The following is a 550919-nucleotide window of genomic DNA, read 5'->3' as shown; positions in this document are numbered from 1 at the left end:
TAAAATCAGTAACAGTTGGTACTTGGTTAGTGCCTTTTCTCCAAGGATCTCAAGGCAATTTACAAACAGTAATTAACAAATAGTACTGCTCTGCCAGCCTCCTGGACATGGGATTTGGGGGAGTTCTGCCCAGCACGGTATGGCAAGATTGGGCCCCAAGATTTCCACCAGCATTTTAGGGCACTGTTCTCCAAAACACTACAGCTCACACTGATGTCACTGCAGTATGGCAGATCACTGCATCCGGTCAGCGGTTTATTCTTTTCATTAAGGAAAGTGCAGACTTTTGTAGGGGATCATGCGCAATGCAGCAGGTGAGAAGTAAAAGTGGTCTTATTATTATGACATAGTGCTCCCCGTCCTTAAAGGTCCCCTTTACAAACACACTGATATGCACAAAGGAATCACACAGCCTCCGCTGGCACGGAATGGGGCCAATGTTCACCACTGCACAGGCACGCTATGCAACTGTTGGGGATAGGAAGTACTGTGCCCATGGTATCACCTACCCCAAGCATTCAAAACATATAAGGCCTCAACAATCATGAGACTGGAAGTTGAGAATCTCATGAAATTACCGGACTCCAGAAGCTGAGATATTAGGAAAAAACACCAAATATTGCAAGGCTTGCAATAAAATCACAAGAGGTGGAAACACTGCGTCCATTTGGTGCTGCATAAGAAATGTAGGGAGACAGTATGTACTAATCCATCCTGGTATGGGACAAAGGCTGAAAGGAGGAGCAAAAGGGTAAAGTGACTTGCCAAGGGTTGCATAGCAGACCAGTGACAGAGCCAGGAATTGAACTTGGCTCTTCTAAAACCCGGTCCACTACTTTACCTACTGGACCCTGGTGCCTCGCTTATTGTCTGAAAGTTATCTCTGCCCTTCTGTGGGAGACACAATAACAAAGAGATTTACTAGCCTACTGCTGCTTCAAATTCAGGAGCATTTCCCTCGCTTCCTCCTCTTGCTCTTTTTCGAATGCTACCATTCTGGCCAAGAGGAACATGGCAGAGAAGCAGAGGGGCAATGCTTTCCCTGCTCAGGAACAGACACAGTAGAGAAGGAAGCTGCATGTCAGTGTTTGCCCATGAAAGTGCGCCAGCCTCCCTGACGTTTTGTTGTTGCCAGGGGAACCTGCCACTCCAGCCTTCAGGTGCTTCACTGAAAACAGTTAATTACTAAGGTCTCACTCCTGCAAAATGATTGACATGGGCAGACCTGCGGACCTGCAGAGGGCCCCAGTGAAGTCCAGGAGACTCCACAGGGGGGCAGGATTGTGCCTGTGTGGATCAAATTGCAGGATAAGGGCCAAAAACAGTTAAGAAGGAAACTGGAGGGGGGAAATGGGTGTATTTTTACGAAGGCTTTGTCTACACTACAGAGTTTTGTTGACAAAAGAGTGGAAGCTACAAGCATGTAGTAGATGCAACCTCGCTTCCCTGTTTACCCTCAGCAGTGAGATATCTGCTACAATGACCCCTGACTGTGGAAAAGAATTTTTAATTTTTTCTCTAGTCAGCTGCACCACAACACTTGCAGAGTGCTCTTTCCCCCGTGTAGAGCGCTCCCCCACCCCAGCCAACACTCACCATGCTTTGGGTGTTCACAGAGGTGTGTGCTTGCCAAGGGTCAATGAGAAAGTGATTGGTATGCTACCAGAGATGTACTTTACAGAAATGTTTCAGTGCTGTGTGTGAACTTAACAATCAGGCTTCTGTGCATTGTTCCTTGTGCTTTGGCAGATGTAGCCATGAGGAACACCCCTCACACACCGGCTGAGCGTCTCTGCCAGATAAGAAAATGCCTAAGAGCAAAGAAGACGTGTTCCAGGAGGTACTGCACTTCTCCAGTGCAGAGAAAAGGGAACACAAGGAGTGGAGGGAAGCCGAAAGGCAGAACAGAAAAGAAAATCAGGAGTTTGTTAAGGATGCTATTGAGCAGATGATTAAAATAATGGAGGAGCAAATGCAGATACCAAAGTCCTTAATAATGCTGCAGACTGAGCAGATCCATGCCCGCCCGCCCCTGCAGCACATCCAGAAATCTTTTCTGTGCCCCCCAAAACTCCACCCACACAGTCCTTTCCGCTTTCTGGGACTTCTCGGTTTCCCCTTCACTCCACCCCTCAGATAACTTTCACAATGATAGCTGGACCTCACACAGCTCTGAGAGCCTGCCCTTCCCTGGTACCTCCTTTCCCACCAAGCGCCTCTGTGTATCTGTGTGTGTTGTTTCTTGTGCAATAAAAGCAAAGTTTTTGAAGGGTAACTCATCTTTATTTGTTTCCTACAAATTGAGATAGCGGGCACCACCAATACATACATAGGCAGTTTTATCATTTGCTTACTGGAATGTAAGGCCCCCAATGTCACCATTGCTTCCCAGGAAAACTTCATGTAATGTAACATTACAGCACCAATCACAGAGATATACCTTGCTGGTTCTCATTTTCAAAGTGTTGCCTCAAAGCCTCCCTGATTCAAATTGCCTGCCTCTGGGCCCCTCTGATAGCCCTGGTATCTGGCTGCTCAAAATCAGCAGCCAAGCGGTCTGCCTCAGCACTCCACCCCTGAACAAACCTTTCACCCTTAGCTTCACAGAGATTGTGTAACATACAACACGCACCTATGACCATGGGAATATTATCCTCATTGAGATCTAACCTGCCAGCCATAAAGGGATCGCCAGCGTGCCTTTAATCTGTCAAAGGCATATTCCACAGTCATCCGGCATCTACTCAGCCTATTGTTGAACTGCTCCTTACTGCTGTCCAGGTGTCCCGTGTAAGGTTTCATTAGCCATGGCTGTAAGGGGTATGCTGGGTCTCCAGGTGTTTTTCTTAAATCCCCCAACTGCTGGAATCAGGTTGTTACCTGAGAATCTCAACTTTTATTTTTTTAAGTAAGTTTCTACCTCTCGTGGTTGCAAAGAAAAGCTTGAAAACATGACGCCTAAACCCTTCAGCACAAGGAGGCAAATAAAAAGAACCCAAGAGTTATTATTTTAAAATCCATGATTTTTATGCTAATATAATGACTTCTTTTGAGGACCTAACTCAGGATTGTTGAATGCTTGGGGCTGGCAACACTGAGATAGGGCATGGAGAGGTGGTTTCTAAATAGCTAAAATTCAGACCATAAAGAACTTGAACTGCACCTGGGAAATAACTCGAAGCCTTTGTAGATTCAGGATCAGCAGCATAACATGCACCGTACAAGACATACTCCTAAGTAAGGGCAAGACTACACTACAAAATTAAGTCAACCTAAATTAGGTCGCCATACAGCTGACCACACTACGTCCCCTTCGTCGGTGATGCGTGGCCTCAACTGTGTGGGGCACTGTAGGGCACTGTCAGCCCCCCACCCACACAGGGCTCACAACTGGAGCCACTGCCCTCCGCCGTCCGCGGCTGACAGCTGTGAGCAGAGGTGGAGTTTTTAGGTTGGTGTAGGGGACGACTTACATCGGCGGAAGCAACGTTGTAACATACACACTTACAGAGTTAGGTCAACGTAAGGTGCCTTACTTCTCAATCTAACTCTGTAGTGTAGACCAGGCCTAAAAGGCAGATGCATTCTGTACTGAGTGAAGTTTTCATGCAGTCTTCAGGTGCCACTCCTTGTGGTGCGTACTGCAGTGACCCAATCTAAGGGTGACAGAGACACAGATACCTGTGGCAAAAGCTGCAACAAGGAAGAAAGGTCACAATCTCTTTATTTGAGAGACAGATGAACAAACCCACTGCTGCTATTTGACCATCAGAAAGCAGTCAGCAGTCCAGCGGGACCCTGCTTAATTGCACGTCTGACTAACAGAAGGCAGTGGTGGTGTAGAACTTTTGGTTCCAGGATACTAGAGAGACAAAGTGGACGAGGTAATGCTTTTTAATCGGATCAACTTCTGTTGATGGAAAAAACAAAGGGCAGGCAACAATCCTTCATTAAGCAGGCTGACGCACCCTCTGCCTTCTCCTCCAGACAACATCCCCAACCAACTAGCGTCATCTCCACCCTGGGGGAACTGTGTTTCAGCCAGCTAGCCCTCACTGAGACCCTACATGTCCAGAGTGGATAATCCTCCTAGTTCAAAGAGAAGGAAACGCAGAGCTGAACAGCAGCAGCATCATGAAGGCACCGCAGCCCATACTGCTTCTCCATCTCCCCCTCGAGCCTTACAGAAGCATGGGTCAGAAGCAGGGTGCCATTGTTTTTTGCACCTCCTCATACAGAGAAGAGGGTTTTAACGCACAAGAACAATCGCCTGATGCTTCCTTTTGGATTCTCTCTGATAACAGTAGAGCTACTGAACCATTGCTTCATCAATCACTCCAGACTCATGGTGTCAAAAAACCCTCCAGGGCAATAGTATCAAAGACAAGTATAGATCCAAAAGAGGCAGCATGGGCACATGGATTGTTGACCGCCAAAAAGAGATGAAAAGAAGAACAAGGCTCAGTGCTCTGCCATCATAACTCAGGCCTGGTCTACACCTAAAACTTAGGTAGACTTAATTACTCTGCTCAGGGCTGCGGAAGAGTTTGCTCGCTGTGGGACGTAGTTAGGTTGACCTCACCCCCACCGTAGACGCAGCTCGCTCGACAGAAGAATTCTTCAATCGACCTAGCCACTGCCTCTTGAGGGGTAGATTTCCTACAGTGATGGAAAAACCCCTTCTGTCACTGTAACAAGTGTCTACATTACGGCATGACAGCAGCACCGCTGCAGCTGTGCCACTGTAGCACTTGTGGTGTAGACATACTAAGGCCTAAAACCAGACCAGAAGGGGCCCCCAAAATCTGAAGACTCTAGTGATTGCCAGTTGTCTCTCCACAAGTGAAAAGCTCCATATCTAATGCTCTGAGTTCCCAACCAAGGGGAATTAAAAAAAAAAGTAATGAAGCCTGGTCTGGTGGTTATGGCACTAGACTGGGCTTTAGAAGAACTGGGTTCAAGTCCTTGCTCTGCAAAGGACTAACCGAATAATCTTAGGCAAATCACTTAATCTCTCTCTGAGCCTCAAGCCTCTGCCATAAAATGGAAATAAGAATCCTACTTTCTGTCTATTGACAGCATGCGCCCCTTCAGGGCAGTCTGTCTTACCAGTGCATATGGGCAATGGGGCTCCAGTTTCAGCTGGGCCCTTAAGACACTACTGTAATACAAAACCCAGCAATAATAAAAGGGCAGAATTTTACCTTGCCAAGCTAAACATAACCACACTGTTGCTGCAATACAATGGCATTCTACCAAGTCAATAGCAAGATCGATTTGAGGTTCATTTTATGGAGCCCTGTTCCTGTTTTTCTTAATGCAACACAGAAACTGGCGCTCTGAAAAAGCATCATCTATCTTACTAGGATGCTGCCCACACACAATGCCTTGTCCCCATCCCCATAACTTTTAGATACCAAAACACTGGCATCTCAGGCATAAAAAGAGGAGATTAACTTCATCCCCACAGATCACCATTCAAATGATTTTTGCTCTTGAAATATAATTACATCTCTCTGATTAAATTGTTTTCCCCTTCCCTGTGCTGTGCTGACCCTGCTGTGTGGGATGGCAGGGGAGGAAAACCAAAAGGTCCCTCTTCCTCCTGTTTTTGTTAGGATCAAAAATAATGTGTATAGTAAAAGCAAGGACAAGAACTATATGTAAGAAAGTCATATCTATCTATATCTATATCTGTATCTCCTGGGGCAAATTTAACCCGTCTCCCATTGCAAATAACTGTTGACTTCATAGAGAATTATAATATGTGCAATAGTGAAGAAAATAAAAGAGAGAATGCTGTATGTATTCACAGGATATTTCAACCGACATAAAATCTGCATTCTGTAGCCTTTTACTTTATTTAAAGGGAATTTAGTGATGTTGTATTATACCACTGTGGCTTCGGCTCTGGTTGCTACAGTTTCAAGCTCAACAGACTGAAATTGCCTCTGGTGCTTTTCTGACATGTGGAGGCTCTAGGAACACATGAAGTCCAAGGATAATGACCACAGACACAATCACAAATACAAAGTCATATCTGTACTGCAAGTGTTATTAAAGCAACAAGAAAAGTTAAAATTTCCCATGCATATGGAAATTCTATAAAAAACCTATGGCTCTGTGGATGAGGGGAAAGCAGTGGACGTGTTGTTCCTTTACTTTAGCAAAGCTTTTGACATGGTCTCCCACAGTATTCTTGCCAGCAAGTTAAAGAAGTATGGGCTGGATGGAAGCACTACAAGGTGGATAGAAAGCTGGCTAGATTGTCGGGCTCAACGGGTAGTGATCAATGGCTCCATGTCTAGTTGGCAGCTGGTATCAAGTGGAGTGCCCCAAGGATTGGTCCTGGGGCCGGTTTTGTTCAATATCTTCATAAATGATCTGGAGGATGGTGTGGATTGCACCCTCAGCAAGTTTGCAGATGACACTAAACTGGGAGGAGAGGTAAATACGCTGGAGGGTAGGGATAGGATACAGAGGGACCTAGACAAATTGGAGGATTGGGCCAGAAGAAATCTGAAGAAGTTCAACAAGGACAAGTGCAGAGACCTGCACTTAGGACGGAAGAATCCAATGCACCACTACAGACTAGGGACCGAAAGGCTCGGCAGCAGTTCTGCAGCAAAGGACCTAGGGGTTACAGTGGACGAGAAGCTGGATATGAGTCAACAGTGTGCCCTTGTTGCCAAGAAGGCCAATGGCATTTTGGGATGTATAAGTAGGGGCATTGCCAGCAGATCGAGGGACGTGATTGTTCCCCTCTATTCGACACTGGTGAGGCCTCATCTGGAGTACTGTGTCCAGTTTTGGGCTCCACACTACAAGAAGGATGTGGAAAAATTGGAAAGAGTCCAGCGGAGGGCAACAAAAATGATTAGGGGACTGGAACACATGAGTTATGAGGAGAGGCTGAGGGAACTGGGGATGTTTAGTCTACGGAAGAGAAGAATGACGGGGGATATGATAGCTGCTTTCAACTACCTGAAAGGGGGTTCCAAAGAGGATGGCTCTAGACTTTTCTCAGTGGTAGCAGATGACAGAACATGGAGTAATGGTCTCAAGTTGTAGTGGGGGAGATTTAGGTTGGATATTAGGAAAAACTTTTTCACTAGGAGGGTGGTGAAACACTGGAATGCGTTACCTAGGGAGGTGGTGGGATCTCCTTCCTTAGAAGTTTTTAAGGTCAGGCTTGACAAACCCCTGGCTGGGATGATTTAATTGGGGATCGGTCCTGCTTTGAGCAGGGGGTTGGACTAGATGACCTCCTGAGGTCCCTTCCAACCCTGATATTCTATGACTAATAATTATAACTGTACTCATACTCACAGCCTCAATGATATTCTAGGGTCCGATGGACCTCTCAATAGTCAATCATCACTAGAGGGATGGTTCCTGCTGGGGTTTCCTATGCGGTCATCCCTTGGGTCTTCCCACTTTTACCAAACCATGGAACCCTCTTTTATATTGACCACACCTAACACCTTATGTATATGCATGAAAGTGTCAACCCTCTTTTCCTTATTTGTATTTCCACACCCCATGAATATTGGTTGCCCTATTTTTCATAGGTTGTTTGTACAGTCGTTCCTCTTATTCTCATTAGCATTTATGCCTGACATGTATCCTGTAGTCAAGACAGACATTCAAAGATGTTACAATCAGGTGTCTCATGGTCTTGGAAAATACACTGCAGTCTATCGCAGTCACCTATTGGCACATCTTTACAGTCACCTTCTGACCTTATGGGCATAGGGTTATTCCTAGGTCACTCATTCATGTTAAGTATTCTTAAGCCTATGGCCTAGTATCACTAAGCTAAAATCTTATAGCTCTCAGGATGCAGACCTTGCATTTCAGCCATGGTTTACTTGTATGCCTATTACACAGTCATCACTCCTAAATATTTATCAATTCTATACTTCTATAAATCTTAAAACTTAAATCGATTTAGCGTACATTGATTATATATGAAATAGCATATAAATTGACCATAACTTCACGTAATACAATGATAGATGATAAAATGAACTAATTGGCTATGAGTCTGAGGATCTCAAAGCACATTACAAACTTAGGCCTCTGTCCTGCCAACATTTATTTACACATGTAACTTTATGAGTTCAATGGGACTATGCACGTGAACAGAGTTATAGTTTTGTCCTTTGCTCTTAGCTCAACAAAAACAATATGAAGAAAACATACAGGCACAGTTAACTTTCAGATAACGGTGTTTACTAAACAGCTGATTAGTTTTGCTAAAAAACTGGCAGCTTCTAAAACATAACACACGCGAGTGCCAATAGAAGGCTCAAAAATTATTTAAAGGGATAGTGCACTCCTATACACTAGTTATGCACATACATGCTTGTAAGATCAGGCCCTTAACTAGTCCCCACAACACTCCTATGAGACAAGTATTATTTTCCCTCCACTTTAGAGATAGGGAACAAACACAGAGGGTGAAATTCTGGCCCTAAGTCAGCTGGAGCTTTGCCATTGGTTTCAATAGAGCCTGGATTTCAAGTGACTTGTCCAAAGCCATGCTGCAGATCTGTGGTAGGGACAGTCAGGAAAGCTGGATTCTTTCCCTGGCTCTGCCACAGGTTTGCAGCATGGCTTCGGAGCCCTGGGCTCTACTCATTAGCCCATACTGCTGTGCCCCCTGCCTCTGGCTTTGTAGTAGGAACTTAACGATTTGTATGTGGCCAAACACAGGGTTGATCATTCGGAAAATGTTAATAAATGAACCAGCGAAACTCTCCTCACAGAATCCCTGCATCTTTCCCTGGAGGGCCAACTGGCAACCCTGAGGAGCTATTAGAGGCTGAACATCAGAATGTGGAGAGTGCCATCTAGCTGTGATAATGTACAACTACAACAGAAGAGGCAGAAACCTCTGGACCCTGAGGAGGGAAGGACGTCCACCGCAGCACTGACACAGGGCATTCTGCTTTGAGGAAAGTGCTCTTGAGCGACTTCCTCCAACCAGCCCAAATCTGGTGTTAAGAGGGGTCAGTAAATGTATCCTAAACTAGGAGGCTGGGACTACTGGGGTTAATAAAGGAGAACAATGGAAGGAGAGAAGGATTCCTACAACTTAAAGGGGTCCCTAAACTGGAATGTGCAAAGCAAAGGTTGTCTTTCCTTCCCCACACCTTCACAGAGGGTCTCTTGGAAGACCCCTTGCTCTCCGCTATCTCCAGAAGATCACACCTAGCAATGAGATACTCTCTGAGGGTGGCTGGATGCAGCATCCCACGGAGGAGCTGAGCTCTGGTTGTGAGCTCCCATGCTCTGTGCTGTGACACAGCTGGGCTCCAGAGTTGGTCAGAAAATGGAAAAATAATTTCCTAAAATGTTTAATCTTTTGTTGACCCTTTGCAACCAGCTCTAGGGTGCCAGTAGCCCACCCGGGGGGGCTGAGGGACATTGGGTCATTTAATGATAGCAGTGCTCAGCTCTTTGTACCGTCCCTCATAGACCTCACCAAGTTTCTGTCCATTCCAAAGTTGTTTGGTGGGAGGGGAGGAGGAAAGGAGTTCCTGCAAGGATCTCCTCTCAGAGGTCCTTTCACACTGTCATGTCAAGGGGAGTGGGTGGAGAGAAGTTTAACTCCAGCAAAAGATGGTCCAATGGCTGGAAGCTGAAGCTAGACAAATTCAGACTGGAAGGAAGGTGTCAATTTTTAACATGGAGAGTAATTCTCCACTGGAACAATCTACCCAGGGTTGTGCTGGATTCTCCATCACTGACCATTTTAAAATCAAGATTGGATGCTTTTCTAGATCTGCTCTAGGAATTATTTTGGGGAAGTTCTCTGGTCTGTGTCATACAGGAGGTCAGACTAGATCATCACAATGGCACTTTCTGGCCTTAGAATCTGTGAATCTATAAAAAAAGGGCACAGGACCAATCCTCAAACCTAGGGACCCACGGGACACCAAGGTCATCTGTGCAGAAACCCTTTGTCCCCACACTGTCTCTGCCCCTTGGAAAGTCTTCCTCCAGCTCCCTGATGGCAGTGCTCTATTGAAATCCCACTACACTGCACTTCCCCAGAGACTTCCCAGAGATTCAAGTGTAGGGGCCAAGGTAAGGAGCACTGGGAAGCGCAGTCCTTAGAGCTCTGCTGAAGGCACAGGGAGAGCTCTTCTTCCTCTCCCTAGGTTGGGGGAGCTCACTTCCCAGAGCTAGTTCCACTCTCGCTCTGGCCCATACAGGAGGACTCAGGCAGGAGAATCTGAAGTGGAAGCAGCAAGAAGAACTGCTGGCTCACTGGCTGTGTGTTTCTGGGGCTTCTAGAGTTTCTTGCCAATGGTCAGTGCAATCAGCAGCCTGACAGGTGCTGAGCCCTTCTGAAAATGCTGGTGAATAATTGATTTTTGTTTTGAAGGGGAACTGAAAAATAAAATTAAAAATGGGTCCATTTCAAATGGACTGATTTCCCCCCAGTTTTTCAATACAGAAATAAAAATAATGGGGGGGAGGGGGGTTGAACATAATGTTTCAAATGACATTTTCAAAATGAACTGTCAATGTGAAACAAAATGTGGAAATGATTCCTTTCAAAAACATCTTGACATTTCCTAATTTTTTCCACGCACAACTATTCACCAAATTCAACCTGAATTTGCCAATAGTTTCAGTGCTTTAAAAAAATGCATTTTTCAACAAATTTACTATTTGCTGAAACAAATTGCTGAGATCTAGTGAGGATTGTAAAGGCTCACTGAAATTCTAACGCAACGTACCGAGAGAGCAGTCACGCGATAGTGGCTGGGCCACAGAACAAAAGACCTGCTGGCTAAAGCTCTGGGGTTTTGGAGCTGAGGGAGGAGGGTTTCTCCTCCAGCCTCTGCAGTTCCAGGTGTGATTTATTTGATAGTGTGTCTGCTGCCCACAACTCATGGGTTTGCAATTTCAAGTGTACTGAGCACCTGCAGCTCTCACTGATACCAGTGGATGTTTTTGGCTGGGAGCTAGCGCCTCTAAAAACTGAGACACTTCTATTTAGGTCCCTCAGTATGGATGTCGGTATCTAACTTCAGGCACTCAAGTTTGAAAATGTTGGCCTTCCCTTCCCTTTGGTAAGGCAGAGAAACCCCAGTCCTGCTCCCTGTGGATAATGATGTGTCAGGGGCAAGAGATTAAAAGCAAATAAACGAATCAGAAATGGTCCTGGAGACCACCAAGTTCAGACCCAGACCAGATTCCCAACTCCCTCCGAGTGGGGGTGGGAGAGAAGGGCATTCAGTTTGAAGGGGTTTGGTTCCAGACCACAGTGAGCAGACAGGAACTGTGCGCAAGGCTCTAATATTACTGGGTTGGGGAGCTAAGTCAATACACAGTTTTTTCAATCGTATGAGAGTAGCCGAGATCCCAAGCATTTTCCTGGAGAATTCCCCCAAAGACTCAGTACAGCCCAGCTCACTAATATTTAATACACAGTTCTGCAACCGTTGAAAAAGGATACATTGTCCTGTACTTTACCAACCGCAGAGACATACGACTTGTGGTTTTCTTCACGTCATTTTCTTTTCAATGCCTGGACCTTTTCCTATATTTATTAAACATAAGCCTAGATTCTCTTTCCTACATTAAACCAGAGGCATTTACACCAAAATGTGGAATCAGTTGCTCCTGAAAGCAAACAGATTGGTGGATTCTCTGTAACGTGAAGTCTTTAAATCATGATTTGCAGACTTCAGTAACTCAGAGGTTATGGGCCTATTACAGGAGTGGGTGGGTGAGGTTCTGTGGCCTGCAATGTGCAGGAGGTCAGACTAGATGATCATGATGGTCCCTTCTGATCTTAAAGTCTATGAGTCCCTGTCCTGCTTTCATCTGAGCTATCCATCTGCTTAACTGAAACACAGCAAATGCTCCTGCACTTGTTACATTCACTCCAGAGCACCCCCGTATCATCACCAACACACACATATGTAAAACCTGTTTTGTCACTTAAATCAACTAACCTTCATGTCCATTCATAGCTCCTAGGCATTTCCAGTTATCTCCCTCTCTTTCAATATTTTCGGAACAGAATTAAATATCACAGTGTGTCTGTAATCACTCCAATCTATATTAGATTAGAGATTCCAACAGTGTGGTATTTCTGCTTCTTTATGAGGGTGGTGACTTTGTTTAAATAAACGTTAGATGATTTTAGCTTTTCTACCCATATGAAAAGCCTTGAGCTGTTGCGATCAGAGCTATAAGTACACAATACAATAACTTGTCTTTTAAAAGGAATAAATACTATGGCCAATGTCTTCCACCATTGCCAGTAACAATTCAGAATTTTATGAACAAGATCTCTCACCATATCCCCATGTATTATAAAGCTAGAGGCATGTTATCAAATCCTCATTTATTAATCAAAAAGACTGTTTCTTTCCTTGACATAAACCTCGATCAACCTCTTTCATACTTGGGCATAGCAAAGAATAAATTCATATAGAGTAGAGGTAGGTGAACCTTTTCAGCTGAAACTTTTTTTCAGTGAGGAATGCAGATTTGACAACACCCAAGCTATTTTGCTAATTCAAGCTGATTTTGCTGAATTGTTTGTTGTTAAAAAAATTCAGAAAAAAATTGAAATTTTGTTTTGAGATATTTTAAAAATGAAACATTTCAAGTTTTGGTTTGAAATGATTTCAAAATTTCCTTTAGTTTTTTTAAAGGTTTAAAATGGTTAGGATGAAAACAAAACATTTTGATTTTGTCTGAAGAAAATGTTTTCTTCAACCCCAAATGATTTCTTCCCTTTTCAATTGACCAAAAATTCTAGAAAATTTTTGTTTTCAGTTCTAACCTCAAATAAAACTTTCCCCTGAATTTTCAAAATTGCCAAGGAACTACAAAATCTGTCATTTGCCCGACTCACATGTAGTTTCTCCTGCAGGGAAAGGAGCTACTGTGCTTTTACATACTCTCCTTCTAGTAACAAGATGAAAACAAACAAGAGAAATATCCCAAAAGTTAAAACAAGATTAAAGAACAAAATCAAATATCTAACTCAGAAGTCACAGAGCAGAGAATTAAAACCAAAATCTCAAGATTTAGACTAAAAATCAACTTAAAATATTATTTTCTACTACTAGAAGGCGATGCTGGGAAAAGCCATAATCGTTTTTGCCTGCAAAACAGCCTTACTCTGACAGATGAGATGTCTCTATCCCAAACTAGGCGAGCCCTGGAAACAGACTAATTTCCCCCCCTGCCAGAGGCTCTACCTGCCGAAATTATCAAGGGATGGAAAATGTAATTTACCAGGAAGTAGAACACCTTTCAGCGGACTCCCCAAACAGCGACCGAGCAGAACAAAAACATCATTTTAATAACTTCAGGGATTGACTCCATTGTACACGGCACAGGTTAAGTGCGACCTGGCCAGGAAGGTTAGGACCAAGTTATATTGATAATAACGGAGGCCCACAAGAGCTTGTAAGGACTGAAACTTGAAACAAATCTTGAAAGGCAGTAGTGAACAACACTACAATGAATAGCAGGGCGGGAGATACAAATGTAGGCCCACCCCATGTCTAAACAAGACTATGTCCTAAATGAAAAGGAGGGCTTGTGGCACCTTAGAGACTCACCAATTTATCTGAGCATGAGCTTTGGTGAGCTACAGCTCACTTCATTGGACGCAGTGAGCTATAGCCCACCAAAGCTCATGCTCACTGTAGCTCACGAAAGCTTATGCTCAGATAAATTGGTGAGTCTCTAAGGTGCCACAAGCCCTCCTTTTCTTATTGCGAATACAGACTAACAGGCTGCTACTCTGAAATATGTCCTAAATGAATAACTGTCCTGAAAAGACAGAATTTGCTGCCAGCCGAGGAAGGGCCGAACGGGCTGGCCAATGGATAACGGGGCCAGCTGGAAGGTACTAGCCAGTTCTTACACAAAAAGACACCCTGCTCTAGAAGCTTGCGAAGCACCGGCCCTGTGGGCGCCTGGTACCCGCGAGCCACGGGGGAAAGCGCGCTCTCTGCAAGCCCCGTAAGGGCGGCAGGGACGGGCTCCGGCCCCCGCCCTGCAGCGCCCAGCGCCGGCCGCTGTCTCTTTAAGGGGCGGGGCCATGGCGGCGCGCGGAAGTCCGCGGGCTCGGAACGTCGTGTAGCCCGCTCGCTTCGCCCCGCGCGCCGCGGCGTGGAGACGGGAGCAGATCGGCGCGGCCCGGGGGCTCTGCCGCGCCCACCAGCCCCCCGCGTGCTTTGGCTCCGCGGCGGGGAGGCGCCGCTGTTCATCCCCCGGCTTTGCCCCTCCGCTCCCCGGCGGGACGCTGGGTCCGAATGAAGCGGTCGCTGGGGCGGCAGGGAAACCGGCGAGACGGGGAAGGTGAAGGGGCGAGCGGGTTGGCTGTGAGGGGGATGCAGAGGCTCGCGTCCAGCAGAGCCGGGCCGGGCCTGGGGGAGGTTGCGCTCTGACGTAAGAACAGAGACTGTTGACCTGATTCTCGCGGGGGGGCGGGGGGAGAACTGTACTCACCCATGGGGGGGAGCAAGTCAGCCCAAACCCCAGCCTTTGGTCTCCCAACAGCAGATGCTGGTGCTGACAGGTACAGACTCGCGGAGGTGTTTTTTTTTTCTTTTTGCACTTTGGTGTAACAAACAAAACCAAGCCTTGTAAATCCAGTTTCTGAGCATCACCTCGGGTGCTTTTTTTTTTCCTCCCGTTTTTCACCAACACGGAAGCAAAACGAAAAATGACAAATGTTTGATTTGGCTGCTGCTGTTCTCCATTTGGGCTGAACTGTCCGCCAATAGATACACAACTTTCTCTGTCATTTTTGACCTCCAGGATTATGTTTGCCTGGGGCTGCGCTGCTAGGATTTACCTTTTCAGTTTAAGGCCCCTCAATGTAAGGAAAAACCTGGTTTGGATAAGATGGGGTAATAAATTTGGCAACTCCCCATCTAGTGATAAACACAGCTTGATCAAAACTCAAGCCTTGGCTAAGATCACCTTAGTGTGCTGGGGGATCACGAAGGTGTCTGTTGTGAGATGCCAGGAAGTATCAAACGAATGTGCATCCGTATTTCCAGAACCTGCCAAAAATAAACAACCTTCAGCTGGATTCTTCTGGCATCTTGGCTTTGCCCTTCGCCTGGGACTCCGGGCTTGTGTTCTCTTGTTGAAGTTTGGCCCTTTGCTTCTGCTTTATCCCTTGACCTACCTGTCTTCAGGTTTTTCAGCCCTCTGGCTCCATCTTCTGCTCAAGGCCACGGAGTCCTCGGGTCCCACTTATATCAAGCTGGGCCAGTGGGCATGCACCAGGAGAGATCTCTTCTCTGAAGAGTTCTGTATTAAGTTTTCCAAGCTTCATGTCAAGGTGACCCCTCATCCCTGGGGTTGCACCAAACACTTCCTCAGGAGAGCATTTGGGGAAGACTGGAAGAGAGTCCTCAAGTTTAAAAGCAAGGAACCCATTGGCTCGGGTTGTGTTGCTCAGGTATATAAAGCTTATGCTGATGCCACTACTATTGAGGACCCCCAGTTCGAGGAACGAGTGAAGAACTCTGAAACAGAATCTGCTTTTGAAGCCTGGGAGGTGTCTGGTCTTAAGGGCCTCTTCAGGTGGCCCTGGAAATGGAAGGCTGGAGAGATTTTGGAAGACGGCAGTGCAGACCAGTCACTTCAGGAAGAACGTTCCAATGAAGGTATTAATAGAAATGCTGCCTCTGAGAAGCAGATGTCTGGATCTCAGCTAACTACAAACACATCATCTGTCGACGGTTTAGATGAGATGGACCATCTTATTCCTGTAGCCATTAAAGTAAGTAATATAGATTGTTGGCGGATGACTGGAATTAGAGATTGCTGAGTGAATCTGATGGAGAATTTAGTTCTCATGAAAAATTAATAGATGTGGCGAGGACTAAATGCAGTGCAGGAGGGGTGCTGCTTAACCTTTCTGCCCCTGCAGTTTTTTCCCAGTATTCTTCATTTGGAGCCTGTGGTACTGCTTGTCACAAAATGCTACTAATGATCCTCAAACCTGATCCTCAACAGCCCTTGCTGTTGCATGTCTGGGACTCTCCAAAATACAGACACTCCAGTCATGCCCTGTTGACTGCCATGTGGGCACTAGACATGACCATTAAGGCCCCATTTATTTTAAAACTGTGTACTGAGCTAGACTTCACTTTTGGTCTTAAGTAAATTCTCCAGCTCTTCTCTGCTTCTTTTTAACCATAAAATAAATACTCTGTTCAGGCCCCCCCCACCGTTGAATACCAATAGATAGTATGCTGCAGATGAAGGGAGGATGGGGAAAGCTGTTGTAAATTAGTTTTGGTGACATTGTAGGCTCTAAACTGAATAAATGTGAGTAGTTTAAAAAGTATTATAAAGACTTCCTTGAGTCACATTTTGAAGCATGGATCCCTGGGAAATGTGCATTGTTGACAGAGCTAACAGCAGCCCCTTTTTAGTCGAAAGGGTATTTCCATTACAGCCTGGCTTGTGACTATTCAGGAGCTTACTTACTTACTTAGCTTACTAAACTGAATGGACTGGCTTCCCTACAGTGTCGGCATCATGCCCATGGGAGATGATCTGCCTACTGTTGTTTCTCGCGCAGGTCCTGCATCCTGGACTAGTCCACCAGGTCCAGATAGATCTGCTTCTGATGAAGATGGGGAGCAAGATCATTGGGCTTTTCCCGGGGCTCAAGTGGCTAAGTCTGACTGAAATAGTGGAGGAGTTTGAGAAGCTCATGACTCAACAGGTGGGCATAATTCCATACTCTGTATATACTGAAGCACGGTTGCTTCCTCCCTTTGTCATACATCCACCTACCCATTATTACCAGAAATTAAGAAGAGAATCTGGCATCTTGTGCAGCATCACTGCATTCTGGTGCACGGTAGTGACATCAGTAATTACACCAGGGATGTCTTCAGCCCCAGGGTGTTTAGTACCTCCTTGGTCAGGCAGCCAGGCCTTTTGCCTAGGGTACAAACTGTGAGAAGAGTCAGGACAGGATCGGTATCTGAGAAGCCTGCCCTCGTTTCCTTTCATTTCTCTTTTAGGGAGATAATAATACTCACAGGATAGTCATCATTTCCAAATTATGGAGGGGCGGTCACCCTTCTGATTCCTCAAACAGCCACTGAGAGCTAAGAAATATATTTTGGGGGTATGAAGGAGTGTGACTTAGAGAGGAAGCATGGTCTTGTGCTTAAGGCACTGGATTGGAACTCTGGAATCCTGATTCGGTTCTGGACTCTGCTGCAGACTGCCTGGGTGACCTTGGGCAAGACGCTTCTAATTTCTTCCTGCCTGAGTTCTCTGTCTGTAACATGAGGATAACACTTCCTTTCTCCTACCCTTTGGCAGGTCTAGTTAGATTGTACACTCTTTCTGGGGCAAGGAATGTCACTTATGTGTATGTACAGCACCTAACGCAATGGGTCCCCATCTTGGTTGTGACCCTGCACGACTGTAATACAGATCATAAATAGGAATATTTGTCACTTTTTTCTATCTAATTGAAGTAGTTCTAAGATGCCTACTCCTGGGGTGCCTCATTTTGTAATATTTCCACTAGGAAAGCTTTGCTAAGAAACACCATCTCTTTTTTTTTTTTTTTTTTTTTTTTTTTCCATTGAGGTTCTTGCTTTTTAACCAGTTTTCTGGTGGAGTTGGCTGAGTACCGTTGGGATTGAATGTGAGGCAGTGTGGTGGTAGCTCAGGCAGGACCCTCCAGGCTTCCTGTCCTCCTAGTTCTGCACCCCTGTACCACTCAGTCTCCCCTTTCTCTTCATCCCTCTAGCTTGACCTACGCTATGAAGCCAGAAACCTGGAGTGCTTCCAGAAAAATTTCCTGGATGTGGATTTTGTTAAGTTCCCAACTCCACTTCACCCCTTTGTAACGAGAAATATCCTGGTGGAAACATTTGAGGTAAGAGCTACAGCGGCCATGAGAAGAATGGGGGTGCTAAAGGTTTACACTCAATGGTTGATCTCAACCTCAACACAAAGCCCTTTCCTAGAGGTGGCCTAGGGGGGGAAAGATGAGTGGTAGGAGAGTGCGTCTCTCTGCTATTGGCTAAAATGTGTCTGGGTCCTTCCTTCACTCTTTCCTTTCTCGCTCTTCTTTTCAAGGTCACTTTCCCTGAAATAAGGGTGAGAAATGTAGTCTCAACTCTGTGTAGGAAAGGGCACAAGACCCTGTGTAGGAAAGGGCACAAGACCCTGGGTGCTAAAAGGAAACCAGAACTGTTCTCTAGCAATCTTGTGTTTCTGTTTGTGTTTTCTGCCCGTAAAACACTCCAGTTCTCCTTTTCTGTGTTACGGTTGGGTGAATAGTTCAAGAATCTAACCTGATCTGGTCCAATAAAGGGATATAGTTGGGTTTGTTGGTTCATCTTCATCGTGGGCCAGCTTTGAATCCGCTCCCAAAGCTGTTCTTTCAGCTCCACTCTGTGTGTCAATTCTACCTATATGTTTTCTTTAGTATCTCTTACCCCCAAAATCCCTCATAGCCTGTTTCACACCCACTTAGCCAATCACCTCCCAGTCCCAAACCTTTGCTTCTCTGGCTTAATCAGCCACAGCAAATTCAGCCTGTATTAACCTAGCCCCCTTTGCGGCATCTTCATTGTCCTGCCAAGGACAGGAGAGACCATGACCCTGGAATGCGGGTGGTGGGGGAGTAAGACATAGGGATCTATAGGATCTGTCTGACTCCCATTCTGTCTTTGTTTAAGGAGAGTCAGCCCATATCCCAGTATCTGCACATGGACATTTCCTCGGAGCTCAAGAAGAGACTAGCCAAGATGGGCATAGACATGCTCCTAAAGATGGTAAGAGTCTGGGCTGTGGTGTTAGAGTTGAACTGAAGAGGAGGATGCCTTCCCGTTGTTAAAATAATTCAGTTAGCCTAATACGTGTGTGTGTGTATATATATACACACACACACACGCAGGTGTATTGCTTTGGGAAGCCATAGAACTGTATTTAATTTAATATTAAACACATAGCTTTGGAGACGTAAAGCACAATGTAAGTTTTAAGTATCATCTCGGCGGAGGCTACAGGACTTATAAAAGCCCCAGGGAAACAAGCTAACCTTCTAATTCCATTTGTCAAAGCATCTGCTGCTACCAATTTACAGGTAGGTGAAATATAATATTGAGCATGGAACAAAGAAAATAAATCTGGCCAGCTCTTGTGAGCAATGCAACTTACCCTCATTTTTCTGTTGAGTTGAAGGTGGTTCGCCCAGCGCGGGCTTTGCAACCTGTAACTATTCAGTTACTCAGTCATGGCCAGAGTGAATGCTGGATTCTGAATGGGTACTGGCAATGAGAAGCCAGAGTTCTGTCCAGTTATGGCTTATTTTCAGACACTAATGCTGTTCCTGGTCTGTTATTCCCCAGAACTATCTTGGACTCATAGTAAATCTTCATTTTCGCTACATGCAGCTTTGCCGATGCACCCTGATTTTTGCCTACAGCATCTCCTGCTGTTTCAGCATTGGGCCACTGCTGAGCAGAAGCTACTAACTGTATCCGTGTGTATTGGTTTTGTGATGTGGCAAAGAGATCATGGGGGGACAGGACTGAAACCACCCCACTTATGCCATTTACCATCTACTCAGGTTTTGGATGCAGGTCTCACACCGTGGAAGATTTTACTCCAGTTACCTTTGTCCTTTTTATTATAAATATCACCCCCTCCAGGTGTTCGTTGATAATTTTGTCCACGCTGACCTGCACCCTGGGAACATCTTGGTCCAGGGCACCGCGCATTTCAGCGCTGGCCACAAGAATCAGACCGCCATTGTGGACATGTGTGACACGCTGATCGTGGAAGTGCAGCTGTCCCCCTGCCCGCTCCGTCTGATGCTGCTGGATGCAGGGATTGTGGCAGAGCTGCAGGGAGCTGACCTTCAGAACTTCAAGGCAGTCTTCACAGCTGTGGTACAGGGACAGGTGAGGCCTGCTCCAGATGGGTGCTGACGGCTCTGGATTTGGGGGAAGGGAGACATCTGGAATTCTTCAGTCATTTCAGTTGTCAGCAGTACATTATACAACCGTTCCCCAAGCGAGTGCCAGAACAGGTACAACCCACACATCAGCACTTCCACAACCCTCTTGCTGCATTTCATTCTTGAGCTGGAGGGTCCACCTCACTGCAAGAGGATGTAGTTTTATCTTCACACCCATTCAGTCTTTGGCCTCTTGTCTGAGACTGCCAGCATGCAGTAAATAGTTGTCTGTCAGGAACTGTTCTGAGACCAGACTCATCTCACACAGCCACTGAAGTGAAACTACTTCCAGTCACTAGAAACACAAGCTGGCTTTGAACTAGCTCGGCCTACAGATGAATGGCTTTTACAGAAGGTCCTGTCACTATTTCCATGGGCCAGCCAGCCCCCAGGGTATGTGTAGTAGGCTGCATCCCTGAGCTAGCATCTCCCAGCTGGCCCTCTAAATTAGTTCCACCCACACTGGCTTGGAAGCCTCTCATATAAACAAAACTTGAAAAACCCTTCACACCAAAATGTCCCTTTCTCGCCAGGCATCTCTGCTGGGGTGGGGATTCCCAGTGTTCCCTCCATTTTTGGAGGCAGAGGGTTTTGTTTCAGTCACCCTGACATGGGAGCAGTTAGCTATCAGTGCTCTTCTTACCACTGTCTCCCCTATTATGAGGGAAGAGGCATATTATATGCAGCCCTCCTTCCCAGAACTTGTCCTGATTGGCTGAGAGAGCAGGGAGTTCTGCGCTGCCCAACACTAGAAGGCTTCTAGTCTCTGGCCCTAAAAGGAACAGGGGCTTTAGGTCTTCCCACATAGTGACTGTCCCCCCAGAACCACTTCCCCTCTCTCTGTCAGTCTCTGTCTGCCCTCAAACTCCTGAGGAGGGTAGGCTGGCCCCTGAGAGCGCCCCCTCTGGTCAAAAAGAAATTTAATTACTATAGGTGCCACTGGAAGCCTGAGAGTGAGGGTACTGTGCGCAGCTGCATTAGAGATCTGGTGGTGTTACCATGGTGTGGGATTCTTATAGACACATCTCTTCCTACTTGTTTCACAGGGGGAGAGAGTGGCAGAATTGATCCTTCATCACGCCAGAGCTAACCAGTGCAAGGACATAGAGAGATTCAAAGTTGAAATGGCAGAGCTAGTGACCAAGGCCAGGACGAACACTGTAGCACTGGGAAAGGTGAGCAGACTAAATATGGTACCCAGCCCAGGACACTATCTCTTATTGAGTACACCCAGGCTTTTAAATGGGCCCAGATTGAAAGACCAGACGCTTACACATCAGCCATCTCTCTTGTCAGTGTTACCAATTCTTTACGATTCTTTATTCTCACAGCTGGAGAAAAACTCCATCAAGGCCCCTAACTCTTTATTTCCTTCTAACTCAAAATAGTGTTGACTGTTTTTAATCCAAGGAGTTGTAGCCTTTATCCTTCTGGCTAAATCCTGCTGGGACTCCCTTTGAAACCAATAGTAGTGCTCCACCAGTGAGGCTGCAGAGCAAAGCAGGGACCGATTGTTGTGTCTCCTCAACCCTCTTACCTTCTTCCTGGGCTGGAGGGTTGAGAGAGCCATAGATATTGGTGAGTCTCAGCTGATGCCCTCTGAATATTTACCAACATCCTGATGGATAAGGCTGTCAATGGAGCATAGCACATATTGTTGTCTGAGCAATATCTCTAATAATAAAATCTGACACTTAATATTCTTCGACTTTACACGGATCATACAATATGCCAGTAGCTTACTCTGGTAAATCCCTCCCGTTCCTGCTGGTAGTAGTGTTCATGGTCTCCTGTTCAGCAGAGTTAACTTTTTCTTTGTATCTTTACGTCCCAGCTTCAAGTGGCGAATCTGCTCTCCAGTGTCTTTAAGTTACTGATGATGCACAAGGTGAGGTTCTTGGTGTTCATTTCATTCTCTTTAAAAGTTATGCCAGGCTTTGCCATCTGAAAGATGGGCAGGGGGGAACCATTGGGATTGCATAGGTGAGGGAGAGTGTCTGAAATGTGCGGGGGGATCGTGCATGCCGTATTGCCTGCGATGCTTGGAAACGAGTGCCTTAAAGTCTTTGAGGCCAGTGAGGGTTTTTCCATCTATTTCAAGGGGCTTTGGATCTGGCCCTCAAGAACCTGCATTTCAGAACTGACGTCAGACCTTAAAAGGACAGTGTTGGTGTCTCCATTTATTTTTTCCTTACTGTTACAAGTAAAATGAAAGCAATTTGCTTTTTTCCCTGCATGCATTGCTTATTTATTATAGGGTTGCGTAGGTGCACTGGGCTCTACACGCTGGTTTGTGAGGGGGTTACTCAGGAGGTACTGGCGCTTACTTTAAAGCGGAAAAAAATCACTTGTTTAATTGAATTCAGCTGAGCTATAACAATGCTTCTGTGAACTAGGGAGCATGCTCCATGGGGCTCCCTCCATGACAGTGTGGAGAGAGGGTGCACATTGCCCCTTTTCATGCGTGTGTACTTGCCAGGTCCATGGAAGCTCCTACAGCCGAGTTGGCACTGGGCAGCACTCCTAACTCCTGCTCCTCCATAGAGGGAAAAATCCTCTCCTATATGGAAGTGCAGAGTACTGTCTACTGGGCTGACTTAGGACGTCTCCTTTTGACATGATCAGCTTCCCCTCCTCAGTTCTGCTGAATTGCAGCGAGGCTGATTTGAAACTGAAGGGAAATGAGTGAGCTCCTGTGTCGCAGTCCAGCTGCCTACGCACATAGACGCCCTCCCAGCCCACACCCACCGCAGGCTGGCACCTCAGCGAAAGGGGCTTGGAAAGCACAAAGGCACCCAAGTCCATTATAACCTTTGCACGTGTGCTTTCAGGTGAAGCTGGAGAGTAATTTTGCCTCAGTTGTCTTTGCCATCATGGTTTTGGAAGGGCTTGCCCGTTCGCTGGACCCCGAACTGGACATCTTGGAGGCAGCTAAACCACTTCTCATCAGAACCGCCGCTTCTCTCCTAGAGTAGCAGCAGCCACGGACATTTGTCTTGCATTGCTGGGCTCTTTGGCAAGGACTGTCTGTGCTCCTTGGCAGCCGATGGGGAAACAGCCTGAAGCTGAGGACAGGCCCTCACCTCTGAGAAGCAGTGGGCTATTCCCCATTAAACTGGGTATCAGCCATCACCACCCAGGCAGCATCCAGGTGCCAAAGACCTTTCCAGCTGACTTCATGGTCTCCCATCCTGCCTATGAGAGAATGCTGTTCTACGACAATAAAGCCCTTTAATTTGTATCCAAGTTTGAGTAACAAATATTGACGTTGAGCTATGGCTTGGTGAGACTTTGTTAGGAATCAGGCTTCCTTATTGATTAGTCCTACTTTGCTGAAAGGCTGAAACTGCAATGAGAGGGTGTCATACAAGTGGATAGATAGAAAAGCCTTAGAAATGCAATTGTAAACATCAGACATTTTGCAGCTTGAAATGGTGGGTTCTGACTCCCTTCGAGAGAACTTCACTTTCAGCCTTATGGGCCTTTTAGAATTTTACACGTTCATACGATCTGGTATTCTTTGTTAGTTGGGTTTGACAGGATGTTGGGTAGTCCTTCAGCCTGACTCAAGTGACACTGTCAAGTCATCTAGGTTCCCAAGATTGCTATAATCTAATGGGGGGAAGTAGTCTGGGTTTGAAACATCTTTTAAAAATGTTTAGATCTCACCGCTGTGATCAGGAGTTTAAAATTAAAAAAAAACAAAAAAAAAAACACATCTCTCTTGTGGAACAAAACCATGTGTGAGTTCCCCCTGTAGGCTAGCTCCTAAAAGCTATAGTTGGATTGGGCTTTAAAGAGCCAGATCCATTTTAGTGTCATTTCAATCCCAGGGGAGGGGATCAGTCATAGTCAAATAGGGAGGGGAGGGGGGAATATTCTTTTCAGGCTTTGAAGAAATAGAAGCTATACATATTTTTTAAATGGTTGCTAAGCATCTCTTACTCTGGGGAGCTGGCGATCTCCATGTATTCTGTTGCTGGAAGAAGATTGCATCCTATTTAGTGTAGGGTTTGACACTGTGTACAAGCTCAGCATGGTTTTCCTCCAGCATCAGCAAATTAAAGATGGATCTTAGTGTGCAAGGAGCAGAAATGTTTGCTGAAGTCTGAGGAGCAGGGGCTCAAGCCTGCCATTAACTTCAGTGGATGCAGGATCAGACCCTGTGCTGGTTAGTGTGAATAGCAGTGACATGAGAGTGCAGAGAAGACTGCTGTTAAGACTATTTGAACAGGCAATGGAGACCTGGTTCCACCTTCCTATATTGACAGCATTCATTTGTCCTTAAACACTACCCTTCCTAATGGCATTGGAATGTTACCCATAAGCCTTTCCACAGATTAAATGTTACAAAATGGATTTTGTTTTTGTTACTATTTTCTTGAAAGAGGAAGCACTCTGGGGAAGGATGTAATTTAAAACGCACCATTTATCAATCTCCTCTTGGCTGACACATTTTTGAGTCGTTGCTAGTGTAAGTACCTTTATAGGAAACATGATTTTACAAAAACTCTGTTGCTTATGAACGTCTGAGTAAAATAACTTCTGAATATCCACCTGTGAGAAGCTGCTGATTTTTATAAGATCTAACTTGCTGAACAACTGCAACTAAGGACAAGATCAGACAGCTTGTTATAAATATAGTTTCAGAGGCCCGTGAGTCCATTTTTATATTGAAATGTTTGGGGTTTTTTTTCTTCTTCATTCTTTCCCCCTATACATCAAAGTTGTTAAAGTAACTAACTACATTAACTAAGTCATTATACTAGGAGTGAATAATCTGATTATTTTGAAGGAACAACAATATTCACTACATTGTTACTTTTTTGAGCCATCTGGCATGAGTGGTGATGCCTTGGTACTCAGTGTGACCACAGAGGCCTGGTGCCACCTACACAAGTGATTCAAAAGTTCTGGCTATTAAAATCTGAAAAAAATCAACATACTTTTCACTGTACTATGTTATCAATATCATTTCTATTTGTACTGCCCTGAGATCCCAGTCAGGAGCAGGGTTCCTCTGTGTTCTTAAATCATTTTAGACAAAATGGACTAGTCAGTTTTTTCACTCTCAGGTTCTCATGGGCTAGCCTAATGCTGTAGAAATTTGGGTTATAAACAATAAAGGAGATTATTTGTTTTAAAGAAAAAGTTGGTTCCATAATTAAAATGTAATCACGGAAACATTTGTTAGTCATGGTTTGAGAAAGCTGTTCTACAAAACTCAAGTGAGGTATGCTGAGGTTAAAAACACCGTGACTACAAGGCACTTTAGACTCAGACTCAAAGGTCAGAAGGGACCATCATGGTCATCTAGTCTGAGCTGCTTTTTCCGAGCTAAACGAGGCAAGGTCAGCCCAAAGCAGGTGTATAGTGCTGTGATTGCTTAGTTTGCCTTATGGTAAAACTAAGATGCCTGGTCTTCACTGTGGTTTTACCTTGGCAGAGCTCATGCTAGGTACCAAGTGTGTAAAAAAAAAAAAACAAAACAAAAAAAAAAACCAAAAAAAGCACCTTTTTAGCAGTCACGACAAGGCCCTTAGTTTGCTTAGAAAGACGCTGGATCCATGACCTAGCTCTATGTAACTGGCATTCACTGAAAGATCTGAGGGCATGACCTTCAAGCCTTATCTATGGGAATATGTTCTAATGCTTGAAGAGCAGAAAGTGCAAGTGGTCAGCTACTCTGCATTAAAAAAAGTTATAAAAAGATCAGTGTCTATAAACAGCTGGTTCTGTGAAGACGTGAATCGATATAATCCCTCATCGCTGTGGGTTTTGCATTGTACAATCAATGTTGTTCCAAGCAATTTGTTAGTTTCACAAAGCGCACAGAATGTAATGTGGTAGTTTTATCTATTTAATTAAATTTTAGTTCTGTTATATTATCATTTGAAACACAATATCTCAAGTGGGGATTATTCCTATCATACCATATAGGAAATCAGACCATTTAGAGTTGCAGTAAAAGGGATTCTTATCAAATGAAGTGTTCTAAATCTTGTGTCATTTGTGGTCACAAGAGAGCACGTCATTAGTTACATTTCTGGCTAATTAAAGCCAAGGCTAGGAGCTCTCTGCTGCTGAAGGAGAAGCTCAAAGTTGACATGGATACCTGATGATGCCAGGCAGTGGACTGGCATTCACAAAAGTGACAGTCATCACCCCTCACAGGAGTGGAAAGAAAAACACGTGGAAGTAGCAGTAGCCTGTATTAGTCTGGGTGTGATGCTTTAAAGATACTTGCGGTTTCCAAGCAAGGCTCTTGTAGCCTCCCATCCCCTTGCTGGGAAGGCTACATGCAGGGGAAAAATGTAGGACTGTACAGCAGAGCTGACAGCTTGTCTATGGCAGTGACCAGTGCTGAAAGCTTCTATATGGTATCACGGGCATCAGGAAGGAAATACTTCCTGTTCTCCAGCTGCTAATCTGTTTCTGCAAGAAGCATGAGAAATGGCAGCTCTTGTAATTTCATCCTAGAGTTCCTGTTCCAACCCTCCCCTTCAGGGGGGGTGGAGTAAGCTTCGCCTGGCCCAGCCCACTCAGGCTGAGAGAGTGGCTTTTTACCCCCTGGTTAGGAGGGAGGCCACCCTGGCTCCCTACAGCCTCTCCTTCATAGGAAAGTGGACATGTACTAGCCTTGGTAATCTGAGCTGAGACTTCCCAAGCACGTCCATCAAAACACACAGTTTTAGGTAAAATATAAAACAGATTTATTAACTACAGAAAGATAGATTTTAAGTGATAGGCATAAAGGTCAGAGAAAATAAAAATGCACACATGCATTCAAAATCCTAAACTTTTAGTCTAAGCAAGAGTTGAATCAAACAGCTTTTCTCACCCTAACAGATGGTCCAAGTATTTTACAGTTCCTCAGTACAGAGGCTGGGATTACCTTCCAACCTGGGACCAACCTTCCCCAGTTCAAAGTCTTTGTCCACCAGACATTCTTCCAGGTGTTGAGTTGGCTGGGAAGAAAGGCCAAGTGATGATGAGGTCACTGCCTCTCTTTTATGCTTTCTTCCAGCCTGCCGGAAAGATCTTTGCTGTGATGTGGGTTAGTCCACCCCCATGGTGTACGTGCCTTCTCTGAGAAGTCTCTGGGATAGTGAATTGTGTGTTGATGAGCTATTATTGCTGCCTGGCTATTGATGGCTTCTCCTTTGTTGTAACTGAAAGGCTGCTTGTGTGTGTGCCCAACCTCACAACATATAGCATAACTTCACATATAATGACAGCACGCACAATCTAACAGGAGATTAATGTTCAACAGATTAAAACTTTTAAAATGATACCTCACAAGGCATACTTTGTACGAAACACATCCTAATCATATCACAGTAGTGAATATGGGGGCTCCAGGGTGCTACTTTGAGGTACAGAGTGTCCAGAGCCAGTGCAAGGATGTTTCGCGCCCTAGGTGAAACTTCCACCTTGCACCTGCCCCGTCGCCCTGAGGTGCCCCCCCTGCGGCAACTCCCTGCCGCCCCCTTTCTCCCTCCCTCCCCTCAGCCCAGGGAGCTGTGCGGCAGCTTCCTGCCGCCCCCTCCCTCAGCCCAGGGAGCCGCGTGCAGCAATTCCCCACCCGGCTCACCTCTACTCCGCCTCCTCCCCAAGCATGCCGCCGCTTCTCCCACCTCCCAGGCTTGCGGCCCCAATCAGCTGTTTGGCACGAAAAGCCTGGGAGGGAGAGAAGCAGCGCGGGGCAGTGCTCAGGGGAGGAGGCGGAGCAGAGGTGAGCTGGGGTGGGGAGCAGTTCCCCTGTGCACCGCCCCCCCCCATTACTTGCTGCAGGCGGCCCTCGCCACGCCCCCCTGCCCCAGCTCACCTCCGCTCCACGGCCGCCCCCAACCACTTGGTGCCCTAGGCGACCGCCTATTTCACCTAGTGGTTGCACCGGCCCTGAGAGTGTCACACCTAGTCACATGGTTCACCCCCTTGCCAGTGCTGAATTGTTCACAACAATAGATTTGCTTTGGCTGTGCCTAAAGGCTAGTTTAAAATGGCTACAGGGATGGGGCTTCCACAATTCCTATGGGAAAGTAATCCACAGCTTAACAGACTGTGCTTTCTGGAAGCTTTTCCTGACATTCAAATGTTTCTTATTTTTATGTCCCTACTCCTAAGCATACCTCTTGTAGAAGCCTAAATAATTATTCTCCTTCCTTGGTGTTTACAGCCTAATGTTCCTCTTCACTGGCTAAGTTATACAGTATTTTTATTTTGACTTTAATCATTATGATACTTCAGTCCTTCCAATTCATTGCCATCTTCCTTTCACTGAGGGGCTCAGAACTGAATGCAGTATTGCAGGGATGCTCTCATTGGAGTCCCACAGGCAGGGCCTCTCACCTTCCTGCTCCCTGGGATGCCTATGTCCGAAACTCAACATTGCGCTGTTTTTTTGTGGTAGCAAATCACACTGCAAATTCCTCTCTCGTTTGCTGTGCATTATCATCCCTAGCCCTGACCTGGGCTGTCTCCATCTGCTAGACTACCACACGTGTAGCACATAAGGCACAAGGAAGCCAGACAGCTGGGTCTCTTCACATTGGATAGATGGGTTAGACTCTCCAAAAAGAAAGGCATATAAGTGACACATACCTGAAAAGGCCCTCTGGCTGTGATGAAGGGGAGCTATCAGATAGCTCTAATAATAATAAATCTGCTTGTTTCAGTAGCACCATTTTCTAGGCCCAGCACACGGACTCATACTTACAAGATTTACAATGCTCAGAGGCCTACTTGCCTACGCGAAAGGCTTTTTATGACAGCAGCGAGGCCCGGAGCATCAAAAGATTCTGCTCTCTGAGGTACTGCTGGAGGTGATGATGTTTTTGGCACTCCTTTTCCAGCTTCTGTTGGAAATGGTCCCGATTTTGGAATGCTCTCCATTTGGCATCCTCACGCTTCCTCTGATGGGTGTCCTGCTCCTGGATTTCTTGTTCTAGGGTCTCCTGCCGGGATTGCATTCTGCTCCTCAGCAAATCCTACAGCAAAGGGAGTGAAAGGATGTTTGAAGTCCTATAACCAGCTCTCAGGCTCAGTTCCATCCAGTGCCTGTTACTGGTAGAAATAGGGAATGGGGTAGTTGTGAATTTGCCACAGCTAGCACCTTCTAAACAGTTCTCTGGATGGACTCCTGCTACAGAAGGCTGGCATGCAGCATTTTGAAATAGTCCTTAGAGATATGGACATCTCCGTCTCTCCTTTCATCAGTTTGTATATGTTAAATTCACATTTCACATTTGTATCTCCAAATAATATCACTATTTTAGACAGTGCATTGCTTCCAGTATAGGAGAAGGAAGAGTCCAAGAAAAGCAGTGAAATAGCCCTTACCTGCCTCTTTTTATCTTGATCATAGTTCCTCTGGTTGTATTCTACCTGCAACTCCTCTCTCTGCAAGCGCTGTGCCTTTAAGAATTGCAGCCTTTGACTCTCCTTTCTCTTCTTCTCTTCCTGCAAGGAGGACTCCTTTCTGCTCCTCTCTGCCCTGCCAGTCTGGAGCTTTGCCATGTGCTGGCAGACCATGTTATTGTACTCCAGTTGCTTCTCCAAGCTTTGCAGTGTCCTCTGAAGAGACCGCTGTCTGTGTCCAAAACAGAATTTCCAGAAAGCTTGTCAGAAACCAAGCGAAACAAAGGGAAAATGTCAATGTCAATGAATAGGATGTAAGCCAGAAGTCCTGACAATTTTTGGACATTGAAGCCAGAATACCACTTTTTGCAAGGTTAAGGAGATTAACCCCAGTCTCCTGGACAAATTCCTGCTCAAATAATTACTACAGATGGTGGGAAAATAGTAAAAAAAAATGTGAAATTTTGTTTTTGTCTAAAGTTTGCAACCATCGCTAGCTATTACATTCTACATCCCTCTGTTCATCTTGCAATTTCAAGCCAACATGTACTTTACTTCCTGTCTTATTGTGCCCAGTTTTGTTACTGTTAGAACAGGGGTGGCTAAACTGCAATTTGTTGCCAAATGCAAGCCTGCATTTACAGTCTACAATATAGCCCAAGACTACCTTAATCTTCAATAGAGATGCAACCTGACTCCGCAGGTCCCAACATACACTATTTTTTCTTCACCAGCATATGCTGAGATCAGATCAAGATGAGGCTTGTCTACACAGGAAAGTCAATTTGAATTAAGGTAGGGTGTGAATTCAAAGTGGAATATCTATTCCTGATTAATTTCCTGTGTAGATGCTGTTATTCCAGAGTAAGAGTGTCTTCTTCTGAATTAGCATAATCCACTTCTAAAGTGGATTATGCTAATTCAGAAGAAGGCACTCTTATTCCAGAATGAGAGCATCCATACTGGGAATTAATTAGGAATAACTCCTTGTGTAGGCAAGCCCAAAGATGAGGACAACTGTGGTCCTGCTCTATTGCATGCAATTAGGTGTTGCCCTCGCAGGAAAGTGACCAATGGAGATTCCTCAGCTGGGCATAATTTTGACTCCTCTGACTCATAACAAAATATAAGAATGTTTTCATTCTAAAAGATGTCTCGGATTTCATGAGTCACCACTGGAAATTCATCAGTTAATCAAATTGCAGGAAGAAGAAGGTAAACTCCAGCTGCTGGGGAGGGCAGGAGTACATTTCATAACCATAACTAAACCAACTGTACTATTTAAGGGCCCAATCCTGCAAGGTGGTAAGTGCCCTCCCTTCCCTCAGAAGTGGATGGGAGTTGAGGGTGCTCAACCCCTCCAAGTCTTAGGCTCTAAATGGACAACTGTGACCACCATTCAGCCACTAGGGTGGGGGAACACTCTATAAACATTTAAAATAAATAGTACTAAAGGACTAGCTCAGGAAGCACGCACTACAGAATACCCGGTACTTATAAAGACATGGAGAACCCTCAGGAGTTGCTGAAATCTTTCCTCCACGCTCTGACCTTCCACCTGCACCCCACACCATTACCGCCTGCTGTCGCGCATCAACTGCCGTTTGAGGCCTTCTGCCTCTTGCTGTTGTTCCCTCTTCTGCTGTCTCTGCTCCGCTTGCTGCCTTCTGTGCTCAATCCTGGCTGTGTTGAAGTTCATCTTTCTCAGGCTCTCTTGAGTTGCACCTTTGGTGACTGATTTCTGAAGGAAAAAGTCCTTAATATCAGTAAAGGTTTGTTCCTAATGTAAACTGAAGTCCTGTATAATCAGTAAGGCTTAGTTTTCCAACGACATTCATGAGCTCTCAGAGCAACTCTATGGACAGGTCAAGCATGGTCTATAACTAGCTGGGTGAAGGAAAATCCAGGTACTTCAAGAAATGGTATTCACAATTCAGTTGGCAGCACTGTTGCAGCTTAGTCAGCATTTATGCAATACACAGAACTGCCCTATGTTGTTGTTACAGCAACTTTTGGATTAGAACAGAGGTTCTGACCACTTGTGGTTATTAAAAATCCCACTTTGGATTTTACAAGAGTTTGGGGTATTAACCTACATGTGCTAACAAATTCCAGTGGGGATAACTACATTCTGCCTACCTATGGCAAAGGAAATTTCTCCCTGTAGTTTTGAACAGATATTATATTTGTCACTTCCTGGGGTGTAATGTATCCAGAGGTGAGTAGTTGCCATGTTTCACATAAGAAGTGGCTGTATTTTAGTGCTGGAGAGTGTTTCTTATTTGCCGTTTGTAAAAGCATATCCTTAGGGATGAAAAGCATGAGCAATGAAGTATCCACTGAGTTTTTATCTCATTGTGCAGTGTTTACTTTGTCTCCTGAATATGCAGTGTACTCCTAACACAAGTGTACCTGAAGGGAGGCAAATCATCCTGTAATTAATCACTGAAGCTTCAGATCCAAGTTTTAATTTAAATAACAATAAGCTATAGTTCTGTTGCTTTAGGAACTTGAGGCTGCAATTGCCTTCCCTATTTTCCTGATTGTCCCTAGAAGGCTCATGTAATGTTTCTGCTGCTTTTTAATTAAAAAGTCAGTGTCTGAAGCTGTAGGTATTTTTGCAAAATCTCTCAAGTGTTTTGCTATTCTTTGCTGTGTGGCATGTGTATTAATTTGCAAAACCTAGGCCCTGTAAGTGGTTCATGCTTAATGTGTTACAGTTGGAAAGATTTAAAACAAATAAAGTGAAACTTCAAAAAATTAAAAGGTGCTTTATAAATGGAAGATGAAAAAGCGGTGTGATCTAGTGCAGTGGCTCTCAACTTTTCCAGACTACTGTTCCCCTTTCAGGAGTCTGATTTGTCTTGTGTACCCTCACATTTCACCTCACTTAAAAACTACTTGCTTACAAAATCAGACATAAAAATACAAAAGTGTCACAGTACACTATTATGAAAAAGTGCTTAGTTTCTTATTTTTACCACATAATTATAAAATCAATATAATAAATATTGTACTTACATTTCAGTGTATAGTATATAGGGCAATATAAAGAAGTCATTGTCTGGATGAAATTTTAGTTGGTACCAATTTCACTAGTGCTTTTTATGTAGCCTGTTGTAAAACTAGGCAAATAATTAGAGGAGTTAATGTACCCCCTGGAAGACCTCTGCGTACCCCCAGGGGTACATGTACCCCTGGTTGAGAACCACTGATCTAGTGGTTAGAACACAGTATTGAGGACTAGTACACCCTCAATTTTCATCCCAGCTTTCACATGGACTCCCCCTATGGCCTTGGGCTAGTCACTTAACTGCTCTGTTCCTTGGTTTCCTTATCTGTAAAAGAAGAATTATTGTCTATATCTTGCAAAGATGATTGAGGATTAGTCAGTATATGAAGACGAAAAGCTCCACAGAAGGGCTAAGTATTAATATCAGCATACAAGAAAATGTCCTGTTCCTGGACAATGACAGCATGTATTGATGGGGGTTTGATGTTTGTATGTATCTTCTGTTGCAGTACATGTCATCATAAAATGGACAAAAATGAGGCCATGCTAATTGATTTATACCATGCCATGTGAATAAATCCTGTGAACCTAATGGCCAGGAACTAATTGGGCCAGATTGGGTTAGCTGCTTTGAACCTCACTCCCCACATAAGGCAGCCCTTAAAACAGCATAGCCTGCCCCGGAGGATTACACCATTGGAGGATTCCCCCACAATACGGTAGAGGTACCTACACCTCCAGCTGCCAGCAAAGAGTGTGACTGGGGCATGGCCAGGTATCCCTGTCCTCTTGACAATCAACATAAATTAGAGCAGCCCTTAGGCTGTCTAATTTATGCTGGCACAGAGATGGCTAAGGATAATGGGAGTTGGCTGCACTGGAGAATTTGAGCCAGTGTCCAGTAGTCAACTCATTCTCCTGGCACTTAGCCAATCAGAGATCAGATTTCCTTACTTCTAATTAGGCTCTTATGGAAGTAACCTTTCCGGAAATTGACAAAAAGAACTTTGTGGCACAAGCCAATCATGAATCTGTTCAACTGATTTAAACAGACATTGACCAGGCATTGGGTCAGCAATAACAAATGTTGGCTTTATTTTTCCTAGAAAATCTTGTGCGCTCTTAACCTGTATACTCGGAGCGCTGTGGGGTCTCTGTATATGCAGAACTGATTCAATGGTCAAGCGGTCTTTCTTCAGTGATTGATCCACTCGGTCAAACATAGCTTGGAGACTGGAAGTGCCGAAAGCATGTGCTTTCACAGGAGGGTTCCTTGGGTGATGCTGAGCTGGAGCTTCTGTCATGCTGGACTGAAAAAGAGCTTTCAGACAAATTAGAGATATAAAAGGTGATGGACACCTTACAAAATGGTGAACAGATAGACAGAAAAATGTGTTAAAGTAAAATGCATTTAAGCAAGATCTTTTTATTACCAGTAAGTACTAACATTTCTTCCCAAGGAAATGAGAGCATTTTAGTGACCACAGGATGGTCACCACTTTCAAAAATAATCCTGCCAACATAGAAAAGGAGGAGTTTTTACCCAGTAACTGGGATGAAGCATTGACTGTGCTCACATCTACTGAGCCTCCCTCAGTAGGAGTTACTGTAGGGAATGCTGTTGGAAATCCTGGCTGTGAGGAAATGTTCACCTCTGCTATACCAGCTTCAGCCTCTCCTCGTAGGAGGCAGGACAGGGAATGGAACAATGGCACTAAATAGGTGATGTGGCTGGAGGAGGCTTTTGGCCTTTGGAATCCACTCCCAGTTGCCTGTACATCTCACAGATCTCTCTTAAGTGAGGAGGGCATTGGTTAAAGGGGACTTAATTAAAAGATATTTTAGACTATGAACCTTTTTTATAATACTAGAATAAGGGGTTACACAGTGCAATTAAAGAGCACTAATCTCTTAAATTAAAGTGGCAATTAAAAAGCAGAACAAAGAAGAGCATGTATTTCTTCACAAAGATTATAGTCAGCTTGTGAAATCCTTTGCCACAGGCAGTCCAGTCAAATACTACAGTCAGATTTTAAAAAGGGTAGGATAGCTTTAGGACTAATAAAATTTGTAGTGCATGCTAAAATGGGGCAATCAAAGCTCTTACTTCAGGGAAGGTGGCAGCTGCAGGAGCCCGAAAGGAACTGTTCATGTCTCAGAGGAAGGTAAGTAAATCACCATAGTGCACAACCACTAGCCCCTAAGCATAGCAGAGCACGATTGACCAGATGCATTATGGTGTTTTTTCATCTTCCTTTAAGGCACCAGGAATGAAATACTGACAAAGACAAGAAACCAGACAGGAAGAACCAATGCTCTCATCTGATATGGCATGTCCTAGGCTTGTATGAAACAGCTAGTTGATACAATATCAATACCAGGTTCATTCTTCAGAAGAGACTCGGGATCAGCCCCACAGTGTTTGCTGTCTTCTTTGTCATTGTGCATTGACTCCATTAGGCAGGTGTTTGGGTGGACAGCAATATCAAGCATGGCACGAGCATCTCCCATCAAATCTGCTGAAGCCATCTCCTTCTGAGGGCTCTGGAAACAACAGGAAACTATCAAAATGCTTAGCCAGTGGGGAGTAGAATGTGTCAGTAACATGAATTTACAAAATAAGCTACCGTATGATCTTGTCATTACTGCACTAATCCCATGGTTAGTGTAAACTAACCCTGGCTGATACTACTTGAATGACTGGGGAGCCTTCAGCTGGAGGGAAATGTTGCTTGGAGAGGAGTCACCATTGCTGACACAGCGGTGACAGACTTTACTGTCATTTTGACAAGCAAGCCAAACTTATTGAAACTGGGGTTTCAGAAGGAAAATAAAACTGGTTTCTTTACTCAAGGAATAACTGAAGTCTTTAAACATAGGTGTTTCTGCCCATTTCTTAGGTTTGTCTGTATGTAAAAGCTACCCCACAACTGGCAATATTTCTGCATTAAAGGGACCCAAAATTGGAGTAGCAGGCCAGGAATAAGGTGCATTGGCAGACACACACTAGTAGGAGGTGAGGTAAATCAGAATTGTGGTTCCCTGGAGAGCCACATGAAGAAGCTAATGCACAATACCTGCATGAACTAGGCCTCATTCTAGCTGATAGCCTGCCCTTCCATGAGCACCACATTAAACAGAAAAGGAAGAAATGCATTCATTATTAAATTGCAAAATCTCGGTGGGGATCCTCCGTTGTGTAAATTGTCATAACACCAGTGATTTCAAGTTACTGAGTGAGGTTCTCTGGCTTGTTTTATGAAGGAAGTTCAACTAGATTATCATAATGGTCCCTTCTGGACTTAAAATGTATTAATCTATGAATGGAACTCTGACAATTTATACTAACTGAGAATCGGCTTCTAACAATCAGCCCAAGGAATTATTTACATTACAAACAAAGAAAATAAAATGAAAACCCTGAATTCTGAAGGACTGTTTAGTATTACAAAGTGCTTGTGTATAAAAAAAAATCTTCATTCTACTCTTTGGTTTAAAAATCTTTGGGGGACCATATTTGTTAAAGCCAAAGAGACTGATTAGTGTGCACAAAAATGCCTATACTTGTACAAGCAATTACCATGATTTATACATGGGCAGTAGGTATGCTGCCAGTTAATTGTACAGACATCTGATGCAATAAATGTTATCTTTGTATGTGCATTTAACACTGTATTATTTCATATATTAATGCAGAACAACAATAACCAAGCAAATCAAATGTTAAGAGTGAAACATACAAGTTACCCTGGAACCAATAAACATGCCAAAAATACCTGAGTGTGGAACCAATATAGTCCAGATCCTCACTCTTAGTCCTACCCCTTTGTGTCATGGATGCAGCTGCCTTAACAGGGTGAATAGGGATTCCTTCTGTAGGGGAATCACTGAGTGGTACAAAACCATCTTAGCAACAGCCTGCCCTGCCCATACCCACACTGCAAAGGGGGCATGCCAAGGCAGGATGAGGTGTGGCTAGATTGTGTTGTGCTCCAGTGATCCTGAGCAAGTGGAGTAGCCACTAGGAGTCTATTCCAGCCAGTGCCAGAGAATGAATGAGAGCCCAGCTATTCCCTAGATCAAAGGCTCAGAAAGATGGTAGAAAGCCATCTATGATTTCCGCATCCTTAGCAGAGCTCAATTATACATGATAATCTAGTCCAGTATTTTTAATAAGTTTTTGCCACAGAAAACAGAATCACAGGATATTACTGCAACTATAGCAAAGGATGTTGTAATACCATAGTCAGTATGAAGCACTCTCTACCTTCTTGGGTTCTGTAACCTTGTTTCCTATCTTCACACAGGATCCTAAATCTTTAGGGGCATTTTCTTTCTTTAGTCTCTTCTTCTTTTCCTTTTTATCTTCCTCTGTGGAGACCCTTTCTGAAATGGGGACTCTCCCTTTAGACAGCTGCTCTTCTATCTTCCTGCTCAGCTCTTCTTTGGTCAGGCTTGTTCCTGGGATCAGGACATCTTCTGGTTGTGCTCTGTTCACTGTGGGCCTAATGGGCAACCAGGCTCTAAGGCAGCAATGGCAAAGTGAGGAACATCCAGAGCTGCAGTTAGGACATGACTGAACCTGTGTGGAACCCTGCCAGCAAACTAGATCCTGTCTGCAATGCCCTGAAGCTCTGTAACCAGGTGTCACAATGTAGGGATAGTCTGAGCTTGAGTCCACCAACATTTGCCTGGCTACTAATGGCATCTGAAGTTCCAGGATGATGCGTTCGCTCAGGGGCAGAGGAATCCGTACAGCTAAGTCAGAGGACACCTTCTTAGTCTGACCATTCCAGAAATTGACCAGCACTCTGCTATTTCCACTGGCTGCAAATAGAAATAAATGACAAACAGCACTTTAGAAGCATGCCAAAAACATGCCTGATTGACCTCTTGGAGACCTGGAGATGAAACACAATCTTGTACTATAGAAAGCAGGGAAAGATTTTGTAACCATTTAAAAGTGGCTTTGCTTTATATATTTAGGATTCACACTCATCTCTTTCAAACTTACTGAGAAGACAATGGTAAAATCCTGTCTTCACTGAAGTCAATACAAAACTCCCACTGACTTCAGTGAAGCCAGGATTTCACCCAATATGCATCTGGAGAGTAGCCTAAATCATCTGGGTACATGAGAGGCCCCAGAACCCTTTTTTTTCTCTTTATGTCAGAAGTGGTATCACCTGGCTCCACAACAGATTAAATGCTTTCGAAGTCCCCATTCACAAAGCAGCCCTACAGGTTGATTCATGAAGCAGCACAAAATTCTGGCATTGAACAGGAAAAGGTTATTCAGCAGCACTGAAAGGAAAAGAGACGGAAAGAAGAGAGGAAGATATTACAGATTGTATGCTCCTTGTGGCAGACACTGTGCTTTTCTCTCTGTATAGTGTCTAGCACACTTCAAGGTGCTACTCCAATATAAATAATAATGGGAAAAAATGTACTGTACCTAACTGTGCTTCACAGCTCTCTGCAGCCTTTAGTACAGTGCCTGGGCCATATCGTTCACCTTTAGCCTCCCATGGTGCCAAGACTCTGTCTCCTGGAGCCAGTGGCTGTCGCCTGGCATCTTCATAGTGGATAATGTCATAGAGGGGTGTTTCTTGCATGCGAAACTGTACCTTGCCTTTCAGCAGCCGACTTCTCTCAAACTCGATTAAAAAACGTTCCCTGGAGCCCTGCAGGATTAAACCATGTGGTATGCAAGACAAACAGGTGAGTCCCACAAATGGCCAAACACAGGGGCTAGGGGCTGCTAACACTAGGGAGAGGCAACTGGCAGAAATTCCAAAAAATAGCACATGGTCGGAGAACCCACTGAATCTAGAACACTACTTTTTTTTTTTAACTCTGTTCTGTCCAAATCAGGCTTTAAGGGTAGTTAAAGAGCTTGAAGACCACAGCGGATTACCAGGTAAAGCCCTCCCCTCCCTCCACTCTTGGATCTTGCCAGAATTGTGTTCACTGGAGATGAGCAGCACAACTGCCATGCTAAGGAAGACCTCTATCACCCCAGTCAGTTGAAAAAGGGTTGCCAAGACAGACTGCTTTTTGCTGCATGGTCAGTTACATAGTAATAAAGGGGAAAATAAAATGGTAAAATACTCCCAATGCCATAATTTTTACTGCTTTAATCTGAGCATCCACCCTAGGAGTGGGGAGTAATTCAGGCAATTCCTCTGCTCCACAACTGGCAAATTGTTGGGAAAGCTCAGTGTTAAATTCTACAAGTGCCAAGAAGCCAACACCCTTTTATTCTGTTTTTCCCAAAACAGTCTGCTTCCCTCCTGATTAAAACAACAGAGGGCATGGTCTTTTCCACTATTAGGGTGGGTCACAGAGTTAACAATGCTGATATAGAGCCACTATATCAGCCAGCCTGCCCCCTAGTATCCTCATCCTGAACTCAGTCACATCATCTTGCAAAATGTTTGATGACCACTGGCCCAGATAAAACAACCTCTGTAGGGCTTTGATAGCATTTTCCTTTTCCCTCACAAAACAATGACTTATATGAACTGTATTGAGGATTTCATACAGGGAGTGACTCTGCACATTTGATAGTCACATTTGTTTAATTTAAGTGATCCTTAGCTCAAACCCTGGTTCTATACCCAGCTTTTCCTTGTATGGCTGTGAAATACTCAGTTGACCATAAAAGGTTGCTGATTGCACATTTCCAAAGAGAAGAAAGCAAAGGAGGCCTGAGATTATGTCATCTTAAAAACCAAACAGAATTCATACCAATGAAATTCTTCAGTGAGCATTCCCTTCTTTAGAAAACCTAAAGCCCATGAAAGCTTATGCCCAAATAAATTTGTTAGTCTCTAAGGTGCCACAAGTACTCCTCGTTGCTTTTGCTGACACAGACTAACATGGCTACCACTCTGAAACCTGTCTTTAGTCGATAACTACAGAGATCGGCTCCAAAACAAAAGCATCTTTGTCCACTTGTTATACAACGGCCATGCCCTCTGAACAAAGAGCACTGTACTGGCATATTCTGGCCCTTGTGGCATATTCCCCCAGAAAGGGAAGTCTTGGGGGCCAGGCCACCCGATGGCAGGAGTTCTGCTGCAGAGACCCGGGGAACAACAGAGGCTGCCACTGAGAGAGAGGGGAGTCAAAAAAACCCACCCCAGCAGAGATGCCTGTGGAGAAAGGGATCCAGGAGAGGGGCATTTTAGTTTGTTCGATTTTTTTCCAAGCGTTGTTTAGCTGCTAGACTTTGCTTCCAGCTTGGGTGGAACTAGGTGAAGGCGATATAAAGAACTTGCTGGCTGTGACTGGCTCTGAGTGACAACTTACTGCATTCACCAAAAATGTGTCTCCTTCTGATTGCAAGACTCCTTGCTGTAAACAGCTAAGAGTCATTGAAAAGCAAAGAACAACATGATTAGGAAATCCCAGATACCAGCTCATGCCAAGGACCTCAAGCCTCAGTGGAACACTGACAAATACACTGCTGGAACCATTCTGGCTCACCTGTGTGTAAACAGGCGTTAGAATTATAAAAATGTGCTTAGTGTTTAGACTTTATTGAATGCTTGTAAGATGCTGCATGTATTAATCTCACTTCTAACATCTGTACCCCATATTGTAAGGTAATATTTAAGCATTTGTATTATAAGTCTCTGTGACTGTGTAAGTCACCAGACAGGAGACATTAATTAGTGTAAAGTGCTGATTTCCAACAGAAGGTGTTATGTCCTGTCTCAAAAGAAAGGCCCAGGTAAACTATTGTGAAACATCAGAGAGGACAAAAGTTTGTTGATTGCTATCCCCCCCTCATGAAAAGGAGTCATGCAAGTGATTTCCTTCCATCAGCTGAGTTTGCAGCTCAAAACACATGAAGGAGAAGCAAATAAAATCCCTAACAGGGAGGAACTGTATCTTTATGCTGCTTGGACTCTGAGTGGCAAGGATTACTAAGCATAAGCAAAAGATCCTCAGTGCTTAGCCTGGGTTATCCCTAAAGGACATATAGAGCTTGCTTATTATGGAAGCTTCTATTACTTTTTAAAGCTTAAGATTGGAACTCATTTGTGTGTATATATGCTTACCTGCTTTAACCTTGTAAATAACTCTTGTTTCCTTTTCCTATATAATAAATCTTTAGATAGTTTGTTATAGCATTGACTGCAAATGTCGTCTTTGGTGTGAGATCTAAAGTGCAATTGGCCTAGGGTAAGTGACTGGTCCTTTGGGACTGAGAGTAACCTGAGGATTGCTGTGATCTTTGGTGTAAGGGACCATCAATCACAAAAATACACTTATCTGGGTGGCGAGATACATCAGAGTACTCAAGGAGACTGTCTGCCTGAGGAGTTGACACTTGATAATTGATTAGTGACATCTACATATAGAAGTCACAACCAGTGTGGGGTTTGTGCCTGGTTTCCTAACAGTCTACCCTTAGGTTGATTCCCACAATTGTGAGCCACTGCAGGATAGCTTAATACCCATCCAGCAAGAGAGAGAGAGATGGGATAGCCAAAGGAGACCCATCCTAGTGAAGCCCAAGGTGAGGGATAGGGAGAAACATCACATGTGACCCAAAGAGGAATCACTTACAACCATCATTTACATTAAAGACTTACTTTCACCTCTTGGGCAATGTGGCCCAGATAATAATATCCATCAGTCTCTCTTCTAGCCAGGACTTGGGCCCCCCTCAGCAAATGGGGAGCCTCTAGGGACCAGTCCATTAAATCTTCCTTTGTCAAGGTTGTCAGAGGTATAGTAGGGGAATTTGCACAGACACATATAGGAAAGCTGTGGAAACAGAATAGTGGTATGTTCTAAGAAGGCATTAAGATTCTCACAATAGATAATGCAGATTTCTGCAATTTATGAAAATTAAAGCCAAAGAAAACCCACCCAAACCTGGGGTGGTTTCCAAGTTGTTTCCTTCGCTAGGTTATCAAATTGAGCTACTACTCTGATGGTTTTGGTAGTCCCATGCTCCACATTTTGAACTTACTGTGCTTTGGGATGACTCATCAGCAGAGAACAAGAGGGGTATTTACTGATAACATTGCAACAATGGATGCTTGAGGTACACCCTGGGTTTACCTGGAAAACAGGAAGGAGAAGCAGAAAATTAAACTAATTTCTGAATGAAGCCATAAATCCTTAAACCAGTTATTTTATATTTAAAGCCTTAATCCATACACAAACAAAATTCAGCAATCTATCTTGGTTCTTAACCACACCTCTCAATGTTGTATATGAGCTTTTATAAGTGTACTATAGTTGATTTCTCCTATTTCAAGCAATCTAAAGGTTTAAAAGGAAGAACATTAAGAGACTAGAATATAAATACAAAATAAATCAAAGATGTTAACATATGATAGCTAAATGATCGTGTGTTTCTTGTCAGTGTCCAAGTGCCCTGCATAACCCTTTTATTAAGATGTGATCCACACTGTGAAAAAAATCTGTGAAGACCAATGCTAGACAAATGCCAAGTGTTATTAATATTTTGTTTACTAAATGCATTGCTTAACATTACTGTTATTTTTTTAGAAGGACAATATTCAATGTTACCTGCTGATGGTGACCCATATACCAATGGGATGTCTAAAAAGATATTTGGACCTACTGTAGCCAACACTGCTGCACAGACAGCTCGCATGGTAAATGTGAAATCAATTGGCAGGAGTAAGGTATACGTTCTTTGCAAGGGCTTCCTCCAGGATCTCCACCTCATTCCCCAAGACCATAGTCTCTCTTTTCAAAAGCTGGAATCAGTTCATTTGAAAGCCTATCTGCACCACTTCACAGGCCAAATCCAGGTCTGGTGAAGTCAACGGGTTTGCACCTATATATATATATCTAAATTTGATCCCTAATACTGGTCTCAGGTATTGCTGTTCAAGAGCACTATGAGATGCTCCCCTTCCCCTGAGGTAGAGCATACTGCATGCACTACACTCCCAAGTATGAGTCTAAAGTTGTGAGCACTACAGAAAGGGAGAGAGTACTCATTAGAACAACTGTGTGCATGTGCAATCTTGAAATTTCTGACATAATCTTTAACAGAGATTCTGAATTTATTTCCTTTCTTTAGTCACAGGCAGCTCTGTTTGCAGGTAGCCAGACAAAATTGTAGTGGCCACCTTTCTAGAGAGAAATATTCCTCTGCCCTAGCTCTGGTTTTGTGAAATTTTGTTTATGAGGATGGGGATTACCAAACATTCATTTAATCTAAAACTGCTGTTATTGACTTACCTCTTCTGAAGCTCCAGGAGGGTGTGGGGTGATCACCTGAAAGGATCCTCCAGACTGTCTGGCTACTTTCTCCATTTCTTTTTGTGTGCTGCTTTCATGGTCACCTGGCTTTTCTACCAAGTACACAGTGTGCACTGGGCGTTCCTCTCCAGTCTCTGCAAGAAGGCTACAGATTTCCTCTGAAGCACTCTCAGAGAGTGCATCAGTGACCAAGTATACCACCTGGCAGGTGGGATCTTCAAATGCCATAGCCAAAGCACTCACAGCATCTGCACCATTCCCACACTGCAGAGCTCTAATCCAGGCGGTTGCTTCAATGATGTTACTGAGCGAACATTTGACCAAACTATTGCACCATTTTATCACCTGTACAAAAGCCAAAATTTTTAACCAAACACAATAAACATCTATTAAGCAAATATTTTATAACACATAATTGTTTTAAAACTCGTTAAAACTGAGAAATGAGTTAGCTAGTTGATATTTTGGTAAATGGTCTGACATATATGAGATCTGGGACTTGATTCTCAGCCTGCTCATCCTCTGGGGTGGAGAAGGGAGTTTCTTCCATCTTGCAATACAATTGCTCTAGTCAGCTAAGATCTGATGGGCTCTAAATTTTCTGGAGAAGAAACCGGGGTGCCATTCTATGGTCTTTAAGGGTGAGGGGAGTTTTGAGGCCCCCAACAGGGTTGTAGAGGATTTCCTTGGAGGAAGATGGAAGGAGAATAAGAGGAATTTACCACCCATCAAGGGCTGTGGTAGAAAGCCAGAAATTTCCCTGGTTACAAATGAAAAGGAAATGTTAGTCTTATGATGGTGTCTGTCATAAATATAAAGGGAAGGGTAAACCCCTTTGAAATCCCTCCTGGCCAGGGGAAAGCTCCTCTCACCTGTAAAGGGTTAAGAAGCTAAAGGTAACCTCGCTGGCACCTGACCAAAATGACCAATGAGGAGACAAGATACTTTCAAAAGCTGGGAGGAGGGAGAGAAACAAAGGGTCTGTGTCTGTCTGTAGTCGTCTTGGCCAGGGATAGACCAGGAATGGAGTCTTAGAACTTTTAGTAAGTAATCTAGCTAGGTACGTGTTAGATTATGATTTCTTTAAATGGCTGAGAAAAGAATTGTGCTGAATAGAATAACTATTTCTGTCTGTGTATCTTTTTTGTAACTTAAGGTTTTGCCTAGAGGGGTTCTCTATGTTTTTGAATCTAATTACCCTGTAAGATATCTACCATCCTGATTTTACAGGGGGGATTTCTTTATTTCTATTTACTTCTATTTTTTATTAAAAGTCTTCTTGTAAAACACTGAATGCTTTTTCATTGTTCTCAGATCCAAGGGTTTGGGTCTGTGGTCACCTATGCAAATTGGTGAGGCTTTTTATCCAACATTTCCCAGGAAAGGGGGGGTGCAAGTGTTGGGAGGATTGTTCGTTGTTCTTAAGATCCAAGGGTCTGGATCTGTAGTCGCCTAAGCAAATTGGTGAGGCTTTTTACCAAACCTTGTCCAGGAAGTGGGGTGCAAGGTTTTGGGGGGAAGGACGCGTCCAAACAGCTCTTCCCCAGTAACCAGTATTAGTTTGGTGGTGGTAGCGGCCAGCCCAAGGTGTAATATTTTGTACCTTGGGGAAGTTTTGACCTAAGCTGGTAAAGATAAGCTTAGGAGGTTTTTCATGCAGGTCCCCACATCTGTACCCTAGAGTTCAGAGTGGGGGAGGAACCGTGACATGGTGGCACAGTGGTGGGATTAACCTGAAATCATTTTGAGATCCAGTTGAGATTTTTTGAACTAGAAATACAGATTTTAAAAAGGAATTTTTAGGAAGTCCAGGAAGCAGCTTTGAAACTGAAAGCAGCTTGGTTTCTCTCTGCTTTGTGGCCAAGCAGAGACAAAAGGGGATTATCTTGTGAATTGCAGGTTTTCTTTGCCTGGAGGCAGGGTACTTAACTCCTGCAGGGAAATTCACAGTCTTCCAACCCAGAGGTTTTTTTTTTCTTTTCTTCCTAAAAGTAAATAGGGGGTGTGTGCTCTACCCATTTGCCTGGAGACAAAAGTGGCAGGGTTTTTTTTAGGATTTTGATTTTTTTTTTTGTTTTACAAGGAGCACAGGTTTGAAAAGAAATTTTTTTTTCTTTGGGCTGGGTAAGCAGGTTTCCAAGTAGTTGGAGGTTTTTTGCTTTAATTTGGGCCCAGAGCAGAGACAAGGGAATTGTCTTTTTCTGTAGGCTGACAATCACTATCAGAGAATAGGTATTCTATTCCAGCACAGCAAAATTTTACAGCCAAGTTTTGTTTGTTTAGTTCTAAACCTCGGGTGTAAAGTTAGTTAAAAACAGAGAGGTTAGAATGGCCAAATCCTCGGCTCGACTACAGCTGGAATTAGCCAAATTTCAGGCTGAGGAAAAACAAAGGGAACATGAAAGACAGATAGAACTCATGCGGCTGGAGAAGGAGGTACAGGAGGCTGCCCACAAGAGGGAAATGGAGGCAAGGAAGCATGTGGAGGAGATGGAGAGGATAAATGCCCAGCAGAATATACCAACAAACCCTAGCAATCCTTCTCCAGGTACCACTTCCCATCCCAGAAAGTTCCCCACCTACAAGGCAGGTGATGATACTGAGGCCTTCTTAGAAAACTTCGAAAGGGCCTGCCTTGGGTACAACATCTCTACTGACCAATACATGGTAGAGCTGAGGCCGCAGCTCAGTGGACCCTTAGCTGAGGTGGCAGCTGAAATGCCTAAAGAACATATGAACAAGTATGAACTGTTTAAATCCAAGGCGAGAGTCAGAATGGGGATAACACCCGAGCAGTCTCGTCGGAGGTTCAGAGCCCTAAGGTGGAAACCAGACATGTCATTTACCTGACATGCCTACCACATTGTGAAACATTGGGATGCCTGGATATCAGGAGCAAGTGTTGAATCTCCAGTAAATTTGCCCTTCCTAATGCAAATGGAACAATTCTTAGAGGGTGTTCCTGAGGAAATAGAAAGATACATCCTAGATGGGAAACCCAAAACTGTAATTGAGGCAGGAGAGATTGGAGCCAGATGGGTGGAGGTGGCAGAGAAGAAGAAAACTGGTCGCAGTTGGAGCGGAGACCAGAAGGGACCACCCCAGACCACACCCTATTACCGGGGGCCGCCCAAAGCCCCACCTACCTCCCAAAGAACCCTCCAGACCCCTTATCGTCCCACCACCCCGTTCTCCAGCAACCCACCTCGCCCCAGTGACCCGTCAGCTGGACGATGTTTTAAATGTAATGAGCTGGGGCATGTAAAGGCCAACTGCCCCAAGAACCCCAACAGATTACAGTTCATTGCACCGGAATCGCACCAGAGGTCCACAGGCCCAGATACCTCCCAGATACCCTTGGAGCGGAGGGAAACTGAGTGTGGGCGGGAAGAAGGTCACCGCGTGGAGAGACACCGGAGCACAAGTGTCAGCTATCCATGCTTCCTTAGTGGACCCCAATTTAATCAACCCAGAGATCCAAGTGACGATTCAACCCTTCAAGTCCAACTCTTTCAATTTGCCTACAGCCAAGTTGCCTGTCCAGTACAAGGGCTGGTCAGGAATGTGGACTTTTGCAGTCTATGATGATTATCCCATCCCCATGCTGTTGGGGGAAGACTTGGCCAATCACGTGAAGCAGGCCAAGAGGGTGGGAATGGTCACCCACAGCCAGGCTAAACAAGCCGTGAGGCCTAGCTCTGTTCCGGAAACTTCTATCAGGACCCAGTCAGAGGTGATGGACCTGGACCCCAGGCCAATGTCTGCAACAGCAGTAGTGGATCCAGTCCCAGAGACCCAGACGGAACCAGTCCCAGAACCGGAACCAGCCAAACAACCAACACCAGACCCCGTGCCAGCACTGAATCCAGTACTTGCAACCTCAACACCAGAGGGCCCCACCGAACCTGAACTGGCAGCAGCCGATAACCCTACACAAGAGGCTCAGCCGGAGCCTGAATCCCAACATAGTGCACCAGCGGAGAGCGGTTCACAGTCAACAGAAACAGCTCCATCCCCTATATCGCTTCCAGAGGGACCAAGCCTATGTCCCCAATCCAATGAGGAACTGATGTCTCCAGCATCAAGGGAACAGTTCCAGACCGAACAGGAAGCAGATGAAAGCCTCCAGAGAGCTTGGACGGCGGCACGGAGCAACCCACCGCCTCTCAGCTCTTCTAATCGATCCAGGTTTGTTGTAGAAAGAGGACTTTTATACAAGGAAACTCTTTCTGGTGGACACCAGGAAGACTGGCATCCTCAGAGACAGTTGGTAGTTCCAACTAAATACCGGGCCAAGCTCTTGAGCTTAGCCCATGATCACCCTAGTGGCCATGCTGGGGTGAACAGGACCAAAGACCGTTTGGGGGGGTCATTCCACTGGGAGGGAATGGGCAAGGATGTTTCTACCTATGTCCAGTCTTGTGAGGTGTGCCAAAGAGTGGGAAAACCCCAAGACCAGGTCAAAGCTCCTCTCCAGCCACTCCCCATCATTGAAGTTCCATTTCAGCGAGTAGCTGTGGATATTCTGGGTCCTTTTCCGAAAAAGACACCCAGAGGAAAGCAGTACATACTGACTTTCATGGATTTTGCCACCCGATGGCCGGAAGCAGTAGCTCTAAGCAACACCAGGGCTAAAAGTGTGTGCCAGGCACTAGCAGACATTTTTGCCAGGGTAGGTTGGCCCTCCGACATCCTCACAGATGCAGGGACTAATTTCCTGGCAGGAACTATGAAAAACCTTTGGGAAGCTCATGGGGTAAATCACTTGGTTGCCACTCCTTACCATCATCAAACAAATGGCATGGTGGAGAAGTTTAATGGAACTTTGGGGGCCATGATACGTAAATTCGTAAATGAGCACTCCAATGATTGGGACCTAGTATTGCAGCAGTTGCTCTTTGCCTACAGAGCTGTACCACATCCCAGTTTAGGGTTTTCCCCATTTGAACTTGTATATGGCCGTGAGGTTAAGGGGCCATTGCAGTTGGTGAAGCAGCAATGGGAGGGATTTACACCTTCTCCAGGAACTAACATTCTGGACTTTGTAACCAACCTACAAAACACCCTCCGAACCTCTTTAGCCCTTGCTAGAGAAAACTTACAGGATGCTCAAAAAGAGCAAAAAGCCTGGTATGATAAACATGCCAGAGAGCGTTCCTTCAAAGTAGGAGACCAGGTCATGGTCTTAAAGGCGCTCCAGGCCCATAAAATGGAAGCATCGTGGGAAGGGCCATTCGTGGTCCAGGAGCGCCTGGGAGCTGTTAATTATCTCATAGCATTCCCCACCTCCAACCGAAAGCCTAAGGTGTATCATATTAATTCTCTAAAGCCCTTTTATTCCAGAGAATTAAAGGTTTGTCAGTTTACAGCCCAGGGAGGAGACGACGCTGAGTGGCCTGAAGGTGTCTATTACGAAGGGAAATGTGCTGGTGGTGTGGAAGAGGTGAACCTCTCCATGACCCTTGGGCGTATGCAGCGACAGCAGATCCAGGAGCTGTGCACTAGCTACGCGCCAACGTTCTCAGCCACCCCAGGACTGACTGAACGGGCATACCACTCCATTGACACAGGTAATGCTCACCCAATTAGGGTCCACCCTTACCGGGTGTCTCCTCAAGCTCAAACTGCTGTAGAACGGGAGATCCAGGATATGTTACAGATGGGTGTAATCCGTCCCTCTGAAAGTGCATGGGCATCTCCAGTGGTTCTAGTTCCCAAACCAGATGGGGAAATACGTTTTTGCGTGGACTACCATAAGCTAAATGCTGTAACTCGCCCAGACAACTATCCAATGCCACGCACTGATGAACTATTAGAGAAACTGGGACGGGCCCAGTTCATCTCTACCTTAGACTTAACCAAGGGGTACTGGCAGGTACCGCTAGATGAATCTGCCAAGGAAAGGTCAGCCTTCATCACACATCTCGGGCTGTATGAATTTAATGTACTCCCTTTCGGGCTGCGAAATGCACCCGCCACTTTCCAAAGACTTGTAGATGGTCTCCTAGCGGGATTAGGAGAATATGCAGTCGCCTACCTTGACGATGTGGCCATATTTTCGGATTCCTGGGCAGACCACCTGGAACATCTACAAAAAGTCCTTGAGCGCATAAGGGAGGCAGGACTAACTGTTAAGGCTAAGAAGTGTCAAATAGGCCTAAACAGAGTGACTTACCTTGGACACCAGGTGGGTCAAGGAACTATCAGCCCCCTACAGGCCAAAGTGGATGCTATCCAAAAGTGGCCTGTCCCAAAGTCAAAGAAACAGGTTCAATCCTTCTTAGGCTTGGCCGGTTATTACAGACTATTTGTACCGCACTACAGCCAAATCGCTGCCCCACTGACAGACCTAACCAAAAAGAAACAGCCAAATGCTGTTCAGTGGACCGGAAAGTGTCAGAAGGCCTTTAACAAGCTTAAAGCGACACTCATGTCTGACCCTGTACTAAGGGCCCCAGACTTTGACAAACCGTTCCTAGTAACCACAGATGCATCCGAGCGTGGTGTGGGAGCAGTTTTAATGCAGAAAGGACCTGATCAAGAATTCCACCCTGTAGTGTTTCTCAGCAAAAAACTGTCTGAGAGGGAAAGCCACTGGTCAGTCACTGAAAAAGAATGTTATGCCATTGTCTACGCTCTGGAAAAGCTACGCCCATATGTTTGGGGACGGCGTTTCCACCTGCAAACCGACCATGCTGCACTAAAGTGGCTTCACACTGTCAAAGAAACTAACAAAAAACTTCTTCGGTGGAGTTTAGCTCTCCAAGATTTTGATTTCGACATCCAACACATCTCAGGAGCTTCTAACAAAGTGGCTGATGCACTCTCCCGTGAAAGTTTCCCAGAATCAACTGGTTAAAATCGTCCTTGAGATGTGGAAAATATTGTTAGTCTTTATGTACTTGGTAGTATATTTAGAGATGCATGTGTCTTATTAACTCTGTTTTCCTAGAGCTCCAGGAAGAAATCCCAGCCAGTGTTTCACCCTAGCTGAGATTTGGGGGGTGTGTCATAAATATAAAGGGAAGGGTAAACCCTTTTGAAATCCCTCCTGGCCAGGGGAAAGCTCCTCTCACCTGTAAAGGGTTAAGAAGCTAAAGGTAACCTCGCTGGCACCTGACCAAAATGACCAATGAGGAGACAAGATACTTTCAAAAGCTGGGAGGAGGGAGAGAAACAAAGGGTCTGTGTCTGTCTGTAGTCGTCTTGGCCGGGGATAGACCAGGAATGGAGTCTTAGAACTTTTAGTAAGTAATCTAGCTAGGTATGTGTTAGATTATGATTTCTTTAAATGGCTGAGAAAAGAATTGTGCTGAATAGAATAACTATTTCTGTCTGTGTATCTTTTTTGTAACTTAAGGTTTTGCCTAGAGGGGTTCTCTATGTTTTTGAATCTAATTACCCTGTAAGATATCTACCATCCTGATTTTACAGGGGGGATTTCTTTATTTCTATTTACTTCTATTTTTTATTAAAAGTCTTCTTGTAAAACACTGAATGCTTTTTCATTGTTCTCAGATCCAAGGGTTTGGGTCTGTGGTCACCTATGCAAATTGGTGAGGCTTTTTATCCAACATTTCCCAGGAAAGGGGGGGTGCAAGTGTTGGGAGGATTGTTCGTTGTTCTTAAGATCCAAGGGTCTGGATCTGTAGTCGCCTAAGCAAATTGGTGAGGCTTTTTACCAAACCTTGTCCAGGAAGTGGGGTGCAAGGTTTTGGGAAGTATTTTGGGGGGAAGGACGCGTCCAAACAGCTCTTCCCCAGTAACCAGTATTAGTTTGGTGGTGGTAGCGGCCAGCCCAAGGTGTAATATTTTGTACCTTGGGGAAGTTTTGACCTAAGCTGGTAAAGATAAGCTTAGGAGGTTTTTCATGCAGGTCCCCACATCTGTACCCTAGAGTTCAGAGTGGGGGAGGAACCGTGACAGTGTCTTATGAGAGTCTCTGTGTAATCACAGATTCTAAAGGCCAGGTTCGTTGCTATCTAACTCCACCTCATGTTTTTCTGTGTACCATCTGTATAACTCAGTATGGTAACTGTGAGCTGACTGATTTTAGTCAATATGCTAGATTACTCTAACTCCCTCTGTTCTAGAGTTATTTCAGTCATGGACAGAGAGAAAAGACCAAATCTTAGTGAAGTTATGAAGGGAAAAACAGCAAGTTTTGGACATGTCCTGGATGTGCTGGGTTAGAGAGATGAAAGAGTCAAAGATAATATCACATTACGGGGCTGGAATGACAGGAAGGATGGTACCAGGGCTCACTCCAGGCACCAGCTTTCCAAGCAGATGCTTGGGGCGGCATTCAGAATGGGGCTGCAGTCCGTGTCCCGTGGTGGCAATTCGGCGGCAGCTTGGCTGCTCTTCCCGCCGCGGCGGCTTTTGGGCGGCAGCTCTGCCGCTCTTCCGGGCGTGGCAGCAATTCGGCGGCAGCTCCGCCACTGTTGTGGCAGCGGCAATTCAGCAGCAACTGCTTGGGGGGCGGCAAAATTGGTAGAGCCGCCCCTGGATGGTACAGTTAACAATAGTGACAGATAGTGGGAAGAGAGGTCAGAAGTTCAGTTTTGGCTATATTAAGCTTCAATTGTTGGTGAGACATACAAGAGAAGATGTCAGAGAGCTGGGTTCCATGTTCCCTCAACTAAAGGAAGATATGGTGATAAGGCAACAGGAAAGTCATCTTTCACTATTCTAGAAGAGGACCACCTGGATGGGCAAAGTGCGAAAGGGATGATGAGAACCAGGCAATAAGGAAGCAAGTGTAAGGAAGCATGCATGAAAGATCCCAAGGCATCTACCAGCAAATCCCATCCCTTTCCATTTGTTCCCAGCGCTCAGAGGCCAACATTGCTACTGCATGAGAATGCTCTTCCAGATTTTGAAGTATTACCATGCAAATGAGTGGAACCACAATCACACTTGATGTTCGAATTCCGTTTTTTGACACTGCCACAACTGTCAGCTCTTAAACAGGAGCAGGATATCCCCATGCCAGCTGTGGAACCAAGTACTCAGAACACAAGAAATTATACTATGAGGAATAGTCCTATGCTGGCAGGGAGAGGGACTGGGTAATCCACTAGGCATTTTCCAACCCTATTTTATTATACTTATTTCACCCCACTGGGGACCATTAACTTGTTACAGCCACCTCACCTGGCAGAGATTACACTAGTTAATTACTATAATTCAAACATAGCAACAATTATAAGCATTGTTTCCACTGATGTCACCTTACTATGCTTTCTTATAAAACCTTAACCCTTTGCCCAGCAATGGCTGCGTTGGCATTACCTTGCTAGCAAAGCTTATGATGTTGAATGTGGACTCTGTTGGCCTGTTGGCCATCAAGAAGAGAGTCTTTATGAGATGCTCCTTCAGAAAATCCTGCTTGGAGGACATGCCTTCCAACATATTGACCACAAAGGTGACATTCCGGTCTTGGAGATCACCAACCAAAGGTAAGGTGGCACAGTAGGGATGAGAAAGCACCGACATGGCCAAAGCATGAAGACAACCAGCTGCCAAAACAAACAGATCATTTATGAAAAGATCCTTAAAACTGACTTTACAAAGGGCTTGGGGTACAAGGTGAATCCAATCTATTCCCAATACCTGTGCTAAATTAGCAGTCATATAACACTCAGTGTATTTACTTTCCCATAGTTCTCAACTGCTTTAAAAAAAACACACCCAAAGCATTGTCTGTACTACAGCATCTGATCACAGTAGCAGGATGCATCGTGTAGGCACTCAGATGAATGAGCTTGCATCAACTACAGCACCACCCTTAGAACTTGTAGGGAGTAATTTTCACACACTGTTAGCCAGCAGGCATCAACTGTAGCATCAATTTGTGTGTGCATGCAATATCATTTCCCATTAACTCAGGGACATTACAGTTAACTCATCACTCTCTCATACAGATAAAGCCTCTTAAAAACAATTCCCATTGGTGCTATCACTAGTTTAGCTGCATGGGCTAGTAGAACCAGCAGGGAACTTAGTTTAGGAAAAGATATGCTGGTTTCCAGCATTTTATTACTTTGTTAATTGCAGAGTTGTTGCCAACTCTCATGATTTTACCATGAGTTTCACACTACCTGGTGTTTTTCTTAAAGTTCCAGTTCCTGGAATCATGTGATTACAGGAGGCTCTCAGCTTTCATTTAAAAAATAAAACTCAGTTACTAGCCCCCAGGCTTCAAAATGTCACCTGAGTGTGACCTAGAGGTTCAAAAACCAGAAGGAAAATAAAAATGACCCAAAATGTATTATTTTTCTGTAAATCTCTTGATTTTTAAGTCAATCTCATGATTTTGGGGGGGGGGGGCTGAGTAATGATTTTTGAATACTTGGGGCTGGCAATCCAACCTTCTCCTCCATGCCTATGCTTGGTACTTTCACCCCTAAAATTCCCTATCCCCCTCCGAGCCTTTTCTGTCTGGAAGGTGGCGGCCATCACTGCCCAGCCCTGCTTTGGGCTCCCTGACCAGCATGGAACCCGATGTATTTGTATTTGTGAGATGCAGAGAATGGAGGGCAGGGCACAGTGTGTGTGTGTGGGGGGGTGGATCTCTTCCCTCCGCCCCCAGGGCAGGGGCAGGGGCGGGTGTGGGTCTCTTCTACCCCTCAGGGCAGGGGTCAGTGTGGGTGTGTATGCGTTTCCCTCTGGGCCCCCAGGGCAGGGCACAAATGTATGGTGGGTGCCCTCCCCCCCCCCCCCGGGCAGGGCAGTGTGATGTGGCCCCCCAAGGGCAGGGGTGTCTGGGGATGCTCCTCCCCCCGCCCCGGGCTCCCACTTACCCGGCTCCCACTCGCTTGTCGGAATCTGCAGTTTAGGATGCCGTTGCCTAGTAACCAGGCGCCTTGGACGGAACCATCTCCACCGGATCCCCCTCCCAGGATTTGGTAGCGTCTGGACCGGTACCACTCCTGGAAAAAGGGGGGGATAACAATTATTTACTTACCATAAGGATGGCGCTTCTCCGCATTACCGGGACCGGGAGGGCGTCACTTCGGGTAAGCGTCCCCGCCGCAGGGCCGAGGCGGTAGGGTTGTCCCTGTCTCTCTCTCTCTCTTCCCTCCTTCCGTGGTTACAGTTGGTATGTGCCCGCTGGGGCTCAGGCCAATCAGTGCGGCTCTTGTTGGGAGGCCACGTTCCCCCCCCGCCAATACCGGAAGGTGACATTGGGGAACGGGCGGGCGGCTCGGCCGGTGGCGTCATGCTCGGGTCTCTGGGCCGCTCTGGGGGCGGCCTGGTCCGGATCCTCCGCGCCAGAGACGTGAGGGGAGCGGCCGGGCTGCGGCAGTGAGTAGGGACCGGGGGCCGGGCTGGGCCGGGGGCGCCTGGCGGGCGCTGACGGGCCCCTGTGTTTGCCTCCCTTGCAGCGCGGGGGGCGGGGTGCACATCGAGCCCCACTACCGGCAGTTCCCGGGGCTGACCCGCCGGCAGGTGATCCACGGCGAGCTCCTCAGCGGCTTCATGTGGTTCTGGATCCTGTGGCACTTCTGGCACAACCCGGAGGCGGTGCTGGTGAGAGGGGGCCGGGCCCGGTGCGGGAAGGGGCCTGTGGGGGGCGGCGGCGGGGTTTCCAATGCCGAGCGCTGCGGTGCCTAGAAAATCATAGGAGCAGCCGGAGTTGAGCCTCTCCGCCCCCAGTACAACGAGTGGGCGAGAGAAGGCGCCTTTCTGCAAAAGTAACCGTGCTGGGTTGTGTAAGTTAGCCAATGGGAGATGGTGACTTGGGTGGGGTATTAAGTCCTATCTCTTTCTCAGCGGGACTGTGTTTGGTCTTGCTGCAGGGAGGCATCTATCCATGAATAGGAACCCCTTTTCTGGAGTCAAGGGGCTTAAGTGATTAAGCTGTTTCTTGTGAGCAGGATGCTCTTGAGGGAATTCTGCACCACACAATTCAAAATTCTGTGCACCGTATTTTAAAATTCTGCATGTTTTATTTGTCCAAATAACACTATATAATCACACCAGTTTCAATTATTTTTGGTCATTTATTTCAAAATACCTGTCAGCAACTATGTCTGGAACAATACAGACAACAAAAAAAATTCAGGAAATGCTTTTTGACAAACCAGTTCCTTCCTAGGCATATTAACACGGAACTCTGAGTAATAATTCATTTAAACTACAGTACAGAACCGTATTTCCCACACCCCTGAGAAGCAGTGTAAAGGCTTGGGGGAGTCAGGGGGTAACAAAGGAGCTGAGGAAGAGGGAAGTAAATTGCTGGAAAGGAGCCTGGGTGTGAACTTGGAGGGTGTTGGGTATGGGTGGGAAAAGTATGGAACAGGTTTTTTGGTGGGGAGGTGATGGATTGTTAGGAAGCTTCCCCTTTGCCTCTCCCAATTAGTCAGGCACATCTGCCCCTGTCCACATGTGTTCCTCCACCCCCACTCAGGTACACCTCCCCTGTCCCCATGTGGCTCTACCCCCTGCCCCATCCCTATGTGTGTCTCTGCCGCCATGCCATGGCCCTGTCCTCCCCCACTAGCCCTTCTGAGCCCCTGTCTGACCCCACCCCAGAATACCATGCTGTCTTTCTCCCCATAGCCTCTGTTTCCTGACCTGATCTGACAGGCGCTGCAAAGAAGGCAGGCTCTTTCTCTCCCTTCACTGGCTGGGAGCGGCTGCTGTGTCCTCTGGTGGGCAAAAGGTGGAACTGCAGCAACATTTTGGCAGAAGCTTTTTTTTTTTCACAAAATAAAAATACGCATGGCTCATTAATTATGCATACACGCAGAAGTGCAGAATTCCCCCAGGACTAGTATGAGTTAAGCATCTGCCTCACTCTACACAAGATGGCCTGAAGTAGGAGGTGGCAGCACTGGTAGTTGAGTCCAGTGGTTAGAGCACTCACTTGAGATGTGGAAGACCCAGGCTGAAGCCGTGCCACTGTGGATAAATAATGAGATATTCATAGTCCTAGATTCCAAGGCCAGAAGGGACCACTGTGATCATCTAGTCTGACCTCCTGTATGACTTCCCCAGAATAATTCCTAGAGCAGATCTTTTAGAAAAACATGCAATCTTGATTTTAAAATGGTCAGTGATAAAGAATCCACCTTGACCCTTGATATTTTGTTCCCATGGTTAAATATTTTTGACTGTTAAAAATTTAAGCCTTATTTCCAGTCATTGGAATAAGGGGGTTTGTCCTGCTGTCTCCCATTTCCCAGATGGGTGTCCTAACCACTGGACTGTAGAGTCATTTTTACACTCTTGTTTTCTGGGCTACTGACTATTTAAATATTTATCTAAAGTGGAACCGTTACTGGGCCAGAGAGAATGACTGTAGTCCATTGGTTCTGACACTTGCCTGGGAGATGAGACCTCAGGCCCAGTCTTCCTGCTCCAGTCACTTTATTATTTACCCACAGTGGTACAGCTTCAGCAGGAGCCATGGAGGGAGCCCCACATCAGAATATCCCTGAACTCAAATGGTTCAAGCACTCTCCTGAGAGGTGGGAGCCCCCCTGTTCAAATCCTTTCTCCCTGTCCAGGGGGGAGTGGGAGGAAGGAAGAATTGAACCTGGCTTGCCCGCATCCTAGGCAACTGCTCTAACCTATAGTCTAAAAGTGGAGGTGTGCACCACCATCTTCAGCTCCTCCTCCAGCTGGAATTTGGCACCCTTTAGGGATCCCTACTAAATTGGGCCCCACATGTCACTTAAGTGGCCAAATGCTTATCTTAACCCTGGTTTGCAAATTGCTTTGGGGATTAGGTGGGAGATAGGTATCCAGAGTCCTTGAGGGAGACAGCAGTGCACCTGCACAGAAACAGAGGTTGTTTACCCAAAAACTTAGGTGCCAAGCAAGTTTAGGTGACCACAGGGTTTGGCAGCAGTTTTGTGGATCACAGTGAAGCCAAAACTGGGATTTAGGTGCCTAAGTACCATTCAAACCAATGCCTTTGCCACACCAAACCACCCAGTGCAGAGGGAGATTGATGTTATAGCACCCAAATTTGTTGCATTTTTAGAAAGAATGTGCCTCTAGCATCCATTATAGTTACTAACCAAGTATTCAGGATCTCTTCTTGTGGTAGTATATCAGAAGCTCCCAAACATTTTCCCTGCATGACCCCATTTTCTCATATATTGCTTCCCATGCTTTTCTCCTGAAATAGCCTCCTCCATACAGCGTGACCTTGCACACATTGTACATGTAAGGTCACGCCATGTGGATTTTGCTTTTCAAGTTAGCGTCCTCCAGACCGCATGATCTGCACACACTGTGTGCGTGAGGTCACATTGGAGGGGTCACACCATTTTGTAGAGTAAAATAGCATCCTCCATGCAGCATGACCTTGCACTTGTGTGTAGAGGATGCCATTTAATGAAATGGTGTCATCCGTACACTCAGGATTGCCATGACCCCTATATGCTGATGGAGTGACCCCACTTGAAGTCATGACCCTCAATTTGGGAACCGCTGTAGAAAATGAAATATTCACTAACTATTGTTTGAATGTTCTTCCTCTGCTACAAGGGTCACTTTCCTTACCCAGATGCTTCGAAATGGACAGATGAGGAATTGGGGATCCCTCCTGATGATGAAGAATAGATTTACAGCTCCAGCTACCAGTGTGTAGGTTGTCTTGAAACTTTCCCTTTTTCAGATAATCTTTAGAATGAGCTATACTTAATGTCCAACCTCTGAGCCCCATGAATTGATGTAGAGTGAACACTGAACAGGATTCTCCCATAGCACAGTTGATAGATGAGTCCTTAGGTGTTTGTGCTGTCCTATTTGTCATGCTCAGTGTATTCCTGAACATGAAGAGGGATATACTGGCAGACTTCGGGAGCCTTTTGCTTTCCTCTGTTAATGTACTGATTCACAGAATAGGGTGATAGTTTTTTCTGAAATCTTTTCTTAGCTGTTTGCATTGTCCCCTATTGACTGGGACTTGCATGAGCTTAGAGTGCTTTGTGACTACCCTTATCTAGTTTTGAGGACATGCTACTTTGGCTGGGAATTTGAAGTGGTACTTCTGTCCAGTAAAGGAGTATTTTAACTTACCCTGCTACTAAGTCATTTAGTAATTTTGTGACACCCTTAATCTACTTCATGTAGTGGGATAAACCTTCTATCTTCCACCACTGTTCAGCATGTTTTTTTATAAAAGTTCAAGAATAAACTAAAGCTTTTTTGCATCAAATTCTCCACGTCTATAACTGTTTCCTGATGCCATGACTTACTGTACCTAGTGAAGTAGAGTTGAAAGGCTTTAGATCCCATTCCTAATACTAGGTGTACAGAGGCCCCTAAAACTAGTTTGAATCCTAACAGGATTGTGCTTCAAAGTTTAGTTGTATTGCTTTTTAGGATTTGTCTGGGATGTAAACTGACATCTGTTAAATCTTTTGAGTGGGCGCTTGAGTTTCTAAAAGCTAGTAGGAGGTACCATGCTCATCCAGCGACTGCCTTCTGCTTCCTCTACTAATGCTAGGAACTACTTACATCCTCCTTCAATGGGTTACTATCCGTTTTAAAAGTGTAATGGAGACATTGATTTAGTTCTTCCCCCACACCCCTCCCCTCATTTGAAGCTCTCCAGTTAAAGGAATTGTCTTCCCTCCCTTCCCAAGTATCAAAAAGATGAAAGTATTTGCTGTCAAGCCCTTGTTTCCATCGAAGACTGGTTAAGACAAACTTTTTCCAATTGCAGTGGGAATTCAAACAACTGCATTTAAAGAGATCTTTAAAAACCATTGCAGCTGTTAATGTAGGTGTTTTTTGCACTAGAACATTATCCTGGGAAAACAGGTTCCTGCCAAAAAAGGCCTAAGTAGGTGGTTTGGGTTTTATTGGCATATGTTTGTACTGATATGGGAGGGACTCTGACAACCTGAGTTTCTCAATTTTCTTCCCATTTGTCACTTGCAGGTCCTGTGGTGGGATCTCTGAAGAAGTTGAGGCTTTGGCTGTTGTCCAACTGTGTTTCAGCAAATCCACATTGTAAATAAAAACTCAAGTTACAAGCTTGTGCTTTTTAAGATTCTTTTGTTGACTAAATCACTGTTCTATAGAAACTTTTTGCACAAGAATCCTCTTTGTAGGGGGAGAGGAATGGGCAGTTGAATAAGTTCTCTTCTATAGACTTTCCACTCTCCTGCCAAACATGTTCATGCAGTTGCTTCACAACTTTACTTTGAATTGGTCTGTGCTACACTAATGAGCTGTGGTGGTAGCTGAAGATGTGCTGAATAGTATTCAGCAGCAAGTGTAATCACAGACAAATCCAGGTTCAGAAAGTGACTTCATGTAGGGGAGGACAAAGCTTTTAACTTACATTTTGTGTAACTAATGCGATCTACTCATTTTGTTTAGGAAAGTTGCAAAGTGTGTGTGGGGGGGAATTGAAGTACAGAACAGCCTATTAAATGTCAATATTAACATTAATTCCTAACCTAAAAATAGCATCTAATGATATTTCAACACAGGAAGAACTTTCAACAATAAAGTGGGCTGTTTTTAAAATAAAAACTGACAACGGTAGAAAAATGCAAAGCAAGCCCATAGCAGCTTTCTGCTGCAGGCAGGAGGGGATACTGCTACCCCTCAGACACAAAGTATATGTCTAAATTCGAACTGGGCACTAGCCTAGGAAGTGTGAGATGCAGTTTCAATTTCCTGCTTCACTAGTGTTCCAGTGTGACCTTGATCAAATCATTTCGCCTCTGTGTGCCTCATTTCCCTAGCTTTAACATGTTAATACTTCACTACCCTGAGTGGTGGTATGAGGATACATTCATTAAAGATAGTAAAGCACTTTGAAATCTATTGATGAAAAGTGAAATATGTGAAAGCTAGTTAACTTGTTCTGAATCCTTGATGTTACTGCCTTTGAGGAAAGTGTGGAAATTCTAATCCATTTCTTAAAGTGCAAATATCTACTCTAGCAGAGATCAACAGACAAGGAAGACACAGCCCTTTAGCCCAAGATAAAGTTGGGTTCTGACTCCCACTCTTATGAGCTGATTATCAAACTTCAGAGCTGTCACAACAACAAAACTACTCTTGTTAAAACATATCTGGGACAATATCTTGTGGACTGGACCTTAAAAATAAATATCTCATCTCAGATGTTTCTCCATGCAGTCAATCTTTATTATAGCAGTAATCTCATATTCACATCAAGTACATAGAACTTTTTGCCTTTTATATAATACAGAGTTCTTTAAATAACTTTACACAGAAATAGTTTTCTTCAATCAATTTCAGCTATCAAATTTTTAATGTTTTCTTTGTCTCCATGCTCTCTAACCAAACTGGACAATATTTCCCATTGTACAAATTTACATGAGAAAAAACTTCAAAGTACAAATGAAGGACTTGAGCAGGAAGGGGTAACAAAAGTAGAGGGGAAGGAAACAAGCAAGAAAAATAATTTTTATTAGCAATTACTGTGGACATTGGGAAGGGAAAGGAGGAGTTGCCATGGTCTGTGTAACAGAAAACTGAAAATATTTTCTTATGAATTAAAAAATAAATACAAGTTTTAAAACAATTACTCCACTGTAGTTTTTAAAAGCAGCTATAGAAATCTACTAACACAACTGTTTTCTTAAGTAACCAGATTGGACCTTCTACAGTGAAGACTCAGACCCTCACAAAACTTCTGGTGGTAAAAATACAGCTTAAAGGAATGTTGTTAGCACAGAGTTCAAACTGTGGGATGTACATTTCATTGCACTAAAAAAAAAAAAATCAAATCTATATATTTTCCTTTCCTCTCCTTACTAGAGTATTCTGTTGCTCATAAACAAGATATTATGAGGCAACATCTTTATAATATTTTTTAAAAAGCCATCCCCCTTGCTTTTCCCGAGTGCTATGCTTTCATGAACTTTTTAACAAAACATTGGTATTGTCTCCTTTGTGGAGGAAAGACCACCGCACCTTTCCTAACCTAGGGAGAGTGGCATGATCTTGAGTGAGGAAGGGACAGACTGTGCAACCACCGCACAAGTGATTAAACTATTCCTTCAAAACAAGGTGGAGTAATAGGAGAAAACAGGGGCCAGCCTGCATGCTTGTTTTGACAAAAGGAATATAGAGGACCCAAGCAGGAAGTTGCTTAGGAAAAAATCCTCTACCCAGCACTGGGGTCCATAGCCAGAACAAGTGCCAGTCATATGCAGAGGAAGGAATCTTCCCACTCAGAGAGACTGTTCCAATGGCTGGAGTAGGCTCTGTATCCCTGTGAAGAGGAGCCACACAGCAGATCCTCAGGGCCCCCTGCCGGTGCTCCAGCCTCAAGGGCTGTTCACAGCCTGCCCTTTCAAGTGAAGCATAGCAGACTAGCACTAATTCCAAAGGAGTCTCCAGCAGTGCAGAAGTAGGGGCAGGATTTGCCTTGTTAGTCCTACCAAGAGGGATTCAGATTTTTTTTTTTTAATAGCATGATGTAGATAAGCACATATTAAATCATGATACTAGTTAAGACATGCAGGTTGGCCACTGCCAGGTTTCAGTCTTTTGGGGGGGGAAGGGAGGAAAAAACAAGACTCAGGAAGGAATGATGTGCATGTCTTTTTTTAAACAGTTCACAGCTTTGAATAAAAAGCACATTTATTGCACTTACATTTTATTTTAGACAAAGTTATTTAAATTATGCCCACCCTCATAACCCCCACTATCCCCAAAATACCCACCATCCCAGTTTGGTCCATTTTACCCCTGTCTCCCCAACACAGATAGGGTTCATTGCTTGTCATGTCTTAACGTTTTACTGAACTCCCAAACACACAAAACAAACTGAGTTCAAGCAGGGTGAAACCCAAATGAAATGATATCTGTCAAAACAAACTATTATTTAAAACTCAGACAACAGTTTCGGCTTTGTGTTTTACTAATTCAGAAGTAAATGTCACACAGGCTTATTCTCAACTACAGTTGCTGCAGGTATGATAAGCCAGACAGAAAGACTGGATAGTACATGTAGGCTGTTAGGGCATCTGGATGGGTTGAACGTACTGTTGCTATGACACACTAAAACAAATGCTTAGGCAGTTTAAAAGTTCCCCAACATTACCACAAGCCCTCTCCCCTTCACAAAATAGGGAAATAGTTGTGTTTTTCATAGAAGTAGGGAGGATACTCTTTTCTTAAAGAGTATTTTCAGTGCATGGGCTGGAAGAGGAAGAAAAGTTCCAGATATTTCCTGGGCATTTAAGTAAAACATTTAAAAAACATTACACCCTGATTTATAAAAGGAACTAAAAAGGGGTTAATAGAAGTTTAATATTCTGTAATAATTGTGCATTTAATTGCACTGATTTACATAACAGAATTATGTCCAAAGTCTTCCACCAACAACAAAGGCAGGGAAAGGACTTGAAAAAACATTAAGAACAAAGACCATTCTCTTTTCCTTATGGACATACAGATGAAGTATGACACTAGTATTAAAGTACTGCTAGGAGCGAAGATAAGTTTGAAACATGAACACATCAAATCCAAACGTATATTTTGCCCCTCAACTGATAATATACTCATCATCTCCCAAGGTAAACGTGATTACAGGATATAGATCATTTAAACAGTGGCTGGGGTTGTAGAGGTTTAGCAGTGTATCAATATGAGGCCTGAGGAAGAACTAAAGAAACCTGCCGATACTCCATTAAACAACGTAACCCCGGACAAGGAAATTAACGGTATACCATGATGTACATGGCTTATGGGTACTGACAGTCAACCGTCTATTCTAGAGCTCACTTTTCATACACTGCTCTGGATATTCTGACTTTCTCTCTCCTAAGAACTTTATATTACATTTCCCTAACACGATGCTAGATTTTTGGAGGGGTCAAAAAGTCTTTTTATTAATTTTTTAAAAAATGCAACTCATTTATTTTCTGTAGAGTAGCTTCAAGTTGCAGATTTTCTCAGACATGTATATGTCTCATATAAACTTTATTTTGGATACGAACACTGGATATTTCTGTAAATTCTCCCCTCCCCATCTCCTCCATATATCTTTTGCTTACATTTACAAACTCAAAAACTGCTAACTTTTGTGAAAGGTCCATATTTGCATCTAAATATGAAGACACTGCATTGGAATTAAACCAAAGCCACTGCTCTAGTTACAAAGCACCTAATATATATGTATTGTTGTTTTAAGTCATGAAGGCACAAGATCATTTGGCAAATTGCAAAGGTAACTTTTGGGAAGCCTCATGTATACCATTTAAGAGAGTTTCTGGATATCTTTTCTATATAAATATTACTAGCTTTCACTTCCTCAGTTTGTTCACATCAACATCCCCATCCTGCTATTTTTTAAAAACCGCCCCTTCATCCCACACACACACTTATGACTATTACTATTCACTGCTCTCATGGTGCTGACTAGCTTCTATATTAGCATCTTTAAACCTAAAGACAAACAAGACGTTTTTACTCCAACTGTCGCAACACCTGTTTTTGATGCATTGATTTACCAGATAAGAAATAATAAAGCAGCCAAGAAAGAGGTGTGTGAGTGTGAGTGTGTATGAGATAAACTTGTATCTATAAAGAAAACGTGTGTGTGTGAGATAAACTTGTATCTATAAAGAAAATGTGTGTGATAAACTAGTCTCTATAAAGAAAATAAAAACCAAAACACTGAGACACAAAACATCCAGTATCTTCAAAGTGATGCCATGACAGTCCATTTATGCAACTGGCTTTCATCTGAATCTCGAAAGTACCTAAAAGGTTAGACTATCATATTACGTCCTGGTGACATTGTTTCAATGGACGGAAAGATACTTGTCTACAGTACTCTGAATAGTTTGTGCTACACATGCTGCACTCACAGTCAAGAAGGGAATATATTCCATAACAACCTGCAGGCCGGAAAGGTGTGAAATGTTTGCACGCTGCAGCTCTTAATTCAGCCCTCCACTACACAGATACCTTCAAGAACTATTGATGCCTCCACTGATATTAGATCACTGTGTCTTTGGGGCATGGACCTTGTCTTCAAAGTGTTCAGGAAAGCACCGTGTACATCGACAACACAATACAACTATAGAGGCAATTCGTCAGTATGTTTTTACCACTGGACATTTGCATAAAGATGTGATCTTTGTTAACAGTTCACACTTCTGTTTATTCACTTCACGTCATCGTAGGCCAAATGTTGTCCTCTAAAGAGCACATGTAGCTCCAACTGACTTAAGTAGAAGCCACTAAAATATGATGGCAGAATTTGACCCAAAATAATCTGTATTATCAGTAATAGCCAAAGAACTCAATTATGAGAAAGGATGATTTCAGGTAAGGAATAAAGCAAGCAGGAACAGATTAACTCAGTGACCTGCAAATGTTTTGTGAAAAATGAGAATAGCAGGACTCTGTTGAATATAGGAACATTCGGCATTTAACTGATGCTGATGCTTTAGAAGTAATTAGGCCCCTACATTCACTCCATTTGACTTCAATGCCACCACGATGCCCCAGACAATATACTATAGGGAAGAATCCTGCACTGACCGGGAGAAGGGACTAGATGATACGAGCATGGAGTTGGACTACAGGTTCTCAAGTGGTGGTTTTGAAAAGGTTTATTAGCTGCTCAGATATGTTGGAGCTTAAAGCAGTATAAGTGCCTAGATAATTTTGTATCTCAACAGGCATAAAAATATTTAATAAAATTTCCAAACCCAGCATGTGGGTTTATGTCCTAGTGCACTGAGCTGGGGAATCACAGATGAGCTGAAGCTGCATTGTGTGAACAGAGAGCCTGAATGTATTTATTATTTTTTAAAAGAGTTAATTGTTTTCTTCACCCCATTGCTATCTGGGGCTTTCAATACAGGTCCCTGCTACTGTCTCACTGTTTACCAAACACCTGCAAGGCACCTTTAAAACTGATCCTATTTTCATGCAAAATGTCTTTAGTAATTTCTGAAGGAAAAGAAATGAAGAAAAACAATTATTTACTAATCAAATTTTCCCAAAGTTTTGCATGAGGATTAAGGTGGTCTTTGTACAGATACAAAGCTGGACACAAACAAAGCATTACAGCTACTTTAAGAGAAAAAACTTGGAAGGTGATAGAAATGAAACCTGAAAGACTTAACTAAACAGTCAAACAACATACATGTTTTTTGGAGGGCAGGGGAAATCAAAGACCATGTGTTACTTATAAAGTGCTTTGCATGGACAAGGATAGCCATTTTCCTTGTGCTTTTTCTGTGGGCTCAAGAAGCATATTGTAGACTAATAGGTAATGAAGCATTACAAAATAAATTCATTTAAAAAGAGGATAAAAATAATTCCTTACTGTTATATTTTAACAAATACTTCTCTGCCAGCATGAAAATATAGAAGGAAACTAGGATTTTTATCCAGTACATTGAAATGATAATTCTTAACCCAGCAATACATACTTAGACTATACCGTTCTTTAGGAGCATATGTAATTTTCAGTTTGCCCTACATTTAACAAGCTATATCACAAGCCAAAAAAAAAAAAAAAAAAAACGGTTGAGGGGAAAACTGATACAGTAATGACTTCACTCTCTTGGAGTTAATGTTGGTAAAAATTCTCAACTGTTGCTGACAACTTGGTTCCTAGCTTTCTCCACCTTGGTCTGTCAACTGCCTCAGATAGCACTGTACACTGCCATTACACTAACATGGCACACGGTGATTTCACCTGACTGTGCACTACTGCTCACTTTGCTTGCTTCTCCACACTGGAAAGTAGACACTGCTACTGATTATTTTAATTCCTGCCCATCTCAGGAAGGAAAAAACCTAATAGCATCTGAAGACCCACAGCAGAGAAGAAAAAAGTTGTGCTTGTTTGTTTGTTAAAATGCACCCTGTACACATAATCAATTCTATTCATGTAGTAACATGAATTGCTTCATCCTTGTGGTAACTTCACGTCACTCTTTGTTGCTGTCTGGCTAATGTTTGTGGAATTAACATGAATACACAGTATTTCAATTATATTTCTCACTTCAAATTAATCAGGACCCCTTAACCCCAGCAAATATTAATTGACAAACGTTAACAGGCTACCTATATCTCTAGGGGTACCCTTCTGTACACAGGAAAGGTCCCCACTCACTTAGTGAGGCAAAAGCCATGTGTTCAGCCAACGCCATGTGCATTTGTACAAATTTAACTCCTTTACATGTGTCTCATGATTTCATTCACCTAAGAAAAGCGCTGCCAATTAGAGGCGTCAATTCTCCTGCCTCATGTAGAGTGGTCTAGGGCAGATATTAACCAAACTCTGAAGACTTCCATGTGAGCTTGAATTTCTTTCTACTATGGTCTGACTTGCCTCTGTACAAATAATTTAAGTTTCATACCACACATCGGAGAATTCTGCAAACAGATCACATCACAAGATATTCTACTAGAGGTAAACAATGTGCTGAACTTTATGAATTTGTCTTCTGACTTGGTAACTTGTCAAAAAGCTACCAACCATTTGAGAACTGGGCTTGGAGGACAGGGAAACAAGGGAAACTAATTGGATACTGCCACCTTTATCCTAGTTTGCAAACTGTGGAAAAGGGAAAAATGGAGGGATGGAAACAAGAGAGTCAAACAGAGGGAACCAACGAGAGGAGAAAAGGTCAGCGTGGATCCAGCAAGTACCGTTTTTTGTAGTAGTAGTTTGTTTTTTTAATCTAACACCTTGCCACTGGGACAAGATGCTCCACATTTACACACACACTTATCAGAGAACACTGAGTTACCAGGATAAAAATCCTTTTAAAAAAGCTCTCTAAGTACCAAAACACAATTTGCAGAATGTCTAATTTGGGGGTGGGAGGGGGGCATTTTTTATATATTTTTTTTCAGTTCAACCTGAGAACTATTTTTTCCTGTTTATGAAAACCTTATATATTGGTAAGGTACCTGGCATTAACCTGCACCCTCATTTAAAATAAAACTTTTAAAATAGGTACATACACCATTCCATAGTCTGTATTAGCAGTTTTACAGACTTCGGATGCCATTATCACATTTCTGAAAAATACACTGAATTAGATGATACAAAAAAATATTTTGAGAACTTGCTACATATATTTTTTTTTTTGGTTAACTTTAGTTTTTTGCTGGACCAACGAGAGGAGCTTCCCAATCCTTCTGAAAGATGCCCTGTCTGAGCACACCAGAAAGTATTAGAAACAAGAAAAGGGTAGGTTTTTTGGATAAGTGAAAAGTAAATTTGAATATGGTGCAGCATCCCCTTTTCCTCCAGATTAACTTCTCTCCAAGCCACCTCCCACCCCTCAAAGTATCAAATTTAACTGGGATAAAAGTCAATGATGTAGACTGATTGAAATGTTTGATATCTGCATTTAAATGAAAAGGGGATACTGCATTTTGACCCATAAATCAGTAAGCATGCCAGGAAAAAAATAAATCAGAACAGAAGATGATTCTTTTGATTAGCACTCTCATCAGATGTTCAGCCTCTGATGATTCGTTGTTAGAGGGAGAAAGCCAACTGGCAGACATCCAAAGCAAGTCTCCTAAGCTGCTGCAGCAGTTCCATCCCCTTATGCCTGAGCACCAAAGTCAAAACACGCGTGCCCTCTCCTCTCTCCTGGGAATGATGACAACGGTACAGGCAGCCACTGCGGTCTCTGAATACACGTGGTGTTTTGTGTTGAAGGAGAAACACTGGCAGCAGAGAATTCTGGTTCCTAAAAAGATTATTTCCCCCCCTTGTGTTGGACCAGCAGTTCCCTTCTGCTCTGCTCTAAGCTTACGGATATCTTTTCCTAAATTGCTTTAGGTTTGGAGGAGCAGAACAGAGTTTTGATGTTAAGAAACTGTAGGAACACAAGACTTAAATAATAGAGTGGGTGCTGCCATGGCGCTGTGGCTACTTGAACGCTGCAAATTCTCCTGTAGAGGGAGGACAAGAGGGAGGACAAGATCTTGGTTTAAAAAGGTGATCTCAATTATCAGCTGGACAGAGATTTCTGCAGTTGAACACTAGGCTGAATATGTCAGATGTTAAAAAATGCAACAGTTAAAATTAAGGCACAGAAAGACCATACTTGTAGTGACAGAACATCAAGTGTACTCAGCATATTTTTTTGAAGTAAGATTTCTTAAAAGCAAGCCAGGCCCATTTTGCTCAGGGCAGAGGTCTGAACATTCACAGGAAGAAAATCTTTTTCACCGTGAGTTTTAAAATAAAATGCTAAATTAGAATTTCATTTTTAAGCTTCCTACTGTCAGATGCGTCCCACTTGCTGAAAAGTGACATTTGTAATAATGCAGTTTTTCAGCCTGTAAACCAGTTTTATCTTGCTTCAAAACTGGTTTAATAATCAAAAGAATTACTGTGCTTACACATGAATCTTTAAGTGTTACGCACTAAAGTCCTTTTGATTATTAAACCAATACTACAGTACATTAGAAACTGGTTTATAGACCAATGCAGCAATCTAATGGGATGGGAACCTGAGATGTGAACTCGTCCATTCACTCCTGGGCCAGAAAGCAGAGTGGTGGAAGTACATTCACTCACCAAGGACAGGAAGCACAAGGATAGGAGCCTAGCCTGGGTCTGAAACAACCCTAATGGCCATTTTAGAATTATTTAACAATAAATAATACTTCTATACAGTGCCTTCCCATACACATTTAATTAAGCCTCAACACCCTTTGCGGTCGATCCATATCCTCACGTCACAGAAATGAAGCCGTGGCACAGAGATTAAGATTGTTGCCCAAGGCCACACAAGAAGTCTGTAGCAAACCCTGGAATGAAACCAAAGCCTGTTGCCCCCAGATTCTGTACTTTAGATAAAAGACCTTTCTTTCCTCCCTACCAATAAATTGTACTTTGGCAGGCTTTTCATGGAGGATCTCTATATGTGCTTCACTAGAGGGGACTGAGTGTGAGGAAAAGAAACTGGCCTACGGTCTCCATTATTGGGTTCATGCACTGCTGGTAGGACAAGTTATGCCACTTTCCTGCAAGAGAATACCTGTCCATTCCGTACACTGTTACAATCGAACACTGCTCCCTATCTTGGTATCCACTGTTTCAATCAAACAACTGCTCCCTACATTGGTATCCTTCCACCTTCTGAAAAACAGCCCAAATAGTCTAAAGAAAAATAAGTACAAGTATTGTCTTACATGTATGCCCTGAATGGGGGGTGGAAGGGGTGGAACGGACAGAAATATATTCACAAGTATTATTTAAAAAGAATTATGTTAGTTCAATTCAAAATGACACTCAGTTCCCCAAAACGTGTAGCACAGCCTGCTTTACAAAGGAAAGAACCAAGGAAAGTGAACAAGTCTCCATGTGAGGAGAACGTGCACAGAGAGTACTCTTAGGAATAACTCATACAGAAGTGCATGCACTGAGGTACTCCCTAAAGGACACAGGAGCACATAAGGGAGTCAGAGTTGAGAAAATTAATCAAAGGTCTTGATTAGAAGGAGAGTGTCATGGGAAGTGAGTGAGGGGGTGTTTCCCAGATTTCTAAAAAAGGGGGACTGGGATAAAGAATGGGGCATATTGTAATCTACAGAACCATGTGTATCTTGTTTATTGGTGGGGTTATTTTTAAGTAGTAACAATGCAGAAAGCATTTCACAATGTTTAGCTTTTTCCAGACTACCCTTCTGCAAGTTCAAACATAATTCCTTCAGTAGCACTTCTGTCATCCTTCATTTGGCAAAAATTCAATATGACTTTTATTTGTTTATATCTTTCTGGGAATCAGCATTAAAGAGAACACCAGAATCGTGATAAGCTTGGAGGATGAAATTTATCCAGGAGCAGAAGGGCCAGCACAAGTTCAGTGCACTACTTAAGCCACATTTAAGCCTTATTTTGAAGGCTTAACTGGGATGTGAGCAATGCATAAGCCTTGCACTAGCCCTCTGCACAAGGATGAATTTCACCCTGAGAGCAGTAGTAGGGACATTATACCAAAGCAATGTTCATTTTCCTCACTTTAAATCTTCCAGCATCATGGCTGTTAATTTAAGGCATGGGGTGGAGGGAGCACAGGAAGAGAATTGTCAGGAGAACTTCTCACCATTTTAAAATTAGTCAAGTTTGGGGCTTGAACAGGTTTAGCGTCCTGTAATCTGTGGAAGTCACACACATGAAACTTGCAAGTAAAAATATGCCCTCTGACAGCTCCAGTACTCCATGAAGGCATGTAACTGAAAGATAATCCTGTTAAATGAAGTGTTTTTATCCACGGGCTCCGTTTACTGTGTTAATACTCTCTTAACCCTACCAAAAGATGAAACCCTTGCTCTCAAACACTCAATATACTTAATGTTATCCTCTCTCTGGCATATCTACAGCATCTTTTAGTAGAACTCATGGCCTCGTGTTTCAGTACTTTTTTTGAAAGGGAAAAAGGACAAAAGGTTACAGTATTGCCTCTTTGAGGTTAACAGGCCAAACTGTCTAAACAGGTTCTATTTAATTTGCTTTTCAGTCTACTTTCCGAAATGGCTGATTAAAGATTAATTGATAAACAAGAGATTGCTCCCTCTTTACTCCTCTTGTGCCTGTTTCAGCTAATAGTTCAGTTTTTAATTGTTGCTAAGAGACTTCAGAAGACGAAAGATGAACTACTTATATGAATGAGCTGGAGAACAGAGCGAGGGGGTCAAAATATTTCATCTAGTGACTGACATAATGCATAGCAGATGCTAACAGGTCAATACTGTCAGTCATTTTTCAGTCTGTCTACATCTACATCTTAGTAAAGTGACATTTATAACAAGCTGATCTTAGTCTATACTTATTAACTTTCAGGTGCTAGCCTGATCTCAGATAACAAATCTTAACTGAATGGGTGACAAATTTAGTGCAGATAACATGCTGGCCCTGTAGTGGTAGATAATCAAGATACATTTATTCTAAAATCTGAGAGACTCTCTCTCTCTATATATATAAAAAATCTACTTGCCAACAAAAGTTCTTGTTCTGCAAGTGCATTGGCTCCAAACAGCCACGCTGCAAGAGTCATGTATCCAGCCATGTGGCCACAGAACTCTGTTGAGCAGTGGTTGGCAGTTAAGAGCAAAATTCCCTTATCCCAACATTTCATATAATGAGGATATAAAAACCTTGCCCCAGCTCATCTTTACCCCCCACCCCACCCCATCCTCTATCTGTAGAATGACTGACTTGACAAGCACAGACCTCTGGTTCTTGAAACCCACCAAACATGCTGTCATATGAAGTAACTTAAGATGTTCACTACCCAGCTGTTCTGCTGGGACAAGAGATCTTGACTCTGAGGAAGACTGAATGGATGACCTTCAGACAGTGCCATAAGCTCTGAGAACAAGTCTGCTGTGCCCAGCCCAGCGTTAATAGGGTCACTCTGGTTCTGTCATGCCGAACCTTATGCAATGCTCTGGATGCGAGAGGAAACAAGAAAGAGCATTTTTCCCTCAGCATGTAAGAAAAATTTTTGATTGTGGATTTCTGCCTTCTCTCAATCAGAACATCTGACACTTGTTTTGACTTTCAGCAAACAACTCAATTTCCAAATGCCATAGATGATTTGAATGACCACTTATGATGGTCCCCATTTGTCTCAAGTAGATGGCTAAGGCATTTTCATACCTGTTAGGTGCAGAGCAGATGGACCCACTTTGTTTCAAATGCACAATTTCCAAAAACTATTGTAATAAGAAGAGACCAAGTTCTTCCATATATGTCCATATAATAAATCACATTCATATGGTCTGTACTAGCTGCCCCTCATCTCTGGGAGAAAGGATTTGTGATCCAACTTACGGATCTTCAGCTCTAGCAAATTTATGTGGACTCTTTTCCAAAGACTATTCACTGCTCCAAGATTCTTCATGTGCTCCTTAACCCAGATTTGATGCAACACTGTCTGAGAAGCAAGGTAAGAGAAGGGCATCCCCCGGCCTTTGAGATGCACACTGGCAGTATCCACAGCAGTAGTAAGTATCTGATCCACTGAGACGAAAATATTTCTACACCAGCTGCAGCTACCTCTACCTGGGTCATATTTGTATACTTACCAACGGGGCTGACACAAATGCAGGTCTCCATCAGGCCTCACGCATGCAGATAAAATCTCACAGAACCATCTAGCACGGACATGGCTAGGCTCACTGTCTGGGACAGGTAAGCTAGAACTCTTGTAAAATTTAGGCTGGGCCTCTATGAAGATTAGAGCCTGCCCAGGGACCAAGTTTGATTTCACTTTGTTTACTCTCAGACCAAGAGATCTGAAGAAGGAGCATATCTCACCGGGAATAAACCATTTCACAGTAAGACTGGGCTCTAATGATCCAGTTATCCAGATCCAGATACACCTGTAAATCTTGTCAACGCAGACAAGCAGTAGTCACTACTAGTTACTTGGTGAATACTCTGCAGGCTACTAAATTGTACAGATTGTTTTCCCCCACAAACCTAAGGTAGTCATTGTACTTTTGCCTTGAGTACAGAAGTAGGCATCTTGAGAGGATAAGGACCCATAACCAAACCTGAGGATTGAGAATAGGGACTGGGTTTGCCCCAAAGAAACCATGCAAAATTAGATTTTAAAAAAGCTCCAGAAAAAGTCTGTCTCTCTTTGCATAGGTCCAGGATAGGTGATGGGAAATCACACAAAGCCCTAATATTACTTGGAGGAGAGGAGGAAGCAGTTAAGATGCTCACATCAGAGGATGAGGCAGACAGTTATACTTCTGAGGACTTGATGTCACATCAGGAAAATTAGTGAATTCAGGTGGAGACAGCAGAGGGATCCCTACTAAATCCTTCACCCGCTCAGGAGATTTTTTGGGAGAGTAGAAAATCATGGTCTCTTCTTACCACTCTTCACTGAAGAGACCTCTGACACAGGTGGTGGAAGACCATAGGGTAAAAATCCCCAAAGTGTGTTCAGATGGAGGGAAGTCTGGGTAAGATTTAAACTTTGGAGCTTCCCAACCTGACACCTGAGGCTCCAAGGATGTTCCTGTGCCCATACAGGGCTCCCCTTGAGTGAAGCTGCAGCAGAATGGCAAGTAACCCCCCTTTTTTTTTTTGGTTCCAAGAAGTCCAATGCACTCAGCTTAGATATAGCAGGAAAAGTGGGCCCCATATATCTGAATATGACATTCGGTTTTTCCAGAACTGTGGTTCCCATGGCATCAAGGGCTCATCAGCACAGCACTGACGGGAAAATCTTGAACAGATCTGACAGACTGTAAGAGGGAGTAAGCTGGGGCTGGGCAGTGATGATGGCTCTGTGTTTTCTGACAGCCCCACCACTGGAGCCTTCAAAGGTTATTGGCTCCTGGTACTTAGATGACATGGAACAGTGCCCCGATGTGTATGACTGATCTAGCTGGCCCAGATCCAAACAAGTTCTACTCTTCTCCGAGATCCAGGGAAGCAGACATAAATCTGACTGTGGGATCCTTGTCAGAACACCTTTTTTTTTTTTTAAACCAAGATGCCTCTGGGTTCTGCTGGAATCATAGCTGCTTACTCTGTACCCTTAGCCGAGGGAAACCATTCTGACAGTTCCTTGCAGGATGATTTTACAAGAGGAAGAGCCCTTTCTGCCTGGGATTCTACACCGTATCTTGTTTTGACAGCAAGGGAGGCATAGCAGCCATACTGCTTGCACCTGAGGAGGCATCATAACCTTCAGCTGAGTGCCCTTCCCCAAAGCATAAGAGGCACTTTTCTTGACTATCTGAAGTAGGGAATTTCATGGGAAAGAGAAAAAAAACCTTTAGAACTCTGGTTTTAAGATAGATCTGCCATGGTGAACTAAAAATACCCAAACATTGACAAAATGGTCAAAAATGTTTAAAAAAAAAAGCTTTTAATCCTAAACCTAACTCTAATAAAACCACAATTTACAATTGGAGTTCCTTATCTTACGAAATGGAAAAAAAACAGGTTTGTTCTGTTACTATTCCAGCAGGTGGATAGAAAGGAACTAGGGAAACTATTAGAAGGGCTAGGCGATTATTGTCAGCCTATGGAATGTAGGAATTGCTCACACCTCTCCAAGCCCTCAGCTACCAACTACTGCATTACAAGGATCTGTGACCACATGGCTAGGCACTCTACTGCTTCAGCAGGGTCTGGCATGCAGGAAAGCTTTTTGCTGTTCACCCCCATCTAATGGTAAGACATCCTGGCAGCACCACTGCAAACTTATCTACAAATTATAAACCAGAAGCCATTAGGAAATATTTTCCTTGCCTTGATAGCAAAATCTTGTTTCTGGTGGAGAGAAACTGTTCACAGTAAACAGCTTAATATTTAAAAGAACTGTAAAATATTCAAGAACACAGTTCAAATAGGACAGGAATATGACAATGAGGACATTGAAAATGTTACTGTTTTAATGTCTGCCACCAGAGGTCAGTGTAACATGAAACAGATAGGACTACTCTGTCATTTACCTGTTCAAGTTGAATAATCCAAAAAAAAAAAAAAGAAGAAGAAGAAAAATAGGGTATGAGTTGACATTATGATCTTAGCAGGGTTTCTAGTTTGCTTTGCTAGGTACTTGCAGTCAACCCAATAACTTCTATACAAAAGCAAAACATTCTCCCCACAGAAAAGAGACTTCTTCAGCAACATTACTAACTAAAATAAAGTAGTGAAATAATAGCAAACCATTTTTTAAAACATAAAATTCATTGTACAATATTGATTTCCCACTGAAAACAACTTTTCAAGTTTACTGCTTTGTTTCTACAAAATAGGTTTTTCCTATTGTGGGTGTTAACATATTATTGCATAGCAGACACACATTTGATTATGTTCTCAGAGTCGTCAAGTTTCTCAAAATAAGACTCCTTCTAATTTGCAGGATACAGGGATGATTATTCATGATATGTGTGCTGTTCAGAAGCAACACCAGACATCTGAAGTTTGTTCTACATTGCAGAGATATTAGAGATTTGTAAAAGGTTTTAAAGTAGAACTGGTCAGACCATTTAGACAAAAAACAGATACCTTCTCTAGTAAAAGATATTTTCCAACCAGCACTCTTTTAAACCATAAATTTAAAAATAAAAGTCACACATTGCCAAAGCCTTCCTTTGCAATCTGTGTTGTGTTTGCTCACCTTTGCTGACTACACCAAGTTTTGGCTGTGCTCAGCCTTGCAGCTAAGGTCTTTTTGCCATCTTCACATATCACCAGCAACACAACTAATCTGAGAAGCTAAAACCTGTTGCTCATGGATACGGACAATTCAATTGAAAAAAATATATAGTTTGATTATTTAAACATAAAGACACCGCCCACAAAGCAACTAACCCAACCATCAAAGTAAGGAAAGAAGGCACAGAAAGCAAAGGAAATGCAAGGTATGACCCAGTAACCAAAACAGGTTTTTTTTTGTTTTGTCTGAAGTGACTTTTCCCTTAGATGACCTTTTAATCCTTTTGTGCTGGCAATTCCCAGGGCATCCATATCTAGCAACAGTCTCCATGCCAGCAACATACAAAGCCCACACTCCTAACACGTAAGTGTTTACTCCCTCAGTGCACCTTTAAAGAGAACAGCATGTAGGAATTCAGAACATACGCACACTTGTGCACGCACACACGGGAACAGAACAGCACTCACACAGGCACATGCTTTCAACGCCTTTTCAGTGTACTGGAAACCCACCGTATCCCCCTGCCTGGATGGGTGTTTTTGGAGAAGCACAAGTATACAGACTAAAATCCTCCGTCTGGAAGCCAGCCCGGTTTAATGAGGGCTCAGATGCACTGCGGTGAATTTTTGGCAATGACCGAGCCAGAAGCTCAATGGAGGCAAGAATCTAAAACAAGCAGAAAACAAGAGAAGATCAAAACTGGTGCTGTAGAGTGGCAACAGCACCCATAAAGCCAAAGGCAGAAACGAACATAGCTTTTGTTTGATTCAAACCATTACTGTAAAGCCTGCAGAGGGAACTCATCTTCTTATATTTAAGTGTTGAACTCATGTACTTAAAAAAAAAAAAAAATACAGCAAAAAATGTTTAGAATCCAAAGATATTTTCCCTGATAGAGGGATTGGCAGGTCAAGTTTTGCAACAAAACTACTTGACAATTCCCCTTTATAGTGTTTTGGGGGTATAAAAATTTCAGAGAATATACAGTAAGTACTCAAATGGAGAAGTTAATGCGGCGTCCACTTGCTGAGTGAATGTGTCTTCTTTGTACTAAAAATGCACTTTGCTAACTACACACGCCAACTATGTGCTAAACTTTACAATCGTATTTAGTCCGGTCTTCAGCTGGAACTCAGGTCCCAGTTCAAAGGGAGAACCTTGAAACAGCCAATAAGTACATACCATAGCTGGTTTCTTAGACCAGGATTTCTTAACCCGTGAGTTGTTACTCAAAACTGGGTTACCAGAATGTATCAAAGGGTCATGTGGGAGGCCAGAGGGAAGGGAGGATGTTACAGAGCCCACCCCACACTCACCCCATAGCAGTGGCTCCTGTCGCTCTGGTCCTGTGGGGTGACTAGGGTTGGCTCCTCGTTCTGGGCTTTGTGAGCTGGAGCACGGAGTCACAGTGATGATCAGGTTTAGCCCAGCCACCCTTCCAACATGACGACAGGGAAAGAGCCAGGCTAAATTTGAGTGAGTGGTTCTGCGTCCCTATGTATCAAGTCACAGTGCCACTCTCACAAATTCACCCTGGCCAGACCCCCATCAGAGCTGCAACCCTGGAGATTGCAATGCCTGGAGCAGGGAGCCATGCCCAATCAGCTTGTGAGACAGGAGTCATCACTATGGTATACACAACGCATTTATTTAGCACTTAGGATGTTAATGTGTATGTTATATTACTCCTGGGGGATTCTGCGCCAAAAAATTAAAAATTCTGCACACAATATTTTAAAATTCTGCATATTTTATTTGTCAAAACAACACAATATAATCACACCAGTTTCAATTATATTTGGTCATTTATTTCAAAATACCTGTCAGCAAGTATGTCTGTAATAATACAGACAACAAAAAAGATTCAGGAAATGTTTTTTGACAAACAGATTCCTTACTAGGCATATTAATACAGAACTCTGAGTAATAATTCATTTAAACTACAGTACAGAACCGTACTTCCCACACCCCTCAGAAGCAGCGCAAAGGCTTGGGGGAGTCAGGAGTAACAGAGTAGCTGAGGGAGAGAGAAGTAGTTGCTGGGAAGAATTCTGGGTATGAACTTGAAGGGTTATTGGGTATGGGTGGGAACAGTATGGAACAGGTTTTTTGTGGGGGCGGGGAGGGATTGTTAGGGAGCGTCCCCATACAGACCCTCGCTCAGGGGTCAGCAACCTTTCAAAGAAGAGCCATTTTTTTGTTTTTGTCTTTGCCCAAAATATTTCGATAGCTGCATCACACGCAAGGCTACTTGTAGAGTTGGAATTTGTCAACTAATAATAACTGAACATATTAAAGTTACTACTACTCACCAATACTTTTAATGCGACTAGAATCTAGGAGCTTCAGCGAGGACTGTACCAGACTGCCCACAGCCTGGGTATGCAGCTGTGGTGTTAAACCATGCTGGGTCCATGCCATTGCATATTCACTTATATCTTTAGCCAGAGTGGCTAGATTAAAGCTAGCAGAGCTGCAATTACGCTTTTGATTGCAATTTAGGCACACCCCCTGTATCTGTACAGCACCGCTAGAACAATGGGGACCTGATCTCAGTTGGGGCCTACTGATGTTACTGACATACAAATAAGTTTGGACCCATCTCTTCTGCAAATACTTGCATTTAGATTTGGGTTTGTTAAAACACATTTGCTACAGGGCCTGCAGTGACGTGACAGTCCCTCAAGTGAGGCTCTGCATAAGGCCATTATCCTGGCAGGGGGTCACAGTAATGCAATGTCACTGTACAATATGGGTGCTCCCTGGGGGCTGAGTGGTCTCTGCCTTTCTGAATCACGGGGTGCCAGGAGCATTGCGTACCTGAGATGATACAATAACTACTGTGGTGGATTATGTGTTTATGAGAACCTCACGCTGGCTTTGTATCAGACTCCGAATCCCCTGCATACAAACCTTCCACCTCTTCTGTTGGATGCCAGTCTTCCTTGATAACAGAGCAGGAGGTTGGGGTGCAGGGTCTGGGAGGGAATTTGGGTGCAGGAGGGGGTTCTGACCTGGGGCAGGGGTGTGGAAGGGGGTGCAAGGTGCAGGCTCTGGCCGGGTGGCGCTTACCACAGGTGGCTGGCTCCCAGCCGGCAGCGCAGCAGGGTTCAGCAGGATGCCTGCCTGCCCTGGCCCCACACCACTCCCGGAAGCAGCTGCCACGTCTCTGCGCACCCCTGGCGGCGGCGGGGGGAGGGGGGGGTCGTCGGAGGCAGGGGGAAGGGAGCGGCTTCACATGCTGCCCCCGCCCCCAGCACTGTCCTCACAGCTCCCATTGGCCAGGAACCAGCCAATGGGAGCTGCAGGGGTGGTGCTAGCATGCGCGGGCAGCCCATAGAGACCTGCTGCCCCCTCCCCGCAAGGGGCGCGCAGAGATGTGCCAGCAGCGTGGGGTCAGGACAAGCAGGCGGCCAGCTTGCTGAACCCTGCTGCACTGCTAGCCCAGAGCTGCCTGTGGCAGAGCCTGCACCTCACCCCCCTCAAAAAAAATGGCTGCCCGCAAGGGGGCATCCAAAGAGCCTCATGTGGCTCCACAGCTGCAGGTTGCCGACCCCTGCCCTAGCCTCTCCCATACAGTCATCCCATCTGCCCATCCCCATGTGTCTCTGTCCCACCACCACTCAGACATACCCCTCCCCCCAAGCTTTGCACCCCCTCCCCTCCTGCCCATGTGTCCTTGCACCCCTTCAGCCAGTCCCCTCCCCGCATCTCCATGTGTCCCTGCGCCCCCTGTCCCCATGTGTCCCTGCGCCTCCCTTCCTCCTGTGGCCCTGCGCCTCCACTCCCATTCAGCCCCTTCCCCAGTCTGTCCTCCCCACACTAGCTCTGATGAGCACCTGTCTGTGACCCCCCCAGCAACCCCACACCGTCTGTCATCCCATATCTCCTGTCTCCTGACCTGGCCTGACAGGAGCTGTGAAGAAGACTTTGCAGGCTTTTTCTCTTCCCTATCATAGCTAGGGCTTGCCAAGAGCAGCTGCTGTGTTCTAGCGCCACAGCACCCTCTGGTGAGCAGAAGGCGGAACTGCATCAACTTTTCAGCAGAAGCTGTTTTCTGCACACACACACAAATGTGCACGGCACATGAAATATGCACACGCGCAATGGCGCAGAATTCCTTCAGGAGTAATATATTGTGAGTAAGAAATATTTCATAAGCCAAATGTTTTTAGCACTAATGCTATTTACTGGGTCACGGCAGGCCATCCAAGTTTACAAATGGGTCCTGAGCCCAATATGGATGAGAACCACTAGACTATTTTTTACCTCTCACCTCAATTCAAAATGGGGAAATTTTTTACCTGTGGAAAGAGGGGTCGCTCATCTCTTTTCTTCTTCAAGCACTCTGCCATTAGCCTCTTCATGGCTTTTGGACAGTTACTTCGCACTTTACTGAGATCTGGAGACAGGTATCCTCGTCCCACCATAAAAATTATCTTTTTAAAGAAAAAGGGAAAGGGAAAATTCATAAAACAAAACCATGTAACAAATCAGAAAGAATTACGTATATTTAACTGTCAATATTCCAGCAGTAGTTCTCTACACATATGCAGAAGTATCTGGTATAGTACATTCCACACAATTTGAGACTAATGACTTTGCTGATATACTTCGTAAATCATTTCAGTAGAAAAGGAGTTATGCTCTTCTTTCCTTTCCCCTTTTAAAAAGGAACTAAGGGGGAATCATAAATGCTAGTAGACAATACTATTTGCAGGAATATATATAAGGAACAATTCTTGAACACCAAAAGAGGTTATAATAAAAAGACTAAATGGCTCTGTTGCAGGACTAAAGGATAAATATTCTGTGCCATTTAATTATTTTGCGTGATTTTATCCAGAAGTCAGTGGCAAATTCACACCTTAGGACAATTAAAGAAACATCTGACACTGTACTTTTCCATCATAAATTTCTCCTAATTCTCTTCTGACTACTTTTTCGTAACATATTGGGAAAGGAGAGATTACCTCTCTTCTACAGAACCAGAATGCTATAGGTCTGCTTTGTTTGGAAACAGATCTTGCATTTTCAATACCAATATACTGAACAGGGAAGGCCTGTATTTCAGAAAGGACTAAAACTGAAGCACACAACCCTAACTCAACAAATATCTAGTGAGAAGGCAAAGTAAACTGTGGTGCTTATTCTTTTAGAAATATGAAGCAGACACTATTCTGTCAAGTCAAGGTAAAATATTCTGTCAAGTCAAGGTCAAATATAAATATATAAGGAGCTTGAACATTGCGTTGATACTAAAAAAACCTCTTCAAACTAGTCAAAGATCTATTCATGCTGTAACAGACAATCACTACCTTCGCTGAATAACTATGCAGCTGGATCCAGCAGGCGTGTTGTGACTTTACATTTAAAGAAATGTAATTATTTTATGTCTTGTATGGGAGGCAAAACAGTTACACGTCAAGTTACATATGGAGGCTGCTTAAGTTAACATATTCTAGTGCTCCTTATTTAAACTTTGGACCCAAAGAGCTTCTGCCCTCCCTTTAGGAGATAGCCTGAAGCTCCCCCACAACATCTTTAGAAACTTGCAAGCACGAACTATGTATCCTATGTAAAGACTTGTCTAGTCTACCCCTTGCTTCTGCTCCAAAGAGACAGACTTTTTGCCATCCAGGAGACAGCATTCTTTCGACTACAGTAAATATTTAACACTGAAATTATTGATAATTTGTTTTTGTTTGCTGATTTCAATATTACGGGTTTAATTAACATTAAGGACTTTTTTTTTTTTTTTAAACTTTACGAGTAGGGGAACAACACAAGAACAGTAGTCCTAATCTAAGGCCTGCATAATGTATAAAGAGGCATTCTAGGGTTCAATTACATCACAGAGCCAATAAGCAGGAGTGACACAGATTTTGCCCACTGTCAAACTTGGACTTAACTTTTCATGTCATAGCTAAACTGTTTGTTTTCTTCATGGCCTAGATCTGTCAAAACATACAGTGCCCTGTTTACTTCCTTTTCAGTCAATGGACCGAGGAAGATAAACTCAAGGCATTTCACTGCATTTTACACATCAGCTGCACCTGTGGTTTAAAATTTGTTTCGTCTATCACCAAGTAGACAAAACTGATTCATGAGTCAGAGCTGTCAAAAAATTAAAATGAAACAGGGCCAAGTACAACTTGTACGTGGTTACAGGCCACTGGCTGGGAATGTGGGCATTTCCCCCTCCTTTAAAAGATGTAAAATGCAGAAACAAGAAAACAAATGAGTCACTCAAGATCTGATGAACTGTGAAGCATTCTGACATATATGGAAGCAGCCTGTCACAGGGCACCTCTGTCACTACCTGGTGAACCTCACTACCTGGCCAGTTAAGCTGGTTTCTCAGTCACAAACACACACCGGGCTGTTTATCTTTCACCAAAGTGTGTATTCATTCCCCTCTTACATAACAAGAGCATGCAACACCGGCTTATAGCAAGGGTAGGCTTCCCTGCAGCCCTCACTCCCCAGCCCAGGCTCACCCTCTGAGCCCCTCCCAGGCTGCCTCTTACTGACTGTTTCCTCCCCTTATATTCTCCCCATTTACCTTGTTAACCCAGTGATTGTCACCCAGATGCTCACAGTCCCCCATCAGAAAGTGTGTAATTGCCCTCAGCTGGGCCTTCAGCCTTCTCCAGGCTGCAGCAATGTCAGTGATCAGGGTGCTGCTGATAGCACCCTGTCACACAGCCATATAAAATTAAGTTCTGTGGATGAACATTGCTATGGCTGCATTTCTCAAGTATTGACACTAGAAAAACAGGGATGGAGACACAAACAATGTAACAAATGGCATCACCCAGACCTTAGACAGTTTTCACTAAAGGCCATGACACACACACATACATCCAATTTCTACATTAAACTGGAAAATTATGAAGCAAGTAAGGCCTCTGAACATTGTTACATGGAGGCACACTATGTTCCCTCAACACTGTGCGACTTACTGATTAGTTGTCTTCTTATCTTATTAGTTGTCTTATCTTCTTCCAGGATATGCACACTTTAGAAAGCCATGTGTTTCACTAAGCAGACCCTGGGAGCGGCTTGAAATCCTGAATTTCAATTAACTAATGTATGTGCTTTTCAATGTATGAGATGAATATAGGACACAATCTGTTGGCCTCCTCAGTTCTTTTCCTGGACTATTTTTCAAAGCTATGTTAATTTGAAGTAATCAGGAAGGAGGATAAACGTGAATATACGGAAGATCACCTGCTTTTTGCAGATCATTAAAACTAAATTAGATTACCACAAATAACAAGTTCTCTCTTTAAGCAGATTCCTGCCACATAGTTTTCAGAATCTGAAAACGCACACTTGCAGTAAGAAAAACAGAAAAGGATTAAAAGAGACCAAAGTGGATCTACACTGAGCAGAAGGGACAGCTGACAAACATTAGCTCGTTCATTTCACTAGCCTAAATTATTCTACATTGCAGCTAACATCTACAACAGACAAGTGAGAAAGTACAATCAAAACCTCCCCAAACCCATACTCTCTTTACCTGGTCCCTGTTATTGATGTTCGAGTATGGTAACTGCCCAGTCATCAGCTCATAAAGAACAATCCCAAATGCATATACATCTGATTGAAAGCTATAAGGGTTTTTATCTTGCATCCTGATTACTTCTGGTGCCTGTAAAAGGAAAGAGAATTATTCTGCATTTTACCATGTCAGGCTGCCATCTCACACACCAAATATGAAACTTTTGCATTAAAAAAGAACAAACAAACAGTGAAACAACACCAAGTGAGGTGCCATGCAAACGCAGTCTTTCAGTTTTAGGCTCCGACTGCTCAACAGGAAAACGCACAGGCTTCCATGCATGTGCTCTCTCTCTCTCTCTCCTCAGTGCTGATTACCCAATTTCTCTCAGTTAGTTACTGTCCCAGAGGTATTTGTTAAAATCTTGTAACTTTGGAAACATGTAATTGGATTTGTTCAGGTCCACTGCTGGAAACAGATGTTCCAGAACCAGGGTCGTCCCTAAGGGGCTGCGGGGCTCGGGACAAATCAGCCTCAATGGCCCCCCCTGAACATTTTTTATACAGGTGAAATCTGGTGTGGGGAGGAGACACAAGTGCTGGGGGGTGAGAGAAGATGGAGAGTCACAGGGTGGCACCTGTGCTAGGGGCTCCCAGAAAAGGGAGGGGTCCAGGGAAGAAGGGCAGTGGATGGAGTCAGCCTGGCACTGTCGTGTTCTGGCAGCCCTAGGATGCTGGCGGCCAGTGCGGCAGTGGGCAAGCAAGAAAAAGAAATACAACACACGCTTCCCACCAGTGAGTGCAGGCCCAACCCCTGCTACCGGCACCAGGCCCCCCTGGTTCCCTAAACCTGTAACCCCAACCTCTGAGCTGGCCTGGAGCCCCAGGCACCCTTACCTCCCCCCGTCCCCCCCCGGCCAGACTGGCGCCTTCCCCTGCCCTGCACGACACCCACACTGAAGCATGGAGCCCAGAGCGGTTGCCCTGATTCGCCGTACCCAAGAGATGGCTCTGTCCAGAACTGCTGGGCCTACAGCATTAATGTGGTGGATCTGAACATGAATTTCTAAATCCATTGGCTATCAAACTGGGTGAGTTCATTACTGTACTATGAGAAGCAAACTGACATTTTACAGACTGAGAAGCAATTTTGAAACTGGAATTACAACAGTGCTAAAACAACCCGCACCACGATCAAAGTTTTAAGGTGTGTGGGGGGAGGGTGGGGGTGAAGCTGAGCTAAACAGAAGTCCTTAAATAAGTTTCTTCTGAAGAGGTAATCAATCTGGATAATCTTTATGACAGTTTCTTCACAACAGCTACACTTGAATATATCAAACTTAAAAGCAAATTATTTTTAAACAAACATGAGAACATTTCAGATTTTGCTGATTTTTTAAAAATGTATTTAAAGAAGAGTTACAAGTATTAATTTAGTTGATCTTGACCATGTCTTCTTAAGTCAGATTCTATATGTCTGCACGCTTGAGGGGTGGTGTTCAGAGACCTTTGGTCAAAATGGAAAGCTTTTGAAAGAACAGGAGCTGACACTTCAAAGGCCATCTACAGCCAAATAATTTGAAAGGAATACACCATTCCCCTTTACTTACCATCCATAGAATGGACCCAGACAATTGTTCAAACTGATGGGACCCACTCCATCGTGATTTCACTGTGGCTAGACCAAAATCACCTATTTTTACAGTAAGGTCTTCATGAAGAAATATATCTATGGAGGAGATGTAAAGGAAAAGAAGCACTGATCCTACAGTTTCCTATCACGCACGAACACATTAAATGACCCTCTACCTGCAGTGTTACGTGTACCAGTTTGTAGCATCCATACACAGTATAATTTTCAAGTTATCAGTTCTTTCATAGGCCTAGATTCCAAACAGCCAGCACCTGTGAAGTCCTATCCTCTAAAGCAGGGGTTCCCAAACTTCGTTCGCGGCTTGTTCAGGGTAAGCCACTGGCGGGCCGCGAGACTCTTTGTTTACCTGACCGTCCGCAGGTATGCCCGCCCGCAGCTCCCAGTGGCCATGGTTTGCCATTCCCGGCCAGTGGGAGTTGTGGGAAGCAGTGGCCCAGCCCGCACTACTTCCCACAGCTCCCATTGGCTGGGAACGGCGAACTAGGGCTGCTGGGAGCTGCAACCGGGCGCACCTGTGGACGCTCAGGTAAACAAAGCGTCTCGCGGCCCGCCAGAGGCTTACCCTGAACAAGCCACAAACCAAGTTTGGGAACCCCTGCTCTAAAGATAGCTATAATGGTTAGATTAGTACTAGGCAGACTATTGACCAGATGATCACATTACAATGTCAAATTCTTAAAGGGCTGCTGGAAACTGCAGATATAATGGAAGTTTGTGAGTGAGTTGTCAGGATCCTTCCCATGTTCATAAGATGAATGGTTATCTCAAGTGAATGCTGATACTTCAAGAAAACTTGTTTTCCCTTTGTGAACACATTATAAGGTGCAATGAGTATATGTTATTTTGCTCTTGGTACTATTACCCCATTCCCACCCAAATGTCAACTCTCCTCTAAGAATTCTGAAAAGAGTCACTTGTGAGCTGCTTTTTACTTTGGGAAGTCCATTTCTGGCAGAAGAAAGAGGCTTGGTGTCATGTTCCGAGGTCACATCTTTAGGAAAGGATACTATTACTCTTGAGGTCTCTGTGGATGATTGACTTGGCGTGCAAGTAACTGAAAAGAAACAAAGAATGTTTTGGGATGGGTGGGCTAAGGGATGTTTCATTCATCAATAGCTCAATGTACACTCTCTAGTCTAGTGAAGTAACAAACAGTTTACATATTAAATATGCATAGAGTCAAAGTAGTAAATCTTCAGTTACCCTTGATAGTCCTATCAAATCAGGAGCAGTTTTGCAGAAAGAATTAGATTTCCAGTGTCAAATCTGACATTGCTGAAGAACAACATAACCAGCCATGTTGCAGAAACCTTGTTTTTTATTTGTTTTTTGAATGTTTAACTCAACATTCGAAGCCAGCATCGGGGAATTTCAACCAAAGCTTTTGAAATGACTTTCTGTGTTGAATGGCTCCAGCTTTCAGCCTTCTTTATGGTGACCCCCAGACCAAGTCTTGACTGAAAATACCACTGTATTCAGCATAGCATCTTATCTACTGGTCCTATTAACTTTAGTCACTTTGATATTTTTTCAGTCAGAGGGTGAATCCTGACCTTACTAGTATTTTAATTTGTTGAAGTACAGAATATGAGTCCAATAAACACTTATTTACAAAAATAGTCCTATTGACTTCAGTGGGACTACCCATGTGAGTTAGGATTACTCACACAGTCCTTGCAGGATCAGGTCCTGAGCTCTTTAAGGTTGATATGAATAGCTGTATTATTAAAATACTGAATTATATTATTTAAATTAGAAACTCAAATATCTGTATCAGAACTGGAGGTTGACATGTTTAAGTTAACTGTAAAGAAATTGATCCTGAATGCTAATGAGGTAATCTGCCTTCTCTGGTATATTGCAAAGTTCTGTCTCATTGCGCATTTGGAGTGATTGTTTTATTCCTATTTTATTTTTTACTGTAAGGTGCTAGATGCCTTGGAATGGGGATCCTACAATGTGTAAAACTGTATAAATTACTAGAAGGCAAGTAGAGTTTGCAAAATCCCATATTTACAACTGTTGTACATAATTCAACCCGAGTTTTTCACTGAATGCATGAAATATGATTGTATTCTAAACTATAAACAGCACACATATGAATTCTCAAAGTAATCAACAGATTACAGCCCCAAAGTTATTGTTTTACTGCTATTTTAGGATTTTTAGGTAAAATCTCAGTGTTAATAAGCCTCAGGTTAAAGATCATGACGACTGCTGACTTGCTCCTTTGCTTTAAACCTGACACTATATCTCAGAGCTCACAATTAAACCTTGACATCCCATCTTTTTGATAAATATTCTTCCTTCAGTCCTGAAACTCTATGTTTTATATTAGAATTGATCATCCACTATAATAAATTGTTGGCAATAGCTAAAGGGTTTGCAGGATTTGGTTTTTAATCAAATACTCTGGATACAGATTTTCAGATTTCTGCTCATTTACTGTTTCACTCTTCTTATTACGAGAACTACAGGGGCTTTGATAAATAGACTGACTAAAGTTAGACATACTAAAGTTTATCTAACTACCTTTCATTGTTGTTGTTAAGTACCTTTATTTCCTGCTGAAATATTATTTCTTGGAACAATATTCCTTGTTGAGTAACATATCTCCATGCTTCTAACAATAGTACATTAGAAGGCCTATTTTACTCTTTTCCTCAGCAGCAATAACTCAGTACTGTCATAAACTGATGTGACACATCAGGATAGGTCTCTGGCCATGGTACATAGATATTAACTTCATTTTGCACTTAAAGTGCAGAGCAAAAGAAAAAGAAGAATTTAATATTATCTCAAAGTTTATTTGCAAACAAGTGATGCAATACTTACTCCATGCCTTGTGCGGTCTGCCGTGCAATATCAATGAGTTTGATCATCTCAAATTTGGTCTCAATGATATGCAAATGGTGATACAAACTGGAGCCCTCACACCACTGTGTAACAATAGCCAACTGTGGCTTTGTTGAATAACCCATGAAAAGTAGGATATTCACATGTCGTGTTTTCCTGTAGAAGAAAATTTTTACTGGAAATCAATTAAAGCACTAATAGAAATTTCACAATCCAGATGATGTGGCTGCCTTTAGACATACTAATATACAAATGCAGGTTTCATCAAGGAAATATCACAGCCTGGGTGTGTGCAGTATTCTAAACTTCTTTCACTATATGGAAGGATTTAAACACTTCTGATGACAGTTCAAGAATTGCTCACTGTTCAAATTTATCTTTAGAAAGGAAAAACTAGGAATAGGTCCAAAATATTTCTGAAAAATTCTAGTTATTTCGCCTTCTGAATATTATTATAATGGGAATAAGTGCAGTGTTCTGAATAGAATACACAAGAGTTATAACTCCTGAAGCAATGTAAATGCATATTGATTATCTAATGTCATCAAAAAGATAATTTACACATTCTTACCTGAGCACTCCTACTTCATTTTTGAAGGCCTGTAATTGCTGAGGCGTGGGTGCTGTAACATTCAACATTTTCACGGCCACGTCACCTTAAAAATAGCCATTTAATAAACAAAATTAAGATGTATATAGTATACACAGATGACTCAATGAGGAAATGCAACATAGATCACAACACACATACACATACTTTTGGAAATCTTTATTCAATAAAAGATGGAACTTCAGGCTCATGAGTAATTAGGATTAATCTTTAGTGTGATAATTACTTTACTCACTAAAATTAGCAAGAGATCTGTTTCTTAACTTGTTGAAGTTCCAGTATCACACATTTGATCTACTGCTTTGTTTAAATGAAAAATTAAATAAAAAACACCCAGACAACTTCCTCTATGAAGCTTGGTAACAGTACTTTGCCACAATGATTATATACCATGCCACTTTCCCTTGTAGACTGTTCCAAATGATCCAGAACCTATCCTTTGTCCGACTGTAATCTGCCCATCTGGTATCTCCCAATCATCACTTGAATCCCGTCGACCAAGGGTTTTCTTTGAAAAGAAATGCAACTGTAGTAATCTTCATTAAAACAGGTTTCTTCACAGCTAAAGGCTACTTGGGTATCTTTCTAAACCTGAAGCCTTAATAGGTCATTTATCATCATGCAAAATTTATTTTCATTTGATTTCCAGAGTAAATACTTAGTAATATTTTATTTATAATTTAATCTTTACTCTTAAGTGGTTTTGATTTTTTTCAAGATGAGCACATACTGTACCTCTTTGTACTCTGGCACAGAGGTGCACTAAATAATTTCCTATCATGGAGGCATTCATCACTGAGTCAGATTTTTGGAAGTTATTACAAGTAAAATTGAGATATTATTAATAAACCAAAAAAAACTCATGACTAGGTTGGAATTTGAAAGACAAATAATGGTTAAATTGCTAATTTTAAAAACCCAATAACTTTCAGGGGATTAGGCTAAATCTAGAATCAGGAAGCTAACATTTGTGAGATGTAAGAAAATTTTATAAGTTTTTCTCTCAGGGAGATCAGCACCATGCTATGAAGCATATAGAATCTTTTGGATGTCACCTAGAAAATCTGTATATACTCAGTGATTTACAACTAATTCATACATCAGTCCAAGTAGCCTCATGTTGTCCTGTTATCTTATTTATTGGCTTAACGTATATGATAGCAAATATCAGTTTCTCCAGAATAATTCTAGATGGCTTTGATGAAGGAATAAGGATGCCTAATACAAAAGCAGTAAAACATAGTTGATCTGCTCCTTACCATTCTATTCCTGTCTTCTGAGGATGAGGATGACTTCCTCTCTCGTTGTGGTCCAGGGGACTTCTGTAAAGCTTTCACACTGGTAAGGGACCCAGGCAAAGAGGCAGGTGGGGTGGCAGACAAACCGGTGGTTGAACCTAAATTGGAGATTAGATAAATAGAAGAATTTTTATGTAAACTTTTTTATAAAGATAGTTTATATATTAATCTATTGTAAAAAATATTAAGTGCAGGAATTGTGTTTAAGATGCTGTATCTCCAAACTCAAATGTAAATGTTAAGAGTACGGAAACGTGCACTTAGGAATACTGTATTAATATCTGATTTGTATTGAAGTCTTACTCAGAAAGCAGGAAAGACCAAAATTTAATCTACAGCAAACATTCCTGTATGCCAAAGAGTCTTCAATGTCTTATTACTGATTTATTAAAAGGACAGTCTCTTTGAAAAACAAAAGCACCACTACACATTATTTTTGATATATCCAGATTCTTTGATAACAAAAATAAAAATGTAATACTTTAGTTAACAGAGCCAGCTTCCCAGACTTGCTGTTGCCAACTTTTTAGGGCCCTGACAATTGCAGGGATGCAACAAATTGGGATTAAAATGGATGGACTATAAAAGCTGGGGATGTTTTCCAGTTGAGTCCTCAAGTGCCATCTCAAAAACATTTGGCTGTTTCAAAGCTAGCTGCTAGCAGAGGGCACTTATTTCAAAGTAGCATACTAGAGTGCATTGGGGATTCAATAGAACAAGTACTTTAGTTAGCTACTTGAGTTTTATTCCATTAAATACAAAAAGAGCAGTCCATCTGCCTAGCATACAGTGTATGTAAACAAAGCTACACAGAGAAATGTCACTAATAACAGGACTGCATTTCAGAGCTTCAATGCTTGTTTATACAGAACACTTCAAACTAGATACTAATTTCTAAAATATCCTATAATTATTAGTAGCAAGGTTAAACTGACACTCCCAACGCAAGGGACATAAAACAGGGCCACTTATTAGTTAAGTTTGTGCTGCTCTGCTAATCATTACAGGTCACCATGCAAAACCTCCAGTATTTCACAGATGTTTTCTATTACAGTGGTGCTTGAGGAACTGGTACTAGCCACTTATTTTTCCTTCCTCTGATTCATGCAGCAGCTCCATTCTTGTTAGAAAGGAGACTTCTACTGATGCAGTATTAAAATTCCAATTCATAACTGCTGAACTAGCTCAATGGTTCCTATTTTACAGGATATACCTGTCTGCTAGACTGAGACCTTGGCTGCTACTGCCCTTTCAATTAGGTTTGATCTCATTGCTCCAAAACCCAGTGTTAAAAAGAGGAGGCAGACAAAAGGGATACACAGATCATCATGAAAACTCATCATAAAGGTTGGGAAAGAGTAGCTAGAATATTATCACAAGGGTGTGAAGCACCAGTACTGATAAATATGCCAGGTGTCTTACCTAAGCAGACATGTACCAATAGTTGGAAACCACTGATTTTGCAAGGGTGGTTTTTTTTTTTTTTTAATTCTAATACTTTAATAGTTCCTCCTTTTTATACTAATATTGTAGTAGCTAGGCTTTGTGTGTTAATTTTCCCATTTTTCTGAATTACAAATATTTCAATGTAACTATCTGACATTTAAAGTACAGATGCAATTTTTCTACCTTATCATAGATTTTAGCTGTAATGTCAAAGTTCAAAGAGAATGGTTTCCTCCTTAGAGGTAGGTTCTTGTACTCAACTTTAAACACTAGATTCAGAGATAGCAACAAAATACTCATCCTTCCATGAGAATATGATTACAGCACAAAGTTAGAACTGCTTTAGTTAATCTATTTGTAAGTAATCTAGAAGCCTTGTTTTTCCAGTAATTATAGTTTGACTACTTCAGCTTCTCTTGGACTGAAACTTGTACACCAAGCCATCAGCCTGCAATCTGAGGATATATTTTATGCACTATATTTAATTAATTCTGATTTGTTTAGTCATGTCTGTTAGACAAAAACCAAATTGCAAATGCCTCTCTTCTAAAAGATCATTGGAACAATGGTCCAAGAGTTTAGTCCATAAAGTGAATTGCTCTTAGTATTCTGAAACACAAATATTTGAAACAGCCAGGATAGTAGTATTTGAAAAACATATACAATATGCACTGGACTATCCATTACTATCTATCTATATACACATATACATTAATATTGTAGGCTATTGTTTAATACTTGGTATCTTTAGTATATGAAATCTCACTGAGTACTCTGGGATTTTGTACAATACAACAACAAATCTATTGACAGCCTCATGCCTGAGAGATCCTTAGGCCTGATAAGAAGTCAAAATGATGGTCTTGTTTAGTAATTTTAGTATACAAACAAGAATTGACTTTAATGGGACTATGCGGAGAACTGCAATAACTGCACTAGTGTCTGATCTGATCCAACTTATCTAGATCCCCAACTTGATGTCAGTGCTACTCTCTGAAAACATATGAATCACAGCAAGTTGACATTTACGTGATCTCCAAAAGCCTAAGACCTAACAAAATATCAAGGGAAATGTTTGCAATTTGCATTTTATTTCTTACAGTACTTTAAAAAAACAGAGAATGTTAAAATATAGAAAACTCTTAGAACGTTAAATTGACAGTCAAGAAAATTCAAAGTTAAGGATGTCACTGTGTCCTTGGCCTCATTCCACTGCAATCTGAGATCCCTGCAATAAACAAGTTATATTAGGGACAGTATGGAAACCTTAACTCTGAAATTCCTTGCTTTAGAACCTTTAAGTCAGATTTAACATACAGTAGTTGCATATGTATAGACGTTGAAGTGAGTATGTGTGAAAAGCACATTCAAAGCATTCCAGCCAGGCCAAGCAAAAAACTGATGTGTTTTGGTAAACTCACACACTTACATACACACGGTGTGAGGGTGAGGCACAAACAGCATCTGTGGTGTTACTTATTTTGTTTGGGGTGAAAACGAGAAAGAAGAGCCCAACTACCTCTGAACACTGGGCCAGGCTCAAAATCAAACACTATTTCACTGGGGACAGAATGTAGGAGGGGACTGGGAGTCCGGGATTGGTATTTCCGAAGACAGCGCATCAGCTGGTTCAAAGGGGCTGTTAGAGAGAAAGAGACGGGCAGGCAGAGACAGGAAGACAGACACACAGAAGAAATGAAAGAAGTCATGGGAAATAACTAGGAGGCTTTGACTCCTATTCATAGACTACTTCTGGATTTTGAAGGAAAAAAACATCTCCAATTATTAAAAACATGCTTTCAAGAATGGGAATAGCCAATTGTTCTCAGATGCCAAGCAGACAGCTTATGACCAAAGTTAAAACTGACATGATAGCATGACATTTAAATGCTAGACATAATGGGCAAAACTTGTTGAAAGCCACAGCTACCAAGACATACAAGATAGCTAAAATGGGCAACTTCTTTATCAGTAGGTTCACGGATTTAAGGAGGAAAAAAGGGGGCTGGTACTATAGCCAGTATAAGGAATCACAGCTCCTGAAAACACAAAGCAGTAGCCAGCTACCACCTTACTAGTTAACAGATACAGATGGCAAAACCAAAGTCAGCTGTAGCTTAAGGTGTAAGATCCTAGCCACTGAGCTAGAGAAATCAGGCTAACTCAAGACTTTGCTGAGGGGTGAAGCAAGTCACAGTTAATAGGAAATATCAGGCCTGTTCATTATTTGGAGCTGGGTGAGTGGTCACATGCATCTCCTCTTTATTATGAGTCACCTATGTCATCTCAAGTAACTAAGTACAGCAAAGGACATGTTTTCACAAGACCTTGACAGCCAGTGCTTAGGGTTTTTCCTGGGGAAAACAGACTTCACAGTAGTGAGTGTGACACGTGAAGAAAAATGATAATTGTGTTTTTTTTCACTAATTTTGCCTTCGCTAAGAGTTAAGGCTGTCTACAATAGTGCTGTTGAAAGGCACACAAGAGATCAGGCTTTAATAGTCATAATTATTTGTTTCCCAGGTTAACAAAGGCATGCAGTACAGCAAAGCAGCAGCTTCAGCTGGGGAGAGGGGAAGAAGGAGCTCAAGTATCTCATGCCATTTAGGAGACACACCAGTTTATATGGCCAGGTTCATAAAACATGTCGACAGACTTCAAAGGAAGTCCCTGATGACTCTTTAGGTGGAAGGGTAGTGGCTGGGCATAAAGGGCTTTGAGAATGGGATAGGAGATTTAAGTATATGTTGCGGGGAATCCTCAAGGCTCCATCAGGAACAGAGGGGATTCCCCTTCTCTAGAAATAAAATTATTTTAAAATTAAAACACTAGCTACCATTTCACAGCCTTTCCTCCTTCCCTCTCCCCCACTCCTAGAATGACTGGTGAATGACTGAAACCCTTATCAGACAGATGCTAAACATCACGGACAAACAAATATAAATACATTTCATTGCTCTCTTCACATTTCTCTCTTGTGTCTGTGTTTGGAGGAATGAAGTACTACAAAGGGGAGGGGCTAAGGCAATCATGTAATTACATTTAGTAAGAGAAGATAGTTCTAAGACTACTTACCTCCCTCTCCTCGTAACCCCTGGTCTCTAATCAAGTCCTATAAACAAAAGCACAAGTGTATATATCTGGTTCATATATTATTATTTGTATCATTGTATTGCCTACAAACCCCCATCAGGACTGACGTTCCATCACACTAAGAATTGTCCAAAGAGTAAAAGCCAGCCTCTGCCCTGAAGAGCTTACAATCTAATAATTACAGTAGCACACAAAATATATAGAATAATGTATGAAACTTTAAGAAATATCTTAATTTCAAATAGTGTAACCTAGTGTAATCTAGTTAAAATAGATGCATGCTTGTAGGTATTGATTTAGGCCTGCAATTAGTCAACATGAAAGGAGGAAAATTGAACCAAATCAGGAATCATCTTTCCAGTTATGTTGTTTGAGACACAAAATGCTCTTGAATGTCACATTAGAAGCTGGGACACCAATTTCTTACGTGGACGATACCGATTCACAAAACTTTGCTTAATCTTTTCCTGTAACAAGGTACCTGATTTCTACACCAAATGCACTCAAGTTCTTTTCAAAGATGTTAATTAATTTTATCAGGTTCTTTTAGGTTGCGATGTAGTATGCACTGATTGCATTTGCTACAAAATATCCAGGGATCATAACAATAACTGAGCAATTTTACAAGTAGTAGTAAACAGCAATTTTTGAACAGAGAAAAGTTATGCAAATTCCCTTCGTGCATCACCTTTCATCAATGAGCCTTAAGTGTTTGAATTTGATGGCTTGGTGACCCAGTAGGTTAATGTACTAACCTTTTGCTCCTACTTAGATAACAAGTTCAAGGAGTTTGTTCATCTTTATGTTTTGGTAACTTTGCTGCTAAATCAAAGCCACTCAACTGCTAACTCAGTGATTTTCAGAGGGCAGGCTAACGGACAGGTAAGGGTACTAAAAGCCAGGATTCAGGCTTTAGAACCCCAATCACATCGCCAAACTCAGCCATTTTATCCTCACCCATAACAATTTTACATTGAACAACACTTTGTCCAAACAATGGGAACAACCATGGATACTGGGGATGACTCCCAAATATGCCAACTTCTTCATGGGCCACCTTGAGGAAGGATTTCTGGACAAATGCACCATGAAACCAATGATATACCTGGGATACACTGATGATATTTTCATCCTCTGGACAGACAACATAAACTCCCTTACAGATTTCCTCCACAACTTCAATAACTACTACCCACCAATTAAACCTTCTCTAGAACACTCCCACACTAACATCAACTTCCTGACCACGATCAGCTTCAACAATGGAACCCTACAGACAACTATATACATAAAGCCACAGATCACCATACCTACTTTCACAGATCCAGTAACCACCGCAAACACACCAAGAAATCTGTTGTCTACAGCCAGGCACTCAGATACCACAGAACATGTTTTGAGGAGAAATTCCAGGATATACACCTTAACACACTTAAAACCTCCTTCACCAAACAAGGACACTCCATCAGAGAAGTAGATCACGTCATGGAATGGGTCACTCAGATACCCCGAGAAAACCTGCTTCACTATAGAAATAAAACCCCCTTCAACTGTACATCCCCAGTTGTCATCTATCACCCAACATTGGAACCCATATGGGGTATCATTAAACAGTTAAAACCCATACTCAATAGAGACCACATCCTGAAAGAAATCTTTCCTGAACCCTGTCTTATGGCCTTCAAACACAACCCCAATCTCTCCAAGCTCATCATCAGAAGCAAGCTCCCCAGAGACCAGGATACACCAACTCAAAGCAGTACCAGACCCTGCCAGAACAGATACAAAACCAGTAGACATATCTCTCCATGGTCAACACTCTCCACAACACACCTTTCAAGATCCTACATATGCCTATCACAACGTGAAGTGTACCTCATCCTGTGCACTAAATGCCCCAATATCAACTACATAGGTGAAAGAAGACAATCACTACATTCTTGAATGAACTCACACAGAAAAATGCTAAAAGACAAAAATACCATATCATATGTGGGTGAACACTTTTCACAAAAAGATCATTTTATATTCGACCTCTCAGTCCTCCTCCTCAAAGGAAACCTGCACACCTTCAAAAGACGAGCCTGGGAGCTTAAATTCATGACTTTGCTAGAAACTAAAAAATCATGGACTGAATAGAGACACTGAATTTATGGCTTCTTACAACATGCTATAATCCATTAAATCTCTCACCCTTTCCCCCCCACCTTCCCCCATCTTTCACCCCCTCCTTTGCCTCCTATGACTGGGGAGGTGTTTGGGGAGGCCACTTCCTCAAATGGTCCCTTGAAAATGTATGTTAACTGTTTATGCTAAACAATCTGTTCCACCTTGTATCTAGCTGTGACACTCCTGAGTGCATTTCCCAGACCTGAAGAAGAGCTCTGTGTAAGCTCGAAAGCTTGTCTCTCTCATCAACAGAAGTTGATCCAATAAAAGATATTACCTTACTCATCTTGTCTTGCTAGGATACAGGTATGTGTTAGAAAAACTGGGAAGATATTGGTGTTAGTAGTAGTTTGCATAGTGCTGGACAGCATTATGCCTAGTTTGAAACAATGTATTTGTCCTTCATTTTCATACATGTTAAAATTCAACCTCCACAATGTCAAAGGATACAGACAAAAAAATTCAAGACAATCATATTGTAGAAAATTATTGGAGGTTCAAGGAGAATGTTAAGGGTGTTACATGTGGAACAATAAACCATTTCTGAGATTCAAAGCAGCATCTGGTAATTTCAAATTCAAGTTTATTGCAAGAACCACATCCTCCAATGCCAGAAACATTATTCCCATTGTAAGTGATACAAGAAATCAAACATTTAAAACATTTCCAGTATTTGGGATGTCTTGCAAGAGTTGTTACTGGCTTTTCAGGAGCATCACTGTGGGGTGTTGCTAGCAATAACAAGTTCAGGAATTTATCTTAAAACTAATTGTTTGTGGGAGTGTGCTTGTGTGGAGAAATGGAGATATGATTGCCAAGAGAGATTCAATATTATCTGTGAAGGGACTGCCTGATTTTTTCCCAGCTCTGACTGGTAAAAACTCTTCTCTTGTTAGTTAGGATTTATGAAGATTTAAGCAGTTGAACAATGATTTATTTAGAACAACAACAGTAGTTTGTTTTACGAGCTCAGCAGCACATATTAAGAAAGCTGATCAGCTCCACCGTTACGGTTATTGATACTTACATCAATATTGACAGGCTCTATTGTATTGATGTGCACATTGGGTGCTGAAGACGAGCGGTCTCGTTGCCCAAATTGATTCCGATGGTCTTCATCTGCTGGTCGGAAGGGCTGTGGGATTGGAATGGATTTTGAAGGAGAAGGACTAGGGAGAATTGGTGGTCTGAGAAACAAAGTCAAGGAAAAAGAAGATTTAGGGGTACAAAGATCATTTCACTAGTAGGCCAGTATAAAGACCCAAACAGAACCAATTTATATTTAACTGTCTATACTCCCCTAGAATTAATTGTAACTAATCCCTGCTCTGTGAGCTCTCCCTAATTACAAAACGGTGAAACAGAATGTTCTGGGGTTAAAGCATAAACAATCTTTAGTGCATCTAGCTACCCACGTGAATCCCTTTATGCTGGGAATCCATGAGGCCAGATGCGCATTGCAGAGAATGGGCTGCTCCACAGCTTCTTATACTAAGGAGCAAATGTGGTTCCCCTTTCTGAACGGTAACCCAATGAGAATTAAAGGTGATGTACTCCAACAGTGTCCTGCGTTTGAATGATCTCGCAGAATAAAGTGTATATAAGAATAGGATTGCTGCGCAGTAGAGATGGACTGAAAACTATAAGTTAGCAAAGATAACAATGTTACAGCTGTCATTGTAATTGGAATTATTAGTATCAAACTAAAAATAAAAATACTAACTTTTAACCTTTGTCTTCAGCAAATCACTTAGAACAATTAAATATTTTAAAAATTACTTATAAATATTACAATCACTGAATTGTAGAGTTTTGACCTGAAACCTACAGTTCAGAATATTTAGACCAGTTTTTGAGGAAAAGTAGCTGTTACAGGTCATTAAAATGTCGCTAAAACCTTAACCTTTGATATGTGGAGTCCTGTGTCATTTACTTAACAGAGAAAGTATCCATATGTGCCTATCTTTTTATTAATAAAAAGGCAAGATGTCACTTATCTTGCTACTCTAGATAAGGGTAGTAAATCAATATTTGACTATTATTCAATTAAAGGTCAATCATTGCTGGGTCTGTTGGTAAGATTTAATAGATTTAGGCAAAAAGTCAATGACAAATGCTTGCTTTTCTTCTTCAAAGGTAACTTTACACTTACAGCACACTCGATAGCAGGTAACAGTCAATTTGAACTAATTGTAAATATATCTTCTCATAACAGCAGTCCTCTAGTCTGGAGACTGATAGATGAGTTAACCACATCCACAAAGGCTAGGATAGGGAAGGGCTTTAGAAGTGGAGGCAAAGGACAAAGCAGCATGCAGCACCAACAAGGTTCTATCACCGTCCCCTTTAAATAAATTCTTTCTAATCTTTTATTCACTGATCTTTAGGGGAAACAGCACCCTCAACAGAGACAGGGTCTTTTTTTATTTTTAACCCAAGGAGGATATCTTGAAGTCTACCTTATGGGCAGAGCCATATTTATCCCATTTTTCATTAGGGATTATATACAGTTTAGCATAGGCCCTAGAAATAGATGGCTTCTTTCAACTAAATTATTGTGCACTCACTACCTTTCTCCAAAAAGCTAAGCATCAGGTAAGCAAGATCTGTCCTGATTTTCTTTTCCTTCTGGGGAACATTCGCAAGGGAATAAGGGACCCTGAGTTTTCCCATCTAGGATCGCTTGCATCATTTACTTTAAGACAATGGTACTCAGACCTCAGTGGTTCAGGAGTCAAATTAGAAATCAACATTAGCCCAAAGAGCCACAGTGAGGGTGTGCTTGCGTCCCTGAGCTGCTGATTTAGAGAACTTTGGTAGCAGTGTCCATTCAGCCTGCATGTGTACTGTGACCCCCACTGTGCTCTGCCATGAGGCTAACCAGTGCTGCTTGGGCAAACCCCCCTTAGTTCCTTCTCTATTGCAGTCCCTGACAAGAACTCCAAAGTAGAGGGGAGGATGGTGGGTCGTGGAACACCCGTAGGGACATGCATCTCAAAGAACACTTCTTTACTGCACAAGGTGAGTAACTTCCTCTTCTTCTTCTTCAAGTAGTATCCCTATGGGTGCTCTGCTGTGACTCATGAGCAGTACCCCAATGGAGGGCTGGGGCTTTGGAAGTGCATCTATTATGGATGATAATACTGCAGTGTCAAAGTTGGCATCAGAAGCGGAGTCACCTGTAACTGCATAATGTTCTGCCAAGGTACGTACAAACACGCAGGTGGCTGCTCTGCAGATTTCCAAAATAGGGACATTCTTGAGGAAGGCAACTGAGGTGGAAATTGACCTGGTGGAATGTGTACAGATTTCAGATGGATGAATGATCTTGAAAATCTCATAACACTGTTTAATGCAGTTTGAGACCCTTTTTGAGAGTCTTGGGTAGATATTGCTGTACCTTTTGATGAGTCTGCAATGGAAAGGAAGAGCTTAGGAGATTTCCTAAGGGTCTTTGTCCTGTCCAGGTAACAGGCCAGAGTCCTTCTAACCATGTGTAGTACAGCCTCCCTGCTATCCCAGTGAGGCTTAGGGTAAAAAGTTGAGAGACGAATCAGTTGATTCATGTGAAAAACCAAAGTCACCTTGGGAATGAACTTCGGGTGTGGTCTGAGAAAGAATACTGTATAAGGGGGGTGAGCCATCAGTGCAGATATCTCCCCTATTCTCCTCGCCAAGGTGATTACCACCAGGAATGCTGTCTTCATTGACAGGTATGTGAGCAAATAAGTGGCCGTGGGTTCAAAGGGTGGCCTAGTCAGGCTCTTCAGTACTCTAAGTTCTAGGTCCCACATTGGGGTGGGATGCCTGAGTTAGGGGAAAAGATTTACTATGCCCTTGAGGAATCATTTTGCAGTTGGATGCAAGAACACTGAGTATCCCTCTATTTGTTGATGAAAGGCCACAAGGCGTACTTTCAGTGAACTAAGAGAGAGCCCTGATTTCCGTTTGGAGAGCAGCAGATGTGGGGAAAATTTGCTTGGAATTATACCAAATCTGAAACGCAGTCCACTTTTACAGGTACTTCTGAGGAGTAGCTGATTTCCTACTGTGTAGTAACACTTTCTGAACCTTCTCAGAGCAGGATCTTTCTATGTGCTGAACCATGAAGGAGCCAGGCCTTGAGCCGGAGTATCCGCAGGTTGGGGTGGAGAGTGTGTCTTTCGTTCTGCAAGAGAAGGTATGGACTGGGTTGAAAAGGTGTTGGCAAACACATTGCCAGCTGTGACAGGTAAGGGTACCACAGCTGTCTCGGCCAGGTGGAAGCAATCAGTATGACATTTGCTCCCTCTCTTTATTTTTAACCGGAATTTTAATAATAGAGGGATGTATGAAGGCCCTTATCCCACAAGAGAAGGAGAGCGTCCCCTAAGGAGTGTTGTCCAAGGCCTGCCCTGGAGCAGTAGCATGGACATTTCTTGTTCAGGTAAGTGGTGATTAAGTCTATAGTATGTGTCCCCCACCGTCTGAATATGTCGTGTAGTACTTCTGAGTTCATCTCCCATTTGTGCTCGTGTGGGAAGCTGTGGCTGAGACTGTCTGCTGTCGTGTTCTGCACTCCTGGTAACACACACGCTGATATTGTGACACTGTGGGAAAGGCACCACGTTCCATAGCTTTAGTGGTTCTGTGCAAAGGGAGGGTAATCTGGTATCCCCCTTGTTCATGTAATGTAGTACATGCACGCTACGTTGTCTGTCATGACCCTTGTATGTGTACCTCTTGCCAGCAGAAGGAAGTGAGTGCATCTGACCGCTCTGAGTTCAAAGTGGTTGATGTGAAGAGATGTCTCCATGGATAACCACTTGCCCTGTGTCATGAGGTTGTTGACATGTGCGCCCTATCCTATGAGGGATGCATCAGTGGTGAGTACTAATGATGGGAAAGTCTGCGAGAAGGGGGATTCCTGTGCAGACATTTCTTGGGTCCTACCACTAGTCCAGGGAGTGTTCGACTTTGGACGACAGTGACAGACGTTTGTCTAGCCTGTCTCTGTTCAGCCTGTAAACGGAGCAGAACCACACCTGGAGACACCTCATGTGATGCCTGGCATGAGTTATCAGGGACCTGCCTGCAGCCAGATGCCCCAGAAGTTGAAGGCAGTGTCTAGCTGATATTTGAGGGCTGTTTTGTACTGAATCTATGAGTGTGGACAAGTTGTGGACCTGTGCTGTGGAAGGAGCGTCCTCGCCTGTGATGAGTTGAGATTGGCTCCTATAAATTCTAGGCACTGTACCAGGGCTAACATCGATTTTTGGACATTGATCTGTAAGGCCAAATCCCTGAACAACTCCACAGTTGTTTGGGTGATCTGAAGAGCCTCGTCGAAGGAGATGATTCTGAGGAGACAATAGTCCAGGTAGGGGTAAATCATGATCCCCTCCCCACTATGGAGAGGATGTTGGAAAATACTCTCGGAACTGATGAGCAACCAAAGGGGAATACTCTGTACTGGTGATGATCCTGGTCCAGGGTAAATCTGAAGAATCATCTGTCAGAAGGAAAGATTGATATGTGGAAATAGGCATTCTGTAGGTTGAGGGCTGAGAACCAATCTCCCTGTCCCAAAGATGGAATAATCACTGCTAGTGTGACCATCTTGAATTTTTGAGCCTTGACAAACTTGTTCAGTGCTCTGAGGTCCAGTATGGGGTCTCCAACCTCACTTCTTCTTGGTATCAGGAAATAAAAAGAGTAAAAACCTTTGCCTCATAGGTGCTGAGACACAGCTCCTACGTGGAGGAGGTGATCTATTGCTTGTTGAAACAGACTCTCATGAGAAGAGTCCCTGAAGAGGGATGGGGAAGGGTGTTGGGGGAGGAGAGAGGAAGGTAAAATAGATTGTACACCCATTGTGGATGATTTCCAGAACCCATTTGTCAGATGTTATTTGTTCCCAGTTGTGGTACGGAGCATGGCGGCACCCAAATGAATGCGACAGGTTGGCTAGCTGGAGTTGGTGTTGAGGAGAGTGGTCTCTCGGCGCCCTGATCAAGGCATCAAAACTGATGTTTTGAGGCGGATGGTTGTGAAGAGGAAGACTGAGGGTCTGACGGTTTGCATTTCGAAAATCTGGATTTTTCCTTTGCAGCTCATAGTAGCACTGAGTTGGAAAGTGTGCTGTGCAGGATTTATGTTGAGGTTCTTTTTTGTCAGGTATATAAATCCCTAATGACCAAGGAGTAACCCGAGAATCTTTGAGAGTATGGAGGGACACGTCAGTCTTCTCGGTAAAAAATCTGTTGCCCTCAAAGGGAAGCTGGACAAGTGCAACCGTGATGCTCGCCACATAACAACAGCTGTAGAAATGGACTGGGCTGCTGTCTCAGTTGCAGCAAGCACTGACTGCAGTCCTGTCTTGGCCACCAGTTGTCCTTCGTTAACAATGGCATGAAACTGTTCCTGGTGTGATCCCGGGAGCTGATCAATAAATGTGTTGAGCTTGGAGTAACTGATGTAATTGTATTTTGTTGTCAGGGCCTGATAATTTGCCATTCTAAATTACAGTGTGGTGGACAAATAGGCCTTTCTCCCAAATAGGTCGAGACGCTTCCAATCACTGTCATAAGGGGTGGACTTAACCTGGTGTTGAGGACCTAGGGAGTTCACTGCATCCACAACAATCGAATTAGGGAGGGGATGGGAAAAAAGAAATTTTGTATCCTTAGCCATGACATAATATTTCTTATCGGCCCATTTGCAGGTAGGCGTGACCAATGATGGAGTTTGCCATATAAGCTTGGATGGGTCCAGAAGGACCTTGTTAATGGGGAGGGTTATTCTGGAGGAAGAGGAGGAGTGCAAGATGACCAGCAGTTTATGATGGGTGTCTTTAACCTCTTCAAGAGGTATCTGCAAAGCATCTGCCACCCGTTTTGCTACATCTTGAAATAGCCTGAAGTCGTTTGCTAGAGACTGCAGAGAAGGCATCACTGCCATGGCTAGAGAGGAGGAAGAGATGTAGTGTGACCTCCTCCTCAAATCTGACCACCTCTTCTTTCATGATCCCTTCAGGAGGTTCAGGGGCTCTGGATACTGTGGCTGAGGGAGAGCGCCTCAAAGGTTCATGAGGTGTCACACTAGACGTTCTGGAGACATGGCGTTTGTATGCCGTCCAGGGACCCCATTAGGGCCACTAGGGCAGTGGAAAGGGTGGCGGTGGTTAGGCCCATGGTTTGCCATACCATAGGGGTTGAGGAGCAGATGAAGGGTATGAGTGAGGGGGCCAAGGTTGGTAACGGACACTATAAGGAGCGTGGTTCTCCTCACTATCCGATTCTCCACTAGAGAATGAAAGTGCATGACATGGTACTGGTGGAGACTCCCATGTTCAAAGTAAACTCAGTACTGGGGCCCTGGTTACCAAGCAGGGGAGGTTCTGGTACCTCAGATATCCGTGAGGTCCTCTAAGTGTCTGTACTCTTATGGTGCTGTGATTCTTGGTACCAACGATGGTTGTCAGTGCTGAGTCCATGGCACGGAGGCAGTTGGCAATCTGGGCTCCGAGTGCTCTGAGGCCGGATGGCATGTCATTGACGGTGCCAATAGTAATGCCCATACCAGCAGCATTTTCCCGGAGGTGGTACGGTCGCTGTCCTTACCTTTCTTTGTCACTATTGTTGCTTCGGTGCCTATGCCCCTCAGGTGCATCAACAGTATTTGCTGCACCAGACCCTCATGAGCTAGGAGTACCATGTCCAGATGGCCTCAGTGCAGCTGGTACCGATGATACCAAACGTGACAGAGATCATTTTCTGCTAACCCGAGACTCACTCTGGGTTCCCATGGCTCGCTTTTTTGAAACCTTACGTGAGGGGTCCACGGCTGTTTTCTTTTACTCAGAGTCCTTAGATGTCGAGGGCTGTGTGGAAGATTCACGCTACATGGGTGAATCCTGGCACAGGTCCGCGGAAGGCTGGAGGGCTGCCTCCATGAGGAGTTTTAGTCTCAGTTCTCAGTCTTTCTGAGATTTGGACTTTAATTGTTGGCAGAGACCACACTTTTGGGAAATGTGGCTTTCCTCGAGGCAACGGGAATGTCTATCTGCTACTGGGATGGTCTCCTTGCACAAGAGGTGCCTCTTAAACCCCAGGGAATTGGGCATACCCTGAACTGGGGAAGTCCCCAGACAAAGGGACAAAAGGTTTCTTTTCTTTTCTTAGAGAAAAGAAAAAAAACTAGAGGAACTCTACAACTAAGAATGGGATTAATTATTTGAATTCTAATAGAGATAACGATCCAATGAACGGTCTGCTAATGGCTCCATCTCTAGCCGGGGCAGTTGAGAAGGAACTGAGGGGGGTTCACCCGTGCAGCGCTGGTTAGCCTTGTGGCAGAGAATAATGGGGAACAGCACATGTGCGGGCCTAATGCACACTGCTACCAAAGTTCTTTGATCAGTAGCGCAGGGATGAGAGCACACCTACAGTACAGCACCCATAGAGACACTACTTGAAGAAGAAGGGATAGTCCATTGTCCTTTGGGATGTGACCTTATGTGTGTGTGGGGTTCAGCTGCAGCTCTAAACCCCAACCTCCAATATGGGTACATACTGCTGATAGGAAGGGGAGGAGAGAAGCAGCAGCAGGTGGGAGAGAGAGGAGAACTGCTAACAAAATCCAAGGAGCAGTAGCCTAAATCAGAGAACAAATAAAAGGAAGTATTTCTTCACACAACGCACAGTCAACCTGTGGAACTCCTTGCCAGAGGATGTTGTGAAGACCAAGACCATAACAGAGTTCAAAAAAGAACTAGATAAATTCATGGAGGATAGGTCCATCAACGGCTATTAGCCAGGATGGGCAGGAATGGTGTCCCTATCCTCTGTTTGCCAGAAGCTGGGAATGAGAGACAGGGGATGGATCACTTGATGATTACCTGTTCTGTTCATTCCCTCTGGGGCACCTGGCACTGACCACTGTCAGAAGACAGGATACTGGGCTAGATGGACCTTTGGTCTGACCCAGTAGGGCCATTCTTATGTTCTTATGAGAAGCGCTGTTTACAGTGGCACAGATGCAGCAAACTGGTGCTGTGATGCACTTCCAGGACTCATAAAAGATGGCAGTACTTTACGTGCCAAATTCTGGAAGTCTGCTGCTTCTCTGATGTTTGTGGCTATGGTTAACACCCAGTTTCCAGGCTATATGAGAAGAGAGTTCTTTCTGGGCATACTGGGAGGTTTGCCACATTATTCAGCACAGTGTCTTTCCAGGCCCATATACATATATTCCAGTCTTCCACTGTGGAGACCTGCAAATGACAACTAATATTTCACAGATATTACAGAACAACTCCCCCCGCTCCTCACACAATGTTCTCAAAAGATCTAGATGCCGGAAACATTTTAAAAAATATATAATTGTCTTTTAAAAGTCTATTCCCCGTACAAATACCAAAGGGATTCAAGTCTTAATATGAATTGTCTGTTTCCTTACACCCACCAACGTGACTTCATGTGCTTAAGGCTTTGTCTATCCAGGAAAGGTTTTTTGACATAGTTTTTCCCTCACTATAGTTATACAGATATAATAAAAGTGAAAGAGTGTATCCAACATTGCTTTGTCTAAAGTGGCTTAGCCCACTTCGCCTGTGAGAAACAGCATCCACACAGAACTATGATTTTTCAAAATAAGCACCGTTTTCTGGGCTGGTATCTCAGGGTACAATTTTCTGGTGTGAGGCTCAATGCATTGTAAGTTATTTGTCATGGTAGATTGTGAGATACCTACTGGAATTCTGGGACTTGGGTCAAACTCCCATGATTCCTTTTACTGTATCTCATAATATGCCTGTTTTTTTGTTTGTTTTTTTTTACTAGCCAGCACCATTTTTTCAAAGTTTCAAACAAATTTTCAAACTACAACCAGCCAGGATGCTGACCACCTTGCTCCTGACTGTTATTAGGGTTGCCAAGTGTCTGGTTTTCTGGTTGAAAAGGGGACCTGGCAGCATCTGGTCAAATGTACTGACCAGACTCCAAAAGTCCTGTTACTGTGGAGGGGGAGCTGGGCAGAGGCACCAGGTCATCAACCTGCTTGCCAGCCCCTGTCCAGCCGGGCCACCTCGTACCTGCATCTTGTGGGCAGGCAAGCAGCAGGCTCTGCATCAGGCTGAAACTCCCATCCAAGCCCTGGAACAGAGGGAGGTGGACAGGACCAAACAATGAGGAAGAAGGGGGGGGGAGGGCCTCAGGGGGTCTGGTTTTTAGAAGTAAGTTGGCAACCCTAATTAACACAAACAGAACACTCCAGATGTATTGGCAATTAAGCAGGCGGCTTTGAAGGAGATGGAAGATCGCCCCTGTGTTTTTCACAAATATGAAATAACACGAAATAAAACAAATAATGTATAAAAGAAAAGAAAATGAAAAAAACCCATTTTAGGCACACGGTCGCATCACCCAGAGTAGGGAGCCAAGCTCAGACCCTATAAGGCAAGAACTGCTGCTGTGGGATGAGTGCAGGGCTGACTTGCCCAGGGCCTCCCACTGCTGAGGGCAAGACGCCCCCCTCCCCTTAAGCCAGACTTGACCCCTTCTCCCTCCACGTGGATAAAATGGATACCACAAACAATGGTGTGCAGATACTACTGGAGAATGAACAGCTACTTCTACAGCTATTTCTTCATGACATTTTCTGGGACAGGCTTTACTCGGTGCAGCATTTCTTGTGGCCCCAGCCAGTCACTGGTGGGGTGGGACAGTGCTGCAAACTTTCAGGATGAAAAAGGGCACTTTCCTAGAAATCTGTGCAGAACTCAACCTGGAGTTGCAATGCTGGACCACAATGAGAGTCTCCCCTTAACATGGAGAAGTATGTAGCTACCGCCATATGGAAGGTCACCAACTCCAATTGTACCAGTCAGTAGCTAATGAGTTTGGTGTGGTTAAATTGGCAGTAGAGAGACTTTTGGAACATTATGAACAGCCGGAAAGGACACCTCAACCAGATGTTCCTGTGGTCCAGGGAACTAGGTCACAGGTGCAATGTGCTATTTGAGAACACGGTGCAAGTAAGGAAAATACATGTAATGTACTGAATGAAATGAATACAATGTAATGTATACAGTTTGTGAATTAATTTTATTAGGAATGCATATGGGTAGGAAGAGCTGGCTTAAAAATGTCATTGATACACGTGCAATGGTCAACAAAACTACTGATTTAACACATAACAAGAAAGAGCAAACTTAAAAAGCATTAAAATAGTACAGAAGTAACCAAGGTATAGAGTGAATATACGTTTATTAAGATAGGGACTCAAAAACGTGTAGGTGGGGATCGTTCGTGTTCTCTCCTTGTCTTGGGGGTTGAATGGTGAGGGAACTGTCTCTCTCTTGCAGTTGGGGAATGAAAGGGGGCTCCCAGTACACTGTGATCTTAATAGGCGGCAGCACAGGATTAGGTTAGAGAGTTACACATGAATACAGCGTAATATTGTTCTCCAGCAAACTTGTCTCCTTCTGCATCATGTCCAACATTCTTTCCTGCATGTCCCTTTCTCTGGTCAGTCAGTCCATGTGATCTCTTGACAGCTCCTCAGCATATGCCCTGTTGTCCTTTCTCTCATTCCTGTCCTGCAGCACAAATCTTTCGCTCCGTTCCCGAGGGTTTTTTGCCCTCTGCTGGGACTCATTCACGAGGTCACCAAATATCTTCTTTGTCTTCTCTCTCTTCCCTCAGAGGATTGCCAGGAACTCAGCTACTGGTAACACCCCATTCGATGTGGGCTGTGCCATGCCACAGGCTAGGAGAACAGAGAAACCATACCAGTAGTTACTATACCAATAGAATAGCCACCATGCCGAAAATGACAAAATGTTACTTCTCTCCAAATTTTCTCAATTTTGGAATTCCACTTCCTTGAGTTCATCCCAACCTGGGGTACGCCTGGATATATACTTTTTTGAAGTTATTTTCCCTCTAGTGGGGTCCCCTGCAATATGGTGTAGCAGCACCCTTTAAATTAAATTATCCTTACATTTTGTATATGTGTGTTTGCTTGTTTGGGGATAGGGGAATGGAAGGCATGTGTGTTCCCATGGGACAGGCTAATTGTTTTGTACAACCCTGCAGCCTGCCCTTAAGTTGATGAGTATTACTCTGAGCATGTTCAGAAAGCATAGGACAACCAGGAAGATATATAGCATTGTTATTTGTTATTGGTCACTGAGCTTGCTGGAGTGAAGCATTACCTACATGAGTGTCTCTGGGAGGGCAGCAATGTCTTGTAATGTGCATGTCAAACTATCTCACTATCTTTGCTTAAAAGTCTTATTTCTAATTCTAAATCATCTGATCAGCATAAAGCACACTACAAAATAAAGAGAATTTTGCAGCTGTGATGCATGTCCTGTACTGGCTTTACCAATGCAATGTACTGCAATAAATGCGTGCTTTGTGAAAAGCTTACATGCCTTTTATAATGCCTGCCACCACAAATGCCTTCAAGTCTATGTAATATGAAATGCCTAAAAGAACCTCTAGTGGCCAATTTATCTTGTTTACCTTCACATATATGAAAAAGCTCAAGGCCATGACTAAACTGTGGTCTTACATGAATTTTCTACTACTTCTTCCTTTTTCTTTCCCTACATTAAAACTGCCTTGGATGCAATTTGTTTTTACATTTTGCTCTCTGCCCTCTAGCCACCACCTTGTGTGGTGCCACATGGGTGGTAGTGGGTGGGGGCAGAGGTGGTTGAGAGATAGAGAAATTTAACATCAAGCAGCATAGGGAAGAGGTGATGTGGTATGTTTTGGTCTATGGGAATAGGATTAAATATTTTGCCTGGGGAGAAAAGCTACTTTTAACTATTTGTATTTTCAGCTTGTATTTCCAGCTTCCATGCTGTTGGGGGCCAGAAAAAAAACTGAGTAAGCCAAGGAGTAAGGGTGCTGCAAAGGGATGGACACGTCTGCCATCATTGTAGCAGCATCCACTAGACATGGCGTTGCACATCCAGCACCCAGAAGAAAGGTTTCCAAATCCCCCTAAGCAGGAACTAATGGGATGGATAACAGTAATACAGCACTTAATACTTACTAGATGAGATCCCCTCTGCAGCATTCTCACCCTAGCTCTCTGGCACGGCCCCTGGGGGTGTATCAAGCTGAGTCTCTGTTAAAGAGATCTTGGCTGCCCAGGGGAAATTCCTCCTGGTCAGGTGTCCATCGTTGCCTGTGTAGTTTCCGAAGGTGTGTCTGTTTTATTACAGACCATGGCTCGGATGTCGACATATACCGGAGTTCTGTGGTGGCCTCTTTCAAAAGGCAAAAATTCAGTCCAGCTCTTCATAGCACACACATGTGATGGGAGCATTAAGGGAGGTCTTGTTTTTATCTTTAGCATTTTTAGTAATTCTGAATCAGCTGCTTGCTTTGGCACAGCACTGCCTCATGTCCCAGGAGTACCCCTTCTCCTGCATTTGCTGTGCTAGCTGCTGGTAGATCTTGGCATTCCGGTGACTACTGGACAGATGAAAGTAAACATATTCTTCTCTCCACAGGGAAAGGCAATACAGCATTCCCTGATGGGAACATGCAGAAGTACAGAGCATGATGGCTTGAAAGGATTTGGTGTCTGTGAATTTATCACAACAGATGGCTATGGGTATATGCCAGTGTTTAAACAGAGAGGTGACATCCAGTCAAGAGGACCCCAAAACAGGCAGGCCAATGTAGACGTGTAGTAATGTGCAGGTAGGGATGGTAGTGGGAAGACTACCTGAAGCAGTGTTGTTCATCTGAAATGGAGATGTGTCCATACAAACCTTACACTTCTATAACTCATTCTGAAATAAAGTTATGTTGCTTCAAAGCAGATTAGTTATAGCTGGATAAGATGCAAAATAAAGCAAAAAGAGAGAATTTGTGTGTGGATGCAAAGCAATTTATACTGAAAAAAACTAAAGATATATCAAAAAACTTTCCAGTTTAGACCAGGCCTACATTACTATGGGCAAACAAGTACAACAACTAAGGTCCCTATCCTGCAAACATTTATGCACATGCTTCACTTTAAGCATGTGACTAGTTCCCATTGAAATCAGTGGTACTACTGGTGAACTTAAAGTTGAGCACATGTGCGAATATTAGAAGGATGGGGACCTAATTACACAGGTTAGCGAAGAGGCTCTGAAGCAGTATTCTGAATACGTCAAGGCAAACAGTACTAAAATGTCAAGTCATTAAGCAGCACGAGTCAAGTCCTACCCAATAGAATCTGAGGGGGGCACTGAAGAGTACGATCCAGATGCTTGGGTGGTCTCTCCTAAGGAGGCCTCCTCCTGCGATATTGGGTGGTGTTCAAAGAACTTGGAGACAAACAGCAAACTGTGAGGCAAGAACAAAAACAAAACAAAAACAAACCTAACTTGTGCAAAACCCAGAAGGTTCATAACATAATATGCACAGAAGAAAAAAAGTAATGTATCAAATTCTAAATTTTAGAATAGAGAATGCACTGGCAGACTACCCTGTACATTTTCACAAGTTGTTAGTTAACTGCAAGGGAGCAAGAGTTAGTGCCTTGAACACCTTTTTGCCTAAATTATTTTGAACTCTGAGTGCGAGAAATTGTAAAAAACTTAGTTTCTAAGCAGTGTAAAAGCAGGCAACTTATACCTTCGTGTTAAATCACAGTAATTTAAAAAGAAGATTGCGATCTAAACTTATATGGAAGGTGGTGGCATAATATTAAAAAGGGACTTTCAAATGGGGCCATGACTAGGATAAAACAACTGCATCCACAACTCTTAGTTCATTATCTAGAAGTGGCCAGGGGAATCGTGATGAATGCAAGCTGGAAGTAAAACTTTGAAAAACATTTGGAAGCTTTCCCCAATGGGGAAGTCTTTTTAAATGGTTTTACTTGGCTCTGTTGAAACTGATCGGTACTAAGATCACTACAGATTGAGCAGATACCTTGGTTAGGAGTCCTGGTACAGAACAAATTAAGTATAAAAATTCAAGAACAAATGCATATTGAAACATTCTGCACTTTTCTTGATTCTGCTTGGTACATTTTACCTAGGTATACAAAAACCACCAGTGGGTTTTATTTTTCAACCAAGCCTGCAGTAAAACAAATGTCAACTTCATCTAATTGATCAAGAAAGTCCAATGTTATTTGAGACCAAATTAACTGTAGCTGGTCAAAGATAATACACCTGCATCTAAACACATTTAAGTGAGGCACTATCATTCCCCTGATAAGGAATTTTTTTGACCGGATAATAACATATGTGACCAAGACAAAGTTTGTTTTGCTGAATCAAGATTTCAGCCCTCCTATTCATCTTCTAAGAAAGAGTTTCACAGTACAAACAAAAAACTTGAACTGGTTATCTGAACCAGCACTGAGAAAAAAAGAACTATATACTCTCACCACAAGAGCTTCACTATTTTATATTCTCAGACACTTCTTTTGACTTTTTCAATTACATCTGCCAACTAGTTCTTGTGTCATAAAGAAACTCAACAAAAGTCTGAATTAAGGAACACAGGAGTTTTGATTACTTACTCAAGCTGGTCATAATTAACACACATCAGTGGCACCTCTGTACTACAGCGCTGGTGAAATTTATAACCGCAAGTCTGGCATCGGAATCCCTGGAAAAGCAGCTTTCGACAAAAGTCACAGAATGCTAAAGTGAAGAACGTCTTTCGTACCTGTAATGTCGAAAACAAACAGTTAGATAGTTAGATACTTTTGTAATATGACAGGGCTCTATGTTTCCACTAAGATATTACTGGTTTCAGAGTAGCAGCCGTGTTAGTCTGTATCCGCAAAAAGAACAGGAGTACTTGTGGCACCTTAGAGACTAACAAATTTATTAGAGCATAAGCTTTCGTGAGCTACAGCCCACTTCATCCACAACTATTTCACATTTGGGGACAATATATACCTTCAAGTCAGCGGCACTGCTATGGGTACCTCCATGGCCCCACAGTATGCTAACATTTTTATGGCTGACTTAGAACAACGCTTCCTTAGCTCTCGTCCCGTAACACTCCTATTCTACTTGTGCTACACTGATGACATCTTCATCATCTGGACCCATGGAAAAGAAGCCCTTGAAGAATTTCACCATGATTTCAACAATTTCCATCCCAACATCAACCTCAGCCTAAATCAATCCACACAAGCAGTCCATTTCCTGGACACTACTGTGCTAATAACCGACGGTCACATAACCACCACCCTATATCGGAAACCTACTGACCACTATACTTACTTACATGCCTCCAGCTTCCATCCAGGACACACCACACGATCCACTGTCTACAGCCAAGCTCTAAGTTACAACCGCATTTGCTCCAATCCCTCAGACAGAGACAAACACCAACAAGATCTCTATCAAGCATTCTTAAAACTACAATACCCACTTGCTGAAGTGAAAAAACAGATCAACAGAGCCAGAAGAGTACCCAGAAGTCACCTACTACAGGACAGGCCCAACAAAGAAAATAACAGAATGCCACTAGCTGTCACCTTCAGCCCCCAACTAAAACCTCTCCAGAGTATCATCAAAGATTTACAACCTATCCTGAAAAATGATCCCTCACTCTCACAAATCTTGGGAGACAGACCAGTCCTCGCTTACACACAGCCCCCCAACCTGAAGCAAATACTCACCAGCAACCACACACCAAACAACAGAACCACTAACCCAGGACCTATCCTTGCAACAAAGCCCGATGCCAACTCTGTCCACATATTTATTCAAGTGACACCATCATAGGACCTAATCACATTAGCCACGTCATCAGGGGCTCGTTCACCAACACATCTACCAATGTGATATATGCCATCATGTGCCAGCAATGCCCCTCTGCCATGTACGTTGGCCAAACCGGACAGTCTCTACGCAAAAGAATAAATGGACACAAATCTGACATCAGGAATCATAACATTCAAAAGCCGGTAGGAGAACACTTCAACCTCTCTGGCCACTCAGTAAAAGATTTAAGGGTGGCAATTTTGAAACAGAAAAGCTCCAAAAACAGACTCCAACGAGAAACTGCTAACTTGAATTAATATGCAAACTACATACCATTAACTTGGATTTGAATAGAGACTGGGAGTGGCTGGGTCATTACACATATTGAATCTATTTCCGTAAGTTAAGTATCCTCACACCTTCTTGTCAACTGTCTAAATGGACCATCTTGATTATCACTACAAAAGTTTTTTTTCTCCTGCTGATAATAGCTCATCTTAACTAATTAGCCTCTCACAGTTTGTATGGTAACTTCCAACTTATCTGTAGGTATATAGATCTCTTACTATATGTTCCATTCTATGCGTCCGATGAAGTCAGCTGTAGCTCACGAAAGCTTATGCTCTAATAAATTTGTTAGTCTCTAAGGTGCCACAAGTACTCCTGTTCTTTTTAAGATATTACTGTCATCTTGCCCTGGAAGATATACCTACAACTCTGTTTTTTGATCTTGGAAATATACTTTTATATACAATAACCAATATTATTTTAAACACATAAAGATCTTATACTTGAAGTAATCTTAGCTTTAAAGAATTATGGCATCCTCTCAACATCTTATCAGACTAATATAGACACTAGACGAAGTATCCTGGGTAATAAAAATGGAAGAATTTAGGACAAAGTTTTCAAAATTTGGTGCCTAGTTAGTCAGCTAAATCCATACCTAAGCATCTAGATAGAAGTAGGTAGATTTTCAGAGGTGCGCATAACCATACTTCAGTAGGAGTGCAGAAGCATTTGGCACCTTTGGCAATCAGATTGCTTTATTTAGCTGCCTAAATATGGATTTAAAGTGGCTAACTTTTAACATCCAAGTTTGAACATTTTGATCTTTAGCCTCTAAGTGCCTACAAGATTCCCACCATCAGAATTAATGTGCATCACTCCATGAGCAGTGAAGACAATGGCCACAGGACTGCGAAGCAAAGTCAAAAGTATTCCTGTGTCAGAACTATAAAAGAAGCACCCCTATTTCAAAGATATGACTATTGCAGGCATTTAACCTAAGAAAAATTTTAAAAAATATAGAGTTGAAGGAGAAAACAACTCAAAGATATATAAACAGAATGTCCCAAAACACCTTGTAAATAGTGGATTTGAGAGAAGGCCTCTTTTAGAGGGTTTTGTTTGTTTATCTTTATCAGATAACCCCCTTGCTCAAAAATCAGAGGATTGGGAACATTCAAATGGTTTATAATTAGACGTGGAGGGTTTAGATTTTTATCGGTAAATGTCAATAAACGATAGTGTCACCACACACATAAAACCAATGAAAAAATATTTCCATTAATAATTATTTCAATTTACTGACAGGCAAAGTAAGAAAAATGCTGCTTGAGAACTCATTAGAGTTTGATTTAAGGATATTTACCTTGTATATTTTGACATGTGATGTTGACAAAGTGTTTTAACAGTCATAAAGCTTTAACTTTTTGAATCTCAACATCTATGACCATTAAATAATTATTGTCTGACCGACCCCACTCATGAAAGCTCCCATAATTTCCCACAACTTCAATATTTATCAATGTAAATTTTCACAAAAATAAACATTGATATTATCCATCAAAATTATTATTTTTTTTAAAAATCAAATTCTGCCCAACTTATTTATAATTTTGTTTAGTAAAACCTGGAAATGTTTGAATTTGTAAAAAAGAAAAAGCTACAGAGCCACACTACAAGGCACAAAAGTTGTGTTCTATTTTGGTTCCCTACCTTAAAAGCACAACTAGTCTAAAAGTAACACAAGCAAGATTTCTGACCAGTAACAACCAAAAGTTTTAAAGGATGCTGTCAGAATTTTCAGAATAGCTTTTATGCATTCATTTAATGGTCCATTGTTTATATAATTCACCCTAAGCCTAAAAATAAAACAGCTTTCATTTAGATTTTGCCCTTTTCCTTGTGGTAAATGTTATTTCCAGATCTGTGTATGGACCTAGAATGATCCAGAGGGCTTCTGTTTAACAGTTTCCACTCATGTAGCACCTCATCGGGTCAAAACATATTTGTGCACCAGCATCACTGATGATGTCAGCATAGCCCTGGGAATAAGGTTCATTAGTTAATTGCTGCTGCAGAGTCAGCAGGGAAGCACAGAACACATTTTATAGATACAACTGTACAAAAATTGTGGATTATTATTACTACTCTGCAATGCAGTGGAGATTTAAAAACCCTAGATACATAGATTTCGGAGGTTGTCTCCTACTAAGATATGAAAATATTAAGGAAAGTCAAGTTGGGTTTATTTTAATGTCAATTATCTCAACTGCAATAAGATTTAGTTCATTTGAGTCTGTTGGATTAAAACCTCTTATGCAACAACCATCCCCACAACAGATAAAAATGTTTGTTCAAAAACAAAGTTATTTTGATTTAAAATGTTCAAAAGTTGATTTAACTCTCGTGAACGTTTTAGACAGTTCATAATGCAAAGTACATACAAAATTGTGTGTGGTAAGTGGCACATTCTCCAAGACTTCCACATGCAACTCCTCTCCTGTGAGCCAGGAAATGTCAGTGTCCCAGCCAATGGGCTTCTTCTCTCTGAAGTGTAAACAAGTCATTTATGGTTACCAACCTGCAAGCCCTTGCAAACATTATGCTAAAGATGTGAAAAGTTATTATTGAGAGGTAGTGGTATTGTGGGAGGTTTCCTATCCAGTCTTTCACTGTTAGAAATGTAAATGGCAAGAAATTAATCTGAGTTTACCCCCAAAATAAATTGCATCACTCTGGGACAAACAGCAGAGTAAAGAGATGCACTCTTTTCTTCAAACCAGCTTCAGCAAAGATCTACAATGCAGAGAATGGCTGGTCCTTTAAGTCCAAAACTGACAGATACTTTTCTATCCATTCAAAGAAAAAGAGTGTTTGTATGACAATTTGTCCCCATGTTGTATACAGTATTGTTGTAGCCGTGTCAGTCCCAGGATATTAGAGAGACAAGGGGGGTGAGGTAATATCTTTTACTGGACCAGCTTCTGTTGGTGAGAAAGAAAAGTTTTCGAGCCACAGAGAGCTCTTTTTCAGGTCTGGGAAAGGTACTCAGAGGTCACAACTAAATACAAAGTCGAACAGATAGTTTAGCATAAGTAGTTAGCACATATTCACCTTGAATGTTCCCTTAGAATAACTACTTATACTAAACTATCTGTTCAACCTTGTATTTAGCTGTGACACCCTGAGTACCTTTCCCAGACCTGAGGAAGAGCTCTGTGTAACTTGAAAGCTTGTCTCTCTCTCCAACAGAAGTTGGCCAAATAAAAAATTTTAAAATGTTATTAAAGCGAATGTTAAAAAAAATTATATAATACATAGATTGGGAAAAGAGTGTCTGTACATCTGGGTATAGTACTTAGATTATTCACAAATACAAAGTTTGTTTTTAAAGTCATATGATACTTAGTACATGGCTACACTTGCAGATGTAGAGCACTTTGAGTTAAACCAGCCTTCATAGAGTGCAGTAGGGAAAGCGCTGCAGTCTGTCCACACTGACAGCTTCAAGCACACTGGTGTGGCCACATTTGCAGCACTTGCAGCGGCATTGAGAGCGGTGCATTATGGGCAGCTATCCCAGCATGCAAGTGACTGCAACGTGCTTTTCAAATTGGATGGGGTAGGGTGGAGTGTGACAGGGAGTGTGTTGTGTGTATATAGAGAGAGTGGGTTTTGGGGGGGATGAGAGCGTGTGAGCATGCTGTCTTGTAAGTTCAGACAGCAGCAGACCCCCCTTCCTCTCTCTCTCTCTCTCTCTCTCTCTCTCTCACACACACACACACACACACACACACACACAGCATTCCACACCAATGGTTGCTTTGTCTCAGAGCAGATAAGCAGCCAGCTGTCAGAAACGGAGCTTTGAAAGGCATATCCACATTCCTGCAGTGATTCCAAAAAAAAGACAAGAGTGGCCACTTGACTTAAGGGGATTATGGGACGTTTCCGAAGGCCGATCAGAGTGCAGTAATGCAACACCTCGTTCACACTGACGCCCAGGGGTTATAGCCAAGGCGCAGCAAACATTATTCCGCTTGCCGCAGTGGAGTTCCAGGAGCTCTCTAGCCATGGAGTCAGAGCGCTCTACGTGCCTTCCCAGTGTGGACGGGTAGTGAGCTAGGGCGCCTGGGGCCGCTTTAATGTGCACTAACTCGCAAGTGTAGCCAAGCCCATAGAGTACATAATCAGCAATAACCCAAATTTAGGTGAATAGATTTATATCACTTCCCCTACTTTGTCTTTCTCATTTGTCCCCATAACAGACTTTCAGAGGGTTTACTAATTTGGGAGAATGGTAGGATTTTAATTAGAAGTTTAAGGATGGAAATTCATATTAAGAGCTATTTACTTTGAAACCCAGTTCAAGTAAAATCAAATAAAAGTTAAAAATTCAAAACAACCCTACTTCATAGTTTAAAATAAGATGTTTTCTCAGTTTTTCAGCTAAAATAGACCTCAGGAATAACAGCCTGTTGCATTCTGTTAAGTGCATCCAAGAAGGGGTGGAGGTTAAACATTTTCCCATAAACTTTTCATATGTCATAGCCTTCTTCTAGGCACAGTTTTGTGGCTATCACCCCATATTTTGTGTTGGCCCAAACCGTCTTAGCACAAACTAAATAGTTCATTCTGAATTTAGTGAGATTGATCTTTACCTTCACAATGTTGGATGGAATTGGCCCATGCTGGTATACTCCTAGAAAGAACCCTGATAGCGTAAAAAAACCCATACCCCACATAAACCATACCCATCTTGTATTCTGTAAACAGCACAGCATTCTGGGATAAGACCCCTCATCATCAGAGCTTTCTTTAGACTGTCCCGGACTGTCACCCCACATCTTGCTGGAACCTGCAAGGTCAAATATAAGACATAAGCATTAGAGAAAGAGATTATAATTCATTCTCATGGTTGAAGCAAACTAATGTTCCACTCCCTAAAAAGTGCACAAAATGTTCAAAGCACCACAATTTTCATTTTTACAGCACTTCATAGAATCCTAAATAATAATTTCTCAAAGTACTTTGCACATTGTGGACATTGTGTAAACTGCCTACAAACCACACCATTATGAATTTCATATCAAACCAAGCTCAGCTGGACGTGAGTGCCACCTTAAATTTCTACTGACATTTGAGAGAGAAAACTTGACTTGACCCTGGATGACCTTCTATCTTTCCCATTTTGCAACAGAGATGGCAAAGAGATAGGTAACTAAAAGCTATTTATACATATGATAATTTTGAAGAGCTTGTACTGCAATTAAGTGGAGTGATGTGTCATTTGGAACTAAAAATAAACAGGCAATAGGCTTGGATGAACTAGCTTGAACTGGACTACTTGCCACAAGTTTATAAAATAAAATTTGAAATAAAATACAGATATCTTAAATGGAAAATACCAACTTCAAATCTAGTCCATTTAAAAAGAGGAAAAAAAGAACTAATAGTGGTGTCAGGTAACACATCTGTCCTTGAGGCCCCAGCCAATATTTGTGATTCTAAAGACACATTTTCCTATTTGTAAAGAATATTTTTCTTTCCCCTTTTGCTATTTGACCCACATGAGCAAAGAGGAGTAGCTGAATACAAAGGAAACAGATTAAAATTGACCAAACACGAAGTATTGTGAAATGCACAAACTATACAATTCTCTAACATAATTTTTCCTCTAATTTCTTCCAGTTACGGTGATCTTAGGTGTTTCTTGTAACAGTAGTTAAGCTTTTTAAGAACGAACTGTGATTTTTAATTGACAGTGTTCCTTAAGCAATCAAAAAAGGATAAGTTATATTAGGGTGTCTAAACATATCTAACACTACCATTTCAATACTTCTGGTGCTATTTACTGAACAGGGTTTCATTTGCTGATATATACAACAGTACTTTCCCTTCTGCTCATCCCTGGTATTTTATTTTTTCTGTAATGAGCCAGTTCTATGCTAGGAAACTCCTTAGCCTTAACTAACCAAAAAGCCAGTCAGACCACATGAAATGTAATTATTTACAGCTTACCAGGGGCCCGATCCAAAGCCCACTGAAGTCAACAGAAGTCTTTCCATTAACTTTAAAGGATTTTGGATCAGGGCTCAGTTGAGCAGCTAATATTTAAAAACTCTAAAGGTAAATAGAAGCTTGTGTCTCCTACTTAAAGATAACAATGACAATCCTGTTTCAAGTGTCCTGGTGAATGCTACTTTACTGAGGTTATACTACCTATTGCACTTCTATCCTCTACATGTATGCTCTCCTAGAAGAAAGAAATGGAAGTGACCTTCCTGGTCACGGTCCTTCTCCCTGTCAATGTAGAAACTATTTTACAGACAAATGTGTGTCAAAGTTTCTCTTGCTGAACAGCCTAGACCTTTGCTTCCATAAATCCACCCCATTATTCCAAAATACACCATTTCACCAACCTCCCTCTTTATAGTGTTTACACCCCATCCTTCAATTATTTGTAGAATTATGTTCTCCCCCCTTCTGCCCCCATGTACTTGTTACTTAGCCAAACTGTTACAGGTGGGGCTTGTAGCAAAGCCTATTATTAAGGTTGTCCAACATTTCCCATTATAAGACCCTGAGTTCAAATGCTTATAATATTGCTAAACTTTAACGGTTTGGGTTGAAATTTTCCTTGCTAGGTGTCTGCCTCACACTGATTTCGACTGGAAAATTTCAACCAAAATGGTTTAACCATTTCCAAGAGGGCAGCTAGGGAAAAATACATTATGCCCATGTTAACAATTTTTTGAGACCTTTTCTTTGAAATGCTCTAGCATTGGCCAGAGACCTGAAATTTGGCAGGGGGTGGCCTTTATGTCAGGGCTGTGCCTTTTGCCATCCCTGTGAAAACTCACCCAAATCTGGCCAGGTTATAAGCCTTTGAAAAAAATCACAGTTTGCACGTGCTCACTAGAGATTTACTAGAGCTTAACACCTAAAACCTCCAAAAATTCCATCCTCACTGAGCATGCTCCATCCCCTTCCAGCTTCTCATGCTGACCTGACTGTGCATACACCATCCCCACAGAGCAAATGAGCCTGCTCCCGCCCAGGGGGTTCAAAAGGCTTTACCCATAATGGCTGTTCTGGTCTGGGAACAGGCAGCCTGTCTATCCTGTGCTCTCAGTGATCCCCCTGGTGGCGATCTAGACAGTGTGGAGAAGGATGAAAGCCAGACGAGGGAAGGAGTAGATTGGGACAAGGAGTCTAGTGAGACTGGGGGGATGGAGGGTGGGAGACAAACTGTGACTCGGATTTGAAGGAGGGAGACTGCGTCTGGTCTGGCAAGGATACTGGGAGAGAATAGGGCAGGCCAAGACTGGTTGGGTGAGGAGGTAGGGGAGGCTGGGACTGGGAGCTGTAGGGGTAGAGACTAGGACTGGGAGCCAATGAGGAAAGAGAGGTGTGGGAGAACAGGACTTGGAGCCAGTTGGCTGGGGCAAACCTAGCTGGTTTCCATTAAAATTTTTGAATGAATTGGCATGTTCCCACAGAATGTTTCAATTCCATCAAATCAAACCTTTCTGACAGCAGACTGCTCACTGGAAAGTTTCAGACCAGCTCTAATCCATACCTTTATATTCCTATCCAAGATAGGCTGAACTAAATTTTGACTTTGGTTTCACTGAGACTACATACGATGCTTTATTAAAATTCACTTATCTATCACTTTCCTGTCTTATCCATTTATTCTGTAATTATATAAAAAAATAAACTGAGTTAGTTTGGCAATATTTATTCCTTATAAACTCAGGCTGCGCATTGCTCATGTTTGTATTATTTCCAGAAGTCTAGTGACTTATTTTTTCTGAATCTAAGTTACTTATATGCACTCTTCCCAACGTGCAGTTTGAGACAATCTCAAGTAAAACCAGAAGAGAAATTTAACAGGCCAGTTCTCCTTCTGAGCCTCAGCTAATATTTTTTTAATCAAGGATAAATAGAATTGTTGCTGGGACAAATTATTTTCTTACATAAGCAGCAGGAGAGGGTATTGAATATATATTATAAGGGATAAGGCAGAAATAAGGCAGTGTAGATTGTGAGCTGCATTAAGTACTTAAAAAAAAAAGTAAGTTCCATCATTTTTAACAAATGACTCAGTTTAACCCATTTGACGCACCTTTCATCAAACATTCAGGAAAGTATTTAGCCATGTGCCTAGCTTTACAGGTGTAACTAGTCCCAATGAAATGAACAGGATTACTTGTGCTTAAAAACCTTCCTGAATCAGGGCTGTAGCTCAAATTAATCTATTTAGACAATCAATTGTTCCATTTCTCAGTTCTTATGTTCTTATCAAATATTTGCAAAGTGGTTATGTGTATTTGCAACCATATGGCTGAAATACATTTATTAACTGCAGTCATAAGGATCTAGGCAGGTGTCTAGAAATGCTTTATTTCAATAAATCTGTGTTAAATTCCTGTAACACTGTAATAAGAGGATATGGGGCTATACCCCTGAAATAACTCTTGCATCCATTTCCTAACATCAGCTCTTTCACTTTGGGACATTCCCAGGAGATAGAAAGCTGGTTCCATGCTGTTGAGCAAAACTATATGATGGGTTATTTTGCTGGATGAAGGCAAAAAGCACATATGCTACTGAGTGCACAGAGACATGGACTCCTGGATGGACGCTTCATCCAAACTGCTCATTTGATACTTCGGGGCTTTGAATTTGAAGGGTCTTTGGTTGGCTCCTGAGGAGAGGAAACAGGACCAGAGAGGAGATCAGACAAATAGGCAGCAATCAGGAAGGGAAGCACTGCAGGGCTCTTATAAGATTAGGTTTTCCCTCTGGGAGTAAGAAAGAAAAGGGTTACTGAAAGCTATTGGTATGTTTCTTTTATGTTTAATCAGGTTAAATAAAAGTTGAGTGGTTTTTCAAACCCAGAAGTCAGAGATGTAGTAGTTTTGAAGAAATCTACATGGCCCTGGAAGTAGAGTTAGGAGAAGCAGCCAGGATTGTCCAATATTCACAGGCAAGCGTCCTGAGAGGAAGCTGAGGGATAGTCCCCTAGAGCCACTGGTGTTGAACAAGGCATGGCCCCAGGAAGGGGCAGGTCATGACACACACCATGGTATCCTTTTTAGTATTTTACTATGAACTATGTCAATTTTGTTTGCAAGACTGGCATGCCAAAAGTAAAATGAGGTTACTTACCTGTAACGGGAGGTTCTTCGAGATACATGGTCCTGATCTGTATTCTACTGAGGGTTATGCGCATGTGCCACATGCCTAGAGTCAAAGCTTTTGAAAGCAGTACTGTTTGGTGGTCTGCGCATGCACCCTGTGCCACCTTGTGGTCTCCCCTGAGGCAATAAAGGATGCAGTGGGCCACCAGCATGTCCAGATCCTTCTCTACTGCAAAACTGTTGAATCCGGAGCAGAGGGGAAGGAGGATGAATTTGGAATACAGATCAGGACCACACATCTTCAGTTACAGGTAAGTAACTTTGTTTTCTTCTTTGAGTGATGGTCCCTATTGAATTCCAGAGAGGGTGATTAACAAACAGTGCTTATGTGGGAGGATGGTGCGAGGAGACTGTGGAATGGAGGACTTCTCCTCTGAACGAAGCGTCCAATGCAGAACCATACATTACAGCATAGTGTATGGAAAAGGTGCGTACCAAACTCCACGTGGATGCCTTGCATATGTCTGCGAAGGGCACGTTGTGGAGTGCAGCTATAGTTAATGCCTGCACTCTCATGGAATAACCCTGAATCCTTTCAGGCGTAGATCGTCCCGATAATTGATAGCCGCATGTAATGCACCCTGAGACTCACTTGGAGATTCTCTGGATGGAAATGGCTTTCCCTTTCATTCTCTCTGGTATGGCAATGAAAAGCCGAGGAGATTTCTGAAAGGGCTTTGTCTGATCAAGATAAAAAGCCAATGCCCTTCGAACAACTATCGAGTGAACCATCTTTCCTCATTTAAGGCATAAGGCTTGGCGAAGAAGGTAGGTAAATGTATGGGTTTATTGAGGTAGAACTGGAAAACCACCTTGGATAGGAACTTGGGGTGAAATTGTAAAGAGACCTGGTCTATATGGAAAGTGGTGAAGGGGGGGGTTAACCATCATGGCTCCCAGTTCACCATCCCTCCTTGCTGATGTAATGGTGACGAGCAAAATTACTTTCATGGAAAGGAGAGATAGTGAGCATGAGGTCATAGATTTGAAGGGGGTGGACATCAACAAGGTGAGGACTAGGTTAAGATCCCATTGGGGGAGCGATAGGCTGAATGAGAGGGTATTTTTGCAGAAGACCCTTCCAGCACCATACAGTTAATGGGTGGTAAAGATTGAATGGCCATCCACTGGTGGGTGAAAAGCACTAAGGGTAGCTGTGTGCACCTTAATGGATCTGAGAGCCAGTCCCGAGTCCCTGAGATTAAGGAAATATCCAAGAGTAGTGGGATGTCCACCACTTCAGGGACAAGGTCCTTCTGGGTAGCCTAGGCAGTGAAACACAGCCATTTGGCCTGATACGAGCGTCTTGTGGACTTCTTCCTGCTGCTTCAGAGGACATCTTGCACTGCCAGTGAGCATTCCTGTGCTAGTGGAGGTGTCCATCCAAAAACCAAGCCATCAGACGAAGAGTGTGCGGGTTGGGGTGTCCGAGTCTATTGTTATGTTGGGTCAGTAGCTCCAGGAATGTCCAAAGCGTGAGTGTGGGGTTGTTCGACATGCAGAGGAGAACCAGGAGCCAAAATTGGTGAGGCCATTAGGGGGCAGTAAGGATGGCTTTTGCTTTCTCCCATCTGATCTTGTGGATCACTTGTGGTACGAGGAGTGCGGGGGCGGCAAAATCTGTCAGATATGACCAATCGAGGACTAGGGCATCCGCTGTGATTGAGTTCCAACTCCTCCCCTTAAACAATATTGGGTGCATTTGGTATTGCTATGGGATGCGAAAAGATCTCTCATTGGGGTACCCCAGCAATTACAGAGTCATGCAACTCTCATTCACGGTCAGTTGTACAGTTTCTGCTGAGGACATTGGCAATCATGTTTTGGGTGCCCAGTAGGTAAGCTGCTGTCAAAAGAGTATGGTGTGGATGCACCATTCTCAAAGGTGTATAGCTTATACACACACAGTATACTCGGGATCTTTCCCCCCCTTTAGCAGATTCATTTACCATTAGAGAGAGGAGAGAACTTCTGGTGGCATGTGGAGCAGAGTGTGCATTGCATGGGTTGATGCACGGAGGAGTACACCCTTTGTAGCCAGAGTTGAAGGCACCGCAGATGTAGGCGAGTGAAGGCCATGACATATGTGCAGGTTGCCATGTGTCCCAAGACAGCGGGAGATTTTGGCCAAAACTAAAGGGTTGGAAGACACCAAAAAGTGATTAATTCCCTCATTGTCTGGAATCTTTGCCTTGGTAGATAAGCTTGGGTGAAAGTCACATCTACGCGAGCTCCTATGAACTCCAGGGATTGTGTAGGGTTTAAAGTTTATTTTTCAATGTTTACATTGACTCCCAAGGAGGAGAGGAGTAGAAGTAGTTGGGACGTTGATTCTGGGCCTCTTGTTTGGACTGTCCTCCTATCAGTCAGTCATTCAGATATGGAAAAAAACGAAGATTCCTTGATGTATGAGATGAAATGCCACCACCAAGAAAACTTTTGTGACTACTCACAGGGCAGTGCTGAGTCCAAACGGTAGGACCCTGTATCGAAGATGCCGAGGCCCCACCCCACCCCAACCTCAGGAACATTCTGTGTCGGGTGTATATTGATATGGAAGTAGGCATCTTGCATATGGAGAGCTGTAAACCACATGCCTTTTTCTAATGAGGGACTGATTGTTCTGAGCATGACGATGCAAAATCTTGGTTTGGAAAAAGCGAGCAGTTGAGGCATTGGAGAGCCAATATCGGTCTCCATTCTCCAGACTTTGTGGGGACCAGGAAGTAGTTCGAATAGAGCCCTGTTCCTGAAAGGAGTCTGGGATTAGTTCCACTGCTCCCCTCTGCAATAGGGAGTCAACCTCAAGTTGGAAGAGATTGTCACATGGGTGTTCTATGCATGTGGACAGAGGAAGAGGGAAAGATGGGGGCGTCGCCATAAACTCTATGATGTAGCCACTTTGGATGATATCTAGGACCCACTATCCATTGTTATAGCTTTCCAAGTTGACAGAAAGAGTTTGAGGCGGCCCCTGAAGGAGGTAGACAAAATGGGCATTGGTGTACGGAGTGGTTGACCACTCTCTAAAGACATTCAAATACTGCTTACGTGATGTTTTGGTCTGTTGCATTGATATCTGGGTAGTTGATATAGGTTGATGGGGTCTGTGAATCTTAAGGTGCTTTTAAGGAGGCTCATAGGTGCGTTGTAGGTATAGCTGTGGGACCCTGTAACAATATGATTGGGGCAGGTGGTAGAATTTCCTCTTGAGTGCTGGTGTGAAGATACCGAGAGACCTTAGAATGGCTCTATTGTCCTTTAGGGAGCGTAGGGACTCATCTGTCTTCTGATTGAAGAGATGCTATTTGTCGAATGGGAAGTCTTCTGTAATGTTTTGCACCTCCCTGGGAAGCCAAAGGGCTGTAACCAGGATTCCCTCCTCCTGACAATCCCTATTGCCAGGATATGGGAAGCCGGCTCTGCGGAGTCCACTGTAGCCTGTACCATTGACCTGGCAAGTAACTTGCCTTCCTGCAAAACTGCCTGGAATTGGTTGCAATCTTGCAAGTGTAGCTTCTCTGTGAACTCAGCCAATCGCCCAAAGTTAATGAAATCATATTTGGCTATCAGGGCTAAGTAATTTGACAAACAAAACTGGAGTCCCATCGAGAAGATCTTTCTGCACATGAGGTCTAGGCTTTTACCCTCTCTATCGGATGGGTGAAGCGGGGGTGTTGTTGTTCAGAACACACTGAAGCCGACTGGATGACCAATGAGTTTGGTGGAGAATGAGAGAACAGGAACTTGGACCCTTTGGTGGGGACATAGACCCTTTTGGGGTGGGTGCACACGTGGCCACGGGTGTACCACACAGTGCATGCTGGCTGGAAGACGGCATTGTTGATTGATGGGCCATCCTCGTCTGCACTGAAGCATGCGAGATGTCAAGCAGGTAGTGTTGACTGTTTTGTACCTCCTCTCCGGAAATTTCCAGGGTACTGGCTATTCTCCACAGCAATTCCTGGAACTGGCTATAGTTGTCCGGGTGGGGAGGAGGGGACTGAAGAGATGATGTCTGGAGATGATGAGGGATGTCTCTCCAGATCCATTGGTACCGTCAGAATCGGACTAATCAGTGTGTCATCCAACACTATGTCGGAGTGCCTACCTAACAAGGTTGCGGTGATGAAGTGGGGGAGTTCTCCCAATCCAAGTGGGATCATTTGGAGGTTGATTATGGGGGCCACAAGCTGCAGTATGGCCAGCTTGGTTTACCCGGTTGTTGTATAGCCTCTGACCATGGTACCGGATACCAACTCTGCGGGTAAGGCAAGGTGGGGAACTGCTACAGTGCTGTCAGAGCCTTCTGGCACTTGTGCTTCCAGAATGGGAGCGGTGGACCATGTCAGACAGCAGTATCGTCTCAATCAGAGGAGTCAGAACCTCAACAAATGGCTGTGCAGTCGGAACCACCAGAAAGGGATGCAGCAGGAACATAGTGGGGGAAGGGTCCCTTCGACCCGTTGATCGGATTGAGAGCCATGGAGACTATAGTCCCTCTAGAGTGAATAACTCGTGGGAACCTGACGTATTTCCAAGTCTCCCAGGGGTCAATGGTATCTGTTCTGCTGGGGAAGTCAGTATCGGGAACTGCAACTGTCTGGAGACAGATGGTTCTCAGAATACTGGTGGAGTTGCCAGGCCCATAGTCAGTACTGGCAGATCTGGCAATCGGTACAGCCATTTCTCGGTCTTGTGAGACTTGGAATGCGTGGTTCCTTCATGGCAGAACCCCATGGGTGATGCAGAGTCCTTCTTAGACTTGGAGGAAGACTTACTGCCATGCTTATGGGCATGCTTCCTTGGTTTGCCCCCAATGCAGGGTCCGTAGCACTGGTACCTGCGGAGCCTGATGGAGAATCCGTGGCAGGGTGGTGCTCTTCACCTGTGCAGGCCAATGTACAGGGGGCTTCACTGACCAGGATCCAATGCCAGTCCCATGACAGCTTCCATAAAGTGTTTCCTGAGGTGGAGAGTCCAGTTCTGCAGAGTACAGACAGGAAAGGAAAGGCAGATACTGCACCCGGACACTATATGGGCTTCCCCCACAAAGTACAAACAGCGTTGGTGCTCGTCATTGATGGAAAACAAGCAAGGGCAGTACGCACAGGTTTTGAGCCACTGCATCTTCGGCATAATCCAGTACCCAAGCCCAGCGGGGGCAAACACCAGCAAAGCCAAGTCCTAAATCAGGTACGAAAGGAAGAATCGAACAGAAAACAAACAAACCAAAAATGCAGAACAAATAAATCTAAACTACTAACAGTACTAAGGATAGTTTTGAAAAGTGTATTACAAGGACAAGAGAAGTAGAAGCTCCAACTCTGACCATGTGGTGGTGGGAAGGAACTGGAGATGCCAGCAGCCCGCTGTGCCCTTTATTGCCTTGGATGAGAACACGAGGCGGCACAGGACACGTGTGCAGACCGCCGAACAGTACTACTTTTAAAAGCTCCAGCTCCGGGCATATAGTGCACGCACATAACCCTCAGTGGAATACAATAAGGACCAAGGCTCCAAAAAGAATCAGAATTTCTACTGGTTTTCTCTCCACGAGAGAGAAGTTATAATGCTAGCCACTGTCAGCCACATTCTTCCTCCAGTCCTCAGGAGTGAGCTGCTGGCTCATTTCTTTTTCCCAATTTAACTTTATGTTGTCAATGTTGACCTGAAGTTCTGTAGAAAAAAAGTGCACAGAGTTTGGCTATTTATTTTTACCAGAGATCTAACAATCTTGTCATTTCAAACTGTTTCTAAATCTGATGAGGTTCAACAAGGACAAGTGCTTAATAGAGTGCTGCACTTAGGACGGAAGAATCCCAGGCACTGCTACAGGCTGGGGACCAACTGGCTAAGCGGCAGTTCTGCAGAAAAGGACCTGGGGATTACACTGGGTGAGAAGGTGGATATGAGTCAACAGTATGCCCTTGTTGCCAAGAAGGTTAATGGCACATTGGGCTGTATTAGTGAGAGCATTGACAGCAGATCGAGGCACTGGTGACGCCACATCTGGAGTACAGCATCCAGTTTTGAGCCCCCCACTACAGAAAGGATGTGGACAAATTGGAAAGAGTCCAGCGGAGGGCAACGAAAATTATTAGGGGGTTGGGGCACATGACTTATGAGGAGAAGATGAGGGAACTGGGCTTAGTCAGTCTGCAGAAGAGAAAAGTGAGGGGGGATTTGATAGTAGCCTTCAACTACCTGAAGGAGGGTTTCAAAGAGGATGGAGGTAGGCTGTTCTCAGTGGTGGCAGATGACAGAACAAGGAGCAATGGTCTCCAGTTGCAGTGGGGGAGGTCTAGGTTGGATATTAGGAAACACTATTTCACTAGGAGGGTGGTGAAGCACTGGACTGGGTTACCTAGGGAGGTGGTGGAATCTCCATCTTTAGAGGTTTTTAAGGCCTGGCTTGACAAAGCCCTGGCTGGGATGATTTAGTTGTGGTTGGTCCTGCTTTGAGCAGGGGGTCGGACTAGATGACCTCCTAAGGTCTCTTCCAACCCTAATCATCTATGATTCTATGATATTTTTAAATACAAGGCCTGATTTTCTAAATTTATTTTTCTCATGCAATTGTATGAAAAATGTTAGCTCAGTTTTGTCAAATTTCATATATTTTAGTACTGTACATCATGTGGAATTAGTTATAATGTCTGGGATATTATACCTGATGGAGTCTATTTTGAAATATCACTAGGAAATACTAGTTAGTCATATTTTGTCACATTTTCAGCACACTGGAAAGCCATGGATTCTTTCTTGTAAAATGGTGTGTGACTACCATTTATTAGTCATACAAAATTCAGTTTGTATTAGACCAGGTGTTTGTCTTTGGGGAAGGTGGGGGGAGAGAAAAGGTGTTGCTTAAAGTAACTGCTTCTGCCTTCAAAACTTTCAGCTATTTTCTTGCTAAAACATCTGAGATCCAGACTACCATTGGGCATTTATTTCTTACCCAGAGCTGTTCACAGGACATTTAGCCAGTCATCTGTTAACAGCAGTGCAGGGTAAAATTAACTGCTCCCTGTGAAAATAAAAAGTAAAGGTTTTGGACAATATGTGAAACATAGGTAACATACAGAAATATCCTCCATAAAATTAGAAGGAAGGTGGCTTTTCCCAATTGGATCTTGGGGTCAGCCTTTATGTTCTAACCTCCAGCAAAAGCGGTAGTTTAAAAAAATAAATTCTTAAAACAGCATCAATATTCACAAAAAGGGCCTGGGGGCATTGTTCCATTGCAGTGACACAAACCCCCTTCCAAAGCAAAGCTGAATAGAATTGATCTGCTTTGCAAGATTTAACATTCCATTAATCATGCTTCTAGAGCTATTTATAGATAGTGGCATCAATTACTAGTGACTGTTCTTTCACATGGTCATCATGAAGCAGTAATTTATTTAATAGATGGGAATAAATTTATGGTGCCAAAAGGTGTAGGAAAAACCAGAAGTAGTTTAATACAATAGAATGATGTTAGAGTCCTATAAGATCAAAGCACACCCCAGACCCCACATGTCCGGAACTGATTGCTGACAATTGCCATGTCTTCATGTCATTCATTCATTCTGCAACCTAACATGCTATGTTTTGAGGGTTTTTTATTTTTTTAAACCATAGCTGCACACAACAGAGATCTTCATTCAGCTGTCCGAATGATACTCAGGTCCATTTTGTGAGCCAATACCATCAATAAAGATCCCAGTATGATAGGAGTAATTCAAATTTTTCCCTCCAGTGTGCATTACTGTGGATTTATCAACACTGAATTTCAGCGGCCATTCACATTACCCATTCACATAGCTCAGTTAGGCCCCGCTCAAGGTGCTTTCCTCACAGTCTTCCCCAGATTTGAAGTACCTACATTTTGTGGCAACTATAAATTTCACTTCACTCCTCAGCTCCTTTTGAGAAATTAATAAATATGTTAAATAAATCTTATTGCTGAAATGAGACACAGCACAGTTAAACTTTTGCCATGTTGAAAAATGACCATTTATTCCTACTCTGAGATATCTGAGTTTAGTCATCCAGCAATCTCATAATATTCCATCCACTGCCTTCTTCATTCTATTCAGCTTAATGGTAGCCAAAACTTTACCCAGGGTTGAGAGAAGTACCTCTCCAGTTCGTGCATGAAGATCACCCTTTTTGGCAATGCCACGCTGATACCATCTTTCCAGTCTTTTGGTACTTGTGCTTTAACTCATATTTCATTTAAGAGTTTTGCTAGCTGCTCACTCAGAATTTTGCCTGCTACCTTTAGTACTTCTGCTTGAATTCTATCAACCCCAAGAGCTTTCCCCTGTTTGTAGCCTTTGATAGTTGTTTTAATTTCATCAGCTATTAATGGTCCCTCTTCTATTTCTAACTTAGCATTGGCATTTCTCTCAAAGCTGTGCATCAATTATCCAGATAGATTAGGCTGTGAACAAATACTCAATCTTTGACAGATAATCAAAAATGCTACTGCTTGGCAAAAGTCCATCTTAATCAATTTTAAGAAAGCATTCAATAGTGTCCACAGAGAGACCCTGTGAAACATGGCGGATACCAGGCAAGCTGATCAACATGATAAGGAGTTTATATGATGGAAGCAATCAGATCGGATACAGGCCTAGCTGAGTGGTTCAATATTGTGACTGGAATTAGACAAGAGCGCATGTTAATACCAATCCTCTGTGTTTGCAATAGATGGAGTGATAAAGCAGGCAACAAAAAGCATGTTGGTGGTGTACAACGGGTGTGCAGAGATGAGTTACACAACCTTGAGTTTGCCACTGACATTACTGTACTAAGTATAATGTGGAAAGAAAAGACTGTACTTACATCAGAGGCAGAACAGGAAACAGCAAAAATTGGATTGAAAATAAATACAGAGAAAACCAAGATTATGAAGGTAAGAAACTGCACAATAGATGCAAGAGTGTACACAGAAAAGAATCAAAGAGATAGAGGAGTTCTATTATTTGGGGAGTGTGATGAAATTCGAAGGTGGCTACGATAAAGATATTCATATGAAATTAGGAAAAGCAAACACCGCTTTTAGAAGGATGAACAACATCTGTTCATACAGAGGTCTCCACATTAAACTAAAGGCCAGATTATACAATGTGATTATACTTAGCATGCTACTGTATGGAGTAGAGAGGTAGTTAACAAAAAAAGAGATATTGGAGGCTGCCCATCACAGATGGCTGAGGAAGATATTACACATTTTATGGAAAGAAAATATCAAAGAAAAGTCTCAGGTGGATGGGAAATTTACATGATATGGAAAATGGGAAACATGTTAAACAAGCATTGAATTGGGTATTCCAGAGAGGAAAGAAAAAGGGAGGAAGGCCAAAGAAGAACTGGCAGAAGTCAGTGACAGAGGATATTGAATGAACTGGCATCACCTGGGAAGAATTACTTCAACTAGTGGGTGACTACTATCAATGGAAGAACTGGACTGCCTGAGTGTAAGCAGCACAGGAACCCCTAAGGGACTAAGGAGAAGCCTGGATAGATTGACAGCATAAGATCTACTGAAGGATTAGTGGGGTAAAATCAATAAGTTTACCTGGAAGTTACTGGTGCATTATACCCAATATGTTTACATTATACATATCAGGTAAATTATAACCGAGAGTATTCAGATCCATTTTGTAAGTCTTCGTTGCCACAGACTGCACAAGAACTCCATTTTCAATATTTGATTGATAAATGTGTGGGTAGCTGTAATTGGATTAATCCAATTAGGTTCTGCCAATCAAAAAGAAGGTGAGTAGTGGTAAGAAACTAATTTATTCAACTGTCTGAAATTTCCAAGAAGGAAGAGTTCCTCACGCTTGACAGGTGAAACCAGTAGGACTACTTGAATGCCTGTAGAAACTCAATGGTTACAGTTTGCAAACTTTGAGGCATATCAAACTTAGAACATAAATTGCAGAAAGCAATATGCAAATCTAGAGTCAAAATAGGACAAATATATTATGGATAACTTAATTACCTAAAGCTTGCTCAAAGAAATTTAGGAACACAATAGCAGAAAGGATCCAACTATGTACTGCATAAAATTAGCCTATGTCAATCACTTAGGTAGTAGCAAAAAGTAAGATCTGGTTCTCCCACTGTTCACACACCTAGGGAAGAGGAGCAAATCAAATGGTTCTTTTACTGTAATTAGAAGGTTGGTATTCTAATTTAGAGAAAGGTGTGACGAAAGTCAGAACTCCGAGTAACAAGCACTGTTGTCTCTATGCAGAACAGCGCTCACACTCCTGGAATTCCTAAATGCCTTGGTGATAAAAGAAAAGTCTAGGAAACAGTCTCATGTTGCCTGGTATTTTGTAAATACTGCATTGCCTTTGTTGTTGTGATTAACTTGTGATATTTTAAATACAGAAACCCATATTTATATACATACAAAATGGTGGTGTGTTAAAGGTTTTATGGGCATAAGTGTGCAATGATTACTTTTACCTTTTCTTTAATTAAAATTCTTCTTTTAAGAACCTGATTGCTTTTTCATTGTTCTTAAGAGCCAAGGGTTTGGGTCTGTGTTCATCTGTACCAGTCGGTGAGGATTTTTATCAAGCCTTCCCCAGGAAAGGGGGTGTAGGGGTTGGGGGGATATTTTGCAGGAAGACATCTCCAAGTGGCCTCTTTCCCTGTTCTTTGTTTAACATGCTTGGTGGTGGCAGCATACGGTTCAAGAATAAGGCAAACTTTGTATCTTCGGGAAGTTTTTAACCTAAGCTGGTAAATATAAACTTAGGGGGTCTTTCATGCAGGTCCCCACATCTGTACCCTAGAGTTCAGAGTGGGGAAGGAACCTTGACAGGTGAGGAGATTAATATTAATATGTAGCATTACCTTATCTACTGGAGAATGAATCACAGAATCACACAATTGTAGGAATGGTGGAGCAGTGGGACTAAGGCTCCCTACCTGCCCTGGCTCCGCGCCGCTCCTGGAAGTGGCTGACACGTCCCTGGGGGAGAGGAGCGGTCCAGGGGGTCTCTGCACGCTGTCCCCACCCCGAACACTGACTCCACAGCTCCCATTGGCCAGGAACTGCAGTGGCGGTGCCTGCAGGCAGGGGCAGTGTGCAGAGACCACTTCCCCCCCACCCAAGAGCCACTGCTAGAAGAATGTCCAGGTCTCTTTCAGGGCTGCCCAAGGTAAGCGCTGCCCAACCAGAGCCCTCACCCTGCACCCAAACTCCCTCCCAGAGCCTGCACCCCAACCCCGCCTGCCCCAGCCTGGTGAAAGTGAGTGAGGGTGGGGGAGAGCCAGTGATGGAGGACGGGGCCTCAGTGAAGGGGGCAGGGCAAGGGCTAAGCGGGGTGGGGGGGGAGGAGATGGGGGTCCCCAAAATTTTTTAAATCAAACTGGGGGTCCTCAGGTTGCTAAAGTTTAAAAACCACTGATCTAGATCATCCCTGACAGATGTTTGTCTTATCTGTTCTTAAAGATCTTCATTGATGGAGATTCCACAACCTCCCTAGGCAATTTATTCCACTGCTTAACTACCCTGACAGTTAGAAAGTTTTTCCTAATGTCTAACCTAAACTACCCTTGCTGCAATTTAAGCCCATTGCCTCTTGTCCTATCCACGGAAGTTAAGGAGAACAATTTTTCTCCCACTTCCTTGTAACAACCTTTTATGTACTTGATAACAGTTATGTCCCCATGCAGTCATCTCTTCTCCAGATTAAACAAAACCAATTTTTTCAATCTTCCCTCATGGGTCATGTTTTCTAGACCTTTAAATCATTTTTATTGCTCTTCTATGGACTTTCTCCAATTTCTCCACATATTTCCTGAAATGTGGTGCCCAGAACTGGACACAATACTCCAGTTAAGGCCTAATCAGTATGGAAGAATTAATTCTTCTGTCTTGTTTACAGTACACCTGCTAATACATCCCAGAATGGTGTTTATTTTTTTTGACAACAGCGTTACTCTGTTCACTCATATTTAGCTTGTGATATACTATGACCCCCTGAGTCCTTTCCGCAGTACTCCTTCCTAGGCAGTAATTTCACATTTTGTATGTGTGCAACTGACTGTTCCGTCCTAAGTGGAGTACTTTGCATTTGTCCTTATTGAATTTCATCCTATTTACTTCAGACCTATTTCTCCAGTTTGTCCAGATCATTTTGAATTTTAATCCTATCCTCCAAAGCACTTACAACCCCTCCCAACTTGGTATCATCCACTAACTTTGGAAATGTACTCTCTGTGCCATTATCTAAATCAGGGGTTGGCAACCTTTTAGAAGTGGTGTGCCGAGTCTTCATTTATTCACTTTAATTTAAGGTTTTGTGTGCCAATAATACATTTGAACGTTTTTTAGAAGGTCTCTATAAGTCTATATATTATATAACTAAACTACTATCGTATGTAAACAAGGTTTTCAAAATGTTTAAGAAGCTTCATTTAAAATTAAATTAAAATGCTGATCTTACACCGCCAGCCCGCTCAGCCCACTGCCGGCTTGGGGTTCCGTTCACCTAGGCCGGCAGCGGGCTGAGCGGGGCCTGTGGCTGGGACCCCGGCTGGCAAGGGGCCGGCAGCCAAAACCCCAGACCGGCAGTGGGCTGAGCAGGGCCAGCGGCCAGGACCCCAGACCAACGGTGGGCTGAGCAGCTCAGCCCGCTGCCGGTCTGGGGTTCCGTCCGCCGGCTCCTGCCAGCCAGGGTCCTGGCTGCCGGCCACTCTCAGGCAACTGCCAGTCTGGGATCCCAGCCCTGTCCACATAGAGTAGGTACCTACCTTCTCCCTGGTTCTAGCCCATTCTTTTCCTCTCTCTGCACTGAGCTGAGGGTGGGAGTGCACTGAGCACAGGGCTGGGGGTTGGGGTGTAGGGTCTGGCCAGGAGCTAGAATGAGGGAGGGGGCTCAGGGTTGGGGCAGGAGGTTTGGGTGTGGAGCGCTTACCTGGGCAGCTCTCATTTGGTGCAAGGGGTGCAGGTGGGAATGTGGGGGAGGCAGGAGCTCCCGTTTGGTGCTCAGGGTGGGGGTGGGGATGTGGGGGGTGCAAGAGTCAGGGCAGGGGGCTGGGGATGTGTGGGGGGTGCCAAGTCAGAGCTGGGGTTGGGGTCATGGCAGTGCTCCCAGCCCCCTGCCCTGAGCAGTTCACGGCAGGGGGCTGGAGGGGATATGCCGATTCCACCCCCTTCCCCAAGGTCCCCGGAGCAGTGAGTGCGCTGCAGCTCTGCTTTTCCCTCTCCCTCTCCTTGGCAAGGGCCATCAGCTGATGGGCAACAGGGAAGGAGAGAAGCAGAGGCAGGAACCCCGCAAGCTGGGGGAAGAGGCGGGGGAAGAGGGAGCTCGCCTGTCCTGCAAGGAGAGAGCGGGGGGCGGAGAAGAGCAGGCCGGGCCGGATTTTTAATGGCACGCTGCTGTCTTTGGCATGTGTGCCATAGGTTGCCAACCCCAGATCTAAATCATTGATGAAGCTATTGAACAGAACCTGATCCAGAATTGATCCCTGCAGGACCCCATTCAATATGCCCTTCCAGCATGACCGTGAACCACTGATAATTACTCTCTGGAAATAGTTTTCAAACCAGTTATGCACCCACCTTATAGTAGAGTGACTGGATGTCCAATTTTATAGGGACAGTCCTGATATTTGGGGCTTTTTCTTATATAGGCGCCTATTACCCCCCACACTCTGTCCTGATTTTTCATATTTGCTATCTGGGCACTCTACCTTATAGTAGCTCCATCTAGATTGTATTTCCCTAGTTTGCTTATGAGAGTCATGTGACAGTATCAAAAGCCTTAATAAAGTCAAGATATATCACATCTACCACTTCCCCCTCATCCATAAGGTTTATAACACTGTCAAAGAAAGTTATAAGGAAGCTTATTTTCTAGGTGTTTGCAAACTGATTGGAAAAATAATGGAGCAAATAATTAAACAGATACTGAAGTTAAGCTGACTGGTCTGTAATTCCCCAGTCATTTGCCTTTTTTAGATTGGCACTATATTTTCCCTTTTCTGGTCTTCTGGAATCTCTCCCGTCTTCCATAACTTTTCGAAGATAACTGCTAATGGCTCAGATATCTCCTAGCTCAGCTCCTTGTGTATTCTAGGATGTATTTCATCAGGCCTTGGTCACTTGAAGGCATCTAACTTGTCTAAGTAATTCTTAACTTGTTCTTTCCCTATTTTAGCCTCTGATCCTACCTCATTTTCACTGGCATTCACTATGATAGATGTCCAAACGCTACTAACCTTTTGTTGAAAACTGAAACAAAGTCATTTAGCACTTCCGCCATTTCCACATTTTCTGCTATTGTTTTTCCCCCCTCATTGACTAACAGGCCTACCCTGTCCTTGGTTTTTCCTCTTGCTTCTAAATGTATTTGTAGAATGTTCTTTTGTTACCTTTCATGGCTCTAGCTAGTTTAATCTCATTTTGTGTCTTGACCTTTCTAATTTTGTGCCTACATACCTGTGTTATTTGTGAATAGGATGGAAGAGATAGGAGAAAACAACTGTTAATAACTTCAACTGCAACCTAACTTCTTCAAACGTCCATTCATCACTACCCAGCAACAAAGTTTAACTATAAAGTCTAAACAAGCCAGTCTTTTATTAGCAACAGGGTGGATTGCTTTAAATCAAGTGATTTAAATCACCAATTTTAATTATGAATTAAACCATTAGTTTTAATTGTGTTTTGCATTTTTACTTTAGTTATTTCCCTACCATTGGTGAATAACCTTTAAAACATGTTGACTTGCAACTAAGTATACCCTTTACATTAAATTTGGTGCTTTTTGTTAAACAGGAGGATACAATATATTTATATATATTTACTTAAGCCAATGTATAGTTTAAACTTATTTTTATTCAGACTCTTAATTTTTACATTTTTTATTGCTAGAAAATGGATGCATTTCTTATTTACATCATGATTAATTATTTTATTTCTGATTTGTGTCAAGTTCTATTTGCATGAAACATTTTAATTTTTATTAAATAAAACTACCTTACCTGTGCTGGACACATAGGGGAAAAAATTTATCAAAGTGTTTTTCATTTAAAACTGACGTATTAAAAACAAAGTACACCAGACCCTCGCTAGAACACGGGATTTGAGATCCATGCACAGTACTGTGTTAACGCGGGGACCGTGTTAAAATGAATTGCAATTAAAGTAATTAAATTGGGATCCATGGCCACGACCACGTTATATGCGAATTCACGCTATATAGACACACGTTCTAGCAATGGTCCAGTGTATTATCTGTAGTTAGTGAACTGAACTGATTGTTTCTGATCCCCATGTCCTTCAAGATTTTAGAACTAGATCTTCTCACACCTAGTTTTTATTCACAGATGGGAAGCAGAAAACAAGCTTTTCTTCTTTTTCAATTCCCAACTGGTTTCTTAACTTTGAAAGAACTAGCTGAACACTCTGAAACTAAAAATATTCTCTACACTTGCAGAAAAGGCTATTGCTATCAAAAGGTGGTTTAGGACTTCAACAAACTCTGGTTCCAAGTGCTTAGCCACGGTCTTCCAACAGCTCAGTGGTTTGATTTTCTTTAAAACTTGGCCACAAATATTGACTCCTTATTTCTGTATTTAATGTAAATGATTTTAATAGATTGTAAGTTTTGGCTTTCACATAGGTTATGTCACAACTGGGACATGGACAGTCAGACTCAGTGATCGGACCAGGAGTCAGGTACTGGGAAGTCAGAGTGGAAGATGGGCCAGAGGGCAAACAGAGTGTCAGGCAGGCTCAAGTTACCAGGAGACTGTGGTGGGGTACCAGATTACAGGCAGCAATCAAATAGCTAAGTTGAGGACAAACCACAGTTGGCAGCTGGAGTCTAGCGTTTATTGAAAGTGGAGTCTGGAGCAGAAATGGGCAGACAGTCTGCGTTGCTGCTCAGAGAGCTCCCCTTCATGGCTTCCTGGTTTATATACTGGTATTTGCCAATCAGGGGGTTGCAAAAAGGACTGCCGCTCCAGCCCTGCTGTACTTCCTGCTGAGCCCAGCTTCACAGGGTCCTCCCACAGAAGCCCAGCCTAAGCCTCCTGTGGCTGTGTAGAAGTCAGCAGCCTAGAACCCTCAAGCTCCCAGGTTCCAATCCTGTAGGTTCCAACAGGTTGCCACAAGTTTAATTTTAAATAGATTTTTTAAAAATTTAAATAAAAACATCCTTTTAAAAAAAGTCATTGTTTTTATGCACCTTAGTTAGCAAGACATCTGAGATGGATCAGAGAGGAAACTTTTCCTGTAGGTCCTATTTTAAATTAATTTGAACTCAAACGAACAGATATACTCTTAAAACCCCACAAAGTTCAGTCTTTACTCACAGACAATGTGTTGTAAGTTTGGAGAATATACACTGTATTCTTCATGCAAAACAAAGAGGCTGGAGCCCTGTGCTTTAAGGGCTAAAGAGCCTTAACAAAGGCATTACCATGCCTGTAGTAAGATTTTTGGGGGGAGCGGGTGGGAGGCAATAGCAACATAGGGGAAAGTGATAATAGGGACAGAGAAGGAACAACATTGAGAACAATGTAGGACATGATACTCGCTTTCCTATAAGGGATTACGGTGTAAAGAGTAAAGGCCGGTAGGGACCGATGGTATAAACAAAAAAATAGTAAGGAGGTCGATAACATTCCATGGACTATTTTGACAGATTTCACAGGTACTTATTGAACAGAACACAAGAAGTGCACTACTATTTTATTCCTTCAAACTGCAAGGGGAACTGCTGTAGAGAGGAAGTGGCATCAGACAGTCACAGTTTGTGTATGTGCCAAATAATTTTTTCAAGCTTTTGTTTCTGTCTAACATTGAAGAGAAAGACACTGGATTTCCCAATCCCCTTTTAAAAAAAGGTAGATAACTGCACAAAAACTAATACAGATGGAAAGCTGTGAAGACAAGCTGATTTCATTTACAATGTGCATTTGTTGGAGTGACAACAGTACTAATATACATTTAAGAACTAAATAATTCCCTAAATAGTTTTTCTATCATGTAATTATTTAAGGTCCACTTTCTTAATACACTTCTCTAGGAATAAATGCTTTACATCAACAGAAAGTTGTGAATCCCTGCTCTTCAAGTTATGTAAAGGACTTGGTTCTAGCTTTGGCACATTGCAAAAAACAGGTCCTTAAAACTGTCACTGGTCCAAATCTGAGGAGGTGAAGCTAAATTCTAAATCCTTGCTTTTACCAGATACACATTTGAGGGGTAGCATGATATTTTTGTGACAGCTTCTTTTTAATAAAATGACAGTCATTTGAAATTACTGAGAGGTTTGGAACATAAACTACTGTAAAATGTATAAGTAGAGAAGCGTATAGATGACAAGGCCACAGCTGAAAAAAAAGTGTTTATTCCAGGGGTGCATTAATAAAAGGGATTTATTCCATGACAGAACTTGCTTTAGCTCTAAGTTTTGTGTACTCAAACACAGCATTAAATTCCTAATAGCAGTGTATGGGGGAAAAGGAAGTACTGAAAAAGGATATGAGAAAGTCTAATGCAGTCCTAGGATGCATCAGGCAAGGTATTTCCAGTAGACAGGGAAGTGTTAGTACTGTTATACAAGGCACTGGTGAGACCTCATCTGGAATATTGTGTGCAATTCTGGTCTCCCATATTTAAGAAAGATGAATTCAAAGTGCAACAGGTGCAGAGAAGGGCTACAGGATGATCCAAGGAATGGAAAACGTACCTTATGAGAGGAAAAGGAGTACTTGTGGCACCTTAGAGACTAACCAATTTATTTGAGCATAAGCTTTCGTGAGCTACAGCTCACTTCATCGGATGCATACCGTGGAAACTGCAGCAGACTTTATATACACACAGAGAATACGAAACAATACCTCCTCCCACCCCACTGTCCTGCTGGTAATAGCTTATCTAAAGTGATCAAGTTGGGCCATTTCCAGCACAAATCCAGGTTCTCTCGCCCTCCACCCCCTCCCCCACAAATTCACTCTCCTGCTGGTGATAGCAGGAGACTCAAAGAGCTTGGCTTGCTTAGCCTAACCACAAGAAGGCTGAGGGGAGATAGTTATTTATAGAGAGCAATCCTAACTCCTCTCCCTCCGTGGTAAGTGCCAATGTGGACACAAGAACAAATGGATATAAGCTGGCTATCAACAAGTTTAGGCTTGAAATTAAGTGAAAATTTCCAACCATCAGGGGAGTGAAGTTCTTGAACAGCCTTCCAAGGGGAGTAGTGGGGGCAAAAAAACCTAACTGGCTTCAAGACTGAGCATGATAAGTTTATGGAGAGGATGGTATGATGAGACTGCCTGCAATGACATGTAGTTGATCTGCGACTGCTAGCAGCAAATATCTCCAACAGCCAGTGATGCGACACTAGATGGGGGAGAGCTCTCAGTTACTACAGAGAATTCTTTCTGAGGCATCTGGCTGATAGGTCTTGGCCACATGGCTCAGGGTCTAACTGATCACCATATTTGGGGTCAGGAAGGAATTTTCCCCCAGGTCAGAGTGGCAGAGATCCTAGTGAGGTTTGCCTTCCTCTGCAGCATGGGGCATGGTCACTTGCAGATTTAAAGCAGTGTAAATGATGGATTCTCCGTAACTTGAAGTCTATCCTGATTTGAGAACTTTAGGAACTCAGCCAGAGGTTAGGGGTCAATTACAGGAGTGGGTGTGTAAGGTTCTGTGGCCTGCAATGTGCAGGTCAGACTACATGATCAGGATTGTCCCTTCTGACCTTAAAGTCTATGAGACTGGATCAGGATTTTGGATAACAATATATAAAGTCTTTTGCTTTTAAGTCACTGGTTGTATTCTGGGTCATGTTTGCTGACGTGGCTAAAAGGCTTACTATCTAATAGGTGTTCGGTGATTTAAAAGATGAACTTTTGGTGTCTACTCTATTCCCAATGAACAAATATGTAAGTTACAAAAATCATATTCATAACTGACATCAATTGGCATCTTGTTGCTGTTTTCAGCTGATGCATGCAGGACTGAACAGGCATAAAGGCTGAACCACCTTCACCTTTCAAAAAGGACTGAGGTGGGTGAAGCTTATATTACAACTCTCTTTTGTATGTTCTGTAGATAAGAACTTAATTCACCAGAGTGATCAATCCAGCAGCTCTCATGAACAGTAATCTCATTTTTATTGAAATCTCAAAGTACAGAAATACATTTATAAGTGCAACTGCTAAGTTGCCTAGAAAGCACTGCTGAGCTGCATGGGTAACTGTAGGTTAAGAGGGTTGGGAATGAGGGCAAGAATGGACACAATGGACTAATAAAATGTGATCAGCTGTTTATAACAGTACACAAATCAGCTTAGTTCAATGAGGTCTTGGTAACAGATTTAGGACTCATCCCTCATGGATCAATATTTCCCATTTTCACTTTTGGCCAAAGAAAGCGTACTCATCCAGTAAGGATGGTTATACTATGGTACCATGAATAGTGGTCAACAGCACTATTTGGGCTCTTTTGCAAAGTTTTCAAATACCAAATGCACACTTCCAGAGGTCCTCAAACTCTTTCATAGTATGGACTAGATGTTGGATACATTTTCTCATGAACCACCTTCTAGCCATTACTCACCATCCTTAAGGCAACTACAGCAACTGGAGTAAAATATTTTTAAAAAATACTACCCACAGAATATCTTTTTTAGCTCTTTAAGCATTAAACAGTCAATTAAAAAAAGTTAAAAGTAGTTTCAGGTACAAAAGTAGTTTAAGTCCCCATGCCATTTTTTATGGCTTCACAATTATGTTTTCCTATTTTTAAAGTGTTCCTCGACCGGTGATGCGCAAAAGTCCCACAAAAGCAGGAAAACTGACTACACACAAAACACTGTCAAAAGCACAACAGTTCAAAAAGTACAGAAAATATTTCTCTAATCTTGCAGTGTTTCCCAAATAGTAGGCCCCTGACCTACCACAGGTATCCACCCCCCACACTGGCTCTCACTTCCCCTGGGTAGCAGGCAGCAGTCTGAGGACTGGGATCTGGACAGCAGCAGCGCAGAAGCAGCGGCCTGAGACAGTGAGCAGTCAGCCAGCAGTCTGGAAGAGATGGTGGCCACGGTCGGTCATGGGGAGAGAGAGTGGCCAGCTAGGGCTGTAGGAGCGGGGCAGAACTGGGAAAGTGAGGGCAAGGAGGTTGGAGGGAGCCAACTGGGGTAATGGTGGGTCCCCAAAAAAGACAAAATGCATTTGGGTGTGTCACCTTTGTAAAAAAGGTTTGAGAACCGCTGATTTAGGTGATATTTTAAACTATTAGAGACACAAGCTGGGTGACATAATATTTTTTATTGGACCAACTTCTGTTGGTGAAAGACAAGCTTTTGAGCTACACAGAACTTGGAAGCTTGTCTCTTTCACCAACAGAAGTTGGTCCAGCAAAAGATATTGCCTCACCCAGCTTGTCTCTCTAATATCCTGGGACTGACAGAGCTACAACACTGCATACAACTTCTAACTATTTTAAGTTTAAATTTTAAAAAGTCAAACTTCTACCTGAAATTTAAGTTGACAATTGCCACTTAATGAATGTGTACATTTGTTCTATATTTATTTATACATTTGTTCTATATTTTGTTCCTCTGTACCCCAAACACATGCTTCCCTGATGTCTGGCCCACCTCTTCCTTGCAGATACAACCTAGATACTGGTTTTCCACTCCCCATGACATTTCTCTACCATGAGCGATACTAGTTACATTACCAGGTCCAAGCACCTACAGTCTCAGGATAGCCAGTTCCTCACCTACTACTTCTATGTAGCAATAGCCCCAAGTGGATGCAAAAAAGGCTGGCTCCACTATCTTGTTTCCTTCCTGCTTTCACTGGTGCCAAGGCTGCTCTTGGTAATGAAGAGCCTGAAACGCCTTGTAGAAGTAACTGGAGGCAAAGGAGAACCAGCACTATGACCTCCATCTGTTTGTAAACCACCACTAGTTCGGAGACCACAGTTTGGAAACCAATGTGTTACCTGCAATACACATTACATGGAAACACAACACTAATCTCCCACACCCAGAATATATTTTATATATATATATATATATATATATATATAGTGAAACAATACTCCTCAAAATTAAGTCTGGGAAATAGCTATGCTGACTATATTTGTTTCATTGACCTAAATTTAATTTTTGAAAAGTATTCTAAGCATCCATTTTTGTATCCCACTTGAAGAAGTTTTGCCTCTTTTGTTGCACGTAAGAGAATCAATCTCCTCAGTGTTAACACTACAAAGCAGCATGTGCAGCAAAGTTGAAATAACCAACAGACTTTGGCAGAATACAAGAATTACATCACACTTTTTGCTTGCATATGTCTACAGATACATTTTTTGGCTTTCAGGTTTGATTCAAACATGGAAAGAGGGGGACAGATGCACAAAAAAATTAAGGTTATGAGCACGTATGCAGGGCTGACTCACCACTGTCCTCTGTTTGTTGGGTAGGAAGACTCTAACAATAGGTTTTTGTGGAGACTTGGGGTTATTCCGTGACATATCTGTGGGGTTCTGATAAACCGAAAGAGATGAATGTGCTACAGAGAGGCTAGAGGAGGAAGATGATGTAACTGTGTCTGTTGAAGCAGAGCTGGAGACAGAGAAATCAGTTCCATTCCCCATGGATTCCAATAACTGCTGTTCTCTTTGTTGTAGAGCATCTAACTTGCTGGTGTACTCTTCATAGGCCTGTAGAGGAAAAAAAAAGTTATTTAAAATCAGTTTGGCATCTCGGATGCATAAGCTGCATTGAGTGTGAATTTGTAGCCATAACACCTTAGGCTGTAATTACAGAAGATTCAAGTTACACAAAATTAGGCCTGATCAGTTCTATTGATATTGCTATTTTTTTGTTAAGCCAAGTGGATACTGAACCAATAGCTCATCTTTTGATGGAACAGAAAAGCCATCATGACTATCAACTCTAAAGTAAATGCTCCAAAGATACTGTTGTACCTAAAAGAGGTAACTTAAATAATGAGCTTTAACAAAGTTTGCTGGTTACTTCACTGATCTATGCTAAAACTGATTACTCCCTTGGAACCAAAACCAAACATATGCAGTGTAAGAATGAAGGGGGAAACAAAAGTTTGCATCTCTAGTATACACATTTTAGTATATCATGGAGAAATTATAACTTGAAAAGTTGCTAATAACTACAGAATAAAAGTGTGGAGCCCAGTCCCAAAGACGAGTTGTGCACTAAACTAAACATGGTTCTCTCTTTTTGAAGTGTCAAGCAATTTAAAAAAAGTTCTTATTTTCACTACATTGTTATGCTCCTTCAGGGGTTCATGAATAGCATTTCTTTCTTTCTCCTGTTTTGATCTCACATTTTTCACCATTGCTGGCTGACAAACTACCCGTTTACTCCTCATCATCCCTCCCCACTTACATTATCAAGGATGCCAGTACAGCTCTTAAAACACAGTTTAGTTAGAAAGTGCACTCAAGTTGGAGGGCTTTTCAGCAGGACAAAATTGCTGGGTTGGAAAACATTTTAAAAAAGACAGTATTTGGTAACTGTGTGATGAGTTAAATATTTTGAATTCAGTGCATTTCCACCAGATAATTAAAGCTGGCTCAAAATTTTAATCCAAAATTATTTGACAGTGTCCCTTAGTTGAAAAACAGAACACTATCCTTTGAATAGAACAGTTTTTAAGTCTGGCTATAAAAATTTTTTTAATGCACAGACACAAGACAGGAAAAATCCCTCATTGTGCTGGGGATTTTCCAGCCAGCTGAAGACAAGAAACCCTCAGAACAAATATGACGACACCTGCAATCAGACTCATTTCCAACCAAAAAATATATTATAATAGCCTAGCTGTATTTTCATCTAGACTAGATGTTGAACTCTGCAGCCACCTCATCAGAAGCGTTTCTGTTAGTTGTATTAGTTAATACTAACATTAAACTTTCAGATTAGTTGCAATGATTCTTTGAGTTTGGAGGTTTAAAAAGGTATACACAAGTGCTCTGCATTTTACAGACAAACTAAGATAGATCTCTGCCCCCAAGAGCTGAAGAGGATAGATGTTTTTTCCCCTTTATCCTCCACACAAGAAATCAAGACTGATATCAAGGTGCATACTGCCTGCTTTGCTATTAGAGGGGCTTTCTTGTTATAGAAACAAAAAAAGGTCCCACTTAAATCCATTTGTCTCTCTCATGCTTTTCATATGCAATGTTTTCTAGCTATAAACTTCCTCCAATTGATTTTATAGTAAGCTAAATGTACTGAACTTATCTTATTTTTTTATTATTAGTAATGTTTTACAACTGAACTAACAGAACATCTTAAAGATTTGAGTCCAATGCCTATGTGTGGAGAAGCCATTAGTATTCACTGGAGAGAAAAACGAACACTTTCAAAGAGTTTATCATAAGCACTCTATTTCGTCATTTTTGTATTTTTCCTTCACAGCTGCATTTGCAGGTTCAGCTAACCACTCTGCCTTTATTGAGCAAACAGTCTCTCTCTTCCTCATTATCAGCCTTTACCAACTGTTCAGAATGGAGATGTGCTCTGAATTTGTGCCATCATTTCTATGCCAATAGGCCGACAAAGAATTATGACTTCACTGTGGAATTAAGAAAAATTGTGAGATAAACGATCAAAGAGAACCCAGAAAAACTGAAAAAGAAATTATATAACCTTTGTACACCAGAAATGGGTCTAGCGCCTCACAGACACCAAATTCTGCTCTAAATTATACTCCATTGTCAAACACCATTATTCCAGATTTACTCAGGTGTAATTGAGGGCAGAATTTGGCTCTATCTATAGAAGATCAGCTTTTAATACAAGTTTCTCTCCTACTTCCAGTAAAGTGGAATGTTTTTCCATATACGTATAATTCCAGTAAGAGTTATACGCAGAGAATTATCTTAAGATAAACAAATGTTAAAAGTCACAAGCTTCTACTACAGTTTTGCCAATATACTTTTCCAAATCTATTCTTACTTCCTTTTTTCATAAACATTAGCTCAAATAATGTTTTGAAACACACACAGTACCACACTGCTGCAAGATATTTGTGGGTTTAACTTAGTTCCTGGACAAAATTACACATACTTTTCAAAATACGCAGACTGTTTATTTTGGCAACTTAAGATATTACTTTTGCAAACCCAAGTTATACTTCATAGATAAGTCACTTGAATGTAAGTGACAGACACTGGTAAACTAACTTTGGGCTCCTTCCCACCAAAGTCAATGGAAAAAAAAACCTCATTAACTTTAATGGGTAAAGGAACAGGGCCTGTTAGACTTTAAACAGTTAGTCACAGAGTAATAGAAGAAACAGCAAAAACATGTCGCACAACTAGATATCCATGACTGGATTTTAGCAGTTTGTTTAAAAGTCAATCCCTTTTATAAGCAAGAAGCAATAACAGAACGGAGAGCTGGTCAGGACATTTTCGATTTAATTTCATTTTGGCTTTGACAAAATGTTTGAGACACACATAGGTTTTGACTGACTGCTATAGTACATGTAACAGTCAGCTGCACAATTACACCATACTGGAAAAAAACACAAATAATCTTCCTACTATACTTCATTTGGGTAAAGATATACAACTATTACACAGAAAGGTTGACTGACCTATGTTAAATGTCAGTTAGAAGAAGAGGATTCACTTCTATTGAAAGTTGACACAACTTTCACAAATAGAAACTTTGCCTGTCTATACTACAGAGTTACACTGGTGCAGCTACACCAATGGCCCTAAAAAAACCAAATCTAAACAGTCTAGACAAAGCCTTAATAGTCTAAATTAATTTCTGCTCCTTCTTTTGCTTATAATGATCGATTTAGTTGATAAAAAACTAAATGCTTTAAATAAATGGAGTCTTAGATCATATCTCCACTGTATTGTAAGGAAGGCCAAGTTAGCTGAATATTCTGTCAACATAATGAACAGTTAAAATTGTAATAGGGTTTTATAAAATATCAAAAAAATTAGGTTGAAATCTGTTAAGTGTTTGCTTTTCCAGTGGAAGCAAGTAGTATTCAGCTACAAGACAAGTTTTATAGTTGCTTTTAGCTCCATATACAGCCAAGAAAATAAACACAGAACAGTGGAATGTGCACGATTGAGGACATGTAGTACTTGAAGATTAAAAACTGCAGTTTTTAAAGCCTCTGTGCTTATCCAGCAACTAAAGGTGGTGAAGCGTGTTCTGATCACCCCCTTTTCACAAGGAACCTGGCACCTGTGTTCTGCACCAGCTGGAGTTTGTGAAAAACCTTATTACGAAAGCCAATCTACAGGGAATTTCACTAATCTAATCTTGTAACAACAGAAATGTGGATAACCATTTCAGAGTCTGACGGGTTACAGAAATGGATGCAAGCTGTCTATTCTCTGACTGGTAAAAACTAGCAACAGAACTTAAATATCTCAGAAAAGAAGAATCTGAAAGACACTCAACTTTTTACTGAAGCACAACGTAGAAACCCTCCCCAAGCATGACCACCTTGGATCTTCTCTGACAGCAGAATTTTCAGTACAGCATGACATTACTGGTATCCAAATTCACAGCTATGTGAGTAATTGCATAACCGCCATTGGCTTAAGTTTCCTCCATCTGTAAGAGAGGTAATACTTCCCCCGAACCCTTCTGGGGTATTGGAAATACATTTGTGCTTATAAAGTGCTTTAAGCTGCTAGATGGAAGGTGCTATGTAAGTGCAAAATATTTCTAAAACTACATTTTTTCTACTCCAATGTTCTACCATATTTTCACTACCATTTACTAGTATATCATGAAGGTCACAGAACAGAAATTCAAGCTAGCAGGAACATGCAGAAGAAGCAGCCCCAGCAGGTACTGCAGGAGGGACTGTTGAACACTAAAGATATCACTGAAAACTGGACACTGTCCTCTCTGCTAACTGGCTATTTATTCCAGCCCTCTCCCTCACTAAACTTAGATAGATTCATAGATACTAAAGTCAGAAGGGACCATCACCTAGTCTGACCTCCTGCACAACGCAGGTCACAGAATCTCATCCACTCACTCCTGTGAAAAACCTCTCACCTATGTCTGAGCTATTGAAGTCCTCAAATCGTGGTTTAACGATTTCAAGAAGTAGAGAATCCTCCAGCAAGTGACCCATGCCCCATGCTACGGAGGAAGGTGAAAAACCTCCAGGGCCTCTTCCAATCTGCCTTGGAGGAAAATTCCTTCCCGACCCCAAATATGGCGATCAGCTGAACCCTGAGCATATGGGCAAGATTCACCAGCCAGATATTACAGAAAATTCTTTCCTGGGTAACTCAGATCCCACCCCATCTAACACCCCATCACAGGCCATTGGGCCTATTTACCATGAATATTTAATTACCAAAACCATGTTATCCCATCATACCATCTCCTCCTTAAACTTATCGAGTTTAATCTTAAAGTCAGATGGATCTTTTGCCCCCACTGCTTCCCTTGGAAGGCTATTCCAAAACTTCACTCCTCTGATGGCTAGAAACTTTCGTCTAATTTCAAGTCTAAACTTCCTGGTGGCCAGTTTATATCCATTTGTTCTTGTGTCCTCATTGGTACTGAGCTTAAATAATTCCTCTCCCTCTCCAGTATTTATTTCTCTGATATATTTATAGAGAGCAATCATATCTCCCCTCAACCTTCTTTTAGCTAGGTTAAACAAGCCAAGCTCCTTGAGTCTTCTTTCATAAGACAAGTTTTCCATTCCTCGGATCATCCTAGTAGCCCTTCTCTGTACCTGTTCCAGTTTGAATTCATCCTTCTTAAACATGGAGACCAGAACTGCACACAGTATTCCAGGTGAGGTCTCACCAGTGCCTTGTATAACGGTACTAAAACCTCCTTATCCCTACTGGAAATACCTCTCCTGATGCATCCCAAGACGGCATTAGCTTTTTTCACAGCCATATCACACTGGCGGCTCATAGTCATCCTATGATCAACCAATACTCCAAGGTCCTTCTCCTCCTCCGTTACTTCTAATTGATGTCTCCCCAGCTTATGACTAAAATTCTTGTTATTAATCCCTAAATGCATAACCTTACACTTCTCACTATTAAATTTCATCCTATTACTATTACTCCAGTTTACAAGGTCATCCAGATCCTCCTGTACGATATCCCAGTCCTTCTCTAAATTGGCAATACCTCCCAGCTTTGTATCATCCGCAAACTTTATTAGCACACTCCCATTTTTTGTGCCGAGGTCAGTAATAAAAAGATTAAATAAGATTGGTCCCAACACTGACCCTCGAGGAACTCCACTGGTAACCTCCCTCTAGCCTGAGAGTTCACCTTTCAGTGTCTCCCCTTTAACCAGTTCCTTAGCCACCTTTCAATTCTCATATTAATCCCCATCTTCTCCAATTTAACTAATAATTTCAGAAGTGGAACTGGATAATAGCCCACTTTAATTGAACTGTCTCAACCCCCCACTTGGTAAGACAATTCCCATCTTTTCATGTACTGTTATATATATCCACCCCATTCATCTGATGAATTGGGCTTTAGCCCATGAAAGCTTATGCCCAAATAAATTTGTTAGTCTCTAAGGTGCCACTAGTACTCCTCATTTTTGTTTCTGCTGATACAGACTAACACAGCTACCACTCTGAAACCTAAATCAAATGCCTTACTGAAATCCAAGTAGATTAGATCTACTGCATTTCCTTTGTCTACAAAATCAGTTATCTTCTCAATGAAGGAGATCAGGTTGGTCTGGCACAATCTACCTTTTGTAAAATCATGTTGTATTTTATGCCAATTACCGTTTACCTCTATGTCCTTAACTACATTCTCTTTCCAAATTTGTTCCAAGACCTTGCATACAATTAAGGTCAAACAGGCCTGTAATTTCCTGGATCAGTTTTTCTCCCCTTTCTTAAAAACAGGTACTATATAAGCAATTCTCCAGTCATGGGGTATGACCTCCAAGTTTACAAATTCATTAAAAATGCTTGCTATTGAGCTGGCAATTTCATGTGCCAATTCCTTTAATTTCTTGGATGGTGATTATCCGGGGAGATTTAGTCCCTGTCAGGGTTCCCTCCCCACTCTGAACTCTAGAGTGCAGATGTGGGGACCCACATGAAAGACCCCCTAAGCTTATTTCTACCAGCTTAGATTAAAACTTCTCCAAGGCACAAATTCTTTGCCCTTGGAGGGTACACCGCCACCACCAAGTGATTTAACAAAGAATCAGGGAAAGGACCACTTGGAGTTCCTATTCCCCCAAAATTTCCCCCCAAGCCTTTACACCCCCTTTCCTGGGGAGGCTTGAGAATAATATCCTAACCAATTGGTTACAAAGTGATCACAGACCCAAGCCCCTGGGTCTTAGGACAATAGAGAAATCAGTCAGGTTCTTAAAAAAAGGATTTTATTAAAAACAAAAAAGTAAAAATCATCTCTGTAAAAATCAGGATGGAAAATAACTTTACAGGGTAACAAAAGATTCAGAAACACAGCAGAACTTCCGCTAGGCTTAGTTTCAAAGTTACAAAAACAGGAATAAACCTCCCTCCAGCAGAGGAAAAATTCACAAGCAGAATAAAAGATAATCTAGCTTTTACTTACAATTTTTGTAATATGAGAGACTTTTAGGATGGTTTATAGGAGAAAGTTTTCTGACCTGATGCTTCTCTGCTTCCCAAGAAAGCACACAAAAACAGAGCCTCTCCCCTCCCCGATTTGAAATTATCTTCTTTCCCCATTGGTCCTTTTGGTCAGGTGCCAACCAGGTTATTTAAGCTTCTTAAGCCCTTACAGGTAAGGAGGAATTCTAGGCTACCCTTAGCTGTATGGTTATGACAGTCCCACTAAGCTGTTTGAGTCTGACTTCCATCTCGGATGTGGTCATTTCTACTTGCATATCCTCGTTCACATTAACCACTCAGCCACTGCCCCTAAACTCTTCATTTAAAGAGCTAATCCTTTACTTTGAAGTTTCCACATATTAACTGCATGAGAGAGAATGCTATGGTTATCTGAGACACTACACCAAATTCATTTATATAAACAAAAGATATAATGGAAGTGAGAATACTAATGAAGCTGCAACAGCTTTAAATGCATGTACTATACCTTTTAAACAGGCTAATTAGAGAGCATATCCAAAATGTTACACACAGTTGGTGTGTTTATATATGGTGTGTATACATTCACATACCATAATATAGCTGCCTATCCCTTCCCCTCCCACAATCAATACAAGTGAAAAAGTAAAACCTCTTAAAAACTTAAACATAGTTACCTATTGACACAATAAATTTACTAGTGAGAGAGTCCACGAGAATCAATATAGCCACGAAAAAGCAAACTGCAGTATATTCTGCAGAAGTGTCAGCAAAATTCTGCTTCCAGAATCATTGCTGCTGGTAATCATTTGAGAAGTTTTATAAAAGAACATCTTGATTTGTGGTGGTCTTAATTCACCTTACAAATGAAGTGAGCGTTTTCTAACTTTACACAGAAGTGAATGCCAACAAATAAAAGAAATCTAATGTACATTTTTTTAGAGTCACTTTCCTAGGCCATAACCAGACTTTACTCATTCTATTAGTACTCTTCTAAGGAACAAGAAATGTCAAGAAGGGAAAAGGTTTCAAAAAAAAATATCAAGTGGAAAAAGGTGGGTTTTGCCTAGCAGGAGTAGTGACTTTTGGTGAGAAACTAAGTCTTATCTCAAGTAGGTAGAGACCAGATCAGAGCCCTGAAGTGTGTGAACGTTCAGAGTTTATGTCATGGTTTCCAGATCTGGGATCTTCAAGCTGGGCTTCTAAACAAATATGGCCTGATTTTAGAAGCACTGAGAACCCCCCAATGCCACCAAACTATGTGGGAGCTGCAGGGGTCAAGCACTATTGATAGCCAGGATATTTTTATTTAACTAAATATGGATTTAGGAGCCTAACTTTAGGCACTCAGATTTTGTCCCAACCCATTTTACCAGTTGAGTATGTGTCAGGGGCATAGGTTTAAGTTAGGTGCAGATTTATACAAGTGTTGTATTTATTCCTACACTCACCCAAAGGGGAGAATACCACACAATAACTCAGTATCACTGTGCCCCTGCTCCTGCATAGTAGCACTTTCCTGGTAGTCCAAGAAGCAATATGAAACGATCTGGGATCTAGCAATTCCAGTTCTTTTCAACCTTACTCTCTGTATCTACAATTTACATGCTGTATCTACAGCAGAGAAAGTTATCTTGTTAAGTAAATCTATGGGTTGCTGAAGACATTGAATTATGTAGAAAACTGAAATTTCATCCTAGCCCTATTTAAGTCAATGGCAAAATTCCCTAATACAGAAAAGCAAAAGTTTAGAGACCCAGAAAAGGAGATGAGAAATTATGCTAGCTGAAAACACAACCCCATCTCCATCCTTGTAATTCTTGACTGTCTCTCAACAGAAGGAATTGGGAAGGAAGAAGATTCCCACAAACAAAAATAAAAGCCATAAAACCATTTACTCCTCTTCCTATATTTTGATTAGCTCTCTCTTTTTCATACTGTGTGTACATTTGCAAACTAGGTTTTCTGTAGCAATTAATGCAGGGTGTTAGTGTAATAGTTTGAAAGAGCAGGCATAGATGTGACCCCTGAAAAACCCTTAGCAACACCCTCCAATCCAGTGGTTCTCACACTTTTGTACTGGTGACCCCTTTCACATAGCAAGCCTCTGAACGCGACCCCCTCTTATAAATTAAACACACTTTTTTATATATTTAATACCATTATAAATGCTGGAGGCAAAGCGAGGCTTGGGGTGGAGGCTGACAGCTTGCAAATCCCCCCCTCTCCCCGTGTAATAACCTCGTGACCCTGAGGGGTCCCGACCCCCAGTTTAAGAACCCCTGCTCCAACCTAATCTGTACCCATTTACAGAATTACTCTACTCTGGCATGTTACTACTGCTATATCACTTCTTTAAACTTCCAAAAGCCTTTCTCTGCCATCGTTGCATACTATCACTTATACAGTACTGTAAATGTGGGTTCATAGAAACATTAAGTGGATAAACAGAATAGGTCGGCTACGTCACTATTGTTGGCTCTCATTATCACTTGCTTAAATTAATTGGATTTTTAAGCATGGCCTCTCCTTTATAAATCCAAGCTGACTGCTTTTGACCTCTCTGTACCTGTATACATGTTGAGTTTCTCCATAATCAAAAACTAAAATATGTTTCTAATACCAAATTTGAACTTATAGATCTGTAGTTTAATCTATTTCCTCCCTGAAGTCTCCTTTTGCATCAATGTCACATTACCTCTTCAGTTGCTGTAGAGTATCAGTCTTGTTGCTAGTGTCAAAAGTGACCCTAGTTCTTATTTTGAGGATTCTAAAAAATAAAAATTTAAGTCCTAAAAGTGCATATATGCAATTTTCCTTTAGGGTGCTTGCAATATGATCAGCCACCTTTTAAGAAAAGGGACTTTTCTCATAGCTAATCATACACTGCACATTTGGGGAAACAGCACTTCAGCAATTGTCCTTCCACCACTTTAAGAACAGATAACTAATTCCAGAGGGCAGTTTTTTAGTGGCTGAGATACAGAATGCTATCAAAGTGTGCTATAGAATCTCGAAATGCGCTTGCAGCTTCTCCAAAGCAAAACTATACAATGTTTATTCATCTTTTCTTTCTGTATTAACCAATCCAAAAGTAAATTGAAAACCTGACACTACCATCCAAATTAAAACACATAGTAAGACCACCAAAAAAGTGTCACCATGGCTAAATAAGGTAAAAGAAGCAGTAAGAGACACAAAAGCAACCTTTAAAAAGTAGAAGTTAAATCCTGTTGAGGAAAATAGAAAGGAGCATAAACTCTGGCAATTGAAGTATAAAAATATAATTAGGAAGGCCTAAAAAGAATTTGAAGAACATCTAGCCAAAGACTCAAAAAGTAACAGCAAACAAAATTTAAGTACATCAGAAGCAAGAAGCCTGCTAAACCAGTGGGGCCACTGGACAATCAAGATGCTAAAGGAGCACTCAAGGAAGATAAGGCCATTCCAGAGAAACTAAATGAATTCTTTGCATCGGTCTTCATGGCTGAAAATTTGCAGGAGATTCACAAACCTAAGCCATTCTTTTTAGGTCACTAATCTTAAGAACTGGCCCAGACTGAGGTGTCATTAGAAGAGGTATTGGAATAAATTGATAAAATAAAAAAAGTAATAAGCCACCACGATCAGATGGTATTCACCCAAGAGTTTTAAAGGAACTCAAATATGAAATTGCAGAACTACTAACTGTGGTATGTAACCTATCATTTAAATTAGCTCCTGCACCAAATGACTCAAGGATAACTAACTTGACACCAATTTTTAAAAAGGGCTCCAGAGGCGATCCCAGCAATTACAGGCTGATGAGCCTAACTTCAGTACCAGGCAAACTAGTTGAAACTATAATTAAAGGACAGAACTATCAGACACATAGATGAACACGATTTATTGGGGAAGAGCCAACATGTTTTTTGTTAAGGGAAATCTACTAGAATTCTTGGAGGCGGTCAACAAGCATGTGGACAAGGGTGATCCAGTGGATATAGTGTACTTAGATTTTCAGAAAGCCTTTGACAAGATCCCTCACTAAAGGCTCTTAAGCAAAGTAAGCTGACATGGGATAAGAGGGAAGGTCCTCTCCTGGATTGGTAACTGATTAAAAGATCGAACTAAATGGTCAGTTTTCAGAATGCAGAGAAGTAAACAGTGATGTCCTCCCGGGGTCTGTACTGGGACCAGTCCTATTCATAAATAATCTGGAAAAGGGGGTAAACAGTGAGGTGGCAAAATTTTCAAATGATACAAAACTACCCAAGATAGCAGTCTGCTTTGATTCATAGATATTTAGGTCAGAAGGGACCATTACGATCATCTAGTCTGATCTCCTGCACAACGCAGGCCACAGAATTTCACCCATCACTCCTGCGAAACACCTCTCACCTATGTCTGAGCTATTGAAGTCCTCAAATCATGGTTTAAAGACTTCAAGGAGCAGAGAATCCTCCAGCAAGTGACCCGTGACTTACCTAAGAGTTACAAGGGGATCTCACTAAACTGGGTGACTGGGCAACAAAATGGCAGATGAAATTCAATGTTGATAAATGCCAAGTAATGCACATTAGAAAACATAATCCCAACTATACATATAAAATGATGGGGGGGGGGTCCTAAATTAGCTGTTACCATGTGAGAAAGAGATTTAGGAGTTAACATGGATAATTATCTGAAAGCATCCACTCAGTGTGCAGCGGCAGTCAAAAAAAGCTAATAGAATGTTGTGACTCATTAGGAAAGGGAGAGAAGAGACACAATATCATATTGCCTCTATATAAATCCATAGTACACCCACATCTTGAATACTGCATACAGATCTGGTTGTTCCCTCTCAAAAAGTGATATATTGGAATTGGAAAAGTTTCAAAAAAGGGCAACAAAAATGATTAGGGGTATGGAACAGCTTTCATATAAGGAGAGGTTAATAAGATTGGGACTTTTCAACTTAGAAAAGAGACGACTAAGGGGGGGGATGTGACAGAGGTCTATAAAATCATGACTGGTAAATAAGGAAGTGTTATTTACTCCTTCTCATAACACAAGAACTAGGGGCCATCAAATGAAATTAATAGGCTGCAGGTTTAAAAACAAAGGAAGTATTTCCTCACACAATGCACAACCTGTGGAATTCTTTGCCAGATGATGTTGTGAAGGCCAGAACTATAACAGGGTTCAAAAAAGAACTAGTTAAGTTACTGGAGGATAGGTCCATCAATGGCTATTAGCCAGGATGGGCAGGGATACAAAACCATGCTCTGAAGTGTCCCTAGCCTCTGTTTGCCAGAAGTTGAAAATGGGCGACACTGGATGGAGTACTTGATGATTATCTGGTCTGTTTATTCCCTCTGAAGCACCTGGCATTGGCCACTGTTGGAAGACAGGATACTGGGCGAGATGAACCATTGATCTGACCCAGTATGGCCGTTCTTATGTAGAGTACCTGCTGAATCTGGGAAAAACTGTGCCCTAATATGAGGAGTTATGGAAAGAGAATTTCAGAAAAACCTGAGATGGTGTGAAATGATTTTTGTAGTGTAGATGAGGGTTAATTTTATGTTTAAACATGGTTGTACCCAAAACTGGTTTTTTTCCATGTAGGCTGTATGGACAGAAGAGCCCCGTTACAACCATGTTAGAGAACACTGGGTGATACTTAAGTTGATAGATTAAATACAGCAATCATTTATACAGAAGACTTGTTAGAAATATTTAATGTTGTTTTGGCTTTCTAACAAGACACATGTTTTATTTTTGGACAGCGGGACAGGGTCGGGCCAGATGGCTACAGGAGAGTGATCCTTATTGGGATCCAGGAAGTGGGTGGGCAAAGCCCGCCCACTGCTAAAGGATCCTCCCCCAGCCTAAGGGGGGGGTCCACAGGACCTGGAAAACCAAACAATTACGGGGGACAACTAATGAACAACAAAGACAGGAGTGCGTTCCAGGAGGGTGACAGAAGGCAGATATATTAGTCCCAGGTTAAATAGGTCCCTTTTCCGTGGGTAAGGTAACAGGGAAGGTTCCAGAACAATCAGGAACTTTCTGGAAACAATTAAGACAGGCTGATTAGAACACTTGTAGCCAATCAAGAAACTGCTAGAATCAATTAAGTCAGGCTAATCAGGGCACCTGTGTTTAAAAAGGAGCTCACTTCAGTTTATGGTGCGCATGTGAGGAGCTGGGAGCAAGAGGCACTAGGAGCTGAGAGTGAGAACGTGTGCTGTTGGAGGACTGAGGAGTACAAGTATCATCAGACACCAGGAGGAAGGCCTATGGTGAGGATAAAGAAGGTGTTGGGAGGAGGCCATGGGGAAGTAGCCCAGGGAGTTGTAGCTGTCGCACAGCTGTTCCAGGAGGCACTCTAGACAGCTGCATTCCACAGGGCCCTGGGCTGAAACCCGGAGTAGAGGGCGGGCCTGGATTTCCCCCAAATCCTCCCAACTCCTGGTCAGACACAGGAGGAGTTGACCTGGACTGTGGGTTCACGAAAACAGCCAAACAGAGCTGCGGTGAAGCTCCGAGGCGAGCAAATCCGCCAATAAGCGCAAGACCCACCAAGGCAGAGGAGGAACTTTGTCACAACAGTTAATCATGTTGTATTTTTTGTTGTTCTTCATTTCACCTCTCCCTCTTCTGCCTTCCCCACTCCCCTGCAAGTTTCTCTGCAGCTATGTTCCACGTGTTCCTGTCACTTACGGTATATCCACACAGCCCATGGGAGTGAGCCTCCGAGCCCAGGACAAGAGACTTGCGTTCGCAAGGCTGGCACTAGAGGTCTAAGTATAGTTGTGTAGACAGCACTTTGAAACTGCAGCTCAGATTGAAGCTCCAGCACTAAAACTTAGAGAGAAGGCTGTCAACCCAGGTTGAGAGGCTTGCTCTTGTAGGTTGCGTAGACATTTTCTTAGTTCCCTTCTCCCCTTAACATGCTGCCCCAACGCTTCACTACATTGTCACCTCAACATTCTTCTCCTGCGGACTGCGCTAGTACTTGGCAGCGTCTCCAGTTTCCTCTCTTCCTCCAAGTAGCAGTGGACTCCAGCAGAGGGACAGACGCTGCTTCCTATTTGTTTCCAGCTGCTTTTACAGGCATCTATACTCTTTGCAATGAAGAGCTTTGGCCCCCCCAGGAGCAGCTGGAAACAAAAACAGCCACCACTGCTCTCTGTAGACTCACTGCAAGTGTTCTGAGGAGCGTATCTGGAAACATTTGATGAGGGTTAAGGGTTGTCTCCCTGCCTGATTTTTCATTCCTGAGCACCTTACACACAAAACATATGTGCTTGGTGGCAACAACTGAATTTTTGTTTTGTTTTGTTTTTGTATAAGTAGCCACCATTCCCTTTTATACAGTCACTTGTTGGATCAAGAGGAGCCAGCAGCAACTGCCAGTTGTATCACTTTTTAAAAAGAGTTTGACTTTTTTTTTTAAGTTGTGTTTTAGTCCCCAGAAAGATGTTTTGCATGTTTCCACATCTTTCACTGCTCAACACTGAAGCAGTTTTTCCCTAGCAGTGCTCAACAACTGTAACTAAGTTCACAGCATCCCAACAAAGGGCACACTAAGCATCAGACAAGAGACAATGGACAGATAAAGTCCGATGGAAAGTACAAAGAAATAGAGTTTTAAGGAGGGTTTTGAAGGCAGACACTAAGTTAGTTTTGCAGATGTTCATGGGGAGTTCCTCCCATGCATGAGGGGTATCATGTGAGGAAGCATGTATGACAGGTGCTTGTATGAAAATTTAACATGTGGGCAATGGAGGCTGGCATCATGGGTCAATCTAAGGCAAAGTACACATCTTGATAGTGAATGAGAAGACAAGAAAGGTGAGGGCAGGCCACGAAGAGCCTTGAAAGCAAAGACATGCATCTTAGGTTTGATTCAACAGAAAAAGAGATGCAAAGAAAGGGTTGACATGGTCAAAGTGATGGGCTAAGAAAAGTAATTTGCAGGAGCATTCCAAATAGATAGGAATGGGGTAAGATTGCATTTGTCAAGGACAGAAAAGGATGTTGCAGTAATTTACACATTATAGGATCAACACCTGGACAAGAGTCTTAGCTGTGCAGATGGATAGGAAGGGCATATTTTAGGTATGTCACGCAAAAAGAATCTACAAGATTTAGACATAGTCTGGTCGTGAAAACCAAAGGAGGTCTGATTTGAAGATGGCATCCTGGTAAGGCCTGAGCAACAGGCAAGATAGTGGTCCACAGGTTATCCACATTGTTTTTCCATTTTTATTAGATTTCTCAACGGTATGCACATCTGTGGAGCTGCTTGTAATTTACTTACCAGTATTCCCTTATCTCCCTTCTAAAGTCTATCTTATATGTAGAGAATTTCCTGCTGAATTGGCTCATATGCACTTGCTGAAACTCAACGTTTGTCTTCCATACTTTGGCAACCATACTGGCTTCTAATCAGACAGTGGAACATATTTTCTACATTTTTGTACTTTCAATCCTGCAATCAAGACCAAGATGTGTTTTTGTTAGTTGTCTGTCAGGCTGCTTTATATCCAGCACTGTGATACACTAGAGTCTCAGACCAATTGTGTCACCGCAACTTCTAACAAGCTAGTAAGGGCCAACCACTACTCTTGCACCAACCTAAAACAAACAAGTTGATCAAAGAAATCTTAACATGTTTAGATATAGAAATGCAGTCAAGGCAACCAAACAATCTTATCTCTGCCTGCAGTGATGTTATGCAAGGAATATAGGATTCTGATTAAAGTATTTTAGTGTTTCTGGTCCCAGATTAGATATTTTTTTCATATGTTTAAATATCAGTTTTAATCCTGTCTCTTCATCCCTTAGAGGTATCTGGGTGGATTAAATATGCATTTTCATACCTTAACAAATTTGGATTTCTTTTAAGTGTAACCTTATCTCTGAATTTCCTGGCGGAATTACAACATCCCTGTAATATTTTTATCCTTAAACTTACTGATGTGATGGAGTTTAGGTTAAGAGAATGTAACAGCTTTTTGGTTTGAGAATTCTCTTCATTTAAAAAAAAAAATTCATATGAACACCAAGCAAGAAACACAGAGAATGCTATCACATGATATAATAATTTGTTAAAATAACAATTTATTGTTTTAACTTTTAAGAGTAGTACACCAAAGCAGAGCAAAGCAACTTAAGTGTAATGGTGAATCTGGCCCTTAAACTGCAATGGATTTATCAGAGTGCTGCATTAGTAAAATCAGTGCTATGTGAATAAAGGTAATGACAACTCAATCCCAGAGTCTCAGTGTCCATGCTCTAAGTGCTCCCTCTGTGCTTGGGCACCCAGCAGTTTTGCCTTAACATGCAAAGGAGCAAAGGCAAATAACTAGCTCACTAGTCTGCACTACAGACTCTTTAAAGAGCAAGGACAGTTGGGGCAAATAATCTAACCAAGAACTCCTCGCTGCATGTCAAGTCTCCCTCATACAACTGAGCCATTACAACTAATAAAACTGTTGCATGCAAGTGAGATATACAGGAAGGGTGGGGACTGGTTGCATTGATGTCACAATGGTCCCATTTGAGAGTTACCTCAGCTGTTGAACTGATCCCATCTAGCCATGAAAAATTAGACACAACAACATAGCTTAATTACAACTAGTTGCCTCAAACAGTTTAAAGATCTCAATTAATTTAAACTATCGTGGTAAGTTTCAAGTATGTTATTCCAATAAGATTAGGAGCAAAAAACAGATACTAAATTTCTTATAAAGCAATAATTTAATTTTAATGCAAACAAATTAACATATTTACTTATACATTCTCAGAAAATTCACTGTGCTCAAAGAGTAAGTGTTCTAAATTTGGAGAATTTGTTTTAAGTTTGTATTTCTCCCTAGACAAAATAAAGGTTGACTCTCCTACTTTCAATGCACAACACAACTCTTACCTATGGAGTTGCAACCAGCTGCTCCATAATACCATTGAGTTCTTTCCCTCATACTTTCTTCCAATTCTACTTCAGTAAGTCTAGAGCTCCTACTTTTGTTCTCCCCACGTGAATGGCCTTACATTTAGCAGCTATAGATTCCATTTGCCAAATATCAGCCCATCTCAATTCTTCCAATTCTGTACAGACCTTAACTGCAACATTCAGCAAGTTTACTTACCAGGCATCTTGTTCTATAATATTGAGACCATTTATTCTGATTACTCTTGGCTTTTCTAGCATCATGCATTTTCTGCCCTAAATACCTCTCTCCCTGCTGTTAGAGATAAAAAATTGGACACTGACTTTTGTGAACTACTGAACACTTCAAATAATATTCTTTTAATGTAGTGTTTTATGTAATATTTATGTATTTATTTTTATGTAATTTAGAGTTGCACATGAATGTAATGAATTAACCCATTTCACCACTGGAAACTTATGCTTGTTACTGCTTATCATATTACTTTTACATGCGACTTAATCATAGCAAAACCACTACACAATTGTCAGCATCTGCTTATGAGTGGAACAAGCTGTTTCACATCAGGATTGAAGTGCCCTGATCTAGCACAGGAAGGTTAACACAGTGACTTGTATTTCATCCATTATATCCATTTCACACTCCCACAGAATAACCATGTTCTAAACAAGGAAGACATTATTTATATTTAACAGTTAAGGACATTGTGCGAATATCTGCATAACTAGCACGTGACCTGATCCTACGAAAGAAAAAGCTGGAAGCACCTCAAACAGGATCTTTACTTTTAATTACACAATGCCAAAAGGCAACAACTATCGTTTAAGATTAAAAGGCTTCTCGTTAGCCCACGATGGTTTTAATACCTACCAAAGGGCAAAAACTGAATGAGTGGTACCAGTGCACCTCTTTTTATACAGATGCAGCTGGTATGAGGCTCTTTAGTATGGCTTCAAATGGTTCTGTGCCCATGAAACTTCAAGAGTGAAGACCTGTGGAGGTGTACTTACAGAAAACCGAGAGATTGAGAGCTTAAATTATTTTGGTACTATCTTTCCATTTAAATGTGGTCTAAAAATATTACAAACATTCAGGAAACAGGGAGGATGAATTAAACAGGTCCTTTCCAACCCTAACAATTTTTTGATTCTACTTGAGTTTGTGAAGGAAAGCTGTAAGTAAAAAAAAAGTAAAAAAACCCCCATACCAGAGTGGCTCTTAGGTTTTGAGAGTGGTGATATATACATATGCACACCTCCACATACTTAGAATAGGTTTCAGAGTAGCAGCCGTGTTAGTCTGTATTCGCAAAAAGAAAAGGAGTACTTGTGGCACCTTAGCGACTAACCAATTTGAGCATGAGCTTTCGTGAGCTACAGCTCACTTCATCGGATGCATACCGATTTCCATGGTATGCATCCGATTAAGTGAGCTGTAGCTCACGAAAGCTCATGCTCAAATAAATTGGTTAGTCGCTAAGGTGCCACAAGTACTCCTTTTCTTTATACTTAGAATACAGAATGGAAAGTTGCTGTTAGGCTTTTATGTTTTACACTAGTTGTAACAGCACACCTACTTCAATAGTTTTCTGCCTTTCCCTCAGTAGTACATACATTACTCAGGAGGAACCCTACAGCTTGTCACGAAAGAGGGACAGACTCACTAATATCTCTTTTCCATGTTTAAGTATTAAAAGCATAATTTGTTTTTATATAGTCAAGGAGGAAATAGTTCTCTATTGCAAGTATTACGATCAGTCTTCTACTGGACAGTTACTTTATACTTGAAAAATATACAGCATATTACACTAACTCAACGGAGTTCATTTGATACTCAAAGCTTACCTCCAAGTATATTGATGGTGGGTTATGCTCTCCTCCAAACTTGTCCAGCAGCGCCTCTATGTGTTCTTGTGTTAATTTAATCATTTGTTTGATATTCCATACCTAAAAGATAAAAATATATTTTTTATAAATCAAAAGAGGCAAGTCTGGGAGAGATTAGATACTTCTAATGTACCTATCACCGCAGTATTTAAATGCCCTGATCTTAAACACATTGTACACTTGGGGCTCTATACTTCCTCAGTTTGCAAGTTTTTCCCACTGACTCTGCAACTTCTTGAAAGAGCCAATAATAACCACTGTTAGTATTATGAGAGGACTTACCTTGCACTGTAAGTCATCACTAAGCAATGTTCGGTTGTTGAAGCTGAATCAATACAATAGTAAGTTCACTTACAGGAAAACAAGGTATTTTGATCCAGTAAAAGTCAAAAATTTTTCACTTGTTGGACCAATAGACTCTGGCCTCCAGAAAAGAGGTATTTTTATTGTTCTTAAAATTACATTTGCTATCAACTTAATGTGATGAAAACTGAGGAAGATTTGATTTCTACAAGTCAGAGAAAAAATACTTATCTGTTCTCTGAAGATACCATTTATAAAAGTATCACTATTCAAAATTGATACTATTACTTAGAGACTAGTGAGAAAGTAATATAGCTCAAAATTCAAAAGCCATCAGCTCCAGAATGGAGAATTGCATACTGCTTCTTCCAGTGGAACCTCAGAGATTCCTGTGACCCGTCAGTGAAAGAAAATACAAATCCCTCAGTCTCTAAGGAGAGAGAGGTGGGATGGTGGTGATTGTTAGAACTTATACCTTTCCAGAAAAAGAATTGCAGGGAATTAGCTTCATGTTCTATTAAAAGATACCAGTAACAGAACCCCAACTCCAAGGATGTCTCAAACATTATACTAGAAGGTAAGTAAAGAGAAAAATCTTTCTGCAACACAAAATGAACATGTTAGAATTCAAAATACACCTAACTCATATTTTAATAAAGATCTCAGTTATTCAGCAGTAGCTATTAAAGATGGGGACATCATGAAAATAAAACGAGCTGGAAAGACAGTTGGGTAACCTCTAACCCAGTACAAGTTTGGAGCACTGATGATAAATCTTGATTCTTCTCATGAGGCCAAGTTCAAGCAATAATAGTTTGTAAAAAGATGTACAGAACTCTGTGGCAGTCTTCCAAATCTTACATATGTCAACTCAGCGGAGGCTGGCTGTAAAGACCAACTTTTTCTCTGAATTCACAAACAGACATCTGTTAATGTGACCATTAAGTTGTATGCCTGCCAAGAAGCAGCAATGAGAGAGCTGTGCAATGTATACACATATCAAAAGAATCAGAAAGCTTTTTCTGTCATCAAATCTGTTCCAGATAAGAGAATAGGGAGTTTTACTTGGTAAAGTGATAGAGACACCCAGCCCCAAAACTGCTGGAGACCCGTGGGCCACATTGGGGAGGTTTGTGGGCCGCAGATGGCCCGCGGGCCATGAGTTTGAGACCCCTGGTTTAGAACTTATTGTGTGCTCTTTCCCAACTTCTTTGAGTACATTCGGCAGCTATTTGGACTTTTCCAGGGCTTTAACTCCAGTTTTTGTCTCTGAAAAGCTGCTCTCTAGCTGCCTATTAGCTGCTGAATAGAGCGGCCCTCCTTTCCTCGTGGTGCTGCTGCTTCTGTTGTTATAATAGTGCTAGAGCAGTAGAACTGGAGGAAGAGAGAAAAAGCAGCTCAAAATAGTAACTGCTGGATGCAAAGTAGAAAACATCCTTGCAGGGAGGGAGGAAGTCATTCACCCTCCAGCCACCACAAAGAGGAAATGGGGAAGCTTCTGGTAGTACAGGGACAGCCAGATGAGACCACCTTGCCCACTGATGATTCCTTCCTCAACCACCTATGTATGTGATGCTGTCAGTGTAGGAGAGGGATGTTGAGTCCTAAGCCCTACAATGAGGTGGTTGTCCATGGGTGGGATTTTCAGAAGTGCCTAGATGACTTAAAAGTGAAAATTGCATTGAAAGCCAGTGAGACTTGATTCCTAAGTCACTTAAGTGCTCTTGAAAATTGCCAACCATATCAAGAGCTGAGTGGAGATATAGTTTAGTAGGGACTCCAGCCGTAGTGGTAGAGTGGATTTCTCATGCTCACAGAAAGTGTGGTGTGGGCTGGGAACTCTGTGATCACTGCTTAGTTTTAAGATACCTAAAAAAGCCCTATTTAACACTGGAGGTAGATACGTTTTTTTTTATTTTGTGTATACTACATTTATAAGCTCAGGTGCCCATGTTCGATGTCAATGTGGTGATTAAACTTTAGTGTAACAGCCTTCTTTACAACTATTTGATATGTGAGCGGACTTATTAAATGAAGGCTCTCCTTTGGTACTCGTGACTTCAGCTTGTGTCTTGAGTGAGCTTTAGTGCTCCCCTCCCCCAGGCAATTTAAAAGGGCCTGGGCCCCGGCTGCGCAGCGGAGCTGAGCAGCATCTGCCTGCTCACTCCACACGTCTGCCAGCCCCTCTCTGCGGCCCCGGGGTGGGGCTCTGCCACTGCACACTGCCACCACCCCGAGCATCCCTGCGGCCAATGGGAAGCTGCGGGGGCTGTGCCTGGGGGCAGCAGCGTGTGGCGGCCCCTCGGCCCAGCCCAGCCCACCTTGGAGCCCCAGGTAAGTGCCACACATCCCAACCCCCTCCAAACTCCTTCCCAGAGCCTACATCCCCACCCCACACACGCCCTCCCCCCTCCAAACTCCCTCCCAGAGCCTGCACCCCTCCCCCCTCCTAGAGCCTGCAATCCCACCCCCTTCTCCTGCACTACCAGCCCAGAGCCTGCACCCAGCACCCAAACTCCCTCCCAGACCCTTAGGCAGGTGGGGGGCAGAGTTTTGGGGGGACAGAGTGACATTATTAGTCAGCTGGGAGGATTTGAGGACTGACAGTGGCCCTAAGGTAAATTGAGTTTGAGACTCCTGTTCTAAACTATGTCTTTTCATACTGAATCATGGATGTTTTTTATTGGAATTGGTGAATTTTCCTAAATGGTTGGAAGGAGTCTACCAGAAAAATTAACCTCTTGATCTCTACCCACTTAGGTGCATTACTTACGGGAGAAAGGTACATGAACTCCCATCCAGTAAGTAAAGAAAGCATCCCTCAAAAGTGGATCATTTGACAAGTTATGCAGAACTCCAATAGTGTGTTGCTCGCAGACCCCACAAACAGATCTCTGTGGTGTGCCCCACTCATGAAAGAGCTAGCTTCAATCTGAGACAACTCACATAGCTCTCACATTGATTGTAGACAGTATTTCAGTCAAGATTCTCTTTCCTGCCAAGTAACCGGTAATTAGACATATTGTGGTACACTGCCCAACCCCATCCTTGAAGAATTGCCTAGCACAGGAGACAACACCCATTCTGCCTTTCACATAGAGAGGATCCTATCTGTTTGAATCAACCATTTCTGGAAATACAAGGTCAGTGAAAGCTCTGAACCTCACTTCATGGATCTTATCTCAAAAGAGGTGCATCTAGAGCAGTGGTCACCAACCAGTCGATTATACTCTCTGGTGCCACAGCATGGCTGCCGCTAAGGCAGGCTCCCTGCCTGCCCTGGCCCCATGCCGCTCCCGAAGAGCCCAGCACAGCGCTACGGGCGGAGGGGGCAGGTCTCCCTCTGCACAGTACTCCTGCCTGGAAGCACTGCCCGTGCAGCTCCCATTGGCTGGGAATGGGGAGCTGTGGGGGCGGTGCTTGCAGAGAGGGGTGACACGCAGAGCCCTATGCACCTCTCCCCAGGGGCCACAGGAGCATGTTGGCCACTTCCAAGAGCAGTGTGGGGCCAGGGCAGGCAGGGAGCCTGCCTTAGCCTTGCTGCGCTGCCAACCAGGAGCCACCCAAGGTAAGTGCTGCCTGGCAGGAGGCCGCACCCCAACCCCCTCCCAGAGCCAGAACCCCATACCCCCTCCTGTACTCCGAACCCCTTCTTGCACCCTGTCCCCCAGCCCTGAGCCCCCTCCTGCACCCCAAGCCCCTACCCCCCCTTAGAACCAGCACCCCCTCCAGCACCCCAACACTCTGCCCCAGCCCAGAGCCCCCTCCTGTACCCAAACTCCTTCCCAGAGCTCCTTCTCCATTCTGCACCCCAATCCCCTGCCCCAGGGTCAGCCCAGAGAGCCCTCCCATGCTGCGAACCCCTTGGAGCCAGCCCGTAGCCTGCACCCCAACCCCCTACTCCAGCCCAGTGAGGGTGAGTGGGGGAGAGCGAGGAATGGGGGCAGGGGGAAGTGAGCGGGCAGGGCAGATCCTGGGTTGCTCTTAAATTCGAAAAGTGATCTTGGGCATAAAAAGGTTGGAGACCACTGATCTAGAGACTGTCCTAGAGAGAAAAGCTCCTTAAGAATGAAGCCCCATGTATGTACAACCCATCTCAAGCAGAAAGCATGTGATTACTTCAGTCTGATTGAGGGAATCTGGAAGCCCCTGCCTAACTGCAACTAGAGCCTGAACAAGCCACTACTTCATGGAGGCAGTCAATCACATGTAGCAAAAAACACCTGACTTTAACACTACAGCATCCATAGCTGTCACCTCATATAGAGGTCTCCTATGCCATGCCATTACAGCAACTGTTATGGCTATCAGGACCTAAATCTATAACTTAATCCATTTTGAAGCACGATGGCTCCAATATGTCTTCTCCTAGGTCCACACCATTGATACTGTACCAGTGCAGAACGCCTTGAATCCAGCTGGGCTTCCACACAAGGTACCCCAATCATCTATGTGGGAAAAGCTGGAATGTTGGGTCTTTAAGAAGGAAGCCCATTGCCTCCGGCAGCACAAACAGATGTTTGGACAATTGGAAGGAACCCACACTGCAAGCAAGTGCATATGAGCTTCTTATGGCTCTAGCTACACAAGACATCACCACATCTCATTCTCCCTTACAGCTATCTTCTGCCACAACAATTAAACTATTGATCAATATGGGCAACTCAGTCATGGGAGACAGAATCTTTGCAAGAACCAGCCCAAGACTATAGAACTCACTGCTGGATAGCATAAGAATAAGCACTAACCATGTGACTTTGCAGGATAAATGCAATACACCCCTCTGTTCTCAAGCTCTCTTCTAACCGCATCCTTACCCACACCTACACCCATCACACTTTTTCCAGGGGCTTGTCTACAGAGATTTAGTCACAACAGAGGGGTGTAAATTTTAGTCCTCACTAGCATATCATGCACTACTGGCTCCTATGGAGCCTGATGGCATGCACTAAAAGTATGTTAATGTACTCTATATTAACACGCACTAAGGAACTTTTAGTGCACCCCATCTGGGTCAGGTTAGTGTGCAACACATGAGGATTAAAATTTACATCCCTTTGCTGTGCACTAAAGTACCATGTTGACAAGCCTTAGGATAATAAATACAACATGCAAGCACACACAAGCCTACTTTTGCTAGAAGGTGGCGGGAGGGGAGAGAGAGAGGTTCTTACTCTTGGAAGGCTGTGACAGTTATTTCCATAGCCAAGTCTGAGAGTCACCTTGTTACCCCCTGCTTTCTGCAAAAAGAATCTTTATTGAGGTAGCTGGGCATCAGCTCCCTGACACCACCAGCCTTTCAACCACTCAAGCACTCTCCTCTGGGCTATGGCAGCCCTAAATTTGCCTCACAGGTTAACAATAGATGCGCCTCAATCCTCAAGTCCCTTTGAGTCATTCCCCTTTGATATCCAGCCCCCGACACCGGCTACTCACAGAAACTCCAGATTCTCTGCACCCAAAGGTTCAGCATACCCCAATTTACCAATTTTACCTTAAACCACCACTCCTGTACAACACACGGCACTTGTGAGCACTTAAGCTTATTTTTGTTTTACTGTAAGAATGAAGATTTAACTAGAAACAAGAGTGGTGGAAACAAAAGGGTTACATATCAAACAAAATCATAAAATGCGAATCTGAGTCTACACATATCAAGTTACCCTTCCAATTTAATAAAGTAGATTTTCCCCCAAAAGGTCAGTCTGTTGCAGGGATAGCTGGTTTCTTAGGAACCATAATCTGAAAGTTCAGGAAAACATCCCCGCTCCACACAGGGTTATCCTCAGTAAATGGATAGGATGCTTCTCCCTCCATGTTGTACCAAAAACAGCCTTCAGTTTCTATTCATAGACAGGGTGAATATCTGCTTGTTGTAATGTTTTCTCTTTTGTTTTTACCTTTAAATGATTTCATTTGTTTGTTGCTGTCTCTGATGGCTTACCATTCAAAGTCTTAGTATTGTTCAAGGCTAAACAACTGAGCTTGCATAGCATCACCAGCCAAACAGGATGAGGTGGCAACTCCCCCTTGCCCAAATGGGCCATTTCAAGAATAAATTATCTCCAGGTGACTAATTTCTACTCTAAGAGCATAAAGCATACTTTCAATATAAATACATTGTTTTTTAAAAATACCTGTACATACACCTTGCAATGATTATGAATCTTAACAAGTTGTAAGATGGCTACACAAAGCTCATATGTTACTGTTCACAGATAAATGTCGTGTAAGACGTGTTTAGTGTAGTTAGTCTGTCAACTCTCGGTAAGAGATGTTTGAGAACAGGGGATCTATTGCCAAGGGGTCTCTGTCCCAGAGACACTCAAGTATTATGGTATTAGGCTATGGCTGCCAAAGTATTTTCAGAAAAGCATAATTGATGCCAGACCAAAAGGCTACATCCAGAATTATTAGTGTTGTTCTCTTATAAGAAACCTGTGATACTTCCAATGGTTGCACTGCATTCCCCACTCCCCACCCCCAAACACTTAAGTGTTTAAAAAAGTCTGGAGAGCACAGCCAGGCACTTTCCTTAGGAAGCTACAAAAATTGCAGACACACTGTTTTCTACCTTTTCCTACCAGAAATACTAGATTGGGGGTCGGCAACCTTTCAGAAGTGGTGTGCTGAGTCTTCATTTATTCACTTCAATTTAAGGTTTTGTGTGCAAGTTTTTTAGGTCTCTCTCCAGAAGTCTATATATTATATAATTAAATTATTGTCATATGTAAAGTAAACAAGGTTTTCAAAATGTTTAAGAAGCTTCATTTAAAATTAAATTTAAATGCTGATCTTACACCACTGGCCCGCTCAGCCCACTGCCAGCCTGGGGTTCTGTTCACCTAGGCCAGCAGCAGGCTGAGCGAGGCCTGCGGCCGGGACCCCAGCTGGCAACGGGCCGGCAGCCAGAACCCCAAACAGGCAGTGGGCAGAGTGGCTCAGCCTGCTGCCCGTCTGGAGTTCCGTCTTCTGGCTCCTGCCAGCCAAGGTCCTGGCTGCCGGCCCCTCTCAGCCCGCTGCCGGTCTGGGATCCCAGCCCTGACCACATAGAGTGGGTACCTACCTTCTCCTTGGTTCTAGCCCATTCTCTTCCTCTCTCTCTGCACTGAGCTGAGGGTGGGAGTACACTGAGCACAGGGCTGGGGGTGACGGAGCAGGCTGGGGGTTGGGGTGTAGGGTCTGGCCAGGAACTAGAATGAGGGAGTGGGCTCAGGGTTGGGGCAGGAGGTTTGGGTGTAGAGTGCTTACCTGGGCAGCTCCCATTTGGTGCGAGGGGTGCAGGTGGGAATGTGGCAGGGGGGTGTGCAGGAGCTCCTGTTTGGTGCTCAGGGTGGGGGTGGGAATCTGGGGGGTGCAAGAGTCAGGGCATGGGGGGTGCTGGAGTCATGGGGGGGTGCAGGGGTCAGGGCAGAGGGCTGGGGGTGTGGGCTAGGGTTGTGGGGGTGTGGGCTAGGGTTGTGGGGGTGCTCCCAGCCCCCTGCCTAGAGTGGCTCACGGCAGGGGACTGGAGGGGATATGCCCTGATTCCAACCCCCTTCCCCAAGGCCCCGTCCCCACTTCGTCTCCGCCTCCTCCCTGGAGCAGGGAGCATGCTGCCGCTCCGCTTCTCCCCCTCCCTCCCAAGGGCCATCAGCTGATCGGTGGCAGGGACAGAGAGGAAGAGAGGCAGGAATCCAGGACGCTGGGGAAAGAGGCGGGGCGGGGGGAGAGCTTGCCTGCCTTGCAGCAGTAGCCGGCAGGACCAAGCTTCTTCACCCTGCCCCCGCTGGGGGGAGGAGAGCGAGGCGGGACGGCGGAGAAGAGCAGGCCGGGGCAGGCAGGATTTTTAATGGCACGCTGCTGCCTGTCGGGGTCCCGGCCACTGGCCCAGCTCAGCCTGCTGCCAACCTGGGTTCAGCAGCAGGCTGAGCGGGGCCAGCAGCTGGGACCCAGCAGGCAGCAGTGTGCCATTAAAAATCAGCTCGCAAGCCATAGGTTGCCGACCCCGTACTAGATCCTTCATATTCAGGATGCCCTTTCCTTTTATTCAGAAATACCTGAAATAAAGAATCTGTTTCTTCTTTCACCTAGTGGCATGAGCTGAATGGTATTCTTTGTCAGGAGAAATTAAACTTCTGGTAGCCTTCAGGAAATTATTTAAGATCAATTCAGTAGCCCCACTTAACAATGCTGGAGACCCAGAGCCTTCAGTGACAAATGTCCTTTAAGTCTCTCCCCTCCCCCTTTCCCATAGGGAGGTATACTAGCTAACCCAGAGAAGCCAAAGGATTCCAGGCCAACAGCTCAGTGATGCTGGTACTAGAGCTTTGCACCAAAAATGTCTCGTGTGCTTCATGCTGAAAAAGGTGACAACCTCAAAGGGATTCACTGCAACAAATAAGAATGCTTAAACAAGTCTTTCAGAATGCCCTTCAGATCACAAATTTTCGTAAGTGTTCCACAAAGCTATGCTAGCACTATGAGATAGGTAAATCCCAAAATGCCCTGATACAGGACCAGCTGAAAGAACTACATATGAACATGATAAAAGTAAAGGAGTACTTGTGGCACCTTAGAGACTAACCAATTTATTTGAGCATGAGCTTTCGTGAGCTACAGCTCACTTCATCGGATGCATACCGTGGAAACTGCAGTAGATTTGTGCTGGAAATGGCCCACCTGATGATCACTTTAGATAAGCTATTACCAGCAGGACAGTGGGGTGGGAGGAGGTATTGGTTCATATTCTCTGTGTATATATAAAGTCTGCTGCAGTTTCCACGATATGCATCTGATGAAGTGAGCTGTAGCTCACGAAAGCTTATGCTCTAATAAATTGGTTAGTCTCTAAGGTGCCACAAGTACTCCTTTTCTTTTTGCGAATACAGACTAACATGGCTGTTACTCTGAAACCTGCCATGATAAAAGTGTTTTTTCAAACTGATCTGCAGTGTAGACATGCTGAACCAATGCAAAGACAATCCATGCAAATAACTCTTATATGCAACCCATGTCCCTATAATAGCATACTTGCTTAGTACAGATGGAACCAAAGAATTCCAAAGAGATGGGCTGTAACATGAATTGGACATGCTACAAGAAAGCCCAACAGCCTTATGTATCTGGAAGTTTGGGATGGAGGAAGACTAAAAACAACATTTATCTATGTTGCAGGTAATACTTCATGTTTGTAATCCAAACTTTGTGTCAAACTATCAACACTTATAATATCCTAGTAGATAAAATAAGCCATTGTAAATAAATGTGAGGTTTTCCTGCATTATGTCAGATACATTTATTTTAAGACACGTGGAACTGGATTTGGTAACTGCAACTGGAGTAACTGACTTTGGCCCATAAGGGAAGCAGAAACAGAAATGTGGTAATAGTGTAGTCACTCTGTCAAGGCTGAATCTGGTTTTGATTCCCCTTCCCAGCTAGTGCAGCTGGCATAGGCCAAGATGAACATAAGGAGAGCCAGAAGACCCAAGGGATTCCAAACCTGGCATCCTTATCCACAGTGAATGGGTGTGTTATTTTTAAATTTTGTAAATAAGCACCTAGGTGCTAGATAATAAAAAACAACCAATAAAAGGAATGGCCTGCTTTTCCTGAGTCAGAGCAATTAGGACACTGAAAGATCTTATAGTAACTCCAGCAAAGACTGTATGCTCTTTTCAGAATGTCTGGAATATAAAATTTTATGGTATACCCTTCCAGCTTGGTCTGCTGGATGTATATTTGTGGAAGCATCAGCTACCTGTTTCCTTTCCCTTGACTAGAATATTTAAATTGTGGAGAATACTTCAATAAACTAAAAAAGTTATTGTGTCCAGGACATCTGGATGAAGGGGAAGAGATAGAAGAAACTTTTATTCCATTAAATTAATCAAAAAAATCCTGCCCAGGCTGACGTTTACAAGTCAAAGATGATCCTTGTGAAAGGTGTTAAGGGACTGCCAAAAAAAAAATTTCCAAAGAGAACAATCTTGCTTGCAATGTTTTGCAAAAAAATGAAGTTCCTTATTTTAATTTATGAAATGTCTGAACTTGTCAAATAAGGAAAACATTTTATATCAAGGAAAGTTACAGACAACTTTAAGTAAAATACATGAAAAATTCAGACTACATGCTCTATAGCACTCTCATGCAACAGTTCAAATACTGTCTTAAAAACTAAAATTACCATTTTCAGCAAGTTTAACTGTTTCAATTTACCTTACTAATAACACTGTTTCAGAGGCTTAAATATGCTATATGCTTAAATATACTGTAGAAATTACTGCTAGTATCCCTCTATATAACAGAATTCTTATTTTTAATAAACTCACTGACAACTGAGCTATGCAACATATTTTGATGGTAAATACATTTTAGTGTATTAATTAGTACATTTATTTGCTTGCTGTTGGGTAATTTGGAGAAAATTATAGTGCTTCTATAATAAAAGGGTATTAACTACATTTCATTTTGCCAGGAAAGATGTCACAAAGATACTCTGTTTCATCAACAACCTGTAACTGACCGCAATCATTTTTTCAAACCCAAAGCAACTGATTTCTAAGATTCAGCTTTCAGCAAAAAGAGTGAATGTTGATACATGGACCCTTTCAATACTAGCACCTTGTGTCTTGTAATGAGGAAAATACCATGGATGGCATCACCACAGTAGAGTACTTCCATTGGGAATGCATATTGCATTAACTTTCATCATAAGAGAAAATTCATTCAATCCCCAAACATCTGTTACGTAAAGTTACATTTAACAGGAAAATATTTCAAAAGGAGAAAAAATTTTCCAGACTAAAAGTAGTATGAACTGAAGTACCACTCAATTGAAGGTGGATTCTCATTAGGGCTGGGTGGAAACTGGATTTTTTGTTTTGTGGGAAATGCTGCGAGTTTGAAAAATAAACTGTTCCAAAAGAGAACAAAGGTAAAAAGTTTCAAAATTTCCAGCAAAACAAAATTTGTGGGAAAAGCTGTTTCGGGTCAACAGAAAAACTGTATTATGGAATAGTAAAAAAAATTAAAATAATTTCAAAACTGAAAGTAACGACATTTTCCAAAAAGACTGAAGCAGAACTTATTTTCCCCAGCCATTAAAGTGACATCAGGAGTCCAATAAGTCTAGGTGTCTCCCCGGGGACTTCCTGAGTCATCTATTTTGAATTTCTAATTGGAATGATTTAATAATTCTGGAAATACTCCCCAGTGACAAGAATGTAGTTTCTCCTCCCAGCTGCTAAACACTTCCAATCATCCTGCAAATCTGTGATGCTCCCCACCTGGACTCTGAGAATCCATCCTGGGGTGAACCAGCCTGGATGTCGAATCTCCCCAAAGCTCACCTGAGAGTAGACAGACAGCTTGAGTCTGGGCAACTGGATTGGCCACTGGGAGCAGAAGACGATGCCTCAGCCTCCACGCACCAAGAGACAGGAAAGAAGGCAAGACTCAGAGGGAGCCCTGGAGGGCTGGTTCCCCACCTTGAAATCTCGACCTTGCCCCCTCTTAGAAGCTGGGCCCCTCCACACTTTGATCCTGCCTGTCCCATGCCTGGTGTGTTTGGTGCAGAAGAGCAGGGCCCCAGGGTGTTTCTGGGGCAGGCCCACGCCTTGTGCTGTGTAAGGGTCAGGCACAGCCTCAGCACTGAGTCCATGTCCTAGCAGTGGGGAGGCTACAGGGTGACCTCTCACCTTCGTACACCCAGCGGCCTGCGCTCCCCACTGCCATACTAAAAATTCTGCAAGATTTATTTATCAATAAATAAATAAATGCAGAGGCTTAAAATATTGTGCGCAGAATTTTTAATTTTTTGGCACAGAATGCCCTCAGAAATAATTTCCTAAATGGACCACACTTTTGTAAGCACATGTGTGGTTCCAAGTACCACTTATGAATCCTGCATGATTTTTCAGATGAGATGTGTTCTTGCAACTACAACATTCTGGCACAGTGAATTCTTCCCCCCACATCACCAGCTATAAGCTTTTACTTTTACACATGTATTCAACTTTGTTTTCTTTACCAGAGCAAGTATTTAAGATCAATACACTTTATTATTACAGACTTTTATCTCAGTGGTTAGGGCTACAGAGATAACATTTGAGGTAAGAAGTTCAAGATTTAATAAAAAATTTTTCATAAAGACTTAACATTGCCTAAAAGTTGGGGTTGGTTTTTTTTTGTTTAAATCCTAAATCTTGAACGTGTAAGGTATTATACTTCAGCTCTGGCCATTAGCCACATAACCTCATAGTAAGGCATATGGTTTCAGTATAAATTACCTACTCAACTAAAATACAAGTATTTCAAAACACAAATTTACTAAGTAAGACTTTTTCAAAATTTCCTAAACACTTTCGCCCCCCTTTTTTAACATTTAAAAAAAAAAAAAAAACAGCAACCTATGGAATAGCCCAAAAAAGAACATTACAAAGAGAACTAAATTTCCCGTAATGTGTCAGTAAATTCAGCTTAGGTTTTCACATGGGCTCAAGACAACATTCACTCTGACCCTGAAGCCATTCTAGATATTGACTCAAAGCAATTGAAGCTGAGCTTTTTGATGAGACTCTATAATAGGTACTTAAGAACTTTAGAATTCCATTGTCTTTAAGAAAAAGAGATAATTCTTCTCTACAAATCTGTGATTGGGAACTTGACAGAAACATAAAGGAGGGTGTTCGCATTTAAGTAGCTATCCTTTTCGAGAACAAAGTCACCCCTCACAAGATGGTTTGATAGGTCTCCTGTTTGATAGCTAACCAGACCTCCTCAAAATGTGAGAGAGCTGAATAAGTATAGACCATATATATACATTTTTACAACTGAACATCATTACGGCTGAATTAAAAAGTGTATTCATAATAGCAACTTAATGTAGTTGAACTATGGTGCTTTATCTGCTACAAATTTACTGTGTTTAAAGTCTATGTATGAAATATTTAGATTTGTAGATGAGCACATTACATGAATAAATCTGGTTCCTACTGTTCTATTCAGGTTTTTACTTAAAACAAACACATCTTTGGTCCCAGAGCAGTAGCCACTTAACAATAACAAAATATGATTGTTCTCACTACATACACATCACTTTCTCTTCCTACATTTGTGTAAAATATAGAGAGCATGCACACACACACTCATGTTATGGCATTTACATCTTTAAACTGTGAACTCCTTTTTTGTATCAGGAATAAAAATCTCAGTTTTAACCATGTATTAGCAAAATTTTGACTGCTGACATTACCATTCTTGTCTACTACAGAAGTAAAGCTATTAGACCTAGAGTTAGAAACAAATGATGATTATTATTACTTACAGAAAAGAAGAATTATCTCACTGACAGAAGTCTGAGTTGTGGGATCAAGAGTCTAATCCCAGCCATGCCACAGACCTATTCCCTGTCTGAGTTTTCCCATCTGTAAAGTGTACTGGAATCAAACAAAAAATATTTCCCAGGGATTATGCAATGCATAATTCATTTGTGTTTGTGAAATGCTAAAAATTTGGTTAGTGTGTGCTATAAATAAATACAAAAACACTTTTACTACTAAGGTAGGAATATGGCAACTGTTTAGCAACTGGTGTAGTAAAAGTAGAGGGCCTAGAAGTAGAGTCTAATGACCCACAGCACATGGATGCCCAGGCTCCCAAATCACTCACCTGCTTCTGAAAGTTTTACTGTCAGTGACTGATGCAAGAGACCGGGAGTCAGGGTTTCTGGGTTCTAAACCTAGCTCTAGAACCAATTTGATATGTGACATTGGCCAAGTCACTTCATCTTTGTGCCTAAATCGCCCAAAACCTCAAAATACTTTGTATATCCAAGTGCTGAATTCATTCTGCAAACAGTGATTTAAACCTCAAAACCCCAGTAAGAGAAGTATTACCTCCTTTTACAGATTGGGAAACACACAGAGGCTAGTTAAGTGATAAGCCCAAAAGTCTCACCATGTCTGTGATGATAGACATAAATTAGAGCCCAGGTATCCTGAACTCCAACCCGGTGCCCAATTCACAGCAGCAGACCTCACGCTGCAATAGCGATTAAGGGAACAATCCCGCAAACACACAGGAGTGGTCCCACTGAGATTCGTCAATATCCGACAAGCGCTTTGAGATCCTCAAACACAAAATAAACTGACTGCAAAAGCGTACTACAGCTTCTCAGATGCACACCACAAAGGAGCCGTGGGGGCAGGGGGGACCGCCTGAAGACCCGCGACTTTCGGTTTTGACCCAGAGACAGACCCCTTGACGTTGCACCTGTCACCACCACGACGGCCCTACATTAAAGCGAGGCGCGCACTCGCGTCTCCATCTCTCCGGGCAAAGGGAGGCCGGGAGCCCCGCACCACGAGCGGGGACCGGGCCGAGGCTTCCCCCCGCTGCAGATACATTGCCGTAGCCCGGCCCGCCGCTGCCCCCTGCGCCTCGCCCCCGCCCCAGGCCGCCCGCCGGAGCCACCTGCGCCGCCTGCACTTGTTGAGCAGGAGGAGCGTGCGCGCCGGGGCCCCCCCCGCCTTAACCCTTGGGAGCCAGGCGCTGTCGCCACGGCCGGGGGGACCCGGGCGAGCGGCGGCGCAGCTGAGCGGAGCAGCCCCCTCCCAAGCCGCTGCAGCGGAGCAATGAGGAGCGGCGCCGGCTGGGCCTGCCGGCAGCCAGAGATTTCCCCCCGCCGCGGCCTCCCGCGCCCGTCATCCCCTGCCCAGCAAGGCACCGCCGTCCCCCGGCCCCTCCCGCTACGCGGGGAGGGGAGACACTCCGTCCCGCCGCCCCCTTCACCTGGGCCCCCAGGCAGCCCCGGCCCCGCCGTGCGCACCCCGCTCCCGGGCCACACGGCTGGGAGCCTCGTCCCCGGCGGGGAGGGGGAGGCGCAGCCCACACCTCCACCTCCGCCTGCGCGGCGGCTCTCAGGCCGCACAGAGCCCAGGGGCCGGGGAAGCCCCAGGCAGCGGCTCCGGGGGTGGTCTCCAGTGCACCCCGCTCGGCGGCCCCTCTCCCCGCCCGGGCCTCACCTCCTCTGGGATGGCCGGCTCGCCGCCGCCGCTGCCCCCCGGGAACGAGGCCCCAGCTCCGGGCGGCGGCTCAGGCTCCATGTCCCCGTTGAAGAGCGAGGCCCCCTCGGAGCTACTGCCGCTGCTCAGCGCCGCCATCTTGGGTCGAAGCGCTGGAGGAAGGGGAGGGGTGGGAGGGGGAAGCCGCGTCCCCGCTGCCGGGCCGCCCCAGCCGCGACCCGTAGTGGGAGGGGGGGAAGACCACACAACCCGGAGAGCTCTAGCGGCCCGCGCCACTACACGTCACACCCGACCCGTGACGTCACCTATAATAGCCGCTGTCACTGCGCATGGGCCGTCTGATGTCACGGGGAAACACCTTGACGTCACGGCGGGACTAAACGTCACCCAAGGAACTTAGAGGGAGCGGGGTGTAACCCCGCCCCTTTCCTATAAGCCCCTCCCCCGACCCTCTCAGGAACATCCTCAGTTCCCGTCCATTTTTGCCTCCCCCAATGCCATCTACACAGCACCCCCACCTCAGCCCTAAAGCCCCTTCCATGCACACCCTCCCTCCCTGCTCCCCACAGCCTTTCCCCTCTCTACACATACCTCCCTCTCCATAGACCCCTCCTTCCAGCCAGCCCCTTTTTGCCACTAACAGCCTTCTCCACCTAGCATCTTCCCAGGGCCTGGGCTCTCCTCTCTGACCCAATGCTCCAGCCGTTCCTGAGGCTCTCTCCCCTCATACAGAGATGCCCTCTCTCCCCCTCAAAACTGCTTGTCCCTTAGCTCCCCTCACACAACCCCCATCTTCCTTCACCCAGAGACTAATCACACTGCACTCCTGCTCCCCAGTAGCCACACAGCCATCCTCCATTGTCCTCTTACCCTAGTTAGGGCACAAAATCTCTTTGGTATGGTATTAGCCTGTTGACCCCTCATTCTTCCAATTTAGCAATTAGTAGTAGTATGAAGCACTGAACTAGCATATTTTCAACCTAAAAATACACCATTAGCAAATCAGGCAAGGGCAGGAAGCACAATGACAAGTCACTGGTTGGAAGTAGGATACTCACTTCTTCTAGGGTGGGGTTTCTACTAGGAGAGTGGGCTCAGAAGGTTAAATTCTGGCTCTCTGCTATAGGAAGACAGTCTTCCAACAAGTGGTGGGGGGGGTCAAAAGCAACAATAATACATCAGAACGGGCTGCTCATCTACTAAACTGGCATGCCACAAAGCAACTAAAAAAACAAACAAAAACCCCAAACTTAAAAGAAAAAAACACCTTTGTACTGAGAAAATATTACATAAAAAGAAAAGTCATTTGTAAAGAGGAAAAGTGCTTTTCTAGGAGTATTTAGTTCAGATTTTTCAACTGTGTCCTCTGATTCTAGGATGACCAACCTGAAGAGCTTAGTATCTGATTTTCAGAGGTGTTGGGTGCCTGCAGCCCCCCGGCTTTATTTGGAAACTCAGGCCCTAGATGTCTCGATTTGGACACCGAGGTAAAATCCTGGCCCAAGAGAAGTCAATGGGAGTTTTGCCGGTGATTTCAGTGGGACCGTGACTTCACTTCTGAAATTAGTGGGCGAAATGTGTATATAAAAAAGGAGGGTGGGAGAAAACTGAATGTAAACTTAAAGGGGCCCACAATCACAATTCTGTATATTTTCATGGGTAAAATATTCTCTTCAAAACTACAGTATGTTATAGAACCTTAAGGCTTTGATCCTGCAGAAGAAACCTTAGACACAAGGGTTTGCCTGCGCAGATCCAGTTGAATGACTGGGGTCTAAGGGTGCATATTTAAGTACTGAATATCTGAAGAGTCCAAAGTTAAGACTGTACAGGCAAAATTATCTTTAACCCCTTTACAACACTGTCCCTAATTATATAACATACTATTTCCCAAATTGCAGTTGGAAAAAAAATGCATAGTACGAGTGCTGACATTATTATTAAAATACATTTCCAAGAGAGGTAATACCTTACAGTATAAGTTAACAATATACCAGAATATTATAATAAAAATTATTATACAATAATGGGAAAATATTGCAAGATGCTACAACTGTTTAAATGTGTTAAATGTTATGTAAGACATCTTTTTATGCACAAAAGGAACAGCTAAAGGGACTCTGCCAGCTTGAAAAATCAATTTTCAGACATAATTGTGACTAGAGTAGATATATTTAACACTTAGGATTATTAAAACAGAGAGAAGTTAAAAACAAAACACCTATACTATTTTCAGTTTGTTTATTGACAGCCTGAGCCTCCAAACATTTATGCCCATGCTTAACTTTATTTATGTATGTAAGTGTTTGCAGGATCAGGCTTTTAGTTGCTCTCTTGCTGAAACTATCATCATGATATCCTCAAGAAAGCAACAGAAAAACCTCATGCATATTTTTTAAAAGATTACCAAAACTACATCAAAACAAACAAACAAATCAAGCCACACTATTTAAAGGATGTTCTGTCACAACCTGGAATATTTTAAATTAGTCAGTTAAACAGATTCAAGTTGACAGCGTCCCTTTGAGATGGCACAAGCATCCTTAACTTTTGCATTTCCTGACATTTGACATGCAGCCTTCTCATTCTATTAATGCAGTTTTGGGATGCTGAATACTCTATAAATATATATACAATAACTTTTAGTTTTATATGGCACTTTTCACACTCAAGTTAGTGCTTTGTAAAAGCACTTGGAAATGAGTTAGGTGCTGGTAGTACTTTCCATGTTAAGTAAATATAACAGTTATTTATTGTATGAACTCAGCAATAGCTCCCATACAGACTGGAACATTAGATCCTGTTTTATTAGGAGGAGGAAAGTTGGCCACAAGTCTGCTCAAAATTATTCCCTGCTCTGTTCAAAAGGCCACACAATATTTAACTGGACAGCCATCAGAGATATGCAGAAGGGATTTGTTTAACAAGTCATCTGACACACTACACCTTAACAACACAGCACCTCCCTTCTAGGGCAGTACAGTATCATCACTGAATAGAAGCCAAAAAAAAAAAGGAGTACTAGTGGCACCTTAGAGACTAACCAATTTATTTGAGCATAAGCTTTCGTGAGCTACAGCTCACTTCATCGGATGAAGCTCACGAAAGCTTATGCTCAAATAAATTGGTTAGTCTCTAAGGTGCCACTAGTACTCCTTTTCTTTTTGCGAATACAGACTAACACGGCTGCTACTCTGAATAGAAGCCCAAATTCTTGTGTCACAGGTGGCTCGGAGTACTACCACCACTAGCCAACACTATGTATGGGAACCAAACATAAAAACTAGGTTACTTGCCAAGTTTGTAACTTTATGCCTTACAAATCTGTGTTCTAAACATACTGTTGAAAAGATAATAGTCAACAATGCTCCCTGTGGGATAAGAATCTGAAGTGTTGGGAAAACGTGCGCACAGCCTGTAAACAAAACACAGATTAGGAAATAAATGTAACAATGAAGATTAGAATGTTGAGAGAGATTTCCCTGTACTTGTGAGGAAATGAAAAGAAGTGTAGTATTAAGTACTTATCTGGGCACATTCCTTAGGTAGCTGATGTTAATGGAAAAGTCACTGGGTGAAATTCATCCCTGGTGTAACCCCTTTTACTTCAATAGAATTTACCACAGGGATGAATTTGGCCTTGCTGTGCAAATCTTAGTCATAATCCATGTTTTATTCTCCAAACAATTTACAGTCAGGGTGTAAGTCTAACATCAGCACCAGTGGCCTACCATCAATCTACTTTTTTTAGTACTTTTTCCTACTGCCTTTAATAATCCCACGTTGCTTTGTTCTTGTGCATTTGATTTTATCACGTGGAGAGTGTTAGTCATACTATGTTGTTATTATTTATTATTTATACTGTGTAACACATTAAGAGCTTCAAGTAGGAACCTTAATGCTGCCAACCGAGAACCAGAACTAGAATTAGAGCCAAGAGTTACCACCTAATACACATGGTATGGGTGGGGTTTTTTTTTGTTTGCCTGTTTTGTTTTTAAATAAAAGAGAGAATGCAATGCTGGTAAGAGATAATGGATTGGGAGGAATAGAGGAGAAACCTACTATTCACACTGTACCTCCTTGCTCTTTGGGAGGGTCCACATCCATTGATTAATGTAATTCATATTTTGTGGTCCTGCACCATCTTTGTTTTCTCTGCTTAGCCCATCAGAAAGGAGGCTAATCAGTGTTAAATGTAACAGTGCTTTTGATATAGAATTCTGTTCACTAAGGATCGCTACCACTATTCCATTTTGCAGAGGCTACCAGACAGCCTTTAGCTGGTACTTCCAGTCACTATCAACATAAGTCCAAGTCAAATTAGTGACCTAGATGTGAAGGGCTCTGTTTTCTCATTGGCCAACCCTTAAACCATCCAGACCTCTGGGTGGGTCATTCCTGTAGTACAGACAGTCTAACTAAATTTGTATTTGTAAATACAAAAAAACATGCCCCTTTCCAAGGAATGTGTACTTATGCCATTTTTTGCACCAACTTTTGTGGGTTTTTTTTCAGAAAAAGCATGCGTGTTTTGATTCTTTCTGTTATTGTTTCTCTGTTGATCTTGTTGATATTTTTTTAGCAGAATATGATGATAGTTCTTCACATCGTTTGAAGCTTCCATCTGAAGAATCCTGAAGTTCTGCAATGCTGTTGAGCCTCAGACCTTTGATGCTGTATGCCCTCTGTATGGAAATGAACTAATATTTGGCAGGGGATAAGTAACTGGCAGCTGAACAGTTCTCACTAAAAGTCATCTTCTCAGTTCATGCTTTCTCTTTCTCCCTCAAAAGGCACAAAAATGCTATCTAGTTTGCATATGCTTGTTATACAAAGACTGGATACTGCTTCCATTCAAGCCAATTGAAAAATTCCCATTAACTTTCACTGTATAGGTTCAAGCCCCTAATGCTTAGACAGAGAACTAAAGAACTATAACCCAGACAACTTAACAATATAAAACAATTATATCACAAATAAAATGGCCTTAAATCATTACAAAAGTTACATTTTCCTCAAACCAAAGTACAATTTCTCTACTTCCCAGTGACTTTGAAAGGCTGCACATTAGATCCAAGCTTTCAGAGATTTGACACTAGTAAAAGATTTAAGTTAAAAACTAAATGTTACAAATGACACATATGTGTTTTATAGTTTAAATATATCATATATAATATTTGTTCTAAATATTTATGTAGAACATTCTATTTTAAAAAAAATACTTTGCAATATTAATTTAAGAAACATCATAACTTTTCCTCTTTAATAAATTTTGTATTTATTTAAAAGAAAGAAAAGTCCACAAAGTTTTTAACTCAGTTACCATTCTTATATTTTAAGGAATGATGTTCTAAATAACCCCCTTTTAAAAATAACTTTTTACTTCTTATTTTGGGAGTGGTAAGAGGCATATTTACTGAGCCACAAGCTTTTCATTGGACCCAGGATGAAAATAACTTTGCAGGATCATTTCTAATAAAACATTACTCTGAAATACAACTCACACATTCAAAGTGACCTTTGGAAAGCAAAAACCAAAACATTTCCCTTTCGATGGACTATGCACATCAGGGAGGGTCTTGGCAGCTGGGAAGATGGTCAGATTGGGCCATATGTCACATAAAGGGGATGGGCCTGGAGCACATATCACTAGCTAAATAAGAATTAATTTCTCTTCTTTCCATGCCCTGCATATCTTTCAGCACCCTCAGAACAAAACAAAAATCACACACACCAATCCACTTCCTCTCCTGTCTTAATGGTGACTTTAAGGTCCAACTGTCTATGTGCTGAGCCCCAACCTACTGTCTCCTGCTATCACCTGTGCAGTAGAAATATGAGACACTGAAAGGTCCAAACACTTGTGCAGTAGTACAGGTGACCTCAAAAGGCTGATGGAGGTGGCACATCAGGATTCACTAATAGAAACCAGTGAGTCCTGAAGTGAAGTCATCATTAAGATAAGAAAGGGAGCAGGCAGGAGGCAGCTATGGAAGAAGGAGATAGAGAGGCAGGGGTTGGATAGAATATTAGATGGAGAGAGAATGAAGCAGGGACAGAAGCCACCAGTGAAGGGGGAAGAGAGGCAATGTGTATGGGGAATAGGAGGCTGTGGAAAATGGGAAGGTGAGGGAGGAGAGAGAAGTAGCTGCATTGCCTGATTTGTTTTGCTGAAACAGGGATCAAATACCATACTTGATCGAATCAGCCAAGACATTTCTGTTAACTTCGGTTTCCACTTATGCGTCTCATAGCTTTGATTAATGCAGTCATGCAAATATCTAGTTTCTAAAAAAAAGTCTATCATTAACAATTCAGATGGATCAGCTTTTAAGTGCTAAATGGTTGTAGATTTCTTGTATTATACTTCCACTTGATGGTCACATTTCATATTCTACAACTGCTTAAGTGGGTACAGAGCACAGCTTAGAGAACTTACTGGGGCTGAAGGAAGGGGAATTTCAAGGATTCCACATAAAACAGTTTGATCTGGTGTCCAGACAGTTATACAGCCTGGTTTTAGAAGTTTCTTCCACAACTCCCAGGCTTGCATTTTCTGTCCTTGTTTCCTTGAGCTTTCCCTCTGATCCCAGCACCTGCTGTAATTTGATTTTTCCCCCCACCACTTTCAAGGAAGTGAGGTTCTCCTTGCATCTCTGATCTAATGTTAACAGATTAGCAAGTGAATGCATCCGATCTCTGAGGGGTTTTTTTTTTCCCTTCAGTTTTTACCTCCTTCACGGAACAGCAAAAGTCATTAGAGATTATATGGGTCTGGAGTAAGAAAGCTATAAAACAAAGACGACGCTAAATCAATATAGGGACTCAAATACAGAAACTGCAGCTTTGGAATGGGACGGTGAAATAATGTTGCCCAATCAATGGTCATTGCTGTAAGAGATGTTGGTTGTATTGATTTTATGATTATTTCTGCTATTTCAGCTGGGAATTCGTTGCAACCATTCTATGGTTGTTAAAGTAGCTGATTGGAAACAATCCTTGTAGCTTCTGTGAAGGAGACTGGACATTTCCTCTCCATTTAATCATCTTCAAGCGGGCTGGCCTACGAGCCAGCCCAGCCTCCACATCTTCACTGTTTCTTTTCACAGTCGTCTGGGGTAACAGAGTATTAAGTGGTAAGAGTAAAGAACAACAATTTGTCACTGTGATGGGGCAGTCTGCTTCCTTAAGGGTAGTGATGCCCCTTTACTGATGTACAGGTTTTCCCTGAGCTGGAGAATCCCCAGAAAGAAAGAAAAAGGCAGGAGTTCCTCAGCACAGGAGAAAACCTGTCTAGGAGAGGGGAAGGCTTCTTTAGCATAAGCAGGGATTGCTTAAGCACATGGAATTCACATGCACTGGAGGAGTGGAGCTTACCTGTTATATGCTCCATGCCCTCTACCACCTATGCTGCTCCCCCTACCTGCCTGATGCCCCTCCAAAGTCCACCAACATCCCATGCTTTTCCCTGTTATTCCACTCCAGATATTCCCCAACACACAGCCTACCTGTCCAGATAGAAATTTTCAGTTGATGGATATGTGTCAATTCATGTTGTGAAAACTGTTTGTCAGAATTGTGTGTTAAATTTTAGCCAGGGATTTCATTTGTTTTTAATATATGTTCTTCAGCGATGCATTGAATGCTGTTTGGTTTTTAATGGAAGTTTTATACTGTAATATATAGATACGAAGGTTGAGTACTGATGGGGTTAATACCACAATTAATAGTCTGTCGGTGGTAAAAAAAGACTTGCTTACATTTGGTTTCCTCTAAGATGCAATCTGCTTGTCTAGCATGTAGGAATCAGGCAATTGAAATACTCTACGGTTATCATTTCTGTGAGTATCTGCGAATGCTTAAGATGCAATAGACCACAGACAAAATTTCTGGTACAATGTTCAATGATCTCTCAAAGGCTTTTGATGCTGTGGATTGCTTGAAGCCGTCAGTTACACTAAAGGCTTCTGGACATGGGTATTCCTGTTCTAATTTGATATGACGACTTCTCCCTACAAAAGACAACAATTTGTTTCAGCAAATGAATACAACTCCCAGATACTCCCTAATGGGGAAGTTCTGTAGGGCTCCATCTCAGATCCATTTTTTATTTCTGTTTTTATAAATGAATTGTATGTTTTGTAAATATTCTAATATATATCTATACTCGGAAGGCATTATTATTTATTATAAAGAGAGCTTTTATTTGATGGCATGTTGGACTTAACTAGCAGTTTGATTTTGACAAGATACAGAGAGAATTTATACCTGGGCCTTGGTCAATACCAGGCAACAGAGCAGTGTCTTGAAAAATGACACAATGTATAAGCAGGGTGGCTAACAGTAGAAACAAGCCAAGAGGCTATGGAGTGCTACTTTCCAGCAGTCAATAATGACTGCAAGATTCTCACGCTTTTGGTTGATATTTTGTATTTTATTTTTTAAAGTGTGAATTTAGTGTTTGTGAACAGTGCTAGACTGAAAGTCCATCCATTGCCTTTTGTCTGCGTATTATTATCATAGTGCCTATTTTGATTGTAAGCACTTTCGGGCAAGGCTGGGGAAGAGACTGTTTTTTTCTTCTGTGTTTGTAGAGTGCCTAGCACAGTGGGGTCCTGCTCCATAACTCGAGCTCCTCAGTGCTATGATAATATCAATAATAATAAAAACAGACACAGAACAGCCCAGCAGCAGCAACACGAGCTTCCCCATGCTGCACCATCTTTTGGGTAATAGGATAGATCAGTCTCCACTTGGATTCAGCCTTTGGTCTTTCTCCTACGCCAGTTGTGATCATGGTTATTGACATAAACACGAGCCTGTAGAGAATGTCAACTCACTTCATGCAGATTGCTGAACAGCCCTCAGATGCTAATAGCTTTTGGTCACTATTGACCCAAGCTAGATTTGTCGTGGCAACAGAAAAGGTTCTATGGCCCATTACCAATCTCTCTGAACCATCCCATGTCCCTGTTTCATTTAGGGAACTATGGCAGCCTTAATGTTGAATTTCTTGGCAGTTGGTTTGTGTGCCATTGATTATTTAAGCAGTCTTCAGTATGATGTTAACTTTTTTAGTTCACATTAGCTATATGTAATTCAACTACTGCCCTTAAAGAATTGAGACTTATTTCTAGAGACCGCTTCTGCCTTTTTTGGTAAGTGGTGCACTTAGGTGAAGAAATATCCATTCAGGCACATCCCATCTTTGTTTATACATGTTCTTGGTAATGCTTTTAAAATGTAACCTATGATTCAATCTGCTGAAAACAAAATAAGTCCTCAGGTCAGCAGTGTACTTAAATACATTTTTAAGTTGATCCCTTTTCACTAAACGCTTAAAATTAAGCACTTGGTTAAGTGCTTTGCTGAACTGGGGCCTAATATGCATTATCCTATGCTGAATCAGGTATACAAAGATTCTCCAGGGACTAAAACCTAAGGTCCTCACTAAGTATTTACTTAGGCCCAGCTTCACAAAGGAATTTAGGAGTCACAACACCTAACTTTTAGGTGCCTAGAAAAATCACTGGAACAATAATGGAATCCACAAAACCTGATTTAGGTGCCTAGGCTCCCTATACAAGGAATAGGGAGATAGACACATTAAAATATAATCCACAAAAGCCAGCACACTAGGTGGGGAGCTGCCTAAACTAGCCAATGGGAGATGCCAACAAGAGGGTTGTGTCCTTAGCCCCACCCCTCTCAGTGTTAAGTACCTAAGTCAGGGCTGCAGGGAGACAGATATCTACCTCAGCGCTATGAGCTGGGTTAAACTTTGTTATGGGTTGAGCTAAAACATGGTTGAAACTCATGTGTGAATGTGCCCTTCACTTAAGATAGCTGTAGAGTGCAGTTAAGGGGCCACATCTAAAACAAGGCATAATGGAGTCTGCCCAGAAACTAGCACCATTTGGGCAGAGAGTTTCTCTGTGGATTGTTCTGACCAGTTTGGTGTCTGCAGGTATGGGGAAAAAAGTACAGGTGAGCAAACAGACAAGAAACTGGCAGAGACTTAGAGGCAATGAAAAAAAAAAGACCAAGCAGGAGCCTATAAACACAGCATAACCTTGGGAGAAGCCCAGACAGAGCTCTGGGGTCTGGTGCTGGCTAAAGAGGCTTGGGGCTGTAAGCAAAGCAGCTATCCCTTGTTCTTGGTTTCTCCTGCATTTGGACAAGCAGGACTTTAAATAAACAATAGCATTCAAAAAATACCAGACTTCATCAATTTCTACTCCCATGTGGAGCACCCCAAGATCCCCTAACTCTGATTAGCTGCTTGGGTTGAAAAAGGACAATATGTGCTTGTGATCTACAGCTGAGAACCCTCTCATGGAGTCAGGTGTCTAAGCCATTTTTTGTGAGAATAGGTGATGTAGTTGGAGCTGGAAGCGGTGCCTCCCTTATAACTTGGTAGTCCAGTGGTTAGAGATCTCACCTGTGTGAGGGCAGACCCAAGTTCTAGTCCCCCTGTGCCGGATGGGAAGAAAGGATTTAAACAGGGGTCTTCCACCTCTCAGGAGGTTGCTTTAACTACTGGGGTCTGGGTGATTCTGATAGGGATTGAGATGAATCTCTCCTGTTGATGCTCCTCCGCTTTGGAGAAATACCTAAATAGTCATGGGGCCAGAGAGTGAAAGAATGACTCCATAGCCTGTGATTGGGGAACAGAGAGGGGAAGTAGGAGACCCAGGATCCAGCCCCCCTGCTCCAATGAGTCTGTACTTCATTATGTACAGTGGAACAGCTTCAAGAGGCAAGACAGAGGGAGACTTCTACGCCCACATCATAATATCCAATAGCTCAGTGGTTAGGGCACTCATGAGAGGTGTGAGACCCCTGTTCTCTCCCCAGCAGCCAGAGGGAGGAATTGAACTGCGGTCTCCCACATCTTGGGTGAGTGCTGTAACCAGTGGACTAAAAGTTATAGGGGATACACCTCCTCCTCAATTCTGAATGGGGCTCAAGCCAGTAGGCAGCCTCCGAGCACACCTACCAGCTCAGGCCCCATAGGCAAGATAGATCTTCTCCCAGTTCATGGATCACACTGGGGCTTAGGTAGGACAGGAGACAAGCATCCAGATGCCTAGATTTCAGAGTAGCAGCCATGTTAGTCTGCATCCGCAAAAAGAACAGGAGTACTTGTGGCACCTTAGAGACTAACAAATTTATTTGAGCATAAGCTTTTGTGGGCTACAGCCCACTTCATCGGATGCATAGAATGGAACATATAGTAAGAAGATATATATATACACATACAGAGAACATGAAAAGGTAGAAGTAGCCATACCAACTGTAAAAGGCTAATTAATTAAGATAAGCGATTATCAGCAGGAGAAAAAAACATTTGTAGTGATAATCAAGATGGCCCATTTAGACAGTTGGCAAGAAGGTGTGAGGATACTTAAGATGGGGAAAGAGAGTCAATATGTGTAATGCCTAGAGTGAGGCACTCTACACATGGCTGGAGGCAGAAAAGTAGGCACCTAGGGAACTTTTAGTGAATGTTTAGGGGCCACATGAATTTGGGCACCTACAGAGTTAGGCAGCAGCTGAAAGTGAGTTTTGTGGATCACAGTCGCACCTAAAGCTGGGGTTTAGGTCCCTGCCTCCCTTTATGAATCTGGACCTCAGTTCTTATGCAGGTATTAGTCTAAATTAAATCAGTGGGTCATACTGGGTGCTCAGCATTTAAAAAATAAAATAAAAAAAATCAGGCCACTTCTTTAATTGCTTGAATATAAAGCCTAACTTAAGTCACCCACTTCTGAAATCTTGGCCTGAGCAACCCTATCAATCTGTATCCAGGCAAGAATTGTAATGAAACAATAGGTTCCTTATATGTTTACTTTTACCTTTGCTGCAAAAGAAGCGTTGCAGCTGTGTCAAGTTTCTTCGTTTTTTCCAGACTGAATGCATTCTGCTTCTGATACTGCTAAAAGGTCTATGTACTGAAAAAGCCCAGAAGACAAGCAACATAGGAGAATGGGGCATACCCACTGAACTCCATCAAATATTTACAAATGGGTTTAAGAGCAGTGGGATGAAGTAAAGAACTTTCAGATTTAGACAAAACACCATAATGGATATAAGCCCCTCCCGCATTTCTTATCCCTTGGAGAGGTTTGTTTTCATAGACTCATAGCAGCTAGAGATGCTAGCACATCTCCCCTCCCCCACAGCATAGACTTGTTCCCTACACTGTGTCCAGCTGTGTCCAAAGCTTTGTCCAGTCTAGCTTTGAATGAATGGCTCAAGCCAAGGAGGTGTAATCCACAGTCCACTATATAACCACCTTGGAAAGTTTCCCCCACTATTCAGCCTAAATTATCCTTCTCAATTTCATTAAACAGTTAATACTTGTAGAGTATTAAGATTCAGCAGCGGCAGCAGAATCAGCAACCCGTTAGTCCTATTTATATCCCCTTAGACAATTCTAAACAATCCCTCAGCTGCATTGATGTTTAGAAGCTTCAAATATTTGTAAACAATTATGTCTCTATTTAGTTAGCATTTAACCACATGGCTCGTTTTATTCTATGATCATAAATTAATCCTTTTGGGACTAATAATTTTTAGTCCTCCCCCCCCCTGCCATATTCCCCAACACAGATTGGTTTTGAAGGGGGCAAGAAAGTGCACAGGGAACAGGAAATGAGATATCAGGCTGTGCAACCTTTACACCTCCTCTTTCACCAAGCTGATCTGTCCCCGAAAGGTCAGTCTTAAGGCTCTGGCCCAAGATGTATCTACCTAGTCTAATTCTGGCCTGTTATAAAAATTACAAAGGTTATGTAAACCATTTGTTTTAATTTACTCCTCCATTCTTACTAAGTCTTGTTTTTAATTAGACCTTTGAGTCTAAGGCTGTTATAAAGGAATTTCATGCAAGTAGTTTTGGAGACATGAAACAGCCTCCAACCCCTAGAAGATGTTGCACAGGAAGAGTGCCTGCCCTTACACTCAGGATTCTCAGTCAAGAGGGCACAGGCCAAACCTTCTCTTTACTGCCTAAAAAGAAGGGCGTATTTTTTACCTCAGGGTAACTAACACACAAGCTAGCCTGAGGTACAAACACAGTGAAGACAAGGTTTTAATTTACCACAAGGTGAGGTCAACCCTCTACCCGTGCCTGCGTTTGATCTTGCCTAATTTATCTCATGGTAAAAAAGTGCTTTGTTTTTCACGGTGTTTTCATGTTGGGATTGCTCACAAGTAATAGCTGCCTGGAGGACTTTTTTTTTTTAAGACCTTTTTTTAGTAGGGAAGACAAGGCTTCAGAGATATTCTCTGATAAGCTGTGTTGCTTGGAGGGCTCCAATCCAAGAGCTGTACAAGAAGTGTCCAATGACCACACACGGGAATAGAATTCTGAGGCTAAAGTGACATTCCCTCCACATTTTGTGTTAAAAAAAAAAGTATGCAAAACTGTCTTAACTCAAATCACTAAGGGAATGTGTGTTTACACTTAAAAGTTGCAGATACATTTACCATTTAAAACAAAATGTTTGAAAATCACCTCCCTCCATCCCCACTTACCAATTAAGTCCAGAGTGAGCAGCTTCTGGAAGGGAACATCTCGAAACCTAAAGCAGAACAGTGAATGCAGAGTGCCATACAGCTTGTTTCAGGTGTTACTGGTGTCATCAACTCTTGTGTGAAAAGAATTACTCTGAAATCAGGTTTTGAAGTGTATTTTCCATTGTACATTGTGGATTTGCTCCTGTTACAGCCACCATAGCCAGCCATTGGCAGAGGTGCATAAGTGCAGACCCTAGTGTAGACAGGCAAAGCTGCTATTTGCACAAGTAGGAGCTTACCTCTGCTTTGAGTGGGACATACTCTACCAGTGCAGGTAGCATCTTAACGTCAAAACACTTCTTTGGGGTAGGTAAACATTCCAATTTATAGATGGGAAAACTGACGCACAGTGACACAGAGTAAACAGCAACTCACTGGCAGAACTAGGGACATATTCCAGATCTCCAGCTACCCAATTCTGCACTCAAACTAGTAGAACAGAATACACTCTCCCCCTCCCCCCGCAGCCAGGTGAATTATTTTAAATTTAACATTTATCATGAATGATGCACACATGCCTAGGGTGTGAAAAAAGTTATACTTGTTCTTTTCCCCCCTCTACTATCACAGTAATATACAAGTTATTAATAATCAATTTGCCCCACATTTTCAGTAAGTGGTGCTAGTCATGGCTACATTCACAATAGTATTTATTTTAACTTCTTCACTGTTTCCAAAAGAAACCTGCATTTATTAAACTATAATAGGAGGCTGCATGATATGTAAAGATAGACAACACTGGATCCCATAAGGTAGGGCTGTGCAAGGTCAATTATTTTGCTCAAAGAAAGTCCTCAGTGTGTCTCTGTCAAAGGAGATACTTGCCCTGTTGTGCCTTCTTCTGGCCAAATATGGTTTGGCAGCACCCTGCCTCAATTTCTCCTTCATTCAGGGCCCCTTAAAAAGTCCACATAGGCCGGATATTCAAAACATTCCCCCCCTCTGATTTGTTAAGTCCTACAAGAAGTCTTTCAAAAGCAAACTCAGACATATGAAGTCTTCACCCTGGTTTCAGCTGGGCTCTGTCCCTCCTCCCTGAGGATCTTTCCTTCCTTTAAGTTCATTTCATTCACTCCCATCTAAAGCTAGACACTGCTTTTCCTCCCTGAGGGTCTGTCTCTCAGCACCTCTTACCTAGTTTGGCCTTCCCTACAAGCTCTCCCAGCTGGTGCTTTTCCCCTGCTGACTCAGCAGCCTTCTTACTAGCTGCAGTTTCAACAGGCATCTGCCAGCCACCTGCAGCTGTCTCCCGCCTCCCAAGGCCCAGTTGCTTTCCCGTAAACCCTATTGAGCAGCAGGTAATCAGTCCAGGTGCACTGGATCCTTCTCCCTTTTAGAGGGGCAAGTCACCCTGTTACTCTCTCATTATGATACAAACAAGTAAGTTTTAAAGAGCCTCATGAACCCTATTTTAGAACATTGCTACCCTTAAAAATACCGCCTTAACTCAAGGTTGCTGTTACTGTCATAATATACAAATGCATTCAAAAGATCAAGGCTGGATTTTCAGATATAGAGAAACATATTTCTTTATACTTTGTAATGTTTTGCTAGATCTCAGTGTCACACTTCCTCTGACAGTCATGCCTCACTTGAAATAAACCGTGACACTGACCCTCCTACCTTGTGATATAAATTGCCCAAGATACCTCGATAAACCTGTTCAGGATACAGATGAAAGCTGACATTTTGCTTGCAGGTCCTTATTTAAAGGTCAATGAACTGAGTTTGTCACCATCAAGAGCTGGAGCATAGGTGTAACATTATTTCAGGTGCAACATTATTTCAGGTGCACTCAGCCTCCATGTCATCTAAATATCAAAGTAAGGTAATTCCACTGTAAAAACAACTGTAGATCTAAAGTCTAAGGTTATACAAGGGGGAAGCACGCTGTAATAAAAAAACCTGCAGCATCCAGTCTCATACCCTGGCTCAGCTGACTCTGCCTCACAGGGTGGCTGCAGGCCTAAAAAATGCAAAGTAGACATTCTGGCTTAGGCTGGAGCCCAGTTTTTGAGCCCACTCCCTCACAGGGTTTTAGAGGCCAGGCACCTGAGTCCAAACATCTCCACTGCAATTTTTAGCCCCAAAAGCCCTTGTCAGCTGATCTGGGCCAGCTGTGGCCAAGTCACAGTTCTTATATTGCAGTGTAGAGAATCTTAGAATCGCTCTTTCTCAGCTCTCCATCTGTAAAATGAGGATAGTTACACTTCCCTACCGAATGGGGGCATTGTGAGGATAAATGTACTAATCATTATGAGGTACTCTGATACTACAGTAAAGAGGACCATAAAAATATTTCAGATAGATAAAGCCCCTTTACGATAAGAGAGATAGGGCTGCTGGGAGGTGATTTCTGGGGGAAATCTATGCCTTTGAAACTCACTGCCCTGCAGTTTCAGTTCATAGCCTAAGTTTATTATTCAGGGCATGCTGCAAGAACCATCTCTTCTCTCGGCCCTGCAAGGAGTTGGGAGTGGGGGCGACTGAGAGGAGGGTAGTGGTTGTTTGCGTGTAGGTGCTGGAGTTGGTTTATTATTTTTTAGACATTTGCCAAAGGTGGCCAGAATTTGTGATGGGTGCTCATTTGTATACTGTAGTATGAATTGGAAAAAATATTACATAATTTATTAGTGGAGATTTTTAAATGCTCAAAAGTCTAGAAACAAAGTTAAAGTCTCCTCTCCAACTGTATCTCAGCACTCTAAACACACATATAGTTAGTGAGAGAGAGAGAAAACCTAGTTGATTACTGTTTGCCAGGGAAGACACCATAAAATAAGGATTAAGTAATATAAGATACATAGAAAATCTCATGTATTGGAATACTAAACACTAGAGCTGCACAAGGAGTGGATGGTAAGCTCCAGAAGCCATATTTTTTGAATTTGGATTGTCTATATAAAACCTCATCCCTAACATGACCATGAATGCATAGACCCACACACGAATTTCTACTGGGTATCTCCAGTTGGAGCATACCTATCAAGTTACCCCCATTCTCAAGTTCATGTGGTATAGATACACAGGGAAGAGTACAACCCCTGATGATTTTTACATTCAGCGTGTGTCTGTATGTTCCAGGGTATGCAGAAGATGTTTATTTCAGTAGGTGCCTCTGGAGTTTGAAGGCTTGCTACGTACTACATTCTCCCCCATCATGCACACAAGCCTTTTAACTTGGCCCTCTCCTGCTAATTCACTTGCCACATCCAGGAAGGCAGCCAAGGGAGTACTGTTAGCAGTACATTGTGCAAGTGGGGAAAGAGCTGTGCCTATAGGCTTGGAAGAGAAGGCATCAGCATTAAAGTGGGAAAAGGGCCAGAAAGGTACACCTAAAACACAGGGAGCAGGAGGAACAGATGTGGATGTATTTTCTGCTGCTGCACCCACGTAAAGGGAACGAATAGACAGGAAGACAGACAAAAGAAGGGTAAGGAGACACATAGCTGTGAATATGGATAACGCTGCAGGAGCCTAGATATAAAGGTACCCCCAATATCAATGAACTTGAGTTAATTTCCTTCTGGAATAATATATACATGTCCTTACAGACAAACAAACATCCTTGTCTGATCTCCTTTTGGAGTAATACATATTTAACAGTAATTCATTTGGTGGGGACTAGAACTTGGAAGCAATTTAGAATCCTCACACCACAACTTCTATCATCTGTAGATCTAATTACACATAGTACAATGAGAGTGCTGTGGGCAAGGAGGAGACCAGGAAGTGCCCTCCAGTGCATGATGCAAATGAACAGTTTCTAGCATTAAATAAAAGCAACCACCAAGGTAAAGGATAGGGTGGGTAAAGCTGCATGCATTATAAATTGATGTTCCAGACTACACAGTAGCAGAAGGCATCATTCTTACTGAGTCTGAACCAAACAGCACTGGGATCAATACAAAGAGGTAAAACATACTTAATGAATGAAAGAAGATAGAACATGTAGTATTTTGGCGAAAGTGAAAAGCCAAAGAAATAAGGAGTGAAAGCAGCAGATGCGAATACCAAAAATGTAGACTGGTTTTTTTTTATTGCTGACTCAGGTAGAAAAGGGCTCCAATAGCAATTGAAACCCAAATAATCATCATCATGGGTGCTGGAACATACTGAATGATTCCCATACATACAGTCACTGGTGGAAAAAAAAAATCATCCCCCAAAAACCTGAGTGCTCAAAGAGGCCTAGTAAAAACAGAGTTCAATTCAGAGTTTAATATCTGACAGACTGCTTACACCCCTTCCCCACTGCAGGCAGGAACTCAGCTGCATGCAAAGCCACCTCTGGCTGGGAAGAAAGAGATAGGGTTGCTTTTACTCTGACATTTCCAAAGTAGTCTGTTGCATTTCCAAAGTAGCTCTATTTCTTCTTGGTAGCTCTCTTTCCTTCTCCTTTCTTGGGTTTTCCTTTACCACGGAGCTTTCTCAGCCGTCTCATCTCTTCCTTAAAATCTTGATGTTCATCTCTGGATGGAGGAAAGAGAGGGAAGAGGGTTAAATTTAACTTCTTCCAAAAGAACGAGAGTGCAGTGGGTTCTGGCAGCCAATACTTCCCACTCAGAATGGTAGATTCCCACCTCGAAGAATGGAGAGATGTACATTAAACAAGATGAGAACTAAACTAAATATTATACAATGTGTACACTATCCTAGTGTGTTTTACATCAAGAGGAAAACAAAACAATAACACGATATTTTGCATTACAGCAGCACCATCCATTCAAGAATCGCAAAGTACTTAACAGAAATTAAGGAATGAAGCCTATCACCAACATGTGAGGTAGTGTTATTCTATTTTAAAAGGTGGGGGAAACCAAGACTTAGAAGTGAAGGGACTTGCTCAGTCACACCAAGTCTGTGGAAGAATGAGAAACAGGATTCAAATTTCCTGGCTTGCAGTTTTGTTGTTTATCCAATGTTCTCCAACCCCCCCACCCATACCTATTCCCAGGTAAGTCTGATGGTTGTCCAGATGTGTTAGAGAATGAAGCAGATATTGAATCTCATTACATTTACTGTTAGCAATAACATTGCAAACACTCACGGAATAATTTGAAATATTTTCTTTGGTACTTATGAAATTAACAACATTGCCTTCATCAGTAACAAATGATATATATTTCATTCAGTATATTTATTGATCCATTGTGCTCAAATGGGAAGTAAAATACAAAATCAACAAGAGACAAAAATCAGAATGTCCCCCCTTCCAATCAGAAGTCTCGTCTTGTGTTGTAATGCCATGCAGAGACTCAAGTTTGGGTCATTAGCTCCTGAGGAGAGAGGCAGGGCAGGCTGCAGTTATACCTGTCATTGCTCTCAATTGATTCCACTGATGGGTTCTGGAGGAATCTATATCCACCAGTGGGATCTTTATTATTTATTTGTATTATCACAGTGCCTAGGAGCCCTAGTCATGAAGCAGGACCCACCAGCGCTAGGTGCCGTAAAAAAGCAGTAAAAAAGTGAACAGGAGTGGGGAAGGACAGGATAGGACATCCTGGAGAACCCTTTAAATAAATTCCACTCCATCTGCCACCCAAATGTAACTTAGCAGTGCAAAGTGTGGGAAAATGGGTAGTAGCACCTCAAGCTGGTCTGAGGCTGCTTCCCTGCTATTTTTAATACTTCCAGAAAAGCTGATGAATTATTCCCAGGCCCACTTGATCTCTAGACCTGTGTCTAACATCTACTGCCTGCCACAACATTTGTTTCTGAATAGCATGCCTGAGCCACTGCAGGCCTCTCTGAGCATACGCAAGAAACAAGACACTTCAGCGAGCACAGTTTATAGTTTGGCGTTTTGTGCCAAGAGGAAGTTACTCTAGGAAGTGTTGTTCTTACAATAGTGCAGGCAATGCTCACTATACCATACTAGAAATAGAAACAAATTCTACCTACTAAAGAAACTCCTATAAATTCCATGCCATTTGGCCAGAGAAAGGGCTGTATTTAACTGCCTCAAAGAATATCTACAGGTAAATCGGTTCAGTGTTTTCTTATTCAAAATTGTAATACTCATTTAGAAGCTTGAATATAAATGTTTCTAGTCAGTTGTGTCCACCTACATTTGGAAAACAATTTTCCTTCATTTTGGATGGTTTGAAGATGACCTAGTTTTTTAAAACCCAAAGAAAAATCAATCACCACCAAATTTCAAGGTAGGTGCTGAAGTAGCCAGGGTAAGAGTATTTTAGCAGTTGGTGTGTTAACACGCTATAAATCTTTTGCAGCTCCTTGAAAGAACAGCACACCGCATAATTGTTGTTTTAGCTTCTGTTCTGCAGACAGACATCACACTCATCATTCATCAGATTTGCAAAGCACTGTCTTCTTAATGGATAAGGCCCCTGCCCCAAACAGCTAGAACAAGGGTTCTCAAACTTTTCTTGCACCACGACCCCCTTTTGATAACAAAAATTATCACATAAACCAGGGGGAAGGGAGACTACGACAAAGCCTGAGCCCACCTGAGCCCCGCAGCCTCGGGGGGTGGGGGTGGGGGGGGGAAGGCAAAAGCCCAGGGTGAAACCTGTGCTCAGGTTTCAGTTTTGGGCCCAGGCCGCCCCAGCAAGTCTAATGTCAGCTCTGGCAACCCCATTAAAACAGGGTCGTGATCCACTTTGGAGTCCCAACCCACGGTTTGAGAACTGCTGAGATAGAAAAAGCATGTCCCACATTGACACGTGATTGCTTAACTACACCCATTGGTCTATGAACTCTTGCCCACAAAAGAGGTTCAGTGCATCCAAATAGGAAAAACTATCGAACAACCAGCTCACATTTTACTCTATTCTTCCCACACCAAGCACAGCAAAAAAGTGCTTCTTCTATTCGGACTGTCTGTCTTCTGATCTGCACCATTTTAATAGTGCTGCTGCTGCTTTAACACAACCCTAATAGAATCCACAACTCATTCAGTCCATTCCCCCAACCCCCACATTACACAAATGGATCACCTGTAGAGGCCAAAGAAGCGGAGTTTCTTCATGAGGGCGAAGTAGGTGTTGTGAGGGGGATACCAATCGTAGACCTCCTTCTGTTTGGCGAGGGGCTGCTCGCTGAACAGCTTCACTACTTTCATGGACTTATTGTCTGTTGGCCTGACAACTTCTCCAAATATCCGGGCACTCAGGCGGGCCATCCGCAAGGCATAATTGGAAAGAGCAGACATCTCTGGGCAAAGAATGGACACGCACACATATACACACTTCCCTACAGAAGGAAGAGGAAAAACTGCAGCTCTTTGAGATGTTCCAGGATCCCAAGCATTTGCCAGTATGATCCTTCTTCCACCCTCAAATCACACTTGTAATTCACACAGGATGAGGGCATCATGCTTGAGGCTGCATTTCTCACTGCAACACAGCTAATGCCAATGTCATTGGCATAACCATAAAACACATTAGGTATCACTTTTAGCACATCTGAGGTTTGTCATCCCAGCTCTATGTAAAATTAGTCTAATTCCTAATACCGTACACAGTTCTCCATATAGAGACATCACTTAATTTGGTAGTTTCTGCAGAGAAGCCAGGGATTAAATGGCATGAAGACTCAGGCCAAGATCCTCAAAAGATTTTTAGGCACCCAGTTCCCATTGATGGATTCATACCTCCATCTCTTTCTCCCATTCCTCATTTCTTTGGATTTCATGCACGTCCTCCACCATGATGTTGTTTTCTGTCCGTTTTCTCGCATATCTGTCCTTTTGTTTAAAGCACCTCCCTCCTCCAACTATTTCTTTTGGAGGCAAAGGAAAAGGAAAATCCAAATTTTCCACTTTTGCCTTCTCTTTTCCAAGAGAGCCAACATGTCAGCAAACTTCCCTCCAACCAAGGAGACTCCCTCCAGAGTCCCTCACTTCTGCTCCTTCAGACAGCCAAACGGAATCTCTAGAATATAAGATGCTCTCAGAGTGATACTCTAAACATTACTGAAAGACCACAAGAGCAATTCTCTCTCCCCCCTAATGATCCCTTTGATGTTTTTCTTCAGCTCTCTTCCTCTCTTCACATTTCTCCTTCCCCATTTCTTTCCTCATCTTCTTCTCTATTTAAATTTGTTCTTCCCCACAGAATAGCTCTCAAGCTGCTACTCTCCACTTAATGAACCTGACAATCCTTGTTAGTTTCACTCTACTTGCTGGGATCAATGGGGAAGCAGCTACACAGGATGAGACAAATGAAAGAGAGAGAGAAGGAAAAGATTAACCCTTTTTGTCTTGCCTTCAGCAGCAGACTGCCCTCTGATACTCCTGTTTATAGCTGTCAAACCTACGGAAATAGGAATAGTACATACATAGAAGAGGATTAAATCCGCTTTTCTCTGTTATTGCAGTCAGCTCCCCTGAGGACACATTGTATATGAGGCACAGAGGTACAATCCTCTGCTTGGGATATTCCTGGCAGTGGAGTTTCAAGCAATTTATGTCATATAGGGTTAGTGAACAAGATCATACGGGATTCCTATGACTCTGTAATGACTTCAAACCCCTTGTGCTGCCCATATCATGCCTGTCTGGTGAATAGGTGATGGTTTAAATCTCTAGAGCTGTCCGCCTTCTTTCATGGGCACTAGATTGACTTTAAAGTTTACAGTGCTTGTTTTCTTTTAAAAAGCATTTCACAACTGCATCCAGAAACCAACAACAGAATCAAGATGAGCATAAAATATTGAAGAGATGGATAAAGGGAACAGTGAAGACAATCTGTAGGACAGAGCCAAGCAGATTTAACTAAATTAATAGGGAACATTTTGTTTAATAACATTATCTAGAAGTAAATATTACCCCACGTGGGCTTCTACATAGCGGATGAGCTGGTGCACAATCGCCTCCTTAGATTTGCTCCGACTGGTGCTCAATAGCGAGACGAAACAGGGGGAGGAAGTGAATTCAGCACCCAAAGAATAATGAAGAGTTCTGGGTCAAAAGAAAATATGAGAAGAACTACAATGGGAGGTCAAGCAAAGTGTCAGGGGCTTTAAGGCAAAGCAGTGTCCTAATGTGAGAAGAGAACAGCTTTGGAACGGCTGCAGTCCAGCACCTCAGTTTATCACAACCATGGGCTACACATGGTAGAGTTCTTAAATCTCTCCTGTGCTACAGTGGCTCTCGTTCTCCAGCAGCTAGAGAACATCACACAGCCATGCTGAATCACAGCACTGGCCCTTTCTAAAAAGATATCCTGAAGTCCTGCATTTGTAGGCCAGACCTAAAAAGGAGTGTGGGATTGATTATTATTTTGCATTGGCCACCACCTTCACAGATACCAATGCATTCTACTGTGCCACAACCAACCCTCTTCAGTCTCCCTTTTCCACTGTGCCAGGAGAGATGAAACCACTCTTAGCTCCTAGATGATGCAAGACAGCAGAATGGTGATGGGCTTTTAATTTAATAGTCCCTGTTGGGATCTTCTAAATAGCCTAATCCAAGGTTGGAGTCCTTAGCTAATCCTGTCTAATCTAAGAATACCACAGAGATGAAATGAGTAAAAGTTGAAAACTCCCACAAGTGTCTGAAGAGCTATCCAAACTGGTCTCCTTGGTGACCTGAGTTTCTGTGAGAAGCAGATGGAAAGTCTGAGCCTAGTAGGTGAAAGACTACTGATACCACACGATGCCCCCGCCCCAAGCAGTTCTGTGCCCTGCCCCGTCTGCAGATGCTGCCCCTGCAACTCCCATTGGCCGCAGTTCCTGACCAATGGGAGCTCCGGGGGCAGCGTGCGGAGCCCCCAGGCTGCCCTTATGCATAGGAGCCAGAGGAGGGACATGCCGCTGCTTCCAGGAGCTGTGCGGAGCGGCCCCTGACCCAGCTCCCCAGAGGGAGCTCGAGGGCTGGATTAAATTGGCTGGCGAGCTGGCCCGCTAGCCATAGATCGCCCACCTGTGAGCTAGCAGCGCTAGGGGCTGGGCCACACTTCTTCATGACAGTGATGTTATCAAACTGACTGCTAGCAGTTTAACACTGAATGCTGTTTTCTGACAGGTTGTTTGCCCTGACCTTATCCCACTCCTTCACTGTCCTTCCCACTCCTTTCCTCATGACTGCCACTCTTTCCCTCTCCTTTGCTCCTATTAACTCCTCCCCCATATTGCCTCTCCCCCTTCCTCCACTCTGGCCCCCCCATAGTACGGTCTTTAAAAAGACCTGCAGACCACAGGATTAGTTCTCCCTTATTAATAAAATTTTTAACCTGACAATGTGTTTAGAGATTGTCTAAAGGCCAGAAGCAGAAGAGAGCGATCCCCATCAACAATAGCCATCTTTCTCCTTCCAACAGCTTCTGATAAAATGTGAACTGATTCTTAATGCTACATTGCTGTCCATTCGAAGGGCCCTACATTATTTTCAAGTGCTTTCCATGAAGAGGAAGGACACTAGCATTCTAGGTAGGAGGCACAGTTTAGATTTTGACAAGCAAAAATAAAGGGGTTGGGTTACAGTACCAAATTAAAACAAAAATGTTCCCATTAGTTTTATTTTTAAAAAGTCAACAAAATTCTATTTACTTAAATTTAAACAGTGAAACATTTCATCTCATTGCTGCATCCTGATGGATACCATGGCGAGCATCAATTGCAAAAGCCTACAGTACCCATGGTGGGGACATCGTAACACGTCTCTGTGGCTGGGAACCCCTGGTACAGTTCAGGGCCAATACATTCACCCCCTACACTAAGCTGTTGGTTATAGCGAGGTACAGCTGCTATCCCTCACACCACACAGACAAGCTTCTCCTCCACCCCACCCAACAGGCACCGAAGCCCCCTGCACAGCAGCACTCCTCCTTCCCACATCAGAGCACACAGGAGCCCCCTCCCACAATATACACACACACACACAAGCCCCTCCCATCGACCACTCCTCCCCCCCCCGGTACCCCTCCCGCAATATATACACGCACGAGCCCCTCCCCCCACCAATTACCCCTCCCCCCAACACACGCAGTAGCGCCCCCCCCCCTTGCGCACAGCCTCCTGGGCTCCCCGCTTTCCCCTTAACCAGGCCTCACAGACACCCGCCCCCCCCACCACTCTGGCCTCACCTCTCCGCCCTGCCTGTCATTCAGCCGCCACTCCACCGGAAGCGTCCCTCCCGCTCAACTCTCCGGGCTGCGACGGGGAAGCCATCCAGCGGCGGTTCCCGGTAACCACCCCAACGCAAGCGGACTGAGTGAGCCGTGCGCATGCGCGCTATGAACGCCGCCCGCACGGAGCCCTTCTTCTTTGTGCGGGTGACGTCAGGGTAGGTTGGTTGTTGCTGTGCCGAGGGCGGGGCCGGGGCGCTGCGTCCCCGCGCGTGCGCGCCTGCTGCTGGATCGCCTTCTCTTCTTGGGCGGGCGGCGGCTGGTTCTCACCGTCTGAGGGGGGCGTCCCGGCACGGGGTTCCCTGGGAGAGGGGCGGCGGGCCGGGGGCACGCGCCCGGCACGCGGTTCCCTGGGAGAGGGGCGGCGGGCAGGGGGCACGCGCCCGGGGAGAGCTCTGCTAGGCAGCCGCTGCCTGCTCCTTAGGGCAGGCAGGGGGGGTTCAGTCAGCCCCCCAGGGGCTAAGGGGACGGATGCCGCGCCCCGTCTGCAGCGCCCTCGAGGCATTCATTTAGAAGGGGGCTCTTTGCGCGCTGCTCAGCAGCCCTTCCCCCCGCAGGGAGCTTTGCGCCAGGGCATCTACCTGCCACCCTAAAAGCTGATGCCTGAATGTCAGTAGATGCCGCGTATCTTCTGCCACTATTTTAAATAAGTGAATTACCTGCTTGGAACAACCACCTTATTAAAAGGGATAATGAATGAGCAAATGCATGGCACAGAACAATCCGACGCTGGCAAGGCACAGACTAGATGGCCTAACAGGTGCTTTCCATTTCCAGTTTCCCTTTCAGTGTTAGTTGGCCTAAAAATGTGCCTATTGTAAAGGTTCTATTTCCATTTAAGTTTATATGTAGCGTAATCACTGGGGTGTCTGATTCCCTAAAATAATCCTGCTTGGTTTCAAGCTAAGGGACATCTAATGCCTTAGGCAAACGTTAGAACTGCTACACTATAAAAGCTGCAGTAACTCATGACTCAGGCAAGATTCAAACCTACTGGGTTCTGATCTATCGTTATTCATCGTGCCACTGGCTCCATCATGAAGCAGTCCTGCTAGAAAGATCTTCCCCTTCATCTCAATGTTGCGTCTGCCCTGCAAGCATGCGCATGCTTAAATTTGTGGACATGAGAGTTCCCATTGTAGGAATAAATTTAAGCATGTACATAAGTACAGAATCAGGGCGTATATTTCTGTTTGCAAATCAATTGTTCCTTCTGTCAACAAAACAACAACCAAATGTTATTTAGTCTTAGACCAATACTGTAGTAAAGTAAAAAATTGTTTTCTCATCAGTTTCTCATCCATTACTACTATATGTATTCATATTAGTTATTATGGTAGCATGCAAAGAGCTGTCAGGATTATAGCCCCATTCAGCTAGGAACTGTACAAACTTACAGGAAAACAAAGTCACAATAGTCAACAAAGCACAAATGTAAGTTTCCACTTAGTGCCTGTTACATTGCACCTAGAAAGTAAGGTACTGTTTACAATCTGTGAAGCTGTAAATGGTCTGAGAGATTGCCTTTCTCTCTCTAGTGCCCATCAAGAAGTTTAAGATCTGCTAGTTCCTAGACTTTATGGGACTAGTGGAGGGAATCATTGGTAGAGTACTTCTGACTGCAGAACTTGTTCTTCCTGAGGTCTTGCCTATATTAAGTACAGTAGTACTTACAGTAGGTAAGAAGTGCAATAATATTAATTGCCTATTACAGGTTTCAGAGTAGCAGCCGTGTTAGTCTGTATTCACAAAAAGAAAAGGAGTACTAGTGGCACCTTAGAGACTAACCAATTTATTTGAGCATAAGCTTTCATGAGCAATAAATTGGTTAGTCTCTAAGGTGCCACTAGTACCCCTTTTCTTTTTATTAATTGCCTATGGTAGTGCTAAGCACTGTTCTGACAGCCTTACAGTTCTGTAGCACACTACTCATTCAAATACAGAATTGTTCCCAATGATCCACAAGTGATCATGCTCCTGTTTCTATGGTCCTAGTTGAATTCCAAGACCATTAATCATTTGCTAAGGTGAATGGGCTGGAATGGAAGATTCCCACCATCTGGGACCATTGTTAATGATATAGTGCATGGGTGATCACTTGGCTGGTACTTTATTATGAGCTCCTCTAGTCACAGAGCGGGGCTCTTTGCTGTCCAAGGTGGAAGGAGACTTGAGTGGTGGTGGTAAAGACATAAGCATTTCTGTGTCCCTGTTTCCATGGCATTCTCTTCTATATTCCTTATCGACCTCCATTCCAGCACAGGATGGTGAACACAAGAAGATACAGGATGAAGAAACAGAGTGGGTTCACAAGACTTTCACTTCACCCTGTTCCTGAGGTTGATGCTGTTCAGAGCACAAAGAAGAGCTACTTGTTTTTAATCAGTCTTTTATTTTTATTATTTATGCAATAGTAAGTAAGTAAACAGTGATGCACAAAGCAGGCAACCTCTATACTTTGGTGGTTGAGTGGTGGAACAAGTGAATAGGTTCCCCTATTTAAGGGATCTAACAACATCAGACAGGAGATGTGATAAAGAAATCAAGAGAGGGATACAGCTTGTAAAATATATATTCAGCAACTTCCAAAGACTTCCGTGTTGTCAAAATTTAAAACTGCACATCTGCACTAGAATGCTGAAGTGCTACACATGGATAGCCTATGTCAGCATAACTTATGTCGCTCGGGGGCATGAATAAACCACCCTCCTGAGTGACATAAGTCACACCAACATAAGCGCTTGTGTGCACAGCTCTATGTCAGTGGGAGAGCTTCAGCGGCTCGCTGGGGTGTTTTTTTTATGTTGATGGGAGAGCTCTCTCCCGCCAGCATGGAGTGTCTTGACCAGACATGCTGTAGCAGCATAGCTGTATTGGTATAGTTGTGCCACTGCAGTGCTGTGTGTGTAGACATATGAATGAAGAAATGATGGGAAAGATTAATTTAAAAAGAGTAAAATTACTTGAGACCCTAGGTAAAAGACTAACATCTTTTTATGGACATTTCAGCACTCATACTATCAGACATGATCACAGGAAAACCAGGAAGAGAAAGAAAGAGGGTCAGTTACATTGGAAATGTCATCAGGTGGATTGGTATCCAAAAAAGAGTGGAAGTTTTACAACTTTGTTGTGACTGCAAAAGATGGAAGTTGGTGGTCAACAGCCTCTACATTGGAGACATCACTTGAAGAAGATGCAGTACTGTAGGTGTGCATACTGCTTTACTGGCAAATAAAGTGATGTATTGCTCTGAGCAGTTTATAATCTAAATTAGACTGACACAATGAGGGAGAAGAAGAGCAAAGGGGGGGGGAATGGGAGGTATTGGAGGGTGGCAACAAAGAAAGATTGAAAGATAAGCTGAGTGTTATGAACATGTCTTTTTAGAGCTTTCTTGGCTTTTGGTTCTTAATAAAGTAATATTTTGGCTTGGACAATGTCTAGGAGGAGGGTACTAAGCTGACCAAAAGAGGTGAGTCTTGAAGAGGGGTTTGAAGGAGCATTACATGGGGTACAAAACCAGGGTGGATATTCTAGGCGTGGGAACTTGAGATGAAGGAAGTACCAAGACAAGGAATGGCAGAGTAGAGTCTAGGAAGGAGTGGTTAATCAGACATCATGGTAAAAGTGCAGGGCGAACCCTGGGAGTAGATTACGGGGCAATAACATTAATTATATGAAGTCACCTATTTGGTTGATTCATATTTTTTGTACATTTTAGTTTAAAATTGAACATAAAGAGGCCTGGACAGTAGGATTCTGGACACAATATGCATGCTGGAGCCTGTCTCAGTCTATCCATTAGAGGGCAGTAGTACATCCACCAGTAAGTACAATAGCTCTGTGCACCAGTTAGTTTGTGACTCACAGATAGTCTTAATTTATTAATTTTTATTTATGTTTGGAAATGTGTAAAACATGGTAATAAATCCTAGTCCACTGTGGATGGGATAAATATCCCTTACCCTATCAATTTGCTTATAGCAGGTAGTTAATGCTGTAGAAGGAACACCTTTTAGACTGCTCTATTTTAAATATTGAAGTTAGAAGACGTATTTTGACTCAAGTAGAGAACTCCTTAGGAAACAGTGTTAATTTGCATTGAGTATCAAGTGCTGTCTTTTTTTTAAAAATACATTATTTCTGATTTTTTTTTTGTGGTTAATGATTAATGTGATTAATTTGTGAACTTGAACTGGGCTGTCTTCTCCAGTGATTCACACTAAACCCAAAGAACAACTAGTAATGCAAATCCCACTATGGTGAATGAGTTGTACTAGGAGGATGTCAGTCTTTGGGTGAGGTAATATCTTTTATTAGACCAATAGTCTTTGGGTGGGTGTTTGCAACATATTGTGGCTTTAAGATAACTCACTGAAGTCAGTGCTTCAGAAGGAAATCTGCAAGGAAGCTGTTATTAAATGCTGCCACTTTGGCCCCATTAGAAACACTGTGGTGTAGGAGATTTCAAGACTGGCATCAATTTAAAGGAAAAGTCTAAATTATTTTTTCAAAGCATGTTTGAGTCTCAAGCTCATTGCTTTCTGGGGCCAGGGGGGCTGTGGCGGCAGCATTCTCACCTCCTGGGGAAAGAGAGCAAGCACTCTTCATGTTTCTAGTGCTTCCCTCTGACTGATGCTTGAAATGGTATTGACCCTACGTGCGGGAAGTGCATCAAGTCTATTTTGAATGGATTAGTTCATCAGCACAGTATGGGGTAGACGAGAGATGAATGGGGACAAATAAAGGGGAATACAGAAAATCCTCAGTCCTTCAAATGCATGTCATCTAGACTGAATGATTCATAGTTCAAATGTATGTCCTAATGTATGGCTAACATTAGATGGAATATTTAAAATTTAAGAGAGGGAATGTTTCTTTGTGGTTAGATCAAGGGCCTGGGAAGAGGAGGTTACTTATTGTTCCTGGACATTCTTCAGGTCTGTATTCCACATGTGGGTATGCATGCACGCCATGTGCCTGAGTCTGGAAGTTTTTCCAAGCAGTGTCTGTTGACCCGCACTTGCACAGTATCTTCCCTCATGCTCCTGACCGATGGTATAAGGGATGGTGTGGGTCGACGCCTCTCTAGTTCCTCCTCTTATTGCAATGCAATAGGATTCCGAACCAGAGGGGAAGGAGGGCGGGTAGTGGAATACAGATTGGGACAACACATCTCAAAGACTCTCCAGTTACAGTAAGTAACCTCGTCCTGTTGTCGTGCTGGTCGCTATGTATATTCCACACGTGGGTGATTTGCAAGCAGCGATAGGGGTGGAGGTGGGTGCGAGGAAGCTGGTAGCAGAGCTGCCCGTAATCTAGCCATTCCTACTGCTGCATCAGCAGCCGCTGCTTGAGTCATGGTGTAGTGTGCCATAAATGTGTGGACAGATTGCCACGTTGCGGCTTTGCAAGTGTTCTGCAATAGGATGTCTGATAAGGATGTTGTAGAGACTGCTTGTGCTCACGTGGAGTGAGCTGTAACACCCCCGGTGGGCTGGGGGGGAAGCTTTGCTATTTGATAGTATTAAAATATGCATTCCAAGAAGCACTTAAAAATTCTCTATGAGGATATGGCTGGGCCCCTTGACGTTTCTGCTATAGCGACAAAGAGTCTCGAAGATTTCTAAACTACAAGACAACTATTTACATCAAATATTTACAGTAAATTTTTTAATGCTTGCAAGAGCGAAGGAGGACAGGATTGCGGCTCAGGCCATGTGGAAGTAAAAAGAAACTGGAGAGGCATAGACCCGCACCACCCCTTATGCCCTTGGTCAGGAGCATGAGGGAAGATACTGCGCATGTATGGGTCAATGGACGCTGCTTGGAAAAACTTCTGGACTCAGGCGCATGGCATGTATGTGTATCCATGTGTGGAATTCACATAGGGACCAGAACTTGAAGAAGAATTAGGATTGCTGAATTCTGTTTCTAGCTCTGCTACTGACTCCCTGTGTGACCTTTGGAAAGTGAATTAACCTGTTTGACAACTTATGCTTCTGTAAACTAGAGATAATAATATACTTCACAGACGGAGTGGTGTCCAGGAGCTTCTGGCCTGCTTCCTGATTAACTTTGCTTCTAGGTAACCCATGAGCCCAGCTGCACTGCTTTGGAACTGACAGAGTGGCCACAGCCCCTGATTGGATGCTGGTTTAGCAGCCCTGCTGATAAGCCTGCCTGGCCCCCCACAGCAGATCAGCAGCTGCTCAATGTGTACCATGTCTTCAGCTGTGCTTGCTCTTGTTCCAGTCCCTGCTCCTGCATTGTTCCAGCCTTTGTTCCAGTCCCTACTCCTCACCGGCTTCAGACTTCTGGTTTAGATCTTCAGCTTTGCCTCTGGCTTATGGCTCTGGGTTGATCATCTAGTTCTGGTATACAGCTTCTGTCTCTCAGGAACTGATCCCTGGCTCCGTCTCTGGCTTACATCTCTGGTTTACCTCCTGCCTCTGGCATTTGGCTTCTGACCCTCTGGTATTGACCCTTGGCTCATTTCCAGACCCAGGTCTAACAGGTAGCCTGAAGTCTTGCTTCCACCTGCACATGGCCTTGTCGGCTACAAGTGGTGAGCCATAATTGAGGCTTGTAAAATGCTTTGACATATGCAGATGAAAGGAGCTTTTACCTATGTAGAGTATTATTGTTACTTTACCAGCATTTTATATTATATGTAACAAAACTTTTTAAAAGTAGCAGCAACAAAAAAGCCTGTCATTTTGACAAGAACAAAATATTGCAATGGAAAAGAAAGGAAAAATTAAAATGACAGAATCCACTGAAAGGAAAAAGACATAATGGAGACATCTGGCTCTGTGCTGATAAAAGCTCTCACAGCTCCTATCCCATCATCCCTTGCAGAGCTCATCTGAAAGCATATCTATCAAGGGTTTCCAAAATGAAGAAAAACATCTGTCCATGTCTAACTGTGTTTGACAAACTGTTTTAAAAAAAGTGTTCCAGTAATAAAATCCTCAGGAAGATAACCACTTCTCAAACAAAAAGTCTGAGAGCGTTCATCAGCCCGTTTGAGTAATAAACCCATTTGAGTGTGCCATCATCCCGTTTGAGTGTGCCATCATCAGTCTCAGGGGTGACCTGCCAATACATATTAAACTCTCCATTCTCCCTGCTGTATTACATAATTTTCTCTTCTTTTTTATAGCACAGACTATCTGAGAATTTACTCCCCTGAGAAGTTAATATCCCTCCTGGAACCTTTAGACACTTACAAAAGCTGTCTGTATAGCTCTGTTGGCAGCATCTTGCCTCTTACTCAGAAGGCATTGGGCTCAATCCCACACTAGGCTTGGCTTCGTTATTTTTAGTGCTGACACTACAGTGTGATATTTGGAGTGGGGTGTGGATTGCTGCTGCTGAGCAGATATTAAACCGAACTCTCTTTGTCTTGAGTTGCTATGGCAGATCCTCTGGAATATTTCAAGGAGAACCAGGGATAGGGCATATTGACTAGGACATGGGGTTTTCTCAGTAAAACAGATTCCCAGTACCAAGATCTGGGTCAACTGTTGTGGAGCTCCAAATCCTGCTTCTTCCTCCATGGGTGTAGCGGGTCCTGCCTGAAGCAGTAGTGGTTCAGTGCCGTTGAGGATGGAGGAAACAGAATTTTTAGAGACTGCAGCGAGGGGTTATGCACACACCCAGCATCCCTGTAGAACTCAGCTCCGTAAGGGTTCCCACACAAGCATATGCTGTGACTGTTTGGATGTAACACAGTAACAATTGATCTGCTGTTGCACAGAATCTCCAACATTGACCCAACATATGGAGGGGTACAGAGGCTGCTGTAGTAGCACCAAGATAAACATGGAGGTGTGGGGAGTCGGGGGAAAATCTCCTCCCTCAGGTCCCACGGAAAACACCAGTAGCCATCCCAGTTATCCAGACTGGGCACTGAGAACAGATATTTCCCCACTGTGCCTGGTGACTGCTGATTTTGCTTTCACAGTCACTGCACTATGAGTAGCTAACGTATTGTAGAACACTTGGGTATCTCAAAAGACTGGCCATACTGGGTCAGTAGTCCAGTATTCTCTCTTCTGACAGTGGCCAGTGCCAGATGCTTCCAAGGGAATGAACAGAACAGGGCAATCAAATGATCCATCCTTTCAAAAGTCTGAAAGGTGCCGTAGGAAAATGCTAATCTAAGAGAGAGACGTCTTGCTATAGGTTATTATAATGCCTCATTTTTCATGTCAGCTTTAGAACTATAATGTATCAGATTGCAATTTTCAATGGGCAATAACTATGGTGTCTAAGAAACTAACCACTGTTGCAATCTCAGTTCATTGTTGGTTTAGGAAGTAGAGCTGCTGACACCACTTGGAAAGCCGTCCTAGGTAGCAATTCTGTTGAAATACATATTTTCTTTCCTTAGTAATAATACAGAGTGAGACAAAGAGAAGGAAGCAATGACAATTGCATAGAAACTAGGTCTCCTTGCGTGAGAGTTCATCTCTTCCTGCTGCATATTCCCTACCTAAAATTATAATTCTCTCTTTGTGATCTAATCATTTCCACAGCAACCAATTGTGATATCACAACCACTTCATGTGGGGGAAAAAAGCTGCAGGAATAGATGAACTTTGAAGAGCCAAAGAGTGCATTTTTATGCAAATACCTTTATTAATAAAGAAAAAGGAGCAAAATACAGAAGCATAGGAGATAGCAGCAGACTTGTTTCTAAATAGAATGTTTTTCATCCTTGATGTCACCTGCTCTTATAGAAATTGTTTTCACTTTTGAAAGAACCTGCTCAGCTGGGACTCCACTGCCAACAAAGATACATGAGGATTGTTGACTGGTGGCCCCAAACTGACCTTGGAGGGCATATGGTTTTGGGTAAAATATAATCTATTTGCTAACCATCCATAGAGAAATAATAATATGTTATTGAAGCTACAACAGCAACTAGAAAAATCCAAATATATGTTTTAAAAATAGGCTTGGCTATAGGTTTTTAGTATTAAAGGCTTAGAGAGGTCCAAAAGAAGTTGGCACTGGCATAAGCTAACATGAGTATTCTGTGTTAGCAAAATGTATCTTGTGATAGTTTAGAAATACACTATATGATAAATAGGTAAATTACAAACGAACATATGGTTGCACCTTAGGGGTACTTTTGCAATAAGGTAGCCATGCTGCTAACTGCATTCACATATCAAAACAATTGATACATTAACACAAATGGGTTGCGCCAATGGTCGGAAGTTTAACTATGGTTAGCTGGAATAGCACGCATGGGCAGGGGCCGAAACCTTATCATATATGGTCCCAGACATGCATGGATGAAATAAGAAGAGGTGTATAAAAGATTTAGTTATGCAACCTATTGTTAGGGCACGAGGGGAAGCCTGACCCAGTGCCTTCCTGTGATCTCCACTTACAACTTTATGGAGACCCTTAGAAACAAAGAAAGGAAAATAAGTATGCACAGTGAAAAACTAAGTATGAACAATGCAGGAAACCACTTTAGTGTACATCTTATTCTTATACTTACGTATATTGATTTTTCCTATGATTTCAATTATTCGTATTAAGTAAAGCTCATAACATCTGTGTATGCTTCACCAATTTCATCTTCATAATTAACTAAGAAGCCACCTGAAAAAGAACCGAGTATTCAAGACAAGTGCCTGTTGCACCGCTATACATTTTATAATTGTAATAATTGATCAGGCTACAGGATCAAGGCCTGTCTTCTAAGTCCTGCTTCAGAATTAAGGAACTTTTTAGAGAACATGCTTTTCTGGCCAGGTGCTAGTTTTTGGTTTTGTTAACTGGCTTTTCTTTCAGTCCCTCCTGTGATTTTTTCCATGATCCTCTGTGAATTACATTTAAAAACAAACAAGAAAACCTTGCCTTTCTTTTGTTGCCAACAGCAGCAGCAAATTGAATTGGCAGCTTGGAGTTGGCATAGGCATGATGCAGATGTGATATGCTCATCCCTAGGAGAAAATGTAAACCTTAGGCTGTGGCTCCATTTCTCCATGGACTAATGCACGAAATATCGTTGATATGATCTGTGGCCAAGAGTCCCTTTGGAAAAAAAAAATAGTGTCACGGTAGCCATCAGGAACAACCACTCATCTATGGGGAGGTAGAGAATGACCTTTCACCAGATGCAGACCAAGTATAAGACCAGATATATGAACCAAATATTGATGCGCTACAGCAAGGTATGAATTATTCAGTGGGAGTTGCTAACAGGCTTTAATAGCTGTGTGTTAGACCCAACTTTAAGAGTAGGAATCCCTTCTCACCATACATGCTGTTGTCTGTAGGACCCTGATTCATTGGTTGCTGAAGTTGGAAGGTGTGTAGGGAATGTGGCAGAGAACTGCAGAAAGAGAAAGGATGGTTGCATGGTTAAGACAATTGAATGCTGCCCTGGAGAACTGGATTCTATCCCTGCCTCTGCCACAGAGTTCCTGTGAGAGGCTGGGCAAGTCACATGAACCAACGTTTTCATATGTGGCCTCTGTGTGTTCCTCATTTTCTTGGCACCCAGCTTGAGGCACATGGGGTCTGATGTGCAGAAGTGCTGAGCACTCACAACTGCAACTGAGGTCAATGAAAGCTGTGCTCTGAAAATAGAAAATGCTAGTACTCTGAAAAATGTAGCCCTAGACTTCTCAAACTTAACACTCAGAATATGTTGTCACTTGAGAATTTTGGCTTTAATCTCTGTGTCTCAATTCCCAATGTGTAAAATGGGGATAGTACCACCTCAGCGTAACATACGGGTGTTGATGTTAGTTCTTTACAAACATTAATGAATTTAAGACACTACACTGACAGGACCACAAAGAAGCCCATGAGGAAATGAATAATTCTGTATTCAGTGCCGGATTTTGACAGTGCATTAAACAATGCATACGACCACACAACGAATGATAAGGATAAAAAGAAGTGGTGAATAGCTGTTCATTAAGTGAGTGCTATCTATCCTGTTCATTGAAAAAGGCAAGAGTCCTGTAGAAAAAAATTGTATGTGATCATGTAGTTAAAAGCTATCATAATGTGCAGACATACACATGGGGGGTAAATTACTGTAGCACAGGTAGCATTAATTCTGGCATTTCCTAATTTGGGTGTTTAATTTTGCAACCCTTAACATAGGGGTTTTTTAATGTAATATATCTACAGATGTAGAGAAACAGTGTGGGTGTGTATAGATAGGTTTCTAATTTGTGCAATATGATATATCTATCACCTGGGAACATCAGTCAAATTTTGCTCATCTACATTGGTGAAAATCTGGAGTAATTTCTTTACCACTAGTAGAATTTATCTGGATTAGATGAGTTTACTAGAGCAAAATTTGATCTACAGTAAAAGCTTTGCAGTCCAGCATGTTGTGGGGATGAGGGAGGTGGGGTGCCAGTTAGTCAAAAATTTTCAGTTAACTAAGAGTTATACTTACCAATGGAATACCAATTTTCAAAGAATAAGGATACAATAAAATGAATAAAGTATAAAATAGTATACAAGTACTCAACAATCCAGTAGCATTACCGCACTGCAGGGTGGCTGGGTTTCTTGAAGCAGGTAGGTATATACATGTAAAGTTTTCTATACAGTAGGTTATCTTATAACACTACATATCGCTATGGGCAGCGCATGGCATACACACAGATCACTAAAAAGACACAACGCTAAAACTATATTGTACATAATTTAATCTTTGATGATTCGGAAGGCACTTCAGGATCTTGCAATGCCTCAGGGTCACCATTATCAACACCAGTTATCATTGTAAATGTAGAAGGTGTAGGAGATTGGGCTGAATCTGTAATGACCCTATGACATACTCTGGATGCTGCTTTTTGACTAAATCCCTGATATCAGCTTGCTTACTTGTCTTCTGCCTCTTTTGCATAAAAGTAGAGTGCAGAATGTGCAATTGCATAACCTCCTGGGCAGTATACTCGTCCCGGTTACTAGATTGAAGATTTGTATTGGGAGATAGCAACTAGCAGCAGGAGGGCCTCGGGATGGAGCATGGGCGGGGCCACATGGGGCTGTCTGGGGAGGCACTGCTTTCCCCAGCCTATTATAGGTGCTGCCCAGGCTAGTAGCACAAAGAATTGTCAAAGGAAGACGGGAACTACTAAGGCTTAGCTCTCTCCACTGAATAAATTGAGTTAGCAGCACAGATATCTGTGAACAGGAACATGTACTGAGCTGTTTGATCCCCTCCCCCACTAGATGGCACTGAACTCTCTTTCTTAAAAAAGAGAGAAGGAAGATGAGGAAAAAATATGGTGGAGGTCATTTTGATTTTAAAATATGAAGCAAAGCAAATTGCAATTGATTCTCCAAGAAACCCCGCCCTTCCCCCACCCTGACCCCAAAATGCCTGAATGCACCTCAGTAGGGCCTCTCCTTGTAACTGACATTTTCTTGAAAGGCATTAGGCTAAAGGATGCTAAGGAGAACTGAAACAGTCCTGCAAGCAGAGGGAGAATGGACTGTCATTATCTGTAAGATAACATCTGTGGTGAGGTCTAACCAGTAATACAGGCAGCTTGTCACAACGAATTTGCTCTGAATAGAATCTTTGGGCTGTTCCTTCAGACATGGTTTTTAGTGCACCAGTGCCTTATCTTGTCTATCTTTCATAGATATTGTAATCTACACAAACAAATCCCTCAATTTTCATTTTAATAATTTCTTCAAATTACATATTTATATCCAAAATGATTTCAAATCATTGTATTAATCCCCTTCCCTGAGACACCCCTAATTCACTATAGAGAAACATTTGTATATAGCATCCAAAAGAGTCTGTGTACTCTTCTATTCTTCTTTAAGATTGGTTTCAGAGTAACAGCCACGTTAGTCTGTATTCGCAAAAAGAAAGGGAGTACTTGTGGCACCTTAGAGACTAACCAATTTATTTGAGCCTAAGCTTTCGTGAGCTACAGCTCACTTCATCAGATGCATACTGTGGAAAGTACAGAAGATCTTTTTATACACACAAACCATGAAAAAAAGGGTGTTTACCACTACAAAAGGTTTTCTCTCGCCCCACCCCACTCTCCTGCTGGTAATAGCTTATCTAAAGTGATCACTCTCCTTACAATGTGTATGATAATCAAGTTGGGCCATTTCCAGCACAAATCCAGGTTTTCTCCCCACCCCCCCACCCACCAACCCACTCTCCTGTTGGTAATAGCTTATCTAAAGTGATCACTCTCCTTACAATGTGTATGATAATCAAGGTGGGCCATCTCCAGCACTAATCCAGGGTTTAACAAGAATGTCTGGGGGAAGGGGGTAGGAAAAAACAAGGGGAAATAGGTTACCTTGCATAATGACTTAACCACTCCCAGTCTCTATTCAAGCCTAAGTTAATAGTATCCAATTTGCAAATGAATTCCAATTCAACAGTTTCTCGCTGGAGTCTGGTTTTGAAGTTTTTCTGTTGTAATATCGCAACTTTCATGTCTGTAATCGCGTGACCAGAGAGATTAAAGTGTTCTCCGACTGGTTTATGAATGTTATAATTCTTGACATCTGATTTGTGTCCATTTACTCTTTTACGTAGAGACTGTCCAGTTTGACCAATGTACATGGCAGAGGGGCATTGCTGGCACATGATGGCATATATCACATTGGTGGATGTGCAGGTGAATGAGCCTCTAATAGTGTGGCTGATGTTATTAGGCCCTGTGATGGTGTCCCCTGAATAGATATGTGGGCACAGTTGGCAACGGGCTTTGTTGCAAGGATAGGTTCCTGGGTTAGTGGTTCTGTTGTGTGGTATGTGGTTGCTGGTATTTGCTTCAGGTTGGGGGGCTGTCTGCAGGCAAGGACTGGCCTGTCTCCCAAGATTTGTGAGAGTGTTGGGTCATCCTTCTGGATAGGTTGTAGATCCTTAATGATGCGTTGGAGGGGTTTTAGTTGGGGGCTGAAGGTGACGGCTAGTGGCGTTCTGTTATTTTCTTTGTTAGGCCTGTCCTGTAGTAGGTGACTTCTGGGAACTCTTCTGGCTCTATCAATCTGTTTCTTCACTTCCGCAGGTGGGTATTGTAGTTGGAAGAATGCTTGATAGAGATCTTGTAGGTGTTTGTCTGAGGGGTTGGAGCAAATGTGGTTGTATCGCAGAGCTTGGCTGTAGACAATGGATTGTGTGGTGTGGTCAGGGTGAAAACTGGAGGCATGTAGGTAGGAATAGTGGTCAGTAGGTTTCTGGTATAGGGTGGTGTTTATGTGACCATCGTTTATTAGCACTATAGTGTCCAGGAAGTGGATCTCTTGTGTGGACTGGACCAGGCTGAGGTTGATGGTGGGATGGAAATTGTTGAAATCATGGTGGAATTCCTCAAGGGCTTCTTTTCCATGGGTCCAGATTATGAAGATGTCATCAATATAGCGCAAGTAGAGTAGGGGCATTAGGGGAAGAGAGCTGAGGAAGCGTTGTTCTAAATCAGCCATAAAAATGTTGGCATACTGTGGGGCCATGCGGGTACCCATAGCAGTGCCGCTGACCTGAAGGTATACATTGTCCCCAAATGTAAAATAGTTATGGGTAAGGACAAAGTCACAAAGTTCAGCCACCAGGTTAGCCGTGACATTATTGGGGATAGTGTTCTCGACGGCTTGTAGTCCATCTTTGTGTGGAATGTTGGTGTAGAGGACGTCTACATCCATAGTGGCCAGGATGGTGTTATCAGGAAGATCACCGAAGAGAGTGGGGTGGGGGGAGAGAAAACCATTTGTAGTGGTAAACACCCATTTTTTCATGATTTGTGTGTATAAAAAGATCTTCTGTACTTTCCACAGTATGCATCCGATGAAGTGAGCTGTAGCTCACGAAAGCTTATGCTCAAATAAATTGGTTAGTCTCTAAGGTGCCACAAGTACTCCTTTTCTTTTTGCAAATACAGACTAACACGGCTGCTATTCTGAAACCTGACAGTGTGCCACAAGTACTCCTTTTCTTTCTTTAAGATTGTTCTCCAAGTTTACATTGATCAGAGGATCCACAATGATTGTTTTTCCCCTGGTCATGTGGGGGCAGGTGAGAGGGAGAGTATTTAAAAATGAACTTTTTCTGCTGAGATGGGGCTGCCAATAATAATCTAGAGAGGAGTCAAAGAAAATGTTTGTAAGGTCTGCATTGAGCAGTACTCAACCCCTTTTGAGAAGAATGAGACTATGGGGAAAAAAATCTTAATTCTAAGAGTTAAATTGAAGTTAATCTGAAAACGTACACTTTTTTGAACATTTATATATTGAAAGTGTCTTGAGGGAGGATGTAGATTGCTGTCTGACAGTGCTACAAATACAAGCAAAAAAATTGCACATAGAGTGCCACCAGTTTGCCTTTGAAAGGAAAAAATTGAAACACAGATCTAGATGGATCCTGCTAGTTTTTGGCCTCAAGTCCCCAGACTGTAGGTGATCAAAATAGAGAACAAGACTAGCCTCTCCAACTGCAATTTTTTTTTTTTAAAATCCAGCCCCTGATGCATCCAAGAGCAAGAGTGTCACAAAAACCAAAGTCTGGCACATGGATCCTGCTGGGCCCTGCCAAAGTTTGCCCCCTTGCCCCAAATTCTAATGTCTAAATAGAAAACGTGTAGACGTTCCTCTTTTAGATTATTCCTGTGGCCCCTGATGCATCTTGGCTCCATATCACTGGAAAAAATCCAGAGATCGAGTAACCGGACAATGGATTTTTAACCCTAATCCTCCAATTCCACAGTCTCAATAGGCAAAAAATAGCTCCCAATGCACCACAAAATCCAGACCTTGTGTCACAGAGTCCACTCACCACTAGGGCACCTCCTTCTGGCTGTTCCAATGCCCCTTTCCTCACACCATGCCCCCTGTCCCCCTGGGACTTGAGGTACTCCTTTGTGACTATGCTCTCCAGCCCGGTCACTACAGTTCTGCTCTTCCAGGATATCAAAGTCCCAATGGATGACTATCCAAGGCAGTCTTTAGCTCCACTGCCTGGTCTGTGCCACTTCGCCAGTGGGTGGTATGGGATCCCAGACACACTCTCTACTCCAAGGACCCTACATCTAGCAACTGCAGTCTGCTCTCAGACCCTGTTGCTCTTTCCCTGGAATCCTTCCTACAGCTTCTGGTTCCCCCTCTCCAGGCTTACCAACTCAAACTCCTTCCTCCAATGACAGCCCACTTAACTCCGTAGCCCCAAACACACCTCCCTTCTAGGAAGAGACTGCAGGCTACTTTCACTGCAGCCCCTTTCTGCTGCCAACTTCCTGGCTTTATGGCAGCCCCATACTTCCTGTTCCTTCTCAGTTGAGCTGCCAAGCTCAGTCAAGCTCTGACTGTCCCCCAGGTGGAGCTGGTCAGGTTAACTAACCTAATTTAATCTGCTCTACCTTGTGTGGGGTGAACACTTCATACCACCTAGTTTCAAAGTGGTGCAACAGCACCATAAAACATGCATTTAGGACTTGGCTTCTGCTAGGTTGGTTGTTTTAGCCCAAACCCCAAAATTCTAACAGCAGCAGGAGTATAGCTGCTCTAACTGCACTGTAAAAATCCAGATGTCTATGTATCGCTGCTCAATAATACTGTAAAAGACACTTGTCTTACACCCGGCACCTGCTGGATCCTATTATTTGTGGCCCCATGCCAACACATTGTTCCATCAAAATAGACAACACATGTTGCTCCTCTTTTTTGACCAGCAAATTCCAGGTTCTTACACATCCCCATGCAAAAGCAACCTAAAAAGACATAGCTGACATCTGAATCATTCATGATCCAGCAAATGTTTGGCCACAACCCTCTAAACTCTACTGCATAAGTGGAGACCAAAAGTGTAGCTGCTCCTAATCCATTATGAAATTTGGATCCCTGTGTGACATTACCCTGGGTGCAATCTGAACTGATGGACAGCTGTGTCCCCTCAATTCTCCAACTTGGTGCCAGCTTCCAGCACCCCAAGTTACTTCCAGTTGTATTGTATGAGTGTGTGCCCACAAGGGCGGGGGAGATACCAGAGAAAGGATGACACTCAGGCCTGATAATAGCAAGCTACGCTTTATTGAAGGAAGAACTTACGCTCTAATCTGCGCGGGGAGTCCCTAGGGCGTGGGAAGGGCTACAGGGGACTCTGGCCATTCAGGACAGCTGACCAGGCAGGACTCTGCTGGGGGAGAGTCCTCTGTGGTGTTATATTCTCCGTGCTTATCTCGAGGTTACATGGGGTAAACAGCTGGTTACATTGGTACATTCATGATTTACGCTTGTTATATAAACTGACTTGTTTACAGGCAAAAAATATGCGGAACTATGCAAAGATATATTTTGGCAGGGTTTGTCAGACAAAGTTAATTGAACTGCCTGCATCCTCCGCTTACATTCAGTCACATACGCGGTCCGCCACTTAGCTCCTTGCCAATCTTCTGCAACCTTGCCCCTACAGAGTGCTATAGCCAGCCATCCTTGAATTATACTACAGAGTAACACCAGCAAATTCCCAGTCCCAGACTTTTCCCCCAGAAATGTATGTCATGTGCTGCCCAGCTCTCTCCTGGAAAATACAAGTTCATATAAAGTCTGTCATGTTATTAATAGAAAATAATATGCACAAATCCTGTTATCCCAAATGGAGCTTCCCAAATGCTTGAATCCAAACACAATGGTTTAGGTAATACAATAAAACAAATTTCTTATCTACAGAAAGATAAATGTTAAGTGACTACAAGTAATGAGGCATAAGAGTCAGAATTGGTTACAAAAAATAAAACTAAATTGCAACTAATTTCTAACTTAACAAGCTAAGTAGATTCAAAGAAAAAGCTTCTCTCACCACATGTCTTAGCAATCTTACTGGCTGAATTCTTTAGGTCAGGATCCTTCTCCCAGTCCAATGCTGCTTCTGTTGTTCTTCAGGTGTTGTCAATGCTGTGAGTAGAGAGAAAGGGAAAGATAATTTGAGGCATCTCTCTTCTTATAGTTCTTTCTCATCTTTGAGAATCATCTCCATCTGACGTTCAGGAGACAAAGTCTGTGTAGACGAGAACCCCCAGCTGTTTCTTGTCGATTTTTGCCCACATCCACTTCCTGACAAAGAAGGGTCACTTAACTAGGTGATGGTCCATTTGATTTTGTTGACACCTGGCTGAAGCGTTGGCTAGCCTTTTGTCTCTGACGAACTGGTTTGTGACTGCTCCCCAGATTTGGAACATGTTTTAGTAATATCATACAGTGGAATCTTATAACTTTACACACAATGTTGCCATACATATTTTACCAGGACAATAATGGTCAGCCAGTTATAAGTTTTCAAATGATACCTCACAAGGCATACTTTGTACAAAATTTATCATAATCTTGTAAAAGGAGTGAACATAAGAGCACAGACTGTTACACCTTGATATATCCTGGAACACGATCACGTGAAAGATCCAAATATGGATGTGGATCCCACATGGTCTATCCCATTTTTCACCTAGATAAACAGTGAAGGGAGCAATATTTCTACATCTGATAAGTCTTTATCCAATGTGTTGTTTCACTGAAACCACAACAAACTTAATCTGACATCGGGATCTTTCTAGACACCATCCAACAACCAGTAATACCATAACATTGAAATTTGGCAGTGGAACTGGTCTAGCAGATGTGGATGATCACATAATAGGTAGGTTTAGATGACCATCTTTCCATTGTGATTTCCCAAACACCCCATGTGATTTAAACACATATTTTATTAATTTTAAGCATAAATTAATGTAAAATGTGTATCTAAATCTACTAGGCTGCTTTGAAAGTCTCAGTGGACTGGAATCTGGATTTTTCTGGTTAAACAGGAGATGCTACATGTGTTGTCTCTTTTGCTGGTACACTTTGTTTTGGCTTAAGGCAACATTTGGTAGAATCGAGCTGGATTCAGATGCTCGATCAACATTTTTGGGATGCGGCTGCATCACTTTGCAACAGGATCTGAATTTTTTTGGTGCACTAGGAGCTGCTACATTTCTTTTTCTATTTAGACAGTAGAATTTGAGGGGTTGCTGTTAAAAATTGGCAGGATCCAGGTGCCAGATCTATGTTTTCCAGTGCTGGTGGGGCCATGATGCAGAAGAATCTCGATTATTCCTGTAAAGTGGGAAAGGCTGCACGTTCTGTCTCTTTTGATTGTACAATTTAGGTATTGGAGCCAAAAATTGCAAGGATCCATCTGGATCCAGGATTTTGCAATACTTCTGCTCTGGGGTGCATCATGGTCTGGGTTTTTTGAGGCAGGTGTGCCTGTACTTGTTTTCTGTTGGGGGGCATAAAATTGGATGGATCCATGCATAGGTGCTAGACCTAGGGGTGCTACTGCACCCCCTGATTTAAAGTGGTTTCCATTATATAGAGGATTTACAGTTTGGTTCAATGGCTCTCGGCACCCCCACGATACAAATTGTTCCAACGACCCTGGATCCATGTGCCAGGTTTGGGATTTTGCAGTGTGCTTGCTCCAGGATGTGCCAGGGTCCAGAATTTTTGATGTAGTAGGAACCACTGTACTTGTATTCCATTTCACCATTTTAACTGGGACTGGGGCCAAAATTTGTCTGGAGCCAGTAGAATCCAGGTGTTGGATCCGGATTTTTGGTGAGCTCATGCCCTGGGATGTGTTCGGGGGGTTGATTTTGTTGGTTCAGTAGGAAAGGGCTACACTTGTGTATTTTGGTGGCACCATTTGAGGGCTTGTGGTTAAAAATCAGCAGGCTCCGGCAGGGTACAGGTAGATCCAGGTTTTACCGCCCCCCCCCGAACAGAGCAAGACTTAGATGTTTCCTGTCTATGAAGTGGTGCAGTTTATCTTTAAGGAGGCTAGAGAAATAAGAAATGAGTCTCACGTTGCATGGGTGACATCACTGGCTTTTGGCTCAGTGCTCTGTATTCTCTGTCTGTAGGCTTTAGCCAAGGCTGCAGGGCTCAGTGTTTGAACAAGGAATGATTCCCAGGTGTACAGAAGATTGGATTCGCTCTTATTTGGGTTGAAAACGGTGAAATGAGATTTCTAAAGCTCGCGGAGTCCAGCTCGCCTTCTGTTGCTCCCGATCTCGGCGAGATGGGTGAGTTACTCCCGTTAGAAAAGAAGGGAATGGAAATTTAAGGAAAAAAATGTCTGAATATCTAACTGCTGATGCTGGGGATAGGAATCGCATGAAGCTGCTGAGCTAGAGATCTTGGCTCCTGTGTGGAGATCAGGCCATATGTCAGAGAAATGGTGCAGATCGAAAGCTGTTGACAACTGTTAGAGGCTGTTTTCCTTCCCACCCCCTTAGGTTGGTTGTTTTCCCCCTACCATCCTTTGAATCAGCCGTAGCCCTGCCTGCCTGCCTGCATTTTGCAGATGGGGAACGTGCCTGTGTATTAGGAAAACCTTGCCCAGCGAATTGAAGCCCCGGTGAAAAACGGCGCTTTGGAACAACAGGAGGGGAACGCGGGCGGGAAAAGGCTGGGGGTCTAGGACTGGTTTCATGGCTGCCTGAAGGAAGCTGGCATGGTCCATGGTGCTGAATCCTGCATCTCTTCCAGCCCCCACCCTCCAGCCGCCTCACGCTGAGTCCCGGGCACCGGCGGGGCGGCTGCGCTACTGTAGATGAGCGAGCAGAAGCCCGGTGCGGTGGGTGAGTCGCTGCTCTCCAGCTTCAGCCAGCCAAGGGAAGAAGCTGATCCATTACGTTGCCTTGATGACAACACCACCGACAACAAAACAAACCTAGTGAATGGCGAGGCTGGGACAGAGGCGGAGGTGGTTTTGAAACAAAGATGTCCCTGACTGCACACCTCCATGGAGTCTGCTAATGGAAAGACGCCTGAGAGCGTGGATAGCTAATTAGGAGTGGAGGGATCCCTTCCCCGGCCAGGGATTGAAATTAAAACAACACATTTCTTCTCCACCCCCCCTTCCCGACCCTAACCATCCAGCCAACCAGCTGATGCGCTTGTCGGGCTACTGACAAAGAAAAGCCAAGTCACTGATTCTTGCAACCAGGATAGCTGTGGCTGCTGCTTGACATCCGAAGATTTCCAGCCGTTGAACTTTTCTCTTCTGCCCTGTGCTCTTGGGATGTTGCAGGTCACACGCTGCTATTAAAGGGACCCTTCTGTCTTCGTCAGCTGGCCAGATCGAAGGAGCTTGGTGGACTGATCTTACGGCTAGAGCAGGACACTGCAAGGGAAGAGTCCCTGCCCTGACCACAGACCACGAGGGGCACACACCTCTCTACAGGCACTCTTCTGTTTTTAAGTGGGAGGCTCAGATTTCCTCGCCGGGTCTGCACTTGGCATGCTCTGCGCTGGAAGAGGGGGGCCATAAGAAAAGCGGGTGAGCGGCCAGGATTGCCTCCAGGGCCGGCCAGAACTTCGCAGAGCTTTTCCAGGCTCCAGCGGCTTGGATGGGAACCCGCCCGAGTTGTTGACATTGAAGGCAGACGCGCTGTCAAGGGACTCCCAGCGGCTGCTCCTGGAGGTTTCCGCTGGGACTCGCGTGGAAGGGCTTTGCCTGTTGTGAAGATGTCCATGGTGTTGCTGTGAAGCTGAGGCATGGCTGCGGGAAGGTTACTGCTCTATGCTGGCCTCTCTCTAGCTTTGTGTGCCCTGGGCATGCTGGCTGTGGCGATCTGCTCCGACCACTGGTATGAAACGGACGCCAGGAAGCACAGAGAGAGGTGCAAAAGCTTCACCACCAGGAGAAACGACCCCGGCTTCATTTACAACTCCAACAACAACCTGCCTCTGCGGGCCAGCAGATCTAGGTTGGACCGCTGGGAAGGGAAACTCCTCTTGGCAAGGAACAGGAGGCAGCTCTTTGCTATGAGCGCCGCCGATGAGTGCAACAGACAGTACAACTCCACCAACATGGGGCTCTGGAGGAAATGCCACAGACTGGGCTTCGACCAAGAGCTGGAGGAGCTGATTGCCAAAGGTAAGGGGCCGCTTTGCAAAATGAACGAGCTGAGCTGGGCGGGGGCAGCTGGAATAATTTGTTTCGAGGGGGTGCCCAGAGCCATTGAACCAAACTGTAAACCATGTGTATAATGGAAACCACTTCAAGCCAGTGGGTGCGGCAGCCCCCCTAGTTCCAGCACCTATGCTGGCAGCGCCCCACTATCTAACATAGGAGAGCGAACATTCCCAGCCATGTACTCCTCCTTGCAATGGGGGTTCTGGAGTTTGAGGTTCTGAGGAGTGTAATCTCACAAACCATTCCTTAACCCTTTGGTACAAGGTGCCTAGTTCTCCGTTACTGAGACTTGAAGGGGAGGGAGTCTAGAATGGCACGATGACATATTTGCAGGGAGGGTAATCTGTCTGTCTGTCTAAGGTTTTCATAAGGCTGCCCTCTGAGCACCTGCTTGGAGAAGTAAACAATATTACTAATACACAGATTAGAAAAGTCTTCATGTGGCCCTGCTGGCCCAGCTCAGTTTGTTTGTTTGTTTTGTTATCCTAGGCTCTACATGTGTGTATTTTGCTATTCCTAATTGCCACATCAAATTTCAACATCAGCTCCCAATTACACAATTTGCCTTAAACACACAGGCTTCCTCTAACATTGAAAAGGGGAATAAACAAAGGGAAATGCCAGAGGGCAAGAGAGAGAATACAGCCTGCTTGCTGCTTTATTCCAACTCAGATTTTGGAATATGTTCAATGTTCCAAAAACTGATTCATCAAGAAGGGTCTGAAGAGGAATAGTTTTCTCCCAAGAAGGAGACACAGATGTCTGCCAATAGCATCGCCGTGCTGTTCTTGTTTTATTTTTCCTGAGGAATGAGTGAGGATGATGGTCAATTTGCCTTGAACGGTTCTTTGATACAGAGCGCAGCACAAACAGCTGTGTACAAACACCAACTAAGTTAAACATTCCTTCAAAAAAGATGGATTGTTTTGCAAGATGATTAGGGTTCCAGTTGAGGGTTGCAGCCTCCTTGCTGCCCCCATCATGCTATTCCCCACAAAAAAACATCCTTTCTCTCCATCGTCCTTATGCTGAATTCAGAGGATTACCTATCAGTATATTTTCCCCAAAATGAATTGATTGCTTCTTATACTATATAATCTTTAAAAACACTTGTGTTTTAAATATATTAGCTATCCAGAATTCTCATGATTCTCTTTGCCTGTCCTACTCCCCTTTACAAATACTACATGCAGAAATATCGAAGGAGCTAATCACATTTATGAATATAGAGTTTAGCTCTGTTTATTTTAAAAGTGAACCACAAAAGGTTAATAACACCACATAGGCACACAAAGTACAAATGCGTAATGAAATATGGAGCCTTTCCCCTCTAGATTGCTAGTTCAAATCTAGCCCAGGCTGTTAGTGAGCAAGTCATTACCATGTGGTGGCTGTTCAGTCGTTTATGTGAAATAGATTGGAGGCTTCAGTCCATTTTGTAATGGACAAATGACCACATCCAAAACCTGTCATCATGTTTGGCACCCTGATTGGCAGTCACAGCTGCGAAGCCAATGATTCCTTTAATCCCTCTAGGTCAGGATTGAGACATAATGGTGTGGCAGTGAGGGGTTGCTTGCACTACAGTGTGTGCTCTGCCTGGCATAAGGATAAATAGTGAATTTCAGTCTGCAGGGCTGATGCTCCAGCAAATTTCACAAATACTAAGTCTATTGAAATTGTAGTTTAAAAGATTATAAATGCATTTCATTTTAAAACAAAATATATGAAACTCAATCCTTCTTTCACCTGCCTGCTATGTCCTGAGTTCAGGAATATGTGTTTCCTCTAATAGAGCTGTTGAAATCACTTAACATCTGAACCAGTGTAAGGACCACTGTTTTAGGTGTTAGTGATGGCAGAACACACAACCGTACACTCAGGCAGATAAATATTTGGAGAAAGAGTTGATTTTTGGAAGATCTAGTTTTAATTTTTTGTGTGTTGTCAGTTTAGCCTAAACATATTGAGGCAGATAGTCAAACAGAGGCAGGTGCCTAATTTATGGACTCAGGTACCCAATGCATGCCTGCAGATTGGATATATGATTATACCAGAGCCAGTCAGGCCAGTGGTTTGTGCACAAATATCAGATTTGTGTTTGCATTTTGGGTAGGTTGCACAATTATATGCATGCAATCGGTTGCCATTTGGATTGAAAATCCGGTGTATATTGTTGCACGATTTGTGAGCTTAAACAATATTTTGTCGTTATCTTTTAAAGCTTTGCAGTATACCTTCAGCTTTTTCTGTGTGGGTGAAGAGGGAGAGGTAAAAGGAGGGAGGTTCTTTTATGGCAAGTGTCAACATTACAGTGAAATAGGGGATTATTTTGATTGAGGCTACATCTATATAACAACTCTGAATCATTATGCGGCGTAATACTTGCTCATTATCTTTAAAAATAGGGGTTGCATTGCCTTAGAACTTTTAGAATTAAAACACAGAAAAGTAAAGTTTACAACAAGTTAGCAATGTGAAGCTTTACCTTTCTCAATAATAAATTCTCAACCATCGTACTACAGTATAGCTGTCTTTATTTGATATCTATATATGATACAAAAATATCAAAGAACTAAAGGATTTTACTCATTACCAAAAAGTAATTTTTAAAAAATCCATTAGAATCTTTGCATCCAGCTATCACTGCAAAAGATATTCAGTATATATGTGTATAGGCCACCCTTATATGGGCAATCAAATAGCGTCCCAGTTCCATGTCCTGAGGGCAGATATTTCTGCATTTCTCTAGGTTTTATAGTAATATTGTGAATGTGGTGTAAGCATATTTTCCACTGCTGTCAGGTGTAGAGAACAGTGTTGGGTCCAAAATGAGGCACTCTGACATATTCATGATCCTTGGATGATTAAGCTCCCAGCACAGAGGCTCCTCCTGTAGTAGAAACTGAGTGTGTAGGAGCTGGGTTCAGCCTGCCATGTGTGAACATGAAGGATTCTGAATGACCTTACCATGCCTGCAGTAGTCAAATACCACAAGTGGGCTGCATATGCGCAACTGGTGAAATTCCCCCTTGGGCAGAGGGCCAGCACCACGTAAAACCATTTGGAGCATTTAAGTGGTGCACCAACCTTGTGCTGCTCCTCTGCACAAATGTCATTTTCAGCCAGGGTGCCTGTTTATGAATTGTATAAACCAATGCAGGTTCCGGCTCTGAATATTGCATCTAGTACTGTACATAGCCAAATATAAATGCTGTTAAGAGTTCTTCTCAAAGGTGGATAAGATCTTAATAATCTACTTAGCTTGGGCCAAGTCCTGCATCTTTCCCCAGACAAAACTTCCACTACTGTCAATGGTAGTGTTGCCTAAGAAAGGACTGCTGGATATGGGCCATATAAATGGTCTGCTCACTATCTTTGCAAATATTCTGCAAGTGTTCCAGCTGTGGAATTACCATTGATGTTGATGAGAGTTGTAAGTGCAGATCAGATTCATGACTGGGCTCCATGAAAGACTTTGGAATATTCAGACATCAGTGCCTTTAAAAACAATCCTATTTCTGGAATTCTAGATCAATTCCCTAATTCTTTTCTTTCTTTATTATTTTTCATTTTTTGAAATATATCAAAATCTTATGTGTGGCTTTGGTGCAACTGAAAATGTGCTACTTGAGATTTCTTTTAGTACATAGTAGTAAATAATAATGCACCTGAACAGCTCCTCATATTTATATTTTTCCCATTTATTTTTATATCTTCCCATAGAATCCTGCTGGAAGATTTCTAAACAAAACAATTGGATTAGCATGCAATGAATTAAAACATATTTCCACAATTAAGCCCACACACAAAGGAGCTGACAAATGTGGCAGATCAAAGATATAAGAACATTTTACGACTGCTACAAAATGGGGCAATTAATTTATACTCTTTATTTATATAAATAAAAAGAATAATGAAGACAACAGAAAATATAGCCAATAAAAAGAGTATTGCATTCAAGCATACAAACCTGGGACCCAATTTGCTAACTTTTACCCACATGAATCACCTTTATTCACATGAATAGTCCCATTGGATTAAATAGGACCACTCCTGGGAGTAAGGCCCACTTATGGGAGTAAGCCTTTGAGCCTCCGATTCTGTTCTGTCTTGGGGTGTAATCTTTCTCATTGACTTTAGTGAGGCCAGGATTTTAGCATTGATCTTTAAAGCCTTTTCAGTGTCTAAGTAGCAGGAAATTAACTTCATTTTAATTCAGCTGAACAATCTAGGTTTCTTCCAGGAAGAATGAATTTTACAGCACTGTTGCTGCACTCACTTTAGATTTAGGAATGAGTATACCATCTTGGACCAATGGTCCATCCTTCAGTAATGATTCTCTAGTGGAAAGCAAAAAACAAGCTAGCAAGTTGTCCTTAATGCACAGAACTGTCAGTTCAGTGTGGTACATGGTTGGGAGAGGGAGGAGTTTATTTCCTGCCTTTGCAGTGATCAGATTACATCCTATTGTGTTTGACTCATAATAACCCGAAAGGAAAACAGAGCCTCTTGAGTCTGTATCAGATGGCAACTTTGGAAGCTCCCTCTGTATTGAACAGTAAGGGAAACAAGAACGGGGGGAAAAAGATTAAATCATTTCATAATAAAGCTACAATACCACATATGAAGAAGTTACACAATAACCTGAGACCATTCCACTTAGACAATTACTATTCAGAGGACCTTTCATCATGTGTTTGGAAGACTGCCAATTAAAACTGTCTGGTTTGGTCTCCACTTGCTGCCACTGGAATCCAGTTATAAAAAAATATGGCAATAACCTTAATTTTTTTGCCCCCAAAGATACACAGCAATCATATTAAGTCCTATTTTTTAAACACTTTATTGTGAGTATTTTTATCCCATGTCAACATAGAAACAAAAAGAAAATATAATTCCCATGCAGGCTAACTCCACAGCAAATAATGTGCAAGGATTCTGGGATGAAAGTACTCTGTGTTTCGATTTGTCAGATGCATGGCACAACTGAATGAGAAAAGCATAACAAGACCATTCCAGCGGTCACTAGGGATTATTTATAGGCAGTTGGAAAAGTCTGATGAGCAGCTACTGCAGGTATGTACAGGAGTAGAAAGATTTATGTCCGTTAAAAAAATTGCAGTATCCTGCAGTTATTTGAAATTGACTATTTTTTTTTTAAATCAGTGTTTTTCTGGGTGAATAAGGACATTCGTTTTTCATGGATTGTTCATAAATTTAAATTAATCTAATGATATTTTATTTAAAAACAACCAAAACAATTTTCCTATCACTCCATCTTTATGAAGCAGCCCTCACTGAGGGCTTGATCCTGCTCCTGTTGAAGTCAGTGGCAAAAGTTCCATTGACTTCAGGACTGAAATCACCTTCAAGTCTCCTCCAAGGTTAAAGTTACCCTTGTGCACATGTCCAGTACAAGGCCCATGCACTGCTTAAGTACTACTTAAGGCTATGTCTACACTGCACACCACTGGCAGAGGCATACAGTGTACGTGTAGCTACACACTGTGGTGAAAGGCAGGCTGGGTCCATGCTGTGGTCTGTAGCTAACACACAGCAGTGTTAGGCTCTGGCAGGGTGAGGCAGTGGGGAAAGTCTCCAGCAGTGGAGATCTGCTGGAACCTTTCCCAACTGCTTTCCTCTGCCAAAGCCTTTTTCCATTGCTGGGGTCTTTCCCTGTGGTGGGGAAAGTCTCCAGCAGCAGGGAGCTTTTGGATCTTTTCCCTGCTGCTGGAGCCTTTTCCTATTGCGGGGAAAGGCTCTGGCAGTGGGGAGACAGCAGGACACTATAGTGATAAAAACAGCAGTGTAGACAGGTGGCATTGCTTGGGCATGTAGAGAGCCGTGTAGGGGACATACCCACAGGGTTCAGCTGTAACTTTACTCAAAACAATGCCTCACCATATGCCCAGGCCTTGTGCTGGGTCTCTGCAGGGGAGTGAATTTCACCCTAGAGCACCACAATTCCCATTGCAGTAATCAGCATAGAGATGGTAGGTGAATTTGTGTTTGCAGGTGAGATTGCCCATAGATAAGGTGTAGAGGGAGAAGAAAAAGGGACAAAGGACCGCCCTGTGGAACTTCCATAGAAAGTTGGAGGGGAAGGAGGAAGAGGAGGATCTTCCGAAGGACAAGCTGAAGGAATGATTAGAGAGGTAGGAGGAGAACCAGGAGAAGACATGGAAGGTAAGATGGAAGCCAAGGGAAGATAAGATTTAAAAAAAAAAGAGCACTGTTGATGGTGTTCAAAGGTGGGTTATCAGGTCAAGGAGGATGAGGATGGAATAGTGGATCTGGCTTTGACTTGGAAGAAGTCATCAGAGACTTTGGTGAGAGTGGGTTCAGTGGAGTGCAAAGGGCAGAAGCCAAACTAAGGAGAGTTTAGGAGGAATTGGAGGTGAGGAACTCCAGACAGCAATTGTGAACAGTGTGTTCAATGAGTTTAGAGACAGAAGGGAGAAGGGAAATGGGTCAGTATTAGTTAGAGAGGCAAGTGGGGTCAAGGGGTGGATTTTTTTAGATAGGAAAGACAAAAGCATGCTTGTATGAAGAGCAAAGAACCAGAATATAGGAACATAAGAACAGCTATACTGGGTCAGACCAATGGTCCATTTAATCCAGTATCCTGTCTTCTGACACTGACCAGTGCCAAATGCTTCAGAGGGAATGAATAGATCAGGGAAATTTCAAGTGTTGTCCAATCCTAGCTTCTGGCAGTCAGATGTTTAGGGACATCTGAAGCCTGGGGTAGCATCCCTGACCATCTTGACTAATGGCCATTGATGGACCTATCCTCCATGAACTCATCTAATTCTTTTTCTAACCCAGTTATACTTTTGGCCTTCACAATATCCCCTGGCAACGAGTTCCACAGATTGACCCTGCGTTATGTGAAAGAAGTACTTCCTTTTATTAGTTTTAAACCTTTATTTCATTGAGTGACCTCTGGTTCTTGTGTTATATGTTCCCTATTCACTTTCTCCACACAACTCATGATTTTATAGACTTCTATCATACTCGCACCCCCCCAGTCATCTCTTTTCTAAGATGAACAGTCCCAGTCTTTTTCATCTCTCCTCGTACGGAAGCTGTTCCATACCCCTCATCATATTTGTTGCCGTTTTCTGTACCTTTTCCAATTCCAATATATCTTTTTTGACATGGGGCCTGCATGCAGTATTTTATGACATTATCTGTTTTGATGAGGGACCTTGTCAAAGTTTTTCTGAAAGTCCACGTACAATATATCAACTGGATCACCCTTGTCCACATGCTTGTTGATACCCGCAGAGAATTCTAATAGAATGGCTAGGCATGATTTCTCTTTACAGAAGCTGTGCTGACTCTTTCCCAACATATCATATTTATCTATGTGTCTGATAAATTGTGTTCTTGACTATCGTTAAAACCAATTTGCCTGGTACTGAAGTTAGGTTCACTGGCTTGTAATTGCCAGTATAGCATCTGGAGCCTTTTTAAAAAGTCAGTGTTACGTTAGCTGTCCTTCAGTCATCTGGTACAGAGGTTGATTTAAGCAATAAGTTACATGCCATAATTAGTAGTTCTGTAATTTCATATTGGAATTCCTTCAGAACTCTTGGGTGAATACCATCTGGTCCTGGTGACTTATTACTATTTAATTTTATCAATTTGTTCCAAAACCTCCTGTATTGACACCTCAATCTGGGAGAGTTCCTCAAATCTGTCACCGAAAAAGAATGGCTCAGGTACGGGGATCCTCTGCAATGGAGACCAATGCAAAGAATTCATTTAACTTCTCTGCAATGGCTTTGTGTTCCTTGAGTGCTTGTTTAACACTTTGATCACCCAGTGGCCCCCCCCCCCCCCGACTGTTTGGTGGGCTTCCTGCTTCTGAGGTACTTAAAAATGTTTGCTGTTAGTTTTTGTGTCTTTAGTTAGTTGCTCTTCGAATTCTTTCTCGGCCTGCATTATAATACTGTTATGCTTGACTTGCCAGAGTTTATGCTCCTTTCTATTTTCCTCATTAGTAGCTGACTTCAAATTTTTATAGGATGATTTTTTGCCTATAACCTCCTCTTTTACTCTGTTTAGCCACGGCGGCATTTTTTTGGACCTTTTTTTTTTTGAAAAAAAAAATGTGGGGAATACAGGGTGTGAGAGGTTAAGGAGATGAATAAGGTAGGGGAATGAAAGTGGGCATAAGGGAGATCAGGAGATAGGATGGAGTCACAGAGGCAAATGGAGGGGTGAGAGGAGGACAGCAAATGAAAAACTTCTGCATCTGTGACTGAGAAGGAGAAGAGAGTTCTAGAGGGAGGGGTGTTGTCAGTAGCTACCGGTGTAGTGCTCTGCTCTTGCTCGATGTTGATATCAGGCGGCTGCATGCGTGTGTGTGTTCCCTCTGTGTGATGCCCCAGCTCTGCAGATTGCTGGCACAGCAGACCCCGAGAGAACCCCCAATGACCACAGACTCCAGTAAGGTACGAAGGCACGTCGGCCAGGCTTATTGTCGAAGAGAAACACAATCTAGCTCCTCGGATTATATATCTACGGTTTGTTGCTAGTCAACTATGTGCTCCCTGACAATGGACTCAGCTCAGTCAGTGGCGGAACTTTCCACTGCCCCCTAGGCCAGACAAAAGACACCGCCGCAGGGATGTACTCTTATATACAGGTACAAACAAGTTACATAACACTCCTGACGTATTGAGGTGCAACCCCTTTACGTAACAATGCACTACCCTTCTACGCAGTAAGGTGCCGCCTCTCACCTTGTACATATTGGTTCGAACAAAACAAGTTTATCCATCATACTAGCCTTTTGCCCCTGTCCTCGTTATCTATGTGGATGGTATAAGAATGTTCTTGTACCATTTGTGTATGGCTGTGGTACCCAATACACTTTAGATATGTTTGTGCAACAGCATATATTTATGCAACATCAGCCCTTTCCTTGCCAGCTTCTGTGAGCAGGGCCTGCCTCTGGCTTGCAGCTTAACTTTGCTTTATGTCAGCAAAGTCTTGACCATTACTTTAGCTCAGGCCTTAGGTCTCATACCGGGCCTGTGATACCAAAGGTTTATGTTTCAGGGCCTCATCTTACGACAGACAGGAGGGGAAGGTTACATTGTATTTTGTCCATTTTCTCTTGAAAGAAATTCATGGGATCTTGTGTGGAGACAGAAGTCAAGGCAGCAAGGGAGGAGGATTTGAAGAAAGAGTCAAAGGTCTCAAAAAGGCACTAAGATTGCAGGTGTGGGTTTCAATTAAGTTGGAGACTTTAGCTAGGAAGATGGCAGAACTGAAAAAGGAGAGAATGAGTTTGTAATGGAAGAAGTTATCCTCATCACAGGATTTCTGCCAAGGACATGTAGGAGCACAGGAAGTGGATACTGGGGGTAATCTAGGGTTGAGGACAGTGAAGCATACAGACACTCAATGGCCATATCCATGGGAGAAAGGAAAGAGAGGGCAGGAAGGAGAAGGCTGAGAACAGCTGAGATATCATCAGCAGTGATGGTCCAGAAGTCAAGGAATGGCCAAGGGACCGGGTGTGTGGGGGCGTAGGGGGGTGGGGGTTGCTGGGTGATGCTGAAGAACCAAGTGATCATTAGACAGAGAAATGGAGAGACCAGAGAAATAATGAAAGTAATGCTTGGTGAAGACCAAATCAAGTGTATGGCCCTTTTGGTGAATGGGAGAGTTGAACCAGGGCTACAGGTCGAAAACATGTGAAGGTGAGGAAATGTGCAGCTAAGGATCATCAACATGGAGTTGTCTGTCTGGTCTATTTGGAATGAAAATCTGTACACCCCCCACTGAAGTCAAGAGGGGTTTTGCCATTGACTTTAATGTAGTCAGAATTTCACCTTTAGCTCGTAAGGGACCGTCTCTCACTATATGTTTGTACAGTGCCTAGCACAACCAGGCCTTAACCTCAGTTGGAGCCTTTAGGTGCTATCAGAATAATAAAGATGATGATAATAATAAATGAGCTTTTCAGCTTGTCTTACAGATGAACAAATTCAGGCTATTTTCGACTAAGGGGTTGAGAGGCCAGGCCAACAACTTCTTCTCTCGTATACTGACGCTCCTCTAGCTCAGGTACCTCTGCTGATCACAGTGTCTCAGGTAGGCTGGTTCTGAGCCACTGAGGACTTGATAGGCCAGAACCAACATCTTAAACTCCACCCAGAAACTGCCAGCCAACCAGAGCAGATTCTGGAATGCTGCCATTGTGAGCTCATGATGAGACTCATTGCTTAACAAGTGAGCTGCTGTGTTAGGAGACAGGCTGTAGGGGTCTGATCTACTGGTTGGAGCAGTGGCAGTCATGCCCAGTGGTCATGGCAGTGGTACTCAGAGGCCAGGAACAGCGCCAAAAGCAAGAGCCAGCATCAGGAACCAGGAGTCCGAGCCACAGTCAAGAGTCAAGCCAAGGGTCAAAGCCAGAATTGGTAGCCAATAGTCAGGAGTGAGGCATAGGGGCAGAAACCAGAGACAAGGCAAGGGGCAGGAATGGAGCAGGGAAGGAATTGGGAATGAGGGCAGGAGGAAGGCAGGAACCAGGATCAGAGTTGGATGCAGATTGCAGGAGTCAGTCAAAGAGCAGGGTCGATGTGGCAGCAACAAGGAGTCTGCACAGTTGCTTGGACATCCCACCTGGGTCACTTCCTGGTGTAAGTAGTAGGTGCAAGCCAATCAGGTGACCCCAAGCCTTGGGAGCCCTAATAGGACTTCCTGAGCGGCCTGACCTTCTAGGATTCATGAGGTGCTGCTTTGTCTGTCTCCCCTGCTGGTGACAACAGTGTGTCAGAGACCCAGGGCCCCACAGCCGAAACTGGGGGCCCTCACTCACGGATCCTTACATGTTGTCTTCTGTACCCACTTCAGTCTCTGAATTGATTTAAGGTGTACCCCCGTGTAGAGCGCATTGTGGTAATGCCTTCAAGTTACAAAGGCCTGGGTGCTTATAGCAAGGTTCACATCAGGGAGAAAGGGCGCTGAGAATTTAACATGGCTGAAAACTGGCAGCCACCCACCTTCGGTCAGAGGGGCTGACAGAATCTTTACAATCTCCTCCAGTTGATTCTCCCAACAACATCACCTGAGTCTTCCCTAGACTGGGTCTTAGCTAGCTCCTTTACCTCTGTGTCCGCACTACCATACACTGAGAAGGAAACTCAGCCACATCCATTGGGTTGGACAGAATGAAGAGAGCAGAGTTATTAGCATCTGGAGGATTTCCCAGATCTGATAACAGTAGCTGGTGTCAAGTTAGGACCCATCAGCCAATTGATTACCTAAGTCTATTGTGCAAACAACATTAAAGATAAATACAAATTGAGCCTACATTTTCAAAAGTGACTAGTGATTTGGGGTGTTTCAATTTTTGGGTGCCCAACATGAGATGCTTTAAAGGGGCCTGGTTTTCAGAAAGTCCTGAGAACCTTCTGGAAATCAGGTCCCTTTAAGGTGCCTCAAATTACCACCCAAAAATCAGTGCACCCAAAATCGTTACTCATTGTGAAAATGCAAGCCAGCCATATTTAACGGCGAGAGGATCTGCAGTTTATTGGATCTTTAATTAAACATCTTTAAAAAAAAACACCTTAACACAGTTTGACAGTATCTGATGGAGCAGAATGGCTCCTTCTAGTTCTATCATGCAAACAGAGATATTTGAACAAAATCCTTCAGCCTAAATATGAATGGTGTTGACCCAATTGCTTCAATAATGAATACATGCTTTTGAATGTATGAAGGCTTCTTTTTAAATAAAGAAATTTCATAAAAACCCATCTGAGATGCCACCCCTTTCTGCCTTGGGGCAGTTTAATAACGTAAAGGTTGTAACAGAAACTGACAAAAAAAAAAAAAAAAGAAAATTAGAACTTAAAGGCCATATTCTCATCTGGTGCAAATTAGGGTTGCTGCACTGATTTCAGTGGAACGCACTGATCCACGGTATCTGGTGATCCAGCCCAATGATCTATTTTAGGTACTTATATAGCTCTCATTACCATAATCTGAACACTGTGCAATCTTTAATGTATTTATCCTCACAACGCCCTGCCGAGGTAAGGATTACCCCATTTTATAGTTTGGGAACCTAAGCCCAGAGAAACTAAGGCCTGGTCTACGTTAGCATTTTATATTGGTATAACTACATCTCTCAGGGGTGTGAAATGTAGAGATGTAGCTATACTGACCCACCCCCAGTGTAGACAGCATTAGGTCAATGGAAGAATTCTTCTGTCGACCTAGTTACCACCTTGTGGGGAGGTGGATTAACTGTGCCAATGGGAGAACCCCTCCCATCAGCATAGGAAGTGTCTACACTGAAGCGCTGCAGTGGCACAGATGTGCTGCTGTAGCATTTTAAGTGTAGACAAGCCCTAAGTCTGCATGATTCAGCTAAGTTGCAGGTGTGGGATGGTTGTAGCAGAGCAGGGACTTGAATCTACGTCTTCCAAATCCTACATTAGCCCTAATCACTGGACTGGCATTCCCCTCTATTTTAAAATTTGAGAATTCATGCACACCTGTGATGCCTTTTTTTTTTTTGCAATGATGCAAACTCAGGAAGCAGCTTAAGAACTGACTTCATTGGCTTTGCATCCAAAATGTAATGTTGGTTAAAGGAACAGTAGTGGAGATAGGTTATATTTAATAATGCTCCTTGCTTGTAATGAGACAGTGAAGAATGCACAACTTTAGTGAGTCTCACTCTGTGCATCTGACACTCTAATCCCATTAGAAAGACTCATTTGTTTAAAAGGGTTCTCAAGGTGGTTAGGCCTTAAGGAGGCAACTCAGGGCAAACTTTGAAATACAAATCTATCGAGGGATAGTTTTATATGTAGGTGACCTCCACGGAGCACCATTCAGTGTGCTTGGCAAGCTGTGGTGGTGATTCACTTTTCCCCCTGAGGCAGCACTGAACCACTGCCCCTGCATAGGGTCAGAGGCACTGTGCTACTGAAAGTGCCATCCAGTGTATGAAATGTAAGTCTAAATATCTGGCCACCTGTGGTCATGCAGGATCTGATGGCACTTTTGTAAGAGAAGGGATATAATCTCTGTGTACAAATTCCTACTCAACTAATTATAATCCCCTAAGACATTTGCCCTGCTGTTTCAATGAGATACAATGGTCTTCTTCACTTCTAATCAACTCATGCAATGTTGCATTAGATTGTTAAATAGCTATCCCATTTCACCCCTGTCATAAATATAAAGGGAAGGGTAACCACCTTTCTGTATACAGAACTGTAAAATCCCTCCTGGCCAGAGGAAAAACCCTCTCACCTGTAAAGGGATAAGAAGCTAAGATAACCTTGCTGGCACCTGACCAAAATGACCAATAAGGAAACAACATACTTTCAAAGCTGGAGGGGGGGGGACAAAAGGTCTGGCTGTCTGTGTGATGCTTTTGCTGGGAACAGATCTGGAATGCTCTTCAGAACTCCTGTAAAAAGTTAGTAAGCAATCTAGCTAGAAATGCGTTAGATTTTCTTTTGTTTAAATGGCTGATAAAATAAGTTGTGCTGAATGGAATGTATATTCCTGTTTTTGTGTCTTTTTGTAACTTAAGGTTTTGCCTAGAGGGAATCTCTATGTTTTGAATCTGATTACCCTGTAAGGTATTTACCATCCTGATTTTACAGAGGTGATTCTTTTACTTTTTCTTTAATTAAAATTCTTCTTTTAAGAATCTGAATGCTTTTTCATTGTTCTTAAGATCCAAGGGTTTGGGTTTGTATTCACATATGCAAATTGGTGAGGATTTTTATCAAGCCTTCCCCAGGAAAGGGGGTGTAGGGCTTGGGGGGATATTTTGGTGGGGGAAGACGTCTCCAAGTGGGCTCTTTCCCTGTTCTTTGTTTAACATGCTTGGTGGTGGCAGCATAGGGTTCAAAGACAAGGCAAAGTTTGTACCTTGAGGAAGTTTTTAACCTAAGCTGATAAGAATAAGCTTAGGGGGTCTTTCATGCAGGTCCCCACATCTGTACCCTAGAGTTCAGAGAAGGGAAGGAACCTTGACAACCCCAGAGGTGGCTGTATTTCAGTATTGAGTATAGAGATCCCTACCTATGACTTCATGGGGCATCATGTGACTTAATTAAACGCTTGCGGTAATGTTTTCAAAAATACAGAAGTGACTTAGGAACTAAAACCCATTTTCAAAACTGATTTAAGCACTTAGGAGCCTAAAAACTCCTAAATCAGTGGGATTTAGGATCCTAATATCATGGCTTTCAAAAGTGACTATTAATTTTAGGTGCCTCAGTTTCTGAGTGGCCAACTTCAGACACCATAAATGGACCTGATTCTCAGGAGGTTTCTCAGCACCTTCTGAAAATCAGGCCTGTTTATCAAATTGGGTGCACTAAAATCCCATCACCTTTGAAAATCTTGCACCAAGTAACTATGTCACTTTTAAAAATGGGATGTCAAGTCCTAAGTCACTGGGGCACTTTTGAAAATATTAACCTGGAGCATCCTTTGATGGAAAGTGTTACAACACTGCAAGGAATTATCTTCCTGAAAAAGTGAGCAAAGCCTGAATTCAATTATAAGGGCCTTGCCGACTTGAAAATGCTCTGTAGCAGGCTGGACCCGATGGGAGGAACCCTCAGCCCAACCTGTGTTGCAGAGCCCTGGTATACATGTAGAACCTGATGCTAACTACTGTTGCATGGTGTGTGGGAAGGAATTTCAGACAAAGCTAGCTGCTTCGCTCCACTCCAGGGATTAGATTACATGGATCCGACGCATGCAGTATTTCCTTTGCGTTATGCCCCTGCCCATTCATGTAGGATTTAGGATTAGGACCAGGAATGTATTTTCTGTCTCTCTCCTTCCCTCTTTTAGTTAAGAAGAACTTTGTTTCATGTCAGCTAATCTGTTTTTGTTTCTTATTGCCTCTGTTCTACAAAAGCAAACAGCTGTCAAATTCTCAGCCACGGGTACATATACGCTGTGGGAGTGACTAGTCACTCCTTGTTATCTCAGTGCTTGTAGCACAATGGCCACTTTCTGCTTCTCAACTGCCCCCCGTGTGGCTAGGGTTGTCTTTGTGGCCATCCTGCCTCTATTTCCTCTTCAGTTTACAGGGCCCATTTAAGAACTCATTATTCAAAGGTAACTGAAATAGTCCCCACACGAGATCCCATTTATTTATTCTTCTGGGTACACATTGGCTCTTCAGGCCCAACCCATAGTTCAGGGTCTCTCATCCAGTAGCCCAAACTAACAAACTCTCACAGTCTTTATCCCAGTTTCATCTGGGCACAGCCTCTTCTCCCTGAGGGTGGGTCAGTCTGTCTGTCTGTCAGCTTTCCAGTAGCTCCTGCCTAGAGTTTGTCTTTTGTCCCCAGAGGTTTTCTCAGCTGGTGCCTTCCCCCTACTAACTCGGATGTCTTCTCACTGCTCCCTACAGGGATAACTGCAGTTTCCTAAGCTTTTCCAGCTTAGTGCCAGGCTTCCTGCCTCTGGCAGTGTCAGCTCCTCTCTCAGCCACACCCCTCCCTGTAGCTTCCTACTGCCTTTTATATGGGAATCCTCTCAGGCGGGGCTCATCTTGCAATCAGGGGTGGTTTAGCCCCAGGCTCTCCAGCCCACAGGCAAACCACCCTGTTACAACGCTCTTTCCCTTTTTAATGGAGAGCAGTTCATTGACAATAAAATGAAACAAATGCAAGCCACGGAGTTTTCATACTTTCCTTAAGTCCTCAGCACTGCAGACAGGGAAACAGACTCAAAAATCTTATCCATACATGTTTAATTTAAGAAGTGTATTTTAGTTCAGAAGCCCAATCACCTGATTGGTGAGGCCAGAGATGCTCCATCCTACAGTAAAGGAGTCCGTCACAGAGTGAGCTGGACCTGTGAGGTTAAAGGTACCAAGTTCCGTGTCTTAAATTGGGGGAGGGAGAGGATAAAATGCTCTTCATAGGCAGACAGTGCCAAATGGCAGGGGAGGTACATTTTAGTTTGGGTTCTGGTTTCACCCTGGGGGGGAACTACTATACAGGGGTAGCTTCCAGTAGTTTATTCCTTCCTCCCTCCAGTTTTCCTGTCTCTGAATGGGAGCCTGGGCTCTGCCATGGTTGGTAGCACAGATTCTGCACTACAACAGAGTCAAGGGGAACACCCATCCTCATGTGCATCTCATTCACCCTTTAAGGTTATAATGCTGCCTGGGACACAGCAACTAATTGCGTTGTCAATGACTTCAAATGAAGAAAAAGCAGGAGGAGCAGATGAACTCTTTAGAAAGAAGATCCTGTTTCCTTATGAATAGCTCTAGGAATAATAATTTTTGAACAACAACAACAAAAAGACAGAGAGGGAGGGGCATGGAAAAAGGATAGCTATGGAGAATTTCTTTAAGCAGAACGTTTCCCAAAGGTCCTAGGCATTGTCAGGTTTTCAAACCCAACCTCTGTTTCACTTGCTTTAGCTTTGCTTCTAACAAAGGGTTTGTGACATTCCCACGATTGTTCCAGTGCTGTATTTGACAGTGTTACTGTACTTCAGTTGGATGACAGTGTTTGGCTCTGATGGTACTGGGATCACTTGGACTGCTTTACTTTTCCTCCTCCCTTTGAATTCTTGCATGGCCGGATTTTGGACCTGCACTTTGAGGTCACGTGTATAAAATGCTGTTGCTTTACTGCTGTGTTGGGATGCTGCATTGTGTCTAGCACCCGGAACACAGGGCTGATATACCACGTGTTCCACTTGGGCATCTGTATCCAGCATCTGCAGCCTAAACACATATTGAGGCTCCCAAATGGCATTTGGGTACTTACTTTAAGTGCCCATGTTTCAAAATTAGGTCGAAATGGCCAGATTTTCAGCCTGTGCAAATTGGCATAGCTCTGTTGACTTCAGTGGAGCCAGTTTAAACCAGCTGATTGGGCCCTTACTCTGTTTGATCACTTATCTGTTATAAACACCTTTCCTCCATTAAAATTACTTCACCTTCTTCATTTTGAAATACCAAAAGGATCCAGCTTGTTGTCTGGAGTTTTAGGCTGTGTTAAGGTATCAGTCTAAACCACTTCCCTCCCTCTGAATAGGAACACATAATGCCAAGTTATATCCAAGAAGCTCAGAACAGCTCTTCCGAGCATGGCCAGGACTTAGTGGCTATTGTGAAGTGAACAGGTGAGAATCTGGGGATCTGGCTGTACTATATGTATTAGCCCACCGGTCCACCTTGTAATATAAGAAACAAGCTCATTTGGTTCTGTAGTCAAGCCCCCCATGCATTCTGCAATTTCATAACTGTGGATTTTGCCACAGGCTCCACCTTCACTGCAGGATGGTGCTCCTGAATTTAATTTTTCCTTTAAAATAAGTGTTTCTAGCCATCACCGTTGTGAAGATGACCTTGAAAATATGAACCGAGTGTATGGGGATGTGTGCATGAGTCTGCACATAACTTGAAAGAGAGGCTCGGAAAGGAACACGAACTAGCCTCATACAGCTCTGTGGGCTGTTAATTCTGAAACCTAATGATCACAATATAAATGTTAACTAGTTTTCTGCTGACCATTTCAGCAGAAATATCCACCTTCTCGCACAATCCCATATTGACTCCTCAGGTATTGAGAGTCCCAAGTCTCCTCGCTCAGCAGTCAGAACCTCCAGCTTTGCTCCTAATGGCTTTTATCCTGCAGTTATTGTCAGTGCAAAGGTCTGTGGCATACAGAAAACCTAGGGACAGGGTAGAGTACATTGAATTTAGTATCAAAATGAAAAACACGGGGGCTACTGTCCTGACTGTATTATTCATTTTCATAGTTAATTCATCAGCAACTGCCATTCTTTTAATTTCAGTGAAGCTGCAGTAGAATTTCCAGCTTGCCACACCAGAGCACTGCAGAACCCACGGACTTTGCAGCAGGATTTAGGTCCGGCTTGCCAGAGAGTACATGGGAAGACTTGTCTGTGAAGGCAAACTAGAGACGGAGCACTATTCAGGACCTGAGCCAAACGTCACTCTAACTCAGAGTTTTTCAACTGGTGGGTCATGACTCACAGAGGGCTACAAAAGGCCACTGGGGGGGTTTGTGCAGCATTGAAAATATATTACAACCTAAAGTGAAGCACACCCTTGCTGTTCAATGTCAAGTATTCTCTGTCGACCTCCCAAACAAATACATGTGAATTATATAGGCTTATTATCATCCATACATTTTTACTCTTATAGTACATATAAGGGGGTTGCAAAATTTTTTTACTTCAGATAAGCAGTTGCCAGCCTGAAAAGGTGGAGAAGCACAGCCCCTAGTCAGTGGGAGTTGGCTTCAATGGGTTTTTGATCAGGCCTTTAAGAAGCCTCCAAAGGGATGAAAATATATGAGCAGAAATAAAGGGACTGGATACTCCTGCATCTGTAATTGCTTGGTTTTGAATTCTGAATCACTTGGTGCTGGTGGGGGAAATCCATCTGCCATGGTATCCAGTTCTCAGTTTGCTCACCTTTGCAAATTCGAAGGCACAGTGGATAAAACAGATGTGATCACTCTAAGGGATAGCTTTCATGCTCAGCAGCTCTATCATTACATATAGGAAAAAATTCATACTGTGTAAAGTTGTCCAGTGTTACACTGTCAAGGTCAGGGAGACTTTGGGATATCAACCAAATTAACATTAATGAAAGCATCAGAAGGAAAGCTTTAACCGACACCTCCAGCTTGTTAAAGACAGCCTACGTTCTGGGTTCAAGAATATCAATGTGGTTAGCTTGTTAGAAGAAAACTCCCATTTGTCTCTTCCCTTCCTCCATATCTCTTATCCCATTGTGGTCCATAAACCATCCTACTCCTATGCCCCTTTCATGATATGTCGCACGGCACAGTACAAAATCTGAATAGGTGAGCTGCAGTTTCCTATGAGTTAGCTGGAGAAGTTCTGTTCCCCCACACTTGAGCCTATAGGTGAAATCATCCTCTTAGGGTGATCCATCTATGCTTCTCTCCACTACATGGAGATCTCTGCATACCAGTGCATTTTAAATCTTCTTCCTCTTCTGGCCCTTTGAATTTGGATGCTATTTGGATGACTAAGGAAAGATTTTGAAGATCCACACTCTTCTGCATTTTGGAGTTTTCAGCTAATAGTTAATTCTATATCTGGGGCACAGCTATGCATGTGTTTTTGGGCTAAGGTCCCATGCATTCTGTGGCTGGCACTGATTATCTCTGTATTCAATCTAACGAGACAGTCATCACCACAACAGAGTTTGAAATGCACGGTGGCAGGGTGCAGGCGTAGAGCGTTCTGATTTGTGGCACATCATGGCCCTGCAGGCATCCTGTCCTCAGCTCGTGTGTGGTTCTTGCAATAACTTGCTCACAGGTCAGAGTACCTAAAGTAAGATCCCCTTGTAGGGTCTTATTTATTAAGTATTTTCAGAATACAGACTATTCGGCACCTCAGTCCCAAATCTCTCTTCTCCTCGGTTCAAGAATCCCACAACCTTCCTTCCTGGGGACTGTACTACAATTCAGGGAAAGGTTCTTCTCTTTGGCTCAAGAGTCCCATATTCTTCCTTCTTGGGGCAGGCAGAGACATTCTCCTCTACAAGCTGTCTGCTCACGCTGTCTCTCTCTCTCTCCTTCTTTGCCTCTCAGGAGGCTTCTCTTATCTCCAGGCCTGGATTGATTTAGCCATGTGACCTTCCTGTCATGTGGGCTACACTGATTTTCCCCACCTTGGGAGGAGAGCTGAATGAGTCACAGATAAGGCTGGACCTTTTAAAGAGGCCAGTCATCCTGTGACAATACCCATCAAGGCAATGTTTCCATCCTTCCTGTTTCTACCTTCTCTCTCTTAAAACAGATAACCGTGGTATGACACTGCAAGCTGCATCCCCCTTATTCTTTCCCATGTGTCAAAACCTGCTTCAAAACTAGTGAAATGCTGGCACTCCAAAATAGGAGGGCCCAAGTGACAGCCTGTGTCATTTTGTCATGGCAGAACCTCCCAGGAAACATTCATTTAACTCACCACACAGTTCCCAAGTGCCCTGTTATGTTCCATCTAGGCTGTGTCCTCCATCAGTCAATCCCCTGCTCTTCTCCAGGTCCCACCCCTCCCCTCTCTCGTCCCCCAAGACCCGGCCCTGCCTCTTCCTGCCCCCTCTTTGCCACAGGCCATGCCCCCACCACACCCCTTCTCCAAAGCCCCTACTCTTGCCCTGCCTCTTCCTGCCCAATTCCTCCCTCGAACACACCCTGTCCCCGCTCCTCCCTCTCCCCCCCAAGCGCCTCCTGTGCACCACGGAACAGCTGATTGTGGCAGGCAGGCAGTGCTGGGAGGGAGGAGGAGGAGTTAATCAGCGGGGCCACTGGTGGGTGGGAGGCACTGGGAGGGAACTGGCTGCCAGTGTGTGCTCAGCACCAAATTTTTTCCATGGGTGCTCCAACCCTGGAGCAGCCATGGAGTCGGTGCCTATGGCTCCACTCCAGATACCACAGCCCGAAGCCCTTTTTCTATTCGCATACCCCTGTTCAGTCTCTGACAAGGCTTTGTTGGCATAAGTGAACAGCTGCTCTTGCAAAGAGCTACATCCAATCTTTTTTCCAATGCATCACGTTGGAGTGTCAGTGGCTCTCATGGCTGGTAGTACTTCAGGAGCATCCATTATCATTTGTTTCAGTGTGTCAAATGCTTGCTGTTGTGACGGTCTCATTTAGCATCCAGCCCTGTGAGCTGACCTATGAGTTCTGCCACTGCAGCCAGGTGTGGACAGAACTTGGACAGATTTATCATTCCTATGAAGCTCTGTACCCCTTTCACATCCATTGGAACTGGCATGTCTTTGACTGCCTTGATCATGTTGGGATCTGCTTTCATTCTCTTTGCTCTGAGCAGATGTCCAATATATGTCACCTGATGCAGTAGAAAAGCTTGTAGTTTTCTGTCATGCTCTCATTCCGCTTGTGCATCATTGGTCCATTCACCTACAATGAGGCTATAATTTGCACTTATTTTCATCCCAGGCAGTCCTTCCAGCATTTCTGTGAGCCTTCTCTGTACCATCTCTGGCACTGGGCTTATGACCATTGGCATGCAGCGTGATCTGTAGCAACCAAATGGTGTTGCAAAGGTTGACAGCATGCTGGACTCATTATCCAGGCTTATGTGCTCAAACACATTCCTCACATCACAGACTGTAAAGATTCTGGCTTTGGAAAATTCTGGCAAGTCATATAAACAATTGTGGGCAGTGGAGAGTGGCATCTTTTCAGTGCCTGGTTCAGTGGCTTTGGGTCTATGCAGATGCATAATTTGCATGATGGCTTCTTTACCACCACCACGCTTTGTACACAGGTTGTACTGGCCTCTACAGGTGCTATGGTACCCCTACTGTGCAGACTTTCGAGCTCCCTGTGTACTGGATTTTGTAGTGACATTGGAATTTTCCTTTCTAGTAAGCACATAAAGTAGACTCCACAATGGAACCTAAGTCACAGCTTTCCTTCGAGGCACCTGTCACCTTTGAAAACATCCCCGTGTGCTTTTAAAATGGTCTCCATTGTCCATACAATGCAGCTATAACATTCTGATGCTGCACCCTGATCAGATCCATGGCTTGTGTTGCTGTATGTCTGCACCCTGATCAGATCCATGGCTTGTGTTGCTGTATGTCTGCAACCTGATCAGATCCATGGCTTGTGTTGCTGTATGTCTCTTTTTTGGGGGGTTAGTAACTATGAGATCACTATGACAGATCCTAGCGAGTGCCCTTTCCTGGCCACCCACAGAGACTTGGTGGGAAAAATGTCAAGGCTGGAATAGTCATATAGAGGGGTATAGCTAGATCAGGATGAACAGGGAGGAGGGGTTCCATTATATACTTGTTCTGAGGTCCAGAAGAGGGTGTGAAGCAGACCAGTTGAAAGTCTCTGGGTAAAGATAAAAGGGGTAAAAATCAGGGTGATGTCAGGAAAGGGGTCTACTTTAGATCACCAAATCAGGAAGAAGAGATGGATGAGGCATTTCTAGAACAAACAACAGAAATATCTAAAACATAGGACCTGGTAGTAATGGAGGACTTTAACTATCCAAGCAAAACACAAATTTTCCATTAATTTCTTAAAACGTATTGGGGACAGATTTTTTTTCCAGAAAGTGGAGGAAGTAACCAGGAGACAGTCATTTGAAACTTGATTCTGCCCAACAGGGAAGAATTGGTAGAGAATCTGAAGCTGGAAGGAAATTTGGGTGAAAAGGATCATGAAATGATAGATTTCATGATTCTAAGAAAAGGAAGGAATAAGAGCATCAGAATAAGGACAATGGACTTCAAAAATGAAGAGTTTAACATACTCAGAGAACTGTAGGTGAGGTCCCATGGGAAGAAAACCTAAGGGGAAAAAGAGTTCAGGAGATCCGGCAGTTTCTCAAGGAGACAGTATTAAAGGCACAACTGTAAACTCTCCATATGTGAATGAAAGATGGAAGGAACAGTAAGAGGCCAATATGGCCCGATCAAAAGCTCTACTGACCTGAAAAATTAAAAAGGAATCCTACAAAAAGTGGAAACAGACAAATTGCTAAGGAATAATATAAAATAAAAGCACAAGCATGTAAGGACAAAATAAGAAAGGCTAAGGCACAAAATGAGTTATACCTAGCAAGGGACATAAAAGGCAATAAGAACAGGTTCTTTAAAGTCATTAGGAGCAAGAGAAAGCTGAAGGAAATTGTAGGTCCTCTACTTAGTGAGAAAGGAGAGCTAATAACCAATGACATCAGGAAGAGTGAGGTGTTTAATGCCTATTTTGCTACAGTCTTCATTAACAAGCTTAATGGTGACCAGATACTCAATCCAATTCATATGAACAAGGGGGAAGGAACATAAGCCAAAATAGGGAAAGAATAGGTTAAGGAATATTTAGATAAGTTAGATGTATTAACATCAGCAGGGCCTGATGAAATTCATCCTAGGGTACTTAAGGAACCAGCTGAAGCAATCTCAGAACCATTAGCAATTACCTTTTGAGAACTTGTAGAGGATGGATGAGGTCCCAGAAGATTAGAGAGAGGCAAACATAGTACCTATCTTTAAAATGGGGAACAAAGAGGACCCAGGGAATCATAGGTCAGTCAGCATAATTTCAACACCGAGAAAGGTACTGGAACAAATTATTAAACAATCAGTTTGTAAGCACCTAGAAGTTAATATGGTTATAATGAATAGCCAGCATGGATTTGTCAAGAACAAATCATGCCAACCCAATCTAATTTCCTTCTTTGCCAGGGTTACTGGCCTAGTGGATGTGCGGAGCAGTAGATGTGATATATCTTAATTTTAGTAAAGCTTTTGACACAGTCCCACATGACAGTCTCCTAAGAAAACTAGGGAAATGCGGTCTAGATTAAATTACTATAAAGTGGGTACACAACGGTCAAAAGACAATCCTCAGAGTAGTTATCAATGGTTCGCTGTCATACTGGGAGGGAGGGAATATCTAATGGGGTCCCACATGGGTTGGTCCTGTGTCCAGTACTATTCCATATTTTCATTAATAACTTGGATAATGGAGTGGAGAGAATGCTTATAACACTGGAAGATGACACCAAGATGGAAGGGATTGCAAGCACTTTGGAGGACAGGATTAGAATTCAGAACGACCATTATAAATTGGATAATTGGTCTGAATTCAAGAAGATGAAAATCAATTAAGATAAGTGCAACATACTACACTTAGGAAGGAAACATCAGAAGCATAACTACAAAATGAGGAATTACTGGCTAGATGGTAATACTGTTCAAAAGAATCTGGGGGTTATAGTGGACCACAAAATGAATATAGTTGCAAAAAAGTAACTATCATTCTGGGGTGTATTAACAGGAGTGTCATATGTAAGACACAGGAGGTAATTATCCTGCTCTGCTTGTTACTTGTGAGGCCTCAGCTGCAGTACTGTGTCCAATTCGGGGTGCCACAGTTTCTGAAAGAGGTAGACAAATTGGAGAGACTCCCGATGAGAAAAACAAAAATGATAAAAGGTTTAGAAAACCTGACCTATGAGGGAAGGTTAAAAAAATGGGTATGTTTAGTCTAGTGAAAAGAAGACTAAGGGAGAACCAGCTAACAGTCTTCAAATATGTTAAGGGCAGTTATAAAGAGGACAGTGATCAGTTGTTCTCCTTATCCACCAAAGGTAAGACAAGAAGTAATGGTCTTAATCTGCAGCAAGGGAGATTTAGGTTAGATATTAGGAAAAGTTTCTAACTATAAAGGTCGTTAAGTTCTGGAATAGTCTTCCGAGGGAAGTTGTGGAATCCCCATCATTGGAGGTTTTTAAAAAGAGGTTGGACAAACATCTGTCAGGGATGGTCTCAGTTTACCTGGTGCTGCTTCAGCACAGGGGGCTGGATTTGATGACGTGTTAAGGTCCCTTCCAGCCCTACATTTCTATGATTGCTGTGAGGGGATTCCAAGACTCTGTGCTTTAGATTCCCAGGAGTGTTTAAGCTCCTGGAGACTGAATGGAGTCTAGCCACTTCCCCAGTCTCAGGGTCCCTAAGCCCATGCTCAGGGTACAAACCTTCTATCTGGCGTACTCCTCTGAATTTTGGAACCCACTGTCCAGTCACCTAGCCCCTCTGGGCGCAGGTCTGACCCCTTTGGCTTCTGAGTACTCAAACACATCCCTTTCCTAAAACTTCACCAAATAGGTGTGAAGCTTCTGGTTTCCAGTTTAACTCCCTCAGGGCCATGCAGCAGTTGTGAAACATCAGTACACATACACTTTGTGCAATCTAACAGTTTTATGCTCTTTATATTTAATCATGTAATCATATTTAATCATGCACAGAAGAGTACAGATCATACAAAACAATAGAACATCCTAACCACAATTATCCGTCATTAGCTCATCCTTCTCTTGGGTGATCATTTGTGTTCTGTCCAGTCGGTTGGCCAGCAGGCAGGCAGGGTCCTCCGCCCCTTTGCCTGCCCTGCCCTTGCAGAAGCCTCCCTTATCTTAATCGGGTGCAAAATGTCTCTCTCCGCCCGTTGCCCCATCCCTTTATAGATTCTTACTGGGGTCACCTGCTTCTTTTGTTCCTCATTTTGGGAATTTTCCAATACTCTCAACCCCCACTCCTTCAGATAAGTGGAGGAAGTGTCTTCTCTCACTCAGAACAAACCTATTGTCCAAAGATGTTTTACTCTAAACAGGTGATCATCGAGTGCTGGTCACTCCCCATTGTCTCTGGCCTGGCAGAGACATGACACCTCCCTGTTGGGGATCCACATATAATAAAGGCTTTCCAGGACACAATTTCATGATAAAATTTCATAAAATCATTCAAAATTCAGAAGTGGGAATGGCAGAACCCCTAGTTCATCGCAGTCACATGTTCCTGAAGGCTACATTATGCTCTCATGGTACATTGTTAGATTGTTCCTGCTCTTTGTAATGGCTGTGTTCAAGTCCAATTCACCCAAAGAGATCCCAGTGCAGGAGGCCCTGCTATTCAGCTGAAATCACACAGGATATTTCCCTATTGACTTGGTTGCATGCACAGAGGTTGGTATTGTCTCTTGTTGCTTTCCTGTCCCAGCAGCCTGAACCCGACATGCTCTTGGACTTAACAAGAGCGTTGTGATGTCATCACCGTTGGCTGTTTGCCATTTCCCTCTTGTACAAGTCTGACTGAATCTTTCTGGGACCTTCCTCTGCTCCTGTACACACTGCTAAAGTGGTTCAGCTTGCCACATTCCTTGCAATGCTTTCCAAGTGCATCTCACTGCGGGTACAGTACCCTGGCCACCTGCTCTCCTTTGCTGTTGTCTCACTGCATGTTCTTCTGTGGATGTTGTGTCTTTTGGAGCTTTCACCCTTTCTCTTGAGGCATCTACTGTGCACCCTATGTCTAAGCATTTCCCACTAAAGCTTATGCTCAAATAAATTTTAGTCTCTAAGGTGCCACAAGTACTCCTGTTCTTTTTCCTCCAGGTGGTGATCCCAAGCGATGCAGACGATCCTGTCCTCAATCAGGGAATCTGTTGAGCCCCCAAAATTGCAAGTGGTAGCCAATGTGCCTAAGGCAGTAACACAGTGGGTCTATGTCCTCCTTCAGATTGGTCTCCCATGAAAACCCTGTGTGGTCCCACAGTTTCGTTCTGCTTTGGGGAGCAATAGGTCTCCAGGGCTCCTAGGATTGCTGTGAGGCTTGTGTCAGTGGTGAGCTTGAGAGTGCTGTAGATCTCTCTGCCCTTTCCCCAGAAAGGTAAAATAGCAGTTTTACTTTCCTGCTGTTGTTGTCACTCCTGCCTGGCCAGGTCTATGTACAGTAGGGGGGAATCAGATAGCAAGTGTGAAAAATTGGGATGGGGTGGGGAGTAATAGGCGCCTATCTGAGACAAAGCCCCAAATATGGGGACTGTCCCTATAAAATCGAGACATCTGGTCACCCTAGTGTACAGCTCAAACTCCTCCTTCCACTGAGTCCATCGCTGGATTAAGTTTGTATCAGTGGAATCCAAGGCTTTGGAGGGGCTTCAGACTGAGTTCCATGGCTCACGCTGCTTCCAGCTGCTGCACGGCTGCTCTCACAGCTCAGGCACTGCCACCATGTTTAATTTGTAAAAAGCGAAGCTGAAGGCAGGTTGAATCGAACAAGAGGAGTGTTGTTAAACCCTTGTGCACTGCTCTGTCCATGTGGTGGTGTTGCTTCCATGACTCCCCACGTTCCCTGGTGTTTTATCAATACAGTCCCTCCAGGAAACATGGGCCGTCTGACTCCCATTCCACTGATCATGATACAACTTCACCTCTCTGCTTCAGTTTCCCATTTGTCCTGTCTGTTTACACTGTAAGCCCTTTGGGGCAGGGACTATCTCTTACCATGTGTTTGGGGCCTTGATCTTGGTTGGGGCCTCCATGTACTACATTACTATAAATAATAAAAACATAACAGCATAGATCTCAGATTCCGTCATCCTAAAGGTCACCAAAATATCCAGAGCATAAGAGCTGAGTATATTGTTAAGGGGGAAATTGTTACCACAGTCACTTAGGCCCAGATGCTTAAAGGTATTTGGACTCCTAACTTCTATTGAAATCAATGGTACTTAGGAGCCCAAATACCTTTGAGGATCTGGGCCTTAGTCCCACTCATAGTTCTTCCATCTCTTACAGATTTGCCTAGGTAGACATCTGCACTAGAACATGGAAGCAACATTTAATGAATTGAATGTAGAAGTAGGTCTCTCACCAATAGTGTTCAATAGTGATTAAACAAACAGCTTTCCCCATTAGGTGAGTCAGCAACATGTATATTCTCAAGGGTTGATGGTGGCTGCTTTTCTTCTGTTTTTGAGGGTCTTCATGTTGCGAGGTGACTCTTTTGACATTTCAGCGCACAGATGTAAGGAAAGTGGGTATGTTTTTCACATGAGACATATAGGAGCCAAATTGTGCTTGTCACAGTTTGCCAATCCAATTTCAAAGGGTCTAGGAAGACCCATCCTCCAGCCAAGTGTCTGCTTGATATTCTTGATCACTGATGTTTGTTTTGTGACCTTTCCATCAGCTGCTATGTGTAGCTATATGTTCTAGTCTGTTTACTCAGGGCTCCACCTCTGTGATAGCTATTGTACATCAGTTAATTAGCCTGAGAGAAGGAATATCATCTGTGCTTAACATGGCCTTCATTTGGGCCAAATTTGGGATGATATGATTTGGTTTGGGTATGATGAGTGAAGCCCAAAAGGCCTCTTTTAGCCAAACCCTGCTCTGTTCTTCAGAAACGTAACATTCTAAGCACACGTGGTGCACAGAGGTCTATTTCAAAGGTGTCAGATATGACCTGTAAACCAGATTTGGCTCATATGATGTATTTTTGGGGCCCACATGACATATTCAGAATCTAAGCTTTCATTAAAAAAACAAGCTAACAACCCCTCCCAATAATCTTCTCGCCCCCATGTCTGTAGAGAAAACCTTCCACATGTGAACAAAGTGTAACCACTGCATGAGTGTGCAGACAGCCTGAAACAAAAAATGATGCAAAGGGACTAGTACCATTAACCTGATTGGAGCATCAACTTTTTTAAAGCCCATACAGGACCCTTCACTTTCACTGATTATTTCAGTGGAGGAAATGGAGGTCAGAATGGCAGTGAAGTCCACTAGGGTGGGAACTGAGAGTGGCTGCAGGAAAAGAAATGGAGAAAAAGAACAGAAGATAATCACAAAAACAGAGAAGAGAAAGAGAAACAGGAGAGAGAATAGGAAAGGAAGAGAAGCAAGGGACAGAGACAGTAGAGGCACAAAGGGGCGCAGATTTTCTCCTGAGTATTTTGAGGGAATGTGTCAACACAGTTGCCCCTTTGAACACCCCACCACTGTGTTTTCTAGTCCAAATCTTAGTACACATCTCCTGAGATATGAATGTGACAAGAAGGCACCAAACAAATAATATGCGATGTAGTAACTAAGAATTCAGTTGCTACCTCAAGGCCATATTCCGCTCTTGATCTCTTTGCAAGCCATTGAGTCATTGAATCATAGGGTTGGAAGGGACCTCAGGAGATCATCTAGTCCAACCCCCTGCTTGAAGCAGGACTAATCCCCAATTTTTGCCCCAGATCCCTAAATGGCCCCCTCAACAATTGAACTCACAACCCTGGGTTTAGCAGGCCAATGCTCAAACCACTGAGCTATCCCTCCCCCCGTGCCCTACTGACACAGGTGTTCCGCTGTGCATCGTGGGGAGCATATAGTCCCCACGCTGGCCCACAGACCGTACTGAAACGTAGAATTCACCTGTCTCCTCTGAATGAGTTTGACACTCTTGGTCTATTTGGATGCTGGAAACATCCAGAGAAACACCGTCACCATATCACACGTGGGATAAATTGACCTTGTCTTGACAAATCTTTGATCAATCCTGTGAATTTTGTGGGGATGATTTCCCCTGTAAACTATGTTCAGACAGAACCTCTGTGGGGACAAGTCTTTCAGAGCAGCAGGTCTCTTCCTCTGCGCAAGAGCACCTCTGCTCAAGTTTTCTTCCTTGATTTGAAGCAGGAACCAGAGCGATCAGGAAAGCCCTGCATATAAATATCTTGTTTAGTTAGTCTAATAAAGGTATTACTAACAGCCCTGCTTTGCGGATTTATTGGGGGATTTCAGTAAGACAGTGTTATCAGTGGAATTATGTTCATTCTCTGGTAAGACCTTGTCTATGCGAGAGAAAATAATGTTGATCCAATCAGAGATATTTTACAGGATCAATGTAATATTCTCCTGCATAATCACAATGGAGGGATTACAGCCCTGCCCTGGTAGTGACAAAGGACTGCTTGACAGATCACAGCCTCATTCATTCTCATTGTTTGAACTGTTAAAATATAATAGAAATTTTAGAAGTGCACATACATACATATGTATTTTAAATAAATCTGAACACTTTCAGGCAATAGGAATGATTTCCAGTCGGTTGTTTTCAAGCAATATTGTGAGCTGCATGCATTTTTCATAACTGAGCTACAGGCTCCTACTGAAGCATCTTGGTGTGACCTTGAGATACCTCCACCTGAAATCCAGGAAGAGTATGTACATGAAATGGGAGAAGAGGTTTGCAGGGGGTGGGAGGGGGGAGAAGAGAAATTGATATACAGCACAAGCTATATATTCCAGACATCATGGGAGACACTGACTAAATTTGGGTAATTGAGCTTTTGGATAATCTAAAGATTTCTCTTGGGAGGGGGAGAGGGATTAGAGTAGTTCAGATCACAGTGAAAACAGGAGAACCTAGAGAATACTATAATATGGAGAATAATTTACAATAAAACAAGACTTCCCCAATTGTTATGCCTTCCTCACTGGTAAAAACCTTTAATTTTTAAGGGCCCAATCATGTTCCATTGACTACAATGGAAGTTTTGCCATTCACTTTGGAGGATCAGGCCCTGAATCCTTCCGGCCATATCTCTCTGCCTGTAGTTACCCAAACAGTCCCATTGACTTCAATGAGACTTATTCATTTGAGTAAGATAAGCAGGATGTGGCATGGTGTGTGTGTGTGTGCGAGAGAAGGATTGTTTTACCACCTGAGATTGACTGGCTTCTTAGGATTTTCACCATAGCTTGTATAGCTCAGTGAAGGACAGAAAGGAAAACCGGTGGCTGAGGAACAGCATGACTGCTTGGCTTTTGATAACATCACAGTCCATTTGAACTCCAGTCCTGTGGTTTCAGATAACTTCAGCTGCAGGTCTGTGAAAGTTATTTTTGGAAAAAATCTACTGTGAGTGACATATAACATTCGACTGGACAAAGTATTAGGAAAAATACTGCAGGGAACACTCTGGCACTGGCAGGGGATAGGTTAGGTCAGGGGTTTTCAACCTTTTTCTTTCTGAGGTCCCCCAACATGCTATAAAAACTCCATGGCCCACCTGTGCCACAACAACTGTTTTTCTGCATATAAAAGCCAGGGCACACGTTAGTGGGTAGCAAGCAGGGCAATTGCCCAGGGCCCCACGCCACAGGGGGCACCGACAAACTAAGTTGCTTAGGCTTTGGCTTCAGCCCTGGATGGTGGGGCTTGGGGCCCTGGGCTTCAGCCCCATGTGGTGGGGCTTTGGCTTTCTGCCCTGGGCCCCAGCAAATCTAATGCTGGCCCTGCTGGGCGGACCCCCTGAAACTTGCTTGCGGCCCCCCAGGGGGCCCCAGGCCCCTGGTTGAGAACCACTGGATTAGATGACCTAATACATCTTTTCGTCTTAAGCTCCTGTTAGTAGCTTGTAACTAGCCCTGTGCGTGTGCATGGAGAAATAGGGGAGAGAGCACAAGAAACTTTCCCATGCCTTGTGACTAGCCATTGCACTGGAGCTCAGTCTGGAGAGCAAGGGCTCCTCCAGACTACTGCATGCCGTGGACTTGTCCTGCACAAAGAGGGCAGGAAGGGACAAGAGGAGGGTAGGATCGAGGCTACCCCAACTCTCAATACATATTGCTGATTGTTTTTTATAAGACATGATTACTTTTGCACTGTGTGTGCCTGCTATGGGCGAAGTGGGTACAGCACCACGGATGGCATCATTATTCCTGGGCAAGATGGGAATGATAGGATTGCCAAGAAAATTAAGTGAAAGTAATCACAATGCCTTTGTTACCTGAAATAATCAGTAATCAAGTTACTTCTTAAAAATGCAATGCTGAGAAATAATCACTTACTGTATCAGCCCCGGTCATTTCAGCCCTTCGATTTATTTATATCCCTGTAATTCATGGCTGCCTGTCAGTTATTCTGTTGGTAAGCCTGTAGCAAATCCATATTAAAAGAACATTAGGGGGTCTGTCTTAAACCCAGAAAAGCAACGAAAATCAGAGTAAATCCATGCTGATACTCTGCCCTTCGTTGCATAAGTTCAGGATGGACTCTTATCCCAGATTTCTACTCTTAACTCTTAGTTTCCTGGCTCTTTTGAGTTTACTCAGATCCCTGATATTACTAAAACACGTTTTCTATGTCAGTGGTTCTCAAACTAGGGGCGCTGCTTGTTCAGGGAAAGCCCCTGGCGGGCCGGGCTGGTTTGTTTACCTGCCGCGTCCGCAGGTTTGGCTGATCACAGCTCCCACTGGCCGCAGTTCACCGCTCCAGGCCAATGGGGGCTGCAGAAAGCGGCATGGGCCGAGGGACGTGCTGGTCACCCTTCCTGCAGCCCCCATTGGCCTGGAGTGGCGAACGGTGGCCAGTGGGAGCTGTGATAGTCCGAACCTGCTGATGCAGCAGCTAAACAAACCGGCCCGGCCCACTAGGGGCTTTCCCTGAACAAGCAGCGCCCCTAGTTTGAGAACCACTGTTCTATGTTATTTTAACACACACACAGTGCCTAGGGCCCTACCAAATTCATGGTTCATTTTGGTCAATTTCATGGTCATAGGATTAAAAAAATCGTAAATGTCATGATTTCACCTATTTAAATCTGAAATTTCACAGTGTTGTAACTGTAGGGGTCCTGACCCAAAAAGGAGTTGTGGGGGGGAGGGGGTGTGACAGGGCAGAGTGGCCCTGCCCTGGTACCGCAGGGGTTAACCCTTCCTTCCTGGCAGAGGAAGCCCCGCCCCGGAAGCCCTGCTGGGCATGCTCCAACTGGAGAATAGATATAAAAGCCTGCAAAGGTGCTTGGTCTGGGTTGACCACTGGAGGAGAAGGAGGCATGCTACCAGCTCCTGAGGAGGGATAGCCAATGCTCCTGGATCCAGGGGCCAGCCAAGCTGGGATGCACCCGGGGTCTCAGCAGGAGGGTATGGACTGGAGGGCCCCTCCCCCTGGGGTGGAGAAGATGACATTGAGGGTAGGAAGTGACCCAGGGGAACTTTAGAGACAAGCAGTGTTAAAGCTGCACTGATGCTCAGCGTGTTGTGGGTGGATCCCTGCTGAGCTAAGCATGAGGGGAAACTCTGCCAATAGGAGAGCCCTGAGTTAGGACCTGGTGGAGAGGGTGGGCCTGTGTCCCCCTACCCCTCTGACCATTGGGAAACCCTTCCCTGCCTGAGGGTGAGGTATATGGATGTTGGGTGATGCTGCCTGGATACTTGGGGGTGACACATGGACTCAGACTGTTAGGTCCTGCTACCCTGACCAAAGGGCAAGCATGGGGAAACTGGCCATTGGGCCACATTGGAACGCCCTTACAGGATGGGTGTGGGAACGTAAGAGGGGCGAGGCCCTGACACCCCATCCATCCCTGCCACAAAGGGGTGCTGCAGTGCCGGACCTGTCACCGGGGGTTGCAAGGTTATTGCAGTGGGGGTTGTGGTACTGCTACCCTTCCTTCTGTGCTGGCTCTGCCTTCAGAGCTGGGCAGCTGGAGAGCGGCAGCTGCTGGCTGGGAGCCCAGCTCTGAAGGCAGAGCTGCTGCCAGCAGCAGCTCAGAAGTAAGGATAGCCTGGTGTGATGTTGCCATCCTTACTTCTGCGCTGCTGCCTGCAGAGCTGGGCCCTCCGTCAGCAGCCGTCGCTCTCCAGCTGCCCAGCTCTGAAGGCAGCAGCACAGAAGTAAGCAAGGTATGGCATTGCCACCCTTACTTCTGCGCTGCTGCTGGGGTGCTGCCTTCACAGCTGGGCACCTGGTCAACAAGCACTGCTCTCCGGCAGCCCAGCTCTGAAGGCAGCGCATAAGTAAGGGTGGCAATACTGTGACCCCCCCCTAAAATAACCATGTGACACCCCCCTGCAACTCCTCTTTGAGTCAGGACCCCCAGTTTGAGAAATGGTCTCCCCCTGTGAAATCTATATAGTATAGGGTAAAAGCACACAGAAGACCAGATTTCACAGGGGAAGACCAGATTTCATGGTCTGTGATGTGTTTTTCATGGCTGTGAATTTGGTAGGGCCCTAACTATGCCCCATTATGATTTGCATTTTAAAATAGCACTCACTGTTTATTTCCTTGATAAGCTGTGATGGCAGCAGGTGAACATCCTGAGGGCCATATTCACTGAAGTCATCCCAGGGCAAAATCTTGAAGACTGTGCACAGCTTTTATTTAGTTCTGATCAGGCAAGACTTCTGCTGAAGTCAATGGATGAAATCCTGGCCCCATTGAAGAGAATGGCAAACCTCCCTTTCAGTGAGACTAGGATTTCACAGAATGTGTTGTCTGTGGAGGGGCTGAGTAAAAATGGAGGAAGGCCTTCTAAATTAGTCTCCCCAGCACAGGTCTAATGCTGTGAGCCCCCAGGGAGGATTTGCCCTGTGGCAGATTGGGAGGTAGGCCTAGAGGTAATAAGTTACAGACAATGCAGGTGATCTGCAACATGTACAATTAAAATTACATATATTGATATGATAAAAGCATCTCAACAACAGTCTTGCCAAATTTTACTTGCTATTTTGTTGGGGGTAAGTACTTTTTCTAAGGGGTGATTTTTTTCTTCATTATTCTCATAGCCTAAGAGGCAAGTGAGTAGATTTTTGTGGCCAGGCTGGTAAGTTTTCATGACCATTTTTCAAGGCTATTATAACAAATATAAAAAGAAAAGGAGTACTTGTGGCACCTTAGAGACTAACCAATTTATTAATAAATATAATAACACGGCTGTTACTCTGAAACTAATATAAAGAGATTTCATGTTTGTAAAATAAAATAACCTGACAGTTTACATCAAATATAAACCCTTTAGAAATGGGACTATTGAGAGTCACTTAACTAAAATGGTCCATCATGCCTCCACCTTCCCCTCTTTCAATTCTCTCCACAAAACTTACTTCTCCTGTGAAAGCTAAAAATTCTCATGTTCCCTTTAGACAGACCGTATCACTCACTACCAGAGAGCTCAGAACTTCCAAGATGCATGGAGTACCAACTAAATCATCTGCATAGTCTTGTTGATGTTACCTTCATGCTCCTCTGTCCCCTTCCCTAAAATATTTGTAATAATTATGAATCAAGTTATCTTAACCTGAAGCCTGATCCTGTGAACAATGCTGAGTTTAATGTTTTCACAATAGAATTGTTCACTATAGTAAGCGTTGCACTGTTAATGAGTAGTTAGTGTCTAGACATTCAATTGTAAACTCTTTAGTGGTCTGATTCTGCACTCATGTCACACCCGTTATATGTGGGTGTACCACTACTGAGACCTGGCTAAATATAAAATGATATTCATGTCGCTTAAGGTTCTATGCTATCATGGCAGTATCTGAGTGTACACACGCATGGAAACACACAGAGACTGGCTAGAATAAGATACGCCAACGTATTATTAGCCACCTAAATGGGGCATTGTTATTAACATTTGTAATATGCACTCTACAACTTTAATAATAATTTAAAAAATCAAATATCACTTTTTTAAAATTGCTTGGTAGTGACTGGAGATAAAGTTAGACATCTTGGGAGGGTGTGTATGGGGGAGGGGTGTTCTTTCAATTATGTGGACTTATTCAGTCAGATGACTGATACAAGAGCAAGATATATAAATCAGCAAGTGCTGGAAGAGGAACACTTAATTGAAGCTTTATCAACTGCCTGCAGAACCTGACCTCAGACCAGCAGAATGAAGCACAGTCCTGAATGGGAGGGAGTGCACCGTTTTCACTGATGACTAAACCTGTGTGCACATAAAGGATTTATTTACCCACAGGTGGCAGAGCACTGCTGAGTTACGGGTGGCTTGAACCATTCTGCTTCATCAATGTAAATAGCTAATTTCAGACTCATAGCATGGTCTACATTTGAATTGATAAGTAGATACTTGTGTGCAGTGACTGATCTGAGATTTAATTTAAAAAATGTTTTGCTGATTCTATACATCTATGTGTGATAGTAACATGATGATGATAATGACAAAACATATGGCAGAATAATGGCACATTCTAAGCCTACAAAATTTAATTCTCTGCATTCTTATACTTGTTGTTTGATATCAGTACAGTATATAAAGATTGATTTCTATCTATTTTGGATAGCTACATCACTGTACCATATGCCTGTAACTGTACATCACTAAACTATGTGAAGGAAGAGATGACCAGGTAACATTTCACAAAACTGAAAACAATTATGAGCCAAATCAGTTGAGAGAATTTTAACAAAAATTGGGAACTATTTAAGAAACACTTTACTCGATACTCAAGCCACAATTCCACAACTGAGAGACTGCACTGGTTAAAAAAAATCAAGATGGTTTAGAGGAAAAGCAACTATAAGTTTTAAAAGCATATATAACAAATGATTAATATAAATCAGAAGCTAAGCATTCTAGAAAATTGAAAAGGAAAGCAAAAGACAAAGAGACCTCTACAGGCTGCAGAGTTAAAGACCATGAGAAGGAGTCTTAAGTATATTAGGAACAAATGAAATCCTAACTATGGTATTGGTCCATTATTAGATGGAAATGGTAGAGCTACCAATAATAACACAGAAAAGGCAGAAGTGTTCAACAAATATTTCTGTTCTGTAATTGGGAAAAAGCCAGATGATGTATTTGTGTCATAATGATGAAATACTTTCCATTTCAAAAGTAATTAAAGAGGGTGTTAATCAGCAGTTACTAAAGCTAGACATTTTTAAATCAGAAGGTCTGGAAAACTTGCATCCAAGAGTTTTAAAAGAATTGGTCATGGAGATGTTAGACTATTAATGTTGATTTTCAATAAGTCTTGGAACACAGGGGAAGTTCCAGAGGACTAGAAGAAAGTTAACATTGTTCCAGTAACTAAAAAGGGTAAATGGGATGACTCGGGTCACTTTTACACCTGTCAGTTTAACATCAATCGAGGCAAAATAATGCAACAGTTGATATAGTATTTGATTAAGTATTAAAGGAATGTAATATAAATAATGTCAATCAACATGGGGTTAAGGAAAATACATCCTATCAAACTAATATGATATCTTTTCTTGATGAGATTAAAAGTCTGGTTTATAAAGTTACTGTTGATGTAATATACTTAAATTTCTGTAAGGTATTTCATATAGTACTACATGATATTTTGATTAAGAAATCAAAATGATACAAAATTAACATGACAGACATGAAATGGAATAAAAATTGGCTAACTGATAGGTCTCAAAATGTAACTTTAAATGAGGAATCACTGAGCAGGTGTGTTTCTACTGGGGTCCCATAGAAATCAGTTCTTGGCCCTCAGCTATTTAGCATTTTTAATCAGTGACCTGAAAGAAAACAAAGACATTACCAATAAAGTTTGCAGATGACCCAAAGATTGGGGAGTGGTAAATAATGAAGAGGACAGGTCACTGATTCTAAGTGACCTTAGATCAGTGGTTCTCAAAGCTGGTCCGCCGCTTGTTCAGGGAAAGCTCCTGGTGGGCAGGGCTGGTTTGTTTACCTGCCGTGTCCGCAGGTTCGGCCAATCATGGCTCCCACTGGCCATGGTTCACCGTTCCAGGCCCATGGGGGCTGCAGGAAGGGCTGCCAGCACATCCCTTGGCTCGCGCTGCTTTCTGCAGCCCCCACCGCCCTGGAGCGGCGAACAGTAGCCAGTGGGAGCTGCGATCAGCCGCACCTGCGGATGCGGCAGGTAAACAAACCAGCCCGGCCTGTTAGGGGTTTTCCCTGAACAAGCAGCGAACCGGCTTTGAGAACCACTGCCTTAGATCACTTGATAAGCTGGTGCAAGCAAACACTATACATTTTACTATGGCCAACTGTCAATGTATACATCTAGGAAGAAAGAATATCGGCCCTATTTACAGGATGTGTCATGCTATCCTGGGAAGCAGTGAATCTGAAAAGGTCAGGGTGGATAGTCAGCTGAATATGAGCTCCCAGTGCAACACTGTGCCCACAAAGGCTAATACATTCCTTATATGTATAAATGGGGAATACTGAGTTGGAAGAGAGAGAGTATATTGATTTTAAAATTGCCAGTGATGGAGAATCCCCCCACAACTCTTGGTGTGTTGGTCCAATGGTAATTACCCTCCCTGTTCAAAAGTTGCACCTTTATTTCTAGTCTGACCGCTTCTCTACATGATGTGCTAATGCACTCTATGTGGGTGTGATTTCTAAAGTGCACTAACGTGTATTAATGGGTCTGTCTAGGCAAGTGGTACGCAACTTGCGGCCCGCACACAGCCTGTCAAGGTAATCCGCTGGCAGGCTGCAAGACCGTTTGTTGACATTGACCGTCTGCAGGCACAGCCACCCAGAGCTCCCAGTGGCTGTGGTTCGCCACTCACAGAGGCTCACTCTCTTCTTCCAAGCTGGGGCTTGAAAATTAAACTACCTGCCCTACAATAACAATACTGCATAAAGCAAATACGCTTTTAAACTGACCATCCATATGAAAGCAGCCTTTTTGCTGAATGCTGAAGATGATAAAGGAAGGAATTCAGCACACTTGTTGTTTCACATGAAAGGCTGGGTTGCGGGGGGCGGTGTTCCCAGTTGATAACATTGTTACAAAGCACAACCTCACTCTCCTCATGGGACAAGCTGAGCCCCTACACTAGTGCTCTAGAATACACTCAGCTGGGAATGGCATAGGGCCAAATTTTCACTCCCGCAGTCTGGGCCTGCTTGCTGGTCCTGAAAATCTGGTCAGAAGCAGAGGTGCCAGCTTTGTGATTTCCCCGGGGGGCTGGACTCCTGTTCTGTCCTGGGGTCTGCCCCCACCCCCCCCCCATCCTGTTCTGCCCCAAATTCCTCTTGCCCCCACTCCTCCCCCTCCCCCTCCCCCTGAGCACCTTCTACACATCACTGAACAGCTGATCGCCGGCAGGCGGGAGGCACTGGGGGATCAGTGGGGCTGCAAGTGGGTGCTGAGCACCCACTAGTTTTTTTTTCTGTGAGTGCTCCAGTGCTGGAGTACCTATGGAGTCGGCACCTATGGTCAGAAGTATCACAGTGGGAACTGCTGGAAGCTGAACACTTTTGAAAATCTGTCCCTGATTGGGGGTGCCAAGTCTTTGAAAATCTGACCCTTGACTATTGTGTGAAGCCTGGAGGCTAGCTAAAGGAGTAAAGGGGGTGTTTTAATTAAAAGAGTGCACTGCTTTCTATTTTAATATTACAGTATACCACAGGGTGTAATATTCAAGTAGGATTGAATTAAATAACTACAGTATATGATATAGTGTGTTTAAAAAAAACCTGCAAGATGCAAAGGAGCTCAGTGTTGGGTGAAAGTATGGGCTAGGGAGTTTGCCTGGAGTGGGAGGCTATGAGCTTAGCCAGGGGACATAGAAGAGGGCAGCACTTCATGACCTGCAGAAGGAAACAGAGATTTCCATTCCAAATGTGCTGAATAGCCCTTTCTCCAGCTATTGAAGGCACTCTGCATATAATGCATAATTGTCTGATGGAGGGTGGGGAGGGGTTAGTTAGGTGTAATGTTGCAATTCAGCATCAAATCCCTGCTGTAACAACATTCTGCTCTTTATTTACATTGTGCTGTGACATAACTTAATGGGAGATGCTGATTTATTTATTCCCATACACCATGGTAACAATGAAGGAAGTTCACTATCCCTAACAGGCATGTCTCTTTCTTCTTGCTCTTCTTCTCTTTCCACATTCTTTATTCATTCATTCCTTCTCGTTCAGTCTCTCCCTCTCTTCCTTCCTCCCTGTCTAATATTGTTTTAAAAATAATTCTTACTTTTTTTAGATATATATTAAATCTAGCATTCCCACCACCCACTTCCCTGGCTTTCCCCTGTGTTCTGGTGTCTATCCTTCCTTGCTACCTCCCTCTTGTGTTTTCTCATCCTTCCCTTCCCTGCTTCTGTCACCCAGAGAGAACAGAAATGGTGTGGGATATCCGACAATGCCGTAGGACAATTCTGACTCACTGAGCCAGACTCTGCTCTTAGTTACCCAAGTGTAAATCCAGCATGACTCTGCTGAAGTTAATGGAGTTGCTTTGGAGTTACATCAGTGTGACGGCAGAACGTGGCCCACTGTTCATAACAGGATCTGGACTACTGTGCTGCTATGCCACTAAATCAACTCAGCTATCAAAACCATGGTCAGAATCTGGGCTTCTATAATTAACTTATTTATGCTCCCCCCTTCTGCCCCCCCACCCGCGTGCGCGCACACACACACTCCCCTTTACCATTGGATTCTGACCTACACTCAGGAAAGCCAGAAAAACCCTGGGAATGGTGGTGTCAGTCCTTCCTTGTGTTGTAGGGTTAAAGCTGCTCCTTAATGTCCATACGTTCATATTGTATAGATGAATAGCCAAAAGGGACCATCATCTAGGCTGACCGACTGTGTAACTTAAGCCAGGGGACTTCCATGAATTGATTCCTGTATCAAGTAGATCAGATCTTTTAGAAAAATATCCACTCGTGATTTAAAAATTCCAGTGACGGAAAATCCACCACATCCCTTGATATGTTGGTCTAGTGGTTATTTCTAGTCTGAGGGCTTGTCTACATGGTGGGGCATTGCAAAGGTATGATTTTCTAAAGTGCACTAACTTGTTGCGCATTAATTGGTCTAGGTAGACCACGCTGGTGCACACTAAAGTTTCCCCGTGTGTGCACTAACATAGTACTCTTTCAAACAGCATTACGTTAAAGCACATCGGAAGGGTCAAGATCAGTGGTGGGCAACCTGCAGCCCACAGACACCATGTCAGGGTAATCCGCTGGCAGGTCATGAGACAGTTTGTTTACATTGACCGTGCGCAGGCAGAGCCGCCTGCAGCTCCCAGTGGCTGCAGTTCGCCATTCCCAGCCGCTGGGAGCTGTGGGAAGCAGCAGCCAGCACGTCCCTGCAGCCCGCGCCACTCTCCGCAGCTCCCATTGGCCGGGAATGGCGAACTGCAGCCACTGGGAGCTGCAGGCGGCTCTGCCTGCGCACGGTCAATGTAAACAAACTGTCTCATGACCTGCCAGCGGATTACCCTGACATGGTGTCTGTGGGCTGCAGGTTGCCCACCACTGATCTTGACCCTTCCGATGTGCTTTAACGTAATGCTGTTTGAAAGAGTACTATGTTAGTGCACACACGGGGAAACTTTAGTGTGCACCAGCGTGGTCTACCTAGACCAATTAATGCGCAACAAGTTAGTGCACTTTAGAAAATCATACCTTTGCAATGCCCCACCATGTAGACAAGCCCTCAGACTAGAAATAACCACTAGACCAACATATCAAGGGATGTGGTGGATTTTCCGTCACTGGAATTTTTAAATCACGAGTGGATATTTTTCTAAAAGATCTGATCTACTTGATACAGGAATCAATTCATGGAAGTCCCCTGGCTTAAGTTACACAGTCGGTCAGCCTAGATGATGGTCCCTTTTGGCTATTCATCTATACAATATGAACGTATGGACATTAAGGAGCAGCTTTAACCCTACAACACAAGGAAGGACTGACACCACCATTCCCAGGGTTTTTCTGGCTTTCCTGAGTGTAGGTCAGAATCCAATGGTAAAGGGGAGTGTGTGTGTGTGCGCACGCGGGTGGGGGGGCAGAAGGGGGGAGCATAAATAAGTTAATTATAGAAGCCCAGATTCTGACCATGGTTTTGATAGCTGAGTTGATTTAGTGGCATAGCAGCACAGTAGTCCAGATCCTGTTATGAACAGTGGGCCACGTTCTGCCGTCACACTGATGTAACTCCAAAGCAACTCCATTAACTTCAGCAGAGTCATGCTGGATTTACACTTGGGTAACTAAGAGCAGAGTCTGGCTCAGTGAGTCAGAATTGTCCTACGGCATTGTCGGATATCCCACACCATTTCTGTTCTCTCTGGGTGACAGAAGCAGGGAAGGGAAGGATGAGAAAACACAAGAGGGAGGTAGCAAGGAAGGATAGACACCAGAACACAGGGGAAAGCCAGGGAAGTGGGTGGTGGGAATGCTAGATTTAATATATATCTAAAAAAAGTAAGAATTATTTTTAAAACAATATTAGACAGGGAGGAAGGAAGAGAGGGAGAGACTGAACGAGAAGGAATGAATGAATAAAGAATGTGGAAAGAGAAGAAGAGCAAGAAGAAAGAGACATGCCTGTTAGGGATAGTGAACTTCCTTCATTGTTACCATGGTGTATGGGAATAAATAAATCAGCATCTCCCATTAAGTTATGTCACAGCACAATGTAAATAAAGAGCAGAATGTTGTTACAGCAGGGATTTGATGCTGAATTGCAACATTACACCTAACTAACCCCTCCCCACCCTCCATCAGACAATTATGCATTATATGCAGAGTGCCTTCAATAGCTGGAGAAAGGGCTATTCAGCACATTTGGAATGGAAATCTCTGTTTCCTTCTGCAGGTCATGAAGTGCTGCCCTCTTCTATGTCCCCTGGCTAAGCTCATAGCCTCCCACTCCAGGCAAACTCCCTAGCCCATACTTTCACCCAACACTGAGCTCCTTTGCATCTTGCAGGTTTTTTTTAAACACACTATATCATATACTGTAGTTATTTAATTCAATCCTACTTGAATATTACACCCTGTGGTATACTGTAATATTAAAATAGAAAGCAGTGCACTCTTTTAATTAAAACACCCCCTTTACTCCTTTAGCTAGCCTCCAGGCTTCACACAATAGTCAAGGGTCAGATTTTCAAAGACTTGGCACCCCCAATCAGGGACAGATTTTCAAAAGTGTTCAGCTTCCAGCAGTTCCCACTGTGATACTTCTGACCATAGGTGCCGACTCCATAGGTACTCCAGCACTGGAGCACTCACAGAAAAAAAAACTAGTGGGTGCTCAGCACCCACTTGCAGCCCCACTGATCCCCCAGTGCCTCCCGCCTGCCGGCGATCAGCTGTTCAGTGATGTGTAGAAGGTGCTCAGGGGGAGGGGGAGGGGGAGGAGTGGGGGCAAGAGGAATTTGGGGCAGAACAGGATGGGGGGGGGGGTGGGGGCAGACCCCAGGACAGAACAGGAGTCCAGCCCCCCGGGGAAATCACAAAGCTGGCACCTCTGCTTCTGACCAGATTTTCAGGACCAGCAAGCAGGCCCAGACTGCGGGAGTGAAAATTTGGCCCTATGCCATTCCCAGCTGAGTGTATTCTAGAGCACTAGTGTAGGGGCTCAGCTTGTCCCATGAGGAGAGTGAGGTTGTGCTTTGTAACAATGTTATCAACTGGGAACACCGCCCCCCGCAACCCAGCCTTTCATGTGAAACAACAAGTGTGCTGAATTCCTTCCTTTATCATCTTCAGCATTCAGCAAAAAGGCTGCTTTCATATGGATGGTCAGTTTAAAAGCTTATTCGCTTTATGCAGTATTGTTATTGTAGGGCAGGTAGTTTAATTTTCAAGCCCCAGCTTGGAAGAAGAGAGTGAGGCATAAAAACAATTAAACCGAATGAAGGCAATGCAAAAGTGGAAAAGAAACTGGAGTGACTGTAGCCATTTTTGCTAGCTGTCTGCTTGGAAGAAGAAAAGACACTCATTCCTCGAGGGTGAAATTCACCTCTGTGCTGAGGGCTTTCGCACCACTCAAGCCTTCAAAATAGAATTCTGAGACCTAAGAGGTTCATAGGCCTTTGAGTTGGCCCTCTGTACGGGGGTGAATTTCCCCCTATAGTCACCCAATATGCTAGCAGTCCAGCAGAAATTCACATTTCTGACAACAAAGGGTAAGGTGAAAGACATTTTCTTGCTGGTATATTTAGTTTTCTATGCCAGCCACGCAGGTACATTCTTACTGCATATTGGCTGGACAATGGATGCTTTATGGGACTAGAGTGAGCTGTAGCTCACGAAAGCTTATGCTCTAATAAATTGGTTAGTCTCTAAGGTGCCACAAGTACTCCTTTTCTTTTTGAGAATACTGAGCATTTCACTTATTGATTGCAGGTTGAATCTTGCCCACATTAGTAGTGACCAAAGTTGTCACCACAAGTGAAGTGTGTTGTCTCAGTCTAATTATTAGCAGACAAATATTTACATCACCAAACCACATTTATAAATGGAACCCTAAGGGCTGCTCTAACTTATGCCAGGGACTGCTTCAGTACCCGATCAGTCTCAAGATCCAGCAGATGCAAAGGAGGCATAAAGCCATCATTGCAACCTGTGCCTCCATCTCAGCTCAGCCAGAATAAAGAAGTGGAGTTCTGGTTGTGCTCATCAGTTTTTGACCTTGTGCTTCTTTGCAACAATATACTCAGTACCTGTGCTGTACAGGATCTGTCCCATTGTGCTTAAAGAGGACAGCTGTCTTGTGGGCTGACAGTTCTGTGCCTTCTTGAGCCATACATTCACATAAAAAAGTTATATTACTGTCCCTATACACCGGTCTTTCTGGTTAACCAAATGGACTGAGAGTCTGTGTTGTACCTTGTAGAGATGCAGAACTGAACTTGGGGTCTAAGGGGAGGGAGAGCAATGGTGGCATTATACCTTCTTTGTACCTTCCCAGTTCTGGGGTGCTCCAGGGACTGAAATGACCCTCAGTGTAAATGAGGCAGTTCATGGGGTTGCCATAAGTTACAGCTCCCTCCTCAGGTAGCCTGGTGGGCTGCAGTGCCACCAGGAATGCCTGTAGTGCTATGGGCCCCCTCTGGCAACCCGAACATTACCTCTATGGCAGGTCTTGCATATAGAACATGGATGGGGGTTAAAATCCAACCCTTTATGTTTTCATAGCCAGCTACTCTCGATACTATTCTTACATCATTTGAGTTTCCAGCTACTTTTAAAATATGTCCTGCTCTGGATTTACTTTGTGTCTTTTTCTCCCCTTTTGTGATTTTGACATGTTTCTGGAGTGAGTGGATTGTGTAGGATCACTCCCACCCACCCTTGAGGGACTCATCTTTTGCTTTGTCTGCTTCTCTTTACAGTGGACTTCACAGTAAGGGTAACATTACATTTTTGCAAGTAGTTTTTAATCGTAAAGTTTCCCACCCTCTAATCACTAGTTAATACAAAAAGTAGGCTTAGCACTCAGAACGTGCTGAGTGTAAAAGCACTGGGCATGCCTCTGACACCTGCTGCCTGGCAAGGCCTGGGCTGAATTTACTTTCAAAATGCATTATTTAATTTCACATACAGTGGTTTCTGGGAAAGATTTCCCAAACCCTCTTTCCTACCTCAGTGTCATTAACTCTTTGGTGGCAGAAAAGCAGAGTCATAGGCTTAGGCTATTCTTGCTGGTGGAACCAGGGTTATGGACTCCCCATGGAGAAAAATGTGTGTGTGTGAACTACCCCCATTGCATGGGGGAGAAGGGGAATTGGAGTACAGCTTAGAAACTGGGTGAAACCAGCTAGGGAGCAGTAGGGCCAGGGCCCCTAGCAGATATTTTTGCAGATTAAAATTTCACTGAAGTCAATGGAAAAACACCCATTTACTTCAGTGGTCTTTGGATCAGACCCATTCAGGGCATTTCACAGGTATTCTCCATTAGTGATGCTCTTGTGAAGCCCTGGCTGCCTTCCTGTTGCTGAGCCCCTGCAAGAGAATTCCCTTCACCATTAGTGTCTGCTCACTAACCCTGGGGCAGTTGTATGACATTTCAATGTCCCTTTTCACAGTTGTAGCAAAACAGCACTCACAGGGTTAAAACCCTAATCTTCCTGGAGGCTGATCCCAAGTGGGGATCTCTGGCTGCATCTTTACTTGCTGCAGTTGTAGCCACCACAGGATACAGCTCAAACCCTGTTCTCTGGTAACCCCCTTACAATTGACTCTGTGCTGAGCCCTGGGTGTCCACATTTTGAATGATCACAGGATTGAGAGCCCTCCAGAAAGCACTGCATTCATTCCCAGTAGTGTGAAAAGCCTCCAACAGAGGAGGGCTGGGCTGTTTGATCTAACTAGATAGATAGCTGTCTCTGGACAACCAGCACTCAGACACCACAGTGAGGGCTATGTCCAGCTACTGCCAGCTTAAAAGGCAGGGTGGAGGGAGGTATCCCCAGAGGCAGGGAGGCTCACAGACAGGAGCAGGGGAGTCACAGCAGATAATGGGGGCGTGGTTCTCCTCTCATTCACACTGAGGTAAATCACTGCACTGTCCTCACTGGAATTACAAAGCCATGAGGTGGTATAAGTGAGAGGAGAATGAGGCCCTGGGGATGTGCTGAGAGGCTGATGGAACTAATCAGCCTCCACTTCTACTTGCAAAATTGGGATTCAACAAAATAGAAGGGCTTCAGCCTGCTTGAGGAATCCTAGAGGGAGCTTACTGCTGAGGAAGTGACCATTTATGAGCATCATGCACCCCCCCACCCCCTTAGAAGCATTAGTACTACACAAAGGTTGCAAAAAGCATTAGTACTACTCAAAGCTTAGGGAGTCTGATTCCCATTTATGCTAAGATCCCTTTACACTGCTCTGGCAGAGCCTAGAGGCCCCAACCAAATCAGGGCCTTAATATACATATTAAGAGACAGTCTCTGCCTCCAGGTATGCAATCTAACTGGAAAAGACACAAGGCAGGAGAGAGGGCAGTACTATTATCCCCTTATAGAGATAGGGAACTGAGGCACAGAGAAATTAAATCCCAGATCCACAAAAGATTTATTTCAGAGTAGCAGCTGTGTTAGTCTGTATCCGCAAAAGAAAAAGGAGGACTTGTGGCACCTTAGAGACTAACCAATTTATTTGATCATAAGCTTTCGTGAGCTACAGCTCATTGCATCGGATGCATGTAGTGGATACATTCGGTGAAGTGAGCTGTAGCTCACAAAAGCTTATGCTCAAATAAATTTGTTAGTCTCTGAGGTGCCACAAGTCCTCCTTTTCTTTTTTTAAAAGATATTTAGGCTCCTAACTTCCACTGATTTGGAGCCTAAATACCTCTGTGTATCTGGGTCTGTCTAGTCAGAGGTCACAGACAAAGCCTGTGGAAGATCTGGGAATTCAACCAAAGTATCCTGAGTCCCACTCTAGTGCATTCACCACAGGATCATCCTTTCATTCTATGTAATACAAATAATGTATTGTTCCAATAGGTAATACACTGTAAAGCTGAGTAACGCCTCAGGTTTTACATTTAACAAGGGAACAGTAAATAGTACAGCTGTACAACATGGCTGAGTTAATATCATTGAATCATTCTTAACTTTCGGAGCATACTGATTTTTGACAAGCTGATCTTGCAGGCTCCATGTTACACTAACGCTGAGGTTCTTGCATTTTAATTTTTTTTTAAAAGGAAAAAGAAAACAGGGTAAAAATGGAAAAAAGCAATTTAAGATCTGGACATAATCAACTTTCACAGTTTATAAGGTGTGTTATAAGATCTTGTAAATATCTTGCTCCACTTCTATTCATCTTGCACAGTTTACAATCTCCCCTGACTTTAGCAATGGGTCATTTAAGCTCTTTGGTCTATCAAAGCTTGAAAACCTTATAAATAAGCTCCCTTGGCTTCCATTCTCCACAGCTGTGTATTGTGTCACAACAAACATCAGACAGGCTGACTATGATTCTTTCTTTTCTACTGTTTAAAAAAATGCAAACAAAAGTAAATTCAAAAAAGAAAATGTTCATTCAAATAAATGAACTCAGAATAAATGTTGTACTCAGAACAGTGAATTGGAGAAAAAAGAAGGGGGGGGGGGAAGGGAAGAGTTCCATAATTATTCTCTTTCAGTAGCTTCCAGTTCAAATTTACTTCATTTACAAGGTGATTTTTCTGACCAGCTAGCCCTTTAAACTCAACTTGAGATCTGGAAGTCAAGCCATGTCCTTTCTGGCTCATGCATAATCACCCATCATAAAGATTCTGCAAATAGAATATAGCTGCTAAGTGGGTAGTTCACACGAGGCAAAAAAGATTCCAACTCACTCTTCCATCTCTGAATTGGCTCTGCTATGCTAACTGGTTAAAACTCTTTTATGCCTGTAAAGCAAGCAGACGTGCATTAGAAAGAGAGCCAGAGATACACTCCCTTGCATCAGAGGCCTGGTGTTAGGCCTGAGGCCTGAACTAAAATAGTGGTCAAGCCTCACTAATAAAAAGCAAAAGTTGCAAGAGACAGGCTGTGAGCTCACAGAACCCGGCACCAGGGCTGGTATTGCACAAACACACACATTCCTAAGAAAAGCTAGGCATAGGACACTCATGCAAACACATTCCAGAATGATGGTACCAGAATACCTCCCTGCCCCCAGAGATAACAAGAACACACTGACCCCTCCTAAAGATAAGGTCAGGATGACAGTGTGATGGATAAAGATGTTTTGATCAAACCAGCATGTACAAGGTAATGGGTGGTAACAACCCATGTCAGAGGGGAAATACATAACTTGTTTGTATTAATATATAAAATGATGCCTCAAAAGGAGTGTCTGTCTAGCCTAGGGAGGAATAGAAAGTCCCATCAGTCACTGAGCTGGTCCATTGTTAGAGGCACACATGTATTAGTGGTCTGGTAAAGTCTGCAGGATACTAGTACCATGGGTCATTGACAATAAACCTGGCTGGGTGCCTTCTTTGTACCTTAACAGATCTTGAGGTCATTGGGCAGTTTGCTCAAGGTCTGCTGTGCCAGTTACCTGTGCAGAGCTGGGATGGCATACAGAGGGAACACATGCAGCCAAACATCTGACAACAACATGGAATGGCTTGAAGACAGTCATGGAGCAGATCTATAAAACAAGAAGGCACCATTTTTATATAGCCCATTGTCTCACAGCTGCACTTTTTCTGAGCCAGAAAACTCCAGCGCAGCTTCATTCATGGCTGCACACCGGCTTCCTCCAATACAAGCCCTGGTAGAAGTGCCCCAGCAGTAGAAAGTCCACCAGGCAGGGTGTGTAGCAGTAGAAGGCAATTTTAATTACACCTCCTTTGGAGCCGGATGGGACTGCAGTGGACCATAGAGCTGGTGCCATCTTGGGAAGGGGCCTTGGCCATGCTGTCTTAGAGGTGAGCGGATTTAGCAGCCTCAATCAGCAGATCTCCTGGTAACCCTGACCTCAACTGAAATCTGCTCTCTCCCCTGGAGCAAACCCTGAGGCACCCCCTTCTGCCCTGTATATGGGTGAATCCCTCTCAGGTGCAGAGGGATGAGCTGCCCCAGGGAGATGTAATTTCCACTTCCCTGAACCTGTTTGGGTGCATGCAGCATTCCAAGTTGATGCTCTCTCTTTTCTGGGCATTGGTACTGCCTCAGCTATGGCAGTTGACACTGAGCACTGTTCCAAGATCTCTGAAGGGTGCATTTGTATATCTAACATACGTGTTCTGCAGACTGACACAGTTTGTGACAGAAACTGTTGGCATTCTGTGCTGCAAGATGCCATACTCCATCTCTCCAGGGCGAGGCGAGGACATGGTTTCAGTGAGCTCTCGCTACTCTTTTCGTGGGTGCTGAGTCTGACCTTTAACATTATTTTAACCCAGTTTTCCTGTACTTAATGCACTGAGCAATTGGGGGAGAAGTGGCAGCACTGTCTGATCAGACATTGCTCCCCTTACGTGAGTTCCCAGCATTTCCCAGTGGCCACACCGTGTTTGATAGATGTAAGCTAGAGCAAGGTATTATATTTCTGCATTGCATTTTGCTCTATTCAGTTTCTGTTTGGAGAAATACAAGACCTTGCTGGGTCCTTTCAGAGATATGCATTTGGGTTTTGCCTCAGCAGCAATGGGTCTTGGTTATTATCTTTAAAATCAACTGAACCACTGACAGGTCTGTGTCTATGGCTCCTCTCCTGATATTGCATCAATAATGCTTGAAATGCAGAAGGTGGCTCCATTCATCCCCCAAAAGATGCAATTGTTTCCCTCTGGGTGTGGATCTGTGCCTGAGCTCTAAGAAGCCCCAACTTTTCCCTTGTTTTAGTTCACTCATCCCAGCCACAAAGTCCTTATGTTGCAGTCCCCAGCATCTCAGCCAAGGAGACTCCCTTTGGAATCTGGCAAACCCACTTCTAGGTCAGCCAGTGGAAATGGGATTGTAACGGATATGACATTCGGTCCTGATGGGCTGAGTGCACAGACTTTGCTAGCCTGCAAAGTGAGAGATCAGGATTGAGATTCCTTTCTTGGTGATCTCACTCCTATTCTTCTCAGTCCTTTGATCCCACTTGTCATAACCATAAGGGTAGCCTAAAATTCCTCCTTACCTGGAAGGGGTTAAGAAGCTCAAATAACCTGGTTGGCACCTGACCAAAGGAACCAATGGGGACAAAAGATACTTTCAAATCTGTGGGGGAGGCTTTGTTTTTGGGTTCGTTAGTCTTGGGACTAAGAGGGACCGGACATCAATCCATGTCCTCCAAACCATCCTGAACCAGTCTGATTTTTTTCCCAGTGTCCTGGAAAAGTTTTTAACCTAAGCTGCTAAAAATAAGCTTAGGGGGTCTTGCATGCAGGTCCCCACACCTGTACCCCAGAGTTCAGAGTGGGGAAGGAACCCTGACACCACTCCTCTCCATTCCCTCCTTTTCTGTGCTTTTCTCTAACCCTGTTCTCTGGAGATGACATCATCTCCTTATCACCAAGACCTCGTGAGCTACCCTGTTATTTAATCCACCCTCCAGCCCCTGCCCATTCTGCACCGACCTCTTACCTTCCTGCGTGAATAGCAAAGTGAACCTTACAAGGTTCCTGATCTTAGATGTGCCAGTCAAAGATCTTCTTATGTCACATTGATGGCTGCACACAAATGCAAGCTCATATCAGTGCAGCAAAGGATCAGAGCAAAGGAGGACAGCTAGCCAAAGAAGAACAGCTAGCCAAAAATTCAAAAGGTAATAACAAAATGTTATTTAAGTATATCAGAAGCAGGAAGTCTGCTAAACAACCAGTGGGGCCCCTGGACAATCAAGATACAAAAGGAGCACTTAAAGACAAAAGTCATTGCAGAGAAACTAAATGAATTGTTTGCTTCAGGTTTCATGGCTGAGGAGGTTAGGGAGATTCCCAAACCTGAGCCATCTTTTCTAGGTGACAAATCTGAGGAATTGTCACAGATTGAAGTGTCATTAGAGGAGGTTTTGGAATTAATTGAGAAGCTTAACAGTAACAAGTCACCAGGACCAGATTGCATTCACCCAAGAGTTCTGAAAGAACTCAAATGTGCGATTGCGGAACTATTAACTATGGTTTGTAACCTGTCCTTTAAATCAGCTAGTGTACCCAATGACTGGAAGATAGCTAATGTAACGCCAATATTTAAGAAGGGCTCTAGAGGTGATCCTGGCAATTACAGAGCGGTAAGTCTAACGTCCGTACCGGGCAAATTAGTTGAAACAATAGTAAAGAATAAAATTGTCAGACACATAGAAGAACATAAATTGTTGTGCAAAAGTCAACATGGTTTCTGTAAAGGGAGATCATGTCTTGCTAATCTATTAGAGTTCTTTGAGGGGGTCAACAAACATGTGGACAAGGGGGATCCAGTGGACATAGTGTACTTAGATTTCCAGAAAGCCTTTGACAAGGTCCCTCACCAAAGGCTCTTACGTAAATTAAGTTGTCATGGGATAAGAGGGAAGATCCTTTCATGGATTGAGAACTGGTTAAAAGACAGGGAACGAAGGGTAGGAATAAATGGTAAATTTTCAGAATGGAGAGGGGTAACCAGTGGTGTTCCCCAAGGGGAACTCCTAGGACCAGTCCTATTCAACTTATTCATAAATGATCTGGAGAAAGGGGTAAACAGTGAGGTGGCAAAGTTTGCAGATGATACTAAACTGCTCAAGATAGTTAAGAGCAAAGCAGACTGTGAAGAACTTCAAAAAGATCTTACAAAACTAAGTGATTGGACAACAAAATGGAAAATGAAATTTCATGTGGATAAATGGAAAGTAATGCACATTGGAAAAAATAACCCCAACTCTACATACAATATGATGGGGGCTAATTTAGCTACAACTAATCAGGAGAAAGATCTTGGAGTTGTTGTGGATAGTTCTCGGAAGACGTCCACACAGTCAAATAAATTGGTTAGTCTCTAAGGTGCCACAAGTACTCCTTTTCTTTTTGTGGATACAGACTAACATGGCTGCTACTCTGAAACTTATCAAAATGAGTACATTATAAGTTGTCAATAAGTTATTGTAGGAAACAAAGGTTATGGCTAAAATTTTCCAGCAATCACAAGTCTAAGCTGTAAACTGGTCAAGTAAGAGGGCTAATAAACCTCTTCTGTTGGCTGTAAAATAGAGACAAGTAGTTATTGGCTAGGTGCTCCACACAGCTGTGAAGTACAAGGCACTTGGAGGGCATTGTGACTTAGAGACTAGGAGTGGTTGAGTCATTACACAAAGTAAGGTTTCAGAGTAACAGCTGTGTTAGTCTGTATTCACAAAAAGAAAAAGGAGTACTTGTGGCACCTTAGAGACTAACCAATTTATTTGAGCATAAGCTTTCGTGAGCTACAGCTCACTTCATCGGATGCATACTGTGGAAACTGCAGAAGACATTATATACACAGAGACCATGAAACAATACCTCCTCCCAACCCACTCTCCTGCTGGTAATAGCTCATCCAAACTGACCACTCTCCTTACAATGTGTATGATAATCAAGGTGGGCAATTTCCAGCATAAATCCAAGTTTAACCAGAACGTCGGGGGGGAGGGCTGGGGGTAGGGAAAAAAAAGGGGAAATAGCCACTCCCAGTCTCTATTTAAGCCTAAATTAATAGTATCCAATTTGCAAATGAATTCCAATTCAGCAGTTTCTCGCTGGAGTCTGGATTTGAAGTTTTTTTGTTTTAAGATAGCGACCTTCATGTCTGTGATTGCGTGACCAGAGAGATTGAAGTGTTCTCCGACTGGTTTACGAATGTTATAATTCTTGACATCTGATTTGTGTCCATTTATTCTTTTACGTAGAGACTGTCCAGTTTGACCAATGTACATGGCAGAGGGGCATTGCTGGCACATGATGGCATATATCACATTGGTGGATGTGCAGGTGAACGAGCCTCTGATGGTGTGGCTGATGTTAGTAGGCCCTGTGATGGTGTCCCCTGAATAGATATGTGGGCACAGTTGGCAATGGGCTTTGTTGCAAGGATAGGTTCCTGGGTTAGTGGTTCTGTTGTGTGGTATGTGGTTGTTGGTAAGTATTTGCTTCAGGTTGGGGGGCTGTCTGTAGGCAAGGACTGGCCTGTCTCCCAAGATTTGTGAGAGTGTTGGGTCATCCTTCTGGATAGGTTGTAGATCCTTAATAATGCGTTGGAGGGGTTTTAGTTGGGGGCTGAAGGTGACGGCTAGTGGCGTTCTGTTATTTTCTTTGTTAGGCCTATCCTGTAGTAGGTGACTTCTGGGAACTCTTCTGGCTCTATCAATCTGTTTCTTCACTTCCGCAGGTGGGTATTGTAGTTGTAAGAATGCTTGATAGAGATCTTGTAGGTGTTTGTCTCTGTCTGAGGAGTTGGAGCAAATGTGGTTGTATCGCAGAGCTTGGCTGTAGACGATGGATCGTGTGGTGTGGTCAGGGTGAAAGCTGGAGGCATGTAGGTAGGAATAGCTGTCAGTAGGTTTCCGGTATAGGGTGGTGTTTATGTGACCATTGTTTATTAGCACTGTAGTGTCCAGGAAGTGGATCTCTTGTGTGGACTGGACCAGGCTGAGGTTGATGGTGGGATGGAAATTGTTGAAATCATAGTGGAATTCCTCAAGGGCTTCTTTTCCATGGGTCCAGATGATGAAGATGTCATCAATATAGCGCAAGTAGAGTAGGGGCTTTAGGGGACGAGAGCTGAGGAAGCGTTGTTCTAAATCAGCCATAAAAATGTTGGCATACTGTGGGGCCATGCGGGTACCCATAGCAGTGCCGCTGATCTGAAGGTATACATTGTCCCCAAATGTAAAATAGTTATGGGTAAGGACAAAGTCAAAGTTCAGCCACCAGGTTAGCTGTGACATTGGGGATAGTGTTCTCGACGGCTTGTAGTCCATCTTTGTGTGGAATGTTTGTGTAGAGGCCTGAGGAGGGAGGCATAGGGCATAGGTGGCATAGGGCCTGAGGAGGGAGTCTACATAGCCAGACAATCCTGCTGTCAGGGTGCCAATGCCTGAGATGATGGGGCGCCCAGGATTTCCAGGTTTATGGATCTTAGGTAGTAGATAGAATATCCCAGGTCGGGGTTCCAGGGGTGTGTCTGTGCGGATTTGATCTTGTGCTTTTTCAGGAAGTTTCTTGAGCAAATGCTGTAGTTGCTTTTGGTAACTCTCAGTAGGATCATAGGGTAATGGCTTGTAGAAAGTGGTGTTGGAGAGCTGCCGAGCAGCCTCTTGTTCATATTCCGACCTATTCATGATGACAACAGCACCTCCTTTGTCAGCCTTTTTGATTATGTCAGAGTTGTTTCTGAGGCTGTGGATGGCATTGTGTTCTGCACGGCTGAGGTTATGGGGCAAGTGATGCTGCTTTTCCATAATTTCAGCCCGTGCACGTCGGCGGAAGCAGTCTATGTAGAAGTCCAGTCTGCTGTTTCGACCTTCAGGAGGAGTCCACCTAGAATCCTTCTTTTTGTAATGTTGGTAGGGAGGCCTCTGTGGATTAGTATGTTGTTCAGAGGTATTTTCGAAATATTCCTTGAGTCAGAGACGTCGAAAATAGGATTCTAGGTCACCACAGAACTATATCATGTTCGTGGGGGTGGAGGGGCAGAAGGAGAGGCCCTGAGATAGAACAGCTTCTTCTGCTGGGCTGAGAGTATAGTTGGATAGGTTAACAATATTGCTGGGTGGGTTGAGGGAACCATTGCTGTGGCCCCTTGTAGCATGTAGTAGTTTAGAAAGTTTAGTGTCCTTTTTCTTTTGTAGAGAAGCAAAGTGTGCGTTGTAAATGGCTTGTCTAGTTTTAGTAAATTCCAGCCATGAGGAAGTTTGTGTGGAAGGTTGGTTTTTTATGAGAGTATCCAGTTCTGAGAGCTCATTCTTAATCTTTCCCTGGTTGCTGTAGAGGATGTTAATCAGGTGATTCCGCAGTTTCTTTGAGAGCGTGTGGCACAAGCTGTCAGCATAGTCTGTGTGGTATGTAGATTGTAATGGATTTTTTACCTTCAGTCCTTTTGGTACGATGTCCATCTGTTTGCATTTGGAAAGGAAGATGATGTCTGTCTGTATCTGTCAAGTTTTTTCATGCAGTTGATAGATTTCCACTCCATACAGCTAAATGCAGTGCCTTGCATAATGACAGGTTTCAGAGTAACAGCTGTGTTAGTCTGTATTCACAAAAAGAAAAGGAGTACTTGTGGCACCTTAGAGACTAACCAATTTATTTGAGCATAAGCTTTCGTGAGCTACAGCTCACTTCATCGGATGCATACTGTGGAAACTGCAGAAGACATTATATACACAGAGACCATGAAACAATACCTCCTCCCACCCCACTCTCCTGCTGGTAATAGCTTATCTAAAGTGATCACTCTCCTTACAATGTGTATGAAAATCAAGGTGGGCCATTTCCAGCACAAATCCAGGTTTTCTCACACCCCACCCCCATACACACACACAAACACACTCTCCTGCTGGTAATAGTTCATCCAAAGTGACCACTCTCCTTACAATGTGTATGATAATCAAGGTGGGCCATTTCCAGCATAAATCCAAGTTTAACCAGAATGTCGGGGGGGGGGGGTAGGAAAAAACAAGGGGAAATAGGCTACCTTGCATAATGACTTAGCCACTCCCAGTCTCTATTTAAGCCTAAATTAATAGTATCCAATTTGCAAATGAATTCCAATTCAGCAGTTTCTCGCTGGAGTCTGGATTTGAAGTTTTTTTGTTTTAAGATAGTGACCTTAATGTCTGTAATTGCGTGACCAGAGAGATTGAAGTGTTCTCTGACTGGTTTATGAATGTTATAATTCTTGACATCTGATTTGTGTCCCTTTATTCTTTTATGTAGAGACTGTGCGTGAGGTTGGGGGGGGGGGGGCGGAGGGTGAGAAAACCTGGATTTGTGCTGGAAATGGCCCACCTTGATTTTCATACACATTGTAAGGAGAGTGATCACTTTAGATAAGCTATTAGCAGCAGGAGAGTGGGGTGGGAGGAGGTATTGTTTCATGGTCTCTGTGTATATAATGTCTTCTGCAGTTTCCACAGTATGCATTCGATGAAGTGAGCTGTAGCTCACGAAAGCTTATGCTCAAATAAATTGGTTAGTCTCTAAGGTGCCACAAGTACTCCTTTTCTTTTTGCAAATACAGACTAACACGGCTGCTATTCTGAAACCTGACAGTGTGCAGCATCAGTCAAAAAAGCAAATGGGATGTTAGGAATCATTAAAAAAGGGATAGAGAATAAGGAGAATATCTTATTGCCCTTATATAAATTCATGGTACGCCACATCTTGAATACTGCATACAGATGTGGTTCCCTCATCTCAAAAAAGATATACTAACATTAGAAAAGGTTCAGAAAAGGGCAACTAAAATGATTAGGGGTTTGGAACGGGTCCCATATGAGGGGAGATTAAAGAGGGTAGGACTCTTCAGCTTGGAAAAGAGAAGACTAAGGGGGGATATGATAGAGGTCTATAAAATCATGAGTGGTGTGGAGAAAGTAAATAAGGAAAAGTTATTTACTTGTTCCCATAATATAAGAGCTAGGGGCCACCAAATGAAATTAATGGGCAGCAGGTTTAAAACAAAAGGAAATTCTTCTTCACTCAGCACACAGTCAACCTATGGAACTCCTTGCCTGAGGAGGTTGTGAAGGCTAGGACTATAACAGGGTTTAAAAGAGAACTGGATAAATTCATGGAGGTTAAGTCCATTATGGCCATTAGCCAGGATGGGTAAGGAATGGTGTCCCTAGCCTCTGTTTGTCAGAGGGTAGAGATGGATGGCAGGAGAGAGATCACTTGATCATTACCCGTTAGGTTCACTCCCTCTGGGGCACCTGTCATTGGCCACTGTCTGTAGACAGGGTACTGGGCTGGATGGACCTTTGGTCTGACCCAGTATGGCTGTTTTTATGTACTTATGAGGGAATGGGGGAAGCTGCCAGTACCATGTAGCTGCATACACTGACTGACTGCAAGGTCTGCAGCTAGCATGTTGTGATACATGGGATTCAAACTGCTTCTCTTCAGCAGCCTGAGACTTAGGGTATGTCTACACTACGAAATTAGGTCGAATTTATAGAAGTCAGTTTTTTAGAAATTGGTTTTATATATATATATATATTCGAGTGTGTCCCCACAGAAAATGCTCTAAGTGCATTAACTTGGTGGAGTGCTTCCACAGTACCGAGGCTAGAGTCGACTTCCAGAGCGTTGCACTGTGGGTAGCTATCCCACAGTTCCCGCAGTCTCCGCTGCCCATTGGAATTCTGGGTTGAGATCCCAATGTCTGATGGGGCTAAAACATTGTCGCGGGTGGTTCTGGGTACATATCGTCAGGCCCCCGTGCCCGCCCTCCCTCCCTCCATGAAAGCAAGGGCAGACAATCATTTTGCCCCTTTTTTCCTGAGTTACCTGTGCAGACGCCATACCACGGCGAGCATGGAGCCCGCTCAGCTCACTGTCACCGTATGTCTCCTGGGTGCTGGCAGACATGGTACTGCATTGCTACACAGCAGCAGCAACCCATTGCCTTGTGGCAGCAGACGGTGCAATAGGACTGGTAGCCGCCATCGTCATGTCCGAGGTGCTCCTGGTTGCCTGTGTGAGGTTGATCAGGAGCGCCTGGGCAGACATGGGTGCAGGGACTAAATTTGGAGTGACTTGATCAAGTCATTCTCTTTAGTCCTGCAGTCAGTCCTATTGAACCATCTTATGGTGAGCAGGCAGGTGATGCGGATTGCTAGCAGTCCTATTACATCATCTTCTGCCGGGCAGGCAAGAGATGAGGATGGCTAGCAGTCCTATTGTACCATCTTCTGCCGAACAGCCATGAGATGTGGATGGCATGCAGTCCTTCTGCACCGTCTGCTGCCAGCCAAAGATGTAAAAGATAGATGGAGTGGATCAAAACAAAAAATAGACCAGATTTGTTTTGTACTCATTTGCAAACACCCCCCTCCCCGGGGACTCATTCCTCTAGGTCACACTGCAGTCACTCACAGAGAAAGTGCAGCAATGTAAATCTAGCCATGTATCAATCAGAGGCCAGACTAACCTCCTTGTTCCAATAAGAACAATAACTTAGGTGCACCATTTCTTATTGGAACCCTCCATGAAGTCCTGCCTGAAATACTCCTTGATGTAAAACCACCCCCTTTGTTGATTTTAGCTCCCTGTAAGCCAACCCTGTAAGCCGTGTCATCAGTCGCCCCTCCCTGCGTCAGAGCAACGGCAAACAATCATGCATCTGAGTTGAGAGTGCTGTCCAGAGCAGTCACAATGGAGGACTCTGGGATAGCTCCCAGAGGCCAATACCGTCGAATTGTGTCCACAGTACCCCAAATTCGACCCGGCAAGGCCGGTTTAAGCGCTAATCCACTTGTCAGGGGTGGAGTAAGGAAATCGATTTTAAGAGCCCTTTAAGTTGAAATAAAGGGCTTCATCGTGTGGACACATGCAGGTTTACATCGATTTAACGCTGCTAAATTCAACCTAAAGTCTTAGTGTAGACCAGGGCTTAGGGAGGCACTAAGGATTTGTATTACTGCATATTTGGGCACATCCTGGGAGGGGAGCTCTGCCTCAAGCTGACCAATCCTGAGAATGGCCAAGATGGTGTGGTGAGGGTGTGGAGTGGCTCCTAGCCTCACAAGGGGATGGGGAGTTCATGGGGAGTTCATGCAAGGCAGCTCCCTACCCTTCCCCCCAGCTCTGTGCAGCTCCCAGCCCCTCTCTTACTCAGACAAGAACAGCAAATACAACTGAAGTTGTGAGGTTATACTATAGTAACTCCCATGTAACAGCCTTCTGGGGGATCCCAAAGATAGAGAGTAAGCAACTCAGCATGGGAACTTGAATCTTAGCAGGCTGGTGGGTGGGAGTTTAGAGAGGTCTGGGGTCTCTCCTCTCCCAGTTGCCCATTAGGTATACGAGATATGAGAGATCTTCCTTTGAGACCCCACTCACAGCTGTTAGCTAATTATTAGTTCCTCAGTGTCTCCCTGGTTGAGCTTCCTACCTGTCAGTCACCCAGTGCAACACTATGCCACACAGCTGGGGAAGCATTGTCTCCCAGTCATGTCATTCCCTAGCAATCCCACTGATTGTGGGCAGTGAAATCATGAACTTCACCTTACAGGGGACAAAGAGGTTATACACTTGTGGAGCAGTTGAGGATTGTGTGTGTGTGGCTTCTGGCTATTCCTTGGAGATTCAGATGGGCTCTGCACTCACACAGAACGTGAGTCAGGATTTAGCCCAGTTAGATTATTTTTCCCTCCAGGAGCCAAGCATTGTGGAGACTTCAGGAAATTTGTCAAAGGCCCCCTGCTGATTTGTGTAGCATACTCTGATGCTGTTGTCATTGAGGCCCTCTACCTCTGTGTATACATTCAGTATCAATTGGATAGATTTTCAGCTCAGAAATATGCAAGATCTGGGGAAAATTATCCAAGACACATACTACTCAAAAGGAGGGAGAGACCTGGAGAACAGTAATGCTGAGACCTAGGGACTATAGTAGATAACACAATAGACATTAGTTTGTAAAACATTATGTCCAAACAAAAAACCCAATACAATTTTGAACTGCATATACGGAAGCATCATAGAAATGTAGGGCTGGACGGGACCTCAAGAAGTCATCATCAAGTCCTGTCCCCTGCACTGTTACAGAACAGGATAGTAATAGATTGATTCTATACTGCTCTGATGCAGTCACACCTGGAACATCACACTCCACTCTGGGCACCATATTACCAGGAACATACCGGCAAATTGAAGGAAGTTCAAAGAAGAGCAACAAAAATGATCAGGAGACTGCAGGGTTTGAGTTATAAGGAAAGATTCAAAATGCTAAAATTGGCTAAGGGAGGACTAAGATGGCAGTGTGCTAACAATCTCCAAATATTTGGAGGATGTTAATTTTAGGGAGAGGGAGGAATTATTTAATGCGATTCAGGGTGGGTGTGTAAGGGACCAGGGCATAGGCAGTCTGGCCTATTGGTCTCAGCTCAGCTGGTGTCCACAAGTCAACAACAGCCACAAAGCAGGAGTCAGAGTAATCACTAGAGCCAAGATCAATAGGCAGAGTCAGGCTGGGGTCAGAGTCAGAGATCAGAGGTACTAACCAGTACCCAGTGCTCCTTGGATATGGTTCTACATGATCCTCCTATGGTGATGTGGGAACAGCAGCTGGCCCGGGCTCTATAACCCCGAGTTTTAATCCCATGACCCCTTATGAGGTATGTCAAGGTCCTTCCCCACTCTAAACTCTAGGGCACAGATGTTGGGGACCTGCATGAAAACTTCCTAAGCTTACTTTTACCAGCTTAGGTTAAAACTTCCCCAAGGTACAAACTGTTTTACCTTTTGCCCTTAGACTTTATCGCTGCCACCAAACATTTAACAGGTATATAACTGAGATAAAGCCTGTTTAGAAACATCTTTCCCCCGCAAAATCCTCCCAAACCTTACACCTCCTTTCCTGGGGAAGGTTTGATAAAAAGCCTCACCAATTTGCATAGGTGAACACAGACCCAAACCCTTGGATCTTAAGGACAATGAAAAAGTGTTCAGATTCTTAAAAGAAGAATTTTAATAGAAGTAAAAAGAGTCACCTCCATAAAATCAGGATAGTAAATACCTTAGAGGGTAAGCAGATTCAAAACATAGAGAATCCCTCTAGGCAAAAACCTTAAGTTACAAAAAGACACAAAAACAGGAATATACATTCCATTCAGCACAGCTTATTTTATCAGCCATTTAAACAAAACAGAATCTAATGCATATCTAGCTAGATTGATTACTTACTAAATTCTAAGATTCCTGTTCTGTTCCCAGCAAAAGCATCACACAGACAGAGAGAACAGCTTTGTTTCTTCCTCCCCCCAGCTTTTGAAAGTATCTTGTCTCCTCATTGGTCCTTTTGGTCAGGTGCCAGCGAGGTTATCCTAGCTTCTTAACCCTTTACAGGTGAAAAGGTTTTTCCTCTGGCCAGCAGGGATTTTAAAGGTGTTTACCCTTCCCTTTATATTTATGACAGGGTATAATGAGTGATGAGACAAAATTAAGGGAGAATTTAGCCTGAATATCAGGACAAATTTTCTGCCATTGAGATGTATATTATCCTCATGCTGTCTATCTAGGGTTTTGTTGCCTGGCACTTACCACTAAAGGATTTGAGCTGCTGTGGAGCAGTCTCCCCAGGAAAGACCCATCACTTCAGACTTTAATAATTAGATAAAATGAAACTCTAGAAGAAAGTACTGTATGGGAGAATCCTGCCCTGGAAGAGAGAGGGACTAGAAGATTATCAAAATAGCACTTTTCTAGGAGTTTGTGATATATCTATTTGTCCTTTGAAAACAAAGTTCTATGTGATTAATAATGCCTTGTCATTTCTCCACCATCCTTTTTACTTCCAGTTGTTCTGCTGCTTTAAACTAAACTAGGATCAGCTGGGCTAGGGGGGAGGAAAAACATCTTATGCTCCACTTAGGGATAATTGATTGATCAAAGGGCAGAAGTGCTATGTGTGTTTGCAATTCTAGACAGATATGACTTCAACCATTTACTTAAGAGTTCTGGTGTCCACAGCCAAGAGTACTGAGGTTTTGATATTATCCATTTTTATTTTAGTTTCTTTCTCCCCCAGAGAGGCTATATATTGCTTTTCTTTATTTGATCTGCTGCAGTGCTGATGGGCGTTCAACATGAGAACAGAATGGGTTTAGTACAGATAAAGATATTCCAAAAAATATTTAGCATGAGCCGTACATAGGAGCATATTTTCAGCTCTACTACAGGGCTGCAGCTACAACCGCAAATATTATTAAATGTGCGTAACATTCATAGGAATTCTGAGAGGGACAAAATGCCAGGACAATGAGCAGAATGTTTCCCCCTTGGCTTGTGGATACTTGCCTTGCAGCTTTTTGATGGAAAGAGAAGTGAGAGAGAGAGAGACAGAAGCAAGCCCGCTGCATTGGTTCATTGCACCTCCTGTATTTTTGAACACTCTTATCTCACTCTTTGCCTGATGACCCATTTTACTTTAGCTACTTGATACATGCTTACTACTGTGTGGAAAAAAATAGCATAAGGTCCCTAGATGTTAACTGCATCTGTCTAATGATCATTGAAAATACACCAGAGAAAATATATGATTGGGCTTGTTTTTGTTTGTTTGGGGTTGTTGTTGGGTTTTTTTCCTCCCATTTAACTCAACATTGTGGTCAAAGGGCCAAATCCTGAGTTAACATGAGCAGTATCCAGCATGGGTGGCACTTGTGGCCCTCAAAGGCCTCTGTTAAGAAGCAAATGTATATTTGATTGTAAATAGAAAATGTGCTCCCTGAGCCGCATCCTGGGGTTTTAAAACTGAGGCCAATCAACTCTGTCAGTAGGGGGCATCACCTCCGGAGCTGCTGTAAGGTGAGCCACTGCTCAGAGCCAGAGCTTGCTGCCTGTCTCTCTCTTGCTGGCTGCCTGCTGCCTCACAGAAGAGGGAGAAGAGTAGCTCTAGTTGCCCCATTGCCATGCTGTGGGAGCCCCTGGGAGAGTAGGACAAAAGCACAACTGTCTCTGCTTGAACCTAGGGGGCTAGTACCCAGCAAAGGAAAATTCTCTCACAACAGTTACCCCGCACAGCTGAGGTGAAGGGAAGAAGAAAAGCTACAACCGGTGCTGGCTACCCCATGTGAGAGCCAGTCAATAGACAACCCTCACCCCATCTCACCAACCTGCACTGGCATTGGCGACAAAATCCACCAGCCAGGGTTAACAAGGCACAGCCCGCACTTTGCTCCAATTTGCAATAATGGGAGGCAGCTGTGCACTTCAGTACCTATCAGGGAGAGCAGGTGGGTTCTGTTAGTCTCATAAAGTATCTTCTCAGCAGCGGCCGGCTTCCTTCCCAAGGGTTGTGCAACTTTAGGTCTGGGTACAGCATTGACTGACCATTGGAAAGGGTTGCTCCAGGACCCAGTTTCTGCTCTTCTGGCATTCTCTGCAGTTGGATTGGCCCAAAGGAATTTATTTTAAAAAGTAGGAGCTAGTGTCTCCCGTGCTACTGCTCCTTTCATAGAATCATAGAATATCAGGGTTGGAAGGGACCTCAGGAGGTCATCTAGTCCAACCCCCTGCTCAAAAGCAGGACCAATCCCCAATTAAATCATCCCAGCCAGGGCTTTGTCAAGCCTGACCTTAAAAACTTCTAAGTAAGGAGATTCTACCACCTCCCTAGGTAATGCATTCCAGTGTTTCACCACCCTCCTAGTGAAAAAGTTTTTCCTAATATCCAACCTAAACCTCCCCCACTGCAACTTGAGACCATTACTCCTTGTCCTGTCCTCTTCTACCACTGAGAATAGTCTAGAACCATCCTCTCTGGAACCACCACTCAGGTAGTTGAAAGCAGCTATCAAATCCCCCCTCATTCTTCTCTTCTGCAGACTAAACAATCCCAGTTCCCTCAGCCTCTCCTCATAAGTCATGTGTTCCAGACCCCTAATCATTTTTGTTGCCCTTTGCTGGACTCTTTCCAATTTATCCACATCCTTCTTGTAGTGTGGGGCCCAAAACTGGACACAGTACTCCAGATGAGGCCTCACCAATGTCGAATAGAGGGGGCCTTGCTGCAGCACGTTTTCAGCAAGTGTGCAACATTTATAGGAATTTTGAGGGGGGACCAAATGCCAGGACAATGAGCTTAACTGGCTACCTGGAGATTGCCTCAGACCAGGGGAAGTCCTGATGTAGATTCCCCTAGTGTAGGTGCTTCTGCTGAAGCGAAGGGGTATGTCTGTAATGCTTCCGTGCCCTGGCTAGCCTCAGCATCAGGGAGCTGACGAAATAGATGGAAGGAGCATGGGGAAACTGAATTGGAAAGACCCGTTGCACTAATGCAGCTGAAATGCCAGTGCTTGGGGGTTTATGCTAGCACTTCAGCATCCACAGGCAGGATGCAATAGGGTGAGCCTGCTTGGAGTAAGTGCAATATTAGCAGCAGTGCTTACGCACCACTGCAGATGCTCTTGTGTGGACATAAGGTGTGTTAGGGGTGTGGCAGGTGCTCTCAGTAATATTTGCGGTTGTAGCTGCAGCCCTGTAGTAATCATTACAAATCTCTAGCAGCTCTCAGATGCCCAGCCTGGGAGAATAGCTCACAATAGCCAGTAGACAGCAAAGTTTCCTCCCCTTTTGCCATCTGTTCTTAGCAGACATGCCAAACCCATAGAAAAAATGCAGAAATTGGGCTTGGTTTTGACTTAATTGGCTTGTGAGTTGCTTCTTGGCTAGTTTTTGGCTTGTAGTTTATTGCTTGGTTGGCTTGTAGCTTGTTGCTTCTTCTCTTTTTTGATGGGCTCCTGGCAAGGGGGAACAAGGGCAGAGGGGGAAGGCACGGAGAGAGACAGGGGTGCACAGCGGGCCCACCACAGTCCCAGACTACATGCCGGAGGGTTCTAGTCAGATAGAGTATTGAGGTTCTTAGGGATTGGCTTATTTTGAAATGGGATTAACTTGATTTTTGGTTTATTGTGAAAGTCGGGGTGCTTATTTACAATGTGAAAGTTGGCAACTGTGGTTCTTAGCTCCTTCCAAGGAGGCAGCCTGTGGAATGGTTTTAGGGAAATGGTGGATGCCTCCTTGATTAGTTGGTACAAAATTAGATGGGTTTGGGTACTAATAAATATAGTGTCAGGAGCAGTCCTGCTCTGGTTGGGAAAGGGATTAGATAATCCAATAGGTTTTATTCACCTCTTTCGTCTAGGATTATAAATCTGGGGTTGCGATCAGAAGAAACCCACAATAATTAGTATTTAAGCAAATTTTCATTCTGGAAACTTAACATTCTCCTTATGTTTGTTCAACTAATATTGGAGTGGGCTCCAAATGAGTTTATCAATTCCCATGTTAAGATCCCCTGCTCGACATGCCATCGCATTCTCTGTGAGATGGCTGCTGCTACCAGCAATTTGCTCATACTTGGTGATGCAATTAAAAAAAACCCCTATTCTCCAATACATTTCCTAGTTTAGTCTTAGGGAAAAAGTCTTCTCATCCTATGAAATTTCACAACTGATGGGCCAGATTAAAGATTTCTCTTCTTTTTGATTGTGTCAGGGTGGCTTGCCCCTCTAAGAGCCCTGAGGCTGGCCAGCCCTGCCTGTGCCATAATTAGCTGCCTCCTAGCCGAAGGGGGCTGCACTAATTGGGGTCAGGTGACAGTGTGACACACCTGGGCTTCATCAAAGTACTGAAAAAACTGAGTTTGGAGAGAAGTTGAGCTGCTATCGCTGGTCTGGGAAGGCTCTAGAGATGCAGCCTGAAAGTCAGCACTGGATCTCCGAGCAGGGCAGACTGAATGGTAGCTGAGAGGAGCAGAAAGTACATGAGAGGACTTGAGGAAAGGTGCTTGGGAGTCAGAGCCCTATCCTGGAGCCAGAGGTACTTAAAGCTAACCCAGAAGGGACTGGCAATGAACTTCCAGGGTGGGCTGAAGAGGAAGCTAAGCAGGGTGGAAGACCCTTTTGTTTGGACTCTTGTTACCCTGGGAAGGTGATTAGACTCTGAGGGTGACCCACCTGTGTGGCTGAACCATGTGTGGGAGAGACAAAGAACCCTGGTGTGGGGCCATTGTCAGGGCGTGCCCGTAGTGGTGTGCTTGGTCAGTAGGGGTATGAGATGGCAAGTATGGCAGTGGTCCCCAAACTTTTTACTTCATGTGCCCACTTACCTCTGTGTCTCCCTCCCCCTCCCCTCCCCCCCAGCTGGGGCCAGGAGTGGGGATGTGGCTCCAGGAGGGGGGGCTGTGGAGAAGGGTAAGAAGGCTGGGGTCACTGCTGGGGGCAGGTGCATGGCCCTGGCGGGCATGGGGCGATGAGTGGCACTTGCTCCCTCCCTGCCTTATACGGGGGCTGGCCTGGGCTTCAGCTGTGCCCCCCTCAGTTTGTAGACCTCTGGCATTGCTGTACTAGGAAACAAACTACACTTAGCGACATGTAAAGTGGCAACACAGCCTATCCACCCAGAACCTTAAAAGCATGGACATGAGATGTTAAGAGTTGTGCATTCCTTGTCACCTTCCGACTCCTCCACTGCTATTGATAACACACTCCATAAGGCTTTCCCTTCCATCTGCACCAGCTAACCAAAAGCACTAGTGTCATCAAGGGTAAAGAGAGTTTGCACATTTTTCATTGGGGGAATATGGAGTTTAGTGTCATTTATTGACTTTTGCTTTTGGGCAGTGGATTAAAAAAATACATACCCCAGCTTCATCAACCTTGCATCTAATACTAAACATTAACCATGACCTCGTGTTTAATATTAACAGACCAGAACATCTCACTGTGACATTTGGGAAGTTATTCTGCTTTAATGCTGCTGAGGTCACCATTAAGGTTTAACCTGCGAGTGCTACCGCTGCCTAGTAATAGGCCTCTAGCTCAACACGGCCAGTGAGTGTGCTGTCAACAAATGCACTCTGCATGCTTCAAGTCTGTATTTGTGAGTAGATAAAGCTGATTAAACAAATAAGATTTATTTAAATCTATTGTTGACGTGGGCCCCAATTCAGCAAAGCACCTAGCCATGTGCCTAGTTTCTGGACTACTGGTGTTCCTGAGCTTAAAGTTACACATGCATTCAAGTGTTCTACTGAAACAAAGCCTTGTCTGGGCAGAGAGAGGGAAATAAAACTTTGAAGCTGGTAAATTGTATGCTTGGCTAGTCTATGCAACCTTGTGCTCCTATTATCTGCATCTTCCCTCTTCATCCCTTCTCACATCTTGTTCTTATTTAGGCCTGTATCCTGCAAATGTTTATGCAGGTGCTTATCTTTCAGCATCTCCGTAGTCCTGTTAACTTCAGTGGTGCTGCTCAGAGTATTTAGCAGCGTAGTGTCCTGCTGCTGGAGCCTTTCCCCTCTGCAGGAAAAGACTCTCCCAGCAGGGAAAGGCTGGGTTAGCTCCCTGATGCTGGAGACCTTCCCCAGAGCAGGGGAAGTCTGAAGCCTTTCCTTACTGCCTCTCCTCTGCCAGAGCCTGTCTGACGCACATCTCTACACCCTGTAGTGTGGATGCAGAGGGCTTTCCACAGTGGAGCATGATAGCTACACCTATGCTACCTGCTGCTGCTGCTGGTGTGGTGTGGAGATGTAGCCTCAGCCTCTCTAAAGGCTTGCTTACGTTGTGATGGCCTCTAGTGCAATGCAGTAATAACACAATTTCCATAAGAGTAACAAATAGCAAAGGCAACAAGTTGTCCATCTCCATAACCAACTAGTACTGTGAAGCTATAATAAACACACTTCATTAAGTTGACACGTCTCTATATTGTAAATTAAAATAAACACTGTTGTGTAACATTCTGCACCAGATGATCTCTGTACTCCCCTGGCCTGATTCCCCACTGCCTTGTGCTGGGTGTGGAGGTGTGTTCTATGTGTGGCAATGTTTGCAGTGGTGCCAGCAGTGCCAAAACTCTCATGTAGGACCTAATTGCCTAAGGGCTGCATTATGATTCTCTTATTCACACTGAGCAACATGTTAGTCTTTGAGCCATCCATTATGGCCAGCCCCAAGCATGCCGAAGTCATGAGTCAGGCCACAAAAGTCATGATTTAAAAAAAAAACCTGCTGGCTTTGTTTGATTTTTCTTCTGGATTCTGAGCCTTTAGAATACATTGAAGTCACATTTTCATGCTTTGCTCTCCGAACATGAAGGCTAGATGCATACTTTTTGAAAATGAAAGCGAAGAGTTTTACAGAATCACTAGACCTCAGGACCTGGGGCTTTACGAAAAGAACAAATATTGTGAGACTTGTGATGAAATCACAAGAGTTGGCAACGCTGGCTATCCTGCTGGAGTCAAGGAGACTCCTTGTGGAGTAAGATGTTACTCGGTGTGGAATAAAGGTATTAGAATGTGGCCCCCAAAGAGCACCCCCTCCCGCGTGGCCAGCAGGAGCATCTCAGCTGGAGCCCCAATGGGATAAGAGAAGGAGCTGCTGGCATTGGGTACGCTGAAGAGGAAGTAAACAGCATGTTAATGTAATTCATAAATGTATGATACTTCCTCCTGCACACAGGGTCAGCATGATGCCTATGCATCTCTTAGATCAGCGGTTCTCAACCAGGGATGCGCATACTGCTGGGGGTATGCAGAAATCTTCTGTGGGTATATTATCTCATCCCGATATTCACCTAGTTTTACAACAGGCTACATAAAAAGCACTAGCAAAGTCAGTACAAATTAAATTTCTTACAATGACTTGTTTATGCTGCTCTATATACTATTCATGGAAATGTAAGTACACTATTTATATTCCAATTGATGTATTTTATTATATGGTAAAAATGAGAAAGAAAGCAATTTTTCAGTAACTGTGCTGTCACATTTTTTGTAAGCAAGTAGTTTTAAAGTGAGGTGAAACTTGGGGGTGCACAAGACAAATCAGACTCCTCAAAGGGGTATAGTAGTCAGGAAAGGTTGAGAGCCACTGTCTTGGACCTTATTTGGGTGTGGGGGGGAAGAGCCTGAGTGGATCTTAAGTGCATCATAGGCCTCATGCTGGCCTTCTGCACAGAGGAGAGTTTCACTCATATGATACTGTATTAGGAAGAGCTGCACATACTGGTCAAGACAGGGAAAGGGAACTAGAAAGACTAAAAACACAGACAGAAAATGAGAGTGTTGGAAAAATACAAGCAACTAATTGCGCATGCAGGGCAAAATAATCAGGAACATATGGTCAATGGGGGTTAGGGTGAGGGGGAAGCCTTGGGAATAGAAAGAGACCCAGGAATTTGAGCTGGTAGAAACGAGAAGATAATCGTGCAAAAATAGTTTCACATAATTTGAAATAGACCCATTTTCTTATTTTTGTGAGAATTTCATGACATTTTAAGTGAATTTTTTTAACTGAAATTGTTTTTGAAATTGTTACTGAATTGAAAAATGTGGGCTTTTTAATTAAAAGTGTGGGATTTTAATAAAAAATGGAAACGTCACACACAAAATTGAAAATGTCGATAATGTTAACTCTTCTGTGAAAAGTTTCAGAGTAGCAGCCGTGTTAGTCTGTATTCGCAAAAAGAAAAGGAGTACTTGTGGCACCTTAAAGACTAACAAATTTATTTGAACATAAGCTTTCGTGGGCTACTGTAGCTCATGAAAGCTTATGCTCAAATCAAAAAAGTGAAAAGTTTAGCTATTGAAAAAAGGTCATTTTAAAAAAAAAAAGTAGAGGTGAAAATTTTTGCCAAGCTGTACTGTGGATGATGATGGACACTAAAAGAGACCAAGGTAATACATCCTGGAGCCATAGGATATATCTATTGTCTGACTGCACAGGATTATTGCATTCGGTTCTGGGCATTACAATACCAGAAAGATACTGAGCAACTTTGGAAAATCAAAGAACAAAAATTATTAGGACATGGGGAAGATGAACTTTTAAAATCTTTCCTCATAAATTAAATATAGAGGGCCAGATTTTGCTACCCTTATTGGTGTTGCATATCCACTCTCCAAGTAGTGCCAATGAAATCTGTTCTCTCCCATTGACTATATATAAGAAAGGTACTACTTGGCATAAATAATGGTATCTGAATCTGGCTCATACTTTGACAAAGAAGCAATAGAGAGGGAGGACATAATAGTCTGCAAATCTCTGAAGGGTGTAAATACCAAGAAGGGAAAGTAGGAGTAATGGGACAAAATTAAGAAAGGGAAAAAAAAGCAGGCAGAATTCCTGACTGGTTGTACAACAGACTCCCAAAATAAATGGTGGAAGCCCTGTTGCTTGGGACTCTTGAAACTTGGTTGGAGAAACTGCTAGAAATTGTATTGTAGAAGACAATCATAACTTGGTAGGCAGATGCGCTTGATGGCCTTATAGGTGTGTACATCTTAAATTTCTCTGGTTACTGCAGAGTTGACTGAATATAGAAAAGAAGTCTATAAATATTTTTTTGGAATTTAAGAATACTTTATTTTGATTATGTTCATGTCCCTTTCATGTTAGCTTTTGTAGTGATAATCAAGGTGGGCCATTTCCAGCAGTTGGCAAGAACATCTGAGGAACGGGGGAGGGAGGGGAATAAACATGGGGAAACAGTTTTACTTTGTGTAATGACCCATCCACTCCCAGTCTTTTTTCAAGCCTAAGTTAATGTATCCAGTTTGCAAATTAATTCCAATTCAGCAGTCTCTCATTTGAGTCTGTTTTTGAAGTTTTTTTTGTTGAAGAATTGCCACTTTTAGGTCTGTAATCAAGTGACCAAAGAGATTGTCTCTAAGGTGCCACTAGTACTCCTTTTCTTTTTGCGAATACGGACTAACACGGCTGCTACTCTGAAACCTGTCAAAGAGAGTGAAGTGTTCTCCGACTGGTTTTTGAATGTTATAATTCTTGACGTCTGATTTTTGTCCATTTATTCTTTTATGTAGAGACTGTCCAGTATGACCAGTGTACATGGCAGAGGGGCATTGCTGGCACATGATGGCAAATATCACATTGGTAGATGTGCAGGTGAACGAGCCTCTGACAGTGTGGCTGATGTAATTAGGCCCTATGATGGTGTCCCCTGAATAGATATGTGGACACAGTTGGCAACGGGCTTTGTTGCAAGGATAGGTTCCTGGGTTAGTGGTTCTGGTGTGTGGTTGCTGGTGAGTATTTGCTTCAGGTTGCAGGGCTGTCTGTAAGCAAGGACTGGCCTGTCTCCCAAGATCTGTGAGAGTGATGGGTCTTCCTTCAGGATAGGTTGTAGATCTCTGATGATGCGTTGGAGAGGTTTTAGTTGGGGGCTGAAGGTGATGGCTTTGGTCACTCAATTACAGACCTAAAAGTTGCAATTCTTCAACAAAAAACCTTTAAAACAGACTCCAACAAGAGACTGCTTAATTGGAATTAATTTGCAAACTGGATACAATTAACTTAGGCTTGAATAAAGACTGGGAGTGGATGAGTCATTACACAAAGTAAAACTATTTCCCCATATTTATCCCCCCCCCCCCCCAATTCCTCAAATGTTCTTGTCAACTGCTGGAAATGGCCCACCTTGATTATCCCTACAATAGGTTTCCCCCCCCCGCCCCGCCCCGCCCCGGCTCTCCTGCTGGTAGTAGCTCACCTTACCTGATCACTCTCGTTACAGTGTGTATGGTAACACCCATTGTTTCATGTTCTCTATGTATATAAATCTCCCCACTGTATTTTCCACTGAATGCATCCGATGAAGTGAGCTGTAGCTCACAAAAGCTTATGCTCAAATAAATTTGTTAGTCTCTAAGGTGCCACAAGTACTCCTTTCCTTTTTGCAGATACAGACTAACATGGCTGCTACTGTGAAACCTTTAGCAGACAGTTAATGAACAGAAAAAATAGGCAAAACTTGTCAAATAAATTGTGTAGTGAATTATTCACTCAACTCTAGATTACTAACCTAAGATTGAGTCAAATTGGTCAGCTAAATTAGAGACTGTGTAGCTCATTGCCAATCTGTGTGTGTGTAAATAGCAATATCGGACTTTTTCTGACCTTGGAGGCAATAATACCCTCCAGGTGCTTTTCTCCATAAACCATTTGTCTGGCACTTCAGTTTCCAAATCACTGTGAGGATGGATCATTCTGGAAGGGCAATAACCCCTTCGTTAGGAAATGAGGTGGGGAGGAGAAACGGAACTGGAGTTGGCAGGTTTGTCAGTGAATCTTTGACTTTTTATGCAGAGTTCAAATCCAGCCTAACATGTCAGTAAATGGGGTGGTCCTGAACTCACCTCCCAGTGGGAAGCATTCACAATGGCTTAGTTAAAGCAGCAAAGCCTCCCTAGCATAGATGCAGTTATACTGATATAAAAATGCTTATACTGGTATTGCTTATTGCAGTTTGGAAACCAGAAATAAGCTATAGGGGTATAAAGCACTTGATATCAATATAATTGCATCCACACTAGGCTGTGTCAGGCAAACCTTGCATTCCTTACCATCATAGTTACCCTGGTAACACTTTTTAAACTGTAGATCAGCCCTAAGTGGCTCTTCTGGGGTTTTTTTGTTGTTGTTGTTGTTTTGTTTTTTGGTCAATTCTAATGAAATCTTTGATTAAGTGCTTTCCTGTATACGTGTTCAGTGGGGACTGGGTGCCAAGCTGCTAAATTGTGTTCCCAGATTTGCCATTAAATTGCACTAGAATCTTGGGCAAGTTATTCAGGTGGAGAGAAGCATTTGGCTTTGTTTCACAGTTCTATAAGTGCAATGTCTGAAATGGCCACAAGGCAATGTCCTCTAATTCCAGTGACTGAACAGTGGTTTAGAACAGAGGTCTAGAGCCTTGGGTGATTCACCTGGATAAACTTTGGATAATGACTCCTTGGTCCTGATTGCAGCTCAGGTTTGTATGCCTATGTGCAGATATTGCTTTAAGCCACCTTTTGTGCTTTCCAGCTGCAGTGGTCACTTTTCACCACTCCAGTGCTAGTTGGAGCAGGCTTAAGGCCACTCTAACTTGTGCTGGCTGCCAGTGCTTCCAAAAAGCTGTTATGTCAGTCAGGGATTGTCAGAGTTAGGGATGCCCTGTCCATTCCTCCTTTCCCATGGCTACAACCTCTGTACTGGCCAAAGGTATAGGCAGAGATGACCTGTGCCTGCCAATAGTGCGGGGGTAGGGGAAGGAGGGAGGGGCAGGTGGTGTGAGGGCAGCTGGCTTCAACAGTGTTACTGAGCATGCTCAGTACAACCCAAGCAGCAAATCAGAGAGGGGGGCACATGACCCTGCATGCCCTCCACCGCCACGCATTGCCTATGATTACAGGGGTGATATAGGAGATATCACAGCAACTTTGTGCCAAACTGGTATCCTCTATAACCAGGGTATAGTACTCCTGGGTCTGACTTGGCTGACCCAGGTCAGCTTTGTACGAGCAGAATGGCATAAAACTGCCCTAATGGAAGGGAGTACTTAGCATCTGGTCTCAGTTTACTTATCAATAAAATCATTTTATTATAATGTGTTACCGGTGATGTGCTTTGTGATGCTTAATTAAAATTCTAGGAGATGCTAAAATGAAAGGCATTAAATAAGTGCACAGTGGTGTTACTGAAAAGCACTTTTCACCCGAGAACCCCCTGACCTCCACACTCTCACATATGCAATGAAAGCAGAGGAATGGATTTCTTTAACTGTTGGGCACATTTTCAAAATAACATGGAAATTATACATACAATATCCATTAGTGCAATTAATGGACTGCGCTCCATATTTTAATTGCAACACTGGGAAATATATGCCTGACCTGACAAAGAGATGTTCTGTCCATAACCTGAACCATATAAAAACATCCTGTCTTTGCAAATTATGTTCACTTTCCTCTGCAGATGTCAGCGCTGTGCCGGATCTGAATGAGGAATAGAATTTTTCTTGGTAGCTTGTAGCCGATGTTGGACTAGTTCCCGGTGGGTAAAGAAATGGGAATATTCAAAAGGGTGTGTGTGTGTGTGAGACAAGAAAAAAAAAAAAAAAGGAACAGAGGAGCAATTGGGTCTAATGATTAAGTCACATGAATCCCCTTCCAATATCATCGGCAATCTAGCAGAAATTGGATGTGTAGATTTGAGCTTCCCCCAGCCATCTCTAAATTGACTGACCAGCAGTTATTTAGCAGATTATTGCAGAACTTGCTGACCTTGACTGTGTTAACCAGGGGTCACATTTCATGGCTCTCTGCATTGCCTAAGTACCCTTTGCACCATTCCAGCAATGCAAAGGAGACTTACAGCAGCCTCAGTTAGACAGCTGAAGATTCCTCCAGTGCAAGGAGATCCTCAGCTGGTATAGCTGGCCTTATGCCAGTCATATCTTAGGTATTTTGGGGGCAGGGCTTAAGCAGACAGTCCTGTGGCAGATCCTCGACTGGTGGAGCAGTCCTTATGGGATTGCTCCAGGTGATGTATGCTAGAGCAACTTTTAAACTACCTTTGGCCCCTGGTGGCATAAGGGTTGGGTTGTGGGAAGATGCCTTAGAGCCACCCTCTTCCCTTCCCCACCAGCTGATTTGACCATAAGCTTAGCCCAGCTGAGCCACTATACCTTTGTTTATAAACCACTGTTCAGTCACTGGAATTACAGGACATTGCCTTGTGGCCATTTCAGATTTTGCATAATAGGACTGTGAAACAACGATGGATACTTCTGGCCCTGGCACTAGAAAAATACAAGGTCTTCTCTTCCATCTCTAATATCAATGATTCTATCATGATAGCTGAACTCTGAACCAGGAGTTCTCTAATTCCTATAGGGCAGAACTGTGCAGTGGAACATTATCTTAATTAAAAAAAAAATTCCTAGAAGACCAACACACATGCATTTTAAAACAAAAATGCAATAGTTTCCTCTCTTTCCATTGCTACAGTGAAACAGTCTATTGTCATTGTCAGTGTTCCAGTGCTATTCGAGGACAAGTAATGTTCAGTCAATCAAACATTCTGATTGGTTAAGTATTCCTGGGTGCTTTATACCCATATCAATGAACTCAGTTCCTGAATAAACTGACCTGCATGTCTTCTGTTTCCACTGATATTTCTCCTCCCTCCCATTTTGATTCATTTATTGTAGCTATTGTAAGGAAAATCTCAGCTTCCCTTATTGTTGGCCTTCCCTTCTGTCCCTCTTATGGTATTCTTTTATTTATCTGGCTTTGACCATGAGTGATAACAAATTTTGTTTAAAAAAAATTAAATTTAATGCAAATACATTAAACAGGAATCGCTGTTCTATATCTGCAATAGAATGAAAGGAGATACTTCTGAATTTATTGTGCCTGGTAATGAACTGTATTTTCCATCCTTCAAGAATAAACACTACTTAGAGTCCTTTAGTGCAGTCTGATTATGAAACAGCACAATTCCAGTGGCACAGAAGGAACTATGAAGCTCTTCCCAAACAGTACTTTCATGGGACGGGGATGGCGAAAAGGGTGAAATGTGGAATCAAGATGGATTATCCTCACCTTTGTATTAAAAGATCAGTTGTGAGGCCTGGATTTAATTTCCCAATAATGTGGGTCACAGCAGCAAAGCATACTGAGTTTAAGTAGACTTGAGCCTTGAATAGCTTCTCTTTGCCTCTTCCCTTTCCTGTGTTTCCAAGAAACACAAGCAGTTCCCTGTGTATTACTGTGTTTTTTGCTCCTCCTCCTGAGATCTATTTCTGCTAGCCCTGAGCTTCCATCTAACCCTTCATCTTCCACATTCTAGCCACTATTGGTGTGAGAGTCTTCTCCTCTGCAGCTCTTGCCATCTGAAACAGCGTGCCTATGCTTCTCTGCCTCATTGACTTTCTGTCTCATTTCAAAGCTCATCTGAAAACATATGTTTTTCCTTTGCCAGTGCCTCTTAACTCCTTTCGCCATCTGCTATTATTTACCTCTACAAAGAATTTTGGGATAGAATTTGTATGGTACACATTATCTAAAGTAAAGTTGTGTTTCATTGTACCTGCTGTGGGTAGCTATTGGTTGTGGTAAAAAATGAAAAGTATTTACATTAGGCATTAACAACTTACTGTTTTAAATGCATAACTCCCATTGGTGTCAACAGTAACCCTATGAGCCTATGTTTCTCTTATATGTGGTACAAGATGCACCTATATTCCCATATTTGACACTTGCATCCAGAGACACAAGGCATTAATTCAAACCCAGCCCAGGTAGCAACGCAGGGTTATGTGCTGGAGGGCTGTGCTTTACTGGGGTTTTGGGACAGCATAGCTACAGTAGTGCAACCTCCCAGTATAGGCGCACTACACTGACTGAAAGTGGAGGTTGTTCTGGGGTGATTAATCACACTTAGCTTTCAACTGGATGTGATGGCTACATGGCACTGTAGTGTGGGCTATGAGGGTGTGAACTGCAGCATGCCCCAAAGTGCTGAGCTGTAACTGCCCTGCATGGATGCTGTTAGCACGAACTCAAATGTAACTGGTTCGAATGAACCTAGAACGCCTCAGGACTACGTGAACACAAACTAGGTACCTTTTAGCTCACACCAGCAGTGTCCCCGCAAGGCAGTTGCAGTTCAGCACTTTGGGGTGTGCTGCACATCGTGCCCCTGTCATCTGAATTGTAGAGCCATGTAGACAAGCCCTAAGTCACATTGATTCAAAGCCTGCTTTCAACCAGTGAAGTGCCTCTGTTTCGGTCAATTACTACAGCAAGAAAAAAATCCCCCTAGTATGCACGAGCCCTCAGAGAGAGAGAGAGCCCTGCTCAAAGACTAAGAGTTGATTCTATAGTGCACTGCCTCTTGTGCAGTCATTTACTACAGTGCCTAGTGAGCCCACAGTGGGTGTAAAATACTGCCTTTCTGCCTTGGTTTTACCCTTCCTTTGCCCCCTCAGCATGTGTGAATGACTGCGCAAGGTGCAGGACAAAGGAGAATCAGGCCCAGTGTAATCTATCCACGCTCTTATATGACAGGTTTCAGAGTAGCAGCCGTGTTAGTCTGTATTCGCAAAAAGAAAAGGAGGACTTGTGGCACCTTAGAGACTAACCAATTTATTGGAGCATAAGCATCAAATCCAATGAAGTGAGCTGTAGCTCACGAAAGCTTATGCTCCAATAAATTGGTTAGTCTCTAAGGTGCCACAAGTCCTCCTTTTCTTATATTATAGAATTGTAGAACTGTAGGGCTGGAAGGGACCTCAAGAAGACTACTAGTCCAGCCCTCTGCACTGAGGCAGGATTAAGTACACCTAAACCATTCCTGGGAGTATTTTTGTGGTTCCTGAGTTCCTGTGCAGCCCATGTGGCTATCCTAAGCTGCAGGGCATCCACAAAGGGGGTTGGGGGGGAAATACGCAGAAAAACATATATGGGCATAAATCATGAAAGTCAGAATAGTTCCTGAACTATGTAACAAGACACCAGCCTACTATCAGAATAGCTATTTAAGTATTTTCGAACCCCAGTGGAAGGTGCTTTGCATTGTGACTTACTCTGAGGAATCGCAGGGAGAGAGAGTTTCTTTTATATTGTTAAAAAATATAAAAATATAAAATGATGTCATTTCTCCCTCCATTGCTGATTCACTGTTGTCACTACCAACTCACTCCTCCAGCTGCAGTTTACTGGAATGGATCAGAATCTCTGAGTAGCTCTTAAACCAAGGAAAGATTAAATATCCAGCTATCACAAAAGCTGATACTTAAGTTAGGAAAGGGGCTGAAAAAGAAAAGGACATTAGGAACTCGTAACCCAGTAGCACTGCTCATACTCCTGTGAATAAAAGAGACAGGCAGCCATCCTGAAATGAGATTTGACTTCTTGCCAAAGTGCCATAGGGAGAGAAACCAGGACAAGCTACGTCCACTCCTTTAAACATTACTTAGCCCTTGTTAGTTATGTGATGGCTTTTTAGTGTAATGGTATAGTTGTCTACAGTCTGTGAGCTATCTTGTTCAGAGCTTTACTTGTCATAGGGTGCTGTGTTTGCCTTTTGGGGGGCAGGGGCTGATGGTTGTCAGGGGGAAAAGGAAGAGTTCTGCCTGAGAAGTGCATTAGTAATATAAGAGTTGTATACTGAAAATTAAGGTAGGGGGAAGAAAGGAAAAAGGCCTAAGACAATTGCTTTTCTGCACCCTTTGATCTCTATCTGAAGCAGCCAGCACAATAGTTCACATTGATTCATATCACTCACTCATAAAACAATTCGCTCTGCTTTCTGAAAAGAACATTAGTTCATTAGCACTGGCTGAGCTTGGATGGAAGTTAATTTTAATGGTAATTCAGAACCTGGATTTTTTTAAACAGTTTTATACAGACACGGTGACTTTTATTCCTAATTTATTTTATAGCTGTTCAGTAGTGGCACACACTAATTGGTGCGGTCCATGCTAAATTACTTCATTTGGAGTGGGGAAAAGATGTTCAGTTCCTTGCCACTATGAGTTCAAGCAATCCACTTGCATCCACTGTCTGTTTTATGACTGTAGTTTGGTGGTCCAGAGAGGGTGTGTTTTCATGGATAGAAAGTGAGGGCATAAGCAGTGAGGGAGGGTAATTTCAGAGGCTTTATGATGAGCCACATTTTGTCACATCACGTAACTCTTGCCACAGGAAGATTTGTCTGCCTGACAGAACATGACACAGAGCTTCTGGTAGGAAGGTGCTCAGATCTCTTCCTCTCTCAGGATCCTTATGCTTGACCGGGCATGCTGGCACAGCACAGACCCTCCAGCAGAAGAATCGCCATTCCCACTCCCCTTCCCAGAATCTTTCTGCCTGACATGGCAGACGTGGCATAGCTCTCCACCAGGAATGTCTTGCCTCACTCAGCACTGCCCCGGCTGCTTCTGCTTCTGTCTGACAGGGCAGTGCCAGTCCTCTAGCAGAAGTGTCCCCCTCCCTCCCTACAATAGGCTTATGGTGTAGCAAGCAGCAGCATCCTCCAGCCAAGGACAGGAAACAGGCCACTAATTTAGCACTGTCTCCTTTCAGTATATCTCCTGCCAAGGGCATCCATGGTGACGGCGATCTTCTCTTTCCTTGCAGAGTTGAGACAGGGATCTTTTAGGTCCAGAAAGCAAAGACTGTACAGCACTACTTAAATTCTGCCACTGCTGTGGTGGAGAGTACCAGTCAGGAGGACAACATGCTACGCTTCACACGCATTAAGGCATATCTACAGAGATTTTAGCTTTTGGAGTACCTGTGGTGATCTGTCTAGTATGAAATGCTTGATATGCTGTGCTGTTGCGGTATGTGACGAGTAAGGCCAAGTCTACACCTAAAGCGTAGGTCGATTTAGCTACATTGCTCGGGGCTGTGAAAAATTTCAAGCTCTGAGCACCATAATTAGCTCAACCTAAACTCTGGTGTAGACGTGCCTAGGTTGATGGAAGGATCTTTCCATTGACCTAGCTACCACCTCTCGGAGAGCTGGATTACTTACATTGTCAGCAAAAGCCCTTCCACTGATGCAGGAAGCGTCTATGCTACAGTGGTGAAGCTGCAGCACCGCGGCTGTGCCACTGTAGTGTTGACAGAGCCTAATTTGCAGTAACCCCCTGAACTGATTTTATAGGACTTCCTTACAGGATTAGGGCTAAAGAAGAGGTCAGAACGTCCTGCTAGATTTCATAATATTCAGGCTAGAAAGTCAGTTACTCAAAAGTTAGGAAATGCCAGAATGAACCACTTTAATTTGGTCCCCTTGCACCTGTGCATTTTGATACAGTCTTTAATTACCAGATCATGTACTGTTTTTTTCCACAGGAACTGAAGGCTGTGGTCTGCTGAAAGCAGAAGAGGGAGAGTGGCTAGGAGAAGTTAATTCTCCAACTATAAAAATGACTGGAGACATTTGCAGAGTGTTTTCCATGTGTTGGAATGGTAATAATCCCCTGATAGATGCCGGCAATAATAAACCGGAACATGTCCACAAGAGACACCTAGCTTGTGTGCGTGAGAGATTGCAGATATGGTTGAGCATGGTGAGGCTGGTGAGATGGGGCATCTTTTTCTGTGGAGTTTGATTATTAATAATATCTAGCGTTGTGTGCAGCTCTTTTCTTCCATAGATTTCAAAGCATCCCCCCAAATAAATACCACTATCCCTATTTTATAGGTGGGGAAATGGAAGTAGAGAGAGATTAAAGAGCTAGAGAGATTTCCTTAGATACTTTGACTGTAAACTCTTTGGGGCAAGGACTGTATTTCTGGTCTGTATTTGCACTAAACATAGCACAGTGGAGTCCTGTCCATGACTGGAGCTCCTGGATGCTACAATAATCCAAATAATTAATAATCAGCAAACCTATACCAGGGCTGAGTGTACAACAAAGGAGTCCTGTCTCCAGCCTCCTGTTCTGAAGCAGCATACGGTGCTGCTTCTTGATACAGCAAGCTTTGGTGAAAGAGGCATAATACAAACTTCCCCAAACCTTGCAGCCTCAATCACATGCAAAGCTGTTAGGCTGTCTCTTTATTTCATATTTATTTTGGCCCTCTGCCTGAATACACCTAGTTAGCACTGGCTTCCATAGCCAGCTGGCTAGTATTTTAAAGGGCTCTGTGGACATGGATGCCTGCCTATTTCTCCCCCTAGTGCCCTCCGCCCTCCTTTTTCTTTTTCCTCCTCCCCCCCCCCACTTTTCCTTTTTCCTTTTCAAGAGGAGATGTTTGCTGGAGGCTGGAAAATCCTGCCGTGGAAACCCTTGGTTTCTAGGTACCAAGGGATTTTCCCTTTCTGCCCTACTTGTTCACTCATTGATATTGAAAAATCATCATCAAACCTTTGGGGTTTTGTATTGCTGAGCTATCTTTTCTTTAATGCAATAAATTACAAAGCGCTGACCTGCAGACTCAAATTCTGTGCATGTGCTTGGCAGGGAAGTGCGGGGTTTATTTGTAACAGGGATTCAGTTAGATTAGTGCACATTCAGTTTGTTCCCTTTTTGACAGCCGCAGCTTGGCATAATCTGCCAAAACCATGGGGCCACTTAACCAATGTCGAATAGCTGTTGGCTGTGGGTATTTTTCAGGAAGAAAACTATGTATCATCCATCAGCCTGGAATTTAGAAAACAGCTGTGTTGGTAACCTGTGAGCTGTAGTCAGACCATAGGAAGAGGATGTTATCAGTAAACATATACACCCCAGAAATAGGAGCCTCACCTTTTTACTTTCTTCTGTTTTGTTCACGCCCTTCTGCTACACAGAGTGTTATGCAAGAATCATAGAAGATTAGGGTTGGAAGAGACCTCAGGAGGTCATCTAGTCCAACCCCCTATTCAAAGCAGCACCAACCCGAACTAAATCATCCCAGCCAGGGCTTTGTCAAGCCAGGCCTTAAAAACCTCTCATGATGGAGATTCCACCACCTCCCTAGGTAACCCAGTCCAGTGCTTCACCACCCTCCTAGTGAAATAGTTTTTTTTCTAATATCCAACCTAGACCTCTCCCACTGCAACTTGAGACTATTGCTTCTTGGTCTGTCATCTGCCACCACTGAGAACAGCCTAGCTCCATCCTCTTTGGAACCCCCCTTCAGGTAGTTGAAGGCTGCTATCAAATCCCCCCTCATGCGTCTCTTTTGCAGACTAAATAAACCCAGTTCCCTCAGCCTCTCCTCATAAGTCATGTGCCCTAGCCCCCTAATCATTTTCATTGCCCTCCGTTGGACTCTCTCCAATTTGTCCACATCCTTTCTGTAGTGGGGGGCCCAAAACTGGATGCAGTACTCGAGATATAGCGTCATCAGTGCCGAATAGAGGGGAATAATCACTTCTCTCGATCTGCTGGAAATGCTCGTACTAATGCAGCCCAATATGCCGTTAGCCTTCTTGGCAACAAGGGCACACTGTTGACTCATATCCAGCTTGTCATCCACTGTAATCCCCAGGTCCTTTTCTGCAGAACTGCTGCTTAGCCAGTCAGTCCCCAGCCTGTAGCAGTGCATGGGATTCTTCTGTCCTAAGTGCAGGACTCTGTACTTGTCCTTGTTAAACCTCATCGGATTTCTTTTGGCCCAATCCTCCATTTTGTCATTCTGGACCCTATTCCTACCCTCCAGCATATCTAGCTTAGTGTCATCTGCAAACTTTCTGAGGGTGCAATCCATCCTGTCATCCAGATCATTAATGAAGATGTTGAACAAAACCGGCCCCAGGACCGACCCCTGGGATAGTCCGCTTGATATCAGCTGCCAATTAGACATCAAGCTGTTGATTGCTACCCATTGAGCCTGATGATCTAGCCAGCTTTCTATCCACCTTATAGTCATAGAATATCAGGGTTGGAAGGGACCTCAGGAGGTCATCTAGTCCAAACCCCTGCTCAAAGCAGGACCAATCCCCAACTAAATCACCTCAGCCAGGGCTTTGTCAAGTTAATTCACCCAATCCATACTTCTTTAACTTGCTGGCGAGAACATGCTTCTGGTTTTGTTATTTGCTCCCTTCACCCCACTCTTCACCCTCAAGAGTTAGCACTGCAACACTCCAGTGGCAGTGGAACACTTTTAGTCGCGTGGGTGCTGAAAGTCAGCCCCCTTGACCCTGTCTGCGCCCCTCCCCCCCCCAGAGCTGGGGCTGGGATCAGAGGTGTGTCTCAACTCAAACAAGGGTAAGGGGGCTGAGGCTGTAGCCACAGCTGGAGGCGCTGGGGGGCTGAGCACAGGGCCCGGGGGGCTGGGCTCCGGACCCTGGGTGCAGAGCCAGCAGCTGGGAAGCGGGGCATGGGGCCAGGACCTGAGCTGGGGAGTGGCGCCCTGAGTGTGGGGCCGGTGGCCCTGCATAAAACCTGGGGGTGCTGCAGCACCTCCGCACCTCTACTTCCCGCACCTATGGCAACACACATCCTTTTAGCCATGCAATGGTGGAAACAGTTTCCTCTTAGCATATCCAGGAAACTCATACTTTGCCAGAGGGGTTCAAATCAATTACAGTGCTCCTTGCCCCAGCAGATGACCACAGAAATCAAACCCTGGTCTCCTGCATGTCATCACAAAGCACGAACTGGGTCTGCCTTTTCTCTAATCTTCTATCACTTCTGATGAGGTACGAGACCAATCTTAGAATCATAGAATATCAGGGTTGGAAGGGACCTCAGGAGGTCATCTAGTCCAGCCCCCTGCTCAAAGCAGGACCAATCCCCAATTAAATCCTCCAATCTTGTTTCCTTTTCCTTCCAAAGAGGAAACCCCTCTGTACTGAAGGTAGTAATGTGAATCTCAGCTGTGCTATTGCTGTAACAATCTACTGTCCATTGCCTCCTTTTGGTCTGGCTCGTTGCAATGTTTAAAAACGAATTGATTTGAGTGAAGTTGACTTGTTAGACTTGTATCCCATCAGCCTCTTAGTAAAACTGCCGCTGATGTTTCCCCTGACGGATGGAGTCTCTGGACAAGATCAACAAACAGCTGTCTCTCTGGCTTTCTGTACTATGATCTTTGTTGTCATTAAAGCTTACATTGCAAAACCCTAGGGAATCAGTCAGTCATGCTGATGGTGGGGTTTTTTTTAGTGTTTTGGATGTTTTTCAAGGAATGGGTTATTCCATTAGGTTGATGTGTCCTCTTCACACACACCATCAGAAATGCTGATGGCCCGTTAGAGACATATTAGGTCTCCTCTGCTGAACTTGCATTCAGTGAGCTGGAACCCTGTCCTTTTTGAAACTCTGAGAGGCCAAACATGGCCACTACCAGAATGGGAGGAAAGAAAAATAGGGGATATAAGTTAGCCTCTGCTTGGTCTTTTTTCCAACCACTATGACTTTTATGACTTTCTGAGGCAGCATAGGAAATTCATGTTGTAATGAGTTGCTGTCCTTTACTTGGTCTGTGAATAAACAGGGATCATCGTCTTCTCATGTTGATAGTTCTTGAACTTGTAATTGTGAATTTATGGGTGAAAAATAAAAATAGATTTGTTCATCCCTCTTTGCAGGTATTTAAATGAAGGACTAGTGTCTGCATGGCAACAAGCAACCGATTGTGATGAGGGGTGGCAGTGCTCCTACTGGTTAGAGCATGGGGCTGGGAGTCAGAGGCCTGAATTCTGCCACTGGTTAGGTGTGTAGCCTAAGGCCAGGCAATGATACCTACCATTGTATAACGCCTTGGAATCTTCAGATGAAAAATGCTCCATAAGTGCAAGATGGTATTATAGTAATAATAGCAAAGACATTAATTGTATTGATAAGTGCATTGGGTGCTGAACTATAGTGCAATTAAAACATTTTGTAGAACTAAATGTTATAATTGAAGAGGTCAATCCTCAGGGCCACTACAGCAAAGGCACAATCACTTGCTGACTTCTAGTTTGAACAGGAATTATTTCTGGGAAGTTCTCTGGCTTGTGTTGTGCAGGATGTCAGACTCGATGATCACAATGGTTCTGGCTTTAGAATCTATGAATTTCACCTGCTGACCTCAGATGTGGTGACTGGATCTCCAGAAGGGGGATGACTCCTTTCAGAACAAGGCCCAAGAAGCAGGTCTTGAGTATAGCCAGGGCCAACACTACTTTGGGCTATGGAAACAAACAAGGCCAATGTAAAGTCAGCTAATCCCTTTAAGTGCAGGGCTGGAGAGGCAGGAGTTGTTCTTACTGTTGGAGTACATACCTCTTGGATAAAACTTGTTGCTGCCGTGAATAAGGTTCTTTCAACCAACCTAACAGCTACTCTTCAAGGATCTCTTTTTAACTTACAAACCTTACCTGACAGGCGAGAGAAATGCTCAGTCTGTCTTGCTCTGGCCAGAAAATGTTCTATGGTGAAGTGAGTGGGAGAAGGTTTTCACACAACAACCCTCTGATGTGATTTGACAGTGCAGGCAATGGGATATGAGAAGCTGTAGATTATTCACACAAGTGACATGAGTCTGTTTCACAGACAAGGGACTGTTGTATGGTAAAAAGAGCACTCCCAAGACTGCTCTAATCTCTCAGTAGGCGCTTACTGGATGAGAAAGTTTTCATCCCTTAATAATAGACTTTCAGTCCATTTAAACGTGCCAGTTCTCTGTCTAGTCTAGTATGATATGTATTTGTATGACAATTTGTACCTTTCTTGGCATCTTTAAATCAGCTATTGATGTTACTCCAGATGCTGAGTTATTTCCTATGCTTTCTTTCAGTTTTGCTATCCAGTCATGTCACTGGAGCTGCCTTCTGCTGGCCAATCCATTTTGACAGATATGTTAAATTTGCGTAATTTATGCATATGCTATAAATAAAGTAAATGCTCTGATTCTCTGCTATGGCTGAGCTCGTGGAGAGCTGCAGCCTCAAGGAGCTAGGGACCGCAACTTGATTCCTGGTTGCCCAGTCCTGGTGGAAATTGGAGCAGCGAGGGGACTAATCTATCCTCCACCATGAATATAAGGTCCATAATGGATGTTATACCAATGGAGGATCAGGAGTGTGCCTTCCTGTCCATGCCAGCTCCCTCATGGGATTAGGGGGGTGGCTGGCTCAGAAGGTGGTAGAAGTTTGCCCTTGCCAGCTTTCTGTTCCTCTGCGTAAAAGGAATTCTCCTTTAACTGTCTCCATTTTAAGATCTTTGTGCTGTTACTCAGTGGAAAGTGCCCAGTGCACACTGGAGAATCTAGCCCTAAAATGTTTAAATAAAAATAAGTGTTTGAATGCAGCAGGAACAACCTGCAGGCACCAAAGATGTGCTGCTGGAAAGCCAGCTAAGGGGGACTGTCAATAACTAAGTCTTGTGGACACAAGGGCATGTGATGTTGTTGTAAAAATTCATCATGGGATAAAGGAAGACAGCCTGGTCAAATTATGCAGCTGGAAAAATACCTTTTTTTGGGACCACCTCTACTCTTTAAAATCCCTCCTTAAGATGAACCTTGTGCCTGCAAGGAAGCAGCCACCCATGATGGCTAGGGAGGGTGGTGGTTGGGGAGTTTTTTTATAGTCTAAATGTTTCAGAGTGATCGAACTGTGCACTAGCCACCCTAGGATACCGCAGCGTAACTGCATGATCTTCTTCCTCTTCCCCTTGCCTTCCCTGTCCTTGTACAGCTCCTTGTTGCATCTTGTTTCTATTTAGATTGCAAACACTTCAAGGAAGGGACTGCCTCTTTTTGTCTGTTTGCACAACACCTCGCACATTGAGGCCCTGCTTCTGATTCAGACTGCTGGGTGCTACTCAGTGTAACTCAAATAACAATCATCGAACAGACGGCCTTACATGGAAAGAGCATGGTCAAATAGTAGACCAACATTCTTCTGCCCTATCTCTGAGGGGGTCCCTTTACAAAGGAAGAGGGAGCCATCTTGTAATGTATGATCTCGGTTCACCAACACTTGCTTTTCCAGGGTTTATGGCAATGTAGCTCTGAGGTATCTAGCTGGCAGTATAATCCAAGGTGTCATCCAAGCAGAGACAGAACTTGCACAGTTCATGGGCTAACAGATGTGTATTATCAGCCACTCTGCTCAATTTTTAGAAATGATCTTGCCCACTGGCTTTAAACTGTATGTACATACAACAACTGTAGGAGACCTCCATGTGAGTGGACAGCCAGCATTCTTCCCTTTGCTGAGTGATGTCTTGATAATGCCCATCAATAATGGCAGCACATCCACAACACTTGCATTAAGCAACTGGAATACATAGGGGGCAGAGCAGAGTTGAGTCTTGGGGAACCCAGAAGACCAAGTACATGATCCCCAGAAAACAAGTCAAACTCTCCCAGAGGGAAAGAATATGTTCAAAGCCCACAGTGAAAAGGCCTGGAAAGTCCAGCATAAAGACTGTCTATCTTGCCTCCAAAGAGTGTTGCAAACTCATTGCAGAGATCAATTGAAAGCACTATTTATGGGCAAAACAGTCTGCATTAATCAGAATTTTCCTGATTCACCAATATTACATTCATCTCATGGGTGGGGAAAAAAATCAATCTTGGTTGAATTCTGACCTTAGCCTGAAACAATAAGGCACAGAGATTTCCTCTTACATTTACTCTACAGGAATGCCATTCTTCTGGATGCTATGAATTTCTGTGGTGATAGCTTCAAACCCTTTTATTAAAACATGCAAAAAGATGTGAGATTCATATGAAAGTCCTGTTACTCCTGGGTTGTTTAATCCAAACAAAATCTGCCTCCCATGTGATCCCAAATGTAAGTTAAGAAACCATTCTGGAGAGAAACTTTGTCTACATGCCATCTGTTGAAGGCACTGGAGAAGGCATTTAGCCTAAGTGTTTGTCTACACTAATTTTTTCTTCTGTTTTTATCCCTATGAATTTTCACATATGAAACCCATGGGGGCCACCTACTGAGCTCATGACATCTTCCGATATGAAAGTCATAACTTTCACTGACATCAGGTGAAGAACATAAATTCTGCATGGAAATGTGATGAGTGTTATCTAGACACATGCTACAGTCCACATGCATGTTCTTTTAGCAAGGTGATCTTTCTAAGGGAGAACGCTCTAGGGCTCTTGATCAAACTGGGTCTGTAAGTGTGACCTTTTGGGAGATGGGCCGAGACATAATGCACACTGTAGTTCTGGACTGTGGGCTGCAGAGCACTTGAGTTATTCTCTTTGTCATGTTGTGTTTCTGCTGTTAAGACACTGGTGTGAAATACTGAAAAAACATTTGCTAAGTGAACTGTCCTAGCATGGCAATTTTTGGAGCAGCTAAAAACCAGCAGCAGGGAAACCTAGAGAGCGGGATGGGCCAGATCCTGAGCTGGTGTAAATCAGTGATGTCAATGGATCTGTACCTATTTACATCATCTGAAGAGCTGCTCTAACATTCCCAGCCACTCTCTTAGAAACAGGGCCTGTGTCTGCCTGATTCTGTCTGAACTTACACCAATGGGAATCTGGAGTAACTCTATTGAAATCAGAAGAGTTACGTGGTTATAAAAGCAACATAAGTGTGAGGAGGATCTGGCCCAGTGTATTTAAATATGGAAGGACTAAACAATGAGATCAGCAGAGAGGCCTGTGCATTAAGGAGTCAGTAAAAAAGCTCAAGGCCTGTAATCAATGCTGTGATTGGAGAGGAGCTGCTCATACAGTGAGTTGGCTTCCTAGATCAGTGAACACAGTTTTCCGTCTGATACTTGGAGGCCAGAGAACCAAGAACAAACCTCTCCATGCCCACCTTAGCCCCTCTCTCACCCTGTTCTGCTGTATAAGCCCCCACCATGCATACTTTTATCCAGCTGGCAGTGCTGGATCTTCAGTGAGTCTTTACTGGTCATTGCTGTCTCCATGACTCTATTGATCACTTAATTTCTGTATCCAAACAAGCAGGAATAAATAATTTATAGCCCTTTTAACCTCTTCATCTCTCCTTCCTTTCCGCTCTTCACTAGGTAAATAACTGGACAAAGAGATGTCTCTCTACTCCCCCAGTGCTCCATGGCCTGGAGATTGTTATTAATAGCAGGAATAAGCAAGTGTTTCATAACCACCTTTCTGGCTTCAGTTTCCTTGAAACCCCTTTCCCTTGGTCCCTTGAGAGAAAGTGTGAGCTGCTCATTTCCCAGTGCAAATTCAGAACTTGGTCTCATACTTGGCTTCTTTTCTTATCCTGGGTAGAATATTTATTCTTCCATCAGCTGAACAGTTTCAGTGAGCTGCAGTTTGCCGGCTGTGGGTATGCAGTACATGGGAAACAGCATTGGCAAAAGCCGTTTAGACCTTTTCTATCTCTTTCCTCGCTCTTGACATTCAGCTACTGACTGACGGTATATTTATAGGATTATAGCTAGTTCCCCTCATCAGTTTCTACCAGTTTCCTTCCCCCAGCTGACCACTATCTGTACAATTTGCCCTAATCTAGAGGATCTGAGATGCTCTTTGTCATAAATATAAAGGGAAGGGTAAACCCCTTTGAAATCCCTCCTGGCCAGGGGAAAGCTCCTCTCACCTGTAAAGGGTTAAGAGGCTAAAGGTAACCTCGCTGGCACCTGACCAAAATGACCAATGAGGAGACAAGATACTTTCAAAAGCTGGGAGGAGGGAGAGAAACAAAGGGTCTGTGTGTCTGTCTATATGCTGGTTTCTGCCGGAGATAGACCAGGAATGGAGTCTTAGAACTTTTAGTAAGTAATCTAGCTAGGTATGTGTTAGATTATGATTTCTTTAAATGGCTGAGAAAAGAATTGTGCTGAATAGAATAACTATTTCTGTCTGTGTATCTTTTTTGTAACTTAAGGTTTTGCCTAGAGGGGTTCTCTATGTTTTTGAATCTAATTACCCTGTAAGACATCTACCATCCTGATTTTGCAGGGGGGATTTCTTCATTTCTATTTACTTCTATTTTTTATTAAAAGTCTTCTTGTAAAACACTGAATGCTTTTTCATTGTTCTCAGATTCAAGGGTTTGGGTCTGTGGTCACCTATGCAAATTGGTGAGGCTTTTTATCCAACATTTCCCAGGAAAGGGGGGGTGCAAGTGTTGGGAGGATTGTTCATTGTTCTTAAGATCCAAGGGTCTGGGTCTGTAGTCACCTAGGCAAATTGGTGAGGCTTTTTACCAAACCTTGTCCAGGAAGTGGTTGTGCAAGGTTTTGGGAAGTATTTTGGGGGGAAGGATGCGTCCAAACAGCTCTTCCCCAGTAACCAGTATTAGTTTGGTGGTGGTAGCGGCCAGTCCAAGGACAACAGGTGGAATATTTTGTACCTTGGGGAAGTTTTGACCTAAGCTGGTAAAGATAAGCTTAGGAGGTTTTTCATGCAGGTCCCCACATCTGTACCCTAGAGTTCAGAGTGGGGGAGGAACCTTGACACTCTTTATTTGGAAGCAAATTGGGAAGATGTACTTAGGAGGAAAGGAAATAGGAAACTTTCCCTCCTGACTGCAAAGAAAACTTTTTTCCTTTTCCTATTAAAAATTTCCAGCTAATACATACTTACCCTTCTGCTAGGCAGTGCTGGTAGCAACAAGGGCTGGGTTTAATATCTAGGGATTCCTCTTAATGTTACAGTACAGAACTGGCTAAAGCTCCCACCCAGAAACCTGTGAAAACTAAACACCACCCCTGGGTCCCTCTAAGAGGCAATACATCCCCCCCTTGCAAGCACTGAGTCTGTGTATAACAAAAGAAAACTTTGACGAGAGGGATTGCAGCATTAATTTGGGAAAACACTTCAACAATGATTCAAAATTATGCAAACAATAAGCAAACACCTGCCCCGCAGTATCTTGGGAAGTGTCCTTTACCGCAGTTTTCCACCTTGCAGTGTGACAGTCCAATGAACAAATGTCTCTTTAACATGCCCATCTTGCTCCCTCCACTCCACCCCACTCACGGTTTGTTGTCTGAGGTCAAGGAAGTCTCCGAGTCCAGGGGTGCGTTCGGGGGGTTTCACTTCCTGCCCCTGGGTGTTGCGTGGAGGGCGGCTGAGTGATGCCTGTGCCGCAGCTCGTTGCTGTCACTGCCTGTCGCTGCAGTGTCATGTTCTGAAGTTCCACCCCCTCACCCCGTCCTTAGTGATTTTTCTAGGTAGTGGGGAACCTCACCGCCACTGATGCTTTTGTATTCTCCTTCCGCAATGGTCCACATCCCACATCTAAAGCTCACGTAGAGGTCGCCTGACCGTATGACACAGAACCAAATTGACTGTGTGATGATATAATGCTGGAATGCAAGTTTCCAATGGATGAAGACTTTCCCGAGTGCAGACTGGGTCAGACCACTAGCTATTAGCCTTAAACATACAATTAAAACTTAAAAAGATATGACATTCAACAACGCCACTGCCGTTGGGCCCAAATCTCAATGAAGATTATATAACTTTGCTGAGAATGGGTCTGAGGCATAGGCACAGGTGAAAGAGGAGAACACCCCCAACAAACTTTGAAATAAAATGAAAACTATTGTGCTTCAAACCGCTAAAGGGCACATTCTGCAACGTCTGTGTCGGACTGCACATGGTTAACTGAGAAGCTGGATGAGCGGGAGGAAAAATGACAGAGTGAAAGAGAATGGCTTGGAGGTAGACTAACATAGGAGAGAATATAAGGAACTGAGCAGAGAGATTTAAAGGCAACTAGAGGAGAGGACTGAATATATAAAGGGCAAAATATATGGAACTTGAGAATGATCAAGAGAGTAATACTACAAAGGGTATGTTCACATTGGTCAGACTCCTTACCAAAAGGTTCTCCCTGTGATCAAACATAAAAGATCATGACGGCAGAGTCTTCCCAGAAGGTGATTGTGATGGGATGTACTTGGCCCTTTGAGGCCCCCTGCCTGTGATCTTGCAGTCCTACTACTCCCCGTCCCAGAAAATGAGCCCTGGAGGTGGGTCCTCTAGGCCGGCCTAGAGAGGCTGCAGGGAAGCCGCCAATAAGAGTGCAGCAGGCCCAGTTAAAAAGGAGCTGTAGGTCCTGAGCAGATCAGTTGCTGGCTGGGACCGGAAGGAGAGGAGTTGAGATCCTCAGCCCTGAGGTAAGGGTGAAGAAGAAGGTGCTTTGTGGGAAGTGGTCCAGCAGCAACTATTACAGGAAGCAGCACGTGGCTGTTATTTATAGAGTCTCTGGGTCAGGACCCAGAGTAGTGGGTGGGCCCTGGTCCCTCCAGTGGCAGAGTGGCCTAAGCCTCAAGAAAGGGATAAGGCTTTTTTAGAGGTCTAGGTGAAGGGCAGGATTTAAAGAGTCTCCAGGGAGGAAGCCCTGGGGATGCTGCTCAATATCAGGGCAGACACAGACTTAAAGCTAGCCGAGAAGAGGCTGAGGTCTGAGCCCAGGGACAGGGCTAAAGACAGTAACAAAGGCACAGGGACAGGCCTTGTTGGATCTTTTACCCCAGAAGGGATTCCTTTATGTGTGTGACTTGGCTGGAGTCACTGAGGAGCTGCTTGACGAGGGCAACAGCCAACAGCGGGCACCATAAGCAGAGAGTGCAGGTTCACATCTGGCCGACGGGAGGCAGAGGTGAGTGGGCACCATCACTGTGATGATTTTAAGTGCAGGTTGCGAGATTACTGTCCCAATCTGTATGCCTCACCAGACCCAGTCATAATATGGGGTGACAGAAAAGAGAGTATGGAGCCAGAGCATCAATCCTGCAAGGGGAAGTGGGGTGTGCTATTATGAAAATAAAGCCTGGGAAAGCACCAGGGTAGACAACTTGCCTGAAGAATTGTTAAAAGTGGTTGGCAAATGCGGTACTGATCTTATGTAGAAAATTTGTAATGATGTACGGATGACTAGAAATTAGCCAGAGGACTAGACAAAAGAGATTTTTTACCTTAACAAAGAAGAGAAGCATAACAGAGCTCAGTAACTATCCTTTCATCTCCTTGGTATCACATGCAAGCAAAGTTATGTGCTACATAATCAAGGATCTCATGAAACAAAGGATAGAAAGAGAACTACCACTGCAATGTTGGTTTCAGAGAGGGCTGAGGCACCCCTGACCAAATAGTGAATATCCATCACATCACTGGAAAATACAGCGAGTACAATCTCATTGATCATGGGTTTCACTGACTACAGAAAAGAATTTTGCCATCTGACATGACCATCTTTGGAGGATACTGGCAGATATAGGGATTCCAAAGCATCTCATTTAAATTGTCAGAAGTGTTTACCAACAACAGCAGACCACAGTGCGAACAACAGTAGGAGACGGTATGTTGTTTTCCACTGGGCAGGGTGTGAAACAGAAGTGTTTTTTGTCCCAAGCATCTTTAACATAAATGCAGAATTTATTATCAGACAAGCCGTTTGAAGGTTTTGACAAAGTGGAAGGAGTTGGGATTTCCACTGGTGGACACCTCTTAACCAATCACAGATATACTGATGACATGATACTCTTTGCTACAACCATCAGTGCAATGCAACAAATGTTGGAGTCTGTAAAAACAGCTTAATGAGGACTATTGACAGTTCCTGAATGTGATTAAAACAAAATGCATGTACATTGACAGGACTAAGAAAAACAGGATGCAAATGTACATTATGATTAATGGACAAACTGTAGAGGCAGTAGATGAATTTAATTATTTGGGATCATATATATCCAATCAAGGAGGCTCTTCCAAGGAAATCACAAGAAGACTAGGGATGGATCAGCCAGCTATGGCTTCCCTTAGGAAGTGTGGGGGGGAAAATATGGCATCTCAAAATGTATGAAGGTGTATCTGGTGAATAACCTAACTGTTTCCATAACAATTTATGGATGTGAATCGTGGGAAATTACAGCTGCTGACAAGAAGAAAATGGAAGCTTTTGAAATGTGGTGCTGGTGAAAACTCTTGCATATCTCCCCTAGGGGGGGGGGGGAAAGATTAATGCCTCTGGTAGAAATACTATTGGTGAGAAGCAGACCCAGATGCTGGAAATCAACAGATACAAATTTATGTACTTTGGTCACATTAGGTGTAGAGATGGAAATAACCTTGAGAAAGTTATCATGGATGGCTTGGTGGTGGGTCATCATAGTAGGGGCTGACCACTGAGGAGATGGATAGATGGTGTGTGGCAGATCACTGGGAGGTCACCACTATAGGCTGAATCTCTATGATTAGAGTCCTCCACTGAGCCCTAAATGACTCATCACCATTCCTTCCATGATAACCCACCCATGACAAACTTGGAGCTGTGGATAAAGCAGCACTGGACAGTGCTCTACCTCCTTCCGTGGCCACTGGGCCAGTGAGCAGCAGGCAGGGGAGACAGTGTGTGTGCGCACACACACGGCTAGGGAGGGGCTGGCAGTGTTCCCTCCAGCCACAGAGCAAGAGGCAAGGACTAGCCAGAGCCACTGTCATAAATATAAAGGGAAGGGTAACCACCTTTCTGTATACGGTGCTATAAAATCCCTCCTGGCCAGAGGCAACATCCTGTTACCTGTAAAGGGTTAAGAAGCTCAGCTAACCTGGCTGGCACCTGACCCAAAGGACCAATAAGGGGACAAGATACTTTCAAATCTTTGGGGCGGGGGGGGGGAGAAGGCTTTTGTTTGTGCTCTTTGTTTACGTGGTTGTTCTCTCTTGGGACTGAGAGAGGCCAGACAGAAATCCATCTTCTCCAACCCATCCAAATCTCCAATATTGCAACCAGTAAAGGTAAGCCAGGCAAGGCGGATTAGTTTCTTTTGTTTTATGTGAATTTTCCCTGTGTTAAGAGGGAGGTTTATTCCTGTTTTCTGTAACTGTAAGGTTTTGCGCAGAGGGGGATCCTCTGTGTTTTGAATCTGAATACCCTGTAAAGTATTTTCCATCCGGATTTTACAGGGATGACTTTTACCTTTCTTTTTTTAAAATAAAATCCTTCTTTTAAGAACCTGACTGATTTTTCCATTGTTCCAAAATCCAGGTGTTTGGGTCTTTGATGATTTTGTAACCAATTGCTTCGGATATTATTCTCAAGCCTCCCCAGGAAAGGGGGTGTGTAGGGCTTGGGGGGATATTTTGAGGGAAGACGTCTCCAAGTGGTCTCTTTCCCTGTTCTTTGTTTAAAACGCTTGGTGGTGGCAGCATATTGTTCAAGGACAAGGCAAAGTTTGTATCTTGGGGAAGTTTTTAACCTAAGCTGGTAAGAATAAGCTTAGGGGGTCTTTCCTGCGGGTCCCCACATCTGTACCCTAGAGTTCAGAGTGGGGAAGGAACCTTGACAGCCACCAGCTCAGCCACAACACCCCCTAACTGAAGGTAGGAAGCAGCCAGCTCCCCCTCCCAGCCCAGGGCAGGCAGCAGCTAGCACTGGGTCTGCCATCCCAACCATAGCTCTCCACTCATTCCAGGATAAGCCACAATGAACAGAGCTGCTAAAGCCACCTGGACACCAATTCAGGGGTATGCCAGAGCCAGCCAGAAACAAATCAATTCCCAAAGTTTGTTTCATGATGCAGCTTAGTCAGTTTGGATGCCAGTAATCAGGACGTTGGTTGTCATTTATGCAATGCAATAACGCAATGCATAGTCATTGTCAGACATGCAAGTTAAGCTATTGTGTCATTTGCTTACTATTTATGGGCTTAGACCTTCAGCCCTAGCAGGTATGCACAGAAAGACTGTGTTCCCAAAACCCCAGGCCCGATTTCTGCTGCTATCACAATGAATAGAGATAGACAAGAATATGTAACTACAATCTTCAGAGCTGGAACTGCTGCAGAGGGAATGAAATAATGCAGACAAGTGGAGAGTGGACCAGATGATATGTCTGGGGCAAGAAAGCAGAAGGAGACTCCGCTGGTTGGAAGGCATGAGATGCTATGTCCTGAGGTTGGGGGTTCCACGACCACCACTCCCAAGAGGAGAAGGCGGGTGGTGGTGGTCGGGGACTCTCTCCTCCGGGGGACTGAGTCATCTATCTGCCACCCTGACCGGGAAAACAGAGAAGTCTGCCGCTTGCCAGGGGCTAAGATTCGCGATGTGACGGAGAGACTGCCGAGACTCATCAAGCCCTCGGATCGCTACCCCTTCCTGCTTCTCCACGTGGGCACCAATGATACTGCCAAGAATGACCTTGAGCGGATCACTGCAGACTATGTGGCTCTAGGAAGAAGGATAAAGGAGTTGGAGGCGCAAGTGGTGTTCTCGTCCATCCTCCCCGTGGAAGGAAAAGGCCTAGGTAGGGACCGTCGAATCGTGGAAGTCAACGAATGGCTACGCAGGTGGTGTCGGAGAGAAGGCTTTGGTTTCTTTGACCATGGGATGGTGTTCCATGAAGGAGGAGTGCTGGGCAGAGATGCCCTGAGGTAAGTGGGAAAGCGGGATACCGGGAGGAAGCACAGGCAGGAATGTCCTGTGAGAGGAGGGCTCCTGCCTCATACTGGGAATGAGGGGCGATCAACAGGTTATCTCAAGTGCTTATATACAAATGCACAAAGCCTTGGAAACAAGCAGGGAGAACTGGAGGTCCTGGTGATGTCAAGGAACTATGACGTGATCGGAATAACAGAGACTTGGTGGGATAACTCACATGACTGGAGTACTGTCATGGATGGTTATAAACTGTTCAGGAAGGACAGGCAGGGCAGAAAAGGTGGGGGAGTAGCACTGTATGTAAGGGAGCAGTATGACTGCTCAGAGCTCCGGTACGAAACTGCAGAAAAACCTGAGTGTCTCTGGATTAAGTTTAGAAGTGTGTGCAACAAGAGTGATGTAGTGGTAGGAGTCTGCTATAGACCACCGGACCAGGGGGATGAGGTAGATGAGGCTTTCTTCCGGCAGCTCACGGAAGCTACTAGATCGCATGCCCTGATTCTCATGGGTGACTTTAATTTTCCTGATATCTGCTGGGAGAGCAATACAGCGGTGCATAGACAATCCAGGAAGTTTTTGGAAAGCGTAGGGGACAATTTCCTGGTGCAAGTGCTAGAGGAGCCAACTAGGGGGGGCGCTTTTCTTGACCTGCTGCTCACAAACCGGGTAGAATTAGTGGGGGAAGCAAAAGTGGATGGGAATCTGGGAGGCAGTGACCATGAGTTGGTTGAGTTCAGGATCCTGACGCAGGGAAGAAAGGTAAGCAGCAGGATACGGACCCTGGACTTCAGGAAAGCAGACTTCGACTCCCTCAGGGAACGGATGGCCAAGATCCCCTGGGGGACTAACTTGAAGGGGAAAGGAGTCCAGGAGAGCTGGCTGTATTTCAAGGAATCCCTGTTGAGGTTACAGGGACAAACCATCCCAATGAGTCGAAAGAATAGTAAATATGGCAGGCGACCAGCTTGGCTTAATGGTGAAATCCTAGCAGATCTTAAACATAAAAAAGAAGCTTACAAGAAGTGGAAGGTTGGACTTATGACCAGGGAAGAGTATAAAAATATTGCTCGGGCATGTAGGAATGATATCAGGAGGGCCAAATCGCACCTGGAGCTGCAGCTAGCCAGAGATGTCAAGAATAACAAGAAGGGTTTCTTCAGGTATGTTGGCAACAAGAAGAAAGCCAAGGAATGTGTGGGCCCCTTACTGAATGAGGGAGGCAACCTAGTGACAGAGGATGTGGAAAAAGCTAATGTACTCAATGCTTTTTTTGCCTCTGTTTTCACTAACAAGGTCAGCTCCCAGACTGCTGCGCTGGGCATCACAAAATGGGGAAGAGATGGCCAACCCTCTGTGGAGATAGAGGTGGTTAGGGACTATTTAGAAAAGCTGGACGTGCACAAGTCCATGGGGCCGGACGAGTTGCATCCGAGAGTGCTGAAGGAATTGGCAGCTGTGATTGCAGAGCCATTGGCCATTATCTTTGAAAACTCGTGGCGAACCGGGGAAGTCCCGGATGACTGGAAAAAGGCTAATGTAGTGCCAATCTTTAAAAAAGGGAAGGAGGAGGATCCTGGGAACTACAGGCCAGTCAGCCTCACCTCAGTCCCTGGAAAAATCATGGAGCAGGTCCTCCAAGAATCAATCCTGAAGCACTTACATGAGAGGAAAGTGATCAGGAACAGTCAGCATGGATTCACCAAGGGAAGGTCATGCCTGACTAATCTAATCGCCTTTTATGATGAGATTACTGGTTCTGTGGATGAAGGGAAAGCAGTGGATGTATTGTTTCTAGACTTTAGCAAAGCTTTTGACACGGTCTCCCACAGTATTCTTGTCAGCAAGTTAAGGAAGTATGGGCTGGATGAATGCACTATAAGGTGGGTAGAAAGCTGGCTAGATTGTCGGGCTCAACGGGTAGTGATCAATGGCTCCATGTCTAGTTGGCAGCCGGTGTCAAGTGGAGTGCCCCAGGGGTCGGTCCTGGGGCCGATTTTGTTCAATATCTTCATAAATGATCTGGAGGATGGTGTGGATTGCACTCTCAGCAAATTTGCGGATGATACTAAACTGGGAGGAGTGGTAGATACGCTGGAGGGGAGGGATAGGATACAGAAGGACCTAGACAAATTGGAGGATTGGGCCAAAAGAAATCTGATGAGGTTCAATAAGGATAAGTGCAGGGTCCTGCACTTAGGACGGAAGAACCCAATGCACAGCTACAGACTAGGGACCGAATGGCTAGGCAGCAGTTCTGCGGAAAAGGACCTAGGGGTGACAGTGGACGAGAAGCTGGATATGAGTCAGCAGTGTGCCCTTGTTGCCAAGAAGGCCAATGGCATTTTGGGATGTATAAGTAGGGGCATAGCGAGCAGATCGAGGGACGTGATCGTTCCCCTCTACTCGACATTGGTGAGGCCTCATCTGGAGTACTGTGTCCAGTTTTGGGCCCCACACTTCAAGAAGGATGTGGATAAATTGGAGAGAGTCCAGCGAAGGGCAACAAAAATGATTAGGGGACTGGAACACATGAGGAGAGGCTGAGGGAGCTGGGATTGTTTAGCCTGCAGAAGAGAAGAATGAGGGGGGATTTGATAGCTGCTTTCAACTACCTGAAAGGGGGTTCCAAAGAGGATGGCTCTAGACTGTTCTCAATGGTAGCAGATGACAGAACGAGGAGTAATGGTCTCAAGTTGCAGTGGGGGAGGTTTAGATTGGATATTAGGAAAAACTTTTTCACTAGGAGGGTGGTGAAACACTGGAATGCGTTACCTAGGGAGGTGGTAGAATCTCCTTCCTTAGAGGTTTTTAAGGTCAGGCTTGACAAAGCCCTGGCTGGGATGATTTAACTGGGAATTGGTCCTGCTTCGAGCAGGGGGTTGGACTAGATGACCTTCTGGGGTCCCTTCCAACCCTGATATTCTATGATTCTAAGTATCTAGTCACACCCTTTGGCTTTGTCTTCTCTAGGAAAAGAGGTGTGTTTTAAACACGTAAGCTAACATGTTAACAATCGTTAAAATCTTAGTGTCAAGTAATAGTCTTAATATATTCACTGGTCAAGTTAAACCATAGGCTCCCCCCTAAGGTTTACTTTTACGAGCCAATGTGTTAAAAGATGTTAATGAGTGTTAGCAATACACTTTTCTCCTAGTATATACATGACTTTTGTGTTTGAGACCTCACACATATGTAGGCTGCACATAATTATTTTGAGTGATGTGATCCAAATCTAGAGTAATACTACAGCTTAATTTTTATCAGGCAAAGCCTGACTCCAATGGCCTGCAAAGGAAAGGGTTTAAACATTCTGTGTTCTGCTGGGCTAGCTCCTCCAAATCCCACACTCTGCTCCCACATTTTCCCTAAGAGAATCAAAGTCTAAGTGATGAACATGGGTGCATAAGCCACAGGCTGAAATTTGTTCATATAACATGTTTGTCTAATAATTTTGAAGAACAGAGTTGTAAAAATTAAAGCCAGAGCAAAGGGTGAAATTTTTGGAATAAATTGTTTGCTATGGACAGTTCACCCAGCTGTATCTAGAACACAGGAATGAGAGAGCTGCATTCAGTCTTCTTGGGAAAGCTCATGGTACCATAGTCCATGGTAGCAAACATAACAGAACAAATAAACAAATGATGGGGCTACAACTGAATTTTTCCAAGAAATCAAAGTACACACTGAGAGGTGACAAATGCTTTTAGCTGATTGGTCTTTGTCTATCTAAAGGAAACATTCTGTGGAATTTCTGTCAGGTCAGTGCTCTCAGCTAAATCTGTTGTGAAGTTGAAACTGTCCCTGTCAAATGTAATCCAAAACAAATTAAGCCTAGTGATGGAGCTCTCAGCAACTGCCATGTCAGATTCCTGGCCCCTCATTCTCCAGGATGGTAGCTCATGGAAGGTGTGTGTGTGAGAGGAGTTCCTGTGGTGTTAACGTTGAACCTTCTGGCTAGCGAAGGAAAGTGATTAATAGGTCCAAAATAAACCCCTTTCTCACTTGTAAGGATGGTCTTCACAATGTAGTGCCCTGAATGTGGGGAACAAAGGGGAGTCCTCCAGTGGGACTAGGAGGAGACAGTCACTATCACCATAAAAATCCCTTTCCCACTGATTTAACACCGATCTATCAAAGTTAGGCTCAATGTGGCATCAGTGCCATGGGTGCAAACTGACATTTTTCTTGATGTTCCCGACTACCTTGAGAAGTCATTAGCTGGAACAGCACCTTCAGTCATGCAACTGCCAGACAACTAAGCTGAGGCCTGTGCAATACAGGAAGTCAGACTAGATTATTGTAATGATCCCTTCTGGCTTTAACATCTATGAAACTACCTCTGGAACAGTCAACTTGGCCACTCTGGTCAGAGTCCTCCAATCTATCAACTATCAGCTAAGGAAAGGTACTAGCCTGAGAGCCTTGGAGATTGAAACCCTCTATTTATCCACAGAATAGGTTCAGCATGAACAACATTGGTGTGAGCGTCCCTACTAATGTGCCTCAACGCTGTTCTTTACCACCTCTATGAGGCGAGAGGGCAGTTTATTCCCCATGCCCATCCTTGGTCTCTCTGCTGACACTGCCAACAGGTGAGATGCTTAAAGTGCAAGTCGCATGGTGGGGGCACAGGTTCACTAGCTCTTGGACTGAGGCCACAATATTGGAATGTGCTTTGAGAATGGAAGAGAGCTTGGTGAGCCAGGGTGTCCAGGTGGTATCCCTGCCATGCCATGGTGTGATGATGCTCCTTGAAACAATTCTCCTTTTGTGGGAGTAGAAGGGAGCCAAGGGTGGAGCTGTAAGAACAAAAAGCAAACACTGAGGACCTCCAGTGTTTGTGCTGCACAAACTTTGGAAGATGCTAGCAGTCTGGGTTGTAACTAATCATTTGGTGGCATACTGTTTTACTCACATGCTGAATCCATGGTGCATCATTTCAATTGGTGCCGAGTAATGTTTATGACCTGAGGCAGCTTGAAACCTAGTTTTCCAGAGGCGAATAGTGAAAGCATATTTAACCCTTTTGGAGCTGGCATCAGCCTGTGGGCTGCTCTGACTTATGCTACTGGTGGAGGATTGGTGTAGCTGAGTGCTGCTCTGCTCTGAGTTCTGCTCAGGCCCCTGACACACCCCTTTTGGCAGGGGCACGTGTGTCTGTGTGGGGGGGCGGGGAAGGAGAGGAACTGGTACAGCAGCCACCTCCTTTGTGTTTTTGCCAGCAGGGAATTCCCTTCCACAAGGGGAACATGAGATGTGCTACATCTCCTAGTTGAACAGTTCTGTAGCCATATTGTCTTTACAGTGGCCATCCATATTGTTCACTTCAGCTGCACAGATTTCAGGGTCATTGGAAAAAGAGAGTACTCGGTTTGTTTTTTTTCCACAAACATTGTCCCCAGTCAGGGCTGGCCCTAGACCAAATGGTGCCCCAGGCAAAGAGTGTATTTGATGCCCCCTTTCCATTTGTTAAACTTTTGAATACTTTATTTCTTTATTGCATTTGTAGCCCATTTCACTACTTTGATGCTCGATTTGCATGCATGAATTATCCCTGTCATATAAGATGATAAATTTGCATGCTAGGATCTGCAAATTTGTTATTCATGCCATGTATAAGCAAATAACTTTTTTTTCTCTAAGCTTATAGAAACTTTTTAATTTTAGGAATAACTAAAATGTACTAACATCAAGTCATCAAACGTGTTAAGCACGGCAAACAAAGCAACTTTCTTTTATAGTGTTGCGCAGATAAGAGTTCAATAGCTATCTCTGGCATCTCATTAAATATGTCCTTTATTAGTTGCTATCTACACCCTTCAAGTTTTAAAACACAAGTACATGTTCACAATTACACAGGAAAAGGTTCATAATATTGCAGCTGGGCTCTCACTTCATGTTGTTCTTATATGTCACTGACTGACTGGCAAGATCCCCTCCCCTTACATGCCTACAAGGGCATGGCTGACAGCATTCTAGGAGGTTCAAGGAAAATGTAGTTCTCAGAAAGTCTGGAAGGTTCCATGAGCTTCTACAAAAATCCAGAACATTCTAGGTTTCAGAGTAGCAGCCGTGTTAGTCTGTATTCACAAAAAGAAAAGGAGTACTAGTGGCACCTGAGAGACTAACCAATTTATTTGAGCATAAGCTTTCGTGAGCTGCAGCTCACTGCATCTGATGAAGTGAGCTGTAGCTCACGAAAGCTTATGCTCAAATAAATTGGTTCGTCTCTCAGGTGCCACTAGTACTCCTTTTCTTTTTGAGAACATTCTAGAAGGTTTAGTGAAAAATAAATCCACATACGGAATATCGGAAACATGTTACTTCAAACACTCTATTTTCCCTTTTGTAACTAACAACAAAAACTGCACGCTGGGCTCAGCGCCCCCCACCTCACCCCCAAGCCCAATACCCCAGGCAGTCCTTGGGTTGCCTGCCTGTAAATCCAGCCCTGTCCCAGTCACTTGAACTGAATGTGAATCTCTGTGAGCTGTAGCAATATTAAATCTTTGTGCGTCAATTTGATGGGGTGGAGACACCTCACTCAGTGGATGGAAAGGAGAGGGTTAAGTCTCTTTTCTCTCTGAAAAGAAAAGCCACAGTTGTGTGCCCTCCTGAGTGCAGGGATTTTCAGGGAGCCTTTCATGAGGGAAGTAGTTCTGGGCCCAGTTGTAGTGAATCATGTCATCCTCCCAGGGAACTAGAGGATGAGTGTACTCAGAGGACTTGGAGGTAGTTTGCATTACGAGCTAGACCATCTGTGAGGGTAAAGGGAGCAATCTCTCTTGTGACGTACTTAAGCACTGGTGTCACAAAGTCATCTTTTTGTTGACTGTGTTTAGAGACTTGGACAAAGGAAACCCTTTTGGATGTTTAAGGGTGAATTCTCCTCTCACCAGTTTCACACCAGTGCAGTTCCATTGACTGCAGTGGAGTTACTCAGATCTACACTTGTGCAAGCAAGGTCAGAATGTTGACTTGAGTTTGTCTCTGACTACAGGAAACTTTTTGTAAATTTGACCAGGAAATCTTGAGTGGACCTTATTACAGCTCATCTGCCCTGTCTATCAGACCTGAAGAAGAGATCTGTGTAGTTTGAAAGCTTCTCTCTTTCACCAACCAAAGTTGGTCCAGTAAAAGATATTGCCTCACCCAGCTTGGCTCTCTAATATCCTGGGACCAACATGGCTACAACAATACTGCAAACAACTGTCTGTCAGTGATCGTCAGTAGAAGGCAGTCACAACTGCACACCCTTTCCACAGGAAGTGTGTTCCACCAGTTGTCAGTGTTGTACAGTCTGAAATAATTCAGGTGTGTCGGGCAGTTAATCAAATGTGGTTTTGACATTCTGAACTACATTCTCTGTAGTCTTCTAAATTCTGTAGGCACAGAAAGAATGTACTGATATGGTGTTCTACTTGCCTAACTATTGCCAATTTTTTCATCATAAATGCTGTATATCTTAGTTAAACAATTACCACTGCAAACACAGGCCTTTGTTGAGGAACGCATTCCTGTTCAGGACAACAGTTAAGCATGTGTTTAAATCTTATGGATGTCAATGGGACATAAGCACGTGCTTAAGTGCTGCCCTGAATTGAGGTCATAGTCTCTTTCTTGCCTTAGAGTTTGACACTGTAAGGTGCTGAGAGCCATTAACTCTCAATGACAGCAACGGGAATGGAGGGTGCTCAGCATCTCACAGGAAGTTAGCACAGCCCATTAGTGTTGATTGCATTCCTTTAAACATAGTATTCCATTTATTAATATCTTTTTTCAGTTGTGAATCTGTGTTCCTTGCTGCTGCTCTAGGCAAGTCTTCTCTCTGGATAGGTATCAGATAACATGAAGATTATTTCCAGACAAATAAGCAATTTCCATCTTTCTGCCAAAACTTCTGAACCATGAACATAGCTGAGCAAAAGCGGGTAGAATGTTTTTCCAAATTAGCATGAAGACGTTAAGATCATCACTAGGAAGGTTGAGATTTTTTTTTTTTTAAGACGATCTTTCCGTAGTAGCTTTCTTTTTTTAACAACTATTCTTGGTTTGAAACTTTCATTCTGGGCATACATTTGGTGCCCAGATGGTGCAGGCACGCACAGAAGCCCATCACGCTGTCAGGGCAGGCAGATACATATGTAAATATTTTGCCTTTTTCCCCTATAATGTTTGGCTTTGTCGAATCTAATTGCTGTCAGAGGCAGAATGAGAAGAACACTTAAGAAAAGCAAACAGTGAGGACCTCCAATGTTTGTGCTGCACTAACTTCAGAAGATGCTTACAGTCTGGATTGTAACTAATAATTTTGTTGCATAACATTTTATTCACACTCTGAATCCATGGTGCATTGTTTCAGTTCATGCCAAGTAACATTTGTGACCTGAGGTAGCTTGAAACCCAGCTCAGAGGTGAATGGTGAAAGCATATTTAACCCTTTGGAGCTGAAAGACAGGACTCTTGGCATCATGTGTTTAATGCCTTTTAAATTGGTGTTAATGGTGGGTGTTCCGTTCCTGGCCCCAGTACGGGGTTGCATCATTTTCTCATTTGTTTTATTGGTGTATGGCTTATTGCTTTATTTAATGTATTTTTCTATCATCTGTTGAGTATCAATCAGAGAGGCAAAAGTTAGCAAAGTCTGTCTGTCTCTCCTCTGAGTACTGAAATGAGCATGGTCAGTGACACTGAGAATACCTACTTATTTATTAAGGACCTGATCCAAAGCTGTCATAAATAGAAAGGGAAGGGTAAACACCTTTTAAAATCCCTGCTGGCCAGAGGAAAAACCCTTTCACCTGTAAAGGGTTAAGAAGCTAGGATAACCTTGATGGCACCTGACCAAAATGACCAATGAGGAGACAAGATACTTTCAAAGCTGGAGTGGGGGAGAAACAAAGGTTCTCTCTGTCTGTGTGATGCTTTTTCTGGGAACAGAAAAGGAATGGAGTGTTAGAACTTAGTAAGTAATCTAGCTAGATATGCGTTAGATTCTGTTTTGTTTAAATGGCTGATAAAAATAAGCTGTGCTGAATGGAATGTATATTCCTGTTTTTGTGTCTTTTTGTAACTTAAGGTTTTGCCTAGAGGGATTCTCTGTTTTGAATCTGATTACCCTGTAAGGTATTTACCATCCTGATTTTACAGAGGTGATTCTTTTTTACTTTTTACTTCTATTAAAATTCTTCTTTTAAAAACCTGATTGCTTTTTCATTGTTGTTAAGATCCAAGGGTTTGGGTCTGTGTTCATTATGCAAATTGGTGAGGATTTTTATCAAACCTTCCCCAGGAAAGGGGGTGTAGGGTTTGGGAGGATTTTCGGGGGGGGGAGGAGACGTTTCCAAGCGGGCTCCTTCCCTGTTTTATATTTATTAGACGCTTGGTGGTGGCAGCAATAAAGTCCAAGGGCAAAAGGTAAAATAGTTTGTACCTTGGGGAAGTTTTAACCTAAGCTGGAACAAATAAGCTTAGAGGGTCCTAAGCTTGCAGGTCCCCACATCTGTACCCTAGAGTTCAGAGTAGGGAAGGAACCTTGACAAAAGCTCATGGAAGTCAAAGGAAAGTTGACTTTAGTGGTCTTTTGGTCAGATCCTAATTGCTTAGCAAAATGGTCTGATGAAAGAAATGGCCAAGGAAAGGGATGTAGGAAATCCTACTGGCATTGCAACTATCCTTGCATCGCTGAACTAAGTGTTTCTGATCAGAAGCAAATATTGGCTAAGGCATCAGTTGTGGGGAACCTGTGGCTAAAGCAAACTCTTTGCTTCCATGGGCATTACCTTCATTGAGAGGTTCCTCAGGAGACCAAAGCTTGCCGCGGGGATGATTGTGGGTAGAGGGGAATGGCTATAAAAAGAAAATGTAGTACCTCCATGATCAAATAAAAAAAAAAGTAGTATCGCATACAGCTGCTTTCCATAGAGTGCAGATGAAATCTCAGCTACGCAATAAATAGGGCACAATGCCGGCCATTCATGTTTGAGTTTGACGTTTGTCATTTTTTGGTCATGGGATGTCACTGCATTCTGCTTCTGTTCTAATCTATTCCAGTTCTTCTACCATATGCATCACCGTGATATCTGAGCACCTTCCAGGGGTACACTAAGCTGCATCACTATCATCTGTCATGTGTGGTTCTCTTGGTCTCCTTCCTCTTCCCAGGGGACAAATCATGTGAGCATTGTTTTTTACATTTATATATATGTATATATATAAATGTAAAAAACAATGCTCACATGATTTGTCCCCTGGGAAGAGGAAGGAGACCGAGAGAACCACATATATAAACACATTGCTCTGTTTAACAACATTTTATTTATTTTTCTTTTTGTCCGTCACAGGAGCAATTGATCAGTGCACGTACATCAAGTACCATTACTCCTCAGCAACAATTCCCAAGAACCTCACCTACAACATCACCAAGACAATCCGCCAGGATGAGTGGCATGCCTTGCGTAAGTGTCTCATCTTTTTTCTTCCTTTCCTCTAGTGTGCACATAAAGTGCAATAGTAACCAGTAAAGGTGAACTGGGGCTTTGGCAGACAACCCAATCAGAGACATCTCATGTGGATAGTTGTCACGGCAGAGAAGCCAATTTGCTGCTAGCACCCACAGCTCTGTGTATTTCTTTGGGTGACTGGAAATTCTGCATTAGCATGGAAAGCATTAAATGTGTGTGGGGGTGGGGTGGGAGGAACATTCCTATGCAGAGGTTAGTATTGAATTAAATATGAACGTGAATAAAATAATCAATTTTGTAATTCTTAATTCAGTAAAATCTTTTGAATTTGCATTTTTCCCATGCATTTCATGCTGCTGCAAAATTTCCAGCTTCCAGCAGCATTCAGTACTAGCACATAGCAGAAATTGGTAGGTTCTGTCATGGAATATGTGGTTCTACCCCCAACCCTGTCTCTTGGGTGGGAGGCGCTGCTCAGTGACACTGCTTGCCTTTGAGGGTCTAGGAAAAGAAATGCTGCTCTTTAAAGGCACGGGGAAGGATCCCAGCTTCTGGTGATAATTGTGGCCTTTGGTCATCAACTTGTAGCAGTGACTGAAGCAATAAGACATGACAGGGTTGGAATTGCCTGGAGATGCAGGGCTGGCCTTATAGATTCTCTTCCTCCTTATGGGCTTTGAGATGAACAAAGGGTTTTCACTGACAAAATGGAAGAATTAAGATTCATATGAAAGGGAAGATGCCAACAGGAGTGCATCCTCTTGTTATATATGTATATTGGATAGTGTGTTGTACTTTGGAAATTCTTCTCTATTTTGAGCAGCAGTGACTATCTCCTGTCACCACCTTCTGGGAATCTCGCAAATTAATACAGGAATTATTGTCTTTAAAAACATGTATCTTTAACTAAGCAATGTTTAGGGTAATGGGTCATTGTGAGGATGTACATGTATTTTCTTTCAACTGAAGTGTAATTGCTTACATGTTTGGCCATATTGGTCCCTTGGAGTGCTTCCCCTTTCCTGTTCTAGTGCTAAACTCTGTGGGAGAATGCAAAGTGTCAGCAGCTGACTGGAATCTTTAGTAGCATATTTTCCAACCTCTGAAGAGGCAGTCTAGACACAGTGTTTACACATTTACATATCCAGTTTGGTCCGAGGCACTTTCAGGGTGAGGCTGTTGTTTATTTCCTCACTGTGGAAGGTACAGGGAATGTATGTGTGGGTGGGCGCACGTGCATCTGTGCGTATTCCTGACCTAGATTTTCTTGATGCTTCATGAATCAGATAAGTGAAGGTAGATAGTTGTATGTGATTGAGATATGAATCTGTGTCCCTCTCAACAAAGGTGGAAAAGGAGAGGCACCCCTTGATAAATCTGTGTTGTTTATAGATCAATTTGTCTTATTCAGTGGCTTTAGATTTCAAAGTATTGGCTATGTGGGATTAATGCATAGCCACTAGAGGGTCTGAAGGTCACTGTATTTAACAATGAACTGATGCCATAGATAGATATATTTATGGTGTGGAGGTAGGTGTGTTTGTAACTTGCTACCTTATCCATTGACCAACTTTCAGTTTTAAAGGAGGGAGGTGTCTAGAAAAGCTCTCATTAGCAATCTCCTATCAGTTTTTTTGGGGGCTGGAGGAGGTGTTCCCTCTTCAAAGAGCTTCTGGAATCTTCATTAGGTGGTCACTAGCTTAGGCAATACAATAAGTTTACTCACACAAACCCTCTGACCATATCCCCTCCATACCCATGGACAATATATTTTACAGCTAGGCTGGTTTCATCCAGGTTACAGCCTCCAGTTCTGGGACAGGTTATGATTCTCCCAGCTGTGTGGGGCACACAAAGAGACAGGCCATAGCAGATACAGGGGCAGGGCTTTATTAAAGATGGTGTCCATGCGAATGAGGATGGTTTGATGGAGTCGCCTCTCCTTTTTCCCTTCCTATACCTGCTGGCTGATATCCTCAAAAGGCTATGGTAGCAATAGGCATAGAACCTCCTTGATTAGAAGAGTTACTGCTGTCACAATATTTGGGTTTATACTTTGTTTACCTTTGGCCTGTTACTCAATTTTTAATGTTTCCTTTGCCATTGTAGCTGGAAGCATGAGTTAATTTTTCAAGAGGACAGAAATGAACCATGAGTTAATAGGAACTTGGCAAGCCATAAAACAACCAACACCACTATTGTACCAAAGCTAGGAATCTATAGACATCATATTCATATATTAGGAGTATAAGTCTTGGCAAGTCATGCCTTTGAGAGACCTCCAAGCATTTGCAGGAAATGGATTGGTGAGTCAAAGGCAATGTTCCCTCTGAGGTTATGTCTATACTGCAGTCATGGGGTGTGATTGTAGCTTGAGTAGACATTCCTGAGCTAGCTTTAATCTAGCTAGCTCAGGTACTGGAACAGTGAAGCTGTATTCGTGTGGGCTATCCCCATGAGTAATTACCCAGGGTTCCAGGCGGACTTGTACAGCTCACACTGAAGCACATGCTGCCACGGCTTCACAGCTCTTATATCTGAGCTTGCTAGACTAAAGCTAGCTCAGGTATGTCTGCACAAGCTAGTCATGCAGTATAGACACACCCATAGTCAGTACTGAATCAGTGCCCTAAGAAGCCCTGTGTGGGTGCAGTTGCCGTTTTCTGGATGAGTTATAAAAGCAAGGCCCTGATCACGTGTGCTCCTTAAAGACCCCATCTCCCTTTTTATATGAAAGGAGGTGTTAATGTCAGATGGACTCAAACTTTTGTGTAATTTATCCATCTCTCTTCATACGCTTTGTGAGGATTCTGATAAATTGGGACCTAGATCTGAACCACCCCAGATTTTAGCTGTGCAAAATAAAAACTCCCGACAATGATGTTTTGCTAAACCAAAACCGCTCCTGATTATAGCCATATCTAGTGTTGATGTCCTGTCCAAGTTTCAACTTTGTTAATTATGAACTGTCTTGCTATATTTTCTCTGCAATTTTAACTGGCTATAGTATTCTTCAGTCCCTGACCTAAATGGTTGTGCAGTATTGCTTTGCATTGTTAAACAGTTCCACCCCAGAGGTGGCTACATTTGTGGAGGCTGATGTGATTCCTATGTAATTACTGCTTTGTAAAGGACTAAAGAGCACTAACTACATTCAGGTAAATTATTCTTATATTGCCTGATGTACATGAACAATACAAAAATATTCAGGGGCAAATAATACCTGAAAGCAAAGGGATCCATGGTTCAGCAATGAAGAAATTACTTGACAGTGGACATCCTAGGAAAGCACCTACTCTTGCATTTTTCACATTTAGGATTATTGTCCCAGAGGCAAAGGATGAAGAGAATGGGAAACTGGAAAGCCCTGAAAAGCAAAAAAAGATCTTAACTCTCTTCAGGATTTTTTCTTTCCAATGGATATGCTTCCCCCAACCCACCCCGAATCAATCCAGGAAGTAGCACAATACTTGTGCTTCAGGTGTAATAGCAGTCTTACTTCTAGCTGTGCACATCTGACACAAGGAGTCCTGAGTTTGTTTTTGGTAGCTACGATCGGCAGAGGCCAGATTGCATTTTGTGGTGGACAGAGAAAGTATTCCATTGCTTCCATGGCTTCTCTTTCCATGGCTTCAGTCCAGCTCCAGGCTGTAGAGACCAAAAGTGATTAAGTGAAGCATGGGAAGTGAGTTGCTAGACTCAGTTCAGTTTCACATCTTTGAAACCAGCATCACAATTAGCATAAACAGAAAAGCCAAGAAGTGACTAGAGATTGAACTCCCGTCTCCCATTCAGTGCTGGTCCTCGCTAGTCAGGGTTGAGGGAGAGTGACCAAGTTGCATGGAAGAAGGCTGGGTTCTGGCTGCCTGTGCTTTCCTCATTCTATGGCTTCATAGAGGTACAAGAAAAAGAGGTAAAAGGTGTAGTTCAGTACTGTAGCGCTAACCTTCCTCCAAAATACACTCTGTGCCTTAGCCAGAGCCATAGCTCTCCCTTGCCATCTCTGAATCACTATGCTATGATTTCCCTTCCCCCTCAGATAGGGAAAAGATTGCTTTAGCTGGAGTTAAGAAGGAATTCTGTTGCTCTTGCTACCTTTGCAGCAGCAGCTCTCCTTGGTCTCATAACAGACTGTTAAGTGGTGGAGTGAGGGATAAATGGGCCCCTAGTGGTGCTCAGTAGCCCATTTTTCTCAACCCTGACAGCCACAATGGACTCTCCAGCACATTCCTCTTCAAGGGTGGGAGAGGGTGAGGGGTTATTCATTTGATACAGAGGACCCCAGTGACAGCAGTCAGCACAGTGAAGCATATACTCCTATAGCTGTGCTTTGAGTGATGCACCAGAAGAACCCAGGGGAGAGGCTGGACCCAGAGGAATGACTGAGGCCAATCTTTTCATTTTTAATTTTAGCATTTTTTTTCAATTCTGTTTGGAATTTTCCAGATAGAACCTTTGCTTCAAATTGATTGCCTGTGGCCATGAGAGCCAGGGAAATAGAACGTCACTTCCCTGTAATCAGTGCCTCTCAACAGTCTCTCTTGTTAAATAGGAATGGCAGGGAGTGTGACTGTAGATTTGCCAGCTCCCCCTATCAGGAGATAAATGTTAGTCATTTTGTTTAATTGGACTGTCTGTACTAGCTGGGAGGGGAAGAGAAGAGGGAAGGAAAAGAACATTTTGTCCATCAACTTTTAACATGTCTCTCTGGAAAATCCAAGCATAGTGATAGGGCTGGGGTACTGTAAGTGTATTTACTAAATGCCATGCTGTGATTAAGGCCCTGTGTACTGCACAGCAAGGTGGAGAGGAATTCTGCAGTAGGGTCACTGGATCCTAAAAATCTTTGGCAACTTCATTTAATATTTTTTTAAAAATTTGAGGTTTATATTGCATTAAATCTGAAAATAGATAATCCAGTTAGGACAGTAGTCCCTGTGCTATTTATTTTAATATTAAATTCACTATATGTTTGGTAGTGGCATACTTTGGTTTAGCTTAACTTAAGTCAACTGGGAACAGATTTAAGACACAAGAAGTCTGATTTGACCAAAATAAGAGTGTCTACACAGTGGTTTGCACTGGTTTAACTAAACTGTTTTAAAATCACACCCTTTTTTGGTAAATCCAATAATAGTAATACTCATATGGCTGGCTGTTACAGGACAGATCCTCGGCTGGTGTGAGTAACTGGAGCTATCCCAATTTATACCAGCTGCAGATCTGGCCTTATATATTTTGCCTATCTTGAAAACTTCTGGAGACCTAAATCTGGTGTACAGCGGTAAAGTGCGTGAAACATTGTGGTTGTTTTGAAGGCCACATTCCATACACCAGTGAAACCACTAGGGAAAACAATGTACCCAGTTTGTGTACCAACTTGCCCTTCTCTAGTGCTGCTGAGGAATGAGGACCAGCATATAAATACCTCTTGTGGCACTCAGGGGCCTGGGGAGTAGCTATTCCTTTGGTTCCACCTCACAGGAGCAGAAACAAGCACCAGCTGACTGGTATGGCATTATGAGTCATCAGAAAGTTTTTGGAAATGGGATAATCAACAGAGAGCCTAGGATCTGGTTTGTTTCTTTGCAGCTTTTAGGTGTCAGCCACTGCTGAAGGCAGCATATTCAATGAGTTGGACAATTGAGGCCAGAGTTTCAAAGATCATTAGGCACCTAGAGATTCAGATAGATGCTTAGTGGGAATTAGGCATCTAGCTTGCTGACCTACCTTTTAAAAACCCCGCCAGGCACCTACCTGTATCTTTAAGCACTTAAACACCTTTAGAAAATCTGGTCTTCGTCTGCTCTGGTGTGGCTGCTCCTATATGTTTCTGTGTCCTAATCCAAGTCCACAAAAAATAGTGGATGAGGCCAGCACAACTATTTGACAACACTTGACACGTCTATCTGTGAATCTCAACGTATTTTGTGAATATTAATGATTTAACATCCTACTGCCCCTGTGAATACCATCATGCTCATTTTACAGCTGCGGAACTGAGCCACAAAGAGGTTTAAATGACTTGCCTAAAGTCATACAAGAAGTCAGTGGCAAAACAAGGACTAGAATCCAGGTCTTCCGAGCCCAAGGCCTGTGCTTTAGCCATAAACCATTTATATTTTATCCCAAACCTGCTCTAAGGAAGGCAGGGAGCCAAATAATATAGGAAAGGGAGGAGAATAGAGGAGGGGAAGTATTGTACCCTGATATAATTTTGTTTGGTAAGAAAATACCTTTTAAAAAAAACTACTCTGGTATGATGGCATTTTATTTTTGCCCTTCACTTCTATGGATGAGTCCTTTTGGTCTAAATGGCTGCGTGTGCTACGCTCATTTATTTCTTCCTTTTAAGTATTGTTGTTCACTGTGTTTGTGTGTGTACACCCTATATCATTATAAAATATTTCATTTAAGCAAAATAATACAGACATTAGAAGGACTCTGCCTTCTGAGCACTGTCACCCCAAGCGTACCTCTCTCTGGTTACTTAGCCCCAGCTAGGCCTGCAGTCCTTGGGGCATTTAGGCAGTCTTCTGCATCATATTGCTTAGGGCAGGAAGGGAAGAACTGCTCCTCAGGAGGCCACTGAGAAAGGTATTTGCATCTAAAAAGCTTAAAAACAAACACATTCCTGCCATATGTTCCTGATTGATAAGATTTTTTTTTCTTCATAAAAACAAAACAACCCCCCCAGTGATAGCAGAAACTGTAGGCAAATGCTATGCGAAGCCCATACTGTTTGTAATCCAAAACGCTGATATGTGTCCCCTCCAGAGCTCATACTGTATCATGTGTAGGCCTCCCATATCAGAAAAGGGAAAACATGCTTCCCTCTCTCCAAAGACCTTTGTTCTCCTCTTTCACAGGGGTCCACTGTCCTCCACATTAGACATATTTCTGTACTTTTAAACCTTCTATTTCAACCTTTCTCTGTATCACAGGCCTGAATTTATACTTTGGAATGAACTTGGCCAAAAGGGGGAAAAGTGTTGTCTGTTTTCCTCCAGGCCTTGCTGCTGCCACTAGGCCTTTCTTCCCCTGCCACCTAGGCCTTTCCCATCAATGGTGATGGATGAACAGCTGTGTTTTGTGTTCTGGAACACGGGGTATGTGTTCCATCTGGTCATAAAGTGACTGTATAATTGCTATAGAAACTGACTTCCTTTCCCTGTGCAACTTGGATAGAAATTGTGTCACCAGATTGCTTTAGAGAGATTCAGCTTACAAATAAGTAGCTGATGCCTCCCCAAAAATGTTTAGAATATCCTGTTTATTTGGAAACAACTGTGGTACTGTGTCATCACCTTTGTATGTTTCTTTGTATGTTCATGATCATTATTACTAAGGACATTGGCATTGAGAATACAGCTTTTATGTGGCCAACCCTACTGTCAGGAGCAAATGAACCATCATGCTTTGGTATGTTCATTGGAATGATAGCTGCCTCTTCTCCATAAACTGATAATGTGAGCTCAAAATAATCTTATATAAAATATGGCATCATGGAAGCCATCTGCAAAAAAACTTATTGTGATGTCAGAAGCAGAAGACTGTGATGGTGGGCAGAGGGACAATCATTGGGAAAAGTAAAGAATTAACTGAAGATGGAGATAATATTTTTATTTACATAGCAACTTCCATGCTAGGATCTTGAAACACTTTAGAAGTATGAATGATATAACCTATTGGTTTTCAGCCTGTGGTCTGTGGACCCCTGAGGGTCAGCAGACTATGTCTAAGGAGTCTGTGAAAAGTTGTCGTTACCATAGAACAATGGTTTTCAGGAGGTTGTCCATGGCCCCCAGAGGGTCTACACACTATGCCTAAGATTTCCAAAAGGGTCTGCACAGCCATTTGAAATTTTTTAGGGGTCCACAAATGGAAAAAAGGTAAAAAACCACTGGTCTAACCCTCACATTGCCTCTGTGTGGTGGTGGAGGGCAATAATGATGATATTCCTCTCTGCATTTTAAGTTCTGCAAATTATTTCAGCACTTGCTTAAGCCCCACTGAAGTCATGCGGGATCTGGATGGATCTTCTGTTGGGGCACATCTGTGATACTGATACAGTAGCTAGCAAGTATTCCTAGAGAAAAGACATGGGGCTTCACTTGCCAATCCCCAGGAGCTAAACACATCTGCATACATCCCAGGCCCTGTCAGTCCACAGAGCAAGATGCTGAGGTTGGCACAGAGACTCAGGTCGTCTGCTTGACAATATAAAGGTAACACCACTCTGCTTTTGGGTTGACCGGAGCTAATATTTGTAAAAGCAAGGGTAAATTTGTGTGGCTGTCCGTCATATCCAACGATGCTGTGAAAGCATCATGTGTTCTCATGGGGCTGTATAATTCGATCCATGGGGGGCAAGATTGTGAACAGATGTTATATAGGAATATGCAGACTCCCACTGAAGACTTGGCATGAGGCTTGGCCCCCCCCCCGTCCCCCAATCAGTTTTTCACATCTGTTTTCCTCAAAGTGTTAACAACCTTTTTTGATAAGGGGGAGCAACTAAGGTCTGTCCTTGGCTACATCGTTGAAGATATCACTATTTATGCTGCATAAGGGCAGATTCTGTTTAAGGGTGTCCTTGAAGTGTTTTTGCTGACTACCCCTCCTGTGTTTTCCGAGGTGCAGCTCACTACAGAAAACTTTTTGTGTGGGCGTCTATCATTACCCGTTCTGATAACGTGACCTGTTCCTCTAAGCTGAGTTTTGATGCTCATTGCCTTGATGCTGGTTGGTTTTGCTTTTTCAAGGATATTAATCTTTAACGCTTTGTCATGCCAGTGGACTTTCAGAATAGAACTGAGACAGTGAAGGTAAAATTTTTCAAGTTGCTTAATGTGTCTGTGGTAAACTGTCCATGTTTCACACCCATATAAAAGGGATGCTGTCAGTGCTGCATTGTATATTATCAGTTCTGTTGACTGTTTGATGGTATGCTGGTTGTGTAACCTATGGCAAAGTCTTCGGTAAGCCTGTCTTGCCTTTCGTATTCGGTTTGATATTTCCTGATCTGGCAAACCATCACTTGAGATGGCATTGCCAAGTTATGTAAAGTGGTGACCATTCTGTACCATCAATGATGATTGGCTCAATGGTAACGGTTGATGGAACTGGTTGGAAGAGGACTTCACTTTTTTATAGCCTGATGCTGAGTCCAGTCAGTTCAGTTGCCTCTGAGAATCTATTTAGGATAAGTTGTAGGTCACTTTCACTGTGACTAAGTAGAGCACAATCCTCTGCAAAAAGGGCTTCACGTATGAGTTTCTCAAGAACTTTTGTCTTTGTAGTAAGTCTTTGGAGATTGAAGAGTTTTCCATCAGTTCTGTACCTTATGATAAATATGGTAAATATTTCATTATCATATCTGTATTAAGTGCTGACTGTAGAGAATTTTTGCCCTACTTATTTTCTGAATATTAAGGAAAGCAGTGCATATGGGTAGCTGACATAAACAGTCAACATCCTCCTTTCCTTGCTGCTGTCCTTCTCTAGCCTTCCCATGCCCCTTCCTGCCCTCTATCCATTCTTCACATCCTCCTTCCTTCCTACTGCCACAAGAACATCTGAGTTGTTTTAAAAATTGCTAACTTGGCTTCAAATTTATGGACACCAAAGTATGACATCACTGCACCAGTCAATGCCAGTTGACTGACAACATGTTATTTGTGAATGCATATTGCTTATTAATATAGGATGAGACAGACCACTAAGGAGGTCAGTCATTTGGCAGGTGCCCATAGTCTTTCGAGTTCTGATGGTCTTGGAGTTCCATAATACTGTCTTCAGAGCAGGGTTTGAATAGTGTGCAATAAATAATGCCCAGAGTCACACAGTGAACAATGAGGATAAAACCAAATATTGAATAGCTGCTCATTAAGTGAGCACTGTCCATGTGATGCATTGAATGAGGCAGAGGTCCTGTAGAAAGAGTAGTATGTGATCATGTAATTAAAGATGGTGTCATAAAGCATACATACAAAGGAGCTGGATTAAGGTTGCATGGGCAACTGTAATTCTGGCATTTCCTAACTTTTGAGTGCTTGACTTTTCAACCTCAATAATGTTCTTTTGACATAGTTGTTCTATGTGTAATATTTGTGAATACTCTGATTCTGTGAACCTCCTGGCTGGCTAGGCTTTTTCTCTCATACATATCATAGAAGAAAGAAGGCACCTTTTCACTCTCATCCTTGAAAACAGATTTAGGGCAGTTAGGGAGATCCTCAGAATTATAGCAGCACTGAAAGTGACCTCCCCTCTCCCAAACCTTATCTATGATATTCTGCATGGGAATAGTAGAGGCTTTTTCCTATTGCAGTGTGGAGATGTTGACAGGTAAAGCATATCATCACTAATCATCTCAAATCATTCAGCCAGTCAAAATATAGCTTTATTAATATGCATGTGGCGCTCTCTCTGTCTCTCTCACTTTCTCTCTTGGGGGTGAGGGGCGTTCTTCTATGTCTCTTGGCTAATCAAGAGTGATGTCCGGTGCATTTGTAGGGTGAGAACACTGAAAAAATACACACCGGATGATCTGATGGGTCTTTTCCATCTTTGACTTCTATAATTTTTTATTTACATACCTATTTAATGCCTGGTTTATAATGATTTATATCCCAGTTTATTTATACACCAGTCTGATGCCACACCACATGCTGTTTGTGAGATGAAATCTGGCCAGTTAAATATTTCAAGGTGCTTACATGCACACCGGTTTACTAATGAGACGCAAATATTGCCTTGCTTCGATACAGACAGACTTTATAGCAGAATATTTTGCAGGTGAGGCTCTTCTGATCTGCTCAGATAAAGGCATGCACCAACCTTAATAAAACATCACAGCACTCAGTGTGAGAGATGTGGCTACAAACTAGGAATCAACTAATCTGACTTTGACCTGATAAAATCTTGAAGCTGAACCATGTAGGTGTTTTAAAAATCCTGATAGTAACTAGACAGTAGTTGCCATTTTAATTGCGGCATTGACATAAAGATATTGTGAATTATTGCCTGGAGCTGATTCTCATGTATACTAACACACCTTTACACCAACTTGGCAGAATAAAGAGGTCTTAGATAAAATGCAATTTATGCCCACATCAAGGCCCCTTTACAATGTCAGAAGGATAGAAAGGGGCCTGAGTAGAAATGAGAATCAGACCCAACGTGTGCAGTTCCAACACGGAGCCACAAGGATTTATTCACAGTTTTTTACCATTGTGTTTTGCATTCCCTTAGAAAATTCCTTATTGAGTTTTGAATTCCCAGTGGTCTGCCATTTTGGTTAACAATGGAGCTAAAGAAATAGGAAGGGTTTCATCTCTAGCAGCACAAGAGATTTATTCCAGTGATGTTCAATTGTAGGACAGTGAAAGGGAGTGCTCAGACTTACAGTTGTGTTTAGATTTGTACTAGCAATTTTTATAAACAAATGCACTCTAATGGCATGTAATCATTGTGCAATTACTTGTCTAAATATCTTCCAATCTAAGCACTGCTATGTTATCAGTGCTTCACTGGTTAATTCCAATATGGTAAAAATTCCACTGTGTTGCTATTGTTTCATGTTTGTGCCTATGAACGGTATGTTTTCCTCAGAATCTTGCTTTGATTTATCTGATGCTGTCATAAATATAAAGGGAAGCCTAACCACCTTTAAATCCCTCCGGGCCAGAGGGAAAAAACCCTTTCAGCTGTAAAGGGTTAAGAAGCTAAAGATAACCTCGCTGGCACCTGACCAAAATGACCAATGAGGAGACAAGATACTTTCAAAGCTGGAGAGGGTGGGGAGGGAGACAAAGGGTTCTCTCTGTCTGTGGTTTTTTTTTTTTTGCCGGGACCAGAGCAGGAATGCAGGTGAGAACTCCTGTAAAGGGTTAATAAGCAATCTAGTTAGATATGCGTTAGATTCTGTTTAAATGGCTGATAAAATAAGTTGTGCTGAATGGAATGGATATTCCTATTTTTGTGTCTTTTTGTATCTTAAGGGTTTGCCTAGAGGGATTCTCTATGTTTTGAATCTGATTACCCTGTAAGGAATTTACCATCCTGATTTTACAGAGGTGATTCTTTTACTTTTTCTTCAATTAAAATTCTTCTTTTAAGAACCTGATTGCTTTTTCATAGTTTTTAAGATCCAGTGGTTTGGGTCTGTGTTCACCTATGCAAATTGGTGAGGATTTTTATCAAGCCTTCCCCAGGAAAGGGGTGTAGCGTTCGGGAGGATTTTGGAGGTGGAAAGACCTTTCCAAGTGGGCTCTTTCCCTGTTATATATTTGTTAGATGCTTGGTGGTGGCAGCAATAAAGTCCAAGGGCAAAAGGTAAGATAGTTTGTACCTTTGGGAAATTTTAACCTAAACTGGTAAAAATAAGCTTAGGGGGTTTTTCATGTAGGTCCCCACATCTGTACTCTAGAGTTCAGAGTGGGGAAGGAACCTTGACAGATGCCTTTTCAGGTCCTTAAATAGGTTAGGCCACATCTACACTAGAAACTTTTGCTGGTATAAAGATGTCACTTGGGAATATGATTTTTATGCTGTTTCTATACAAGGAAAAATTCTAGTATGGACACTATCATACCAGTAAAAAAGTGCTTTTGCTGGTATAGATTGTTTTGTTTCGAGGACTATACCAACAAAAACCCTGTTTTGTTGGTATATAAGCTGTACTAGGAGGGTTTGCTGGCATAGCTACACCTGGCTATACTGGCAAATCTCTTTTAGTGTAGACTAGCCCTAAAACTCATATTAAAATTGAAAAAATAAGGTCTGTAGAAATGCTGGGTCAGATTCTGATCTCAGCTAATGAGACAGAGAGGAGCTCAGTGGATTTGCTCCATATAAACACCAGTGTAACTGGGAATCTGAATCCTTTTCTGTACATCTAATGTAAAGCATGCCAATATTATTTGTTTTGGTAACCAGCATGAAACTATTGTTGGTAGCATCCCCAAGAAAGCTCACGCAGTTGCATCTGGACTTTGTTTTTGAGAGAAACTGTTTGGGCAAAGGGCTTGTATTAATAGGGCATGTAGTGAAGATCCTGCTGGTGGCAAATATGATCTGAAAAGACATAGGATTATATTAGGTCATCTAGTCCATGTCCCTATCAGTGTAAATTATTCCCTACACAATATACTCCAATACTTTGTCCAGCTCATTTTTAAATGATCCAAGTGATGGCATTTCCACTGCTTCCAGTGAAAGACTTTTCACCACCTTAATAAATCTCATTTTCCAGAGGTCTTTCCTTATATCCAGCCTATCTTTTCCTTTAATGCTATTACTCTTCGTTAATATCCCTCATTTAACCCAAAACAGTTTCCCTCCCTTCTTGTGTTTTACACCCTTTAAATACATATGGAGAAGTATTTGTTGTAATTTAGGGAATGGTAGTGTTGTCTGATGGTTACAAAAGCTGAAAACACTAGAACAGGAGTCTGTTGGTGTTAGAGAAGGGAAGGAAAACAGGCATTGCAGGTACAGGATTTCTTTCTTTGGGTTCCTCGTCACTGCTGATGAGCCCTGATCATTTCACCACTTAACTAGACCTCACCCTTCAAGCCTCAAATCACAGTTGAACATCATTCTGGCTTAGGCAAATGAGAGAGGATTATCTTCAGAGCCTGTCCACATGACTCCTCAATTGGCTGGGTTGATCACAGCTGAGCTCCTCACCTCCAGCGGTGAGTGTGCCGTTGATGTGGGAAAAGGAAAGCAGGAACATAAATCAGCTGCAGGTCTCTCCTATGGGGCTTACGGGCTGAGCCACTCAGCTCTCATCCGGCCAGCTCAGATATAGGTTATTCTTAATGGAAGTGGAGCATGTGCATGCCTGGGCATCATGACAATTCTGACAGCTAATTTAAGTCGTTCCATCATTGATGTACACTAGAGTTGATTGATCTCTTTAGCATATATTTAAAAATCTCCATCATCTCCATCATCTATCAGCCTCTGTCTCTGTCCACTTTGCCTTTAGCTTCTGTTTATCTTTTGATATTTTTCAAAACTTAACTCTCACCTTGGGATCCTGAGGGGGGGAAATCAATGGGAGAAGATAGCTTACTGACAAATAAGAGAGATTCCTCTGCCATACACAACTAAGGTTGTGAATAATTCAGTAGGGTCCCAGTCCCCTTTTTCCTCCCTCATGGCTGGCCTTATTAAAATTGTATGGGAGAGCAGAGGGAGATGGCTGATTGGCTCTGTCATTTATCTGATAAAATCTGTGGCTCATGTATTAGCTCAATATCACCACTCTCCTACCCACCACACACATTTTCATACTAAACAGGATCTTCCCTTTGGTGTCCATTCTGCTGCATGTTGTGATCATACATCTGCGCACAACCAAACTTTACCTAGACCTCTCATGTCAAATCATGTGACCATAGAAAAAGGATGTTATCCATCAAAGCAGGGCACTTTTTGTCAATATGAGAAGAGTCAGTAATGACATGAATCCACATTCACAGGGATCCTAGTGTGTGTGTGTGTGGGGGGGGTGGAAATAATAAGGCTGGGAACTAGGAGACTGATTCTGCTTTCACTTACACCAGTATAAGTCAGGAATAACTCCACTGAAATCAAAGTAGTTAGTCTGCTATAAATACAATGTGAAATCAGAATCTGGCTCCAGAAGGTTTTAATGGAATTTTCAGGAAAATAAATAAACTTTCTGAGGTTTTAGACATTTTGATTTTTAGACTCCAAAGAGGTGGACTAATTCCAGAATGGTACAAGACTCCTTTATTAATAGTAATAATATTAATTATCAGTATTTATTATTATGCATAGAGAAACTTCTATCCACGGATCACAAAATGCACAATTATTACTCCATACAATACTCCTGTTAAATAGATAAGGTATAGGAAGTATTAATACAGCATAAGCATTATTATGCCCATTTTACAGATAGAAAAACAAAGACACAGATGTTAAGTGACCTGTCAAAGGTCAAATGTAACTTGGTGGGAGAGCCAGGAATGGAACTCGGGTCTCTTGACTCCCAGTGCTCTAAGTACTAGGCAATTCTGCTTCCTTTAGTGTCATAGGATAGGTCTACTCTTACAGCAGCATGTAGCATACAGACATTGCACTCCTAATCAGCATGGGTATAAATTAGGGCTGCCAAGTGATTAAAAAATGAATTGTGCAATTAATCGCACTGTTAAACAATAATAGAACACCATTTATTTATATCTTTTTGGATGTTTTCTACATTTTCAAATATATTGATTTCAATTACAACACAATAAAAAGTGAAGTGCTCACTTTTGAAATTTTGTTTTTTATTACAAGTATTTGTTTACAATGTCACCTAAAAGTGAGAACAGGCATTCTCATGGCACTGTTGTAGCCGGCGTTGAAAGATATTTACATGCCAGATCTGTTAAAGGTTCATATGCCCCTTCATGCTTCAACCATCATTCCAGCAGTCATTCGTCCATGCTGATGAAGGGTTCTGCTCAATAACAGTCCAAAGCAGTGTGGACCGACACATGTTCATTTTCATCATCTGAATCAGATGCCACCAGCAGAAGACTGATTTTTCTTTTTTGGTGGTTCAGGTTCTATGGTTTCCTCATCGGAGTGTTGCTCTTTTAAGACTTCTGAAAGCATGTTCCACACCTCGTCTCTCTCAGATTTTGGAAGGTACTTCAGATTCTTAAACCTTGGGTCGAGTAGTGCAGCTATTTTTAGAAATCTCAACATTGGTACCTGCGTTTTGTCAGATCTGCAGTGAAAGTGTTCTTAAAATGAACAACCTGTACTGGGTCATCATTCGAAAGTGCTATAACATGAAATATATGGCAGAATGCTGATAAAACAGAGCAGGGGACATAAAATTCTCCACCAAGGAGTTCAGTCACAAATTTAATTAACACATGATTCTTTTAATGAGCATCATAAGCATGGAAGCATGTCTTGTGGAATGGTGGCCAAAGCATGAAGGGGCATACAAATGTTTACCATATCTGGCATGTAAATACTTTGCAGTGCTGGCTACAAAAGTGCCATACAAATGCCTGTTCTCACTTTCTGTTGACACTGTAAATAAGAAGCAGGCAGCAGTTTCTCCTGTAAATGTAAACAAACTTGTTTGTCCTAGTGATTGGCTGAACAAGAAGTAGGACTGAGTGGACTTGTAGGCTCTGAAGTTTTACACTGTTTTGTTTTTGAATGCAGTTATGAACCAAAAAAAGTTTACATTTGTAAGTTGCACTTTCACGACACAGAGATTGCACTACAGTACCTTGTATGAGGTGAATTGAAAAATACTATTTCTTTTGTTTATCTTTCACAGTTCAAATATTTGTAATCAAGAATAATACACACTTTGATTTCAATTACACCACAGAATACAATATATATAAAAATACTTAATAAGTTTCAACTGGTATTCTATTATTTAACAGTGCAATTAAAAGTGATTAATCGCGATTAATTTTTTAAATTATGATTGCTTTTTTGAGTTGAGTTAACTGCGACTAATCAACAGCCCTAGTATAAATTGCAGTTTAGAAGGTGAGACATTGCCTAGGCAAGCAGAGGGTAGGGTGCCCTACATGCCTGAACCCAAGAGTATATACCCTCTGTCTCTGTACATGCCCAAGCAGTTCCTCCCAAGTCTACACTGCAATTTTTAGCAGTGTAGTGTCCCGCTGCCTCCCCGTTGCTGGGCCCTTTCCCTGTTGCAGTGAAAGGCTCCGGCAGTGGGAAAAGGCTCCCGCAATGGGGAGGCAGCTGGGAAAGGCTGAGCCTTTCACTGCCGTGTGTACCAACACGTACATTATGTGCTGCCACAAGTGTAGGCACGGTCATAGATGCTATAGCATATATCCCAGAAAAAGACCAGGGTATAACCCTACTGAGGTTAACAGAGTTATTAAAGATCACTTTTAAGAAGTCAATCGATTGCATGTGAATGATTACTGGTCACAGAATAGAATCCATTACATATATTACGGGTGATTTTTTTTTTCTAGAAATAAGACTCAAGCTTTTAAAAAATGGCTCATGATTTCTGATCCTCAAGAAGGCTGGTGCTCAGCACCTTCTTAAGAACAGGCCCTGTAAGGAATCTCAAATTAGGACCTAAAATTACTAATAATTTTTGGAGCTTTTCTCCATTGGATAGTGGATTAATATTAGGTGGCTTTTCTGCCACGTGTGACTCTCACACTGAGCATGTGTCCCTGTTAATTGCCATGACAACTTCACTTATGCTCAGGGCAAGAATAACATAATTGAACTGAAAAGTACCTGAAAGTAATGTGCATTATTGTTTGACCTGAAAAGTAACCAGATTACTTCTCAGGATGTAGTCTGTGACTGTAAGCAGTTATTTTAACCAACCTGAAGGTAAGCTTGAAAAAGATGTCAACACCTCATGGAAAATACGTAATATATACATAGAAACAATGTCCAGAATGATATAGTCCAGATTCTTGGTCCTAGATGGCACAGTACAGGGCAACTCAGCAGTCAACTTGCATAGGAGAATTCCAGGCTGGCATAGAGCCAGTTCAACTGCCTTTGCAGCTCCAGTTTGGGCCCCCCCAAAAGCATAGTGAGAATATCAAAGGCATGCTGACAATGGAATGGGCAGGGTGACAGGAGTGCCTCTGCAGTCTGGTGACTCCTGGCTGCTTGTGCAGCTCCTAGGGAGATGTTACCAGTAAGTGTAAGTTACAGCAAATGGAGAATTGCTCTAACTTATGCCTGGGGCTGACGTAGCCCTTGGCTTGTCCTAGAGTTGGGGCTGGGGAAAAGCTCCTCCACTGAGCACAGCATAGCTGGACCTGAGCATCTGGCTCTACATATTAACTGTATTTTTTACCCCTTGTTCTTTATTACTAAGCACTTTTGCAGGATCTTGTTTTCTGAAGTATTCATCCACTCCTGTTCTTTACTCCTCATCTGAAGCCTTAGTTGTCTGTTTGTGACATCACAGTTTGATGATGTGGAAATGACTAGGACGATGTTACATTCAGTGGATTGTGATTTCAGGGAGGAGTAGATTAATTTTCAAGCAGCAGGAGCTAGTGAATTTTTAAGAAACAAATTAAAGAACAAGGGATGAGAAATTCAGAATATATTTGACATGGCAGCGGTATTTGTTTCTCAGTAGAATGCTTCCAGAGTTTTCTAGGAGGCATAAGTGGCACGGGAAGGGGCTGAATTGACAACTCTGTTAATTGAAGCTCTTTGTTGACAGACCAGGTAGCACAGACAGTGGCAGTGCAAGTGTCCTCACAACGCATAGATGGATTAGATGAGCTAATCCATCTCTTCACCTCTAATTCCTATGGCTCTGTGATTAATGATCTCCCCTTTGCCTTCTGACAGCTGCATGAGATGGCACCTCCTGAGCAAAAGGAGAGGACAGAACTTCAGCGAGAATGTTTTCTCCATTTTACTGGGGAAGGAGTCAGAGGGCTCATACAGAGATCTTTGTTTGTATCACTGCTTTGGAGAGCGCAAACGTTCCATCAGCAAGGGGTACAAGCAAAAAGGAAGACCCCTTGTCATCTGTTTGTTGGTTTTGTGATGAGCTCTTGGCTGCCACTTCTTTACAGAGCATCAAAGTTGCTCCATCTTTGTGCTGTAGCAGACAATGGGAAGAAATGGAGTACTTGTGGCACCTTAGGGACTAACAAATTTATTAGAGCATAAGTTTTCGTGGGCTACAGCCCACTTCATCAGATGCATAGAATGGAACATATAGTAAGAAGATGTATATATGCGCACACACACATACAGAGAAGGTGGAAGTTGCCATACAAACTGTAAGAGGCTAAATAATTAAGATGAGCTATTATCAGCAGGAGAAAAAAACTTTTGTAGTGATAATCAAGATGGCCCATTTAGACAGTTGACAAGAAGGTGTGAGGATACTCAACATGGGGAAGTAGATTCAATATGTGTAATGACCCAGCCACTCCCAGTCTCTATTCAAACCCAGGTTAATGGTATCTAGTTTGCATATTAATTCAAACTCAGCTGTTTCTCATTGGAGTCTGTTTTTGAAGCTTTTCTGTTGCAAAATTGCCATCCTTAAGTCTTTTACTGAGTGGCCAGAGAGGTTGAAGTGTTCTTCTTCCAGTTTTTGAATGTTATGATTCCTGATGTCAGATTTGTGTCCATTTATTCTTTTGTGTAGAGCCTGTCTGGTTTGGCCAATGTACATGGCAGAGGGGCACTGCTGGCACATGATAGCATATATCACATTGGTAGATGTGCAGATGAACGAGCCCCTGATGACGTGGCTAACGTGATTAGGTCCTATGATGGTGTCACTTGAATAAATATGTGGACAGAGTTGGCATCGGGCTTTGTTGCAAGGATAGTTTCCTGGGTTAGTGTTTTTGTTGTGTGGTGTGTGATTGCTGGAGAGTATTTGCTTCAGGTTGGGGCGCTGTCTGTAAGCGAGGACTGGTCTGTCTCCCAAGATCTGTGAGAGTGAGGGATCATTTTTCAGGATAGGTTGTAGATCTTTAATGATGCGCTGGAGAGGTTTTAGTTGGGGGCTGAAAGTGACAGCTAGTGGCGTTCTGTTATTTTCTTTGTTGGGCCTGTCCAATAGTAGGTGACTTCTGGGTACTCTTCTGGCTCTGTCAATCTGTTTTTTCACTTCAGCAGGTGGGTATTGTAGTTGTAAGAATGCTTGATAGAGATCTTGTAGGTGTTTGTCTCTGTCTGAGGGATTGGAGCAAATGCGGTTGTATTGCAGAGCTTGGCTGTAGACAGTGGATCGTGTGGTGTGTCCTGGATGGAAGCTGGAGGCATGTAGGTAAGTATAGCAGCCAGTAGGTTTCCGGTGTAGGGTGGTGTTTATGTGACCGTCGGTTATTAGCACAGTAGTGTCCAGGAAATGGGACGGCTTGTGTGGATTGGTCTAGGCTGAGGTTGATGGTGGGATGGGAATTGTTGAAATCATGATGGAATTCCTCAAGGGCTTCTTCTTCATGTGTCCGGATGATGGGAAGAAATGATGGGAAGAAATTATATTTATAGTTCCAAGAAGTCAGCAGTGTCACTGAGAGCGGGAGGAAAGAAGATCAGAAGTTGGCCTTTTGGAAAGAGGGAGTGTGGCAGGGAGGGAGGGCTATATTAAGAATAAAGCATAGAGGAAACCCTCACATTTTCTGATCTCGATAAATGAGAGAGACCTAACTCCTGCCTTGGGCAATTGTCTGATGATCCAGCCAGCAACAACAGGGCTATTGCTACTCTACAGCCCCTGCAGTCCCTAATCCTGGCAAACACGAACAGTGAAAATAGGCTTCTGTGCAAGTGTGAGACCCACAGATGCAGTGGTAGTGCAGGGAAGAGGCAGTGCCTTGCGCTGCAATCAAGTTATCCCTTCTGGAGGACGTCTGGCATGGCACTGTTGGGTTATGTGAGGGTAACGGCAATGGGGGTTTTCAAGAGTCTATACTCCATTACTGTGGTGATGAGTGCTAATAAAGTATCTGAATAGATAGGTTGGGGAGAAGTAAGGCGGGATAATAGAGAATCCCAGGAAAATCTTCCCAGTAGAATAAAAATGTGATGCCAAGATGCCCTTTTGTGTGTAATAAGATTTTCTCTGCTCTGCTAGTTGTGCCCTGACACAGACACTATAGACCACGAGGTTATTAAACAAGTCCCTGGTATCCTTGCCACCACTGAGTGAGACTGCAGCCTGAAGCCACCTTCTCTGTTTTCTTTTTGCACTGAAGTCTGAGGGTAGACTAGACTGGCCTGCGTTTGCCACCACTCACGCATTGCTTTTCTTTAATTTACTTTTCAGCCTCTGTGTGTGTGTTCGCGCGCGTGTGTGTGTGTGAGAACCTCTTGGCATAGCCCAGATAAGACAGGAAAGGTTGAGCAAACAAAATGAGCCTTTCCCTGGATCGATAGAGATCAATCTCTTCATTTCGTCGGGAGGGCAAAACAAAAACAGCAATTAAAAGTACATCTGATGCCGCTAGCTAGTGGACAGCCCCCAAATCAGGGCACGGGGGCAGGGGGACACAACATCCTGGAGAACTCTTGCCAGAAGCCCATTCATGGCAACTCAGTGAGACCGAGGGTGCAGCACTATACACACTGTATTCTTTTTGACTAGCAAACCTAGGCTACATGTGTCTATGCTGCACACCACTGGCGGCAGCATGTAGAGTACGTGTAGCTACATGCCGCAGTAAAAAGCAGGCTGTGTCCATGCTACGCTCAGTGAAAGGCTCTGGCAGAGGGGAGGCAGCGGGGCCTGAGCCTTTCCTCTCTCCCTCCCCCTAGCAGAGCCTTGCCACTGCAGTCGGGAAGGGCTCCAGCACCAGAGAGCTGCCGGAGCCTTTCCCTGGTGCCTCCCCACTGCTGGAGTGTTTCCCTGCAGTGAGGAAAGGCTGTGTAGCGGGGAGCTGCCCAGATCTTTCCTTGCTGCCTCTCCCTTGCTAGAGACTTACCCTGGGGGACTCTTTTTTTTTTTTCTGTCCTAGGTATGCATGTATGCACGCCCACAGTTATGCATCTAACATGCTGACCTTTAGCTAACCTAATACATCAAGGCCCAGTTTCATTATATTGTTATTTACTAGTGGACTGTCACATCTATTGCGATACCATATGTTGTACTTGTCTTAATAGACCACAGCATATGGTGCAGAACTGTAAGGAGGCATGGGTTGGGAATGCGTTTTTGTCCTGGTTAGCATCTGGTACGCTAATCTGTAGTGGGGCAAAGGGCTGTCGTAATTGTCCACTAATACACCACACGTTTGGTAGACTGGTTTATATGGAGGCATGCAAGCCAGTGCACTTATGCCATCAGATCACGTGATCAGTCATATAGGGGGATAAGGGTTAGGGCACTTTGTGATGCACTATTTCATGGCAGCGTGGCTATGCCATTTATTTACAAGTAGCACACGGCTATATTTTCTGCTGCTTGCTATAAGCAATACAGGAAGATGGAGAACTATGTACACAAACGAATGTGCCTGTCACAGGGAAACTGGCACCTTTAAGGGAGCAGGGTCCAGTGCATCCAGACTGGTTACCTGCTGCCCAGTTGGTCTTAAGGAAGCCACCTGGGTCTTATAAAGAGAGAGACAGCTGCCGGTTGTTGGGGAGATGCCTACAGATGCTGCAGGGAGTAAGAAGACTCTTGCAGGTCCTTGAGTTAGGAGGGGGAAGACATTAGTGGGGAGGGTCTGTGGAGAAGGCTAAGCTCCAGGAGAGAGGTGCAGGGAGAGCAGGAAGACAGATCCTTGGGGAGGAAGGGCTGTGCCCAGCTTGGAACCAGTGCAGAGGAGTATTTGAACTTTGAAGGGAAGACCGAGCTCAGGGAGGGGCTGGGCCCAGCAGAAAGTGGGATGAAGACTTTCATAGAAGCATAGAATCATAGAAGATATGGGTTGGAAGAGACCTCAGGAGGTCATCTAGTCCAACCCCCTGCTCAAAGAAGGACCAGCCCCAACTAAATCACTTTGTATGTTCGAGTACTATTTTTGAAAGACTTTGGGAAGCATTTGATAAATTCAACCTCGGATGGAGAATGTTTTGAATATGTGGACTTTTTAAGGGGCCCTGAGTGGCCTGCCGTGGGGGAAGAGGGCACTACGGGGCAGGAGTGCCCTTGACATGGTGTAGTCAGCAGGATCCAAACTCCTCAGGAGGGAAAGAAGAAACAAGTTGGTGTGTAGAGCAGGAGCAGCAGGAAGTTTCTTGTGAGTGGCTGCCAGAGTCCGCTGGGAGAGGAGGCAGTGAGAACCTGCTAGGGAAAAAGGGCCTCAAGGGAGAAAGCCCTGGGAGGCAGTGCTTGGTTAACAGAGCCCAGAAGAATCCTACAATAGGCCCTGAAGCAGGAAGGATGGAGAAGGACAAAGGGGAAAATCCGGCTGTAGCCTAGGGAGGCTAAGCAACTGTTTTTGCTGTCTTTGCTTATATCTGGTAAATCAAACTGTTCCTAGAAGGAGCTTCTGGGGGTAGTAGTGGGCTGGGAACAAGCCAGCACCTTATAGTCCCCAAGTACCAATGTGTTGGTCATAACGAGAAGGACTTAGGAAGGTGCACTTACAGTATGGACCCATTTACGCGTGGATGTTGGGAGTCAAGCCATCACGACTGCGTGTTAACGGACCGTGGGTTAAGAGGGCCATGCATTTCCACGGGGAAACGCGTTCGTGGCTGATTCATCCGCTGATTGGCTTTCTCCAGAAATCAATACCTGCACTCTGCCATGATGCTTTTTAAAAGACTTATAAACCCCTTGCTGACTTGGAATGATTCATCCAGAGGTGCAAGTAAGCCGGTACGTCCCACTATGGACTGGCTTCCCCAGGAAGCAATTTAAAGGGTCTGGGGCTCCCAGCAGTGGCTGGAGCCCTGGGCCCTTTAAATTGCCGCCAGAGCCCTGCTGCTGGAGCCCTGGGGTAGTGGCAGCAGGGCTCCGGGGGTTATTTAAAGGGCCCTGGAGGGTAGCGGCAGCCGGAGCCCCAGGCACTTTAAATCGCCGTCTGAGCCCTGCTCCTGGAACCCTGGGGGTCACGGTGGCAGCCGGGACCCCCGGGGCTCCACTGGCAATTTAAAGGGCCCCCCTTTAAATCACCCTGAACCCCAGGGCTCCCAGCTGCCTCTGCAGCTGGGAGCTCAGGGGGTGATTTAAAGGGCCCGGGGCTCCAAGCTGCTGCTACCCTAGCCCTGGGCCCTTTTAAATCCTGATTTAAAGGACTTGCCTCTTCCGGTAGCGTGACAATGACTAAGCGTGCGTGATATATCTTTACCAATATCGGCAATCAAAAGGAAGAGGAAACGCCAGGAGGCCTACAACACGTTTCCGCTCCGCACTTCCTGTCAATTTTTATGTCAGTGAGTTAGTGAGCAAATCCGTAGCGCTACATAGCAAGTTCCTGTACCGCGTGTTAACGAGTCTTGCGTGTTAAATAGGTAGCACTGGGAGGCATGGCGTTACCATGCGTTAAGCAGATTCGTTCGTAAACGGGTCTGTACTGTATATATTAGTGATATACAGTACAGACTAATATTAACACTATTAGCCAGCAAGCAGCTATGCTGGAGGAGTCATTGACCACTCAGAGTACTGAGCTATGAAAACACACTATACGGTATGCACTAGAAAATGATAGCCCTCATGGCTGCATTCGCTACCAGGTAAAAGAGCATCTCAGGATCATAATAGGTGGCACACAGGAGCTTTTAACCAAAGTGGGATACTCCTGGTAGAAAATATCATAACTAACATTAGATTCCTTTGTTTTACAATGGAATGAAAACTAATTTTCAGTTGTTCTAAATTCAACATGGGGTTTTGTTTCTTTTGCTGTAAAAATGGCATCATCAATAAAAGTAAATGAGACACAACTGGATGCGAACGTTCTGGTGGGCTTCTGATGTGAATGAATGGGCACCAGAAACAGAATGCTGGCTCCCACAATAAGATGAGTTTTCCTTTTATTTAAAAAAAAGGTGAAATAATTAGGCCTGTGAAGCAATTAAAAAAATTAATCACGATTAATTGCGCTGTTAAACAACAATAGAATACCATTTATTTAAAGATTTTTGGATGTTTTCTACATTTTCAAATATATTGATTTCAAGTACAACACAGAATACAAAGTGTATAGTGCTCACTTTATATTTATTTTTTTATTACAAATGTTTGAACAGTAAAAGACAAAATAAATAGTATTTTTCAATTCACCTAATACAAGTACTGTAGTGCAACTCTTTATCATGAAAGTTTAACTTACAAATGTAAAATTATGTACCAAAAAAACCTGCATTCAAAAATAAAACAATGTAGAATTTTAGAACCTGCAAATCCACTCAGTCCTACTTCTTGTTCAGCCAGTCACTCAGCCAAACAAGTTTGTTTACATTTGTAGGAGATAATGCTGCATGCTTCCTGTTTACAGTGTCACCTGAAAGTGAGATCAGGCATTCTCATGGTACTGTTGTAGCCGGCATCGCAAGACATTTACATGCCAGATGCACTAAAGATTCATATGCCCCTCCATGCTTCAACCACCATTCCAGGGGACACGTGTCCATGCTGATGACAGATTCTGCTCAATAACAATCCAAAGCAGCTTTCTTTTTTGGTGGTTTGGGTTCTGTAGTTTCTTCATTGGGGTGTTGCTCTTTTAAGACTTCTGAAAGCATGCTCCACACCCTGTCCCAATCAGATTTTGGAAGGCACTTGAGATTCTTAAATCTTGGGTCGAGTGTTGTAGCTATCTTTAGAAATCTCACATTGGTACCTTCTTTGTGTTTTGTCAAATCTGCAGTGAACATGTTCTTAAAATGAACAACATGTGCTGGGTCATTATTTGAGACTGCTATAACATGAAATATATGGTGGAATGCTGGTAAAACAGAGCAGGGGACATACAATTCTCTCCCAAGGAGTTCAATCACAAATTTAATTAACACTTTTTTTAATGACCATGATCAGCATGGAAGCATGTCCTCTGGAATGGTGGCTGACGCATGAAGGGACATACAAATGTTTAGCATATCTGGCACGTAAATACCTTGCAATGCCAACTACAAAAGTGCCATGCAAATACCTGTTCTCACTTTCTGGTGACATTGTAAATAAGTGGGCAGTATTATCTCCTGTAAATGTAAACAAACTTGTTTGTCTTAGTGATTAGCTGAACAAGAAATAGGACTGAGTGGACTTGTGGGCTCTGGAGTTTTACATTGTTTTGTTTTTGAGTGTAGTTATGTAACAAAAAAAATTCTACATTTGTAAGTTGCACTTTCTTGACAAAGATTGCATTACAGTACTTGTATGAGGTGAACTGAAAAATACTATTTCTTTTACCATTTTTACAGTGCAAATATTTATAATAAAAAATAATATACACTTTGATTTCAGTTACAACACAGAATACAATATATATGAAAATTTAGAAAAACATCCAAAATATTTAATAAATTTCAATTGGTATTCTATTGTTTAACAGTGCGATTAAAACGGCGATTAATCATGATTAATTTTTTGGAGTTAATCGCATGAGTTAACTCTAGAAATAATGTATTCCTCATTAAAGCGAGAACTGATTAGCACTGCCTCTGTACTGCAGGCAGGCACTGGGCAAGCTTCCCAGTTATAGTTATGCCAGTGAACTTCAATTACAGCTTACAAAACTGTTGTTCTAGTGACAGGTGATCCCTGGCTTGCATAGCACAATGAGTCTCAAGCCTGGCCTGCAACTATTCCTGCTCTTCCTGAGATGCATCTCACTTCTAACTCTACCCACTAGTCTCTCTTCTTTGAGATTGCCAGTTGCATCGGATTGCGTGGTGGTCTGGCAGTGTGTTCTATTAAAGGACTCAGGGTGGATCAATTTTAATCATGATTTAAATCAGCAAGAAGGAAACCTTGATATAAATCATCCATTTTTAATTGTATTTTTTATTTGTACTCTTTAGTTATTTTCTTAAAGAAAGGTTGATTCTCATTGGTTGGTAACTGTTAAAACATGTTGCCTTGCAAATAAATATAGCCTTTACACTAAATTTTGTGCTTTTTTTTTTGTTTGTTTTTGTTAACCAGGACGATGCACTATATCTATACACATTTATTTAAGAAGTTATATTCCTTCATATATTCAGATTTTTACATTTATTTTGTTAGAAAATGGTGAATGATGCATTTCTTGTTTAAGAGATTATTAATTTTACTTATGTATTGGAGATCACATTGTGAGAGAAGGAGAGGGTAAAAATAATTTAAAAAATAACAATAATGACAACAATAAGTAAATAAAAAGATTTTTGCGGTCTGTTCAAAAGCATCTTCCAGTCTGGATTTGGCTTGTGATGCGCCTATTGATTATCCCTGACTTATGCACTATAATTATATGTAAATATAATTATAATTATATATAAATATATGCACTATAATTCAGTATGCCCTGGAGCTTCTGGCCTATCCTATGGTAACCCTCTCATATGATTTTTTTACTGTACAGAAGTTCTGCAAAGAGAGAGAGTATGTTGGAGATTCTGAGGTAGAAGAACAAGGGGGCAGGGAGAAAAGGGTCTAAAAGCTCATGGAGCAATATTACATAGAGACTGTGTGAGGGGAAAGGTTGTGATTGCCATCAAATCAGACAAAATCCCAGCATCTCGGAGGCAAATTGTAGTGAGCCTAGACTTGACAGAACCAGCTTCCTGTGAAATATTAACTGGTCTAGCAACCCTCTTCAGCCAAGGATTCTTTGAGACAGTTTAAAAATGACCACTTAAGTTGTCCCTCAACTCCAGGGAAACGGTTAGGGAAAGTGTGGCAGAAAAGAAAGAAAACAAAAGACACTATTAGAGATTTCCTGCTGAATATATTCAGCACAGACTCTTCCAGGGGCAGTTGTTTTGTTTTTTTAAGTAGAAATTATTTTTAGCTTTCCAAATCCATGTATGAAAATGCTTCAGCCTTCATCCTGTATTAAAAATCTGAGCTGAGCTCCAGGAACACATGTATAGCATTCTTGTGACTTCTTTTTTCTTCTCTTCTCTTCCTCAGTAAAATAAATGAATTAAATTAAATCATGTCCCCTCCAGTCCCTTCCCCCTGATATTACTAGAATGGCAACAAGATAGACTCATATAGCTCGACTTGTCCCCTTTCCCACTTCAATGCAACTCTGCCTGGGGAAGTGCTAGTGGGGTAAAGGAGAGGCTTAATACACAGGACACCTACCTCATTCTCATGGCTGCTTCAAAGAAGGGCCTTGCAAAGAATGGCTGTCCCATTCGTTGCAAATATACTGAGTTCTGAGTGCTGAGCACCCTACAGATAAGATTCTGTGATTTATCTTCAGAATAGCGTTCAAAGATTTCGCTATGCATCTGCCATTAATGTTAATGAGAGTTGGGCAACGTAATCCCTGTTCACTGGTTTCCAGAGTGATAATTTACCCAAGCAAGTCCTGAAGAAGGGTTAGGCTTTTAGTGGCAGGTAAACAAGTTGGTAACCCGTCTCCAATTCCTTGTAAAGCTTTTGTCCATTATTTTGATCTTGGTTTCTGTCCTCTTTCAAGTTATTACATTTTGGTGACCTCCTTGATCTTGACAGGTAGGAGAAGGCAGGATGGCCGCTTTCCATGTGCTTGGACACTTCTGTGTCAAGAACAAAGGGCACATTCCAGATATCCCAAGCTAAATTTTCAAAGGGGCATTAAAACCCAGTCATATTTTGCACCCTCAGTTGCACAAGCAAAATGAATGGCTGTTTAGAAAAAAATGGCCCACGTGATCTTTAGGCAGCAGTCTGAAAAGCATGTTAAGAGATCCTGAGATTTTAGTGTCATTAGAAGAGAATGTTGTATCAGGAGAATGGTTTTGGCCAATTTTAAATATTTCTTTATAAAACTGTATTAAATTAAACATTAAATTTTCAGCCGTGATTAGTGAATCTGGGTGTCTCAAGAAATTGAGACCTTAAAGGGGCCTGATTTTCAGAGTGTGGGTGCTCAACACTTCTCAGCATATATTGTGAGTAAGGTTATGAGAATTTGGTGGTGTGTGTGTGGAGACTTTGAGGTAATCTGTCTCCTACAATCAGGAGTTGCCTAATGAGCGTGACTTCTTGGAGAGGCTTCACTGTAGTTTTTTTTTTTTTTTTTTCCTCTCTGTCAGAGGACTGTCCGATCCACAGAGAAAATGCTGTCATTCTATCTCATGGATTTTAGTGCAGTTAAGTGACAATTGCTCACTGGATTGGTTGCTGCAGACTTTCATGTTGACTGGCCCAGAAGGCTTCAGAAAAATAGAAACCAGCAGACTAAGAAAAAGGCTGTTTGCCACGTTTACCTGAATTGCTGATTTTTTTGGTTGGCTAAAGTTTTATTTTTGTTCCTTTATTTTTCTAATCCGTTTCCTCCCCACATCTAGTAGATATAAATGTTTGCAGAAAGCACCAGCATAGTGATGGCTCTGGAGACTGAACTCATTTAGAGTGGTATTTTCAAAGACACCTAAGTGACTTAGGATCCCCAGTCCCATTGAAGGTTAATGGGACTCATGATCCTGAGTCACTTAGGCACTTCCGAAAATCCCATCCTTAATGCACAGAGTAGGTGGCGGTACAGCATGAGGAGTATCGGTACAAATTGCCCTGCTGCTTTTTAGCATACGCATGACGTGCCTTGGGTGGCATGTGACCAAGATTCATCACCGAATTTGGTCCACTGGTTGGACCATTAGCTTCCCTGGCCTGGGCCAGGTACTGACAATGCAATGTGAATGCTGATCCATGCCCCCCGCAATGCCCTGCTGATATGACTGTAGCGTGTTTTGGAGAGACCCTTGGCAGGGGTAAGTGAAGAAGTCCTTCTCACGGCCTGTTCAATAGTTAGCTTCTTTGCTGAGATGGCCAGCAAGAGTCTCCCTCAGGGGTGTGTTGCCGACATTTTGAAAAGGGACTCCCTCAAATCTCCCTCCCCCCGCACCAAGTTGGCGATACATTTGACATTTCCTGGATAAATTACTTCCTCTTTCCATTTTCTTCACTTCCTCTTTCCTGCCTTTCCTATCTCAAAACTTCTACCAGTCCTCCTCCTACCAGCCTCACCATGTTTCCCTGTCTCCAGCACCTGGTGAAAGTTCTTCTAGCTGGCTCCTTTATTAAACACCCCGTCCTTGCAGCAGCTGAGGTGGGGGCAGGTGGGTCATCCTGTGGCCTCTGGCAATGGGGAGGTTTGCAGGGTGGGGAGCAGGTTCCTTTTCAAGGTGGGCTGGGTAGTCATTTAGCGATGGGCCATCCTCTTTGGTTGCTGAGATTGGAAAGTCTTCCCTGACTGCTGGAGGTCTCTCTTAACTGGTGTGGAGAGCAAGGTAGGGGAGCAAATCTCCCCTGACTTAAGTGAGGTGGCAAGCTTGTTTCTCCTGGGTGGTGGTGGTGGGGGCCTCCAGGCTCTCTCCCAGTAACAGCTCTTTAAACTTCAAACTAGGGCTGGGCTGACAGGCACCAGTGAGGAGAGATGTAGTCAGTGCAGCAGTATTATGGCCCCACCCGTCTTCACCTCATGTGCTGCTGGAGCAGCGAGGCAGGGGATGAGGAGGACTACTCAGTGCTTTCCAGTGTGCTCTTGTCGGCCCTAGTGAAGGACCCAGGAGGGGAATTCGCCTTGCAGCGGCTGCCACAGCTACGGGAGGGCATATCCGCACCACAGATGCTGCCTTAGTGAGCAGCAGCCAAATCAATCTCTGCTCCAGCAAGAGCTGAAAGAAGCCAAGTTGGTGTTTGCTTTTTTGGGGTAGGCTGTGGAAGAAGTGTTTGCGACCTTTCCTCACTCCCACCCCTGAAGCATAATCACTTTCTCTCCAGCATGATTACACCTGTAGGCGCAAAGCTGGTCTAAAGATTTTACAAAGGGTGAGCAACATGAAACTTTGGGATATACCTGCAACTGAGCTGACTGATAATACGTGCAAAGACTCATCTGTGCAAGCAATTGCAGGATTTGCAAGCACATTGGGTGCACATGCAAATTTTCCAGGATCAATTTAGGCATTTGAAAATATGGCCCTAAATTTGCATTATCATATCACAAGTGAAAACATAGTTGCTGTGTGGTGGTATTCGTCACATTCTTGAATGGCAGAGGGTGTTAACGAGATTCATTTGCTGAGCTAGGTGGGATCCCAGGACTGGAATAGCACAGGACACTGCAGAACAGGATAACGGTTGATTTTTTTTCAGAGCTCCTATAAGGCCAAGCATGAAAACACCAGGGAATATTTCAGGTGAGGATTGAGGTTTAGGCTCAGAAGTGCATGTGGGCACAGAACTGGAATAACAGGGGATGATGCAGATTAGGATTGAGATGACTGGCAGAGTTGTGTGTTTAGAAGGAAATCCTGCTCAGTCACTGCCCCCACTTTACAATTGTAGTGCAACCTGAGTCCATTATTTCCATGATCAGTAACCTAACCCCTGGCAATTAACCAAACTAACAAAATCCTTTACAAAATACAGCACCCCCCAACAGACTCTGGAAGTGGCAGTGGTGATGGTGGGGGGGACAAAGAACAGTCCTCTCTGTAAATATTAGTTGTGGGTGTACTGAAAGAATTCAGTCATACTGAGCCTTCATGCCACTTCCCCTCAGTCCTGTCCTCTGCAGTCCTGCAGACTCCTCCACCACATCTAATGATGACTTTGACTTTTAGTCCTCAGGCATTTGTGGATGTTTTCCCTGTGGGGGCATCTCTCCCAGACACTGCCAAGACAGATTGAATCAAGAGTCGGCTGTTGGAGGGGAGGCAGAGGGGTGTTGTTTGCAGATATATCTATCTATATCTATATATATAAATAAACACATGCTTGAAAAATCTGCACACAGCAGCTCCCTGAACTGATCTTGTTCTCTTTCCCCATTCCCTCTGTCTGTCTCTCAGACTCCTATACACACACAGCTTCATTTCAAAATCTTGGGGTTCAGCCATTCTGGGAGCTGCATGCATGTATCTCCTGGGATGTTCAGGCCCCTAATGTTCTAAAATAGCATCATTCAGACTTTAATATATGCTAGCATTTGATGGAGTTGCAGAGAGCTTCAGTATTGTACCATCACAACATTCAGATAAGGGATAGACAAACCGAAGGGGCATTTTGGAATTTGGTGCATTGCAAATTATTCTGTGGGATTGCAAAATTTGTCTGAGTTCATTAAGCTCTGTCATAAAAGTACATTAACTGTAGATATAGCTTTTGACACATGTACTTTCCCCAAAATCCAATAACTGGACAGATCTCTGCATGACTGAATTATTTGTTGTTACCCCTGGAATTGACTTCTTAATACTTGTACTAGCTTGACAATACAGATATCTAGTTACATTTTATTTACAGGAGGCATTGAAAAATAACTTCACTCTAGTTACATCAATTACAGTGTAAAATGCAAACCGTTATCACAAGATTCTGGTATCTGAAGAATACCAGCATCATTTATTATGCTAATGGTACATTTCTTATTAACACCAGTGCATTGGCAATTCATTTCTCATTTGATTGCACCTTTATTTTGGTACTGTTTATAAAAACTGTATATTTGCAGATTACATTAACAAATGTCTGTGACTGGAAGGAAATTTTGAGGTTATTACTACACACCGTATATCACCAAGTCATTCCCTTTTTACAGAAAAGACTGTAAAATAACCTAGCTAAAGTTTTTTTAAAAGCATGTTAGATGTGTAACAAATTGGAAATTTTCAGCTAGGTTTAAGTGTTAATGTTAATTCTCATAAATTTCATACTGTAAAATTGGCTCTTAAAATTTTAACCTTAACTCAGCTTGTAAAAGCTGCTCTCAACAAATATTTTTAACATTTACGTGTTCTCAACGACAAAACCATACACACTATATTGCAAAACAAAGAATATGTTGTATTCTATAAATTAATGTCATGAGGGGGGGAAGTTATTTTTCATGTATGTTCACTGCCAGGATTGGGGACATAGTGGCATTAGCCACATGAAACCCCCTATATCCAGCTGCTGCCACAAATACGCCTAGGGAGGAGCGGGGCCAAGCTGACTAATAAATGTGCTGAATATGTAGCTGTCAGTAGCAGGGTTCCTATGGATCTCTGGTCAGAATTTAAAGCTGCCCTCCCCACAGGGAATCTTTGAGGGAGGATGACAACAGTTCTGCTATTTGTCTTCCAGTTCCTCCAGAGGTGAATCATCCCTCTGGCTCATATATTCTATGTGCATTTGGCTTGTGGTGCTGTTGATTAGGACGCAGCACTCTTAGTGTTGCTGAGAGTAGAACAAGGATGTCTTGGTGACATTAGGCATCATGCTTTAACAAATGTTACATTTGGATCCTGGCTTGAAACCCTCATGGTATGAGCCCAACTGTTAAGAAAGCTTTCCTGTCTCCCCTTCTCCTTTCTGAAGAATCTGAGAGAACCAGATTCTGTCTAGTCTGAAGGGTAGAGAAGGAGAGAGGATTCTGTGACTGATTTAATTTCCATGGTAATTAGTTCCCATCTCTACCATCTTAACTGGCTATCTCATGCCAGTAAGGAGAACAATCTGTACTTTCCCTGGTGATAGAGAACTTGAACCTTTCATTCAGAGAGATTGCACATTACAGTGATTTTTCCCATGTGGGATATGATGAAAGGGAGAGAAATGCCAAGGGTCTATTAAAGGCCAACTTACTCCATTTATGCCACAGTATGCAATTTTTAATTTCCTGGGGCCAACATTAAATTCGGTCTTTCATTAACACCTTATAACTCACTATATTAGCCATTATATATTCAGATAGATTCAGACCTAGAGGAACCAGGTATAACTCCCATTGATGCTATTTGGCCCATTGTGCATAAAGGCTTGTCTGCCATGGGGGACCATAGTCATTCTGTTGGGAAGCAAGAGACTGAGCAGTGTAAGTAACATTTGTGACTTAGCTGCGGTCCTGCAGGGAACTTTCAGATGTTTTCTCGGCGCATTATCCTGGAGGAGAAGTAGAACTGATATTTACCAGACTTTGCACTGGGGATCCCTTAGCTGATTGCTGTTAATTTAATTATTGGAGCTTTTGTTAACCCTTTCTTGCCAGGAGGCAGAATTTCCTCTTGCATTAAAAACTAATGAAGAATTCATGAGCAATGAGAAGCAATAGCTCCTGGCCAGGGAGTGCTCAAGGGATTAATTTGTAATAAGGGGCTTCTTAAGGAGACTTGGTTTAAACACTCAGACTACTTGTACACTACGTGTTTGGAGTCCTAGTTGCAAAGTGTCTGGAGATGAATTAGAAAGTTTACAGTCTCATCCACAGATCTTTGTTCAGTTGCACAAGTGAGGGGAGCTCCGAAGCGTTCTTAAGAGCAGCAGGGACCATTTTGGATTAGTTTTCACTGAACTCTATTCTCACAATATCATTCTTGTCCAGTGAAATGCTAGACAGAAGCATTATGATGGAACGAAATCTCATTGGCAGCTCAGTGATCTTGAGGGCAGGGCACTGTTGCCTAGCAACTTTTGAGCACTTTCATGCATGTTTCATTATAACACAAAAGCCTTCTTCAGTGGCTTTTGCCCTTGATCTTTTTTTGTTAAGATTCATTTCCCCATCCTACAAGCATGTGACTATGGGTTCTCACAGGCCAGCCCAACATGAAGGCAGATCCACATGAAAATCTCAGCTTATTCAGACTGTTTTTCTCCCATACCTTACACCTAGTGCAGCTGCCACTGTAGCATCTTGCATCCAGATGGGAGGGTGAAATCCCCACTGGAGGAAGCCAAAGCTCAATGAATTAATTCACAGGAGCTGCAACCTCCCTTCCCAATTATATCATGTTCTTGGTGCCCTTGAGCTCCACCAGTGTGAGGGACATGAGTCCCACCAAGGTCATTCTGTGCAGCAAGGCACTGTTTAGCTTTGAGCTTACCATTGTATTGGTTTTGGTCTTTAGTCACTACTCATCTACAGCCTTGTGGTACCAGTGTTGTTCCATTACTAGGAGCTTCCTTTCCTTTTGCTATAGGTTGGTGTAGGCAGGACCGGCTCTAGGCACCAGCAAAGCAAGCACGTACTTGGGGTGGCACATTTCCAGGGGTGGCATTCCGGCCGTCCTTTTTTTCCTGGGCAGTTGTGCTCTCGGAGCTGCACCACTTAGATGGGGCAAGGGTGCCGTGCCCCTGGCCGCAGTGGGAAGGGGAAGCCCCAGACCTGGGATGCTGAGCTCCCTCCCTCCGCTTCCTGCGCCGCTTGTGAGCCCCAGCCCCACCTGAGCTTGGGGCTGCAAAAAACGTAGAGCCAGCCCTGGGTGCAGGGATATCTTATGTGGTAGACTGAAGAGAAATTTATCTTAGAAGCAAAAACTCTGTGGGTATTGAATCTTCTAGTGAAAGGAAATGAGATGGCATCTCTCTCCAGTAGGCTTTGTTTGGACTGGGAGGCATTTTTCATATTGCTAATATCTGCCTGTACACACATTATTGCTTGTGCCAAGCCAAAAATACCTGTTTATCTTTTCCAGTGGACCTATGGGTGGGATAAAATGCAAATCAAGGCTAAATTATTAGGCTATTTCCAAGACTACCATTGTTTCATTTGAGTACTGTGGAACTCCAGGGGACTGGATAGTTCATGCAATTAGTAATATGACATGCAAGCCTGACCTTGATCTCTCACTGATGTAATCTAGGATTAACTCCATGGAATCAGTGGAGCACTGGTGTACGAGTAAAGTTAATGAGATCTGGATCAGGCCTATAGTGCTTGAATAATTGTTGATCTGTGGCCCCTTTATACCAACTTGACCAGTGCAAAGGGGCCAAAGGGCAGATGCAAGTCCCCCTGGAAAATACCCTGGCACAGAGACACCTGCACTCAGATTTAGAGCCGATTCAGCCAACTCTTTACCACCTCTGCAACAGCTCCATGTGTTTTGCAGTGGAGTGCAGATGGACTGGAGGAGGTGTGGCTGGGGTGGATCTGTGCCCTGACAATCCTGCACCTCTGTAAAAGCTTGTAAGGGTCACTGAAGCAGGGGCACAATTTGTCTATATGGGAGGCCATACTGGCCTTGCAGCCCCTGAAGAGGTGCAAACTGCCTCTGTGCCAGCAACTACACCAGTTCAGAGATGAATCTGGCTTGTAGCCTCTCTAGGCTTCTGGCTTGAATCCAGCCCAGGTCAGTAGTGACTGAAGGTAGTTACCATTTGCTAGCAGAATACTGCTTAGTGGCCTGTGTGTAAAAAGACTGGTGATCATGGGCCTGTTTCCACTGGACAGCTAACCACTTCTCACAAACCACCAACACAATGAACACCAACTGGCAGTCTCAGAAGAGATGTCAAAAATTGACTGGGTCAAGAGATTGTCATTTTCTAGCTATTAGGAAAGCTCCCACCTGGTCACAGTTGCAGCACAAAGCTGTCTTTGTTATGTGACTAAATAGGGGACTCCAGTTTCAGCCTGACAATTTCACTATCATTACAAATGTACGTGCATGTGCACATGCCCACACACTTTTAATAGGAAACAGGAGTATCAGAATGCAACGAGACAGTAATGTTTGCCTGAAGCACTCTATTCTGTTTGCAGGTGCTGATACCACTAGGAAAGGGTTCAGTGGGTTTTGCTAAACTAAATCCAGTACTTCTCCAGAATTGATTGTATCCATGTCTGGCTCAGTACTTGACTAGATCTTATCCAGCACACTTGCTTGATCACTCTGATTAGATTCTCTAATAGACACCAGGGAGTTTGTTTGTATTTCCAACATTTTATGGATGGGAATGATTACCCTTTGTATTTCTAACATGAGCCCTGTAGAGCAGGGACCTTCCCCCTTGACCCAAACACTCATGGATGGCGAATGTCTGCACCTTATGGTGCAGTCACTCTCTCCCCTTCATTTTTATACGACGTGCCCTTTTCCTTACAGAGTAGATATTTTGTTTTGAGCACAGAGCTGGGATTCCTCCCACTGTGACTTTAATACTTCCTGCTGGGGTTTCTCAGCCAAAGCTAAAGTACTGTTGTTGAATGTCAGCAGTTCCTTACAAATGAGAGGGAAGAGTGAGTGGAGGAGTGTGGCAGTGTTAGGTTTAGCAGGGTGGTATCTTTACTTTGAACCGGATATGTTTAGTGGTCACATGAGAAGCAAATGGCCTTTAACTGCCTCCCATTCTGTGTGTACACCCAGTGCAGCTCTTAGGGGGATGTTTGCTAATGCATGTTACTTGGAAAATTCACTCTGGGGGACCTAGTCAACTGGCTGCTGATAATCCTTCAATTTATCTCTAAAGGTGTCCATCAGAATAGTAGGACTGTGACCTTTTTTTGTACCTACACGTGCATTATAGACAAGGGAAAAAAATCAGTGATAAATCCCAGTCAGGTTAGAAATTAAATGTGCGGAGTAGGAGACTAGACCACTCACAGGTTTGGCAATTGGATACTGAGCCTGCCTCCTCTAAATTCCAGCAGGGGTCAGATCAGTAGTAACAGAAATCCCTTATAATCTGATCCCTGTTTGATGGCCTCTGAAATAATTTGCTGGTGTGAATCTAGTTCAGAGTGGAGAGATGTCCATTGCACAAACCTTTTTTGGCAATCACAGCAGGCAGACCAAGAGTATTGAATAGACATGGAGATTAAAGTACTCTCTTGGCTGTGTAAGTGGTCCCTTCAGTAAGGTATATTGACAGGGTGGTGTGTGTGTGGGAAAGAAAGTGTTTGTTGCTACTGACGATGCTGTACCTATTTTGTGGATAATTAAGACTTCTATCTCCAGGGCTTTACATCTGCCAACTTTCACTAGCACTAAACTAACAAGGAGAAGAAAAAGAAAACAATTATCAATTAATGTATGAGGAGAGGAAAACTGTCCTGTTCCAGCTTTCAGAATTCCCAGTTTGGGTTATGTTTGTGTGTGATGCTCCACATTAACATGCGTTATCACCATTGACTGAGATCACATATTACTATTTAAGTAACCTTAAAATTGGAACATTAAAATTATGGGAAATGTTTTAAGTGATTTAGTGTTAGAGAAATATGCCAAATTAAAGATCTTTAGACACAGAACAAGTACAGCATAGTAGACCGTAACTCTACAAGTTCCCCACATACAACACCCCAGTGTGCTGGAACTTGATTTGCGGGGAAACCCCTCTAGTTCTGTATATCTTTGGTACTTATATGGCACCCATTACCATAGTATCTTTACAAGCCCCTTCTCAGGGAAGGGGAAGTAGTATTATCCTCAATTTTAGAGAACCATTGTTCATGAAAATGTGATACCAGGTCCTTGTGCCTTGATTTTCCCAGCAACGCTGAGTGCAGCATGCCTAAGTGCTTTTAAAAATCTGGGTCTGTAGATTCCTGTATGCATGTAACAAGTTATGGATGCTCCAAATATGCATTATAGAAGTAATCAGAAAATATCCCCCCCCTGGGAAAATTTTGGCAAAAAAGAAAACAATTACATTTTCATTGACATTTTCAGTGGAAGATTTTGACTTTTCGTTTAAAAAACAAACCACCACCCCCTCCAAAGTATATAATTGTGGAATGAAAACTGTAATATTTCAGATGATGATTGAAAAATTCAGTTTTTGGTTTTCTGATTAAAAATCTTCAAGGAAAGCAGCCATTTCCCACATACATTTTTGTTTAGTCAAAAACCCAATTTCCTGTTTAAAAAAAAAATTTGAAAAATTTTGACCAGCCCTAATAAATGCTATGTTGAGTTAGAAGGTACCCATTTTTACATAGTCTCTTTCCTGATTGCACTTCAAAAGAACCTCAGCACTGAAGTATTCTAGTACTTTCCAGCAAGTTGTAATGGGAGAATATAAGACACTGGAGTCCTGATACTGTGCCAAACAAAGGCTACACACACCTTGCATAAGTTCAAAATTTTACCCTCATCCTTGGATTTGGCTCTATTATCAAAGTAACTCAGACTAATACAACATAAATTCAAGTCTGAGTCTTCTAATTAAGATTTGGTTGCTTCTAGGCTTCTTAACTCATGACCTGTCTGTCATAGAATTTAGCTCCTTCTGCCAGAGGGCTGCTCCTACTTTCCTTATATCCAGGGTGGAGTTTAAAAAGCTACCTCTTCCCCAGTGAGTGATCAGGAATTAACCAGGGCTCCCTGTAGGCTTCCAGTGCCTGCTAACTGGATGATGCAAAACCACCCTGTTACAGAGAGACTTAGACTGACTGACTAGTGGCCTTGGGAGCCCAAAGCACTCCTGAGTTCTAATCCCAGTTCTTTCTGTGGCCTTAGCCAAATCACTTAATTTCTGAGTTTCTTCATCTTTAAACTTGAGATAATAATACTACTTTACCTCGCAGAGGGGGTTGCAAGGATTAGTTAGTTAACAACTGAGAAGTGCCAAGTGCTATTAATAATGCAAAGCAAGAAACCACATGAAACAGAAACAAAATTCTTGCCTTTTGCGTCAAAGGAGAATTTCCGGAACACCATAAAGACCCTGCTTTCTAATGAGATGGATTAGTTTACTTCTTGTGGCATTAAAGAAATACATGAAATATTATGAAAGGGTGGCAGGATCTCCCTAGGGCAAGGTCGCTCAGCATATTACTGCACAAGGGTAGCAGGCTCCCACCTATGAGACGCACCTGCCAAGAGCAGCCCATGTTGCTCTCTTAATTTAGTCTGTCAGGGTTTCACTCAAAATAATTACTTACATCCTTCATTTTTAACACTCTGTCTCCTGGCAGAGCCACAGAAAGAGTGAGAAAGGAATAGACTTGTCTTGCTATGTCAGTGAAGGGTGGGTAGAGATAAGGGAGGCGAAGGACAGAAAAGGATAGAGGAGAAGCCTGCAGCTGTGAGGAGTGAGATAGGGAGAAAGAGGACACAAAGGACAAGACAAGAAAAAAGAGAGAAACAGAGAGTATCGGAGGCAGAAACTGGAAATAAACAGAGAAAGGCAGTGAAAAATGGTAGAGCGGGAGAAGGATGAAGAATCAAATTGTGAGAGAAAGGAAGGGGGAGTGAAAGACGTAGAAATAGAAAATGAGGAGTTTATTTCTTCCTGTTTATCTGATTCGGTAATGAATGTGATTCAGAATTTGCCTGTTGGAGAGCCAGTGAAGAACCTGCTCTGCCCCCCACTCAAGCTTCTGATTAGAATGTGCTAAAGAAAGGCATCTGTGTTCTGGTCCAATGTCTCTCCCTCTGGTACCCCTCTTACCCCTTGTACCCTGAGACCAGTATTACCTCCTTTATTTCTGGTTCTCCACTACCCTAGCTGGGCTGCCATCATTCAGTTAACATTCCATTGAAATTAATGTTGTGTCATTCCTGGGATCAACCACACAGCTATTCTATTCCAAAGGGACATACATGGGATGTTTGGCAACATAGTAGGTACATTCTGTCTGGACATATACCTAAAACACTTGGCAGTAGTTACATGGTTGAGAGAGAACACATATCTACTAACAAACCCCAAAGGTCTATACACTGCGCATCACGTCCTCCGTATCTGCACAGCAAGACTGAGGTTTAGGAGCTTGGTCTCATGCCTTTGAACGGCTTCCTTCAACACTGACACCTGGGGAGGGTTTAGGGACTTCTCCAGACAAAATTTTATTATGTTCTCATGCTCCCTTGCAATCCATCTCCCCGCTGCACTCATTAACATCCTCTGTAGGCAGTAACGTATGCTTCCCCACTGTAGGCATTGCAACAATCTGCAATCAGTGTGTTTGCTGCTGCGATAACAATGCAGTACAGAATTAGGGGCCAGCTCCAGCTCCCAGTGAAGTCAGTAACACTGAGACGTGCAGTACAAAAGGCTCAGCCCAGGATGAGGAGGAGGCAAAGGTGACTTGCACCCCAGCATAAATGAGAGGAGCCCTGGGAGCTTCTCCAATTTATTGTAAACTCCCCAGGGCTGTATAATCCTCCAGTGCTGCAGCCACTCCCCTTTCCAGTCCCAGCATGCACCCTCATTTCCCCAATGTGTCCCCCTATACTGAAGTTTGCAATGGGAGGAAGCATAGAGTTGCTTCCTTTGGCCACACACCTCTAGCTGCAGTGTAAACGTGCCCTGTGTTTCTCACTTCCTCCATTCTCTATCTATAAAATTGGGATGATAATACTTCCCAATCTGACAGCAGTCTTGCAAGGATGAAGACACTAGAGATTGGGAGGTGCTCAGATCCTATGATAGTGCGGGCCATATAAGTACCATAGATGCAGAACTAGAGGGGTTCCCCCACATCAGGTTTACAACATATTGGGGGGTTGTGTGGGTTGAGCTTGGGGAGTCATTGCCTATGTTGTACTGGTCTGTAGCTAGAGGTAATCAAATTGGCATATCTCTCCAATATTAAATCACTTTAAAATATTTTCCAGATTTTTTTAGTTTTATGTCCCAATCTTAGGGTTACTTAAATAGTTACTTTAAAAGGTTTAAGAAGGCAATGTCAATTGTTCTAGGTTTAATGTTCAATGAGTTATGTTCTGATGTAGAACTGCCTCTAAATTCTAACTGCCAAACTCTGCCTTCAGTTACATGAATGCTGCTTCCTTGGATTTCAGTGAGAACTGGAGGCATGCCTTGGAGAGCACAGTTTGGCTCGTAATATCTATTTTTACTTTCAAAAATTCCATCTCCATAATATTGTTTTTAAAAACCATTTTTGTTGGATTGTGATGGGGTGGGCTAGGTCCAGAGGCCTCCGGCTGGTGGTTTCAGAAAAGAGCAGTAGAGAAGTCCTCCAGGCTGCCTAGAGTGGCTGCGGGGGAAGCAGCCAATTGGAGAGAGGCTGCAGGAAGCAGCCAATAAGGGCCCAGGAGGGCCATATAAAAGTAGCTGTAGCGCTAGAGACAGTCAGTTGTTGGAGGAGTGAGGACTATGTTCCTGGCTGTCTGGCTGAAGGAGCAGCAGGACCATGGACAGATCGGTTGCTGGCAGGGTCTGGGGAAGTGAGAGGGTGGCTGGCTGCTGGGATTGAAGATAGAAGAACAGCTGGGGCCAGAAAGGCACAGAAAGGGTGATGAGTCTACAGGGAGGAAGTCCTGGGGGCACGGCCCTATACCAGGGTCGAGAGACTATTTAAAGGCTAGCCAAGAAGGGGCTGTGGGAATGAGCCCAGGGAGGGCTGCAGGAAGACAGTGTCTCCAGGGAGGAAGCCCTGTGGGTATGACCCCATATCAGGGCCAGGACTATTTAAAGACTGAGCCTGGTGAGGGCCACAGAGATACCAAAGGAAGGGTACTGGGATGGGCCCCTGGCGGACTGTATACCTCAGAAGGGGTCTGGTTTGTTTCACATACAGACTGTGTGTGTGTCTCAGCCAGAGGACTGAGTTACTGAAAACTGCCTGAGAAACCACCAACAGAGGTCACCACAGACTAAGAGAGTACAGGCACATGCAAGCTTCCCCTGGCTGAGTGCGAGAAGCGAGTGCTACCCTGTTACACGGACCTGTACAGAAACCGTGTTAATTCTCTTGTCCTCCCGCAGCTGGTTGTATTGCAGTAATTAACAACAACAAGAAAACAACAACCCACAATTCCCAGAACTAAATCCACTTCAAGATTCTACTCCTGATTTACAATGCATATACTACTTTAAGAGCCTAATGGAATAGCTGATGGGTAGCCTATGTCTGACACTGAAAGGGTAGGCCAACTTAGATCAAAGATTGCCTCTTCTCCAAGACTTACCACAGCAGCTGTCTAACATAGTGCAACTGACAGAGCCCAGGTATAAACATGGGAGAGCCATAGGTAGAGTTTCCTCAACAGTGGGGGAAAAACCCAATGGCAAAGGCACTGTAACACCCTCCTGTGGGAAGCTAGAAAGCATTCAAGCCTTCCTATTTTCATATCACACTGCAAGACTCATCTCTGCCAAAACCTTCTCCAAAACATGTGAAGTAATGGAAAAACCCATTTGCAAGTTTTAAGGCAGAAGTCAGTGCTTAATTACAGATTGTCCCTTCTGAATGGATTTCTGTGATCTGTGAACTGCTGAGATACTATGACAGGCACTTTAGAAAGGCCAAGAAACAGATGGACAGATCTGGTAGACACTGGTGCATGGACACTGGAGAAAACAAAATGGGGCCACATTGGCTTTTGTAGCTTCACAAGTGCAGGGAGAAAATTCAGCGTTTTCCAAACAGTAAAGGGCAAAAAACAATGGAGTCAAAATGTTGTTTTCCAATGTCTCAATGGTGGCTATCAACAGTGGAGACTTTAAAAATACAAAAATGAGAGTCCATTTAATTCCACTGTTAGTTTTCTGTCTTATTCCTCAAAATTATTCTCATCCACATTAGCATAATCTGCAATGGCAGAAAGAGTCTAAAATATACTATGCAAGTTTGACTAGAGCTTGACAGCAGACTACCACTGGAGAGAGAGAGAATCTGAGTACTGGATTTGTGATTGCCGGTGAAATCTGGGTATTTTTAAATTTAGAGGGGTATTGGGGCATCTTTACTACTGCAAATGTGAAGGAAACCAACTGAAGTTAATGGAGTTACCCTGGATGACCATCTTAACTAAGATTAAATTCTAGCCCGTTGGTTTTAATTTTTGGTATTTTATGCTTTTCTTCTTTGTGAGACCCTCTTAAAAGGATGGAAATAGAATCCCTTTCCTTAATATTTTCATCTTTTGCCATTAGATAAACATAATTTAGAGTCTCTTCCCCACTTCCATGTATCCCATGGATTTTTAATTAACCTGGTTTTTCCCATTTACTTCCTTGTCTAAGCACTTGCATGTTCGATAATGCTCGCACAGCTCTGGGAATGGGTTTTTCTTTTAATTAACTGATGTTACCTCTTCTGGTTATGAAGCAGCACAAAGTAACACAGTGCAGGTCCTACATAAGCAGAGACTATTACTCTTGGAACATTTCTTGGCAACAATAGTGAATTAAACATACACACCCCCAATATAGATTTCAAAGCCAGAAGGGACAATTGTGATCATCTGGTCTGACCACCTGTTTAATACAGTCTGTAGCACTTCCACAAAATAATTCCTAGAGCAGATTTTTTTAGAAAACCATCCAATCAGTGGTGGAGAATCCACCATGACCCTTGTTAAATTGTTCCAATGGTTAGTTACTCTTACCGTTAAAAATGTACACTGTATTTCCAGTCTGAATGTGTCTAGCTTCAACTTCCAGTCATTGGATAGTGTTATACTTTTCTCTGCTAGATCGATGAGCCCATTAGTAAATATTTGTTCCCATGAACATACTTATAGATTGTAATCAAGTCACCCCTTAACCTTCTGTTTGTTAAACTAAATAGATTGAGACTCCTTATGTCTGTCACTATAAGGTATGTTCTGAATCCTTTAATCATTCTTGTGTCTCTTATCTGAACTCTCTCCAGTTTAGCAACATCCTTCTTGAATTGTGGGCACCAGAATTGAACACAATATTCCAGCAGTGATTACACCAGTGCCAAATACAGAGGTAAAATATTCCTACTCGAGATTCCCCTGTTTATGCAAACCAGGATGGGATTAGCTCTTTTGGCCGCAGCACCACACTGGGGGCTCCTGTTCAGCTGATTATCCACCATGACCCCCCAAATCTTTTTCAGAGGCACCGCTTCTTAGCATAGAGTCCCCCAACTTGTATGTATGGCCTACATTCTTTGTTCTGGGGTGAAGCCGACTGGTGCAGAGGAGCACTTGGTTCGGTTGGAAATGTTCCTTCGGGATGAATTTATTAAAGGGGGAGCTCAATATCCTAGTAAAGGGGATAGGAAAGAAGTTGGTTAAGTACAGGTAGAAGCTAGTGAGGAACAGTCAAATGAAAGAGAGTCCCAGCTAAATATAGCACATGAAAGGAAGTAATTGAATATTGACAAAATGTACAAATACTTCTATACAAATGCTAGAAATCTAAATACTAAGAAGGGCGAAATACATTGCCTGGCAATAAATGAGGATATTGATATAATAGGCATCATGGAAACTTGGTGGAATGATATAATCAATTGATTATGTAATATCAGGGTATAAAATATAAAGGAGTGACAGAATAGGTTGTGCTGGCGAAGGAGTGGCACTATATGGTAAAGCATAGAATCATATAAGGTAAATATCTTACATGAACCAAAATATACCATAGAATCTCTGCAGATAGAAATCCCATGCTTGAATAAAAAGAGTATAACAGTAGGAATATACTACCAACCACCTGAGCAGGATGGTGACAGTGACAGTGAAATGCTAAGGGAAGTTAGAGAGGCTAAAAATGCAGAATGTGCAGTAGTAATGAGTGATTTCAACTATCCTCATGTTGATTAGGTAAATGTCAACTCGGGGCATGATGCTAAGATAAAATTTCTAGACACCATAAATGACGGCTTCTTGGAGCACCTAGTCCTGGAACCCACAAGAGGAGAGGCTATTTTTGATTTAGTCCTAAGTGGAGCATAGGATCTGATCCAAGAGGTAACTGTAGCTGAACTGCTCGGTAATAGTGGCCATAATGAAATTACATTTAAAATCCTTCTTGGGTGGGCAGGGGATAATTCCAAAAAACAAACAAACAAAAAACTCACCCCAGTAACATTTAACTTTAAAAAGGGGAACTGTACAAGAATGAGCATGCTTGTTAGGTGGATATTAAAAGGAGCTGTCACAAGAGGTAAATGCCTACAAGCAGCAAGGGGACTACTTAAAAACACTGTAATAGAGGCTTAAACTAAATGTATGCCTCAAATCTGAGAAGAAAATGTGAGAAGCAAAAGAATGCCACCGTGGCTAAACAGCTGAATAATGGAGGCCGTTAGAGGCAAAAAGGCATCCTTTTGAAGTCAAGCCCTAGCTTGGATAATAACAAGGCTCACAAATTCTGGCAAGTTAAATGTAAAGGTATGATAAGGCAGGCCAATAAAGAATTTGAGAAGCAACTTGGTAAAGATGCAAAAACTAGCTGTAAGAATTTTTTTTAAGTACATCAGAAGCAGGAAACCTGCCAAACAGGCAATGAGGCCACTAGACAACCAATGTATTAAAGGAGCATTCAAGGAAGTCAAGGCCATTGCAAAGAAGCTAAATTAATTCTTTGTATTGGTCTTCACTGCAGAGGATGTGGGGGAGATACCCACATCAGAGCTATCTTTTTTTGAATGACAAATCTGAAGCACTGTCCCATACTGATGTGTCAGTAGAAGCGGTTTTAGAACAAACTGATCAATTACAAAAGAATGTCACCAGGACCAGATGGTATTCACCCAATAATTCTGAAGGAACTCAAATATGAAATTGCAGAACTACTAATTGTAGTATGTAATCTGTTGCTGAAATAAGCCTTTGTATCAGATGACTGGAAGGTAGCAATTGTAATGTTGACTTTTTAAAAGGGTTCTGAAGGTGATTCTGGCAATTGAATGAGCCTAACTTCACTAGCGGTCAAACTGGTAGAAACTATAGCAAAGAACACAATTATCAGACACCTAGATAAACTTGATTTGTTGGGGAAGAGCCAACATGGCTTTTGTAAAGGGAAGTTATGCCTCCCCAGTCCATGAGAATTCTTTTGAGGATGTCAACAAGAATGTGAATAAGCATGAATCAGTTGATACAGTGTACTTGGATTTTCAGAAAGCCTTTGACAAGGTCCCTTACCAAAGGCTCTTAAAGAAACCAAGTAGTCATGGGGTAAGAGGGAAGGTCCTCTCATGGATCAGTAACTGATTAAAAGTTAGGAAACAGATGGTAGGAATACATGGTCAGTTTTCACCAGTGCAAAGAGGTAAACGGCAGATCCTCCAAGGATCTGTACTGAGATCTGTGCTGTTCAACATATTCATTAAAGATCTGGAAAAAGGAGTGAACAGTGAAGTGGCAAAGTTTGCAGATGATACAAAATTATTGAGGATAGGTAATTCCGAAGTTGACTGTGAAGAGTTACAAAGGGATCTCACAAAACTGGGTGCCAGGGCAGCAACAGAATGGCAGATGAAATGCTACAGTGAAAAGCGCAAAGTAATGCACATTGGAAAAAATAATACCAACTACACATATGGAAGGATGGGTTCTAAATTAGCTGTTACCGCTCAAAAATGAGATTTGACAGTCACCATGTGAATTAATGAAAACTTCTGATTAATGCGCAGCAGTGGTCAAAAAGGCTAACCGAATGTTAGGAACAATTAGAAAAGGGATAAAAAATAAAACAGAAAATATCATCATGCCACTATATAAATCCATGGTGTGCCCACCTTGAATACCATCCGGTTTTGGTCGCCCCATCTCCAAATGGGCATAGTGGAACTGGAAAAGCTTCAAAGAAGGGAAACAAAGATGATCGGGGAATTGAACAGCTACCATATGAAGAGAGACTAAAAATATTAGGGCTGTTGATCTTAAAAAAGAGATGACTGAGGGGGTATATGAGAGAGGTCTATAAAATCATGAATAGTGTGTAATAAGTGAATAGAGCAGTGTTATTTACCCTTTCCTACAATAGATAAACCATGGGTCACATGGGAAAATTAATTGGCAGCAAGTTTAATACAAACAAGAGGAAGTTGTTTTTAACACAATGCACAATTAACCTGTGGAACTCATTGCCATGGGATGTTGTGAAGGCCAAAACTATAAATGGGTTCAAAAAAGAACTAGATAAGTTAATGGAGGATAGATCCATCAATGGCTATTGGCCAAGATGGTCAGGGATGCAATCCTATGCGTGGGGTGACCCTAATGGTCTGACTGCCGGAAGCTTGGGATGGGGAAGGGAAAGATAGGGGTAGTTCACTCTAACTGCCCTGTTCTGTACACTCCACCTGAACCTCTGACACAGGCCATTCTTGGGGACAGGATAATGGGCTAGATGGACCTTTGGTCTTAGATATTTACATTTAGCCATATTAACAACATGTATTGTTTGCTTGTACCCAGTTGACCAAGCGATCCAGATTGCTCAGAATCAGTAACCTGTCCTCTTCGTTATTTACTACTCCCACAGTGTTTGTGTCATCTACAAACTTTATCTGTGATGGTTTTATATTTTCTTCCATGTTATTGATGATAATGTTACAGAATGTACGGCCAATAATCAATCCCTGCAGGACCTCACTGAAGATACATCCGCTCAATGACGATTCCCCATTTACAGTTACATTTTGAGCCCCATCAGCTTGCTAGTTTTTAATCCATTTAGTGTGTTCCATGTTAATTTTACATAATTCTAGTTTTTTATCACGCCAGGCAATTCCAAGTCAAATGCCTTACAGAAGTCTAAGTATATTATGTCAACACTGTTACTGTTATCAGCCAAACTTGTAATCTCATAAAATGTATACAATCACATTAGTTTGACAGGGTCTGTTTTCCATAAACCCATGTGATTTCCATTAGTTACATTACTCTTCTTTAATTCTTTATTAATCAAGTCCCATATCTGCTGCTCCATTATCTTGCCTGGGATCAGTGTCATACTAACAGGCCTATAACTACCCATTTACCCTTTTAAAAATTGGCACATTAGCTTTCTTCCAGTCTTCTGGAACTTTCCCAGTACTCCAACACTTATTGAAAATCAACATTAACAGTCCAGAGAGCTCCTCAGCCAGCTTTTTTAAAACTCTTGGATGCAAATTATCTGCAACTGCTGATTTAAAAATGTCTGATTATAGTGGCTTCTGTTTAAAATCCTCCAGAGATACTAGTGGAATGGAAAGAGTGTTATCACCATATGGTGAGACTACATCATCTGTTTTTTTCCCCAAATACAAAACTGAATTATTGAACACTTCTGCCTTTTCTGCATTATTATTCATAGTTCTACTATTTCCATCTAGAATGGACTAATACCACTGTTGGGATTCTTTTTTGTTCCTAATATATTTTAAAAAACCTCCTTCTTAGTATTCTTAACTCTGCTGGCCATAGATTTCTCCTGACTCTCTTGGCTTCCCTTCTCATTTTCTACAATTCCTAACTTCTGAAATATCTATATCTATAGATATAGACATATATTTACAGTTGTCTTCACTTCCCCTGTACACGAGGTTGATGTTTTTTTAACTAGTAAGGCGTGCTTGCTGATAGAGCTAATATTAAACTGCAGAGTGATGCAATACATTTAACAAGTACTTCACCTGGCCTCTGCCCACTAATTTGCTTTTGTGTGACTTATTCTAACATTTCTCCCCCTCAAGTATCAGAAGAGTAGCCATGTTAGTCTGGGTCTGTAAAAGCAGCAAAGGGTCCTGTGGCACCTTATAGACTAACAGACGTATTGGAGCATAAGCTTTCGTGGGTGAATACCCACTTCGTCGGATGCATGTTATCTCCCCCTGTACATCTTGAAAAAGCTGACACTAAATAGATAAAACTTCAGCCTGCCAGAGTAATATTTCCTCTTTTCCTGCAAATGTGGGATTTTCCCCTCCCAAGTTACTAATGTCCAAAGCCCAGGATGGAGAAGGTCCAGTCCTCAGCCAGTAATGGCTTTTCTAGACATAAAACTAAGTATGTGGTTCTTCAGGGCTAGAGACCGGAGTTTTATACCATTGGGAAGAGAAGATCCCTGGCTTCCCAATGGGATCAGCACTTGCCTCTAGCTCTTAAATGGACCTGAGATAAGAGTCTAAGATTATGATATTTTTAGGTATAAGAAAGCTATTTTAGGTCATTTTTTGCAGTATTAATGGTTTCCTCTGAGCCCTGTATAACTGAGTTCATGGTAACTAAGGCACCTGGCTTTACAGGCAGAAGGATATGAACAATGCAGTCCCAATAACAGTTTGCAAAACTCTTTGAAACATTTTAAAAATAGTTTTTCTACAGCATATGTGGCACACAGAGAACATATATGATGGTTTGTGGTGGTCGAAAGGTTATATTTGTTTGAGTTAGGGATGATCTGCAGAGCACATGGCTTTGCCACTTATGACTAATGTGACCACCATCCCAAATGCATGCAGATAAAACCTGTCTTCCACACCTGTCCATCCTTTCTCTCTCTCTGGAGCTTCATAATCAAGAAGATTGAGGGAGAAGGAATAATAGGGCACTCCTCACAAGACTAACCTTTTTAAGTTAAATAAGAGTTTGAGTCTAAGATACTTGACAGCCCTTTTAATAACAGGTTACAATTACTTTTATTCCCAGTAAACCAGCACCCTTGCCTTTCACACACACTGGCCAGTTCATTAGAAATCCAGTTCAGCCTTTTGTCTGCCTCCATTGGACACAGATAATGAATTCATTTAATCCTTTCCTTGAGGCTCTGTCTGTTCTGTTTAATAGGCACTTTCCTTTGTGCCTATTAAATATGAAAGGACATATTTACTTGAGGTGTTTTCCAGCCCATAACTTTCAACCTTCACAGGGGGAAAAACCACAAAGCCTATTAGTGGAAGGCACAGAAACTCAATGTCCTCTTTATTCTAACTGAATTAGTCACTGGGTAGAAGTGGGAAAGAAGTGTACCTCTATCTAAGTCTGACACTAGTACAGATTTCCCTCCCTAATACTGACCTCTTGGGTCAGTAACAAGGAGATCTGATCTGGAGTTTTTGTGCTATGCACTGCTCAAACATCTCAGATAGCCTATAGTTCTTCTGGGAAATGTATTCATTTTTGCAGGGAAACCATCTGAAATATTTTTCTCCCTGTTCTCACTGTTCAGTTTTTATCGATATCTACATAATTTCTGAGATGGTAATTCATACAAATAAAAGGTCAGATTCTCTGCTGTGCCTTCAGGAGGAGGGGATACAAAGAAAAATGTAAATAATTTTTGCATTTCTGGATTGTGGGCTGCTGCAGGGGCCTAAAACAGCCCTCAGCCTAACCTAGGCAGCCTTGGGACCTGCTGTAAATTATGGCAGCCCCTGTGGTGTTATCTATGGCTTGCAGTGGAAACCAGAATGGCTACAGTGACCTGCATTATAGCCCCCCTCTGTCCTACCCCTGGCTTCACCAGTGACATGACTCCTGTGCTATAGGAATTCTCTTAAATTCCTTGAGCAGACGGCCGAGAGCAGGGACTCGGATTCCTCCCACAACATGAAAAACAAAGAAGAGAGAACCAAAGGAGGAATTCCTGTAACAAAACCTATTGTGCTTTGAAAATGTGGGAGATAGTATAGGATTGTTTTACATTACTTGGACAATGTGATCTCTAGATCATACGGAGAACCGTGATACCTGTGTGTGTGTGTGTGCGTGTGTGTGTGTGTTGGCTATGCCACCGATTCCTCCTCCCATCAGCTTTTGATTGTAGATCTGGGATGTGTGTATTTATATTTCATATATAATATGAAAAACCCACTCATGACATGAAAATTGTTTGAAACTGCTTTAAATAACACTTTAAAGACACTAAGCAGTGACTGGAAGGAGATTTTTAATTCTCAGCCAGATGATACTGGAGCTGCCATGTTGATGTTTATCTCTTTATCCTCAAGTCATTTTTCCTTTTTTGCTTTCCTTTAGCAGGAGTCACACACAAGTTCCACTAGATGTCACTGTACTAGCTCTTCTATAGGCAGTAACAAAGAATTTCTGGCTTCTGAAGGCAAAACTGGTGCAGTTCAGTAATAATGTACTGGAGACGATAGGTACCATCCCCATCCCCCAGTATTTCTGATTCAGCAGTGCGCAAAAGGCCATCCTCTTGGTTTCCCTGGAACTGGGTGATAAAACTGCTTTCTCATGGGATTTCCTTGCTGATTTCCCACATGGTTTAGATAGGTGAGGGAGAAAGCAAAAGCCAAGAGTGAGCTGTAGCTCACGAAAGTTTATGCTCAAATAAAGTGGTTAGTCTCTAAGGTGCCACAAGTCCTCCTTTTCTTTCTGCAGTATCACCTTGTGATTGTTGGAACGTGAATACTCCAGGCGACGATGCCACATTTAAGACAGTTGGCATGAGGAGGAGGAAACCTTTCACATGTATGGATTGCTTTTCATCCTCCTCCTTCTGGTACTATATTTCTTGAGCAACTAGGTCACTAAGAGTTAGGCAATGCCGTCTGGATCTCTGGTATGCATGGAAAACTCAAAAAGGGGGGAAGGGTGTTTTAAAGGGGCATTGCATGTTCTTCTCTCCTCTATTAGGCTGCTGGCCCTTTAAGATGACTTGGCTTATTCCAGCTTTTCCTGCCCCTTTCAGACTGACATCTTTAGTTGGCCTTAACTTCCTCCGTCTCTTCAGCTTCCTCGCTGCTTCTGGTATTCATTGATTTCACTTAACAGTACCCGAAGCAGCAACTTTATCTAGCAGTCCCACTGCTGCTCCTACGCTGGGTTTTCTCACTTGGCAGCACTGGGCCCCAATGCCTATCACAGCTGTAGACAGAGCTCTCAAGCCAGTGGGGCATGAGGGGGTATGTGCCCCTGTTGTTGAACTTTCCTGCTCTTTTGAAGCACTACTGGTCAAACTGAGAGCAGCCATGAGTCTTTTCCACAGTGCTGTGTGTGAGCCGGGCCATGCATTAACATTTGTCACAGGCCAGCCCTCGTGAATGAGGTTCCCCGGCTATTTGACAGCATGATTTGAACTACTTCTGTCAGTACAAGTCAGGATTGATTCCTTTACTGGCTGAGGCGAGAACTTTGCAGTTGCTATAGCAACTTTAAAGCCAAGGGCCTCGAAGCCCTTTATAAGCATGCATCATGTCTGGCCTCATAAACATCCCTGTGCAGTTAGTAGTAGTGTTCTCATTTCACAGAGGGGGAAACAGAGGCACCGAAGTTAAATGCCTTGCTCAAAAACACATGGTGAGTCATTGGCCGTGATTAAAATGTAGGAGTCCCTCCCTCCCAGCCTTGAGATCATTCTTGGAGAATCAGATCATACTGCCTCTCTCTAAATAATCCTTTCATCTGCCCTGAGCAAGCTCTGTGAGCATATTAGTTAGTAAATGCCCTTAAACTGATTTTTGGATTGCCACACCCTCAATTCAATCTGGGACCCAGCTGCCCTACTCTCCCCTTTCTTCCTCTTTCCTTTCTCCTTTCCTGCCTTTGCCCCATCACCCACTCCCCCTTCCTCCCTATTGTACTTCTGTCCTTCCGCACCTATCTTCTCTCTGTCACCCTTCTCTTTTTTCCCTTTTCCCTTCCTCTCCCTCCCTTTTCCAGATGGTCAGTCCTGTGCCGCCAGGAATGGGAGGAACTCCTAGGCTGGCTCATTTTGCAAGCAGCTGCTTTCTCTCCCTGCTTGCCCTTCCCCTCCTTCTTCCTACGGTGGGAATAACAGTGCTGACATAAGACTGAACCTTCAATGGAAGTTAATTAACCGGGATTAGGTTGCAGCACCCATGCACTGGAGGGATGCCAGTGGGGAATGGACTGCAACAAAAGAGAAAATACAGATGTCACTCTCCACCTCTGCTCTCCTGCTTCAAGAAGGGCAGAGAAGGAAGGGCTTAAAGCCCCCTTGGCTCCCTGGCATAGCTCTTTTTGTGGTCCAGAGATAAGCTAATTCTTTATCATATGCAGACTGGATTCTGCCTCGATGAGGCCGTTTATTGTTACAGTCACCACGTTCCCTGTCTTCCTAGCCTGTGCTTTTGTTTTCTGTTTTGTGATTTTAAGCGACTGCATTCTGCTTTCCATCAGGAGCTGCCCAAATGCTTCTCTTATTCTCTTTGGCAGCTGGGCTTTAAAGGCCATAGGAGGCATTAAGTCAATCCCAGAAAATGCAAAGGCAGATGAGCCAAATAGAGAAAGAGTGGGTTCTTTTACCTGCCTAGAAATCAGGTGAGTGCCCCAGAAAGCATGCACTTGACCCGAGATCCTTTCAGACAGGCTAAGAGCCTCCCAAAGCTATGGTCCTTCCTCCCAGACTCCTGCTGAGTATCTGGAAGAAAGGGAGGGTGCAAGTGGGAACCCCTCTCAGTTTGCGTGCACATGCAGAACAAAACTCTCTAGGTTGCGGGAGTGGGGTGGATTTTGTTTGTTTGTTTCGGGTTATTTTGCTTTGCCAGACATTTGCTGCCAGCACACAGGGAGTGTGGCATTTGCACAGCACAAAACTCATTCTTGTTTTGTTGCCCCTGTAGCATTCTGGCTGGATTTTCCAAATGCTTTGTCTTTGCACACTCCGGCTGGCTTCCGTGTTCCACCGGAGAAAGGTTGTAACAGTGTGAAAATCCCTTCAGCCGCAAATTGTGTTGGAGGAAACAGACAGCATAGCCTTCCCAAATGCAGTGGTGGCTTTTACCAGTGAGAAAGCTGCCTTCCAAAGAGTGAAAAATACAAATACATGTGTGGTGACCACCCCAGATACTTCCATTTGCCTGATTCCATTTTACACCTAATTTCCCCAGCAGCGTGAATTTTTCCCCATGGCTCCATTTGAAAGAAGTAATAATACTTAGTGCTTTATGTTCCCTAAGCACTTTGCAAACATTAATTAAAAAATTCTCACAACGCTACTGTGAGATAGGGAAGATTAACCGCATTTTACAGATGGTGAAACTGAGGCACACACAGATTAGGTTATTTGCCTAAGGTCATACAACAAATCAGGGGCAGAGGCAGGATTAGAATTCAAGAGTTTGTGACTCCAAGTTCCACGCTTAGTCCTTTGCATCAGGCAGTCAGGTCAGGATTTTTTGCAACCTTGACTGGAAGATTGGGGGATGCCCAGTTCCCCAGTCCAGAATGCAGTGCTTGAAATTCTCCACACACATCCCTCCACTAGAAACCTGGATGTACTGTGTGTCTCTGCTATAGTATTGGATTTGCATTGTTTTTATTCTTTTGTGGAGGGGAGGGAAGGGTTCCCTTATGATTTTCTCCCTCTCCCTCACCTTCCAGCCCAGATTCTGGGAATCCCACTCCTGGGCAAGATAGTCTGGATGTGGCTGTGTCGCAGCCTCTTGCCATAGGTCTGAGCATTGGCCCGTGAAGATCACTCATAGATTCCAAGGCCAGAAGGGACCATTGTGATCATGTAGTCTAAACTTCTGTGTAGCACAGGCCGGAGTATTCTCCCCCGCACGAGACCCCCTCCCCCCCCCCAAATTTCCTAGAGCAGATCTTTTAGAAAAACAGCCAATCTTGACTTTAAGAGGTTCAGTGATGGAGAATTCACCACAATCCTTGGTAAATTGTTCCAATGGCTAATCACTCTCACCATTCAAAATGTATGCCTTATTTCCAGTCTGAATGTAGCACAAAGAGCTACGCAGGAAGATAAAGAGGATCCTTACTCCCCTGGATGGTTACAATCTCTCCCCTAAGTATTAACCACCACCAGGAAGGGAATTTCCCTGCAGTTAATGACTAGCTTAGAGGAGTTGCAAAGGACCTTTAGCCCAGCCAATCATTAACTGTTAGGAAATAAATGCCCAACCCGGTGGGCATTATTGCTATTATAAGCCATGCAGGGTGCTTTTTTTTTAAAACTGTCTGTTGCATCTTGAGCTCAGTGATCTGGGTTGTTGTGATTTGCATAGAGCATCTGACTCTCATCCCAGTGGTACAGTGGCACCCTTGGGAAAGCAGGACTTCATTCTCAATACTTCATGAAGTTTGTATTTAACTTTGTTTGTGTCCTGTCCATCCACCTCTCTGTTGGTCCATCCATCCTGTGATGTGCACAGGCTATGCCTTTGCTTCGAGGAGTTCAAGGTGAGCACTGCTTCGATCATCTCAGTGGGATGTTAACTAACATGTCCAATTACAATCATTTAAATTTCAACATTGTTAACTAGTCCACTACTGATCAAAGCATATCAGGCAAGGTCTGCATTATCTTCTGTGAGTGACATCTTATTTTGGTGCTATGAGTGGATGTTAGATGGGGAGAATACCACCACTTTTTAAAATTGGGGCTTCAACAGGCCAAAGGAGAGGAGCACAGGTGATTGGAGCATCAGGGACTCCCCCCTCCTCCATCCTTGAGTAGCAAAAGCTGAATTTGCTGTTGCGGAGGAGATGAGACCAGATGTCTTCCACCCTGGCTCTAGTGGGTGCTGCTTTCCCTCTACTGGAGGCTACCTGCAGGCTCAGGCAGACACAGTGGTGCAAGTAGATTTTAACTCTTACCAGTACAGTACCGACTCTCTGACCCCACTCTCCCTCACAAAAAATGTTCCGTGACTAGAGACCTGCGCAGACACAAATTTAGACCTGCAGATGCAGATATCAGTGGATAGAAATCGATATCCGCTAAACCGCAGGGCTGTCCTGGGAATCATAGTGCTGAAAGGAGCAGAACGTGGGGCTGCTGCTCCCAGGAGCCTGTGCCCCGAGCCAGCAGCTCCTCTGGCACAGTTGTACTGCCCCCAGCCCTCTCCTCTGGTGGGGCTGTACAGACCTCAGACAGGAGACACAGCTGTATGGAAGGGCTGGGGGTGGGCAGTACAGCTATGCTGGAGGAGCTGCTGTCGCGGGGTGCTGGCTTCTGGGAGCGGCAGCTCCATGTTTTGCTCCATTTGCCACTGCGGTTCCCAGGAGAGCCCTGCAGTTCAGCCGATAACAATTTCTATTTGTGGGTATTCGCATCCGCGGGTATAAATCTGTATCTGCACAGGGCTCTACAATTCATTCTTGAAAATGTGTCTTTCTGGTACAGTGTACCGGCAATAAATGTCCTAATGGTACGGCGTACCTGACCGTACCGGCTTACTTGCACCACTGGGCAGACACCACTAAGTTGCTTACACTCATTTCACATTTCTAGTAGGCTTTTCTTTACTTTGTGCAATTCTGGTTTCCTATGTTTAAGAAAGATGAAGTCAAACTGCAACAGGTGTAGAGAAGGGTTGCTAGGATGGTCAGAGGAATGGAAAACCTACATTATGAGAAGAGACTCAAAGAGCTTGGCTTGAACTGATGATGGCTGAAGGGAGATATGATTGCTCTCTACAAATACATGACAGGGATAAATACCAGGGAGAGAGAGGAGTTGTTTAAGTGAAGCGCCATTGTGGACACAAGAACAAAATGGCTATAAACTGGCCATTAAGAAGTTTAAGCTTGAAATTAGGCAAAGGTTTCTAACCATCAGAGGAGTGAAGTTCTGGAACAACCTTCCAAGGGGAGCAGTGTGGGCAAAAACCTAACTGGCATCAAGACTGAGCTTGATAAGTTTATGGAGGGGATGGTATGATGAGACTGCCTACAATGGCATGTGGCACATCGGTGACTGCCAGTAGCAAAAATCCTCAAGGGCCGGAGACAGGATGCTAGATGGGGAGTATCTACAGAGTTACTACAGAGAATTCTCTCCCAGGTATCTGCCTGGTGGGTTTTGCCCATATGCTCAGGGTCTGAGTGATCTCCATATTTGGGTTTGGGAAGGAATTTTCCCCCAGGTCAGATTGGCAGAGACGCTGGTTTTACTGGTTTTTCTTTTTCTTTTTTTTTTTTTTTTGCCTTCCTCTGAGGCATGGGACATGGGTCACTTGCAGGTTTTAAATTAGTTTAAAGGGTGAATTCTCTGTAACTGGAAGTCTTTAAACTATGATTTGAGGACTTCAGTAACTCAGCCAGAGGTTAGGAGTCTATTTCAGGAGTGGGTGAGGCAACGTGCAGGAGGTCAGATTAGATGATCACGATGGTCCCTTCTGACCTTCAAGTCTGAGTCTTTACAACCTTGAGGTCTAGACACTTTTTATTTTAATGAAAACTGAGATTCTGATTTCATCATGAGTCTGGAAGAAGGGACTCTATACACACACCTTTTGCACCTATGCCTTAAGCCAGTCCTGTCTAAGAGTGTATCTGAAACCCCCTGAGGAAGGAGACCAGCAGAACACTCATGATCATATTTTGAACATCTGCAGAATCTGTGAGTGATGTCTCATTTTGTTAGCTGAAGGCACAGCTTGGTTAGTGAGGGAGTATCATAGCTTTCCCCCCCCCGCCCAGCTTGAGGACTTAATTTCTTTGCTTTATGTGGTAGATCAACACATTGTTGTCACTTAGCAATATTAACGGTTTCTTGACTGCAAGTTTTTTTGGGTTTTTTTATTTGTTTTTTTTTTAAATTTAATTGCTATTTTTGTGTTCAGGTGAATAAAAACACAGTTTTTTAAAAAAAAATAAAAGGGGATGGAAAGGTTCATCCAACTATTAAATTTAAGAAGTGAGCCATTCTGCCTAACCTAATAATTTCTGAAAACCAACACTGATACTTCTCTAGTAACTTTGAAATTGTCCTAGGGGGAAAAAAAATCTATTAGTGAAAATCCATGGTATACAAACGATCCATTAGCCCAGTATCTTTGCTTTGTTCACTGGAAGATTTTAATGATGATAGGGGCTGTCAGAGAATATCTTCTGCATCTTTTTTACATCAGCTTCAGTAGCGCAGAATCGTATTTGATTTTCAAATAATGGCAATTTGTTAAACATTTTACTGTCCCTGACCTTGAAAACTGCCTGTGGTTGCACTAGCCCGTGTCCAAATTTCTCAGTTCTATTCACTGGCATTTTTAAGGCATTTACCACTGTGGTATTCAAGAGCTGTACATAGATTAAAAAACAGCAGGGAGACTGCTTTGCAGTAGTCAGTAAAGTTTACTATGCTTGAAATGTTGTGCTATAATGGTTTTACTGGGCTGAGAGAGGAACACCAAGAAACATTAAAAACTTTGCAAAAGAATTTTAAAATTAGCCGTTTTAAGCAGGACTTGATTAAGGCAACCCAGGGCCCCCACACTGCAACACAGGGTCCCCGTGGCCCTATTCCATTGCCCTGGTCCCACCCCACTCTTAGAGTGGCAATGATAGGCTCCCCCGTCCTCTCTCAGAGAGGCATGTGCAACAGCATGGGGTCCCCTTGTCTCTCTTCAGAGAACTCTCCTGGGGTTCGTTTGTCTCTGTGAATGCCCAAGTCTCTAACTGGACAGTAAACAAAGTACTGGCTCACAGATGTCCATTGGTCTCAATGTTGACTGAGTTAGCTCTGAAACCTCACTTCGCTTGAGGTGACAAGTTTCACTTCAACAGTTTTGCAACCTAATATTTTACATATCTCTTCAACTATTTCCTGTACAAATATCTCATAATAACCACAACATTCATCTAGTTTTTAGCTTTCAGCAGAGACAACACATGAGCCCCTTTGGTGAAATATTAAGAAGATTATCGGACACAGGTAACATACTTGCCTGGCCATGTCTGTGTCACATAAGTAAACCTAGCCCATCCCTGACAGGTATTTGTCTAACCTATTCTTAAAAATTTCCAGTTATGGGGCTTCCAAATCCTCCCTTGGAAGCCTGTTCCAGAGCTTAACTACCTTTATAGTTAGAAAGCTTTTCCTAATATCTAACCTAAATCTCCCTTTCTTCAGTTTAAGGGGATTATGTCTTGTCTTACCTTCATAGTCTTACCTAAATATATCCAGTTTCTTTAACCTTTCCTAATAGGTAAGGTTTTTTAAACCTTTTATTATTTTTGTTGCTCTCCTCTCAGCTCTTTCCAGTTTGTTGTCTACTTTCTTAAAGTGTGGCACCCAAAATGGGACACAGTACTCTGGTAAAACCCTGGCAGGACCCTAATTACAACCCAAACTATGGAAAGGCTTCCAACTTTTCCATAATAACCCAAAGCCAGGACTAGATCACAGGTTGTATGGCTCCAAAAACACAGACCATGAGCTGAAGGAAATTATCCCTCTCCGGTAAAAAGGTTTATGAATCTACTATTTCCTATAAGTTAGTGGACCTGTCATTTAGCTCCAAAGTAGCCATAATCATTGTTTTGTCCACCCTCTCTTGCACCTGAATTCTTGCCCAGTGTTGTGTTTTTGTTGGTGTTAGAATGTAAACTCTTTGGGCCAGGGACTGTTTTTAACTTGTACATTTGTGACACTGTAATATGTAAGTAATAATGATAATACTAGCTAAGGATAAAGATATGAAACATGGGGGTATCTTTCTGAGGCCACTGTGTATTAGTTTATATTTAGCATTTTGATACTCCAGTAATGAATGCTCTACAAACACCTTAGACAGACAAATTGATAGATAAATCTTTAGCACTAAACCCCTAACCACCAGAAAACCAGGTCAGCTGAATTTTACATTAATTGCTGAACATGTAATTACTCAGTCTATCCCAGAGACATTAAAGGACATTTGTGCGCCACTAGGGGATGTCTCCAGGTCCCTTGCCTTGTACTCACCCAGCCTGTGGTCTGGGGTATCTGGGCATTCCACCACATCAGTCCACTTGAAAGAGGCTCAACCCTCTAGCTGACCCCTGGAGAGTCTGCCCCTTCCAGAGCTGTCATCAGACACAAAAAGAATGATCAGTTGTCTCACAGGTGTGGTAAGGCTCTATTTCTTCAGAGGGCTTGTGGTAGGCTGTGGCCCCAATTGGGCTCACAGGCTAATATGGAAGAATAGTACCATTAAAAGTGGATCAGCACCATGCCCTCCCTTCCTGCCTGGAAGGGGTCCATTGGGCAACAGTCCTCTACGGAGTGCTTGCCTTCAACCAACCCTTCTCCAGGAGCTGTGGACTGGAGGTCTGGTCTGCCACCAACTGTAGTGCTCTGCCCCTTTTAGGCTACTCCCTCTAAATCTGACATCTGTCAAAGGGCTGCCTGAGCCCACAATAGCTCATTAATACAGTGTTGCCCAGTGTGGAATTTGTATACCCCATCACAGTGCTCCTCCTCTGCTAGGTCACCACTTTGCTATGTGGACAATTATCTCTAACTTTTAAACTCTGAGTCTCATGATGAGCCAGTTATGCTCTGTTAGAACATACCGGCTGTGCAGTCAGACGTTCCAGGTACATCCTAACCTTACATGGGCTTGGAAGGGGACAGGAGGTGGAGGAGTTAAGGACAAAAGACTCGGTACAAGTGAAGGGCCCTATATGGAAACACCCCTATGTTCATCTTTATAAAATGATTGTGTTGTATCCAATGCAAAGTTTGTCATGTTGGATGTCTTTGGAAAGTTCATAATGCACTGAGCATGATTGTTATAGTGATGTTATAGTAATTGTTACAGTAATGTTATACTAAGGTTGTAGGTTATAATTTCATGTACATAGTTATGAGGCTGAAAATGTATCCTCATTACTTAAAGCAAGCCCATGCAAAAACTCTCCAAGAAGAGGGAGGCAGTTCACATGTCGTCAGGGCATGGATGGGACAAACCCAGCCCAGCCTCACAGGAACAAGGGACACTGGCTCAAGCAGCAACAAAAGAATCTGTTAGACCCTGGAGGGACTTATTTTTATGTAAAGGGACTTCCTTTGGGCAGTTTGGGACTGCGATGAGGTAATGCTCACCTGACTCTGAAGGGGGTTGGGGAGCAAAGCCAAGAGGAAACAAAGGACATGATAAAAGGGAGAGACATTTTGCCATGCTCGCTCTCTTCCACCTACATCTACAGACACCACCACCACCAAGTAACTGACCCACTGATCAAAGGGAAGAGCCTGTCTGAAGGGCAACTATCCAGCCTGTGGTGAGAAGCATCTAAGTTTGTAAGGGCATTGAAAGTGTTAAGATCAGCCTAGAATGCATTTTGCCTTTAATTCATTTGACCAAATCTAACTTGTTATGCTTTGATTTATAATCACTTAAATCTACATTTATAGTTAATAAATCTGTTTGTTTATTCTACCTGAAGCAGTACATTTGGTTTGCAGTGTGTCAGAAACTCTCCTTGGGAGAACAAGTCTGGTACATATCAATTTCTTTGTTAAATTGATGTCAAGTATCAGGGGGTAGCCGTGTTAGTCTGTATCCACTAAATTGACAAACTTATATAAGCTTGCAGTGTCCAGTGGACATAACTGGACACTGCAAGATGGAGGTTCCTAGGGTTGTTTCTGGAACCAGAGATATTGGCTAGTGTCATTCGCTTGCACAGAGGCTGTGTATGAACAGCCCAGGAGTGGGGGTTCTCACAGCAGAGCAGGGTAAGGCTAGCTCCCAGAGTCAAGGATTTGATTGACCTAGCAGATCACCAGTCCAGATAACATAAGAGGGGAATGTCACATCCCCTTTACTCCTCTCCTCATTAAGATGTTAGAACTGGATCAATGGGCTTCAGGGCAGGAGGCTGTCTAGATCCCAGGTCCCTGGATGGCATTGGCTGAGATGAAGTGGACTCCTGCTTTGTATGAAAAGCTGCTGCTAATCCTTCTTTCCCATTAAGAACCTGCCACTGAAGAGCAAACTTATTTCCATGTGTTTTGACAGAAGATGAACAATTACATTTACAGAAGCAATTTGAAAAATTGTAGAAGTTGTCAGTGCAATGAAAAGAGTGTGTGTGTGTGAGAGAGAGAGACCACAGGCATGTCTGTATGCACAGATTTGCAGGTGCTTTGCTGTTTTGTGAGTGTGTGAGAGAGAGCAGGACTGGAAGAATGTCTGGAAAGTCACTAGCCAGGTTGTTTTATTATATACCCAGAAATGAATGGTTGGCAGGATTAGTGGTTGGCAGGAGGTGGCAGGAATGATTCAGAACAATTAACTTGATTCTCTCTTCTCCTGCTCCTGGTGCAGTCATTTACACCAGCACAGAGTGGGTCTAAAGTGCTACTGTTCTGATCTGGTGGCATTTTGCATTGGTGCAAATGACTATACAAGGTGTGAGGCAACCGAGAACCTGGTCCGACATGTTAGAATTAGGGCACCCAACAAAACTATTTTTTCTTTTTAACAAGTTATTGAATGATTTGTTTCCTAAAGAAAGAGCTCTACGTGGCCCCTGAATGAGCTAGACATAAAAAAAAATTAAACCGTTCAAACATAACCCTTTATGTAGCTAGAGATTATAGCAGGCTGCTGAATCACTAAGATCCATCACCAGTAACCATTCCATGCATTGAAATTGGCTCTCTGTCCTTCCACTCTTATATTTAGACAACAAACCAATACCCTTGCTCTACCTTTATGCACACTAGCTCAGCAGTCCCCGGGCAGGCCCACTCCTGCCATTCACCAGTCCAAACATGCTCGCTTCACCCAGTGTTCACTCCCTCACGCTCCAGCTGCCCCTGCCAATGCCTGTCCAACCCAGCAGTGCCCATTCTGCCCATTCTCCAGCTCTTGAGTGTCTCCTGCATCTTCCCGCTCCCATTATGCTCCTTTTCTACCTGCACGGCTCAGCCCTTTGTCCCTCATTTCCACACCCCCAAAGGCCACTCTGCCCCCTCCCCACTCCATCGCCCTGCCGAGTGGGAGAAGGGGCAATGAAAGAGAGGCATTCAGAGGCACACCCTCCTCTTTCTTTTCTCTGTTCAAGCAGCTGCTTGCTGCTCCTCCCTGCATCTGAACCATGACTGCCATTCTCCCTGCCTATCCATCTCTCTCACCTGGGGGAGGGGCTGGCCTACAGTTCCCCTTGCCCGGTGAAGTAAAGTAGCTAAAACAGGCTGCCAGATGATCACAGAGGCTGTTAGGACCACAGAGCGCAGAAGCATCTATCTTCACCTCTTCTTCTGATGCATATCCTATAGAGGCACTGCCTGCCCCCTCGCTCAGTTTCCCCTCCAGCAGTCAGTGTCTGGTATCACAGGTTGAGGGTATTGGCTCAGCTTGCTTTCCTGCTCCCCACTCAGTCCTAGAAGCAGCTGGGACTTTTCTTTCTTTGGTCCAGAAGAGGCCTGGGATGCTCACTTTCCCTGCCCCTCTGAGCAGTGTAAGCAGTCACTGTATCAGCCTCATAAATTCACTTGTTATAGGGTAGTTGGAGACCATAGTCTTGCAGCTCTAAGCAGTTGCTTGGGTATGAGGGAGGGTGTATGGCTACTTGTGTGATACATTGAAGTGCACGTGTGTGCATGTTTGTGTGTGTGTGTACACAGTTGCATAGATGTGTATATGTGTCAGGGTTGGCCTGTGTGCAAGCGCTTGTGAATTTATGCTGCTTGGGTGCAAGCGTTTCCGGGGGGAATGCTAGACTGGGAGTAAAGCTAGTAAGGAGAAAGGATGGTATGCACAGTACTGGGAGTCAAGAGATCTGGATTCAGTTTCTTGCCTGCCAAAGTCCTGTGTGACCTTGAATGACTAACTTAATCTCTGTGAGCCTCAATTGCCCATCTATAAAATGGGGACAACACTTTCTCATTATTATTTGTAAAGCACTTTGAGATCCAGGGCTGAAAGATACAATGTAAATACAAAATATTATTATTATTTATTGTACTTTGTAGCAAAAAAAGTGCTGTTTGAGCAACCCGTTTCTCACGAGAACACAAATAAAGATTACATCTTTTCACATAAGTTGAAAGAGGCAGTTAGTAACAGCATAAAAGAAACGTACCCTAGAAAATTCAAGCACAGTCCTCTACAGAGCAAACACTTCAGCTTTTCGGCTTTTATCTTTCCTTTTCAGTTGAGAGTTTCCTCCCAGTATGCCCTGAAGACAGTGCCTTTGTGTGACACTGTACTCTACTGCCATCACTGCTGAGAGAGGTGTCCCTCTCCCAGTACCCAGAGTCCTGGTTTCCTCACAACAGTGGATGTATATTAAAGGGTGGGTAGTAGGGGAAGGATATTCTTTGTCAGCTTATATTGTATATAGCGTTTAATACAGTTTGTATATGGGAACAATAATAGCTACTGCTGCTGTGGTGTTGTTGCTTCAGGGTGAATGCAATAAACAGGGATTTTAGTGGCTGATCTGATGGCGAAGATGGGGGAGGAGATTTCATTTGATCATACTGTGCTCCCACTGGAAGTCTCCCTTCTCATCTCAGTGGAATAAAATATGGATCCTTGTAGATTCTGGCATACAGAGCATGAGCATGTGGGATTCTGTGTTCCAAATTGTTACCCATATTACATACTTTGACCAATAATAATATTTTGCAGTCACATAGCAACTTTCATCTCATTATCTCAAAGCATGTCCAGATATTAAATATGCATCACAACACCTCTGTGAGGTAGGTGAACATTATTATTCCCATTTGCAAATGCAGAAACTGAGACACAAGGATTTTTAGCCCATAGCTACACAGTGACCTCTCCTGGTCTATCCTCCAGGCCACACACTCTCACTGAAACATAAGCAGGTGCTCCGACCTCAGGTATTTGTTCCTGAGCTCCTGCATTTCCCTTTCAACCTTTCCTTTTCACATTCATGTCAAGCATGTCAGAGCCTGGGATTCATGTCAAGCATGTCAGAGCCTGCAGAGCATGGTTTAAGGAAGAAGTCTGCAAGGGGATAAAATACAGCTGCCCTGCTTATTATAATAAAGGAATGAGTTTAATATGTGCTCTATGAGCAGAGGACAGAAAAGAAAGAAAAGGAGGACTTGCGGCACCTTAGAGACTAACAAATTTATTTGAGCATAAGCTTTTGTGAGCTACAGCTCACTTCATCGGATGCATTCAGTGGAAAGCAGGTGTCCCCTTTGCCTCCTAGAGACCCATACCATAGAAAGGAAGCTGCTGTGTCACTTCCTGCACCAGCGTTAGGTGCAGCTGTCGTGTGAGGCTGTGGGACATGGGACTGGCATTTTAGGATTATTTTTCCCCCTCCAGAAACATCAGCGACTACATGATTAGCCAGAGTCGTCTTTCACATGCTCTGAAGTTGTCATGGGTGTACTCTAAATGGCTGTACTCTAAATCAGCTGGGCTGTCTTTAGTCTGCTTGTCCATCTCTTCATATCTGAATGTACACAGAAAGGGCCAATGGAGTTTCTCAGCTAGTTAAGAATTCTGTGTGCTTTTCATGTGCCTTGTAGATTTCTCCATGAATGCTTTGTTTCTTGGCTTTGTTAAGACAGTTCCACTCAGTTTTGAATGAAGCATTTAGTGGCGGGGAGTACAGTCAGGTTCTGAAGCCCTCACTTAGTTCCTATTGAGGCAAAACTCTCACTGAAGTCAACAGGAATTTTACACAAGTAGAACTTCAAGATTTGGCCTGATATTTTGGGGGTCTGTCAGATCCTGCAAACTCTTCTCTTGTGTTTTATATGTTTAGTCCTATTGAAGTTAATGGGAAAACTTGCATGTGTAAGGACTGCTCATGTGAATAAAATGTCACAGAACTGACTGTGTAGGCAGAGTTGGCCCCAAAATATATATCTCCTTCTCTTCCATGTTGAATGAAGTAGTGATTCTAGATAATCTGTCTAATCTCACTATTTTCCATAATCTCTCCACATATCCTTAATCTCTCTCAATCTAATCTCCATAATTTTGCTATATAATCTGTCTAGTACTCCTAAAATCTCTCTAGCTAATCTATTTGTTCTAATCTAATCAATCTACCCAGTCTCTCTAACCTTTCTTTATAATCTAATTTATACAACTTTCTAATCTCATCTCTCTGTTTAATCTCTCTATTTTATCTAACCTCATGTCTAAATCTCAGGTTTTCCTGAAGCATCTGTATTACCTTGGTATGGTTGCCCCTTTGGCCCAAGCAATATACCAAAATTTGGGACCTTGTAGGGTCGTTTCTGTTGGGATGAGAAATTGGTGAAATGTGTTGGGTACATTCTTGGCATAATCTTGTTTATTTACAAAAGTGTACACAAAGTCCCATTTCCCTGAACCCAGTTGGAAAAAAAAGCATTAGTTTCCTTACTCAGAAATCCCTTAGTCTGCCATGAATGCTGTGTCTCCATAGCTCTGTCCTCTGCTTCCTTTCATGGCCTTCTATCTCCAGTATACATAGCCTGAAGCCCCCATATTTCCATCCAGGAATCCCTCAATTCACACAAAGAGAAAAGGAGTACTTGTGGCACCTTAGAGACTAAATTTGTTAGTACTCCTTTTCTTTTTGGTGGTCCCCCCACCATTGTTTTCAGTTGCTTTTGCTACCTAAGGGGCCTTTGATTGCTCTTTCTGTTAGCCTGAACCAGAGTGTTTGGCATACCCTTTGTCTTTAATGAGTTCTATGATTGTCTTTGGCTCTAAACCCAGACTGACTGGCAGCCATTAGCTCCTCTCAGCATAACTGTATCTAAACACAGTGGTGTCTAATCATAGAATATTAGGGTTGGAAGAGACTTCAGGAGGTCATCTACTCCAATCTCCTGCTCAAAGCAGGAACAACCCCAGCTAAATCATCCCAGCCAGGGCTTTGTCAAGCCTGACCTTAAAAACCTCTCAGGATGGAGATTCCACCACCTCCCTAGGTAACCCAGTGCTTCACCACCCTCCTAGTGAAATAGTGTTTCCTAATATCCAACCTAGACCTCCCACACTGCAACTTGAGACCATTGCTCCTTGTTCTGTCATCTGCCACCACTGAGAACAGTCTAGCTCCATCCTCTTTGGAACCCCCTTTCAGGTAGTTGAAGGCTGCTATCAAATCCCCCCTCACTCTTCTCTTCTGCAGACTAAACAAGCCCAGTTCCCTCAGCCTTGCCTCGTAAGTCATGTGCCCCAGCCCCCTAATAATTTTCGTTGCCCTCCGCTGGACTCTCTCCAATTTGTCCACATCCCTTCTGCAGTGGGGGGCCCAAAACTGGATGAATACTCCAGATGTGGCCTCACCAGTGCCGAATAGAGGGGAATAATCACTTCCCTTGATCTGCTGGTAATGCTCCTAGTAATGCAGCCCAATATGCCGTTGGCCTTCTTGGCAACGAGGGCACAGTGCTGACACAAATCCAGCTTCTCATCCACTGTAATCCCCAGGTCCTTTTTTGCAGAACTGCTGCTTAGCTGGTCAGTCCCCAACCTGTAGCGGTGCCTGGAATTCTTCCTTCCTAAGTGCAGGACTCTGTACTTGTCCTCGTTGAACCTCATCAGATTTCTTTTGGCCCAATCCTCCAATTTGTCTAGGTCACTCTGGACCCTACCCCTACCCTACAATCCTGGAAAGGCCATACTCCACTTCTATGATCTGAAGCAACATCCAGCATACCATCCCCCTCCTCTCGCAGCCCCACATTCTGGTCACACAAGTCAGATATTTCTCTCTGAAACAGACAGAGCAACTTTCCGCCGATGCAGAAGGGTTAAGAAAGATGGAGCTTCTCACGAGAGTTGATGAGATCCTGAGGCTTTGTTGTTGTGCTTTATTATTGCACAGGCCTCCGCCGGAGCTGGAGCGCCACAGAGGGAATTAGGAAGGGATTGTGTCTCAGGGAGTGTTCCTCTCTGAGCTCCCTAGAATGCAAAGGTTTGCACAGGCAGCACTGTCCTTTGGGTGTACCCGCAACATTTACACGACAAAGGGGTGGGCAACGTGCAGCCCTAGAGGCATGTGGACGGAGCCGCTCCTGCGCTTCCCACCACATAGAAGAGCTGTACGGGGACAGGCCCTTGCACACTGCACCTCCTCCCCCACGTAACCGTGCAAGGACCAGTCATCACAGTCTGGCCATGCACGTGGGGGTATATTGCTTACAGGTCAGACAGACAGCCTGAGATGGATGGCAAGAGTCTTGCTTCTCCAGTTTTGTTGCTAATCCGCCCCCCCTTCCTCCCCCCCCACATTACAGACTCTGCTCTGAGATTTGACTGAAGCTGGGAGGAATTTATAGCACTGCTATACAGTCAGTCTCGGGTTGCCAATTTTGGTTGCATGTATTCCTGGAGGTTTCATCAGATGACATAATCTTTAATTAAAGGTTAATCCAGGACAATCCTGGAGGGTTGGCAACCTTAATTCAGTGTGAGGAGGGCAGGACCAACCCCATCCACAGAATAGTTCACGTTTTTACATCATGTTCCCCTTAGTGCAGTGATATGTAATGTCAGGGGACTGCAGGGGGTGCTGTGACAGATGCATACCCACCACACATGTGCAGCATAGTCTTTTGATGGTAGTGAAGACCTGGCTGAGTTGGTTGGGTCACCATCCAGACTAGCTGTTGCCTGCAGTGCCAGTTGTGGAAACCAGCTGTAAAGAGGAGGCAGCATGCTGTTTACCATTCTCCTCAGCATAAGAATCAGGGCCAATACAAACTCTCTCTCACTCTCTCTCTCACACACATGGACTTCTCCTCAGATTTTAAAGTGGGACACAGTGTCACTCAGATTTGGCCTGGCTACCACTCAGTAGAAGGAGACAGAGGGGCAGACAGGCCAAACCTCTGGGTGACCCTCAATGCAGGAAATGTTCTGCTTTAACTGGGACAGGGTTTTGGGAGTCAAAGCGCCACAGTCTTGCAGAACCTGGGACTGTTGAGAGGTCTGCACACACACTTCTCTCTGACCTCCCCCACTTCCAAGTGTTGTGAGTTTCAACAAGTAATAGAAAATGGGCAGGAATTAGATTTAAACAATCAACATTTCAGCAGGAGCAGCAGTGACTGCTATATTTAAGGTTTTTAATTGGTTTCAAATCCCTGTTTTCAGACAGGAATAATTTTGTGAAGAATTCTCCATTTGGGCTGAATTTTTTCAGGCAGGGTCTCCACTAAAACATGCATTTTTGTGTGTGTGTGTGGGGGGGGTGTTAGCTTTTTCCCCTTTCTTTTCTTTGACGTTGGAGCAAGCTGTTTTTGATGGGAGTGAAAGAAAAACTTCTCATGCCTTTTTTTTATCAGTCCTTCAGTAGAAATGGCTGATGCTTGAAAGTTGCAATTTGGATTGGAAATAGTCCTCACTGAGGAGCAGTGCATGGTCTTTTTCCAGAGGAAATTGAATTGAATTGAATTGACAGAGTTATTAGCATTTGAAAATGGCATATGGAGCTTACACAGTAGAATGTTTTTGCTAAGTTTAAGTGCACATCTTAGAAATTAGGCACTGTGCATGAGTGAATAACTTAGCTCTGCAGTCAACTGGCTAGGTCCCAGAATAGCTTCAAACCAGCATGGACAACTTTTATAAATAGTTTGAGAAACTCACGGTAAAGATGTATCCTCCTTTTGCTCCTGCTGCTCTACCAGTCGAAGTGCCTCCTTAGCCCAGGGAAATATGCACAGTTCTCGAGTCAACAGGGCATGAATCCTGTTTCCAATTCTTCCGGGCTTCATAACTTTCTGCATTTGAGAACCCCTATTTAGTGAGGCTGGCTTGTGCTGAATTGGCTGGAATTTGGAAGTTGCAGGTCAATATGGAAACAGACTGCACTCAGGAGCAGCAATTGGCCTAGTTCCTATGAAAAGTGATTTTCATTTGACCAATTTCAGAGTTTTTAAAAATCACATACTGTCCAGCAGCAATTTTGGTAGGCTCCTTAACTGAGCACCTCAGAGAGGATGTGCTGCATAAATGTACCTCTGTCCTGTAGTTAAATGCACACTACACTATTTAAGCTCCCCTGAAGTGCTACTAATTTGGACATACTTTTCAAACAGGGTGGGTGGGCTGAAATTTTGATCAAGCTCGGCAGAATTTTGGTAGTATTTAGCAAAGCCGTTTTAGATTAACGAACTGTACTGCAATTTTTTGCAAGCTGGAAGAATTTAAAATCCCTGAAGATTTAAGATTCTTCGTTTGATTTGTCTACTTTTTTCTTGAACAAACACCATCGCAAATTAAATGCAATAAGCTATGTTAAGGGGACATTAAGGATGCATTAAGGATTCCAAAATCACATATGCAGCCTTAACCCTGCTCCTTATATTGCTGCATTACAACAGGATCACGTTGCAAGGACAAGATGATGATGCTTTGTGATGTCACTGCACAAACTGTTCAGTATTCCAACGCTAGGCCTTGAGTGGGCGATGGGGAGATAGGGGAGATAGAATGCAGTACAGGGCTTGGGGAAATGTCATGGGCTTCTCATTTTGCACATTACACTCCTGGATCTGTTCTGTCCCCTGACTGGCCTCCGCAGTAAATCCTTTCTTTATGTGCACACAGCAAAGGCAGAGCCTTTCACAATCTGACAGGCTTTGCAGCCAGCTCTGGAAGATGGTAATAATGAGGGGGATAAGGGCCTGTTTCAGGTTAATAGATCCTGACAGCATAATTTCCCCTGGTAAAAATAAAACAGAATAAATCTTACAAATATTGCAAAATCAATAGACAACTGCCAATAAGACCCTCTTCATGGAGCTCTTTTCTTTCTTAAATTGTGCATTTTCTATTTGAAGAGAATGGGGTTCTCCACAGTCTTGCTAGTGCCTGGTGATCTTCCCTTCCCCATTCTTTTACAACTCCATCCTCAGGGCTTACATCTTGGCTACCAATCTTGGTGAGAAGAGCAGGACTTTGTTTAAGGAGCTTAGGTAGGAGAGTAATGGTGTTTTTGGGGGAAAGAGGAGATTCGCAGTAGTATTCTCAGCTCTCAGAGAGCATCTGGGGCTTGAACTTAGATCTCCCATGTGGACGTCACCAGACAGCACTCACTAATACTTTGCTATTTGGACAACCTAGCTTTGAGTCTTTAAAAAAAAAAAAAATTCTACAGCAGTGTTTCATACCTCGTAAGTCCCCGAGGCACAGGGCCCCTCGCTAACTGTAGTGTGGCACTGCTCCAGAGGAAGACTGCAGCCTGCATTAGTGACCTGAAATATGGGTTGAGTTAGCTTCACCTTTCTCTGCCTTCCCTAGGTCAGAGTTTAGATTTCTTGGAGTGAGCCACCAGCACCTTCCCTAGATAAGTCAGAGTCCATTTAGAGTGATTTAAACAAAATACGTTTTTATTGGCAATTTGACAGAAGAAGAGAGAGAACCGAAAAATAAAAAATAGTTAAACGCATACAGCATGTGCCTAAATGAACACTGTGGACCATATCGTTAGACTGGCACCAAACAGACAATTACTGTATGAGGGGGTTAGGATTCTTCTGTTGACCTCTCTTTAGTAGATGTTCGGACCCTTCTGGAAACTGCTGGTGGATTCTTGCTGACTCACTGTTTGCAGCAGGTGGGGCTAGTTCCATGCTGTATAAGGTCGGGGGTAGCTAGGCTGAACAGTCCTCCAGGAACATCTAAAGGAGCACACAAGTGTGCTGAAGCTGGCTTGAGCTGGAACGTATGTAATATTGTTTTTAATTTCTCTGTGAATAAAGCCAAATCCCAGTGATAGGGAGGTAGACTTTTTACCTAATACCATGCATGGACTGTGTTTTGGAACAAGGTGGGAAAGCCACCTGTTCACAGTTACCAAATATTGAAGAAAGAAAAGGAGTACTTGTGGCACCTTAGAGACTAACCAATTTATTTGAGCATAAGCTTTCGTGAGCTACAGCTCACTTCATCGGATGCATGCTGTGGAAAGTTTAGAAGATCTTATTATATACACACAAAGCATGAAAAAATACCTCCTCCCACCCCACTCTCCTGCTGGTAATAGCTTATCTAAAGTGATCACTCTCCTTACAATGTGTATGATAATCAAGGTGGGCCATTTCCAACACAAATCCAGGTTTTCTCCCCCCCCCAACAAACTCACTCTCCTGATGGTAATAGCTTATCTAAAGTGATCACTCTCCTTACATTGTGTATGATAATCAAGGTGGGCCATTTCCAGCACAAATCCAGGGTTTAACAAGAACGTTCGTGGGGGGTGGGGGGAGAGGAAAAAACAAGGGGAAATAGGCTACCTTGCATAATGACTAAGCCACTCCCAGTCTCTATTCAAGCCTAAGTTAATTGTATCCAATTTGCAAATTAATTCCAATTCAGCAGTTTCTCGCTGGAGTCTGGATTTGAAGTTTTTTTGTTGTAAAATAGCGACTTTCATGTCTGTAATCGTGTGACCAGAGAGATTGAAGTGTTCTCCGACTGGTTAATGAATGTTATAATTCTTGACATCTGATTTGTGTCCATTTACTCTTTTACGTAGAGACTGTCCAGTTTGACCAATGTACATGGCAGAGGGGCATTGCTGGCACATGATGGCATATATCACATTGGTGGATGTGCAGGTGAACGAGCCTCTGATAGTGTGGCTGATGTTATTAGGCCCTGTGATGGTGTCCCCTGAATAGATATGTGGGCACAGTTGGCAACGGGCTTTGTTGCAAGGATAGGTTCCTGGGTTAGTGGTTCTGTTGTGTGGTATGTGGTTGCTGGTGAGTATTTGCTTCAGGTTGGGGGGCTGTCTGGAGGCAAGGACTGGCCTGTCTCCCAAGATTTGTGAGAGTTTTGAAGGATTATTTGGGTTTACTGCATGGTAGAAACAAGTCTCCTGTCAGAGAAAAGAACAGTGAGACAGGGTTCTGAGAGGAAGATTGTGTGTGCTGGTAATCCTCACCTTTCAATTATAGGGTTCTTGCCCTTTTCTCTAGAGATGTTTGCCTTTGTACAACATGTGTATTTGGTCAATGTCATGTTCTCTCATTAACAGGAAGAAAGGGAGTATCTCAGTTTGTTTCTCCCTGGTACAAATATTCTAACTCTCCACCCACACCTCCTCCCCCCAGTCTGCTAATTTCCCATTCCTTCTCTCTGCTATTTGGCAGATAGTGACAGTTTCCCATTCCCAACTGAAATGTGGTTAAGTCATTGGACAGGGACTCAATTTGTGCCAAAGCCAGGTTACGTGACCTTGAGCTTGACCTCTCTGGGTCTGATTTCCCCATCTGCAAAATAGGGATGATAATACTTCCTTTCTTCCACCTTTTGTCTGTCTTGTTCATTTAGTCTTTAAGCTCTTCAGGGTATGAACAATCTCTCTTACTATGTGTATGTACGATGCCCAGTACAGTGGTGTCCCCATCTTTGCTGGGGTACCTAGTGGCTACTGTAATACATATACAATAATAGAAGGGACCTTTCGAGATGCAGATTTCTCTCTAAAGTGCTGCTGTTCTATTGTGCCAAATCTTTCACCTCTATTCTTTGTAGTGCTAATGACTTGATACAACACTCTTAGTTGAATTTCCTCACCATGCAAACTGTGGCAGACCCTTTACATGCAGAATAGCTCAAAACAGAGAAATGTATCATTAAGAATACTAATTATTAAAATGATCAGTGTGTCAGCACTGGCTAGAACAAATTTCAGACAGGATGGACACCAGGATGGACTGCAGCAGGGACAGCAGGCTTTTTAAAGAAAGAGGAAATTTCTAGCCCACGTGCAAGAATCCAGCTATTTAAAGTGACATAAAATACAGAGCAACATTAATGACTTTATGCACAAGAGCCTAATTTAAATAGCAAAGGCAAATACTTTTGGTTTTTTTCATAGCACCTTTTAGTGGAAAGATCAGGAAATTGATGCATTAGAGTTCCACCTCTCCTCTGTGAGATATAAACAAGAATCAAGATGCTGCAGGCAATCCATGTTTGTTTACGAAGAGGAGGAAGCTGACATCAGGCCAGCCAGAGAATATCCTGGTGCCACCTATTCATAGTATAATGATTTCCTCAGCAGAGGTAGCTAATAAAATAATCAGAATATTTAATAATATTAGAACCCAGGCCTCCTAACTCAGCGCAGCACCATATCCACTAAACCATGTTGTCTCCCCTGTGTTACTGTTGAGTCTCAGTAAAAAAGTGCCATGAGATCTTAAACGTCCATCTGGACAACACCTAGAGACTGTCAGGCAGGATCATCTTGGTCATTGCTGCGTGTTTTTCTAGTAATTCCAGAAGAGCCATTTGAGTCTCTACACAATAGTTAAAAATGTGTTTTCCATGTTGAGAGGATTTATTTATTCTGCAGAAGCAGGCAGAGCTGTGGTGCTAGAGATGAAGTGGTTTAGTACTTTATACTGCAGCTTTCAAGGTGACCTTCACATTTTAAGAGAACCTAATCGAGCAGCCGTATGTATTTATGGTTTATAAAGCACGTGTGGACAAGATGCTTTACAAACACCTTAAAAGACAAAGTCCCTTCCCAAGCAACCTCAGAGTTCATTTCTGACATATACATTATGCTGGATAACAATGTAACGTCATGCAGACCTGGCTGCTGTGGAAATCAAAGTTGGAAGGATTTGTGGAGCAAGGGCCTAATCCAAAGCCCTTTGAAATGAATAGGAGTTTTCCCATTCACTTCAGTGGGCTTTGGATCAGGCCCTAAATGCATTGTGTACTGAATGTAGCTGTAAACTGAATAAGGGGTATGTTCAGAAAGTGAAAATATATCTCAAATCCCCATCTGCAGCCAGTTTGCGAAGTACAGACCTGTCATGACTCTTCACATCACCTGCTCAGTCAGCGTACCACCCAGCTGGTACTGTGCTGGTGTCATCACACTCACCACTGATGGCTGCCTGAGCAGACAGACTGCCTATGAGTATTAGCATAAGGTGCTGTCTCCATTGTTACATGGTTTTCTAAATATCTCCCTTTTAAGATTCTTTTTGGATCCCATGCATTGCGAAATACTTAACCTGTTGCCAAATATACCAAGTATGACTAGGATACCAAGGTTGTAACTGAAAAAGTCTTAGTGCTTTGGTTTCGGTGGCATATCAATAGAATGCAGTAGTACAGTATGCAGAGTGTGGTACCTTGAAAACGACAGTGCGGTTCCTGTTGGTACATGCTGCTTTTTTAAATGGCAACCACTGTACTCAGCAACCCTTTTGAACAGCCCTGTGTCACAGTTCAGGGCAACTACCCTTGCATTCCCCTGTATGGTGCAGCCAGGTCACCCAAGCCTCAGGTTTCCAGCTCCCCAGGTGTTGCCTCTTCTGGGTGGAGACCCATGTCTTTCTCCCTCCTGACCGGAGTATTTCCAGCCTGCCCAGTTCCCTGCCATCGTTGTGTATTTCCCAGCACAGACAGGTTGCCCCAGGGCACCAGCTTGCTTTCTCTTCAGAGACCACTAACAGGTATAATTGCTACAGTTATAAGTACCACACAGCTCTTCCTATGCAAGCCTATTTTATTCTTAAGGGAAAAAGCACTACAGAGAAAACACATGTAAACCAATAAAAGAACCTACATGCCTACTATTAAGCCTACCAGACATTATCTCACCCTAACACGGATTCTGGCAGGAGCAGTCCTTCAGTACCCCACCCAAGTAGATTTTTTGTAGTTATCAGTTCATCACAGCTTCAGCTCAGAACAAGTGCCCTGTCTTATGGGACCTCAGTAGGCCCAGACCTTCCAACCCTCCCCGAAGGACTGAGGCCCTCCATGCACCAGGGATCCCATCCACTTGCTGGATCAGGAAAAAGGCTTTGTGCCAGTTTAAAACCAGGCTATTTATTCCAAAACCCTTCCTTTGTCTATGGGTCCCTGGAGAATCCAGTGTGAACAAATACATGCACACTTGTTATGGGCGTAGCTTCCCTGGAGATGTTACAGCCTCAGTGCATTTGCCTAATCGGCTGGTGCTGTTCTCCTATTTACCCTTCCCATGGAAATACATACAATTCCACAATAACTCATGCAGCACTGCATTTTTAACACAATGAACTCCAGAGACGTTAAAATTAATTCAATAAGGGTTTAACTTAATTCAATAAAGTTCATTCAGGATATTGCAGGAAATTATCAGTCTGTCATACCCTGATTGACCTTGGGATTTTCAACACTGTCCAGCATTTGTTGCATGCATTCCAAGGTGGGTAACTTTAAACACAGCCTCTCCAGAGTTGGCTGGCTGGCGGGCTAGCTAGCATGGACTCTCTTCAGAGTCTACAAAGCCAGGCCAGCACATCACATCATTGCCCTGCTTGGTAGTGGGAAGACATAGCATGGACTTTTCTGCACTGCCCTGCCCACCTTGTGCACTGCTCTGAAATGGTTTTGGGAGAGGATAACTATAGGCTATTTGTAAATCTCTCCAGGACCATATGGGATGAAATACATTTTGTTTATGTAAGATTCTATTATTATTAATTATTATTATTTATTTATTTATTTAATTATTGTTTCCATTCTAGAAGTAAGTGCAGGGCTGCGTCTGGAATAAAAATAAATAAACCCTGAAGCATTGAGAGAATTGAAACTGTGTGTCTGGAACAGGACATTTGTTCTGTCGCTATCAGGTCCGGTGCGTTTCCCCGAAAGGGAGACCATATCTCATTGGCTTTTGCTGTCTTGCAGCCTCTTTATTTTTCTTTTCACATTTTAAATGAATATTTATCTTTTTATTTGACATGTTTAATATTTAAACATGCTTAATAAATCTGAAAATGTAAACATTGTGGTAAGAACAATGGGGCTTTCCCGAGTCCAGATCCCTTCCTCTCTCAGGGCTGTTGTCTGCATTCCACACAGAAATAAACCAAAAACAAACCCAGGCAGTGTCAGTAAAAAGAACTGTGCCCTGTGTCAGTAAACGTGACACACTGTTTTTACTTCCCACTGGCAGCGCTAGGCCAAGGGCTCGGCTGGGAATCCAGAGCCAATTCAGGCTCTGTGTTAGAAGGCTGACTGGCATGGCCTTAACAAGACACCAGTGATTAACACCAGCAAACACCAGGATGGCGGTGAGCTGGGCAGGGATAGCTCAATCTCCCCAGCGATTTAGGTGCTGTTACTGCTAGGCACCTGCAGTCTGCCAGGCTGTGTTAGAAGGCGTTGATGACATAGCCTGTGGCATGGCAGTTTTCGTCTCTTTCACAGTTTGTCTCCTCACAGATATCCTTTCTTGACCTGACGTTGACAGGTTCTCGCTTTCTTTAGACTGTCTCCACACTGTTACTTAACTTTCCCTGTCAAAATCCTGCTCTTTGCTCTTGTTCAATTTTGATGCATCTCACTCTGAAGATAAAAAGAAAAGGAAGACTTGTGGCACCTTAGAGACTAACCAATTTATTTGGGCATAAGCTTTCGTGAGCTACAGCTTACTTCATCGGATGCATTCAGTGGAAAATACAAGGTTTTCTCCCCCCCCCCCTCGCTCTCCTGTTGGTATTAGCTCATCTTAAGTGATCACTCTCCTTACAGTGTGTATGATAACACCCGTTTTTTCATGTTCTGTGTGTATATAAATCTCCTCACTTTATTTTCCACTGAATGCATCCGATGAAGCGACCTGTAGCTCACGAAAGCTTATGCTCAAATAAATTGGTTAGTCTCTAAGGTGCCACAAGTCCTCCTTTTCTTTTTGCGAATACAGACTATCACGGCTGCTACTCTGAAACCTGTCACTCTGAAGATAGATTCTTAGAGTTCCATTGTCCCCTACGGTACGGTGTAGGAACACCGGTGCAAATGGCTTCCTTTGTGCACCTCTTTAGCTCAGCTCCTACTATCCATTATCCTCCACTTTGCCAGGGTGACCAGACGTCCCACTTGTAAAGGGACAATCCCGTATTTAAGCCCTCCTGCAGGTGTCATGACTTCTTCTTAAAAACAGGCAAATTGTCCTGTATTTTCTGCCCCCCCCCCATCAGTACTGGTGGGTCCACTGCTGGCTGGATCCCTGCTCACCAGCCGCCCGCCCACCAGTGGTGAGTTGGGGGGGGGGGGTCCAGTGCCGACAATGGGGGTGGGAGTGCAAGGCTGGTGGCGGGGCAAAGCTGCAGCCGCTGGGGCTGGCTGCTCCTCCTGTTGGTCCTCCTTGGACAGCAGGGCCCCACCCCCCCCATCCCCTTTCCAGCCAGTGTGCGGCACAAACTGCAACTGGCATGTTTTCCCCACCAGTAGCAGTTACTGCCACACAAGGATGGCTGCCTTTGCTTACCCAGTAGAATTTGCTACCCTTCGCTACCCAGAAATTCTGCCAGGGAGCAGTTTGTACCACTACACCCGCACTAGGTGTGTGCTGTGAGCTGCGGTGGCTGGTGAGTGCGGGCAGGTGCCAGGCGGCGGCCGGTTTCATGTCGCCTCTGCTGCCCACCCATTGGCCCTCCACGTGTTCCCCCTCTCGCTGTCCTCTCCCTACTTTGCCCCTTAAGCCCCCCAACCCTGCTGCTCCTCCATAACCCCCTCTCCCCTGGCGAGATGCGTCCCACTCCCAGCACTGTGCAGAGAACCAGCCCCTGGTCAGAGCACTCCGCTCACCTTCAGCCTGGCCAGCAGGTTCCTTCCTTCCCCCACTGCCCCTGGCTGGGCCCCAGGAAAGCCCAAGACCTTCTGGCTCGGGCCAGGTGCCAGGAGGAGCCGAGCCCTGTATGTGCCAAAGCCCCACGCAGCACTGGCACGGGGAAGCCTTTCCGCCTCTCAACTAAGCTCTGGAGTGGTGTGGGGGGGTGATTTCCAGCTTGTTCCTGCCCTGAACCTGCAGGCTTTACAACAGCCTCCCAGGCAGGAGCTTAGCACCCTCTTCACACACACCCCGCCCTGGGCCCTGCTGCCAGGGAGCGTGGGGCTGCTCCATCCCCTATGTACCTTCCCCTGCTGAGCCACCTCTCTGGCCCCATTTGCTGAAGCCCCTGCAGTCAGGTTCCCTGGGCCCTTGTGCACAAAGCATCCTTAGGGCTTAACCCCTTCCTGCCTGTGCTGTAGCCGGAGGCCAGCTGTGCCCAGCAGCAGCCTCGAGGTACTAGCTGCCTTTCGACACCCTGTGGGCAGGAAGGGACAAGCTGCTTCCAGCCACAGGGAAGGGGGTGGGGGGAGGGAGTGCGGGGGGGGAGAAGAGATGAGCTCTGCAAAGACATGGGCCAGGTCATCTTCCCTTCCTTCCCCCCGCCCCACCCCCCGTGGCTGGAAGCAGCTCCCATCCCTTCCCTCTGCACAATGCCAAAAGGCTGCTGCTGGCCACATTCTGGTGCGAACTGTGGCAGAAATCTGGGGAGGGGGGCATGTGATCTTGCATGTCCCCCCACGTGTTGCCTCAGGAATATGTGGCACTGTGTACCAGGAGAGGTGGGTAGGGAGGGTTAGGTCCATCGGTCACTCCCCACTGTGAGAGAGGTGTATGGGAGTGTGTGTCACCTCTCCCTGTGTGAACCATAAAGCCTTAAAGATAAGAAGGTAAATAAAAAGAATCCAACTACAGGTGGTATTTCTTTTTGACAGGAGCTCAGTCAACTTGATGTTAATTTGAATGTTTGCACTGTATAGTTCTGATTGATTGCCATTGAACTTGCTTGAATATGAGTCATTTTACCAGGTGTCCCGTATTCAGTATAGGGAAATAAGGTCACCCTACTCTTTGCCCATACAACATTGCATTTGGTATGACTTCACGATCCCTGTGACTGCTTTTGCACCACTAGATTTCCCAGTGTCGCAGTCACCTCGGGTATTTGGCACAAGCACTGACTTTGGATCTGCTGGGCAGCCGCACTAACAAAAAAAAAAACGCTTAATTGGGGTTCTGTTTGGCGGCCTCATGATTTAAAACCAGTGTCATTTGTGCCATATGGAAATGTATTTCTGTCCTAAATTCATTCCTTAGGCAAGGTCTGAGAAGATTTAACAATGACACCCATCTTGAATTTCCTGGCGTTGTCCTGATCTTGAAGGTCAGTTTTGTGTTCTGCAAGTCCTCTTTGCAGGACATTAATGATTCCCACATTTAATTCAGGTAGGAAAAAAATTGTGTGGCATGATAGCAAAGTAGCTTTATGTCATGAAGTAGCTATACAACCTCACCACGTCCTGATGCATTTTCATCACAGGCCTTAGTTTTCCAATGTGGGCACTTAAATTAAGTGCTTAGATCGGTATCTGAGGGCTTAGGTTTGCACTTGGTTGCCTAAAATAGTTATATTGGTACTTAAATGCTGTTTTGAGAACCCATCTGTAGAGCTGAGAGTCAGGTGAGCAGGAGTCCATCTTCCAAACAACATGCAAATGTCTTATGTATTTTAGGAATAGGGCTAAAAGCAAGTATTCTAAGGTCAAAATGAGACCCACCACAAATATGGAGATGAATGTCTTTGCTTATAGAATCTATAAGCTTACCCTACTGGCCCTTCAGTGGACATCTAATAAAACCCTATCCTCAGAGCTCATTGGCTTCTTGCTAGCATTCCAGGGTGGTTTAATTAGTGCACAAACTATGGGGTGCTATCCGGAATCTCACAGAGTGGGGGATACACACATGTCCCTTGTGTGTACAGGCACCCAAGGAACAGTACGATAAGCATACCAGGTTCTGCATGGCAAGACAGCACCTGCACACCCACCCTTCTTCTGCATACGTGCACACACCACGAAATGGGAGTATTAGGGGTGCAGAGAGCTGATCCACAGTGTAATAATGAGGTGCTCAGCAGCCATTGTTCAAGAAACCCAGCACTCCTGCTGTGCCATACCGCTACCTCTCTCACTCCCTGCAAGACAGGTATCATAGTGAGCTGAGTAAGCCCCATGAATCTTCTACTGGCCTTGTCCGCCCCACTGCACAATCCTGCTTGCAGTCATGTGTGATTTGTAGACAATATCAACACGGGGGGGGGGGGAATACTAAAACCAGCAGCAGTTTTAAAGCACAGAAAACTAAATATAGCATGAGTCACCTGAAGGAAAGGGAGAGCAGTACTGCAGTGGGAATGTTCCTTATAATGTATATTAGAGTAAACATTAATATTAAATATACTAATAGTCATTAACATTGTAGGTTATTAATGGAGGTGGGAGAACCCGTAAAGCTTTAGAAGTTTGTGCACCCCAGAGCTGAAAAATATTAGAGACTTTGGGGTGAGGGTTGGAATCCGACCTGCACCTAAATTTTGCAGCTGGTCCCCGTCTCTATAATAGGTCTAATCAAACCCTAGGACCCACATACCCATACATTTGGAAGAGTTTGAAATCTGGAGCTGAATGTTGTAGCTCAAATTTTTCCCTACCCAACTTTGAAGTTCATTCCCTAACCCATCCCCTTCCTATGACCCAGCAGTAGACCCACCTGTCCTAATCCCTGCTCATGGCTCTCCAGCAGCCTTCTCTTCATCCAAGTTAAATCACTGCAGCTCATCTGTGCCATTCTGGATGGCACCCGATAGTGACACTGAAGTGGGGAGGGTTCTGCAAAAGCCTTTGTTTTTTTAATAGCCTATTGAAAGGAAATTTATGAGACTATCCAGCAGCATAGCTACAAAATTGCAGGTAGGGTGGTGGTGGCAGCTATATGGGTTATTCAGCTTTACTGGTTAGCTCATGTTTTGTCAGCAGAGCTATTATTATTTAAAGCTTCTGATAAAATAGTATAGCAAAATATACTGGTGATGTGCATGACTGTATTAAAGCTAAAAGAGGACTGGCATGGCTAATGGGAGTAAAGAGTCTATATGTTCATCCTTATCCTCCAAAGAGATTCTTTTCAATTTAGGAACTAAACCTGAGCATGTTCAAAAATTCCAAGGCAAATTCCTTCAGGGTGTATAATTTGATCATGTGCAGGCGTCAGGAAGGAATCTCCCTGTTCCCCCGTCCATCCCATACAGTAGTGCACAACTGATGGTGTACATTACTAGCCTTCCTCTGAAGGATCATGTATGGGCCTCTGCTAGAAGTGGGATTCAAACTTGAGGAACAAAAGATCTGATACAGATATGGCAAATCATAAGGAAAGGGGGCTGAAGCAAATATTCCTTCCCTTTCCCGAGAATGAGAACACTGACAGCTTGGTTTCAATTATCACAAATTTGTATTTTACTGATCACCTGTGCTTCTGTCGGGGATCTTCTCTTGTCAGCTACTGTCTCTGGTCTGCCACTCTGTCCTCAAACTGGAGCACTGTCTGGGACAGGCACAGCTAAGGGACTGTCTGTTGTCCAATGTCCTGTCATGCCTATTAAGATCTCTGGTGTTGGTCCATCTGACCATCATATTGATATGTTATAATCTCAAGTGGACAAGAATCGGAGGTGCCTCTGCTAACAGCCAGAAACTTTGAAATGCTCTTCCCCTGAATAGGGAGAGGAATTATTTAAGCTCAGTACCAATGTGGACACAAGAACAAATGGATATAAACTGGTCATTGGGAAGTTAAGACTTGAAATTAGATGAAGGTTTCTAACCATCAGAGGAGTGAAGTTTTGGAATAGCCTTCCAAGGGGAGCAGTGGGGGCAAAAGACCTATCTGGCTTTAAGATTAAACTCAATAAGTTTATGGAGGAGATGGTATGATGGGATAACATGATTTTGGTAATTAATTGATCTTTAAATATTCATGGTAAATAGGCTCAATGGCATGTGATGGGATGTTAGATGGGGTGGGATCTGAGTTACTACAGAAAATTCTTCCTGGGTATCTAGCTGGTGAATCTTGCCCATATGCTCAGGGTTTAGCTGATCGCCATATTTGGGGTCAGGAAGGAATTTTCCTCCAGGGCAGATTGGAAGAGGCCCTGGAGGTTTTTCACCTTCCTCTGTAGCATGGGGCATGGGTCACTTGCTGGAGGATTCTCTGCTCCTTGAAGTCTTTAAACCACTATTTGAGGTTTAAAGACATAGGTGAGAGGTTTTTCGCAGGAGTGGGTGGGTGAGATTCTGTGGCCTGCGTTGTGCAGGAGGTCGGACTAGATGATCATAATGGTCCCTTCTGACCTTAGTATCTATGAATATACCAACATATATTTCTGTGACATCTTTCAGAGCAAGTACTCAAAATGTTTTGGTTTCTTTTCAGTTGTTTGGGAAATTGTATTTTTCTTATAGAATTGTAATGTAACTAGCTAAAGTGCAGAAGTGGGTGAAGAGTGGGGGAAAATATTCACAAATACTTTGGTAAAATTCAGAAACTGAATTTTGGTTCACCATATCTGTTTCTGTTGCAAACACACAAACATTTGTTCTTGGAAATGAATTTTGAGCCTGCAGACAAAATTTGTTTTCTTCCAAAACACACTTCAGTTTGGGAAGAAGCAGAAGTAACAGACTTCCTGGTTTTCCTATTCACTTGGTCCAAAAACCCTTCTATTTCTTTATTACAGTTACACTTGTCCAATCCAGGGAACAGAAACAATACCATGTGAGTAAAGTGACAAGTCACACAACACTAATAATAACTAACAAATAGTAAAGACATATGGTAAGCAATGCATAGGTTGAAATTTGCAGTAAGGATTCATCAATTTTAAATTAACAAACACATTTGTAAAAATCAGTCTGCCTGCAAACAGGAAAAAAAAGGGTAAAATTCTGCAAATAAAATATTTGCTACAGATAGTTCATCCAGCTCTAATAGGCTCTAATCCAATACCCATTGAAGTTAATGGAAAGACTCTCATTGACATCCGTGTTCATTGCATCAGGCTCCGAGTGACTTCAGTGAGTCTTGTACTTCTAAGCGGCTCAGGCTCTTTTGAAAAGCCCACCCTATATGCTCACTGCTCTGGGTTGGATAGACCTGCTCAAGTGAGACTATGTTGTCCATTCGTACGTGGTCCACAGAGTATATAAACTCTAACACTCTACAATTAACAGAAATACTTTAGCTCATAAATTGAGCACTGGTCCTTCTCTTCAGGACAGCCTGACTGAACACTCAGAAGTTAACATGAGGTGATGGAACAGAGCTAATAGGGCACCTGTTTAATTGTAGCTGGCGGGTGCGAGCGAGGTCAAAGCAACACAAGCTGGATGTGTATGCATCCCTGTTGTCTGCAGGAGTGGTTAGAATCCATCAGCTCCTTTGTATCCTATGAAAGGGAAAGGTCCTCAAAGAGCACACACTGTAAACCGTCAATGATATTAGAGGTAATGTTTTTGCTTTAAGGCCTTCTTCAGGCTGTGAGGGGGAAAAACAATTAGAGAGCAAGGTTACTAGAACAGCTAATCTTTGTTGTGCTTTTTCAGGAGTCAGAAGAGGGTTTGGCAGCAGAAACATTGCTTGTAACCTTATCTTCTATTTCTAGCAAGCATTTTTGTTAACCAGTAACATTTTCAGTTTGCAGTTGCCACAGCATCCATCTTCCTTACAGCTGTATTCTCAAATCTGGAAGGGGGAAGGGAAGGAAAGGGAAGGGAAAGGAAGGGAAGGGAAGGTGGGACAGAGAGAGAGGAAAAAGATGTTTTAATTTGTAGCCAGAGGGAAAAGGGTTGTCTCTAGAACGGGCTCAGAAATGGGAGTGTAATGATTCTATAGCCTATTAGGAGGCAGACCTTTGTAGAGTTGCAGGTAGAGTGACCAGATGTCTCGAGATTAGGGGCTTTGTCTTCTGTACACAACTATACCTCCCCTCTGAAATCAGTGTCCCGATTTTTCACACTTGCTATCTGATCACCCTCAATGCAAGTCCTTGAAAATTGCTCCTTTTGCTGACTGTGAACTCTGGGTACAGGGAGAGCTTTCCCCTAGAATTGTACACCTGCATCTGTGAGAGCATATGGAGATACATACGTGCTGTGCTGCACTGAAACTTGGACTGTTGCTGCCCATGCTGTACCTGGGATGAGAGAATAAGCTTTAGCTTCCAAGCATTTTAGGTCCTTGGCTTCATTACTGAGTGATAACAGTGATGTAAATTCTGGTAGTATTTTTTTTCTACGGGGACATCAGTCCACTGTGAAATGGAGTGAGACCACCAGCTTTTTTCTTATAGGCTACTGAATAGTGTCGGTCTGTAACAACTGTCATTTGGCTTTCATTTACTAGTGAGATGATTTGTATTCATGCTGATGACCTAAAGATGAAAGGCTTTTTGTATCCTATTACCATTCCCCTGATGTATCTAGTCACCCATTATTATGTCACTTTCATGGGTATAATTCATAGATAGAGGTTTTCATTATAGGAAGTGATGATGTGGATACAGAATGGTTACATGTTAAGATGATCCCTCCCGTCTGCTGCACGTTGTGGAGAAAACAAGTGATTAAGAAGCATAAAAGGATTATAAATTGCAAAGATAGGTTCGTCTTCAAAATGTAGATCTGGATTGCAAACATCTCAGCTTTTGGTGGTGTTTGGTTTGGACTTATCTCAGATAATAAAATAAGTCTGATTCTCATGAACTTTGCAAACCTGAAGATCCTGGAAAATACTAGAGAACATACACTTGGAAATCTGTGGACCTGATTTTCCCCTGCCTTGCACCTTATTAGAGCCATTTAGACTCATGCAAAATGAGTGCAATGGGGGTATAAACTGCTGCAATGTTAGAATTCACCACCCAAACCCGGAAAGTACTTTGCACTCTTGTTGTGCCCACCTTGCACTGGTGCAAGTGACGACACAAGGTGCAAGGCAGTGGAGATCAGGCCTGGTACTGCTTGCATAGTATAGTACTTAAAAACAAATTCTCAGTTTCTGGTGCATTTATGAAGCTGTACAGACTCTCACTTAATGCCTACAAATTCCCCTCACTCTTACCCAGGCTGTGTAGTTTATTGGCTTAAGTGCCTGTCTTCAAACTTTAAAGGTTTTGAGTTCAAATCCTGTTTGGGGTTAAGTCTTTAAGTGCAAATACTCCCTCTCTGTTTTCCTCAGTGTGATACAGAGGACTAAATTCTCTGCATGTAGTTATTCTTATCAGCCCAAAACATGCTGCATTGGACTAAAACATTTCTAAAGCTCTTTGTACAGTGGAAGAAAAACATATGAAGTGAAGTCTGATTTTCCAGAAATATTGCAGGCGTGATGAGAGCTTTGCTGCATAGGAAGGTGGGGAGATGTACTTTCTGCTCTCTATCCCTTTGCCTCTGGAGTTCCTTCCCCCTCCTTCTTCCATTCCTGTATAATTCTGTGCAGCCGTGTTATATAGGCATTCCACGGAAGTCAATGGAATGAGAGGATTTACTTGTGTATGTTCAGCAGCCCAAGAAGTGCTCAGCTGCTAGATGGGTCTGGTATAAAATTGGCAGAAGGGGAGCAGTTAATTAGCCTCTTTTATGCCAATGTCAATATGTTTCCATTTCAATCATGGGTCCACGTTGGTACGCTCAGGTGGCTAATTTACATGAAATTTTGTGTGTGTATGTTAAGCTTTAAACAACATCCTAGGTAGCCTAGTGAATAAGGCTGCTGGTACCTTTTATAGAAAAGACTGAAAATTCATCTCCTGTTGGGATTGTTTTCATTAACAGCAACATCACCACAAAGATATTAATACCTGTCTCCCTCTCCCTGTAAATGAATAAATCCTTATCACTGAGGGTTTTTTTCAAACAAAAGAAATGATCCAAAATATTTAAGATGTACAAAGTCAAGCTGTGTTATTTATAAAAAGAGCCAAGTTAGATAAGGAATGATTTATGATAGTCATACAGCGCCATTTAGCCAACTGGATTGCACAGCTTTTTACAAACTGACTCTGTGTGTGTGTGTGTGTGTGTGTGTGAGAGAGAGAGAGAGAATGTATCACTCTGCCCAGCACTGAAATTAAGCCACCTCTGAGGTAAAACACACCAGTTGTTTAACAACATGCTACAACAACACACAACAGTTTAGAACAGGCAGTGTAGACTATCATATCCAGCTGAAACTGTGGCAGGAATGGGGAAGGGTTTAGGTAGGCAGAATGTAATTTACTCAGGTTGGACTTCAGGCACCGCTAATGCCTTCCTTTTGTGACTAGTGCTATGTGATCTTTAATGACCACAAATGGTGAGGATCTCAGGTTTATATTGTGACGAGTTTCTACCGATAGAAGTCAATGGAGCTACATCAATTTACACCCACTGAGAATGGAGCAGCTTTATTCAAATTAACAACATGCATTAAAAAATTCTAACATTTTCCTCCACATGGCAGGAGTGGGGAACTTATGCCCACCAAAGCTCCTCTCTCACAATTACCTCTCCCTTCATTAATTACTAAACTCTCTTGATCCTTATCTACCTAGTAACAAGGTATGCTAGTCTAACTCTGTCTAGTGGTAGATCACCACCGTGCTACTCCAGTTTTCCATTGGTGTAAGTAATGCAGGGGGAATGAGCCTGGATCTCTCTGTTAAGTTGTGGTCCACACGGAAACAAAGTAGCAATTCTTGTTCTAATGGATATTATCATTCGTACTACCACGAGAGGGCATTCAAAATGCTGTGGGCCAAATTGTGGATCCCAGCACAAAACCCAAGTCGATGGTCAGTGGATTTGGGATCTTAGGGGAAAGCAATTCTCTGCTGGAGGCTGCATTGCAGCCGCAGAGCTTCTCTTTAGTTCCTACAGTAGCCTTGGAAATGCCCGTGCAGCAAGTGCTGTTCCTTTCGAGAGGGGAGAATGACTGATAGACCCATGTAGTTGGTTCCACTGTCCCAAATCTCACTTCTCTTTCCTGCCCCATCCCAAATCCTTCTGTCTACTGTGCCACCCTGAGCCCCTGCAAAGCTTTTCTGTGCGATGGAGGTCCCCAGATCCTGCCTCCTTTTTTGCACCAGATATGTTTGTTTTTACTGGGGCAGGGCCTTCTGCAGCCACAGAACATAGCTGGATGTGATCTAATGTGCCCATGTAACTCACTGGTCAGTGTGTGTTGTCTCCCCACTCTGTGTTCAATGTACATAAGATATGACTATGTAACAACTGTAGCTAGTAACCTGTGAGTAGCTGTGTATTAATACATCTGGTCTCCAGACGGGAAAACTGAGGCATGGGGAAGCTGAGTGATTTATGTAAAGTCACAGCAAGTCTGTGGAAAAGCTGAGAAGAGAACCTGAGAATCCTGACTCCTTTGCTTTCCCCTGTCCTAACTGCTATAAAGAATCCGAAAGGAGCAGAGTTGAATCGGGTAGTTGAGGAAACTTCAACATTAGCCGATTGCTTTCTACAGGTAACACAGCTAAGGACCTCAATATAACATATGCGCTGTAATAAAATACAGCCAGAAGTGAGTTGACGACAGTCCCTCTCTGAATCCCCTAACTTCTATTGTTTTCATCCAAACCCGTAACATTGTTTGTGTGTGTCTGCATGCCTGTATTAACAGAATAGTCCAGAAATGAAGACGATAGAGAGGGCAAGCAGAAAGATATAGGAACACTGTGATCTCCATTATTCATAAAGTGTGGAGAAATGAGTGATACATCTGTATTGTTTGGCAAGATATCTGAGATTGTCTTCCTTCTGTCTTGAGGGATATGACAGATGGGTTCTATGATTATCTATCTGTAACACCAACAGAGCCCGGGCGGGATCGAACTTGGGGCCTCTGGAGCTTCATGCATGAGCCTCTACTGCGTGAGCTAAAAACCATATGGCTTTTAGCTAAGGCTGTAGAGCAGACTCATTAATCTCTCTCTCTAAGTGGTCTTAGTGCCTCTAGATGGGACAGAATACCACACCCAGGAGGTGTGTGGGTTACATATCTATCTAGTAGGTAGCTTACAGGACCACCATCAACACAGTATCTGAACCCCTCCCAAGTAATTAAAAATAGAAACAACATTAACGATCTCTTTTTTTTTCCTCTATCACCTGGCTCAGACTGTAAAAGAAATAGCTAGATTAGTTTGTATGGGTATGGGTTTGTGTATGGCAGCTGGCATTTGTGTGCGTTTGTGAATGTCTTATAGAAGAAGAGCCACGTCAGATGAGTTTTGCATTTAGTTCTGAATGAGGTGAGGCCTGGGGTCATGCTTAATTCTTCCAGGTGTGAGTTTCATAGTCTGTGAAAATTCTTCCTCCCAAGAGTGTCCTGCTGTTGGTCAACCATTTTATTGTTTGAGTGGAATGTAGCTGTCGTGGGAAGTCATAATCACTGATGGAGAAGTGATCCCTCGATATCTAGTCCCCATCCCATGAAGGAATTTGAATATCAGGACAGAAAAATTGAATTGGACTCTGTATTTAAAGAGGAGATAATGCAGAGATTGCACAGGGTGATGTGTTCATGGTGACCTGTGTAGATAAGCAGATGGGTTGCTGCATTTTGCACCAGGTAGAGCTTTTTCAGGGTGTGTGGCTTCATTCCTAGATATGATGAGGTTCAATAATCAAATATGAGGGTCTTGAATTCCTGAATCTGTATAGCCAGGTCTATGTCTGATAGGATGGGCTGCAATCCTATAGCCAGTGGCAGATGGAAGTGTTGTGGTTTTTTTTCTGCCAGGGCTACCTAGGCATCCAGTAGCTGCTGAGAACTCCAAACAGATCCCAAGGTTGTGGGCCATCTTGACAGTCTGAAGGCAGATGCCTTGAATAATGGGAACAACTTAGAGAAGGCAAGTTTCTTGAACCGCTTTCCTCTTCCTACAAGCATCATCTCAGTCTTGCCTGGAAAGCTGGGGGATGATGCCGTTTGTTTTATGTAAAGGGAATGAGGAGCTGGGTGTCATCTGAATGATACTGGCACATCAGCCTTTCTGCTCTCATTACCAGTCCCAACAGCTTCAGATAGATGTGCACGAGTGTGGTCCTATTTGTTGTTTGATTTTGCATCCAGTAAGGATTGCTGCTTTTCTGGTGCTCCAGATGCAGGAAATCCTCCCAGTGAAATAAGATCATAAATCCTTGCAAGGAGAGGTGCTGGGTTCTGGAGCTGAGTGGTGGCAATCTGGGTTTATTACATGATTTATGAATGGGCAAGTTTTTCAGAGCATGATATTGCTGCCTCTGTAGCCATGGTTCTCAACCTATTTACCACTGTGGGCCGCATATGCAGCTCTCTCTGTGTGCTACGTGGGCTGCATCCACACAGTATATCTACTACCACTGAATGGCTCTAAGAATGTTATATGGGCTGCAGCTGTGTGCTGATTCGTGGGTTGAGAACCCTGCTCTATAGCCAGAAACCAAAGGCTTCCTAGATGAGCTGGTGGAAACGCTCTGAAATGGTGAAGGGAAATATCAGCATCCACAGTGGTAATGCTGTTGATCCAGTAGTCCAAAACCTCCAAATACAAACTTTCCACCTTGGTTTTCTCTCAGTTGATTTTTTGATTCACACATACAATCAGCCATATCCTGGACTGGCTCCTGCAAAAATCACCCCCTTAGTGTGGTCAGACCACATCCTCCTCTGGGTGACAGCAAGAACTATTCCTCTTGCAACACAGGAAGAAATGACCACCACAGTCCATCCCTGGAAATTCTTGAACGCCACCAAATTACAGAATTTACTTACAGAAAAGTCTACCTAACCAAGAGGTTGCAAAATAGAAGATTTAATGAAGCATCACAACTGCTCCCTGACTGTTACAATAAACACTCCAATACTCCTTCCAGCCCGCCACCCACACAGATCACCATGGTTTTCAGGTGATTTTCAATAAGAAAAAACAGGAAGGAACAAAACTCATGAATAAATGGCAGAAAATGCAGTCTAATACCTACCGATTCAAATAAAAAGAATCTCTACAAACTTGTGCTGCTTCCATGAAGGAGGTAAAGAGATCCTGCTTCTCTTATTGAATTCCTGTCAAAAGCAGGAGTCAGGACATACAAGTTCATTCTCAAAGGCTAGGGACTGAAGAAATGTAGGCAGAATTCCTCTTAGCACAGAGAAGTTTGGCAGCATGTGACCTCCAGAAGAAGAAAGGGGAGCGTCCATGTACCAGCAATGCAGATACAGGTAAGTAACTGTTTTCATGTTCTCTCCACAGGTGCTAATGCGGAGAGTGGACTAGATGATACATCTGAGGGAAGGGAACAGAAGGAGATTCCGCCGATTGGAAAGCATGAGATGCACTGTCCTAGGGTTGGGGGTTCCATGACCACGCTCCCAAGAGAAGAAGGCGGGTGGTGGTGGTCGGGGATTCTCTCCTCAGGGGGACTGACTCATCTATCTGCCGCCCTGACCAGGAAAACCGAGAAGTCTGCTGCTTGCCAGCAGCTAAGATTCACGATGTGACGGAGAGACTGCTGAGACTCATCAAGCCCTCAGATCACTACCCCTTCCTGCTTCTCCACGTGGGCACCAATGATACTGCCAAGAATGACCTTGAGTGGATCACTGCAGACTACGTGGATCTGGGAAGAAGGATAAAGGAGTTTGAGGTGCAAGTGGTCTTCTCGTCCATCCTCCCTGTGGAAAGAAAAGGCCTGGATAGAGACCGTCGAATCCTGGAAGTCAACGAATGGCTATGCAGGTGGTGTCGGAGAGAAGGCTTTGGATTCTTTGACCAAGAAGGAGGAGTGTTCCAAGAAGGAGGAGTGCTAGGCAGAGACGGGCTCCACCTAACGAAGAGAGGGAAGAGCATCTTCGCGAGCAGGCTGGCTAACCTAGTGAGGAGGGCTTTAAACTAGGTTCACCGGGGAAAGGCGACCAAAGCCCTGAGGTAAGTGGGGAAGTGGGATACCAGGAGGAAGCACGAGCAGGAGCGCGCGAGAGGGGAGGGCTCCTGCCTCATACAGAGAAAGAGGGACGATCAGCGAGTTATCTCAAGTACCTATACACAAATTCAAGAAGCCTGGGAAACAAGCAGGGAGAACTGGAAGTCCTGGCACAGTCAAGGAATTATGATGTGATTGGAATAACAGAGAGTTGGTGGGGTAACTCACATGACTGCAGTACTGTCATGGATGGATATAAACTGTTCAGGAAGGACAGGCAGGGCAGAAAAGGTGGGGGAGTTGCATTGTATGTAAGAGAGCAGTATGACTGCTCAGAGCTCCATTATAAAACTGCAGAAAAACCTAAGAGTCTCTGGATTAAGTTTAGAAGTGTGAGCAACAAGGGTGATGTCGTGGAGGGAGTCTGCTATAGACCACCAGACCAGGGGGATGAGGTGGACAAGGCTTTCTTCCGGCAACTCACAGAAGTTACTAGATCGCAGGCCTTGCTTCTCAAGGGAGACTTCAATCACCCTGATATCTGCTGGGAGAGCAATACAGCAGTGCACAGACAATCCAGGAAGTTTTTGGAAAGTGTAGGAGACAATTTCCTGGTGCAAGTGCTGGAGGAACCAACTAGGGGCAGAGCTCTTCTTGACCTGCTGCTCACAAACCGGGTAGAATTAGTAGGGGAAGCAAAAGTGGATGGGAACCTGGGAGGCAATGACCATGAGATGGTCGATCATGACACAAGGAAGAAAGAAAAGCAGCAGAATACAGACCCTGGACTTCAGAAAAGCAGTCTTTGACTCCCTCAGGGAACTGATGGGCAGGATCCCCTGGGAGAATAACATGAGGGGGAAAGGAGTCCAGGAGAGCTGGCTGTATTTTAAAGAATCCTTATTGTGGTTACAGGGACAAACCATCCCGATGTGTAGAAAGAATAGTAAATATGGCAGGCGACCAGCTTGGCTTAACAGTGAAAACCTTGCTGATCTTAAACACAAAAAAGAAGCTTACAAGAAGTGGAAGATTGGACAAATGACCAGGGAAGAGTATAAAAATTTTGCTCGGGCATGCAGGAGTGAAATCAGGAAGGCCAAATCACACCTGGAGTTGCAGCCAACAAGAGATGTTAAGAGTAACAAGAAGGGTTTCTTCAGGTATGTTAGCAACAAGAAGAAAGTCAAGGAAAGTTTGGGCCCCTTACTGAATGAGGCAGGCAACCTAGTGACAGAGGATGTGGAAAAAGCTAATGTATTCAATGCTTTTTTTGCCTCTGTCTTCATGAACAAGGTCAGCTCCCAGACTACTGCACTGGGCAGCACAGCATGGGGAGGAGGTGACCAGCCCTCCATGGAGAAAGAAGTGGTTCAGGACTATTGAGAAAAGCTGGACGAGCACAAGTCTATGGGGCTGGATGCGCTGCATCCGAGAGTGCTAAAGGAGTTGGCGGATGTGATTGCAGAGCCATTGGCCATTATCTTTGAAAACTCATGGCGAGCGTGGGAAGTCCCGAACGACTGGAAAAAGGCTAATGTAGTGCCCATCTTTAAAAACGGGAAGAAGGAGAATCCTGGCCTACAGGCCAGTCAGCCTCACCTCAGTCCCTGGAAAAATCATGGAGCAGGTCCTCAAGGAATCAATTCTGAAGCACTTAGAGGAGAGGAAAGTGATCAGGAACAGTCACCATGGATTCATCAAGGGCAAGTCATGCCTGACTTATCTAATTGCCTTCTGTGATGAGATAACTGGCTCTGTGGATGAGGGGAAAGCAGTGGACGTGGTGTTCCTTGACTTTAGCAAAGCTTTTGACACAGTCTCCCACAGTATTCTTGCCAGCAAGTTAAAGAAGTATGGGCTGGATGAATGAACTATAAGGTGGGTAGAAAGTTGGCTAGATTGTCGGGCTCAATGGGTAGTGACCAATGGCTCCATGTTTAGTTGGCAGCCGGTATCAAGTGGAGTGCCCCAAGGGTTGGTCCTGGGACCGGTTTTGTTCAATATCTTCATAAATGATCTGGAGGATGGTGTGGATTGCACCCTCAGCAAATGACACTAAACTGGGAGGAGAGGTAGATACGCTGGAGGGTAGGGATAGGATACAGAGGGACCTAGACAAATTAGAGGATTGGGCCAAAAGAAATCTGATGAGGTTCAACTAGGACAAGTGCAGAGTCCTGCATTTAGGATGGAAGAATCCCATGCACCACTACAGACTAGGGACCGAATAGCTAGGCAGCAGTTCTGCAGCAAAGGACCTAGGGGTGACAGTGGACGAGAAGCTAGATATGAGTCAACAGTGTGCCCTTGTTGCCAAGAAGACCAATGGCATTTTGGGCTGTATACATAGGGGCATTGCCAGCAGATCGAGGGACGTGATCATTTCCCTCTATTCGACATTGGTGAGGCCTCATCTGGAGTACTGTATCCAGTTTTGGGCCCCACACTACAAGAAGGATGTGGAAAAATTGGAAAGAGTTCAGCAGAGGGCAACAAAAATGATTAGGGGACTGGAACACATGACTTATGAGGAGAGGCTAAGGGAACTGGGATTGTTTAGTCTGCGGAAGAGGAGAATGAGGGGGGATTTGATAGCTGCTTTCAACTACCTGAAAGGGGGTTCCAAAGACTATGGAGCTAGACTGTTCTCAGTGGTAGCAGATGACAGAACAAGGAGTAATGGTCTCAAGTTGCAGTGGGGGAGGTTTAAGTTGGATATTAGGAAAAACTTTTTCACTAGGAGGGTGGTGAAACACTGGAATGTGTTACCTAGGGAGTGGGTGGAATCTCCTTCCTTAGAAGTTTTTAAGGTCAGGCTTGACAAAGCCCTGGCTGGGATGATTTATTTGGGGATTGGTCTTGCTTTAAGCAGGGGGTTGGACTAGATGACCTCCTGAGGTCCCTTCCAACCCTGATATTCTATGATAAGTTAAGGGACATAGCCAAGAGAAAAATCATGGACCGTGTTCTCTGCTTGTGTATTTCCACAGAATTATGCCAGCAGAGAATTTGTTTTTACGTTTAAAACAAAAAAAAGTTCTTATCTATATTACCAATAATTAATCAGTATTTTAGATATCTGTATACTAATGCAAGAAGTATGGGGAATAAGCAGGAAGAACTTGAAATTCTAGTTAATGAACACATCTGTGACATAGTTGGCATCACAGAGACTTGGTCGGCTAATACGCATGACTGGAATATTGGTATAGAAGGGTACAGCTTGCTCAGGAAGGACAAGCAGGGGAAAAATGGGAGGAGGTGTTGCCTTATATATTAAAAATGTATACACTTGGTCTGAGGTTAAGGTGAAAATAGTAGACAGACTTGTTGAAAGTCTCTGGGTGAGGATAAAAGGGGTAAAGAAAAAAAGTGATGTCATGATAGACCACCTAACCGGGAAGAAGAGGTAGATGAGGCTTTTTTAAAACAACTAACAAAATCATCCAAAGCACAGGACATGCTGGGGGACTTCAGCTACCTAGACATCTGTTGGGAAAATAACAAAGCATGGCACAGATTTTCCAACTGTTCTTGGAATGTATTGGAGACTTTTTTATTATTATTATTATTATTTCATAAGGTGGAGAAAGCTACTAGGGTAGAAGCTGTTCTAGATTTGATTTTGACAAATAAGGAGGAACTGGTTGATAATTTGAAAGTGGTAGGCGAAAGTGATCATGAAATGGTAGAATTCATGAATCTAAGGAATGATTGGAGGGGAAAACAGCACAATAAAAGTAGTGGATTTCAAGAAGGCAGACTTTAGCAAACTCAGGGAGTTGGTAGGTAAGATCCTGTGGGAAGTAAGTTTAAGGGGAAAAACAGTTCAAGAGAGTTGGCAGTTTTTCAGAGACATTATTAAGTATACAAGAGCAAACTATCCCGCTGCCTAAGGAAGTATGGCAAGAGACCACCCTGGCTTCAATGATCTGAAACTCCAAAAAGATTCCTACAAAAAATGGAAACTAGGTCAAATTACAAAGAATGAATATAAATAAATAACACAAGTATGTTGGGACAAAATTAGAAAAGCCAAGACACAAAACTGAGATTAAACTAGTTAGAGACATAAAGGGTAACCAGAAAACATTCTACAAATACATTAGAAGCAAGAGGAAGGCCAAAGACAGGGTAAGCCCGTTACTCAATGAGGGGGAAAAACAATATCAGAAAATGTGGAAATGGCAGAAATACTAAATGAACTTCTTGTTTCAGTTTTCACCAAAAAGATTAGTAGTGATTGGATGTTTAACATAATGAATGCCAATGAAAATGAGCTAGGATCAGAGGCTAAAATCGGGAAAGAACAAGTTAAAAATTATTTAGACAAGTTAGATGTCTTCAGGTGACTAGGGCCTGATGAAATACATCCTAGAATACTCAAGGAGATGACTGAGGAGATATCTGAGCCATTAGCGATTATCATCGAAAAGTCATGGAAGACGGGAGAGATTCCAGAGAACTGGAAAATGACACTATATTTGCCCATCTATAGAAAGGGAAATAAGGACAACCCAGGGAATTACAAACCAGTCAGCTTAACTTCAGTACCCCAAAAGATAATGGAGCAAATAATTAAGCAATCAGTTGGCAAACACCAAGAAGATAATAAGGTGATAAGTAACAGTCAGCAGGATTTGTCAAGAACAAATTGTGTCAAACCAACCTCATAGTTTTCTTTGACAGGGTAACAAGTCTTATGGATGGGGGAAGCGGTAGATGTGGTATATCTTGACTTTAGTGTGGCTTTTGATACTGACTCACATGACCTTCTCATATACAAACTAGGAAAATATAACTTAGATGGAGTTACTATAAGGTGGGTGCATAATTGGTTGGAAAACTGTTCCCAGAGAGTAGATATCAGTGGTTCACAGTCATGCTGAAAGGGCATATTAAGTGGAGTCCTGCAGGGATCAAGTCTGGGACCGGTTGTGTTCAATATCTTCATCAATGATTTAGATAATGGCATAGAGACTACACCTATAAAGTTTGTGGACAATACCAAGCTGGGAGGGGTTGCGGATGCTTTGGAGGGTAGGATTCAAATTCAAAATGATATGGACAAACTGGAGAATTGATCTGAAGTAAATAGGATGAAATTCAATAAAGACATATGCAAAGTATTCCACTTAGGAAGGAACAATCAGTTGCACACATACAAAAGGGGAAATGACTGCGTAGGAAGGAGTACTGCAGAAAGGGATCTGGAGGTCACAGCGAATCACAAACTAAATATGAATCAACAGTGTAACACTGTTGCAAAAAATAAATAAATAAAAGCAAACATCATTCTGTGATGTATGAGCAGGAGTGTTATAAGCAAGACACAAGAAGTAATTCTTCTGCTCTAGTCCACGCGATTAGGCCTCAGCTGAACGATTGTATCCAGTTCTGGGCACCACATTTCAGGAAAGATGTGGACTAATTGGAGAAAGTCCCGAGAAGAGCAGAAAAAATGATTGAAGGTCTAGAAAACATGACCTATTTGGGAAGATTGGAAAAAATTGGGTTTATTTAGTCTGGAGAAGAGAAGACTGAGAGGAGACAGAACAGTTTTCAAGTACATAAAAGGTTGTTACAAGGAGGAGGGAAAAAATTGTTCTCTTTAACCTCTGAGGATAGGACAAGAAGCAATGGACTTAAATTGCAGAAAGAGCCGTTTAGGCTGGACATTAGGAAAAACTTCCTAACTGACAGGGTAGTTAAGCAGTGGAACAAATTGTTTAGGGAGGTTGTGGAAGCTCTGTCATTGGACATTTTTAAGAGCAGGTTAGACAAACACCTGTCAGGGATAGATAATTCTTAATCCTGTCATGAGAGCAGGGGACTGGACTAGATGACCTCTTGAGATCACTTTCCAGTCCTATGATTATATCATTCTAAGATTAGTAAAAATGAATATTTAAAAAATCTAGTTCACTTTTCATGCTAATTGACTCCTTTGTGCATTTTTCTCAGCTATCTTAATGCAAATAGTTGGTTTCACTTTTGTCTAACTATTTGTTTTCTAGTCAATTTCACTCTCTGGTATTTACACAATAACTTGGGCTTCTGCTTTTTGAGTTAATTTAATTACAGGGAGTTGTTTTTAGCAGTTTTGGAGTTTAATATAGATGTGCAAAACTCATGTGTTTTCCGGGCTTTCTGTTTGTGTATACTGTACTGAGTAATCTCTTCGTAATGTTCCCTGGTGTGCTTTAACATAGTACTGTTTCAAACAGAGCTATGTTAAAGCGCACTCGGGAACCTTTAGTGTGCACAAGTAGGATCTACATGGACCAATTACCATGCAACACATTAGCGCGCTGTAGAAATCCTCCCTGTAGGCAGCATTATTACTCTGTATCAACAAGCGCTTAGACACAAGTAACCATTTCTGGTGTTTTCCAGTGTTTGTTGGATAAACACTGATTTCTCTCTTTCCCATTTGTTTGTTTGTTTATGTATCAGGATGTTTTAATTGGTGTTTATCAGTTAAAACCAAAAATCAGAAGCCTAGAGATAACCTAGAGATCCAATTGCTGCAGCAGATTTTTAGTTTAGATTTAAAATGTTCCATCGTTGTGTGTTTTTTTAAAATTAAAATATAACTTCATGGAAATGTTTCTGTTTAAGGTTTTATAAAATATTATAGAACCTAATTTTTGGACTAAATATGACTGACCAGTACCTCATTAATTTACTGAATAATGTGAACCCTGACGGGAATGAAGAATTCTGGTGACATTACTAACCACAAAACCAAACTTGTGTCACCAGAACCTCAAATGAGACTTTATATATGTTTTGTGTACTGAAGAATCACAAAGCATCCACTTGAATTTGCTTGACAGAATGTTTACTTTGTTCTTAATAAAAGTGAAAAAGGTTCTGAGCAGTTTAGAGATCAATGTCACCAATTGCACCAGTCTTCAGAAGCCACTATATCAAGCAGCCAGGCGGCTCTCAGAACAGATCAGAATTAGTTGGCCAGGTTGAGAGCTCAGAACTTTCACCTTTATTGGATGTTAAACACTTCTAGACTGTAAAAAACAAAACAATATGAATGGATTCCAGTTTAGACCATGAGCAAATATTCCAGAACTCTTTAACATGTGGTATGTATATTTTTGGAGGTATGCAGTACTGAATGTGGTATAAATGATATGCACAGTTAAGACTAAACCTCCCCTAGTCTCTGTTGTAGCACAGCTTGGTGCTCTCCCCTCCTGCTTTGACTAAATCAAGTTTAATATCTGATCTAGGTTGCAGGATTGTATCTTACCCTTGCAAAGGCAATGGACTTAATATTCAAAAAGTTTCTTTCCACCTCCTGTATGTAGAATGAACTCCTACAAGCAATGACAGAAGAACCTAATAAAGTGCATCGTAAAATTACATTAAGTAAGATGGGCCTGATTCTCCTCTCCCTTACACGAGACTAAGTCAAGAGTAGCTCCATGGCAGTCATTGGAGTTACATGAATGTAAAATTAATGTGATGCGCAATAAAATAAAGCCCGTTGCTTTTCAAACAAATTATAGACATCGAAAATATTAGATACTAAAGGGAATGTTTTAAGGAAATGTCTGCAAGAGCCAAAGCAGATGACCTGGAAGGTCTTTTGTGGCTCTACCATCTATGATCCTGTAATGTTGTGGGGCACTTCAAATGCTAATTTAAGTGAGGGAGTGGAATCAGATGGACTTCCTGAACTACCTTCATTCTTAACATAGCAGAGTCTATCTAGTCATTGCTGCAAATCTATAGAATTTTTCCCACACAGAGAGATAGGAAGAGACTTGAGGATCAGAAGTAGGTGGATGGTCTGGAGAAAGGGGTTACTAATACAAGAGGAATACAGACTCAGAGGTTTACAAATGACAGATACAAATAGATCAGGTATGTAGATAAGGCACACTGAAACCATGATCTGCTTGTGGAGCTGCACTGGCAATGTGCTGGTAAACATTCCTAATTTACCTACAATGGAAGAGATGGCAAGCATGCTCATCTATAAATACAGAACTGTGGTGAGATCTGGTGAAAAAATTTGTCAAAACTTTTTCTGTGGAAAGTTACGTTTTTGACTAAACAAATTTTTTTGTAGAAGGTGTCTGCTTTCCTGAACATTTTTTGTTTTTTGGCCTAAAGTGAAAATTGAAACATTTCAGCCAAAACCAAAAATGTTTAGTTTGGGGATTTTCAGTGAAAAATATTTTTTTTACTGAAAATTTTGATGAAAACTATTTTTGGTCAAAATCTTCCATAATCCCACCTCCCCATTTTTGACGAGTTCTAATGGTAGCCTTTGGAGACTCCAGCTTCCGAATATGATGTTCCACCTTGGTCTAAGCAATGTGTCTGCAGTGTTGTGCTTTAGGGAGGTTTGTGATTGCTGTGTGTACACATGGGCTCCAGAGGTGTGCTAGTAGACTGTCCCTATGTGCATTGTGCTATATGCTGCTAAGCGATGGAAAAGTCAGCAACTTTTCAGTGACACAAGATGCCTCTTCGAACCTTCTGCATCACTGACTTTTTGTGTATCCTAGACAGAGCTCTTTGGGGAAATGAATATAAATGTGCTTGTAGAACTGGATCCCATTCCCACTAGAATTTCACCATGCTAATGAGGCCTGAGGCACTAAGGTAGTGAAACACCCAAAGGGACCAGATTCAAGAATTTTTTTCTTTTCTTTCCTTTCCTTTTCCTTTTCTCATGGGATAGTGTTGATGGAACTGGCCACTCTCTTGGCAAGAATGCAGGGGGATTTCCTGGTCTTTGCGAACAAGTGGCCAACTGTATATAAACCATTGTTCAGTGGGTGTCCTGCATCCCCCTGTCGTGGCTCATCCACAGAGGTTTAAGAGTCTGCTATGGCTCCCAGTGAATGGATTTATTCCTTTTGCTGAAGTGGTAGAGGTTTGTGCTAGGGAGTGCTGATGGTCCTGGATTCAGACCTCAATACCAGCCCAAGTAGGGTTGGCTATATTCAGATCAGCTTCCTTTCTCTCTTTCACAGGTGCTCAAAGGTAGGGCAATGAATTGACTGCGTGGGTGGCAAAGTGGGGAGAATGCTGGTGGGAACACAAGAATGCCACTCCCAGGGTCATAGGGCTGAACTTCAAGCTGGGGGAATTTTCTCTGACTCTTTCTTTGCATCTGTTAGGTTGTTTTAATTAGGTGTGATGAACATTCTCCCTTGGGGAAAAAACCCTTGCTGACTGCACTTGCATTTCTTTTCAGCTGAGTCATTGCATCAGTTTTTGTGGGGTAATGATCTCCAACAAACCACGAGGCCTTTGTTGCAAATGAACATCCTAATGAATCTGTAAAAAGAAAAGGATGCATATGCATCCGATGAAGTGAGCTGTAGCTCACGAAAGCTTATGCTCAAATAAATTGGTTAGTCTCTAAGGTGCCACAAGTACTCCTTTTCTTTTTGCGAATACAGACTAACACGGCTGTTACTCTGAAACCTGTCATAATGAATCTGTGCGCACGTTGCGTGTAAGAGGGTGTATGTTATGTAAGGAAAATATGTAAGTTTCTTTGTCTGTAAGTTTGTCCATATCTGAGAGTGAGTTGCATGTTTCTTCTGGTGTGCTTGGAGCTGGTTTTGTGTTACTGAGTGTGAGTATGTGCATTTCTTTGTGTGTCTCAACAGATGAGCAACACAGCACATGCAATCCAGAGGAGGAAATCAAGGATAGCTCCAAATTCCAAGTCATTCCAGGGAATGCCTTAAATTACAACAGCCTGTCCTGAGCTGGGGCAGTGCTGACCAGAATCCCCCTGGCACTGTCAACCTGTCCCCTCTTATTCCTGGCACATCCCCTCCTGCCCCCAGCATGCCAATGGCTGTCCTATGCAATGTGATGCAGAGGGAATTCTCCCTCAACCAGCAGCATACAGAAACCATAGCAGGGATGAAAAATCTCACCATAGGTCTGTTTCTTGGTGTGTGCCTGGTTCTTTGGGGAACTGGATGGATGTGGTCACGCTCTTAACACTAGCCCTGGCTGAAACTTGTTAATGCCTCACTGCTGCTGATTGGTTGATGTGAAATAATTTGGAGGTCTTAGCAGGGCAGGTTTCTACATCACAATCAGCAGTAATTTCCACTCTTGTTGGCAACCTCCGCAGAAAAACTAAGGACTGACGGAGGTTGGAGAATGAAATAATCCTTCTCCTGTAAAGGCAGACTGCTGTGGTCAGGACCGAGGCCCGTTGGTCGGGCAGAATGGGGAAAGCTTGCTCTGCTGTTGCCCAGGCTAGATGTGTTCTGTGAATAAAGGACTCAGTTCTGCACACTGAACATGTGCTGAGAGAGGCTAAGTACCCTGGTCTCCAACTCATGGGAACTGAGGGTGCTCAGCAGCTTGCAGGATTAGGCACAAGAGAGGTCTGTCAGTCTGGTCCTGTCCCCGAGCAGCAGAGTGATTTAAAAAGAAATGTGTGTCTGTTCCTTCCTGTTTCCATTTGTAGACATGTACATGTTTAAATAATGTTTTTGAGTCTGATTGTGTGTGAGTGGCAGGTGAGAAACACTAACAAGATGCCTAGTTTTTAATACAGTTGCTTCATCAGGAGAATGGAGAAGGAGATAATGAAGACTGTTAAAAGGGACTAGCTCTACCACTTGTTTTGCTTCATAAATATTCATGAACTCCCTCTCCCATCTCCTTGCCCTTGGGCTGGTTCTGTTAACTGGGAGCCATTAACTAAGGATGAGGCCAGAACCTCACAAACCATTTGGTTCATACCTCGTGCATTACACGGGGAAGCTATGGAAATGGACATTGCTGATGTTCACATCCCAGTGGAACAATTCCTAAATATGGTGTGACCTGCTGTCTGAAGTGACCAGGCAGTGAACCAGCATTAATCAGGTGTCTAGCAGATACAGAGCCAGAACCTCAGCCGGTGTCAATCATCCCAGCTCATTGGAATCATTGTAAATATGCCAGTTACACCTGCAGATCTGACCCATAGCTTTTAATGAAGTGCTTGTTTACAATGAGCAGTTTACACCAGATTAAGCTAAAGTGTGAATTAAATCACTTTAATTAAAGGGGTCTAAACTTCTATGTGAACAGTCAGTTTGAGACTGGCTTGTTTTCATTTAAGTCAACAGGGAACAGTTTTAAGCTAAACTGAAATAAGCCACTCTCAGACAGAAATAAGTGTTTGCCCATGGGGTTTGCACAAGGGCTGGTCTATACACTGAATATTTACAGTGGCATAGCTAAATCTCTCACTGGTGTGAAAAAATCCACCCCCTGAGAGTCATCCTTGTGTTGACCTACCTGCTGGTGTAGCCAGAATTAGGCTGACAGAAGAATTCTTCCATTGACCTCACTACTGCCTAACAGAAGGGGGTTATTCCATCGCTGTAGTAAATCCACCTCTTGGAGAGGCGCAGCAAGGTCAGTGGAAGAATCCTTCCATCAGTTGAGCTGTGTCTACTCAATTGGGGGCTAGGCCAAGCTAATTATGTTGCACAGAGTGTGCAGTTTTTCACAACCCTGAGCAATGTAACTAGGTTGTTGTAGGTGTAGACCAAGCCTGAATCCGTTTAAATACCAGCCTGGTCTACACTAGGAAATTAGATTGGTATAACTGTGTCGCTCAGAAGTATGAAAAATCCACACCCCTGAGTGATGTAGTTATACCGACCTAACCCTAGGTGTAGACAGCACTAGATCAACGGGAGAATTCTTCTGTCGACCCAGCTACCACCTCTCAGGGAGGTGGGTTACCTTGCCAATGGGAGAATCCTTCTCATTGGCATAGGTAGTGTCTACAATGAAGCAATGCAGCTACGCTGCTACAGCATTTTAAGTGTAGACAAGCCCACCGATTTAAGTAGTGGGCTCTCTACTCTAGATGGTCTGTGGAGCAGATATTATTTATTAAAATAGCTGCATTTCGAATGATTTTTTTATTGTGGTGTCTTTATGTATGTCTGCCTGTCCTGCTGATATTTGCCATTATGGCAGTCTTGGATATCATTCCCATATATAGCTCCTCCAAAAAGGTTTTACTTCTGGGACTATCATTACTAGCTCCAGGAGGCCAGAGTTTCTTGTGCAATGACATAATTTCAGGATGTAATGTCTTCCTGAGGTGCTGCAATAGCCGGTGTTGGAGCAAAAAGATAATGATGCTATGACAATCCTCGTCCAAGAGGAGAATAGGAGGTCTGAACCCCAAAAAGCAATTGAATGAAATGGTTGTACACAAAGCTATTGTATATAAATATATGACAAGTAAGGTCTTTTCTGAAAGCTTGTCATGCTCTGGACGTGATGGTCATTAGGAAATATGTATCCAGGTTATGGGTAGGCATGTATGCAGGTACATATGTATAGAATATTGTAATTGTAAGTGGGGTGCAACTACAGCAGGGGTTCTCAAACTGGGGGTCGGGACCCCTCAGGGGGTCATGAGGTTATTACATGGCAGGTTGTGAGCTGTCAGCCTCCACCCCAAATCCTGCTTTGCCTTCAGTATTTATAAGGGTGTTAAATTAAAAACACTTTTTTATATATTTATTAGGGGGGGTCGTACTCAGAGGCTTGCTATGTGAAAGGGGTCACCAGTCCAAAAGTTTGAGAACTACTGATCGCTTCACAGCAGCATGGGGAAGCAATCAGGCAGGGAGGGGCACCTCCCAGGCTAGGTGTTTACATGAAACTAATCCAAGCACCTGGCATTGTAAAACCCAGGGCAAAACCATTGCGGCCCATTCAAGTGAATGGAAAGCACTGGAAGTGAAAAGAAAACCCCAGTCTTGGAAAACTAAGGAAGGAGTGAGTTTCCCCCACTCTATGGCTACACTTCAGAGCTCACCGCGGTGCAGCCGCACTGTTGCTAGTGCAGACGGTCTAGGCCGACAGGAGAGAGCTCTCCCATCAACTTAATTACGCCAGCGGGTAGGTATGGCAGTGGGAGAAGCTCTCCTACCAACAGCGCTGTCCACACCGGAGCTTATGTCTGTGTAACTTATGTCGCTTAGAGAGTGGCTTATTCATACATAAGCTGTACATAGCCTGTGTAACCATGAATTACCATAGTCGGAGAGAAAGAAAAAAACGCTGCAGTCCCTGAAAAGAAGGGAAGGGGTTTGAAGGGAAGGCTATCCAGAAGCTGAGGGCCAGCATTTAAGCTGGGTGCTGTCTGTGAAACACTGAATGCCCTCTGGGACACAGGGCATTCTGGGAAACTGTTCAGAGGCAATAGATAACTTACATTAGAAAAGAGAATGTAGCTAATATAGAAATGTAAAGCCTGAGGCTGCATCTTCATGTTGTTTCCTGTGTAACTTGTATGCGTTTGCTTTCCCTTACTATTGCATCTTTGAATCAATGATTTTTCTATTAAGTAACTTTTTTCTTTATTTTACCCCAAGCAGTTCTCTGTCGTGGGAAGTGTGTGTGCAAACCTGAACTGATAATTGAGGGCAGGTTTCATTCCTTCATAGGTGACAAACCAGAGGGGAAAATTCCAAGTGTTTGGTAGTTAGGTACTTGGGGAAATGGATTTGGGGAGACTCTGGACTGGAAGGTGTTGTTGAGGTCACCCTTTGCTAGGAGTAATAAGGCTGGGAGAAGCCAGCATTGAGACCTCTATACTTGTGGGCTGGCTACTGGTGTCAGAGCTCTGGTGTCAGAGCATAGCATTAAGGCACCCAGAGTTACAAGGCAGGTGTGACCGAACCCCTTACTGGTCTGGGTAATCCCTAAAACGTCTCAGAAGCCCATTGGCCAAGTGAGCATATTTTACATGCAGCTCAAATTAAGGATTTGCTTCTAGTGTAAGTACCAAAGACAGCTACAAAACTGCCGAATGAAACGGGTTTTGTAATCCTTTTGTTCTTCTGGCTGTTGGTGTCTCTGACCAACATCTCATTTATATTCTGGGTGAGGGACCCCCCTGCCCCCAACATTCAATTTTGCTTTGGGGTTCTCTAACTCAAATTGCTCACAAAGCTGCAAACTTACCTGACAATGGGGTTTGGACATGGACATTTTAATGATCTGCTAATGCCTTGTAAGAAATGTTCTATTTAGATGTAAATCTGATTATATTGTATGTTATATTTTCCATATAGCTCTTCTCTCATTATTTCTTGCTGGGGAAATTTCCATGAAAAACACAATCATTGTTTCTTCAGAATTCATCTGCTCCTGCTGATTATTCCCCTTTTGAAATCATAAAGCCTCTCTTTGTGACAACACAATTAATTGCTGTGGAAATGATTATGATGTCACAAGGAGAGGATTGGGACTTCGACTGGGGAATGAGCAGCAAGAGCAGATGAACTTTTCAGAAACAAACATCTTCTTTCTCTGCAAATGTCCCTAGGAATAATAAACAAGCGAGAGAGAAATGCAGACAATATGTGATGTGTGTACATATAAACAAATATTGCTTCCAAGGAGAATATTTTATTAAATTTCCCATCAAATAGCAGCACCTCTTTCAAAAAAAGCAAGGAAGGGCGCTATTCCCCTCCGTCCCTATTTACATTGGGATCAGAAGCTAGTTACTGGCAGCCATGTTCAAACACAGTTGACTTAATTCACCACAGCTGAACCCAGCACTGGTAGAAACTATGCATGAAGGGGGCATAGTATCACTCTGCTGGGGTGGGCACCTTTTAAGTACAATGTGGGCTTCAAAGCAGCCACATTGTTGGAGACTTCCTGGGATATGTGCTGGACCAGCATGCATCCTGGGTGCCTTGGTGAAATTCAGGTTCTCTGGCAGAGTAGGCACCCTGCTACTTTGTGCCACCAGGGTCTTCCCTCCCAAGTTTCCATCAGAAGATGTGAATCAAGCCCAGGGATTACTAGTGTAATAATGACATAAAAACCAATTTTGGAGATGTGAGTGCATGCACCTCTGTATTCACACCCTATACACCATTATAATAATCTTTGTACAAAATATGCCTAGTGAGGTATCATTTGAAAACGAATACCCTTGCTGGTCAATAATATAATAGTAAAATGTATATAGCAACATTATATGTAAAGTTATGAACATAAGCTGAAATTATGACTGATGTGTTTTCCAGACAACTCTAGGGAGGGGTAAACCTATTTCTCAAAGACAGAGGACAAGCTGATGCCTCTAACCAGGTGTCATCAAAGTTGATTGGCAATCACGGGTCAGTGGCCATTCTTTGGTAATGAAGGGGGGCAGGAACAGATCGATTTGCATTTTAGCAAACAACAACATGGAACCTCTTTCACCATGAGATTCCATGTCTCTGTCCTCACAGCAGGAAGAACTTGATCTAGGGGTAACCCTCAGGAAAATGCAGTTCAAAGGGTGATTGGGCTATAAAAATTAATGGACAAAAACATCTTCATTCGCTTTCTCTCTCTCTTTTTCACCCCTTTGGACTTTACGGGGGAGACGGGGTTCTGACCTGAGAATTTGGTCAGCCTTGTTGTTGCAAACATGTGGAGGATTTTACCTTGAACCAAGTCTAGTTTAAGTTTTAGTTACTAAGAAGCATTTTATCTTTATTTCTCCTGTAACCATTTCTGACTTTAATACCCTGTCCCTGTGCTCATTTAAAATCTCTCTTTGTAGTTAAATAAACTTTAATCAAAACTAATCCAATGTTGTGTTTAAACTGAACTGTTTGGGTAACTCCAATTAAAGGAGCAAATTGTTGTATATTGACCCCTTACAGGGGCAATGGACCTCTAATATCTGAACAGTCCAGGAGAGGGATGAACAGTGCAGAACATGCATTTTTGGGAAAATTCAGGACTGGGAGTGTGTTGGAGTCACCATGCAAGTAGTAACCAAAGCTGGTAGAAGCCAGAGTGTGACTGGAGTGTTTCTGACAGGCTTCAGCTGTACACAGACACTCTGGGTGTGACCTGCACGCTGTTTGACTGGTTAGAGCAGTCCACGTTATGAGCAGTCCAGTCCAGACTGGTTATGAGCTGCTGAATAACACCAGCTGTGATGGTAGCTTTAGTGCTGGGTTCCACTAGGAACTGTCCTGAGATCACCAACTCTTTTCACAGAGATCACCAAATGCTAGCAAGTTTGGGTCACTGCCAGTCTGACCTGGATCTGAATTGATAATTTAGAGGTGACAGTTTCTAGATTACAAAATCACTCTGTTAAACTATCCAGTTCTCCAAATCCAGTTTTCTATCCTCTGCTAGCCTTGCAGGGGTGGAGCAGATCATCCAAATCCGGACTGTCTCATGCTCTTGAGAATGGGTGGAAACTTTCAAGCCAAATTATTCTTCGTTAAAGCAGATTGCACTTTTGGATTTAAGGGTAAAGCAACAAAATGACCAGCTGCCTGTCTGAAAGGAAGACCATGGTCATTTCATTTTAAAAATATTATATTTTACATTAATGTATTTATTATGGCTATTTGTGGATTGCTGATTCACCACCACTTTTTAATCTTTACTTAGGCTCCCCTCCCCTGCCATCCTTCCAAATATTTTAAAGAAAAGCTGCAAATTACAGGATGTCTAGTTAGGAGGCTTTGAGGAAAAGATGACAAAGAATCAGTCGCCATGGAGATAGAAGTTGCTAGCTGGTTTACAGCCAGCTAGACAATGCAGGAGACTCTGATAAGCTATTCTTGGGGTCAGTGGGAGTGGGAGAAACAGGGAGGCTGCTGTGCAGCATGTCACAGAGCTCTTTGCTGCGAGAAAGGCTTGAGTTGAAGTACCCTGGTTTAGACGGGTGAGTGCACTGGCTTTTCATCTCAGCAGATCAGATTCATATCCTGATTTCAGACATGATCCGAAAGCTTTTGAAGTCACTGGAAAAACTCCCATTGACTTCAGGGGGCTTTGGATCATGCCTTAGGTCACAAGTGAAATTAATTTGTTGGTCTCATCCTAGACCCTACTGTAACAGGGTTTGCTCATCACTGTGGCGCCTCCTGCTGGCTGTCCTCAGGATTAGCTCAGTTTGCCAGTGCACCCTCCTCTTGCGGTGCCTTGCTGCCATGACTCCTCCTCTAGGACCCACATCTCTCCAACAACCGCGGCATCCTCATCAGCAACACAGCCCTCCAGCCGGGCCACACACCATGCTCCCCCTTTCCAGGGAACCTGCAGTCCGCTGTTCAGTCACTTCCCTTAGTGGCTACTGCAGCTAATTGTCTGGCCACTTCCTTGTGGCCCCAGCATCCTCTTTGCTCTTGCCTCAGCCTGCAAACCCTAGCAGCCAGCCAGGAGCTGTCTCTTGCTCCCCGGTCCCTGCTAGCAGCACTGCTCTGTCCAGGGTGCTGGCAGTTATCTCAGCCCTCCAGAGAGACAGTCCTTCCTCCCTGGGCTCCCAGCAGAGAACTGCCCTCCTCTGCCCTGCAGCTCCCTTTCTATATGGGCCTGATTGGCTGCTCCCTTCAACCCTTCTGAGTGGCTGCTTCCTGCGCAGCCTCCCTAGGGCTCTATTAACCCCTTAGAGCCCAGTGTGGGGCAGGTGCCCCTTCACACCTACGTGCAGACGTGGACCTGAGCCATAAAATCTAAATTTAGATTTCAAAAGTTTAAGGAAGCTCAGATCTGTATTTTTGGTTCAGCCATTATGGAGATTGTGTTAGCTACAAAATTCAGCTGCAGGTTCTGATTCTCCTCCAAACTTACTGATTTGTTCAGATCCAGGGTTTTTGTTTCAGGGATATTTTTACATGAGAGACATTTTCCCCTAGCAAACAATTTGGCGTGATTGGCAACCTCTGCTTAAGAAAGGCTGAGAACTGGAGGTATATTGAGAGAGGTCTGTTACTGCACGTGGGAAAATTGCGTGGTACCTGAGGGGGTTATAGTATATAACAGGCTTTGACTTCAGACTTGGAAATGAGTCCTTCTGAAGATTTCAGATCTCTTGTTTTGAAGGAGAAGGTCCTCCGTTCTTGACCATTTCTTGAGTTTTAAAAATCAGATGGTTCCTCCCAGTTTTGACATGATTTAACCACCTGGGACATGATGTGATACCATCACCACAAAACGTCTTATATGGTGACATCACACCCAGTCCCCTTTCATAGCAATCCTCTGCATGATGGAATCAATTCAATGAAAGCATAATGGGAGTAAAAGAGCCATGGGAGGCTGGGATAGTTTTGGTGACATTTTGGCACAGATGGACTCTAATAGTAGCTGTAAAATGACATCACAAGCATTTCCCCTTAGAAAACCTGGTGCAGTGCATGGTGGCAAGCAGGTGAAGAGATGGGTAGGTAAAAGTGCAGATGCATGGGGGAGGGTAGTTAAAAGTGCAGGTGTCGAATACACATGGTCAAAGGTATCTGAACCCCAAAACGTAATGGGAATGAGAGGAGTTGGTGGAGAGATTGTCTTGGTGTGACTAAAAGTCCCCGTGATCAGAGGTACTGGAACAGAATGAAGAGGGAAGTGGGTGGCGATGAGATCTTCTGTCTGTGTCTTTCTCCTGAAGATCTCTTTGAGATGAACGCTCTCCCACCAGATCAATCAGTGTAGTTATATACTAAGCTGATGAAACTTTGGGCTCCCTTCTTAGCTCTCTTACCTCTTAGCCCAGGAATTTGCAGTGCAGACACCGAGCCTAGTCTCGCTATGTGAGTAGGCATACCCCAATTCCTCCTGGGGTGACACACAAACTTACCTCAGGAAAAGGAGGACAGTGTCAGATGAGGATTTATATGGATAAAATTGCTCCTGCACCCCGTTTTTCAACAGAACAAAAATCCCCAGCATATTGTCCATATTCCTAGCAGTATGTACTGTATATCCTGGAGAAGGAGAGCACTTTAGCCAGGTAATTAAAATGTGTCAGCTCTTTATCCAGGCGAGTATTATATTAAATTATGTACAGCAAATATTTTTGGAAGGTGGAACTCTAAAGAGAATTTATTGATTTATGGCAAACTGCCAAGTTGCTGATAGAGGGTGGAAGGAATCCAGGGTAAGCCTGGGTATGATGTGTGAGTTTGGGGTAGAGGGGTTGCTTTTTTTTTCATGACAAGGGCATTCTGGAGTACCCATAATGCTGAAACACACACACACGCACACTTTTTCGAGTAAATGTGATGCAGAGAAAAAATTCTTAGCTTCTCCTGTTTTTCCACATGCCTGTTGAATCAATAACAGGTGCTGTGGAAATGCTTGGTCAGCACCGCTGTCTCAGCTATTCTTGTAAATGGTGATATTAGCAGGGCTACCCAGGTAGAGCAGGCAAGGATGGCCGTGAAGGGAGGATGGAGAAGAATGTCAATAATATGGATGGCAATGCCAGTGCTGTCAAGGAGTCTGTAAACAGGCAGCTAGAGATGACATTTCGGCTCCACAGGGAGGTTGGAGGTGGGAAGTTCATAATATTTCTTTATCGAGGGAAAACCTGCTACTATGTGACAAATAGATGCAGATGTGCTTGTGTACACTGTGTCATGCAGATGTCAGAATGTTATGCATATGTGTAGCTCAAGAAATGGGCATGGGTTGCATATGAACATTGTATGTTGCTGAGACACTGTATGTGGGTGTGCTGTGTGTACGCGTATATATATATATATATGAGCCCATCAGCTGGGTCATTTAAAACAGTACAGGACAAAGTACTGGAAACCATTCTGTAAAGAACAATTCCATACTGGCAGAAGGATCATCTAGATCACCTGATTTTCCAGATTTTCCATCTGAAACTTCTTTTGTTATCTGAGTCTATTTTGCTACGATGTGTGTGTTATATCAATGGACATATATGTTGCATCTGTGAATAGAATGTGTTGCAGAGTTTTGTACATGTGGCAAGGATGTGTGATGATTACTACGTGCATAGTTATGTATGTACATTTGTGACATTCCCCTCTGGTGTTATCTGGACAGGCAATCTGCTAGATCACTCCAATCCTTGACTCTGGGAGCCAGCCTTACCCTGCTCTGCTGTGAGAACCCCCACTCCTGGGCTGTTCATACACAGCCTCTGGCATGTAAGCTGCTCCTTGGATTGTGCACCCGAATGACACTAGCCAATATCTCCGGTCCCAGACACAACACTAGGCACCTCCGTCTTGCAGTGTCAATTTATGCCGGTTGGACGCTGCAAGCTTATATGAGTTCGTCAATTTAACAAAGAAATTGATATGCACCAGGCTTGTTATCCCAAGGGAAGTCTCTGACACAGTTCAAACCAAACACGCTGTTTCAGGTAGAATAAATAAACAGATTTATTAACTACAAAGATAGATTTTAAGTGATTATAAGTCAAAGCATAACAAGTCAGATTTGGTCAAATGAAATAAAAGCAAAACGCATTCTAGGCTGATCTTAACACTTTCAATGCCCTTACAAACTTAGATGCTTCTCACCACAGGCTGGCTGGTTGCTCTTCAGCCAGGCTCTCCCCTTTGATCAGTGCTTCAGTCACTTGGTGTGGTGTCTGTAGATGTAGGTGGAAGAGAGAGGAAGAGCATGGCAAACGTCTCTCACTTTTTTCATGTCCTTTCTTCCCTCTTGGCTCCCCCCCCCCCCCCACATTTCAGAGTCAGGTGAACATTACCCCATCGCAGTCCCAAAATGACCAAAGGAAGGGGGGTGACTCACTTGAGAGTTCAACAGATCCTTTTGTTGATGCCTAGGCCAGCGTCCTTTGTTCCTGGGCTGGGCTGGGTTTGTCCCATACATGCCTTGATGAGGTGTGAACTGTCCCTCTGCTCTTAGAGTTTTTGCCTGGGCTTATTTTAAGTCATGAAGACACATTTTCAGCCTCATAACTATATACATGAAATTATAGCCTATAACATGACTGTAACAGCAATTACTATCACATCATTATAACAACAATGCTCAGTACATCATGAGCCCTCCGAAGACACCCGACATGACAAACTTTGCATTGGATACCACACAATCATATTATAAGGATGAACATGGGGGTGCTGGGTGTTCCCCCGAGGTACAGAGTGTCACAACGTTATATAGTGAATTACAGATGTGTGTGCAACGTTATGCATACATGTGTAAGGTTGTTGATACAGGTGAGTTTTTAAGGCATATGATCTTTTACACTGAGTGTTATTCAGATACCTTAGAATGTTTCAGACATGAGTGGTTATGTTTTACATACAGGCATATAGATCAGTGGCTTTCAACCTGGGGTCTGCAAATATGTATTAGATTTTCAAAGGGGTTTGCACCTCTATTCAAAAAATTTTAGGGGTCTGCAAATGACAAAAGTTTGAAAATCACTGATGTAGATGTTTCCAAGATACATGTGTGTGTGTATGCATGCTATATGTTGAAGTGTAAGTGTGCTCTGTATTTGTGGATACGTTATGTGTTGCAGAGATAGGTGAAGCATGTGTGTATGTACTTTATAATTTTCAGAGATATGTGATTATGATGTGTAGACTGAGTGTCTGTTGTGTGTTGCAGGCATATGTCGTACATATACATATATTATGCTGTGAGGTGTACAGATGTGTGAGTATATTTTCCTATGGTATTCTCCTTTTCTTTTCAGCTGGGGAAGTTAATAACTTTCCTGATAGCTTCCCAAGGAAAAAGAAAGATCTGTTATAGTTCAATTTATGGCATTATGTTCTCTGCAAGCGGTCATCACTTGTTATTTAAAGATGGCTCTTCATTTTGCAGAGTAAGGTCATTTCATGTCTAAATGATAGAACACCATCTTACCCATAAAGATCTTCATTTAAAGTGCCCATTGCCATTCTTCAGCTGGGAGAGAGCCATTATCTGTTCCAAATGTGGTTATCACAGCTGAAAAGCAGGCAGGTTTCCTGCCATGATACCCCCATCCATGGATGACACACAAACCCAGTTGGTCCATCTCCACTGACACATGGTTGATCCAAGAAAGGTTCAGAGGTTTGGGACAGAGAAGCACCCAAAAGTTTTGGATACTTATCTGAACCTTTTCAAAACTTCTTTTTCTGTAAATTTGAGCTAAAAATCTCATGAGGACAGGCTTTCTTGTGAGATTTCCCAGTATTATCTGATTCCATTTGGGCTAGAAAATAACCTAAATCAGAACAAGTATTCAAACCAGACTTTAAACTACTTCATGCAAATTTTGTGCATGTCATCATTTACATAAATAGATTGAGTTAATTGCACATTTAACTTCACGTTTGCATGCACAAATCTGTTTAGGAATAGACAAAGATGTTTGTACCATTTTAAAGGATAATATGACATTTTGACCTAATAAAGTTTTAGCATTTAATTTACATGACATCCAGTTACATGACAATGGTATCATCTATCACATATTCCATTACATAAGTCACAGATGAAACTAAGCTGCGGGGGAAAGGTAGATATGCTGGAGGGTAGGGATAGGGTCCAAAGTGACCTAGACAAATTGGAGGATTGGGCCAAAAGAAATCTGATGAGGTTCAACAAGGACAAGTACAGAGTCCTGCACTTAGGATGGAAGAATCCCAGGCACTGCTACAGGTTGGGGACCGACTGGCTAAGCAGCAGTTCTGTAGAAAAGGACTTGGGGATTACAGTGGACGAGAAGCAGGATATGAGTCAACAGTGTGCCCTTGTTGCCAAGAAGGCTAACGGCATATTGGGCTGCATTAGTACGAGCATTGCCAGCAGATCAAGGGAAGTGATTATTCCCCTCTATTCGGCACTGGTGAGGCCACATCTGGAGTATTGCATCCAGTTTTGGGCCCCCCACAACAGAAAGGATGTGGACAAATTGGAGAGAGTCCAGCGGAGGGCAACAAAAATGATTAGGCGGCTGGGGCACATGACTAATGAGGAGAGGCTTAGGGAACTGGGCTTATTTAGTCTACAGAAGAGAAGAGCGAGGGGGAATTTGATAGCAGCCTTCAACTTCCTGAAAGGGGGTTCCAAAGAGGATGGAGCTAGGCTGTTCTCAGTGGTGGCAGATGCCAGAACAAGGAGAATGGTTTCAAGTTGCAGTGAGGGAGGTCTAGGTTGGATATTAGGAAACACTATTTCACTAGGAGGGCGGTGAAGCACTGGACTGGGTTACCTAGGGAGGTGGTGGAATCTCCATCCTGAGAGGTTTTTAAGGCCTGGCTTGACAAAGCCCTGGCTGGGATGATTTAGATGGGGTTGGTCCTGCTTTGAGCAGGGGGTTGGACTAGATGACCTCCTGAGGTCTCTTCCAACCCTGATCTTCTATGATTCTGTGATGTCAACATTTTTTTCCAAAAATAGTTGTTGGGATGTTCATCAGTCGAGCAACCTGAATGGCTGAACGTTCTTGGGTGCTGTAAAAATAGCTAATGTTTTTTTACCTGGCTGGGACAGTTGCAGAATCCCAGACTCAATTTGCATTTCTACTTTCCCTCTTCTACAATATTTTAACCTAGTGAGGATCAAGTCCCAGGGCCAGATTAACCTGCTGACTTCACTTGTGTTGCACTAGTTTAGGCCAGCAGTGAATTTGGCCCCAGGTCATTGATAAGAGATCAATCACAGGAGCTCTAACCTTGCAGGGGGCTTCATGGCACTCTGTAGGTGCTTTTCTAATGCAGAAAGCTAGAGAGAGATTTTGGTTATGATGCAGTTAAACCCTATTTAATTTAAAAGTGATTATAATTAATGGAGAAAATCTTGTAAATTAGGCAATTATGTACTCCAGTTCCCTTTCAGCCTCCCTCTTTCTTCACTCCCCACCTTGTTTTCCACTTTGGAAATCAGAAGAGCAAAAAAAAAAAAAAACCAACAAAAAAAACCCCATATTAATCTTTGGCTCTGATTCTACACTCAGCTCCTGAGTCAACTTCCTTCTGGCCAGCTTACTTCTCCCTGAGACAACAGGGGAATTTAAAACCCAGAATGTGTTTGTGCTGTTGTGATTGTTTAAAAGTGAGGGTGCGAATGTGTGCGTTTGTGTTCCTTCCCCCCTCACTTTCTGTATACCCTCTCAAGTCATCTCAAGCGCCTCTCATAAGTGACGAACTGACATCTTACAATTTCTGTTGCAGTATAAAGATGTCCGTGAATGAAAGCATTACTGACCAAAGGCACAAGACTCTTTTCTGAAGGGTGTTAAGTGGTATCACAGACGTCAGTCAAAGTCTACCTGTATACAATGCTTTACCTCTATGTAGCATGCACAAAGATAGCTGTACAGAAAAGGAGTGATGTGCTAGCAACTAGAAGGCTCTATATACTGACCTTAAACCGTTTGGAGGTCTTTGCAGTGCTGCTGACCTGTGGAGCCAAAGCCTAGGACTGGTAATCAAAATCAATCCTCTTGCATGTCAATGAAGAGAAACTGGTCATCAAGATAGTATATATGGGGTGATCTGAGCCTGTCCTAGGGTAAAAACAGTGAACAGAGACAGAATATGGAGAATCTACACTAACTCAGGGTTAAGGCTACCAGCTTTTCCCCACACCACAAGTGGGCAGACACGTGGAAATAGAGCAGGAGTGGGTGGGGCAGGTGGCAATGGAGACCTGGAAGCAAGGGGGACACGTGGAAATTGAGGAAGAATGTGTGGGACTTGTGGAAATGGAGTAGGAACAGGTTTGACATGTGAAAACAAATCAGGAGTGGGTGGAACAAGTGGAAGCAGAGCAAGAGTGAGTAAGGCACGCAGTCTTTTAAAGTGCAAATTTGTGCTTCTAAGTAGTTCATCAGTTTTCCTATCTTTGGCTTTGGAGTAATGTCCTCTCTGGAGCAACCAGTGGGAGGTTCTAATCCAGAGATAATGATAGCATGACGGGGGACAGTCCATAGCATCTTACAGCTCAAGTAGGTGCTGTGGGAGGGAGACTTTTTAAAAACTGTTTAAATATCCTGTTTTCAAACACAAAATAAGGAATGAAGATGTCATCGGCTATCCTATTGGTTGGCAACAATGTGTTTTGCAGCATCCTTTGTGGTGACATTGTCAACAATGCTTGTTTCACGGTTTTTACTCTCCTTTTGCCTGGGATGGTTTTTTACTTCAGAACCTGCCAGTGTGTCTCCCTAATCATCTGGAGGAGGGACAGTTAATTGACATACAGCTCTCAGCCTCTGCGGGAGGGGAGAGCCTTAGATGCGGCACTACCAGCACCTCCTGCTGGTCTGTAGAGAGAAAAGCGAAGAGGAAGAATCGGATATAAATGTCCTGCTTGACACTGCAGCCATGGCAAGCCCATGTATAGTCTTCTCCAAACTGGGAGTTGGGTGTTGGCAAGACCATCAGAAACTCTAGCCAAGATCAAGTGGGCTGGTAGGGTTATAAAATAGAAAGTGGAAAAGGGAGAAGGAAGAGAAGAGAAAACAAGCGTAAGAAGATGAGAAGAAATAGTGCGTTTTAGCTATCCTCTTTCCCAGCAAATATTTCACATAGCACTATACATTGAACCGTGCAGGATGATGTGTTTTGGATCTGGAGCTAATCCTATTCCCATAACTGAGAACTCTATGGTGACAGAGGCGTACAGCATGATGATGTGATTAGAAAACTTTCAATTTCAATTATATTTGCGTTTCTAAAACTTTCAGTGACACTTGTAATCAACCTAAAGAAATCAGAATAGAACTGGTAGAATTATTAGTTGCAAATAATGACAGGTTTCAGAGTAACAGCCGTGTTAGTCTGTCTTTGCAAAAAGAAAAGGAGTACTTGTGGCACCTTAGAGACTAACCAATTTATTTGAGCATGAGCTTTCGTGAGCTACAGCTCACTTCACCGGATGCATACCGTGGAAACTGCAGTAGACATTATATACACACAGAGACCATGAAACAATACCCCCTCCCACCCCACTGTCCTGCTGATAATAGCTTATCTAAAGTGATCATCAAGTTGGGCCATTTCCAGCACAAATCCAGGTTTTCTCACCCTCCGCCCCCCCTGCCCGCCCCCCACACACACACAGACTCACTCTCCTGCTGGTAATAGCCCATCAAAAGTGACCACTCTCTTCACAATGTGTATGATAATCAAGGTGGGCCATTTCCTGCACAAATCCAGGTTCTCTCACCCCCTCACGCCCCTCCAAAAACCACACACACAAACTCACTCTCCTGCTGGTAATAGCTTATCCAAAGTGACCACTCTCCCTACAATGTGCATGATAATCAAGGTGGGCCATTTCCAGCATAAATCCAGGTTTTCTCACCCCCCCACCCCCATACACACACAAACTCACTCTCCTGCTGGTAATAGCTCATCCAAAGTGACCACTCTCCCTACAATGTGCATGGTAATCAAGGTGGGTCATTTCCAGCACAGATCCAGGCTTTCTCACCCCCCCCCCCCGGGGGAACACACACACACACACACACATAAAAATTCACTCTCCTGCTGGCAATAGCTCATCTAAACTGACCACTCTCCAAGTTTGATGATCACTTTAGATAAGCTATTATCAGCAGGACAGTGGGGTGGGAGGGGGTATTGTTTCATGGTCTCTGTGTGTATATAATGTCTACTGCAGTTTCCACAGTATGCATCCGATGAAGTGAGCTGTAGCTCACGAAAGCTCATGCTCAAATAAATTGGTTAGTCTCTAAGGTGCCACAAGTACTCCTTTTCTAGTTGCAAATAATGAATCCAGTGAATTTAGCCCTCTTTTGCATTAGCAAACTCATCCTGTTTATGGTTAATGTATTTGTTGTTTTGTAAATACTTGCTGAATAGTTTATGCAAACAAAATATTTCCCCATGTTTATTTCCCCACCCCCCCCACTGTTCCTCAGACGTTCTTGTCAACTGCTGGAAATGGCCCACCTTGATTATCACTACAAAAGGTCATTCCCCCCTACCCCCCCCCCCGCGCTCTCCTGCTGGTATTAGCTCACCTTAAGTGATCACTCTTGTTACAGTGTGTATGGTAACACCCATTGTTTCGTGTTCTCTATGTATATAAATCTCCCCACTGTATTTTCCACTGAATGCATCCGATGAAGTGAGCTGTAGCTCACGAAAGCTTATGCTCAAATAAATTGGTTAGTCTCTAAGGTGCCACAAGTCCTCCTTTTCTTTTTGCGAATACAGACTAACACGGCTGCTACTCTGAAGCCCAGAGATTGTTCACTCACTTAAAGCAGCTGTCCACTATGTGAATGACTAGTCATTTTGAGTTTGTCACATGGTATTGTTTTCTGCTCCTTAATTGGGTGACCAAAATGTTTTAAACAGGAGTGTAAGAGGGTGGTTTGCTGCATGGATTGGAGAACCTGGGACTCAGCCAACCCTGATTATAGGATGAGCCTCACCTGAGACAGACCAGGTGCTTCCTAAAGAGCAGTAGGAAGATGGCGAGGATGCTCAAGGAGAGGTTGCTGGAGCCTGCTCACTCCTAGCAGAGTCTTTGGATCTGGGGTTGATGCCAGCCAGGAAGGGCTGGGAGTAGCCTGCTATGGCAGGAAAGTCCCTGAGCAAGCAGGGGAAAGAGTGAAAAACAGGCCTGGGAGTAGGAAGAGAAAAAATTGTTTGTTGGACTTTAATTTGGGACTGAGTGTTATTTTCTGTAAATAAACTGCGACCCCCAAGGAGCGGTATTTTGACCACAGAAAAAGTGGACCAAGTCTGTGTAAGAGCTCTGAAGAGGGGGAAACAGAGGCAGGGTGCCACAGAGTGACCTCTGGCCATGAGGGCATGCTCAGTAAGTGACCTCCGTGCTACAAGGAGACTAGAAAATCCTGAGTAGGAAATCACACACTTCTGGTACCAGGTTTTGGATATTTATGAAACTTTTGGGATTTGCAAGCATTTTTATGTACCAACCAGTAAATTATCCAAATAACACAACAAATAAACAATTTGACCCCATTAATAACAGTGGTGTGTGCTCACCACTTTTATTTACAAAATTATTTGCACACCTCTTTTTGTACTATTCAGCCAGCTCTACCATAGGCAACCTGTGTACTGCTAGGTAGGTTGGAGCTGAGTTATCTAGGAATTTTAATACTTTCATGGTGCTTCTGTTATAAACATCCTGATTCATGTACAATATGGCTGATCAAGGGTCCGAATAGCTGCCTGAAAATGAAACCTCTTGTTTTGTACCAGTGATTGAGAAAAACAAACATGAGAGGATTAAAACAAAAAACTGCCAACAAAACGGGGGCCGGGGGAGGGAAGATGACGTGTGTTTACTTACTCCCCTGAAACCAGCAGCTGCATTTGACCCTTTGTTGAGTCATCTATATTCAAGCCAGAGAGAAAGGGAGAAAGAGAGACAGGCTGCTTACAGCCTGCTGTTGCTATGGAAACCATAGGGCTGAGAGAGAGGATAACTTCAGAATAAAAAACCAGGGTTTCCCCTCCCACCCCTGTCCCCCAATTGCTGTTTGTCTTTCTCTATTCTAGGGATGTGTGGGGTATGATGGCTTTGGTAGGAAAGGGGAAGAAGGCAACACTTTATCCTGTAGAATGGCTGGTTCTCCCCTCATCCTTCATGTACCACCTCCTTTGCAACCAAAATATAGAGTTTTGTCTCAGACTTGGTCCCAAAAACCCAGACTGCAGCATGAAATCTCTCTCCCCAACCCCCAGAAAGGTTGGGAGGAAGTGTAATTATTTTAATTTGGACTATTGCTTTCAACCCTTATGGGTGGGTGGCAGACAGCCAAGGGCAGGAGGGCAGGGGGAATTGAATTTTGAACCTATCTCCCTTCCATCCAGAATGAATCTCTGGATTTGGAGCTAACTCTGAGAGTCTTTCTATCACCATCCTCCTCCTCCTCCTGTTTTTCTTCCGGTTCCTTCCTCAGCCTCTCTCTTGGATTTTCACCTATTTCACAGACATTCTTGAGATTCACTTTTTAAAAATGTATATGCTTGTCCTGCCCTCAGGCTTAGGAGGAGTTGGGTTGGAACACCAACAAACAAAGAGTTTTGGATTTGAAAGTATTCTTGTAAAATTGTGTGTGTGTGTGGGTGGGTGGGTGTTTCCCCTTAAAGCACTAAAGCAGTGGTTCTCAAACTTTTGTGCTGGTGACCCCTTTCACATAGCAAGCCTCTGAGTGCAACCCCCCTTATAAATTAAAAACACTTTTAAATATATTTAACACCATTATAAATGTTGGAGGCAAAGCAGGGTTTGGGGTGGAGGCTGACAGCTTGCAACCCCCCCCTTGTAATAAATTCACAACCCGTCCCAACCCCCAGTTTGAGAACCCCTGCACTAAACCATGAAGCTTCTGCAGTCCATGTATATTCCCCCTTTTGTCACAAGCTATCCCTGATTAGTTCTTAATGCTTAATACCAGGTTGAGGGAAGACTGAGTCACCGAGTTGTGATTCGGCACATCGCAAATACCACGGTTAGTAATTATTTCATTAACATGCAACATCATATAGGAAAGAATTTGTACTCAGGGCTCCCAGCCTCCAGAAGCTGCATTTCTGCATACAGCCAGGACCAGACCTGGCAGACTTTAAGCAATTTCTTCCCACCCACCCAACTCTGCAAAATGTACTCCTGCAAAACACCTGCTTTTTCCAATTCTGATCTCCCACCCACCACTCAGCTGTGCCAGCCCTAGTCTATAGCTCTTCATCTAAGGATCTCAACACCCTATAATACAAACATCAGTCAGTTTAGCCACGCAAAAGCCCTGGCAGTGATGGAGCTATTGTCCCCAGTTTGGAGATGGGGAAACTGAAGCCCAGCAGGGTGAAATGTTATGGGTCACACAAGAAACTTGTGGCAGAAGCAGGAATAGAATTCTGGAAGCCTTCCAATTCCTCCATCTTAACTGAGATTATGCTCAGTTGCCACCCTTCCCACTTCTCACTGCAAAATCCCAGTTTTGATGGGGCACCCTATGTCGAAACAATTCTGCTTAAATATCCTATTTTGGCTGGGGGCACAGGAGAGGATTACTTAATTGCTTACTAAAAAGAAAAGGAGTACTAGTGGCACCTTAGAGACTAACCAATTTATTTGAGCATAAGCTTTCGTGAGCTACAGCTCACTTCATCGGATGCATTCAGTGGAAAATACAATGCGGAGATTTATATACACACAGAACATGAAAAAATGGGTGCTATCATACACGTTGTAAGGAGAGTGATCACTTAAGATGAGCTATAACTATGAGGGATGTTTGTAGGAAGACGTGACCTATCTTTCTGAATTCATAATTCAGCCATCTTACTCACCACCCCATGGAATTCATGATCGTCTGTGTCATCTCCACAGCAACCAACTGTGAGGTGTTAAAACAGAGGCTGGGGAGCATGCTGGCCCCAATCTTGCAAAGTGCCGAGATTGCCTCCTGTGGGGTTCTGAGTGAGGTGCCTCTTAATGGCAGTTGAGAGTGTGCAACACCTCACAGGGCCAGGCCCCAAGTGGGGCATAAGCAGCAGTGCTTTTAAAAGGTAAAGACCCTGCTTTCATATACATCTACCTTAGCAATAAAAAATGGGCAGAGATAGAAGGGAGGAGAGATATTTCACATGGAAGAAGAGTTTCCTCTAAATAGAATCTCCTTAGAAGCCTTCCATGAGATGCTGCTCAGTTTTTAATGAGAGAGAGAACATTCACACCCATTTAAAAATCAAAAGAGCAATTAATCCTTGCACCCCCTCCCCCGTCTCCTACCATCCCTTGAGTTTAGCTTAGTCAATAAAACTCTCAGAGGAAATAAACAGTTTTCTTCTCTGGTGAATCATGGCTGTAATTCCCCCATCTGGGCTCACCCACTTCTTGCTTTGCAGAGGCCCTTCAATAACTGTTTCTTCATCTGTAATGAAACAAATAATGGCCGAGGAGCGAGATTGATGACTGATGTGATAATTCAATTGCTGGCTTTTGATGATCTATTAAATCACCCTGTGATGGCTTCTGATCCGCCTCTAAGTGGAAAGAGCCTTTGCTGTACTGGAATGGCTCACTGTCTCTCTTAGTCTGTGAATAACCCATACGTTTGGAGGTCAGTTTGCATGTGAAGTTCTCCTGCTCTGCAGGCAGCTTGCACCATTTCAGCCTGTTTTGATCTTTGACTTTCGGACTCTGAAGCAGGAAGGGTATTCCTGGGTGAAAATTTAAAAAACTTTTGGTGCTCTTCCCCTTAAATGGGGAGAGAGGCAATGAAAGGCTCGTTAATGATTCCCTGGGTGGGGACCCCACTCTTGGCCTTGGTTGCTGTATCTCACCTCCGCTGCTGATTCCCTTTGCTCTGCCGCCACCCTGCTCTGGCTCTCTTGCAGAACTGGGTGCGTTTTACAGTGGGAGCTGTCAGCAGCACAGAGGTCAATGGCATGCACTCTGTCACTGTGACATAAATGGCCCCTTGGGTAACATCCCTGGAGCAGATACCTTTGGCAGTGCTGATCAGCTTGACAGCAAAGAACCAACTGTGCTGGGTTTTTTTGTTTTTTTTACTTTCCAAGAGATAAATTCCACCTTCACCTCTTCCCATAGTGCCATTTCTGTTTCTCTCCTCCAGCTTCAGAAGCAGGTCAAATTCAGATGGGCGAAATGCCAGATGTAGTTAGGACCTGGCACTGACAGACTAGTAAACGAATGCTCCTGTTTATCCAAGGTCTTGTAGGACATACCGGGACTGGATTTATACTTTCATTTTGTTGAAACCCACAGGCCCCAAATCTTCACTACATCCAAGCTGAGCTCAGATACAATGAAGAGTTATGGACACTGGGAGCTGCAGCTCCCTCATCCTTAGTCCACTGGGAGAAAAGTTGATGAAAGAGGTGGCCACTCTGCCTCCACCAGCATTAGGCCAATGGAGATTCCTGTTAGGAATCAGGACATGCAGCAGAGCCAGTCTGTGGGCAACCTAACAAGCGCAGCTGGCCTGTAGTAGGCTGCCTGATTGATTGGAAGAGTCAACAGATTGGCTTTTAAGCCCAGCAGCAGCAGCAGTCCAGTGTCTGCTCAAAGCATTTTCCCACAGCTGTGATAGCTCCTGTACTTACTTGTTCGCAGCCTTGGTCCTGCCTTATTCCAATCTTGCTCCACTCTTGTTCCAGCCCTGCTCCTGCCTTGCTTCACTCTAGGTAACCTGGTCCTGACCTTCGCTCTGGTTCCTGACTTCTGACTCCAGCTCTGACCTTTGGCTCTGGCGGCTAGCCTCTGACTCTCATTTTGACCCTGGGCTCCAACTCCTGGCTCTTGACTCCAGCTGTGACCCTGGGCTCTGGCATCTGGCCTCTGACTTTGGCTCTGACCCTGGGCTCTGATTTCATACTACTGCTTCATGTGCCAACCACTAGGCACAACCGTTCACGTCCTGGTCACTGACAATTCTGCTAGACAGGGGAAGTCTCCAGTCCGAATCTCCAGCTGGTTTAATTTCACTTTGTGTCACATGAGCGGTCAAAGTGAACTTGTGGGATCAAGTGCTGGGCATCTGCTAACCAACTCCTGGGGTCTTGAGCAGAGTCTGCTGTTCATGTTAGGGTATGATGTGGCATTTGGAGGTGGGTGAATGTTCAGTAGGGCCTAAAATCATAGAAATGTAGGGCTGGAAGAGACCTTGAGAGGTCGTGTAGTCCAGCCTCTTGTGCTGAGACAGGACCAAGGAATCCTAGACCATCCCTGGCAGATGTCTTTCTAATCTGTTCTTAAAAACCTTCAGTGACGGGGATTCAGCAACCTCCCTTGGAAGCCTGTTCCAGTGCTTAACTATCCTTTTTAACTGTAAAGATTTTCCTAATATCTAACCTAAATCTCCATTGCTGCAGAGTTAAGCCCATTGCTTCTTGTCCTACCTTCAGTGAACATGGAGAACAATTGATAACTGTCCTCTTTATGATGGCCCTTAACATATTTGAAGACTGTTAGCTGGTCCCTCCCTCAGTCTTTTTTTCTGAAGACTAAACATGCCCAATTATATTAACCTTTCCTTGCAGATCAGGTTTTCTAAACCTTTTATCATTTTGGTTGCTCTTCTCTGAACTTCCTAGAGTTTGTCCACATCTTCCTTAAAGTGTGGCACACAAAACTGGAATGAAACTCCCAAATTTATTTTACTCAGTTAAGATATGAATTCAGGTTCCCCAGGGCCAGTACCTAAGCACATAAAACCATCTCTCTCCCATAAAATACATGCTACTGACAATTCTCCACTAAATCTGCCTCTCTTTTAAGAAAAGCACTTCTCAACATGTATTGAAACATTTAACTTGTCAAGTAAATAGGTTGTGTTGAATGGAAAATTGCTTCATGTTGATGTTTAATGATTATACCATGCCATGCAAAATAATTTATTTTCTAGGTGTGATTTTTCATTCAATGCTAGAAAAATTGTGGTAAAACCTTTGAGCTGCAACCCAAAGAGCTGAAAATCATTCCATTGTAAAGAAAAAATGGCAGGTTTGGAGGGTTTCCCGTCAGGTTTGAAAAGCACTTTGCCCAAACAATGGAAGGCCTTTTTACCCTCTCTAGACAAATTTCTGCTAAAAATTCAGTGGCTAAAAAGGAGGTAGTATGGATTTACATTGGTGTAAATGAAACAGAATTTTGCCTGCTGTCTCTACTCACTTTCCTTCACCAACTATTCCCGGGGTGGGCAAACTACAGCCCACGGGCCAGGTGCGCCCTGTCCGGGCTTTGGATCTGGTCTGCAGGATTGCCAGTCCCATGGCGCAGCAGGGCTAAGGCATGCTCCTTGCCTGCCCTGGTCCCAGGCTGCTCCCAGAAGCGGCCGGCACCATGTCCCTGAGACCTCGGGGGGAGAGGGCTCCGCACACTGCCCTCGCCTGCAGGCACCGCTTCCCGCAGCTCCCATTGGCTGGGAACAGAGAACTGCGGTCAATGGGAGCTTCGGGGGAGGTAGTCGCAGTTGAGGGCAATGTGCAGAGCCCTCTGTCTCCCCCCACCAGGGGCCGCAGGGACGTGGTGCCAGCCGCTTCTGGGAATGGCGCGGGCCCGGGGCAGGCAGGCAGGGAGCCTGCCTTAGCCCCACTGAGCACCGCTGCCACCCCAGAGACGCTCAAGGTAAGCAGCACCAGCTGGAGTCCAGAGCCTCAACCCCTCCTGCACCCCGCACCCCAACCCCCTGCCGCACTCCGCACCCCTCCTGCACCCCAATCCCCTGCCCTGAGCCCCTACTGCACTCTGAACCCCTCCTGCCCCCCAATGCCCTGCATCCCTCCTATACCCCAACCCCCTGCCCTGAGCCCCCTCCTGCATCCTGCACCCCAACCCCTTGCCCTGAGCCCTTTCCTGCACACCACACCCCCTCCTAAACCCCACACTCCCTCCTGCACCCCAACTCCCTGTCTTAGCCCTACATGCATGGCCCTTCGTGCAATTTCCCCACCAAGATGTAGCCCTCGGGCCAAAAAATTTGCCCACCCCTGAGCTATACTGTAACATCAAAGCTTAAGAAACAGTCTGTTTTACTACAGTTTACTCCAATGTCATGCTGGTGTGACTACTGATTTTAATGAATTTACACCAGAGTAAAAATGGAGTAAGCCAGTGGTGAATCAGGACCTGTGTCCATTCATCTAGCCTACTCCTGTTCCTCATGTCCTATCTATTTCCACTTATCCTGCCCACAACTGCTCCATTTCCAGATGTCTGGTCTGCTCCTGCTGGTTCCACCTAAGCTACCTTCTTCTGCTCTGTTTCTATATACCCTAGCCTCCTCTGCTCTCCTTCCTTTTGTACCACCCTCCAGTTCAGTCTCCAGCCTTCCTGTCAGATAAAGATCTCACTAAATCATCAGCATTGTTGTTGTTCCAGTTTTTATTAATAATATTGTTTAAATAAAGAGAAATGAAAATCCTTTTTCAGACTATTGGAGAGACCTACACAGGCAAAAAAAAGAACACAGGAAAAAACCTGCTCAAATCACCCCAGCACTGAGTTCCCAAGGCAGGAGTGACAGGTTTCATAGTGGGAAGTTGAAAACCCTTATTATATAACTTCTGGATGTAAAACTTCACAATATTGTTTCATAAACTTTGCCTTAGATATCGTGTTCTCCCACGTTTAGCTATTCTGTTGACTTTTTCACTATCTGCATACCACATTCCATTCTACCAGAGATGGGCAAACTTTTTGGCCCGAGGGCACATTGGGGAATAGAAATTGTATGGAGGGCCATGAATGCTCACAAAATTGGGATTGAGGTGCAGGAGGGGGTGCAGGCTCTGGGGTGGGGCTGGGAATGAGAGGTTTGGGATGCAGGAAGGTGCTTCAGGCTGGGATCGAGGGGTTTGGAGAGCGGGAGGGGGATCAGGGCTGGGGCAGGGGATTGGAGCGTGGGGACAGGCTCAGGGATTGCAGGCGCCAAGTGGGCCGAGCCGCTTACAGGCCAGTTTAAAACGGATCGCGGGCCGTAGTTTGCCCACCCCTGCATTATACCCTCTCTAACCCTTCCTGTCAGAGTTATATATAGAACCAGTTCGTTGTGAGCCATCATGTCCTAACTTCTTGATTTCATACCAGGTCAGTATTTGTTAATTTGACCATATATTCTGGATGTTAAAGGTAGTTCTGAAGTCCTGGGTAGGAACGCATTCCTAGACTCTAGCAAGCAGTTTCTTAGACAGGTGTCTCTGGTGTGCCTGAGCTATACTGAAAACAAATGGTGGGGTGTGCGGGGGATAAGTGGCTTTCTGCCTCCCTGTACCCTGCTTCTAGGAGATAACCAGAGACCGGGACCACTTAGAACAGCCTCAAGTTGTTGTGCTAGGCCAGAATTTATGGAAGAGCAGCGTGCTCCAGTGACCTCCCTCCCACCCCCTATCTATTGCGTATTGTGTGGGAGGGAGAGGCCGGAACACGGGGCACAAAACTGACTTTATATCACCCAGGGATTCACTGGCACAAAAGGAATTGCGAGCTGGCTGTTTACGCCAGTTTTCTGTCCCCATTCTACCACTGCATCTGGCTCTCCGTTTTGTTCTATTACTGCAGCAGCATGGAGAGAACTCGGCACAATACTCTACTACATCAGTTTGCTGCATAACAAGATTACAATGCAAATGGCTTCTGGTCTCCATAAGATATATGTTCTGTTGGCCACCTTGGCCAGTACTACAGCAGTAAGTGCTATACATTCTTGGACTAGACACGATTCATAATACTGGCCAACACTACGTAAAGTGCTGCAGGGTTTCTCAGTCTTTTTCACAGCATGAACTGCATTTTAATATCGAGATTGCCTTGGTGACACCTGCCTCCAATCTACCATCCTGCAGATCATCTCCCCTTCCATTCACAATTGCATAACTTTCCTCAATTGCCTTCTATGGAAAAATGCTATTAGGAAAGTATTTAATATATTTTTAGCTGCCTTGAGTGGGAACTAGAAGCTGGAACCAAGAAGCAGAGCAGCCTACTCTCCAAAGACAATCAGCAAGTGATCAATAAACCAACCTGGTCTATTGCTTACATTTGGAGAACCCCTGTGCTAGAATTGGCCGTCTAGAACGGTAGTGCTGCAGTTAGAATTCAGAGACTTTGAATGCCCAGCACATGTACCCCTTAGAAGACAGGAATAGTAGCCGTAGCCGGGCAAGTGGTGGGACTGCCGCTTGAACTTTATAGTGCAGAAGAACCAGCGTTAGGTTTGGTCTACGCTTAAAAGTTAAGTCAACATAGCTATGTTGCTCACACTCCTCACTGATCTAGCTATACCAACCTACTACCCGGTGCAGATGCAGCTGTGTAGACAGAAGAATGCTTCCATCAACAGAACTAACTTGATTCAGGGACCCCTTCTTGTCAAAACCCATTCTTGTCAGTGTAGACTGAATCTACGCTATGGGGTTAGGCTGCCACAGCTATGCCCATATAGCTCTGCCGATATAGTACATAATATAAACACAGGGTACGTCTATACTAAAACCACTACAGTGACCCAGCTGCAGCTGTGCTGCTGTGGTGCTGTAATGTAGACACTTACAATAGCGATGGGAGAGGCTCCTCCATTGCTGTAGTAAATTCACCTCTCCAGGAGGCGGAAGCTAGGTCAACGGAAGAATTCTTATGTCAATCCAGCTCTGTCTATACTGGGGGTTAGGTTGACTTAACTACGTCTCTTGAGCGTATGAAATTTTCACACCTCTGAGCAACGTAGAGAGGTTGACCTGAAGTTTTGGGGGTAGACCAGGTAACTGTCTTATAGTTAAGCAGGATCCCCACACCAAATTTGAGAAGGGAACTCATACACTTGGAGGACCTGATTCTCCTTTGATTTAGTCTGTTGAAGTAAATGGTGTTACATTGGTGCAAGTGAGGGGAGAATCATCCCTATAGAGTAGTAAGCCTGCTATGCTAGTAGCACCAGTGACGGGATACAAGCTGGATATATGCATTTCTAAGCACTCCTCAGCTGTAATGATCATCACCGCAGTAATGTTTAGGTGCCTCCTGATTAACACAGTAGTCCTCTAGTCCTGGGATTAGAACTCGTATCCCAGCCATATAGTGTAGTAGAATTCCCTCAGACCAGTACCCCATGTTAGGAGAGGAATTCACAATCTTACCACATAGAAGGTTCTGGACACATGTACCATTCCTAAGGCAGGAATTCACAACCTCTGCAAAAGGTGATATTAACAATACAACATATTAATGATAGATTGGAGCTGTCTGCTTTTAGTGCAGCAACAAGATGTACTCAGATATCTCAGTTAGGAAGAACCACCAAAGTAGCTATAAAAAGAGATGTTGATTTCTCTTTGATTCCCACATAAGCATCAAAGCCAGCAAAACATAAAATAAAAAAAAGAAATAGCTGTAATTATCCAGATTATTAATGATAAATATGTATGGAGATGGGAAGCCTACATAATTTTAAATGAATGGAACACCCAGAACATGTTGGAGCTTTTTAGTTTTATATAAGGGAAGACACAAATGTGGTCTGTGGTGTTTAGTTCATTTTAATAGGACACAGCAGGATAACTTCAATGAGACTTTTGAGAACAGGTTCACAATGACAGGGTCCCCTCTCTGAAGACCTAACCTGTAAAGTTTAAAAGCAGTTATTTGTTATGAATTATGCTAATTTGTGCCACCCTCCCAGAGATGGTGTTTCTTTAGTAATAATGTTTTAGTTAGCCCAGTGACATCATAACACCGTTTTGAATTACAATGGGAGAGACTGGGGTTTGGGAGCACCCAAAAGAAATTAACTTTTCCAGCTCCTCCCCAAGTGGAGAATACCAGGTACCCTCCTCTGCTGCACCATAGTTCATTTTGCAGCAGTATTGACAGTAGCTGCAGAAGCAGTGGCTCTTGAAACGGGAGAAACAGTTGTCCCAAATGGAAAAGGTGTGTCATATCTGCAGGTTTCAGAGTAGCAGCCATGTTAGTCTGTATTTGCAAAAAGAAAAGGAGTACTTGTGTCACCTTAGAGACTAACCAATTTATTTGAGCATAAGCTTTCATGAGCTACAGCTCACTTCATCGAATGCATAAAAGTAGAAAATGCAGTGAGGATGTTTTTATACACACAGACCATGAAAAAATGGATGTTTATCACTTCAAAAGGTTTTCTCCCCCCACCCCACTCTCCTGCTGGTAATAGCTTATCTAAAGTGATCACTCTCCTCACAATGTGTATGATAATTAAGGTGGGCCATTTCCAGCACAAATCCAGGGTTTAACAAGAACGTCTGAGGAACGGCGGGGGGGGGGAAGGAGGTAGGAAAAAACAAGGGGAAATAGGTTACCTTGCATAATGACTTAGCCACTCCCAGTCTCTAATAGACCTAAGAGACTGGGAGTGGCTAAGTCACACAGTCTCACAAATTACCCAAGAGGGTGATTTATTCAGTTCCCTAATTTATTCCATACACTGTACCCTCCTCATCAGTCTTGAACCATTTTATTTATTTTCACCAACATCAGCATCCTCATCCCTGTGATAGTTAGCATTTGCCCCTTCATCTTTCTGTTCGTCTTCCACTTCTCTCAGTGCACTGTGTCTGAAGAATGGATAGCATTCCAGGCACTAACCAGAAGAATTCAGGTTCTCACCTGCACCAGAGATCTCTGAGAATGTCCAACACTCAGCTATGTTCTAGGAACACTGAGCCAGCTTCGTGGCCCTGCTCCAGCCACTTTCTACCACTCTGGTAGCATAAAGTGTCCAGAAAGCCTGTATAACTAGGCATGTGGGGATTTCTCTTATGTGGGTGGAGTTGAGGTGGTATAGCTGGCTCCTTGCAGCCTCTTGCACCACCCATCGGGGATGTGACTAGGAAGAAGGAGCATGGCTGAAATGTCACAGCACTTCAGTGATCCCTGGCTGATGTACTATTCCCTTGAGACCACAGCTCGCTAGCATAGTTTAGAGCAACTCTAGATGTGCTGTATACTATGACAGGGATGGGAACAGAATACCTCTTTGACAGTTCCCCAAATCAGCTGTACCCAGCCCTGATTGGACACAACTAAGGATTGAGCCCATGTGTCCTTTAACTAGGTGTCTGCTGTGCAGATATTGTAAAACTCCCTAGATGTCTTCAGTCAGGGATTGACTGATAATGGGATAAAAACCCTTTCACTTCTGGTTTGCTAGTTTGATTCAGGCTCAGCGTAACAGTCACCAAAGGCCTTGCTACATAATATCATTTCAGTGATGCCACGTGTGTACGTAGATTGTTGATCTCAGCTCATTTCCTAATGGGCATGTGCTCATACCACTGCTTCTTAGCAGTCTCTGTGGATAGATCAAGGACTAAATGAGTCCGGAGATGGTAACTCTGACCTCTAGAAGTGGTCCCTCCCTTTCTGGGTTGAGGCATATTGGCAAGGCAATGTGAGGAAACTTGTATTGCTAATGTCTATGCTGTCTGCAGTCTGTGGAGAAAGGACTTCTGTCTCCAGAGCTGTCAGTGTGACACTTTTCACCAACATTAATTCACAAAAAAAATGAAATATTGGTAAAAAGCAGGATTCTGACTCTCAGCATCTGTACACTGCTGCTGAGGGAGTAAGGCTCATTACCATTACCATCACCTAATGGATATCTTTTTAACTGAGATAGCATCAGCCCCTTCCTGCAATACATTTCTCACTGCCTTCAGCATAAAAATTAGAGACAAATAAGGTACCCAATGAATAACCTTCCCTGGGCATATTCTTGTGGGCTCCTGGGAGAGGACAATTTATCTGCCATATGATATCCAGGACTAGAGATGAAAGATGAAATGACATGCATGACAGAAGGACACGTTTTTATTGCGTCACAGAGAGCAATGGGGTAAGCTTAGTTGCTAGCATTGGCTTTGTAAGTAGAAGATGGGAATATTGGAGTGGGAGGTAGGGGTTAAAGAAAGGGAATTAAGCTAGAAATAGGTGACCACTTGCTTTATAACACTAGAATACAATAACTATACAAAGGCATAAAGAATAAAAAATTGTAGTAACACATCATAAAATAGTGACCGAATATTAGACCAGCCTAACATCTTGACTCACTGAACTGGGCTAAATTGTTGAGCTTTCCCTCCACCTCCTTGGCAAATGCCTTGCTTGATTGAGATGGTGGACTCCAAAAGCCCATAGTTAAATAACTGGTGCTTTCTACTGCAAATAACGAAGTGTTGATAAAAGGCTCTCACATTTCTCTTTACACAGACAAAGCATTTGCTGAAAATTTTAAGCGCATGGCCCATCCTTAGCTGTCTCTTGACTAGCCCTGTGATATGGATCTCAAGTATCCAAAAGTGAAATTACCTAGGGAAAGATGGTATGCTGAAAGGCATCTATACTTTAGAAGGAACAGAGCAGATGGGGTAGGAGAAAGCTCCTTAAGACTGAGCCACTTCAGCAAAATGTTGCTTTGGAAAGGCTTGCTGTTAACGTGTGTGTAGGAGCCATATAGATGGACAGCAGGAGAACTGGTTTCACCAAGAGTAATAGAGGGAGAAGCACACCCAGGGCTAATTCATCCCTGATGCAGCCCCCCTTTTGAAGTCAAGGCATTTGAACCAGTGAGGAATGGTTCACAGAAAGAAAGAGATAGTGGTAGAGAGAAATAGAAGAGCAGGGAGGGGCCTTTGTTTCCCATTGTGGAAGGAAGGAACAACCATCTTACTTTCAAAAAGAAGTGTTGTCTGTGATTGGTGGGAATGCTGCATTACAGGTAGGCTTCAGAGGCCGAGCTCCAGCCCCAGTCCAAATGGCTACACAGCTATTTTTAGCACTGTAGGGCATAGACCCAGGCTCTCAGAGTCGCTGCTGCAGGCTGCCACTTGCAGTGGAGATGTGTCTTATCTTTTTACTCTCTGTAACGTATTGAAAGGAAGTGCCAATAGGTACCACTATCTGTTGGACAGAACCAGAACTGCTTACCTGTGTTTCACAGACCCTAGACTGCTTACAACTAATTTGGCTCAGTGGTAAGGGGCCTGTGCTTTTTGGAACAGAAGGGTCTGGATTCTGGTTTCAGTGACTCCTTGTAGTTTTGAGTGGCCAACATGTGCAGCAGTAAGGATCACTCTGAAGGCCAAGGTGGATGCAGAGATTTTTACAAAATATATAAAAGCTCAGGGCCAGTTCCTACTGACTTCTCCTCACAGAACTGACTCCAGTGTAGCTCACCTTGTGGTAGAACAGCTACGTACAACTGATGAAGATTCCCATTTTAAGCTATGCAGCTCCAGTATTTGGACGGGTCCCATATGCAGCAAGTCTGGTCCTGGCTGCTGAGGAAGGTTATTGAGGCTGACATTCCTAATCGCCTCACCTTCCTGAATACATGGGAACAAATGGAAATGGAAGAGAGGCAGAAACTCAGATGCAATCTGGCTAATTTTAATTCCCTTCTTATAAATGCGGAAAATCTAAGAGGGTTTAGTCATTTTAATCACGTTGGTCAGTAATGGGATATGTTGAAGCAGTATGTGCTCTTGGGCCATGCCTCTATGTGCTCATCTCACACTCGTCCCTCATGACCCCTGCGCTCTAAGAGAGAGTTTCATCATTTCAGCCTAACTGATGAGAGACAGGAAAACTGCTTTATTTTTGTTTGGCATTTCTCACCCACCTTCTTCCCAAGGAAAATTAAACCTCAAGAATGCCAGCAACTAATTTGTGTCAGGGTATTTTGCTTTTTAAATCCTTGTTCATTTTCCTGACTTGATTACATATTAGCCAGGGATGTTTTCCTGTATTTAACAGATACTCCTTCAGGAGGGCATCCAGAAGACCCACAAATACTTTAAAATAAACCCCAAATTCTTTAATTTTTTTTATTAACTCTTCTTTTCTTTGTCTCCTTTTCCCAGTCTCTTCTCTCCAGGATTATAAATTCCCTGCACAACTGATCTCTCCTTGCCTGGCTTTTCGCAGGTACATAAGAGATTCCCAGCATTTTATTTTCATTTTGAAGGCCCCTGTAAAATTGCATTCAGCGATATATGGTGTCGCTCTTGTGTAACAGTTTATAATCTGTTTTATGGACCTTAAAACCATTCAAATACCCTGACTCCCTAAAGATAGCTGTTGAAGTTAAATTGCATGCAAGGGCCTGTTCTGTGAAGGAGCTGTCCTTTTCTTCTGTATGGAGAGCTTATTTATGTTTCTGTGTTTATTTATTTAGCGTCAAGGTCCCTCACCAAAGGTGAGGACAAGGTTCATCCCCAAAGGTGCTTAAGCAAAGTAAGCAGTCATGGGGTAAGAGGGAAGGTCCTCTCATGGATCAGTAACTGGTTAAAAGGTAGGAAACAAAGGGTAGGGATAAATGGTCCATGTTCACAGCTGAGAGAGGTGCATAGCAGAGTCCCCAAGAATCTGTACTGGAACCAGCGTTGTTCAAAATATTCATAAATGATCTGAAAAAAGGGGTAAACAGTGAGGTAGCAAAGTTTGCAGACAATACAAGATTACTCAAGATAGTTAAGTCCAAAATTGACTGCAAAGAGTTACAAAGAGATCTCACAAAACTGAGTGACTGGGCAACAAAATGGCAGATGAAATTCCATGTTGATAAGTGCAAAGTAATGCACACTGGAAAATATCCCAACTATACATGCAAAACGATAGCTGTTACCACTCAAGAAAGAAGATCTTGGAATCATCATGGATAGTTTTCTGAAAACATCTGCTCAATATGCAGCAACACTCAAAAAAGCTAATGGAATGCTAGGAACCGTTAGGAAATTGATAGATAATAAAACAGAAAATATTGTAAGTCAGGAAAATGAACAAGGATTTAAAAAGCAAAATACCATGGTATGCCCACACCTTGAATACTGTGTGCAGTTCTAGTCACCCCATCTCAAAAAAAATAGATTGGAATTGGAAAAAGTACAGAGAAGGGCAACAAAAATAATTGAAGTATGGAACACCTTCCATATGAGGGAAGATTAAAAAGACTGTGAGAGTTCAACTTTGAAAAGAGATGAGGATATAATAGAGATTTATAAAATCATGAATGGTATGGAGACAGTGAACAAGGAAGTGTTATTTACCCCTTCACATAACACATGAACCAGAGGTCACCCAATGAAATTAATTGGCAGCAAGTTTAAAACAGACTTCTTCACACAACTCACAGTCAATCTGTGGAACTCATTGCCAGGGGATGTTGTGAAGGGCAAAAGTATAACTGGGTTCAAAAAAGAATTAGATATGCTTGTGGAGGATAGGTCCAAGGACACAACCCCATGCTCTGGGTGTCCCTAAACCTCTGACTGCTAGAAACGGGCTGGATGACAGGGAAAGGATCACTCAATAAACTGCCCTGTTCTCTTCATTCCCTCTGAAGCATTTGGCACCAGCCACTGTTTGAAGACAGGATACTGAGCTAGCTGGACCATTGTCCTGACCAGTCTTGGTGTTCTTATGTCAGAACAGGCATAACCCAGCCATCCTGCCTTCTCCAAAAGTTCTGGGTTCCAGTCCCATGTAGGTGGCAGCTGACCTGTGGCAGACAGCGGGACAAGAGGGTGTGCCTGAGGCACTCATTACTGCTTCCTGTGCACTTCAAGATGCCCCCATGAAAAAGCTGTAGCCAGACTCTCTTCGGGAAGGTTGTGCAACTTTCCTAGTACATTAAACTGCTCATATCATCCTGTTCACAGGGCATTAAACCACATGGTGTGGGCTCCACCCCTTCCCACATACTACAGGCTAAATAAAAGGCCTCAAGGTCCCAGCTATGCCAGGCCTGTATCCATAATGAGCTTTTAAGGATGGGAAATTAATGGGGAAACACCCCATTTAACACCTTGTTATCCATCAATACCCCAGCATTCATGTTATTGTCTGCTACTGTTCTTTGAACTGACAACATAAATGTTATTGGCTATTTCTTTTCTTTTCTTTTCTTTTATTATTGTGGTGCTAGTGTGCAAGGCACCTTATAGTCTGAAGACAAGGAACCTGTCCCAAATACTTACAATATAAATAATGGTTAATATTTCAAAGGGACTCTGTCAAGGTGATTGAAAAATATCTCTCTCATTCCCCCACACTGCTCCCTGTTGTTTCTAATCCTTTATTAGAAACTCCACCATAACTCTGTTTTCCATACTAGATTTATCTTTCCTTATGCAGATTCTCATGTGGTTGCAGTTAAAGTTGTTGACTTTTTCTTCTTTGTCTGGGGGGGAGCAGGGTCTTTCTTGTGGTTAAAGCACAGAACTGGGAGACAAGGAGAGCTGGATTTTACTGCTGGCTTTGCTACATGCTCTCTGTATGACCTGGAGCAAGTCACTTACTATTTTTATTGGCCAAATTCAACACTGCTGTAAGAAAGAACAATTCCACTGACTTCAAAGATCACTTACATGAAGGCTGAATTTCGTGCTGTCCTTTAGTTTCCTCATCTACCAAATAGGGATAATTCTACTTACCCATCTCAAAGAAGCGTTACAGTATTGCCAACTCCAGGCATGACTTAGAAGTCATGAGTCAGGTCCCCAAAATCATGAGATTGGCTTAAAAATCATTCAGTTTTTTTAAATGGGGATCTTTTTATTTACCTTCTGGCTTTTGAGCAATTAGGTCTCTCTTTTAACAACAACAACAACAAAAAGCTGAGATTCTCATATATCCACATGACTCCAGGAGGTTGGGGCTTTAATCATAAGTCTACATTGCAATTAGACACCCGTGGCTGGCCTGTGTCCACGGTCTCAGCCTTGTGGGGCTCCTGATAGGGGGCTGTTTAATTGTGGTGTAAACGTTTGGGCTCGGCTGGAGCCCGAGCTCCAGGACCATCCCACCTTGAGCCCTGCCCAAGCCTGAATCAGCTGGCCTGGGCCAGCTGTGGGTTTTTAATTGTAATGTAGTCATACCCTACGAAAAACACCAAATATTGTGAGACTCACGATAAAATCATGAGAGTTGGCAACACTGCGGGGGAGGAGGATTAATTTGTTAATGTGCGAAAAGTGTTTTAAGGTCATTGGGTAGCAGGAGCTATAGAAATGCAAAGGATTATTGTAGCATGTGCATCACCAAATGAAGAGCCTCAGACTTTTAAAAACTTGTCTTAAGTGAGAATGCAAGCAGTGAAGTGTTTCCATCTTCAGTCGCTAATGATCTCTGAGCAGGTGCTTGTATTCTAAGCTGTGTGCACACGGCTTTATTTATCGTTAGATTAACTACACATTTTGACATTATGTTTTTAACTAAATAACTTTGTGACGGAATGAATGAGTTTAAAGAAGAAACTTAGCTGAAGCAAACAATCTCCATCAACATTTCAAGTGTGTCTGCGTTTGAACCTGGAAGAATGACAGTGCTCCTCAATACTGTGGCATCTTAAGAGCCTTCTACGGAGAGAGGTATATTTTCTGGGCAGGAATATAACTACCCAACCCGCAATATCATCAGTGCGATTCACATGGTTAAAACTTGTCATACTGGACAGTGACATCTAAGAACCGAGTCGTGTTTGCATGTGTGTACTGCTAATCATTTCACTGACTGCCACAGATCTGAGCTGTCCAGGTGGAACCAAGTGCCTGACCGCCTCTTCCACTCCCAGGACTGGAGTCTGAGCCCACACTCCTAAGTATGAATGCTCATTTCTCTGGGGTGGAAGGATTCCCCAATGTTTTCTGCTTCATTCAGGGCCTTATCCATTGACTTCAGTGGGCTTTGGATCAGGCTCTTAGAATCCAGAGAAAGGAAATGGTTATAGCTGCTGGGACAGGTAACCTCAGTGGAATTCCTTACCTGCACTTAGAGTAAAGAACCCATCTAAGATGAGGGGAGAAGGAGGATCTCTTTTCCTCCATCCTTTCAAATGCAGATCTTGAGACATGTCCCTCTTACTAGCCCTCTCCTCTGCTGTTCATTTTCATGCCAGGTCACGTCTTTCCAAAAATCCCATCTGCTCATCAGTGACATTCCAGTGCACGGTGTTCTCCAGGGATGTGATGCTGATTAATGGCCTCAACACCATTCCCTAGGCTATGTGAGTAAGGCAGAGGGGAGGGAGCCTGTTCCAATCAGAGACTTAACTAGTGAGGTCTAAGGGTTCTTCTCAAGAGGCCTGTGCTGCTTCCAACTGATCAGAGCAACAGCAGCGCTTGCCCTATATGAGGTTTCCTCTCATTGTATTATTAAGTTGCAGCTTTCAGACAGTTTTGTTTAAAGAACAAAAACCAAATTGTCCTTTCCTGAGTTTTCAAAGCCCTCGAATGCAGTGTAATTGGCGCTGGAGGTCAGAACTGAGGTGAGTTTGGTGCATTCATAGAACTAATGCAATCAAGACTTGGTGGGGATTGAAAGAGGGGACTCGGGGGTTGGGTGAGGAAGGGCTAGTATCTCACCAACGGAAGCAAAGTCCAAGTCCATGATAAATGGTGACGTGCCTAGAAATCCAGAAAAAGGTTTTGATACACCAGTGAGTATCGCCAGAGTTATCAGGGGGACCCTCAAGCTTCCCATTCCCATTTCCCTCTTCATCAATGTTCTGCATGAGTCAGATGGACCCCGACCCATGACCTCAACCTGTCTGAGACAGACTTTTAGCACTTAACCTTTCTTTTGTGTCTGAGGTTCATAGATAAATCATGACCTTGAGTTTGGTACCCACCTCTAGTGGATTCTGGGTACCATTCAGGTCAGCTGATTTATTACACCATTTAATCTTTGCTAATTTTGAGTCCAGTTGTATGTGGCCCTGATTGTTGCAGGGCTGGAAAAATGTATTACCAGGTTTGAGAAATTTTCCTTTAGACATAAAAATCAAATATAAGTCTGTCTGTATCACTGGATCCTGCTCCATTTCTGCATATCCCCTTTGCTCTATCTGCCACTCACCTCTGTTCCATCGCCTTGCGTTCTTCCAACTTTGGATCTGTTTTACACGTGTCCTGAACTGCTCTGCTTCCCTGTGTTGTACAGTCATAGACTCAAAGAAATGAGAGCTCAAAAAGACAATCCCCTACATGTGGTATAGTACAGGCTTGTTCACTGTAGTTCCAGGGTTTTTTCTACTCTAGTTTAAATGTCCAAAGCAAGGGGACTTCTAGCAGTTCCTTTGGGAGGCTATTACACGTTCTATCCAACATCAGTGTTAGATCATTTTCCTGATAATCAGCCTATATTTTCTTTTGCTCAGTTTCATCCCACTATTCCTAGATATGCCCCCACCGCATAAATGCATAGAAACGTATACACCACATGTGACAGTCTAAGCACATTCTCTCCCTCCCTGGTGTCTGCACACTTCATTTACTGGTACTTTCAGGTAGTTACCATGTGCAAGAGCTATCTTTTCATGCTACGTCTGTACAGAGCCTAGCACAGTGGGGTTCATGGTCCATGGCAGGGGCTACCACTTAACATACAAATACATAATAATTAATAATATCCTTTCTCGGTCATCATTTAGTCAACCTACTAAATTTAGCTCCTTTAATTTTCCCTGGTAAGTAAAATAAGCCAAGTTATAGCCCAATTCACTGCTTAACCTTTCTGTTGAGTTTCTTTGAATGGTCCCAAATTTGAACTAGTGTGACAAGATGTCCCAGTTTTATAGGGACAGTCCCAATTTTGGGGTATTTTTCTTATATAGACTCCTATTACCTCCTACCTCTTGTCCAGATTTTTCACACTTGCTGTCTGGTCACCCTATTTGACACCTTTCAGAGAAAAGGTGCACAGATCTGTGTATACGATCCTGGATGCAGTCTCACTCAGTGTCCTCGAAATCCCTGCTTTGTTTTCATGTCTCTTTTCCCCCATTGTCTCTTGCCTCTTCTTGTTCTGTTTCTCTTGGTCCCTCCCACTCCTGCTCTGTTTCCTTGAACCGACCTGGTAGCGCTTCATTCCTACATTTCCTACCTATTGTCGCTCCGTTTCCTTGATTCCCCTCAGTATCTCCTCCATTCCCACCAGTTTTGCCCACTTCTGCATCATCTTCTTTCATCCTGTTCCTGCTTTGTTCCCATCTGTCTCACACCACTCACCTTCCCTCTGTCCTACGCATTCCTAATTTGTTTAAACTTTTCATTTTCCTAGAGGCTTAAAAATGCACCTCAGCTTCTGGGTTCTTTGCTCTTCAGCTTTTTCTATTTACTCAAAGAAAAACCTTTTCCATTCTTCATTTTCCATTTACTCCAAGAATAACATAACCAGGTATAATATGGGGAGAACCCAATTCAGGGAACAAGAAAGAGTGAAACACTCACTCCAGTACATATATTTGTAGTAGAACATGTGTATGTGGCATGTCTGAGAGAAAAAGAAAGTGTGTGTCTGCTTAAATCCTTCTCTGCTGCTAAGAAATGCTCTCTGACGCCCCATGGGTAATAAAAAAACATATAATTTGGAATGATGTATCAGTATTTCCCTTATACTGGAGAGTGACTAGAATAAATGTAGGACGAGACTTGGCAAGCTCCTCTGTATTGAGTTACATTGTCTTAAAAGTTGGGAAGGAGGCGTAATTTAATTAGCCGATCAGTGCAGATTATCACTGATATTTATTTAATTAATGTACCCTTTGGTATGACAGAGGTAAGCGAGACCCATCCACCGGAATTAGCTAGAGCAGTGGTTCTCTCAACCAGGGGGTCCGCAGCCCACTGGGGGGCTGCAAGCAGGTTTCAGGGGGTTCGCCAAGCAGGGCTGGCGTTAGACTCGCTGGGGCCCAGGACAGAAAGCTGGAGCTGGAGCCATGCCGGGACTGAAGCACAGAGCTGTCACTGTGGTGGAGAGGAAGCCCAAACCAGAACAACTTAGCTTCTTGGGGCTGCCTGTGGTATGGGGCCATGGGCAGTTGCTCTGCTTGCAACCCCCCTAACGCCAGCCCTGGCTTTTATATGCAGCAAAACAGTTGTTGTGGCACAAGTGGGCTGAGGAGTTTTTGTAGCATGTTGGCGGGGCCTCAGAAAGGAAAAGGTTGAGAACCCCTGAGCTAGAGAATGATATATGGTGATTATGAAGGCAGTGAAGCTTTTGCTGGTGAATTAGGTGCTTTCCGTTGCTGGCCTCCCTAATTGCAGTCACCATGGTTACTAGAATAGTAGGCATTACCCCTCTTCCTTCTTCACATGTAGACAGCCCACAGCAGGGAAGAATTTACCATGTGAATGGGGGTGACATGAAGGGCTGTGCGTTGTTCAGACACGTGCATCTGTTTGGCTGCTCTCACTCGACAGGCTGGTCCAATACAAACTCTCTTTCCTTGTCCCCCCTCCTCTCTCTCTCTGGTGATTAATGCCAAATTTCCCACGAAGGAGCATTTGTAGGGAAGTCACAGATTTTGTTGGCATGCACCATTTCCTTTGGAATAAAAATTCAACTAAAAAGTATGTGTGTGGTAATAGAGAATGCAAATGTTTATACTTCTCCCCTTATCCTCTCCCCTCAAGATATCTTCCAGGCATTGCATTTCATTCCAGTCTCAGCTGTGCTTAGCCAAAAAAATTAACATTTCCTGTACAAAAATGTGCTAGACTAAATTAAAGAGAAGAAATATCACATTCATGCTCTAATGAATTACATGGTAACTTCTTAGGTAAGAATGTCTTGCAACTCCAAAGCAATTATGGGTACCCACAGATTACTGTTTAATTCCTCTTACTATATTAGATCCTCCAGTAGCTCCACTGTAATCTGCATTGTGCATTAAAAGGCAGGTAAAGATGAAAGCATGACACTGTTATTGATAATAATTAGTATGTAATTACAAAGTTGCAGAGGAATTACTTCTTTGTGATAAATTTACCTATGGTATATACAATCACTTAGCATAATTATAGTATCAGTAGAAATAACATAACAATACATGCACTAACCAGTGTCAGCAGATGGAAACAACCTCCTCACCCTGCCCCCTGAGTCAGTCTCCTCAGAAACAACCAAAGTAAACATCTAACAAAGTCAGTTTCCATAGGACCAAGAGGAAAAGTGAATTCCAATGGTGAAGGCCCTCTAGTGGGAATGCCTTGCTCCCAAAACCCATTTAAGAAAATCTAGGGATGGTCAGTTCAAAAGTCCTAGGTGTTCTCACTTGTCAGGGAACAGTACAAAGGGAGGGGTATCTATAGGTCAATACACAGGACACAGACCACAAAAAGTAGTTCAGTACTCCAGGACAAAGGGTTCATTGACTAACTGGCCCACAACCTATTTTAAAACTGTGCTATTACATGAATGAAGTTTTAAAAAACTCTCACCTCAATTATTTTCTTTGTGGCAGGCCCCCTCTTTTCCCTTCAAGCTTCCACATGTGGGAGATGGCCCACCTCATCTCTCTTGTGATGCTTTTCTTTCTCCACATGTGGTCTGATCCTTCCCACCCTGGATGTTGTCTTTGCACCTACACCCCAGATCAGGAGAGCTGGATAGGAGGCATCCACTGAGGTCTTGGTCACTCCATGGATTCACCAGCAGAGATCCTCTGAGAGCGTCTACGCAGGATGCTCAGCTAAAGAGGTCCTGATGTGCTAGACCCAATATCAATGCATACCCAAATGACCTGACACAACAAGTTAACCTTTGAAGTGACACCTCCCTGGCAGAAATGCTGTTTCTGAACCAGGGTCAACATCTTTAACTTAATATTATTTCCAGAAGCCTTGCCCCTTGGACATTCCCCTTCTGGAAACAAGGTGAAAACCCTTCTGATATAGTAGCTCCTACTCATAGTTGGAGCCTGATTATAAAATACCACCTTCCCTATGGTTTGGGGGTTTATCCCTACATTTGATTATTGTATTATTGTAGCCTTGATTATTAATGGAGCTAATGGTAGCATTTGCTGTTGATTTATAATTGCCCCTTCTTCCTTGATTTGGTCAAGAGAGCTCCATTTTCTGCTACTTGCCCTGTCTCCCACTTGGTTACCTTGTACCTTGCCCACTATGGAAGCCCTGCACATGAACCTGAAAAAGTCCAATCCCTAGAGTTAACATCACTTCTCACAGCCCTGCTTCATGTTTGATTATCTAAAGCCTATATTGTCATATGCTACAGCCATGTATATGGAGATGCCAAATCAAACCAGCTGCAGAAGCCAGCGCTGGTCCCCAAAGAAAACAGTACTGAGCTTCCCAGTTTCTTTAGGAGAAAATTTGCTGTATACATGAATACACAGCTATGATCTATGTCAGGGTTCCCTCCCCACTCTGAATTCTAGGGTACAGATGTGGGGATCCACATGAAGGACACCATAAGCTTATTTCTACCAGCTTAGGGTAAAACTTCCCCAAGGCACAAATTCTGTGCCCTTGGAGGGTACGCTGCCACCACCAAGTGATTTAACAAAGAATCAAGGAAAGGACCACTTGGAGTTCCTATTCCCCCAAAATATCCCCTAAGCGCTTACACCCTCTTTCCTGGGGAGGCTTGAGAATAATATCCTAACCAATTGGTTACAAAGTGATCACAGACCGAAACCCCTGGGTCTTAGGACCATAGAGAAATCAGTCAGGCTCTTAAAAGAAACAGAACTTTATTAGAAAGAAAAAAGGTAAAAGAAGCACCTCTGTAAAATTAGAAGGGATGCTAATCTCACAGGGCAATCAGATTTAAAACACAGAGGATTTCCCTCTGGGCAAAAACTTTAAAGTTACAAAAAGAAAACCAGGAATACACCTTTCTCTCAGCACAGAGAAAATCACAAGCCAAAACAAAAGTAAACTAACACATTTCCTTGCTAGTACTTACTAATTCTAATAGAGTTGGATTGCTTGCCTTCTTGATCTCACTCTGGCAAGCACACAGAACAGACAGACAAAGCCTCCTCACCCCCCCAGATTTGAAAGCATCTTGTCCTCTTATTGGTCCTTTTGGTCAGGTGCCAGCCAGGTTACCTGAGCTTCTTAACCCTTTACAGGTAAAAAGATATTGTGCCTCTGGCCAGGAGGGATTTTATAGTACTGTATACAGGAATATTGTTACCCTTCCCTTTATTTATGACCATCTAAATCACTGTCACCTAAATATACATAAGCACTAGCAGGCTCGTGCACACGTGTGCACCCTTCCAGATTTTGACAGTTTATGCTGTCAGGAGATTAAATTATACTGTGGAGAATGGTGTGAGGGAAATAGTCTGAGTCAGAATTATCTGATATTGACTGCTTTCCTGCAAGAGATGTTTGTGTTAATTTTCTGCTTCCCTCACTCCATTTTTTCCCTGTAAAGGTTAGCTACAAAATCTAATGAAGTCAGCATTTTGGGAGTGAGATGTCCAAAGCATTAGCAATGAAAAACAAGCCACTTGGATTAACTCTTATCTCAGGAGAGACTCCAGGGGCCTGATTTTCTGAGGTGCTGAGCAGTCAGACTGCTAATCAAAGTCAATGGGAGCTGTGGGTGAAAATCAGGCCCTAAATGCATCGTTGAGTTAGATAAGGACTTTTTTTTTTTTTTTGCACTATTTCAGTAAGCACAGAAAGCCGCCCATTTCCTTCTCTCTTCTCATCCACTCTTTCCATGTTCTTCCCTTTCCCAGCTTCCCCATCTCTGTTCTCTTCCCTCTCAGTCATGGTGTCTTCTCCTTACTTGTCCGCCTCAAAGCATGGAGAATCATAATGGTCTCTGTGAACTCATGCACTGGCCTTTCCCTTCTGGACATGTGGAGCTGGATCCTGGTCCCTGCTGAAGCCCCTTTGCGACTCCAGCACACGGAACTCCTGTGCTGTAGGGGTGGCTACACTTGGCTAGCTGGTCTGATTTCTAAACAGTGCTGGACTGGCCCTTATGGCTCTGTGGAGATCTATATAAATATATATTTATTAGGGCTGTCAAGCGATTAACAAAATTAATCATGATTAATCGCGTGATTAACAAAATTAATCTTGATTAATCGTGTTGTAAAACAATAATAGAATACCATTTATTTAAATATTTGTGGATGTTTTCTACATTTTCAAATATATTGATTTCAATTACAACACAGAATACAAAATGTACAGTGCTCACTTTGTATTTATTTTTGATTCCAAACATTTGCACTGTAAAAAACAAAAGAAATAGTATTTTTCAATTCACCTAATACAAGTACTGCAGTGCAATCTCTTTATCATGAAAGTTGAACTTACAAATGTAGAATTATGTACAAAAAAACTGCATTCAAAAATAAAACAATGTAAAACTTTAGAGCGTACAAGTCCATTCAGTCCTACTTCAGCCAATCGTTCAGACAAACAAGTTTGGTTACAATTTGCAGGAGGTAATGCTGCTTGCTTCTTGTTCACAATGTCACCTGACAGTGAGAACAGGCATTCACATGGCACTGTTGTAGCTGGCATTGCAAGATATTTATGTGCCAGATGTGCTAAAGATTCATATGTCCCTTCATGCTTCAACCACCATTCCAGAGGACATGTGTCCATGCTGATGATGGGTTCTGCTCAATAACTATCCAAAGCAGTGCGGACCGACACATGTTCATTTTCATCATCTGAGTCAGATGCCACCAGCAGAAGGTTGATTTTCTTTTTTGGTGGTTCATGTTCTATAGTTTTCGCATCTGAGTGTTGCTCTTTTAAGACTTCTGAAAGCATGCTCCACACCTCATCCCTCTCAGATTTTGGAAGGCACTTCAGATTCTTAAACCTGGGTTGAGTGCTGTAGCTATTTTTAGAAATCTCACATTGGTACCTTCTTTGCATTTGTTAAATCTGCTGTGAAAGTGTTCTTAAAAACAAACAACATGTGCTGGGTCATCATCCAAGACTGCTGTAACATGAAATATATGGCAGAAGGTGGGTAACAGAGAACAGGAGACATACAATTCTCCCCCAAGGTGTTCAGTCACAAATTAAATTAGCGCATTACTTATTTAATGAGAATCATCAACATGGAAGCATGTCCTCTGGAATGGTGGCTGAAGCATGAAGGGACATACAAATGTTTAGCATATCTGGCACGTAAATACCTTGCAATGCTGGCTACTCAAGTGCCATGTGAATGCCTGTTCTCACTTTCAGGTAACACTGTAAATAAGAAGCAGGCTGCAGTATCTCCCGTAAATGTAAACTAACTTGTTTGTCTTAGTGATTGGCTGAACAAGAAGTAGGACTGAGTGGACTTGTAGGCTCTGAAGTTATACATTTTTTTTGAGTGCAGTTATGTAACAAAAAAAAATCTACATTTGTAAATTACACTTTCACGATAAAGAGATTGCACTACAGTACTTGTATGAGGTGAATTGAAAAATACCATTTCTTTTATCATTTTTACAGTGCAACTATTTGTAATCAAAAATATAATATAAAGTGGGCACTGTGCACTTTGTATTCTGTGTTGTAATAGAAATCAATATATTTGAAAATGTAGAAAAACATCCAAAAATATTTAATAAATTTCAATTGGTATTCTATTGTTTAACAGTGTGATTAATTGCAATTAATTTTTTGAGTTAATCGCGTGAGTTAACTGTGATTAATCGACAGTCCTAATATTTATAGCGCTGGCAGAATAGAGACTGAAGTTCTGATGCACTGTACTGGGTAGGGAATGTAGGAGCGGATGGGATGGGGTGCGAGAGAGTGACCAAGGATGCTGAGGAGGAGAAGCGGAAGAGGATAGAGAGCTATAAAGGAGGGAGGGAAAGAAAGAGGAAAGGTAACGGGAAAGGGGTAAAGAGAGCGAGGCGGAAGAGAGAAAAAGTTAGAAAGAGAGGAAAGGCAAGAGGGAAACCAAACAGAGGAGGAACACACAGAGATCAGGGATGTGGGCATGGAACAAGGAAGGGAGATAGAAGTATTAGAAGGGAGAGGAAGATGAGAGGGAATGCAGACCAGAGAGAGGGGACAGGAGAAAAGAAATGCTTGTTGAGTTAATTTCCTTCTTGGTGGAATAACCCTGTTAGGGGAAAAAACAGTCATTTAATAGACGGCATGTCAGCTTGAAATAACACACACGAATTAATATTACATTGCATATGATTTGCTAAATTCTATTCCCTCAGGGACATCTTTTGGTGAAAACAACTTTTGGGTTTGTCAGAATGAGGCTCTCTCTTTGAAGGTAAAATTGCTCTGTCTTTAGTGTCACATCCCTGGCACAGATTCGTAAGCTGACAGAGGCACAGGCTCAGGTGGAGATGACAGGTCTTTTCCATTATCCTGCTTGTGTACCAGAGCGGCATGCCTGGATTCATTCTTTCTGAAGAGAAATATCTGCCAGAGACAGGAGAAGAAAAGAAGAGAATGAGGGGAGTAGGGAATGATGAGAGGGTGAAAGAGAAGAGACGTAACAGGGATGGAGGTAAAAGTGAATGGAGAAGGAAGCCTGCACTCATCCTTTCTTATCTTTTCACTATTTTGTCCCTTCCCATATCTGCTTTTCTCCTCCCCTAACTTTCCTGGCATTTCTTCCCATTCCATTTGCTTCTGTCCCCATATCTGCCTCACCTTTCATCTGTCATCTTGTTCTTGCTTTCACTATGTCCTAATCTCCATCCTTACATGCCCTCATCTCCAATTCATAACCACCCAGCACACATCCCTTCTGGCCTCTCACAAGCTCTCAGGACATAATCCTGCTTTTTCTTAGACGTACTCCATGCCATTCTTCTCTACCCTTTTACTGCCTCTGGGCTAGTCTTCACAGTTAACCCAGGCTCTTTCTTGGATCTTGCTCCTAACCTGGCTCCCATCCACATACAAAACCTTCTCTCCTGAGTGTGTTGGTGCTTTCCACCTAAATTAGGTGGCTTGTATGGGGCTGTAGGCTAAAGCCTGAGCATTGTTTTCACTCGGGCTGGTAATCTGCCCATTCTGCAGTGAAGATACTGTCTAAACCCCTCCAATAATGGTAGTCCTCCAATGCCTTCCAATAATCCCTGCTGTGTGCCCAGTAGGACAAACAAGTTCTCCCACAATTCACTAATAAAGAATCACAGAGAGCCTAAGCTGACTGCAGTACTAAGAACCATGAGATCTGACCCCAGATGTTTTAGCACCTCACACAGGTGAATGAAGCACAAGTGTGGAAGCAGCTGAGTGGACACACTCAAGCAGGGCTTTGCAATGTGACCGCTCACAAGCAGGCTAGGCTAACCAGATGCTCAGACCTGAATGCCAATCACCCAAATTAGCTCTGCAGTGAAGATGCACAGAACCCTATTCCCCTTTTCACACTCCTCAACTCATTAACATCTCCTTTTCTCTCAGACACTGCCAGCAGACACACATCTCTCCTCAGCCTTGCAAATAGAGGTCCTCCTTTAGCACACGATTGAGTTCCTCCATTTGGGGCTAAAGGTCTTGAATTATATTTGGTAAAGCTGCATGTCTGTGGCTTTGCTTGTGTTTGAGGTGACGATGTATTTACTGTATGCAGATACAGACTATTAGTAGATATTTAAAGTAGGAGTAAGTTATTGTATCTGGTGGAAATGAGTTCCACAGGCCAACTGTACTTTATGATGGTGTAAAAAATATTTCCTACTATCATTTTTAAATTTTCTACCTTTCCATTTCATTGCATGTCACCTTTTGTACATTCACAGAAAATTAAGGCCAGAAGGGACTGTTAGATAATCTAGTCTGAACTCTTGCATATCACAGGCCAATAAATGTCACCCAGCTATCCGTGTATTGAGTCCAATGACGTGTGTAGCTAAAGTAAATCTTCCGGAAAGGCATTCGGTCTTGATTTAAAGACATCAAGAGATGGAGAATCCACCACTTCCCTAGATAGTTTCTTTTTCCAATGGTTAATCACCGGTATTGTTAAAAAATTGTCTAATCTCTAATTTAAAATTGTCTGACTTCATCTTCCAACCATTGGCTTTTGTTACGGCTTTCTCCACTAGATTAAAGAGCTCTTTCTCCCCATGAATGTGCTTATACACTGTAAGCAAGCACCTCTCAATCTTCTTATTGATAAACTAAACAGATTGAGCTCTTCAGGTCTCTCACTGTAAATCAGTTCTTTAGCCCTGGAATCATTTCTGTGGCTCTTTTTTGTACCCCCTCCAATTTATCAACAATGTTTTTTAAATGTGCCTCTCAGAACTGGATGCAATATTCCAGTCTCAGTCGCAGCAATATTATGTACAAAGGTAAAATCACCTCCCCACTCCTATTCACCACTCCTCTATTTATACACCCAAGGATCGCATTAGCCCTTTTTGCCACAGCATCTCACTGGGAGCTCATGGTCAGTTGCTTGTCCACTAAGACTCCTAATTCCTTTTCAGAATCACTGCTTTCCAGGACCCAGGACCCCATTCTGTAGATATGGCTTGCATTCCTTGTTCCTAAATATATAACTGTGCATTTGGCTGTATTAAAAGGCATTATATTTGAGTAGGCCGATCTTAGCAAGTGGTCCAGATTACTTTATATAACTCCCCTGTCCTCATCATTATTCACTCTGCCAATCTTTGCCTCATTCACAAATTTTATCAGCAGTGATTTTATATTTACTTCCAGATCACTGATGAAAATGTTGAATAGCATCAGATCTAGTACCAGTACCTATAGAACTCCTCTAAAAACATTCCATTGGTGGTGATTCCCCATTGAAAAATATCTTTAAGGTCTGTCAGTCAGTTAGCCAGTCCTTATGAACCATTTAACCTATGCTTTATTGATATTGTATAGGGCTCATTTTTTAAAAAGAATGCTGTGCAGTAGTAAGTCAAATATCTTACAAAAGCCTAAGTATGTTATATCTACACAGTTACTGGCATCAATCAAACTTGTATTCATCTTAAAGAAGAAAATCAAGTTTGCTAGACAAGATCATTTTCCATAAAACAATGTTGATTTGCATTAAATAAATTCCTGTTCTTTAATTCTTTATCAGTTGAATCCTATATCAGCTTTTCCATTAATTCTGCCGAGGACTGATATCAAACTAACTGGCCTATAGTTACGGGGGTCATATCACTTGCCATTTTTGAATATTGGACAACATTAGCACTCCTCTAGACTTCCCCAAGAGTTTTTAATAATTAATATCAGAGTCAACAAACTCTTCAGCCAACTCTTTTCGGTCTCTTGGATGCAGATTTTCTAGGCCTAATGATTTACAAATGTTTATCCCTAGCTAAAGTTGTATAACATCCTCTTTTTAATTACTAATGGACTTTAAAGTACTTCATTATTATACTCAGATGATACTAGTACATCACCCTGGTTCTTTCCAAAAACAGAACAGAAATATTTATTGAATACTTGTGCATTTTGTGCATCATTATTAACAGTTTTACCATCTCCATCTAGTAATCGGCCTATATCATTACTAGGATTACTTTTGTTCATAATATAATTTAAATACTCCTTTCTTATTTTCCTTAGCCCTGCCAGTCCTTAGTTTCCCCTATCAATTTTCTGCACTTCATAACTTTTAATTTATATTGATTTCTGTTTATTTCCCCTTTCTTCTATTTGTTATATAATGCTTTTTTATTTCTAATTGCTACCTTCAATTCACCATTGAACCAGGATGGGTTTTTAGCCAAAGCTGTCCTTATTCTTGATTTTGGAATTTTGGCTTTTTGGCCATTTAATAAACTCTTCTTAAAGAATTCCCAATTTTCATTCACATTTTTTCTGTCCAAATTTCTCTTCCTGCTCAGTTTTTTTCATAATTTTCCTTAGCTTTGGGAAGCACCCAAGTATATCTATTATTGGTTGGGACTGTCCTCTGTGCCCATATTGAATGTAATCAGGTCGTGATCACTGGCCCCTAGGCAACCACTAACTTCCAGTTCAGTGATTATAAAAGAACAAGTTGAATTAAAGAGAGAAAGTAAATAGGAACACATGATTTACCTTCTCTGTACCATCCATGGTTTGTATACCGCTATCATGTCTCCACTTATTTTTCTCCTTCCTAAAGTAAACAGTCCCGATCTTTTTTCACATGGAATTTTTTCCCATCCATCATTTTTGTATCTGACCCCTCTCGCCTTCTGCTATATGCTTTTAATTATAGGATTAGCAGAATTGAACACATTATTCCAAGTGAGGGAGAATCATCAATTTCTGTAATAGCATTATAATATTTTCTGTTTTGTTCTCCATCCCATTCCTTATACACCTTGACCTTTTGTTTGCTCTTTTCACTGCTGTTATTGCACTTTGAGCTGTCCACAGTGGGTACAGTAAATGTAGACCCCACTAATGTTCACATTATTCCTTCATCTGAAATACCTTGTCAACATTGAATTTCATTTGCCATTGTTGTGCCCATGCACCCAGTTTTGTCAGATTCATCGGAAATTCTTCAGTCTTCTGCACGCCACTAAACTAAATAAATGGTGTCATCTGCAGATTCTGCTACCCCACTTTGTACCCACTTTTCTTGATCATTAATAAATATATTAACGCTGCTACTACTATGAAACCAAAACAGAATTACAAAACTCACAACCTTTCACTCTTGAAAAGTTCCTGCAATTTCAGAGGCAGGGAAAAAAATCATTTTGAGGTTCAACAAAAAGGTTCACCGAGATGAAACTGGTCCAACTGACACCCAGCTGCTTTCTGTTCTGGAAGCCAATAGGATTTAGGGTTTGTCTACACTAGATATTACTGCATTGGCAAGCCAGGGTGTGAATTTACCACACACGAGCTTGCTGCGCAGTAACCTCCCATGTGGATGCTGCTCCACCACACTAAAAATGCAGCTTGGCTATTACTACTTGTAAAGCATAGTGTGCTGTAGGTCACACCCTGACTTGCCATGCAGTAGCCTTCCATTTAGACAAGCCCTTAGGCTCATAAACCACTTAGGTACTTTCAAAACTGTTATCCAAAGAGCTTTGATTAGAAGGATTTTTTATTTTTATTTTGCTCATAAACTGCTGCGGTCTAAACAAAAATGTTCTAAACGCATCAGCTCCTTCTCACTCCATGCTCTCGTTGGAGAGCTCCCCTCCCCTTCCCTAACAGTTAACTCAAAAGGAAGTTCAATAAAAACGAGGTAAACACAGTGTGAGATCAACGGAGTGCGCTTTCCTGCTAATAAGCTCAAATAGACATCCTCACAGCATGCCACCAAATATTGATCTATGCATTATCAAGAAAATGTGCCAAAATCTGCTCTCAGTTACTTGACTAAAGTAAAGCTATATTAATGTAACTGAGAGCAGAATTTAGCTAAAGTTTCAAAATTTTCAAACCTTAATGCCTGTAGCTAGGTGCCTACCTAAATATGGATTAAGACGCCTAAATGCAAATGGCCTGATTTTCAGAGGTACTGAGTACCCATAAAAAGAAAAGGAGGACTTGTGGCACCTTAGAGACTAACCAATTTATTTGAGCATCAGCTTTTGTGAGCTACAGCTCACTTAGCTCACGAAAGCTTATGCTCAAATAAATTGGTTAGTCTCTAAGGTGCCACAAGTCCTCCTTTTCTTTTTGCAAATACAGACTAACACGGCTGTTACTCTGAACCTGCGTACCCATAGCTCCCTACCAGGGAAGGTTGTCTGTCTGGCTTTCAGCAAGCCATGGATGCAGTGATTTGCTGAGTGGTAGAGGAGTGATGGATATCATCCTTTGCTGAGAGTGTGAATTGTCTTTCAGACAGGAAGGCGCTTGCTTTTAATCTTCATTCTTTCTTTGCTTGGATTTATCTGAGCAATTGTCATCAGGATACTTTTTGGATCTGAAATGGGGTCTGCAGAGGGCTTTCTCCGTTGAAAGCTTTGACATGTATTCAGTCAATCACTAATATAAGCAAAGGAAATCTATACAGATTGGCCTTAAAGCTAACATAAAAGGGAACCTTCAAATGTTTAGCATTAATCTGAGGTGTTTTGTTTGTGGGACTCGAGACTGCATATAAACAATTTTAAATAGTTTGTGGTACATCACAGCAACCTCTCACCACCCCCACCCCCACCCCCCATGGACTTGTGAAAAGAAATGTGAGAAAAACACCCCCTGGAGTAGCTTCCTCTGCCTTCACTTGCAATCAGCAAATAAAGCCACACTTGCATTAGTCTTGATGAGCTGATAAACAAATCTATCAATTTTGCCAGTCTGTTGGAATCCCAGGCTGTCGAATGGTAGAGGGAGGTAGGGGTTACAGCAGGGTGGAATTTGCTGTAGCTGGGAGCTGAAGTACAATAATAATACAGTAATAAATGCTCTGCTGCTCCAGCAGTGAGAGCAGAGCTGCCAGGGCTGTGAGGAATTTGGAGGCGGGAGGAAGCAGCAGTGGGAGACCAGAAGAAATATGGAGGAAGGGGAGGAGGAAGCAGCAGGAGTCCTGGAGGGTGATGAGCAGAAGACAGCAGTAAATGTCCAGGAGCTTGGGGAATGAGGAGAACAGAGGAAATGGGCGTTTGTGAAGAACGTGGGTCCAAGATTCTGATCGTGCATTACATGAAATGAAAAATAGACACATTTTGGGAAATAGGGTTACAATTTCATCATGGGGTTTTAGTAACTAGACAAAGCATTCAACCTCTCTGTGGAACTGTAGCCCCTTTAATTCGCAGTTTCCTTTGTGTGTATATGCACACAAACACACAAATACACACACACTGCAATGTCTGCCTATTCAATCTGGCTTTTAACCAGGGGGAGAAAGAGGCATCTTAGTTTTGTGAGTTGGGGAGGCTTTGGTTGACATTGTGTTAGAGATTTTGTAAAATGTGTTGTTGTTTTTGTTCTGAATTGTGCATGTACCTGATAAGCACATGTACTTCTTTGAGTGATGGTCCCTATTGCATTCCACTGTGGCTAATGCATGTGCACCATCAGTCCGGAGCCAGAGGATTAAGTAGTAGTGTTCATTGGTCCATGCATGCGCCCTCACTCACTCGTGCCTCCAACCGGGGGGATAAAAGGCAGGGAGGACTGACTGTTTCTCTGGTTCCTTCTCTCCGCTGCATGGTCCGGGTCGGAACCTCTGTGTGTCCATAGCTTCAGCTTTGTCCCTTAAGATAAGATTTAACTTTGTAAATAGTTTTAGCATTTTCTGCAGTTTATAGCTTTAGTGTTAGATTAATCTTTGGGTGAACACACACACACACCCATACCCCATGCAGGTACTGGATATGCCCAGGACTCCAGGCTTCAAACTCTGGGTCCCCTACCTGCTATCCTTGTCGGCCAGTGACAATCACCAGCACTGCCTGTATGGCCTTGGGGAAGCTCACATTGCAGCACCAACAAAGACCATTCACCTCCTATCCGTGGCACCATCTTTGTTGTCCCCCTTTCTGGCTCTGATGGTCTAGGCAGAGACAGCCCCTCTCACTCCGGGGAGAACTGGGTCCCATGTCCCCCCAGAGGACATCTGTGTATTCCCGGATCTGGAATCCTGTCCATCGGGTCGGTTCCTTTCCAGAGATGTCATAACACCACCTGAGAAGAAGTGCGCTCGGAGAAGTTTACCTAGGGAGGTGGTAGAATCTCCTTCCTTAGAGGTTTTTAAGGTCAGGCTTGACAAAGCCCTGGCTGGGATGATTTAACTGGGAATTGGTCCTGCTTTGAGCAGGGGGTTGGACTAGATGACCTTCTGGGGTCCCTTCCAACCCTGATATTCTATGATTCTATGATTCTAAGTTTATCACTTGTGTCTTCCTCGAGATACAGCTTCCCTCCAGCAGCATCGGCAGTTCCACCTCTGGAACAGGAATCCGCTTTTTCTACACTGGGAAACTCTGACCCACAGGAGCCTTCGTTTTCTTACCCTATGTATCCACCACTGCCCAAAAGACTTACACCACCTTGGGACCAACCTTTGTGTTTAGATCAAAGCCACTGGTACCTAGGCAATGAGGGCCTCCACATTCCCCTTTTGATCCTTTCTAACTGGTCATACTGGGGGCTCTGGAACCAGTACTCCCCTGCAGAGTTAGTCAGGTCTGCTGAGGAGTCACTCCTCCCCTCCCCTCGAAGGAGGCACTCATATCCCCCCTTGATCCTTCTGAAGGGGAAGAACAAAATGCACTGGATCTAATGGTTTTGCCGGAACCAGCAAGACTGCCATCTTCATCTCTGAACAAAGCGGTAACCCCTATCTCTCCCTCCCCAATGCGGTTAAGCAGTTCCAGGATCTTCTTCGCAGAGTTGCTAGTGAACTTCAGATTTCTCTTGAAGAAATCCCAGCCATCTAGATCCAACAGAATAGTGCTCCCCATTAATGAGGCTATAATGGAGCCAGCAAGGGCTGTTTGGCACACTCCTGCTACCTGTGCCACCTCTAGGAGAGTAGAAAAACACTATTATGTGCCAGTCAAAAGGGTTGAGTTTTTGTTTTCTCACCCCTCTGCCAATTCTTTGGTAGTCCAAGCAGCTTCCAAAAGGGGTAGGCAGCAACACCCCCAGTCTACCTCTTCAGACAAAGAGGGTAAGCGTCTAGACCTATTGGGGAGAAAGGTCATCTCGTCACCTCCAGTTCAGGGTAGCCACCTATCAGACACTGCTGGCCAAGTATGACTTCCTGAACTATTCCAAGTTGGCGGAGTTCACTGATAGTGTTCTGCAACAGGACAGAGCTCGTTTCCAGGCATTGGTCAGTGAAGGCAAACAAGTAGCACAGACAGCTCTCCAATCTGCAGTCAATGCCGCTGACACCTCTTCTAGCGCCATGGCTCTCACCACTGTTATGCATAGAGAGTCATGGATCCATGCGTCAGGGTTCCCTACAGAAGTCCAGAATACTGTGGAGCACCTCCCTTTTGATGAATCATGGTTATTCTGTCAGAAGATGGATGAGTCCCTTGATACCTTAAAGGACTCTAGGGATGCTCTCTGGGGATGTATACACCTGCCCCCAAGAGGAAGTTCCATCGACAATCATCTAGACTAGACTAAACCCATGGCTCAACAATTTTTTCATCAGAAGCCCTGTGAACTGCGAATCACAGAGGTTCAAAGGACCCACTTCTCTAGATCTTCTGCAACAGGCTCAGCATCCCAATCTCAACCCCCCAGTGAGGCTCTATTTTTGATGGGACCTCAAGAGCTGCGAGCCACTAAGTCAAACATTGCCTGACCTTCACACACCATTTGGAGGTGTCTAACACTCTTTCTCAACATTAGCATGCAATAACAACAGACCAGTGGGTGCTGAAAGTCATCTCCTCTGGCTACACGATCGAGTTTGTATCTCTACCTCTTCCACAACCCCCTTTCCCTCTCCTCTTTAGGGATTGCTCTCATGAGAACATTTTCAAGCAGGAGATGGATTCCATATTACATAGAGGGGAGATAGAAGATGTCCCTCCTCAATACCAAGGGAGCAGCTTTTACTTGATTTACTTTCTTATACCCTAAAAGAAGGGCAGATAGAGACCAATTCTTGACCTCCACCACCTCAACCACTTCATTCACAAACCCAAAGTGTTTTCAGGAGCAGCAGCTCACACCAGATGCCTCGGTCTCATTGTCTTCCCCTGTCTCAACGACTGGCCCCTTGTTGCCAAGTCATGCCCATAGGCCCATGTGTCAACTCTAATGATGCTACACCTCCTCTCTTCCCTGAGGCTCATCATAAATACCAAAAAAAAAAAAATCTGTTCTCACAGCCACACAGTCTCTGGACTTCATCAGGGCCACCTTGGATTCAAAGCATACTTGCCCACAGACAGGTTTCAGACCATGAACAATATTATAGTCCATATCACAAACAACCCTTGATAACCAGTCAGGACATGTCTATTTCTCCTAGGCCATATGGCCTCCTGCACTCACATCTCTCCATTCACAAGACTCCATCTTTGTTGCCCTCAAGCATGGCTCGAGTCTGCATACACTCTGAACCACCAGCCCATGAGCTTCATGGTAACAATCCCTGCCAAGATGGTTTCTATAGTGGATGAATCCTTGACAGGTATGCATGGGTATCCCCTTGTTCCCCTCCTCAACAGACAGGTCCATAACCACAGACATGTCTTTTTGGTTGGGGAGCCCACATGGAAAACCACACAATACCAGGTGTCTGGACACCCCGAGAATCCAGGGTACACATCAGTATTCTGGAGTTACAAGCAGTATGGAAGACATGCAAGGCTCTTCTTCCATTCACCATGTCCTGTTACTGTTGGGCAATGTTACGACCGCCTTCTACATCAACAAGCAGGGAGGAATGATAACTGTCTCCTTGTATGTGGAAGCGATCAGCTTATGGAACCGGTGTGTCAGCACCCAAATCACCCTATCAGTAGCCTTTCGGAAAATGACAAATGCTCACGGACCCCCCCTGCAGATATTTTGCAGTCAACCACAAGTGGGAATTCCATGACTCAGTGCTGCACAATCTCTTCGATCTATGGGGAACCCCAACCAGCCTCAGCATCGCATACTGCTCCAGGGGAGTTGTAGGTTGCCATTCCCAAGGTTATGCTCCATCTCTTCCTTGGTTAGATCAACTGAACTATGCATTCCCTCCACTATTACTCCTGCCATGAGTTCTATACCACATCCAGCAGCACAGGGCACAGGTTATCCTGATCACCCCCTGCTGGCTCAGATAATTTTGGTTCTCCACTCTCCTGTGCATGTCATCCCAAGTACTGATCATCCTCCCAATGCTTCCAAGCTCCTGACCCAGTGGATCAGGAAGAGCAAGCATCCAAATCCACATTCATTTAACCTCAGGGCTTGGTTTTTGGATGGGCATGGTCCTTAGAACACTTATGCGCTGCAACCATACAAGACATATTTTCCAAGAATAGGAAAGGTTCCACTAGACGCTGTTACCTGGCTAAATGGAAATATTTTTCTTCATGGGCACATCAAAAGGATGCTTTTCCAGAAAATACAGATATCCCTCTCATTTTAGACTGTATCCTTTCTCTAAACACATCAGGCCTATCCATCAGCTCCTTATGACTCCACCTGCAGCAATCAGTGCGTACCATCCTCCTTCTCAGGAGTACTCGGTCTTTGCTCACCTGCTGACCACCAGATTTTAGAAGGGCCTAATCAGAACCTTCCCATCTATTCACAAGCCTACCCCTCAGTGGGACTTGAGCCTTGTTTTCTCTGCACTCACCAGGTCACCCTTTGAACCCCTAACTTCCTGCTCCATATCCCTTCTCTCTATGAAGGTCAGATTCCTTGTAGCCATCACCTCAGCCAGAAGAGTTTGCGAGCTTAGATCCATAAAAAATAGGTTTCCTTATGTTCCCACCGCAAATTCACCCTCAAGTTTCTTTCAGAATTTCCTTTGAACCAATCAATCCAATTGCCTGTTTTCTTCCTTAAACCACATGTCACCTCAGAGGAACAGAGACTCCAGGCCTTCAGTGTCCAGTGAGCCTTGTCCTTTTATCTGCACAGAACAAGACCAATGGAGAAGTCCTTGAGGTTATTCGTCACTATAACAGAAAGAATCAGGGGACATGCATGCTGCACCCAGAGGATCTCCAAGTGGATCTCTGTCTGCATTCTACTCTGCGGTCAACTTTCAAACCTTCCCCCTCCTCATGGGGAAGAGCTCATTCCACAAGAGCACAAGCAGCGACTCTGGCATGGCTTCAGGTCCTTCCTTGGTAGCTGTAAAGTAGCCACATGGGGCTCTGTCCACGCCTTTACAAGACACCATGCCCTAGTCCAGGACACCTCTGCTGATGCCTCCTTTGGAACAGCTGTCCATCGCTCATCCCTACTGTCTACCTCAAGGGTGGCCAACCTGTGGCTCTTCAGAAATTAATATTTTATCAGCTCCTTGTATCGGCACCGACTCCAAGGCTGGAGCTACATGCGCCATCTTTCCAATGTGCTGGGGGATGCTCACTGCTCAACCCCTGGCTCTGCCACAGACCCTGCCCCCACTCCACCCCTTCCTGCCCCCTCCCCTGAGCCTGCCGTGCCCTCGCTTCCCCTCCCCCCCAAGAGCTTCCTGCATGCCATGAAACAGGTGATCGGGAGGGAGTGGAAGGCACTGAGCGGCAGGGCTACCGGTGGGTAGGAGGCACTGGGGGTGGAGGGACAGCTGATGGGGGACTGCTGACATATACTGTGGCTCTTTGGCAATGTACATTGGTAAATTCTGGCTCCTTCTCAGGCTCAAGTTGGCCATCCCTGGTCTACCTCCTCATCCCGTCCTCCTACTTAGGAACTGCTTGTTAATTACTCACTGTGGACTACAATAGGGACCATCACTTACAGAAGAAAAGGAGGTTACTCACCTGTAGCTGGAGGTTCTTTGAGAGGCGTGGTCCCTATCTGTATTCCACTACCCACCCTCCTTCCCCTCTGCTGCGCATCTTCTCTGATTACTGGTGGTAAAGGAACTGGAGAGGCAATCAGCCCACCCCGCCCTTCATCCCCTCAGTCAGAAGCACAGGGTGAGCCAGTGCACATGCTGGACCAACAGACACTACTTTCAAATTCTCTGTGTCTGGATGCATGGCGCACATGTGTAACCCACAGTGGAATACAGATAGGGACCACACATCTTATATCTATACAAACACACACACACACATACACATAGTTAGCTATATACATTTATATCTATATATGAAATGGGCCAGAGCTACAATGTTCAGAGTCTGATGTGAAGTTCTCCAAAGTTCAAGGGTATTTGGTTCCAGGCTTGTGGTTTGAGCCTATCTTTCAAATATATGTAACATTAAACACACACGTAAACGCTTAGGGAGCAAGATGACATGACTGTGCAACACTTAGTATTAGTGACGACAAGAATCACCCACAGTTTCTGTGTACAGGGAAGAGACTATTTCACTGATAAGAGCAAACTTGTGCTGATAACTCAGGTGAGGAGACAGAGAAAGAAAGACTCACATAAAGTGACATTTCAGTTACATCTGCATTTTTTAAAAATTAAGAAAGTAGAAAGAAAGGGGCAGAAGAAAGAAACAAAAGCCCCTCAGAAGCACGGTGGCGTTAATCTAACCTTCAGCATGACTGAAAACTCCACAGGCAGGTGAGCAGAATTATTGATGTTTGAAGTAATTACTTCAGCAGGCACTGCTATCAAAATTCATAGTGATTGATTTCCCACTAGTCAGCTTATCTCTCCCAGGACAAGTACCCTGGAAAGCAGCTTATAACCCCTTCCTAATAAGTTGTGGCACATCACTGGAGAAAATGGCATCAGGCTCTTTTTGTTTTGCGTTCATTGCTGGTAAAGGTTGAATCATTTAGGATTTTGAAGCATACTGAACTCCCTTGTTTTCTCCTTGAGATGATCTGGCAATGGAGCCCTGCGCTCCCTTCCCTAGTGCCCCATCACCATCCTCTCTAGTACACTGTGAACCAAATGAGACTTTCAGGCAATATCTTTCAACAACACCAGGGAAAAGACAGATTTAAACACATGCAGCCAACAACTTTATTTTTTAAAGCTGTGACTCAGATATTTAATGTTATATCAAAGCTGACTAGGAGCTTCTTAAATCCAGGCACTGAGGCTTAATAGCCAGGTGTGTTACTATGGGCTTTCTTGATGATATCTGTGCTGCATGGGCATCCATGCAGCACTGACTTAAACCCCAAAAATCCTGTCCCAGCAAACAGCAGGCCTGGCATAAAATCAGCAATGGTTGTTCCAAAATACCACTCATGTGTCTAGAAGAGATGACCCAGGCCATAACTGTTAACTGGAGCAGTGAAGAATGGCAACATTGTGATGAGAATACAATTTAACGCCTTTCATGCTCCAGGTGTCCCAAAGCAATGAGTTACTGTCACGTGGTGCTGCAGCAACTGATCAGGCATGCAGCTCTCATGCAGCCTTTGGACATCAGAACCTGATTTACCGAGAGACGATATCGACCCTGGGCTCTAGGGTTAATCTCTTACTCTCCTGCCCGTGGCTGTTTTTATAAAGAGAGATGGAGTTAAGAGAGTTGGAACCTCAAGCAAACTTGACTTTCCTGTAGAACTTTGATGAATCTCCCTTTCCCTCTCCTCTACCTCCCATCTGGAGCTGTCCCTGCTCCTGCACCACCACCATCCCTTGTAGGCTTCTCCCACACTTTTGCTTCTATTTGTTAAAGCTTTCCTGGCTCCATCCTAAAGTCTGTGAGCTGCCCAGCACCCCCCTGCGTTGTGCTGTCCCATTGCACAGAGCAGAGGTGGCCTGTTTTGTGAAGCTGTGTGACATTTGTGAGAAAAAGTCACTGATTCTCCCCCCTACCCTGGGTCCAAAACAGCTGCTCTGTTGGTTGCTTTGTTTTTCCTCCCGCTCCGTGCAGGCTGCCTGCCAGCGCCCCTGGAACTAGCAGAAGCAGAGAGAACATCTGCAGATAGGCCACTTAATTACCTGTCATGCAGCGCCACAGCATCTTGGAGGAGGAACTGCTGCTGTCTGCCCCAGTTCAGCTGAATGCATAAGATTATAGCTGGGATTCAGGTACACACAGCCGAGCTGCCAAATGTCTGAGTGTCACACACTGTACTTTCCACTTTATGCATCTGATGAAGTGAGCTGTAGCTCATGAAAGCTTATGTTCAAATAAATTGGTTAGTCTCTAAGGTGCCACAAGTCCTCCTTTTCTTTTTGCGAATACAGACTAACGCGCCTGCTACTCTGACACCTGATGAGTGATGCTTGTCAGCTTTGATAGACTCAGCCCTCAAAATTCAGATGTGGATGTGGGTTTCTGACACTCCAAACTTCAGAGGTTTGGGTACTGTCCATTGTAAAGATGGGGTCATTTGTGAAATCCAGATGACCTCAAAGTCTAGGAATACTCAGCACTGGGGTTTTAGTTTGGGCCCATCTCTGTTGTTGTAGCACGTACAGAAGTTCATGAGAGATTTGCAAGTTTCCTGAAGTACTGAAGCACATGGGATAGTGAGCCGAGGACAAAGTGGCAACAGACAGGGCTCCAAACCACCTGGCTTTTCATCCATTTGTGTCAGGAGACACATCATCTGAAAGTGTTTTCCCTTTCATTTCAGTGTGTTTCTCTTGTGTGGAAAGCTGGAGTGCTCTCTTGTACAGATACAGTCACTCCACTCTGCCATCTGGCACAAGTGCATGGGAGGTGAATTATACTGTTCAGCGGGAACCAAAAAGATAATTTGCCGGAACGGTTTTATGAAAAGAGAAAGAGAGAGAAAACAGGGGAGGGGGGAAGCCATTTTCTATAAATGGCAGGAAATCTGCTGAGCAGCAGCACTTATTATGGGAAAGGTGAGCTTATGTTTGACAAGCTCAGGTGTGACAGGCTGATTGTGAGCAGTGCCTCGGGGAGATGGAGATAGAAGAAAAAGCAGAGGGATTACTGGGAGGGATGAGCCAACCAGTTTATACAAATAAGCACTGTTCTGAACCTTCACAAAGAATTAAAATTAGATCTTTTTGAGGTTTGAAAATATTTGGTCAAGTTTTCTCCTTCTTTATTTGTCCATTTTCACACACCTCTGTGCTTTCTGACCTTCTGGGTGTGACACAGATGCCTTTATGTGGGTATCTGTGTCCATGTGGATTTCCTTGTAGATGTCTCTGGCTCAGCTTCTTGGCTCTGCTCCATGCCCTTTGCACTGCTCAGGTGGTGCATAGGGAGTGGAAACCTCCCTCCAGTCTCCAGCTAGCAATACCCTAAGTGTGGGGCAGTTCTCAGCCGGTGGATAGCTTGCACAGCCAGCTCTGACATGTCTCTCCCCACACAGCCCCTGGTGCAGGGGGCATGTTGGGTGCAGAGGGGCAGGCGGAAGGAGTGGCCAGAAAGCAATGTGTTCTGACAACCCCATATGCTCTGGCATATGATCTCTAAGGGTCCATAGTCAGCTGGCATAAGTTAGAGCAGCCCCCAAACTGTTATTACCTGTGCAAGAATCAAGGGGCAGGAGAGATTTAGGTGGTCATTAGCAGTTCACTGACAGGCACCCCCTACTCTTGCACCCAACAGAAGCTGGAGGCAGCAGAGGATCAGGTCCTCTGTGTGTGCATCTTTATGCTTGTGGATTTCTTTGCTTGTATCTCTTTGAGCCTGGGTGACTTCGGGCATATGTGATGCGAAGCCACACAGAACACTGCTCTGCTATGGGCCCCACACCACAGTCTGCCAGCCAGTGTGCCAACCCCAGTTCCACATCCATCTCCTGTCAGACTCCAGTGCAGTGGGCCCCAGCAGAGAATGAATTCCCAACGGCCCACCCTGAGAGGCAAGCTGGGCTTCAGTTCCAGTGCCTGGTTCCCTAGTCCAGGCAGAATGATCATCAGAGACTCACAAAGATGAGGCAGCAGATGGTCACAACAATGGAAGTGGGTTATATTAAGGGAGGAACTGACTGAGGGTTATTTGTCTTAGGCACACACAGATGGAGAAAACTGGTCTTAAGTAAGGAGAAATCCAGATGAGGCCCCAAATGTGTTACTTTGCATGAGCTTCTGAAGAACCCCATCTATGTGTGTCTCTGCATGTCTGTCTGGGAGTCTACGTTTGAGCTCTCGCTGATTTTTGCATGGTTGGCAGACCAAGCACAGAATGGAGCCTGGATAGTTTCCCTTTGGGTATTGCAGCCTCACTTTGTCTGTAATTGTTTCTGACGTTTCACCTGTCACATTGCAAGCTTCTTCCGGGGGGTGATAAAACGTTCGGGTTCCAGAATGTAGAGCTGGCACACTGTGTTCCCTGTTGACAAGAGATCAAATATGTCAGGACTCAGCAGGAAAGTCAAAAATAAAAGGTGGAAAAAGAGGGGGGGAAAGGGAGGGTTGGGGGGAGGAGAGAAAGAAGTAGAAATAGGAACAATTGCCTGGAGACAGGTGGACAGATGCCTAGCAAACCAGATAGACAGACGGCTGTGGCAGAAAGACAGCATGCTCCTTGCTGTTCTCAGGCTGTAATTAGCAGCTCTTTAGGCAGTAAGCCCTAGCAAACCCATTATTATCAATACTTACTGACTCTGAGGTGGAGCCCAAAGCGATTAATGCCCTTTGAGAACTGGGGACTAACTACAATGAGCACTGATTCTGAGAGATTGTGCGAGTGTATTAGTTTTTTTCATTGAATAAAAAAAGGGAGGGAGCCCACGGTGAGCAAAGCAGCTATGGACTACCCAGAGCGAGATTCTGTGGGCTGGGAGCAACCGCGGATGACGTCGTCTCTGCTTGTGTGCCCCTTTCCTTTCAGGGGAGATGTTGCTGTCTGAATTAATAGTGTCCCTCTTTGGAGAAATCCAAGGCACTCTTCTCTAAGCTCCCAGAAGGCAGTAGAGGCTGCACCTCACCCTTTTCTATTGAGATACTTGTATGGCATTACAGTAGCATCTGAGCACCTTACAAACGCTTATGAATTTATCCTCATCACAGCCCCTGAAGTAGGAGGGCTTGGTCAGCCCCATTGTCCAGAGGGAGAACTGATGCACAGAGAGACTAAGTGCTTTGTCTGAGGTCACATAGGGATTGAACTCAGATCTCTGGAGTGCAGTGCCTTAACCTGCAGACCCTCCTGAACCCATCCCTCTTGGTGGGCATTTGGAAGGGCATTGAAAGGGTCTAAGGGAGCCGCTCAGAACCTGAGAGAAGTTGGGGGAATGGGAGGAAGTAAAAAAAAAAGGGTATCCCTGTCCCAAAGGAATCCTTTGAAAGAAAAAAAAAAGAAAACCTGCCATTTTATCCCACTGCATAGACTGTCCTCCTCATAGGTACATCCCTGCCCACAGTCTCTGCACAAACATATCTACATCCATACATGTGCAGTCACCACATGCACATACACATCTATCTGTGTCTCAGGAGCCAAATTCTCTGCTGCTGCGAATTGCTATAGCTCCATTGAAGACAGCCGAGCCCTGCTGATCTATATCAGCTGAGGATCTGGCCAGTGGTTTCTGAAATCTGTATGTAGCTGCAGACAGCATCAAAAGCCTTATTTAGTAACCAAATGACCTACACCATCCTGGCGTGCACAGTGCTTTATTAGCTAGTGCTAGGCCCTCCCATGCCAGAAAACTTAAGACAATTTCCAGTCCCATGCCCTAGGCTAGTAGGAGATGCTGCAGAAGCAGAGCCAAACTCAACTTCTCAGGGAAAGATTGCCTAATGTTGCTCTACAAAAATTCCTCCAGCTATCTAGGCCTGCTTGGCTGGGAAAACAGTGGCTGTGACATGGGTGATGGAGATGAGGACCTGAGGGTAGGAGTTCTTGCCCAAATGGGGAAACTGCTCCCTAGAGGTCAGGATAGTGGGGCTAACGATAATGTATATGAGTCTATAGAAGGTAAAAGCAAAGTTTGATGTTTCTAAATGGCCCTTTCAGGCAAGCTGTTGGAATTATTAATATTAGTATGGGAGACCACCAGACACTAATTTAACCATAAATGTTTAATGAAACCCTCACCCAAACACTTTTATTTTGTTCTCAATCAGAGAACACCTCCACATTTATTTGGTGTAGTTCAGGGGTTCTCAAACTGGGGGTCAGGACCCCGCGGGGGTGACGAGGTTATTACATGGGGGGTCGCAAACTGTCAGCCCTTACCTCAGACCCCGCTTTGCATCCAGCATTTATAATGGTGTTAAATATATTTAAAAGTGTTTTTAATTTATAAGGGGGGGTTGCACTCAGAGGCTTGCTATGTAAAAGGGTCACCAGCAGTGGTGAGCTGGAGCTGGTTCGCACCGGTTCACACGAACCGGTTGTTAAATTTTGAAGCCGGTTTAGAACCGGTTGTTAAAGGGGTGGGCAAACTCTGGCCCATGGGCCACATCCGGCCCACAGGACTGTCCTGTCCGGCCCACCTGAGCTCCCAGCTGGGGAGGCTCCCCTGGCTGAGAATCCCTTATTAATTTTTACTCACCCGGCGGCGCTCTGGCAGTGGGTCCTTCACTCGCTCCAGGTCTTTGGTGGCACTTCGGTGGCAAGTCCTTCAGTGCCGCTGAAGACCCGGAGCAAGTGAGGGATGTGCCACCGAAGACCCAGAGCGAGTGAAGGAACTGGTTCTTCATATTTTGGCAGCTCATCACTGGTCACCAGTACAAAAGTTTGAGAATCACCGGGTAGTTTCATATAAACTGCACCCCAAAGACTTTACGAAGTTACATAACTGAGTCAGCAATCGATAACAACAGCCAGGGGAGAGAGAAATGAGGCAAGGGAGCAAAGCTATGTTTTTAGCTGAGATCTGAATAGAGAGGGGCTGCTGCAGATGGCAGGAACTGCAGAGGAGAAGGCCTTTGCATCAGCTGTAGTGATGAGATTGTAAGAAGAGATATGTGGGAAAGGGAACAGAGAGAAACCAGGGGCCCAATTCTTAACTCACTGAAGTCCAGAGTTGCACTTATGTGAATGACGGCAGAATTAGAACTGTGAGATAAGCTAGGTCAAACAAACTGTTACAAAAAGAAGCCAAATTCTGTTCTGAATTATATGGAGACAACCCATCTACTTCACCAGGAGTTGCACCTGTGTAATTGACAGAATTTGGGCCAAGGAGATTGATTATGAACTAGAGAAGTCCTTACTAGACCCTAGAACTGTGAGTAAAATGTGTGACTATTGCATTTCCAGCAGATGTTTTGCTAAACTGGGTGAGTAGAACTTGGTAGGGAAGGAGATGGAGGGAGGTACCCACTGTGCAGAAATCAGGTTAAGTAAAGTTAAGTATTTGGGCTCCGTGACCCACTTTGTGCTATTTCCTTCACCCTGCAGCTTCCACATGGCCTAAAAAGAAACATTCAGTGGAGCTTTAAAACTGACTAAATTGATGCCATTGAGATTTTTTTTTTGTCTGTGCACATTAGTATAAAACTACCAAACTGTGGCATATTAAACATAGTGTCTTGTGCCGTGGGCTAGAACCAGAGCTGTGTTCTCTATTTCATGTAGTGACTTTCAAAATCCCTTTGGCCTTATGCTCCACCAACCATTGGAGATGCTTGAAAACCAATTGTTTTTCCTTACTGATTTTGTCCTTTTTTTCATTAGGTGTATTGCTTTCCTCTGTGTATTCTGAATAGAGCTTGACATTCAAGGGGCTCTGATTGTTTATTTCCTGTTTTTGTACCAGTCCCAGTGATGATGTCAGCACATCTGACTGTGATTTATTAGGTCCATGCTGTTGCTGAACAGAGGTTTTATATTAGTCCAACCTTAAATGTGGTATTGCACTGCACAATTGGTGCATATGGGTGTGTTACAGCTCCATCAGAAGCAACCAGCTTAGACCACTGATAGGGATACCAAACGAGACAAACCACTGGCCTTTTCTACCATCACAGTTCTTATATTCTTTAAGTTGTGTTTTCAATTCCACAGTGAAAGAGATCATTTTAAAGAAAATACATGCCTAGGAAGTAGGAGGTGCTGACACCTACCAGTCTGAACTAGCTGTCAGAGATGATACTACTCCTTGACAGGAAACTTGTGTGAAATGTTTGTAACTAGAATGGATCCCCACCAGATTGCTCACTGGAACTTTGGAACAAGCAAAGCTCAGGCTGCCCTTGAAGAATCCATCCCAAGTTTATGCTGAGCCTGCTGCATGATGGGACAAGGCTTTGGAAGTTTAGTGAGTGCTGTGGAGATGCTCATGGAGTGCAAGCAATGATTAATGAAGTTCATAGATATCTTTGCGTGCCTCACTAACAAGTTTGTATCTTGATTTAAAGAGCTTTCAGTATCCTGTCACACAGAACTCCCCTGCTTTGGGGCTTCATTATGAACTCCAAACTCATCCTAGTTATGCTAAAAGGTTTGCTAACTTTTGGAGGAAACATGGACCCAGTTGGAGCAATGGCTGATTGATCCTTTTGCACTGAAGCAATGTGAAACTTGTTTTATATGTCTCCTCCCTACCCCCTCACCCCAAAACAAACAAAGAAAGAAAAAAGCAACAAAGCAAGAAAAAGATTTGATTTGAGTAAGCTGAATTTTTTAGGTTTATTTGATATCCAAATTCAAAACGAAAATCAGGAGGTATGAACCCCATACAAAATTAGGCTGGAAAAAATATGTAATCACTGAGAAATGAAACCACCATTTCCTACATCTCTGTTTGCCACTTCCTTTAATAGTTTTTGTTGTTGGTTTCTTTTTTAAGAAGAAACTTGAGAAAATGTACCTGTTTGTTGAGGTGGTGATTTTAAATGTTGACTGTACTCACTGGCTCGCCTCTGTGAATTCTCTCTCTGGTCTACCCCACTGCAATTTTATTCAGCAGAAGAGAATGAAAGCTCTCAACAGAATCACTTCAAGACACCCTCTCCATCCTTCCCTCCACCCCTCTCCTCTTGCTCTTTGTGCTGCATGTTCCCTTTTTGCAAAGTAATTTCATGGCTTGTGCACTTAAGATTCCATCAGAAAGCTGAGTCTTTGATCAGGCAGGCAGACGCCCTGCTGGGATTTCATTGGCAAATCACAATTCCCTTAATCAACATAATGTGGCTTTATATCACTAAACTGATTCAAACTGGGTCCCTGCTCTTTTTACCTCCAGATTTACCTAGCTTGTGGATTCTTGGCTCCTGACAAGTCCAGAGAAACATTGAAAGGCAGTTGCTCCAGTACCTTCCCCATCTAATCCTGCTGCTGCTGATCCTCTCACCACCATCTTAGCAGTAGGGAATTGTATCACTCCCATAGGTTTACTTGCACATCAGTACAAATCAGTGGGAACTGCAAAGACGGGGATTTGCTCTGTTTCTTCCCAGTGCTTGGTAGAGGGGAATGGGTGATAAAAGGGGAGTAATAATTGTAGCAGTAATCACTTTGCTGTGTTGTTCGGAAGCTCTGCTCAAAGTGAAAGGCAAGTAGGTGTTGAAATCCAGTGTAGATTCTTTTCCCTCTTATGCTATGTAAGTACACCACCCCTCAGATATTCTTCTATATGTCTAGCAGCTAAGGCAAAAAAAGGGTTAACAGTGCTCAGCTAGGGCAGTCACAGGCCAGCTTTGGGTTGGAATTTGGTTACATTCCTGGTCCGCTGAGCTAGCCTGTTGTATTATCCATGGCAGCGTGAACAGCTCTGTAGAAACAAAATATATAAGGGAGTATCTGTTATGGGGCTTGGTTCCCATAGTACTAAAGAGAGAACATTTGGCGTCGGTTTCGAGGGGGGGATGGGGATGGGGAGTTGGAGACGGTGCACTTTTTTCAGAATCACCCACATTTTCACCTCTCCCCTCTTTACTTCCCCATCACCCCTTGAACCTGCACCAAAGACCATTTCAATGGAGATGTAGCGTCCTTAGAACTATGCTAATGACATTGAGACTGGCCAGAGAGGTCATTAGAAGGCAACACGAGCCTCCTACCCCACTACCAAGAGCTGAGCCAATTGCCTCCATAGTGCTGCCTGCCCACGGAAAGGAAGACTATGCTCCAGAGATAACATGTCTAAGTATCAACCACGCGGGCACCGATTCATTTTCTATAAACTGTTTCAAACTGTTTGCAGAGTTCAGATTTATTCTTTGGATATTTTTATAGTTTCTAGGCATTTTTAAAGGCACCACTGCTGTAGATGGGGGGGGGGGGGCTTAAAAACTCGCCGATTGCTCGACAAAACTAAGTAAGTATTTGTAGCTAGATAATCTCACTATCTTCAGTATTCAAGGAATTTCCTCTGTTCAATGTAGTGAAGTACAAGGGCACACTGAAAATACTGATGGCACCAAATCTGTTATCTCTGATAAAATTGGTAAGGGCAATCACTCTATAAGGGCAGGTTCTTCCCAGAGAAATATCAGCCCCTTGCCACCCCACTCCCTGAATGACGAGTGCTTCACAAAATGACCACCTTGTGTATCATCCCCAAACTTACCACAATTACTTTTTGACTACAGAATTAATTTTCTGTAGGCTAAATAAATCTGATAATTAGTTTGAGTTAAAAATTAATTTAAAATAGATCCTTCGAGAAATTTAGCATCTGTCAGTCTTTTTCATGTCTCAAATTATCTTAACAATGGAATAACGCAGACGCTTCAAAATTCCCATATAGTGTAAATTAATTGAAATCTTGCACATAAGGCTATATATGAAGACATTAAGTTGTAATTAAGGAAAGTTATTTATGATCATTGTATCTAATTGCTGTGGTTATAAGCTTCTGACAGGCTCAGGTCTACAGCTCAGATAACTCTTGGGTGGTGCCATTGTAACATCACAAGTAACTCAATCAATTATTATCCTTCCTCTAGAACTAATTTGCATGCAACAATTCTACAGGTTGGGATGACTCAGTGGCATTAGGGATACTGGCCACCATGTATCAAGAGTTTTCATTGATAAATTATTGATTCTAGCCATCTGTGCTCTTTGAGCTGGAAATGCTATCTTGGCTCACTGTGCATTGAGGCACTGCCGGGGAGCTGAGGCAGGATGGAGGGGCAGCCCTTAAATCACAGAAACGTTTGGACTTAGGGTCTGGGCTGACCCCATGCACCCCTTATATGTTGCTGGTCTTGCTAATATAACCGTCTAAACCCACTAGTCAAATGCAACTTAAAGACCAGATTCACCAGTATGCTTTGGCTGCCTTGCAGTGATGTAAAACAGCTGTAAACCCAGCTTACCTGGCTGGTGAACTCTGGCTGCTTTTTGTTGCTGCTTGCAGGTACTGCTGAATCTGCCCTGAAAAGTTAGAATTAAAAAGAATGATTTAAGATTGTTATTACATACCAGATCATTAGAAATGTCACATGATAGCATTATCCTTGAGTTTCTTGTAAGTATTCATGTGTGATATTTTTAATAATTTGAAAAAAACTAAAAAAATTCCCAGACAAAAAAGCCTAGGTTAAGATGGAGTGAAAGCTGAGAGTATATATCAGTAACTTATGGGATGTTGTAATTATCCCAGATGTTGATTATCCCAGAACCAAGCATTATGGAATTGAAAGTTAAGATTACACTTAAAAGAAATCTACATGTGTTTTAAGTTAAGACAAGCACAGTTAAGGCTCCCAGACAACCTTAACTCAGCCCTGTAGTGATGCCACAAAAGGGTGGGGTGGGGGGAAAGCATGTGGTTTTAAAAATAATATTAATCTTCTCTGAGATCACAAACGTTGGTATGGTTATTGTATGGCATCAGCAGCAATATAAGGTCTGATTATTAGTAGCATTAGGCTTCCCTAATTCCTTCTAAAAAGAAAAGGAGTACCAATTGGTTAGTCTCTAAGGTGCCACTAGTACTCCTTTTTGCGAATACAGACTAACACGGCTGCTACTCTGAAACCTAATTCCTTCTGTTGGCCATGTGTGAGATCTGATATCTGACTACAAATCCTCAGAGGGATAAGATCTTACAAGTGACTAGGAAGATGTCAAAATGTATGTGCTATACTAAGAGAGAGTGAGAGAGAAGGTAGAGGGGAGGGACATTATAGGGTATAGGAAGAAGGATAGAGAAGCAAAGGGTAGGGTGATGGAAATAATAAAGAGGGTGAGGATGGAAGAGAGATAAAGAGAAAAGCAGAGGGCTAGATATGCGGGAGACAAAGATGCAGAAATGGAAGGAAGGGCAAGAGAGAGAAAGGCAGGGAGATGGAAGGAGACAGAGGGGAAGGGTTGTAGATCCTGTCCCAATTGTGTACATTTTCTTATATAAGATGTGTGGCCTGCTCTCTATCTAGATGGACATGAGTTAAAAAAGCAGAATGAGCCCACTGGGCTCTGCTCTAGTGACTCCCTTCTTGTGGTCAACAAGTGTTTAGCAAGATAAACTATTTTAATGAACACATTACTGCCCATCTGCCTTCTGCTCCCTTGCTAACGAGCAAGGCAAGAAGATAAATCATTACTGTATCCTAATAGAGTGCAGCAGAGGTGAGTGAATTCCAGCACCTGCATATATTTGCTTTCCCACTACAGTGTGTATGCTGGAGATTTTTCTCACATCTCACACACACCATCCAGGAGGAAAGTAGCTCTTCCCCAATCAAAATATGTTTGCCTCCGTTTACCATCAGTGCATTTACCGTACCTCTCTCCTGCTCCACACAAACTGAGGCAATTGGTTTGATATGCAGAAGAAATGGGCACGGCTGCAATCTTTTCATTCCCTCTTGCTATTTCTTACTGTTATCACTACTGCCTGGTGAGATCAAACAGGTTAACGGAATTGGGGATCTCCTAACCACAGCAGCAAGGAAATGTACCAGAGTGTTAGCAACACACAAAGGACATTTCTTTCTCCTCTCTCCTCTTCCTTCCAAATATATCCTTCACAGCTTCAGTCAGTCATTGGACCAGGAGGGACCCAGTGAAACACTAGAAATGAAACACCCAATAAAGCTGAATTGAAATGCTTCATAAAAAGAGAAAAAACATTACAAGGATTTTTAGGGTCTCATATTAATGGAATAACTCCCGGGTAGACATAAAACATTATAAGTCATTTTAGAAATCAGATATTTGAAAATCAGTTCTTCCTTCACTTACCTGCCAAAGCCCTATAAATGGCTGGAAGGGAAACATCACCACTCTCTTATCACTCAGATACTGCTGGGATGGGTGCAGTATAAATATCTACAAAGAGAACTAAAGGGGTAGGCAGACCGATCAGTAGGTAATGCCACAAACGCCTGCAACGAAGCATTGTGTTGCACTGCTGTTTTTGTGGTTGCACTGTGGAAAGACTGAGGGCAAGAGCCTCCTGTGTAGTGTGGTCATTTTGTACCAAAAGCCTGCACTGTCCGGCCAGAAAGCTGGTTTAACCAGCCCAAGGAGGCTCACCTAACAGTAAGGGTGATCTTCCAGTGAAGTAGAGCCCATGCAGGAGCTCTTATTCTTCTCACTCTCCCTGCTGCCTTTGTAATCAGGGGGCGAAGGTATAGCTGAAGAAAGGGGGTGTGGTCAGAACACCCCAATGCTATGCCAGTGCTGGTCTTTAGCTTACTTTGGCCATTGCAGTTTGGTGCAAGTTAGAGTAGACCTGGGGCTGCAAGGGGAATGACCTATAGATAGCAACAGTAGGATATAGGAGAATGTAAAGGAGAACTTTATCTTACCTTTGTACACCACTCCCAACTTCTGTTTTCTTCACTCTGGCCTCATCTAACAATCTGGATCAGAAGCTTGAACTCAAGTCTTTGAAGGAAGGAAGTGAAGGAAGAAATGTGATCTGGTGAACTTTGTGACTTCTCAGTTCACCCAGTGTGCCATCCCCCTCCACCACCTTAGGTGCTGCTGTCGTAAGATCCTATGACCTGCTCCACAGCTGTATCTGTATCTCCAGACTGTTAAACTAATTAACACTTTGTTGCAGGGCACAAAAATCAATCATGCATTATAGTTATGTACTGGTTATTGACCATTTAACTATCTGGCCATTCCTATACAGTAGTGAGTAATTACACATTAAATAGCATATCAGTGGAGTCACTCCAGATTTACACTGGTGTGAATGAGAAAGGAATCTGACCACATGAATAACAGGATAACTTCTTTCCTCTCAGGAAAACTAAAGGACGTGCCGCATGGTAGGTTATTCTAGAATCATTGAGTGTGATTGTGAAGTATACGTGCTGTACAGGGTGTTTACTAGGGTTGTGCACAAATACCAAATGGCATGAACATCATATATGCATAAATTAATGTTGCATTCAGGTTCAGCAACATTTATATCTGTCTACTCTTTCGCCACTTCTTCCATGCTTTAGAACTCTGGCAAGTCCTGAATTCTGATTGATTGATGAGGTGCTGAGTGTAACGTATTGATTTTCTAGATAGCACCTTTTGTCCTAAGATCACAGTATACTCTACAAACTTTAGAGGCTGTGCATAGGAACAACAGCAACAGTAAACAAGAATTCAGGTCAGAAAGTGAAGAACATAATGTGCAAATGAAGGTAAATGGGGGATTTTTTTTAGTTAGACAGAAAGTTATCTGAAGTGGAATTTGGCCAGGACAAAAGTGCTAACTCTCCTATGAACTTGTAGAAATTTTAATAGGATCTTTAATATCTATTTTATTTCTTATCCAAAAGTCAGCACCTTCGCCCTTTTAATGTCTCACAACACCATAATGGGCCATTGGATCAGCACTGACTCAAAAAGGCAGAGTGCTACCTACTGATTCGTCAATAACAGTTCCTGCAGCACCCTGAGGTGTACTTAAAGGATTCCGTAACAGGGTGGCAGGTTCCAGAAGCCTGTGTAAAGATGCAGGCCTTTCATTGGCGTATCCTGTTAACAGGAGTTACAAAGCTGCTGAAAAAAGATTTGCTAATTGATTATCATTTTTCAGGAGATATACCACTGTTGTACTAGCCCTCAGATGAGCTTTTCCAGCGATAGCAACGGTGGCAGCACTAAAGACAGGGCTCCCGTGTTTTAACACTGTGTCATCTAAATTCATGGACAACAAAGTGGTCCTAGCCTTCCGACTATGGGTGGATGATGGAAAGGCTGGCAGCCTGGTAAATGATGAGGACAGGGCAGTCATACAAAAAAAACAAAAACGGATTGCTCGGTAAGCTGGGCCTGTTCAAACAAAATGTGGTTTAATACAGCCCCACACAAAGTTATACATCTAGGAACAAGGAATGCAGGCCCTGCCTACAGAATGGGGGACCGGGTCCTGGAAAGCAGTGACTCTGAAAAGGATTTAGTGGTCACAGTGCACACTCAACTGAACGTGAGCTCCGAGTGCAATGCTGTGGCAAAAAAGGCTCATGCGATCCTTGGATCTATAAAGAAGAGAGGAGGAAGTAGAAGTAGGGAGGTAATTTTATCCTTGCATACAGCAATGATGAGACTTGTACTAGAATGCTGTGTATAGTTCTGCCATCCATATTTTCAAAGGGATATTGAAAAATTGGAGAGGATGCAGAAAGCAGACACAAAAATTATTTGTAGGCTGGAGATAATGCCTTACGATGAGAGACTTGAAGTTTGTTGGTGCAGGGAAATACCCCAGAATAGCCGCTGTGGTTAAGTTTAATCCACTTTAGAAGTGGTTCATGCTAAAGTGGAAAAAGGCATGTTTAGTGCAGGATGAGAATGTCCACACAAGGAGCTAGTGCCGAGTAACTATTGCACTGGAAATTCATACCCTAGCTTATTTCCAGTAACTTCCCCATGTAGACACGTCCTTAAAGAGCTCAGTTTGTTTAATATAGCAGAAGGAGACTGAGGTGACTTGATTACAGTGCATAAGAACCTTCATGGGGAAAAAAAACTGGGTACTAATGGGCTCTTTACATTGCAGCCAATGAAGTGAGCTGTAGCTCACGAAAGCTTATGCTCAAATAAATTTGTTAGTCTCTAAGGTGCCACAAGTCGTCCTTTTCTTTTTATAGACTAGTACAGTGTTATAAACATATTGTTTCCCTGTTGCTGGTCACATTGAAATACTGTCAGAATCCCCTAAAAGAGCAACTCCCTTGTCACATAAGATGCTGGCAACCAGCATCAATATGGTACCCTGTGAACATTTTATCTAATTTCTTCCCATAAGGAATACCCTCTAAATTTGCCAGTCCCGTATGAGAAGAGACCATTGGAGGGCATTTCTGGCTAGGCTGGACTTGCCAGGAGCCTAAGGCTAGCTTTCTGAGCATGGATTTTCTGGGCCACATACAGCTGTGAGAGCAGTGGTATTCCTTTCATTTTCACTCAATGTAACATCTGTGCAGGGTATTTTTGTTTGGATGGTTGGCTGTTTCTCTCTTTCTTCCCTCTAGCTGTTTTGGCTCCTGACCTAGCTTTCACCATGTTGCAAATTTATATTCCTTCTGCTTTCGGCAGGCCCATATGTAGAACTGTCAAAATGTCACTGGCGTCAATTGCGAAAGGGTAGTGCCACGCTGTAGTCAGCGAGTTTATTAACAGGGAAATGATTGGGTTTTGGAGAAGGGGAGGGGAGGGGAGGGCAAAGGGGAATTCGTTTCCCAGGCACCTGCTTCTCCTACTGCACAGTGTTTTCTTATCACCTATAAATTCAGAAATGCTTTACTATCTGCATAGCAAAAATCCTTAGTGGATACTGCCAGAAATACAAAGCCCCTTTCCTAGTGAGACAGAGCAGGGGAAGTCAGATACAGAAGAAGTAAGGTGCTGCAGTTGACATGCTGAAATTAGACAAGGCATCCGTGTATAGAAATTAGAAATGGACTTGAGCTGCAAAATTCAGGTCCTGGTCAGGATCTAGATTTTCACCACCCCTGAAGTTTGAAGGTGTTGGATTCATGGTTTGGTTTGGCCCATCATAAAGAGTTACAAAATTCAGTCAGGGTTCAGATTTTGTATACCCCCAAAGTTTGCAGGTGTTTGGACTCTGCATATAGCAATGACCTCTCCCTGTCTTCTTACTTATTTTCATGTATATGCTGCTGCAGATTTAATTAGACAGAATAGAACTATGCCAGAAGTCAGCAGTGAAAATCAGTGAATGCCCCCACATATCCTGCTGCAGTTTACAACAAGCTTTATATCTAGCTAAGTTATTTCTATGGCCCTTGTTCTAGTAGCATCTGAGCACCTCACAATGTTTAATATATTTATTCTCACAGCACCCTGCTGAGATAGAAACTATCCCCGTTTTACGTATGGAAACTGAGGCACAGAGAAACTGAGTGGTTTGCTCAAGGTCACCCAGGAAGTCTGTGGGAAAGCAGGCAATTGAACCTGGATCTTCTAAACCACAGGCTAGTATCCCACCCACAAGACCATCTTTCCTCTTCCGTAGCCCTTGTTTTTGTCCTTTGGCTTTGTACATTTTTGTTTCTTTTAAAGTAAACTGTCTAGCTGACAGCCATGGAAACTGAAGGGCCCTGTTTGTCACAGAACAGGCAGGAGCAACATGAGTTCCCATACACACACCACCACCACGCTTCAGCGATCGCCTTCTTGAGGGGTCGTTGAGTTTCCTCACTGAGGCCACCCTGTGAAGGCTGCCAAAGAATGGTGCAGACAGTTGTCTATCAGCAATTTTATGGAGGCCTCATAGCTTTTTTCACATAAGCCATTGCATAGCCCTCACATGATGGCTTCCAGTTACTACCATCGTGCCCTAGAGTCAAACCAGTGGCCTAGAGGTGAAAGACACCAGAGTCCATTACCGGTCCTCTGGGGCATCCAGTCCTAGCTTGTCTCTGCTTACCCCTTTTCTGACATGGCAGTAAAGGCCCTGTGGGTTGCTGATAATGCGCTGCTAGGGTGTAGAATGCGTATCTACCCTTTTCTGTAGGAATGATTTTGAAAATGAGGCGGAAAAAAAGGAAATGAATACTAATAATTGGATTGTCCCAGGGATTCTCTAGTGGAGATGAAGCCCTTTGTGTAGTGGAATTAGAGCGAACACCACACGCAGGTGGCCTTTTGTTGCTTTTTGAATGGTGCTGGTAGGTGAAATTTAATTTCGTCACTCAGGATAAAAACCAAAAGGGGATTCTGAGGCAGATTGCAGAGAAAATAGGTGAGACACCCCTTCTCACAAGAGGCAGAAACTCCCCCTTTCTCCTCCCTGCTCTTTCCCTTCTTTCTATACACAAGTCGGAAACCTAAGACGTAGGAGCCCGGGGCTGTGTGTCAGTGGTGAGGAATTGGCTGATGTTCACTCAATCAGTCAGTCACTTTTGACAGGGAGGAGTCAAAGTGCGACAGGGAAGGGGAAGGGATGTGTGCAGTGGGAATATTCCTCACCTTCACCCTTGCTGATATACCGCAAAATAGGTTTTGAAGTTCCACAGGCGCAATGAGTTGGTCTCGGTCTCTGTCCTCAGGTGCCAGTCACCACAGCAGAGTATTTAGTGCTGAACCAAATCCAAATTACATACTTGGTTCCTGTCTCTATAATGGGTTGCACCCAAACCCCAGATCCTACTGCACCTGAACTTCATGGGGGTTGAAATCTGAATCTAAATGCAGGTGTTGTGGCACAGGTCTGTCTCTAGTGGCCACATGACTTGACTCAGAACTAACCCAGCCCAGTCTTCCAAAACCCCCTTGACTTGTCTATTGCCTGATCCTTTCCCAGTTAATACAACACCTCTCAGCAGAGGAGCTGAAAGCACTTTACAGAAGTAGGTAACTATCATCCCCATTTTTGATGAGGAAACTGAGGCACAAAGTGGCTACGTGAACTTGCGAAGGGTCCGATTCAGCAGCCCAAAGGGAACAGGCTTATTGAATTCAATGGGACTGTTTGCGAGTGTAAGTGCTACTCATTGGGAGTAAGGGTTATAGAATCAGGCCCAACATGGGGAATACGGACCATGTCTCTTGTCTTCCAGTCCCATGCTCAAACCACCAGACCATTCTGTCTTCTACAGAAGCTGAAATCCTCTTACATGGAACATGAGAGATCAAAACCTGGGTCACTGGCAATTAAGCAGCCATCCACCCCTCTCCTCTTCATCCCAAGTAGGATTTTAATATACTTCCAGTTTCTCTTTTTTGAAAAAAAAAATTAATAATCATTTATAGGGTGAGTTCTTTTCAAGAAAATGAAGAAGCATTCAGTGCTGATATATATTTCCCCCCTTTTAAATGGTATCTATTTAAATGCAGATTTTCTGGCTTCCTGTATGGAGTTTGGAAGCTACGCCTTTCAATTTAAATGTTAATAGACGAGTAAACGTCAAAATCAAAATTTCTCCATGAGGTAGAGCGCTTTTTCGCTCTATTTAATATATTTCTATACTTTCTCCCTCCTTCTTCCCCACCTTTCTTCTTCCCCCCCCCCCAAACATCTCTTGTATTAAATAGATTTTTTTTTTCTAAATAAGAATATGCTTTTCAAAAATCCTAAATTAAAATGTTTAATGCTGGATTCTGTGGAATGAGGATGTTTGAAAAGAGCCCTGAGTTGCTGATAAAGCAGAGATATCATCCTTCTGCCTCCATCCTTTTCCATCCCAGCCATTTATCAAACCTGCTGCTCTGAATGCTTTATGATGGCATTATTCTTGGGTTGGCACTGCATAATATTCCGCCGGTCGCTGGGGGCAGGGAGACGCACAGAAAGAAAACCTGTAGAATAATCTCTTTCTAAAGTGAGCAAGAAGATTTTGATTGGGGGCGGGGGAAGGTAGGAGCGGAGGAAATGCCATTGGTCTGAAAGGGATGGTATGAAGTGGCACAGCAGAGATGGTGCTACTCTGTCCCTTTCCATCTGTCCCAGGGCCCAATCCTGGGAGGTACTGAGTACCTCCCACGTCATTTATCTTCACTGGGAGCTGAGGGTGAATCTGCATTTTATGGAAAGCTCTCAGCACCTCTTGGGATCAGGCCCTTGCATACCACCTGTCAAGGTTCCTTCCCCACTCTGAACACTAGGGTACAGAAGTGGGGACCTGCATGAAAAAACCCCCTAAGCTTATTTTTACCAGCTTAGGTTAAAACTTCCCCAAGGTACAAACTGTTTTACCTTTTGTCCCTGGACCTTACTGCTGCCACCACCAAGCGTTTAACAAAAATAACAGGGAAACGTTATTGAGCTTGCCCACTTGAAAACGTCTTCCCTCCCCCCCCTCAAATATCTCCCCAAGCCCTACACCCCCTTTCCTGGGGAAGGCTTGATAAAAATCCTCACCAATTTGCATAGGTGAACACAGACCCAAACCCTTGGATCTTAAGAATAATGAAAAAGCAATCAGGTTCTTAAAAGAAGAATTTTAATTAAAGAAAAAGTAAAAGAATCACCTCTGTAAAATCAGGATGGTAAATACCTTACAGGGTAATCAGATTCAAAACATAGAGAATCCCTCTAGGCAAAACCTTAAGTTACAAAAAGACAGAAAAACAGGAATATACATTCCATTCAGCACAGCTTATTTTATCAGTCATTTAAACAAAACAGAATCTAACGCATATCTAACTAGATTGCTTACTAACTCTTTACAGGAGTTCTGACCTGCGTTCCTGCTCTGGTCCCGGCAAAAGCATCACACACACAGACAGATCCTTTGTTCCCCCCCCCCGCCCCTCTAGCTTTGAAAGTATCTTGTCTCCTCATTGGTCATTTGGGTCAGGTGCCAGTGAGGTTATCTTAGCTTCTTAACCCTTTACAGGTGAAAGGGTTTTTCCTCTGGCCGGGAGGGATTTAAAGGTGTTTACCCTTCCCTTTATATTTAGGACACCGTCCTATTCCTCTCCTCCTCTTTGTCTCCCTCTCATCATTCATACAAACTCCCCACTTTCTTTTCTCATTTCTCTCTTTTCTTCCCCTCCTTTCTCCCTCTTCTCATAGCTCTTCTTTTTTCCATCTGTTGGAGCCTTTCTTTCTTCTTTTTTTCTTTCCCTCTCTCAAAGAGGAAGAAAGAGAAAAAGCTCTTTAAGCGCTTTTCCATTTTCTCTTCCCCTTTACTCAGTGCCTTATTAACCTCTGTCACGTTTTGCTGGGCATGGCTTGGCTAGAATCAGGTTTCACATGTGATAGCCTGAGATTAAATTTTAATCAACTCCCATGAATTCAGAGAGCGAAGTACTTCCAACAGTCAAGATTCCATCTTAATAGTAGTCACCAAAATGATTAGGTAGCACTTCTTTCCTCTTAGTCAAGGAATCCTAGATAGGGGAGACCACCAACATCGCTCCAGAGGAGTCACTGCCGAACAAGGCACTCAGATGCCACAACGATTGGTGCAATATAAGAACCAGAATAGAATAGAATAAGAGGTCTCTTGCCCTACCCGGACAGAGTGTGCTCCCTCCACAGAGAGACATTTGTAGACTGAACGATGATACATCAAGAAGGATAATGTGCTACGCTGTTGACCAGTGGGAGAAGAGATGGGGCATTTCTCCCTCTTCACTTGCATGGCTGATCTGTGGACTTCTTCTCAGGATCTGGTCTTGAATGAGCGTGAACCAAGCAACTGGGGAAAAATAAGTCAATTCTCATTTTTTTTCTCTGATTAATTTAGATAGAATTGTTTGGGGGATGTTTTGTTCCCAACTTTAGAATGTCTTCCCCCACTGTGCTCATCTGGTTCTCATTTTTGGGGTCTCAGAATTTGCCCTTTCATCTGATGTGCATGGAGATTGGAAGCAGATTTTTCTAGCCTTAAACCACCACTATATGTTCATCAGAATGGACTAAATTACACATTATTCTCAATGGGTTATAGAATTGAATTAAAAATGAGGGACTGTAATGGGATACAGAGCTTTTTGGCACCTAGGTCGCTTCTTCAAATCTATTTACATGGCATTGCCCTATTGTTATCTGAATGCATCACAAGCAATCTATTTTCACCTCCTGTAAGATGGGGACGTATTCTCCTCTTACAGGTAGGGAACTCAGGAGCAGAGAGATGATGGATCTGATTTTCAGGGGTGATGAGGGCGCACAACTCGAGTTCATGTCACCAGGAACAGTGAATGCCTAGCACTCTTGAAAATCAGGTGACTTGCCCATGATCACACAAGAAGTCAGTGGCAGAGCCAGGAAGTGCACCCAGATCTCCTGAATCCCAATCTAGTACTTTAACCACAAGATCCTCCTCCTTCTCAAGTCCAGGTTCATACCTGACTGGAAATTGCCCTGCCATCTCCTGGCTGGGCTGTTTATTGGTTCATGTGCCCTGAGTTGATATTCTAGGGAACAGAGTTCCTAGAAGATAGGTGTTCCTATTGCAGAAACCAACCTCACAAATTACACACAGGACTTGGTTCTGTGAGGTGCTAGACACCTCCCCACACACTCCATGAGCTTTTGAACACCCTCAAATCCCACCATCTTCGTGGAAGTGGAGGCAGCTCAGCACTTCACATTAAGTTCTCAATAGCTCACAGAATTTGGCCTTAACTGGCACCTTTGTTGGCTGTCTCAGTAGACAGCCTGAGCACTGAATGGCCCTGGAGACAGAACTCACCCCTCACCCCAAGAGGTGGCCCCTCCATCTCAGGGTTGAGGCACATTGGCAGGGCAGTGTAGTGAAGCCTGCCCTGATGCTTTTCCCTGGTAGGTTGATAAATAAAGGAATTCAATTTTCAGGGCTGCCAATCCCACACCCTTTCCCCCATGCTAAATGTACTTTACAAGAAAGAATGTGTTCTTTGCTCTGAGACCCCAAGCCTATTCCAGCTTTCTTCCAGACCATTAGAGAATACAGAAGAATTTCCATTTAAAAAGCCAAGCTTTCCACCCAGCCTCTCATGCGACCAGCTGAAATGCTGTGGAACAGAGGTAGCACAGTGGGAGCAGAGAAGGGAGTGCACCACATCCTCCCATGGCAGTCCCTCTGTCCAATTTAAAGTGCTGTTGCCCAGCTGCAACGCATTCCTCCTTGGCCAACAGAGCGGAGCCCATGGTGTGGTTCCTCAAAGGTCAGACAGTTGTAAAACTCTCTGCCTTCAGTTGTAAAACTCTCTACATCAGTTCAGAGCTGCATCTAATCTTCCTTAAACTTCAGCTATACAGACACAGCCTTTGTGCATCGACCTCTCTACTGTCCATATCAGAAAGTCTCTTGAAGACAAATCCTCCTCTTCAGTCCCTGATGAGACACTTTCTGCCTTTTCTTTTTTTTCTCTCACATACACAAACTTTTCTTCTTTTCTTTCTTTTATTATTGTGTCAAAAGGCTCTTTCATTTCCACCATGTCTCCCTTGTCTCTTCCCGCATGGCCACTCACTGCACTAGGGGACAAAAGGCAAGAGTGACAGTGGGACCTGTATCAGGCCACAGATAGGGCTGCCAGCCATCTCAAATTTCTCAGGGCCCCTTGCTTTTGGCAGGTCTGTCCCATGACCTTGAGAACATTGCAGAACATTAGCAAATCCCAAAGGTAATCTTTAATAGGGAACCCGGGTGCATTGTGATGAGAGTACATAGGGATGGGGAGTCATGACAGTGCATGGCAATCTGGAGTTTTTATCCTGAAGCTAAAATCGCTATAATTATACCAATCCTAGTCATGCCGTATTATTCAACATCTGTCTGAAACTGTTGGAATTGCTGGGGAGAAAACACAAGCTGAAATGCCAGCAGTACACTGGTGACATCCAGCTCTCTGTCTCCTTTACATCAGATATAAACAGTGCAATCTCCCAGTACTCTGTGCTTAGTCAAAATCAGAACCTAGATGAAGAACAGCTGGCTAAAGCTGAACCCAGGCAAGGTTGAGGTGGTTCTGGTAGGGAGAGAGGAGCACCTCAAACAACTTGCCTCCTCTAGTAATGACAGTCAGATAGTTTAGTTCAGTGGTTCTCAACCAGGGATACGCAAAGGTCTTCCAGGGGGTACATCAACTCATCTAGATATTTGCCTAGTTTTACAACAGGCTACATAAAAAGCACTAACAAAGTCAGTACAAAATAAAATTTCATATATACAATGACTTGTTTATATACTATACACTGAAATGGAAGTACAATATTTATATTCCAATTGATTTATTTTATTATTATATGGTAACAATGAGCAAGTAAGCAATTTGTCCGTAATAGTGGGCTGTGACACTTCTGTATTTTTATGTCTGACTTCATAAACAAGTAGTTTTTAAGTGAGTTGTAACTTGACTGAGTTGTAGTGAGTTTTTAAGTGAGTTGTAACTGGTACACAAGACAAATCAGACTCCTGAAAGGGGTACAGTAGTCTGGAAAGGTTGAGAGCCATTGGTAGTCAGTCTGCAACCTCTGGGTCTCTTTGGACTCCTCAGTGCTACAGGATACACAAATCGCCTGCTGAGAAAAAAATGGGGACTTATATTTGCACCAACCAGAAAACTGAACCCTATCCTATGAGATGCAGACCTGGCCACAGTGATTTGTGACATCCAGACTTGGTTATTGCAGCTCATATCTAGGAATGAAATCACATCACCTGAAAAAGCTCCACCTGGTAGAAAAGGCAGCTGCTTATCAACACAGGTCACCATGAACATGGCTCTCTGGTGGTCCCATTTCTGAACTAGTTCCCCATTGAACACAAAGTCCAGTTCATTGGCTCTGTTCTGAAGTTCAAATCCTTCCTTGGGGTTGGCCTTAGGTGCATGAGAATTGCACCCTCTGTGACCTCACACAATAGCTACACAAAGAGTGCAGAAGACAGCACTTTCACAGGAGTTTGACTTAGATTATGGAACTCACTGGCACAAGAGATAATGACCAGGGGACTCAGCACATTCAGAACTAAATGCAAAACTCATCTCTTTGATTTGCTTTTCTTTCCTAACAATCTTTGCAGATTTCAGAGTAACAGCCGTGTTAGTCTGTCTTTGCAAAAAGAAAAGGAGGACTTGTGGCACCTTAGAGACTAACCAATTTATTTGAGCATGAGCTTTCATGAGCTACAGCTCACTTCATCGGATGCATACCGTGGAAACTGCCTTTGCAGTATGAATCTTTGCAGAGTCATACAGACACAAAAAACCCCAAACAAAAGAACCTTATGAACTAATCAAGCTGTTCTTCCTGCAAGATGGAAAAGAAGAGAGGGAGAGAGATTGTTGTTGTTGTTTCTATTTTTGAATGGTTGTGGGAGTGCTCAGATGCTCTGGTGCAGGGTGGTTACTAGGTAAGCACATTGGCAGACAGACAGACAATTCCCCATGACAAAAATTAATAATGTGCAGAATTTCCATTATAAGCCCAACCCCACCATGTCTGACCGAGCACAGCCTGTCTAGCATGAACCACAACAAGGAACAAAAGTTTACAACTAATGTGTCTATGTTAGTTAACACGTGTTAAGTGTTTTGCAATTAACACATTACAACAGGACCAAAACTCTAGTCTAGACAAGACCTTTGTGTTTTGCAGATGAAACCTTAAGAAAATGTGGTCCTGTCTTCTGTGCATTTCCATTACAGAGCCCATAGCACTTTGTGTAAAAGTAAGGGTCCTCTAAATCCCTGTGTGCAAAAATTTCCCATTTCGCCAGTGTTATCTGCCTGGCTGCCCTCTCCCTTCCAGAAGTGGCTGCATTTCAGTGGGTTTGAATATACGTTTGTGAATCACTTTGTGGTGAAAGGTCCTTTGTATAAATGTAAACTATTATTATTTATATTAAAACAGGTTTTTCTTGTTGTTGCTGCTTTGTAGGTACCCTTATGTTGCAAAATGAGATTCCAAGAGCAGCAATTGTGCAAACAAGGAACTCATAGGTGAATGCATTTTGGCAGTGTTTCAGGCAGACTGGAAGTGTTTCTTCCATTATCTTGCTGTTCACAGAATGAAAAACACCAGCATTAAACTATGAGATGAGCAAGCCACAAAATGCACAGTTAAAAGCACCTCCAATAGTGCTCATTTACCCAGCGTGATTGAGTTCTGCTGGTGATGGTGCTAAATCTGAGGTCAGCGTGGAAATTGCTGTTTCACAAATCTCCCGCTTTCTAGCTTGATAGCAGTGTGTTCTGGAGTGGAGGAAAGGGGAAGGACTATCTCCTGTGGCTGATTCTCCTAGCAGAAATTTGTAATTTAGAGTACTGTGGGCCAGATCTTCAGCTAATATAAATAAGCATAGCTCCACTGAAGTCAGTGAACCTTGCTCTGGGATCATGTGAGAGAATTTAGATCTGCAGAAGAACTCGTGTAGGGATCCACTTAATTTAACTGTATAATAGACATACCCCCAGCAAGGGAAGGGTGAGATGTCTGTGATTCAAATGTCTCTGGATAAACTTAAACCAACATAGCTAAGGAAAATTTGAAGTCAGTCAATCTGGGAGGATCATGGATTAGAATGACCTAGTATGGAGGCTTACATTGTCCCAGTCCATTTCTACTTATTTATGACACAAACCCTAGACACCTAGGCCCAGCTGGGCACAGCAATCTGATTCAGATTAGTCTTTGAGCCAGGGGTCAGGGCGGGAGGTCCACGAGAGTCCATTCTTGTGGCACAGAAATCTCCTTTAGGATCTTCTCCCTCTAGGGCCTGCACCCAGAGGCTATTCCAGAGTGTGGGGAGCGAGAAGAAAGTAGACAGCGTAGCACAGAATACCTGGCACATTCTTTACAGCAGCTCTACCCTTCTTATTGATTTGATAGCAAACTGTGGGTGCAATTTTGCATCCTGGAGTCAGAAGAATGTTCTTGTGATTAAAGCACTCACCTTAGACTCAGGTGATCTAGATTCACTTCCTGGCTCTGCCACAAACTTCCTGTGTGATCTTGGGCAAGACTCTTAATCTCTCTGTGGCTTAGTTTCCCATCTTCAAAACGAAGCTCATATTTTTTCCTTCCTCACAAAGCCGTTGCGGGGGGGGGGGGGGGATATAATGGTTGTGAGGTATTCAACTCCTGTGGGTGATAGGGAGGCAAACTGGTATCAATGAAAGAAAGACCTGAGCTCTGGTGGATTTCACTTGTGAAACATCATGGTCAAAAATGCACTCTGATTTTTTCAAGTAACAACACTGATTCAAAACATGTCTCATTTGTGGTTACTGGGGTGTGAAACTTCCCCCACATTATGACATTCCAACCAGAGCAGCATAACAACCACCGATGGACAGATGTCTGGGTGAAAGCAGAGGGAGGGGCATTTGCAGACTTACAGCAAGAAGCTTCTACCCATGCTACCCGGAGAAAATAAATCTGCATCAGGTTCTCTTTTGCCTCTCAGACACCCAGGAAACCTGTCGAGTAAATATTCTCCAGCTGAGGCCTGCTGTGCTGTTAGGGAATGCGTGGAGTCTCGTGAGATTTTTTTATATCTGTCTTCCCAGCATTGTGCATGAGGTTATTAAAGGTGAGCTTTGAGGCTCTGGCCCACACCAACATCACGCTTGAACTCCGTCCCAGCCCCTTCCTATCTTCCTTGTGCCAAGTATGAGGCTGGTGGTGTTGCCTGTTTCCATATCATAGCTCTATATCAGAGGTAGGCAACTTACGGCACGCGTGCCAAAGGCGGCATGTGAGCTGATTTTCAGTGGCACTCACACGGCCTGGGTCCTGGCCACAGGTCCGGGCGGCTCTGCCTTTTAATTTGATTTTAAATGAAGCTTCTTAAACATTTTAAAAACCTTATTTACTTTACATACAACAATAGCTTAGTTCTATATTACAGACTTATAGAAAGAGACCTTCTAAAAACGTTAAAATGTATTATTGGCACGCGAACCCTTAAATTAGAGTGAATAAATGAAGACTTGGCACATCACTTCTGAAAGATTGCCGACTCCTGCCCTATATTAACAACAGAAAAATCATCGTCAAGACTTCCGTCTCATCAAGCCATGAAGAAGGGGAGAGTGGTTGTGACCCCCTGAGGTCATGACCCCCAGGATGAGAGCCCATGCCTTAGTAAACCATTGGGACTAGCAGCCAAACAGTTGATGAATTTGAAACATTATATATTATAGTACTTACCAAATAAATGCAGTAATAACCAGTTTTATGACAACTTATAACCACACTCCTAAAAGATGTAATCAGTTTTAGATATTATCAAATGTAGAATATAATAGCGTATCACTCATTATGTTGTAAAAGTGGATTCACGAGAGTGCTACAACCTATGCACCCGCTGCAGTGTCAGGAACTGTGGGATGGCAACCTGGAATGCAGTGCAAGGCATGGCCATATGTGCACAGGGGGGAGTCGTGAACCTGAAAGACTCTGGCTAGCATGGGACATGCTACAGTATTGCAACCCGCAGTGGTTCAGTTCCACTGGTACAAGTTTCAGCAGTGCATTTCTCTAGTGTAGATGCACCTTCAGTTGATCAGGTTTCACTCTCCCGAGACATCACAATCCTGCTTGTTCTCCATTCATCCAGAGGGTCATCTAAGAAAAAATAGGTTTCAGAGTAGCAGCCGTGTTAGTCTGTATTCGCAAAAAGAAAAGGAGTACTTGTGGCACCTTAGAGACTAACCAATTTATTTGAGCATAAGCTTTCATGAGCTACAGCTCACTTCATCAGATGCTGTTCACGAAAGCTTATGTTCAAATAAATTGGTTAGTCTCTAAGGTGCCACAAGTCCTCCTTTTCTTTTTAAGAAAAAATAGCGTACGATGAGACCTGAATTTCAAAGTGTAAAACACAAACAAAAAAAACTTACAAAAAATCAGAAACGTTCAGGACGTCTTTAAACGCCAGAAGGAAGCATCAAAGGGCACAAACACAGTTTTGTTTACTTTTTCAGGATACCTTTACACAAGAAAAATTGCCAAAGCTAACCAAACTTGGGTAAAATTCTGTCACCTTGCTCCTATGCCCTGCTGTTTATTGACATCAGAGCCCTCCCACTCCCATTCCCACAGCAAGGAGAGCTTAATGAGGCCTTCAGGATCCTGGGGCTAGTTTTGTTCAACATCTTCATTAATGATATAGATAATGGGATGGATTTCACCCTCAGCAAGTTCGCAGATGACACTAAACTGGGGGGAGAGGTAGATATGCTGGAGGGTAGGGATAGGGTCCAGAGTGACCTAGACAAATTGGAAGATTGGGCCAAAAGGAATCTGATGAGGTTCAACAAGGACAAGTGCAGAGTCCTGCACTTAGGACAGAAGAATCCCATGCACCGCTACAGACTGGGGACCGACTGGCTATGCAGCAGTTCTGCAGAAAAGGACCTAGGGGTTACAGTGGACGAGAAGCGGGATATGAGTCAACAGTGTGCCCTTGTTGCCAAGAAGGCTAACGGCATATTGGGCTGCATTAGTAGGAGCATTGCCAGCAGATTGAGGGAAGTGATTATATTCTATTCAGCACTGGTGAGGCCACATCTGGAGTATTGTTTGGGCCCCCCACAACAGAAAGGATGTGGACAAATTGGAGAGTCTGGCAGAGGGCAATGAAAATGATTAGGGGGCTGGGGCACATGACTAATGAGGAGAGGCTGAAGGAAGTGGGATTATTTAGTCTGCAGAAGAAAAGAGTGAGGGGAGATTTGATAGCAGCCTTCAACTACCTGAAGGGGGGTTCCAAAGAGAATGGAGCTAGGCAGTTCTCAGTGGTGGCAGATGACAACAAGGAGCAATGGTCTCAAGTTGCAGTGGGGGAGGTGTAGGTTGATATTAGGAAAAATTGTTTCATGAGGAGGGCGGTGAAGCACTGGACTGGGTTACCTAGGGAGATGGTGGAATCTCCATCCTTAGAGGTTTTTAAGGCCTGGCTTGACAAAAGCCCTGGCTGGGACGATTTAGTTGGGGTTGGTCCTGCTTTGAACAGGGGGTTGGACTAGATGACCTCCTGAGGTCTCTTCCAAGCCTGATATTCCATGATACTATTCTATGATGCAAAGCAAAGCCTTGATTTTTCTACCCTTCCTTCCTTGCCAAATACCATTTAAACAAACCAGTAATAGTAATAATAACGCTACTATAGGCCTGTGCCTAAGAGAGACATTCTCTGGCCTCCTCTTCTGTAAGGGTGCTGATTCAGTGGTGCACTACATTATATATTAAGTACTTTCCCATGGAAGAATCACTTTGAATAGACTTGTTCTTAACACTGACATCCTGTGAGCTCTGCTAGGTGAGGACTGCCAGGGAGATATTGTCAGACAGACAAGAGCTGTTTATGAAACCAGCTTAAAAGTCCCCTTTCCCGCCATTGCCATTTGCAAATGATGCCCTTTGGGGTGGTTCTGGCGGGACAGAAACTGAACTGGTTTTGAACAAAAAGGAAGCTTATCTTTATTTTGTAGTTCTTCCAGATGAGCCTAGTGGAAGGGCTTGCTGGGAGGAGGGTTGCTGGGAGAAGGAAGCAGTGAGAATTTTTAACTGAGCTGAGGGAAGATTCAGGGGAAGTGGTGTTTTAAACAGAACATAAATAAAACTTTTCTGCTTGGGTTTCAATGTCAGCCAAAAGTTAACCTTATCAAGTATGGGCCACTTCTCCTTTTCCATAAGAGGACTTAGCCCAGAGTTGTAATGATGCTAATGGACTGCACCTTGGTGCTGAGAAAAGGAACCCCAGTACTGGTACCTCTCAGGTAGGGTGGTCAGATGAAATGAACCCCAGCACTAGAGACAGTCCTACAAGTTGGATCCAGGAGTCTAGGTCCTGTATCTGCTCCCATTTAAGTAAGTCAATGGCAAAACTTCTGCTGATTTCAATGGGGAGAAACAGGCCCTTTGTTTGGTAGGTGAGATGAGAAAGAGATCCTGCTGCCCTGCCACACCCCAGCCCTCTGAGTTTCTCAGAGGATGTCTACACAACAAAATCTGCATGGGCGAGCTACTCATGTTAGCTTGAATCCAGCTGGTGCAAGTAACAGTAGCAATGGAGACAGGTCAGAGTAGGCTAGTAAGCTGAGTACATTCCGCGTGTCTGTGCTGGGCTTCCGTTACCCACACTGAAGCCCATGTGTAGATATACTCTGAGAAGTGGCTCTGTCAAGACAGGGTTTTTGAGGGTTAACCCCCAACTAGAATGTAGAGGCAGTTTAGGGAGGCATTCCTGTCATGGAGCAGAATAAATACAGAGGAGGCTATTTAGGCTGAACACTTAGGGTGTTAGGCTCTGTCTTCGCAAGGAAAAAAGGTTTGTTCTTGAGTTAAAGTCAAAGGTCTCTTGTGAACGGACACAGACAATTGTGCAGTGGTTTTGTGATACAAGTTCTGAGGCATTAAAGTCAAGGAACAGATCAGCAAACGCTTTCCTTTGTCACCTGTATTAGGATTTGAACCCATGGGTTAAAAGCCAGTGTATCAATCTACTCTGCCACTGAAGATGGCTTCTCAGTTTCTTCTTGAGTTAAAAAACAATCCCTCTGACAACACCCAGAGGAGCAGATACCAGTACAGATGCTTTGGTTTTGTAGGAAGTACCTGGTTTTTCTGCACCAAGGACCACGTAATATATTCAAATACTTTGGACTCTCTTTTCACTTTTGCTTATTGGTCATCGGGCAACCATGAAAAGTTTCTCTTAGTGAGACAGAAAATGGGGGTCTGAGACTTGTCTTTTGTAAGAGAACCTAGCAATCTTGAGCTCAGTAGCGATTCCCCTGTCCTAGGAGCAAGGGTCACGGTCTCTGTAAAACTGTCCCACTTACACAACAACCACAACAAAGTGACAAGGAGACATGAGATGGTGACAACATCACTGATGCATGTCATCATTGCATGCACAGGAGAGTTTGTGTTCTACAAGCTGAACTTGCACAAATGTTGTGGGACAGGGAGCCAGGTGAAAATCTGAACTGTCCGGCCAGATCCCAGGATGGGCAAGAAGCCTAGGCCCATTGCATTACTTGTCCTTGTGATCCATTGTGGCAAAGAGAAATAGAAAATTGGAGCTGGTCTGTGGGAGTTAGTCACCACTATTGCTGGGCCAGCTTTTCCCTCGCCCCAACCGAGGAGAAAAGCTGCCCTAGACTCAGTGTCTGATTCATTATTTTCAAATCCCGCTCTTGCATCCCTTCCTCCCACGTGCATTCTGTTATTTGAAAGAAGAAGAAGAAAAATCCTCTGCAAGTAAAATGTGCTTCAAGTGGGAGAGAATGTGTTTGTGGTGCTGACTTGGGTGGAACTTTTCCTGTGTGTGGTAAGTATGGCCGTGTGTGAGTGTGGCTGAAAACAGTCAAATGTTTGTTTTAATGAAAGTACCCCCACTCTGGATATCTGATCTAAGGGTGTAAAGGAGCTCATTGGCTCTAGTAATCCTTGCAGTTTCAGTAGCCATGTAGACTCTACAGCTCCACATTTCACACTGGAAATAGCTGTGAAAATGTTTGATTTTCTCCTGTGTGCAGGCAGGAGATGGTAGTGCAGCTGTCCCTCGCTTTTTGATGAATCGTGCTATAGGACATGGGAAAATTTTAATTTGAATGTTTTTCTTCCATTTTATTTTGCTGCTATGAAATGCTCATAACTGTTGTGTCATTTGCTGAAGCAAGCCATAGCACAGGCAGGTTCTATTCAGGCATGCATGTAACACACGGAGTTGTGCTGATGCACCTCATTCCTAATCTGTAGTGTGTCCAGATGCTTTATTCCCAGACACCTGCCCTCCCTTAGCTGTGCCACTGCTCTTCAATCCTGACTGTAGCACCAAAACACCTCCCCACCACAAAGTCATTTTGAAACATTCACCATCCAAAGCCAAAGGAGGGGGAAACGTGTCTGCTCCATACCATGATCCTTTGTATCTCAGGTACTTATAGAGCCCTCATCACCAAGGTAGCTGAACACCTCACAGTCTTTAATATATTTATCCTCACAGCACCCATGTGAGATAGGTCAGTGTTGTTATCCCCACTTTACAGATAGGAAACTGAGGCCCAGGGGAAGACTACGGGTATGTCTACACTGCACACGCCTTACAGTGGTGTGTAGAGTACATACCCTGCTTGCCCCCTAGCATGGTATAAATAGCAGCGTAGATGGTGAGGCATTGCTTAGGCAAGGTAAGACAGGTAAGTTCAGGTAATGCCTGAACCCTATGGCTATGTACCCTACGTGGCTGTCTACATGCCCGAACAGTGCCTTCCAGATCTACACTATTTTTAGCAGCGTAGTGTCCTACTCCCGGAGCCTTTCCCCACCACAGGGAAAGTAGTTGGCAGCGGGGAAAGGCTCTGGCAGCGGGAAGGCAGCATTCCAGCAGCTCTCTGCTGCTGAAGCCTTTCTCTGTGCCAAGGAAAGACTCCAGGAAGCGAGGAGGCAGTGGGGAAAGGCTCCAGCAGTTCCTCACTGCTGGAGCCTTTCCCCACTGCCCTCCCCCTGCCAGAGCATTTCACTGACGTGTGTAGCTACAAACCACAGTGTGGATTTAGCCTGCTTTTCACTGCGGCACATAGCTAAACATACCCTACACATCACTGCCAGTGGTGTGCAGTGTAGACATACCTCAAGTGATTTGATCAAGTTCACACAGGAATTCGTTAGCAAAGCAGGGAAAGGAACCCTGGTCTCCCAAGTCCCAAGCTAGCTCCCTCACCACTGGACTGTCCTTCCTCTACATCATGACACAAATCCTCCTGTGCTAACCACTGACAACGCTGTGCAAAAGAAGGAAGATGTTTGGGTTAGAGTTCTTATGAAGATCTGATCATAATAACATCAAATTTCACAAGCATTCTGTTGTTCTCTCTTCCACTTTGCAGACCTGCGTAGGATGACGGCTGGCTTTATGGGCATGGCTGTGGCCATCATCCTCTTTGGATGGATTATCGGGGTGCTGGGGTGCTGCTGGGATCGAGGCCTTATGCAGTATGTAGCAGGGCTTCTCTTCCTCATGGGAGGTAAGGATGTTGTTTTGCAAAGAAATGTCTTCTGCCTTTCTGCATCTTATATATCGTTTCAAGGTTGTCTTAAATGCCATAGTGTCTGATTTGATTTTGATCTTCCACGCCTGTAAATCAGGAGTGACTTAACTGAAGCCAGTGGTGTTTGTGTAAATGAGATCAGAGTCAAGCCCAGCAGGCAGAGCTGGGTGAGTGACTCAGAGTAAATAGTTTATTTATCAATTTAGTCCTTTTTTCCGCACGTGGTTCTTTGATGATGAGATCACGATTTCAACAGGTTTGCTTCTTGTTGCTCACTTGTGCCATGTTGTGGTGCAGATAGGAGTAAGGAGCACAGACAGACATGTCTGGTGTCAGCAGAGGTAAGTGCTTTAGTAATGATAATCTGGAAATGATGCAAATAATCATTCCCCTTCTGAGTATAGTGGGACCAACAACATTAACACTCCCCGTGTCTATCGACACAAATTTGTATTCAACAAATGTTCTGTGCAAACACATTTCTGCCTGTGGACGCTTGTAAATTGTTCACTGTGAGGATTCAGTACTTGCAATTTTATGGAAAATAGGTCTGTTGAATTAAGTGGATATGATTTTTTTATGAAATTATGAGTTCGGTTGATAAAGGTAACTGTATTGATGTAACGTGCTCAGATATCTGTAAGAAGTTTGACTTAGTACCCTGGGATAGTCTGATTAAAAATTAACACTATACAAAATCAATGTAGCACAATATTAAATGGATTAAAGACTGACTAACTGATAGATTTCAAAACAGAGTTGCTAATGGGGAATTATCACTGATTGGGGGTGTTTTTATGCGGGTGGCATAAGAATAATTTCTTGGCTCTGTCGTGTTTAATAATTTTATTAGTGATCTGAAAGAAAACAGATCATTACTGATAAAGTTTGCAGATGACACAAAGTTTGGTACAGTGATCAGTAACAATGGGGACAGATCATTTATCCAGAGCAACCTGAATCTCTTGGTAAACTTAGCAAAGAGTCCTGTGGCACCTTATAGACTCACAGACTTATTGGAGCATGAGCTTTCATGGGTGAATACCCACTTCGTCGGATGCATGTAGTGGAAATTTCTAGAGGCTGGTATAAATATGCAAGCAAGAATCAGGCTAGGGATAACGAGGTAGTTCAATCAGGGAGGATGGGGCCCTCTTCTAGCAGTTGAGGTGTGAACACCAAGGGAGGAGAAACTGCTTTTGTCCTTGGCTAGCCATTCGCAGTCTTTGTTTAATCCTGAGCTGATGGTGTCAAATTTGCAAATGAACTGAAACTCAGCAGTTTCTCTTTGAAGTCTGGTCCTGAAGTTTTTTTGCTGCAGGAACTAACACCGGAACAAATCAACATATCCTTAGAGCCCGGACTGGGGTTATTCTATCTACTACCCAAGATCCACAAACCCGGAAACCCTGGACACTCCATCATCTCGGGCATTGGTACTCTCACTGAAGGACTGTCCGGATATGTGGACTCTCTACTCAGACCCTATGCCACCAGCACTCCCAGCTATCTCCGTGACACCACTGATTTCCTGAGAAAACTACAATGCATTGGTGATCTTCCAGAAAACACCATCCTAGCCACCAAGGATGTAGAGGTTCTCTACACAAACATCCCACACACAGATGGAATACAAGCTGTCAGGAACAGTATCCCTGATGATGCCACAGCACAACTGGTTGCTGAGCTCTGTAACTTTATCATCACACGCAATTATTTCAAATTTGGTGACAATATATACCTCCAGACCAGTGGCACTGCTATGGGCACTCGCATGGCCCCACAATATGCCAACATTTTTATGGCTGGCCTGGAACAACGCTTCCTCAGCTCTCGTCCACTCACGCCCCTTCTCTACTTACATTACATTGATGACATCTTCATCATCTGGATCCATGGGAAGGAAACCCTGGAAGAATTCCACCACGATTTCAACAGCTTCCACTCCAACATCAACCTCAGCCTGAACCAACCTACACGGGAGGTCCACTTCCTAGACACCACGGTGCAAATAAGTGACGGTCATGTTAACACCACCCTATACCGAAAACCCATCGACCGCTATGCCTACATCTTCCACCCCAGACACACCACACGATCCATTGTCTACAGCCAAGCGCTGAGGTACAACCGCATTTGCTCCAACCCCTCAGACAGAGACCAACACCTACAAGCTCTTCACCAAGCATTCTCAAAACTATGATACCCACACGAGGAAATAAGGAAACAGATCAACAGAGCCAGACGTGTACCCAGAAGCCTCCTGCTGCAAGACAAGCCCAAGAAAGAAACCAACAGAACTCCACTGGCCATCACATACAGTCCTCAGCTAAAACCTCTCCAACACATCATCACTGATCTACAACCCATCCTGGACAACAATCCCTCACTTTCACAGGCCTTGGGAGGCAGGCCAGTCCTTGCCCACAGACAACCTGCCAACCTGAAGCATATTCTCACCAACTACACACCACACCATAGTAACTCTAACTCAGGAACCAATCCATGCAACGAACCTCGATGCCAATTCTGCCCACATATCTACACCAGCGACACCATCACAGGACCTAACCAGATCAGCCACACCATCACCAGTTCATTCACCTGCATGTCCACCAATGTAATATACGCCATCATCTGCCAGCAATGCCCCTCTGCTATGTACATCAGCCAAACTGGACAGTCCCTACGCAAAAGGATAAATGGACACAAATCAGATATTAGGAATAGCAATATACAAAAACCTGTAGGAGAACACTTCAACCTCCCTGGACACACAATAGCAGATTTAAAGGTGGCCATCCTGCAGCAAAAAAACTTCAGGACCAGACTTCAAAGAGAAACTGCTGAGTTTCAGTTCATTTGCAAATTTGACACCATCAGCACAGGATTAAACAAAGACTGTGAATGGCTAGCCAAGGACAAAAGCAGTTTCTCCTCTCTTGGTGTTCACACCTCAACTTCTAGAAGAGGGCCTCATCCTCCCTGATTGAACTACCTCGTTATCCCTAGCCTGATTCTTGCTTGCATATTTATACCTGCCTCTGGAAATTTCCACTACATGCATCCGACAAAGTGGATATTCACCCACGAAAGCTCGTGCTCCAATACATCTGTTAGTCTATAAGGTGCCATAGGACTCTTTGCCGCTTTTACAGATCCAGACTAACATGGCTACCCCTCTGAAGCTTGGTAAACTTAGGACATTCAAACAGCAAGTGTTTTGAGACAGCTAAATGAAACGTCATAATCTAGGAATAAAGAATATAGGTCATATTTACAAAAGAGAGGACTATAACCTGGAAAGCAATGATTCTGAAAAGGACTTAGGGATCATGGTGGATAACCAGCTGAATGAGAGCTTCCAATGCAATGCTGCGGCTAAAAGGGCTAACACAGTCCTTTGATGTATAAATGGGAATATTAAGTCAGTGTAGGGAGGTAGTGTTACCTCTACACACAGTATTAGAGAGACCATTGTTGGAATACTGCATCCAGTTCTGGTGTCCATGCTTTTAAAGGGATTTTGAAAGATTGGAGGGTGTTCAGAGAAGAGCCACAAGAATGATTTTAGGTCTAGAAAATGTGCCTTATAATGAAAGACTTACACTCAATCTATTTATCCTGTGGAACATAAGGTTAAGAAGTGACTTGATCATTGTCTAGATTCTAGAATTACCTACACAAGGGGAAGAGATCTTCTACTAGAAGGTTCTTTAGCCTGGCAGACAAAGGAAGAACAAGATCTAGTGGATGGAAATTAAAACTAGGCAAATTCAAACTGAAATAAGATGCATTGACTGTTTTATTAAATCTGACAAATTCTGTTGTCAACATAGTGAGGTGATTGTAATATAGATGTGATGGTAAGAGATTGAACTTTTTGGTCAGTCATAGTTACATGACATGAGTCAGAGTTACAAAAGGTTATCCCCCTGTCATGTGGCATGGGTAAGTAGCCACTGACTCTAGTGGCTACTGTTACATCCTCCCTGACTTTTTGAAAGTCAAATACAAATGAAATATCACCCCAGAATAACAACCACAATCTGAAACAGGCAATTAATAAAACAGACAAATAGAGACATCTAGGCTGGAGGTCAGGATATTCAATATCTGTCAGTAACTCCATCTCTGAACCTCTGGCTTTCTGATCACATGGTCTCTTCTTGTTCTCATACTAGTGCCTACTGCAGAGGTCAGGTTAGCCACTGAGATGGATCTGCAACTTGGAGCCTATTTATTGCTCTTGGTGTTTTTCCACAGACAGTGACCTGATGGGCAGGTGTTACTTCTGTTAGCACAGGAGCATTGTCAGGTAGCATTCTGGTGGTTGTCCTCAAAGATCAGAGAGACAGTGTTCTCCATAGTTTTGTTTGGCTGTTCTAAGAACCTGCAGGGCTAAAACCTGGGACCAGGCAGGTTCTGGGCCACTGATGCTGCTGCATCACCACGGGAGGGTTAAGCCACGCTCCCATGAGAGGACCCTGTGAAGCTAGGCTTGGCAGGCATTACCACCCAGCAGCGGCTGAGTGGCAGCCCCTCACAGCCTACTGATTGGCTGATACCAGTAATTAAACCAGGAAGCCAACACGAGGAGCTGTCTGAGCAATGCACAGACTGCCTGCCTGCTTCTGCTCCAGGCCCTGCTTGTGACAGATGCTAGACTCTGGCTTCTGACCCTGGTTTGTCCTTGACTTCACTATTCAATTGCTGTTGGTAACCTAGTTCCTGACCTTTCTGGTATGACTTCCTGGTATCCTGACCTGGCTTGAGTCTGACCCTGCTATCTGCCTGCAACTTGGTGCCTCACCCTGACTTCCTGGCATTCTGACCTGGCTTGCTCCTGACCTTGCTACTTGTCTCCTGATCTCAGCAGCTAACCAGGGCACATCAGCTGCCACAGCCCAGCCCTGAGAAGCTGGCTTTTGTTTCTCCTGTAGAAGTGACCTTCAGGTGGTTATGACATCTGACCTCGGTGAAGATGGCAGGAGACCTTGGCAGGTTGGCAGCCAGGGTCTGTTTTGAAATCTAACCTCTTCCACTTGCGGTGGGGGTAACTAGGAGCATTCTTTGTACTAATTCAGAGTTAAATGTCTTTGGCTCAAGAGGCTTGTTACCTGTTTAAGGGTTTTGTCTCCTGCACAAAATTCTCTAAGCTAGTCATTTTCATGAAGCATTATGAGGTGAGCTGTGGTACTGTAACGATGCCAAGTATGCATACCTAGAATCTGCCAGGGCTAATTTTTTTTAAATGAAGGTCTGTTATTTTTACTGAATTTTCTGCTAGCCCATGTGACTGTGTATAGCGAGGACTTGATGTAGTGTGCTTGATCTAATAAATCAAAAGAATGGCCAAAATGAGTCACTTGTGATCCTTTGTGGGCCATTATCTGTTATTAGCTCATCTGGAATCCCATGACAAGTAAATGGTAATTTACAATGTGTTACTACATTGTTATTCCGTGTGTTTTGCAACAAGTTAAAAAAATTCACTAATAAGAAGTCATCTTTCCTGTTTAGTTCAAATGTATCTATACCAACAGAGATCAGGAATCTCTCATGGCTTCCGGGGTTATTTTGCAGTCTATTTATTGCAGATTTCACACTTGGATACCTTATCTTTGATGGCAGCATTTGTTTGGTCATAACAGGATTTTTTTTTGGCCTCTCTTCTTACACTTCTAAATACCCAGATGGGCACTGTGGAATATGTATAGCATTTCTGACCTCATGTTGTTCAATCTGAGAATCTTTTCTTTGACATGCCTCAGAACATTATGCCATCTCTTGTTGTGGCACTGAGCATTTTTACCCTAAGCCAGCAGATCATCAACAGTTACTTCCATCCCATACAGAGCCTCAAAGATCTGGGGCATGATGGGAAAAATCCTGGCCCCACTGAAATTAATAGCAAAATTCCCATGGACTTCAGTGGGGCCAGGATTTCACCTGATGCCTTCACACACGTTAGGGTGCTGAGACAATCCCAAGGGGAATTTGCTTAAACATATCTCTGCCAAAAGAAATATGGGAGGCAAAGAGTTTTATACTTTGTATATTGACTCAGCCCTGCCTTGACTTGCATCAAAACCTGAATATTTAGGGGTCCTCTGGATATGAACTCTTTATCAGTTCTCGGGGGTAGCACTCATGTTTGGTGGCCTAACTCAAAACTTTTGACTTTATACAAATTCTTAACTTGTTTGGCTTTATTATAATGGCCATCCTGATCATTCCAGTTAGTTGGTGTCTGTTCACTCAACAGCATCTACTTTTACCATCAGGTCAGGTTCAGCTTTCATTTTCTCTTTCAGTGCTAATGAGATGTGATGTGGTTTGGTGGCACACTGAGGTCTCTATCACTGTGAATTCTTACATTGTCAATGCATCCCACTTCCCTCAACACTTCATCAAGTTATTTAAGAATATATTTTGTGTTCTGGACAGTTAGGGTAACCAGATGTCCCAATGGTATAGGTTCAATCCTGATATTTGGGGGTTTGTCTTGCATAGACACCTATTCCCCCCACTTCTGTCCCAATTTTTCACACTTGCTATCTGGTCAACCTATGGACAGTAGACAAGTTAATCATCCATTTGATCATCTGTATTTGCAGCCTACTCTCTACCCCAGGCATACATGGGGTTTCTTCTTTCACTATTTCAAACGCTGCTGAGTGGTAGTCCTTACACAGATGTGCAAATGTAGCTTTGTCACATAGGTTAATTTGTGCCCACTGTATAAAATAAGGCTTATTTTTTTTATTTTAATGTCAGTGCTCTCTCTCTCGTGTGTGCGTGTGTGTGTGCTAAGTTTGATTACATTGCACTCAGCTCTATTTTGAAATTCACTTTTTGTTAATTTATTTCCAGTGTGAAAAACAATCTGTTGCAGAACTTTCCTTTGTAAATGTATTAAGAGACCCAACAAAGAACTCTATTATTGTCAACTTCATGATCTTCATCAGAGCTCTGTTCTTCAGCTGTACATTCATGAATGTGTTTTGCTTTTGTATTTCTTTGCAATTCGAACTGAGAACAACACACTTTTGCAAAATAGTTGTTTTTTACTGCTAAGGCCCTTCCAAATTCACGGTCCATTTTGATCAATTTCACAGTCATAGGATTTAAAAAATCAAAAATTCCATGATTTCAGCTATTTAAATCTGAAATGTCAGTGTTTTAACTGTAGGGGTCCTGACCCAAAAAGGAGTTATGGGGTGGGAGGTCACAAGGTTATTGTAGGGGGGGTTGTGGCACTGCTACCCTGACTTCTGTGCTGCTGCTGGCAGTGACTCTGCCTTCAGAGCAAGGCAGCTGGAGAGCGGCAGCTGCTGGCCAGGAACCCAGTTCTGAAGGCAGAGCTGCTGCCAGCAGCAACGCAGAAGTAAGGATGGCATGGTAGGGTATTGCCACCCTTACTTCTGCGCTGCTTCCTGCAGAGCTGGGCCCTCAGTCAGCAGCCGTCACTCTCCAGCCACCCAGCTCTGAAGGCAGCAGTGCAGAGGTAAGGGTGGCATGGTATGATATTGGCCCCCTTACTTCTACGCTGCTGCTGGCGGGGTGCTGCCTTCAGAGCTGGGCGCTCGGCCAACAGCCGCTGCTCTCTGGCCGCCCAGCTCTGAAGGCCGCACAGAAGTGAGGGTGGCAATACCGCAACCCGCCCCTGAAGTAATCTTGTGACCCCCCCGCAACTCCCTTTTGGGTCAGGACCCCAATTTGAGAAACGCTGGTCTCCCCCCATGAAATCTATATTGTATAGGGTAAAAGCACACAGAAGACGAGATTTCACACTGGGAGACCAGATTTCACGGTCCATGATGTGTATTTCATGGCTGTGAATTTGATAGGGCCCTATTTATTGCATAACATAGCACCCTTTGTGATGGCCACTTTTTCATCATGTTATTACAGTCACTTTTATTGCAAACAAATCTCGCCTCTGCCATTTGTTTACCCTTGTATTATCTATTTATGCCTTAATATACACTCTAATTAGAGATGCACTTTTGTCTTTTCACTGTTTGTTAACACTGTCCTTGGAGAAGCACAATTTTCACTTGTTTTGCAAATATTCACTATTCTTTGCAAAGTCACGTCTAGGTCTTTGGCTTTAAACCAGATATCAGCTTTACCTTCGATAACTCAGTCTTCGATCATCAGCAAATAGACTAATTATTCCATCTTCTAAATATCCATGTTCGCACAATTCAACTTTAGTATGCAGTTCTGTCACAAAATGATCAGAGGTCTCACCTGGCAGCCTATTTCTTGTCTTTTGCACGTGACATTCCTGGTGAAACACAGACTTCAGGACATTTTTGAATGACCTTGTCTAGTAGTCTGGAGTAATTTCTTGCTCCCTTTAGAAGGTACTATCGGTCTCCAGTGCTTGTTGGCCTGCCCCATGTAGCAAGTGTGGTGGATTTCTTCCTGTCTAATTTCTCTGTATTAGCACTTGCTTCTAGGAACATGTGGAAGTGCTTCAATCCCTTCCCCCAGTAATATGCCAGTGTGAGAGCTTCAGGAGTTTACAGTGGCTCCGTCTTCACCACAGATTTAGTTTTCTTCTGACACCATATCGGAGTGCTGCTAAGTGACTCATCCTTACTGTCTGTCCCTAGTCACATGATATGGGTCAGGGCTACGAATACTTTACATACCCCTTGCTCACATCAGTGATCAATACCCACTCTCCCCTGTGGCTGCTGGTACGGGAGTAATAAGCAGACATGGAAGATGTGTGACAAAAAAGAAAGTCAAGGATCAGTATGCAGGTTGCCAGCACAATTTGGTGTTTTATTCCAGATATGCAAAGCAGGGATGTTTGTTAAAGAAAACACCCAACCAGGTATGAGATTCTACTCACATCTATTTCTGCATTCTGGTCTGGGAAGAGGGTGAGGATGGTGGAAACAACCCTTCAGGTGCCCAAAGCAACATCTGAGTAGTGCATTTCCCCCTGTTGCAAGGCACGGGCAGGAATACAGTACAGCCATGTGTAGCATGCCAGTGTTTGTCAGTGCCAAGTGGCTTCCAAAAAATCACTGGTGCTATCCACGATCTCAGTGAGCAGGATAACGCTGAGGGGAATAAATCACATGGCAAATAAAAATCTCAGGATAAACTGATTCCTGGGTATGTGGGAGAGAGAGTGGACAAGTGCTGATAGTTTAGGTGGGTTTATATATCAGAGCCGTTGTGTGTATCGGTCTGTCTCTTTGCAACACACATGCATATCTTCCTCTAGCTCACCAAGTAGAGGCTCGTCTTCAAGAAGTCAAAGGTTATGCATTGTACTGCCTATGGCTGTGCGATGCATATCTGCAATTAAATGACAACTGCAATGTCTGTCTATGCAGCCACGGATGGTTACCTGCTGTTGAGTCCTTTGGATCCCAAATTTAACCTAAGTTGAAACTTGCATATGAAGGTGAAAAATAGGGCCTCTATTCCACTTCTCTGTAGGCTCCTATCTCACAAAAATAATAATTCTACTGCTGATTGATTTGTCAAACAAAATGTAGGGATTTAGTAAAACAAGCATGTGGCAAAGCTCCGTGATTGATCTCTCCAAGGCAGATATGAAGTATCTTGATAGCAGCTACCAAGGGGGAGGCAAGAAGAGAAAAAACTGAGACAAGATGAAACTCCATGGAGTTCAGCTGAAAATGGCAGAGGCTAACGGAATTCCTTTTTTTAGTAACTTTTTATGTGGCAAAATGGTCGTGGTCCCCATTTATTCTTTTTGTTGCGTCTCTTATAGTGGTCACAGTAGAAGCAGTTGCTATGGTGAAGGCTGAAAACACTTTCCATTATGAGATTCTGTTTTACATGCCTGTAACTTTTCATAACATTCTCGTTTGGGAATCCAATTTCTCACGCGTGTTCTCTTCTAAAAAATGAATAATTTTGGGAAGCTAATACAAAATCTTTTCATCCATTTGTGAGTGATGGCAGATACATACACTTACACACAAAGAAATCTGGACATCCCTTTTGAAAGAGAACTACATAATCAATGACTAAAATATAAGCATTGAAGAGGGGCATAAATGTAGTCTTCACTGAGGAATAGTGCCTTTCCTTGGTTTGACAAATAGTAGCTGTGGTTTGATAACGTTCGGAGCATTTGCAAATGCTGAGCATGCTCATTTGAATTTGTCGATGACATTGGGAGACTCACTTAAAAATGGGCACCGGGTGCATGCATGTGCCGTTCAGGAAGCGCATGTGTAATCTCACGATGAGGCGGTCACATAATTAACACCTATATGTGCTTTAGACACTAGAGGGGGACAAAGAGCTACTCTGTATTTGCATGGCTTGGACACAGGCCTTTCAAAACAGGTTAATAGGCAGGAAGGAGTCTGCCCTTTTGTTACCCTGTTAATTTTGATTTTTTTTTTACTCTTCTTTTGCCTTTTAAAATTATTTAAGGCCTTGAAGTGGCATAAGCAGCTTAACTTGATCTGAAGTCTTGGACTGGTTTAAGCCCTTTAAGATTAAGGCCATAGATTGCATTAAGCTGCAAATAAAAACGGAACTGGTGAGCTGGCATGGGGCTCTTATGTTGCCTTAAACATTTTTGAATCTGTGCACTGATAGGGGCTGTATATATACAGGTATGGAAATACATATTTGTCCTGAGAGACTCGCAATCACCAGTCATCCTGTGGCCAACTGGTGCCTGTCAGCTATGGAATGGGGCATTTTCTTTCTTTATTTCCTTTTTTCACCAAGAAAATAAAAATCTAGAAAATTAAATAGTTATACCACCTGTCAAGGTTCCTTCCCAACTCTGAACTCTAGGGTACAGAAGTGGGACCTGCATGAAAGACCCCCTAAGCTTATTCTTACCAGCTTAGGTTAAAAACTTCCCGAAGGTACAAACTTTGCCTTGTCCTTGAACCCTATGCTGCCACCACTAAGCATGTTAAACAAAGAACAGGGAAAGAGCCCACAGGGGAGACGTCTTCCCCCAAAATATCCCCCCAAGGCCTACACCCCCTTTCCTGGGGACGGCTTGATAAAAATCCTCACCAATTTGTACAGGTGAACACAGACCCAAACCCTTGGCTCTTAAGAACAATGAAAAAGCAATCAGGTTCTTAAAAGAAGAATTTTAATTAAAGAAAAGGTAAAAGAATCACCTCTGTAAAATCAGGATGGTAAATACCTTACAGGGTAATCAGATTCAAAACATAGAGAATCCCTCTAGGCAAAACCTTAAGTTACAAAAAGACACAAAAACGGGAATATACATTCCATTCAGCACAGCTTATTTTACCAGCCACTAAACAAAAGGAAATCTAACGCATTTCTAGCTAGATTACTTACTAACTAACAGAAGTTCTGAGACTGCATTCCTGATCTGTTCCCAGCAAAAGCATCACACAGACAGACAGACCCTTTCCCCCCCCGCCCCCCCCCCCCGATTTGAAAGTATCTTGTCTCCTTATTGGTCATTTTGGTCAGGTGCCAGCGAGGTTATCTTAGCTTCTTAACCCTTTACAGGTGAAAGGGTTTTGCCTTTGACCAGGAGGCATTTTATAGCACTGTATACAGAAAGGTGCTTACCCTTCCCTTTATTTTTATGACACCACCTTTTTCCCACACCCCTCTCTCCTCCCAGTTTTAATGTTAGAAATGCAAAAGTTAAGGTTGATTGTACAACAAGAAGATACAAGACAGCATCATAATACATTTGCCCAAAGGACACAGTTAAGGTAGCAGATTAGTTTTAACATTTCTTGACTTCCAAGTGCTTCACTCTGCAGCCTTATTGTTGCGTTTCACACAGGTTTTGCATTTTTTTAAATAATATTATCATCCAGTTTCAAAAGTAGACAGTTTGAAAAATGAACGTGAAACACTGCTTTCACCAAGATCACTTCTGTAAATCACTCTGTATCCTCCATTGTAGTGCCCTTTTGTAACTTCCTACAATAATACTCCTCAAGGAGGGTTCGCAACACACATCTCACCACCTGCTGTAAAATCAGTTCACTTGTGGGACTATGTGTCCTCCTTCTGGCAGAAACACAGTTTTCACTAAATGATTTGCACAGAACATCAGAAATGGAGCCTAATCTTTATGCCAATACCAACAGGCACAGTACTTTAAAGTGAAAACCTAAGAGTTTATGTCTACATGCGGAAATTGGGGGTGAGGGGTTGAAGCAGTGGTGGATTCCAGTCCAACCCCAGAGGTATAACACAGGTGGTATTCATTTAATGCTTTTAACAGAAGGGATGGATCAGTAGCTGCAACTGGAGAATTTAGTGTCATCTTTGTAGCATTTGATTGCCATGGAAACATCAGCTGACCTTAAAGGCAAACTTCAAATGCTTTCTTTTTATTGTTCATTTCTGCTGCTCCTAGACGTGCACTCACACCCCGGAGAAACCAGACCAACACAAGTAGTTATGGCACCTTTGTATCAGATCACACAAGAACTCTGGCTTTTTGTGGTTCAGAGCTCTGACAGTAGCTCTGTGTGTGAGAGAGGAAAAGAGAGTGTATACAACTGTCAAGGATCCACAGGATCAGTGCTATGACCCCAGATTTGGAACAGCCTCTTGGATGACTCCTTCAGTAAGCCAGACTCCCTAGGGGTCTCACTCTTCCTTGAGGATAAGCCCCATGGCTTCACCACCTCCTTAGGCTGGACCTCTGGTCCTTCAGTACCTGCTTCACACCGTGCACTCCATTCAGCAAGCCCCACTGAGGCAGATGCCTGAAGGAGACTTGTCCTATCTTAGGGAGCAATGCATCTCCAACAGCATCTGCAGGGACATTCACTCAGCATTATCCAAACAGAAGGGTTTATTAGTCAACTGGAACACAGTATAGAAAGTCCTTGGTTAGCATAGATTAAAGAAAGTTACAGCATGGTTCGTTCTTGGCTTAGAGCCCCAGCCAAGTGGTGTCCCGTTGGTTCCCATTTTGTCCCCTCTTTGTTGAAGTTCTTGGGCCAGTCCCACCTGGCCCTGCCTCAGTCCTTTGTTGTCCAGCTGGTCAAACACAGCTGGCTTCCTGTGGTGGGGTGGGCCATCCCTGGTCTTTAGCTGCTAGGTAGCAAATGTCCCAGTGTTTGGATTTTCCATTGTCTACATGGACTCTCCAATGGCGTGGGCCCCAAACTCAAGACAGCAAGTCGTCGGTCAAACCTGCCTGGTCCCCTGCTCAAGAGTAAGTAGCCCTTTTCTACCCCCAGGTGACAGTACAGGATATGGGGGGAACTGAGGCACAGTGTTTATACAAAATATTTACAGAAAATTCCCACTGCATCACAACAACCCATTGTCCTTCACTGCTGATTGGGATAGGCCCACTTTCCTCAACGTGGCCTACGTTAGACTGCTAAGTGAGTTCATGCTGATTTTGCAGCACAAGGTGTTTTTTTCACAGCTCTTGTTTTGTTTCTTTTTAAAGTAGGCCAAATAGCTAGAGAGAACTCTAATTGCTCACTCCCAAGACAAGCATGCCCTGGTAGAGGTGTGGAGGCAGTACACTCAGCCCTCCTGGGAAGATGAGAAAGCAGGTAATGCCTTGTGCTGCTCGCCAGCAAATAATCTGTCCTTTGGCTCTGGGGAGAGTCTGTGTAGCCCCTTTCTTCTGGGAGAACAGTAGCTCTGCTGTGAAGAGGTGAATGAAAGCTGGACCAAACGTATGGAGTAGGGTCTGATAGGAACACAAAGGACTGTCCCAGCAACAGCCATGGAAGACAAGCTACACGTTTTTTTAAAGTTCTGTAGTTCTCTGCTTCTTGATAATGTCACCAGGGCTTTGATCTGCTGCTGGCATTTGCATTTCAAGACCATAGGACGATGGTCAAACAAAACTCGAGTTTACTGGGTTTTTTAAACAATTACTTATTGAACACCTTTAGCATACTGGTACCAAACAGAGAGGAAGGCAGTGCATGGGTAATAGAAGGAGAGGCAGGGCGGCACCACACCTTTCGAGGCAGGAACAACTCTCTGTGGAAAGAGAAAGGGGACTGCCTGTGTGTGTGTAACAGGGCCCAGTTTGGAATTTAGAAACTGACTCAAGACTCAGACCCACCTTCCCAGGCACCCTTGCAATGTGGGCCTGTCTTGTCTATTCTCAAGGGCCCTATTAGGGGGCAATAGAGAAGTTAGTCACACATATGGTACTTGTGTGGAGTTGGACAGCTTCATGGTAGATGAAAGTTTTAGCTCCCTGCAACATGAAGAAAGAATCCATCTTAGCCCTTCTCAATGCCATGTAATCCTTTAAAAGGCAGAAAATAAGGGATCAGGCGTGCTGCTGCCCACTCTGCAATTCATGTAATACCATTTTCATGGATTTGTCCTGTCTCTTGCAGGCTTCATTTACAGGACAATGAAAATCTCAGTTTGATTTCTGGACAATTATATCCCTCAGGACAAATATAAACGGTTCCAGTTCTAACTGAATGGCTCAGGAGACTGGTTGTGGGTTACAAAGCCATCTACAGCAAGGTTCCCCCCACCCATTCAAATTCAATCCAAGTCAGACAGTGACCAAGAAAAAGTCATTATAACCTGACAGGTGTCTGGTTGCCTGAGTGAAGTGAGGTGGCGGGTCTCAGTACCGTTGTGAATGGACAGATGTCCAAATCATACAACAACCACCACCACAACTGGCACCAGATGGCATCTTTGATGGCATCCACAGCAGAGGAATAAGGATTAAATGGACATGGAGATAACACTACCCTCTCATCACTTGAATTGTTCCCTGCAGAGTATTTTAGAAGCATTGGCAGGGCCGTGTGGGAGAAGTTTGCACTGCCTCTGCTTATGCTGTGCTTCTATAGACAAAGAAAGGACCTCAGCTGCCATGAATCTGACAATTCTCATCAGCTCTAAATTCACTTTAAAAGCCAAAGTCAGGCTTCCATTTAGAGATCTGCTTTTCAGAGCAGAAGTAGATCTATCCTCCACATCCTAGAAAAGGGAAAAATTAGCCAGGGTGCTGAAAGTCTCTTCTATGGGGAGTAAAGGCATGTTTAAACTGGATCAGAAGCCTGCTGTGATTTTAATAGTCTGTTCTGATTACATTTAAGTTTCAGCTTAAATATAACTGCGCATGTGTAAGAAATTGAAGAGTAATCACAATTGTGAGGGGAAAAAAAAGGTAAAGTAGCCGCAAAGCTAGAAGAAACTGGTCTGAACTGACACAAATCCTGTACTGGCAGGGGAAGAGAGTTAACATGCAAACGAGAGACTAAAACACATTTAAAGAGAAGACAACAGAAAGTTATAAATAAGTCTGTGTAACAGTGGGAAGCTGAAATCTTACTGTCCAGTGCTGGAGGCAACCATGATGAGATCATCCTGATGAGCTTCCCATTTGTGACTAATTGATCACTACTTACTGAGTGCTTTGCCTTCCTAAAGATTTGTTAGACCCACCTGCTGAATAAGTGAATCTCAGTCCAACACCCTTACTGCTGTGAATGCAGAACTGTGACAAGTCAAGTCCTTCTATGTGATAATGAAGGTCAGCTCAAATTAATTGAGAACCCATAATGGGGTTTCTGCCAGTGCTGCAATTTGGCATCAATCTAGCAGCCTGGTTATATGGCAGATTTGAGATGTGATGGAACGGGAGGCATATGAGTCAGATACTGGACAAACTTGCAGCAGGATAAACAGTCTGGGAGATCAGACCTGCAGTGATGGAAGGAGTTATTTCCACAAAAAGTTCCTTAATTATGACATGAATTACCTCTACCTATATTACCCCCACACCACTAAAGGGCCATGCTAATACTGGCTCCGTTTTTTTTTTTTTACTCTGGTTATGTGCTTGCAGGGTTGCAAGACATCATGTAGGCCTCATGGGTGTAGTCAGTCATGATATTACTGCTGGGCTATCTTGAGGTGAGATTGCCACGGTCATCACCTTGTCCACAGTGTTCAACGTTAGTCACTGAGCAACTCCCATGCTTTGAGCATCCCCTGTTATATTCTTTTTTGGAGTCCATCTCATCAAAACACAGTGCGACTGTAGCTTCTGAAGAAATAATGCAAGACAGGATGTGCAGTGACAGTGTCACTCCTTTCTTGTGTGCAGAACACATGGGAAGGTGTGCACTTATTGTGTTGGGCATATCTTGGATGCAGAGATACTTGATAAGGTGCACTGTATACGCACCATTGGTGCAATCATACGCAACATGGTGCACTGCAGTTGTAGAGTCCTGTGCTCAAATCTTGGGTGTCATTATATACAACAATTTGGAGTTACTGTGTCATATCTATGTGCCATAGGAGCAGTAATACACAAAGGGCCAACTCCTTACCTGGTGTAATTAGGTGTAGCTCAATTAAATGCATTGATTTACGCAAGCTGAGGATCTGGCTTAGCAGGGTGTACAGTTATGGTTACAGGATACACGTTCCCCAGGTGTACACTACATCTTGTGTATTTACAATTCAGTACACATGCAGTGCTGCTGAAATAATACACAACAGGATGCATGGTTACCGCGGTTTACTATGCGGGCCTCCAGTATGCTGTGATACATGAGGCCAAAGGCCAAATGCAAGAAGCACCCAACCAGCAGATATATGACACGATAACAGCATTACTATACACCCTGCTGTTTATTGTGGTTCTTAGTTTTTAAAAAGTGTATTAAATTCCAACCCATGTGGGTTTATGGTCTCATAATGACACAGCATGGGAACCCTGTCAGCCAATCAGATATCTCCTTCCGCCCAAGCCTTTTTATAAGGGCAAATTTAAAGTAAATCCTTTGCATTCTGCAACCTGTCTGTTAGCTGACGATGATGCGACAGTGTATAATTAAACAATAATTTATATTCTGTGCAAGTGTGCACAGAGCAATAAAGTGCTCTCAAGAGCCGTGTGCCGCTGAGGCATTCAGTCCATGTCCAGAAGGAGTTTACTGCAAAGCTGCTCCCTCACAACGGAGTTTGTCACCACGGAGCTAGGAGCACTATTGTTTTATTCTTTAATAATTTCAGGATTGTGATATAATTTAACTAGTTAATGGGACATCTACCTCAGGATCAGACCTCATTTTGTTATTTATTTGTTTCATGTACCTGGAACAAAAAAACTTGTAGGGTAGAGAGAGGCTGAAAATGATGCAGCTTCTGTTGTGATGTGGGTTTTTTCATCCAGCTCTATAATAAAAGATCAGATGACTACCACAAGACTAGCACACTCTCCAAAGAAATTAATAACCACAAATAACAACCAATAGCAACAACATCCAGATACAGATCTGCAGAAACACTTTAAAAAACGAAACTCACATTTCAGTGAGAATTGCCTGGGTTAAATAAAGGGACGCTATCATCTTCTAAATCAGACTTCTGTGGGGCTGTTCTTACCTACTAGAGTTGCAAAGTAACACCTGAGGCTCTTATAACTGTAAGAGATCAGAGAGGGAAAAAAATCTCTATTTCCACCCCTAGTTTATTTATCTTGCACATTTGAAAGCACAGTCTGTTCATGAGTCAGTTGCTGCAGTTGTTTTTTTGGGAGGCGCGGGGAAGGGGTGTGTCTCTTTCAGTCAGGCACAGAAGAGATATTTTTTAAAAACCAAGAGGAAAATGTGATTGTCAAGCCACATAACTTCTGAGGCGTCTCAGGGGCAGGCATAGTACTGGAAACTACTTGTAACTATTTTAGAAACTGACTAGCTTTCAAATCCATGGTGTCTCTTTAAGGTGAAGGAACGAATTCCACAAATATTTAGCTTTTCATCCTTTATCTAAAGCCTCAGACACAAATACTAGCCACAGGCATGTTTAAATGAAGTTGTCATTAGCAGGGTTTTGGCACAGTGGCAGCATACAGAGGTTCCTCTAGCTTTCCAGCTTAGGCTTCACACAGGTGTAGAGGGCAAGGAGTTGACGCATGGCTGGGCCACAGAGCAAATACAAGGGACTCTATAAAACTAGTTACTTGGTAATCAGAACGGAGGAATGTATGTGAGAAAGCAGAAGTGCAGGTGTGGGGCAAAACCTTAAACTGATTCAGCATGGCTACTGCTGGCAAACTGAGCTGTCTGTGTCTAAACCAGTTCAGTACAACTGGTTCACTTCCAAATGGTGCAGTTCTCTAGTGCAGACAAGGCCTAAAAGATTTCGTTGCTAAGCTAGCTGATCCATCAATGTACATGGCCACCCTGACCACTGAGGAGAGGGGGTTGTTTTTTTTGGTACAAGAGCCATGTTAGCAAATCATGCTGTAGATCGCCTAGAAGGGTTAGTCAAATGCACAATTTGGCCCGCCTGGTAATCAGATGATAACAAAACCTCCCTACCTGAACATCTCTACAGCCCTGCTTGATACAATCATGCTGAGAAATGGATGTAACTAGCTCCACACAGTACTGCTTCCAATATGGAGAGGGCAAAAGTGGACTCTCGAACCACAGTCGCAACTCATGCATGGTTTTCCTCTTCTGCAGCTCTGAATATCCTCCATGAAAACTTATCCAAGCAGGGTCCCCAGGTGCTATAGCAATTATTATTTATTATTGGTATTGCCATAGCACCGAGAGGCTCTAACTGAGATGAAGGGTCCCATTGTGCTACGCATTGTGTATAACAAAAGTATCGTCCCTGTCCTAAAAAGCCTAGAGTCTACATATAAGATGAGATGTATGTAATAGCCCGGTAAACTTGCCCTTGTTGGCTGTTGTATTTGTATCCACACCCTGGGCCTGCATGCTTTTAAACTTCCTTTGGTTTGGTGAGGCTCTGGCCTCTCTGACATACTTCCTGGGTGCAGTTTCTCTTTTGGGTACCTGGAAGTGGGACCTCATGGCCCCGCTGCTGTAGGCCCCCAGAACCAGTTCTGAACCCCCCACCCCCAAGACATCGCAGTGGCTTAAGCCCACCTTTCTCAGAACACGGGCTTTGTAGATTCTCTAGTTTATAATTTACCCCTTCTGGGACATGTGATCTTTGAAGCAAATAGGCATAGACATTGCAAAGGGTTTCTAAAAAGCGATCACTCTTTCCTTTAGACGCACAAGAGATATACAGATCTATGCAAAATAAGAAACACCTGTGTGTGATTCCCTGCCTCAGTTTACTCACCACTCAAGTGTTCTCTGGGATTTGATCCGGATTCTGGGACTTCTGTTCTTCAACACATGCTTCTTTTCCTGTTCTGGTTGGTGAGAGACAGCTACTCTGAGCAGACCTAGTCCTTTTATAGACTTCCAGACTCCTTTGTTAGGTCAGCCTTAAGCCCCTGGTCAGGTGATTGACTGCCTGGTTACCAGCCCACCTGAGTAGACTGGATCTTCTGAGTGCCTGACAGCTCCCTGTCTCTATTTGAATGGAAGACCATGGAGGTTTAACAACCCTCCATTGTTAGCCCTGTGTCTCCACCCTTTGGAATTTCACACCAAGATGGAGGTAAAAAGACAGCAGAGAAGGCACAGACCAGTCTTACAGTCATCATGGAGTTTATAGTTTGATATAGATAGGTACAGAGGGTTCATAATATCAAACAGAATTAATAAATAATAATAGATAATAATAAATAATATAGATTCCCCAGATTGGCCTCGTCAAGATTAACAGAGCAGTGGTACGTCACAAGTACTCCCGGTGAGTTCTTACACTCCTCTTTTTCAGGATAGAGCTTCTGTTATTACCTTTTATTGATTTAATAGCTAGACAAACACAATTAATGTGTAGTAACAGGCACTGAACCTCTCCCCATTATCAGGGCAACCATTTTCAAAACCAGATTGAAAGGAAGTAGCTACTGGATGTCAAACAAAGCAACTTCTGTGATGTAGACACAGCCTTAGTTGAGGCTTGCTGTCTTGCCTGACAGAAGCATTTCCCAATGAAATGTTATTTTTCCTTTATCAGAAATATTGTTGTGGCTTTATCTCATTCACTAGTGTTTCATTTGGGATGATCCCACCTCCCCTCACAAATCTCAGCCTGGATTTCTCTGCCCCCGTCAAACAGAATTCAGTTTATTCCACTCCTGTCAGCTGTGCTGGAGAAGTCAGTTTTTCTCCCCCCAGTCCCGCTTGGATGCCAACGCATCCCTGGCGCACTGTTATTACTGCCTGTCATTCATATTCTATCCGCCAATTCCATGGAGGGGAGATTTAAACCTCAGCCCATCTGCATTCAGTTCTGATTGGATGATTATCCCAAAGCTGCAGAAAGTGTTTTTGATAAACAAATAAAAATTCTATATTGCCACTGCTGTCCTGGGACGCTGACTCATTAGTAAACATGGAAGGGAAGTACATGACTGATTCCAAGAACCTATCAGGGAAATTCTTTAGGATTTAATTTTTTGCGGGGAAGAGACTGTTACAATGAATTGTTCATGAAATGTGACAGTCCTGGAGGCTCTGAAGTCCTGTGTCTGTAGCGTAGGTACAGTATCATGGGCAACAGTAGTCTACTTTCCCCTCACACTGGCCCAGCAATATGTCTAACCCTGACTTGGAGAGACCACTTCTTGGGGTAGTTCAATCTCCATGCCCATTCAGTCCAACGATGGTGCCAATCAGGAGGGTGGTTTTATGTCATATGGGCATCTGTTCAGGTATTGGACAGCAGGCCCCAACTCATTTTGCACTGGTCCCCAAACAACCCAAAACACACCAACATTCAGTTATTATCAGTAGCCCTGGTACCTCTTACATCATGAGGCCTGATTAACGGTAAGTGGGGCCATCCGAGTTCTGACAGTTGAATCTGAACAGCGTGTGGGATTCACACACTGGACATAAAATTTTCTCGAGCCAGCATGATTCAGCATTTTTTGTGCCTTGGTAAGTTACAATAAATAGTGAGATAATGGCATGTCATTGATGGATGCTGGTAAATTGGTGTTTAAAATATTGTACATGACATCTTACGTAACCCAGGACAGTGGAGGGGTATGGAGCCAGGCACCAGCAAATTGTTGTGCATACTACTGATTATTTATTAGCTCAGTAAAAACACAGAGTTTGATCCAGGGACAGAAACAGCATTTTTAATGAGTTTCACATTCATGGCTGGTTTTACTTTCCATTGTTTGTAACTTTCTCCTCATTAGTATTTGTTACGTGGTGGTGGTTAGACCAAGATCCAAGCCCCATTGTTGTCGGCACTGTACAAATACAGTCCTTGCCCTGAAGAGTTTGCCATTGAGATAGATGAGACGAAATGTAGGAGAAGGGGAGTACTTCCTTCCTTTTCGTATTTAGCAACCACATGGTTTCAAACTGGCAATCCAGATTTTCCCTGATACCTCCTCTCACAATCTTATGTTTCTAATGGAGCTGAAATGATCACATTCCTTTCAGCAAAGAAGGGACTCTTTTGCCATTTTCTAACCACAGCCCTTTGAAACAAGCCGCAGAGCTTAGTTTATAGCTCTGTAGCTCTACCGTGCACCTTCCTCCCATCACAGTATAACAGCGAGGACGGCCTGCCACACAGGGACTACTGCACTCCTACCCATACAGCCTCATATTAGGAGGATAATCCATTTAACAAGGGAGGATGTGGGGGAAGGGACTGGGATTTCTCATCAAACAAGTGGGTTGATTTCAGAATAAAGACGAGAGGATCACCTGCTGACTTCTGGGAAGGAGGCCCTCCAGTGCCCTGCATCTCCTGCTGTTGATTTTCAGATGGTGTGACACTTCTCTAAAGATGACCCCAGAGCCTGGGGTGTGTCTGTAAGATATTTGGAAAGATCTGGAGCATTTAATCTGGGGTGATTCTTAGGTATTTACCCTCTGGGACAGGGATTGTCTCTTCATCTGTGTCTGTACAGCACCCTGCACAATGGGGACCTGATCCTAATTGGGACCATAAAATGTTTATTATTCAGGAATGTCTGGTCGCCATGTATAGAATTTGGCCAGAGAGACAAAGTTCCCCTCAACCGCCCCTTTGTTAGAGGGGAAAATGAGGGCTAACATCAATGTATTTTTCTCCTCCCACTGAGGTGAAAAATCAGATTCCTCCCATTCTCCGTTCTATGCCTCTGCCAGGAACTTTCTGGGCCAAAGGACACCATCAGTGCATTAGAGGAGTGAGTCTGACAGGCTGCCAGCAAGGTTGGCTTACCACACTACAGGGGACCTTCTGTCATGCGCGGCAGTGCAGACTGAATGGCCAGAGTTCTGAAGGCGTTTGCTGGCAGCTGGCTTTGTGGGTTTGTCTAGAGAGAAGTCAAGCCAGTGTGTATCATGCTGATATATAGTTTCAGATACATCAGGGAGAGGGAGAGGAAATACATGGGACCAGGGTCATGTGTGTGGGAGGCAGGGAGATAAAACCAACAGCAGCAGAAATATATGGAGGCTCTTGGTCTCTGTTTGTTGGTCTTCATTTATCCTCAGAACAGGGACAGGTTCAGAGCATCTCTTCCTTTCAAGAGGGCTGTGAAACCTTTAACTCCAAAGAGCCCAATGCCCACTTACAGTAAGGTTCTGGCAGCAGGTACACTCCCAGAGTGATGTAAAATAGCCTCGGTGCAAGTGAGAATCAGGCCCAAAAAAGTGTCGGAGTAGGGGACCAGTTTTGATCACTCTTTGTGTGTACCTTCATGCCAAAGGAAAACATTCAGAGTTGTGGTCACAGCACTCCACTCTGTTTGTACGACACTGGCCAGAGCGTTCCGTGCTGTGCAGCACAGGATGGGTTAATGGCTAGCATGCCCAGGCATTTGCATGAAGAAAATGTGAGCCAGAACTAAGGTCACGCAGGAGGTCAGTGGCGGAGATGGAATTTACATGGAGATCCTAGATTTGTTTTGCTGTAGCCTCTAAAAAAGGATTTTGGCATACTGGCATGTCCCTGTGTGCCAAGGATGTCCTTTGGTATGTGTTCTCCCCAACACCTTGTCTGGTTGGCTTCAGCCATTCCGGAAATATTCTACTCTAGCATAATTCCACTCATGCCCACAGAACGGAGTGTGTACAATTCACTGCTTAGCTGCAACTAGCAATGGTAAAGAAGAGGAAGAAAAAGAGGCAAAAGCAAGAAGGAGAGAGAAGAGGAGTAGTAAGAGAAGAATGTGGAAAAAGAGAGAGAGAGAAGGAATATAATAATAACATGGCCCTGACTGTGTTAGGGGGGAAGGAGGAAAATTAGACCATTGGCTCTACTGTGATTTTGGCTATCATCTCTAGGGAGAGGTGATCAGATTCTGTGGTAGAATTATAGGATAGAAAGGACATTGAGAGGTCAACTAGTCCAGGCCCCTGCACTCAAGGCAGGACTAAGTATTACCTAGAGCATCCCTGACAGATGTTTGTCCAACCTGCTCTTAAAAATCTCCAATGATGGAGATTCCACAACCTTCCTAGGCAATTTATTCCACTGCTTAACCATGCTGACAGGAAGTTTTTCCTAATGTTCAACCTAAATCTCCCTTGCTGCAGTGTAAGACCATTGCTTCTTGTCCTATCCTCAGAGGTTAAGGAGAACAATTTTTCTCCCTCCTCCTTTTAACAACCTTTTATGTACTTGAAAATTGTTATCCTGTCCCCTCTCAGTCTTCTCTTCTCCAGACTAAACAAACCCAGTTTTTTCAGTCTTCCTTCATAGGTCATGTTTTCTAGACCTTTAATCATTTTTGTTGCTCTTCTCTGGACTTTCTCCAATTTGTCCACATCTTTCCTGAAATGTGGCGCCCAGAACTAGACACAATACTCCAGTTGAGGCCTAATCAGTGCAGAGTAGAGCGGAAGAATTACTTCTCGTTTCTTGCTTACAACACTCCTGCTAATACATCCCAGAATTATGTTCACATTTTTTGAAACAGTGTTACACTGTTGACTCATATGTAGCTTGTGGTACACTATGACTTCCCACAATACTTTCCCTTTCCACAATACTCCCTTTCCACAATACTCGTTCCTAGGCAGTCATTTCCAATTTTGTATGTGTGCAAGTGATTGTTCCTTCCTAAGTGGAATACTTTGCATTTATCCTTATTGAATTTCATCCTATTTACTTCAGACCATTTCTCCAGTTTGTCCAGATCATTTTGAATTATAATCCTATCCTTCAAAGCTCTCCCAACTTGGTATCGTCCACAAACTTTGTAAGTGTACTCTCTATGCCATTATTTAAATCATTGATGAAGATATTGAACAGAATTGGCCCCAGAACTGATCCCTGCAGGACCTCACTTAATATGCCCTTCCAGCATGACTGTGAACCACTGATAAATTCTTTCTGGGAACGGTTTTCAAAACAGTTTTGCACCCACCTTATAGTAGCTCCATCTAGGTTGCATTTCCATAGTTTGTTTATGAGAAGGTCATACAAGACAGTTTCAAAAGCCTCACTAAAGTCAAGATATACCATATCTACCACTTCCCCCCTATCTACAAGGCTTGTTACCCAGTCAAAGAAAGCTATCATATTGACTTGACAAGATTTGTTCTTGACAAATTCATGCTGACTGTTATTTATCACTTTATTATCTTCTAGATGTTTGCAAATTGATTGCTTAATTATTTGCTCCATTATCTTTCCGGGTACAGAAGTTAAGCTGACTGGTTTGTAATTCCCTGGGTTGTCCTTATTTCCCTTTTTATAGATTGGCACTATATTTGCCCTTTCCTGGTCTTCTGGAATCTTTCCCACCTTCCATGACTGTTCAAAGATAATCGCTAATGGCTCCGATATCTCCTCAGTCAATTCCTGAGTATTCTAGGATGCATTTCATTAGGTCCTGGTGACTTGAAGACACCTAATTTGTCTAAGTAATTTTTAACTTGTTCTTTCCCTATTTTAGCCTCTGATCCTACTTCATTTTCACTGGCATTCACTATGTTAGACCAATTACTACCAACCTTCTTGCTGAAAACCAAAACAAAGAAGTCATTAAGCACCTCTGCCATTTCCACATTGTTGTTTTTTCCCCCTCATTGAGCAATGGGCCTACCCTGCCCTTGGTCTTCCTCTTGCATCTAATATATTTGTAGAATGTTTTTGTTACCCTTTATATCTCTAGCTAGTTTGATCTCGTTTTGTGCCTTGGTGATACATTATAAGAACACACTATAGACAGGTGGTTCACTCCTGTGAAATTTGAAGAGGTCTGTATTTAATTTGGTGAAGTTGGGGGGTGGGATCGAAGAGGAAAATCAAGCTCATAAAGGGAGAGTAGCTCAACGAAACCTCAACTAAAATGGGACTCATGTCTTTCCATGATACTTATTATCTGCCAGAATTACACACACAAGCTTCTCATGATGCAAGTAAGTACTCTTATCCTCTTTTGCAGATGGAAAACTGAGGCAGCAAGTTTCAGGGCTTATCTACACTTGAAGTGTTACAGCAGCATATCTGGAGCACTGCAGCTGCACCACTGTAGCGCTTCAGTGTAGATATTAACTATGCCGATGGGAACTCCCATAGAGGTGGTAACTAGGTCAACAGAAGAATTCTTCCATTGACTTAGTGCTGTCTACACTGGGGGTTAGGTCAGCTTAACTACGACACTTGGGGGTGTGGATTTTTCACACCCCTGAGTAATGTAGCGAGGTTGACCTAACATTTTAGTGTAGACCAGGCCTCCGTGACTTCCCCAGTATTACAGAGGAAGGCAGAGTCCAGGCTAGAGCAGCAAGGAGGACGGATGTTCTGTTTTGCAAAGGATTTGGAGATTTCAAAATGTTCAGAATTGGAGTGAAAACCAAACAATTTAAAATTCTCTGCGAAGAAAAATTCCCCAAAAGTGTTATTTTAGGTGGTTCAGAATGTTTTGTTTTGAGAACATTGAGATTTTCAACTTTCAAATGATGTGTTATACTGTGTAATATATTGCAAAATTTTTAAAAAATGAAAAGTCATGTAAAATTAAAAACAAACATTTTAGTCAGAAAATGTCAAAATGGGATGGTTTGACACGGTCAGAAGTTCCCCTCCCCTTTTTTTTTTTCAAAACAAAATACCAGTGAAATTGCCTTGATTTCACAAAGCAATTTGATTTTGATGGAACAGCATATTCCAATGGAAGTTTCTGCAACCAGCTCTAGCCAGGGCCAATGCTACAGCTCAGCAGTTCCTGGCATCCAGTGTGACCATGCCTCTTTTTGTAGCAATTCCTCCAGCCCCCAGCCTTTCAGATATTACCTTATTGATCACGCTGCCTCTTTTTTAGACAGCTGGGGAATGCTGCTTTTATCATTCTAACCTTTCTTTATTCTTTCCCTCCCTCCTTCCCCCTCTCTTGTCCTTCTCCAGGTACCTTCTGCATCATTTCACTGTGCACATGCGTGGCTGGAATCAACTTCGAGCTCTCCCGCTACCCCCGCTACCTGTATGGACTTCCTGATGACATCAGTCATGGCTACGGCTGGTCCATGTTCTGTGCGTGGGGAGGCCTGGGCCTCACTCTTATATCTGGCTTCTTCTGCACCCTGGCCCCTTCTGTCCAACCTGTCCCCAGGACCAACTGCCCCAAATCCAGACCTGAGAATGGGACAGTGTGCTAAAATAAATAAATAACAAACAAATGTGTGTGTGTGTGTGTATATATATGTATACACATACATACAGCTATATTTATCTCAAACTGATGCCAGTGCCAAGGTAGAGCTCAGTTCAACATGGCACCTGCATCTCCAGAGGACTTTCTGTTGCTTCATTCTTTCTCACAGAGATGGGAAAGCTTTTCTATAACATGGCTCTTCCATCTAACTCTTAACTTCAGTGTCATAATGTAAAGGTCAAGTGAAAATACTGTTGCATCTATCTACTGCCACCTGGGGTGGGTGGGGAAGCAGGTTATATGGAGGATGTGAAACTTGAGTCTGTACAGGACATGGGGAACCAAAAACTATCAACTGCAAGGCAAGAGGAGAATACAAGCGACAAGCAAAGAAACAAATCAACCATTTGAGTCATCTCTAGAATGTAACCTCCTCGAGGCCATTTTCAAACCCCTACCACCTTTAAAAAAAACAAACCCATCGTTATTTTTCTTCCTGCCTAAAAATAGAGGACAAAATTGACAGACCATGGGTGGGGGGGAAAAGCATTTTCTCTTTGCCTGCCAAACTTTAAAAAAAATAAACAAATAAAATAAATATGGAACAACAAACAAACAAAGAAGAAAAAAACCATGAGGACATTTCAGTGGATGTTCTAACAATGCCGTTTTAATCTTCCAGCTGCCTTACATCCAGGCTTAACACGGAGGCTGAACTGCTAACAGAGACGCAGTGGGGGGCCTTTTGAAAATGCTGTGATACATGTGTTTATAACTCTATTTTCCCTTTTTTTTAAAAAAAAAAAGAAAAGAAAAATTTAAAAACATTGAAATGTGATCGTCTGTAATCCATCCATGCTGTGTTTGTAGCCCAAGAAAGAGGCATCAAGACTGCAGAAGTTATAGGGAAGGCACGAGTTCTGAGACAGCCTGTCTCCTTCGCTGGAGGTTTTGTTTTTTTAACAGAACAATGGAAAATTCAGGATGGTGGATACCAGGAAAAAACCATCCAGGGAAAGGGAGGCGGGGGAGCCCTTGCAGTTGATTTTCCTGAATATTTATTTGAGTGGGATTTGTTTTATTTTCCATTTTGGAAATTAAAGACCACTGGGCAAAAGCCATTGCAGAGGAGAAAAGGGGGACAAGTTTTTGTAAGGGAGAAATAAGTGGTGCCTCTTGTTGTGTCCAGGTATGCCAAATAAGACCTTCCCACATCTTGTCATTGGAAACTGCCCCATTTCACTGGACAATCTCTTCTTTCCATTTGGGAGAACACTCTATACAGATGGAATAGAATGGGTCAGATGCAGAGAATGAAAATCCATTCCCCATGAGCTCAAGTCCTGTATGATATAGTTGTGAATCCACAATTAGAATTCTCTCTCTTTTTCTGTGTGTGTGTCTCTCTCTTTTTCCTGCTTCTGCCCTATCTGCCATCCCCTTTCTACTCTGCTCCTCTCATTGTGCAGCTCATAGATCCCAGAACAGCTAATTTAGCAGCTAAAACCCAACTGGGGAGGAATAAGTCATCCAGGGAAGCTAAATTTCACCTGAAAATCTAGTCGTTCCTGCTGTGGAAGGTGTGGCTGGCAGGAAATGCAGGAGAGAAGGCACCAATGGAGTAACTAAAGTGGAGTCAGAGGATGCTCTTACCGAATAGCCATGTGAAGGAGTGTAGAGAATCACTCCCTTGAGGCATCTACTGACAAATGTGCAGGGAGGGGAGAAGGGGTGTGAAAAAAAAGTTGTTAATTTAAGACCAATCTGTGCAACTGTTTGTTACATGAATAGTTCGTTCACATCACATGTTCTAGTTGGTCGATAGATAACAAATATCCAGGGCATCTAAACAAAAACAATTGGCAGAAGAGGCAATCCATTTGAAACAGAATTTGCTCCAGAAAAAAAAAAGGACGTGTTGTCTTCCAGGTCTACAGTGCTGGGGGGAGACAGCGTTTTGCTTACTTTTTAAAAAAAATAGTCATTCTCATACAATACGATTATAGAGACATTGTCAGTCGTTCCCTGCATGTTCTTTCCTTTCCCTTCCCATGAGTCTTTTTGTTGTTTTTGTTTTATTAATCTGGCCCAAAGAAATGAAGACTCTTGGGGGCATGTCAGAGTAGGATTGATTTGTTTATCTTTTATTCTCACTAAGCTGCTTGGTTTTTTGTTAGCTTGATTTGCTTTTTACGTATTCCACAATCAAGCAAATCCAAGCTGCCAAATGAGAGTGTTCACACTAACTGCCACCTTCTGTAGGTGAGTTTTCGTTCATTTCGCTTGCAAATGGAGCGGGTTGAAATGTTAAAAAAAAATTGAAAAGAGTTTTGTTTTCTAAATGGACCAATTTTTTGTTTTATTTTTTAATTTTTAGCAATTTTTAAAAATTAAAGTGCTTTCAAAAATCATGTTTTTTTAAATAAAACTGGTTGGTTTTCAAAATTCCTACCATATGACTAAGCTGACTAATTAACATTGGTAAAAGGGGGAAAAAATAAGAAAACAGAAAATTAAAAATAACTGAAAGCAAAAAATAATAAATGGAAAACAAAAACAACCATTGAAAAAATGGAAAGTTTTTAGAAAAAATGTTTGAAACATATTGGCATTTTTGAGAAAACCAATATTTTTGTGAAAAAATTCATTTTTTAAAAAAAGACCACATTTCATTGAAACAATTTTTGAACAAAACCTCTCCTCCACCTCTATGGTGGTTATGTT

At 43.4% G+C, this 550919-nt stretch overlaps 6 protein-coding genes across 12 annotated transcripts; 3 read left to right on the top strand and 3 right to left on the bottom strand.

Moving 5' to 3' along the window:
- The first annotated feature begins 14091 nt into the window (after window positions 1-14091).
- ADCK2 (aarF domain containing kinase 2) lies at window positions 14092-24949 on the top strand. 2 transcript variants are annotated; one of them, XM_084652171.1, is made up of 9 exons: window positions 14092-14349; window positions 15198-15787; window positions 16595-16741; window positions 17789-17917; window positions 18726-18821; window positions 19701-19952; window positions 21055-21183; window positions 21843-21896; window positions 22840-24949. In XM_084652171.1, the coding sequence occupies exons 1-9, from the start codon at window positions 14304-14306 to the stop codon at window positions 22981-22983; spliced, it is 1587 nt and encodes a 528-aa protein (XP_084508297.1). In that variant the 5' UTR covers window positions 14092-14303; the 3' UTR covers window positions 22984-24949. The 2 variants fall into 2 exon arrangements, with proteins under 2 accessions (XP_084508297.1, XP_084508296.1); XM_084652170.1 differs by lacking the exon at window positions 14092-14349 and having other exon boundaries at window positions 14460-15787.
- A 1785-nt stretch (window positions 24950-26734) lies between these two features.
- Window positions 26735-53867, bottom strand: LOC311522088 (uncharacterized protein; the record flags this gene model as incomplete). Its single annotated transcript, XM_084631001.1, has 13 exons — window positions 26735-28998; window positions 29351-29600; window positions 30946-31109; window positions 33509-33702; window positions 34760-34925; window positions 36649-37208; window positions 37837-38065; window positions 40988-41162; window positions 41371-41462; window positions 42621-42986; window positions 51936-52162; window positions 53447-53575; window positions 53819-53867. The coding sequence occupies 13 exons, from the start codon at window positions 53865-53867 to the stop codon at window positions 28774-28776; spliced, it is 2826 nt and encodes a 941-aa protein (XP_084487127.1). The 3' UTR covers window positions 26735-28773.
- NDUFB2 (NADH:ubiquinone oxidoreductase subunit B2) lies at window positions 53793-58642 on the top strand. Its single transcript, XM_084626545.1, has 4 exons — window positions 53793-53951; window positions 54032-54176; window positions 57147-57245; window positions 58548-58642. The coding sequence occupies exons 1-3, from the start codon at window positions 53866-53868 to the stop codon at window positions 57219-57221; spliced, it is 306 nt and encodes a 101-aa protein (XP_084482671.1). The 5' UTR covers window positions 53793-53865; the 3' UTR covers window positions 57222-57245; window positions 58548-58642.
- Window positions 58643-59749: 1107 nt separating this feature from the next.
- BRAF (B-Raf proto-oncogene, serine/threonine kinase) lies at window positions 59750-177530 on the bottom strand. The gene is made up of 19 exons (XM_084626527.1): window positions 177375-177530; window positions 162022-162123; window positions 143095-143358; window positions 117189-117292; window positions 114879-114981; window positions 110946-111094; window positions 109637-109756; window positions 96448-96607; window positions 93234-93270; window positions 88674-88810; window positions 87805-87922; window positions 87376-87460; window positions 86784-86960; window positions 84956-85002; window positions 83905-84023; window positions 82314-82445; window positions 79093-79227; window positions 75301-75454; window positions 59750-67538 (listed from the first exon to the last, which is right to left on the bottom strand). The coding sequence occupies exons 1-19, from the start codon at window positions 177510-177512 to the stop codon at window positions 67516-67518; spliced, it is 2304 nt and encodes a 767-aa protein (XP_084482653.1). The 5' UTR covers window positions 177513-177530; the 3' UTR covers window positions 59750-67515.
- Window positions 177531-194981: 17451 nt separating this feature from the next.
- MRPS33 (mitochondrial ribosomal protein S33) lies at window positions 194982-202181 on the bottom strand. Of its 4 annotated transcripts, none has more exons than XM_084633075.1 (4): window positions 202019-202181; window positions 199759-199890; window positions 197927-198143; window positions 194982-195433 (listed from the first exon to the last, which is right to left on the bottom strand). In XM_084633075.1, the coding sequence occupies exons 3-4, from the start codon at window positions 198139-198141 to the stop codon at window positions 195328-195330; spliced, it is 321 nt and encodes a 106-aa protein (XP_084489201.1). In that variant the 5' UTR covers window positions 198142-198143; window positions 199759-199890; window positions 202019-202181; the 3' UTR covers window positions 194982-195327. The 4 variants fall into 4 exon arrangements, with proteins under 4 accessions (XP_084489201.1, XP_084489200.1, XP_084489202.1 ...); XM_084633074.1 differs by having other exon boundaries at window positions 197927-198182; window positions 202019-202179; XM_084633076.1 differs by lacking the exon at window positions 199759-199890.
- A 19831-nt stretch (window positions 202182-222012) lies between these two features.
- TMEM178B (transmembrane protein 178B) lies at window positions 222013-550532 on the top strand. Of its 3 annotated transcripts, none has more exons than XM_084637871.1 (5): window positions 222013-222150; window positions 223161-224009; window positions 329045-329158; window positions 521543-521680; window positions 547949-550532. In XM_084637871.1, exons 2-5 carry the CDS (start codon window positions 223628-223630, stop codon window positions 548197-548199), a joined length of 885 nt encoding a protein of 294 aa, XP_084493997.1. In that variant the 5' UTR covers window positions 222013-222150; window positions 223161-223627; the 3' UTR covers window positions 548200-550532. The 3 variants fall into 3 exon arrangements, with proteins under 3 accessions (XP_084493997.1, XP_084493996.1, XP_084493995.1); XM_084637870.1 differs by having other exon boundaries at window positions 222617-224009; XM_084637869.1 differs by having other exon boundaries at window positions 222013-224009.
- Window positions 550533-550919: the final 387 nt, after the last annotated feature.

The sequence above is a fragment of the Lepidochelys olivacea genome (genome assembly GCF_965140295.1).
Source record: "Lepidochelys olivacea isolate rLepOli2 genome assembly, chromosome: 1".
NCBI lineage: Eukaryota > Metazoa > Chordata > Testudines > Cheloniidae > Lepidochelys > Lepidochelys olivacea.
The sequence above is the reverse complement of the archived record's forward strand: the minus strand, read 5'-3'. Positions and strand labels throughout refer to the sequence as shown.

What these genes read in the sequence shown, in the direction of transcription:
- ADCK2 (XM_084652170.1), top strand. Translation starts at nt 14,816, where the DNA reads ATGTTTGCCTGGGGCTGCGCTGCTAGGATTTACCTTTTCAGTTTAAGG. An exon ending in TCCTGGTGGAAACATTTGAG is followed by an intron (nt 17,918 to 18,725) that starts GTAAGAGCTACA and finishes TCTTTGTTTAAG; the next exon opens with GAGAGTCAGCCCATATCCCA. An exon ending in AGTTACTGATGATGCACAAG is followed by an intron (nt 21,897 to 22,839) that starts GTGAGGTTCTTG and finishes GTGTGCTTTCAG; the next exon opens with GTGAAGCTGGAGAGTAATTT.
- NDUFB2 (XM_084626545.1), top strand. Translation starts at nt 53,866, where the DNA reads ATGCTCGGGTCTCTGGGCCGCTCTGGGGGCGGCCTGGTCCGGATCCTC. An exon ending in GGAGCGGCCGGGCTGCGGCA is followed by an intron (nt 53,952 to 54,031) that starts GTGAGTAGGGAC and finishes CCTCCCTTGCAG; the next exon opens with CGCGGGGGGCGGGGTGCACA. An exon ending in ACAACCCGGAGGCGGTGCTG is followed by an intron (nt 54,177 to 57,146) that starts GTGAGAGGGGGC and finishes CTCTGCTACAAG; the next exon opens with GGTCACTTTCCTTACCCAGA.
- BRAF (XM_084626527.1), bottom strand. Translation starts at nt 177,512, where the DNA reads ATGGCGGCGCTGAGCAGCGGCAGTAGCTCCGAGGGGGCCTCGCTCTTC. An exon ending in GTTTACAGAATACAAGATGG is followed by an intron (nt 114,982 to 117,188) that starts GTATGGTTTATG and finishes TTTACACTTCAG; the next exon opens with AGAGAAGAAGCCCATTGGCT. An exon ending in ACATCAATAACAGGGACCAG is followed by an intron (nt 79,228 to 82,313) that starts GTAAAGAGAGTA and finishes TTCTTTAAAAAG; the next exon opens with ATAATTTTTATGGTGGGACG.
- MRPS33 (XM_084633075.1), bottom strand. Translation starts at nt 198,141, where the DNA reads ATGTCTGCTCTTTCCAATTATGCCTTGCGGATGGCCCGCCTGAGTGCC. An exon ending in CGCTTCTTTGGCCTCTACAG is followed by an intron (nt 195,434 to 197,926) that starts GTGATCCATTTG and finishes TCCTCCATCCAG; the next exon opens with AGATGAACATCAAGATTTTA.
- TMEM178B (XM_084637871.1), top strand. Translation starts at nt 223,628, where the DNA reads ATGGCTGCGGGAAGGTTACTGCTCTATGCTGGCCTCTCTCTAGCTTTG. An exon ending in GGAGGAGCTGATTGCCAAAG is followed by an intron (nt 224,010 to 329,044) that starts GTAAGGGGCCGC and finishes TGTCCGTCACAG; the next exon opens with GAGCAATTGATCAGTGCACG. An exon ending in GGATGAGTGGCATGCCTTGC is followed by an intron (nt 329,159 to 521,542) that starts GTAAGTGTCTCA and finishes TCCACTTTGCAG; the next exon opens with ACCTGCGTAGGATGACGGCT.